The 576,716-nt window shown below is 43.5% G+C and overlaps 2 protein-coding genes, 3 long non-coding RNA genes and 1 pseudogene across 9 annotated transcripts; 4 read left to right on the forward strand and 2 right to left on the reverse strand.

Moving 5' to 3' along the window:
• Positions 1-44,399: 44,399 nt before the first annotated feature.
• LOC110553458 (non-histone chromosomal protein HMG-17-like) lies at positions 44,400-44,669 on the reverse strand (annotated as a pseudogene).
• A 49,849-nt stretch (positions 44,670-94,518) lies between these two features.
• Cep83 (centrosomal protein 83) lies at positions 94,519-199,342 on the forward strand. 3 transcript variants are annotated; one of them, XM_021645391.2, is made up of 16 exons: positions 94,519-94,861; positions 123,985-124,255; positions 124,890-125,040; positions 134,745-134,837; positions 137,377-137,508; positions 149,375-149,626; positions 151,888-152,019; positions 156,517-156,631; positions 157,844-157,988; positions 158,097-158,246; positions 173,614-173,689; positions 174,747-174,904; positions 176,516-176,645; positions 195,108-195,211; positions 197,662-197,851; positions 198,695-199,342. In XM_021645391.2, exons 2-16 carry the CDS (start codon positions 124,086-124,088, stop codon positions 198,797-198,799), a joined length of 2,103 nt encoding a protein of 700 aa, XP_021501066.1. In that variant the 5' UTR covers positions 94,519-94,861; positions 123,985-124,085; the 3' UTR covers positions 198,800-199,342. The 3 variants fall into 3 exon arrangements, with proteins under 3 accessions (XP_021501066.1, XP_021501067.1, XP_060233923.1); XM_021645392.2 differs by lacking the exon at positions 149,375-149,626; XM_060377940.1 differs by lacking the exon at positions 94,519-94,861 and having other exon boundaries at positions 124,000-124,125.
• A 550-nt stretch (positions 199,343-199,892) lies between these two features.
• On the reverse strand, positions 199,893-349,248 carry Plxnc1 (plexin C1). Of its 2 annotated transcripts, XM_060377939.1 has the most exons (32): positions 348,081-349,248; positions 327,188-327,328; positions 315,275-315,409; positions 311,227-311,327; positions 287,578-287,692; positions 276,855-276,999; positions 273,628-273,715; positions 271,153-271,255; positions 270,948-271,043; positions 259,838-259,977; positions 256,945-257,124; positions 254,474-254,561; positions 251,497-251,700; positions 251,214-251,399; positions 248,907-249,009; positions 245,856-245,957; positions 245,449-245,552; positions 241,673-241,711; positions 241,289-241,413; positions 240,034-240,232; positions 236,032-236,178; positions 222,307-222,484; positions 219,888-219,991; positions 210,617-210,671; positions 208,559-208,590; positions 208,363-208,470; positions 207,117-207,280; positions 205,388-205,535; positions 203,615-203,755; positions 203,456-203,530; positions 202,848-202,932; positions 199,893-202,322 (listed from the first exon to the last, which is right to left on the reverse strand). In XM_060377939.1, exons 1-32 carry the CDS (start codon positions 349,140-349,142, stop codon positions 202,312-202,314), a joined length of 4,704 nt encoding a protein of 1,567 aa, XP_060233922.1. In that variant the 5' UTR covers positions 349,143-349,248; the 3' UTR covers positions 199,893-202,311. The 2 variants fall into 2 exon arrangements, with proteins under 2 accessions (XP_060233922.1, XP_021501068.1); XM_021645393.2 differs by lacking the exon at positions 202,848-202,932.
• A 341-nt stretch (positions 349,249-349,589) lies between these two features.
• On the forward strand, positions 349,590-361,589 carry LOC132652426 (uncharacterized). The gene is made up of 3 exons (XR_009589987.1): positions 349,590-356,525; positions 358,250-358,668; positions 361,451-361,589. It is a non-coding gene; the product is annotated as an uncharacterized LOC132652426 (long non-coding RNA).
• A 29,114-nt stretch (positions 361,590-390,703) lies between these two features.
• On the forward strand, positions 390,704-396,950 carry LOC132652427 (uncharacterized). Its single transcript, XR_009589988.1, has 3 exons — positions 390,704-390,810; positions 391,794-392,844; positions 395,924-396,950. It is a non-coding gene; the product is annotated as an uncharacterized LOC132652427 (long non-coding RNA).
• Positions 396,951-570,800: 173,850 nt separating this feature from the next.
• Positions 570,801-572,348, forward strand: LOC132652428 (uncharacterized). Of its 2 annotated transcripts, none has more exons than XR_009589990.1 (3): positions 570,801-571,183; positions 571,339-571,504; positions 571,914-572,348. It is a non-coding gene; the product is annotated as an uncharacterized LOC132652428 (long non-coding RNA). The 2 variants fall into 2 exon arrangements; XR_009589989.1 differs by having other exon boundaries at positions 572,176-572,348.
• Positions 572,349-576,716: the final 4,368 nt, after the last annotated feature.

Raw genomic sequence — 576,716 nt, forward strand, 5'->3', positions numbered from 1 at the left:
GCCTGGTGCACTCAGAGATTTAACAAAAAACAAAACAAACAAACAAACAAACAAAAAGAGTCTCTGATTCCCTGGAACTGGAGTTACAGATGGTTGTAAGCTATCATGTGGGTGCTGGGAATCACACCCAGGCTCTCTTGTAAGGCTAACAAGTGCTCTAAACCACTGACCTCTCCAGCCCCGGGAGTGGCACCTTTGCTATAACCAACACAGTTGCATCGTTATCCAGAGTCCTCATTCCTATTAGAGGCATTCTTGGTTTTATTCTGTGGATCTAGACATACACATAAGGACATGTCATCATTGTAGCATTATGCAGAATAGTTTCGTTCCCCCTGAAAAACAGTGTCCTATCTATTCATCTACCCCCTGTAGTCAACTTTAAAACTAGTTTTCATGTTTTCCGTAGAAAGTTGGTGTGTAGCCAGTTTCTTCAACCCAATGGAAGGGGGTGCTTATTCAGTCAGTACTTGGAATACTAGGAAGTAAATCTTAGCGTTGTGGCGAGAGGAAGTGATGGTTGGGGAAGCCGAATCCACAGAACGTGAATGAGGAGGTCAGGGATGATGTGGGTGATACCAGCTGAGGTGTGCACACGGCCAGGAAGGCCAAGAGTGAGCAGATCCCTCTACCTTGATCAGTCTTCTCTCAGGGCTTCTTGTTGCGGCGGCTTTGGTATTCACAAAGCAGTAGTACGGCTCTGACATGTCTGAACTCGGCTGGGCCGTGATGCCGGGTTTCATTACTCCTGTCCTGTGCATGACTGGAGATTAGACAAATGAGCTTCTTCCAGGGTCGTGACATGCTAAGGAAGGATTTAGGATGCTGCCTTTGCCTTTCCATCATCCTGCCCTTTTAGCTGTCTATTCCAGGCAATTTTCTCCATTGGTCACCCATCCTGAATCCTGTACAAACAAAATCTCTAAAATTCCCAGGTGATTCTAAACCTCTGAAAGATCAGTCCATTCTTGATCCTGGACAACACTGTCTCTAGAAATCATAGAGGCACAACCATTATTTTGGCACTGATGTCATTTGATGTCTAAAGATATTAATATAGGATATAGGAGAGAATGCAATAAAGATAGATGGCTGTGAAGGTGTATAGCCCAACATAGTCTATATTTCCTAGAAAAAAAAATAAGTGAGAAAAAAGTTTGATTTCATTGATTTCTAGCTAATAATGAGCATGTTAAAGAATAAAGCACTGTTTTCTGGTTTTCACATGCCCAGGTTTCATTTCCGTGGCTGCAATGAATGACTTCCAACAAAAAGCGATGTTGGGAAGAAAAGGGTTTGTTTTAGCCTTCAATTCCAGGTCACAGTCTATCATTGTGAGGATGTCAAGGCAGGAACTTCAACTTGTCACATCCCTTCCACAGTCAAGAGCCGAGGGCAACGAGTGTGTCCCCATCTTTCTCTGCTTGTGCTCAGCTCAGTTTCTTCATTCTTACATTTCCAAACCCCCTGCCTCGGGAAAGTGATACCACAGTGAGCTGAGTCTTTGTCAGTTAACTTTAGACGGCCCTCTACAGATACACCCACAGGCCACCCCAACAGGTCCTCTCTGAGACTCTCTTCCCAGCGATTATAGGCTGAGTCAAGTTGACCGTTAAAGCTGACCATCTCACGCACATGCACTCCAGATGTAAAAGAAACATTGTCTTTGAACATCTAAGAGCATCCGTAGTCACAATTTGACAAAGTAACAGAGTCTAACAGGATGTTTGTAATAGCTTCTCTGTGTTCATGCTCATAGATGGAGAATATCTGTGACACCTCTCCCCATACAGTTACTTTGTATGTGACTGTAACGTATGTAGATGATCATGGGGTGCCCTGGGACCGTGGCAATACCAAATAGATATGTTATAGATCAGAGGTTCTTAATCTTTCCACTAGCAATTCTTTTGTTGTTGTTGTTGGAAATACTGTTATGTGACCACCAAGTATCTACGTAAATAAACTACAAGAATCCAACATTTACTGATAATAAATTATAACTTTTATTTTTTTATTCTCTCTGTGTACATGTGTGTGGATGTGCCTATTCTATGCACCTGTGTGCGAAGGGTGCATGTTCATGCAGATTGGCATTGGGCATCTTCCAAAATTGCTCTTCACACTATTCTTTTGAAACAGAGTCTCTCCCTGAATCCGGAGCTCACTGATTGGCTAGGTTGGCTGGCCAGTGAGCTCCAGGGATCCATCTATCCCTGTTGCTGCCATCCCCACCCCCACCCTACTGCTGGGGCTACAGATGACCATAACCACACACTACTTTTACATGGGTACTGGGAATCCAAACTCCCGTCCTCATGCTCAGGCAGCAAGCCCTTACCCACTGAGCCATCTCCCCAACCAAAAAAAAAAAAAAAAAAATTAAAACAATTTTTATATACATTAATTTTACCATTTACTAAAGACTGAAGCAAATTTGCATACTAATGAGATCAATGTGCTTATTTTTACATAAAGATTAAATCTTGGCTGAGTGAGTACTTGATATGGCAGAATGTAGAGCATGTTCGGCGTTTTTTGTGTTTTTTTTTTCAGAGTTGATCGATATTTTGATTCTATAATCGCCAATGCTGGTACAACATGGTAGAATTATGTTTAAGCCCACTTCAGAAAATGTTGGAAATTCTGTCCTAATCTCAAGCCAAAATTCATTTAATGATGTTTGATGAGACTATACTCAGCAACTCAAAACACAATTTTTAAAACCAAACATTCTATCACAACACAACCGAGAGACAGACGACTCTGATCCGTGTTGAGGAATGGCGGTTGAGAAAAAGTGTTTGTTTTCCATCATGGGACCATTATGCTTCTACAACAGAAGCAAACTGTGTGTGCGTACACACACTGCACAACACACGAAAACAGTCTTGAATCTGAACAGAGGTGATTCAGGCAGCGGAAGGCACAGTGCAAAATGGAAGCACTGAGTGTTCAGAACCAAGGCTGCAGTGAACCCTTGAGATGCAACACGGGAGAACACAGCCAGAGACACCTTGGATTCATTACAGGTTTTGTTGTTGATGGTGGATGAACATTCAGAAACAGAAAAATTCAGTTACCAAGTTTTGTGAACTCCCAAATTCAGTCACATGACCCCATCAGTGTCTGTGGTGGTTTGACTAAAAATGACCCCCATGGGTTCATAGATTTGAATGTTTGGTCACCAGGGAGTAGCACTATTAGGAGGTAGTGTGTCACTAGGGGTGGGCTTTGAGGTTTCAAATGCTCAAGTCAGGCTCGTGTCTGTCTGTCTCTGTCTCTGTGTCTCTCTGTCTCTCCCTGTTATCTGTAGATTAAGATGTAGAAGACTCTGCTTCTTCTCCAGCGCCATGTCTGCCTGCATGCTGCCGTGATTCCCACCATGATAATAATGGACTAACCCTCTGAAGCCAGCCCCAATTAAATGCTTTCCTTTGTAAGAGTTGCCTTGGTCACGGTGTCTCTTCACAGACATTAAGTAACTGACAGCATCAAGCTGTGGGTGATGGGAGGGATGTTTATTCAGCCCCAAGCAGCCTCTATGGAGTCCCAGTACACGGCACTGTAAAATGGAAACTGAGAGTCGCTCCTGGTACCTACAACCATGGAAAGAATCACTCTAAACCCTAGGCCTGAAGCAGCCAACACTGTCCATGTCAATTACACGCTTACAACTTCACACAGCTGACATGCCAGATCCTTGCGGAGCCATGGGCTGACAGATTTCTGGATAAAGGAGACAAAAGCCATCAATTAAGGAAACTTTGGTTCCCTCCCTGGCTTCCTATGATTCTTGGGGTGTATAATCGGTGGTTGGCTTGGCTGAGCAGTTCTTGGCTGTTTTTGCTTAGCTCTGAGATGGTGGGGTCCCTGGCGGCTTCCGCTCTGAGTTTCATGACATCTGCTACCATCTGTGGTGGCTACCTCTGAAATTTCTCTCCCTGCTAAGCAGCCAGAATGTATCCCTGCCAGGCCTTTAGCTTGACTCAAGCCGTTAACAGGAACAAGCTTCAGCCATGTTAACAGCTGTTTTGGTGGCAGTTACTCTACTCTAGCAGAAGCACTGGGAATCGGACATTTCTCCCACCCCTGCTCCGCTTAAAAATAAGCAACAGAGAGCGTAGAAAGCGAGCAGCAGTGGGCCTTGGTCACGTGACCAGTCAGGGGCTCCTTCAGCTAAAGGAACCATCAGAGGCCTGGACCCTTCTCAAATCTTTAACTGTCCACATCACAGCAGTGATAGAACCCAGCTTTCCACCAGAGCTGTTCCCTCTCCACGGCGTCTTGACTTCTCTTCCTGCTTCAGACTTCCCTTGTGCTTTGAAGTCAGAGCCCAAAGCTAGAAACAGACTCTCTCTCTCTCTCTCTCTCTCTCTCTCACCCTCTCGCACACACACATACTCTCATACTCCTTCTCTCTCTCATACACACCCTCTCACACACACACACTCTCATACTCCTTCCTTCTCTTTCTCTTTTTCTTTCTCTCTCTCTCTCTCTCTCTCTCTCTCTCACACACACACACACACACACACACACACACACACACACATTCAAGCCAGCAGTAGTCTCTACAATGGAAAGTGTCAGTAAGATGACTTTCTTCTCTATGCACTCTTTTCCCTTGCTAGCAAGGAACAGTCACCCGGAAAAAGGATCCCTAGGAGGAAACAAAAGAAACCCACCAGGTCCCTTAGCAAGCAGCTATCCTCCGAGAAGAAGCTGGAAGGCCAGATGTGTTGGCCCTCCGGGTATGCCTGAGCATGACCAGCTGTGTGTCCTTGGTCCTACTAAAGGCAGGAATCCAGCTGTAGAGGCTCTTCTTGGCGTCCAGGTTGCAGAACTGGCCCAGTGCTTGACCTCGGGGGGGGGGGGGGGGGCAGTGCCCAGCCTAGCTGAGGTGGTTTATCAGCTTCCTCAGAGGACCCTCCCTTCTGGAGACAGATGGAGCTTTCTGGCCAGGCAGCTGGTTAGATGGGGATGTAAGCAGCTGCAAACGCTCTTTCCAAGGGCTTCTGTTAGCATTCAGTCAGCATGGATTGCTTTCTCAGGAACGGCCACCTGATAAATGAAATCCTCAACTACGGTGTGGCCTGCACATGGGAAAGTGAGAAAGTGGGAGATGCTTTTTCTGTCTACTGAGTAGGTGTCCTGGTTGGTCTTTGTCAACTTGACACAGATCTAGACCTATCTGGGAAATTCGAAAAAAGCCTCTATAATAGTGGCCTGTGGGCAAGTCTGTGGGGCATTTTCTCGATGAATGGTTGGTGTAGGAGGACCACCTCTGGGCAGGTGGTCCCGGATTATGTAAGAAAATAGACTGAGCAAGCCATGGGGAGCGTGCCAGAAAGCAGAGTTCCTCCATGGCCTCTGTTTCAGCTCCTGCCTCAAGTTCCCACCCAGATTGCCTTCAGTGACTATGGCATGGAAGTGTACGCCAAAGAAACCCTTCCCCAAGTTATTTTTATTGTGGTATTTTAATCACAGCCATAGAAACCCTAATGAAGACAGCAGGCCAGCTGGGCAGGGGCAGCAAGCAGCTGGCCTCACTCAGGGTTATAACCAGACAGGGTAACAGGGGCCAGGAGGGCCAGGGTCAGGGCACAGAGGCAGTTCTTGGGCTGCAGGGGAGCCAGCAGAAGGATCCCCGTGTGTGTTGGGAGAGGGAGGGTAATAGGGCCCAGCATCCTGCTGAGAGGTTACTCACTGCTGACTCAGAGGCAGGTGCTCATTTGCTATCCCCTCCAGCCCAAAGGAGGGAGAACACCAGGAGCATCCTTTCCCCGGTTCCAAGCAGGACCGCTCCAGACCATACAGAGCCCCTACTGATGGGCTGTTTCTGACACAGAAATAATTTCCGTGGGGTAGGACTCTCTTCAGCCTTGCCCACATGTCTGGGTGTGAAATTGTACTTAAAAACAAAAACAAAAACAAAAGGGTACTCCCCCCTCCCCCCGGGAAGATCATTTCTCCTGAAAGAATGCCACCACTCCTGTCTTGGACTCTTCTAGGCCAGGCTGGCCTTGAACTCACAGAGATCTGCTTGCCTCTGCCTCCCTGTGTGCTGGGATTACAGGTGTGTGTCAGCAAGCCTGGCTACTAGCAAGTCTCTTAGCAAAATAATTTCCATTCCCAACCTCTAGACTTCTTAATCTGCTGAAAACTATAGGCAGTGCCCTAATCCTCCCCTGCTGTATCTTCAGAGGGTCCCCTCTCTGCTGGGCAGTCTGCACTGAAGCTGCTGTGAGGCAAATTTCAGCCGAAGCACTCCACTCCCACTGGGAGTCTACATCGGTACCAGGATCAGAACCAAGGTCCACATGGACAGACTTTACCGACTGAACAATCTCCCCAGCCTGCAAGTGATGGTTTTATGTCTGTTCCCGGAATAGTTAGCCAGCCCCCAGTGGCCAGAGCCGAGGCTTACTCACCTGCAGCTTTTCCCAGAACCTGGACGGTACTGAACATGAAGGTAGCACTCCATCCCTGTAGTCAGCCATTTACTGGGTGAGTAAATTTCCCTTGTAGCGTCTTTCCTTCTTCCCTAGATTGTGACCCCTTGAGGCAGGGGTTCTCAACCCTCCTAGTGCTGTGACCCCCAACCATAAGATTATTTTCATAGCTACTTCATAACTGTGATTTTGCTACTGATACTAATCGTGATGCAAATATCTGACATGCAGGTTATCTGACAAGCCACCCCTGTGAAAGGGTCCCTTGATTCCTGAAGGGGTTGTGACCCACAGGCTGGGAACCACTGACTTGGTGGGACCTGAACTGTTTCTTCCACTGCCACATCTGTATGGTTGGTGTTTAGGAACATCGAGTATGAATTGTGTTTTCTAAACCTCCAACCAGAAACCTCTCCTGGGGCAGAGGGAGGAAGGTCCTGGCTACAGTGATGCCATCCAAGAGGACCCTGCACCTCAACTCCACTTACCCCAACACTACCTAACCCTGCCCTTCCCATCCTCCCCTCACCCCAAAAGAGAAGGAAATATGGGGCATAAAGCAGGCCTAGAAAAACAGAATCAGAATCTCACCTCCACTAAAATGGACACAGCACGGAGCCCAGCCCTGTGTTCTCTGTCCTTCCTCCGAGCTTAGTTTTTAACTGACACCTGATAATTGCACGTATTTCTGGTGTGTGGTGTGATGTTTCAAGGTATGTATATGTTGTGTGATGATCAAGTTGGGAATGGTATCTATCTGTTGTCTCAAGCACTTATTATTTCTTTGTGTTCTGAACATTCAGAGTCCTCAGCTATTTTGAAATACATTGTTGTTTAAAAAAAAAGTCACTGTTGCGTTTTTTTCTACTCTTATCAAGATGCCGACCACATTTCTGTAGTCAAAACATAGAGACAGTGAGTTGGAGGCCAACTTTCCATAAGTAGAAAAATCCTGCTTGGAGTGGGGGTGGAGGCTCAAATTATGAGAACAGTTGTTTGATAATGAGTTGCCAGTCAGCTGTCCAATCTGTTATTTATAGGCGATTGATTATACACCGACATAATTCATTACCTTTGTGAGTTCATTACTTCATTGTATAGTTCCTAAAAGTAAAGACCATCTTCTATGGGCCAGGACAAGAGCATTTGATGTGCAAGCAGGAGGACCTGAGTTCAAACTCCCAGCACTCATGTAAAAAGCCAAGCATGGTGCCTCTGTAATCCCAATACCGAGGGGGTAGAGACAAAGAATTGCTGAGGCCTGCTCACTGCTCACAGCCTTGCTCTAGGTTTAGTGAGATGACGAAGGATAGAGCAGGATAATGGACATCCTTCTCTGACCTTTGTACACTCACACACACACACACACACTCACACACACATCCCAAACCGATGTCTTACCGACCCCGGATCCCTTTCACACTATTGGCTGTCCCAACAGTGTCCTCTGCAGGAAAGTGGAGCTGTTCAGAACTGCAGCTATACTTGGTTCTCTCTGGTCAGTTCCCCGCTTGATGGTCAGAACCTTGGCATTTTCAAAGACAGCCAATTCTTTCATATCAGGTTCTTCCATCTGATGCTTCCTCGTGACTAACTGCAAGTTGTCTATCTTTGGCCAGAATCACGGAAGTGACTCTGTGTTCTCATGGCCTCCACTCTGGTGAGCCAGTTTCTGTCTGTCCCATTGCTGACGAGCCTACTTGGCTCATTTGGGAAAGACCCTGAGTATTCAGACATTCCACCTACGTGATCCTAAGTGTCTGGGGAAAGGGCCTCTGGACCCGCATTTCCTCCCCAGGCTTTCTGTTTATTCATGTGTTTGTTTAGATCAACGTGAAGCCAGGGGCTCACCCAGCATGCTGTAGTGGCCTTTGGCACACCGCCATTATACCTTCCACACCACCTTGCTTTTGACAGCAGGCGCCGCAGTCCACGCCCTCTTCCAGGCCTAAGCTGCCCATCCTTGCAAGGAGCTCAGGTTCTCTTTAGGGAGATATAATAGTTAAGAGACAATATCTGGTGCTAATTTTTCTCTTTGCTCTCAGCACTCCCGGACCCTCCCAGTAGACAAAGATAGGGGCACATGCAGTGTCTGTATGGCCGCACGCATGCGTGCCTAATGTGTAACATGCACACGAATGCATCTGTTTAACGGGCCATATATGTCCCCCTAAAATGAGTACATAGAACCCTTCCATCAGTGCAGTAGTATCAGAAGACAGGGCCTTGAAGGGGGTGACTAATGGTAGGTTTGGTCGTTGGGGTGGAGTCCCCATGAACAGCCATGTAGGAAGAGAAGCAGGGGTGAAGAGTTGGCTCAGGGATTAAGAGGACCCGAGTTCAATTCCAAGCACCCGTGGTGTGTGAGTCATAACTGCCTGTGATTCTAACTCCAGGAGAGTTACCACTTTCTTCTGGACCTCACAGACACCTGTCCTCACAAGTGCGTGTGCACACACACACAGACACACAAACTCACACACTCAAACACACATTCACAAACACATGCAAACTCACATACACTCACATACACACTTAAACACACAAACAAAAACTCACATACACATTCACACACAGTAACAAACACACACACGTACACACACATTTAACATTTGTTTGAACCTTAAAAACAATAAAAACAGACATCATAGCCTGCTTTTTGTCTGTCATGGGAGAACACACAAGAAGCTAGAAATGGCACAAACCAACTTGGCTAACGCCCTGGTCTTGGGCACCCTTGCCTGCACACTGTAGGAAATACGTCTCTTCGGCAGTTTTTCTCATAGCAGCTGGAAGTGACTAAGACAACATCTGTATTTGCCTATGTGTGATTTCACACAGGCGCACACTTCAGCCCACACTTAGCTCTGCATCGGATTCTATGGTGGCAACCGAGGGTGCACACTTCTGATAACCAACCACCATGTCTACATCTATCCCAGCTTTCTTCCTTGCTGAAATCTGTCTCCAGCAACACCACCTCTGACTTCCGGTGTGAATGCACAATGACTTTTGACACTTCCTGGCTTTCATGGGAGAGCTGCGCTGTGTTAAACCCACCACTGAGTAGAAAATATCGTAAGCTGAAATGCGTCTAAAGCCCCTCCCCTAGCAAACACAAGCCTTCTCATGGCCTTAGCCCAGGAAAAGCTCCAGACTCAGAATATGAGGCATCAGGTCTACTGAAGGCATGTTGCTTTCAGGCCAACTTCGAGTTGACGAAATTTCAAGTGGAACTCCAGAAATCAGAGACCTTGCTCACTCATTTGTTTAACCCTCTGTGTGTAAGTAACAGGTCCCCTCTGCTGTCCATGGCTCCCTGAAGTGTAGGTAGGGTTTGGTTACTCACGGGCCATGCCAGACTGCCGCTGCATGGGGCCACCCTCCTCGCCCTGCTGGGGCCTCTGAAGCCATAACTGAGTTGTCTCTGGCCCCTGCACGCCTGGACCTTCCATTTAAGGAAGCACTTTTCCCTGCTCCTAGACCAGTCCCTTCCCCCTGTGTCATTGGCCTCCTTGAGCCCTGCTCTTCACGTTAGGCTACAACCCTCTTTCCGCAGGGACCTGCCTAGTTCCGACCCACTAACGAATAAGGATATTGGAACTATATTACTCGAGAAGAGGTAGGAAAGAAATGGGAACAGGAATAACAAATTCACTATGCCTATTTTCCCTGATAACAACACAAAATGACTAGGAGACCCTGGGGAATACAGGTGGGCAAAAAACTAGCTCAAACTCTCCCCTGATTCTTCCACCTAGAGGAAACCATTACTGTCACTTTCCCTACAAAAACTGTCAAGCATAAGCAGACAAACAGGTGGAGGCAGGGGAAAGTTACTGTTTTTTTCTGCTGGAAAAGTAAAATGTGGTCAAGGTGGAAAGCTCGGAGGTCACATCCCCTCCCACCCCTTTGCAGCAGCTTTATCTGCATCCGCTGTGCCCTCCTGGCTGGTTCCCACATGTGTGGGGTATGTGTGGTCCACTCTGCCACACAACTGGATGTTTTTACCTGTCTTGTGCATTTCCTATGAGCACTGCTCTGTTTAATAACAGATGGAGCTTTCCACATAGTTCTATACTCAGGTTCTTCCGCAGATTCATTTTAAGTGACTTCATAATTTCCTATATATACATGTTTAATCTATACAACCTATTGCTGGCTGGCTGCCATCTTTACTATTATAAATGATCACTGTTGGCATTACCATGCCAAAGGGCCACAGAAGCCAGTCAGTGTGGTAAAGCAGGTCAGCCATTTTCCATGGCTGGTAATGGACTCTTCAGCCGAGAGTGACTGGCTGAAACAGTAGGGATTTATTTTGTGAGTCCCTACTCTCGGTCCTGAAACCCCTCATCCTTCCCAGGATCAAGAAAGAATCTGGAGACTCAAAAAAGAATTGGGAGACTGGAAAGAAAGAAAGAAAGAAAGAAAGAAAGAAAGAAAGAAAGAAAGAAAGAAAGAAAGAAAGAAAGAAAGAAAAGAAAAACAGGCCTCTTGATTTTGCTTTTCTTTGGATTTCTGCAAAGTTGGTGGTCATCCCCTGCTGTCACCCAGGCAAGACATAGCCCGTGCTTTGGCTGGGTCCCTGGATTAACAGGTAGGAAGATCTGAGCCACTTGTCCAGTCATGGAGCTAGCAGAAAGAAGATGCTCTGGTGCCAGGCTCCGGAATGCCTAGTGTTCCCCTCGGGGCAGATGTGGACCACACAGGAGAAAAGGGGAGGGGATCCCAGCAGAGGAAGCTAGAGGTCACAGCATCGCTCCAGGCTGAGAGCAGACCTCCAGAATATGTGGGTTACTCAACTAACTAGAGAGAAAGGACGAATCTCCTAAGGTGGTTGTTGAACAGGAGCTCGCAGAAGCGAGAAACCAGCTCTTCCATCAGTGGAGACCAGAAAGCCAAAGCCAGCAACAGCAGTTCCCATACAAGAAAGACTCTCCCATCACTGGGACTTTGCCACCCACTCTCCCTGACCAAGCAGGAAAATCAAGAAAGCAGGAGCATGCTGCCAAGCAAACAATCTCTGAGCAGGACCTAAACCTGTGGGTGAATGGGGGACTGGATGAAGAACCAGTACATGTTTTTGTTTTGTTTTGTTTTGTTTGGGAGTTTTTGTTTGTTTGTTTATTATACATCTTGTGCTGTTTTATTTTAGTGAGACAGTCTCGCTATGTGGTTCTGGTTGGCCTGGCCCTGGACCAGGCTGGCCTTGAACTCACAGAGCTATGTCTACCTCAGCCTCTAGAGTGGTACAAGCACCACCATGCCCTGAAGCTTGGCCATTTTCAACTCCAGAATTGCTTCTGTGCTTGCCTAGTTCCCAAGATGGTGTCGTGGATCTGGCACCATCCAGGTGGATCTGGCATCACCCAGGTGTCGGGAGATCTGTGTCCTGGGGAGTTCCCAGGCATGAGAGAAGCAGCAGCAGTGTGACTGTTGACAGCTCTTGTGAGTGGTTGCCAATCCTGCTGCTCCTCTTAGACTCAACATGGAGTGAGCATGGGGGCTCATGTCTCTCTGCTGGTTGAGCCTGCAGGCCTGGTTCATTAGTTCAGTGGAGGCGAGCGACAAGCTCATTTGCATCTGTCCTTTTCTCTGCAGGCCTCAGTGCAGCAGTGTGTCCCAACCTGGTCACACTGTGGTGGGTTTTCTCCAACCCGACCACGAGGCGGCTGCCCCAGGGTCTAGGCTGTACATCCTAGCTCAACCAAGCACAGAGTTGTAGGCACTGCTCATTCTGTACCTACTACAGAGAGAAAAGGAAATCTCCCCACAAGACCAGCCTGAGACCTTGGGCCAGAGCTGGGTCACATAACCCCTCTCAACACATCTGAATGTTTCCACTTCCTTATTTCCTAACACTCTCTAAGATACCATAAACTAGAATCGTGTCTCCACCTATGAGCTGATCCCAGTGAGGTCATCGGTTACCAAACTGCCCAAGTGGGTGCGGGAGTTTCACAGCCTCTGTGTTCCTTGATTTCTAAATCAGTGGACGCTGCTATGGGCCCCTTCCTGCACCTGGAGGCCTTGTTTGTCCTTTCACAGGAGCTTCCTTCTGGGTCTCCTACCATTCCCTCGTCTCCATTATAGTGTGTGGCCAGGGTGGTAGGGGATGGTGTGGTGTGGTGTGGTGTGTGTGTGTGTGTGTGTGTAAGAAGAGACCATAGATGAACATTAGATGTCACTATTTTTATTTTATTTTATTTCATTTTATTTATTTAGTTAGTTAGGTTGATTAATTAGTTATTGGCTTTTGTAGACAGTTTCTTTGTGTAGCCCTGGCTGTCCTAGAACTCACTTTGACCAGGCTAGCCTCAAACTCAGAGATCCACCTGCCTCTGCCTCCCAAGTGCTGGCTTGTTTTTATTTTTGAGACAAGTGCCCTCGCTGATGCTGGAGCTCAGCAATTGGGCTAGACCAGCGGCCCCCTGGGCTCCAGGGATCTGCCCTTGTGCTGTGGACACAGCAGTGTGTTGCCATGTCCAGCTTCTCTGTGGGTATGGGGGATTTGAACTCAGATCCTCATGCTTGCATAAAATGTACTTTTCTAACTGAGCTGTCCTTCCAACTCCCTGAATTTCCTTTCTACACACTCTCCTTGCAGCAGCCTGGGTGACAGATATTTGCACATAAGTACATCATTAGCACTGGACTCTTTTCTCCAGGCTCTGTATAGCCCTGGCTATCCTGGAACTCTCTGTGTACACTAGCTTGGCTGGTCTGGCCTCAAACTCACAGAGATCCACTTGCCTCTGCCTCGTGATTGCTAGAATTAAAGGCTTGTGCCACCAGCTGAAGTTACCCCACTGTCCACGTTTTAAATTTCTGTGTAACATCTCTTCATGCGTAGCCTTAGGGTGAAAATATCAAGGTCATTCCTTTCCCCTTACACTGAATCTGTTCTGTGCACCTCCGCCTATCGGGAATGACAGATGGAATGGAAGCTAGAACCCTCATTTTTGACTCCATCAAGGCCTGTCAAAGTTCTACCTCCTGATTGCATCTCAGAATTGCCATCTTGCTATCTTAGCCATACTAGGTTTACCCTGTTTCCACTCTCTCTTGTATGGTTCCTAACTACCACCTTTCCCTGTTTTTTCCTCTTTGTGTGAGAGTGTGATGCCTGCAACCATGGTAGCTACTGTGCAACCAAAAGGCAACAAGTGTGACAGCTGAAAATGTCCGTATTCTGGGGATGGCAATGGGAAGATGGACAAAAGCTACTTCCCTGTAAACCCCTTAGAGCGGCTGAATCAATGCTGGCAATCACCTGCCTGTGGCATGAGGTCAGAAATGTCTGTCTTACATAAACTAATTGTATTACAAAACTTTCCTTACTGAGTAGATGATGGAGAAAACAGTATGAACAAATCTATGACATGGTGATATGTCAATCACAAAGCAGCTATTTTAGTGAGAAACATGTTTTAAGGGGAAACCCAAATTATTAATTATTTAAGTTTTTTTGTTGTTGCTGCTTATGACATGTCAACAGATATTATGCCCATCTGTTTGTACAAAAAGGTCCATCCTCACTTGTTTTCTGTTTCACTTATGACTGCTACTGTTATTATTAGTATCATCATCATTATGACTGTTTTTATCATTATCATTATTTGCTGGGTTGTAAATATCGATTTTATTTCTTCAGATGAAGTGATGAGATGAGAGCCTTACCAAAGCTGTGCACATACACGGCCTGGGCTGAGCCCAGAGCATTTTCTTCTCTGTTCTAACTGTATCTAGCCCTAGGCCTGGAAGCTTTTAGCCTCTGTACAATCTAATCTTCTAAGCTGACTGATTCAATCTGTCTTTTCTCTGCTTCTGCCTGAACTGCTCTGCCTGGCCTCATATTAACTTTGGCAATATGTTCTAACCTTCTGGTTCCTTCTCATTCTCTGGCTTATTCTCTCTTCACCTGTGTCTAGCTTGTTCTCTCTTCAACCTCCTCTGTAAAACCTTTGTGGTAAAATTGCCATACACACAGAGAGAGAAACACACAAACACTTGTAGCTAGTCTGTTCTCTCTTTCTCTCTTCACTGCTCTTAAGTCTCTGTTCTCGTGAGAGTTCGATGTATCCTATCTCTGATTCATTCTGTCAAATCTCTGACTGATTTCTCTGATTTCTGATTCTTTACTTTGTCTGCCTCTCAATTAGACATCACTTTCAAACATGGCTGTTAACTTCTATAACCTAATTCTGTAACCTAGTCCTACCTTCATTGTTTGGGATTAAAGGTGTATACTAAGGGCAGCTCTGTATTCCAGGCAGATCATACTGTAATCCAGCATATGTCTGCAATCCAGCAGGATCACATAGGCCTAGAAGGTCTTTGGATGTGATCCCTTGCCAGAGCAGCCATGTTGCTGGATTGAAATTCCTCAACAATGGGGTATGTTAAGCAAGTTTCCACCACTAAACAACATCCCCAACTGCTTTGAATTTGTGATATAAATCAGTACTTCAAGTAATTTTTCATGGGACATGTCTTAGAATGGGCATCTCAAACTCCCCCAAGTCAAAAATGCCCATCTGCCACATGTCCCTACAGCCTCACAGCCCCGCCTTGAGTAAAGATGTGGGAAGAAGGGCCCCGTGGGGCAGATGAGCAAAGCAGAGGTTTAGTCTTCCCGAGTGTGCACTGTTTCGATCCTGAGAGTATGTGCTGTGTAATGTGAGCAGGACTCACAGAATAGGTGGTTTGATGGCAGGTTGCAAGGAAAATATGAAGTCCACAGGGCTTGGGGACTAGGGACCTTCCTTCTCTCCTGGAGGAAGTTATATAACTGGTGTCTCCATGGCCTCCACTCCATCCATCCTTCCTTCAGAGAACTGCTCAGAGGCCTGCTTGAGACCTGTGATAGGCTTAATGTGCACCCACTGAGGTTCAAAGTCTAGGGTGTAGGCATGAGAAAGGGGCTGAAAAGATCACACGGGCTTGTCTGGAAGCTGCATGGACTTCCAGTGGCTGCTGTTGGCCGCTTACAGGAACCGCCTATGGCGCCACACAGAGGGAGTGGAAAGACAAGGTTGAGACAAGGGAGGAACTAGAAGCCCCGAGGGCTGATGTGAGACATACAGGGCCGTGCATCCTTTGAAAGTACCCATTCTATGTTTAGAAGTGTAGGCCGACTTGAGTACAACTGGTCACTGTCCTGAAGGATCCTGGTGTCTTTACCAATGATCGAGGTTGGGAATGAAGAATTGGGCCTCCATCAGCAAGTACGAACCCCTGGGGCCAGCCACCCAGAAACTCCCAGATAATAACCACAAGATAACCCAAGGACATTCTTCCCGCCATGTTTACCAAAGCTGCCCCAAGGGACACCTGCTGATAGTGTGGTCCACGCCTGCAGAGAATTTACCCATCGTGGCTGGTTAGTGACTTCCGAACCTGGGGTTTCAGGGCTCAGTGTTAAATAACTGTGTGTGCCAGGTGAGCAAGTGGAGAAATCTCCTTAGCTGTTGGCTACTGGAGAGGTTGGACGTTTTGTTCGTGTCGTTCCTTCTGCTGAGGCTCACACGGTAGGAGACGTTAGAGAGGTGGACACTGTTTCCTCCAGACACTGTTGCCACAAGTGTTCCGTGATGCCTATGCTGTTGAAGGTCACCCTACCACCTCCAAGCTTGGGCCATCTCAGGGGAACTGGCAGGTTCCTTGGGACGAAGCTCCTCATTGCTGAGGCTCTAGCAGCCTCTAGGGGTTACCATGGGTTACTGAGTACTTGGTACCTTGTCTGGGATCTTTTAAGCTGAAGTTCTAGATATTTCCTCCAGGCGGCTCCAGAGAGCACAGAGGGTGTGATGGTGGGACCTCGGCCCGGCCTCCATTGGCTGGTTGTAGCCTGGAACTGGTTAGGGAAAGGGTGGGGACACAGGCTGAGCCTGTGACAGTCAACTCAACTGGGCGCAGCTCGGATTTGCCCCGATTCTCAGTGTGTGTGCTCACACAATGACACACAGCCACCTGCTCTGATGGTCACATTGCCACCTCTCTTCCCGAATCCTCCTGGGCTGCTGCAGCGCCTCTTCTCCTCCTAAGTGCCTCAGTGTCCAGACACAGGCATGGGGAATTTGGAGTGGCTTCTGCTTTCTTGGGAGCCTGTCAGTAGGGCCTACCAGTTTCCAGGACTTTTTCTTTCTTTCTTTTTTTCTCTCTTCCTTCCATTCATGAGTATGTATATGTGTGTATGCACATACATGCATGTATGTATATGTGTGCATGTATATGGAGTTCAGAAGTCAATATTGGGTATCCCCTTCTATACTCTCTATCTTATTCCTTTAAGACAATCTCTCAGTAGACCTTGAGTTTGCCAAATCAGTTAGGGCATCTGGCCAGACAGCCCTGGACAGTCCTGTCTCCACTCACCAGGCATGTGCTGCTGTACTGTTGGTCTGTTGTTTGTTTATCTAACACAGGTGCTGGGGATCAAACACAAGTGGCCATGCTCACATGCCGGGCCCTTTGCCGAGAGCCAACTCTCAGCTCCAGGGTTGCAGTTTTTAATGACTTATCTCAAGATCGAATGCAGTCCTGTCACTGTCTGCATAAGAGCACTCAGCAACTCTCGTCACCCTGGATAAGTGTGAAACGCCATAGCGTGGCCCCCTCTCCCCTCCCCTGAGCCTGACTGCATGTTCTTGCCAGGGTGGTTCTCTCAGAGCTTCCAAAGTTCTACTAAGACTGCAAGGCAGCCTCCTCTAAGGGCCCAGGCCTGAAGACTGCACGGCACTTTCTAACAGCTAGATGTGTGTGTGTGTGTGTGTGTGTGTGTGTGTGTGTGTGTGTGTGTATGCGTGTGTGTGTGCATGTGTGTGTGTGTGTGTCTGCGCACATGCGCACGCACGCACACGCATGTACACAAATGGGTGTGGCTGTATGTGCATGTGAGTGACTGAGTATGGGTTAGTGAGCGGTGTGTGTGTGTGTGTGTGTGTGTGTGTGTGTGTGAGAGAGAGAGAGAGAGAGAGAGAAGTGAATATGTGTGTGTCTACATGTGTGTGTGAGCTAATAATTGGAAGAGTGTCTGTGACCTGCTACCCTCTTCAGAGCTCAGAGTGACTTCTCTATAGAATGTTGAAGAACTTTAAGACATTTTTACATAAAATTTTACCTTCTAATTGGCTACATAAGACACAAACACATGAAGTGACTAGAAGGTAGTTAAACCAGAGGCTGAGAGCTGGAGCCTGTGGTGGCCTTAGCCCTTAAATGCATCTTGGCCAGCACAAGTGCTGTTTTTCAAATTTAAAATTGTGTTATAACATAAAGTTTACTATATGGGCCGGTTGTGGTGGTGGCATGTGCCTGCCATCCCAGCACTCAGGGAGGCAGAGGCAGGTGGATCTTTGTGAGTTCCAGGCCAGCCTGGTCTACAGAGTGTTCCAGGACAGCCAAGGCCGCACAGAGAAGCCCTGTCTTGAAAAAAGAATGCTCTTTGGCCATCTTTAGGTGTAGAGTCCAATGGCTGTGAGTGACTCCTCGCTGCTGTTAACCATCACCACATCCTACAGAACCAAACCCCACCTCCATTCAACAGACACTGCCTTTGCCCTCCTGCCCCTGACTGCCATCGCTCCATTACCTCTGTGATTGTGACTACTCACACACAGAATGCATCCTTTTGTGACTGTCACTTCACTGAGCTTCCCTCTGAGCTGATCCGTGTTGCAGCCTGCATCCGAATTTTAATCCTTCTCTTTAGGGCTTTCTAATATTACTACTTTGCCTGTTTGCACCATACCTTGTTCCCTGCCGGTGCAGCGGCAGCTAGGGAGGTGCCTCCACATTTTCATGTCTTGTGACTACTGCTGTTGTAGATCTTCAAGACTCTGCTTTCATAAGTTGGGGGTATGCACACAGAACTGAAGTCGCTAAGTCACACTCCATTCTTTTTAGCTTTTGGTGGAACTGGCACACAGTTTTCCACATTGGCTGCCTCGTGCTGTATTCCCACCAGCCATGCAAGATTCCAATTTCTCTACATCCTTGCCAACACTTTTTAGCTTCTACTTTTTTTTTTCCTTTTGACAGTAGCCATCATAATAAGTACAAAGTGGCCAGCATTTTTTTAAAATTATGTAGTTGCTAATGTTTACAGATCAGGTTAAGGTTTTCTTGTTTCTAATCCAGATTCCCGATTCATCTGAGAGATCGTAAGACTGCGGTGGGCCTCTGCCAGTACTTGCCCCTGGTGACAAGTGTCTGGAGCCATGCAGCAGCTGCACCCCTGGCACAGGGTGGGGTCTGCAGCTCACCTCACTGTCACTCTGCATGGGCTCCTGCATAGGGCTGTGCTGTGAGCTGGGCCTGTAGGGCCTTTTGGGAAAAGAGGTAGAATTTTATCTCTGCTTGAAATCTGATGGGTCAAAGCAGGGCTGCGCCTTACCAACAGAAGTCTACCAACTGGTTCTAATTTTAGAGTCGAGAAGACAAGAAATTGTGGGGTCTTCCTCTGCAGCTGAAGAAAGCCACTGAGATCAAGCTTATGGTAGGGTACCCTTGCATGGGGGCTCAAAGAGGCCATTTCATGAAGCCTGGATGGTGCTGGAGACCCCAAGATGTTGGAGATGCCAGAGCCATGGTATAACCTGCCAAGGCAAGCTGCTCACTGGGTGTAGAACTGAGAGAGAGAGAGAGAGAGAGAGAGAGAGAGAGAGAGAGAGAGGTGTTGCAGTCAGTGGAGCTGAAAAATGTTGGAGATCTGAAGAGCCCTCTGACATCAGACATGTTTAGAGTTTGCCCTGCTATTTTCTGTCTTTATTAGGTCCGGTATTCCCTCACTATTCCTCCATTTGGGAATGGTTATATTCTGCATATTCTGTGCCATTGTATCTTCTAAGCATGTGATCTGCTTTTTTAATTTTGATTTTACAGGGGGTTACAGTTAAGAGGTTGCCATGAGTCTCAGAAGAGACTTTGAACTTTGGACTTTTAAACAGTGTTCAGACTGTGGTAGACTATAGGGGCTTTTGAAGTTACACTGAGCACATTTTTGCATTATAATACGGCTTCAAGCCTGTGGGGGACAGGGAGTAGCATGTGAGGGTTTGCATGAGTGGACCCCATAGGCTCATATATTTGAATGCTTAGAACAGCCTCTAAGACAGACATGGACACTGGAAGGCAGCGTTCTGTCCACCACATCTCCTGCCCTTCATACCTACTCCTACCTTGAAGTGGAAACTGTCCATCAGAACACTTCATAGGAGTGGTCACATGGCCCACACCAGCCCCTTGCAGTGCCCACAGAGCAGGCTCTGAGTCTGGAGTGGCAGACGGCTGGCTATCCTTCCAGAGGCTGGAAGCTCTGTCTGCAGAACAGCGAACCAAGGAATAGCAAGGAGGTAAAGAGGCCTTGAGTGCTGTTTACCGCTGTCCCCACACTGTGAGAATCATCTTGTCCTCCCTTGTTCTTGTGAGTTTCTACCCCCTGCAAACTGAAGCCACCTGGACATAAAGAGACATAGACAACACAGCTTTTGAGCGAAGGCCCGACCCTGGGCCTGAGGACACAGAACACAGGAGTGAGTCATCCTGAATTTGGAGAAGCACTCCCTTTAATCTCAGCACTCAGAGCACAGAGCCAAAAACCTGGCCTACATAGTATGTTTTGAGACAGCCAGAGCTGCAGTGAGACCTATGGGTTCAGGGAGGGGGAGAAAGAAGGGGAGGGGGGGAAGAAAGAGAGAGAGAGAGAGAGAAAGAAAGAAGGAAGAAAGGAAGGAAGGACTGGCATCTTTGCTGCACACCTTTAATCCCAGCACTTGGGGGACAGAGGTAGGCGGATCCCTGTGAGTTCAAGGCCAGCCTGGTCTACATAGTGATCTCTAGGACAGCCAGGGATACACAGAGAAATCCTGTCTCAGAGAGAGAGAAAGAGAGAGAGAATCCCATCATAGACATGCCCAAGGCTTGTCTCTTACGTGATTCTAGACTCAAGTTGACATTCAATGTTAACCACTACACCGTGGGAGCTAAGACAAGCAGGGCTGACACAGCAGCACGTGAACAGCATTGTAGATTCAAGCGTCCTGAAGCATTTGCCATGTTGTAGGGAGACATCACTAGTAACAGATCATGAAGCCCAGGTCAGCTTTTCTTCCTTCCTTCCTTCCTTCCTTCCTTCCTTCCTTCCTTCCTTTCTTTCTTTCTTTCTTTCTTTCTTTCCTTCTTTCTTTCTTTCTTTCTTTCTTTCTTTCTCTTTCTTTTTTTTGAAAAAGAGATTTTTTAAATTTTTTATATTAATTACAGTTTATTCACTTTGTATCCCTGCTGTAGCCCCCTCTCTCATTCCCTCCCAATTCTACCTTCCCTCCCTAATCTCCTCCCAAACCCCTCTCCAAGTCCACTGATAGGGGAGGTCTTCCTCCCCTTCCATCTGACCCTAGCTTATCAGGTCTCATCAGAACCGGCTGCATTGTCTTCCTCTCTGGCCTGGTAAGGCTGTTACCCCCTCAGGGGGAGATGATCAAAGAGCCAGCCATTGAGTTCATGTCAGAGACAGCCCCTGTTCCCATTCCAGGTCAGCTTTTCTAAGCTACCCACCTTATCAAAAATATTCTCTTTGGAATCCCCATATAGATAACAGTCTTTGAACCTCATTGTCACATGGGGAAACAAGCCAAGACAAAGCCCAAGGGCACAGGCCTGGAATTCCAGCTACTCAGGAGGCTGAAGCAAGAGGATTGCAAATCTATGGCCTGCCTGGGCTACATAGTGAGTTCAAGTCCAGGCTAGGCAATGAAATGAGACCTTGCCTCAAAATGAAAAGGAAAAAGAAGACTGGGGTGCCATATATATATTACACACAGACACACACACATATTACACATATATACACATATATACATATATATGTATACATGTATACATACTTGTATAATGTCAGTGGTAGTGGTAGTGGGCTTACCTACATGTTTAAAGACCCGGTTCATCCTCTAGTATTCAAAAAAATAAAAATAAAAGTAAATCATATTTTACCCCTAAACAAAAAGAAAGCAGGCATTACAGACATGAGTCATTTTTCTACATTTTGTGTTCTGGCATTTGCAAGCTCTTAAGTATCCATAATTTGCTGTGATGTCTTTTCTCATTCTGTTAATTTTTGTACTTTCCTTTGTATTTCTAATTTTACATGTATTTCTACCAAAGAATGCCCCATTATCCAGGACTCATTACCTGGATCCATTCCCAATGAATAAGTCACTCTGAAAAAGGGAAAAAGGCCAGCTTACCCAGAAAAACTAGCCTGGGAACCGAGAGCCACCAGGCAGAGAGGCGGAGCTGGAGACAGGTGCGGACCCTGATGAAGATGGGTGGGCAGCCAGGTGTGGGGAGGCAGACCCTCAGGGACAGGGGTGCACAATGGCTCCTGCCAAGAGAAGGAGGTTCCTTTTCTCCGGAACAGATGTTTTCCGGCAGCTTCCGCCTTCTGCACCTGTGATGAGCGGAGAGACGATTAAAGCCTAAAGCAGGTGGCATGTTCCAGAATCCTGAAAAGGAGTCAAAAAACTGCCAGTCTGCGGACCCGAGATTTATAAGCGCCCACGTAAGTGACTGAGGCCCATCAGGGCTTGGCGCTTCCCATTGTTCTCAGGGGGCCTCAGGGAAGAAGGCAGCCCCGATTCATCAGGAGTTCAGAGCTGTACTGACACCCCATCTGGGTAACACCAGTACCAAAGCTAATGAAGGACGCTTTCCAAAATCCTGCTACCCTACGAGGAAGCATTTAAAAAAAGATTTAAGAGAGACAGTTCCACACACTTCTACACACAGATGAATATATTAGAGTAAAACACTTTAACATGGAAAACATAGGATGAAGCGTTTTTTGTTGGATATATATATATATATATATATATATATATATATATAGACAATGACACATGGGAGAAATACATGTTACTCCTACCACATCGAAAAAGTAATTTTCTTAATATATCAAAGCTCTGATAAATCTTTAAAAAAAAAAAAAAAAAGACCAACAATCTAATAGAAAAACAGGCATTTCATGAGAAGGAAATACATATGCCTCTTGGAGAGAAAGTGATGAAACCTTATTCACAATAAGAAAATGAAAAATAAAATTCACAGTGCGATTTCAGCTATCAGATTTGCAGAGATAAAAGAAGTTTGGCAAAGGCAGGAAGACTCAAGCTCTTGAGTAAATTGTTGGCATATAGATGCAATTTCTGTGGTGAGCAATTTGGCAGTATGGATAGGAGCTTGCAAGAATATACCCCTACCTTGGCACTTGGCAACTTGATTTCTGTGAATTTGTTATGTGGTCACAAATGAATGATATAACATATACACATATGTGTGTGTGTGTGAGACAGTGATGTGGGGGTTGGGGATGGAACTCAATGCAATGGTAGAACCCTTGCCTACCTTGCCTTGCAACCCTTGGGTTTGACCTCCAAGAAAAAAAAAAAAAAAAAATATATATATATATATATATATCATTTACAACACATTTTATTGATTTTGTGATTGTTTTGAGGCAGGGTCTCATGTGGCCCAGCTAACTTGCTATGGACCTGTGCAGGTTAGTTTTAAAGGTCGATTTGCCACAACCTACAGTCACCTGGGGAGAGCCTCAGTTGAAGGATTACCTATATCACTGGCCCCGGGGCGTGTCTTGATGGTTCATTCACCCAGCCTACGGTGGATGGTTCATTCCTGAGCCAGGGTCCTGAACTGTGTGAAAATGAAGAGAGCTAGCTCTCAGAGCATAAGCAGCAGCAGGCAGCGCGAGTACATCTGCTTCCTCTGCTCTTGACTACGGCTGGGATGTGACTAGCAGCTTGAGTTCCTGACTTGACTTCCTCTCCATGATGGATTGTAACCTGAAACCGTTAAGCTAAAGAAAACCCGTTCTTTCCCTCTGTTGCTTTTGATCAGGGCTGGCTAGTTTTATGTCCGTGTGATACAAGCTAGAAGCATCAGAGAGGAGGGAACCTCACCTGAGAAAATGGTCAGGCTACAGGCAAGCCTGAGGACATTTTCTTTATCAGGGATTAATGCGAGAGGGCCAGCCCCATGGTATATGGTGCCATTCCTGGGCAGGTGGGTCCTGGGTTCTATAAGAAAGCAGGCTGAGCAAGCCATGTGGAGAAAGCCAGTAAGCAGCACCCCTCTGAGACCTCTGCATCAGCTCCTGCCTCCAGGTTTCTGCCCTGTTTGAGTTCCTACCCTGACTTCCTTTGGTGATGAACAGCAATGTGGAAGCGTAAGCCAAATGAACCCTTTCCTCCCCAGCTAGCTTTTTGGTCATGGTGTTTCATTGCAGCAATAGAAACCCTAATTAAGACAGTCAGGATGTTTGATCATAACAATAGTAATGACGCTAGGAAAGTAGCTGAGACTGACTTTGAACTTCTGCTCCTCCTGTCGCTGCCTCCTGAGTACTGGAATTGAAGGCATGCACCATCACACCCAGTATATGTCTTGCTGGGGCTTGAACTTTAGGACTTTCTGCATTATAGGTAAACACTACCAACTGAACTATATTCCCAGTTCTGCAATGCTTTAGAAAAAAAAAATAACAGAAACGAGAGACACGTCATCCTTCTATCCAGAGGGAATAAATAAAATCTATCCATACGTGAGATAGTAATCTGTTGTATAAAATATGAGGAAGCTGTATTTAAACAGACATGCCATGATTTTCAAGGTACTGAAAGTGAAAGATTCAAGAATGTAGAGAAATGTAAAGCACTTCACTAGTGCTTTAGTGAAAAGGATGGGGGTGGCATTCCAGTGGCACAGTCAGTTAGCACACAGTACTCACAGGAAGACAGGTGGGAGATGGAGTTGTAGCTCAGTTGGTTCAGCATTTGCCTACTATGCACAAAGACATGGGTTCAAGCCCCAGTACACACAACGGCATGGCAGTGCATACCTTATAACCCCAGAATTTGGGAAGTGGTGGCAGGAAGGCCAGAAGTTCAAAGTAATTCACAGTTTCATAGCAAGTTCCTGGCCAGCTTGGCCTTTATGAGGCCCTATTGGGAGAGAATGGGGCGGGGAGCATTGCGTATATGGATTTAAAGAAACACGTGTGAGAGTGAACCAGAATGGCATGGTAGCGGTGAGAGGGAGGTTTCGGTACTCAGTGGTTGAGCAAAAGCAGCAAGCAAAATGGGTATATTTGCTTCTTTCCCCTCTTGACCACGGCTGGGATGTGACTAACTGCTTGAATCACTGTCTAGACTTCCTTTCAATGGACTGTAAGCCCTGAGGTTCACCAGGAGCCACAGAAAACATGGTCAACCCAATGGGTGCCTTTGGCGGGCAGATAGGGTTTTGAGGATGCAGATGATAAAAACAGGCAAGTGCTGGCCCGCGTGAAACCTGCACTCTAGTCAACAAAAAAGGCAACCACTATATAAAGCACACGTGCGGACATGTGATGGCCAGACAGACAGATGGAAGGGGAGGGGGATTGAAAAAGGAAGGAAGGAGGGTGGGCAGGTATTTAAAGACAATGAAAACCAGGAGACAGAGAGTAAATGAGAGCATGATCTTATTTCAGATAGAGGGAGGTCATCCATGCAGACTCAGGTCATGCAGAGCTCTGGGGTGGGAAATCCGGGGGACAAGATGTGCTGTGGGCACCTTTGAGGAACAGTGAAGAAGCCAGCATGGACAGAGGAAAAGAGGTGGGGTTGTGACAGGTGCTGAGCTATGTCCCTGTGTCAGCCACTCTCCAGCAACAGGCACAGGGTGAGTGGCCCAAACAGAACAGAACCAGCTTTGGAACTATGTAAGGTAAGGGGGGGATTGGCACATTTGGCGTTCGGGTGATGCTTAGCTTTCAGCCAGGGTTTGTAACCACTTCTCTGTGAAATAACCTTCCAATCCCAAAGTGACACGTGTCAGCGTTTGTCCCTGCCGCTGCTCCCTGCTCCGTTCTCCTAGAAAGCTTGCTGTCTTAGCAGAATGCAAACACCTTACTGAAACGGGCTCTTGCCGAGCTGTTGCTCCAGGAGCAGTCTTCTGAGATTGTCTTCTGAAAGGTGGCGTGGCCCTGTGGGACCAGAGTCAGTTCTCTCTGTACAACACGTGCTATGCAAACTCTTCGGTCACACTAGGTCCTGGCTCTTTAAGACAACAGAGCCCCAGGGGAAGAGGTTGAATCTTTTGTAATTGGCCAGTTGGCTGCATCCAGCAGCAGTGTTTACTAAGCACATCAGAAGCCAGCCCAGGGACGCGCGTGTTTGCTCAGTCTCCGCACAGCAAATAGCAAGAGCCTCCCTTGAATGCAAGGGTCAGAAAGGATTTTCCTCAAATCTGAGGGAGCCTCCAGGGTGACGGCTCATTCAAAGCTGTGGTGGGCAGGGTTTCCCGGAAGATGGGTGCCAGGCTTCCTTCCGTCGGGACGACCACCAACAGGCTTTTCTTGTTTCGTGTTCCTGCAACAGAACCAAGCCTGGAAGACCAAAGGGGGACCCAGGCCTGTCTGGGATCTGTTTGGAATGAGGGACCAAAGGGCAGCTGTAGGGAACGGCAGGGGGCGGGGCAAGGAGGAAGGCCCACTAGCTGTGCTGCAAAGGAGACCCACAGCTTTTATGCACATGATTAGTGATGAGCTGGTTGCCTGGCAACGGCAACCCCTTCCCCCTTCTATCCATACCCCTCCGGCTGCATGTAATGTTTGTGACATTTTTCTTTTCACAGCAGAGACAGGGAGTCTGCCCCCTTCATTAGTAGAAGATGGAACCACCCCAGCACGACACCCCCCCCCCCCCGCGCCTCCTTCAACAGCTTGTTAGAAATCCTCTCCCTAAAGCATTTAATTATTAATTGCACATCGGGCTGATTGCTGTATCTAGATAGCCCTGCGGATAGTTCACAGGAGTAAAATGCTTGGAGCAAGACCTGGCACATGGGAAGGGATATATGAAAATTAGCTGAGAAATAAATAAATTTGCTTACGGGTGATCCTGAGGGGTGAGGCCTCTCCGCCCATCTAGGTTTGCTCTTTTCCGGACATCGCTACCCATTCTCTCAGGCACACCGAAAGCTAGAGGAGGAAGAGTCCTTCCCATCCAGCTGCCTTTGTTGACAGCTGGAGAAACTGAGTCCCAGCAGACAACTCACAACACCAGAGCCAAACGGAATCCAGATCCCCTGCTTTTCCATCTGTCTCCACTATACTTGCAGTTCTCAAATTTTAGTGTGCCCGAGAATCCACCTGGAGTCCACCAAAAATGCAGATTTAAGATGCCCCAAACCGCCTTTTACTCTCTGTTTGCTTCCTGGGACTATCATGACTTATCACAGACTTTGCAGATTTGTCACAAATAGGTTTAGAGAGAGCTAAAAGTCTTAATGTGAATTTCTAAGGCCGAAAACAAGGAACTCGGAGCCTGAGTTCTTCTGAAGGCTTGAGAGGAGAATTGTGATCTTTGCCTTTTCCAGCTTTGGCGCTGCTTGAATTCTTTGGCTTGTGGGAAAATCACATGTTGATGGGTCTGGACAGGACACCTGTGGGTTCACTAGTTTTGTCTCAGCTGCTCCTCAAACAGATCCCTATCCAGGTGTCTGGAGTAGCACAGAGGACCTGTGCCTCGGGCCGTCTTCCAACCCATTAAGAATGAAGGAGGGGCTCCTCGAGCAGTTGGGAAGCTCTGCCCTGGTAGGCAGGAAGGGCCCTTTCTCTTCCTGGAAGTAGGGAGTCCTGGGTCTCTCAGCCAGAGCAGTGGGCCCACTCCTGTCTTGTGAACAGGAAACCAGGACTGATTGGACCTCACTTTCCTGTGCACCCAGGAAACTCAGGAAACTAGACTCTTTCCTCAGGGAGATCTAAACCTTAGAAATCTGCCAAAAAAAAAAAAAAAAAAAAAAAAAAACAAAAACCAAACTTCCCATCCTCCTGCCCCCGCCTTGCAAGAGCTAGGATTTCAGGCACACACCGCCATACCCGACACTTTCAAACATGCATGAAGATCGATGTGCTAAGTTAACTTGGAAAACATGAGGTAGAAACACTGGAGACGTCCCATGTATGGTCTCTCCGAGCAGCGAAGGGAGTTGGGCCATGGAAAGGATGAGGATGAGGGTGACAGGCCTGCTCGGGCTCAAGTCCCTAGAGGAAAACTGTAAAAACAAAGGAGCCTTCCCTGAGCTGCTGCGCGTGTGAGCACTAGGGGGCAGAGCGCGTCCAAGAATGGGAAGGCCATTGCTGCTTGCCTTCGGTGGTAAGGGTGATTTTTAAAAGGCCCGGCTTAGTGTGTGAAGGGTCATTGCCTTTAATACAACCTTAGTCAATAGGTTTCTAATTGGGCTATTAATCTGGAAGTAAGAGTGACACTGGAGCCCCGGAGGGTGGGGAGAGAGGGACACAGCGTGACTAATGGGTAACCGGAGGGGCTATTTTCATGGGTCAGCTCTCTCAGAGCTTTGTTCTCCTTCAGTGTGAATTGACTCAACTACCTCTTCCCTCCCCAGCCTCCCCCCTTACCCCCCCCCCCAGAATTTAGGATTTTGTCATAAAGCAGTCAGTCTAGAAATAGAGAGATATGAAATAATAACACAGGCGTTTTCTAGTCTTTTAGACTCTGGCTGGAATGCAGCAAGAAGTAAGCAGAAGGTTTGTTTTTGTTTATTTGCAAATGAATTCGATGGTGCCCGAGCTACGTGTGCCCTCGGAGCTGCTGCTGCTGCTGCTGCTGCTGCTTTACAGATCCTGACTGAGGCATGAGCACAGCAGTCACAGTCAGTACACACGCACGGCACGAGGCTTCCTTGCTTGGGAATTAACCCCAATAATGCGTAACTCAACCATCTGCAAGTGACATTTGGACCAATTTGAATTTAGCACTGGCCTGTAGCTATGCTCTTGGTGAGAGCATCATTAATGAGAACATAGACACACCAGGCACTGGGCCTTTCTTATCAATCTCATTTAAGCAATTAAAAAAAATCTTTAAGCTAGATACTCTCACCATTACCTATAACACTCTTACTATTTATCGTATGTGCTTCTGTGTGTGTTGGCATTGTGCACACAGGTGTGACTGTATGTCACAGCATACATAGCATGTAGAGGACAGAGGGCAACTTTCAAGAGTTAGTTCTGGTTTTCCTCCTAGTTGAGGCAGGGCCTTGCTTGTTATGCTGCTATAATATATACCACAAGCTACCCAGCCAGCTCCTGGGTATGCAAATTCTCTAGTCTTCGCCTCCCGTCTTACAGTAGGGTGTTGGTATTACAGATTTCTGCTATCACATCCGGCTCTACATGGTTCTGAGATTGAACTCAGGTCCTTGAGCTCCTGTGGCTAGCACCCTTCACCACAGAGCCCGTCCCATTGACCTGAGTACCTGTGCTTTACAGCTGAGGAAACTCTGTGAGGAGCTGAGAAAGTTGTCCAAGATTGCTTGGCTAAGGAGTGCTCAGGTGGGCCTCAGACTGAGCTCTGATGCCAAAGCTTGGCTCCTGTCTTCCCAGAAGCCTGAGCGACCTGTCTCAGTGGGGAAACTTGGGCCCACAATCTCATCTTTCACCTTGCAGTCTGACTTGGTGGCTATTTTAGAAAACTCTTCATCTTTCTTGGATCTGAAGATCTCCTCTCCCCACCCCCCCTCCCAGGACAGGGTTTCTCTGTGCAGCCTTGGCTGTCCTGGGCTCACTTTGTAGACCAGGCTGGCCTCCCTGAGTGCTGGAATTAAAGTCATGTACTACCATGCCCAACTTGGATCTGAAGATCTTAAGATGAGACATACGCTTCATAGCTCAACAGGCCACAGAATCAAAGCCATACCTGAAGCATCTCAGGCCCATGCAAATTCATGAAGTCAAAGTCACCATCTTGAGATCTGCCGGGACCTAGCCCTTTAGAAGGAAGTTTTTATAAACCAGAAATTAATAGATGCTGAGAGGCATTAAGTCAGATTGTGCCCTTTTGCCCTGAAGGCACAGGGTATGTATTCTGGCTTAGAGAGCTGCATTTGGAGCCTACAGACCTGTCAGAGGAAAGCCTTACATTGGGCACAGAGAGGCATGCATTGGTGACATGCTGGTACCAGATGAGGGGCATCTGTAAAAGGAAACCACGTTTCCCAACAAATCGGGGGAGTGGAGAAGGAGATAGAGGAGGTGGGAAAGTTTCTTTGCTCTCATGCTCCACCCCTTCCAAAGCCTGGAGTCTATATAGTCTATGGGAGAGGTGAAGGGGAAGGCTTCAAATCCAGTATACAACTGAAATTTATACTTGAAGAGAAGCAAATCTCATCGAGAGAAGTCATCCTGATAAGTAAAACAGTCAGACTGAGATATGGGTGGGAAGGGGTGGCTCCAGGGCATAATGGATGGATTAATCTGGAAGAAAAAGCACACATGCGTTTCATGTTTATCTCCCCAGAGCTCTGATGAGCTTCGCTAACCGTACTGCTCAAAAGGAGATCAATAAATATTATATATTCTGCTGCAGGTGAGAGAGTGGAGCCTGCCCTCACACACCACAGCCAGCTTGTTGAGCCCTGTGGGAATGTGTTGGATACTGGAGGGGGGAGGAAAGAGTGTCTCATCCTACCACAAGTGTGGCTGTAGCTTTCTGCCACCCCTGCAAATATTTGGGGGGATATTTGTCTTCCCTCCACTCAGAGCCTCCTGCCCTTGAGGGGTTAGGATTAACACTTTGCTCGTCCCACTGTGTCCCCCTTTTAGACTTGACTCAGCTCTTTCTGGTTTCAGATTATGCAGGAAGATTATGAACTGTGGACAAAACGAGAACATTCAACCCAGCCCTGGGTTCCTATACCCCTTGATGCAGTGAGAATGTTTGTTTTTTGTTTTGTTTTGTTTTTAAATACAGAAATGGTATAATAATGTTTTTGTTTTAATCCCAGGTATGGGGATATGGGACTGTTTTTCAGTAGCTGACTATGATTTGCCTCGTACTCTAGCAGAGGTGTGGTTTTTTCAGCTGCAGATCGTTTCAGTGATTATATAAAATAAAGAAATCAAAAATTATAAATTTCAATATATAAATGTTTTAAATGCATACCAAAGAGCAATGTAAAAATGTCATGGGCTGGGGAGATGGACAGAGCAGCACAGATGTGAGGACTCTAATTCCAGCGCTTCTTCTCTGGTGGGGAAAGTCAGTAGAATCGCCACAAACCGATGGTCCAGGTATCCTGGCAGAGGCAGTGGCAAACAAAAGACCCTTTCTCAAACAACATGAAGGTAAGGACAAACACCCAAGATAGCCTTCTGTCCTCCACATATGTGTTCTGGTGTGATGGCATGCAAACTCAGAAAACACAGAAAAGTATAAAATAAAGTAAAACCGGAAGGTATCATAGTAACATGAGCCATTAAGAGGCACCACTGATGGACATCATATGTCCCAACCGTTCCCAAGCTTTTCTGTTAGAGAACACAGATACGTGAAGATCAGCCACATCTGGTTCAGGCTGTCACGTGCATATACACTGACACACACATTTGTAAATAGCTTCAGTTTAAAGGGCTTCGTGCTATCGTCTGAATGTGGAACACCCTGCCAAGTCCCTTCTGAAAAGCTCCATCACAGCTTGGTTCTATTGGGAAGTGGCAGACATGTCAAGAAGTGGGGACTCCTGGGAAGTCTTCCAGTTATTGGGAGTGAGCTATTGAAGTGGATAGTGGGCATCTAGCCATAGGGCAGCCAAGATTTCTCAGCTGCGTGCTTCCACCACGATACCGTGTATCACCACAGGGCCAAACCTGTGAGATGTCCAAAATGGAGGCAAAGTTTCTCTTCATAAACTGATTTTCTCAGGTCACATAGATGGAGAGTGAAAGGACAACTTAAAACATACATGTACAAGACATTTAAAAGATTAAAATATGAAATTAGGTCTTATAAATCAACAAAAAAAATCTGGCACAAGAGAGCTGGATGTGAGCCTATGCTAAAGAAGGATTTTATTACATGCTAATAAATTAACAATAGCAATAGAAAACATTAAGCCCTCTGATCCCAGCAGGCTAGAAGCTAAGGGCACAGGGTCACCCATCAGAGATTAGCCTGAGTTGTAAAGCAGAACCCTATCTCAGGGCAGAGAGGAAAAACACCAAAATATATTGTGCAGGGTGGGGAGAGACTTTAAATAAAAAATTTTTAAGCCAGGTGGTGGCGGCACACTCCTTTAATCCCAGTACTTGGGAGGCAGAGGCAGGCAGGTCTCTGAGTTCAAAGCCAGCCTGGTCTACAGAACGAGTTCCAGGACAGCCAGGGCTACACAGAGAAACTCTGACTCAAAAATCAAAAAAACAAACAAAAAGTTTTAAAATAAAGAACTATATTAAACTTCACAAAAATATAAGTGTGACCTAACCATTAAGCTACAATTATAATGCATGTACTTATCATAGTAAATATGATGATAGCTATTCTTACATATTTACTGAACCGAGTGTGGCTGTTCTTACGCATGCATCTGTGTTCTCTACTAGCGTGACAGGGAACGGCTGGGGAAGTATGATGTCCATCACGTGTACAACTTTAAACTGTTCAGTGAAGAGCACGGTAGCACGTGGGTACCGCCTTGTCTGTTAACGCAGGTAACAAGCCACTCCCAGAGGGTAGTTTGCCACCACAGAAAATGCATTCTCCGAGGTGTGCCTGGGGCTGTCGCTCACTTAGAGCGCTTGTCTGGCATTCGCGTGGCACTGTGTCCATCCCGGCAGTGCTGCATAAACTGGCATGAGGTGCGTGCCTGTAACCCAGCACTCCCGCAGCGGGGCCAGAAGACAGAGGGAGAGAAGGCGAGTTAGACAGCCGTGGTCTGGACTACTTACTGCGCCGTTGTCTGCAGCTGCACGCTGCTCTTTGCATGGTTTCGTAGATCCGGGTTCATGTCCTTGACTACTGATGATGTGTGTGCCCTTGGCGCTGTTTTATATCCACAGGATGCTTGAAAATGAAGTGTGCGGTGAACAGAGGCTTAAGCAGACTCTGCCTTTAAGCTCGTTCTGCTGCTGGAGAGGCTGTGCTCACGCCGATGAGCCCTCGAGCACAAGGGAGCCTGGAAGATGGCATTGGAGGTCTGAAGCTTCCTGTTCCTGTTCCTGTTCCTGTGGTTTCTGGTGGGCCCTCTTTTAGGACAGGGCCCTCTGCTGGGGCATCACTGGAATAGAATTAAAATCGAGTAAAATAGGTAGTATAGAAAAAAAATCTGGCAAATGAATGAGGGGGACATATTCAGAAAACCTCACAGAACAAAATTTACACTCCACTCTTAAGCATTATTACATTTATTTTGGTAGGGGCCCATGCCACGGTGCACATGTGGGGGTGGAGGACAGCTTATAAGAGGTTAGCAAAGGACGTCAGGCTTGGCGGCAAGTGCCTTTATTCACTGAGCCCTCTCCCCAGCCCCATCAGGCTTTTGATCATGATACTTTATGTAAAAAAAAAAAAAAAAAACCACCCAGAATAGCATCTAGCAACACAGGAAACACAATAGGAAGGTAACTTTGTGACATCCCGAAAGTTATCCTGAATAAAGATTCCTTCAAAAAGCCCACGAAAATGAAACTAGTGTAAAAATGAGCAACCAAAGGGCATTGGGTTAAGCTTGGCTTTTGCCAAGCATTTGTTAGTCTCTGGGTTCAGTCTCAAGCTCTGGGTTGGGTATTGATGAAAACTGAGATCAGGTCTCATAAGAAGTTATTAGACAGGGGCTGGAGAATGGCGCAGAGGTTAAGAACACTGGCTGTTCTTCCAAAGGTCCTGAGTTCAGTTCTCAGCAACCGCATAGTGGCTCATAACCCTCTGTAATGAGATCTGGCGCCCTCTTTTGGCGGGTAGGCATACATGCAGGCAGAATACTGTATATACAAATACATACATACTAAATCTTTATAAAAAGAAGTTATTAGACAAATAAGAATAGGAAGTAAAACAGCATTGTTGTAGCTAGTGAAAGCAAGCCAGGAAGACTAACTTCGATTTAAAAGTACAAAAACACAACCAAAAAATCCAAAGGGAACAAAATTATAATGAACTATTTGAACAAACCAAAATACTTTAAGAAAACTACACAAACCATAAAAGAACCACATAAAGGGAAATAAGAAAAACCTGTAAGTAATACAACTCAAGATTATAAACATAAGTGCCCAAATTAATTTTAATGGATCCAGCAAATAAATACAATGGTAAGGGGTTGGGGATTTAGCTCAGTGGTAGAGCACTTGCCTAGCAAGCGCAAGGCCCTGGGTTTGGTCCTCAGCTCTGGGAAAAAAAAAAAAAAAGACAAAATAACAAATACTATGGTAATCCATTGTGAGAAACAGAAAGCAAAAATAAGAGGAAAAACTTCAAAAGAAATTAAGACAGAGATAATACTTGAGAGTGAATGATTATATGCAAAGAAAATGCAACATGTAGATAAGAGATGTGCCCAAATTAAAACACAAAGCAAGAGAGTCAAAGGCATACTAAATGCAATAGCTTAAGGATTTTCTGAAGTAAAATAAATTTGAAAGAAGAAACTATTGAACCTAGGCTACCAACACCAATACAAAATATAGCAAATTTCCTGGGCAAGAGAAAACTTTAAAGGAAAAATAGATTTGCATTATTTTTTTTTATTGTAACAGTTCGTGCAAGATAGAAAAATAGAAAAATGTAGTGACAACTTTGGAATTTTATTCCTTTAAAAAACAAAGATTATAAGAATCTGTTTTGTTTCACTCCCGGGGTCGGATATGGGCTGCTTCAGACTGTCCACGGCAGCTGGCTATGATTTGCCTTGTGCTCTAGCAGGGGCTCTGATTTTTGCCAGCTGCAGATCGTTTCTGCGAGTGTGTGACATTTGGAATTCTGGGGACTTTTCAGAGGTTGTCTAAATGCCTGGGCCCCAGAGCCCGTGTCTGTAGTTGCTTGCTGTTGATTGTTGTTGGTTGCTGTTGGTTGAGGTTTGCTAAGTAGTCGTGCACAACGAAGAAAAAATTAGAGATCCTGACAGCAAAGATCAAACTTGCCCAAAGAACTCATGCCCTAATCAGCAGGAAGTTAGTCTAGCAATAACATCTCCCCCTTTCTTTATTCGGGAATCTCTTTTCTTTTCTTGCTATCCTTTTTTTTTTTTTTTCTCTTCAATCTAGTATTAGGGAGTTGGAAGGGTGGAAGGGTGGCCATAGAGACAATTCAGTGGTTAAAAGCACTGGCTACTCTTCCAGAGAACCAGGGTTCAATTCCCAGCACCCACACAGCGGCTCACAACTGTCTGAAACTCTTGTTTCAGGGGATCGGACACCCTCACATGAAAATATATGCAATCAAAACACCAATGCACATGAAATAAAAAATAAATTAGTTTAAAAAAAGAAAGGGTGGAAGAAAAAGTGTAGAAGAAAGAAGAAACCACAAAGTGGCAAAATCAAGCCATACAAAAACCTATTTAGGATACTCAAACCATGACATTCAAATTTATGTAAAAATTTAGGGTTTTTTATTCTTCCAAAATTCCTGAGGAAATGTATCAGAGAAAAACGCTTCAGATGCCAGAATCACTAAGACTGGTGGAAAGCATTAAGTGTATAATCATTTGTAGACAAAAATGAAAAAACTTGAAGGAGAGACGAAAAGATGTAATGGTTCTGTGATTTGGCAGTGTGGGCATGTCACTGGGCTAGAGGTCTCCTTGGCTCTGGCCTTCTTGGAAGGATTAAGCCAGGACACACAGACGGGTTAAGCCTTCTTAAGGGCTTACTAAGCAAGGAGAAAGAATGCACCAGTAGGCTCCAGAGAGCTGTGGGCTGACCCAAGGGTGGGTGGCGGCAGAAGAGGCATTTTGACTTAGGGGTCAACCGGAAGAGCTCCCAGAGGTCAAAGACAAGAGCTGTAACATCAATAAGAGTAATGACTGCCGTGGATTTTAACACTTCAAATATAGTTATGGTAATCAATTCCCAATAAATACAAGACTAAATGGTCTCCTTTGGAGAATTAGAGGGAATTGATTCATTGTTTTGTAAAGCTGATAAATGAAAGGAATCAAGCGCGCCGAATTCCCTGTGTAAATATCAGTGGTAGCTGTGGGTAGATGGGAGGAAGTGTCTCTTCATAACACAAATTCAATAAAGAAGATGATTGAGTTATGCTATTACCATTTGTAATTCAAATGAATTAATGGATCTGTTTATTGCACATTAATGCTGCTAATGTCAAAAAGCAGTGAAAGACATTGCCTGTAGACCTAAGCCTGCTCAACCTTCTAGATCAATTTACAGGAAATACAGAAGACAAATGAATGTGTTGAGTGTGACAGTATAAATGCATAACTGTTAAAATCCAGAATGTGGGAAGTTATTATTTTTGTTTGTTTGATTTTTTTTTTTTTTTTGAGACAGAGTTTTTCTTGTAGCCTTGGCTGTTCTGGACTCACTTTATAGACCAGGCTAGCCTTGAACTCACAGAGATCCGCTGCCACTGCCTCTCAGAGCTCTGCAATTACAGGTCTGTGCCATTGAGCCTGGCTGAATGTGGGAAATTCTGTAGATCAAAAGGCTCAAATTTCTTTCTTTTTCTCTTCCTTTCTCCCTGCCCCCTTTCCTCTCTTCCTTTGAAATTCCAGTCTCACTGTGTTACCGAGGATGGTCTCAGAATCCAGTACTCAAGCAATGCTGCTTTAGCTCCTAGTGGCTAGGACTGAAGATGTGTATTACCATACACAGCTAAAAAGCCCCAAGTTCTTAAAGAGATACATTACAAGCAAACAGGGGCACAGAGAGGAAAACGGTAGATTCAGATACTTAAAAATGTTAGCAAAAAAGGGCTACAATGCCTGTGGATTTGAATGAATATATCATAACAAAAGTGAAGAATTATTACAATCTTCTGAGGATGCAGAATTGGTATAAGTGTGTACATATAGTGCAAATGGTGTTAAAATTTGGAGGAAGGAGAGAGAATTAAAATATGTGGTAATATTTCTGGGTGTCTACCAAAGTCCTGTTTCTCAGTCAGTAGAGGAGATTCAAGGATGTTTAGCTTCAAACAGTTCATTAGAATATTCACTTATTTCCTATTGCTTGATTGCATTTTACTTTGCAATGAAAGTAAACATAAACAAAAATGACACCAGGAATTGAACATATCTGAGCCCACCCATGGGCAAGCCTAGTCAAACTTAGTTAATCCAAGAAACCTTGGATGGTTTGCTAAACAGAACCATTTGGCTTTTGTTACCTAATACGGCTCGATACTCTTCAGCTGCCTCAAAGTTCTTGCTGCCTCTTGAGTCTTGAAGAAGCCAAATGCCATTTTCCTAGGCTCATGCTGGCCGTGTGACTCAGCCATATACATAAGTGGCCCCCAGGGCATTCTGCTACGGGACTCCTGGAAAGACTTTCCAAACAGCGTGTAAAGAGCTGCTTGCTCTCGCTGGCTCTGCACACCCTGTGTTCTTGGATTTTGCTTCTGTGGCAGTCTACTGCTTTGAGCCACTTTCCACATTAGACAACAAGGAGGGAGAGGCAAAACTCTGAGGACATTGCAGTGGGGGGAAAGAGAAGAAGCTGGTGGCTTAGTTCATTGTGCCTTCTGCCCACAGGCCAGGCTACCCGGGCATGAATCTCCCCAGTGTTCGTTTGTTTTCCTGCGACTTGCTCTTGGCTTCCTAGCCCTTCTCCACTGGCTTTAAGGATGCTCCTGACTTTAGCCTCATGCCTGAACCATTTCCATTAATTTATCATGAGAAAACAATCCAAATTACAGACAAAGATTGTGTCATTACCTGTAAAAATAGAAGATAATCTAGGAATTCAATATAGATGAATTATCAAATAAAATATAAATACGACGATAAATTATACATCCAGTTGACATTCATGTTTTGAGAGACTGTTTAATGTTATATAAAATATTCATGTATGATTAAAAAAACATATATAACTATATGGGCAACGTCAGAGAAAATGGCAGAACACAGACCTCCAAAATTCTCTCCTGTTAGAAATAGTGGGAAAACTGGCAAATTTTTCCGTATCAACCAGAGGATATTAATTCAACAAGAAAGGCGAGACTTCAGCCATTCAAAGCTGGGAGGACTGTGGCATTTTTTATTTGCCCTGTTTTCATTCTTTTTTCAATAGAAATTTGTGCTCTGGCAGTCACCAAATGGGTCACCACAGCTTTGGGACACTTCAAAGCCCCATGCTGAGGAAATAGCATTATGTCATCAGTCAAGGTCACTTAAAAGAGCCCACGCACAAGCCCGTCCATCTGCATGTGGCTTGGCCCAGAGGTCACCCAGTGTGAACAGCTTTTTCCCACAGAATGTGAAAAGCAGTGAGGACTGTGACGTCACTGCTGTCTCCACAGTGGGTAATAATCAGGACAAACACTTGGGCCAGCTAACTAAAAAGCTTAGAGTGAAAAAGCTTAGAGAATGAGATGTCGTGGGAGCCTTTCAAAGCTCTGACGTATTTGTGGGGCTCTAGAAGGCAGTGTCCATGCATAAGGCCGTGCACATGCCCAAAGGTGCATAAACAAAGCAAAAGATGAGGAGGGAATAAGTTCCCACCTCCTTGAACCTTGGGACTTTGAAAGTAGCAAGTGGAGGCTCTGACAGAATTGAAAAGAGCCTGTGAAAACCCAGCATGCGCAAAGAGCCGCTCAAAGAAAGACCAGGGTGTGGTAGCCAGTGACTAATCCCAGGGCTCAGGAGGCAGAAATAGGCAGATCTCCGAGAGTTCAAGGTCAGTCTTGTTTACATAGCAAGTTCTAGGTCACCCTGTCTCAAAGACCAAAAACCAAACAGAACTGAAGAAGGAGCAGGAGGGTCCCTGAGCCCAGGCATTTAAACAAAGTATCTATTAGCTAATTGTACAAACAAACAAATTGTCTAAACAAATTGTGGAGTTAGCTAACCATTAAGCTAAGCAGAGATTCCAGCAGCTACATATGGCAAAATACACAGATTTTCCAGAGTTAGTTTAGAATAGTGACTATACAAACTGACAAACGACAGCAATCTCACACAAACAAAAGTCAGGGAGGAAGGGAAACACTGTTCCTAGTGATGACACCATCTCAAATGTCTGAGGTTTTTCTGCTCTATATTTTGTTTTCATTGTGCATAGTACTGGGTTCCTGGGGACGTTTTCATACCTGAATAAAATGTATTTTGAGCATATTCACATACCCACACACCCCAACACCGTTTCTTCCTCTTTGTATTCTTCCCCACTCCACTTGCTCCCTTCGGTTATTCGAGACAGTTTGCTTCCATTTTCATGTCATGTGCACATTTGGGATTCTATGCAGTGATATACAACCTAGGAACCTCAAAGTAGGAGCAAATACACTCTTCTTGTGTATCTGTGGCTGGCTTAATTTGCTTTCTATATTATCTCCAGACCTATCCACTTTTCTGCAAATGATTTAAATTTGTTCTTCTTTATGGTGGACAAAAAGGATTCCCTTGTGTAGAATCCATGTCACATTTTCTTTGTTCTTCCGCTGATGGGCAGTGCTGCAACATTGATGGACAACTATCTCCATGGTATGTGGACTCATTTCAGGAATGCCATAGCTAGGTCATATGGCAGTTCTCTTTTCAGCTGTTGAGGAACCGCTCTGTACCATGAAAATGCAGGTAATTACGTTATTTTATTTTTTTAGTATTATTTTAATTATATGAATATGGGCATGTCTTGTGGTGGGTTGTAAATGTGGGTACAGTGCCCACAGAAGCCAGAAAATGGCATTGGATGCCCTTGGACTTAGAGTCACAGACCAGTGTAAGCAGCCCATATAGGTGCCAGGAACTGAGCTGGAGTCCTTTGGCTTTTAGCCACTGCACCATCTCTCAAGCCCTCCAGTTTATCTTTCTTTCTTTCTTTCTTTCTTTCTTTCTTTCTTTCTTTCTTTCTTTCTTTCTCTCTCTCTTTCTTTCTTTCTTTTTTCCTTCCTTCCTTCCTTCCTTCCTTCCTTCCTTCCTTCCTTCCTTCCTTCCAGACAGGGTTTCTCTATGTAGCCTTGGCTATCCTGGACTCAATTTGTAGACCATGCTGGCCTGGAACTCACAAAGATCTGTCTCCCTCTGCCTCTCTGAGTGCTGGGAGTACAGCTGTGCTCTACCCCACCAGTTTACATTTCTACCAGAGATTATAGGGGTCTCTTTGTCTTCATCTTCACCTGTGGCTGTTGTTTTCTTAACACCTTCCCCTCTGAGTGGGGCACGATGGAATCTCAAGGTGGTTTGAGTTTGCATTCCTCCGATGTCTGGTGGTGATCAACAACTTTTCATATATTTACGGTCCCTTCATATTTTATCCCCTGAGAATTGTCTGCTTGTTTTCTTAGAAAAATTTAAAAAGAATTTTGTTGATTCCATGTTATTTAGTTTTTTCAGTTCTTGCAGACACTTTTTAATTTCATGAAATCCCATTTGTCAGTTGTTGCCATTATTTCCTGAGAACTGGTGCCGTGTTCAGAATGCCCAAGCATTCCCCACTTTTTCCTCAAACAGCTTCAGAGTTTGGGTCTTACATTAATGCCCTTGATCTACATATAGTTAATTTTCAGACAGAGAGAGAAAAAAAAAAAGGATCCAGTTCCATCCTACATGGAAATACATAAGTTCATAAGCACCATTTTGCCACCTTCATCAAAATTCAATTAGCTTCAGCTGCATGGTCTTCTATTATAGCACACTGATCTATGTTTACTCCTTGCTGTCACCATGTTGTTTTTGTTAATATGATTCTACAGTATAACTTGAAATCAGGTATGATGCTAGCTCCATTGCTCTTTTTGTTCAGCATTGCTTTGGCTATCCACGGTCTTTTTTACTTCCATACCAATTTTAAGTTTTGTGTGTGTGTGTGTATGTGTGTGTGTATTTATAATATGCATTTTTTCATTTATTTTTTATTTTTATTTTTTTAATTTTTATTAATTACACTTTATTCACTTTGTATCCCCCTATGAACACCTCCCTCCTCCCCTCTCAGTCCCACCCTCCCTCCTCCTTCTCTATGCATGCTCCTCCCCATGTGTAGAGGGAAGGTCTTCCTCTGCTTCCTTCTGATCCTAGTCTATCAGGTCTCATCAGGACTGTCTGCATTGCCTTCCTATGAGGCCTGGTAAGGCTGCTCTCCCATCAGGGGGAGGTGATCAAAGAGCAGGTCAATCAGTTCATGTCAGAGACAGTCCCTGTCCCCATTACTATGGAGGCCACTTGGATACTGAACTGTCATGCGCTATGTCAGTGCAGGGATCCTAGGTTATCTCTATGAATAGTCCTTGGTTGGAGTATCAGTCTCAGAAAAGACCCCTGTGCCCAGATTTTTTGGTTCTGTAAAACACACAAGGTATATACTCACTCATAAGTGGATATTAGACATATAATATAGAATAAACATACTAAAATCTGTACATCTAAACAAATTAATCAAGAAGGAGGACTCTGGCTAAAATGCTCAATCCCCATTCAGAAAGGCTAAGAGGATGGACATCAGAAGAAGGAGAAAATGGAGAACAGGACAGGAGCCTGCCACAGAGAGCCTCTGAAAGGCTCTACCCTGCAGGGTATCAAAGCAGATGCTGAGACTTATGGCCAACCTTTGGGCAGAATGCAGGGAATCTTATGAAAGAAGTGGGAAATAGTAAGACCTGGATAGGACAGGAGCTCCACAAGGAGAGCAACAGAACCAATTTTAAGATTTTAAGTTCTATTTCTTTGCTCATGTCATTAGAATTTCGATAATACTTATATTGAATTTGTAGATTGTTTTGGGTGGTATGGCCATTTCACAATATTAATTCTTCTAATCCATGAGCATGGGAAGTCTTTCCATTTTGTAGTATCTTCTTTGATTTCTTCAATATTTTGAAGTTTTAATTATACAGGTGTTTTACATTCTTGGTTAGGTTTTTTTCCAAGGCATCTTGGGAGGGGTCAATCATGGATGGAATTGTTTCCCTAGCTTTTTTCTAAGTACGTTTTTCATTGATATATAAGATTTTTGTTTGTTAATTTTGTATCTGCCATTTTGTTGAAAATATTTATCAGTTCTATGCGTTTCCTAGTAGAGTCTTTGGAATCTCTTCTGCCTGGAATCATATCTGCAGGTAAGGCTTCTTTGACTTCTTTCATTTCTATTTGTGTTCCTTTTATTCCCTTTTCTTGTCTTACTGCTCCAGGTAGGACTCCAAGCACAATATCAACTAAGAGCAGAAAACGTAGACGCCCTTGTCTAATTTAATTCCTGATTTTAATGGAAATACTTTGGGATTTTCTCCATTTCTTACAATGTTGTTTATACATTTGTCAAATACAGTCTTTATTGTGTCCGTTGAGTAATGTTTCCCCTTATTCCTAGTCTTTTCAGGGTTTTTATTAGGAAGAGATGTTAGATTTTGCCAGAAGCCTTTCTGGCATCCACTGAGGCGATGCTGTGATTTCTGTCTTTACATTCATTTGTATGGTCCATCACATATACTCGTTTGCATCTTTCATCTCAGGAATGAATTCAACTTGACCATAGTTAATGAACTTTTTGGTGAACTTTTTTCCTAAAACCAGTTTGCAAGTATTTTCTTGAGGAATTTTTCATCTATGGACATCAAGAAGATTTACCCATGATTTTTTTTTTTCCTGAGTCCTGATATGGTACCGGCACGTTACTAGCTTTGTGAAAAGAGTTTGGTAGGAGGCCTTCTTATTCTATTTTGTGTAACAGTTGAGACACATTGCAGTTAACTCCCTGATGATCTGGTAGAATTCAGCAGCAAACCCAGGTGGGCCTAGACTTTTTTAATAGTTGGGAAGGTTTTTTCCCCCATTTTGTTTGTTTTCCCGTTGTGTGTTTGTTGTTGTTTGATGGCATGGCTTGTTGCAGTCTGTTTATGCTGTTTATCACATTCTTAGTTTAAATTTAGTAAGTCATATGTGTATAGAAATTCATCCATCTCTTTTATGTTTTTCCATGCAGTGGCATATAAGTGTTTGTGTGAGGCCACATAACAATTTTCTGAATTTCATTGGTATGTATTGCAAGTTTCTCCTTTAATCTCCAATTTTATTAATTTGGGTCTTTTCTCCTTTTCCTTTAATTTGGCTAAGGATTTGTCATATTACCTTGATTTTTCATGTCTTCTATTTCTGCATTAGGACTTGGCACACCTGGGGCTATTTTGTTGGTTAGATTTCCTGATCAGCTATATTTTTTTCAGTTGAAGTATTTGAAATATTTGACTGAGCTGGGTTGTAGTAGGATCGAACTATGTCGTTCTAACCCTCAGCCCATATGCACAGGGTGCTAGGAATGAGCTTCTAACTCTAAGAGTGAAGTATTAGCAGAGGAGGTAAACACAACCACTGGACAGGTCCGCTATAAACCACCAGTCAGTTACAACACCATTGTTTTAGCCGCAATAACTCTTGGGGCGTAAAGATAGCATGGTGCACACAAGGATGTTAGTCCCTCTGTTAAGGGATTATATGGAAGTGAGATAGGATTGGGGTTGAGAGAAAAAAAAATCAGGGTGAGAAAAGTAGCCGGAAGGAAAGGGGAGGGGTGGGAGTACTTTTAGGGCCCACAAAAGGTAAAACTATGAAAGATTATAATTAAGAAGTGAAAAGAGAAGGGGAAGGGGAAAAGGGAGAAAGTGGGGTAGAAATGGGAGGGAAACGGTGTAGTTTGCATACAGGAAGAACAGTAGAGGGTGCATGATGGACTGTGTGGAACAGCACACAGAACAATCATGCAGCCTCACTGAGGAACATGGGAACAAAACAAGAGAGAGCTATGCGGGCACTATAGAGATGGCACATGCTGCCCTTGCAGAGGGCCCAACTTCAGCCCCTACCCCAGCAACTCTAGCTCCAGACCAGCAGTTCTCAGCCTTCCTAATGCTCTGACGCTATAATACAGTTCCTCATGCTGTGGTAACCCACAAACATAAAATTCTTTTTATTGCTACTCCATAAATGTAACTTTGCTACTGTTATGAGTTGAAATGCAATATTTGTGTTTTCCAGTGGTTCTAGGCCACCCTGTGAAGGGTGGTTTGAGAACCTCAGGGGTTGCAACCCACTGTTTGACAGCCACTTGTCTAACAGCTCCGACCAATGTGTGCCTCCACTCAGGTACACACATACATATTCTTTTCCAAGCCTAATGTATCCAGCTTCATTAAAGATACTTTCCATAAACAATCATGGCATTTCAGGCAGGACATGGGCAGACAATCGTTAACAGTATACCAGAACGTCCAAACTCCCTTCTTGTAGAGACTACCAAAATCAGAAAGCCACTATAAAGCCCAAGGAAATCTCCATTCAATGCTTCCAAAAGGGGGAGGTAGCTTAGAGTAAGGGTTGACATTGCACAAGGATGTTGTTTAACAACTTTTCACAAGCCGACCCTGACTTTCAGGAAATGAAATGAAAATGGCAGAATTATTAATCTAAAGATCCACAATCTTTTATAAAAGGAACCCCCTTCTGAGGACACTCAGTGATGTCACTGTAAAGTCCAGATTGCCCAATAGACCAGAAAACCAATTCTGGGGGTCAGGTTCGAATAGATCTCTGGTTTTAAGGGAGTTAAGTTGATAGGATGGTACAGAGGGAGGACAATACAAAAATGAATTTAGAGTTTTTTCATACCGCAAGGCATTTTGTGCCATGGTGACCACATATGTCAACACCCTAACGTTCCCTCTGGGAGCCAACAGGAACTTTCAAAATTATCAGGGAAGAACGTTTTCTCATCAGTCCAGCCTGGGAGACATTTTGTTAGTGACACGTGTTCTTTCCCCCAAACAATGAAGTGTTCTCTGTGCTAACACTGTAGCTTAAATTTTTTTTTTAAAAAAAAGCAAAATTCTGCATTTTTATAAAACTTGATAAAAATAGTATTTCGAACTGTGCACTCACCAGAAGTTCACCATTATCAAAAATGCACACACGTCACTTGGCACCTCCAGCACCTTCAGCTTTCTGTGCCTGGTCTGTTCTGTCTCCATTTTCCGCAGGATTATTCGCATCCTTACCGGCATCAGCTTTCCCCTTCTTCCCCTTGGGGACCTTCTCTCCCTTCTTTGCAGGGGCCTCTTTAAGCTTGGGCTCTGGCTATGGATGAATAGCTTTAGCAGATAACCTTGAAGATCTTCTCTATGGCTTTATCTTCACCTTGGCTTTATCTCCTTTAGAATTCCCTTTGGCCTTTCTTTTAGGCATGGCAATGGTGTACAGCGAGGAGAGGGCAGCAGGGCAGAGGGGCAGCGGGGGATGGGGGAGATACAGCAGGCCACGGATTTGATCTGTGTGTGGGAGGGGGGTTGCGCTCACTGCTTCTTCTGCATAATTTTTTAAAATAATAAAATAAAACAAGAGATATTTAAGGATAAATTAAAAATAAAAACCAAAGTGGCAAAGTGAAATAGAGGTACATTAAAGATTTTAAATCATTATTGCTTCGGTCAGTATTTCTTCCTTGGTATGATGTCTCTTGTAGTAAACTGCATTGATAGGGAAACTGCCACTTGCAATTCAAGCTGAAACTTATAAAAGTAGATCTGAAGTGTGGATTGCCCTGGCGGAGTTAAACAGATTACCTTCCAGATCGGGTTTCTGGCCCGAGCACACTGAGCTGAGTGCTGGAGTTTTCAGGCCCCACGATGATGTTTGCAGGGCAGTGACTGTACTCTCCAAGCCACGGCACCCCACACATGCCCCCTCCAGCTCAGCGGTACTAGTGTGCGTTAGAAGGAAGGTGGGAGTCCTTGCTGGGGGCTCCTGCTGACCTCAGTGGTACCCGTGATAGGGAGATTACCTCCACAGTGGCATCACACTTCAACCCACACTTTATAGTCCAGACTGATCCCCAGGCTCTGTCCAGGGAGTGTGTTTTTGTCCCTTGGTCCTACTTACCTGTGATGATGCTGGCTGTTTGCTCTGCTAGTGTCAGGGAGGTGAGGCTGTTTTCTGGCAGTTCCCCTGGACCTCAGCCGGAGCCCAGAGCCCGGCTCAAGTGAGTGTCTGCTTCAGAATCTTCAACTCCTGGATTTCTACAGTATGTCCAGTCTTTTGTTGTATGCCTAACGCAAATACATGTTTATTTATTTTTTAAAAGAGAGAGATGCAAAATAATAACAAATAATGATTTCATTTCAAGAAAAATGAGAGCCTACACTGAAGTTGGTCATAATGTTACGCATAACAGCCAAGAAGTAGAAGGAACCCAATTTTACATCAACCAGTGACTGGCTATCCTTATAATACAATACTACCCAAGCCTAAAAAGCAGTGGATTATGGGTACCTGCAACAATTCAAAACACTACACTCAGGTGGAAGAAACAAGACTCAAAGGTCATTTATATAAATGCCCAGAACAGGCAACTTTATGGAGACAGGATGAGCTATAAGGCTCAAAGGAGACCCCACTGAGTGGTTGTTGGTGGGTATGAGATCTCTTTCGGTTGATGACAGCATTCTGGAATTAGTGACGATGACTGTGTAACTTTGGAAGAAAGACCACTGCAGTTTTAAAAAGATTAATTTTATGATATAGGAACGATGTAAAAGCTGTGTGTGGTATAGTCCCAAATGTCTTCAAAATACGGTGACTGGTATAAATCTCACACAGCGTCTCAAAATCTCCAGCTTGCCTCTTCCTTCCTGCTGATTGGTGTGGCGCTGAGTCAGCTCTCCAGCCCACACTCTGTTGACCTGTCTCGTCTCACTGTCCCAGCTCTGGTTTCATGTGTGACCACTGAGAGGGTGTGTCACCCTGGGCGGTGAAGGCTGCTTCCCTGTGAGTCATAGGAAATGGGAAGGGATTGGGCAATGCTTTCCCCTTAGTTCCTCCCCCTCTGTTTTCTTTCTTTCTTTCTTTCTTTCTTTCTTTCTTTCTTTCTTTCTTTCTTTCTTTCTTTCTCTTTCTTTCGACTGTTCTTAAAGGCAATTATAATAGTGCAGCTGAGAAATGATGGACTCAGCTCTGGTGATAATGGTGGCTTCAGAGTGAAGATGTATTCCAGTGCAGAGCTGATTGAATCTATTGATGGATCGCTTGTCAGGTGTGAGAAGCGCAGCCAAGGATGAGCCAAGGAGCTTGGTCTGACAACTGATAAGGAAAGAGAACTTTATAGCAATGGTCCAGAATGCCAGTGAAGGAGGAGGTGGTGGGGTGTGGGAAGAGATCAAAGCTCAATTCTGAATGTCACATTAGATGAGATTATGGTCACCCGTGTGGACATGTATGTAGAACAGACAGCATAGAGTTTAAGGGGCAAAAGAGAAATTAGGACTTGAGATATAAAATTGGGTATTATCAACACATGAAATGTATGATAAGATCTGGATCTGGGTAAAACTCCCACCAGGACCTGAGTGTGAAGATGAACAAGTAGAGGCCTGCTGCGACTGTAGCTCAGTGTGTAGAGCACCGACCTGACTTACGGAAGGCCAGGGGTTCACTCCCCAGCAACACGTCAAGTGGATTGGTAGAGACACTCAGGTCTGTAATAGAATCCAGCCAGTCCATTGGTGGGAGCTGGAGGACCAGGACTTCAATCACATGCTTGGCCTCAGCCAGCTAGGGGCCCATGTGGACTACGTTAGACTATGTCAGGACACCAAAGAAAGGTTAGATAAGAAGAATCCTGGGATGAAGGTGTGAGACCCACTGGTGTTCAAAAGCCCGGAAGAAGAGGAAGAAGCCTGAGAGAGTAGGGGGGAAGAAGGAGAGGGGGAGGGAGAGAGAGAAACTGAAGAAGTCAAGTCATTGAAAGCAGAGATGGCTCAGAGGTTAAGAGCACTGGCTGCTCTTCCAGAGGTCCTAAGTTCAATTCCCAGCAACCACACTGTGGCTCACAACCAGAGATCTGGTGCCCTCTTCTGGCCTGCAGACATACAAGCAGGCAGAACACTGTATACATAATAAACAAACAAAGCAGAATTGTGAAAGTCAGGTAGTCCCAGAGACAGAGACCTGAGGAAAAGATGCCTTTCCTGTAAGTTTGACATACATGCAGACAGAACACTGTATACATAATAAATACATGAATGAATGAATGAATGAATGAATGCAGAATCGTGAAAACCAGGTAGTCCCAGAGACCTGGAGGAAAAGATGCCTTTCCTGTAAGCCTTTTTTCATTCTCCTAGAACTTGAGAGAGAGAGTTAAAGAGGGTGAGAGTGTCTTACATACATTGAATGCTGTTTCCAAGGGTTACCCGCATGTCTTCCTGCCCTTGAGTCCCTCGAGACATTGTTGCTGAAGTCGTTGACTATAGGGGCCCTTCAGGAATCTGAACTCCCTGTTCTTTGGGATCACAGACTTTACAGTGCCTCAGTGCCTCTACAGCCCCCATCCAGCTGATGGGGTTTCTCTCTCTCTGTTCTGTTGAGTATGATGTCGTGCAAAAGCTTTGCATCTTTTATGCTCCTACTGTGTCTTCTTGACCAGACTATTTGCATCCATTAAGTCCTTTTTTTCCCTCTCTTCCCTGCTGACAAGATCCCTTCTCATCATTTAAATTGCAGCTTTACATTCATCTCCATTTCCTGACACACACTGCCAAATTGGGAAATGTCTATTAGTCACTGTAAAAATTTGAGTGTCGGCTCTACAGAGCACCATCATCAGTGCTGCACAGTACACCAATAATTATGACACAGGCTTTGTCTTCAAATTCTATTCAAGGTAATTTTGAAGAGAAAAAGAAACGAAGCACATAAAATGACAGGTAATAAAACTAGACAATAAATCATATTTTTAAAAAATCACCATCAAGTCATATTGATGCCAGATGGGAGTAAAGGAAGACAGCATTTGAACTGGGCCATGAAAAGATGAGCAGGATTTAAATTGTGGGAAGGAACGAGGTGGACAATCAAGAATAAAAAAATAAGTGATGCCTGGATGACAAGGCTGCTCGTGGCAAGGTAAACACACTGTAGATGATGAAGCGTAAGTGAATGGAATCAAATGGTGGGTGCTTATTAGTCTCTGAATAATGTAGAGGTGGTGTTGGGAGAAGCGCTTGGAAGCCTGGGTCAGGGTAATAAAGAAGCCAGTCATAAGCTGGCTTATGACTGTGCAACACTGGCACAGAACAAGAGTCCAAGTGCCCTACAGGGCATAGCTCACCACCCCGGGGCTGGTCAGGGCCTGTTGCTGAACGATCTTCCCGACATGGGAAGTGCTGACTTGATTCACCTGCTAGTTTGGAAAGCCAAGAGACTTTTGGAGGCCATGTGCTGAGAATGTCTCTGCTCATTCGGTGCTCTACTCTCTGTCAGCATTGTTCCATTGTTCAGTTTGCATCTCTACCTCTCCGTACACTCCTCATTTTCTTCTCTCTGGCTCACTCAAAAACTGAGACAGACACAGCTAGGTGCAGTGGAGCATGCCTGTGATCCCAGCACTACAGGAGGCAGAGGCAGGCATATCTCTATGAGTTCAAGGCCACCATAGTCTACAAAGTGAGTCTAGGACAGCCAAGGCTACACTGTCTTGAAAAACCAAAAAAAAAAAAAAAAAAAAAGTGGGGGTGGTGGTGGAGAGATGGCTCAGAGGTCAAGAACACTGGTTGCTCTTCCAAAGGTCCTGAATTCAGTTCCCAGCAACCACATGGTGGCTCACAACCGTCTATAATGAGATCTAGCACTGTCTTCTGGCATGCAGGTATACAGGCAGACAGAAAATTGCATACATAATAAATAAATAATCTTTAAAAAAAAGTCACTCCCTCCTCCCATCTGCCATGGACTTTCTTCTTCCTTCTGAAGTCACACTGTCTTCCAATGACGTGTGTGCAAAAGGGACCATTATGTAGGCACAATAGGAGCTTAGGCTCCTGGCATTTAGTAGGAGTAGACTTAATTACTAGATGAAAATAGAATATAATAGCAACAGGATTAATGAAGACACAATGATGTCACGACCTTGAGTGTGGTGTTCAAAAGGAGGGAAGTAAGCTTAGGGAAAAAGAATAAACTTGAGTTTAGATGTGCTGTTTTGGCAATGGTGGGGACTGTCCAGGGGATACAGTTGAAATGCTATGCTAGAAGGCCGTTAGACTGTGTGTTTTGGATTTGAGTTTTTTTTGTTTTGTTTTGTTTGCTCTGAGATAAGATCTCTCTGTGCTAGAACCCATGCTATTCCTGCCTCAGTTCACTGGTGTTACAGGCATATAACATGTCATGCCTGCTACACTGTGCAGTTCATGAGACTAGAGACCATGCCTGTCTTATACTGCCCTCTAGTACACAGCACACAGTAGGTGCTCAATAAGTGTTTGCAGAACTATTGAAGCTCAAGGTGGTAAAGGTTATTAAATATTTTATTGAAAACCAAAAGTGTTTTTCCCCCCTGAAATCTACTCAACACAGCTTCTGCAATTATGGCATTGTCTACCTAGAGAAAGAGAGAGCATCAAATTCCACCACTGAGGAGGGCTAGTCCCCAAGACGGCTCCTGCCTCAGATAACAGCTGCCTCTGTCCCGCTTGTGGTCTGATTATCTCACCATGACCCTTCCCTGAGTTTAACTGATTTTCTGGAGCAGCTTACTGAAATCAAGAAAACACTTGTTTACGTTTACCGATACCTGTTTAATAAAAATGTTAAAGGTTATATAGATGAGCAGCAGCTAGATGGAGGAGATGCATTGGAGTGGTTATGGGGGAGAAACGGAATTCCCATGACCTCTTTAGGAACACACACACAAACAGAAAGGGAGAGAGAGAGAGAGAGAGAGAGAGAGAGAGAGAGAGAGAGAGAGACTATCCAGAAGCTTCTTGCTCCTACTTTTAAGTTTTTATGGAGGTTTCATCACATAGGCATGGTGGATACCATCACTGGCCATTAATAAACTCAACTTTCACTTCTTCTGCTTTTCCCATGAGGACAGGGTTTTCAATTCAAAGTCAAAGCCATCTAATCTCATCTTGACGTTTCCTATGACCAGCCCCACACAGAATCGCCTAGAGCCTTCAGCTATGAGAAATTCTACTAGCCTAGAGTAGACGCTTTCAGCAATCATGATTACAAAGATTTTAACAAGTATGAGCCAGGAATGGGAACAAAAGCCAAATACATATTTCACAACATCACACAAGTAAATCCCCACAAGTGACAGATTTCTAAGGATGGACCCAGGGACAGGTTTGCCAGGGAAAGATACCTTATTTGGGGATGAAGACAATATTCCCAGGGCATCGAAGGAGGCACATTGTTCAGCAAGCAGGAAGGGAGGCCTTTCTTTATAAAGAAACTTTCTCTAGAACTCCCTTGCAATGGTATCTTAATTAGGGTTTATTGCTGTGAAGAGGCACACTGAGGAAAACATTGACTCAGGCTGGCTTACAGTTTTGGAAGTTTGGTACGTTATCCTCATGGTGGGAAGCATGGCAGCATTCAGGCAGACATGGTGCTGGAGGATTTGAGAGTTCTACATCTTGATCTGCAGGCAGCTGGAAGAGACTGTACCATACTGGCCACACTTGAGCTTGTAAGGCCTCAAACCCCTGGGGACTCAGCAGTTAAGAGCACTATTTGCTCTTCCAGAGGTCCTGAGTCTGATTCCTAGCAAACCACATGGTGGCTCCCAACCATCTATACTGGGATCTGATGCTGTCTTCTGGCATGCAGGTATACATGCAGTCAGGGCACTCATGAAAAATAAAGAAATATATCTTGAAAACAAACAAACAAACAAACAAACAAAAAAACCCCAAAAGACCTCAAACCTACTCCCAATGGCACACATCCTCTAACAAAGCCACAGCTCCTATTAGGAGGTGCCAAGCGTTCATATACAAGAGTCTGTGGGGTGGGGGAGGCTTTCCTATTCAAACCACTGGATTTACCTAGGAGATACACCTGTGGGTGTGCCTGGGTGGGCACTTTCAGAAATTTAAATGAGGAGGAAAAAAGCTCCCTGAATGTGGGTGGCACCATCTCTTGTGCTTGGCTCCCAGACTAAACAAAACCTGAGAACAAAAGTGCAGACAGAAAAGCAACGTTCCCCTCTCTTGGCTTCCTCACTGTGAATAGTGTAGCCAGCAGTCTCAAGCTCCTGACCCCACTCCTGCCATCCCTGATGGTCTGTACCTTCAAACTGTTCCTTAAGATTCTTAGGCCACAGCTGTTAAGAAACATAAGTAGCAAGCCTATCAGGCTTCCTAAATCCCTTTCCTTGCCATTAGGTAATGCGCCATGCTGGACTGCAAAAGAGGCTGAGAGAGCAGGCATTTGCAGATTGTACACCAGAAGTGTAATTTTGACCACAGTGGAGAAAAAGGAAGGGCTTTTATCTGCCACACAGAGCAGTGAAACATTAAAAGAGCAAGGGGCAGTCTAGAGTCTTCAAAACACAGACTTATTTTGCAGACGTTACTTCAGGTTCAAATTACTTCCGAATTACTTCTTCTAGTACATTAAGCATTCAGGAGAAATGACCTGAGAAAAATAGATCTCCTTTTCCAGAACCTGCCAATTCCACCCCTTCATGCAGCAGCACTGGGCCCTGGTTAGAAGCCTTGTTAAAAGGTTTAATAAGGCAATGCTGTTCTATCTGGAATCAGGGAGGATGTAGAATTTAATTTCTGTCTGAGCATGGCAAACTATAAGAAAGTTGACTTTCAAATTTGTCAGATAGGTCAGGCCTATTTGTCGCCTTTAAAAGGCCTGAAATCATGGGCCTGACCCGAAGCTAAAGAAAGCCAAAAGGAGCCTGCTTCTCAGCCCTAAAATTTCATCAAGTCCAAGTGTTAGAATTAAAAAAAAAAATTTCATTTTCTTATTTCTTATCCTAGCCTGCACTTGGATCTAGACTGGAGTTCCTTGGGGTAGGGGGACGAAGGACACAGCATAATTATACAAGATAGGAAAATGCAAGAAGCCCATGATTTTTTAATGCCTTATTTATGAACCAAATAAATATGTAATTATAGCTAGAAATGGGAAAAGGGCAGGCAGTAGGAGGCAGCTGGGAAAAATGCTGGCTTGGTGTATTAGTTGCTTTCCTTGTTGCTCTGGCCAACTGCCTGACAGGAAACAAGGGCTTGGAAAGAGAGCTAAGGCCCAGAAGACCTACACTTGGTTCCCAGGACCCACGCCAGGGAACTCCCAACTGCCTGTGACTACGGCTCTAGAGACCATGATGACCCAGCTCTTTTGGCTTCTTCGAGCACCTGTCCACATGTGGTACACACACAGAGACATGTATATCCACATGTAAATAAAAAAAAATATATAAAAGAGAGGCAGCTTAAAGGGGGAAAGCCTTCTGTTGGGCCCACAGTTTATGAGTAGAGTCTGCTAAGGCAGGAAAGTGTGGTGGCGGGAGCAGCTGCTATGGTGATGAAAGCCTCATCACATTTGAATACATCAGGAGGCAGAGAAGATGCAGAGCCTGTGTTTGCTGGCTCGTTCAACCCAGGACCCGGGCCCATGAAGTGGTGCCATCTACAGTCAGGGTAAGTCTTCCCTCCTCAGGTAAACTGCTCGGGTAAATAAACCCAAAGATGTGATTCATTAATGCCGTTGTTGGGTTAATTCTTAATCCAAACGATTTGACAATCAAAATTAACAATCATTAGTCCATAACCCCTTGTCAACTTATACCCAACACATTATCTTAAACCAGAATGCTCCCTCCCTGGCCCACATAGGCTCACGACCATCTCAAAATGCAAATGTATCTATTCCAACTTCAAAAATCTCTATTTTCCAGTACTGCTCAAAATCCAAACTCTCTTTTTGAACTCAAGGCAAGCTTACTCATGAGCAATCATTAAAAAGTAAGCAAGCAAGCAAACAATCAGAAGCCAAGTTGTGTGAAACTTCCAGCATGTCATAGAGGAAAAGCACAAGTCAAAGCAAGATTGAAACCCCTGCAGCTCATGTTCAGCACCTGGTGCTTACAACCGCATCATCTGTGTTGCAGTGAGCCAGCTTGAGTAGCCCTTTCCTTGCAGCTCAGGTGCCAGCAGTACCCTTGGCTTCTCTCTTGGGGTTACCTGAGTCAGTGACTGTAGCTTTCCTTGGTGAGAATCCCATGTTCTACAATAGCCTTGGTGTCTACTGCAAACTAGGCTTACCTTCCTCACTTCACACTGTGGCCTGTCAGGGCTTATTTGCAGGGAATTTGACCTTGCCACACATTCCCAGGTTTTAGTGGGACCTGGACAAAAACTTTTATGACTGCATAACCTTTGCATCTGCATGCCTGTAAAACCAGCACCTTGTAGCTGGCACCGCCAAATTCTGTTGCAAGCTTGAGATGCAACCTGAGCCTCTTTAGATCACAGGATGATTGATCCCAAGGCTGCCATGGCCGTCACGTGCCTTCATGGCTGAACGTAGGGAACTATCTCCAGCAAGGTACTCACCGAACGCTGTATCTATTCAGGTACTCTCCTTCCACATGATTTTTCACTGTTATACCCTGGAGCTCAGGTGTACTGTCCTAAACGCATTCTTCCTACGCACACCACAGAATTTAAGGTTTGCGCTAAGTTACAGCCATGCGGCCTGCCATGTCCACAGCTTTAACTGCTGCTTTCTGGGGTCATACTCCTTTTCTGACCGAGCATACACTTTTTACATATTGTGCTCTCACCGTTTCACTGTAAATCTGGAGTCAATGAACAATTATCACGTCACTGCCTGAGTTTTGAGCTGTGTTTAAAAAAAAAAAAATTTTCCTCTATCAAACAAATTAGTCCATTTCAATTAAGCCTCATTCAATTTTTCAGGATCAAACAAATGTTCTTTGTGAGAATACAACACAAATGGTCTTCAGCTTCATTCCCAAGACCCCTCTGGAATTTCATGAGATATATATATATAATTTTTTTGTTGTTTGTTTTCTGAGACAAGCTTTCTCTGTGTAGCCTTGGCTGTTCTGGACTGGCTTTGTAGACCAGGTTGGCCTGGAACTGAGAGATCTGCCTGCCTCTGCCTCTCTGAGTGGTGGGATTACAGGTGTGAGTCACCGTGCTGACCCATTCAGCTCTGCTTATAGCACTATAGAGCACCAATGGCCCCCAGTTCTAACTTTGTCTACATTTTGTCCTCAAACCAAAGACCTAAAAACTGCATGGTCAAGTTTATCACAGGACACCAATTCTCTGCATTACTTTTTTCACCACTGTTGTGACAAAATAGATGACAAAAGAAACTTGTGTGAGGAAGTGTTTATTCTAGCTCACAGTTGGAGAGGTTGGCATCCATCATGATGGGGAAGATTTGGTCAGAGGTGGGAACCCATGGCTGGGACACACCACTCCTGAGAAGATGGATCTCTTCTGGCTCTCTCCTTTCTGTTCAGTCCAGGACCCCGGCCATGACACATTGTTGCCCACACTCAGGCAGGATCTTCCCTCCTTGTCTAAGCCTCTCTGAAAATATCATCACAAACACACCCAAAGCTGTAACCCATTAATATCCCTGGTGATTGGTTTGTTTGTTTTGTGGAATTTTGTTGTTGTTGTGTTTATTTTTGAGACTAGAGCTCCCTACTTATTCTTAGATCACTGGGAACTGATATGCAGACTAGGTAAACCTGAAAATCTAACAAAGATCCTTTTTCCTTTGCTTCCCAAGGACTGGGCTTAAAGGTGTGTACCACCAGGCCGGAGAGATGATTCATAGGCTAAGAGCAATGGCTGTTCTTTCAAAGGTCCTGAGTTCAATTCCCAGCAACCACATGGTGGCTCACAAACATCTATAATGAGATCTGGTGCCCTCTTCTGGCCTGCAGGCACACACACAGGCACAAAGCTGAATAAATAAAATCCTTAAAAAAAGAAAAAAATGTGCACCACCACATTTAGCCTCCTACATGTCTCTCAATTAATCAAGTTGATAATTGAAATCAGTGTCAACACCTGAAAAAAAATCTGTTTTTTCAAAGACCAGTTGGCTGATCAGGAGTCCAACACTGTGGAAAGACTGGAATATTCCAGAGGCTAATTACCTTAGCTTGGGCTAATTTTAGCCCCAGAATACATTCCTTGGCCACCTCTGTGACTAATAGATAAGTACATCTTAAAATCTATTAATTTAGAAGACTATTAGCTTCTACCAACTCCAAAGCTAAGAGTGTCATCAGGTAACATCTTAGGCCTATAGAAAAGCTTCCCCCATCTTGCTATAACAACATCTCTGACATACCAACCAATGTATTTTATTTTAGTATTAATTGCTTTTGTTTTTAACCAATGTATTTTAAACTCACTTTTATTATGACTTTCTTTGTTCTGTAGAACTGTAAGACTTCATGAATCCATTTTCACATTGGAACATGGAATTTGGGAGAAATATAAACCTGTGTTCACAGGCCATGTCATTCAAAATGGTTCCAGAATAAACATTTTCTTATTTTCTTCAAGACAAGAGCTGTGGTTTTTGCATTGGCATTAGTTATCAAATATAAGTAATAGGCACAATATATGAAAAATGCTTCAAATTACTAGTTATTAGGAAAATACAAATTTAAGTCACCATGAAACTTAGCCTGTCATCTGTTCAAATGACAATTAAAAAAAAAAAAGATGAGTGAGGGTAAAAAGTAGAGGAAAGAGAAGCTTACATATGTTTGGTAGGTATGTAAATAAATATAGCCAGTATGAAAAAAACAGTAGTAGATGTTTGTGACATAAATTTTAAAAAATCTGGAATTCTTACTTCTGGGTATGTAGCTAGAGGAAACGAAATCCCTATGTTGAAGAGATGTCAACACACCCAAGTTCACTACAGCGAGATTGTCAGTAGTTAAAACAAGAAATCAAGTGTCTACGAATGGAGGAAAGAAGAAAACCTGATAGAAACTCAATGCAAGCTGGGTGGCCCACACCTTTAATCCCAGCAGATGGCTCTCTGAGTTCAAGGTCTGCCTGCTCTACACAACAAGTTCCAGACCAGCCAGGGCTGCATAGTGAGTCTCTGTCTCAGAGAGAGAAGGGAGGGTACAGGAAGGGGGGGGGGGAAGAAAAGAAAAGAGAAATCCAGTCCAGAGGAAACACAATGGGTTACTATTTGGCCCTAAGAAATCCCGTCATTTACAATTACATAGTTGAACCTGGAGAACATACCTTTACTAAAAGGTGCCAGAATGACAAATACCACATGATTTCATTTCCCTGCTCTGTGAATCTGAAACTGTCAGATTCGCAGTAGAGAGTAGAATGGTGGTTGCAAAGGCCTGATGTGGAAGGACTGGGGAGCTGCTGGTAAAACATAGAAAGAGAAAGCCAAGTTAAAAACTACTAGTGGCACATGTCTTTAATCCCAGCACTCAAGGAGGCAGAGGCAGGTGAATCACTGTGAGTTCAAGGCCAGCCTGGTCTACAAAGTGAGTCCAGGACAGCTGAGTCTACACAGAGAAACCCTGTCTGGAACAAACAAACAAACAAACAAACCACTGGTCTGTGGAGAAACCATCCTAGACTGGCTGGAGCCGCTCCCTGGTACCGTGAACATGGGGTTCAGCCCTCTGTCTCTTATGTCATTATTCGGTTGTGAGAAGAAAGAATTCAGAGAACCCTACTGCAAATATTTTCACTATTTCAGTGGGTGCCATCTCACCATAATATAGCCCACAGTCTCTGTTTCACAGAGTGCTACCTGCTTAACTACATGGCCACCGCTAAAGCAGGCCATGCTGACTAGCCTCATTTTGAACACAAACCTATACCCAGCTTCCTTTCGGGCAGTAATCATTGTTGAATTGTGCAGTGTAAACCTCTCGCCTAAATCTATAGCTCCAAACCTTTAAAAAAATTATATACAAATCTTTAAGAAAAATAAGTAGGGGCTGAAGAGATGGCTCAGCATTTAAGAGCACTGTCAGCTCTTCCAGAGGTCCTGAGTTCAATTCCCAGCAAACACATGGTGGCTCACAACTATCTCTTCTGGAATCTGATGCTTTCTTCTGGCATGTAGGTGTTCATTTAGATAGAGCACACATATACATTAAATAAATCCATCTCAAAAAAAAAAAAGGGAAGAGAAAGAAAGGAAGAAAGAGAAAGAAAGAAAGGTAACATGACTTCTATCTCTGAAATGGTTTTCTGGTCTGGTAGGATGGGGGTTTATGGTCTGGGATTGTTGGAGTGTTTTTGTTACCATCTAGGGGATGTGAAACCATCTAGGGTTCATTTTCTCTGCCAGTTAAAGAATTAAAAGGCAGGAAAAATCTTGTATGAGACAAGTGGCTCCTGAGAAATCTTGAACACAGCAAACAGGAGCAGACAGAACCAGTAGTTGAAGAAAGCCTTTTTATTAGGCTATGGAAACACACACGTACAGCAGGTAACACAGAGAGAAAAAATAGACCCTCTGTGAAGAGTGGGTTTGGTGATGTGGCCACACAGAAACCCAGCTTCTCCTCAGGGCTGAAGAGTCTTTTTCTCCTAATTTAGGGTTGTTCAGTTTGAAGAAAAACAGGGTGGCTGATTGGCCCCCAACTGTTGTGTAAACATGTTCTGATCAGACCTTGAACTTGTTGAACTAGTCTGAGCAGTAAGAGCCTGCTGAGAGGAGAGAGAGCCTACAAGGTCTTGTCTCAAGCTGCCAGTGAAGAGCATGAAGAAGGCAGCCATCTTGGAAGCCACCATCTTCATTACCTAGTCATGCCCCTCCCCCCATGTATTTGACTCCCAGGGAGTCTAACTTTCTAGTCCTTCATTTTGAACTCAGAAAGTACATTACCACTAGAATGTGCTAAATCCTGGGAGTTGAGTATAGATTCTTTGAGGGAACCATGGGGCTGCCTGATATGGTGGCTTTCGGAAGAACCGAATTTCAGGTTGTTTCTCAGAAGCCCTCGTATCTAAGCAGAGGCTGAGGAGCCAGTGGGGCCCAGTCTGGGAAGGACAGGATCTGACAGTAGAGGAAGCACTGTGGTCTCTTTGATATGCGTAGTTCACATCAGAGGGCAAAGGGAATTGGCAGGGTCAAATCTTGAGAAGTCTTAGGAGATTTTTTTATGAGAACTGGCTCAGGATGACGGACACCAAAACAGCCCATCCTGGGCCATCCACAAGTTGGAGATCCAGGAAAGCTGGTCCCATTCAGGGTCTAAATAACCTGAAGAAGAGGCTGAGTGTGGGTGCGGGTGGGTGGTTAGCTAGGTGAAGTCTCAGACTCTGCAGGCCTGAGAACCAACTCCTTTAGACAGAACCAGCTGTGTCTAAAGGCAGAGAATATGGATGGCCCTACTCCAGAAGTGAAGGGATTTGCCCTTTGTTGTTGACAGGTACTCACCATACTGCATAGGCCATCTGCTTTCTTCAGCTCACCTGTCAAATGCTGCTACCCTCTTCCAGAAAGACTGTTACAGACACACCCAGAGATGTTTCGCCAGCCATCTGGCCACTCCTTAGCCCAGTTAGCTTGACACATAAAACTGACAGCTTGTGGAACCACGCTAGAGCTTTTAATCAAGGAGAGTGACAAAAACTGATTGGCATTTTGGAAAGATGATTTTAGTGTGGAGAGGTTAGAGGCAGGGCCCGTCTGCTGGAGACGACATAGAAGGGATGGCTTCATGCATAAACCTCCGGGCTTTGAAGCCGAATCCACTCGCTCCTCCAAATACAAGAAATAATACTTTCCAATTAGAACTAGTGGGTAGCTGAGAGGAAAAATGCTCACAGGACTATCATCACAATGCCTAATAGAAAGTTAAACTTTTAACTGGTATTAGGTGTTAAAATATCATCCTGGAAACTTCATGGAATCTGCAAGAGTAACCCTAGCAAAGACTCCTAGTAATAGGGGACACAGAGCCTGAACTGACCATCTTCTGTAACTGGGCAAGGCTTCAAGTACAGGGACTGGGACAACAACCCAGCCAGAAAATCCTGTTCCAACATTTTGTCCTGCCTGCAGAGTTACAGCCTAGCAGAATCATCATCAAAGAGACCGGAGAGACTCTGTCCTGCAACTGATGTGAGCAGATGCAGAGTCCCACAGTCGAACATCAGGCGGAGCTCGAGGAGTCCTGGGGAGGAGACGAGGAAGAATCCGAGGAACCAGAGGGCTCAGGGACACCATGAGACTCGGTTCACAGAAGCAGTTGACTGGGATTCATGGGGACTCACAGAGATCAAGGAGCCTGTAGGTCCTTGGTAGGAGCCTTGGTCCCCCTCATATATGTTAAGGCCAGTTGGGTTGGTGCTCTTGTGGGAATCCTAACAGTGGGAGTGTGGGTGTCTCTGACTCTTGACTGCTTGTGGGACCCTTTTCCTCTTACTGGGTTGCCTCATCCAGCCTTGATTCGATGTTATAGGCCTGGTCTTATTGTAGCTTGTGATGCTCTTTTCTTGGGGGAGATAGAGAGGCAGAGGATGGATCTGGGGGAGGGGCATGGATCTGAGGAAGAGTAGAGGTAGGGGTGAGAGATTGGGTGTCAGAGGAGAGAGGGGAAACTTCCAATTGTGATGTAATATATAAGAGAATAACAATAAAAAAAAAGAGAGATATCATCCTGAGTTTGACCACTTCTTCTCATCTTTGCTTCTGTGTTTTGTTTGCTTTGAGACAGGGTCTCGCTGTGTGGCCCTGACTAGCCTAGAATTCACTATATAAACCAGGATGGCTTTGAACTCACAGGGGTTTGCCTACCTTTGCCATTGGAATGCTGGGATTAAAAGCAGTAGGATACCACACCTGGCCCCTTTCTCTCTCTCTGTGTTTGTGTGTGTGTGTGTGTGTGTGTGTGTGTTTTACAATGTTTATTTATTGTTTATACAGTATTCAATGCAGAAGAGGGCACCAGATCTCATTATAGATGGTTGTAAGCCACCATGTAGTTGCTGGGAATTGAACTCAGGACCTTTGGAAGAACAGCCAGCATTCTTAACCTCTGAGCCATCTCTCCAGTCCCTGCTTCTGTGTTTTTAACACCACTCCACATTCTTTCATGAGTCGTTTCCTAATGGGCTTGCCTCCCAATGTACACAGTAGCCAGGACTTTGACAAACCATTATTTTGTCTTAGACAAAAAATGAGTCATTCCTGTATATTGAAGTGACCAAGGTAATACCATCTTGCCCTAAGCTTACCCTGACCCTTAGTTTGTGTCTGCTTGGACATTTCCAGCCAGATCTCCAATGAATAAGTGCATCTGCCTTGGCACCTCATTTTGGACTTTCATAACCCTGACCATGGCCTACATGTATAATCAGAACAAATGTCACACGGTTCCCTTGACCTACACCCAACAATGATGTCACTGTGATTTTTCCTTTTATAAATGCTAAGCCCCCTAAGTTTTGGTGGCTGAGAGTTGCTTGTGGAAAGAGCCTGCTTTTGGCGGATAGCTTAGGTAAAGGACTCTTATTTGGCATTATATGTGTGGTGGTCTGTAAGTTTCTAACATGGGCCGTAACATCTAATGAAGAACCACACGAAGGCTGTCAACCAATTAGCAAAATAGGAAAAGATGAATAGGTACAGAAAGAAATACTCATGGCCCTGAAATTTACACATAATTGCTCAATATCATTTATAATAAAGGACATGCAGATTAGAGCTTTTTTTTTTTTTTCTGTAGAATATCATATTGGCAAATTCCCGGGTTTAATCATTGCAAATAACACATCGTTGGCAGGGTGTTAACTGTTAAGATGTAGCTAGAAGGCAAAACAGGAAATGCCTATCAAACCAAAGAATAAACCCTTTTCTTCATGGTACTGTGGATTGAGCCTCCATAGGCTATGCAAGCTCCCTCCTAGCTCCTGAGCCATTTAATGTATATGAACTTAACGGAAAACTATAGCACTCACACAAAATATCTCTTAAAAAACATGGCCAGAGTTTGAATGTCATAGGTTCCCAGATGCCTCTCTATCCTTAGATTCCCCCTTGATTGCTGAGCTCAAGCCATTCTGATGATGTTTCTATTCCTAACACGCCAAACATTGAACATTAATCCTCCTCAAAGAGACTGCCCATGCTCTTCTCTCAGGACTTCCTCTGTATAGGGTCCATCCCCTTTAAATGGTTCTTCGCTATACACCTCACCACTTGACCTTTGACCAAGTCTATTATAGGAAATGACCACATTTGAATATCTATGTGTAAGTGAATTTCTATGCTAGATTAGTCTAATTAACAGTATCAATGTGTCCACATAGGGAACAGTCTCACAGAAATCACGGTAGGGACGTGCAGAAAACATTAAAATCAAATGTATTGGTGTGCGCTGGAAAACATTTCTTTCAGAAAGAGAAGCTGACTGAAGCCGGCAAGTAGATATCCTAATTCACTCACTTCCAGCACTTCTCCCTTATCAGTGACATAAGCAGAAGTGGAGAACGACAGTGGGACCCAGACACTCTCGTCTGTACCCTCTCCTGGATGAAATGCCATCAATGACTGTCCCATCTACTAACGAGAAAAACAGAGACTCAGAGGTAGGTTCCCTGTGAAATCTGCTCACACACACACACACACACACACACACACACACACACACACATCAAGTAGTAGCTCTGGAAACTACAAATGATTCCAGATGGGAAGACATACTTATTGTGACCTGAGACTCGCATAACTGGTGGTAGATGCGAATACAGAAAGTCCTATAAAGTGACTGGAACAGAGGACACCACGCCAATTTGGAATGTCAAATCACATTCTTTAGACTAATTGCCATCCATAAATAAGGCATCTCTTTGGTGATTAATAAAGAGCTTCATACACATACCACCCACCTCATTCCATATAGGATGGCTCCTCCACGGTCAGCCCCAGGGCAAAAGAGCAGGATGTACTTACATGTGTGAATTCTTCTCTGTGCTTCCCCAATAGCATTTTGGCTGAAGGCGTATTTTGTGCTCTCCAACCCCGTTAGAGTCTAACTGCAAGCTAGCTATTTTTCTCTCAAAAATTATGTGTCTAAAAACCCAGTGCTCCAGTTTGTGTAAACATGTATTCTGCAAAATATGCTGTGGTGGTTTGAATAACTATGGCCTGATAGACTCATGTGTTTGAATGCTTGGCCCATAGGGAACAACACTATTAGGAGGTATGGCCCTTGTTGGAGGAAGTGTGTCACGGTGGGGGTGGGCTTCTAGGTCTTCTATGCCCAAGCTAAGCCTAGTGGGCAGTCGCTTCAGCTGCCTGCAGATCAAGATACAGAGCTCTCAGCTCCTTCTCCAGCACTGTTTATGCCCCATTTAAATGCAAATTCTTTTGGAATTTTTTTTATAGATAGTAGCTAGAAGTATTTCCAGACAAAGGATGTGTGTTTTCTAAAAGCCACATAAACTAACAGGTTGCCAGGCTTCTGATGTATCAGGGGAGTGGCGGCCTTTCATACCTCCACGGGTATCTTACGCTATTTTCAGTGATCAACCTCTGTGGGCCTGAGCAATGTCACTGGTTCACATCTATCAGGTCTAATCAATACCATCTGATAGGTAATGCCTTCTGTTTTACCACTCTAGGAATGGAATGACCCTCCAGGTCAGATAATATCCACTCCATAATACATTTGAATAAACGGGGCACAACCACTTGATATGAACTGTGTTAAAAACGTAATTTTTTCCAAATTTTCATTTTAATCTTATGAATCACACTGAATTCCCATATCTTTTCACTCTAACTCTAGTCCCTGCTAGAGATAGCGACCAGAATATCCAGGAAGATCAAACATGGAAACAATGGCTGTTCCTTTAGGAATTACCCTTTTTGATTATTTATTATTCCTCTGCCCAGAGGTCTAAATTCTGAATAGAAGTTGTGCCTAATTAAAAGGTTAATTGCTAAATAATCTTCCCTTAGAGTTTAAAAAAATCAGAATATTTGGACACTTTCATGTAACTTCAGAGCATGCTATGTTTTTTTACACACTAGATATATGTTACTGTGAGGCTTAACCTGCAGACAACTTAATGTGTTTGTCTGGAGTTATAGAAACTAGTCCCAGGGGATTGAGGTTGGTTTCACGTTCTGGCTCTGTTTGGGATTGGAAGGACATATGCCCCAATGTCAAAGATCTTGCCTGGCATGTCATCCTTCTATCTATTGACCCGCATCCCACTCCTTCACATAATAAAAGCCTTTCACATCACTGCGTTCCCAAGATGGTCTTTTGGGGGAATGATAGATTCCCAATATCTTCTCACGATACTGGATGTTAAATAAATCCAATTCTCTTCCTACACACTCTGGTCTCCCAAGTACTGGTGAGCAGAAGTCCAACAATAATTCTTACCACCAGGCTCAAGGAAGAAAACAAACCCCAAACAATCATCATTGCGGTCACTGAAGTTTCCTATGTGCCCTCATTGTCTTTTTCTCTCATTAGCAACTATCTTCAATCTATCATTGCATTAGTTTTAGGTTTATCATATATATCATTATTATTATATATATCTGTGCGTGTATGTGTTTGTTCCTCCCAAATAATGTAGGTATTGAAGTTATTCTGTATATATTATTTTGCAAATAGATTTTCCTCATAGTACAGTGCTCCTGAAATATCCATGTCATTGTGTTCGGCTATACCTTTCATTGTGCTGTTTATTATTTATCGGATTACTGGTGGACAATCGGGATTGTTTCTTGTTTTTATCTTTAAAATGGTGTGAGCATGAACACATGAGAGTTGTTCTTGAATGCACGCTATGCTGGTTAGTTTGTTCATCAACTGGACACAAGCTGGAGTCACCTGGGAAGGCGACATATCAGTTGAGGCATTGCCTTTGGCAGAATGCCCTATGAGCAAGTCTGTGGGCTTTTTCTTGGAAACAATTGCTGGGGGAGGTCCCGGCCCACTGTGGGCATGGCCACCGCTGGTCAGGTGGTCCTGGGATGCATGAGCAAATAAGCTGAGCGTGGTGGTTTGAGTAGGTTCATTTGTTCCAGTGCTTGGCCATAGGGAGTGGCACCGTCAGGAGGTGTGGCCTTGTTAAAGGAAGTGTGTCACAGTGGAGGTGGGCTTTGAAGTTTTAGATACTCAAGCTATGCCCAGTGTAAAACACAGAGAGTCCCCTTGTGCTGTCTACAGATCAAGATGTGGATCTCTTGGCTCCTCCAGCACCAAGTCTGCCTGGACGCTGCCGTGCTTCCCACCACAATGATAACGGACTAAACTTCTGAAGTGTAAGCCAGCACCAGTTAAACGTTTTCCTTCATAAGAGTTGCCATGGTCATGGTCTTCACAGCAATAAAATTCTAAGACACTAATTAAACCACAAACAACAAGCTAATAAGCAGCATTTCTCCATAGCTTCTGCTTGAGTTCCTGCCTTGCCTTCCCTCAGTGGTTGACTGTGATTAGGACATGTACACCAAATAAATCCTTTTCTATCCTAAGGTGCTTTTTGATCAATGTTTAATCACAAAAAAGAAACTAGGTCACATGCCCATGAGCGGAAACATGCATATCATGAGTCCCACCAGGTAATGCCAAAGCTTTTTTCAGAGTGGCTATGCTGGCTTACATTCTCATTAACAGTTTTTAAGTGTTCCAATAGCTTTACATTCTCACTGACATTTGATATTTTCTGTATCTTGTGTACTATCAAGCTGTCCAAGTAAAATTTTATGTTTGTGAATGGTTTTGCCAAATTGCTTCTCAGAAAAGTTTTACTAATTTATATTCCCACTAGCAGCATGAACATTTTTTTTACACCTCAGCCAATATTGAAAGCTAAAAAATGATTTAACACAATGATTACAAAAATTGTACATATAAAAGCAAATATTTTATGTAATATAAAGTTGAGTGTGCCAATGTATTATCTGCTATTATCTTTCGGAAATTTTTTTCTTAAGATAAGGTCTTACTATGTAGCCTGATCTGGCCTGGAATTTGCTATGTAGACCAAGCTGGCCTTAAACTCAGTAATCTAACTGCCTCAGCCTCCTGATGCTAGCATTAAAAATATGTGCCACACAGCCTGCGTCTTTGGAAAATTTTATTTTGTTTCTTCTTGCATGTCTTACATCACTTGTCCAATTTAAGAATATGGACTTATAAATTTACAAGTATGCTTTTTGTTAGAAATTCTACATTTACAGCTTGGCCAGGAAGCCTGATTTGTAGACAACCCTTTACTCTTTTAGATATCTGTGACAATATTTTTCTTTCTTTTTCTGCTTCATTTCTTCACCTATAAAACTTTAATTTTCAAATATTTCCAATTTTAGTTTTTATGTTAATAAAACAAATGAAAACTTTATCTAATTTTAGATTGTGTTATTTACTAGCGAAATTATATAGTTATAATTTGTTGGTACTATATATCTTCTGATATAAATAATCTCTTTGTATAAACTTGTAGTGTTTGTAGAGCTCTAAGGCCAGGAGTCTGAGAGCAGAGTATCAAGTAATGAAAACCTGCAGAGTAAAGAGGGATGGCTCTGTAGAGAAAAAAAAATTAACTCTGGAGATTTTATTATTTCAATTTCTCAGAGGCTCTTTCACTCTAATAATTGAAAGGAAACTGCAGATGTAATATTAGATTTTTGACAGAGTATCAAATTAAATTTTGTTTTTCCTCTATGAAACTTAGAAACCATGCAGTACAGAATTAGAAAGATGTTTAAAAATAGCATTTACATAATTGGGCTTGATATGAGTGCATCCACAAATAGCCACACTGGGCCTGTCCATTGTCTCCAGCGATCTTCAAATAATGTATTTTTTTTTTAAAAGCTTTTAGAATGAGGTAAAATGAAACTGCTTGAAGATAAATCATCTTTGCAAGGTCACAGAAAGTCAATATAAAAGTCAAGAGTAAAATTAGTTTTTAGTCTATCATTATGGTCCAAACCCTTCAAACCCCCTGCAAGTTTTTTACTTATTAGGAATTTAAGTGTTTCAAAGATGAAAGCCTTCAGCCAGCAAATTGTTAGTTAAACACAAAACAAAAACATTAGCATTGCAAGTTTCTAGGGTGTTGAAAGCTAAGTGTTTGAATGCTAAAATCCTTGACATTTAAAAAGCTCAGGAGCCAAGCCTAGTGAAAGCCAACTCACATGCAAATTATAACAATTTATTTCTCTTGGGCCTTGGCATACTTCTTTTGGGTGCCAGAAGTAGAGTGAGATATTTGAGATTCAAACCTTTTAGAAATTTGTATATTTTAGGACTATATTCACCATAGAAAGATATCTGCATCATCTTGCCTTTTCCTTCACCTATGGACCGACTGGACCTCACAGCCAACCTGGGGTTAGCATGGGTTACAATCCATCAGGTTGGCTTTGCACCCAGTTGGTCAGGTTTGGGTTGTCCTGTGTCTTCCTCCAACTTCTCCAATTCCTCATAAGTTGTTTGGGTACAATTTAATTGTCAATAATTAAAGTGTAAGAATAAGAGGCAATGAATGCGGTGGCATGGTTAACCAAAACCCAAAGTTATCATTATGGGACCATGTTCTTTGCTTGAAAACAGCTTCTTAATCGTAAGCACCTTGACATTTGGTGGGGAAAGATGTGATAAGGACTATTTTGAGTTCGTTCAAGGAATTTAGTTGTTAAGGGTATAGAGGGAATAAAATATGAACTATAGTGTTCTCTTTCTTTTCACTTCTCCATCCCAAAGCTAAGCATGTTTGTAGGGGGAAAAGTGTTTGTTGTTCAGTTTCATTCTTTGTCAATATATTTTCTTTAAAGCCCAGTTTACACTCAGGTGGCTTTTTTGTTGTTTTTGATTGAAGCATCAGTCTGCAGTTAAGGTAACAAAACTGGAAATCATCTTGAAGAGGCAAATAGGGGCAAATAAATCTTTTCCCCCATCACCCATTGGTTGATTTATGACTGTGTCACCCTTAACAAAAGACAGAGTAACAAAGGAAGGCACATAGATTCATGCCCTCTGAGCCTCACCTGGCCTGGGAGCCTTCATACGTAACAACCCAAAGGGAGAGAAACCTCTGTGTTTCTGTGCTTACATGGAGGGTAAGGTGGGTGATTGCGTAGAAAAGCTGTTGGACAAAAGAACATGGTCTGATGTAATTACATATATGAGCGATAGTTAGCAAGATCTGTTTAGATTCTCTACATCCCCGAGTCTTCAGATGTAAGGGCATGCCTTTTCTCTGGGGATAAGGTGGCCTCCTCTGAGATAAAGGTTCTATGGCCTGTTTTCAGGAAGAAGATTAAGAGAATATGGAGTTGCTATCACCATTCTACAGTTCTCCTCAAATGCCAGGTGCTCTGTGCCCTGACCCCCCAAGCAGAAGGGTAGTAAAAAGCAGTTTGGGAATAAAACAACTCCTGGATGTCATCTTGGCTCTAACTGATTCACTTTGCCAAACTCTTCCCTCATTCCCTTCTTCACTGAGTAGGAGCGCCTTCATATTCAACACCTCCTATACACCATTAAGCTTCAAAATGTAGGAATGAAAGAGGTCGGTTTCCTTAGCCCCACAGAACGTCACACTAGTTGGGGGGAGGGGAATAGAATGAAGGCTGATACAAAGAAGTGCTACTAAGAAAATACAAGTATGCTCTAAGAGCCTTGGTAGGAGGCAACTCTGGAGAGAGCACAGTGCAGAAGCTTTTCTTATATTCTTCTATTCATCTCTTATTCTTACATCCTGTTTGCATTACTGAGGTAACTCTTGAATTGCATTTTTAATAAAGTTTACAAGTGATAATATTTGCAAAAATACAATTTGGGTATACATTTTAAGAAATATTTGCAAAACTAACATACATGTAGTCACTATCAAAGTTCAAGGACTGGACCGGAAAGATGGATCGGTCAGCGTGGTACCCAGTGTACAGGGTCCCTAGCACCTACATACAAAGCTGGGTGTAGTGGTACATACCCATGACCTCAAATCTGGGGATAGATAGACAAGAGGACTCTGGGGCTTGCTGACTAACAACCTGCCTAGCAGAATCAGTGAGTTCCAGGTTCAGTGAGAGGACCTGTCTCAAGAGATGGGCTGTGGGTGGAGTGGGGAGGGTCACTTTCTTTAAGAGTATAGCCCCTGGCAGGTTGACTAAACTCCCATGAATGGCCTCTTACCCATGAGAATATGAGCACTATATTGGATTCAACAGGTTTTTTTTTTTTTTAAAGACTTGAAACTGGGAAGGGGTGGAGATGAATCTGTAATAAATTAGGAAGTAGAGTGAGGGGTGAGTTAGTCAAACTACAATTATTTGACACTGAAAATTAATAGATATGTAATATATAAAATAAGAAGCTGATGAAGTGATTAAGGCCTCCATACACATATGCCCACTTGTACACATGCACCTATATACTTTATGCACACACACAAGCACGCACGCACAAGTGCACACACACACTACATAGAAATTGAAAAGTCAAGAAGCAATCCTCCCAGAACTTACATGTTATCCAAGTAGGTGTCTGAAACTTTGAAGAGTGAAAAAAGAGCCAGCTAGGAAGATGATCTAAGAGAAGCTTGAGACAGTTCCTATTTCAAAAGTCAAAATTAAAAAAAAAAATCTTGATATGCTTGCGGGAAAGAGAAAGATGACTAAAGCTGGAAGATGAAGCATGGGGGGGGGGGGTAGAAAGAAAGAAGAAAGGAAAGAATAAACAATGTAGCAGGAAGAAGAAATCAGAATTGCAAATTGTATTCTAAGACTGATGGGAAGCACTGTCACTCAGACAATGCGACTACTACCTCAGAGGGATCAGAATAGAGGCCACTGTGCAATGACTGCCTGTATAGCTCCCATCTAGGAAAAGTTCAGTTAAGGTCGAAGCTTCCATATCCTGAGAACCAATGATATGTGTGTGTGTGTGTGTATATATATATATATATATATATATATATATATATATATAATGGCAGTGGCCTTCACTACAAGTAAGGATGGTGGAATGGAAAGTGGATGGATAACAAATTTTGTGGATGAATCTGATGTAACTTATTCATACATTAGCAAGGAGAGGGAATTACGATTCTTAGAGATTTGAACTTAAAGCTTCCGGGTTAGAGGTAGTGCCCTTTGCTGAGACTGGGGACATGGAAGGACAAAATCATGGTAGGTTTATTACCTTTCAAATGCCTGCTAGATGCATGCCAAGCAAGCAGTTACGTACATGAATCTGGAGTACCTGGATTTACCCGGACATGGGACGTGCATTCGCAGATTATTACAACACAGAAGGCATTGAAAGCCACAAGAAGGAAAGAAGGAAAGAAAAGAAAGAAGGAAGATCCAATGCAGTTATTGATCAGGTAAAACAAGTGTGCTAGCAAAATATTTGGTTAATAAAGGATGAAATCCACAAAGGTGGAAAACGCTTTAAGAAATGGTCAATTGTGAAGACTTGAGCGTGACTTTGTGTGAAATGCTTCATCATTCACACTCAACTTCTTCACATTAAAATGTGTGCAAAATAGTGCTACACTTACACTGTGTTGGAAGTATTTAAAAAAACATAAGGTATATGATATCCTATGTGACTGGCATAGAATAAGTGACAAATGGTTGTTATTATTAGTCTATTGCTGTTAAGTTCTGAAATCTATAAGAGTGTATAAATAATCAGGGAAAATGTATATATATTTATGGGCAAAGTTCTGAATAACAGATCTAATTTTATCACATCTTGCAAATCATTCTTTAATGTTCCTTTTAGTCTTTGTTTCTTTTTAGTTCTCTGGAGTCAAGGCTTAAGATACAAGAATTCCTTCTTCTTTGGATACTCAAAAGTTGCTATGACAACTGACTGGAAATGAAAGCTCTCTATTTTATTTTTTTGAGGATGACATGCTATAGAGACAAACACAATTGATATAAATATTGCCTTTAGAGGAGGACATGCAGGGGCCATGCTCCTTCCTATCTTGGAAGTAATCTTTTATATATATACCGATGCCCTTATACTAACGTCCAGATATGTGAGTGTGTGTGTTTAGACAAAGTTTTACTCTTTATTTCCGATTGGCACTTTGGACTCTACAGCATCACTTTCCAAAGTGCTACAGTTACAGGTGTTTGACATCATACCTGACTGGATACATTTAATAATTATTAAGGACTCTGATTATATGGTCTGTATCTTAAAATTTTATTAGAAACCAAACCCTAGCAATTAAAAGTTAATATTAATTCATGGCCTGGCATGGTGGCACAAGCCTTTAATCCCAGCACTTGGGAGGCAGAGGCAGGTGGATCTCTGTAAGTTAAAGGCCAGCCTGGTCTACAAAGAGAGTTCCAGGACAGCCAGGGCTACAAAGAAATCCTGTCTTGAAAAACCTATCTGTCTGTCTGTCTGTCTATCTACTCACTGTAAATAACAGTGCTTTTACTACATGTTAAAATAACTTATAAAAACTATCTGTCAAAAAATATGAGTGACATTCACTTTTTCTTTTCAATTCTGTCTTTCAGGCACTCAATGTTTCAATATTTCATTCAGAAATTATCTAGTTATTCAACACACAGCTTCATCTTTGCATGTCTCTTTTTACAGGCATAATGTTTAACAAATTATTTCCCTAAAAGTTGCTTTGATAACATGTATGTTTTGAGCAGGCAGCCTGAAGAGAATTCCAACATGCTAAATCCATAGGTGTTCACACTGTTGCGCTTGATACTTATGAAGTAATGTGCACCGCCTGCTGTTTGAACATTTGTTCTTAGGTTGAACTCATAAATCTATAACTAAAGTTGAGAGAATCAATATCATAAATACATAAGTATTTAGAAGCCCTCCCCCATTTTTTAAACACCAAGGGGCATTTTATTGGAGTTTAAGAGAAAAGCAACAGGGCAAGCAAAAAGTGTAAATCTTGGCAGTTTCTAGGAGGAGAGAGATGGAGAAGAGGAAGAGAAGCATGTGTTTTTGAGTTAGGGTTCAAGAAAGCATGTTTAGCAATGGAAGTGAGCAAATAGCTGCAGGGTGGGTGATCCTAAGAGAAAGGCTACACAGTACGTCAGGTTAAGCACACTTAGAATTTTAGCCAGTACCCAAAGTAGGGATAGAAAGTCAAACAGGAAGCATTACAGCATTGAGTTACAACTTGGAAAAATAGGCAGACTGGCAGTGAAGGTCTATAAGGGAACTATATTCTAATGTCTGCTTTAATAGGAAACAATTGAATCCTTACATCTGATTGTGTGCTCAGTTATTTTGATAGGTTGTTCTAGTGAAACTACACAAAGTGAATCTGGCCCCTGGCGTGTATGTAATTGGAAAAGAATGACTGTTTTAATATCTGTGGTGGCTGATCTTTGACACAAGCAACCACCCAGCTAGGGAAGTTCAGCTATGACCCCTTGAAAAAGGATCATCCCATCTGGTCTTGTTGACTATGCACACCTGGTCGTAGAGAGATGAGGACTGTAGCAAGATTTTCACTGGAGCATCCAGTGGGTTCTCTACAACCTGTTGCATGCAGTTCTGCTTTAAATACATGGGGTCTTGGGCTAGAGCTAATAGGCAGGGGTGGGTGGGGCACCTGAAGTAGGAGAGTCTGTTTATATGTGGCTACAGGGAAGCCCTTATCCCTACAGGGTAAAAAACTTTCTAGGTATGGCCTGTTGGGGAGAGATGAACACATGCACCCTTTAAGTAATCCTAATCTATACTTTGTAAGGAAGCCCAATAAAGTTATTGTCTCCCCAGGGTCAGCAGAACCGTGGCTTTGTTTGTCCCGGGGACCTTATAAGGCAAAGATGTTGCTTATGTTGCCAGGTAGGAAGTGTTTTAAGCAACAAGGTCTTCAGGTAAGTGGGTAGTCTTTTTTTGTACAATGCTTGCTAGTGGAAGTTTTTAGAGAACTTTGTCTCAGTGTGGAATCTAAAACTGTACCATACTGTTATATTAACTCCAGTTTATGTAGCTTGCCCTTTGAATAGCTGTCATTCCTGCATGACTTTGTAACTTACATATTGTTTTCAGATCCCTCAAAAGCTGACATATTTTATTACATCAGAAAGTAAATTCTAGTTTTAGATGGAAAACTAGAATTTTCAGGAATTCTAGTTTTCCATCTAAAAGCTCAATTTTTTAAAAATTTTTTTTTGTATTTTTTAAATTTGTTTATTTAACTTTTATTAATTACATTTTATTCATTTTGTATCCCCCCATAAGCCCCTCCCTCCTCCCCTCCCGGTCCCACCCTCCCCCCTTCTGCATGCATACTCCTCCCCAAGTCCACTGATAGGGGAGGTCCTCCTCTCCTTCTTTCTGATCTTAGTCTATCAGTTCTCATCAGAAGTGGCTGCATTGTCAGGGTTCTAGGTTATCTCCATGAATAGTCCTTGGTTGGAGTATGAGTCTCTGGGAAGTTCCCTGTGTTCAAATTTTCTTGTTCTGTTGCTCTCCTTGTGGAGTTCCTGTCCTCTCCAGCTCTTACTATTTCCCACTTCTTACATAAAATTCCACTCACTCTGCCCGACAGTTGCCCATCAGGCTCAGCATCTGCTTTGACAATCTGCACGGCAGAGGCTTTCAGAGGCCCTCTGTGGCAGGTTCTGAGGTTGTTTCCTGTTTTCTTCTTCTTCTGATGTCCATCCTCTTTGCCTTTCAGGGTGGGGATTGAACATTTTAGTTAGGGTCCTCTCTTTTGCTTAGTTTGTTTAGATGTACAGATTTTAGTGGGTTAATTCTATGTTGTATGTTTATATGAGTGAGTATATACCGTGTGTGTCTTTTTGCTTCTGGAACAACTCACTCAGGATGATCCTTTCCAGGTCCCACCACTAACCTGCAAATTTCATGATTTCCTTATTTTTCATTGCTGAGTAATACTCCATTGTATAGATGTACCACAATTTCTGCATCCATTCTTCATTTGAGGGGCATTTGGGCTGTTTCCAGCTTCTGGCTATTACAAATAAAGCTGCTACAAACATGGTTGAGCAAATGTCCTTTTTGTGTACTTGAGCCTCTTTTGGATATATACCTAGGAGTGGTATGGCTGGATCTTGAGGTAGAACTATTCCTAGTTGTCTGAGGAAGCGCCAGATTGATTTTCAGAGTGGTTGTACAAGTTTACATTCCCACCAGCAGTGGAGAAGGGTTCCCCTTTCTCCACAACCTTTCCAGCATGTGTTGTCACTTGAGTTTTTGATCTTGGCCATTCTGATGGGTGTAAGGTGAAATCTCAGGGTTGTTTTGATTTGCATTTCCCTACTGGCTAATGAGGTTGAGCATTTCTTTAAGTGCTTCTCTGCCATTTGATATTCCTCTACAGAGAATTCTGTTTAGCTCTGTTCCCCATTTTTAAAGTGGATTACTTGGTTTGCTGCTTTTCAGCTTCTTTAGTTCTTTATATATACTGGATATGAGTCCTCTGTCAGATAAAGGGTTGGTGATGATTCTTTCCCAATCTGTAGGCAGTCGCTTTGTTTTGATGATGGTGTCCTTTGCTTTACAGAAGCTTTTCAGTTTCATGAGGTCCCGTTTATTGATTGTTGCTCTTAGAGCCTGTGCTGTTGGTGTTCTGTTCAGGAAGTTTTTTCCTGTACCAATGAGTTCTAGAGTATTCCCTACTTTTTTTTCTAGCCGATTTAATGTGTCTGGTTTTATGTTGAGGTCTTTGATCCACTTGGACTTCAGTTTTGTGCAGGGTGATAAGTATGGATCTATTTTCATTTTTTTATATGTAGACATCCAGTTGGACCAGCACCATTTGTTGAAGATGCTATCTTTTTTCCATTGTATGGTTTTGGCATCTTTGTCAAAAATCAGGTGTCTGTAAGTGTGTGTCTGGGTCCTCTGTTCGGTTCCATTGATCCACCATTCTGCTTCTATGCCAGTACCACGCAGTTTTTATAACTGTTGCTCTATAGTACAGCTTGAGATCAGGGATGGAGATACCTCCAGAAGATCTTTTATTGTAGAGGATTGTTTTAGCAATTCTGGGTTTCTTGTTATTCCATACAAAGTTGAGAATTTTTCTTTCCAGGTCTGTAAAGAATTGTGTCGGTAATTTGATGGGAATTGCATTAAATCTGTAGATTGCTTTTGGTAAGATGGCCATTTTTACTATGTTAATCCTGCTAAGCCATGAGCATGGGAGATCTTTCCATCTTCTCATATCTTCTTCTAATTCTTTCTCAGAGACTTGAAATTTTTTTCATACAAGTCTTTGACTTGCTTGGTTAGGGTTACACCAAGGTACTTTATGTCATTTGTGGCTATTGTGAAGGGTGTTGTTTCTCTAATTTTTTTCTCAGCCCTTTTGTCCTTTGTATACAGGAATGCTACTGATTTTTTTGAGTTTATTTTTTATCTGGCCACTTTGCTGAAGGTGTTTATCAGCTGTAGGAGTTCCCTGGTAGAGTTTTTGGGGTCACTCATGTATACTATCATATCATCTGCAAATAGTGATAATTTGACTTCTTCCTTTCCAATCTGTATCCCCTTGATCTCCTTCAACTGTCTTATTGCTCTAGCAAGGACTTCCAGCACTATGTTGAAGAGATATGGAGAGAGTGGGCAGCCTTGTCTTGTCCCTGATTTCAGTGGGATTGCTTTAAGTTTCTCTCCGTTCAGTTTGATGTTGGCTATAGGCTTGCTGTATATCGCCTGTACTATGTTTAGATATGTGCCTTATATCCCTGATCTCTCCAATACTTTAAACATCAATGGATGTTGGATTTTGTCAAATGCTTTTTCAGCATCTAGGGAGATTATCATGTGTTTTTTTTTCTTTCAGTTTCTTAATATGGTGGATCACATTGATGGATTTCCGTATATTGAACCACCCCTGCATACCTGGGATGAAGCCTACTTGGTCATAGTGGATAATATCTTTGATGTGTTCTTGTATTCGGTTTGCAAGTATTTTGTTAAGTATTTTTGCATCAATGTTCATAAGGGAGATTGGCCTGAAATTCTCTTTCTTTGTTGAATCTTTGTGAGGTTTAGGTACTAAGGTGACTGTGGCTTCATAGAATGAGTTTGGTAATGTTCCTTCTGTTTCTATTTTGTGGAATAGTTTGAAGAGAATTGGAGTTAGCTCTTCTTTGAAGGTCTGGTAGAATTCTGCGCTGAAGCCATCTGGTCGTGGGCTTTTTTTGGATGGGAGACTTTTGATGACCGCTTCTATTTCTTTGGGGGATATAGGACTATTTGATTGATTTACCTGGTCCTGATTCAGCTTTGGTAAGTCAAATCGATCAAGAAAATTGTCCATTTCATTTAGATTTTCAAATTTTGTGGCATATGGACTTTTGAAGTAAGTCCTAATGATTGTTTGGATTTCTTTAGTGTCTGTAGTTATATCCCCCTTTTCATTTCTGATTTTGTTGATTTGGGTGGTGTCTCTCTGCCTTTTAGTTAGCTTGGCTAAGGGTTTGTCGATCTTGTTGATTTTCTCAAAGAACCAGCTCTTGGTTTCATTGATTCTTTGAATTGTTTTATTTGTTTCTAATTGATTGATTTCAGCCCTGAGTTTGATTATTTCCAGCCGTCTACTCCTTTTTGGTCTGTCTGCTTCTTCTTTTTCTAGGGTTTTTAAGTGGGCCATTGAGTTGCTTGAATGAGCTGTCTCGAATTTCTTCTTGAAGGCACTTAGTGCTATGAACTTTCCTCTTAGCACTGCTTTCATTGTGTCCCACAAGTTTGGGTATGTTGTGTCTTCATTTTCATTGAGTTCTAGGAAGACTTTAATTTCTTTCTTTATTTCTTCCCTGACCCAGCTGTCATTTAGTAACAAGTTGTTCAGTTTCCATGTGTGTGTAGGCTTTTTGCTATTTCTGTTGTTGTTGAGGTCCAGCTTTATTCCATGGTGATCAGACAAGATACAAGAGATTATTTCAATCTTCTTGTATCTGTTGAGGCTTGCTTTATGACCAACTATAGGGTCTATTTTGGAGAAGGTTCCATGAGGTGCTGAGAAGAAGGTAAATTCTTTTGTGTTTGGGTGTAAAGTTCTGTAAATGTCTGTGAGGTCCATATGATTCATGACCTCTGTCAGATTTATTGTTTCTTTGTTTAATTTTTGTTTTGTTGACCTGTCCTTTGTTGAGAGTGGGGTGTTGAAGTCTCCCACTATTAATGTGTGGAGATCTATATGTGGTTTAAATTTTATCAATGTTTCTTTTACAAATGTGGGTGCTCTTGTATTTGGGGCATAGATGATCAGGATTGTGATGTCTTCCTGATGGAATTTTCCCTTGATGAGTATGAAGTGTCTTTCCCCATCTCTTTTTATTAATTTTGGTCGAAAGTCTATTTTATCAGATATTAGAATGGCTACTCCTGCTTGTTTCTTGGGTCCATTTGCTTGGAAAGTCGTCTTCCAACCTTTTACCCTCAGGTAATGTCTATCTTTGTGTCTTAGGTGTATTTCTTGTATGCAATAGATTGCTGGGTTTTGTTGACGTATCCATTCTGTGAATCTGTGTCTTTTTACTGGAGAGTTGAGTCCATTGATGTTGAGAGAGATTAATGACCAGTGGCTGTTAGATCCTTTGATTTTGATGTTGGCTGTGGTCATAAGGTTGTGTGCTTGGTTGCTTTTTGTTTTACTGTAGTAAGGTTAATTATTTCCTGTTTTCTTGACAGAAGCTAATTTTCTTGGGTTGTATTTTCCCTTCCAGTGTCTTCTGTAATGCTGGATTTGTGTGTAGGTATTGTTGAAATTTGTTTTTGTCATTGAATATCTTGTTTTTTCTGCCTATGAGGACTGAGAGTTTTGCAGGGTATAGTAGCCTGGGCTGACATCTGTGTTCTTTTAGGGTCTGCATGATATCCGTCCAGGCCCTTCTAGCTTTCATAATTTCTGTTGAAAAGTCAGGTGTGATTCTAATGGGTTTGCCATTATATGTTACTTGGCCTTTTTCCCTTGCAGCTTTTAGTATTTTTTCTTTGTTCTGTATACTTACTGTTTTGATTATTACGTGGCGGGAGGATTTTCTTTTCTGGTCAAATTTGCTGGGTTTCTGTAGGTCTCATGTATTCTTATTGGCCTCTCCTTTAACTTGGGGAAATTTTCTTCAATGATTTTGTTGAAAATATTTTCTGGGCCTTGGAGAAGGGAGTCTTCTTTTTCCTCTATACCTATTATTCTTAGGTTTTGTCTTTTCATATTGTCTTGGATTTCTTGGATGGTCTGTGTCAGGAATTTTTCAGATTTAACATTTTCTTTGACAGATAAATCGATTTCTTCCATTGTATCTTCTACACCTGAGATTCTTTCTTCCATCTCTTGTAGTCTGTTGGTTATGCTTACCTCGGTAGTTCCTGTTTTCTTCCCTAAATTCTTCCTCTCCATTATTTCCTCCATTTGTGTTTTCTTCAATTTTTCCAGTTCTATCTTCAGGTCTTGAGTTGTTTTGTTTACTTCCTTCATCTGTCTGATTATATTTTCCTGTTTTTCTTTTAGTTCCTTCAACTCTGTTTCTTTTACTTCTTTCAGTGATTTAATTATTTCTTCTCTGAAGGCTGCAAACTGTTTGGCTGCATCTTCCCGTATTTCTTCACGGATGGCCATAATCTGCTTGTCTTTAACTTCCTCCATTTCTTTACGGATAGCCATGATCTGTTTGGTTTTATCTTCCTCTAGTTCTTTACGTATTTTATTTGTTTCCTCTATTCTCTTCATCAGCATACATGTAAGGTCATCTTCTTGATTTTCTATTATGCTTCATTGTCCAGGGCTGTTCGCCCCTGGATGGCTGGGTTCTGGAGATGCCATATTGCTCTGTCTTTTGTTGGTTGAGCTTTTACGCTGACCTCTACCCCTTGGGCTGTTTTAGGTGTTGGCTGTTAGTTTCTGTGCTTCCTGGAGTCCTGAGGTAGGGAGAATCCCCTTGGCCGGAAGATGATTTTTCCTGAAGGAGTCCTCCTCTGCTTTTTTTATGGCTAGTGTTTCTCAGGAATTGCCACTGCTTACCTCAGGTGTATAGCCCTGAGTAGTAGCTGTGGTCTTTGTTAGGCAGGGGGAGCTCTCCTCTTACCCATAGAAGTTCTCAAGACAGATGCCCTACTGCTGGGTTTCTCGTTATAAATTTAGTGAACTGCTGCCGTTGTTACAGTTTTCCAGGTACAGTCCTCTTGAAGAACCTGCTGATTCCCTAGCTGTGGGGTTTTCTCCCAACAGGGAAACTCAGGCACACAGTTTCCTGTGTGCCACAGGAAACTGGGGCACACAGTTCTGTCCGGGAAAGTGAGAGGAGCGGCCAGCAAGTCTCTGGGCCAGAGGCTGAGTGCTCTGCTCTGGGCCTGGAGAATGTGCACCTAGGTTGAGTTGGCGCCTAGGGGCGCCGCTCTGGTCTAGAGGCTGGTAACTGAGGGCTCCACTCTGGTCTGAAGGCTAGGTGCCTCACTCTGGACCGGAAGCTGTGTGTCCCTGTCTGGGATGGCGGCTTCAGTCACTGCTCTGGTCCGGATGCTGTGGGTGCAGCCCTCTTGAAGGACTAGGGATTCCCACAGGTTTGTCAGTCTAGCTAGGGATAACTGGTTGATCCTTGGCACAGTATCTGAGGGCTGCTGTAATGGCTCTCTGGCTTTTGTAGGTCTGAGGATGCAGCTGTGTGCCCCAGTGCCCTAGGGGTACTCAATAATGGCGGCTGAGCACAGCTCTCCTGCCTGCAGTAGAAAGCTAGAGCCTAGAGTCTGCGTGAATCCAGAAAGTCTTTTGGTGCTAGGTGTCCTGAGCGTTAGACCTGATGATCCCTCCACCGTGGGGTTTCCTCCTGCCAGGGACACCCAGTCTTTGCTTTGGGGACCGCCGTTCTGTCTGGGGTGGTGGCGAGTAGAACCCACAAGCACAGACGCCTGCCCGTGGCTTCGCCTTTCTGGGCTTTGGGAGTCTGGGCATCTGCCTAAACTCGGTAATTTTCCAGAGACCTTTTCAGGGTGGTGGTATCAGCTGAGTGCTCTGAGATCAGACCAGCCATTTCCCAACCTGTGGGTTTGCACCCAACAGTGAAACTCAGTCTCTGTTCCCCTGGGGCCCACAGTTCTATCTGAGGCAATGAATCAGGCGCGCAGGCAGGGCTCTGTGCCAGAGCCTGAGTTCCCTGGCTCTGGCTCCGGGCTGGCTCCTGGGGCACCCGTGGAACACGAGTCTTTTCCAGAAGATGTCTGGGTGACCTAAGGTAGGTCCCAATCGTTTCCTGCTCCGTGGGGTTATCTCTTGACTGGAAAATCCAGTCTGTGATGTTGTGGGCCCACAGTTCAGTCTGGGACAGTGACCAGATCAAGCTGGCATGTGGCTCTGGGCTGGCGACCGAGCACCTGGCAGAACTGGGATCTCTTCCTCGGTTTAGCCGAGTGAGTTAAAGCTGATTGAATCCCCCACCATGGGGTATCCTCTCACCTGGGAAACACAGTCACTTGTGTTTTATGGCTGCGAGTTCTGATTGCTGGTCACTGTGCTGATCCTGCTCAGAATGAGTCCTCCCAGAGCCACCATCTTGCCCCGCCCAATCTCTAAATCTAAAAGCTCAAATTTTATCATTGGGAATAAATATCAGTTGTTTTTTTTGACATGGTTATTTATTCTTCAGGAAGTAGTTACCAAATATCCAAGACCAAATAACTACTTTGTCAGCATTCTTTGAAGTAAAACTAGTGTTCTAGTGATTAGTTCAACAACTCAATTACACAAATGCTTTTCCTTGAGCAACTACCCTTGTTGTGTACAGTATAAGTGGGGTTTGCCTTTAAAGAGCATCAGCACCAGCCAGGAATGTCTTAACTGCTGTGTCCCACTCCAGAATCGAAAAGTGCAGGGTGAAGTCAGTGATGCCTTTTCAGTCTCTAGGTCAGTGGTTCTCAACCTGTGGGTTGTGACACCTTTGGTGGTCAAATAACCTTTTCACAGGGGTGGTCAAAGCCGATCAGAAAACACAGATATTTACATTGTTATACATAACAGTACCAAACTTACAATTGTGAAAAAGTGACAAAAACTATTTTATTGTTAGGGTCACCCCAACATGAGGAACTGTATTAGAGGGTCATAGCATTAGGAGGTTGAGACTGGAAAGCAGTACTTCTGACTTCCATCAGTGTTTTTTTTTTTTTTTTTGTTTTGTTTTGTTTGTTTTTTGTTTTCTCCAGTGCAGGATCACCTTTCATTCTAGAACTCTTCAATTTACTCAGAGTCTCTGAGAAACCCTGTGGTGAACTGAATGAGGCCAGGTATATGGCAAGGAGTCCCTGAATGCAGGCCCTGAGAAGCCATAGCTTGGAGCTGTGAAAGTGAAGTTGCATTGTGTTGGAGACCCCAAGGTGTTAGGGATGCCAACATCAGCAACACCTTGAAAGACTAGAAATGTATTCTTTCATATTTAAATCAGAAGAAAGGACAAGCAGTTCACAATCTTGTAAAGACTATTTCTAACTTTTTTCTAAGGAATATATTAACTCTGTCACCTCTATTACAGTATAGTCTGAAGAGGTCTGGACATCACATTAATATGTTGTACCAATACTGTAATGATTGAGAAGGATGACAAGAGGTGATTTATATGGCAGAAGCCTTGGTAAGACACATGTATTCAGAAGGTATAAGATAAACTAAGAAAAAAGCAAACAATGACACACGACAAGCTTGTAGATACCCAGTAGGCAGTGGTAGGTGAAGACATTCTCTCCAGAATAAAACACCATATATTTTGTCTCATACTTGACAGTGGGATCTGGAGGCAACAAGGACACATGGGACTACTGCTGCTTATTTAGAGCAAAGCCTGGAACTGTAAAGGGCATTGTAACAGCCAGCATGGACTTTCCTATACATGGGAGATCACAATAAAGACCTCTTAGATAACAGAGCAAGGCGATACCATCTCTAACAGATGATTTTGCTCCTGTCAAGCAACCATTCTAGGTATGATACCAGACTCTGGTAAAGACAAAAAATTTGACCATGGGGTACCAAGATACTATGTGTTTGAAACATTCATTATGAGCTAAGTACTAAAGTAGATGGGCCCAGCATCAGTTCATGGTAGTATGGAGATGATGAATACTGTACCAGCAGGCATGAATCAACTGCATGAACTTATTACCATGTACTGAGTTTGAACAGCACACCTTCTTCACACTGCCCTGGCTAACTAAGAGGGGATGTGGTCAAGCTTAAATAAGTTGGCTTGGCATATAAAAGGAAGCTATATTTAGGTGACCTAAAAGACAGTGAGGGGGAAAATCTTCCTAATGAGCAAAGCTTTTACCCCATGACTGTTCATTCACCTTCTGTGGGTTGAGAATAAATCCGTTGTGAAGATTCTTGTACAACAGCAATGGCCTATTCAGCAGGACAAGATCTGAAAAGAGAAGACTGGAAGATCAGAGACAACGAAGTAGGGGAAAGAGGTATATAAATGGAGAAACGAGAGAGGGCACAAGGGGTGGAGATTTTTTTTATTTTATTGTAATGGGTTCACATGTTGTTGAGTGCAAGCCACAACAATCACAGTTGATATATAAAAAGAGTAGAGAAAGATTACTTGCAATAGACAAGAGAGCACAGGAATTCTTTGCAAAGCTTTTCCAACAAAGGAATAATGGAAATTTTATTCAGAACTTATACATAGTCACATAAGGGTTGGTCCAGTACCGAGAATGCTCCAAACTTAAAAGATATAGTTAGACACATTCTGGAGCATGCTGAGCCCAAGTTAATCAACATATATCAACATATATCAAGGAATGATCTGCTGTTCATGCCATGAAGTTTTAGCTGCAAATAAGGAAAGGATATCTTGAAGGTGCATTAACATAGGATTCTGTCCCTAAAGGGGCCTGTCTGGCTTAGTGGCTAATGACATGTTCATTCTGACTAGAACATCTGCATGGAAGAGAAACAGAAAAATCAAATAGACAAAGGATTCTATCAGTTGGTGTTAAGCAAGCTTTTGTCATGCCTACTCCAGAATGGCCACTCTGATGACACATGAGTAGTCATGTTTACAGAGGAGGCTACACATGAGCCACAACATAAATTTCCAGTTGCAAAAGCCAATCCATACCCACAACTGTTTCTGAAGAACCTGTTAGCAACAGAGACAGACCTACATTGTGTGTCTAATATCAGACACACAGTAGCAACTCAATAACATGGCCTCTTCCCATTTTGGAGTGGCTAGTGGTCTCTCCTGACAGGTATCCATATTTATTGTGGGCGTGGATTTGCTGTACTGCCTTGCAGGTAGTTAGCCTATATTATCATCACCAAGGGCCTTAAAGAATGCCTGATCCACAGGCATGGGGTCCAATTCAACAGAGCATCCAAACAAACAAGCGACCTAGTTCATAGTAAAAACATAATACATGAATTCATGACCAGGGATTCAACAGGGCCATCCAGCCTGATAGAACACCAGGTAACCTACTGAAGGTGGTTAGAGATGTCTCCTCCCACATTTCCTCCAATCTCAACTGTGGCAGCAGGCTCAGTTCTTGTATTCCTCAAGTAAAGAGATTCACTTTAGGGCACAGGTAGAACAAACAAGCTGTCAAGGCTTACTCAGCAGGCGAGAAAGCAATGGCAAAGTGGTAAGGGTAAGTTTAGCCAAGTGACAGTGGCAAAGGGATAACTTTTGCATCTGGGCTTTGCCTACCAGTTCTTCTTCCTTTGTCTATCCCTGGGGCAGTCTGGAAAAATCTCCTTCCAGAGAGGAGAAAGGTGGAAGCTTTCTAGAAGCCATTACCCACAATTCAGGCTGTTACAATTGGATGCATGATTATCTATGAAGGTACAACTACCTGTAAAGTTTCGACATTTAGTAAGGGAAAGGGCAGTGATGCCTTGCACATGCTCCTACAGGGGTGGAGGGGGGGCTCATGGAGCCGGCTGAAACATCTAAACATGTTTTGGTTTTCCCAGAGGTCTGCCTCTGCCTCTGCTCCTATCTGGTCAGCTTGGCTATGTCATACCCAGCTGCAAGTCTTATTTACCTTCCTCGCTGCTCTTTCATCTTGCTGTTTAACGGTAAAATTCATCTTAACCCCAACATTTTGTTTTCAGCATAATAATGGTATAGCTGAAGTGCCAGTTCAGAGGCAGGATTTCATGAGGTTTAAGAGCCATCCTGCAGGAAACAGTACATACACTGACTCAGGGGCCTCTAACAGTATTGTCCCTTCTAAGAAGAGCAAACACAGGTTCCAAGAATGAAGAAGAAGCAGCAGAAGTGACGCCCACTGAACATCAGTCCTACTGACTTGTTAGGGGACATTTCCTGTTCCCATAATGCTGTACTTTGAAGGTCTAAAAGTCCTGGCTTCCAAATGGGATGCTTTTCTGCCAGGAGACACAGAGTCCCATCAGACTATGTTATGTCGACTATTTGTGCATTTTGAACTCTGAATCCAAGTATGAGCAGGCAAGAATTTCCTATCTTGGCAGTGGTAACTAAGCTAGATCAATAGGAAATCGAAGTGGTACTAGGCAGAGAAAAACATATAGGTGATTAATTTGGGAACATTTTGACTTCAGATTGTATCTGTGGAAGGATGTGTGCAGCAATTCCAGAGTGAGATGTAAAAAATTACCAATATAAGCTTTTCTTTTTTAAAATCAGAAATGAGGATTTGGGTTATATAAGGTAAGTCTTTAGGCTTATGGAAGAAACAATGTAAGGAAAATAGAATTTGACATTAACATTGGAGGGAAATGATTAGTACTTGCATTCCTGAAACCAATTGAGTGACAGGAGCTGCAGTTTGCCTTAATAAAGTACTTTCTCATGAGGATTAGCCCATGGGGATCATGGAGGAGCAGCTTCCCAAACATGGTAGTTTAAGAGAGTTCCTGATAGAATGACAAATAGGAAAAAACATGAAGACAAGAAATACAGATACAAAAGCTTGTGAAGTAACAAATACCAGGAAATGATACTGATAAAGAAGATAAAGTAGAAGACGAAGATGAAAGACCCAAGTAAGAATGCTGGATAAGTTGTTTCTAAAGGGTGGTAGAGAGGTGACTCAGCTAGCAAAGTGCTTATCTGATATGGCAGATAACCACAGTGCTATGAGGGCAGAGACAACAGATCCCCCAAACTAACTGGCCAGCAAGCATATCTGAACTGATAATTACAGGGTTAGTGAGAGTTCTTGTTTCAAAACATAAGGTGGAAAAGCGATGAAGGAAAACACCCAAAGTCAATCTCTGTCCTCTACACCCATGCGCACATATGTGCAGACATACACACATGAGCAAGTACACATGCAGCACACATAAGTATCTCCAGTAGAAACTAATAATGGCCTTGTTCATGTCCAAAGATCAAGACACAAAATAAACATAATACCAAAAATGCCATCAAAGCTGGCATCGTGAGAAGCAGCTACTGAGCAATATACAATAGGAAAGTAGTTCTTAACAGTAATGTGAATTTTTCCTAACAAAAGTGTGTGAAAAACTTTCTTCAAAACAGAGAGACAAAAAACAGGACAAAAACAAAGCATAAAAACAAGACTCAGCGAAGAGTTTAAGACTATCCATGAAAATATGGCTAGCTGTGATGGTGAGCATGAATCACACTGACAATGACGTTTGACCCCCAAAGCCTGGACAGGAAACCTTAGTAGATTTACAGAAAGGTTACTGATACTGGAGGCTGAGATACTTCTGTAAATTCTAACCATAAGCAAGACTTAAAACATGTGGCAAAGTTTCCCCCAAAGTTTCCAAATGCCTCCTGAGGTCAAAAGAAGAAAAATCCTGTAATTCATTCAGAAATGCAAACATTGCTGTAAGCTGGAATGTTTCCTCAACTTGTTTTCCAGGCTGGAACTCAACTCCTGAGTTTTAATCTCCCAACATTTTTTATTCTGTATGCAACATCCTGGCTTAAAAAAAAAAAAAAGATAAAAAGGGAAAAAAAAACATCAAAATAGTCACCTTGGCATATTATCAATTATTTGTAATATTAATATATATTAGAAAGAGAGGAGAGAGAGAGAGAACAAGAGAACAAATTGAGGATTGGAGTTAGCCAACAGTCTCCCAAGTGTTATATCTTGGGGATTCATCATAGCCTTTAAGCTACAAGGTATAATCTTCCTGCATTGCTCCCCACAAATGGCTGGGCACAGCAGTGTCTGTCCAGACTGAGACCTCTTAAGTAATTTCCAGCAGGTCTTAACCTCCTTATTGACATGCCCAGGCATTCTCAGAGCTGTATTGTAGGGTCTACACCAGTCTGAAGGCTCTCCTGGTCTACTCTTTTTCCCTTGTATCTTAAAACCCATTTCCTTTAATCAATACAGTACATACCTAATTCTATCTTGCTTGCTTCTCCCAGAACTAAAACTAAGTAAAGTTCTCTACTGTAGGATATCTAGTATCCCTGGAGTCTCCTAAAGTGCTATATATAGCATCAGTCCCCAATCTTGAAGCAAAATCTAATTTAGAAAACACTTTAAAAAAAATAACAACTCAGAGTTTTGATTAAAATCACAACATTTTAGAATTGGAAGAGATAATATAGATTAAAAAGGAGAAAATCAGCTGGGTGGTGGTGGTAATGGCACACTCCTTTAATCCCAGCACTCAGAGAGGCAGAGACAGGATGATAGCTGTGAGTTTGAGACTAGTCTGGTCTACAGAGTGAGTTCCAGGACAGCCAGGCCGAAAACAGAGAAATCCTGTCTTGAGAAACAGAGAAGTTTGATCATTTCCTTTCTTTATTCTCTCAGTTCTTTTTTTATTCATTCACCAGCCTAATTCTTGATCCTCAGTGGAAATGGATAGCTTTATATAATAAGTTGAAAGTATTAAAGGGGCTGTATAAACTCAGATCTCAGAGGAAAAAATTAGAAAGCAATCATCTCCATGGTAAACAACAACAACAACAAAAAAATCAGCATAGAGCAAATGGAAACATTTATGTAAAAAATTCTACCCTTTGAACTCTCTTTGAACATAATGTTTTGTGGTCACAGTACTTTCCAAGTTTTATTCTCAGGAAGATGTTCTTTGAAATTGGAGGTGCTGTGAAATAACCAATAGCAGAGAGCATAATCTACCAAAGAATGGAGAACTTCGGTTTGTAGTTGTTTGATGGGTATGTAAAAGTGTCCCTCTCTTTTGAGATAATGTCTCTCCGTGTAGCCCTGGCTGTCCTGTGGACCAGGCTGGTCTCAAATTCAGAGATGCAGGTGCATCTCTTTTGGTCCTAAAGAACCACAGTGCAAAAACAGGTATTCATAATAGCATTGTTTTAGGACTTAGTGGTCGCAGAGGTAGTACCTAAAATGCCCCCTGAGCATCAATTATGAAAACCGAGAAATCTGGGCTAGAAGAAAAAAAGAAAGAGATAAGATGAATGAGAACCTGAGGGAAAAGCATAATTATGAAAGAGAACAAGGGAAAGAGGAGCAAATAGATGAAGGGAAAATATGTGTAAAGTTTAAGGCAAATACTGTTTCATTTTCCTTTGAACTATGTTAAGCAGAACTTTTTTCCCTTTGCCATTCTGAAAAAGAAGCTATTCCTTGTGTATTATTTCTGTCCTTGGCAACAAAGTATTAAATGTGAAAAATAATACTATGATTCTTACTCTTTGTTAAAAGAATTTCTATATCTCAAAGCATTCTGTTTTGCTCAAATACTCCAAATGTCCATAGTTCTTATTTAAAATTTAAAACTGTAAAAAAAAAAAATTCCTTATTAGGTTTCTCAAGTCCCATTATTCCCTGAATTAGTAATGTGAACTTTGATTGATAATAGCAAAGTCTTTAATTTTATAGTATTTCCCCCATCGATCTACCATAGTAGGCTAGCTCATTTATTATTGTTTGGGTACTCATTTTTTCCCCTGAAGTTTGAATGTATTCCTCAAGGTTATATAGTGTTGTCCACCTGGGATTGGGTCTCAGATGCTCTGTGGATAAGAAAACTTACAGATGTTCAAGTCCCCTTAATAAAATGTTATTTGTATATAACATATACATATTATCCTTTAAAATTATAGCTATATTAGTATGTATAGTTGGGATCTTGAATGCCCTCCTGAAGGTTCATTTGGTAAACAGTGGCTTCCCAGCATGGTGCCATTAGGAAACAGTAAAGCCTTTATAAGGTGGGGCCTGCTGGGAGGTCTTTATTTTGGGGGGATTGTGTCCTTGAAGGGAATAGTGGAACCTCAGCCCACCACTTCTTTTCTTCCATGTCTCACCCATGAACTTGATCAATTCTGCTCAACTACGCAGGTTGTCAACTTTCCCAATGCTGTGACCCTTTAATACAGTTCCTCGTGTTATGGTGACCCCAGCCATACAATTATTTCATTGCTACTTCATAAGTGTAATTTTGTTACCGTTATGAATCTTAATGTAAACATCTGTGTTTTCCAATTGTCTTAGGTTACGCCTGGCTAGTAGCTCGAAAGCAACAGGCCAACTGATTATGCACAACAATACCCCCAAACTGTAAGCCACAATAAACTCTTTTCTAAATTGCTCATTTCAAGTTTTTCTTATAACACATTTATACCTACTACAACATAACACTATGTAATTTAAGGAATGACAAAAAAATTTGGACTATTTAGTACAGTTCATGTTTGTCTTTTAGATACAGGATTTCTCTGTATAGCTCTGGATATCCTGGGACTCACTCTGAAGACTAGGCTGGCCTCAAACTTCCTGTTTTTGCCTCCCAGTGGTGGAATTAAAGGGTCACTACACCTGGCCATAATTATTTTTCAACATGAAAACATCAGTGGTTGCTATGACCGTGCTTATCACAGTCATCCTGTGTAGTGTTGAAATGAAAAGGCATACAAAGGGAGTTTAAGTTAGAGCATATGTTTCATTATAGCATTTTCATGAATTTATGTGTGCGCCATTATAGTTTTTTGTCCCTCTTCTTTACTTTCAATTCTCCTACTCCCTTTTCAAAATTAAAGCGTGTGCGTGAGCACTTGCATGCATGGCACACATGTGAAGTTCAGAGGACAAGTTAGTGGACTTTGCTCTTTTTCCACCTTTAGGTGGTTTTGTTGATCAGACTCAGGCTCATGTGGCAAGCACTTTCACTGGGGAAGCTGCCTCCAGCCTTCTTACTGATCTACTTTCTCCTCTCAGATAATTTCCTTTCTGTTCCCATCAGGCACAGTCTTTTCAGGTGGATATTCTGCATCTCACTGAAGCCATGGATTTCGACCTCTGGCCCTGAGGGCTGATTTGTGCTTCACTTTCCCCTGAAAATGGGAACACTAATCAGTTTCCTAATTACTGGTCAGATTTCTTGGGTGTCTTATTATCAGAAAGGGAGTGGTCTTCCTAGAAGTCATTAGGATTTCAGTGAATGGAAACATATAATTTCTATTAACACTTTTAAATATATAAACTATTGTGGTGTAGTTAATATAGAAAATGCACCTATCTGACTCAGTTTGTGAGTTTTGACAACTGTATTATCTTATATAACTATCACTTGAGACAAAATATAGAACCTTTTAATCATAAAGACCCTTTAGACTCTTTTCTTACCATGTTGCTGTGTCTTAAAAATCACCTCGAAATTCATAAAACTTTTTTTGGATTTTGTACAAACAAAACCAAATATGTACTCTGCTGTGCCCAGCTCCTTTTGTTTATAAAAGTATTTGTGAGATTTATTCATGTTATTGGGTGAAGTGACAAACATGTTCCTTTTATTGCTGACTTGTAGTCTAGTGTGCGACTGTAAAATATTCCTGTTTTATCTGTGTTCCTGTGATAGTTTAGTGGCTACTTTTTGTTATTATGAATAAGGCTAGTCTTAAATATGTAGTTTACTTGTGAACTTGAATTTCATTTCAGTCAAGTAACCGAGATTAATGGAGCATGTATAGGTTAGATTGATGTTTAACTTTGAAGAAACTTTTACACAGTTTTCTAACATATGTTACACTAACACCAGCAATGTGTGAGTCCCAGCTGCTTTATAGAATCACTGACATTTGGGCTCTACAAGACTGACTTTAGCTTCTCAATGTGTGGAATGGAATGGATTCCACTGTAGTTTAAATTTGCATTTCTTGTGACTAAAGATTATTGAATTTTCTTCTTTATCAAGATACTTTTAAAATTTATCCCTCAATCATTTAAAGTTTTAGGTTATTTGTTCATTTTTTCACTTTTTGAGACAGGGTGTCATATAGTCCAGGTGTTGTTCAAAATTTTTTTAACTTTTTCTTTGTGAATTTCAGATCATGCACCCTGATCCCACGCATCTCCCTGTTCCTTTGTATCTGTCCCCCACCCCTGCAAACCCCAAAAGAAAAAAACAAGAAACATCTCATCATGAAAGGTGTATTGTGTGTCCCACAGTCTACCCTTTTGTCTGCACATCTGTATTTGCAAATGTTCATTCCAATGACTCATTGGTCTGGTTCCAGGTCTCTGGCTCCTACACCATCAGTACTGGATCCTCCCAGGGACTGCTCTTCAATAGCCTGTTGTTGCTCCATGTCATGGAGATCCTGAAGCTGTGGATTGGCAGGACCGGTCCCTTCACATGCTCCAGCAGTTCATAAGTGAGGTAGAAGTTGGGGTGGGCCAACTCAAAGCCCTGGATCTAGGCCTGGGTAGTAGCTGAGTTGGTCAGGCCCTCAGCTTTCCTGCACCTATCACCAGGGCAAGCTCTCTAGCAAGCTCTCTAGCACTGCCCCAGCTAGCTCACCCAGTGCTGAAGCAGGCAAGGGGGCAGGGCCAGCTCTCCTGCTCTCATGCCCTCAAGGCCAGCTCACCCACCCTCATAGCATCAGGGCCAGCTGTACTATGCTGCCTTGGAAGGTGCAGGGCCTGCTCTCTCCAGTGATGTACCCAGTGAGGGCAGGACTAGCTTTCTTACATTCACAGCATTGAGGACAGCTCTCGGAACCCACAACACCATAGCCAGCTCTCCCTTGCTCTTTGGTGTTAACAAAGGCCTTGGACTTGATATCAAGACAGACCCCAGCTGTGATAGGACCACCAAACCAGACATGTCCCCCAGCAGCAGCATGAGGCCAGATGTCACACTCTTGTTCATCTTAAAACACTTAAAACTACATTGAGGTAGTTTCCCAACTTCTTTTTATATGTGGATATCTAGTTTACCATTTCTTTTTCTTACTTTATCTCAACACTTACCCTGAAAACCAACTAACTGGATCATAAACATATATTTCTGAATCTTCAATTATGTTTTACTTATTTACACAATCTATATTTATGACAGTATTGCCATTTGTCCTGTGTGTGTGGTATATGCTTACCTGTGCCAACATGTGTGGAAAACAGAAGGTCTATGTTAGGCATCTTCCTCTATCCATTTCCATCTTTTTTGAGAGGGTCTCTTACTAAATTTGGAGCTTGCTGTTTTGTCTAGCCCTCAGGATCTGCTTTTAACCCATGAGCACTTAGATTACAGATGTGTGCTGCTGTGCCTAGCTTTTACATGGGTGGAGAGATCTAAATTCAAGTCTTCATGTCTATGCAACCAAAGCACTTTATCTACAGAACAATCTTCCCAGTACCGTCTTATCATAGCTTTGTGACAAGTTCTGAAAACAGGAACTGAGTTTTTCTAATCTACAGACACTTTCTTTTTGCTTAATTGTATTAATTAGGGTCTCCTAGGTCCTTAACAGAAGTGTGGAAACAACAAAAAAATATTATTTTGAGATAAGATCTTGTTATGGTCTTGAACTTAAAGCCTCAAGAAATCATCCCACGTTGCTTTCCTAAGTAGCTGAGGCTGCAAGTGTGTGCCACCTCATCTGTTATAGAAACTTTTGTCTTAATGCTATTCCTAATCTCAGTCGAATCAGATTTTCTATTTAACCATTAAGGTTTCAAAAATTAAGCAGTCTGCTTGAGGAAGTTCCCTTCTGTTCTTTGCTTGCTGAGACTTTTAAACATTTTTTAAGTTTTGTACATTTTTTTTTCTGCATCTATTGGGACTATGGCTTTGCTTTATTCTTGTTTCATCCAATCCTTGCCCCATATTAAATTTTATCCTCTTTGGTCATGCTAATTTTCTATGTTGTAAACTTTAATTTGTTAATATTTTAAGAATTTAAAAGTCTGTATTTATGAAGAATATTGGTCTGTGATTTTCTTATAAAATGATTTTGACAAATTCTGGTACTAAGATTATGCTGAACTTGTGAAACTGGAGAGGGTTTCTTACTGTTTTGTTTTCTGAAACAGGATAGGATTGGAACTTTTTACCTAAGGGTTGGTGAAATTCATTAGTAAGCTATGTGGGCCTGGAGTTTCCTCTCCAGGTTTTTAATTACAAATTCAGTTTGTTCTATACTGAGTTATTTAAATGTTTTTTTCCCTTTTGTCTCAGCTCCTGCCTTGCCTCCCACCCTTCCTCCCTTGGGTCTCGCACATGCTGGCAAGAACGGAGTTCTCCCCTAAACTCATGAAGCTTTAGGAATTTTTAAAAAAGAAGTTGTCTATTTCATTTATTACCAGCATAAGTAACCCAAGTATCAAAGCTACATAATTCTATTAGCATTGGCACTTACAGTGTGTAAATTTACAAATACAAAAACAAATAGCAGAGAAGAAAAAGGAAATGTGAAATACATAGCAGAAAGATGTGCAGAAGGAGCAAAAATAAGCTGAGGTAGATGGAATTACAAGATACTGTGAAAAATACAATGAGGGACATAGGGCATAGAGAAGGAAGGTGTTCAGGAAGAAAAGTCAGAATCAAGATATACAAGTGGAGAGTTGGCTTTCAGATCTGTAAGTAAGCTAGCAAAATTTATGAAAAAAAAAAAAAAAAAAAAAAAAAAAGCCCTAGACTCAGCTCTCAAGATCACATAGTTGTGTGGGCCTGCAGTTTTCCTTTGTGAGGCACATCTTTAATTAAGCAATAAAATTATGACATAACTTTCATAAAACTAACTAAAAAATTAAAAATCTTAAAGGTTAAAATGTCCAAAAGATAAAAATCAGTCACATTTTTAGATTTTTGTATTCATATTTATATATATATATATCACATACATACATTCATATTTTGTTCATTGTGATCTGTATTTCGTTTTTTTTCCTTAGGAAAATATAACCCAGATTCTATGGACATATGTAATGGAATGCTTTATTGGGTCAAGAGTATTCTATTACATGCACATACCCCATTTTTTGTGTGTCCTAGTGATATTATATACTAGAAGTATGTAATATAAAAATGATAGCCAGCTGGGTGTAGTGATGAATGCCTGTAATTCCAGCTCTCAGGGAGGTGGAGGCAGATAGATCTATAAGGCGAGTCCAGGACAGCCAGGGCTACACAGAGAAACCCTGCCTTGAAAAAAAAATAGCCAATATCCCTAGGAATCTCATTTTTTTTTCTTCAAATGGGATAGAGGATAATGCTTATATTAATAAGTCAGATTATATTATCACCTTCACACCACAGGAGCTCACAAAGGGGATTGTATTTTCACAGGTCTGTCAATACTGGTAGGCAAAATAGACCTGTTTGGAAGTTGGACACCTTTTCATTTGTTAACTGTGCATATTTCTTGGAGAATGTCACAAATATCTTTGGAAAGTGTTCTCTTTTGAGTCAAAGTCTTACTTATGTATTACACTCTTTGTTATTTATTATTTCTTACTTGGAAAAGACCTTTCTAACCTCAAGGTTATCAATATAGTCACCTTGATTTTCTATTTAAAAACATTGCTATTTTTAAATTATGTGTGTCTACATGTGAGTAGGTGCACATCAGTGTAAGAGTTCTCAGAGGCCAAAGGTGTCATACGCCTCTGGAGCTGTAGTTACAAGCTGATTTGAGCAGCAGGACCTGGATTCCAGGAACTGAATTTGGGTTCTTTGGAAAAGCAGCAGGTGCTCTAAACCAACAGATTTTCCTCTATTTTTAATAGTTTAATTTTTTTCTTTAAGTGATCATCTAGTATTTCCTCTTGTGTGAAAAGCAAAGCTTTTCTTCATTTGCTAGTCGTTTCTCCAGTCATCTCACTTGTTAGTGATTTTTAACGGATACTTTCACTGGTTATTACTGATTTGATTTCAGGATCTTGGAAAACTGTAATACACAACTGAACATAAAGAACTAGGGGCTAACATAATATATGAAATGATGGAGAGGATGGCTCAGGGGTTAAGAGCACTAGCTGCTCTTCCAAAGGTGCTGGGGTTCAATTCCCAGCAATCACATGGTGGCTCACAACCATCTATAATGAGATCTGGTGCCCTCTTCTGGCCTGCAGGTGTACATACAGGCAGAATACTGTATCCATAATAAGTAAATAAATCTTAAAAGGGTGTCTGTCCCATTAAAAAAAGTGGTGGCACTTGATACAGTAACATTCGGCAAATTGTTACTGTGAATGTCACACACAGCGGATTTCTGTCTTCTCTATTCTGATCGTGAATGTGTCCTTCACGTACCCCATTTATACAAACCTCCAGTTAAAGTACACTTCTGACGCTCCTCACCCCCATTGCAAGAAAGATGTGACAGCTCAGTTGCCATTCTCCTCAGAGGCTGGATACAACATAACCTACGCTTCTCGGCGCACCGTCAAGAGCGAAGCCCACAGGACGGCCCAGTCCTCCAGGCATGACTACAGACAGGACGCGTGGTTCTCCCGCCGCCTACCTGGAACCGCTGAAAGCCTAGTTCATTCAACCTTCTTGCTACAGATTCGGTCAAAGCTGGCTCCAAGTGCCAATTTAGTTTACAGCCTGGAGACCAGGAGCTCAGCCTGTCACGCCTGGGTGGGGGGCCTACAGGATGCGACTGGGGCAGGCGGTCCTGGGCGGACTTCGCTGGTCGCAAGCTAGGGCGACCGCGCACTCGCAGGCTGACTGGGTGCCAGAGCTCGCCCAGCAGGCACGACGGTGTGCCAAGAGAGTGTGACAAGAGCGGGAGGAGGGCAGGAGCGTCCCTCAGCGCCCCGGGGGCCTCGACACGAGTGTCCGGGGAGCGATCTGCCGTTCCCGGCGCTCGCGGGGCTCGGGGGCGGCGCACAGGGACGTCCCGGAGTGACGTGCCAACTCTTCCCACGGTAGCAGCGGCCGCCGAGCAACCGACGCCTACTTCCCTCTCCAACGGCTCCGGCCGGGGCGGCGCGCGGCGCTGATGACGTCCCGGGGGCGGGACTTCCCGCCCCGCGCAGCCGCCGCGCGTCCGGACGAGGTCGGCTGGGCCGCGCTCGGGGGTGGCGGCCGGCGGGCTGAGGAGGCGGCGTGTGTGCCGAGGAGGCCGGGCCGCGGAGGAGGAGCCCGGCTCGTCGCCGCCGCCCTCTCGGCCCTCCCGAGTTTCCCGGGCTACCTCGGCTTTCCCCGGGCTTGGGCGCCCTCGCGTACGCCCGGCTCGGCTGCAGCCCGCCGTGCGAGCGGCCGCCGGGGGCCCGGCCAGGCGGGGCGGACCGGGCCGACTCCCCAGCGCTGGCAGCGTGCGGACCCCGCGGCCCCGATGCCTGGACGAGCAGAGCGGAGTGGTTGGCGGTGGTCGGAGCTGTGCCGGGGTCCCCCGGAGACGAGCCGCAGGGACCGAGTGTGAGTTTGGTAAGTAACCTCTTTTTTTTTTTCTTTCAGGCGTGCTGGGTGTCTGGTTCGAATCCTGCAGCACTCCTCCACCCCGCCCGCCCTTGAACCCGGGTTTTGCTTCCTGGTAAAGTAGTGGGAGCGCGTGATAGGAAGGCAGGCCCTGAGACGAGTTCTTTCCTCTCCGCTCTTTTTATAAAGCACGCGAAACTCCTTAGGCGCCTTTTTGGTGCACTGCGGCATGGTAACCAGCTGGGCAGTTCGGCTCAGGGTAAAGCACCTCCAGTTTAATTTGTGGTGGGAAAGCTACGCTGTCATTTTCCTTGTCCGTAAAGACTGTGGGAGCAGTGGTGTGTGCAGATGTACCTGCGGTGAGGTCTGAAATGTGTTAGGTGTATTTTGGGCTTGATACTTGGCGCAAAGTTTTGGTCTAGTGTCTGACTATCGTAAAAGGACACTTGACTTTTAAAAATGCTTTGGTCACCTTCAAATTATCAAGGCAAATCCTTCCCAAAGATGTCTAGGATAAGGATAAAATTTGTTCCGAATTTTTTATATAGGACGAGTTCATAGTATGTTCAGACTGTTAGCATAAACTACTAAACTTCTGTCTAAAGAACTGAGCAGGTTGTTAAAGCCGTGCTTCTGTTACCAAGCAACATCATCGTAAACAAGTCTAATATTCAACGAGAACATAATTAAATGTGGTCTGTTAATATGAGTTCATAGTTCTCCGAATATGTGCTTTTAGCCTATAGGTGGTTACATTTCTTACCTTTTGTATTCAGATTGATTTCAAACTAAAATTTTTGTTTGTTTGTTTCTGTTTTGTTTTTCGAGACAGGGTTTCCCTGTGTAACAGCGTTGGCTGTCCTGAAACTACCTTTGTTAGACCAGGCTGGCCTCGAACTTACGAAGATCTACCTGAGTCTGCCTCCCGAGTGCCGGGATTAAAGTGCACCACCACCGCCCGGCTCAAACCAATTTTATTTAGAATTATGAGAATGCCTTGATTTTTTTTTTTTTTTTTTCGTGTCATACATGACTCTTTGGAGAGTTGCAAATGGATTTGAGTTGTTCTTTGGTTGCTATTCCGGAGTGCGCTGGGTTTTTCTCTTTGAGTATTTCTTTTCTAATGAGTATGCAGGCTGTATTTAGTGATAATCTGAAATAACAAGATGGTAGCAATTAAGAGTTACATACATTTGAGAGACTGCAAAACAATACAAGTTTTTAGGCCATGGTTTAGCAGTAGCCTTACTTTCCACTTGTTGAACCTGTAATGATATAACTTGAATGGTAAATGAAGCTTTTAATTTCATTTACTTTACTAAGTGGTCTGCTTGGTGGGGAAAGCAGTTAAGACAGGGTCTAGTTTTGTACCCCAGGTTTACTTGGAATTGGCAATTCCTGTGCCTCAGCCTCCTGAAATCTGGGACTAAATGAAAATGAGGATATAACTACTCCGAGGTATGGTTGAGAAGAAGGGTTTACTGTAGATAAGGAGAGAACAGCCAGAGGCATCAAGAGAAGTCCAGACTGAACTTGTCTAACAGAATAGACATGGCCATGAGGAGAGAGGGGGAGAGCAAGAAAGGAAAGAGGAGATAGGTCCAGGAATAGAGTCTAAAGCAGAAGCAAGAGCCAAGAGAGCGAGTAGCCAAATTGAGGCTATATAGGAGAGAGAAGCTGGGGAAGGGGAGACAAGCTCAGGAGCTGGAGAGGTTTAGGGTAGGGGCTGGTGTGCCAGCCAGGGTGACTCTGTAGAAGTGCTGGTGAGTTGGGACTGAGGGAGCCTTGAGGCTAGCTTAGATCTTGATATGCTTATAGCATCTCTGGCGTAGTTAATGGAACAGCCTTATGTCCCTTATAGAGATAAGAATGACTCCTTTTAGCTATCTTAAGTCCCCGAGGGCTGTTTTTGTCCAAATGCCAGACTTTGGGAAAAGGAATTTCCTGGGGCCTAACAGGGACCACCAGCCTGAATGATTGGCTTAAAAGATCTTTTTGTTGCTGTTTGTTTCTACTTATTTGTTGTTCTAAATTGAAGCTTGGCCTTGTATTTTAGCTCTGGCAGATGTCTTCCCTGTTGACTTTGAACACCCGGCAATCCTTGTGGCTCAGCCTTCCCAGGGCTAGGACTGCTTGTATGAGCCACATGCCTGTAAACTTAGAGATTTGAAACTGTGACAAATGCTGTCTTTCCATTCAAACTATTAGCAATGGGAATTGGAACATCAGGCTTATACATCCGTACTAGGAACCTGTAGATTTCATTTTAGTGCTTGCTTCCTGTGTCCTTCAAATGCTGAAGAAATGAGCCATGACTAGTGCTGGAGTTATTGGCAGTTGTGAGCCCGCCTATGTAGGTGCTGAGACCCGGTGTCCCTGAGAGCAGCAAGCCCTCATTAACTGCTGTGCCACCTCTTCAATCCCTCCCTCCCCAAACTGAGTTCTTGACTTAAAATGACATCTTCAAAATTGTCTCACTTTGGCTTTCCAAGTTCTTATTCATTATGGAAAAAGTGCCTTTGTCCAAACTGATTTCTCCTCCATTATCCTTTAAACCTGCTTTCTCTTTCCTATCAATCTTAATTTCTTTCTGCCCTGCCCCAGTTTCTGTCCTTTTTTTTTTTTTTTTTAAATCTAAATTATACCTTTAAGGTTCAGTTTCATCTTGACACTTGAAATTCTACAGTATGTATTTGAGAATCTTACTTTTTTGGTACTTAAACTTTATGATTTTTTTTTTTTTTTTTGATCTTGTCTTCTTGACTGGATTAACCTGTTTCATGAGCATATCCTTTGTTTTTTTCTGAACAGAAATTGTTGAAGGGATGTTTCTTGGATGACAAATGTTCACTTGAATCTCTGACCCTTCCTACAATATAGTAGAAGTTAGACATAGTTGAAAAATATGAAAAGGCAGCAAGAAACCGCAAGATAGGAGATTAAAGAATGGGGGAATCAGCTGGGTGGTGGTGGGGCAGGCCTTGAATTCCAGAGCTCATGAGGCAGAGGCTGGTGGATCTCAGTTCCAGGCCAGCCTGATCTACAGAGTGAGTTCCAAGACAGCCAGAGTTACACAGAGAAACCAAACTAAAATAAAGCAGAAAAAAAAAAATCCAAAGGAAAGGTTTTGTTCCTAGAAAGTATGAATATTTTCGAATTTCCCATGACGTTAGCATCACTAAGAACTCCCTCAGGAATTCTGGCTCTGCTCCCAGTGGGCTTGGTGTTGGTCAACTCCCTGGTTCTTTCCTAGAAGAACCTTAGTTTTAGAATGTGAGTGTCTTTAGTCTTCGATTCATTTCTTCCTCTTGCATCCTCTTGGTTTTTCTCCATTTCATTTCACTTCTTTCCATCCTACTTTTTGCTCAGTCAGAATTTATGAAACTCAATAATTTGCTTCTCATAAATTAGCAATCCTCTGAAGTTCATTACTTGTCTGTCTTCTGTTAGGACTGTCCTTTCTGGATTACGGAAAGATCACTGACTGTCATGTCAAGTCTACTGCTATTTCTTTGTGTTTGAGCAATATTCTATGAGGAGAGAAGCCAAGGAAGCTAGAAAATAACTCCGTTACTGCTTTCTGTATATTGTGACTCTAAAGTACTTTAAGAATTAAAGTTTAGAGAAAGGATGACCTAAAATCAGATCTTATCTTTTTGGAAAGTACTTGTCATTCTCAAACAAGAGAAATCTCATGTCTGCTGCTTGTAGCAAAGAGTGGCTTTAGGTAAAGGTATAAAGAGGTGAAGTTCAGTATTGGGTTATTTTTATAAATCTTGGCTTTAATTTTAGCTGAGCTTGCCAGCCTAGCTTCTAAGTGGTTGCCCAGTAACACGGCTGCAGTAAAACATAGCAACCACTGAAAACTATGGGGATTTTCAGGGTGCAGCCCTAGCTCTAGTGTTCACGTTTATCCTTCTCATCTACATCACATTTTACTTTAAAGCAGATAGAATGTTAGAGAGCATATAGAGTATGACCTTGAGTATAGTTTTCAGGGTGGAGACGTAACTGCTTGTACATTGTTTTTCGCAGAGATGTATTATAAATGCTTTGAATAATAGTGTATGTAAAGGATATCTGAAAGGACTGGATCAACCAAAAATCTGTAGGAAGCCATTAATTAATTATTAATATCCACCTTTACAGCTTGGATATATTCCTAGCTAAAATTAGAGTTACGTTGAAATGTAGTTTTTTGGTGACTTCCAGAGTTGCATGGAAACCTTAGATCAGTAAACATAATTTTATAGACTCGTTTTGTGAGAAAAGAATCAGAGATCCAGAAGAGCAGTCTGAGTGGGCATGTCAGTGATTTTATTGATTTTATTTATTTTCCTTTTTTTTTTTGTCAACTTGACACAAGCTAGAGTCATCTGGAAGGCGGGGACTTCAACTGAGGAATTGCCTACATCAGATTGGCTTGTAGGCAAGCCCCATAGGGCATTTCTTTTCTTTTTTCTTTTTTTAAATTTAATTTTATTTATATATCTATTTATTACAATTTATTCACTTTATATCCCCGTTGCGGCACCCTCCCTGGTCTCCTCCCTGTCCCTCCCACCCTCCCTCTTCTCCTCCTATGTCCTTTCCCTAGTCCTCTGATAGGGGAGGACCTCCTCCTGTTGTATCTGGCCCCAGTTTATCAGGTCTCATCAAGGCTGGCTGCATCATCTTCCTCTGCAGCCTGGCAAGGCTGCACCCCCAGGGGGAGGTGATCAAAGAGCCTGCCACTGAGTTCATGTCAGCCCCTGTATTCCTTAATAGGGAACCTGTATCCCTTACTGGGAAAGCCAATGGGTTTCCTTTGAACAGGGGGTCTAGGTCCCCTCCATACATAGTCCTTAGTTGGAGTATTTTCTTGATTAATGATTGATGAGGGAGGCCCCAGCCTATTTTGGGTGGGGCCATCCCTGGGCAGGTGGTCCTGGATTATGGAGGAAAGCTACCTGAGCAAGCCAGTAGAAGCAAGCCAGTAAGCAGAATTCCAGTATGGTCTCTGTTTTGGTTTCCTCCCTTGAGTTTCTGCCCTGGCTTCCCTCAGTGATGGACTGCTGTTACCTGGAAATATAAACTGAAGTAAACCGCTAGTATGGTGGCTCTCCCCTTTAATGTCAGCAGAAGAGGCAGAGGCAGGTGAATCTCTGAGTTCGTGGCCAGCCTGGTCTACATACTGGGTTGCAGGCCAGCCAAAGCTATACCGTGAGGCTGTCTCGAAAACCAGCAAAACAGAGAAGCAAACTCTTTCCTAAGGTATTTTGGTCATTGGTTGATTGTAGCAATAGAAACCAAGCTAAGGTACTAAGTCCCTTAATCTTTCTTTGTGTATTTCTCATTTGAAAAAATAAGTCTTTGAAGACTTTCAGAAATTGTATAGTTCCAATGTGAACAACTTAGTTTTACTGTTATCTGGTTTAGTTATTTGAATTTCTTCTATATGTCCTGCCGTATACTAGACACTGGGGAAATGTGCTGTCTTAAATGCTTTATTGTCTACTGAGGAAAGGGATAAAGTAATTTGTGATTTAACACAGTAAATGCTATAAGAATAAATGTGATTATATTTTGGGACATGTAGAAGGACACTCAGACTAGATCTAGAAATTGAATACAGTTTGAGGGTGAATACAGACATATTCAACTTGGGCTGGAGGGAATTAAGTCAGGGAATACTATGGAGGAAAAGTTTCTGGGAGAGAAGGGAAAAAAACAGAGCCACTAGCAATAGTGGTAGCAAAGATCTTGGATATAACTAACAGGGAAAATGTTTGGGATTGGAAACGACTAGACACCTGTATGCAATGTGGAGATGGAGAAAGTAGTGAGAACTAGAGTCAGATCTTGGAAGACAAAGCGTGTGCATATCATATGAGCTTACTGATGGAAATTGTTGTTTAAGAAACATTGACACTGTAACACTATCTGCAAACCTGTCTCTGGAAAGTTTTCTTCTGTAAAGATATGAGCTTGTTAATGAAGACACCTTTGGTTAGCAGTAAAACAGAAAAGGAGTAAAATAGAGGGAAGCCTTTGGAACCCCCCCTCTCTCCCTCTCTCTCTCTCTCTCTCTCTCTCTCTCTCTCTCTCTCTCTGTGTGTGTGTGTGTGTGTGTGTGTGTGTGTCTATCAATTTGTTTCAAGTCAGGGTTTCTCTGTATAGCCTTGGCTTTCCTGGACTTGCTTTGTAGGCTAGACTGGTCTCAAACTCAGAGCAATCCACCTGCCTCTGCCTCCCATAGTGCTCCATACCCAGCTTGAAGCCTTAATTCTGAAGTTAAGTATTTGCCATTAATGTTTTTATGTGGAAAGTGATACGTTGCTAAACAATTGTATGCTATAAAAGAAGGCAAATTGTAATGCCTGACGACTCAGTCATAGTGGACATAATGCTGCATTGTTTTTTATTCATTTTAATGTTAGGAACTCTTGTGAGATAAGTACTCTTACTTTTCTCTCCTTCCATACTTCTAATCTGTAGCTTTTAAGATTGATCCAGGGTTGAAGAGATGATTTATCTGTTAAGAGTACATGTTGCTCTTATAGAGGACCTGGGTTTGATTCTCAGTTACAGCCATTCGTAACTTCAGTTCCAGGGGATCTGATGCCCTTTTCTGACCTTCAGGAGCACCAAGCATGCACGTGGCATATATACATGCATACGTACATTCAGGTACAATACTGTCACATATATAAGATATATAAATCTAATAAAAACATTGATCAGAATGCCTGTGTTTTCTACATGGATGATAGTCCACATTTTCATAATGAACATGTTAAAGTGTCCCTTTTTAAACATTTGTACATATATATAATTATCATAAAAGTTGTTTATGTCTGGATATTAAAAAAATTAGAGCTGATTTGCAAAGTGTCTTATATTTCATATTTTTTCTAGTGTTTTGAAGTGAAAGTTTTTTTAAATTTTTTTAGGTGAAAGGTTTTAAAGGAAGTCCAGTTCCTGTGTCTGTTCATGTGCACTATTCTTTGTTAATAGATATCTATGGATTTTTTGGGGCTTCTAATCCTCGGTTACTAAGATTTTCTGTGTGGGTTTTCTTTTATCTTTTTCATTTATTTCTAGGATCTATATTGAAATAATTGTATATATGTATAAGATTAGGGTTCAAGTTTTTTTTTAATGTGGCTGTCATATTTTCCTAGTATTGTTTGTTAAGAGACTATTTTTTTCTTTAAGTTGTTTTGACGTTTGTAAAGATATCAGTTGAATAAGCAGCAATGTAAATATTTATTTTTAAACTTTGAATTCTGTTTAAACTTTCTGTTAATAGTTGTGTGTCTCTCCTTACTCTAATACCATACTGTCTAGAGTAGTTCATGTCTTTTCCATTACCACAGAAAATTTAGGGTCCTCTTCTCAGTTCTGTTAAAACAACAAAACAAACCTGAGATTTGAAAGGCTGGGGGGGGGGGTTGTAGAATCGCTAATTTAACAAAATTAAAACTTAATTTATCAACATAAAATGTGTATATGTTTAATTAGATCTTTGATTTTTCTTAGCTTTTTTTCTCAAATTTTAGCGTAAGGGTCTTGCACTTTTGTTATAGTTTAACTTTTTCCCCCTTTTCCTTTTTTTTTTTTTTTTTGGTTTGGTTTTGAGATAGTGTCTCTATGTTGCCCTGGCTGTCCTGGAACACTCAGACCAGTGGTTCTCAACCTGTGGGTAGCAAACCCTTTTGTGGGCGGGGAGGAGGGAAAGGGGTGTGGACTGACCTTTTCATAGGGCTCACTTAAGACCATCAGAAGACACAGACATTTACAGTTCATGACAATAGCCAAATTACAGTTATGAAGTGGCAATGAAAATAGAATTATGGTCAGGGATCACTACAACCTGAGGAACCTTATTAAAGGATCATGGCATTAGAAAGGCCGAGAACTGCTGCCATAAACTATGCTGGCCTTGAACTCAAAGAGATCCACTTGTTTTTGCCTGTCTCCTGAATATTTGGTATTAAAGGCATGCACCACCACATCCAACTCATTATATTTTTTTTCTAAAGAAATGTGTAATTTTTGATGATTTTGTGAAAGGACTGTTCTTAATTTGATATTCATACTGTTCATGGCTTGTATATAAAAATATAGTCAACTCTTGCATTCGTAGAGGACCATATCTGAAGAATTATGCCTTTCTTTGCAGTTTGTTATTCATTAATTCATACTTGCCTTGAGTTATGGTATAGATTGTGCAATAAGATGTTGCATAGAAATATTGAAAGTGCGTTGTTCCTGTTCTTAAGGGAAAAGCAAGCACATTTTCACTGTAAAGTGTGATAGTAACTAGAATTTAGCCTCATACTTTTCCATAGATACTTTATCAGATTGAAGAAGTTTCTTTCTGTTCCTAGTGTTAGTTTTATAATTTGTGTGTGTGCATGCATGTGTGAGTGTGCACACTAATGTCACAGTGCAGATGTGGGCGTTTAGAGGACACCTTTTGTGGCACGGGTTCTTCTTTCCTTCCACCTTTAATTGCTTCCTGGGATTGAAGGAAGTTATCACAGGTTTGTGTGGCAGACAGTTTTACCTTCTGAGTCTTCAGTGAAGGTGTTTTTTTTTTTAATTTATTTATTTATTATCTATACAATGTTCTGCCTCCATGTATGCCTATATGCCATAAGAGGGCACCAGATCTCATTATAGATGGTTGTGAGCCACCATGTGGTTGCTGGGAATTGAACTCAGGACCTCTGGAAGAGCAGACAGTGCTCTTAACCTCTGAGCCACCTCTCCAGCCCCAGTGAAGGTTTTTAATGTGTCTTTTTCCCACATACCCCATATCATTTTTTCTACCTTCTTCATCCAGTGAAATGATCATCTAGTTTTTAGTTTTTATTCTGTTGGTATTGTTTATTAACTGACATGTAGATTAAACCATTATTCCTGGATAAATCCAGTTTGGTCAAGTTATGTAATCTTTCTATTGTTAAATATGGTTTGTATTAATTTTGTTAAGTAATTTTTATATTTCTTTTTCTGATTTCAGATTCATCAGCTTTTATTGAGATAACACTTTTCTTACTGCTTGTTTTGGGCTTACATGTATTTATTTATTTTTTTGTTTGTTTGTTTTTGATGGTATGAGGAAGTGCATTCATGTAGCTTCATGCACGTCTGTGTAAGAGCTCTGCCATTGAGCAGCTCTAGCCCCTTGAGTTATCGTGTAAGAGGTGTGCAGGTATGTAATGTCCTCACTCTTCCCGCTAATGTGACTGTGTGGGTGTGGAGGTGTCTGGAGGTGTAGAGGTGTATAGTGCAGTTCTTTTTCAGTGAGATCTTTGCTCCTGTCTGTTTCAATCTAAATACTGTTAGCTTCATTATGTACCTTTTGAGGCGTATTATTGTATCATTTATTCAAAATACGATTATAAGGACTGAGGATGTAGCTAAATTAGAGTGCTTAGCTAACATGAAAAAAACCTTGGGTTCACTCTTCAGCTTTGTGGGGTGGTACATGCTTGTGATCCTAACACTGAAAATGCAGGGGCAAAAAAAAAAAAATTCTAGGTTATTCTAGGCTACATAGCAAGTTAAAAGCCTACATGGGCTACCTGAGACCCATTCTCCAACAACAACAATCTCTAAAATACATTAAACATTTTTACCTTGTGGCTGGGTGCGGTGGTGCATGCTTCTGATCTCAGCACCTGGGAACCAAGGCCAAGCCTGCTCACCACAGTTTGTTCCAGGCCAGCTTGGGCCGCACAAAGAAATCTCATTTTGAAAGGGAAAACAAAACAAAACAAAACCCAAACCAAACCAAACAAACAAAAAAAAACCCCTTTTACCTTGTGAGATTTTCCTTCCTTTGATTCCTGTGTTAGAAGTATGTTGAGTAGTAATAATTGAGGTTTTAAAAATAATTTAATTAATCCTGTTTTTTTCTTTAAAAAATTATTTTATGTGCATTGGCGTTGTACCTGCATGTATGTCTGGGGGTGCTGGACATAGAAGGCATTGTGAGCCACCATGTGAGTGCTGGGACTTGAACCCAGTCCTCTGGAAGAGCCACTAGTGCTCTTAATTTCTGAGCCATCTCTCCAGCTCCCCTACCCCACATACTTGCTGTTGTGAGCCACTTACTTTGTGGTGCTCAGATGGCATACTTTTTATGATTGTGTGTGTGTGTTATGCATGTGTGGTCATCAATCTCTGATGACCAGTGTCTTCCTTAATAGCTCTCCACCGTATTTTTTTACATAGGGTCTTTTACTGAACTTGGAGTTCACTAATTTGCCTAGACTGGCTGTCCAGCAAGTGCCAGGAACCCTCTTTCTTCCACTTCAGATTACAGGTGTTGATCATTGTATCTGGCTCTTTGTGTGGGTGCTGGGCATCTGAACTCAGTTCCTTGTGCTTATGTGATAAGCATTTTCTGTTCTTTATCTTAAACTAGTTTTGTGGCTCAGTGTATGGTAGGTACATCCTGGAGAATGTTCTGTGTATTCACTAACGATGTATATTGAGTATGGTAACACATACCTGTAATCCCAGCACTTCAGAAATTTAGGCAAGAGGTCATGACTAGAAGACCATTCTGGGCTGTATAATGAGTTCCTGGCTAGCCTTCTTAGCTAGTGAGAATCTGTCTTAAAATTTACTTATATATTTTGCAGTGGAATATATTTACTTATTATTTTGCAGTCTTCAGGTGGCATATTCTGTCAGTTATAATCATGGCAATTTTAATAAGGTCAGTTAACTCCTGTATTCTTTTTTAAAATATTTATATGGTATTCTTCATGCATGTATGCCTACATGCCAGAAGAGGGAACCAGATCACATTATAGATGGTTATGTACCACCATGTGGTTGCTGGGAATTGAACTCAGGACCTTTGGAAGAACAACCAGTGCTCTTAACGTCTGAGCCACTCCTGCAGCCCACCTGTATCATTGCAGTCTTCTCTTTTTAATTGTCTCCTGCTTTGTCTTTTTCCCCTTGTAGTTCCCCTTGTTCTGTTGGATATATAAACACTTGTCATATGTGGTAGACTGATCCTTTTGTCATTACTAAATGTTAGGATAGAATATAATTAGTATTAGTAGTATTTCTTGTTTTACATTGTTTGTCCTCTATAGCTGTTCTAGCTTTCTTATGATTACTATTTGTATGCCTTAAATTTTTTTTTTTGGTCCCATTTCCTTTAACATATCTATGTTTTTGAATCAAAGAAATACTTCATAAGCAACAAATAGTTGTAGAAAAACAAAACCAGGTTAACATTCTCTGTCCTTGGAATGTTATTCATTAATGTTTAGTATAGTTCTTGATATTGTGGATTTATGCCCTTTTCCCAAGTTTTCTTTTTGTTTTGTTTTTTGTTTTATTTTCCTTTCAGTAGCTTTGAAATATTGTTTAGTGTACCTTTCAAATTCTATTGATTTCTTTTGCTGTATTTTTATGTCTTTTAGAAATTATAATATGCATTTTAATTTATAGCAGTCTTTTTCAGAGTAATACTAAATTCTGTTAAATTACAGAACTTCCTCCAATATAGCTCTTTCTTTTTTCTTTTGATACTATTATCATACATGTATGTTAGAGTTATGTATAACGTATGCCCAGTCATACAGTATTATAGCCATTCCTTTTTGTAATTTAATGTCATTAAATGAAGTAACACTCTCTATTACTGAGGCTAGCCTTATTTATTTTTATCCTTTGCTTCTTGTGCCCATATGGCTTTGTATTCAAACAAGAATTAGCATGATGTGTTGAAATTGTTGGATGGACCTGTGTGTACACAAGGGCACACTTAAATCCAGGTTATTTTCAAGTCTGTCTTGGCTTTACTTTTTACTGGTATTCTTGACTCTCTGTATATACAGCTCTTCAGGATATGTATAGCCTGTGCCTGCTTGGGCCTTTTGTCTACATGTTTGCAGTTTTGTTCTATTTGGGCTAGTGGATGATTTATCAAGTCCCTATGGTTTTCTTTACTTTCTAGACCTTTGTAAAAATCCCTAGTTGGTTCCTTGCTTGCCCTAAAGAGGCCCTAATCTGAGGCTATGAAACTACTGTCCATCTCTGCTTGTCATAGAGTTCTCTACTTTGACAATGCGTCAGAAAACAAATTGCCTTCAAATGCTGTGGCAGTTGTTTTCAGTGTTACACTCAGAATTCCTTCACCGATTTGCCTGTGTGAGGTGATGGGAACAGTCAAAGGTAGGAATACTGTGGACTCATGTTATTCTTACCTATACCGGTTGTTTTCATGATTGAACAGTTGGAGTGTTTTAATTCTTTGGTTGGGTTCCAGAGTATTGAAATGGCTGGGTTTTGGCTATTTTTGCAAAAAGGATTTGTAACTTTATTCTATTATGTTGGAACTAGGAAAAGTGTATGGCTTATGACTGAAATTCTTTTCTAGAGGATAAAACTTATTTTGTATTTTGTATTATTCATAATTCTTTGAACAATGTTATATACTTATTAGTCACTGTAAAATATACTCGAATTAATTTTTTTTCTCAAGTATCAGTTGGTTTGTGTTTCTTAAATATGTTTCTTTTGTAATTTTTAAAAAATTGAAATGTAGTTGCATCATCTTCCCTCTTCTTTCTCCTTCTCCCCTTCCAATCCTGTCTGTGTAACTTTCCCCTTCTTGTTCCCTCTTGAAATCATGATCTCTTTTTCTTTGTTCTTGTTACACATGTTTCTTGGATTTTTTTATAAATGCAGTGATATTATCCTATTTTTCTCTGAATATGTTTTCACTGCATAATTATTTTGACATTTAGGCATTCCTTATTATTCTTGAGTGGTATTTCATTACATAAATAATAGTACAGTTTGTTTATTCTCCTCGTGATGGGTCTGTGTTTAAGTCTCAAAGCTGTTTTGAATAGTTGTGTGAAGTTATTATTGGGACGCATGCTTTCAGTTCTTGGGTGTGAATGCCTATATATGTATTGGCAGGGTTACATGGTAAGCATAGGGTATGTGAGCATGCGTGTGCGGTTTTGTCCTGTTTGGGCTAGTGGATGATTTACCAAGTCCCTGTGGTTTTCTTTACTTTCTAGACCTTTGTAAAAATCCCTAGTTGGTTCCTTGCTTGCCCTAAAGAGGCCCTAATCTGAGGCTATGAAACTACTGTCCATCTCTGCTTGTCATAGAGTTCTCTACTTTGACAATGTGTGTTCACGTGTGCATGTGTGTGGGTATGTGGCTGTACCAGTGGTCGTCCTCTGGTGTTATTCCTTAAGGAGCTCCCTCCCTTGGTTTTAAAGACACTTGTTCTCATTGGTCTAGTATTCATAGAGGATTATATTTTGGTGTTATAGGTCAAAAAAATCTTTATGTTCATTTTTTTGTGTGAATGATTTTAAGTTATATATCGAGCAAAAGCAAAAGAATAAGTAGTGATTATTAGAGAGAACCAGTAGATAACAAGATGTCAAATTGGGCACTCACAGCATCCCACAGAGATTGACTGTAGTAGCCTAATTGGGAGAGCAAACTAAAAGTAAATCAGGGACTTAGAATCGCACTGCAGAAATTGACGGGGAAGTGCTGTTGAGGCAGTCCTTTGGAGGTCATGGTTGAGAACATGGCAGAGCAGAGCTTCCCCTTTGGCAAGGCTTCCAAACACAAATAGCAAGTATCAGACATATAAAACGTCATCATATTGGGTGCTTATAAACACTCAGCAGAAATCGACTGGGGGAACTGAGAAGTCAGCTAGGGTTTCTAATTGGTGGAGGGTCCTCTTTGCCCTCTCAACGGCTGAGTTTCCCATGGCTGAACTTTGAGCTTTCTGTTGCCACTGCAATACCACAAAACAAACAAACAAACAAACAAATAAATAAATTTGTTAAGTGTGAAACAGTTGTTTGGCAGCGGGGCAGGCAGCATTGTGGTGCTAGAAATGGAAGAGAATGATTCAAGTCAATAAGTGAGGGCTGGCAAGATGGGGCAGCAGGTAAAGGTGTTAGACAGGCAAGCCTTTCATGACCCGAGTTTGAGCCTGGAGCCCACATGAAAAGTTGGATATGGTATGCATCTGTAATCCCAACACTTCTATGGGGAATGGAAGGTGGAAATGAAAATTGCCCAGAAACTTACAGAGTAGATATCCTTCAGTACACACTGCAAGAGCAGAAGGTCTCTCCTGAGAGAGACCTTGCCACAAAGTAGAAGGCGGGAATTGACTCCTGACTGTAGCACATATACACCCATACTTAAGGAAATAGTAAATATTTTAAAACTCAACAAATGAAGATGAATCAGCAGTATTGATACTTTGCTGCAAATAGGAGTTGAAGATAAGTTATGTACTAGGAAATGAGGGAAAGATAACACTAGCTGACTTTTAAAAGGAAACCGCTAGAAAATTTGAAGCTAGTGAGTATTGATTTAGGGAGCAAATTTCTTCCTTATCCATTTTATGTCCATGGCTGAGACCTCCCCTCCACAAGAAGGGACCATAGCAAATCAAGAGCACACAAATTTACTCCTCCCACCGCACTTTATGAGCCTAGGGATTGAACATAGAGCTTCGTACATGGTAAGCAAGAACTGTACCACTAGGCTATACACCCAAGTCCCACTATACCTTTTATGTGACACGGAACCTTTAGAAATGAAGACCAAAGTGAAACAGGGAAATCCATGTATTTCTATAGTCATGTAGAAGTGTGCTTGAAGGACAACAGGGATAGCCTAATGGTAAACTAAGAGGGATTTAGCGAGATTAGTTAGCTCGTGTTCTTAGGCCTCTGTCCTTACTCTTTTGTCCAGGCAGAGGCAGGGTCCCTGTGCAATGACGGTCTTATGCAGGTAGGTCAGGTAAATATTTGATCCAATTTAGTTAATTTTCTCCTGCTGTGATAAAACAATGACCAAAAGCTACTTAGGGAGAAATTTCTTTGGCTTATAGTTCCAGAGGGATAAGAGTCCACAGCAGGGAGACATGGGAGCAATTCATGGGCATGGTGGCAGCAGCAGGAAGCTAACTTCAAATGGGAAGCAGCGAGAACAAACTGGAATTAGGACAAGACTATAAAGTCTTCAGTAAGACCTGCCTACAGTGACACACTTTCTCCAGTAGGACTGTACTACCCAAACCTTCCCGAACAGCACCACCAACTGGTAACCAACAGTTGGAATATCCAAGCTCATGAGGACATCTCAAACCACAATCCTCGAGAGTGTGGAGGGAAAATGGTGTGGGAGGAGGTTAACACACCTCTTGCTTCTGTTGTTTCCTATTGTCAAAGTACAATATTTTGGGGAAGTGAATTGTTGAGTCCCATCATCGAGCTTCCATTGTAGATGGACCATATCAATTGAGCTGGAGGTATGTACTGAAAGAGAGATTTGGGAATTTGGATGTGTAGTTGTGACTCAGAGAGAAGCAGTAAAAGAGCTGTGAGAGGGGCAGTTGAACTTTTCTTACAGGGATGGTACCATGGACCAGACAGTTGTCATGGTGAGTGAAGGAAAGAGAAAACATGTAAGAGAATGAGATGGGTCAGAAAGATGGGAACAGATTGTGACATGTAGCTGCCAAGAGAGAAGAATGTATTTAAAAGCTTGATAAAGTGTGTGCATACAAATATTAAGTAAGTTTTTGCTGCTAGTATTTAGCATATCTATTTTTACTTTTAGTTTTTGAGACAAGGTCTCATTATATGGACTTGAACTCAGACCTGCCTGTTTTTGCCTTTGGGATTAAAGGTGTTATGCCACTGTGCCCGGCACCTTAGTATATTTTAAAACAGTATATTTGATGAAAGGTCATTGTAAATTACCCTCATAATTTTTGGTTCAATCAAGACTAGAATGTTTTCATATTTTAAATGTGTAATGTTTTTAATTGGCAAGAAAAGAGTAATGATATTTTATTTTTATAGTTTATAAGTCATGTGTTACTATTTTCATGTAAAGAAATCACTAATGTTAGAAATTTTGCCCTGAAATATAAAGGTAATTTTTTCCATCATAAAAAAAATTTAGTTCTGCTAATACTATTGTCAAGTGCAGTGTTTTGTATTTATAGCATTACAAAGTACTTATCATATTTACCTTTTATTAAGACTTCTTTAGAGTTTTTTCTTTCAAGTTTCCAAATGGATTATTGTATATGCCTAAACCACCTCAGTGCTGTGGTCTTGGAATTGCTGATTTTCTAAACTATCCTTGTATTTCTGTTGTAAAGTTTGTATAATTTGAAAAGTTTTACCACAAGGTGTCATTGTATCCTATAAAAAGAGTTTCCTCGTAAACACATGTAACCTCAGTTGTACAATTTTTATATTTCTTTGTTTTTAAAATTTTTGTTTCATATCTATATCAATTTTTAGATGTTAAGATTTATACATGATTTTTGGAATAAAAGGGAAAATAAAGTAGCTCTTGTTCTTGGGTTGTTATATTTTTGCACAAACATATGCTTTCCACCCACAAATTTCTGAAGAGTGTGTTGCTATAGAGATGGTTTGTTTGAAGGAAAGAATAAGGAGGAGCAGCAGCAGGTGGACATTTAAGGAACAAAATCCAGATTTTCAAGTCTTTGTTCCTGACAGAGCTGGCTTTAGAGTTTACCCCTCTTATGGAATCCTTTTGAAGGTGGATTCTGAGGGTTTTACTGCAGTGTATTCAAAGTTAGCCCAAGTGCTTTTGCCAAGTTGCTGTGCTTGATTGCTTTCATCCCTTTAATATTGGCGTATGTATGTGGTATGCAGGTGTATATGTTTGTGCACATCTATGTGGAGGCTAGAGAGTGACATCAGGCGTCTTTGGCCTTAATTTTGAATCAGGGTCTCACTGAACTTGGAGCTCATTGACTGCCCAGGCTGGCCGGCCAGCAAACCCCAGGAATCCCCCTGCCTCTGCCTCCCCAGGTGGGAGATTGCTGGCAGTGCTAGTTTATGTGAGGGCTGGTCATCTGAACTCAGGAGGTTCTCATGGATGTGTGGCAAAGCACTTTACTGACTATGCCATCTTTTGACATTAAAATGAATTTTATTATTTTTGAAGAAAAGGGTGTTCATTGCTGTTAGCTCCTTTCCCTTTGTCTCCATATTCAAGATTATTTTCTCAACTGCTTGCTTCTATTATCATAGTTCAGGCCCTCATTATTTTTCCATACATTTATATTCTTTTTCTCCTTTATTCCTTCTGATTCCTCAATATGGAAAGGTTTCCACATGTAGAAATACCGGCACAACTGTCTACATCTTCAGTTACAGGAGATACAGGGCCCCTTCTGACTTCCCCTGATACTGTACTTACTTACATTCTGGTCCATACACAGATAATAAAATAAAAGTTTAAAAAACCTGAAAAAAAATAATCCTAATTATTATTTTCTGAAGTGCAAATCTGACCTCACCCTGGATTCCTCATCTGTCGACAGCTTAAAATCTTCATTGACTCTCTAATTATTAACAATGAACTATGGTTGTCTGTGCTTCCCGTCCAGGTGTCGACCATAATGATGTTCTTCTCCTTCATTTTGTGTTTTGTACCATATATATATGTATGTATACATATGTCTATACACACACACACATGTTGCACATCTGCCTTGGTTTTAGTTTAGAAGTATTTTTGGTTGGTGTCTCTGGCCACATCTCTGATAAGTATGGTTCTTTCCTCTCTGCCCTTATACTACTTACAAATATGTTTGTTTATTATTTTAAGGCTTTCTGAATTGATATTTTGAAAAGGTAACATATGCAAAAGGTAAAAAGTTTTAACAGTCCAAAGAAAATTTGATGGTGTATTTTCTGCAGTTGCTGTTTATGTTTTGTGATGGTTTGAATAAGAATGGCCCCCAAAGCCCAATATGTTAAAATAATTAGTCCCCAGTTGGTAGAACTGTTTGGGAACAGTTAGGAGGTGTGGCCTTGTTGGGAGAGGAAGGTCACTGGGGCTGGGGCTCTGAGGTTTTAAAAGCCTTCACCATTCTCATTTAGCTTTCTTTGCCTTCTACTTACCAATAAGGGTGTAAGCTCATAGCTACTGTTCCAGCTTTGTGCCTTCCTGCCTAATGCTGTACTCCCTGCCGTGATTGTCATGGACTCACCCTCTCAAACTGTAAGCCCCAATGAACTTACATAAGTTGCCTTTGTAATGGGGGAATCTTACCATGGCAATAAAAAAAGTAACCAAGTCATATATATTTGTTAGCTTCCTATCTTGATGAAAATAAAATACTTAAGTTTCACAGAGAAAAGCTTTATTTTGGGTTATAATTTGGAATTCTAGGTTACAGTTGTGCAGTACAGTCTACTTGGGCCTTTGTCCTGCGGCAGGGATGGGTAGTGGGTGATGTATTGAACGTTAGGTCTGAGAAGCCAAAGAGAGAAGGGCCTGGAATCTTACAGTCCTCCTTAGGGGCATGCCCCTGGTGACCTAAGGACTCCCATAAGGATGTGAAGGAACAGTAGGCAGTCTTGAGTTTTAGCCATGTGGCCTGGGGCTGAACATTACTCATAGTGCTACCCCGGAAGGTCCTTTAACATCGACGCCTTTTGGGCATGTTTAACATCTAATGTTTGTTTCACTGGCCACTATTAACTTTTTGAGGGTAAAGGTGCTCTTCTAATTTTATATGTACCCAACATATATATGCCATAAAATGTATCTGCCATAAAATAGGTGCTTAAAAGGGCATCTGTAGTTTGTGACCATGGGCCAGCTCTTCCTTGCTGAGGAGCTGGCTTGAGTTGGTAGTCTGCATGTGTTGGTATATCTCTCATACTTTTATTGTAAGTAGACTTGTCGGTACATGTGGCGTGGTCATTAAATAAGTACTGGTTGATTAATGCGTCTTTTAAAAAGGGTTTTTTTTTTTTAAATTAACCTTTCTATTGAAGTTGTCTTTTACATTATTTCTGGCCATAATTTTTAAAAATAGTTTCTGACAATTAGGTCAATTACAGTGAAAATATAATTTTTTTCTTTGTAAAGTTTTCAAACTATGTTATACAGCTCCTGAATAAAATTACATCAGGATTTACTTAAAGAATGTATTTCAGGATACATTGAATCATTGCATGCCATTTTGTGTATTAGCTGTGTGGTGGGGCTATGAGCAGAACAGACTGTGTAGTATTTCACTAACTGTGCTGCTCATGCTTTCCCACCTTACATGCCACAGAGCCTATCCTGAAAAACCTCAAATTGAATTTGAAGTATGATTTTGTTAAGAGTCATCTTTGCATTTTTAAATCACAGCATTAGAGAGATTTTTTAATTTATTACAAATAAGCATTTGAAGTTGACTGGCTACAGTATTTTACTCTCCAGAATTTTATCAGAGTTAAGTTGTGCAGCGGTAGAAAGTATGATTGTAAGAGAAGATTAACATTGTAATTCAGTGTTTGGTGGTTGATTACTAACCACTGGAATACATCATATCGTCTTTCTTTCCTCTTTCCCTGACTTCCCCTGTTTTTCTCTAAATCACGGTTATAGAGGCTGGCATGCTGCCAGGGCTCTGAAGGGTCTGCTCCCAGCTGCACTTCAGGTTCTGGCAGAGTGTCAGAATGTGACATTTATTTGCTGTACAGAACATGAGATGGCTGTCCAAAAGGCCGAGGAATGACTAGGGCAGTGTTGCTTTTGGCTTTTGAAGAAATGCCTAATTTCTGCTCATAAATGAAGTAAATGCCTGATGAAGGTTATCACTAGACTTTTTAATACTTTGAAAAACAACACTCACTTTGGGGGCATGAAATATTTAAAGCATTGTTTTGAAATGTTCAAAGGCATAGAGCATGTGCTTTTTAATGAAATGTATTTGGAAGCTTTCCATAAGCATCGGCAGCTGTGCTTTTTGAATGTCTTGAATTGCCACACTTTTGGGCAGACATTGTACTATTCACTGCTTTAAAAAATTGAATGCATAAGAGAAGATGTAATATGTAGGTCTGTAGATATGGGATCAGTCAGAAGTGGTCACAAGAACATGTATGTGTAATTATGTGATTGTTATGTAGTTGCAACAAAGAAGGGGCAAGGAAGTGTTTGGTGTTAGAGCTGCCTTTCAGAGACATCCTGTAAATATTCACCACTAAGAGGCTCACTAAGATGCTTCACCTTTTCTTATTACTTTAAAATAATCTTTAAAAAATACTGTTTATGTGTATGAATGCTGCCTGCAAGTATAGATGTGAACTATGTGTGTGGAACCTGCAGAGGCCAGAAGAGGGCATTGAGTTTCCTGGAACTGGAGTTGGAGAAGATTGTTAGTCATCATGTGGGTGCTGGAAGCTGAATCTGGGTCTTCTGAAAGAACAACTATGATCTTAACTGCTGGGCTATCTCCCCAGCTTCTGAATTATGTACTTTAAAAATCTGCCTTATGGATATATTTAGTTGGTAAACTTCATTATAGGCACATGTGAGTAAACGCATGTCTCTCTCTGTGTGTGTAAACTTCATTATAGGGGCATGTGAGCATACTCATGTCTCTGTGTGTGTGTGTGTGTTGAGTGTCTCATTTATAGTTAGATATCTGAGTCACTGAACAGTATATTTACTGATTGAAATTAAAGATATCTTACTGTCGTATCAGTTTAAAATTATAGTACAGATTTTGAGTTTGATAGAAAGCATTAGCAGTAAATAGAAATTTGGTGTTTTAGTGATCAGTGTTGGAACAGTCTGTGGAGTCTTGTAACCTCTGTTCCTCCATAACATGGGTTGTTCTTGGAGTGTGCTTCTGTGCCCCTCCCAGGTGTGATAAATAGGAGTGGATTTACTTTAAATTATCCGTCATCTTACCTGTTATTATTTAGAATGATGTTTCCAAACATGAGTTGTCCTTGTAACAGTATACAGCCTAAACTCTAAACTCATGTGACCTTGCCCTTGTATACTGCTTGAACTCAAGGGAACTTTGCTCATAATGACTTTGTCTAACCCTCAGAATATAAATTGTCTGATGTCTTTCTGGGTTTGGCTTCCCCCACTCAGGATGATATTCTCTAGTTCTACCCATTTGCCTGCAAATTTCATGATTTCCTTGTTTTTAATAGCTGTGTAGTATTCCATTGTGTAAATGTACCACATCTTCCTTCCTTCCTTCCTTCCTTCCTTCCTTCCTTCCTTCCTTCCTTCCTTTCTTTCTTTCTTTCTTTCTTTCTTTCCTTCTTTCTTTCTTTTCTCTTTTTCCAAGTTCAGGCTATTATGAATAAAGCTGCTGTGAACATAGTTGAGTAGGTGTCCTTGTGGTATGGTGGAACATCTTTTGGGTATATGCCCAGGACATGGTATGCACTCACTTGTAAGTGGATATTAGCCATATAATGTAGGGTAACCATGCTGTAATCCCCAGACCCAGAGAAGCTAAGTAACAAGGAGGGCCCAAGGGAGGATGCTTGAATCTCACTCAGAAGGGGAAATAGAATAAGCATTGAAAGTAGATGAAGGTGGGTGGGAGAGGGTATGGGGAGCAGAATGACGGTGGGGATCAGATGTTGGGAGAGCAGGGGTGGGTACCAGGCTGGGAGAGAGAAAGGAAACCGAGAGGGAGCATCTCTGGGACAAGATGGAGACCTGCGACAGGGTAGGCTCCTGGGAGAATATGGGGAGAGTGACTCTAGCGGAGACTTCTAGCAGCAGGGGACATGGAGACTGAAGTGGGTACCTCCTAGCCAGGCAGGATTTCCAGTGGAGGGAGGAGGACCCCCAAACTACCCACAAAAACTTCAATCTAAAATTTGCCCTGCCTTCAAGATATATAAGGATAAAGATGTAGCAGAGGTTGAGCTAATGGCCAACCAATGACTGGCCCAACCTGAGACCCACCCCATGGGAGAGAGCCAACCCCTGACACTATTAATGATACCTTGCTATGCTTGTAGGCAGGAGTCTAGCATAACTGTCCTGAGAGGCACTAACCAGCAGTAGATCGAAACAGATGCTGAGACCCACAGCTAGGGAGCTAAGTGGAGCTAAGGGAGTCTTGTAGAAGAGTGAGGGAAGGATAGAAGGACCTACAGGAGACAAGAACTCTACAAGAAGACCAACAGAGTCAACTAACCTAGCTATGCCCATGGCTTACAGAGACAGATGCACCAACCAAAAAGCATGCATGGACTGGACCTAGACCCCTGACACTACAATTGATGGGCAGCTCGTTCTTCATGTGGGTTCCCTAGCAAGTGGAGCGAGGGTTGTCTCTGACATGGACTCTGTTGCCTGTTTTTGGATCACTTTCTCTTAGCTGGGCTGCCTTGTCTGGCCTTAGTGGAAGAGGATGCACTTAGTCCTGACGTGACTTGATGTATTAGGATGGGTTTTTTGAGGTGAAGGGGAGGGGGAATGGAGGAAAAGGGTAGAACTGTAAGGAGAGGAGGAAGGAGGCTGTGATGGGGATGTAAAATCAATCAGTAAATAAATTTAATAAAAAAAATAGTGTGCCCTGAATAAAGATGGCTATTACATGAGATGTTAGTTGGCTTTATTTTTAGGCTCCACTCTCCAGGTTCATGCAGCCAACTAGAATGGTAACATATTCTACCCATTATGCAAATTACTCTATTAAAAATACTATAAATCTTATTCTTTCTTGGTTTTAGAGACCAGACCTATTAAATGAGATTGTTGCCAGGGCCCTAGGGGAGAATCTTTTCTTTGCCTCTTCCAACTTTTATGGCTCCAGACATTTCTTGTTTTATAACTAATCTTTGCTTCATCTTCTGCAACCTGAAACTCCTTCTTTCCTTCTCTTATCAAGGTACATGATTAGCCAGGTGGTGGTGGTACACGCCTTTAATCCCAGCGCTAGGGAGGCAGAAGCAGGCAGATCTCCGAGTTTGAGGCCAGCCTGGTCTACAGATTGAGTTCCAGGACACACGAGACACCCTGCCTTGAAAAAAATGAATAAATGAATGAACATGATTATATTTAAGATTATATATTATATTTATATAATTTAGGTTTAGTTTATTTATTTTTTTGAGTATTACATATTCACAGTATTCAGAAGTCAGAAGATGACTTGGGGAACTAGCCTTCAACTCATAGTCTATAAGCCACAGTTTCTGAATATAGATGAGAAAAATGAGTTGAGACTAAATTGAAATTGAATGGATAGCTATTTCATTGGTTTACTTGGGTGTTTTTGAGATCTTAATATATGCTTGTGGTTGTTGTATATGTTGAGACTGTCTATATAGATGTTTCTTGCCATGGAGGAAGTCAAACTACATGTGTTATATTTACTAATAAGCTAGTATACAGAAAATCAACTAAGAATGTTTGGTAGAGTTAGTATTTCATTGAAGAAATAATGCATTATTGCGCTTTCATGTCTGTTTTGGTTTTGAGACGGTTTTAGTGTGTTGCTTAGGCTGGTTTTCGAAACTGGACTCAGTGGCGAAGATGATGTTTCTGCCTCAGCCTCCTGTGTGCTGGGATTACCAATTTACTTTACTGCTGTTAGTGTTTTTAGAATTAAGAGTCCACTAGACTAGATGCAGGGTGATGGAGAAGGCTTTCTAGGAAATGAAGTTAGCATTTGCAAATGAATGGGAAGTGTGTGCTTATGTAAGTCGTTAGTGTACTGAGAAATTTTAAATTTGGGCTTTTACCCCTTAAAATATACTCAGGTAGCACCCAATTTACCATGTACTTTTTACTTTGATTTTTCTTAAAACAAAGACTCTTTCATAGATTTAAAAGATTTATGATAGGCTATTAAATATGTAAAAAAGTACTTAAGGGAACTGCAGATTAAAACTACAATGAGATAACACTTTATTCTCCCTAAAATGGCTAAAATTAGATTTACAGCCCCAACTGTTGGCAAAAATGTAAGGAAGCAGAACTTGCTCTCATATGTTGTTGGTTGAATGGAAAATGGCACAGCTACCTTAGAAAAAGGTTTGTTAGTTTTTTAAATATAAAATTAGACATATGCACATAATAACCATCCCTATACTTCCTCTTCCAAACAGAAAACAATCCACAGAATGTGCTTGATTTGTTCTTTACTAGGAATTGTGGTTACATTTTCTCCCTATGATTATAAATTTGTCTGCTTTTCCTTATAGCTCTTACAAGCTCTATTATGTATTTAGTGGCCATAGTAAGTGTATATAAATTTAAAATGATCACTTCTGCCTGGTGTATTTAACCTTTAGAATGTCTTCCATTATTTCTGGTACTATGATTTGTTTTGTTTTGTTTTTGGAGGGAGGGGAACTTTAAAATTGGCTTTTCCTGATGATACAGATTTAATATCTGTCTTGATTAATGCTTGCAATATCTTTTTTCTTTTCCTTTCAACTTTTCTTTGCCCTTATGTTTAAACAAAAAAGTTCTTGCGAAGGAACATATGGCTGAGTTATGATTTTTCTTTTAAATTTGTCCTTTGAAACATTTATTCTGCATATGTTAGTGCAATTACTGATGTTTGTTTAAATCCTCTGTTTTACAAAGTCTCTTTTCCTACTTCTCTTAGGACATTCATTCTTACTGGGGTAGAGTTGCGGGTGTGGATGTGTGGGGTCCACAACTGAAAGAGGTACTCTCAGGCATCTAATGGATGGAGACTAGAATGTTGCTAGATGTATGTAGGAGATAGCCCTCTAACAGTCAAGAATTGTATTATTTTATATGGCAGTAATGCTGAAGGTGAAAAACCCTGTTTTAGATTAAGTTCTTTAAATTTTTCCATGTAGCATTTTTAATGGCCACACTAGAGAAGAATTTGGGGTTCTTTTATTATAAAGAATTAAGCGATAGGAAATATGTCAGGCTCCTAGACTCTGCATGTTTTCTGTCACATATTCCTTGCCTGTACCTCTCTTTTACTAAGCTGTCTTTTAAAACTAATTATTTAGAGGCAGGTTCTTACTATGTAGCCCTTGGTATCCTACTCGTTATGTTCATCAGGCTGACTTCAAATTCAAAGAGATCTGCCTGCCTCTGCCTCCTGAGTACTGGGGTATAAAGGCATGTGCCACCATACCCAACTCACTAAACTATTTTTTAGAGGTGTTTTTGGTGAATAGTAAAATTAACTAAAAGCACAGAGGTTTTTCATACACTCCATCTTCCTACATGTACAGCTTCCCCAATTGGCACGACAACTAAATAAGCACATTGTTATTAATTAACCAAAGTCCCAAGTTTACATTAAGGTTCACTCTTGTAATGTTCTGTAGATTTTGACAAATATTTATAAACATGTATCTGCCATCATAGCATCACAGAAAAGTTTCACCATTTCTGCATGTTTCCTTCCCCCAATCCTTCTTAACCCTTGACAACCATTGATCTTTTTACTACCTCTGTGACCCAACCCCCTAAATGTTAAATAGTTGGAACTTTACAGATAGTCTTTTCTTTTCTTTTTTTCTTTTTCTTTTTTTTTTTTTGTTAATTTTACAGATAGTCTTTTCAGACTGGCTTCTTTCACTTAGCAATATGCATTTGTGCTTTCTCCATTTTTTTTTTCTCATAGCTTGACAGCTTATTCTTTATTAGTCTTGAATTTGTATATCTAAACTACATTTTATCCATTCACTCATGGAAGAACATCCTTATTTACTTCCTAATTTAGATAATTAAAAATAAAGACTTATATGCAGGTTTTTAAAAACAATATGGACATACGTTTTTAATCATTTGACTAAATGCCAGGGAATGATTAGTAGAACTTGTAATATGAGTGTGTTTAATTTTGTCAGAACTGTAAGACTATCTTCCAGAGTAGCTCTATCAGGTTTCATCCCCACCAGTAGCAAAGCTTTACTTCGTTTACCTGTGTATTATTTAGAAGGGTGCTTAATTTCCAAACATTTTCAGATTTTCCAGCCCTCTTTCTCTTGCTATTATTTGTATGGTTCCTTCCTGGTCTAAGAACCAGCACAGTATGATTACTATTCTTTTTAGTTTGTTGTGATATTGTGCTAGAATGTGGTTCCTGTTTCCCTATTTTTTGTGAATGTGGGGCAGGGTTTGTCTGTGCAGCCCTGGCTGTCTTAGAACTCACTTGACAGACTAAGGTGGTCTTGAATGCACAGCGATGCTCCCGCTTTTGCCTCCTGAATGCTGAGGTTAAAGGAGTGAGCCACTATGCTGAGCTACAGTGTTGTTCTTAATGAATGTTCCATGTAAGCTTGAGAAGAATGTATATTCTGTGGTTGAATGAAGTGTTGTATAATGTCTATTATATTCAGCATGTGAACATATATACCTATAAACAAGTGTACATTTCTTTTTAAAAGAAACTTTTTATTGATTCTTCATGAATTTTACAGCATGCACCCCAGTCTCACTCATCTCCCTGCCCTTTTGTGTCTGCCCTCTACCCTTGCAACCTTCCCCCAAATAAAACAAAATAAGATAGGATATTAAAAGAAAAGACCTTGTGGAAGCTGTAGTGTGTCACAGTGTGTCACACAGTGTACCCTTTCATCCACATGTTTGTACTTGCAAATGCTGCAATGAGTCATTGGTTTGGTATGAGGCCCCTAGCTTGTGCAACTCTATCGATACTGGAGCTCCAGGAGTGGAGACTCCTCTTGGATATCCTGTTGCGCTGTGTCCTGGAGATCCTGAGGCTTTGGATCTGAAGGATGCCCTTTTTTGTGCTTCAGCAGATCAAAGATGGGGTGGGCAAAATCATAGCCTCGGATCTGGGCCTGGGAAGTAGCTGAGTTGGTCAGCACCCCAGTTCTCCTGTTCCTGCACCACCAGGATGAGCTCTCCAGCACTCCCTGGCCAGCTCATCCCCTTCGGAGCCAGCTTTTTTGTGCTTACCTAACCTTAATCCTCAGGGCTGCCTCATCTGTGCCAGGGTCATTCCTACTGTGCTGCCCAGGTGTGGGGCAGGGCCAGTTGTCCTGATGTGGTGGCCAACACTCAGCACAGTGGCTCAGACATTTGTTTGGCCGTTGGTGGCACCAACACACACCGCAGCTGCATCATAACCGTGGACCCAGACATGACCCTTGATGGCAGCCCAGACCAGGACCTCACCATTGCCTCCTCGTATCTGCCTGTTCCTCACTACTCTCAAGTCTCCAGTTCCACCTTCCTCCACGGTGTACGAACCTCTTGGCCTCTCTTTCTTTTCTAACTTCCTACCACATATTCTCTTTTCCACTTCTCCACACATTCGTTCATCATAGTAGTACCCATGGTAGGCACTTGGGTGTCTTTCTTCCAGCCTTCCTAGACCAGTGTCACAAATGCACATTTCTGTGTAAGTGTATCTATACATAAATGTAGTTCTAATGTAAATATTACAATGATGTAAGTATTTCATTATTATAAGCTACATATGTTATATACCTTTATATGGATGGGAAGGGGGGAAGAGTTTTCTAAGTTGTATGATTAAGTTCAGACTTATGGTGAACTGTAAGCCTGAGCTAGAAATGTTGCCAGTGACATTCTCATATGGGAGAGGATGGCTAGAGAGTACTTAAATTTTAGTGTTTTTCTTTTGCCCTCCTTCTCATATGGGAGAGGATGGCTAGAGAGTACTTAAATTTTAGTGTTTTTCTTTTGCGAAGCCATAGGCTCTGTTAGTACTACAGCAGATTGGGCTTTTAAGTTAAACAAATTTTCCTTTGTTAAGAAGGTTAGAATGCCACCCACTGTCTATTGTAGAGTGCTGCTCTGTCCCTTCTCTTTGTCATGGGAAGATTTTTTTCTCCAGTTTGAGAACCCGATTGGTTCCAGAAAAGTGAACCACTTAAAACTGGGTCCTCTAGAAGCTTTCAACAATTGGCTAATTACACTTGAGCTTCTTCTATCGTTGCCTGGAAACAATTGTACATGTCCATTTCTTCTTTAGTACAGTTATTCTTGAATTTCCCTTTCAGCCTTTTCAGTTTTGTGGATATGGTTTACCTATGACCTCATTTCCTATTTGGGTCCAAGGAGAGTTTTTGATTTTTCACATTGTTCAGCTTTCTGCTTGTTAGTGTGAGCCTCTTAAATACAGCTGGAAATCAGGACTCTGCCCTAAGTTCTTTTCCCCCCTCTGGCTGGCAGTGTGATAGCCATGTGCAATCTCTAGAGGTTCTGTAGATGTAAGCCAGAGTGAGCTTCTTGCAGTCTTTCTTAGAAAGGCTGGAAAGTTGAAATCTCTGAATGTATTTATATATGGTCAGTTGAGCCATGTTTAAAATGAGGATGAGTAGAGCAAGTAAGAATCAGGGAGCAAAGTGTCCTTAAAGGACCCCCCACCACACACTTATTTAAAGTATAATTTAAATGCCAATTTCAGTTTAGAGGTGTGTGTGTGTTTATGAGAGGATTTTTACATATGTACGTGTAGATATGACACTAGTTTATCAGAGTTTATATGTTTCAAGCAAGATGGAGTAATTTAGAGAATTGTTTTCATAAGCCAAAGATCCATATAGAAAGTAGTTCATGATAACCTAAAAGGGAAGGAAAAAATACTTGAATATATTAATGGTCTAGAGAAAGATTAATGATGTCAAAGGGATAGAATAATTTGATTTAATTTTATTTTCTTATATAAAAATATGTTCGCATCATTTTCAACTTGTACATGCACTAAGCATTTAGTTATAATGCTGGATCAATATTTTGTGGGATGGGTGAAGTGGTCTTCTCTTCAGTTCTTGCCAGAGTCTGTAACACATAGGAGATGCTCATTGTTTGTGTGCTGATTGATTTCCTATTTGAATCTGCAGCCCAAGTGCAGTTTGCCATATGTCAGAGATCTTTTGCAGCACAAATCGTGGACATGATTATTATTACTGAAGTTCATCTTTGTGAAGATTGACAATTTTCTCCAGACACTTACCCCGTTTTATATAAAATTTTTCTTAATAATTAGAGTGTATATTTTATACCAGAACCATCCTTGAAAGTTTTCTACATTGCTTTGGGAAGCAGCTTAACTTGTAAATCAAAGATGACTGAACTGGAGAAGTTCATGCTGATTAAATAGGGCTAATAGTTGAAGATGTGAGCTCTGTGGCTACAGAGTTTTGAAAAATATGAACCTACGATTCAACTTCATGTTTGCATTTTTATGAATAGGTAGAAATCTAAAAACTGAACTTCTAAATATTGGAAGTAATTGATTACAATTATGTAAAAACCAAAGAATGCTGAGTATTACTGAGTATTACTTATGTATATTTTCTGTGCAGGTATGATTTGGTCTCCTGGGATTATGCCTTAGCAAGAAAGAAGTTGGAAATACTCCTGGAAGAAAACTAGAACGATACACAAGTTACAGCTCATTCTTTTCATGGTTATCAGCCACCTTACAAATATGGACACATTTCCTGGTATATTTCCACCTAGTGGAGACAGTAGGCTTAATCCTGAACCTGAGTTTCAAAATATGTTAATTGATGAAAGGGTACGATGTGAACATCATAAACATAATTATCAGGCTCTGAAAATTGAACACAAAAGGTAACTTAAACTTAGGGATAAAGTATTGGGGGTGGAGGTAACTGCTTAAAATTTGTGACTGGAGTTTTATTAGCTGAATGTTTGCTGTGGAACATATACCATGTTTTTGTTATTTTACAGTGTACTTATTTAACCCTGAATATGGTAAAAATATTTTAAATTACTTTGTTCAAATCTATGGTATTAAGTGGGTTGTTAATGTGATCTTTCTTTGAAAGTAGCAAGACATACAACATTAAATATATCCAGGTGGATAAATATGGTTTTGTTTTCTCGTTTAAAATAAATTTGCTTTCAGAAATTACAGTGTTAATTAAATAAAAGTTTGTAAAGAAAAAAAATAATAGCTGGGCACGATGGCACATGCCTGTAATCCCAGCACTCAGGGAGGCAGAGGCAGGGGGATTTCTGAGTACCTGGGTAATCTCGTCTACAAGTGACTCCAGGACAACCAACGCTACATGGAGAAACCCTGTCTCGAAAAACCAAAACAAGAAAGAAAGACAAATAGTTACAAGTTTAATGGAATGTCTTACAGTCAGTCTTTTTTTTTTTGGTAGTACTTGTTGGCTTTATATAAAGCAGTGAATTTGAAAGTAAACATATATTTACAATTGATTTTTTTTTAAATCAGATTGCAGGAAGAATACGTAAAATTACAAAATGAACTTAAGCGTGTGTTACATGAAAAGCAAACTAACCAGGAAAAATTCCAACTGCTCCTTGAAGAGTTAAGGGGGGAACTAGTAGAGAAAATTAAAGACTTGGAAAAAATGAAACTACAGGTGAGAAAGTATATTTGAATTTATGTAAAATTAGTCATGTGGTTAGTGGAAATAAGTAGTTTTGGTAAGATTAATGGAAATAAGTTTTGGTAAATGTGTTTCTCTTTATGTTTAATGGCTACTTTGCTGTATCTGTGGTTGATATGAATCCCCAACCTCATATTTAATTGTGTAAGTAATGTGGGGGTCACGAAAGAATTGGCAACTTCCAAATATTGATTCAAAATGAAACATTAATGAATCTGAGTCGTTTCTTGCAACGGTCATCTATATTACAATGCATGCTTCAATGCAGCCTTGGTTCTGAACATGCAATTTGAGTATTTTCGGCCATACAATACCAATGATCGTTGTCTGAAATACCTCAGCTCATATTTGAGAGTGGTGTTTGTAACAGCTAGCAGTGTTGTTTGTTGTAAACCTAATGAGGTAATATATATTTTGACTAAGTACTTGGCACATGGTAGATAATCATAAATGATGGCATTTTCATTCTGATTGAATGGAGGCTCCCTGGGGCAGGAACTTGTTTTTACTATGTCTCCAATGCTTTTAGGATAATGCCTAGAAAATACATATTTGTTGAATGAATGCCATGAATGAATGGGATAAATAATGAATCAAATTAATTGTTCTATTAGTGTTTAATTAAACTGGAATTGTCTCATATATGCCTAGAGTATCAGTCACTTCAAAGTTGTCTAGTTTTCTTTCATATCTGTTGCGGGTTCAGTTGTATCCTTCAAAAAGATAGGTTGAAGTCCTAATCCTTTAGTATATGATCATATTTGAAAATAAGGTTTATTGCAGGCATTATTGTTGATGAGGTCATACTGGAATATTACCATTTAATATCATCCGTAGTCAAATGTTATTGACATTTTATGAGACAAGATGCAAGAGACACATGGGGGGATAGAAAATGCTGTGTGATGATAGAGGCACCTGTACATTGACACACCAGCAGAACCCAGGACAAAGCAAGGAAGGATTGTTGTAGGTTTCAGAGAGATCATCTCTTTGCCAATACCTTGGTTTTAGACTTCAAGCCTCCAAAACTCTTGAGACAATAAAATTTCTGTTATTTTTAGCCACGCAGGTTTTAATTTTGTTTTTCCTGCCAGCCCTAGAACACTAAGATTCATCTAAAACAGACTTTCTTTGTAGAGCAGATTGTATATAGGGCTTCCCTCTTCTGCTTCTGTACTTTCAGTACTAGAGAACCCTAATGAATGTTTGCTTTGAGATGGGGCCTCCTTATGCAGGCAGGGCTGGTCTGGAGTTATGTTTCCCTCTGCTTCAGGCTCTCTCTCTCTCTCTTTCTCTTTCTCTGTTTTTAAGATTGGTCTGCAGGCAAGCCTGTAGGGCATTTTTTTAATCAGTGATTAATGGTGCTCCTGGGTTCTATGAGAAAGTAGGCTGGGCAAGTGAATAAACAGCATCTCTCCCCGGCCTCTGCTGATACCAGTTCCTGCCTCCAGGTTCCAGCCCTGTCCTGACTTCCCTTGATAAACAATGATGTGGAAGTGTAAGCCAAATAATCACTTTCCTCCTCAACTTGCTTTTGGTCATGGTCTTTGATCACAGCAGTAGAAACCGTAACTAGGACAGACCCCCTGGAACTATAGTTGCAGAAGCTTGTAAGCTGCCATGTGGGGCTGGGAACCAAACCCAGGTCCTCTGGAAGAGCAGCCAGAGCTCTTAACCACTGAGCTATCTTTCTAGCCCCTAGTTAACTTTTTAAAAAGTAATACATTATTATTTACAGATTAGTATATATCAAACATTTTCTTTTTCATATTGAAGTGAAGTCTTCCTGTGATTTTGTTTATATTCTTTGGATGTTATAACTTGCTAAAAATCCTTGGGTATTAAAACTTGCCAGTGTTTGCTGACAAATGTAATTCTTCTAGGGAAGTTTGTTTTTTTACAAACATTCCTTGTTTGTTTGTTTGTTTTTAAATATTTATCTGACAAAAAAGAGAGATTTGGTGCTGGCCACTGTGCGTACTGCTCTTGTTGAGGACCCAAGTTTGATGCTTAGCACCCATGTTCATCTCACAGGTGCCTCTAACTCCTTTTAATTAGTAGAAAGAAGGTGAAAAAAACTTCAGTAAGTTCAACAGCATCTACAAGGAATATTTTAGTGGAAGATTATAAAAGATGATTTTTAAAATATACATTTTTTTAATCTCACAGTAAAATAAATGCCTCTGTAGCATTTTCTGCCCTATTGGCTTTCATAGGCAAAAGATAAAAAAAAAAACAAGAAACATTTATTTAAAGAATGTTCTGCATCAACAGTCAATAGGAATAAGAGTGCCTAGCTCATAGGGTAAATTGTAAAGACGGAATGAAGTGCTGCAAAGAAAGTCTTAGTGCTTTGATGTATAACACATAAGTGATCTGTACCTGTTAGCTATTATTGCAGGTTAAGGATCCCTTACGTGAAGTGCGTGGAACCAGAAGTATCCAGATAATTGAATTCTTCAGCTTTCGAAATGTTTCAGACTTCAGTGATTGAGTGTCTCTAATATCAAAATCTGAAGTTGCAAATCTGGAACTTTTTGAGCACTCATATAATGCAAAAAACTCCAGCATTGGAACATTTTGAATTTCAGATTTTTTTATGGGCTTTAGTCAAAAGTGTATCTTACTAATCAGATAAAAGCTTTTAAAAAATCTCCAGGGGTGAGAAATAGCAAAGTTCTGATGACTCAGAGAAGCAAACTTACATATGAAAATAGCGATGTCACAGATGGATGGACAATTTCCAGGAGCTAAGGACCACAGTCCTGTTAGCATCAGAGCTGAGCAGTTAATAAGCTAGAAAAGAAGTGGTCCTAGGCGAAATTAACACTTTAACTCCATTCACTTGACATTAAATAGCATAAGCGTAGCTATGCTCAGTACCCTAATGCAGTGGTTCTCAACCTGGGGGTCCCTACCTTTTGGGTGTTGAATTACCCTTTCACAGGGGTTTCCTAAGATCATCAGAAAACACAGATATTTATATAACAATTCATAGCATTAGCAAAATTACAGTTATGATGTAACAATGAAAAAAAGTTTATGGTTGGTGGTTGCCACAACATGAACTGTATTAAAGGGCTGCAGCATTAAGAAGGTTGAGAACTACTGCTCTAGCCCAAAAATAGTGTAAGATAATACAGGTATGTAATTTTAAGTCTGTGAGTTTATGCCATTATGTTACTCCAGTTTAGTACTTGAAAATTGGCTACAAGATAGCAAATGCCTCAAATATAGAAGTGGAAAGTCAATAAAGATAAGAATTATGAGAATCACCATCACCTTTAAAGCTGTTTAGCAATGCCTAAATGGTTTTCTTTATACTGTTGTAATCTGGATTCTAAGGTCCACAAGGTAAGAACATGTTCTTAGGAACTAAAGGCAAAGAGACTACTTGTTAAACATGTTACATAGTGCATGAAGCTTAGTAAAGTGTATTTTGTAATTGTATAAAAAGCAGAATTTGTTAAGTAACAATTTTGGATTTACGGCTGAAAAGATTTACAAGTTCTAGTGTAACAATATATACATGAAAATGTCATAATGAAACCAATTGTTTTAGTGGGGTAGATAATAACATGAATAAGAAAAGTGACAATGACTTATAATGTTGATTAATCAACTTAAAGATTTAAGGGCCTAGAGAGGTTGCTTAGTCAGTACTATTTCTGCTGTGTAAACATGAAGTCCTGAGCTCTGATCTCTATCCCCTTCATAAAAAGCTGCTGGGCATGGTGATACCTATCTGTAAAGCCAGGTGATGGTGCTGGGGTTTTGTGGGAAACAGGGACAGGTAGAGGCTTGAAGCTCCCTAGCCAAGTTAGTTACAGGTTCTGTGAGAAACCTTGTCTTTAAAAAACAACAACAACAAAAAACAACAAAATACAAGAGGTTAAGAAAGACACATGATATATGATCTTTTTTAAAATGATTTATTTATTAATTATGTATACATTATCCTCCCTGCATGTACACCTGCACACCAGAAGTGAGCACCAGATCTTATTATAGACGGTTGTGAGCCACCATGTGGTTGCTGGGAGTTGAACTCAGGACGTCTGGAAGAGCAGCCGGTGTTCTTAACCTCTGAGCCATCTCTTCAGCCCGATCGATATATGATCTCCACTCATGTGCATCCATGTGCACTTGCACACACACATGCATGTAATATACAAAAATGTCAGTACCCTAGTCCAATATACAAAGATTTAAAATCAAACCATAGATTGTGCTACTTGTTTTTTGTTGCCTATTGTAAAATGTAAAATATAAGAGATTAGTAAAGGAAGACTTCTTGAACAAAAAGAAATAGACTGGATATTTTTCAGAGAAGTTCTCTGCCTTTCCAAAGGTAAAATTGCTAAATATCAAATATTTATCGACCAGTTGCAGCTGTGTCTTAAGATCTCAGATTGAGCAAAAGAACAAAAATAATCAGAGAAAGGATCTTGTAGAGAGTATATACTTTTTTGTCTTTTTACTCAAACCAGGGGCCTCTAAGAAGTTTGAAGTAGTATCTAGCCGTCTCAGGCAAAGCATAACAGTGCGAATAGGATTATATAGAAGGTCTCGAGTATGGACTGTTTAGGGATGAACTCTCCAGAAATTCCCACAAACCCACAAAGCTTTTCAGATGTTTACTTGGGAGAAGCTCTGCTGGCTTGGACTGAAATGGACTAAGCAGGCACAAAGTAATGGAGGTTTTATAGATCCACAAACTCTGCTGGCAAAAAAGAAGGCTGTTAAGCCTAATGGGTTGCAGACATGTGCTCCCTTTCATGCAAAAGAAAGGAATGCCTCAGACAAAAGCCAAGCTCCCAGAAAGCTGAGCCTTGGACCACAGAGGCCTATTTAGGCATTGAAACTGAATCAGTGGGTCTACTGATTCTTGGCTACTGCATTTCAGTGGGTCTACTGATTCTTGGCTACTGCATTTCAGTGGGTCTACTGATTCTTGGCTACTGCATTTCAGAACTATTTATGCATAACTACTACCCTCTTTTTTTTCCCTTTCAGTCCTTCTGTTCACCTTACTCCATCTATACTTCTGTCTAATGTATCCTTATGAACTTTTTTCTCCATGTTTCCCAGGGACTTAAAAAAAAAAAAAAGACATTTACTGTGGTGTGGTCCTGCTGTGAGAATTTTTATTAGCTTCTGTGAGTTTGAAAAAGTTAGTTTTGGGGCTGGAGAGATGGCTTAGCGTTCAAGGGCACCGGTTCTTCTTCCAGAGGTCCTGAGTTCAATTCCCAGCAACCACATGGTGGCTCATAACTATCTTTAATGAGATCTGGTGCCCGCTTCTGGCTTGCAGGCATACATGCAGGCAGAATACTGTATACATAATAAATAAATAAATAAATTAAAAAAAGTTTTGTAAAAATATTTTCACTGAATATTGATTCTTGGTTGATAGTTTCCCCCCTTTAATTTCTTAAGGATGTTGTTTTATTGGTTTCTCATTTATGTTTCACATAGCATGGTCTTTTTTGCCTTTTTTGCTCTTAGCTACTTTTGAACAATTTTCTTGAAGATCTAAGTTATACTTAAGTGTTAAGTTAGTTTTCTCCTGTCTTACTGAGATTCTATTAACTTAATTTTATTCTCTCTTTTTATTTTCCTGTATTTTGTTTCACAGAACTTCTATGGCTTGCACTTCACTCATGTTAATTGATGTTTTCTTCTGCATTGTTTATTCTAAATCCCAGGCAGTATTTTTTCAAACTCAGAATTGTAAATCTCATTTCTATAATTATGGTCCTTTAAATTTTTCTTATCTTTTAGCCCATTCAGTCTCCTCTCTAGTTTTTTGAACATGTGGGATTCAGTTATGGTTACTTATAACAACATAACAACTGTTTTAAGGTCTTTCTCTGTGACCTTGGAGTTGTTCTGCCCAGTTCATGAACCCCAAAAGACCAAGAATAAACAGACTCCACTGTAAGTACATGAGGTTCTTTTTATTGTAAATTACAAGCTGCAGCTTGGGCCCACACCCCCCACTGCTGAAGCAGTGGGAGGCAAGAGCGCCATGCTCAGGTTAGTTAGGTGATATATAGATTCTGGTCCCTCCCAGCATGCCCAAGGCAGGGGCAATTCCTGCCTGGCAAGCATCTATTGGTCAAAATGCTACATTTTGAATTGATTGGCTATAAGAAGGTCCCCAGACCATAATGACCTGGTGTCCCTCCCTAGGGGGATGGGCCGGTTTCCTAGCAACTTTATCTCTAGTGGGTGGGGAAAGAATGCTGTAAGGTGGCCCTTCCCCTCAGGGCATTCCTGGACTTCTCCACCCACCTAGTTCAGGCCTTAATTAATAGCTGATTTTTACTTTGTTGAGGTTTGGATGTTTTTGTGCTCCTCTCAATATTCCTGATCTTTGTTCTGGGACACCGTCTAGTCACTTGGAAACAGGTTTATGGTTCTAGGCTCTGCTTTTGGGTGTTAGGTTAGAGAAGCCATTAGTATGCTACTTATTCCCACTGCTGAGGCAAGACCTACATGATGATCCAGTTTGTGAAAGTTTTTCATTGTGGCTTTGGGGAACAGGAATTACTCACTGGCTGTGTGAAGCCCAGTGCTCTCTTCCTTCTCTTCTCAGGTAGTTTTTTTTTGTGGCGTGAGTAGTCTCCTTACAGGCAGGTGCGAATCAGTGCTGTACTGAGTAGTCTAAATTTCTTGCACACCTCTGCTCTTTGTGCACATTACCCCCTGCCTCTGTTTGCACCTCTAATCACTCTGTTCTCCTTGAATTCTCAGCTGTGTTCCTTCAAGATAGGGAGTTTTATGAGCCTCTGCTTGTGTCCACTTTGCACTCCATGCCCTGGGGCCTCTCAGTGTTCATCTTTGTTTTCTATCATTTGAAAATTTGCCTTTTGTCTGGTATTTTGAAAACCATTTGAAATTCTTTTTCTCCATAATTTGATATACCTAGCTTTTATATCATTTTGGCTAGAGGCTTAAACCTTTCATCTTACCCTTCCCCTTCAAATTATTATCTTTTTAACATCCCAGCTAGTTTCTCCCTTCCTCCTCTTCTCCCAGTACCTACCCCCACTTCCTCTATGTTCCATCCCCATCCGCTCTTCTCTGTTTCTATAAATAGAAAAGGGCAGCCCTCCCTTGGATATAAACCAAACACTGAATATCATGTAGCAGTAAGACAAGGTACCTCCCTTCATATTAAGGCTGGGTGAGGCAACCCAGAAAGGCTCCTAAAACCCTTTCATTTTTAATTAACTCTTAATTATGGAAATCTCCTACATGTACAGGAACATGAAGTGGTATAGTGCATCCTCATGTATTTAGCACAGTTATCATCCTTGGGCCATTTGTGTTAGGTTCTCCCTTTTCTTTCAGTCTTTTGTCACTCTCTGCACATTAATTCAAGTAAGACCAGATTGTTTTAGTTTTAACTAATTTAGTATGTATCTTTGTTACATCCTTTAAAAGTGTAACTCATATTTTTACCACACTGAAATTTATATTCTGCAATACCTTTATTCATCTTAGTTTAGATTTCCTTACTCTTTCTAGGTTTGCCTGCTTCTCTCTTTTTAAAAATTAAGTTGTTTAAAACAAGACCCTATTACTTTATTCTAGTTACCATCCTCCTTAGTATAGCTCTGCTGTCGCCTGGACTTGATACCGTAAATGATGCCATGCCTGATTTCTCTAGCTTCTTCACATCCCCTCTCATAGCTACAGCTTTTCTCCCACTGAAGCTTTTGTTTTGTTTTTCTTAAACTCTGACTGTTGTAATATTCCTTTTTCTTTGTACCTCCCTCCCGCCACAGTCTTTTCTCTTCTCCTCTCGTTTTCAGTCTCCCTATATATCTGATGTTCGCACTCAGCACACTCTCATCTCCATCTCCTGAGAGCAATTCATAGACCTGAGCTCACACACTTGGCTTGCTGGTGCTGAAGCTTCAACGTTGCCATTTGTGCACATTCATTTGTCTACCTGAAATATCTTTATTCCGGTTTTAGTTTTTAATAGCTCTTGTTTGCTACTTTCTTGTTGTGTACGATTTATTTGTCATGCCAGAATTTGAATTTATTATGGGAAGATGCATGCTTCGTTTGAGTCTTTACAACCTTTAGAAAGTCATTTAAGTTCTTTGTATGCATCCATGTAGCTTCTTTGTAGGGTTTAGCTCAATTACTGCATGTAAGACACTCAGAATAGAATGGTACGTAAATTATCATACATTACATAATGTTTTATATTTAGAAGACTTTCATTCAGTAGACTGTGGTATTTTCAACAACTGTGGAATGTTGCATAAACGAATGAAACTGAACATTATTCATGTTTTCAAAGAAACTTATATAAATGGGAGCTATATTATTTTTCAAGCCAGCAATTGTTCATTTGTTCTTTTCATTGACTCATGAAACAGGAAATCACTAGTTCCTGTACGGTAGGCTGTGATGGAAGGTGTTGGAAAAATAGTGATAAAGCTTAACGACAAGGAATCTGCCCATATGTTGCTCACATAAATATTAATTATCACTAAAGAGAGTTCTATAAGAAAGTATGACAGAATAGAGCCAAAATAGTTTTGTTGTTCAGAACAACAATTAGTCTTCTTTTCTTAAAAAATAATTAAAATTTTCTTTTTTAAATATTAAAGGCATGCATTGAGGCATGTCTTTAATCCCAGCACTCAGGGAGGCACAGGCAGGCAGATCTCTGAGTTCAAGGCCAGCCTAGTCTACAAAGCTAGTCTAGAACAGCCAAAGCCACACAGAGAAATCCTGCCTCAAAAAATCAAAAAAAAATTATAGTATAATTGTATTAATCCCCATTTTTATTAAAAGAAAGTCTGAAGAATTTTCTCTTGCATAACAAATAATTATACCTTTATTTTATTTTTAGAAAATAGGCTACCAGTCTTTGTATCTAGCACAATAGACTTAGCTGGCAAGTTAATGCATAACAATGATAAAATTATCAGTGATTTTTTTGTTTGTTTGATTGATTGTTTTTTAGACAAGGGTTTGTCCTGGAACTCACTTTGTAGACTAGGCTGGCCTAAACTGATATCCGTCTGTCTCTGCCTCCTATGTGCTGAGATTAAAGGTATGTGTTGCCACCACCCAAATTAAGCTTATCAGTCATTGTCATTAGTCATATGAATTGGAATTTTTGGTTTCTCTGATATCAAGATTGAGATTTCTTAAAGTGTTGTTTCAGGGATTGATTGGGTTTATTATTTTATTTATTTGTGTGTATGTGTGTGTTTGTGTGTGCATATTTTTACATATTTGTGGGAGCATGTGTGAAGAGACGTTCATGTATGTTCGTGCATGTGGAGGCCTGAGGTTGACTCATCCTCAGTTGCTTTTGTACCTTATTCATTGAGATGAGATCTAGGTCAAATCCAGAGGTGGCTGACACAGGCTAGTCTTGCTAGTCAGCTTGCTCTGGGGAGAGGGAGGGGGCTGTCCCTGTCTCCATCTTCTGAGTCCGGAATTATAGGCAGTTTACCACACCCGTGGCTTTAATTGCTGGGCTATTTCCCCAGCCCTGATAAGTCATATTTAATGATTATAAAAGTCAACCAGTGTTCAAATGCCTCTAATAAATATTTGTCATAGAAGAGACTTTTTGAATAGGGAAAATTTTTTATTTTTGTTTTTATAGTTGTTTGTATTTCTGGATATATTAGGTATTAACACCACAAAAATTGGAATTGGTAAAAGCCCAAATACAACAAGAATTAGAAGCTCCAATGCGAGAACGTTTTCGGACTCTTGATGAAGTAAGTAATTAAGGAGAATAACTCCATTCATTGTCATATCTCCATGAAAAGCATCCTTCATTTACCCAAATCCTCTTCATGGCAGTCCCTGCAGTGGTCTCTGGGATGTCATAGTGTTGGCTTCCATTATCTCTTTGTTCTCTTTTCTTTCATCTAGGTTGGTCTCCTGATGTTTGTTTGATGTTGAAGAAATGGTGTGATTCAAGAGTCTTTGCCTCAGTGCTATATCTGCTTTGGATATATATATGTATATATATCTCACTATATCACTTTTGGCTGACTCCTTAATCTCTTGTAAATATGCCAAAATGTTGCTTTTTCACTAAGCCTACTTTGACCACTTCCTGTCCCATTTCCCCAGTTATCATTACAGCCTGCTTTCCTCCCACTACTTAAACTTGTGGATTTTACTTCCCCCTCTATTTAACTTCTTCTGTATTACCTGTTATCTTCTAATGTGCTAATTTGCTTAATTACTGTGACTTTTGTTTAGTACTTTTAGAATGGAAGTTGCATGAAAGGAAGAACTTGTTTTTTGTTGACAAGTTCCTAAGAACAGTTTCTAATATACAGTAGGTGAAATGATATTTGTCAAGTGGAAGGGTGTATTTCATGCATACTGGATTTGCTACTTCCCCTGTTGCTTTTGTAAACTATCCCAACAAAAGAAAGCAACTTAGAGAAGGAAGTGACTTTGGCTTACAGTTGAAGGCCCCATCCATCATAGAGGGAAGCCATGGTGGTAGGGTTCCGAGGTAGCTGACCTCCCTGAATCTACGACCAGGAAGCAGAACACAATGAATACTTGTGCTAAGCTCCCTTTCTCCTTTTTATTCAGCCCAGGCCCCAGCATGTTGAACACCTCACTTACAGTCGGCCTTCCCACTGCAGTCGGCCAGTCCTCAACTGCCTAGTCCCCACAGGTGCTCACAGAAGCTAGCCAGATTTAGATAATCCTTCAGAGGTATGCTTGGAGGTGTTCTCCTAGATGACTGTCAAGTGGGCCATCAATAAGAACCATCACACAACCTCAAAAAGAAAAATACTTTGTATTTTTACTGTGTGTTGAGACCAGATTTCTTATATTATTAAATCTTTAATAAAGATGACAGGAAAAGAGTGCAGAGAAGTGAATTAGGTACTGTCCTAGACATTTTATATGCTAACTTTTAAAAACATATATCAGATCTTATATATATGAATCATTATTGTTCTCATCAAAACGGACCCCTTTGGGAGATTGGAGTAGTCTAAAAATACTGCCATTGTGCAGGAATGCTTAGAAAAATCCTCTTTTGTAATGGTTTATTAATTGATAACCCTGATTTTTTTACATTATGCTTGTAGCAGCAATGTATCCTAATGGCAGGGTATCTGTCGTGCTTTGAGTATAGATTGAATTTTTGTAAGATTACTCATACCAAAGGTATGTTAAAGTTAAATAAGAACAGGTTTTAAAATCATGGTGTGTATTTCATGTAACATCAGTATCCCCATTTTCTTATTTATAAATTGGTTTAGAAATATTTCAGCTACAAAATTATTAAATTGTATTATTTCAGGAGCCTTACTTTTATTATTGCTTTGTTTCTTGGTACTTATTGAAACAGAATCTTCCATACCTGAGTGCTCTGTTGCCTAAGTTTCTTGTTAAGGATTGAGAGTGCCAATAGCTTTTATAGATTGTTAGGTGGCAAGATTAGAGCACCCTAGGTGTTTCTGTAGGTTAGGAGAGATGGAATGCTATATATTCTTCAGACTAGTATATTTGATTAAAGCTTAGGTTAGTATACCGAGTGTCCAAATAACCTTTTTCTACTTTGAGTGTATCTTGCTTGACTTTCAGATAGGGATAGCTTATACTTTGCTATACTTGTTACAGTCTAGCTGTAATTTGAAAGACATGCTACATTCTTAGCTAATACATTCAGGGGTGGTGTCTTGTGTTATACATCTGTTCTTACAGTGAGAACCAGACAAAACATTACTTGCGTGGTAATTTTATTGGTACATTCCAAGGAGGGTAGTTGTAATCTTTTCCATTTTTCATGGGTAAAAGTATATGTATGTGGTATGCATGATGTTTGTGTGCCCTTGCATGTGGTTGGGTGGGCACATGTGGGTGGGTGGGCACATGTTTAAGTGCATGCGTGGAGACCAGAGTTGATGTCAGGCGCCCATTACTCTTCACCTTTTTCATGAGGCAGGTCCTCTATTTGAACCCAGAGTTCACTGATTCAGCTTGTCTAGCTAATGTGCTCACAGGCCCCTCTCCCTGCCTTCCAGTAACTGCAGTTACTAGCAGGCTGCCAGGTCCATCAGGCATTTACATTGCTGCTAGGATTCAGAACCTTTGAGCAGGAGGCATTATAACTGCTGAGCCAGCACTCTTGCTCTCATTTGTGTTTCTGTTAAGCTTATTTTTTCCTTTCAGAATGGCTGTTAATATAACAAAAACTTATACTGTCCAGGGATTTTTGGAGAGGGTACAAATTTCACTTACAAATTTTTCATGCATTACAATCTCTTCGTAATTTAGGAAGTGGAAAAGTATAGAGCTGAATATAATAAGCTTCGCTATGAGCATACATTTCTCAAGTCAGAATTTGAACACCAGAAAGAAGAGTTTACTCGTATTTCAGAAGAAGAAAAAATGAAATATGAATCAGAGGTAAGTAATTAGTTATACTGGTTTATTTGCGATTGTTTTAAGTCCCAAATTAAAGTTGATTTTGTAATTATGTTTTATTAATTAGTGAAGTAGTTGTTTTCCTTTGTTCTTTGCAGCAATTTCTTGTGAGTGATTTTCTTTGGTTTTCTTTGATTTTCTTTTTATTTCATTTGTTCTATTTTGTCCTAGCCAATTGAAATAGATCCATCACACAGTGTCATGCTGCCCATAGCCACACAGAGAAGTTTCTTTATAAATATTCCTTAGGTGATTCCTTATTTAGTACTGTCCTCTCTATTTAGGACCAAGCTAGGTAGCTCGAGTTTAAGCCTTTGTACCTTGTTGCTGCTGCTATAAGCCATCGCCCTCTTCTTCACTGTTATTTTTTATTTTTTTGACACCACAGCTGCAGCTTTCTCAGGTCCCTGCAGCACATGTTCCTCTTTTCACCTCTGCTTTCGGCAGTCGTATTACTCATTTTATAATTTGTCTTGTACTTTTACTAAAACTATTTTTTTGTCTTCATTATCTTACTTTTTGAAGTTTTTTTTTAATGATAGGAGACAAGTAAAATTCTAACATTCATAAAACTAGGCTGATGTTTATAGTAGTGAGCTTCATACTATATATAAATAACTGCATGTTATTTATATCATTGTGTTTATTTGGAATTAAAATAATCTTACTGTCCTTTACCAGTTACCAATTATTTGTAGTGTTTTAGCCATGGCAAAAGCTAAGACCACAGTATTTGGCTTAGACTGATTTATTCTTATCAGTGAACAGTTTCTTGGTTGTTCCATTAAAAAAACAAAACAAAACAAAACAAAACAAACAAACAAAAAAAAACCCCCAAAACTCTAACATCTTGATAATTTGAGCCTTTTAGCATAATAGTCTTTGAACATTATGGATATTTAAGATGGGTTTCACATTTAGCTTTATTTTTTTTTCACAGTTTTAAATGCTTTATTTAGGTATAATTTTAACAGTAAGATAAGAAAAGACATTCATTTGAAATTTAGGAAGCTGAGTCACAAGCAAATTGTCAAAAAATTCACAGTCATCAGTTAGCTTAACAATTGTATGTGGATATCCCAACATTCATATCTCAGCTCACATTTTAGAAATTTGTGTTTGAAGTTATCAAAGATTTGAGCTTATCACTGTGATTAGTCATCATCCCATGGCTTCAGTTTTGTTAAGAGTGCAGTTCATAGCCTACCGCAGAAAGCATCTGAAAGACTACCTAGCAGTGCTCCAAAGTAGATACTAAGACTCACAACCAAACCTTCGGCAGAGTGCAGGGAATCATATGAAAGAAGGGGAGTTTGATGTGGAAAGGATAGGAGCTCCACAAGGACCAAATGTATCTGGGCACAGGGTCTTTTCTGAGATGGACACTCAACCAAAGTCCATGAGAGGACAAAACCTAGAATCTCTGCTTGGATGTGACCCGTGATAGCGCAGTAATCAATTGGTTTCCCATAGTAAGGGGAACAAGGACTATTTCTAACAGGAACTCTTTGACCTCCCCACCTCCCAAGGGAGGAGCAATACTGTTAGGCCACAGAGGAGGACTTTGCAGCCAGTCCTGAAAATACCTGACAAAAGGGAGTCATATGAAAGGGGAGGAGGTCCTCCCCTATTAGTGGACTTGGAAAGGGGCAGGGAGGAGATGAGGGTGGGAGGGTGGGATTGGGGAGGGAATGAGGGGTACAGCTGGGATACAGAATTAACAAAATGTAACTAATGAGAAAAATAAAATTATGGAGAAGAAAAAAAAAAAAACAAAAAACCTCTAAGTCAGGTTCCTGGAGTCTCGGGATCCGGGATGAGCCTCCAAAACGCCCCAAGTTCATGACTACTAGAAGACCAGGAACAGACTCTGTTGTAAATACATGAGGTGTTTATTTATTTATTTATTTATTTATTTATTTATTAGTTGGATACACGCTTGAACATGGGACGCAAACTCCCTGTGGAAACAGGAGAGGAATGTGGCCCCGAGGTCTAGGGGAACAAAGTTTTATAGGGCAAAACCACAAGCAGGGACTTACATGCTTTGGTATTACATGATTGGGTAAAGGAAACTGACTTTTGAAATGATTGGTTCACTTTAGGCACCAAAACTACAAACAGTTCTGGCCTGGTCATGTGGGGTGGTTTCCTAGCAACTGTATAACTAGCAGGCAGGGGAAAGATTGCATTAAGTTAGTTTCTTTTTCCAGGTGGCTGGGGCTTTACATTTTTTGGTCACTCAGTCTCAGAAAAGACCCCTCTGCCCATCCCCCTGAAGGGGGAGCAGCCTTACCAGGCCATGAGGAAGACAATGCAGCCAGTCCTGATGAGACCTGATAGACTAGGGTCAGATGGAAGGAAAGGAGGACCTCTCCTATCAGTGGACTGGGGGAGGGGCACAGAAGAAGAAGAAGAAGAAGAAGAAGAAGAAGAAGAAGACGACGACGACAGAGGGAGGGTGGGATTGGGAGGAGAAGAGGGAGGGGGGTACATCTCAGATGCAAAGTGAATAAACTGTAATTAATAAAAAATAAATAAATTAAAAATGTAAAAAAAAAAAGAGTGCAGTTCATTATATTATTTAATTATTATATTTAATTGTAAAGGGCTTCATACAGATCTGTGAGTGTGACAAGCTTAATGGTCTGTTATGAAGAATGATACAGGTTTTCACCTTGCAGTGTAAATCATCCCTGTTAATCCCTGTGTTGAGTAAAATGAGATAGCTCATGTAGAAAGTTTTCGTTGCCTGGATAGATGATCAGAATGGTTGGGACATTCTTCTAAAAGTCAAAGCATAATGTGGGCTCTAGCTCTCTCCAATTTTATGAAGGCTGAGAAAGGAATTTGTGTTAGTTGTCTTCCTATTGTAACAAATTCACTAGCATAACTAATTTATGAAGAGAAAAGTTATTTTGTCTAAACGTTTTGGAGGTTTCAGTTTGTGATTGATAAATTCCCTTTGCTTTAGGCTTAATAGCCACACATTATTGTGGAGGCAACCCTGGCAGAACATCTGGTTCACTTCAAAGCTGGTAGGAAAAAGAAAAAGGAAGAGGAAGGTCTGAGGCCGCCTTTGAGGCCACGCTGCCATTAGAGGAAGACCACCTAGCTAGTGGCACCTGAGATAGTGCCTCCATCTTAAAACTTTTACTAACTCCCAATAACTCTAAAGTAAGGAATAAGCCTTTTACATATTTGTCTTGGGGAAAAGTTTGCAGATCTAAACTATAGTTGTTAAGCTATAGAAAAACGCTAGCAGAATTTGGTTTATAAGATTTAAAGTAAGATTCTCCGAGTTGGAAGTCAACCTGGCCAGCCAGGGCTACGAAGTGAGAACCTTGTAGACAGATTTAAGGAAAGAGGCCGTCTGTGTAACATAGAAGCTGAAGGTTAAGCAGTAAGGTGTCTAGAAGCCCTAGCCAGCTAAAATGATGGTGGCTACAGCAAATAACAGACTTCTACAGAAGTGAAGCTTCTTTCTGTTGGATGAAAATGCTGTTTAGCATCTTGAAGAGAAATCAGTGCCTGGCATCAAAGAACAAACCTACTTTCTAGTTTAGGGCAAATAAGCTGGTGAAAGTAAGGGGAAACCAATATTCATTTGCCATTCTCAAAATTCTAAGGCCCTTAAGGATTAGATTGGAATTTGTTCTGTCTGTGCCCTGTAAGGGAATACTGGAACCTAGATGGCAATATACCAGTATACATGATTTACTGAGTACATTAAGCTTGTTGTTGACCTACTGCTTAGATAAAAGGATTCCTTTCTATATCTTAACTATCATCCCTGTTAATCAAATATCCATTAGTAGTCTTGGAAGGAGGAATGGTTTGGGCTTTCAAGTTGTATTATTTAAGAAATATACTTCACAAAGCTATAATTTTTTAAAAGATCTATATCTGTCTATTTTATGTGCATAGGTGTTTTTTGCCTGTATGTCTATCTATCTGGAGGTGTCAGATCTTTTGGAATTGGAATTACAGAGTTACAGACAGTTGTAAACTGTCATGTAGGTACTGGGAATTGAACCCCTGTTCTTTGAAAAACAGCCAGTGCTCCTAACCGCTGAGCCATCTCCAACCTCAAAGCTATAATTTCTATAGATAATAATTCCTTTGATGAAACTGGGTAGAAAAATCAGAAACCTTATGGAAGTAATTCTCCATTTGAGTGCCAGTAAGAACATTTTTTATTCATAGGAGGAGATTAAAATAACAACATTAATAGGAATTTGGGAATTGAATAGTCCTTGTGGATGACTGAGTGTTTCAGGACTGCAGGGATGGAGTCACTGCAGAGGTGACACAACTCATGCAAGTACTCAAAGCAGAACTTGAAGGTGTGACTCAGTTTTTGTAATTTCACAATAAAACTTGAGTAGCAAAAGAATTGCTTCTTATGTATAACTAAAGAAGGTTCCTGCTGCTCTGTGGTGGGGATTGAACCTCTTGCAAGAAACGTTAACACTGCCTCTGAGTTACAGCTTCAGCCTAAGAAGGTAGTTCTTGAAGTGGAGTGGGTCTCATGGCAATAAAAGATTTACAATATTGTATCAACTTAGTTGGTGAAGCAGTGGTAGGGTATGAGAGATTGATCCCAACTTTTAATGTTCTTCTGTAGGTAAGCTATCATATAACTTAACATGTTATAGAAACATCCTTCATGAAAGGAGTCAATTGATGTGGATAATTTCATTATTGCCTCATTTTAAGACATTACCACAACCCCCAACCATTAGCAATCAGCATCTTAATCAGGCACTAGCCATAAACATTGATTAGTGTCTTATGAAAATGTTGTAAGTGGTTAATATTTACTATTGGTTTATCTTCTAGTAAAGCTTGCTGCTAATCTTAAACAGCTGTAAAACCAAATCACCACACAGAGACTGGGCTTTTAGTTAACCTAGAACACAATGCTGGGCAATATTTACTCCCTCCTAAACCTCCAAGCCCTCAGTTTCCTAACATTTAGATTTCCCACATTATACTTGCTTTTTGTGAAATCTTAGGTCTGGTTCATGCTCCACGTCCTCCAAGATCTCTCCTTTAGCTCTGCTTTTCTCGCTCTCCTCTTGCCCCTTCTCCTCCCACTCATCTCCTGCCTTCTGGTTCCTCCCCTCTTTCCTGTCTTCTGGCTCCTCCCTGCTCAACATGTGTCTAGTTGCTTTATTTTGTCCTGTTTACACAAGAGTTGAGACAGGATGCTTAGAACGAGTATCACAATGCAATATCTGGATTGAAACCAGAGAGTTGGGAGTGGGGTGGGGGAGAAATCAGTATTTGAATGAACAAGTGTAAGGTGTATTCATTAAAAAAAACATTATATCAACATGAAAAATTATGATTCACATAAGGATAATTGTTGACAGTTTTTAGCAATGTATTATGTTTCAGTAACATAACACACACACTAGTTTTTTTTTAATTTTATTTACATTGGTGTTCTGCCTTCATGTATATCTGTGTAAGGGTATCAGATCCCCTTGTACTGAAATTTCAGATAGTTGTAAATTGCCATGTGGGTGTTGAAATTTGAACCGAGGTCCTGGAACTCACTCTGTAGACTAGGCTGGCCTCACATTCAGATTTGCCTGTCAAGTGCTATGGTATTAAAGATGTGTACCACCACCACCTGGCTGAAAAAAATTTTTCAATGTAGTGAGAAACTAAAAATAACTGTGAGACCTACTGTACAGGAATTATTTGCTTTACTTCACTGTACTGAAATTGAACTTAATAGATATTTCTAATGTTTGACTGTAATTTAATTTTCTTGCATTATCTAAAGACTCATACAATATTATGCTTTTAAGCTATTCAGATAAAAGCAACTGACTATTCCTTAGTGTGTTCCTTCTTGGCAAAAATTCTTTAGGAAGTTTTAAAAATTATTTCTGTATTTTATGTATCTGAATGTTTTCCGTGCATGTATGTATGTGTACCACTTGAATGCCCTTTGTGTTTGCAGAGGTCAGTAGATGGTGCTAGATCCCCTGGAACTGTAGTTACACATAGTTGAGGGCCACCTCTGGGTGAGGAGAACTCAACTCCTGTCTGCTGGAGGAACAACAAATGCTTTAAACTACTATGCCATCTTTCCATCCCCCTTTGGAAGTTTTTGAAGATTTTTATGAGGACTTCAGGAATTCACATATTCTCATTTGTAGAACTAAAAGGAATTCATGAACTAAACATAGATGTCTTTAGTTTTATGAAAAAATGTTATGCTTTCTCAATATATATTTGGCTGTAAGTCTGAAAACTTCATAAGGATGAAGTGCTAAAGCTGCATATATAGTCATTACTCTGATTTGGGGAATTGGAGTTTAGAATTGGGAGAGGCCATGACATTGCACTTGTAGGACAGAGTGTGAGAGAACACTAGTTTCTTGTATGGTAGCTCCTGAGTTTTTAGTTGATTGCTAGTTAGTGCCTATGTATGAGGAAGCTACATAAAGCCAGAGAAGGAATGAAAATGGAACTGGTCCAAATTTATCTTTACATCAGCCAGCCAGGATGGAAAATCCTGTAATGCATGAGACATTAAGTCAACTGTAGACTAAATGCTCTTCTGGTTCTAATGGGTATGCAAGTGAGACTTGAAAAGATCAAATATTTGAAAACATACTAACTGTATCCCAGGACAAAGATTCAAAAAAAAATTATAAAGGAAGTCAAAGGACTTAGCCCTAAAAGAATAAACTCAGGGTCTGGCATCCAGTGGAAAACAACTGGCAGCTAAGAATTGATTTTATATTTAATGAAGATCTGTGCCAGTCCTATAGTATTTACCAGAAAGTATAATAGTGCTTTCTCAATCATCCTATAGGACCAACATCGTCCTAATGCAACGACAGTTCCTCTGAGTAGTAAGGTACTCCCACACTCTGGCCTGGTGTTGTAGATGGCGATGCAGGGTGCCAGGCAGTGGTGAGATGCTCTGCCATTACCTGCTTGCCTTTCATCAGAGGCGGATAGTGTAGTGCAAGCATTACCATGTTGCAGTGATAGGGAGGTGCCTGCACTTTCCTTGCAACCGTAATTTCTTAAGAAGCAAACTAAAATAACATTTTTAGACTGTTTTCAAGATTCAATTAAAAATCATTTGTCTCATATCAAAACCAAGAAAGTTCTAAAACTAAATAGCAATCGATGCCAATACTGAAATGACAAATACTATACTTGATCGTTATCTGACAATAAAGGATTTAATTTAAAAAACACTAAGCTGGGCATGATGATACATGCTTATAATCACTCAGGAGGCTGAGTCAGGGTGATTAAGAGTTTGAGGGGAGAGGCTGGGCTCAGTGGGTAAGAGAGTGTACTGCTCTTATCAAAAACCTGAGTCTGGTCCCCAGGAACCATATGGGTGGATCACTACTGCCTGTGACTCCAGCTCCATGGGACTCGACACCTTCTTTTGGCCTTTGTGGACCAGGACCTGTATTCCAATGCACATATCCACACACAGACACATACCTATACACATAATTAATTATTTATTTAGCCGGGTGCAATAGTGCTCACCTGTAGTCCCAGGACTCGTAGAGGCAGAGATCTCTGTGAGTTCAAGGCTGGCCTGGTCTACAAAGCGTGTCCAGGACAGCCAGAGCTACACAAAGAAATCCCCTCTCGAAGACTACCTAGTTCAAAGCCATCCTGGCCTATGTAGTGTTATCTTGTTTCAAACAAATGAAACAAAAGAATTAGAAGGACATTGTTTACAGAGAGGTAAGAGTGACAACATTCTTAAAAGGCACAGGATATATAGAAGTAGCTTTAAAATACTGACAATCATAACCCAAGTGCTTGATTGTAGAGCCTGTTTGCTTACCTGTCTCTCTGTGCCACACCGTAAAAGCAATAAAAACAAAGATGGATAGAGCAGTTAGGTACACTGCCTTTTCTTATGTGTGCCTCCAGAATTGGAGTAATACTATTGTCCTTTGAAAAAGAAGCCAGCTACTCTAGGTAATCCCTGACGTGCTTCTGTCCATTTCTTCTACTTAACCTTTTAGAAAAGCAAAATTGGTTAATACCAAACATTGTCTTACCTGTCAGGCAAGTTTTTATTCTAGAAGAGAATAAAGTAAATGTGAATGTAACTGCAGTACAGGCAGATTTGAATAGATGTCAAAGAAGAGAAATTAGAGAAAGACCTTTGGAAATTGAGAGGAAGAAGTAAGATCAAAACAAATGAAGGACATCAAGGAAAATGACATGTGAATCTGATTAAAAGAGGAAGAAAAAGGAAGAGCTGAGGATGTGTCCAAAATCTGTGCTCAGATGAATGAGCCAGGGGTGTTGCTATGGCAGTGATTGAATATAATAATCTCCTCAGCTGTACAGGTTTTGTGTTTGCATCTCTGCTGAGCTGTACATATCTTTACTACCCAAATAGTGCTGGATGCAAAGTACTTAGTATCTACTATGCAAATGATTAATGAGTTTAGTAATTAGAAAACAGTGGTCACCAGTTTGGGTAGGAAAGGCTTTTGATAGTGAATTCTGGTTGAGGAATTATAGATACAGAATCTAATCTTGACTGTCACTTGTTGTCATTGCTTCAGCTACCATTGCTAGTGGCATACAGGGGCCTCTCAAGTATTAGCTGTGTGGCCTTGTATTTAAAATGGGCACTGCAAAAGCACTGCTGACTTTGCATCCTGCTTGAGGGCACCGTTGTCTCTAAACCTCTGTTGTTCCTCGTCCTCATCTAGGTGAGCTGCCTGACCACTAACAATAGCATATTAAAACTTTGCAGTTGAGGGTGTAGCTTAGTGATAAAGTGCTACTTTACCAAGTTCATGTTCCTGCGTTCAGGCCCCACTACTGTCCAAACAAAATGTGTGTTTGAGTTATCTTATACAAATGTTAAACAGAATCTTAAAAACAACCCAGTGTTGGGCTAGAGAGATGATTCAGTGGTTAAGGTCACTGGGTTCAATTCCTAGGACCCACATAGCAGCTCACAACCGTGACTCCTTTCCTAGGGGATCCAACACCCTCACACAGATATACATGCAGGCAGAACACCAATATATATAAAATACAAATCAATAAATTACTAAAAATTACCTAGCCCAAGCCCTTCATTTAAACTGAAGCTGGGATAAAAGTAATGACTTACCAGGGTGTCCCAAGAAACCCTAAAGCAATATAGGCTAGCACCATTGCCCTTGATTGCCTTCTAGATCTTGAAAGGAAGGCCCCATTGCTGAAGACACCACATGTTTTTGTCACAGGCCTTGAGGAATCAGGCGGGAACTGACCTGGAAGGCTCTTCCCTAAGGACTAACTCTCATGGTATTTTAAGGTACTCTGCAAGCTGACAAGGGATAAAAGTAATCAACAGTCCTACTCAGCTGTAAAGCCTGTGAACCACAATAACCTCTGTCCTGGCAGGATACCACAACAGTGCAATAGTTCCACTTACATCCTGGGGAAACCAGCAGTTGTCTAATTGGACTTGATGGCCTCTTAATATGGGTGAACACATGCCTGGTTCTGTAAGCCCAGCCAAGACCCCATGGAAAGATTATAGACCCTAGAGGGGACCCAATACTGATATCTTTCTAAATTAAGGTAGCTTTCAACTATTCTAAATACTTATTTTTAGGCCCATAGCGAAGTATCTCTCTTATCCTTCATCAAAGAAGCTCCTTCTGTAGGAGATGGAGGATGCTTCAGAGATCAAAACTGGTCAAAATGTAGAGTATGTAACTAGGGTGCACAGCCCTGGTTGGAACATCTACAGCACAGTCTGCACCTAAAGCTCACAGAGCATCATAGAATAGGGGCCGGAAAAGTTGTAAGAGGCAGAACCAGGACAATTGCTGTGAGAAATTCTAGACATATCAGGGGTGCTGCATCCATGAACTCCCAACAATAGATTCCCTGCATAACAGTATACCACTCAACATGCCAGAGTAGATGTGGGAAACTTTCTCAAGGCTCCACCTTTAAATGAACTGTAAGCAGTCAGTGGCTGCTGAAGGAGAGAGAATCTGTTTTCTCCAGATATAGTAGACCTCTGGTAAGTTCCCAATTCTAAGTGGTCAGTCCTGCAAACATGTTCATATGGGCAGCAGTATCTGGACTCAGTAGGGTATGTGTGTATGTGTCTTTATACCTACAATTTTCATAGAAACAATAATTAGAAAAGGAGGTCATGAGTTTGAGAGAGTATAAGGGAGAACACAGGAGTTGGAGAGGAGATAAGGAGGAATGAAAATGATGTAACTAACAATGTGTTTATGTATGAAATTCTTAAAAAGTTAAAAATAATGTGACTTAATTCAAAGTCATATAGTTAGTTGAAGAAAGAAAAAAGTGAAGAATAAATGTAGCCCAAGAACAAACCTGAGGGAGAATTGTTCTACATAGAAGATGGGGGACGGAACAGGAGAGAGAGCAATTAGTTGTGCTCTTTTCTGTGTATTTGGGGGAAAAAGGGCACAGTGCTGGTGGGGTCTTGTGCAGACTAAGGGAGTCGTACATCACTGAGCCCTTACTTGGACTTTGAATGTTTACCTTTATGGATGAGTTTTATTTTCTGGAAAAAATATGTTTACATGCTGAGTATCTCCATCTTTATGTCCTGGTAATATCTTTTATATCCATCATGTACAAAGTCAAACTTAAAATCCCTAAATTGTAGTGCTGAATAAGATCAGAGAGAGAGCCTCCCTTGGCAATTTGAAGATGAGGAAACAGGCTGTGGGAAGCCTCATAGTTTTTGCTTCATTGAGAGCTCTACCAGCTTTCTTTATGTTCCAGAGATTTTCTTTAGAATCCTTTTGACTTAGACTGAGCCTTTAGTGTTCATTTTGGCTAGATACAGCCATTTGTCTTGTATTTGTAGTGATTCAATTGAATAATAAGGGTAACCCCAATATAGAGGAGGAAATAGAGAATTGCTGACAAAGCTAGGTAGAACACTGATGTATTTTGGTCAAGGCCCTGGGTTCAATACCTGAAACCACACAGAAGAAAATAAAAATTAAAATGAAAAAGGAAATAAGAGTTAACAGTAGATGTGATGATAAGTTATAAAAATCTAGGAGGGTCACCAAAGGGGTTGAAGTTCTATTCTCAGTGCTTGGTCCCTTAATCTTCAGCAGCAAGGGGCCTCCGAAATGCTTCAGGTGCTAAGAAACCACTTGGAACCCACTCAGTTTGTAGGCATGTGGCACCTGGCAAGGAAAGTTGTTATGAAAAAGACTACTACCTATATCTTGCCTCTTTGAGTTCCTCAGCGACTGTAATATACCCTGAAATAGTAAACATGAGAAATAAGACCTGGGCTATAATTACAGTTAGGACTTTAATAAGCGTGGCTATCACTTGCAAAGTTTATTGACTGCATTTGTATTTATTTATTCAGATTTTGTGTGAATTAGTTGCTTTCAAACAGATGATTTATTAGCCTATACATAGCCAAAGAATTAACTGTCATGCAAGGAGAAATTTAGGAGTGGTCATTGAATTGGCCTTGCATGAATTCCTATCATGAGCTTGTGAAGTTTATTATTTTAAATAATTATTTTATAGTAGTATTTACAATTTTGAATTTTAGTCAGCAACTGATTAAGCCCTGTGCCATACACTGGGGGGAGAGAGGGAAAATAGGACACCCTCCTTGCCCTTAAAATTGAGTCATGCTGAGTACAGAGTGAAGAACGTGACATTTTAGAGTTTTTTCCTTTTTACTTCATTTCCACACCTGAGCTTTCATGTTGTGCAATTTTCAATTTTAATTTACTGACTTGTAAAGCATGTTCATGACTGAAAATTCAATAATTTAGAGCTTGTATGCTTCCTCTCAAATTGTTAGGTTGCACGACTGGAGAAGGATAAAGATGAACTACATAACCAGCTGCTTAGTGTTGATCCCACAAGAGACAGCAAACGAGTGGAGCAACTTGTTCGAGAAAAAACCCATTTGCTTCAAAAACTGAAAGGTTTAGAGACTGAAGTAGCAGAATTAAGGGCTGAGAAAGAGAATTCTGGTGCTCAGGTAGAAAATGTCCAAAGAATACAGGTGAGGCAGTTGGCTGAGATGCAGGCTACACTCAGATCCTTGGAGGTAAGGTTTTAATTGCTTCCCGATTGAGTATGGCATGCATTTTAAAAGTGCACTTGACACGCCTTTGGTTTTTAGAACATGAATACATGCTTACTGATCTCATGCTGACATTTGTATGCTCCCAAGTGTGCATGTGAAGAACGCTTTTCATTTGTCAGCAGTGGCTGTGCCACTACATTTATGATGGGATATTCGTTCTTTGGGAGACTTCATCTAAGTGAAATGACTTAAGTTTTAAAATGTCACAGAGCATTTCCCTCAAAATTTCAAGACTACAGTCATCTGAAAACAGTAATTATTTTGCAATCATAAATTCCTTATACAAGAATTTCTAATCTTAAAATCATAAATCCTATTTGAGCAGACATAGTATATTACACATAGCTTACAACAGCTTCCAGCCAGGGTGATAAAGTTAGCTGGTTACTAATGCATACAAATCCTTATGGAATTATTTCCCTGAGTTCATTAGAGAAAGAACAGTGCTTCCAGAGCCATCCTGGGACTTCTGGAGGAATAACTTACAAAAACTTGGTTCTATCGTGTTCACATATGCTTATACCTCTAGTTCCTGAGGTCTAAGATGGAGCAGAGATACTAGTTTTTGTTTTCATTTATTTTGGTGAGAGTTGGTTTTTCCTCCTTTGGGATAGTTTGAGAATAATTGAGCTTGACGAAAACTATAGGTATATTGTTTGTAGTTCATATCCAATTTCAAACTATGAAATGAGTTGGGCGCAGTGGCATAAGCCTTTAATCCCAGCGCTTAGGGAGGCAGAGGCAGATGGATCAGTGTGAGTCTGAGGCCTGGTCTACAAAGTGAGTCCAGGACAACCAAGGTTACACAGAGAAACCCTGTCTCAAAAAGACAAAAAAACAATACAAAAAAACCCAAGGTGTCAAAATATGAAATAATGATGGGCTGTCAGCTTGTACGTGGAATATGTTAGTAACTTTGGAAGAGTAGAAGTCACTCTTTTGGGTTGGGGGAGGGTGAAGTTTTTGTCAGTACTAGTTGATTTCCAGAATTAAAATTTTCAGCATTATTGGACCTTAGACATAAGCCAATTTACACTGAGATAGTTTAAGTTATCATTTTGCAGTCCTTAATATATTTGCACAGTTATAGAGTAAGAGGGTTATTTGCAGTTGAATATAGTGTATGGTTCCAATGTGAATTTTGACCAAGGACATCTAGAGTGATTATTTTCAGGATCAGTTGAATGATGACAAAAGACAGATGGCTCATTTGTGACATTTTTCAGAAGAGACTTTCATTTTTATCATTTGTCAAATAAAATGAAATAAATACATGACAGCAAATATTTTCTCCAGAATTTCTTGATTATGTACACAAAAAATATTTGAAGAAAGTAGTAGTTCTCTGAGTTGTATGCTGAGTACAGTCCTTCCTTATTTAGGACAGTAAACATTTATAGAATTTACAAACCTGAGGTTTATCCTGTAAGTGCAAAAAGCATTCTCATGTTATTTATCTTGAGTAGAAATGTTTAATGATTTTATTTTTTCCAAGTATACTTATGTTATTTATCTTCAGTAGAAATGTTTAAATGCTTTTAGTTTTTCCTCTTTTGTAAGAGTACTTTGAGTATCACTTTGAGGAAATTTCTGCCGCTTTAGAGACTTTAGTAAGAATTTTAATTGTGGGATAGGGTCAGAGGCTTCTTTGGTGTACTTCAGAAGGCCTCCAGGACAGTTGAGAATTTTTAGATTTTGTCTTTATCTCTTCTTTTGGAAAAAAATTTCTCCATTGATTGTAGATTTTCAATTATTTTATGAATAAATGAGATACAATATTTATTATTACTTGTGTGTGAGTGCCTGAGTGTCACCAAACGTGTGGCAGTCAGAGGATAGCTAATGGGGGTTGGTCCTTGCCTTCCACCACTTAGGTACTGGGGATCTGACTCAGGTGACCTCATCAGGCCTGTCATCAAGCTCCTTTACTCACTTTCTGGGACTTGTTAGCCTCCTCTTTGCTGCCTTCTAAAATGCTTTTTCATAACTGTTGTGAGCTAGAATGTCTAAAAATGTTATTGAGATATCCGATGAGTACTGTGAATACTTTTCTCCTGAAAGAAGTGGATTTGAATTCTGCAGGTCAGTTTGAGAAAACTTGCTTTGGAACATGTTAGTGTTGCTTAAGTTCTGAATAATTACATTCTGTGTTTGATTATACATACATTTTATTTAAATATGTGAGAGATTATGGATAAATTTTAAAATCTTTTGTCTTGAAGGCTGAAAAGCAGTCAGCCAAGCTACAGGCTGAACGCTTAGAAAAAGAGCTACAATCAAGTGATGAACAAAACACTTGTTTACTCAGCAAATTGCATAAAGCTGACCGAGAAATAAGTGCGCTGACCAGTGAAGTGAGTTGCTGTACTTTGCTTCATCTAGAGAGCTTGAAATTGCTGTGATACAGAAGTTTGGTGTTTGAATATGTCTCTTACTGACTTTTTTTTTATTATTCTATCATTTTATGTTTTAACTGTGATAGGTTTCTAACTGGTTTTTGTTTTCTCTACCCATGTGGAGCTCTGTAGGACCTGGCTTCTTTAGTTCTTCTTTGCCCATTAGCATCCATTTCCCTTCCTACTCACTTCACTCCTCTCTCACTAACTTTCTTTGAAAAAGTTTGCTCTCATAGGTGTCTGTGCCTGCCATGAACATCCCTCACATATTTACATGTCTTGCTTCTTCCCTTTCTGTAGTTATAACCTATATGAGGCCAGCCTTCCTTGTCTTCAAAATAGTAAAATAGTATTTTCCCTCTTCTGCCTTATTCTTTGTTCTGTTTTTTTTTTTTTTTTTTTCATGATTCAGGTCAGCAGAAATAGATGAAATATCTACAGTGGTAAAAATTTAGCAAAATTTCAACATCCCCCCTCCAATCAAAACATATAAAACACCATAAATTCAGGATATAGGAAATTCTTAAGCTTTTCTTCAAGTCCTTTATAAATTGTTTTCAGTTTTGCTTAATAGTATTTAAGTATCCATTATTTACAGGACATTGTTTAGATCCGAGTAGGCTGACTGGGTCCCTGAAATAACTGGGACTGTAAATGTAACAATAGGACATGGGACGCGCATGGCTTTGCTGGTGGCTTCTACCTCTTTCAATGTGTGTGGAGGTTGGGGCTTTTTTTTTTTTTTTTGCCCTAGTCCTCTGGCTCACCTGTGTACTGACCTTCTCTTCTGTGTTCTGTACATACTCCCTTCACTAGTGTTCTTCCTTTTTGCAAGTTAGAGAATGAGTGGAGTCTCTTATTCCATTGAAGGAAAGCAGCAGTTTGGTATTATTTCTATGTGCTTGTTTATTAGCACTTTGCTAAGAATCGCATGTTTTTTTAAGGCATACTTGAGGTAGTTTGCATATAAATGCAGTATTCAATACATCTTCAACTCGAGACAAAGCAAGTTTCTCAGAAATTTTATATGTAAAAGGATTGCAGGAAGGATGCTTTTTAAAATATTTCTAATGTGTGTCACAGTTTTCTTTGCAACTTGAAATTTTCATCAACATTTTGCAGTCCTAGCAAATGGCTGTTTGCAATGCAAAGGAACACCTGGGGGTGTGTTTAACTAAGTTATTTAAATTTGTAAATGTTAGGCCTTAGAACAAGGCTATGCCAGTATCAGTGGCTCAGATTAAAGGTATTATCATAGATGGCCTGAAGAGGATGTCTTTAGTGATAGTTCACATCCAGTGAGGAACATTCAGTTGCTTCATGGGGTTTTTCAGTCTTTAGAAATCTAAGTTAGTTATAGAAAATCATCCCTTAGAATTGTGATTATTTAGCTAAGTAAAGGAAGTTGTACCATCTCCTAATTTAGAAAAAGCCAGAATTTAAGTATTATCTCTATGAACTTTATAGCCAGTGCTTCTGGTATAACACCTTTTTTTAAAAAACTATATTGGTTCTGTATAGTGTTTTCTCAGGTCTTTGCTTTGTTTTTCAACATTTAAGGTTTACTTGTTTTAGATGTATAGATGTTTGTCTGCATATATTTATATGTATCATATTTGTGCCTTGTGCCTATGGATGTCAGAAAGAGAATTTGGATTCCCTAGATGTGGAGTTACCGGAAGTTGTGAACCGTCATGTGGGTGCTCATAACTGAAGTAGCCACAGACACCAGCCCTCTCTCAGTTTATGTTCGTAGATTGTGTATGTTAACAGATTTTGAGCATTTATTAAATGCCTGATACTACTATTTAAAATTCTGTTTTAGTACAGATATCTGAGTATTTGCTTCTATGGTGTCAAGTGTAGAACAAACCACAATATAAAGGACAGACTGGCAAACACTGTCTCAATAGACAGTGCTTTAGCTTGGGAGAGAGGCTAATGAGGCCATAGAGCTCTTGAAAGTTAGCTTTCTAGGTTTTTTAGGTATTTGGAAGCATTAGCACAGGGATATAAGAAATTACAGGATTTGACCTTGTCATTTTTGTGCATGTTAGAGTATGGAGGACAAAGGTCATGATGATCAGGTGTCATCCTCACTTGTTGTCCACCTTATCTTCTGAGACAAGCTTCCTAGCTGCTGCTGCTGATTTGCCTAGTCTCCTGACACTGGTCAGCCCCAGACATCTGTCTATCTCTGCCTCCCCAGCTCTGGAATTACTGCCATGCCACACAATTTTTATTTCTGAGGTCCTGGGGACCTGCACTCTGGTCTTCATGCTTGTAAGGCAAACAGTTTACTCATTAAACTAGTTCTTCATTACTCATTTTCATGTTTTTAATATTGCTCTTAGAGTTTTTATAGTTTAGATGTAAAACACATCTTAGAAATTTAATAATTACCGGTTCTGTAAGTAAATTCATTATTTTAAGTATGGCACCAAACTTAAGATCTATATATTTATAAACAACAGCATAAGTAAACCCATACCTGGCCCTGGCATGTGTGTGTGTGTGTGTGTGTGTGTGTGTGTGTGTGTGTGTTTGTCTGTGTTCATCTTTGTGGTGTATGTGCAGATGTGTGTGGAGAGCCTAGGGTTCAATATTAAGGTATCTTTTCTAAGTTCCTGTTTATTACATTTTATGATTAGTTTTTTAAAGAATTTTTTTGAAAATAATTTTTCTGCATATGGGTGTTTTGCCTCTATGTATGTCTGTGCACAGCATGTGTGCCTGATGCCTACAGAGGTCAGAAGAGGCCATCAGATTTCCTAGGACTAGAGTTATAGACAGTTGAGCATGTGAGTTCGGGGCCCTCGGCCAGGGTCTTCTGGTTGTGCAGCCGGTGCTCATACCCTCCAGGCTACCTCTCCAGCATCACTGCGTCCCTTATTTATCAGGTCCTGGAGCTCACTGATTCAGCTAGACTGGCCGGCCACTAGCCAGCTCCAAGGATCGCCTGTTCCTGTCTTCCAGCTCTAAAGTACCAGTGCATCCTGCCATGTTCAGCTATTTATGTGGGTGCTTAGATCTGAATTATTTGCTAGGAATATTTAAACTATAAAAAAATGATACATAATAGATTAGTTATATGGAAAGTATTGAAAATTGTTTACATTCATCTGGGGCTTTAGAAGAAGTAGATTTTGTAATAAAGGACTTACATGCTTTGTATTTATCCCCTTCTACATGTACACACACATATAAACACATTTTATTTACTTTCCAAGTTCAGTTGGTCCTTTTTTGGCTTCTTTTATTAATTCTTTTGCTGTGAGCTGACTTCCTTTCTTCTTTCTTTTTCTTTTCCAAGAAAGGGTTTCTCTGAATGTCCTGAAACTCACTCTCCAGACCAGGCTTACCTCGAACTCACAAGTCCTTCTTCCTCTGCCTCACAAGTGCTGGGATTAAAGGCATGCACCACCACCACCCGGCAGCTTTTATTTCTTAGACAAACCCGTTTTTAAATTATAGTTACCTTTATAAACAAAATTAATTATTCTACCTTAAATAGCTGAGCAGCTATTTTGAGCAGTATGCCAGATAGTTTTATATTAACTTGACACAAGCTGAAGTCATCTAAGAGTTGGTGGGTGGTGTCAGTTCCTGGGCTGGTGGTCCTGGGTTCTACGAAAAGCAGGCCTAGGTCATGAGCAGCAAAGTAGTAAGCAGCACTCTCCTCTGGCCTCTGTATCAGCGTCTGCCTCCAGGTTCTGCCTTGTTTGAGAGTCTGTCCTGACTTCCTTGATGATGGGCTAGGATGTGAAAGTGTAAGCCAAATAAACCCTTTCCTCTTGGTCATGGTGTTTCATCATAGCAATAGTAACTCTGTGACAATAATAACTTTTATTGCCTGCCATCTTCCCACAGATTTTTAAGCCTTCCTATGCTCTATTTTAATCTGCTTGTTGTTTAAAGAGCAGATTAGATGATGTTATTCCTAGTAGCTTTTTATATGCTGACCCTGCTACTTAGAATGCCTTTCCCGTTTTGCCACCTTTTTGTTTTCTGAAATTAGATCCAGTCAAGTAGCCTTGGATGATCTGAACTTCCAGATGTCTACCTCTGCCTCCTGAGTACTGATTAAAATTAGAGGCATGTGCCACTTTGCCCAACTGGTTTTTCTTTTTTTAAAGTAAAGTTTTAATATTTTTCCCCCTGAAATGTTCTGAATTATCAGTAGATGTTAGATGTGCACAGTTAGGATTTTTAAGGCAAGGTCAGTCCCTGGTAACTCTACCCAAGTATTTGTCGATAAATGCCTTAATTCCATTAGGAAAAGATAACTTTTGTTTGGATTCAAGTGATGAGCTGTTCTGGGTCCTGGGGTACTTTCTTGGGAGGTACTTACACTCTGTACTACCAGATTATTCTCATTTCTGCCTATACTTTTAAGTATGTACTGAATGATAAGAAAATGACCCAATAATAATTTCAGTTTCTAATGACCAACAGGTGAAAGAGCTTAAACATTCAAACAAACTAGAAATAACTGACATCAAACTGGAGGCAGCAAGAGCTAAGAGTGAGCTAGAAAGAGAAAGGAATAAGATCCAAAGTGAACTGGATGGTAATATATAATTTCCCATGTTTTTCTCTGTTATTTTCAGGTCTAAATTAAAATTATTAAAATAGAACAACCTAATAGAATTTTAATCTTAGAGTATATAGGGACCGTTTTATTATTTTGAATGATTTGTTCATTCTTTAATCTTTCTTTAATGAATTCTTATGTTTATACAATAATTCTTGATTACTGTGAAAATTAAAAACATTGCAAATGTGAGCTTGTCCATCATGTGTTTATAATTTTAAGTGCTTGTAGATCATCTGGTTATTAACTAAAGAATGTAAAGAGGTAGATGCCAGTCATAATTTTCGTTTGCTTGTTTTTGCTGTAAATCCTAGGTTAGTTATTGAATCATTATTCAGTGTGGGCTTATTTTATAGCTCCATTTTAGTCTTAAAATGCCTCAGCAAGATTTCACAGAGGTTACGTTTCTTTCTTAAATACTTTAAAAATCTACCCTTTGGCTGAGATTGAGTTGACCTCTGTTTCCGGATGAGTTAATTTTTTTTAACGATTGTTTTGACTATTTCTATATGTAATCAGAGTTAAGAGCTTTTTTTAAAATTTTAGTGTTTGGGATCTATTGTTATATTGCACTTTTAAAGGTTAAATATAATTTTGCTGCAGTTACTCATCTCTAAAATATTTATTCCATGATCTGAGAATTCTTTCAATAACCTTGAAAATGTTATTATTTATATTTTTGTTAGAAATGTAGCATATTTGCTAGAATGCTAGGTTCTTTTTTGAAGGATTCAGTTTTTTTTTTTTTAAATTTATTGTTACCATCTAGTTTATGAGACTATCCCGGAGCTTCAGCTCCAGACCCCTATAAGAAGTAAAGTCATCAAACTGAATAAAGTGTAATTAATAAAGAATTAAAAAAAAAAAGAAATAAAGTCAGTGAGCCTCTGGGTGTTCATCTAAGCAGATCTTTATCTCCCAAGAGTCAAAAGAACAACTGTCTATAACCTTTTGAGTGATCGCTGTATATTTGCTTAAAAATGATAATAAAAATAATCTCCGAGTTTTAGTTTGTTTCATTGTATTATGGGAACGTTCTAATGAGCTGATGTTCTGTAAGGATCTTCAAGAATATCTGTTCAACACACTCTCACATTCTTTTTTTTACTGGGTTTCACATGCTTGTTAGTTTTAAACTTTCATGTTACTATTGATACAGCTTTATTGTTCTCCAAAAAAATATACTAGGATTGCAGTCAGACAATGAAATTCTCAAGTCAACTCTTGACCATCATAAAGTGCTCTTGGTGGAAAAAGATCGTGAATTAATACGTAAAGTACAAGCTGCCAAGGAAGAAGGTTACCAGAAGCTCATCGCATTACAAGATGAAAAGTAAGTACTTAGTACCTTAGTTTGTATTGTATTTCTTTGTGAAAACATTGTATTTTCATATCATCTTTATTGTAGTTCTTCTAACATAATTATCATCTGTTGTTTTAGGCTCGAACTTGAGAACAGATTATCAGACTTAGAGAAAATGAAAGTGGAACAGGATGTCTGGAGGCAGTCTGAAAAGGATCAGTGTGAAGAGAAACTGCGGGCTTCACAGATGGCAGAAGAGGCAGCCCGGAGGGAGCTTCAGAGTATTAGGTTAATTTTTCATTTTAAGATAGTTTTGGGGACTTAATTTTGTAAAAGTAGCACAGAAAATTCCTCTCTACCTTTCATCTGATCTTCATGTAGTTTTTTAATTGTATTACAATTAAGACAAAGAAGTTAGCATTTCAGTAAATCAGACAATAAATCAAACCTAATCACTTTATTTAGATTTTACCATTTTACTTGCTTCTTATCTTTAGTCCACTAAAATTATTTTTCACTCTTTAATAAAAAACCATAGGCTTCATCATATTTTGAGACTGTGTAAATAGTCTCATTAAACATTCTTCTACTAATTTTAGCATCCATTCACCATTCTTGACTTGTTCGTTGTTACTTTTTCCAACTGTGATTTTCTTATGTATTTTCATCATTTCTTCTACATTATTTGGAATTCTGAGAGCTTTCCCTTTTATAAATATCATTTTAGTCACAGTAGACTCATAGATTATTTTCTTCTATGAGCTGCAATATGTTATAGTATGAATTCTGATTTTAATAATAGAGGCTCCCCCTGCTTCCTGAGGAATTCTCTATTTTTTCTTTTTAATTAATTAATTACTTTTAAATTTTATTTGTTTTGCATCCTAGCCTCCTTTTCTCCTCCTTCCTTGCCTCCCAGCCATCCCCTTATCCCTCCCACCCTCCAATTCACTCCTCCTCTGCTTCTCTTCAGAAATATCCATAGGGGCCAGCCTCTATGGATATCAACCAGCCATGGCATATCAAGTTTCAGTAAGACTTAAGACTAGGCCCTTCCTCTCCTATTAAGGCCAGACAAGGCAACCCACTAGGGAAAAAGGTCAGAGGTGGGCAACAGAGTCAGAGACAGCTCCTTAGGAGTTCCAGAAGAAGATCAGGCTGTACAGCTGTAACATACATGCATAGAGCCAAGGTCAGTCCCATGTAGGCTTCCTGGTTGGCAGTTCAGTCTCTGTGAGCCCTTATGGACTCCAGTTGGTTGATTCTGTGGGTTTTCTTTTGATGTCCTTGACCCTAAATCTTTCCTCCCCATCTTCGGTAGGATTCTCCAAGCTCCCCCTAATGTTGGCTGTGGGTTTCTGCATCTGGATTTCCCTAGTTTCTAGCATCATCAGAATCATAGGATCAAGACTGTGGTCTCATCTTTCCTAATACTGTGACACCTTAATGTAATGCAGTTCCTCATTTTGTGGTGACCCCAACCATAAAATAAATTTTGTTGCTACTTCATAATTATAATCTTGCTAGTGTTATGAATCATAATATAAATACTGTGTTTTTTGTTGGTCTTAGGCAACTCCTGTGCAAGGGTCATTTGACCCTAATGGGATCGTGACCCACAGGTTGAGAAGTGCTGATCCTGAGTTTGCTTTGGCCTTCCTTGCACCAGTTTGATAATTAGCCATTTCTCTAAGGAGCTTTGGCTTTTATTGGAGAGGGTATATAGGAATGGTATAGGAAACAAATCTCAGTCTGTTAGTAGTCAAATGCATTACATTTAGTTCCTTTCAGGGAGCTGCCTATTATTCCCATGCTGAAAATAGAATATTGAAATTTCTGCTGTTTTGGAACAGTGTCCCTTTAATTCTGTGAGATTTTGCACATGTGAGTGGCTACAATTTGACATTGAGGTATCTTCTTCTGTTGCTGTCCACCTTATTTTTTAAGACTAAGTTCTCGGTGAACTTGGAGTTGGACAGCCAGGTCGTCACTGAGCTCTAGGCTCTGCTGTCTTCCTCCCAGCACTGGAGCTGCAGGAGTGTGCTGCTGTGTGTGCTGCTTTAGGAGGTGCTGGAGGTCTAGACCAGGGCTTTATGCTTGTGCAGCAAGCATTGGGCGACAGCCATCTCCTTAGCCCAGCTTTCTAGGCTTTGATGGTCTGTTCATATCCAAATGTTCTTGTTACATATTCTTAGTGTATTGAACTTCTCATTTTATAATGTCACTCATGTCTCTTGTAACTTTATAAAGTTTAGCCTGTTTTGTTCAGTGTTGGTTTATTTGCCATGGTTCTTGCCTGCTTATTGTCTGCATGGGGTATATTTCCCCATGCTTTCCATTTTCAATACTTTGGATTTATAGTGAGTGCTTTGTAGACAGCAGTTAGGTGAATCTTATTGTTTATCTGTTCTATCAGTGGCTGCCTTTTGATTGGTACTTTTAATATGTGTACATTTATAAAATACTAATCAAAGAAAGACCAGTTATTTTGCAATTTTCTCTCTTTAAATTTTATTTACCCCCATGTTCCCTTCAGTGTTGTCCTCTTTGTATTTAGTTGTTTTTTAAAAATCATCTTAATTGCAAAGACATACACAAACTTTTTGTTCTTTTTAATTTCTATCCCACCCATTTCTGTTGTTCACATTACATAATTACTTAAGCCCCAAACATGATTTTTTTTCCCTAGGGAATCAGTTTCTTAAATTAACTAGAACAAACTATGGAGCTACAAGCTAATACTACAAAACTAGATTTTTAAAATTAATTTTAAAATGTTAGTCTCTTTAAGCTGTTAGTAAGTAGTATAGTTACAAATTATTATTACAGTAATAGGTAGCTTTTTAAATTGCACCTGTATCTGCCGTTATTGCTGTCTTTCTTCCTTTTTGTGTGGATCTGAGTTACTGTCTTGTATGCTTTCCTTTTACCTATTTAATGATCACCCTTGATCCCCCCCCCCAATAGGTATGGCTACAAACTTCGTCACTTTTATTTGGAATTTTCTTTCCCTTTTTTTAACATTAAAAATTAACTTTATTATAAAATAAACCTTTGGAAGAATTGTTCTTGCTGGATACAGAATTTTTAGTTCAATTTTAAAAAGTGTATTAAATATATCCATCCACTGTTTTCTGGCCTCTTTAATTTTTAAGCTGTTTTGGTTTTTTTTTAAAGATTTTATTTTATTTTATGTTTTTATCTGTATATATGTTTGTGGGTGTGTGCCTGGTGCCTATGAAAGTCAAAAGAAGGCTTTCTGTCCCATAAAACCAGAGTTATAGATGGTTATGAGTTGCCATGTAGGTACTAGGAATTGAAGCTGTGTTCTCTAATGCTTTAACTGCTGAGCTATCTCTCCCGCCCTGTATCTATTTTTTTTTTTTAAGACAAAATCTTTCTGTGTGTTTCTTGATCTCATGATCCTCTTGCCTCAGTCTCCTGAGTACCAGGATTATAGGGACCTCACAAACTTGTAGCTGTACATCTGCTTTTAAATGTTCTGGCCTTTACTATCTATCTCCCAAAAGTTGAACAAATGTAAAATAAAGACTTAATTAAAAGTCTGGGCACTGAGAGTTCCCTGGAAATGATTCCATTTAAAAAAGGAACATTAACTACCTGTTTCTTTGCACCTTTTGGATCAGAGGCAACAGTCAATAATTAAGGTACAGATTTCCTATATTTGGGCCAGGGATTATATTCACCACTGTGGTGAATGTACTTCCTGGGATAGAACAGAACCTGCAGTGAGACTTTGGCTACTACTGTTGGAAGAGGTGACACACAATTAACTATTATTTACAACTGGAATCTTCCTCTGCAAGTTGCAAGTCTTCAAAGCTCTAGATTTTCAAATTATTAGACTGATCTGTCAGTGCAGTTGGTGTCCAAGAAAGGAAACATATTGGTATTTCCCACCCTATAGCTTCCTTGAATCAACTGCATTAATTTAGCTTAGAGAGAAGCAAGTCTCTAGCATTGTTTTTTCTGAGAACAGAAATGCTTCCCCACTTACTGGAGTATTTTTTTTGCCTTTTTTGTAAAGCATGTGGCACGCGCATCTTTAGTGACTAAGCTACCTTGATGGCCCCTGAGTTGTTGTTTTTTTTTCTTCTCTCTAAAGTGTTAATATTTTTCTAAGTATTTAATCCTTGTTGTGAGTGTATTTTCCCTTTTGTTCTTGGCTTCTAGCTGTTAATGTTTATACAGACAATAAGGTTTTATAGGTTAATTTTATATTCTCTCTACATACTAAATTGAGTTAATTTTACTCTCAGTTACTTCACTTAGAAGTCAAGATAAGTTTATTTCTTTACCAATTCTTAGACTCCAAAGTGATTTATCTAATTGTGCTGGCAGTTATCTAGTGCAACATTGAGTAGGAATGTGGATGGTATATGTCTTCACTTCAGTCCCAGTCTTAGTTGAGTTGTCTATGCTGTATCTTCACTGATTAAGTCTTAGTTGAGTTTTCTATATTGTCTTCACTGATTAAGAGATTAGCATTAAGGCCTGTAGAGACAGCATGGCAGCTAAGAGCATGTGTTGCTCTTGCAAAGGACCCAGGTTCCGTTACAGATGGCTCATAACCACTCAATCCCATTTCAAGGGATCCACTGACCTCTCCTGACTTTCTCAGGCACCAAGCATTCACAGGATGCATGTACATACATGCAGGCAAAAAGCTCTACACATAAAATCGATTAAAATTTAAAGTTGTGAAAAAAACTTGATTGCTAAGATTTTTATTGGAATTGTATTTACTTTGTAGGTTAATTTGAGAATTATTTCCTAATAATATTAATTCTTCCAACCCTTGAATATCTTTCATCACTCCCTTTTGTCTGCTACTGTCACTCTACTTTTATACTTCACCAACATATTCTGCTCTTAAAAAATTTTATGCCTAAGACTTTAGTACTATTAAAAGTAGTGCTGTTTTAAAATGTTCTAATTATTCACAGTAGAAATAGCTGACTTAACTGACCTTGAATCTTATGCCTTAAGAGAGATTTTTTTTATTCTTGAATAGAAAATAATTTCATTTTTCATCTTGCTTATTTTTTATTTTATTAATTTTGGGTTTCATGGTATTGTGATCAGAGCATATTTTTACTTTCTGCAACACATTACTATTTCATTTGTGATCTGACATGTCAAGGCCAGCACTCGGATAAGGCAAGTGAAACCCGTGAGGATATGAACGTTAAGAGATAATCACTTGTGTGTTTGTGTTTGCCTGCATATATGTGAATAAATACACCATGTATGTACCTCAGAGCCCAGGAGAGGGTGTTATACATCCTGGAACTGGGAATCGAATGTGGGTCCTCTGCATGACCCACAAATGCCCTTAACACTTAGCTATCTCTTCAGCCCCAGCATTTACCTTTATAGGCAGATTCTGCCATTTGCATTAGCCTCAAAGTGACTGCCTCTAAATTTACACAAAATGCTCAACTCTTTGCCTCATGCCTGTAGTGTATGGTCAGTTTTTGGGGTCTGATAACCATTTGTAAAGTTAAGTGAGTACAGTTGCTCTTCAATGTGGGTTATACTGTAATCAACCCCTTCCATATTATTTTATCACACCACCATACTGTACTATAAAATCAGTCATTTACCTTAGTCATTAAATGGCTGGTCAGTGTTGCCAGTGGCTGTCTTTGTAGGACCATGTCATAGTGTATATTGTTAGCTTGGGGAAAAAAATAAAAATTCAGAATTTGAGGTACAGTTTCTACTGAATACCTGCAACCTTCACATCAATTTTAGAGTTTTGAACCATTGCAAGTTAGCTAACATTTGACACATAAATATATTTGTGTGCTTTATACACGTGTGCTCACACACATACACACATAGCCATAAAGATTTGTTTTGCGAAATTGAGATCTTCTATGTTGTTCTTATTTCTTCATTTGATCTCTCTTATGAAATAATTAATAATAGAGTCTCATTATTAGCATGTTCTGTCTTTGACTCCCTGTATTGTAGTTCTGCTTCATAAGGTGGTTGTTGTGCTATTTGGAATTGTAGGACCTAGGGTCTCACAGCTCAGGAGTTCAAGATAGCGCCCTTCCCAGAAACTCCCCCAGACCAGGACTCATTGCAAAAGCAAGAGGTTTATTAACCATTGCACAATGGGGTCACCCCTGCCGGTCAGCAAAGAGTGGCACCCGGAGACAAAGGCCTTTAGGTTTTTAAAAGAAAAATTGCGGGAGATTTGAAGTTGCAGTCTTGGCAATTTAGGGTTGGATGAGGAAGCTATAAAGTAAGATAATTGGTTAGCCAGTCCTGCCAAGTGTGGATGCGGCTGCAATTGAAGGTGGGGGTGGTTAGCTCATCCTTGAAGATTAGGGTCTGCAGACTTTTGGCTGGAGGTCAAAAGCTACTCAGAAAAAGTCTAGGTTCGTTGCTAAGAAACGCTATCTCAAAGACAAGGATCTTGTCCTTCTTTTGCTGAGTGAAGGTCATTGCTTGCTTGCCTTTTTTATATCTGTCCTCACAGATAGGGTCACATTCCTCCATTCTCTGGAAAGGTACTAAGAGGCTTTAGCTTAACCTGAACCTAAAACTCAAAGCTATAGGCTTTAGAAGACATATAGGTTACAAAGTTAGCCTAACCCTTTCAGAATGTGCTTACAAGTAATGTTTTGATGATCAGTTTTGTTGTTTTTTTTTTTGTTTTTTTTTTTTGCATTACAAATGCTCATTCTTATTGTTTACTTGACTATTTTATTATCTGATGTCATTACTATGCATTTTTCATACTGCTTCCATTTGCCTGGCACATTTTTGTCTTCTTTCTAAAATTTTTTTTCCATTACTTTCTTTTTGTAAAATGTTTTTTCTACAAGATGTAGCCTTAGTTTTTGTTTCTGTTGTGGCTTTTTTGTATTTTTGAGACAGGCTTTCTCTGTGTAGCCCTGGCTGCCTTAGAACTTTCTCTGGAGATCAGGCTGGCCTCAAACTCACAGAGATCCACCAGCCTCTGACTCCCGAGTGCTGGGATTAATGGGTTGAGCCCCCACTGCTTGAGTCTAGCCTTATTTAATGAACAAAATATAAGTTGTGCTTCCCCACCCCCTCACTTTAATGGGTGAGTTCTGAGCATCGACAGTTGCAGACAGGACATGAAAGATGGGTTGTTAGGAGTTGGTATTCCCCTTCACTCACAGTTGTTTTGAGGTTTGGATATTTTCTGTTACCACCAAGGGTGTGGTTTTGTGTGGCTTTGTGCTTTTCTGAATTATTCTTCCAGAAAACATGCATAATACAAGGCTGGAGCATCTGCTTTTCAGTACCTGCCAATCTCTGTATTTGCCTTCTCAATTAATGAATAATCTTAGTGACTTAGCAAATTAGAAATAGTAAAGGTAAATGACTTAAAGTTGTATTAAGTTGTAGATGATGTTTTGAGGTAAGCTGTTTAGTTCACATTACGTACAGAACTGCTCTGACGTATGGGGGGGCATTAGGATTTTTGTATATCGTTAGTGGCTGATTGTAATCATAAATCATAATCTGTGATAGATTTTGAGAGCTAGTCCTGCTCATCTTTTGCATTTAGGTAGATATATTTTTTAACTATTCAGGACAGTGTTTCTGAGACTCTAATTTCTACCTTCTTCAGGGAGGCACCTGCATATATTATTTTGTTCTATCATGGTCTAACAGTTTGGCCATTTAGAATGTTTTCTGTTTGAATTCACACCTACTTTTCCTGCTTTGAGCTTCTGTAACTATAGTGATAAAATATCAGAATTCTGTCATTACTTAAAGATAATAATGAACTTGACCTGTTGTTTTATTTTAGAACATTTAATAAAATACAAACAAGTTTTAATTTTAAGTTGTCAATAATATAAATCATTTTTTATTTCATTAGCCACTTTTGAGAATTTTTTTATTCTTTTTGAGTTTCTCCACATCATTTATCATGTGTGATTGGCTTCAGACTTATTTTTACATAAGGACACCATAGCCATATAATACCTGACAGAAGGAGCACTTCTCAAGATTGTATAATTTTTCTTCCTTTGGAATGTTGTTTTATTGATGCCACATCTTATTTATTGATTTATAAATTTAATCACATCAACCAAGTCTATGTTTATTTTTCACTAAAATAACTATAATTGTATCTATAGAAACTGGTAGGTCAGAGACCATCTGGGGGAAAAGATGGGTCCTGACAGGAAAAAGTATAAATAATATAAAAAATTATTATTTTAAGAAAGTAGTATATGATAAGTAGCTGATCTGTTAGACATTAGTGTGCTTTAGAGATAGTTTGTTACTATATACTAGTTTTGTTTTCATTAAAGTGGTTTAGTCCCCATTTATCTGTCATAGTGTAAAAACTATCATTTCAGAAGTTATTTTGTTACAGTTGGGGTGATGGCTCAGAGGAAAAAGTGCTTGTTGCATAGCATTCATGTAAAAACTTAGTCATGGCTGGAGAGCAAAGACAGGTAGTTTTAGGGATTGGCTGGCCAGTCAGTCTAGCCAAGAGACCAAGTTTGTGGTTCAGTGAGAGACCCTGCCTCAGAAAATAAGATGGAGAAGTGATTGAAGACCTCCTCCTGTCAGTGTCTGCCCTCTGCATGTACCTGTGTGGGCAAGTGCGCACACACATTGCATATCACAGAAGGCTGCCAGACTATGTATTTATTTAGTTTGTGAAGTTTATTAAGTTACCTGTAAATTGAACCATGTAAAAATTACAGAAGTTTAAGTGTGCAGTCAGCTTTCCATGATAGCAACAGTCTAACCCAAACCATTACAAGAAATTAAAGAGACTTTGTTAGCTGATATAACTTGTAGAAAGGACAGGGTTTGCACTGTTTGTTTGTTTGCCTGTTTGTTTTTCTTGGACACCTGGATTTACAACTAAACTATGAGCAAATAGATGTTATTTCCTTCTTCCTTCTTTCTTTTTCCTCCTTCCTCCTTTTCTCTTGTTTTTTTTTTTTTTTTTTTTTTTTTTTTTTTTTTTGGCTTATTTTCTGCTGCTCTTTCTGTAAGGCAAGCACTGTATGTTGAAATGAAAGAAGGTCAGTTATTTGCCAGCTAAGGTTAGGAAAAATCTGGAAAGTGGTTTGAGCCTGGTTCATATATTCCTCTCGAGGCCTCTCAGTGTGTCAAGTGGAGTGAGGCGCTGTGGCGAGGCCAGAATATGTGCCTGGTCTCTGTAGTGATACAGAGGAGGGTGAGAGTTTAATATCAGATGAATAGACGAAACTAAGGCAATAGCTGTTCAAGGGAAGAGTCTTAAACATTTAAGATACTTGCCTATAGTGATATCTTTTAAAGTAACTTATCTTTTACATAATTTAGTCTTCTCCATTCTGATATCATTGCTTTAGATTTACTTGTTTATTTGGCTGCTCATAGATGGATATTGACATTTTCAAAAATCATTTACTATATCCCAGTTCCCATTTATATCTTGAGAAGAATGATTTGTTGTATGTCATCTTATCAGGAAGTATAATTGGACATTTAAACTGGTTCCTTCATGATTTGGACTGCTGAGTTAAGTGCTCCAGGTGAAGGGTCTGGAGTAGCAGTTGAAGGGCGCAGAGTCCTGTTACTTATTTTGCCTGATGTGTGTCAATTATTGTATCATGATTCTCTAGTAAGCTTTGGTTCAGTGGTCTCTTATCTTTTCAGGAAATTCTTTTTTAGTAAGCAGTGGCTAGTCAGTCTCTAGCACTTGAGACAGGACGCTTGCTTTCAGAAAGCTGATGTTGAGGGCACTGTCCTGAAGAGACCTGTTGTAGGAATTTTTGATAATAGAGAAATCACAGGCTTTTTTCTCTTGCTTGTCATCCCTTGGTAAAGGACATTAACATCATAAGAAGGCAAGATCCTTTGCCACTGAATATGTGACTGTTTAAATCTGAGCTTAAATTAACACGTAACTATTTAAATCTGAAATAAATTAAAATTTCAGTTCCTCAGTCATACTGTCTCTTGTTGCTCAGTAGCAACATGAAGCCAGTACCTTTTCAAACTGAAACTTTCAGGTGATAACTTCCATCACCAGAGAGCATCTTATCAGAACTGTTGGGCTGATAAAGTGGGGCCTCTGTCTTTATGTTTAACGTTTCTGTAACAGGTGGAGCTAGGTTCAGCATTTGTAGTCACTCAGTAAAAACCTGTTGAAAGTTCAGACAGCATATGAACATAGGAAGCCTAGACTATGGTCATTACAGTTGAAAGGGATTTCAAACAACTTTTCTGCGGCTGACTTGTCTGTTATAACTTGAACCTCTATCCTATTTCCTCTTTCTACTTACATGACTGTATTTAAAGTATAATTATAGTTTATCATTCTCCAACTTATCCTTCATTTCTTAATTTCTTACCACCCACTTATTAAAGTTCTTTCTCTCCCTCCTCACCTCTTCCAGGTTTCCCTCAGCCCACCCTCTTATCACTGTTTCCTCTCCCCTTCCCCACCTTCCAGCCTTCTACCCCCACACCCTACTCTGGGAGTCAAACGTTAGGTCTTCCACTACTGAGCTTCACAGCCAGCAGAGCTCTTCCTTTCACAGCAGTCTGGTGCAGCCTTCTTCTTCTATTACCAGAAAATATTTTGTGATTCAGCATTTTCTTTTAAAGCATCTCACTGAATTCTGAGCGGGCATATAACCTCCAACTCCTTGAAGTGGAAAGTATTCCTTTTTTTTTCCTCTCTCCTTTAGCAAGGGACCAGCCAGGGAAATTGGCAGTGGTGTCTATTCTTGTTTTCAGATCATTATTTGACCAACTTTGGTTAAAATGGTTTTTCCCTTGATGTGTCTTGCATCTAATTTATCTCTATTCTTTTTCCTTTTCCACTTACATTCTACTAGATAATTTTTCAACCGTCACGGAGTCTTTGAAATCCTGCTCCAGCTGTCCCTGTTTCCTGTCCCTGCCATCAACTGGCTGTGTTAAGCTATTCATGTTTACGGTTATTGATCCTCACTCATGCTTTCTTTTACATATTTTATCATCCCATACATCTGTCCATATCCTGAGCTTTGTCATCTCTTAGGACCATTCACTTCAAAGATGTAATTATCTGTTCTTTAGTTGTTTTATTGTCAGTGAAGGTACTGAAACTGTTAGCCTTCTGCTTCTCTGCCCATTTGCCTTTTGTCCTGGTTAGTTGTTTTTTTTTTCTTTCTCTCTCCCAAATTGACACAAACTAAAATCATTTGAGAAGAAAGAACCTCAATTGAGAAACGGCCCTCACTAGAATGTGTGGAATGTGTGTGGTAGTCTGTGGGGCCATTTTCTTGGTTAATGAGTGATGTTGGTGGGCTCAACTCGTAGAGTGGTGGCACCCTGAGCCGGTGGTCTTACTGCTATTAAAGAAACTGCCTGAGTCCTGAGGAGACCTGAGAAGCTAGGGTCAGATGGAAGGGGAGGAGGTCCTCCTCTATTAGTGGACTTGGAAAGGGGCAGGGAGGAGATGAGGGAGGGAGGGGTTGGGAGGGAATGAGGGAGGGGATTACGGCTGGGACACCAAGTAAATAACCTGTGATTAATATTAAAAAAGATAGATAGATAGATAGATAAAACAGCTGAGCAAGCCATGAAGAGTAAACTAGTAAGCAATGATTCTCATGGCTTCTACATTAGTTCCTTGAGTTCTTGCCCTGACTTTCCTGGAAAATGGACTATACACTGTAAGCCAAAATAAACTCTTTGTTCCCCAAGTTGGTTTTGTAATGGTGCTTCTCACAGCAATAGAATATAGTCTGTAGTTTCCAAAATGAAGGTGCTCCTAATTATGTTTTTGTTCAGCTCTTATTTATGCTTCAACTACAGTATATATTTAGTTTCTTTTTTGTTTCAGACACTTATTTTTGCCTTCATAGCCCAGTTCAAATTATGTCTCACTTAAGTAGCCTTTATTAATCCTCTAATAAAAATCAACTTCACTTATTTTGTACTTTGCATTTTTCTAAGATTTCTTTTGATTTGTGATACACCTTAAATATCGAACGCTTATAATAATCAAGAGACATGTACATTTTACTCCATAATTTGTCCTTTGAAATAGTGTCTACTTTTCTTGAATTATTTTATTATTGCAAAATGATTGGTGGTGTTATAAATTAACTTAATGTTAAAGTCTGTTATTGTCTAGAATCTTAAATTACATATCTTAAAGCACAGACTAATTTTCTCTTGGGTGAAAAGTTTTAAATCAGCTTTAGATTCTAAACTGGTGCTGTTTTAGTGACGTGAATGGGAGAGGCCTGTGCCTCACAGCATTCTCTGTACTGGATAGTAATAGTGGCCTTTGTTTCATTTCTTAGGGAGATAGTCTCTAGCATGTCTTCTTTGCCTTTGGCTTCTTTACGTAGCGCATTGTTGTTTTTATTCATATCTGTAATTTATTTACTAATCATTCCACAGCCTTGACTTTCTTACTGATTGACGGGGTCTATCCAAATTCTTGACTTCGGGGAGATATATTTAGAATATAAGTTTTCTGATTCTGACCCTAACCTACCACAATATTATGAACTCTCATTATTTCACCATCATGTTTTTGTAGAAAGGATTCTTCATTAGCTCAGTAATCAAGAAGGACTAACATCCAATAAATGTTTAATGGAAGAGGGGTTGGGGGATATAGAGTATTAGAGTGCTTGCCTAGGATGCATGAAGCCCTGGGCTGGATTTCCCATCAGTGCCAGTGCCTAAAACCAGGTGTAGTGTTGCGCTTGCCTGTGATCCCGGAACTTGGAGTGCTGGAGACAGGAGGATCAGAAGTTTATGGCCACCTTCTGTCAGCTGTGTGGCTGCATAATAAGTTGGAGATCACGATGGGCTACCTGAAAAAAAAACCTCAAGGCAAGAAAGAAACATTTAAAGGAGCAAATGAACACAATGTCGAGAGAGCAGGGGACAGTGAGATGGCTGATGATCTAAATGTAATCCCTGGTATCTACTTGGTAGAGAATTAACTTTCATAGTTGTCCACACTTGCTGTGACATGTACACACACAGAAATGTAAAAAACAATTGAAAAAATAAAAGTACAGCTGGAATTAATGAAATAAGATTTTGCCTGCTTGAAACAAGAACCATGGCTGAGTCTTGTTTCTGGTATTTGTGTGTAAACACCTGAGAAGCAGTAAGGTAACTGCAGGGGCCTTTCCACATCGTGTGGTCATTGCCATCCAGTATCATATTCAGGATTTACGTAGACTAGTTAGTTGGTAATCAAACATTTACTGAAGTTGTAGCTATATTTAAAGCACAGTTCTATGTTCTTGGAGAGTGTTGTTGCCCCAGTGGGCACATTGTAACTGGGCAGGTAAGGCAGCCTAATCGTGCCAAGATAGAAGTATGTTATTATAGTTGATTAGTAATTGAGATAAAGATTTGAAGAACTTAATTAATTAAATTTTAATTCATTTTTCTTCCATTTATACCTGTACCTTGTATGTACCCTGTGTCTGGTACCTGCTGAAATGAGAAGAGGGCATTGGATCTCCTGGGACTAAAGTTACAGACGGTTGTATACCAACATGTGGATGCCAGGAGCCAAACTTAGGGATCTGCAAGAGCAGCAAGTGCTTTTAACCACTGAACTATCTTTTCAATCCCTTTAAAAAGTATTTTGCTTAAAAAATTATTCTATGGAATTTTTAAAAAGAGAAACTTGAGGGCCCCATCCTGCCAAACTTCATTGTTTTCATGTAGATTTATTGGTATCACCAAAGCTGTGTCTCCTCAACTGTCCATTCAGCTCAGGGATAAAAGATTATGAGGTATTTTATGGGATACAGGTAGTGTTCTGTGCTAGCTAATATTCTTTTAGATCTGTAACCTTGTAAATTGAAAGCAAGAATCAATTTAAAGAATATGTAACTTGTACAGGTTGGGAGTGGCTTCCAGATGAGTTTCTGATGGGTTCACCACACATTCTGAACTTCTCCACTGAAGGCCAGGTTTTAAAGGCTGTTCTCCGTGTTTATTTAAATCTTGGCGGGAGGAGGGGGTATTTTTTCATTAATTTATTTACTTTACACCCCCATTAGAGCTTCCCTGCTCCTCTCCTCCCAGTACTTCTCACGTCTCCACCCCTTGTACCCCCGTTCCTTTCTCTTCAGAAAAGGAGAGACCTCGCATGTACATCAGTGTGCCTTGGCACATCAAGTGGTACTAGGACTGGGTGCATTTTCTCTCATTGCGGCTAGACAGAGCAGCCCAGTTAGGGGAAAGGAATCCAAAGGCAGGCAACAGAGCCAGAGACAGCCTCTGCTCCTGCTGTTAGAGGTCCGACATGAAGGCTGAGCTGCACACCTGTTACATATGTGTAGGGTCCTAGGGCTGTCCCACGCATTCTCTTAGACCAGTTCAGCCTCTGGGAGGCCCCATGAATCCAGTTGATTCTCTGGGTTTTTTTTTTTAATGGTATCCTTGGCCTCTCTGGCTCTTAAAATCTTTCTTCCCCTTCTTCCACAAGATTCCCGGAGTTCTACCTAATGGATGGCTGTGGGTCTTTGCATCTGTTTTCATCAGCTGCTGGGTGAAGCCACTCAAATGACAGTTCTGCTAGCTTCCTGTCTGCACATATAGCAGAATATTATTAATAGTGTCAGGCTTGGGCTCTGTCATGGCATGGGACTTTAGTTGAGCCAGTCATTGAGTGTCCATTCTCTCACTTCCTGCTCCCTCCTTATCCCTGCACCTCTTAAAGGCAGGAAAAATGTCAGTCAGTTGTGGGTTTTGTGACTGGATTGCTATCTACATCCCTCCATTGGAAGTCTTGCCTGGTTACAAGCCGTGACTGTTTCATGTTCTGTGTCCCCTCTAGCTGGGGTGAGCCTCATAGATTCCTGAGAGTGTCCATTGTCCTAGATTCTCATTTGTCCCAGAGATAGCCCACCACTGATTCCAGTTCTCTCAGTTCTCTTTTCCCTTTCTTCTCCCCACACGTGATCCCTCTTGCCTCCCACCCCATCTCTATCCCACCCAGTTTTTTCCTTCCTTTTACCCATATATCTTTATTTCCATTTCTCAATGAGAGTCAACCATTCTCCCTTGGGCCCTATTTGTTACTTAGCTTCTTTGGGTCTATTATCCTGTACTTTATGGCTAATATCCATGTGTAAGTGAGTACATACTATGAATGTCTTTTAGGGTCTGGTTTACTTCACTCAGGATGATCTTTTCTAGTTCCATCTATTTGCTTGCAAATTTCAAGATGTCATTGTTTTTAATAGCTGAATAGTATTCCATTGTGTAAATGTACTTTTTTTTTTTAAATCTATTCTTCAGTTGATGGACATCTGGGTCGCTTATGGTTTCTGGCTATTGCAAATCAAGCTGCTGTGAACAGAGTTGAACAAGTGTCCTGTGGTGTGGCGGAGCATGTTCGTTAGGATCTCTGCTGTGGGTGTCTCCACGTAGTGTTCTCCTATACCCACAATAGAATTGTTGCCCCCACTCCAGACTCGGTTCTTGTTGCTAAAGAAGTAATTTGGGTGGACATTATGTACCTGCCAGGAGTCTAAATATTTAGAGTTGTTGTGCAGTACCTGTTGTCAAACAACCATTCACTAGAGTGATTGTCCAGTTCAGTGAAATAAATGAATTATGAATTCTTAATCTTTTTTGTTGTGGTTTATAGGTTAAAACTTCAACAACAAATTGTGAATACTGAAAAAGCAGAAAAAGAAAAACTTGAAAATTCTGAACTGAAACAGGTGTGATTATAATACACATTTTAATTTTATTTTGTTGAATGTTTCTTTTAAGCCTGTTTTGTGTAGTTATTAGTTGGTCTTAATCAGTACTTTGTAATCTGATCATCATAATTTACTGATAAGCCTGTTATATAAGGATAATATGTTTCCATTTTTCTGCCATAATTTAGTACATTTGTTTTACTTTTGCTGTTTATCTTAATATATTCCTATGTTGTGGCCTCTGACAGGTTTTTTGTTATATTTAAAATAACAATATTTTGACATTCTGAATTTTTAAATTAATTAGAAATATTCAGGTTTTTTAGTTATACATATAAATTTATATTCTGTGACCTGTTATGGGTTTTTGTTTTCTTGTTATATTTTTATTAAATTTAAGAGTTGTACCTCTGGGAAGAAATTTATATTTTAGTTAAAGGAAATACTTATATAATGTTGGGTAAAATACAGAAGAGTATTCTGTTTTCTTTTTGCTTGAAATAGTTTTCTTCTCTTGGATTATGAGTCGTGAGGATTCCATTTAGAATTTTTTCACATCAGCCTCTACTGCCTTGCATATGCAGTTTTGGGACCTTTATTGGAGAGAACAATGCTTGTATGTTAGCTGGCATTGCTTTGCATGTGCAGTTATGGAGCCTTAACCAGCAAGGCACAATTTTATTTTTGAGAGACATGGCTATAATACTTAAGACATAGCTCTGTAGTCTAAGTGTTCTGCCATCCTATGGATCTAGAGCTAAATTTCTTCATGGTTGCTTAATTAAGAAGGTGTAATATAGAGTTGATATATTTCACTCCAGTTTTTAAAAAAAATAACTTCTCCATAAAATATTTATTCTGAAATAGAAAATGAGACATACCATGTTTCCTTATTCTAGGAACATGTGGTATTGCAAGTCTTTGTTATAGTGAGAAATGACCCTTGCCCTTGCTGTTAGCTCACTCACAGGGCACCCTGCAGGCCCCCCCAACTGGGAGAGACATTCTGCTTCTCACATGCCTTGATGGATGTCTTAGTGTCTTTCTATTTCTCTCTTTTTTTTTTTCCTTTAAGCAAATCAGTCATTTACAGATCCAAGTGACCTCACTGACACAGTCAGAGAATGACTTGCTGAATTCAAACCAAATGCTGAAGGACATGGTGGAGAGATTAAAGCAAGAATGTCGAAATTTAAGAAGCCAAGCTGAAAAAGTGCAACTAGAAGTTGAAAAGTAGAGTTTGCTCTTTTTGTGTACAACCTTTTTTCTTTCTGCTGTATAAAGCATATTTTATTGCTGATTAAAACATTGAGTGTATTTGTGGGTAGTATACTTTATCCTATAAAATGAGCTTATACTCATAAATTGCTTTTAGAAATTTTAGGAATGAATGAAGTACCTTTAAACTTCTGTATGAGTACAGTGTTCTGAAAACTCTTAAAGAAGGAGCTCTGTTCCTTGAGCAAACCAGGACATGCTTTCCCAGTTCTGTTCTGAATGCCAGAGAACGGAATGATTTGGTTGTGAGGTTGCTGTGTGTGCACACAAAACACACACACAGAATTCTTAGGACTAGCCCTTTAGACTTGCTTTTGAGGAGTTACTTACTTATTTGTATTCTTTGTGCTCTGAGGCTTACTAGTAGGAGAGAGTAAACTGGCGAGTGTGGATACGCTCAGTATCTGTGTTCCCTCGGAAATGCTTTATGTGATAAAATGGCTTGTGCGCGTAGTTCAGTAGAATTGTCTAGCTAGCACACAAGGCCCTGAACTTGATTCCTAGCACCACAAAAATAAATAAATGAAGAGTACTATTTTATATTTGCTTTGTGTTTACAGCAAGTTATTTTTATTTATCTATAGGACAGCTTTCTCTTCAAATTTGTCCTTAAATCAGTCTTGGCACATGAAACCTTTTCTCTCCAGTTTTTCTGTTTTTTATATTTTAAGGCCTGTCTGTGTTTTATAGATGGAGTTTTATGTATAGGGAAAGTCAGTAAGAAAGATATATCTCTCTTAATGTGTCTTGACATTCCAGAGGATCTGACTTACTTTTCTTCTGTTTTAAAAAGGAGAAATTTATATCTTGTGATTCTCAAGTGTTTGATTAAAATGGACCTAAAAATTTTAATGACTTACAGGGTAGCTAACAGATTTAGATAATTCACTGTTGGTTTCAGCTGATAGTCATTGCCTTACTCCAGATACCGTAAATGGGCTAGGGGTGTAGCCTAGCAGTAGAGTGCTTGCTCAGCGTATGCGTGGCTCTGAGATAAGTTTCCAGTACCCAGACTCAGACTAAATAAAATACTGGATTTCTGGGTCAGTAATATATTCAAGATCTGCCGGAGTAAATAATCAAGCAATCTAACATGGCAATGCTTGTTATTTTGATTTTTAATTATCATAGTATTGATACTAAAATTTGTATAATTGATAAGTATGTAGAACAGCTTTTAAATTATATTATTACTAGGATACAACAAAAAAAATTCTGCATTATTATCAGGCTTAGTAATTTTTTTTTTTTTTAAGATAATGTCTCTCTGTAGCCATGGCTGTCCAGGAATTTGGTATGTAGCTCAGCCTGTCCTGTCCTTGGGTGCACAGAGATCAGATTGCCCAGGCCTCTGGAGTGCTGGGGTTAAAGATGCTTGCTACCATACCCAGAACCACACTTGATTTTAACTGCCTTTATTATGCACAATTTTCATAGCTTGATGTTGATATTATTATTCAGGTTTCAAGTGCTTAACCTGACAATAAATAGACATTTTTTTTTAATACAACTTAATAAATGCTCTAACTTTTAAATATTTTGGTTTGTGTACATATTCTCTGATAGGTCATTGGAGGAAAAACAGATACAGTGGTTGGAAGAAAAGCATAAGCTTCATGAGCGTATCACGGACAGAGAAGAAAAGTATAATCAAGCTAAAGAGAAACTGCAACGAGCTGCAACTGCTCAGAAAAAGGCAAGTGGTTCTTTACTAAAATGGTTTAAGTGTAAAATACTATTTTCTGAGGACAAAGTGTATAATTGGCATATAATTGATAACTACATTTTGCAATTTTTTTTAATCTTGCAGAGACAATTGGAAAAATCCAACTAATAGGTGCATTTCTAAAAGTTAATACATATTTTCTTACAGGTGATATTTTTTCTGAGCCAGTCCATACAGATGTGCATGACTCAGTGTTCACTGAAGTCATAGTATGATTAAATTCAGTTATTCTTAGCATCTGTAATACTGCTTCTGTAGTTAAGTCTTTTCTTGGGTCAGGGATATGGCTCATTGCTAAGAATTACTCAAGAATATCCACCAAGTTTTAGGCTAACTAGGGCTACATAGTGAGACCCTGTCTTAACAACAACAGAATGTTTGTTTCTAGCTCACAAAATAGAGGAACAAATGTCTTGGACTTACCCTTGGCCTCTGAAACCACTCTGACAATTCCTACTTTGATGCTTTCTCAAATCTGCCCTTTGTTAGGCATGTGGTTTTTTTGAATCTGAAAGGTTCCCATTCCTGAAAACAGCCAGCACTTCATGAAATAATATAGCCAGATGACTCATGTAGTCAGTTGTTACAACTTTTTTTCTACTCCAGCAAGGACTGTAGTAGATTCCAACATCAGCTGGGACTTACTGTGGCAGTGATTCAGCAGTTCTTTTCATCACACTTGAAGTGTGGGTAGAGACAGGGTTGTGTGTGTATGTTTGATTTGTCTCCATTTGGTAAGTTCTCTTCATAGTGACATTGGTTGTGAAGAACGACATTGTGAATCAAAGAAATACACGCAAGGTTTGCCGGTACCTTAATATTTGCATATTATTAGATAGGTTAAGTGTTCATTAATTGCAGACGAGAAATAACTTAAGACATTCTTATAATACTAGTAGTATTATAAGATTAGAAAAACATTTCTTGTATAAGAAATTAAGCACTTTATACTTGTATCAAAGCACTTTTTTCTTTTGTCACTTGCATTTTTTTCTGTCCATATGTAAATTCTAAAAAGCCATAGTGTTGATGAAATTTCAGTGTTTTTTTTTTTGGATGATTTATGATGGATCTTAGAAATCCTACTGTACTTCATGTACTGTGTTTGAAGTTTAGAAACATCTGAATTCAAAAATCACTAGAAAGTCCTATGACCTTTTTGTCTTTTGCAGATAAACTGTTATGTTGTAGTATTAGGAGTAAGTATTGTAGAGATCACATCCTAATTATTAAGGATAATTTGGGTTGACTTCTTTTGGAGCAAAAGTGACATCCAGTGGTGACAGAGATTATCAGCTGATCATTGTAGGTGTGCCAGAAAGAGGGCAGGGGGTGGTATGCTAAAAACCTGTGAAGTAATACTTTACCACTATTGTAATAATGCAACGTTTTTCTGCTTAAATACTTAACCAAGTGATGGGTGAGAACATAGTATCATTTCACTTCTTGGCTCTTATTTGTGTATGGGGAGGTGGAGGAGGTAGGCGTACTCCCCTGCGCTTGGAGGACTGCACCTCCATCATTCCCTGCCTATTCCTCTGAGGCAGGGTGCCTGTTAACCTCCAGCTCAGGTGTCTTTTTAAGTTAGGCCGGAAGCCAACACACTCTAATGATCCTCCTTCTGGACTTCCCTTGGTGCATAGCATACCTGGCTTGTTAGGTGAGTGTTGGGATCTAGACTCCAAGTCTCATACTCTTCAACACTGTGCCACTCTCTTCAGCTCATTTCATCTTTGTTGTTGCTGTTGTGGTTTGAGACACAGTATCATTAGATGGCTCTGGCTAGTGTGGAACTTGCTATATAGAACAGCCTGGCCTTGGGCTCATAGATATTTAGCTGCCTCTGCCTCGCAAGTGCTGGGACTAAAGTCATGGAACTCTACGCCCAGCTTTCATTTCAAGTGTTAGTGTGTGATCTGTGAATTATAATTTAACTAACAGAAAATTGCTCACTTTAATGCAGGGAATTACAGTGACCTGGATCAGTTGAAGCTGAAAAGAGACATTTTATGGCATAGGGCTAGTACTACTACATATAAAAGTATATGTACTTTTAGAATTGTAAATGACCTTAGCTTTCAGATAGTTTTTGCAAATTAAGGAACTGAAGTTGTAGATAACCTAGATGATTTGACTAGTTAGAATCCAGACTTTTGAATCATGGTGGTGTTTTCCTATAATCCCAGCACTTGGGTGCTGAGGCAAGAAGAGTGTGAGTTTAACCCCAGCATACCTTGGGAGCCTGTGTTTTAGAAAACCAAGGTAGGGAGATCCTGGCCTAGTTTCCTGTCTTTCTACTTTTACTCCAGTGTTCTTCCCATTGTACTGTTACTCTTCACTTTCCCACTTTCTTTGATTCTAGGTATTCTTAAAGTTTTTTCCTTAGAGCCATGGTTCATATGAGTCTTATTCCTTGTGTGCCCTTGACAGCTAGGTAGATTTTGGTGAGTTTGAGGACAGCCTGATCTACATAGTAACTTCAACACCAACAAAGGTCACAGGAAGACTCTGTCTCTAAAAAACAGAACAAAACCAAACCACTTCTCTCTCACTGTTTCACTGTTTTTCTATTCTTTATAGAGGGTCAACATACTTTAATTTTATTTAAATGTCTAAAATAGCATAACTTTCTTAGGCAGTATTACTTAAGCCATTGTATTTTAGAATATAAATTATAATCCTATGTAATTTTCTTATATAGGAAATATTGTTTTTGTGTGTGTGTGGAGAGGTTTTTTGTTTTTGTTTTTTTATAATTTTTTATTTTTTTGTTATTAGTTACATTTTATTAACTCTGTATCCCAGCTATATCCTGCTCCCTTATTCCTTCCCAAACCCTCCCTCCCTCATCTCCTCCCTGCCCCTTTCCAAGTCCACTGATTGGGGAGAACCTCCTCCCATTTCATCTGACCCTGTTTTATCAGGTGTCTTCAGGACTGGCTGCAAAATCCTTCTCTGTGGTCTAGCAGGACTACTCCTTCCTTGGGGGGTGGGGAGACCAAAGAGCCTGCCATTGAGTTCCTGTCAGAAATAGTCCCTGTTCCCCTTGCTTTGGGAAACCAATTAGTTACTGAGCTACCACGGGCTTCATCTGAGCAGAGGTTCTAGGTTATATCCATACATGGTCCTTGGTGGAGTGTCAGCCTCAGAAAAGACCCCTGTGCCCAGATATAGTTGGTCCTTGTGGAGCTCCTATCCTTTCCACATCATGCTAACTCCCCTTCTTTCATATGATTCTCTGCACTCTGCCGAAGGTTTGGTTATGAGTTTAGTATCTGCTTTGATACACTGCTAGGTAGAGTCTTTCAGGGGCCCTCTGCGGTAGGCTCCTGTCCTGTTACTTGTTTTCTCCTATGTCCAATGCACCTCCCATTTGTCTTTCTAAGTGAGGATTGATCATCTTACCCAGGGTCCTCTTACACTCAAGACTAGTAACTTTGTTTTCCCTGCAGGCTAGATAAACATGCCATCTGGGTATGTTTATTCAGAATGCTAAACTTCTAAGCACAAGACTTAATGTCATTTTTAGTAAATGTATTTAGGTAGAGCTTTTGGTGGAAATGAAATTTTGATATGTTCATAATTTTTAAGTTTATTTTTGAAAAGCATGATTGAGGATCTTGAATTGGAATTGTTGTTCTTTGGTTGAAGATTTCTCTCTTTATTTCTGCCCCCTATCTTCACTGCCTAAATGTGACTATGAGAAACGGTCTCTTGCTATAAGCACAATGCGATGTCTATCCTTTTGAGGCAGTTGAACCAATAGTTAGCAATTTTTATTTTAACATAAGTCTCTCTGAAGTAATTTTTATGTTGTTGTTTTTGATATAAAGGCTCACTATGTAGCGGTGGCTTGCCTGGAACTCAGAGATTCTTCTGCCTCCCATGTGCTGGGATTAAAGTTGTATACCCACAGGCCCAGCCCGAAGTAGTTCTTGGTCAAATAATGTAAATGTTTCCCCCAAAAGTGGTGAACCATAGTCTTGAAGTTGTAAAATGTTTTATGAAGCATGTTATGTGGCCTAGCATTATGCTGAAAGAAGAGAAGCTATCATCACTCCTTATCCTGATGACTACTTGAGGAAATTAGATAACATTTAAAAAACGCCTGATAATACTGTCAACCACTCCCAGGTCACTTACATAAACATCAATTTGAGAACCACTCTAACAAGAGCTTCCACCTTCAAAAAAATAAAAAACCTAGCAGACAACCACCAGGCTCCAGTGTATAGTTTAAAGCCATGGTCACATGGACAGCCCTATTTCAACCTAGTGAGTCACAAAACAAAAGGTGTGAATGTGGGAAGGCCCTTATAGGGAGAAAGAGGGCTTGGCAGGGGTGGGAGAGAGATAAGAGAAGGTGGACGAAAGAATATTCAGAACCGATTATATACATGTATGAAATGGTTGAAGAGCAAATTTAGTAAAACATACAAAAAACAAAAACCCAAGAAACTGTTTTTATCAACTTTGAGGTATGAAACCTAGATGGATGTTTAGAGTATAGGAATGATGGTAAAGAGTAATTAACTCCCAAAGGTATTCTCAAGGGGAAACATGACGAAATCTGTATAGTCAAGTACAGTGCATTCTAGAGGGTTAGAGGCCACACCCATCATGGAGAGAAGCACAGCAACAGGCAGGCTAAGAACTTACATCCTGATTCGCAAGCACAAGGCAGGGATAGGTAGCTGAGAAGAGGCTCTTCAAACCTCAAAGCTCACCCCAAGTGACAAACCTTCTTCAACAAGGCCACATCTCATAATCATTCAACAGTTCCACTGGCTAGGGTCTAGGCATTCAAATAGATGAGCTTATGGGGCCTGTTCTCATTCAAACCAGGAGGTTCCTCAGGAGCCTCATGGAGGATTATTTGAGCTCAGGAGTTTAGAGCAAGCTTTGGGCATAGTAAGACTCTGTCTCAAAAACAAACAAAAACCCAGAATATGGTGGTAAGTGACTAAGTGAAAGAGGTCATTTAGCTGTAAGAGGATGCAAGTGATGTTAGTAGAATGAGGAGCATATAGTGAATGTGTTCATTTGACTGAACACAGATATGAAGTGATGGCAGCACATTCATGTAGACATACCCTAGACTCAAGTAAAGATACTGTACTGGTAACTAGAAATAGTAAAACGAAACAGAAGATTAGTAAGTCAAATAAAGTTATAAAAGGAAATGAGATTTGAATATGATTGAGGACTACAAAAAACTAAGAACTGGTTGGCGTTCTGAGGATGATGGAAGATGCTAATGGGTGGGAACAATAGTGCATGTGTTATGGGAGCCAACAGAGAACACTATCTAAGATGAGTGATGTGTGGTGTAGCTGAATGTTTGCCTGTTTCCCCAGTGCTGTTGTGTGCAGAGACCCGGGGCTTGCTGGCTGCCAGCTTAGCTGCAAACAAACCCCTGTGACCTCTAAGGTCAGTGAGAAACACTGTCTGAAGGGAGTAAGGCAGAGGGTTGAGAGAATACCTGACATCCTCCTGTGGCCTCTGTACGCATACACCACACACATACACACGCACATGCACACAAACACACAGCTTTTAAAAGGGGGCAGATGGGCCTTGAATGTGCTTATTGAAACAATGCTAATTGGATTTGGTAGTAAAGGTGTACCAGTTGGTTCTTGCTTTTGAGATTTTAGCAACACTACTTAGTAAACACTACTTGTGTTACACACACTCCGGTTTTTGTTGTAGTTGTTGTTTTGGTTTTTTTTAAAAATAGGATCTTTTGTAGTCCAGGATGGCCTTGGATTTTGGATTTTGCATGTATTCCAGGCTATCTTGACCCTCTGCTTTAGCTTTCTGGGCACAACTTCATACAGCTCTACATGCCCTATAAGTATTGTCTTATTCCTTTGTATTGTAAGGCATTCATTTGTCGTATATTGTGATTATAGTGGAATGCTAGTGCAAACATTTCTACTCTAATACACTGTAACTTCTTTTTAACTTGATCACAGCTGCAAAGACTTGTTCCAAATCCTAGCACTCTGGGGTACTTTCCAGTATCAACAACCAGTGTCAGTTCTCTGCACACCAACTGGTCTTGCTTGAGTAATTCAGCTCTGAAACTACCTTGAGAGTTAAATCTTTCAAGAATGCCTCTTTTCTGACTCTAGTGTAAGCTACCCAACTGGCTGTATAATAGGAGTTCCCATGATTTTGTTTTGATGCTAAAAATGTGGCTAGGATTCAGGAGAGCACTTTACTGACGTGTGCCAGTTTGGTTTTTGTTCTATTTATTTATTTAATCTATCCATCCTTGTTTTTTGTTTTGAAAAAAAAAAAAAAAACAAAAAACAGTGTAGCTCTGGCTGCCCTGAATTCATTTTGTAGACCAAGTTAGCCTCAAACTCACAGAGATCCACCTGTCTCTGCCTCCCTGAGTACTGGGATTACAGGTGTGCACCACTGTACCGGGCTGTGCCAGTTAATTTTAAAAGACACCATTTAGGAACAACCAAGTGGAACAGATATGCAGATAATTGTATAGGATGTAGAGGTTCGTGCTGTCTCTACATGAGTCATTTTATTCATCAACACAGAAGCTCTCCAGATTTCTAATTTGATATTAAAGAGATTTGGCAGAGCTCGGTTTACATTCCCTCCACCTCGCCACTTTGTAGTTTGGAAGAGTGGACCTTCAAGTAACACCTTGTGCTCATGAGCTCTCTCTAGTGACTTCTTCCATCCTGAGGGTTGTCTTGGACCTCCACTTTAATCACTTCATCACTGTAAATAAAAAAGATTGAGAAGGACTTCCTACTGGTTACGAAGGACACCCTAGCACTTAACTTCCTAGGGTCCGGAGAACTCTGCCAGTATGGGGAACAAAGGCCAAATGGTATTTCTTAGGATGTTATATTTACATCCTCAGGGTCTAGGTGGACCCGAGTTTTGGTGAGACATTATCCCATAGTGTTGTCACTAAGACAGTTCAAAAACTATGTTGAGTACATCCTAAGTCCTTGGTATAGTTCACTGGAGTACTGAGGTGACCAGATTCTGTACTAAGGAACATAAATTATAGTGGGTAGGAGGGATAAACAGATACATAGAGGAGATGCAAGCTAAGAATAAAAGTAACAAAATTAGGAAGAGACTATTTTGTCTTTTAAGTGATCAGGCAAGGTTTACTTCGCAACATTTGAACAGGACTTAAAGGAAAGAAGATACCATGTTGATTTACATAGAAAATCTTGTTTCAGACAGAATAGCAAGCACAAAAATATACAAATGGTTTGTTATGTTGTACTTTATGTTACAAATGGGATACTGGTGTCTAGGACAGAGAGAATAGTACCAGGGCAGATGATACAGGATCTTTGGCTTTTATTTTGAATGAAATAGGACTGCAATGGAGACTTCTGAATTGAGACTTGATAGGATCTGAACTATATGTTAGAAGACTCTCTGAGACTGTTGTATAGAAAAGCAAAAGAACACTCAATGGAGAGGGTTTTGGAGTAGTCCAAGTTAGTGATCATGATGTCTAAGGTAGAGATCTATGACAGTGTCTCAGTCGTTACAGTTTGTATATTTGTTAAAGGTAAACTTTGAAATGGTTTTACAGTGTGAATGAGAGATAAGGCCAAGAAGATAAAGTGCTTTGTTTGTGTGTGTTTGTTTTTCTGAGACATGGTTTCTCTGTGTAGTCTGGTTGGCCTTGAACTCACAGAGGTCCACCTGCCTCTGTCTCTACAGTGCTGGAGTTACAGTCAGGCACCACCACTACTCAGCTGAAGATAAAAGATTTGGGACTGAATCTCTGGGAAAACAGAGTTAGTAATTACTAACATGGGAAAGATTATTGGATGGATGGGTTTGAGAGTAAAATCATCATGTATTTTTTAACATGCTAACTTTTAAAAAATATGTTTTTTAAAAGTATTTACTTACTTTATGTATATAGATGTTTTCCCTTCATGCATGTCCATGCACCATATGCATGCAGTGCCCACAGAGGCCAGAAGTGAGCATCAGGTCCCCTGAGACTGTATTTAACTAGGATGTTAAATACCACGTGGGTGTTGGGACTTGAACCTGAATCCTCCAGAACAACAGCAGTGTTCTTAATGGTGGAGCCATCTCACCACCCCATGAACATGCTAACTTTTTGAAGTGCTACTGTTACTTGTATAGTATCCTACAAGAGTTCATGTGTTACAGGCTTGTTCCAAGCAGCAGTAGCCAATTTGTTGTGGCTCTCAGGAGGCAACAGAAGGTCACTCAAACATGCACTTGAAAGGCATATGGGACTAGTCTGTCTGCTTCACTTGGTTTCCTGGCCTGTCTTATAAGTGATTTGTTCCATTAAACTCTCCTGCCATGATGTACCATAGCAGTGGCAATACCTGACCTTAGACTTGAATTTCCAAAGCCGTGAACCAAAACAGACTTTTTTTCTTTGTAAGTTATTTACTTCAAACATCTTGTTATAGTAATATAACACTTATACATACAAATAAACGTCCAGCTTCCATATGGAGATGGTAAATTAGTTGGCTTCATGAATCTAATTGACTAGAAGAGAGTAGACTGGATTTCATGAATTAAAAGCTGGGACTCATCGGCAGTTAAATGCTATTTAAAGTACTAAAATTCAGTTAGAAGAGAGTAGATCTGAGAACTGAACTTTAAGGAATTCTGAAGTTTAGGAGTCGAAGAGGAGGAAACAGGTATGGCCACTATGGTAGAGGAACCAAAATGGGGACATGATGCCAAATGAAGCAATGCCTCACAGAGGGTATTTTAAATCAGGTGACATTGATAGGTATGATGATTAAAAAAACAAACAAAAACCAATGAAAGATTCCACTTTGTCTTAATTGTTGGTTACCTTCAAAAGGGTTTGTTTCCATGAAGTAGTAAACACACAAGAATGATGAAAGTAGACACAGAGGACTGGTTATAGAAACATTTCTTTGTCAGAGGAGTTTGGTTGTGAAAAGGAACAGAGAAATGGTATTAGTAGTCCAGGAGTGGTGTGGATTTTTTTTTTTAAGAAGGAAGAAATTGTAGGATATTTTAAAAGCATAGAAAAAAATGATAAAGCAGCTGTAGGCACATGAGCATGTGACTCAATTTAGAGGGGAAGGGACAGTTCCTTAATCTCTCTTTTTTCTTTTTTATTTTTATTTTTTATTAATTACAGTTTATTCACTTTGTATCCCCCCCTGTAGCTCCCTCCCTCCTCCCATCCCAATCCTACCCTTCCTTCCCCTTCTCCACCCATGTCCCTCCCCAAGTTCACTGATTGGGGAGGCCCTCCTCCCCTTCCTTCTGATCCTAGTCTATCTATCAGGTCTCATCAGGAGTGACTGCGTTGTCTTCTTCTGTGGCCTGGTAAGGCTGCTCCCCCCTCAGGAGGAGGTGATCAAAGAGCAGACCAATCAGTTCATGTCAGAGACAGTCCCTGTTCTCATTACTATGGAATCCACCTGGACACTGAACTGCCATCTGTGCAGGGGTTCTATGTTATCTCCATGAATGGTCCTTTGTTGGAGTATAAGTCTCAGAAAAGACCTCTGTGCCCATATTTTTTTGTTCTGTTGCGCTCTTTGTGGAGCTCCTGTCCCCTCCAGGTCTTACTATCCCCCCCTTCTTTCATAAGATTCCCTGAATTCCACCCAAAGTTTGGCTGTAAGTCTCAGCATCTGCTCTGATACCCTGCAGGGTAGAGCCTTTCAGAGGGTTCCTTAATCTCGTTAGCATGCTATAACAAAGCACCACAAAAAGACTAGCTCATGCACAATAGAAATGTGTTCTTCATTGGTAAAGAGGTTAGCAAGTCCACTACCTATGCATGAGCAGATTGTTGAGTGAGGGCTCACTTTCTGGTGCACATGGTATTTTCTAGCTGTGTTCTCATATAGTGGGATCAGAGCAGGTCCTCTTTAGTTGTGTGTTAAATAGTGCTTAGAATAGTTGTTAATGGTGGTTGAAGACACCACTGGACACAAGCCCTATCTTGAAGTCTGTAGTATCCGTTATGCTGATAACTTTCTTCAGCCAGTGCTTTCTACTCACCAGTCCTGCTGGAAAACCTTCAAGTGAATCTGCCCCCTATAAATTACAGAATAAAGAACCATATTTTTTTCCTTCCTTCCTTGCTTTCTTGCTTTCTTTCTCTAGAATAGTTCTTCTCGTGATTTGATAGCTCTCTTAATCTTTGAATTACCTATAGTAAGTATAGAACACAATTATATATGTTTTGTGCTTGTATAAATATGCATATTTGATGTGCCCAATTAAAGTTCCTTTCTGAGGGCTGCAGACGTGACTCCTCATGCTCATTGGTCTTAGAAGACCTAAGCTTGTTTTGTAGGCGCCACATCATCTGGTGGCTCACAACACTTGTTACTGCAGTTCCAGGGCCTCAGCAAGCAATGCATGCGTGTGCACATGCCCACAGAAACACATACATGGAGTTAAAATAATAACACTGAATGTCAAACAATACTGAAAAGGTAAACATTTTTATATTTTAGTGCAATTGAAATGACCATTAAAGGGAAATGCAACTAGGTTTTAAGACTGTGGTTATACAGCAATTAGATGTCCTAAGGGAGCTGAAAGGAGTAGCACCTTTGTTGATGTCGGCTTGGAAACACATGAATCAGATATACCCCATAGGCTGTGATTATTTGAATGCTGATTGTCCTCCAACGCAGATTTATACAATAAAATTCTAAGCCGGGCTTGATGTTGCACCCCTCAAATCCCAGCATTCAGAAAACTGAAACGGGATGACTGCTGTTAGTTTGAGACCAGATTGGAGCACATAGTGAGACCCTGTCTTAAATATAAAATGGAATTCTGATTCACTAGGTAGTTGTATTGCAAAATATATTTTGGGGAATAGTTGTATCACAATGACAGTGTCCCAGTGATTGGGCTTGATACCTTCTTTAATAAGCCACAAAAAGCTCTTTGTCCTTTTTACTTTGTTAGGATCCAGTGAGAAGGCACTGTCTGTGTGGAAGCAGGTCCTCATCAGACTTTACCAGCACTGTGATCTTGGACTAAGCACACTCCAGAATGAGGAGAAATATATATATTAATTAGTTTATTTACTTTGTATTCCTGCTATAGCCTTCTCCCTCATTCCCTCCAAATCCCACTCTCCCTCCCTCATCTCCTTCCTGCCCCTCTCTAAGTCCACTGATAGGGGAGGTCCTCCTCCCCTTCCATCTTACCCTAGTTTATCAGGTCTCGTCAGGACTGGCTGCAGTGTCCTCTGTGGCCTAGCAAGGATGCTCCTCCCTTGGGGCGGGGGAGGCTGTCAAACAGCCAGCCACTTATTATTCATAAATTACCCAAGATTTTAAAGTATTTTGTTAAAACAGTTTGAGCAAGACTAAGACAGCTTGATAACATCTGGAAGAACTGTAAAACTATAAACAAAGATGGCAGAGAGCTACCAGCAGTGAAACCAGTGTCATGAAGTGTAGTTCCTAGAGGATGAGCATGGTACTTGTGGTTGCTTTTCCCTTGGGGGAAACTGCTGGTTCCAGAGGGACAGCTTGGAGGCTAAGAAGTTAAACAAAGCTTTGACAGCTTCACAAACTTGGGGAGCACTAACGAGTTTAGACTGCCACAAAACAGGAGTTCAGGTAAATCCTCTAGCGCTTTGGATTGGGCTTCTTGGACAAAGAAAAAATGGAAAACCGTTGACTCTGTAAATACTGAATCAGAGCTTCAAAACTTTGAATTAAACTTAGACATATGACTGATGTTCCTAGATGCCTGCCAAAAACAAACATGACTCTGTTTTAAGGAAAGTAACATTACCATGGTCTGGAAATTATTTCTTCAAGTTTTTACATGTAATGCACAAGTCTACATAATTAAGAAATAGAGATAACACAAATTTATTACACAACCAAATTTGATCTAGAGCATAGGAACTCTGTCATTTACTGCTGGTGGGAAGGCAGACTGTGCCACCACCCAGCGAATTGGCCTGCTTATGCAATGGTACATAAACTCATTACCCTAATAATGACCCATGTGTCACATTCTAAGGTAGTTACTCAAATCACTGTAGAACACAGACTTTAGAGCAGCTTTATGCCAGTACTTGGAAACAATCAAGGTATCCTTTAGTAGTTAAGTGGATAAACTGGGATACTTACCAGTTTATTATTAGCAGTAAAAAGGAGTGAGTTGCCAACCCACAGAAAGACAGAAAGAACCATAATGGCCAGCTGAAAGATACAATTCCACGTGTAATTTTGGATAAGGCAGAACTAGGGACGGAGCAAAAGGTCAGTGCTTGCTAAGCTTTGAAGATGGATGAAGAGTGGATGGGAGACTGTACTGCACTGTGGTGTGGACTATAAGAGTAGAACACTGACAGACATTTGCGGCAAAACCATAGAAACCTAAGGCAGCAAGAGCGAGCCCTAGTTCAGCTGTGAACTGTAGGTACAGAAATGCATTCGTGTTGATTTATCAGTTCTGACAAAAACCCCAACAGGGTAAGATGTTAGGAATGCAAGGTGAGTGGATAAGGAGCGGATGGAAAGAATTCACTTTTTCTTCAGTTGTCTTGTAAATTTAAATTTCTGTAAGACATAGTTAACAGAAAAACAAAAATAGGGCTAGTGAGATGGCCCCGTGGGTAAAGGTGCCAGCTGCCATGCCTAACAACCTGAGTTTAGGCCCTGGGAGAACCAACTTGTAGTTGTCCTCTTGACTGCCACATGTATGTTGTGGCTCTTCCATACCTTCCCACACAAAAGTAATGAAATATTTTTAAAAATGCAAAAGGAGGATGCAAAAGAGAAAATAACAGCATTAAAAAAAACAAGAAGAATAACAAATTTAACAAACCCCAGAAGAGAGCCAAGCAATCTTGATAGAGATTTTTAAAAGATTGGTAAAATTGATAATTCTCACAGACCTCAAAGGATCAATTAGACAAACGGAAATGTTTAGCATTGATGGAAAGGTGGTTACTACTACATATTGTAGAGCTAGTAAGATAAAATGAATATTATAAAAATAACTGTGCTGATTATATTATATATTTAAATGAAAGGAATGCATTCCTTGAAGAACATCTTAATGAAGCAGTTATAGGAATAATTAGGAAATCTGAAGAGTCTTACATCTATTAAGGATAAAGAAATGGGATCTTTAATTAAAACCTTCCACAAAGAAAATTCCTCCTTGGATTCACTGGTAAATTCTTCTAAATAATTGAGGAAGAAGTAATATTAGTCTTAATTTTCTTAGGTAATAGAAAAATAGAGTATCCTCATGTATTTTGTGAGATTCAGCTCTGCTTCAGTCATAGGAAAGAGAAATTAACATCATTTAAACATGTGCAAAACTGGAAATATTAGCAGACTGTATAATTATATGTTAAATAATGTGTTTTGAGCATGTAAGTAAGGTTCATTGTAAGACTAAAAGTGGGCCAGCATGCAAAAGTGACCAGTATAGTTTAGTAGTCTATAACAGAGAAGGCAAACTACAATGTTCATTTTACTGGACATAGAGAACTGCTGAAGAAACCAGAAATCCATTACCTTCCATAATATTGCCAAAGTGTTAGTAGGAGAGGACTTTCAAGCTGGTCACTGGTAACTACAAAATCCTCTAGCTAACACACTTATTGATTAAATGTTAACTGTTTCCTTTGTTCATCCATGTTCAGGAATAAGCCAAGTTATTCCACTATCAACATTTTATTGGAGGTTCTAGCTAGTTTAATGAAGCAAGAAAAAAAAATGAGCCAGGTGGTGGTAGCACATACCTTTAATCCCAGCGCCAAGGAGGCAGAAAAAGTTGGATTTCTGTGAGTTCCAGGACAGCCAGGGCTACACAGACAAACTCCTCAAAAAACAAACAAACAAACAAAACACAAAATAAGAAAAAGGGAAAAGAAGTAAGATTGTCAGTCATAAATTATATTATTATGCATGAAATACAAACAAATCTAGCAGTAAGTACTAAAAATGGGTTTGGGGTATTCATCTATCTATCTATCTATCTATCTATCTATCTATTTAATTATTTTTGAGGCTGTCTTCCTTATGTATCCCTGGCTGCCCTCACATTCACAGTGGTCCACTTGCCTCGACCTCCTGAGTCCTAGAATTAAAGATGTGCCACCACACCCAATCTAAAATATGTGAATATTAACAGTTTGTGGCTAAAAAGTCAAGCAACAAACCAGTTATCTTTGTACACAATTGGAAAATGAAATATTTAAGTATCATTTACAATAGCATGAATCTAATAATACATAAAACATCTATATTTAAACCCACAAACTGCTCAGAAAAATTCAAAGAATGATTAAAGAATACTATATCATGTTTGTGCTTTGGAAAATTCATTTCTAAACCATTTCTTCCCAAGTAGATCTAGAAATTAAGTATAATCACAATCTTGGGCATTTCTTTGTAAAAATAAACTGTAAAGTTTATATAGTGTTGAAAGAAGTAAAATAACCAAGGCAATCAAGAAGAAAAATGAAGCATGCAAGAGCTTGCTACAAAGGCCACCACTGCTGCATTTCAGTCCAGAGAATCTTTTTTTTAAATTCTTTATTAATTATTTATTCACTTTGTGTCCCCCCTGTGGTTCCCTCCCACCTCCCGTCCCAACCCCTCCTTTCCTCTCCCCTCTGCATGCATTCCCCTCCCCAAGTCAACTGATGGGGGAGGCCCTCCTCCCCTTCCTTCTGATCCTAGTCTATCAGGTCTCATCAGGAGTGGCTGCATTGTCTTCTTCTGTGGCCTGGTAAGGCTGCTCCCCCCTCAGGGGGAGGTGATCAAAGAGCAGGCCAATCAGTTCATGTCTGAGACGAGACAGTCCCTGTTCTCATTACTATGGAACCCACTTGGACACTGAACTGCAATGGGCTACATCTGTGCAGGGGTCCTAGGTTATCTCCATGCATGGTCCTTGGTTGGAGTATCAGTCTCAGGAAAGACCCCTGTGCTCAGAGTTTTTGGTTCTGTTGCTCCCCTTGTGGAGTTGCTGTCCTCTCCAGATCTTACTGTTTCCCACTTCTTTCCTAAGATTCCCTGCACTCTGCCCAAAGGTTGGCCATAAGTCTCAGCATCTGCTTTGATAGTCTGCAGGGCAGAGCCTTTCAGAGGTCCTCTGTGTCAGGCTCCTGACTTGTTTCCTGTTTTCTCTTTCTTCTGATGTCCATCCTCTTTGCTTTCTGGATAGGGATTGAGCATTTTAGCAAGAGTCCTCCCTCTTGATTAGTTTCTTTAGGTGTACAGATTTTAGTAGGTTTATCCTATATTATGTGTCTATATGAGTGAGTATATACCGTGTGTATCTTTCTGCTTCTGGGATAGCTCACTCAAGATGATCTTTTCCAGTTCCCACCATTTACCTGCAAATTTCATGATTTCCTTGTTTTTCATTGCTGAGTAATATTCCATTGTGTAGATGTACCACAATTTCTGTATCCATTCCTCCGTTGTGGGACTTCTGTGTTGTTTCCAGGTTCTGGCTATTACAAATAAAGCTGCTACAAACATGGTTGAGCTAATGTCCTTATTGTGTACTTGAGCCTCTTTTGGGTATATGCCTAGGAATGGTATAGCTGTACAGAGCTAAACAGAGAATTCTCAATAGAGGAATATTGAACGGCAGAGAAACACTTAAAGAAATGTTCAACGTACTTAGTCATCAGGGAAATGCAAATCAAAACGACCCTAAGATTTCACCTTACACCCATCAGAATGGCTAAGATCAAAAACTCAAGTGACAACACATGTTGGAGAGGTTGTTGAGAAAGGGGAACCCTCCTCCATTGCTGGTGGGAATGTAAACTTGTACAACCACTCTGAAAATCAATCTGGCGCTTCCTCAGACACCTAGGAATAGCGCCTCCTCAAGATCCAGAGAATCTTTTGAGGGCACCATTTCAGTCGATTGTCCCTCACTCAACACTGTAACATGGGTAAAAGGATTCACATACCTACAAGTGATGAAAGGTGAAAGTAAACATAGCTAGTTTTTTTTTTTTAAAGCATGAAAGAAAACCATAGACTGTTGGGATAAATAAAAGTTTGTTACTAGGGCACAGAAAGTAGTAAGTATGAAAGGTATCATTGACAAATTGAAAGTAAACTTTTTTTCAAAAGGTGCTTTTTTTGTAAGAAAGAAAATTAATTTATGATAGGGGCTGAGTAGATGAGTCAGTTGTTTAAGAGTACTGGGTGTCTTTCCAGAAAGGTTCTGGGTTCAGTTCCCAGCACCCACATGACAGTTCACAATTGTCTGTATCCCCAGTCCTAGGGACTCCAACACCTTCTCAGGGCTTCTGTTCGCACCAAGCATGCACATGGTGCACAGATAGACATGCAGGCAAAGCACTCGTACATATAAAAGTAAGTAAAAATGTTCAAAATGAAAAGAAGGTTCTATGACAGGTTGAGATGTGAATCTGTAATATGTTCATTTACAAAAGGGTTCGTAACCTGAATATTTAAAGAGCGCCTTGAAATTCATCTGAATCAGATTACTCAAAAACAAACTTTTTTTTTTAATTGAGCAAAACTAGAGCAAATACACACATGTGTACAAATAGCATACCAAAAAAATACAGATGGCTGACAGGATAAGAAAAGATATTAAACATTTTTAGATAACTATCAGGAAAATTGGAAACTTTTACAATAAGACTTTAATGTATTGTACCAGAATGGCTAAAACTTAAGTGACTGACAATAATGAGTATTGGCAAGAATGTAGACCAGCTAGAATTCTCATGTTAAGCCGGTGGCTGTATAATTGGTAGAATAATTTTAGAAAAGTGGCAGGATATATTAAGGCTAAAATATGAATATTCCATGCCCTGGGTATTTATCGAGATTGAGTATGTACATCTACCAAAAGTGTGTTCAAGAAAGTTTATTAATACTTCCAAACTGGAACCAATTGAAATTTTTATCAATAGGAAAATGGTTAAACTATGGCACATTTGTACACTGGGTGACAGTATAACAATGGAAAATTTACTATTATAATATTCAATTACATTGCTTCTACACATATATAAATGCTTAGAGAAACATCTGATGCAGAGGATATGTGCTAATCGTTTCTTTTATATAAATGAGGTGGCTTGATGAATAGACATCCATGTTCCCCAGGCCACAAATAAGTAAGTTTATAGTTGTTAAGGTAGAAGAATGTAACTTGCCTGGTATATATGCCAGAGGAGTATGAGGAGGCCTTTGGCAATACTGTTCGGTATTGAAGGCTAAGGGAATGCGCACAACAGTGTTACTTCTGAAACACTTAACCTCGAGCTAGAAGTACCCCAAATGACCCTCGGGCCACCAAGACCTAGTGGACTGGGTGAATATGATAAATGTAGTAGTTAGAAACTGAGAATAGTATGTGGTATGAGTAAATAACATGACCTCACAAGCATGTTGAGTAGAAGAAAACACCATTTGGAAAGTATACACTCTATTTTTAATTCGTGAAATCCAAATGTTGGATAACTTTGGAAATAAATTAGTTGGTTACCTTATTTCCAAAGGTTCAGATGTTGGAGGGAGGGTCATGATGAGAAGGAAAAGTATGGACACTATCCTGGCAGAGTTCCTGACCTGAGAAGTGGATAAACCGGCCTTTGCTTTGTGTACTTTCATTCAGCTTTACATTTGCATTCTGTGCTTTTTTTATATAAGCTTGTTATGCTTCAATAAACAGTTAGAAACATATTTAAAAGATTTGCAGCTGCTAAATTAGTTCCAACATGATAGGTATCTTTCTATTTTTAAAACCTGTCTATAAAAACTGAAAAAAAAATGCCTTAGCTCATATAGCATTATACTCTGACTTTTCCATTAATTTAACAAAATCCTACTATTCACTTTTAGAAATGTTCTCTTTATATATTATAAAGTTAAATTTATTCTTTACTTAAATTTAGAAAGACATACTTTTAAACTAAGATATATTTGTGCTTTATCTTAGCATTCTAATCCTCTCCTTTTTTGCCTTTTTGTAGTGATTTATCAGTTGCAAACAGGCTTTTAATTATAAGTTGTGTTCTGAGTTTAACTCTGTATCTTCAGACCATGCTTTTCCTTTGTGGATGGCAGGCATATTCAGTAAAGTCTGCCTCCTTCCTTTTCTTGAGCTGCTTGCAATGATTGGGTTATTGGTTCCAGTTTCTGGTAGGTATTCATAACATTTCTGTTTGTCACATTGAGGATATAAGGTAGATTTGTGTTTCTTGCCTTTGCAGTTTCAGTACAAACCATATATTAATCTCTTCCCTGGTATTCACTGAAAATACTAAATTTTAAAAAGGGTCTAGTATCAACCATAGTTTTGCTCAAATAGGAAATTATGTATCAACATACTTGTTCATACTAATTTTCATTCATTCTTTTTCTTTTTTTTTTTTTTTTTTAGAGAAAAGCTCTTCATGAAAACAAATTGAAGAGACTGCAGGAGAAAATGGAAGTCTTGGAGGCAAAGAAAGAAGAACTAGAAACAGAAAACCAGATGTTAAATAGGTAATATGTTAATATATAACATACACCCCTATTGTTATATAGCACATCATTTCCGTGTATCTGTGTCTGTGCACCACATGAACAAAGGTTTCAGGCCCCCTGAAGTTGGAGTTGCAGGCTTTTGTGGGCCGTGATGTGGGGGTGCTGGGAACTAAACCCTGATCCTCTGGAAGAACAGCCAGTATGCTTCACTGCTGAGCAGTCTCTTCAGCCCCAAAACTTTGTTTGATTCACTGTGTCTTATGTTTATTTTAAATTGTGTATTTATGGCCAGCACTTTGGCTTCAGAGACAAATAGATACCTGTGAGTTTGAGGTCAGCCTGGTCTATACAACAAGTTGCAGGGATGCCTCCCCCCACGGATCCCCCCACCCCCCGCAATTATTCCTTTCAAATTTCTTTTTTACCTTTTATTTTTCATTCTGACTTAATATTCCTTCAAGCCAGAAGTTTCTATCACATATAAGGATTTGTGGTATTAGGTGATAGTAATAAAAATGGACACTCACTGGCTTCAATACACTAACTGGTTTTGTGAATAGGAATGATGTGAGCTCTTGTTAAGGCACCAAAGTTATGGCAGTGGCATGGTTCTGAACATTATGGTTACAAACTTTGAATCTGGTGTTAGCTTATAATCACTGGCATTAGTGTCCTTTGAGCTCAGAAGGTTTATACTGTTAGGTTAGTGGTAGTGACATAAATGACCCATTTGATTTAAGATGATAAAATCTTTTTGAACTGTTAATTAATGTTAGTCTTAGATCCTTAATGAAGAATTGGACTTTTCAGAAATGAAGATTGCCTGTTGTGCAGCACTGTTCTCTGTTGTGTTCTGGTATTCTTGGACAAAGTTCTCTAATGGACACTGAGTGTCCTATAGTTCAGTTCTGATACTGACACAGGATGAGGCTCAATCCTACAAGACCGCTTACACTTCAGACAGCAGTCATAAAGCCAAGGCTATGGCCTCTGATCTGTAGGCTGTACATTGTTCCAGTGGTCCTGTGCTTCAGATCTATTAATTTGTTAGAGTTGCTTACAAAACTGAGGAAATACCTTAGACTTACCAGTTATTTTAAAGAATACTGTGAAGGACACAGATGAACAGCCATTTGCATAGCTGTAAAGGAAATGTGTGGGTGAGGCAGTGTTCATGCCCTGTACTCCATCTTCTAGGCCTTTGTGTTTGGCAAAGTTAAGAATTCCCTAAATTCTATTTTTTCCTGTGTATATGGGTATGTATGTATGTGAGAGACAGAGAGGGAGAGATCAGTGTAAGATGTCTTCCTCAGTCACTCTCCACCTTCGTTTTTGAGACATGGACTCTGGCACTCACTGATTCTGATTCTACTGGACTGTTTGTCGTGAGTCCTGTGGGCCCTGACTGACGTTCTCATGTTTGCAGAGCCTCCTCCCAGCCCTTCCTTTTGGGTGTTTTGGCAACCTTATCCCATAAGTTGATTATAGTATTTGTCACTGATGATCAACTTAGCCTTCAGTTCCTCACCCTTTTCAGAGGAGAACAGGGATTGGACTGAAAGTTGTAACCTTGTAATCCTAGGTTGTTCTTCCTGATGACCTGTGAGATCCCTGGTCAGGAGTTTCCTTATTACTTGTACAAGTGATGTTCTTCAACCCCAAGTGTCCAGGAGTCTTAGGAGTAGAATGCCAGGGAACCAGAGGCCAAATACTATATTTATTGTGTCAAATTTATTCAAAGTTGTATTATATTGCGTTGTATTGTTTCACGATTAGATGAATTCAAATATAAAGAATTATGATTTTTATGTTTGCCTATATTTCATGTAAGAAGTGAGTTTCATAAGGCTTAATTCAACTTTAAGTTTTTATTTTTATAGTTTAGAGTCTCCTTTGATTTTCAGGATTCATAGAGAGTAGAAATGAAAATAAGAGTACCAAAATTTTTCCCAAGATACTTTTAATCTTTGGTTAATTGACAAATAAATCTATAAAAGTTGATAGCTTGCAGTGCTAATAATTACTTATTGTTAATATATAGGGTTGAGCGTGTGGCACATGCTTTCAGTCCCAGCACTCTGGAGGTGGAGACAAGGAGATCTTTGTGAGAGCAATGTCAGCCTGGTCTATCTAGGGCATTTTGGGCCAATCAAGACTACATAGTGAGAGTCTTTCTTAACCTTCCCCCCCCCCACATACATACAAAAAAGACCCATATATAATAGCTGGTTATGGTTTCACACTAATCCCCACCTGAGGTAAAGGCACCCTGGCTGCAAAGTGAATCCACACCATCCAGCTCCAGGGGGTGGGGTGGGTGGGGTGATACAAAGGTCATTTTTCTGTTTATCTTTCTAGAAATAGAGATTTTTAGATAGGTGGATGTTACAATTTAATAACCTTTCTCCCACTTAAAATTTCTGTCTCGTCTTCATTATTAAAGAACAAGAATGCTTTTTCTTTTTAAGACAAAATGTTCCATTTGAAGAATATACAAGGCTTCAAAAACGACTGAAGGACATACAAAGAAGACATAATGAATTTCGAAGTCTAATTTTGGTTCCTAACATGCCTCCAACAGCCTCAATCAACCCTGCTAACTTTCAGTCATCAGCCATAGTCCCTGGAGTAGAACCCTCCTTTCCCCCTCATATGCAGGTATGAGCATTTTAGGACAAAGACAGACATTTCTGTACATTGTTATGTTTTACCAGTTTAGAGGTTTTAAAGTTCATTTGATAAGGGCAGTTTTAACAACTTTTTTTTTTTTTACTGTAGAAATTTTTTTAGTAGATTTAAATGTACTCTGTTCTTTAGTGATGGTTCTGGGGGTAAGTTCTTATATTTGTTCATAGACAACATGATTAGGGAGCCTTTGAGTAGCCTAGTTTTACAGCTTAATTATGTACAACTCTCAAAAACTTAGTAGTACAACACACTGCATCTTTTATATATTTTGTTTAATACTAGTAAAAAAATGCCTTGAGAGAAGGCACCATTTTTATTCCCTGTTCATAGATGAAGAAACTGAGAGCAATGTGGTAGTGTGCCTAAGGTCCTACCTGAATAAATGACCGTTAAGCTCTTTGTAAACCTAAATTGTCCTATTCCAGAGCCTAGGCTCTGCTGTATCTGCCCCTGAGATGTGACTGTTTTATAGGCATAAGAGACTCCAGTCACTGAATAGACTCTTAGACCAGGTGTGGCTTTTAGTACATTTCCGTGACATGCCAGTGTTGTTTGAAAGCTATCATCTATGTGTACCTGTGCCCTGCCAGGAGCATTGTCTAATTTGCTCCCTGAGAAATTTTACTTCTAGGGAGAAATAGACTGAGTTTTGCTTAAGAGTAGAGAGCCTCAGGCAGGAGAGAAGGGGGACTAGTTTTTAGACCGCTAAATATGAACGTCATTTCTCTGCCATATTATTGGTGGCTTCTGTAAGAGTAGCAGATGGCAGGGACTTTCCTAGTTTTTCTAGGTTTCTGTTGTGTCATTTTCAAGGAGGAACAGCATCAAAGAGAACTCTCTCTACTTCGAAAAAGACTTGAAGAACTAGAAACTACACAAAGAAAACAACTGGAGGAACTTGGATCTCCTGGGGAGTGATGCTAGAAGAAAGGCCAAGCCAAAAACTCAATAAAAGCGTGAGGTTTAACACGTGGCATTGAGATGCTTTATTACTGTTTGCCAAAAATCCATGAGCTGCCTCAAGAAAAGGCCCTGGCTACGTGCTGCACTGCATGGGCTCCAGGGCTTTAGGCTTATGTTAGCAGACATGAAATCTTTGGAGTTTCAGAGACACTTAGAATACGCATTGGCAATCTTTTGACCATGCAAAAAATAAAAGGAACTAGTTAATTAAGGAATCAAGTTTGCAAATCATTAATTTTTATTTTGTTGATATTTTCTGGCATATATCCTTATTTCCTTTGTCCTCATCTTTGAGATGTCTGGCATTAACAAGATCAGTAAACATTTCCTTTATTATATACAGAAATTGTAAACCAAAAGTTTTAGAAAAGATGATGATTTAAAAATATAAAAAACACTTAAAAGTTTCTAAATATGTGTTCATTGTAGAAATCTTAACCTTTTCTAAAACCTGTGCATTTAATTTATTAAATAACTTAATAAATATTTTTATATCTAGGCTGTTTGTGTTTACTTTCACTGATCATATGATATATACTAAACAATTGATGATTTTGCTTCTTTTGACTTTGAGTTGAAAGTTGTAGAAAATTAGGTCCAATGACAGTCTCTGCAAAGAGCTGTTGGTATCATTTGAAGCAGTGGGGCCTTGAAGTGTTGCTGGTATTTAGTTTAGTTTCTCAATGTTTAGGATCTAATCAAATAATTATGTTTTATTTACTTCATTTTTCATGTGCACCATTGGAAGCTTCCTTATGTGGAATGTTTTAGAGGAATTCCATGAGGATAATTTCATGTCAACAAAGCAAAGCTCAAGCTTATGTGGATTTCTCATTATATAGAAATCTGCAGTCAGAAGCAAGTTGATCCTTGAAGACAGGGATGTAACTGAGCAGCCCTTGACATCAGTTAGCAGAGAACTCAGCTTATGTAGTGGAGCTGCTCATTTATGTAGAGTATACAATGACATCTTGTTCTGAAAGTAATTTCCACAGAGCCACTTAGTCTAAGAAATGTATTAAAACTAGAAAAGACAAACAGTCCACAGTTGTTACATCAAAATGTTTATTTTTGGATATAGACATTTAAAACATTCATCTCCAAGAACAGCTTCAGTCAGGTATACAGTAAGAAATAGGCTTTAAATCCTAATACAGAAAGAGTAACACAAGTAATTTTTAAATGCTGCTTTAGACACTAGTGTTAGGAAAAAAAAAGTGTATAAATTAATTGTTTTGCACCAAAAATATGCAAAGAAACTTGAAAATAGATACTGTTTGTCATTTGCTTCTTTAGTTGTTGTTTAATATAGACCCAGTGACTGATTGTCTTCAGCACACATCTGATTTGGACATTCTCTGCATTTGGCTAATGTGATCCAAAGTGTGATCTAGATAGTGCTTTCCACTGGAGGATTGACAAACACACTACATACATTAGTGAATCTTCATACCACCTCAGTGAGGTAGGTTAGAAAGAGTATACAGAAATTGAGGCACAAAGAGGTAAGTGACTTGCCCAAAGTTCCCAACCCCTGGAAGAGGCGGTAAGGCTCCACGCAGGACTCCTGTCAGAGAGCTGGACAGGGACACCCTCAGGTAGCGTTTACTAATACGTTGCTAAAGCTGTGGCTCAACCTTTGAGTTTCGTGCTCCCCAGAGAAGGGAAAGTCTGTTGGGCAAGCCTTCTACCCTTGGCTCTCAACTCTCCTCCAGCTTTTCTCTATGGACACCTTCCCCTCTTTGAAGACAGTAGCAGCTTTAAATGGGGGACCAGACCTCTTACCTTTCTACTTAGAAATAAACTATTTGGTAGGAGTTTTGAGATGTGTCCATTGGACAGACAATAGTCACAAGGATTAGGATTGGGACTGTGCCTGTCCAGGCGGCATCTGAACTGCTCAGATGTTACCTCTCTTACACCTTATTGGATATCAAGGAGCAAAAAGATTGCATTTACCAAGACAAATTCACATTTCATCCTACATGGTCCATACAGTGCTGGTAAATGGTTTTAAGGAATATGTGCTCAATGTTTTATTTGCTGATTGAAGGAAAATTCCTTCCTAAATTGGGGTAAAAGGTGCCTGCCACAAGGTAAGTGAGAGAGCTGTCAGATTACACTTTTTACTTCTGTTTAATAGAAGGAAACACAGTGGTATTAAAATTGGTCATGAGCAGCAAAAATTCGGGAATAAAAAAATCAGCAATAAAAAATACTACATTATAACTGGATAGGAAATTCCTTGAAAAAAAAAAAAAGAGGCACGAATAAAATGAGTATTTTTAAATCTTTCTCCTGTAAGGAATACTTTCAAAAAGTACATAGTAAGACTAAGATACCAAGTTGTACTAATATTTTCCAGGCCTTGGGCCTCAAATATATATTTATATATAATACTCCAATGTGAACAACAATTTGATGAAATGTAAAATGTATCTTTTATTTTAATCACACACAAGTATTTATAACCACAGGGTTCACCAGAAATCTAAAGCAAGGAGACACTAGCATAGAAATGTCAGATTACAGGAGTGACTTACACACCCACGCACAGTTCTGATCAAACAGAAGTAAAATCATGAACTCCTTTTTTAGTAATACCCAACATGTCCACTACCAGATACATGAAAATAAGGGAACACACTAGGACAGAGTCTGGAAAAAACGCTGTTGCATTTCAGTGAAACCCACCCACTCTCCTTGCTTTAGAGCTGCTTGGATAAAATGGAGGTGAGCTGATGAGCGCAGCTGGCAACCACTGAAAAACACGAGCCCTTTCAACAATGTTGCAACACTGTTAGTTTTTGGTTTTAAACACACACACTCACGACGCTAAGTGTACACACTACCAAATTCTGCCTTCAGCCTTTCCAGGAACTACTGGGGAAAGTGAACGACAGCTGCAGATCCTCAGGGTTGCCCTAACACCCTCCACCTTGTTTCCAAATGACTCATTTCACATTTTGAGCATTGTTAGTATCCCCTCTCCTGCAGAAGTACAGTGTAGTCACACGTGCTACATAGCTGTAGTTTCCCAACAAAACCACTTAGATATCATTGTGCTTAAGTGGAGACTGTAGTTACAATACTGACACTTGCTTACTGGCCCTGTATTCTCTGTAAACAAGGAGGCTGTTTGCAACAACCACTTCAGCTCTATTTACAGAAAGGTTCCCGGTATACCCACAGGCACAGTGGTTGATAGACTTTCTAAAAGCTGTGCGTGTGCCTTGGTCTCTTAAAAGACAGTGCTCAAAGTGGAACCCATGTGCAAACTTAAGAAATTTTACGACAAAGAGTAGCTCAAGCAGCCATTTTGCTCCCAAGCTGTCTGAAGAACTTTGTCAAATAAAGCCAGGCCCCAGGGTGCTTACATCCACTTGCATTTCTTCTTTTCATCAAATAAGACTTTTACATGCAAGAGTTGTTTCTGAGCTTCTTCCAGCCCTCGTTCTCTTTCTAGTTTATTTAGAATCTGTTGACAATTAGAACAGTTATTTTACATGTTAGAAATTCAGCATTACAATTCACAATTCTGGTGGGCTTGCTCTTTCTTTTTTTTCATTCCTGATGCTGTGAGTGGTATGAAACAGATGCTAGCATTTTCTTCGATCATTTCCGTACTCACTTTGCAAGTTGTTTTGCTAAGTCATTATCACAGGATCAACAACACTTGGGCTTGAAATAGAAGCCCGCAAGAAATACCAACTATTTGCTTACAAATATGGGACCAGACTTCCAAGGCCCTGCTTTATGCATTACGTCACAGCCATTCCAAGCACAGCAAGCATCCCTGGGCAGCCAGCATGCAGGCAGGTATTCCTCAAATGCAGCAGGCAAGGGCATCCTGATCAGAGATGAATTCTTCCATCTCTTCCCTTCCCCTCCCCTCCCAGGCAGTGTACTCCCTCCTCTCCCCTCCCCCAGTGCTTCCCTTCTCACCCCTGGCCCCTGGAGAGGATGCTTATCATGTTTAAGGAACTCATTGCCTCTACCCTACCTTGGCTCTTCACTTGATCTTCAAGTAGCAAATGGAATTGGTGAGCTATTCTCACCATTGACATGGATAGCCTTTCCCAGCATGACTGAGTGGGGGGGAATCAGGGAAGGGGGAATTAACATATATTTGGAAACAAGGAATCCAGAGTAAGGAGAACTAATCATAAAGGAGAATGGTAGTTGCTACTAATGGTTATAAAAAGCCTGAATGAGAACACTGTTTATTGACAGTTGCTTAAATTAGAAGTATGTTATGATTTCATATAACCATGGAAAACAATTTAGGAGATTTAACAGGCTTAGTTTTCATTTTTAGCAGACCACAATCAAACATAAACTGGCCTTATTTTATAGGGCCATAATTTACTAATCAAAGTTTTCTTGAGTCATTGTGGCTTTAGGCCCCATGAACTCATGTAAATTCAGGCTGGTCCAAAGGTGGGCAGCATGACATACTACAAGAGGAGGGGCAGCCATGTGCAGAGTCTGGCTCGGGGCCTCCCTTTCTGCCTATTCAGGATGAAAGACTGTACCCAAGTCCTTGTGGTGGGCTTGAGGGTCAAACAGATGGGAAATTAAAAAAAAAAAAGAAAGAAAAGAAACCCTTACCTCATCAAAATACTTCACGATGTATTTGTAGATTTCTGTCAAGGCCACTTCTTCATTAAATTCATTTTCATGTTTCTAAAAGAAAGGCTTGTTTGAGAGGCTCTGAAATGACTGCTTTTAAGTAACAAATTACAAGCTTATTTCTGCTTTCTATCATACCTTAGATTCCTGAGTTAAGAATTCTTCCATTTCTAAAGATGACAATGGAGGCAAATCCCTGATTGCTTTGTAATAAGATTTTACTTCCTCTTTGTAGGTTGGTATATCCTTGGCATAGAGAAGTTTATTAGTTGGTGCTTCCTGAAAAACAGCAACAGCCACAAGAAGCATAAAAAGTCATGGGGGGGTTGTATAAGGGGGCAGTGTAACTGAACTTCCACCAGCATTACTCCCTGCCAGCGAGGCTTCATGCAGTAGGCCTCAGAGATGTGGACTGAGTGACTGACTGCCATCACATAGTTCTGGTGAGTCACTGTTATTTCCAGGCAGATTAAATGCTAATATATTCAGTCTTTCTCTCATAAAAGAACTAAAATTATTATTTTTGCATGACTTTGAGTTACGGTAACAATGGCACTTATTTCAATCACAGTTCATTACTAATGGTTGTTAAAAAGCCTGAATTAAAACATTGCTCTCATCCTCACCCACCAGTGAATTTTGGCATTTATAAAAGACTTGATTGTAGATCTGATTGAGGCCTTTATAAAACTGTAAAACTGGTAAGTTACTGGCAGTAGCAGATTTTCTAGACTGTCCCTTTATTAGATTATAAAGATCTAGTTTCTCAAGGAAGCGTATGTCACCAGTATGGGTAACTCGGATGTCTGATTTTGCAAAGATTCTTTGGCAATTTGAATGGTGTTACGTAAGTATAATAGTGATAATATGTAAGCACCTAAATGGGGATTTTAAGAAAATTTCACAAAATTTCTAAAAATCTCAGTGAATATAGGCAAAGTAATTAGACAAATGTCCCAGGATGTTTTACAAGCATCTAGTGGCTGATATAGCGGCTTGGAGAGTCATGCTGGAGGCTGCAAACACTGAGATATTCCTGAGAAGTGCCTGTTGGGTTTTAAGTGAACCTTGTAAGTTGCATGATGGTTCATTCAATTAGCATTTATTTATCCAAGATTCACTGGGAGGCGTCAAACGTACAGCGATGAACGTGACTGGTACCTGCCTTTGAAAAGCTTACATTCTTGGGAAAAGAAATTCACATTGCATGACTGATGTGAAGAATCACTGACAGATTGCAGGGAAGGACTAAAAGGTTGGACAGATGGAATCCTGTTACTTTGTGTTAACAAGACCTGTGGCCTCTCTGGACCTCAGATTTCTCATGTCTAAAATGGGAATCAGAGTACCTGAATCAGAGGGATTAACTGAACTATGCTAAGAAACTAGTAAGTGATTTTTTAAAAAGCTACGTTTACTATGAACAAACACATTTTTAAGTGTCTTCAGCATGGTGTAGGAGGTACGGTGGGGAAATTCTGACATAGTTAAACACATTAGCCTCTCCTGCAATTCTTCACTTACATCAAGAAACTATGGAATGAAACACTGGCAAATGAATGAGTAGGATTTTACTAACAGGACTGAGGCCAATCGGGAAGGCCGATAACACAGCAAAGATGCCAGAAGAAAATGTACTAAGACAGTGAAAAGAGTGAGTTTTGGGGGTTGGGTGGCAGCAGGGCCATGTGGTGTGGGTTAGGTGGCAGTTGCTGTCAGTAAGGAGGGAGTGAAAAGACAAGAGTAATAAGGGACGGGGAAGTTTTAGAGAAAGAAGTGAAGGCAGGTTTTTGTAGAAAGATGGTAACAGTTGAAATTACAATGAGGGTTGGAGCATCTGAGGTATTTATCAAACATCAGTGTCTGGAAGTGATTTTCAGGTATGTATCAGAAAGCAAAGCTGGGCCTTACCTTCCCCAGTTGCTGTTCTGTGAGAGAAAAGGCATCCATGAAAGCTTGGGCAATCACTGATAAACAGCTGTCTATGTGTGGAGTCTTCTTAATGTCAAAGACAAACTGAGGGTTCTTCAGGATGTTTACCCAGAAGCGAAGAGGAAGGCTGTTTGAAGGGAAAACAATCTTTTCTCAGGCAGGACTTAACATAGCCAGTGGTCTGCTCACCAGTTGGTAAATGAGTGTGTATGACCTTGTTATTGAAGTACATAAGCCTGCTTAGCCAAACTAACAAAAGCAGCAGGTAGCAGCATCACTCAGAACCAGAAAGGGTTAATCCACCAGTGCGTGAAGGGCCGGTGAGAGAAGTCAGGAAGTGGCCTTGGACAAGAGTGTCCTCCAAATCTGGGTTCTATAAGGTGATGTCACGAATGAGAGCTTTTCGCTCAACTCTGTTGTGCCTGGCCTCTCCCAGCCCTTCAGTGTTGCACTCAGTCCAAGCTCCTGGCATCTCACCTGGATTGTTTGCGCTCCCAGATCTGACCCTTCTAATAGAATCAGATCTTGCCACTCCTCTCTTTAACTATGTGTCCCCCAATCAGGGTCTCCTCTTCTGCCACTTTTCAGCTCATTCATTTCATCTCCACTGGGCGCTTTGCTGTCTTTCACTCATTATCCCATTTCAGGATTTTGCTGTGTGGGCTGTCTTAATGGTCTCCTGTCCCATGTAGTCTCATGGTTATATCCTTTCCTCATCTAATGGGGTACGAACTCGCCTTTGTCAACCCTGACATGATACTCTTATCCTCTTCTACTTTCTCTATGGTACACATCACCTTCTGGTGTACTTCAGTGGATGCATTCCATTCCCTGTCTCTACCTACTAGAGTGCAAACTTTGTAAGGACAAAGTTGGTGTGTTTCACTCATTCTTCTAAAATGGTGCCCAGCAATATGGCACCATGTAGACAGTTAAAGAAATAGTGGAATATGATCTTGAGAATTATTCAAAGTCCTCCCCATATCTCTGTTCCAATTTTTGTCTAGCCTACTATTTCTACCGCCTAGTTGCTGGGATTCTCAATGGCTTGGTCTTGTTGTGGCTGGTGGTATACCCATGCTGGGTGTAGGAGTAGCAGGGCCCAGGGGTATGAGGCTGAAATGGAGGGCAGGAGTGAACCAGAGCAGAGGATATTAAACCAGGTCAAGGGGAAAAATTGACTAAGAGCTATGGAACTTCACTTCTACTACTTGCTAGCACTTGGTAGGGTTTGTGCCCACAAGAGACATTCGATTGCATCATGACTGGGTCTTCCTCAGCTGAGGTGCATAGCATCTCAAATAGAGGCAATAAGCTATAGTCCTCTTCTCAGGAGATACTAAATGTGGATCTCCTGCTTCTTAAGGTAAATGCTAAAATAACATTAAAACTCTTGGGTAATTCTAATGGCATTTACTACTACAAATGATAAAAGCATGACCTATGTAGAATCTGAGTAGACACAACTTGAAAATTGTAAAGCAGTTATTGTAGGCACAATAACAGGTTAAACCATAAAACACTAATTTCTCATTCTTTGCTAGTCTAGTATTCTAGACAAGTTCTTTTTGTGAAATAAAGATAACAGAATTTTGTTATTTTATCATCTGGAATAGAATTCAAACCCTGAGATTCTGATACAGTAACTACGTATTTAATATTCTGCCCTAGGTTCTTGAAAACAGTCAATAATCACCTACATTCCCACCTGTTTGTTTTCCAAATATGTACAACATCAGGATCTGTGATCTTTTTGTTTTCAGCTTGGGCATCCAAAAAGTCAAAGAAGTATTTTATAGCAAATGGGGCCCTGCTGTTAGGCAAACTCCAAATGCTTCTGAAGAGTTTCTCTAGCACAGAGTGAATGGCCACCTGGAAGACAGAATGGGAGACTGAAATACATGGTGGTAATTTGGAAGAAAGAATGGAAAAGCCAGCTCCAAGTTCAGGGAAAGCGATAAGCCAACCAGAGAAAAGTATCAAGTAACGCCAGCGGGGGATGGGACAAGGGTCCTGACAGTCTTCACATTCAGATATGGTACATAAACTTGCTGATAGCAACAATGTTTAGCCAGCAGGGAGATATGTGGATGCGTGTGTGTGTGTGTGTGTGTGTGTGTGTGAAAAGCCACTGATGTTCTGCCTCTGTTATGTGCAGCCTGGAAAAACTTAAGTGACAATGCTTTACTTCTAGATCTTTTTCTCATTGCATGTATTTCGTTCTTAGGATTTAAATACGGACTTCCCAAGGCAGTAAAAAAAGAAGACAGGGTTCTCTAGGCAAACTGCGAAATCAAGAAATTCAGGCAACTCCCTTGCCTACCACACAGATCTACTCGGGTCTAAGTAGATTTGCTGAAGAAGCCTGCCCAGCAAAGTAACAAGGCCAGGAGGGCAGTGACAATTACTAGTGGAGCAAAAATACAGAGACTTCCGTTAATCCACTAACAATTAGATGCAGTAACATTTGCTCCTGGCTTGGTATTCCACTGACGTCTGATACTTTTATAAGAGAACAGAATTCTTAATTTCAAAATGAAAAAAAAAAAAGCAGTAAGATTTACTAGATTAATTGTACAGATTTCCTCCTCACTTTATTTGCAATTCAAGGGAATTTTATTGCTTTTCTATAATAGCAAGTAAACAAAAAGGAGTAATTATGTTATCAACCTAAGAAGTAATAGTGGAATGGTGGATAAAGAAGCAGGAACAACACTAAACAGCCTGATTGAAGATGCTACAGTAGAAATTTGTAAAGTGCTGTTCTCTTTCCAGTTTATATATATATAAACAAAAAGGGGTTGTAGGATGTGTCTACAATCTTAACTTTCATTTTGCTTTGCTAGAAGGCACAAGGGATTTGTAACATTTTCACACTTGAGCGGAAATTAAGTTGAACACATCATATACCCCCAAGGTAGCCATGAAAGAATTCCTAGAACAGTTAAGTGTACCTTGGTCGACAGCAGCTTTGTTAGATACATTTCTTTTACTTTGAACTTGTGTTTCCCTCTATGTCTCTTTCCTTGCACAACTTGGAATGCTTCTGAATCTGGTAAAATCTAAAAAGACCATAGAGGCATTAGCTGAGGAAACTATGCTACAGAAGACTTGCGGTTCAGTGGACAGCACAAGACAGTTCAAACTCACCAAATGACAGTGGTCATCCGAGTATTCCACATCTGAACACCAGAGAAGGGAGGGAGAGAGAAAAAAAAAAGCCCATTAAAAAAACAACCACGGACTAATTGGCCTTAACAAAAGCCCCATTTGTGCTTGAAAGCCAACAGCTCCTCTATTATTATACACGAGTTCTTCACTGCTACACTTTTTTCCCTCTGCTGCACCTGAACAGTGTGAGAAGGGCCTAGGGACTGCAGGTTCCCTGTCCCTGGAAGTGTTAGAGCAGAGGCTAAGTAGCTGCTTAACTGGGGACAGTGAGGAGAGTCTCCAACCTGTCACTCAACAGATAGTCCTGGAGCGCCCCGGTGTGCCAAGCCTGCAGCCAGAATTAAGCCAGCCTTGTTCCTGCCGCTCCTAATTGCCCAATTACTTAATTTCAACGAGGGAGAACTATGTAAAAAGGTGTCACTCTGAGTCTAGGAGATTCCTTTGAAGAAGGGCTATTACAGATGACCCTAAATAAATGATTGGCCAGGTAAATGCGGAGGGAGGGGACGCTCCAGGGTAGGAGGACCCAGAAGGAATTTGGACCCTTTTAAGAAAGGACAATGCAAGCAAACTGAAAATGGCACTAATAAGGGGGTGCTTGGGAGGAAGAGAAGAAAATGGAGGGTAAAACAGATGAAGGCCCTGAAAATTGAGTGGGATTAGACCATCTAGAAATGCTACTCAAATTTAAAAATTAAAGCTGTTAAGGGGAAGGGAAAATAGTCCATTAAAACCAACCATAGGCTAGCTAGTAAGAGAAGTCTGTGGTATTAAAACTAACCATAGGCTAGTTAGTAGGATGGTCTGATGGTCCATCCTAAAGCACAGGTGATGGGTTGGCCTCAAAGGAGAAGTCAGAATTACATGAAGGACAAGGCAAAAACTCTGCCTAGCCCTGCAGTAGGAGCTGTGTGTGATTAGAGCTTCGGGAGAGGAGGAGCCCTCTGGAGAACAGTGTTAAATGCTTGAGAAATTAGTGGGCTTCATCAAGATCCCCGCTGAAGTTCATCAATTCATCCAATGAGTGCCTTTCTCCTGTGGCTGCCTCTCTCAATAAGAGTTGGGTCATCTAGGGCTGGGACTACCACAGAGAGGCAAGGGGTGAGTTTCAGTAGGATAGAAATCAAATTAGTGGTTCTCAGCCACTGGACAGGGAGAGGACAAGCATTTACTCTATGAAGAGATCAAGCCTAAGCTCCAGCTGCTCAGTCCTCAAGCAGACTGCTCATCTAAAGGCCTAATCTGAGTCTTAAAAGCCATAGCTCTCTACTTGCCCACAACGATAGCACCTTTCTTGCACCACACTGACAGCCACTCTGCAGGATAGCCCAGTGTCATGATGGTAGGTGGGAAACATCAAAGGGATGTGGTTCCAGAGACTAGATGCTGAGTCTAACTAAGGTCGCCTGTTGAACTCAGGCATCATAATGCCCTGACCAAAGTGTATTTGCAAGGAGACTGCTGGAGACAGGCCCCTGCCTAGGGCTAAGGACAAAGCAAGAATAGGACCAGTGGATTCTCTCAAGGCATTATCAGTGTTTTCCTGTCCACAGCTGCAGGAAGACAGAAGACCAGCTTGCTAACTTTCCTGTCAAACTCCTCCCTGTCTGCTGTCTGGGAAGTCTACAATGTTATCTTAGAAATTCTGTATGGATTGTCTTGCTTGCTCAGTCTAGGGCAGTGCAGTTATCTGCTAGCTTCCTGCTCTGTTTGCAGGGCAGTCTCTTCTGTAGGTGCTCATCCTACTGAGGACTTGGAAAAGAGCTACAAGAGCTGCCCTGGGTTCAGAGCTGTGAGAGATGGCAACTTCCTTTGTTCTGGGTCTTCTATATCAACATGGTGACAGTTTCCTTCCCTTCTTGCAGAACCCATGTTCTTAGGACTAGAAACAGATCGAAATGACTTTTCATGGCTTCCAGAGAATTACACAGCAACAACTCAATCATATTTCCCTGTCAGTATGTCTAGGAGAAGCAAAAAAGCAATACTTCATAAAGCTTGGTGGGAACAAAAGGTTAACAATATTATATTGGTTACCTGAAGTAAAATTTGCTATCTTCTTAAAGACTTTTATAGTGGATCCATTTGATATCTGAAAGCAAAGATTAAAAAAATAAAAGTGAGTTTTCAAAATATAATGGATTTCTCAACTTCAACCCAGGAATTATAGATAGATCTTATGTTTTCTCACTTATTAAATATTTATCAAGGACTGCTACTTTGTGTGCAGCCTGAGGCTAACTGGGTGACCAGCAGGGCACTGTCTGCCCTCAAGGGAGAGCTAGAGGGAATGAAAGCTGCCTCTAGGAGAGAGGAGGACTAAGGCATCTTAGTCCAGGCCCCCGCCTAACAGGTCAAAAAAGGGCTGGGTGGCTCCCCACCACCAAGTCAGCTTTCTACTTGTTACCAGTTCAGTGCTTGTGTACTGTCCAAATATATATGCTGGATCATCTTAATATGATGGTATGAAGAGGTGGGGCCCTTGGGAAGCAATTAAACCCTAGAGAAGCCCTCAGAAGCAGGATCAGTGCCTTTCCGAGAAGACAGCCTGACCCAGCCCACCTCACCTTCCTCTCTCCCTTCTCCACTAGCATATAAAGATACAATGAGAGGACAGCCCTCTGAATCAGGAAGAGGCTGTGACTACCAGCTTTGGCTCTAGTAGTACATGACCTTGGCTTCTAGGCACCAGAGCTGGGAGAAATAAGTAGTAATTGTTTGAGCCCCCAAGTAGATGCATTCTGTCACAGCATCTGGATTGGCTGAGACAGTAGGAAATGCAGCATGCTGAGACAGGTTGCCTCAAACTGGTATCTACAGCTGTACCCAATGATGGGACAAGAGTGTGTCTAGGTCTATAATCAAGAGCACAGATCCTCATGCATCACAATAAGTTATAAAACGTTAAAAACTGACAACTAGTGCTACATGCCATGGAGTAAATCTCACAGTCTTTCCAACACGAAAGTACTCATTGTATGGTCTGAGTTCTCACAGTTAAAACTCTGACATCAGATATAGAAGAAGGTGGGACTAGTGATTAGGGGAGCCAGAAGGGGCTTCTGCACCTTGATCTACTGCCAGACACAGGATGTGCTCACCAGGTAATACCTCTTCTAGCACACACGATTTTTCTCTTTTCTGTATGGAATAATTTCTAGAACAGTTAGTTACAGAAATTGCATATACTTTTAAACAAAACCCTCCAAGTATACCATTCTGGAGAGTGCTTAGCATGCACTGCTGTCGTAGGGCTCCTGTTGCTATGATAGAACACCACGACCAATAGCAACTTGGGAAGGAAAGGGCTTCTTTATACTTCCATATGACAGCCTATCGTCTAGGGAACCTGAGGCAGGAAGTGAAGCGCAAACCATGGGGAGTGCTGCTTACTGGCTGGCTCCTGTGGATTGCTCAGCCTGCTTTCTCAAGTCATCCAGGACCAGCAGCCTAGGATGGCCCCACCCACAGTGAGCTGGGCCCTCCCACATAAATCATCAATCAAGAAATGCTCTACAAGCCAGTTGTGGTGGCACATGTCTGTAATCCCAGCACTAGAGGTAGAGGCAGCCTGGTCTATATAGCAAGTCCTAAGACATACAGAGCTACATAATGAGACCCTGTGTCGGGGGCGGGGGAAAGCAGGGAGAAAAAGAAAAAAGAAAATGCCCTACAGGCTTGCCATTCTGATGGGGAGCATATTTTCAGTTGAGGTTCACTTTTCCAAAATGACTGTAGTGTCAAGGGGACATAAAACTGGCCAGGACAACTATTACATGTGTAGCCATGGGCATTTCTATAAACAGGCTTTTGTGTCAATGGGCTGTAACTCCACCTGCACTGTTTTGTGAAACATTGTAAGGCCCTGAGAATTGCTGCCCGTCTGTCCGACTGTCTTTTCACAGGCAGCAGCCTCCTGTCCTCACTGAGGCAGTCCCCTCTCTGACTTGCCTCACTGACTAGTTTTACCTGTTCTTGAGATTCAGGCAAATGGATTTATACAGTATGTAGAAGTATGTTTTAATTTTTTTACTGTTTGCTTTTTAGGGTCAGTATAAGGTCCGTGGTGTTAATTTGTTGATATAAACTGTACCGTCAGTAGTACATCCCTTTTCATGACTGTGTAATAGTCCATTGTATGAATGTACTACAAAAACCGCCATATGGTAAAGGAAATGTTAACACATGCAACATTGCAGATTAACTTTAAAACACGGTAGCTGAAGCAGGCTAGTCACAAGATCACATGTATGATTTCATTTATAGAAAATGCTCAAAACAGGCCAATTTATATGAACGGCTAGTGGTCTTTTTAAAATGGGAATTATAGAGAAGACTGAACAGGTGATGAAATATTCTAAAATCAGATTGTGATGGTGCACAACTCTGTAATTATATACTGAAAATCAGTGAGTCCAACATTTTAAACAGGTAAGTTTTGTTGGTTTGGGTGGTGTTTTTTGTTGTTTTTGCTTTTTACCCTGGTGTTGGGGACTGAACCCAGGGCTTTGTGTTTGTTGGTTAAGTTTTCTATCACCAAGCTACATTTCTCACTCAAGCGTGTGAGCTTTGAGGAACATAAACTGTAACTAAGTATAGTTATGTCAAAAATCACTTCAGGTTTTAAATATACAGGCTGATGATAAACGCTTTCACTGTGCAGTCATGCTAGTGTGTGGCCTCCTCTAGAGATGAAGTCCAGCCTTACTTTGTGGCTTTTGCAGCCAAGGATCCCTAGGCCAAATTACCCTCCAGGGTCTTTCTTGCATAACCAAGTGGGTCATTGGAAATGACCAGAGCAGAAGTCACTTTCAGGCAGAGGAAAACACAGATGCTAAGGTGAAAAGGGCAGGCAGGGGTTCTTAAGAATAAATGGTTCCGAAGGAGGGGGCTTGTTGTCCAAGACAAAGGATGGTAGAGAGGAGGCAAGTCAGGGACAAACCCCACCTCCCTTCAGCTGTGGCGTGAAGAGCAACTGTCACTATCCTTTCAGCAAAGTGACTTTCCCTTTCCCTTTAAAGCTCTAATACAAATTTGGAGCTGGCCTTCCCTGGTTTGGGGAAAAAAATAAAATAAAAAGAATCTTAGAACTGCCCTCTGGCTTGCTGCATATTGCTTATCAAAATGTACAGGCCTCCCTGCTAAGCACCACAGGTTTAAACACAGTTTCCTTCAGGTGACAGCCACGGAGGAAAAGCCAGCTCTCCAGAGGCCTCAGACACAGCTGTCCAGCCAGCTGTGTCCAGCCAACCGCTAAGTTTAGGCTAGAGGCCTCCCACTACTAATGTTTAGGACATCTTGTGGGAAGAGGGAGAGTCTGGGTAGAACTAGCCTGACCATCAGGCCTCAAAGCAACTCCAGGAAGTGTTCTTAATTCTTACTGAGCTCTTGGGCTGCTGTTATTACCAAGCATCCTCTTTTTTTCCCCTTGAACCATTCACTGTTTTCTGACTGATTTTTCAGTTCTCCTCCATATTTGATGCAATTAAAATAAATGCCCTGTGCAGGCATCCCCTTAGCAGTACTCAGACTCCACACTTATAAGAATGTGTGAACATAGTTACAAAATTCCTCCCCACCAAGAGCTTGGTGTATGATTCTAAGCCAATAAATATCCTTTTATAAAAGGAAGCTGGTGATTCATTCTGGGTAATTGTCAAAGAATGAATCCCAAATGGATCCTGTTGAGTGTTGAGCCAATACTCTGCTACTGTCAGACACTTTGTTTTGCCAAAAGCGAGCACCCTTCCTCTATAATCACAAACACCACGGATGGGCCTTCTGATGAGGAACGCTGCCAAAAGTTCAAATGTCTTTTCAAGAGCTGGCAACGCTTGGCTGCTGGCACTGTGCTCAAGCATTAAGATAGTGTAGACACGGCTTGTACCAAGGAGATTTTACTCTGAAATTATCTTCCAAGAGCTGGTGTAAGAGCATTTTATTAGTGGATGAGTTGGATGTGTGTGAGCATATTTCTAACTTTCACAGCTGCTCTAGGGCTGGAACATTTCGACCCCATGTGACGCTTTAACACTATTATAAGGACAGAAAAATAATTTGCAGATGTTTGGGGGGAAGCAGAAGGTTTCCGCTTTCTATTCTCAAGTCAGCTGCTGCCAAGTTTAGGACAGAAATGCCTTTTTGAAAAGCACCATGGGTTTCAAAGGGTTAAGTACCCGTTGGCTGTTTGTTCCATCCCAGGAGCTCTAACCACTTCCCAGAGTGCCACATCCATCCTCTTGTCCTCCTGTGAGGCAAGGAACATTGTCTGGGCCCCGACTTTAGGGATGAAAACCAAATTAAATCAAGGGAAGATTAATGTTGCTAGATATATCTCTACAGGAGGAACAGGTCTCCAGCCCAGAGCAGAATAAGTGCATGTGGCAATTTCAAATGAAATCCTCCCCAGTGACGCCAGCCTAGAATGTGACAGAAGTAAGTATAGACTTTCTCATCATCAGAATTAGAGGTTGTGGCCACACAGGGATGAAATGGACCCATGATAACAATTTAAAGCCATGCCTGGGATGTAGCTCAGCTTTTAGAGTGCTTGCCTAGCATTCATGAAACCCTGAGTTTGATGCCAGCACTGCATGAGCTGGGTGTGATAGCGCGTACCTATAATCCCGGCAGTCAGCAAGGAGAAACAGGAGGATCAACAGTTCAGCTGGCACATATGGAGTTAGAAGCCAGCTTGGGCTACCTAAGACCTTGTCTAAGCAAAAACTAATCAACTCACTTCTAAAATAAACCTGCATAAATGTGAGATATCTTGGTGGCAAGATGCTATCTTTATGTCATAGATTAGAGATTATACCATAAAGAGAGAGTTTTCTAGAGAAAATATAAATATACTTAATCATATAAAATGTTATTTGGGGCTTTCTTAGTGGTTAAGAACACTTGCTGCTCTTCCAGGGGACCCACGTTTGGTTTCCAATATCCACTAGTTGATTCACAATCACTTACTTCTCCAGGGGATCTAAAATCTCTCTGGCCTCTGAAGGCACACATGTGCACTTACATAAACATAAGTAATAAAAACAAATATTCATAAAATGTTCCTTGTATAAGTAAAAATGATCAGCTATTGGCAAATTCATATGGCTCAGTTTTTTGAAATTCATGGAATTATACCTACAACGAGTTTTGTGGAAAATGATGAATGTGCTCTGAATTTGATCCTTTTTCCTTATTTAAAGAAAATAATCTAAAAGCACAGTAAGTAATACAAATTACTCCAGGGAAGCCTTCCTTGGACTGTCATTCCTCAGCACCTCCGTGAAAGGCTGTTCACCGAAACTGTGTCTTGTCCCATGGCCATAAGATTCATCACAGGCTTTCAAGAGATGTTAACCTTCCCTGTCGGCATCTGATGATGCCAGCCACCAGACTATTTCCTAGATCAGGCCCAGCTCTCTAACCAGGAAGCCTGAGGTTAGGAGCATGGGCTAAAACCCCAACTCAGAAACAGCTTTATTCTGCTGGCCTTTAGCAGAGCAGAATTTGGGAGAGAAATTCTTTTACCAGCTGATGACCTTGGGGCATCCAGAGGAGCTAAATGAGTATGGCCAAGTTTCTTACTCTCTCCCAGCCTTGCATGTAAATGACAGTCTCAGTTGATGGTGTAGTAAAGGACCAAAGGAGCTGCTGTTGGCAAAGTCCCTAGGACAGTATGTGGCACAGAAGCAGCCTCTCTGTTGGTTAAATAAACTAACACCTAAAGGCGTCTTTTGAGGTAGTCCAATCTATTAGGAGCAGAGATGAAAGCTGACCAGAAGGACCACTGATCTTGCCTCACAGCTCATCTGAAGCATTTCTGAGGGCTACAAATGCCCTCCAGTTGGCTGATTTGGTGTCAGCAGTGACCACTTCTGCACTAGCACACAGTGTTCTTCCACCACTTAGTGGCTTTTCACCTTTTCTCCCGCCTCAAAGCTCACAGCTCGGAACAAGACGTGTGATCTGGAGAGAAAACTTTCTGCCCCACTAAACACCTGTCTTGCAGCCCCCATGACACCCCATGGCAGGGTGTGATAATGTGGCCTAGCAAAAGGTCATGGGTGAGCCAAAAAGGAGAGAGGAAGGAAGCCTAGACTGCAAGCATGCTGCCACAGTCTTCCCTGATGGGACCCTCTTCATAACAAATAGCCTCAGCCAGATAGGGGAGTGTCTGTGAGGATTTAATTACAGAAAGAAGCTGCTGGTTGCATGTGCTTCTACAGACATTGTCTCAAGTAACCCTTTTCCTGAGCAAGATGGACACTATAGCAGAAAGGTGCTGTCCTCTGTGTGCCTCTGATGGGATATAGGAGAAATAACACGTCTGGCCCCAAAGCATCAGGCTATGGCGAGCATTAATGGAGCCAGCACTATGGACAAGGCTGGGTGCTGACTGCTGCTGCTGCCATAGGATGTAGCTGTCAAAAAGCAATCGGATTGGAAACCAGGCCGTAGGCTGACGGAGGATCACCATTAGCTTGGAGCTCTGGGGACAGCATCCACCCCTATATTCCGTACTCTCTCACCCCTCTAGTACCTCCAGAGCCCAGCAGAAACATGTTTCTCCCTATCTCCCCCGTCACAAAACAAAGTGGGAGAAGCTGGGCCTCACTCTCCAGCAGCAGAGACTCTGTTTAGACAGGAGGAGGGACTGGCCGTCACTGACGATTAACTTCAAAGCCTAACTAATTTAGACTAATTGGGGGGAGGTTAAGTCTGAATCACTTAGAACTCTGAATTAGATCCTATTTTTAAATGAAATATAGGTTTTTTTTTTCTTTCAAGCACATACAGTGACTCAAACTAGAGTGCTTTAGTAAATGAATAAGAGTGATAATTAGCAACTTGTCTTTTTGGAGGAAAAAAGCAAGTACTTGAAAATGGTTTTCTTTTACGAAAGGGCAAAAGCAAACGTCAGCCCAGCCCTCTTGAATTATCCCAAATTTCAAATCTGTAGAGGTGCTATTAAAATCAAGTGCAGACTCAGGTAGTTAAAGGCCGTGTAGATGCTTTGCTTCAGCTTAGTCCCTATGAAGGCAGGCTTTTGGACTGGTCCAGATTTAGGGAGCATGGCCGGCTGACCTCCCTGGATTCCTTCAAGCTCTGCATTTACTTGCCTTGCAGCTTATCTTTTTAAACATAAGCGGAATCCATTAAGCTCTCATGTCCTCGTCTTGTCATTTATTACCACCAGGCAGCAACACTGGGGTATGAGGCCAATAAATCATCAGGACGGGAAGTGACTACAGGCTGGATTAATTTCATTATCATCCTTAAGCAGATAGGTGTCTAGTACGCTGATGTCTCCAGGAAGAGTGATGTTCCATCTCTCCTGACAGGCCGTCCGTGCCTTGCAGACAGCTGTGTGCTTGTTTTCTCTGCTGGAAAATGACCTGTCCTGCCTATCCCTATTATAAGTGGGCACCCTCATCCTCCTCAGGGTCTGAAGAAGGTTGAAGCAGAGATAAGGCAGGGGGTGCTCACTGGAGCAAGGCCAATACTTTAGCTAAGAGCGCCACCAACGTCTGGACCCCTTTGGATGGTCAGACCAACCTGCCACGCAGACTCAGGAAGAGGATATGGTCTCAAGCCTTGAATGCACAGTGATGCACTAACAGGAACCCTCTGTGACTTTCTACCCACTAACCTCCTCCTGCCCACTTACATCCCTTGGGAACTGACCATTGCTGCCCAGGAACCCATACTGAAAAAACTGTGGGAATTTTCAAAACAAACAAACGAACAAACAAAAAAACCCTAAGCTAAAAATTCTGGGTTTGGCCAGGTGATTCTGGGTCAAGAAACTTGAACTGTACATGGGAGGGGGTCATGAGTCTCTGTCAAATCTTCAGAAGTAGCCAAGGACCCCACTGGCAAAACAAAATGCAAGGATAGGAGGCTTCTTACACCTGACCTCAGACACCTGCTCAAGAACTGTCTGATGCTTTTGAACCATGAAGTAGCTGCTCTCCCTGTGGCTTCTCTTCTCTGAAAAATAGCACCTGCCCCTCCTAAGAGCCAGCTGTCATCCTCACCCCCATTTCTGTCTAGAAGTACTGCAGTGCCCATCTCTGGGCCCTCTGTGACCATTCACAGTACCTCCTATCTCTAGGGACACTGTGCTGCTCTGGAATAATATTCTTCACCAGAAATTCTCCGACAGAGTCCAGTGGATCTCCCTGTTTCCTGCCCATCACAATCACTTCTGAAACACAAATTTAGGGTAAGAAGATGAAGACCTGAGCGATGGGCAGTTCCTCTTCCAGTATTTAGTCACAGTAAACCCATCTATAAAGTAGGCTAGCAATGGTTCCTACCTCCTAGGACTGCTGTAGGATGGGACTAGCCAAATTTTAGGGATCTGCTGAGTTAGCATGTGGCACAGTTCCTCCTCGGACTTTGGTCAGTCTGAAAGCCATGCTGTCCAACATGCCTGCTCTCTTTTCTGTGCTGGAGGTGCTGACAGCCATACCCCAGCCCGTTCTTCAGTCTCACCAAAGCTATAGCTTCCACAGGAAACCTGTGTTGATTCCCCCAGCTACAGCACTATTGCGCTATAATGTGTTACCTTTCCCTCCCTCCCTGGGGGCTGCAGGCTCATCGAGTGCAATGGCCCGGACTTCCTCTTCCCCGCAGCCTAGTTCTTAGCACATAACAGACACTCAACAAAGATCTGGACCAGCGCTGCTAATGGAATCCCGGTATCTGTTTTCAGGAACTCCTTGTCTCCTTGTCTTGTCATACACAGGCTTCTCTGGCACCCAGTTCTCTGAGAAGTCATGAGTAACCTTCACTGATTTCAGCGTTTACCCAGCATGTGGGTCAAGGGGCTGAAGGGGCCATCACTGCACAGTGCAAACAAGACATTTAGAACTTCTTGAGAACAAGGCCTCTGTACAAAAGGTCAAAAGGTCAGTGCAGTAGAGATAGGGGAGGCTGAGGATTGTACTCTGCTCAGTACTGATACACCTGATATGCCAGAGGTTATGCAGGTATGATAATTCATGCACAGTTTTCTAAGAATACACTGCACAAGGCCAGACAGTCTTGTCAGCAAAGTCTCTGACCTAAATGGCAAGATGGAGGAGAATCAATGTGGCAGCCTTGTGATGAGCATGAGAGACAGTAATGCCTGAGATCATCTGAAAGAGAAGAGAACTTCGGTCTTAGAAACAAGGATCCTGTAAACCATTCTGAAATAGGGAGTCTTGGTTGTTTTCAAAGGGCTTTCATAGTGCTAGAGTTATCTAGTCCAGAGAGGATTATGGGTAAAGGAGGAGTGGATCAGGCTGAGTCTTGGTCTTACCTCATAGTGGCCAATGGTGTTTAGCTTGGTTATTCCATCCTCAAGAATTACAGAGGAACTGTCAATATCCAGAAGTTCTTTCTGTCGTGTTCCCACTTGAAGCTCTGAAAAACGGGGAGAGGGCATTTGGTTCCCTTCTAAAAATCACAGTTAAAAAAAAAGTTTAAATGCTGCCTAATGACTTTTAAAAATATTATTGTCAATATGTTTAATAATAATAATAATAATAATAATTTTAAGCTTAAATGGAGTAGCAAAGCTTTGTTGGAAGGTGTGGAGATAGCGAGCCAGACAAAAAGCTTTGGGCTTGCATTTAGGGTCTAATACTTTAGACCACTGTTCCTGAAATATTATGCTGAGTCAAATCTGGAAGTGAAGATCCTGAGGACAGAATCACCCATCATCTGAAGCATTAAAACCTTCAAAAAATACCTCTAGTATCACAGAGCACAGTGTGAGCTCTCTTCTCCGCAGTCCCTGGGAGTCACTATGTGAGAACACACCAGCCCAGCCAGAGGACTGTGGTCATCCTAGTCAGAAGACAGCCAAAGATAAGTGTTCTCTCTTCTGGAATTTGGGCAGTATTTTATTAATCACTATGTTACTGTCACCTCAATAATGATGTTTAAATATTTGGAGGTCACAAAAAAAAATCCGAACTTCTGATTTCTTTTTTTAAAAACCTAGCAATGGGGCCTGGGGAGATGACTAAAGTCAGTAAAGGCATCTGCCTCCAAACATGATGATCTGAGTTCTCTTCCCAGGACCCACATGGTAGAAGGCAGGAACCAACTCGACATGATGTCTTCCATCTCCACAAGCATGGGTTTCTGCATACGCACACACAATGAATCAAAATGTAATTAAAACTTTTAAAAAACCAGCAATGGCCAGATGTGGTAGATGTCATGCCTATAAGCTCAACAGTCAGGAAGCTGAAGCAGAAGGACTATCACAGGTTCAAGGTTAGCCTGGATTCAATAGTGAGTTCTAGGTCAGCTAGGACTACAACAGTGAGACCCTGTCTCCTCTCCTCATCACCTCCAAAATCTGGTGAGAGTGACTGTAACTAACCCCAAGGCACCTTCTGCAGAACCCACATGGCTCTGCTGTCTTAGAGGACAAGTCTTTTCCAGTTAGGTCAGGCTCTGCTATTATTTCCCATTCCAAGGTGGAATGACATTCTCTGCATATACTCTTTCTGTCCATTTGGGCACAATGCCACCAGCTTGTTCTACCCTTGCTTCCCAACATTGGGGTTGGAGGAGGATCACCTGGTTGGCACAAACCCAGGAAGGGCTTTGCAGACTCTGCTATGGAGAAGTCTATCTTTTGGTAACAAAGATAAAGCTGCTGGGCTGTTTTCCTATTTTGTTTTTGTTTGTTTGTTTGTTTGTTTGTTTGTTTTAGTTTGGTTGTGCCCATGTCCTTTGTGGCCAGAGCCACACGCTTGCAAGATAATGTTCAAGGCAAGGAAGCCGTAGATGTCCCTTCTGCTTATATCTAAGCAAAGGATCTAAGCCCTCCTTAGACTGCCAGGTACTCCCGGCCTTGCGGGGAAACGCTGCAGAGGCCCACCTAAGCAGCTGCTCTCTCTGAAGCAGACACTGACGCTGCCACACATTCGCGGGCCCCGAATTCCCCAGGCCTGCCTCCAGGCTTTTCCCGATGGTTTGAGCAGGGGGTTTGATTGGGGGGGGATTTTAACTGCCCGCTTAGCGGAGGCCCACAACTGTACACGAAGGGGAGATGAACCTTGTTACACTGTCTGTCACTGCCACGATTCTACTCTCCTTTCCTGTCCCATTATCTGTCCTAAAATCCCACAGCAGTCTCTTGGGAGGCCTACGCTGAGCTCAACTTTAAAATGTTGATGAACACTTGAGAGGAAGGGAGCCCTGTTAGCTTGCTCACACATATGCTCTCCTTTGCAGTATACCAATAGAGCCCGCAAATGATTTCATAGCAGATGCTGCTGCGTGTTGGGGGAGGACGGAGGATGCACTTAATGCAGGATGTGATTAGCGGAGAGGAAGATGACCTTTCCAGCAGGCTGGAGTTAACACTCCGTGGCTGAGCCACCCACTAACGACATGCTCCGTATCACAACAAACAAATCAAATGCCAGTGTGAAGTGCAACACATACAGAGGGCACAGGGCTTACACCTTTCTGTCCTTCTTGATGCAGGGTGATTCCATGGGGTCCCAGGGTGAGCATTCACATTGATTTACAAATACTGTATTTTTTTTTTAATGGCATCTTGGAAGGATGATGTTTCCTAAGAAGAAGCTCAAAAGAGAGCCATGCAGTCCCTGAGTCTCCAGACATGGCCCCTGGGAACAACTCAGGCCATATAATTGTCACCAAACAGAAGGAAAGTAGGAGGGTGATTTTCAGGGGATAGGAACGAACCTTACCAAGACCAATCTCATTGAGCTGAAGTCCGTACGGAGAACCATTTTTGCTTAGGAATGCTTGGAAGATCTTTTCTTTGGCTTGGCCTATGGTATCACAGTCAAGAACATTGACTGAAATATTCCGACAGACATCTGCACTCTCATTTTCTGGGATTTTTTCAAAGACGACATTTAATGCCTGCAAGGATACAAACAGGTTCCCAAGTCTGTTAGGTGACTATAGTCAGAGAGACATTGCTAAGAGACACACGCCATGGTGAGTGCTCCTAATACCTCTGACAGCACATTAGCAAACAGTGTGTTGCATTATACTACTTTAATCTTTTCTCCATGATCCATTCTTTTCAGGGATAATGGAAAGGAAAACAGAACATTAAAACACTCATTATGGAACAAGCACTGAATAAATATATTGGAGAGGAAAATATATACACACATAAAAATTCTGCAAAAAAAAAATGGTGATTTCTAATTTCATCCTTAAAATAAAATGACTTGGAAAGATTCCACAGCAAATGAGCATAGAGTGGTGATTATCTTTTTTATCAACAGAACCACAGAGTCCCAGAAGTGAAGGTCCAGGTGACAGGAAAGGTTATGAGGTCCCTGTATTGATCACACCAAAGAGGTCACTTTTTAATGTGCAGCCTTAATTATGGCAACATTCATCTCCCCCTCCACTTTCAACATCTGCAGTCAGTGTTTCTCAGTCCTCATTAAAATACCAAGATCCCCACCCTGCACTATCATTCTTGCATTAATTACATTCCCATGCCATTGCTTAAGCTGTGTCACTTAACATTCTCCCAGTTCGGCAAAACCTCAAAATCTAATGGGGGAAGGAAGCTTTGTGGGTGTATGAAAACATAGAGCCAGGGAATATTTTGAAAAATAACCTAATATCAATTTCAGGTTTACTTTGTCTAAGAACAAATGTACAGATCTGAAAAAATGCAAAGCATTACATGCTACAGATCCTTCTGGGGACTAATTCAGAGTTGAGCAAAGAGGATTTGGTAAGCAGCGTAACATGGTTCAGATTCCTGGGCACCTTTATCAGTTAGTTGGGGGACTTGGGTATGGGGTAAAATGCATGATTTGTTAGTGTTTGGGGGGCCTGGCTTACTGAGGGAATGTGAAAGGATCAAATCGTGGGTCTGGAAAGAAATGGAAACAACTCTAACTGTATAAAGTTTATTTTGTGTATGGATTTTAGGTCCAGCTAATTTTGGTGTGTGCTGTATTTATTTACAAGTTTTCAAAATAAAGTCTGTAAGAGAAATTTTTTAAAGGAAGTGAGAGCACAGATAATATGGAGAGTGGTGATCCTTATTGCTGCCTGAAGTGCATACGGAGATGGGGCAGGGCTAGTCAGCTCTACAGACAGCCTGTCTACCATGCATGCGACTGACGCAAAAAAACAAAATACTGCCTTCTAATACTGTCACGGAGGTCAAGGAGACAGTGTATGCAAGGGGTGTTGCAGGGCTAAAGGATAATGCTGGTGAGGACTTATCAGACTGCTACGATCACCCCTGTAGCACTGGATTAGTATACTTTCACCCAGAAGCAGAGACTCAGTCTGTACTGACCGGTGAGACTGACTGCATGCATAGTGTCAGAAGGAAGACCCTGCCCACAGAAGGAACCAGGGCTCCTGGCTTTAATTCTAGCCCACCACCAGCCGCTGATTTGCCTCTCCGAGTCTCCATTTCTCACTTGCAACATGTGAATGATGGTAATTGACTTCTGATGTTAACTGAAGATGCATGAAATTGGTATTACCCTTAGAATCATCACTGGTTGACCAGTGCTTGGGGCATATGGTTCACAGACTCCCAGAAGGCCATGAGGCATCTGAAACTCAGGGCAGGTTCTTGGAGCCATGTATTCTTTGGCAACTGTGTCCCCACAGCAAGATTCTTAGACCCTGTGTGTCTCATTATGGGGGCACAGCAGTTCCAAGGCCACTGTTGAGGCCTCTGCCCTTATCACTGACTCAAAGGTCCCCAAACCAAGCACTTTCACCTTGGAATCTAGGATTTCAGTGCAGGCAGCATTAATGAGAAGACTTTGCTCTGGAATCCTGAATAGAGTTCTAGGCCTCATGAACACATGATGCTCTATAAATGTGCTGAGTACTTTCTGGCTAGCCAGGATTCTACTTATGGCTGGTCATTTTGGTTTATTGTCACAGAAGCTTCAGGGCACAGCAATGTCAGTGAAACTGAATAGGGCTTTCTCAAGCCAGAGAATGGGGCACCATCAGTGAGAAAGCGGTGTTCACCATTACTACCCAGTCTTTAAGAACTTCAGTGATCACAGGCCACTAAAACCTATGGCATTTTACTATAACAGCCAAGACAATATTCCTCCCTCGCAACCCCATTTATAGTGCAATAGTCATTTCAGTCCAGCCCTAGCTAAAGGATTTAAACTGGCAAATTAATAGAATCTGAACCTTAGGGTTGACCAGTAGTCCCACTGTGCTCCACATAAGTCCTTGTCCTAGAATGGAGTCACTCTTGTCTACTCTCTAAGAAAATTTGTGTTCTGGGCAATCCAGCCATGAGCAAGGACTTCAAAACGCCTCTCCAATCATGAATGAAAAACAACAAAACACCAGTCTGGGAAGAATGCAGGGGGGCCAGGGAAGTGGGACAGCTAAGGGGCGGACTGTCTAGAAGAATTCGACGCGGTGAACTCATGACCAAACCCTCTCTCTTGCCTCCCTTCTTTACAGATATTAGGACCTCTTGGTGTAGAACCGCCAAATGCATTTCAAGACATAACATTTTGTAACTGGGGAGGAGTGTTGACTATCAAACTCAGTGCGAGCAGTACACTAAGCACATACTCTGTAAATGAGCTCCACCCTCAGCACTCAGACTTTGACTCTTTTAACCCAACAGGCAAAGGTGGTTATATCGCTGCTAGAATTCCCAACTTCAGAGTAGGGAAACAGAGACACAGAGGGGTTAATTGCTCTGCGGACACAGCTTCTAAGTGTGGAGACTGTGTACTGTGCATAACTGCTAAGCTGGTGTCAGGGTTCACTGAGCTAGGGTGTCCCTCCTAAATTTCCATTTATCCTCCTGGCCTCCAGGAACCTTTTCTTACTCAGCTCTAAGCAGAGTCCTGAACTAGAGTCTCAGCACGCACTGGGGAAGCTGGGAAGGGCACTCGGGAGTAAGTTCTGTTCCTGTGTCCAGGCCGTTGTGTTTCTTTACTCGTGGCAATTTGTGTTGTCATCGTGTCAAAGGCGTCCCAAATAAAAATGAATGGAAAACACCTTTTAATCAGAACCCCAGCCATACTGTCTCACGAAATACTTTTATTGGCAGTTACAAAATAACACTCTGTTACTACCTAAAGGGCACTATTGTCTTAGCAATAACACCTCTTTATAGGCAATAAATGTTCTTAAAAACATAACCAAAAGGAAAAAAAATACCTTAACTGCATGTAAACGAATGTAAATCTGCCACTGCCTCCACAGCTAGATGGGTGGAAAAGAGGTAAAAAGGCATTTTACAGAGTCCACAGGGAATTCTGAGAGTAAATCCAGACACAAATTGATTTGTGTTCATTTTTCATGCTGGTAACGCTTAGTGCTCAGAGAGCAGTTTCCTAGGGTGTGAGTGGAGGGGGCCCCCCAAGTCTGGCCCTAGTCTTAACACTCTTCTATGCCAGGAGTAGTTAAGTGTCCTAGTCACCTCAGAGTGTAGGCATGACACGATCTACCTTTGGCTGCTGCCCCATGGCGACATCTCCCGAGTAGATGAATCACCTGTGTAGAACCTCCCCTGCCGAGACCCACAGAGCCAAGCTCCTCTTTCCAATCCTTGACACTGGAGACTGCTTAAGACCTGTTCTCAGATCACCCAAGACAGGTATGGGAAACAGACCTGTCACCTCAGTACACAGACAAAGCTAAGAACATTCAGTCGATTCTATAGGATCTATAGCTCCTTTTCTGATCACCACAAAAGGACAGTTCTTTGAAGCACAGTCTTTGCCTTTACTAGAAACGAACCCTCCTATTCGCCCCGCAGTTCCCTACATCCTTGGCATAAAATACTGGCAAAGCTGAGGTAGCCTGTGTGGTTAGTGCCTGTCTAACCAACAGCCATGCAGCCTCTTTTGCTGATGATCAGCAAAGAGCCTAACCAGGATAGAGGAATGCCCTTGGTGGCAGCTCCCTCTCCTCATCCACCAGGGAGCAGTCATGTGACTAAGCACTGGACAAGGACACAGAAAGACTATCCAAACCAAAAAAAAAAAAAAAAAGGTGGTGGTGGGGCGGAGCTATGGCAGCCATGCTGTGACTACAAGGTCAAGGCCAAGAGGAGCACAGAGATGGCGACCCTGGGCTCTGTTAAAGATGGCTGAGAATGTGGCTGTTCCTTAGGAGTGGAGACCACTCGCCTCCAGTCTGCTGTGAGACACACCTCTGCTTTTGGTGTTTCAGGTCCCATTGGCCCCATTTCCGCTAACTTGAAACTGACTGTACCCAAACTAGTGCTGGTCACTTTGCCAGTTTTATGGCAGCTCACTCCACTCATAGACCCATTCATTTTGCATCAGTTAGTGCAGGGCATTGGAGATGATACCGTTCGTCCCAGTGTAAATCCTGATGGGAAACACTGGTGAACTAGGATAACTGAGACAAATTCAAGTTGTAAGACCCGCCATGGTGAGCGTGATGGTTAATCTTGACTGTCAACATGACTGGGTCTAAAATGAACTAAGAGAAACTTCTGGGCATGCGCATGAGGGATTTTTTTATCTGTTTATCTGAAGTGGAGGACTCACCCACATGTGGTGAGCACCTGCAGGTGACAGCCTAGATACAGGAGGTCTGAGGAAAAGCTTCGTTTGTTTGTCTCCCTGTCTTCACCGTTTGCTGGTAAGTTCATCAGCTGGGCGGCCGACACCACCACATCCCTTTGCTTCCAGTGCATAGCGAAGGCCAGTGGCTTTCCGGAACTCCCCCAGGCCTTTAGCATCAGGTGGCGGATGCTGAGGCGTCCAGCCTCACGGATTGAGCAGCTTACTTGATAAGCCTCTCTAGTGTGACAACAGCTGCTGTTGGATTACCCAGCCTGTATCACGTAAGCCATTAACTAACCTGCTTTTGTACTCATCGGTTCTGTTCATCGGGAGTGGTTGTTCTCAACCTTCCTAATGCTGTCACCCTTTAATACAGTTCCTCACGTTGTGGTGACCCCACCATAAGATTATTTTTGTTGCTACTTCGTAACCGTAATTTGCTACTGGTATGAACCATGATGTAAATCTCTGATATGTAGGATATCTAATATGCCACCCCAAAGGGGCACAGCCCTCAGGTTGAGAACCCCTGCTCAAGAGAGCCCTGACGAATAATACAGCAAAGTGGAAACGAATGGGGGTATTTGGAGAGTTGTAGTTTTGAGGGGGAGGCCGGCATTCACAGGAAGATGTGACATTTGAGAGGTCTGGTAAGAGGCCGTGAGGAAGGCCTCTGGACATGAAGACCCTCAGATACCGACTACGGAAGACTTAGCAGACTGGCAAGCAAGCTTCGATCTTAAAAGTCGGGTGAGCAGGCCAGGGAGTGGAGAGAAAGAATTCCGCTTCCTTAACACGAGAGACTTGAGAAACACTTATGATCCATCTTGCCTTCCCCCAAAGCACCACCTGCTGCTGAGGGAGAAGCCCTGCACTATTTTCAGGGCAAAGAGTGACGAGAACAGAGCTTGGCGGTTTCTAATAATAATAACAATAGCCAGCACTTATCGAACGAGCACCACATCCCAGCAATAAATCTGCTAATTTCATCCAATCCTCACAACTCTGCGAGGTGGGGACTATTATTAGCCTTGCTAAACAGATGGAGATGAGGATCCAGCGAGGTCTGGAAACTTGTCCCAGATTGCAGATCTGGTAGGGTCACACTTGACTATGTCCAGACTTCTGGACGGAAACCCCAGGAGGCTGGGCTTGGCGCTCTCTCAGTCACTCTATCCTGCTCAGGTTCTCCATCGGTAACAAATGGGTGGGCACATGCCAGGGGCTAGAGGAGGCTTGACCTTTTGACTCTGGCTTGGCATCAGACTACCCTCAATGCATCATCCTGATGCCTGTGTGGCTCGGGCACCACTGTGCATGGCCTGCAGCCCTTCTGCTCATTGTCCTGCCTCTGCTGCTGGGTGTGGCCACGTGACCCAATTCTGGCCAATGACTTTAAACCCATGTCTTATGTGGCAACCCAAGGGAAACCTCCTTGAAGGACAGCTGGTGACCATCTGTCCTTTCTTGTGTAGCCCTGCTGAGGCCCTGCTGTGGCTCTGTGCAAAGAGGCTGTGAAAGCAGACACCTCATTCTAAGACGATACCTGAGGCCATGCTGGAGCGGGGCTGCCCATTCCAGTACCTCCCCCTGGGGAGACATCAGTCTCTCTGCTGCTTGGTCTCAGGCATCTGGACCTCTGCTCTACACAGCTGCACTGCCTCCTGATAGCTGTATATACAGAAGGAAGCCATCATGCTATGCAGGCAAGGCCATCTGGAGCCTCACAGTACACAGGAAAGGACCAGATAAAAAGGGCTGATCTTTTTGCAGCATGCCCTAGGCCAGCCTCTTTTAGGAAGTTTCTCGACTTTACCATTGTCAACTCCTGTCTGAACCTGCCTATCAGGGTGTTATCTGCCATTTGGCTATCCATGCTCAGGTTCAGAAGTCACGTGTAACCTTCTCAGTGCTCACACAACACATGGGTATTTCAGATGTGTTTTTCATAATGACAGAGCCAGCTACCTGGCTTCCCTGCTTCACCCATGGTCAGTAAATAACCAACTAGAAGGACCGAAGAAGAGACATTCCCTTTAGTGTATCTTAAAGGTGACAAGAAAAACCATCACAAAGAATGGCCACTTCCTCTGTGCCAAGCAAGAAGGCTAGGTGTGTTACACATATAATTTTCTGACTTTAACAGATGTACATCACCAACTGTTCATAGATGAGCAAGTAGGTGAACGGGTGGTGCCTTGCCTGAAGGCAAGAGGCTGAGACCAGCTTCACACCCAGGACTGCCAGGGCCTAAACCCCATGTCTTTGACCCCAGCCCCACAGCACATGGGCAGATAACTGCATTCCTACTTGGCTAGTAGCTCTCCCCAGCTTGAGGTATTGAGGAAACAGGAAATAAATAAATAAAAGAGGCTTCTTGGGGACAAGGATAAAGTGGACGTGGGGAGAGGCCTTTCCCAGGGGAGGACTATAATGCCACCCGGTTACCTCTTCTGACACGTCTTGGCTAATAAGGGCTGGATACCGCTGCACCCTTGCTGGGACACCTTATAATTCCCACACGGTAATTGTAAAGGAATTTATTACAGACCTGGCAACTTCGTCATAAAAGGTCTTTGAGCAATAATTGTTCTCGTTCAATAAAAGCTATAAAATGTATTTCTACTTTCATTTCAGGGCCAAATGAAAGTCAAGAGGAAAGTCTCCTTCGTATACCAAACTCAGGAAAGCTGCAGTTTTCTCTGCTCTAGCCAGCAGTCCAAGAGGCTTTGGCAGTTTTAGCCTCACCCCTGGGAAAGCTTTCCCTGCCTTCCACTGTCTCCTTAGCCGTGTGCTTGCCCTCCCCGCCTTCTGCCATGCTCCAGTCCCCTCTCCTTGTCCTTTCAAGGATGGGTAGCTCACAGGCTAGGGATTCTGCTCCCCTAACAGAATGACAGTGGGCAGAGAAGAGTGGAAGAAAGCTTTTTCTCTGAACAAAACAAGTTGATGGAGACAATGCTCCCAGTTTTTTTCCATGGCCAGTTTCTCTATACTTAGGACACCTGCGAACCCTAGAATGAGTAAACAGAGCTAGCAAAGATTTGCGGACCATGAGAATGCTTTGCTAAGTACTTTTAGGCTAGAGGGAAGAGTCCAGGTTGTTTTTTTTTTTTTTTTTTTCCTTTGTCAAGAGTCAGCTTAAGAGCTGGCAAACTATGTATAGAAGATCAGATAGAAAATATTTAAGGCTTTGAGATTCAACTGGTGCAACTAGTTAACACTATCATTGCAAGAGCAAGCCAACTATACATAATGTGGAAATGAGCATACAGAGCTCTGTTCCAATAATGCTTTATTCATAAAAATAGTCAAGGGGCATCATTCCCCCCGCCCTGGGTTGTTGACTGTTGACTAATGATTCTTGATATATTATCAGTGATGAATATCTATCTATCTATCTATCTATCTATCTATCTATCTATCTATATTCTAATGGAAACGACAATGCCAAAAGGGCAAATTATTTTCATTTCCGTCATGGCTTGTAATGCTACCCTCCCATGCAAATACTAACAAGGCCTGGCTCTGCTTAACTTCCAAGATCAGCTGAGATAGAATGTGTTTAGAGTGGTATGGCCATAATCAAATCTACTGTTTGGTATAAGGTGTAAATAATGAAAGAATAATTCATTTGAACCACAGAGAAGAAAATTAAATACTTTTGTACTGAGATAACTAAATTATTTTTTTAATTTCAAGATTATAGGTATAAAGAGAAGGGCCATGAAGAGGAAAGACATTGAAAGCTCTCATTTAAAGTTAATTTTTCATTTTCCACAGCTTGCCATCGACGAGGGAATGACTTACCTAACATGATTATAAAGAATGGTCTCACTCTTTGATCAGGAAGCTAACTATAAAGCTAGTAATGGTTTCAGTATTATCTCAAGTCATAATGGAATGATTTGTACTATGGTAGAAAGAAAAAGAAAAAAAAAGAGCTTAAAAATTGTTAATTAACTTCACTGTTTCTGCACAAATGCTAGGAGTATTAAAAACAAGACTGCTGAAGTGCAAACATCAGGACTTAATGAACAATGGGACGTAATTGAAGTAACGGGGAATGACTTCATCGGGACGGTGGGTTGTTTAATTATGGGGATAATGGATCTTCGGCAAGGACAAGCTAAATGGAACCGAAGTGGTTTGAGAGAGGTAAGGAGAGCACACAGAAGCGCCTGCTGGGGATAGCCAGTGCTGTGTTAGACATGAAATGCTGTGTTAAACATGGCTGTCCCTAAATAGTTAACCGCTGGGGAGAAGGCCGACTTGGTACCGCCGGCATAAACCTTCCACAAATCACAACAGCAGCATTAATGTTTCTGCAGGCATGTCCCTGGGCTTTGTCAAGAATTTCTAATAATCTTAAAGACTTTCGTACAGATATGAGAATGAGTGTAATAATGTGTTTGTCGGAACACTGTTTCCCAGGGTGCCAAGATGCTATCTCTCCGATGCAGCAGATTGGCAAGCTCATTTCCTGGGTTTAAGAGTTCAAAAAACCATTTCTCGCTTAACTTTGATTACAAGTCAAACTTCTCCTGCTAATTCAGCACGCCTGTTACGAGTTATTGGTTTTTCTCATCTCCTCTTGAAACAGAGGCAAATGTCCCTTCTCCCTTGCGGTACACTTTCCTGGAACTGAAATCCTCCGAGTTGCAGGCTCTCTGCTCTGCGACCATGCTCCTGACAGACAGGAGGGTAGGTGAGGGCCAGGCACTCACCAGCAACACCATTTAGCAACGCCTCCAATTTTGTTGTGGGGGAAAACCAGAGGATCAATAGATTTTAGTCCACTTCTGGCCATCAATTCGGAACTCCTGAATGGTGTGTGTGGTGTGCCCGTGTATGTCACACGTGTATGAGGAGGACAGAGGTTTTCGATCTTCTCTTTCTTCTGTTTTTCTTTCAGTTGGGATCTCACGTAACCTAGACTGGCTGGCAACTTGTTATGTACCTGTTGATGACTCTGAACTTAAATTACACTTATTTATTAATGTGTGCATGTGAAGGGCAGAGAACGCCTTGCAGGGACAAGCCCTCTCCTTCCACGTGTAGGTGCCGAGGATTGAACTCAGGTTGCTAAGCTTGCTAGCAAGCACCTTTACCTGCTGAACCATTTTGCCATCATGAAGTACTTCTGAATCAGTTCTTATTTTTCTGAGACAGTGTCCTTCGCTGAACTCGGCACTGTAGGAAATCCTCCATCCCGAGCCCTGGGGTTAGAGGTGTGCCGTTGGGACTAATTTTAATGTGGGTACTAGAGATTTGAACTCAGGCCATCATGTTGTACAACAAGGTTTTTACCTTTGGGGCCATCTCCCCACCCTGAACTGCTACTACACATTAAAGGAAGTCTAGGGTGTTGTGTGGAGACAAGCCGTCCTCTGAAGCTTTTAGAGAGTGAACTCACATTCAGGCCATTTGTCTTGCTAGATGCCAGCCTGGGGCACCAAGTACTGGAGCCAGGATTGGCGGTGTAGGGCTTTGTTTAGATTGAGGCGAGTCAGAGGCACTACCCTCTCGAGACGTGATGAACAGAACCCAGAGAGATTTGTGAGTATAATTATTTCAAATACAAGAAACTGGCAGTGTTTCTTTATGCTCTAGAAAACACCCTCCACCTCAGAGAGAAAACATCCTAACCTAGGAGGTGTGAAACCTAACTCATAGTTTGTTGTGTGAGGCGCTGCTTCTGAGCATGTATCCAAGTGGGCTTCTTCTCAAACAGGGCCCTGCCATGGCGCCAGATTCTGCTATTTCAAGTTGTTCCTGTAGCTGTTCTAGAGCTTTCTGATCTTCCTTGATAGAACTTACACACACACACACACACACACACACACACACACTCACACTCACACACTCACTCACTCACTCCAGTTTGTTCACCACACCTTAGTTTTCAATCACCTCAGGCAAATTTAGCAAGGCAAGGCTTTGAAAATCACCTGGAGTGCAGCCTGGGGAGGGGGGAAAGTGGAGAAAGAGGGATGAAGGGAGGAAAAAAAGGAGGGGCACTTAGAAACAGGATGGTTCAGGCTGAGAGAACTTGTATGGAAGGAAATGAAAAGGCTTAAATTTTTTATATTGACCTTCTGGTAACATTTTTGTCACACAAGCGTAGACTGGATCATGTGCCTTCTCTCTAGCTTCTAGTATAATCAGCCACCGTGAATAGGAGGCTGGAGCAGGTCCAACAAAAGGCATTAAAAAAAAATTCATTCTTAAAGGCAAAGGCCCCGGGAGTCAGGGCCCACCAGTCTCCACTTCCTCCACCGCAGATGAATCAGAGGACAGCGCACGGATTTAATTTTCCATTGCGCTTCCCCCCAGAGGCAATAAAAGGGGAAAAAATTCAAGAGTCGACATGAATTTCTTCAACATCAAGTAACGTTTTGATGATGAGTTGAGTGCTAACAAATCAGAAACACATGGTCTTAATTGACTGTGAAATAAATAATGTTTCCAAATGAAAGGGAGAGGAAGCGCTGAGATGTAATGTGCTGGAAGAGACTACAACCTCAAAAGTTTTTTCAGGCAGCTGACTTCTCCCCCACCCTGAGCCCCCTCCCCGCCCCGCCCCGCTGCAGGTCCACCTTCCTCTCTTCCCCTCCCAGTCTGGAGCAATGTGTTTCGTGACATCTTGTTAGATTCCCCCCAAACCTACATTCACCTGCGAACAGTTCTCTCTGGGGACCCGGTGAGGGTTTTCTGTTGTTTTAACAAAGCCCTGGCTTCGCCTGAAGCTGGGTGGCTTCTATAGGGAAGAGGCTGATTGAGTCCATGGCTCTGTAAAGCCAAGGTTGCCATGTGGGCCTCTCCCTGCACTGCTGAGGGCCCAGGTGCTGCTGCGTGCATTGGGCTTGGTGGTCGAGCAGCAAGAAAGACCACAGGGTGAGAAAGGAGACAAGGGAGTCCACCGGGGATCCCCCGTGACTTGGGTCATCTCATGGGCAGCTCATCTTTGCGTGTGCCTGTGCACACACAGATGCAAGTGCGTGTGTGTAGTTACATGCGTGCGCCTGTGTGTTGTATACTCTTTTAATCATTGTAACACCTCCACGAGATGGGCAGACAATAGGATTGTTATCTTTATCTTATGCAGGGGAGACTTGAAGAGGCACCGCCAGTGGAGACTTGCTCGCTGTCTCACTGCTAGCCGGTGACAGAGGCAGGATTCAAGCCTGCCCGGCTCCAGAGCCCAGGCTCTCAATCCCCATGCCAGCAGTTCTCAAGCAGCATCCAAGGAGCACAGGAAACATTCAAGAGCCAAGGCTGAAGGGCTCGGTGGGCATGCACTGCTCTTGCAGGGGACCCACGTTCAGCTCCCCGCACTCTTGTTGAGTTATTCACAACCACCTGTAATTCCTTCTCTTGAGGAACCTGGTACCTCTGGCCTCTGATACCTACACTCATGTGCACATACCTACATGCACACATACAAATAATTAAAATATAAGTAAATCTTTGGCCTGGAGAAATGGCTCAGTGCTTAAGAGCACTGGCTTCTCTTGCAGCACCCATATGCCAAATATAAGATACATGCAGGCAGACACTCATAGAGAGCAGATAAAAAGAAATAAATCTTTAAAATGTAAATTTTTAAAAAAATATAAAGTTTTTAAAAAATGTAAATCCTCAGCCACACGCCAGACTCCTATCTAGGGTCACCTAACAATGGCTGCCTAACTCCTCTGGGCAACAGTGATGTCATGCTAAAGCTTGAGAATCACTGCACTGCACTCTCAGATGCTGACAGTGATCCACAGAAGCCGGAATGCCTGGAAGTGATCGCTCTCAGAACAGCTTCCTGCCTCTTGCATGGTCACTAGCACACAGCCACCTTCGATGAGAAGGTTACCTATGGCATGGGGGAAACTGGAAACAGCCAACCTACTGGCTCCTCCCCACCCACAGACATGACATAACCGTAATATGGTCCATTGCAGAGTGGTGCCTCCTTCAATTAGGGAGTGAATTCTAGAATGATACCACAGGCCTCGCCACCCAGAGCAAAGCCACAGGAGCCTTAGCTCTTCAGTGAGCAATTCTAGAATCCCGCTGGAATCTGTTTCTTCCCTAATGAGATGGTAAAGAAGCCTAGAGTCTCCATAGAGCTAAAAATCAAACCAAAGCAACAGAGACCTTCCCCACATTTACAATGAAAGCTTAGAGAACTCCAGAGTCATACGGGAGATTATGTTCCATGCAGGCTTTTGCCACAAGATTCCTGAGAGGCGCTATAGCACTGTCTCTTTATTTGGGGAGAGTTAAGGGTGGGTGCAGCAGGAACGGGTTAAAGGGAAGTTCTCCAGTGTTTGCAACTCTCAGGCAGCCTCGCCCGTTATCCTCCCGGAGTGATCTACCGCATTCCTCTAAAAATATCTATGAGATCACAGTACATTAAGTGCGTGACACCAAACATTTGTAACTAATCCATGGAAATAAAGTAAGGCGTCATGTTGCATGGGGGAACACAGCGAAATTTGTCTTGTGTTATCGTTCTAAAATAAGACGGCCTCAATTTGGTTGAAATATATCTTCACACATTGTCTTCCCCAAGCAGAGCCATTTGAGAAATCCTGATTGCAATTATAAGTGCTGAACAGGGAGCACTTTGCATTTCCTTTGACGATGCTAAAAGCTATAAGCAATCCTGATATTAAAATCTTTGGAAATTGATGAGTACCCCAGGCTTCATCAAAATGCTTCCTTCCCCAATCCAAGTCATTAAAATCTATTATATGAACAAGTGTTAATATTTTACCAGCTACTGCTCTTAATTAAGTAGGCGCATGCACCCCCACAGTCAGAAGGATGTCGGTTGGGCTTTAGTGACCACCTCCTCCCCCGGCCCTCTGAGTCTGGATGAAGTGCTTCAGGCACACTCACCACAGTGTTGAATTCGGGAACCTGCCACAGCAGCCAGTCTTCGTTAAGGGTGTACAGCGCTTTGCAAGTAATCACGTCTACAGGACCCTTATTTATTTTCTGGTTCAGCGTCGTCACCAGCAAATAGAACGGCTCTCCAACAGTCTCCTTGGAAAAGGTACAAAAGCAGCAGTGAACTTCTGTGAAGCCCACAGCAGTACCAGGAGTGACAGGCAACCCCCAAGACACCATGTGTCATGCCACCCAGGAAACTACTCCACGCACACTATGCGCACAGCCTCCCAACGCTATGGGAGGCATCCAGTAGGGCCCTGTAATTTCATGTTTAAGTTCCTGTCCGGCAGAGTACTGCTCATCTGTAGGCTAGTACTTGGGAACAGTTGATGGAGGGAGAGCTGGAACCCTGTTTATATTCCTATTTAACTGCAAACCAGAAATAAGCGACATTAAATAAGGTGCTTTGAAGTTCATCTTGGCAACGGGGACTACTACAAGGATGTTTTAAACATCTGCTGAGGAGGGCGGCCTGTCGGTTTTTCCTGGAGGAGTGGCCTTCCCTTCAGCTGTTTGTAGCCCGTGTCCTACCCATGTGCCAGCCTCGTCCCTTCACAGTCAGACACCTCTTGCACAGTTCCCTGGTCAGATGGCAGTATTCCCATCCGCGAGCCTCTAAGGGCAGCCTCAGGGCCCCTGTCGCCAGCCCTCTCTTGCGCAAATATTCCGCTGAATTTGGGGCTGCTGGCCTAGAATTGAAGCCTCTATGTTCAACGTGACCCTCGGTGGTTCAGGTAGAGGCTGTGCTCTGCTTCCACGAATCTTCCTGAGGCATGCAGCCCTGGGTCAGGCTTGGTTCCTCCTAAATACTGAGGTTTCCAGGATCCATGGACATTACTATCTAGGTGGCAGAGGAGGGGCTGTGACCAAGGCAGAGTGTCTTAGTAAGGATGAAAGAGTAGCTCAGTGGCTCCAGTTGGAGCCCCATGTTACCAAGTTCATTTGCACAGCTTTCTAACTCAGCCAGGATTCCTCTGGCTCTCTCGGTCTGATTTCCTGTGAACAGGAGGATTCCCTACAGATCTTTGGGGCCTCCCATCCCCACCCCTGTCTCTGTACTTCCTGCAAGCACAGTTTCCTCCCCAGGCCTGGGCTTTCCTCTTGTTCCTCCTGTCACCCTCTACCTTTCCTGGTCCACCCCTCCCTGCCTTTCTTTGCTTCTCTTCTCTCAGATGATAAATCCCTGAGTGTCTTTTTTATGCAAGACAGAGAGGGGAATGTTCAAAAGTTTCCAAAGGGGGGCAAGGGGACCAGTTCTCACAAGAAACTTCCTCTATTTCATGGTTCATAATCTCACCACGATCTGCTTTCCCTCCACCCCCTCAGGTAATGTCCTGACCACAAACCTAAGAGCCTCACTTCTTTCTTCTTTGCACATATCAGAGACATGCCAAGGGCCCTTGTGTGGAGACTAGATCGGTGACATTGGTTGGCACAGAGGCCAGCCAGGACCCCCTGGGCTAGGCAGAGGGACAGCCACTGACTCAAGGGCTCTCTAGACAGGATTTTCTAGAATTCTTGAAATTGAGGTGGTGACATCTGGCTTCATACTGCCCCTCAAGCCAAGGTTCTAACCCCAGCTAGCCACCTCCAACAGCTTTTGAGGCTCTCCTTAAAACTTAGGCTCCTGCTGTCCCCTCCCCCACACAGACACCTACCCAACCTGGCTCTCTGATGGAAAACCTTCTCAGAGACCCCCTGATGTGTGATCAGCTTGGGGAACCACAGGGACATGATATTTCTTTGTCATCAGCTAACACAGGGTTTAGGTTGGGGACACGTGCTCACTCTTTGGGGGACAGACCAGAGCTATCAGCTCACAAAGCTTATTTAGAGGCTGGCACCATCCGTGCCACCCTTGGACCTACAGGATCTCATCTACTCTGTCTGCCTTGATCCCTCCATATGCAAAATGGCCATAGAGGCACTTATTTCTCTGGACCATTAAGAGGGTTCAGTGGGATAAGATATCCTGACATATAGCAAAAAGTAGTCCTTAATAGATGTCAGTTGTCATTACCGTCCCACCAGGCCTTGGAGTCTGGAAGGGGATATTACCCAAAGGTTGCTGCCTGCTCAGCGTCTATGGGCAGGGCAAGAAGAGGCTCCCAAGCCCCCTCATCACTAGAGGGAATTCTTCCTCTGAAACTGAAAGTCCCGCCCAGGCCTGGCTGGATGCCACTTCCTCCTGGGCGCCGTGCCGCCTCCCCCCTCACCACACACTCTTGAATCAGCACAGAGAAGAAATCTTGACCCAGAATGCTTTGCTCAAGGGGGCTGCTTGGGCTCGGAGCCCAGACTTTTCTGAACACTTCACCCCTTTCCTACCCAAGAGCAGCTCCTGAGAGCTCCGTGTAAGCCAGAGCTGGAAGTAGATTTCAAATCAGTAGCCTCACTGGAGGGTGGAAACTAAACCAAACCAAACCAGCAACAAACAGACAGGACAGACAATGCCCACAGTGAAGACCATAACCCCAGGGACTCGGGCAGCTGGGGAATGACCACAGTTAGCAAGCAAGCTTACTGTTTTCAATAAAACCTCAGGGCCAGTGCTTGCTTTCTGCTTCCTCAGAAGGTTGTACACATTAGCCACAGGGATTCCCTGAAGGAGTTTTTAGAGAAGAGACTGATGGACACCATGCCAGCGCCTTTGACTTAGCAGGGTCAGCTGAGGACTAAGGCGTGGGAACCCGATGAGAGGGTCAGCCACCTGTGTTCAGCAGCAGCTGAGGCCCACCCAACCACAGCAAGACGCAAAAGCAGCTCACCCCAGAAACAACCACTTGACATCTCCCTGGAGCAGATGATGTATACCAAGTAAACAGAAAAGAAGGCAGATTTCATTAATCTTAATAAATGGCCATTGCCTTAGTAGTGGGAAAAGTCAGTAAAAAAATTTTTTTTAAATGTTGTGCATCTACTCATAAGATTGCATTAAACATTAAAGTAGGCACAGTCCAATATAGAGTGCTGCTTGTAGATCTCAACTTTAGCAGCCCTGTTAAAACCTGTGGCATAACAGTGTATCTTATTCAGAGTTTAATTAGATTTCGAAACTAGCAGCAAACACACAATTACGCCGTTTTGCTGGCATCTGGATGGCTGGTAAAATTAAAGATGGATAAGAACCTTCCATACGAGGACCTCCGAGAGCTGAACAAAGACCTAGCTCAACAGAAACGCTCTTATTTTCATTTTAATATTTTATAATAATAGCCAACATTTATGGGGTTCTTATTCAGTGCTGAGCAACAGCATATACTTTCTCATCTATGCTTTAAAACAGCCCAACAATATTCATCTTTTGTCAGCTCCACAGGTAACATTGCCAAGCAAGGATGGAACTGTCTGAACCCCAGACCCAGCCCTGGGCTCCAAGGCCCACCGTGTTAATCACGGAAACCATACAAAGCTTGCATTCTGAAAGATCTTAAGATTCAATTTAATTCAACCATATTCCATAGTCACTTTAGGAATGTGAATTCTGAGGACAGAAGAAGGCTCATTGGGGATTTTCTTTAATGCTGAACACCTGGGAAGAAGGGACCATCATTAGCTGTCTGCATATCGTTGAATAACGAGTATTTCAAACATGCTTTAGAGGACGCAAGAATAGTTTGTGATCATCAGCGTCTGAAATACTCCCTAATCTCAGGACATTTTCCTAAATGAGCTAGCAGGACCATGAGTGTTAATGTCAGAGGTAAGATGATGAGACTCGTAAATGACTTACATGTATGGGGACTGCTAACAGCAAAAACAAACAAGCAAACACAACCCCACAATTTTTATTTTCCATTCAACTTGGAAGGCCCAGGATCAAGTTCAGTTAAATGCTGACAGCATGAGCATCGCGGACAAAGACATCCTCCACAAAGACACCAGTGTGGGCTAAAAATAGCTGCCTATTGTCTTACCTCGGACACCGCAGGGCCCCGTGACACTTACCCTAAGGAAACCAGAGAGGCAGACAGACATCCAGTTGGTAAGGAGCTTCTCTACCACAGACTCCGTGCGCCTCAGCATGAGCTTGGGCTGCATATTGCTGCACTGCTCCATCAGGTCCCTGGTGAGCACCTCCAGGATGCTGGTCAAGTAGACCAGTTTGGTTTGCAGAGCGATGGTTAGGAAGGAGGCAAACAGACACCTGTTTAAAAATAGAGCCTCGGTGAGCCGTTAGCCCTGGACTCAGCTGGATGTGGCTGGTTTCCATGGAATCTTGCTGGCAACAGGGGAGAGAGGGGTTGTCTTCTGAGAAGCCATTTTGTGTGGATTACATTCCAGGCAAATAGACTGCTTGCCTCGTGTGTGAAGCCCTAGCTTTGACCCCTAGGAGGACATGTATTGGATGTGGTAACAAATGGCTGTCATCTCAGCATTAGGGAGGCAGAGGCAAAAGGATGAGTAATTCAAGGACATCTTCTGCTACACTGTGAGGTTTAGGCTAGTCTGCTGGGTACATGAAACAGTAAGCTAACAGACAAACCACACATCAATTGCAACTTGAGGACATTTCCTATGTTTTTAGCAACAAGAAGTGAGTCTTTTTCCCAAAAAGTTTTGGGTGTTTTTAAAATTAAAAATAACACTTCTGCTTTCTTCTTGGTTAAGAATTTTCTCTTTTCTTTTTTGGCATTTGGGTTTTTTTGTTTTTTGTTTTTTTCTGGTTTTACAGCGTGATGTGTGTATGTGTACCTTCAAGATGGAACTGAGTTTGGGTTGGTGTGATCTGAGTTGCACAAGGCATGAGTGTGTAAACACCCCATCAACACCACCGAGAAACTGCATGCTGAGTTTCAGGTAGTGGTCTGGGAACAGGAGCTTGAGGGTTAGAGCTGTGGCTCAGTGGGAAGAATTTGTTTGGCATTCACAAAGCCCAGGCTCCATAACCAGCTGTTCATAAAACAAAGCAATGGTAAAATAAGTAGCTTGGGGTTTTTGTTTGTTTCTGAGACAGGTCTTACCAGGTAGCCCTGGCTGGCCAATAATTTCTTACATAGACCAGGCCCATCTCAAAAACTCACAGATATCTACTTGCATCTGCCTCTGGCATTCTGGGATTAAAGGCATGTGCCATCATACCTGGGAGGTGCTTAGGTCTTCAAGTCTCAGCTTAAGTGCTTATCAAAATACAAAAGAATTAAATAAATGAGAAAAACATAAAGAATAAATAAAAACAAAATACAAAAGAGTTAACATGTACCTGTCCTTTACCGAGAAGTTCTTCTGCTTTTCAAGGGTATGGATGACAGTAACTAGGAAGCTTTTGTTACATATGAGGGCATCCAAGGCTGTGAGGCTCTCATTCTTGTCATTGGCATCTCTGTTCTGGAGGGGGAAAAATAAAAAACATAATTATATGACAGTATAGTAATAAGACAATATAACTTAGTATCATATATAAGCTGAAAGGCAGGAAGTAGAGCCATAATGGGTTTTCCAAGACAGTGCATTATTTAATATTGAATTCATGATCCAAAATACCCACAATAAAAATTCAAAGTAATAATAATGGTGATGACAATGACGATGATAACACTGAAAGTCAGACAGTCACCGAGCTAAAAATGAAAACGTAGAGACTTACGTGCATATCTTCAGTGAAGATGTGTGTGAAGCCGCCTGACTGAGAGGAAAAGGAGACTTTTATTATTCCTAACATCCAAAGGAAATGAATAGTGTTTTTTTGTTATAATAGCCAAGTTCATTTTAATAAAGCAGAGGTGCTATTTGCTAATCTGAAGAGCCCTTAGGCTTGTGCTCGCTGCACCACCTCCAAGACATGATAAATAATTATTACGCTCTCAAGAAACACCAGTGGCCTCTGGAAGCCTCAAAGAAGACTCGTGGGCAGCGCCTATGAGCCTCGTTTTCTGGTGGATTATGCAGAGTGTTAAAAAGAGCCGACTCAAAAGTTAAAGAACTAGTAGTGGGAGATGATGGAAATGTCAGGTCTCTTGTCAAGCAAGTGACCTCTAAGGACAAGGCTCACTCAGCTCTGACACTCTTCGCTAAGTCATAGCAGAGTAGCATCGACGGTCCTGATATATTACATCCTTAAGAAACGATAAGAGTATGAGATGTGCAAGCATGGAATCTGGAGTCAAACTACCCAGGGTCCAGCTCTGACTTAGCACATACTGGTCATGTGACTGTGGACAGGTCATTTAGCCTCCGTGTCCGACTTCTGTGGCATGGAGCGAGCAATGGTTCCTACCTCCCGCGCTTCTTGTGAGAATGAAATGAATGAGTGCTGAGCACACAGTGCTCTGTGTCCAGTGGGAGTGAACTTTTTATCCCTAATTAAAAAAAAAGTCTTGATATACCATACTGTGTGGGTCCTCAGCATACGCTTTCCCATCGTGAGCTTGCTTTTTCAATGTCTCATAAATCTTACTGAAGTTAAGAATCACATTTTCTTTTCTTCTATTTATTTTGGGTGTTTTGAGATAGGGTCTCGCCTCACAGCCCAGGCTGGCACCAAATTCGCAGCAGCTCTCTACGCTCTGTCTCCCAAAGTCTGAGATTACAAACACATACTATGCCCAAGTAAAGAATGTAATATAAAACCATGTTGGGTAATACTTTGAGTTAACTAAGTAAAAGCAAAAATTCAAGCGTTCTGGTTTTCCTCTTTTTAGAGTTGAAACTCCAGTAAAGCTTGTGTCTCAGTAGAGTTGAACTTTCCTGCAGAGGACCTTGTTTCATAGTTTCAAATTTGTTAGCCAAAAGAGAAAACCTGAAATTATTTTGCTCTCCTTTTCTTAAGGACGAACCTGATACAAATACAGCAGTTAAAACAGCTGTTTGTAATTACATTTTCCTCTAGGGAGGGCGGGCCCAGGTCATAGGGGTGTGTGCGTGTGTCATGTGTGTCGGAGGACAACTCTTTGAACTGAGTTCTCTCCTTCCACATGGGTCCTGGGAATTGAATTCTTGTCATCAGACCTGGCGGCAAGTGCTTTTACCCTCTGAGGCCTCTTGTGGCCCAACAATACTTTCTTGACCTTCCATTAGGAAGTGGTACCCTGGCTCCCTGGCTCACGGCTCTTTCTCCTCATTCAAATTTCCTTCTTCCAAGAAATTAGACACTCTGCTTACCCTATGTCTTCTATTTTCAGAAAAGCTGAAACCAGTCTAGCTACAAGAGCACCAGAAGAAATTCAGGGTCCTTCTTTGTGACATTGGGAACTTGAAGCCAGCCTGTGTTATCTGAGGCCCTGCCTCAAAGAATAATAAGCCTGCCTAATGCAGCCATTTTCAACCTATGGGGGTCGAGGCCCCTTTGTGAGGGGGCTCAAAGGACCCTTTCACAGGGGTCATATGCCAGACACCCTGCATATCAGGTGTTTACATTATAATCCAAAACAGAAGCAAAGTTACAGTTATAAAGTAGCAATTTTTTTTTTTAATGGCTGGTCACCACAACATGAGGAACTTCATTAAAGGGTCATCATGTTAGGAAGGTTGAGAACCGCTGCCTTAATGAAGAGGAAGCCTTTTAAAACACAAAACCAGTAGGCAGGTCAGCAAAGCGGAGCAGCCATGCCCAGGCGGCCTCTTCCTTTGCTGTCTTGGAGGAACTGTTTATCAAACTCCAGGCCCAAGGATTTGGCTTTGGGTCAATCAATGAAGCGCCCAATTAACACTCAGTCACATCTGCTGTGTGTGGTGAGCAGCCTGGTCTTGGGGTGCCGCCTCCCCCTCCCCGCCCCCGCCACCTACTATTATAAGCTCAGTTTTGACTTAGGCTTCCTTCAGAGTTCTGAAAAAAGCCCCTGTTGGTTTCTACTTAATGACTCCTCTGACTTCTGGCCCTTATGATTTTCCATTTGCCTTTGGGTACCATACTGAACCCTAAGTTAAGTCAGTTCGGTTCCTTGTGACTATTTTTCTCTTGTCCTAAAATAAGGCTGCATTATTCTGGGGTTTTCTTTCAGTTTGAGCCACTCAACTTGCAACAGTGTTCCTTGACACTCATCATTCTGCCTTGTCCTTGATTAGTGACTTGAGAAGATAGGAGAATTTCTTTTTCAGGCCACAGATTATGCTATTCAGCACTCAAGGGCAATCATTAACTGTAAAAGCCACACAGTACTCATCTTGATGCTGGAAATCTCTGTTATTTTATTGCTTTTAAATTCTTAATGGGGAAATCTCAGAGAGCTGGAACTAGGACTGGTGATGCAAGCTTCTCAGAGGCCCTGAGCATCACCCTGACTCAGGGACTTGAATTTTCCCAGGTACAGCAAACACATGAGGCAGCAGACAGCAAATCTTGGTGCCTGGTATTCTTGGAGGATAAGTTAAAAAAATGGTCTTATTTGTAGCCTTTTTGATTTATAACACTAAGGCTTGGCACCCCAAATGGGACAGGTACCTTGTGACAACGTCCTACCCTTCTGACAATACCTTATATATCATAGTGTCTGCTACCAGAATCATAGAGAAACTGGAAACTGCTTCCCACATGTGCCATGTTCCTAGGCTTCTGGCCAAACAGAGCCAAGGTGCTGCAGGCAAGGTGGTCCAAACCCCTCCCTTGGCTTGAAGAGATTTCTAACTTTGCTGACAGGCCTGGATCTAAATATGGTCATTGAGATTAATGTGTTCCGGAGTCGGGGTGGGGAAGGTGTATGTCTGGGGCCCCCAGAGCAATATGGCAGAGCTGAGCTATCAGGACCTGGGGGTGATGGCACAGAATAAATGAGCGGCCTGACAAAGGCATCAGCGGGTAGATGAAGAGGACTGTGCAAGTGAGGAAATGGAGGTACCAGAACAGAGGTGAGACCCACCCAAACCCGAAGGGCTCTCTGTACACTACTCCTTAAGGCCCTAATACTACTCATAACTCATTTCATATTCCTGTATCTATTAAACAAGGAAGCTACAAACTGATCCACTAAAGAAAAACTGCTGAAGAGGAGACCATAAAACCTTTACATGGCTAAAAATGCCTGCCATCAACTCAAGTTCCCTGCCTGCCCATTTTCCTTCCTTTCGGCTGGTCCTGCTTTTTGTTTCCAATTGAGAAATAATAGTGAATAATCTAGGAACGGCAGTGCAAGTCAGGCAGATAAACACAACAAATTGGTGAGCCCACAATTTATTGATTTTTAAATGAATTAGCTCACTTCCTACAGATTAAGTTCAAAGCTGGTAGTAAAAAATAAAGCAAAAATCATCACTCTAAACTTCCACTCATTATCCGGCAAAGAGTAATTGCCAGTAGCCTGTTGCTGCTTTCTACCTTAATCAATGCAATTAAGAATTATCCTCTTCCCTGCTCAGCTTGAACTTAAGGCAAGATCTTGCATTATTATTCAAGGCTCAACCTGAGGATGATGATCGACGTTCTTTTACCTCAGGGAAGAAAGTTCTCAGAGCGAAATGTTTGTAGTCAAGGAAGGGTACAGTTCCAAAGCTATCAACCACATCCAACTTATCCATCTGGAGCTCGGCAAAGCCTGAAACACAGAATCCCAAGAGCGATATTTTAACTCCACAAACCATGGATAAGATCTTCTGCTGTTTTGTCTCACACAGAGGATGACCTTGGTTTTCATTAAAGAAGAAACAATAGATAATTACTTGGTTGGCTGCAAGAGAAGAGCTGAAAGAAAACACAAAGCCAGGCCCAGACCCTGCTGTTCCGTGTGTCTTCTGTTACACAAACAGTTCTCTTTCTGTGGCAGTCTCCACATAAGGACGAAAATTAAAATAAAAGTGGAGTGGGCTTGTTTCCCTACAAACGAAATCTCAGAGCCTACCGTCACGTATCTCTTTCCGGAGTTCGCTCTCCAGCAGCTCCAGCTGTTGGCTCTGTTTTCGACTCAGCTCCTTCGATTTGTGCCTGGTCACCACCACAGCCACTAAGGAGACAGAGGTGCCGTGTCAGATTGGCATGGTAACATGGTAACAGAAACGAGGGGGAAAGATGGAGAGAGAATGAAGTGTAGAAAATAGAAGGTAAAAACTGTATTTTAGGCTGTGTGTGTGGAGGGGGTCTGGCCCGGCGTCAGAGCACTCACTGCCCTGCCATGTCCCAGGGCCTGGGTTACACCCCCAATGCTACAAAAATGAAATGAAAAACAAAGCTGGATTTTATTAAAGGGACATTTCCATTAAAAGGTCATTCTAAAGAGGAAGGTGTTAAATATAACAGGGGGGGAAAAACACCCAAAACAAAATACCACTGATCTTAAAGTGAAAACGAAATCAAATAACCTTCGCTTGTAACCAGAGATCCCAGCAGGCTGGAAAGTAATGAAACAAGCCAAGTTTCCTACAGCCACTGGCCACGTATACCATTCCATTCTTTCCCAACATCTCTAAACATCTCTGGAGAAATAAAGCAGCGCTGCAAATTCAGAAGGAAACCGCAGGTCCACCTTGCAACGGGAGCCTAACTTGCATAGCTTTAAAAGGGAGATGCAGCAGGCAATTCATCAAGAGTCCCCACGGTTGATGGCCTCTGTGTCCATACCATCTCGCTCCGAACCATGCCATTTGTGCAGTGGATGAATGAATCCTGGAGCTTATATCCCTGGTCTGTTGTTTCATTTACTACCTGCCTGACCCTGAGAAGTCCCTCAGCATCTCAGTGCCTGCCCACCGTATCCATAAGAGCTGGGATCACGAGCAGTAAATCAAGAGATCACATCAACCCGAAGAACTAACAATTGCCAACTCTCACATTATTCCAGAAGGATCTTGTCTTTTAACAGATATTGCACAGAAGGGGTTAGGCAAAGTGTTTGCCATGCAAACAAATACAAGGATCTGAGAATCCATGGAAAGCCAAACACACCCACAGCAAGATAAGAGGCAGAGACAGGAGACTACCCAGGAGCCCTAAGACCAGCTATGCTGGTGTATGCAGGGCCCAGACAAGAAACCCTGTCTCAAACATGATGGAGGTGAGGACCGAAACTCCAGAGATATCCTCTTCCAGCTACACGTGTGTGATGGTATTTGGGTATGCATACACACACATACACACACCCACCCACACACACCCACCCACCCACCCACCCACACACACACACAGAGAAGTTTTCTTTTTAAAGCAATTACACAAAGGAATGGCTACCAGCAAGTACAGTTTGTTCAACGCTACCACATCAAATTCTTTCCTAGTCTTCTTCACTACCCCAGCGGTGCTTACTATAATTGGGACTGTGCATTTCCAGAAGAGCTGATTCTCACACTTACCCAGCCAGAGAACCCCTTTTTCTCCAGGAGTACCATTTGGGATTGTGGCTCCCCAGGAAACTACTTTGAGCAACCCTGACTCAGCACGTTAGGGGGTTCGGCATCCACACAGCAGGGTGGGTTTCCTGGCTCTGTTGGTGGCAGACCTAGGCTAGGTGTATCTAGCCTTTCCACTAATGGCAGGACTGAAAGACGAGGGTATATGCTTAGCACAGCTGCTGGTGACATACGCCCCCTAGAATGAGTTGGAGTGGGATGGTTTTGAGAGGGTCTGCAAATTTAAACAAATTACCTTAAAGGACGAAATGACCTCTACTAAGTCAAGAAGAGACTAGAAAATTCTAGAGTTACAAGGTGGACCTAACTGTCTGGTAAGGCCAAGAGATCTGAGTAAGTTTAGCAGCAGTTGATGCTCAAATCAGAGCTCAGCACTTATACAAGCAATCTTCTTCCTCGAAGCCCACACCAGCCAGGACTTTATTAAAATGTCAAGCCAAATTTTAGATTGCAAATACATGGCAGAGGTAGACAACTTGGGGAAAGAATAAAAAAATACCTGAAATAATAACTGACAAGGCAAAACAGGGTTTCTAAACAACACATTCTTCTCACCAAGCTTGTAACACACACGTACGCCTTCCTCACCAGACTGTTAACTGCCCAAGGAGAGCACTAGGCCTTCAGTCATCTCTGAAGCCAGAGACTGGCCAAGTCATCAACATCTTATCCAACACTCAGTAAAAACGAGGAAAACAGATTTGGAAACAAGTGACTAAGCCAGGAGCTGAGAAGGTTCAAGGAAGCACTGACCCTTGCCTCCAGGCCCTACAGTGTCAGAGAGACACCACGCTGTATCTAATCAACAACCAGGAAGTGCTGTTTTTAAAGACAGAGAAGACAAGATAGAAAGGTCACACCTACATGGCTGCAGGTACCAGATACGGAGGTGGGTGGAGATCCTAGGAAGCAGAAGAGACTGTGGTGGAAACTGAGGGACAGGCCCTGTCTCAGGGAAGAGCAGTTGCAAAGCTCTAACAACTGATGTTAGGTAAAACTGGGGTCCAATAGTTTCGGCTTTTCACACTTCCAACACAAATTTAAAATGTGAGTTACCTAATGTGCAAGCGTCAGCTTCTGCAGTTAGAAGAAAACCATGCCACTGGACAATGAAGCATATTCATAGGACAGATTCATCATCAGTGTGATGCCTCCATGCCCACAGCAAGCACGGCATGTTGGGATGGATAGCACAGTCACACTGGCAAAGCCTGATTCTCCCGGGAAAAACAGGACAGGGGTGGGGTGTGAGGTGGCACTTGGCAAGCTGCGGAGGCGGGGTGAGATGGCCAAGTCCTGGGCACCCCTCAAAGGACTTGTGTTCAAAACAATGCCAAGGACTTGGGGCGCCAGCTCGGTAGTTCTCAAACACCCATGTGCCATTTCATAATTCGCTTTTTGTTAATGGAACACCCTAAAAACTCGGTAGGAAGGCCTCAACATGTACCTCTTATTCCTTTCCCAAAGTTCTCACTTGGGCTTTCAAGCTCAAGATCTGCCTGGCTGCTGAGAAGCCTCATTTCTCAGACAAAGGGAAACATGGCACTTACCGACAATGACGATCGCCAGCAAGACAGGGAGTGCGATCAGGAAGTACCACGTGGAAGGAACAGACTCCTGCTCCACATAGAGTTCCAGGTTTCCCAGCTTGACCTGATGGGACAGATTGGCTCCATTAGACCCGGTGGAGACCCATGAGCCTCCTAGGCATGCGCGCTGTCCCAACACTGACCGCTTCCCCCAAATATGGAAGAGGTAGGGTGGGTGTGATCTGTAGGTGTGCTGGGCTGGATCTGTAGGGTTTTAATGCAGGCCCTGTTTGTCCTGAGCCTTACCAGTGCAGAGGTGGGCTAACCCAGAGGCAGAAGCCCCCTGGCCTTTCTCTACAGGGCCAATTCCATTTCTCTTCCTCACTGGTACATCCGGTCAGGAAGCTTTCGAGTGCCACTTTCTCTGGTGAAAATTGGTTTGGCAAGGCTGACCATCAGATGATCCCTGATGGGCTTCATCCATTTCCTGCTTTTTTTTTTGGGGGGGGGAGTGAGGGGTCAGGGGGCTAAGAAAAACTTGGAAATTAAACTTGAAAAGGGGAAAACTTTACACCTGTCTTCTTTCTTGGCTGTTGCACACACAAGTGCTGAGGCATATGCGGCTCACCAGAACCCTGGCTGCCCCAAGGAAGCAACAAGCAAAATGACTGGGGTGATGGTAGATCGTGGTGGTCCAACTTTTCTCTCCCTGTAGGACGTCAAGTTAGTCTGCTTCCAGCCTCATTCTGTCATCTCTGAAACGGATGCTGGCCTACAGGGTGGGTAGGACCAAAGGCCTCTATTCTATAAGATGCTGGCTCACTCCATCTCTGAATTCATTATCTCTCTAGCAGATGTCCAGCATAAAAAGCCAAGCCCGTGGCAATGCTTAATAGGTCCTGATAATCTTTGGGCCTCCCCATGAATTCTCTAAGCTCCTGAGAATGGCCCCTCAGTCAGCCATGCTGACCCATTGGGTGTGGATTGGACCTAGCCAGCAGGTTTCTGCCTCAGGATACTGGGAGCTTGTGCTTCCAACTGTCCAGTCTATCCGTGGCTGTGGCTCCTTCTCCTCCTCCTCCTCCTCCTCCTCCTTCTCCTCCTCCTCCTCCTCCTCCTCCTCCTCCTCCTCCTCCTCCTCCTCCCTGAGGCCCTCACACTAATGTCACCTTTACAGGCATACTTTTCTACCATCAGGTGCCAGGACATCGCTGGGTAGGCTAGTTTCCCCTCCCCCTACTTGATGCATGTCTTCGCTGGGAAGCTCCAGGTCTGCTTTCTGATCTGGCTGGGGTCAAGTTCCAGTGCAGGCACTTGGGAGCCGTGCTGCCAACTGAAGGATGCAAAGATGTGCCACACTCAACTGGCACAGAAAGCGGGGTGCTTGTGGGTTCGGTTTCTGCTCGTTTTGTAATGGCTACTACCTCTTTGATAAAAATGAGAAACAGTGGAAGGGTCAGGGAAGTAAAACGCCTTACCTAAGACCACACCCGGGTTAAGCAACACAGCTTAACACAGAGGCAACCTCATTTTTGCCTCCCAGCACAGAATGTTCTTTCTGGTCTTTCAGCCAATTATTATTATTATTATTATTATTATTACACTATAAAGCAAAAGGTTGTTCTTTTCGCTTTTCCTAATGTTGGAGAATAACCTTTTGCACCACCAGCAAACACTCTACCACTGAGCTACATACAGCCCCGGTCTCACAGCGCTTTTTGGTTCTGTTTTGTTTTGTTTTGTTGTAGTCTGAGCAGAGCCTCTTACCATGGACAGAGGAAACAATACCCTCTATGTTTCCCTTCTCAGAGGGTCCTCAGTCACATCTAGGGAAAGATGGCCTGCAAGCAGGAAAAGGTGACCGTGGTGGGGGAAGCCACCACGCAAACAAACCATAGATTACTAGGCAGCTGACGGGCTAGCGCTACCCTGCCTGTGCCTAGGAGGCTTGCGCTTTTGGTTTCTGCTAAGACGTATCACCTCTGCGTTTAGAGAAAGAGTGACAGCCCAGTCACCAGCGGGGCTGGAGATACTGCTTGCAGATGCTGTGGTGTAAATGTACAGCTAGAACAAAAGCTATCAAGGCTCATTAAGATTGCAGACAATGGTGTGTTCAATGCTCTGACATTCAAACAAGCGCATGGATGGATCCGCCTGCTATTCTGGTTGGAATTATGCTTGGGCTTGCAGTATCAGCTTTGTTCATCATCTTCTATTTAAAGAGAAACATCTAAAGATCTGTGAAAGATTCCATTCCAAACTGGGGGTTCGTAAGGAAATTTCCAAGACTCAGATAAAGAAAGCAGTTGGGACTTCCAGGTGACTTACACGAACTTTCTTAGAGGAGGTGGCGATGCTGTTCGCGTTCTTGATGCTCTTAATCTTGCAAAGGATGGTTGTGAGATCTTGGTTTCTAGTAATATTCTCAAAACTGCAATTAAACTGTTTATTTTCCCCATGGAAGAGAGTGATATCAATGTCATCCTTGGAGATGTTGAAGTTGTCGTTTTCTTTCTGCAGTGAACATGATTAAGATGAAGAACTCAGGGCACATGTGGAAACTCGCAGCTTCCCAGCCCATAGCCCATAGAGAAAAATCAAACAAACGTACTTGAATTTTTACTTCCAATTCTGTGTCAATCTCAGATTCCACTCGGTACCCTGTAAATCTGGGATCCTCAAGGTACTGCAGGGTTCCACAATCCAAGTAGGTATCTTGGACTCTTAGCTTCACGGCAACATTTGTGCGCACTTTGGAGCTCTTTAAATTGGGAGCTAAAAACCTGCAGAAAGTCGCCATGCAGTGTTCCGAGACCTGGAGAAAGCACAGAGCCTGTTGGGCGCCCAAGAACCCCAGCTCTAAAAGCTAAGTGATCCCGGGGATGAAACTTCTGGGAGCGTGTTTCCCCTCGGTAAAACCAGGCTAGCAACACTATGGATCTCATAGGATTAAATTAACCCTAAATGAAATGAGATAAAAACTCATTCAATTAAACGTGGGCTACAGTGAATAAGATTACATCTGCCGAAGTGCTGAGGGTCTCACAGGCACACGGTAAACTCTCCACATCTGCTAGCACACTCAACACCAATATCATTGGTATTACCAGCATTCAGGAGAGGTGTCAGGTGATGTCGTGGGGATAGGGGGAAGCTTTGCATAGAGAAGCAGGCAAGGGGAAGACTTTGGCTTAAGTGCTAAGGCTCCTTCCAAGCCTGAGTGGCTGAGTCTGGGGAACTTTAGGAAGGGAATTGAGAGCCAAGGCTAGCTGCTAACTTGCTTGTACCTGGTTGAGTCACTGTATGTCAAAAGAGCCTCTGCAGAGAGTTAGCAAGAGTCCCTAAGCTGGAGGAAGCTCTGTCAGACGCTTGCTGTTAGCAGAAGTCCCTAACCACAAGGAGGAGGAAGCAGCTTTTTAGGCATATCAGAAAATAGCAGAAAAACAAAAGCCAAAGGACAGCAGGTCCCCTAAGAAATAAGGAGCAGGGAAACTAGAACAGAGGCAGAAAGCCTGATCCAGTTTACAAGCAGGTTTAATTACAAAGAAAACCCAGAAATACACTGCCATTTTCAAGGCTGCAGAGACAGGCAGGGAGACCTTGCAGGAACCAAAGGGAAGGATGGCAGGTGCTTAAAGGAGGGTGTGTTTGGGGTGTGGCTCAGTGGCAGAAAGCTTCCCTGGTATGCTGGAGGCCCTGGTCCTTAGCACTGTAAGAAAAAGAGGGAGTGAGGGAGAGCAGGGAGAAGGGACTAAAGCTCCTGCAAAGAAAACTACCAGGTGAGAGAGCCATTCCCTCTCCTTGTTTCCCCTAATCTTGGAGTTAACAGTGAGTGGACAGAGGGCATCCACACATGGCCACATTAGTGCAAGCACACAATCCCTTAATCTGAACACTTTTCTAAATTCCAGCTCTCTTTGCCTTAGCCACGGCCCCCACTTCCTCAATACCATCATGCAGGCTTTTTTTTTTTTCTTTTTTACCAGCATCCTAAAAGAACCAGGGTCACCCTAGTTCCATAAGACCCCTGAGACCCCACCTGTTTGTGCTGGGGACCAACCCTTATTTTGAAGACAGCTTCTCAGTGGCCTTCTCTGGTCATCCTATTTTCTTTGACCCCTGGAAGCAAAGCTGCTGGCCGATCCTAGGCATGCTTTCTTCATCCTCGGTGCCCTCTCTCCTACACTGGGGTCCCTGCACCCCTTACAGCAATAATGTCGAAATGATTAGGCTCACCATCACCAGCCCACCAGACACACCCTGACACAGCATCCCAGCAGAGAGCTCCCCAGGGCCCTGGTGCTGTCTCAGCCATGCCTCCATATCTATAAGAGCACCCGCATTGACACGCTGCCTCTCCAGACTACCCTATGTACCACTGAAAAAACGATACCCATCCTCATGTCACTTTTTTTGCTGAAGATACTCAAGAGCTCCCCCACTGCTCGCAGAGCCAGGGGCAATGGGGAACTATTGCAGAATGAAGAGCAATTTTTTCTTACGGTTCTCTTTTGTATAGCCATGTGTGGTTTTCCACCGTCCCCATCACCAGTCCCAACCCAGCCTACAGGTTCCAACAAAGCAAATGTGCGTGGTGTTTTAGTAAAGAAGAGGTGATTAACCTATCTTCTGTTCCTGCAGTTACCTCCCTGCCTCAGGTGAAGCGCCACTACACAGCTGAATGTGGTTCCATCATGGGAAATGGCCAGAATCAGACACAGGGTGAGGCCGGGAACTGGCCAGGAAAAGTGTCAGAAAGCAGATGCGTGTAGGACAAGGCTGTAAGAAAGATGGATTGATATGCCTCCTGCGTCCAGGCCCGAACACACACTGGTTGCAAATGGGTCACAGTATTTGGTCACCCTCAACCTTGGCAGTGGCCACTGGCCTTGGCAGGAAGTGCTGAGGTGGAGGAAGTCTGCTCCTCTCACATTAAAGAAAAGGAAGAAGGAAAGGAAGGAACATTTAAGAAGCACCTACGAGAGACAGTATACCCAGAGGTCCCAAGGTTTAGCTGTGGTCCCTTACCCACTCTGCACGGGCACCCATGGCCTCAGTCTATAGCTCCTGGAGGACTGTTAAGGCTCTTCTCAGAGAACCGGGCCTTGATGAGGACCAGACACACCCCGATAGTCTGTCTCTACTAAGGAGACATGGTGTTAGTAGGGTGTGTTGAAAGTGCCCACATGGGACCCAAGAGACAATGACAAGAGAATTTATGTTACTTCAGCCAAGTCACCTGACCTCCCTCTGTGCTCTTGGACCACTACTCCACAGGCTCTGTACATTACACCTCAGCCATCCGCAAAGCCTTTCACACATGTGCAAAGAGCATTATCTCATTAAAGTGACTTGCTGCGAGTCACACAGAACATGGGAGGCCTTATCATATGAAACTAAATTCTCGTCCCTCTGTGTGGCAACCCCAAATAACTCTAAGAATGAAATCTTTCTATCACATCATAGACAGCATACATCATAGATAAGAAAGAGTTTATAACGCCAAAGCCGCAGAAACGAAACATCCCACCCCCATAGTTTACTGTAAGGAAAACAAAAACACGAGTGAAAATGACTCTTAGACTCACATTTATGTTTCCTCTTATCTCATGTGAAATTATTAGGTTGTCAATGACGTCAAAATTCCTGCCCATGATGGTTATATTTTGCCCACCACTGCAAGAAATAAAAGGACAAGGTTGAGCCATAGACAATTTATACTTATGAACAAAACTATAAACTGATTCACAATTAATGTTATGCTCGGTAATATTTGGGAGACAGTTAACTAATTTCAATTTAAAATGCGATATAATTTTAGAAGCCTTTAAATGGTACTGGCTACAGACTCATGGTTTTTAAAACACATATATACAGAAATGCAGGTCAGATCCTATTTTAATTCTGGGAAAGTGCCCAAATACTTTAATAGAATTTGAGCTTTTTTGTGCTATTTCGTCACATATAACCAGATCATCTGCTGTACCTTGAAAGCATTTCATGCAACCAAATCTCATTTGATAACTGCTTAATCTACGTGAAGATGATCTGCTCTAACAGTCTTCACAATCAAACTTCCAACCTACCAATTATATTTTATTTAGTGAAATGGGGACCACGTTAGACAAAGCTAAAATGGCAAACGACTTTAGAAGTTTGCATTCTTGTTTGAGATAGGATGTTTCAGTGTAAAGGGAAGGCACACAAATCTCGCCAAAACCAAACTGAGTGATTTCACCTAGTCTCAACGAGTCAGTAGATACCATCAAAGTGGTCACTGGATGTGAAGTAAACAGTTATCCATAGCTCTGGCTATGCTCACAAGTCACCAGACACTTGTTCTGGGGCAGAAACTGTCAGGTCCAGCATGGACAGAGTTCCTGATGGTAAGACCAGGACATAGGCAAGAGCAAGCTAATACAGAGAGAAGACAATGGGCCCTGAGCTCTGCAGACACAAGGTGGCAAGGGCCCGTATGACCACCTGCCAACCTGCTTCATCGCTAGAAAACCAGCCCAAGCTGCTCTGCTGATTCCACACAGCAGCACTTCTTCTTCCTCCAAGTTCAAGGACAAGAAACAGCTGGGACACAGGGGCTCAATGCAGTCAGGATAACAAAGAACAGCGATGACATGAGGAGGAAGCAGAATGTTAGGGAGGAAACCACCGCATCCTGGGCCCAGCTATCAGGGAGCTAGGTATATCGTTTGAACTGTGTTGCCATGCCTCGCTTCATCCCCTGTCAAAGGGACAGCCCGCCATTGGCTTCTCAGGGTGTTTGTAAGGTTTAACCAGGTCAGTAGATACAGCATGAATATGTGGTGAGTGCCACATCTGGCCTACTTTTCATACAGAGGGCATACTTAGTCTCAGGGCAGAGGGCTGCATGCAAGAGCCTGGCTTTTGACATCTCAATCTCCCCTACACCACTCCAGTGGCCTACAAAGCTTGCACGGGGAAGTCCTGACCCCCAGTTACTCAGAAGGAGGCTGTAGGCCAAGAGATTGGTGGGGGTGGGGGGATGGGGTGGTGCTATTACACGCTGCTATTACTAGGTAGTCTTTTACCACAAAAACGACATCTCCTGACCTTACGTCATTAAAGAGGTAACGAAAGTTCAGTGAGTTCACCAGGGTGGACCCTGACTGATGGCATTCTAAGGTGAGTCAAGGTGCAGCCTTAGATGGAGGGACAGGGGAAAAGACAGCTACCTGCAAACACAGCAGAGACGCTGTCCGGGAAAGGGACTCAACTTCCTCACACCTCAGCGATAACGCAGCTCCACAACCTGGTGGAAATCTTTCTGTGCTGCTAGGCTGCCCACTGGGAACTCTTTACTGTGGCAGCTTAGCAAACCGAGAGTAAATAACAGCCTTTACCCGTGCTCATCTTAAATAAGAATATAAGGGATTTGTTTTCTCTTTCCCTCCTCCCCTGTCCCTCCCACCCCCGGCCTAATACACTGTCTATGGTATTATCTTGAAAGCACTTGGAAAATTAACTTCATGCTGTGTAAGATGACAATATTCTCTTTGGGGTTATACTCCAAAATCTAGACATGAATTCAAATTTGACTAGGGAGAGACTCGCCCCCATCCGCCTTAAATATATTGGCTTTATCTGAAAGAGTTGACTTGGAATTTCTAACTCTCAAGGAGAATCTTTGAAATGTAGAGGCTGCACACGGGCGCCAATATTTCTCCCAAAGCATTCAAAACAGCTGACTCCAAAAGTCAGAAAGTGAAAGCCACGAGAGGAGCCACGAGCGGGAACGGCACTGGCACAGAAGGGTACAGCAGCCTAGGCTAAGCACAGCCACTGTGGTTGACCAAAACGTCTGAGCTGGTAGCCGCCGATAGCCACGGTGAAATACAAGCAGGCCACGTTCTCTGTGCCCGTGTAACAAGACAACCAGCTTGTTGTGTGGTGAGCGTTCTTCTAGGAATAACTCCTAGGAGGAGCACCGAGGGGGAACTTAGCTGCAGCTACCCCCCTGCCGGATGGATCTGTGTGATGCTCAGATCTTACGACCTTGAGCCTCTGAGGATCCAGACGGTACCTGATCCAGGTGGTGGCGGGAACTATCGTGGAACAGTGTGGCAGAGCAATGTAGGACAGAGCCCCCGCGGAAGAGCAGTTGCCACCGTCGAACTGAATGCAGACATCTTTCATTTCTTTCCGGCTCGATGGAAGTGAGAATTTCATATGCGTGTCATTTAGCACGTGGCTAACCCGGATCCTAGAAAGGGATCAGGAAAGGAACTCTTACACGACACAGACACTCAGCACAGTTGATCGCATAAGGTGACAGCCTATGAATTTCACTTGAGGTCAGTCAAGAACAGTGGCGGGGCCGGGGGCTGACTAATCAAAGGCTGCCTGTCTGGTATGGCTTGCTCGGGCTGGGTTCCTCTTTCTTTTGTGGTCTCTCTCTTTGATTGGCATTCTTCTTGGAAGTGGGGAATGAAGGAGAGGTAGTCACCTTTGCCCTCAGAAGTCCTAATGAACCAGCGCAAGGAGCGACATTGCACTGAATTAAAGGGTTAAAGTTAACACTGTGGAGCACTGTGAGACACCCTGAAGGATCCAGGAGGTGACATGGCATCGGGATTTGATTTTCAGCCACTCCAGCCCCTATGCCCTCTGCCCCACTGCTCTCATGGGGGAAGGGGGAAGCAGAAAGAAAAGACAAAACAAAATTGGGAGAATGTCCACAAATTTTAAGTTTGTAAAGAGGCTCATTTACATGCATCTTTCTTACAGATGTGCCATTTTCATAATTAAAGTTTGTTGTTGTTTTTTTAAAGAAGTAGTTTCCGCCAAGCCCCGGAAGGTAGGAATCCCAAACAGACCCGGCAATTCTGCCCTTCAAGGAGCAGAGGACCTGCTTCAGGAACCCCAAAGTCTTAGAATCGAAGGCCGTGGGGCTGGTGCCCCGCAGACACTTCCAGACCAGGGACTGGCCAGGTCTGTCCTGTGCACTCCTGACGGCCCTCAGCAATCAAATCAAAGCTGTGTGTGACGCTCCCTCCGTGTCCGTCAGTGATGCCCGTGTCTGTGAGTCTCTAAAGCACTCATTCCGATCAAGTCGTGCTTGCCACCTCTGCTTAACAGTGCTGCGGGAGAATCTGTTTTGACTACCGAAAGGATATTGTGTGTGTGATTACTATCCCTAGCAGTGTTACTTACGCCGTAGGAGGAAGCGGATTTGAAAGCCACTTGGTTTGTCCATAGCCTGCCCCAGATGTATATTTAAGCCAGTTTATTTGGGGAGCAGAGCTCTAGGAAGTTCATTCTCAAATCACTAAAACACAAACTTCCTTAGACATTTTGGAAGGCAAGAGGTGGGAATGTAGATCATTCTGCTACTCCACCTGTCTTTTTTTCTCTTAAAAATGATCATCCACTAAAAAAGTCCATATTAAAAGAGCTTGGGAATTTCACCCCGGGCTCAGGGTGGGTGGTTACACTGACTCCTTGTGAACTTGGTTCACCGTGCAGATGTGGCTAGTGGAATGCTACACGCAGAAAGGTCTCTTAGTCATTTAATTTAATAACGGTGGCATCTCAAGATGCACTCAGAATGGAAATGTGAGCACAAACTGCCAGAAACAGGTAATGCTCAAAACAAACAAACAAAAAAAAAAAAAAAAAAAACAAAAACAAAAAAAACCCGACTTATTTTGCAGCGAGGCTAATTGCCTTTCATTGAGTGCACAGGTGTCTAATGTCACGGATTTCGCCACGGAAAATGAAAGATTTTTGCAATAAGGTATTTAGCCAGGATAAATGGCACACATAAGCTACCTAGGTTGCACGGCTACAGGCTTTAATGTGTGCCGATTCCCTCTGCTGCAGGGGAAAGGCAGTGATGGGTACCTTTCCCCATCAAGATCTCAGGCATCCCAGATTTACCGCAGTGAGGGGAGGTGGCGGGTGGGGGTGGGGCAGCTGTGTGCAGCCAGTGAATTAATACAGAGTTCACTAGATAAGCATGGCAGATTAGAGCACTGTACAAATCTGTTTTGGTAGTTAAAACTCAAAACACCACGCTTGAGCAGATTGTCTTAAGCGAGCACATTTCCATGATGAAAATAAGCTCAGTATTACGGTTCATGTAGACTGCAACTGTTTTTTTTTTTTTTTTTTTTACTTCAAATTAGCCCAAACTTAGAAAAGTTAACAAGCAGAAAACTAAAGTTATCTGTCACGGTGTTATTACATAATGCTAGTGTTTTCTCCCCTGGGAAGGTGTAATGATTCACCTAAGGATACTAATGAAAACCAATAATTTTTCATTGCTAGGATAAAAAGAAATCACAGCTATCATTATCTTTAAGGGCACATTCATCTGGTATCTGTTTGGGGTATTTTTTTTTTTGGTTTTTTTTTTTTTTACTGCTAATATATGTCCTAATAATTTAATTACTTGAAATAAAAACCAACGCAGTCAAGAGAAAAAAGCTACAATGAACAACATTTCTACTTCCATCTTTTTTCTATTTCAGTAGCATACTGCAAAGTAGTTCCATAACACCCCTTCAATTTCCAAGGTTCACATCCATATTTCTAAGTTCGTTCCATTTGCATAATATGTATATTATACATTATATATTATATTACACACTATATATGATCTATTATATATAATATATTATACATTATATATGTTATACATTCTTGACTTTGCTTTGAAAACCAATCAAGGCTCCCAATGTCAACATCCTAAAATTGTTGTAGACTGACAATTGGGGGAGGTAGGAAAAGTATCAGAGGGCAGGGTCTCCCACCTGAACTTCAAATGAATCACTAAAACTATTTTGCTTATTGTAATTTCGATATATAAAATACTTAAATATCATTTGACTACAGAAAGCTCCAGCGCCTACTCACATTGCTTCAGCACAGGCTTTTAACATCACCAAAGATCAATTATTAGCGTTTTTACTCACACATCCTTATCACATGTACTGGTTCCTTTCAGGATCATGGTGATATTCGACGCTTGGGTGAAGTTTGCTCCGGTAACTATCACATTGCTTTTCCCCAAGGTCGATATTTTCTGTGGCTCAATGCCCTTAATGTAGAAGACCTATTGGAAATAAAAGATCAGAACAGCAGATCAAAGCTACAAAATGGCACCATTACACACACACACACACACACACACACACACACACATGTTCATGTGCTGCGGTTCGAAGAACTCACTAGGAAATTACATTTCGCAAACACAAGCAGACAGTGTTTAATGAAATCAATGAATTCAAGGAAGAGGGCTGAAGATTCATGTCTCTCAACATGTGACAGCATGAGGCCAAACCAATTAGACTTTGTCTCACAAGACAGTTGAAAATGCAGTTGAAGAGCCCGGATATTCTGTCTGAGGAGTGAGCTGTCACTCGAGTTGAGGAAGGCTCGTTGCCTCTCCCCCTCCTTAGGCTCGTGATGTTCAAGCAAAGTGAAGAGAAGGGAAAGGTACCTCCCCCCAGTGGAGGCCAGCCAGCACGGACCCATCATTCAATTGATACAATGCAATACAGATAACTTTAATTCCCTAGAAAGACGTTCATTTTGTGTTTGTTTCAATTAGACGTTTCAATGCTGGGAAGGGGTTGTCTTAAGAAATTCACCAACTTTGAGCAGCTCAGTATCAAAAAGTTAAATGCCTAAACCATCGCGACCAACCATGCGATCTCTGGCACTGGCAGTCACCACACTCTGTGACCACTCACTTGTTTTCTCTGACCTACAATCAGGACTGAGCCCCGTGGAGTCACCTGATGCCTAACTTCCCTATCATCCAGGCCCGTGGTTTCTTCACTTCTCCGTTTGCAAGATCTAAGGAATTTCTCCTACAAACTCCAAAGAAGGTAGGAGCCATTTTCCCTTTTCTTTTCTAAAGATTTATTTTAGTTTCCATGTGAGATCAGCTGCTTCAGAGGCCAGAAGGGGGTGTGAGGTTGCCTGGAGCTGGAGGTATGGGTTGTTGAGGGGTACCTGGCATTGGTGCAGAGGACTGACCTCTGATGCTCTGCAAGAGCAAGAAGTAATCTTAACACTTAACTATGTCTCCAGGCCCCCATTTTCCTATTTCAAGACAAAACAACCCAGTAGCCTCATACATCTCCCCTTCAAATGCTACCATCTTCCACTGAGGTCATTTGCTGTTCTTATATAGAGCCTCTGCATCCCGAGATTCCAGCCGATATAAAGTATAGCAGAGCTCAGCCTGCACAGACTTCACGGCCACACTCTTAGCATTTGAAAGTGACCCGGAAGTCCAGAGAAGCATTATCACGTCACACTGAGCCAAAGCACAAATATTGAGAACAGCCATTTGTAGGATGGATGGAGTCCATCAGGAGGACACTAAGTCACCGGTCTAGTTTCTGTGATGCCTGGTACCCACCTGACCCCTGCTGTTCCAGGTGCTGGAATGGTCTGCCGCCAGGAGGTCTATTGTCCCTTAGGACAGGCCCGCTGGCTTACTGCACTGACCATCACTCTGAAACGTGAATCCGCTCATTCTGCCCTCTTGGCAAACACAGGTGCGATACAGCAGAACAGTCATCACTCATTATCGCTATGGATTGATTTTGCAGATTATGGGAAATCCATCATTAATGTCACCGCAGCGATGATGTAATGTGGCAGGGAATTGATTCCCACGCAGACTTTATTTTAATCACTTTAAAAAGGACTCTAGCCCTGTATTTATTGAATCACTAAGAGCCTGAAAGGGTCACTTTAATTATTCTGTTATACTTGACTGCATTTTATGGGGGGCGGGGAATTATCGGCTGGAGTGGTACTTGGGATGGGGGGGATTAGCAACAGCTTCAAGATAAATCCCTTGCAAATGTCAAGTGTGTGTTGTATAAGAAGGCTTACTGTTTAGCTTTGTGGGTGACAGCCAAGTGAACAAGTACTTACTGAGGACCTATAGGGTAAGTGCTAGATGAGGGTAGCTATGGAGTATGCACGGGCTAGAACGAGAGCCTGGGGGTCAATTCCTGTCTGCTGTTGTTGGATGTCCTGTGGGAAAAAATGTCAAAAAGAGAATAGAATTTCAAACTTATTTTCACATGTTATTGTCCGGAAGTATATGTATCATCTCCAGCTGCTTCTAGCAGAACTGACTGGTTACAACGTGCAGCCTGTGCCGCCTAAAACACACACTGCCTGGTGCTTTGTAGAGCGGTGGTTCCCAACCTGTGGGTCATGACCCCAGTGGAGGTCAAAGTCAAACAGCTCTTCCACAGGGGTCGCCTGAGACCATCACAAAACACGGATGTTTATATTACAACTCTTAACAGTATTATAATTACAAAGACAGTTTTATGTTTTGGGGGTCGCTTTAACAGGAGAAACATATTAAAAGGGTCCCAGGAAGGTTGAGAACCATTGTTGTGAGAAAATTTGTAACTGCTGTTTTATAAGAGAGCACCGTCTTCTTAGAGAAACAAGATAGGTGTATTTAATATTTTTAACCTTTGTGTGTGTGTTTGCATGTTTTTGTGTTTGTTTGAGTATGTGTGACATGTGTGTTTGTTTGCTGCTGCATACACTTCTCGGGGCTCTCCTGCCTCTGCTCCCCATCTCACCTTAGGAGTGCTGGAATTACAGACTCATGCTATTGCCTCTGGCTTTTCCTGCATTTAGCTTTTCATAGGTTTCGGAGGTCTGATGCTTATACTCCATGTGCTACCCACTGAGCTACACTCCCACATCCTAACTTTCTTCTATTATAAACTGCACATTACATGTCCACCCAAGTCAACTTTTTCTCTGTGTTTCTTGCACTTGTACTGTAGTTGTCTGTGGAAGCAAAAATTAAAAACATGCTATACACATGCTACTTCTATGTTCCCAGTACAAGATAAAGACAGCCTTGTAACTACTAAAGAAAAAAGATTAAAATTTTAAAAAAAGCTAGTAACACTTTGCTCTTTTAATGGCTCTAGAAAGACCATCAGAGGATGACATCCTTTAAACTTCCCATTTCCCCTTGGGTAGATACAGCTTTGCAATCTCAAAAGGATTTTGTTTGAAAATCTTATTGTTGAGAGGAGTTTCCGTTGGCCATGTAGGACCGAGTCCAGGCCTGGCCTATCTCGTGGAAGCAGATGTTTGCAGTTAGCTTCCAGAGAGCCTGAGATTAGCTCTTCCATTTGCCAGGGGAGTTTTTCTTAACCTTAGTTCTAAGAGGACGACCCCACCCCACATAGCAGAAAAAATACATAAGAAAATGGTAGGATTTTTGTTTTGCTATTTAAGATAGGGCAGCTATGTAGCTGTACCTCATGGCTTCAACATTCATAGAGATACTTTTTTTTTTAATGTTTGTTGGTAACTTTTTAAAAGTATAGTGAATACAGAAGGACAGGGAGTAATCTTTACCACAGCGTTTTTCACCCTCAATACTTTAGATCTGATTTGTGCTTTAATTTAAAGTTAACTTACAACCAGGCATGGTGTAGCTAACCCTCACCCAGAAGGATTAGTTGAAAACCATAATTGGACTAGCTACAGCCGGGGCTTCTCAGAGCTCCTCAGAGGGGTCTTCCTTCTTCCAATACCCAAGGTTTCTGTCCAGCAAATCATGACACCGCCGACTGGAAGTGTCCCAGCCCAACACCCTCTACCATTTTGTGGACAGAGGTTATTTTTAAGTGATGGTAAGTTTTAATTATTTGAAATTGAATTATTTGTCAAGAAAAATGAGCTTCGGTTCCTCATTATTTTGTATTAAGAAAGCACACAGGAAACTGCTTAATTAAGTGGTTTGTAGAATACCCGCTTGTTTTTATTTGTTTCAAAAACCAAGCCATAGTTAGATGTTGGAAGGCGTATAACCACCCGCAAGAGTTCTCCTTGAAAATGTCTGAGAAGATCCACTCCAACAATAGAAGCGCCTGGTGCTGGCTGGCCCTACGTCAACTTGACACAAGCTAGAGTTGCCTGAAAGGGGAACCTCAATTAAGAAGGTGCCTCCTTAAGATCCGCTGTAAGCGCATTTTCTTAATTAGTGACTGATGGGGAAGGGCCTAGCCCAATGGGAGTGGTGCCATTCCCAAGCTGGTTGTCCTAGGTTCTATAAGAACACAAGCTGAGCACGCCATGAGGAACAGCACCCGTACATGGCCTCTGCATCAGCCCCTGTCTCCAGGTTCTGGCCCTGCTTGACTTCCTGTTGGGACTTCCCTCAATGGTGGACAGTGCTGTGGAAGTGTAAGCCTAATAAGCCCTTTCCTCCTCAACTTGCTTTTGGTCCTGGTGTGCATTGCAGCAGTAGAAACCCTAACTGAGACTCACTGGTGAGGTCTGGCACCAACACAACTCAAACTACAATGACATTGGTGGAGAAAAGACTACGGGAAAGAGGTCCATTAGGCTCAGTTTATTACGAACAAACTCTATTAATCTGTACTCTATTAATCTGTTAAGGGGGGAAAATCGGAATGTAATGAAAGCTCTCTGTAGGTCTGGACCGGAATCAACACTTGGTAAAACATCTCTCTGATTTTCACTCATGAAATTAGTTCAAACAGGACTGGATGAAAAATCAGCAGGAAATCTGAAGTCAAAGGACATAGAGAGATGAAAGGTAATAGAACTAATTAAAGGAAAGTGTCCTGTAGGGCCCGGTGGGGGTGAGTATTTGGTTTAGAATTATTTAACATCTCCATTAATGACTGAGAGGATGATAGATTTAATATATTAATAATATGTATAAAGAGAGCAGTGTGGTGACGAGCAGTGGAGATGGGAAAGAATGAAAGGGAATGAGCTATGGAAAGAAAAGAGCAGAATACAATTCCATCAAAGAATAACGGGAGAGCTCAATGAACATGGCGATATGTTTGATGCTCGGTCCCCCAAGGAAATGCCCCTTCATAGGAGGCCCAGTACAGGCTCCAGGGAACCTGGGTGTAACTTCTAGCAGGTTCTGGGAACTGCCAGAGGTCAGCGATGCCTCAGGAAGAAGATGGAAGACTTCCAGGGAGCAGTGACAGAGCCTGCTTTCTGAGCTGGAGGCCTGGGAAGCAGCTCTCAGTGCGGCGGACTCTCAGGGCGTTGCTGCCCAGGCTATTCCCAATTTTGCTCTTGGCCACTGATGCTGAATGTAGCCACCACAGACAGGCCTGAGTGACCAGAGACCTGAGAACTCAGCTCTTAACCTGCTTCTAAGACAGCCTCTGCTGAGACCTGGTCTGAGCACAGGTTCTTGCTTATCCACTCTCATTGAGGGCCGCCCTGGTCCACCTGGGACCTTCTCTGCTCTCTTTGTCTTGGAGAAGATGCCTGGCCCTTCCTGGGGCTCATTCTTTCTCTCAGATCTCGCCCTGAGCCTCTCGTCTCCTCTTCCATCTTCCATGAGAAAAAGCGCCCTGCTGATCCTGAGAGAAGCCTGCATTATCTTTAAGAGTTTCCTCCCTTCTAGAGAGGTTTTTAGCATCAATATTATGTGGTTTAACACTTATCCCACTTAGGTCATATAAGATAGGGTAAATGGTTAAGACTGCAAATTCTTGAATCAGATATCGAGGTTCAAATTTCTTATCTACATTTTGGTCTTGAGGCAAAATTTCTATGCCTGTAAAATGTGGCACTGTGAACTTAAATAACAGACACTGAATTCAGGATGTAACAAGGGCCTGATAAAGATTAGCTGCCACTATTCAACTTAGTCTACTCTAGCATTCTTTCTAGCTTCTTTTCCTGTTATGTATATTCAACTCTTTATGAAAAAAAAAAACCACCTCACTTCCTCACTCCAGAACATTCTAAGTTTGACAGTTCCTTGTGGGTCTTTATTGTGCTTGCCTAACGCATAATAGTTGCTCAACAAACATTCTCTGAATGGAATTAATGCAGGACAGTGCTAGGCCCATAGAAGCTACACACACACACACACACACACACACACACACACACACACGCGCACACACGAGTCTATGTTAAATTTAATTTTCCTTCTCAAGGTAAGGTTCTTGAAAGGGTTCATTTGGTACTGTCTGTGAGAAATTACAGCACACATTCACATGGAGGAAGAGACTAGAAGGAACACAGAAGAAAAGGAAAGAATAATGTGTACATAAATTCCTTACGAGCCTAGACTAAGGTGGTTGACTTCTGTCCTATAGTGATAAGCATATTGTGAGGAACACTGAGTATGACCACAGAGGTCAGGTCCTGTGGCGCACACTTTTAACCCCAGCACTCAGGAGGCAGAGGGCTCCATGTGAGTCTGAGGCCAGCTTGGGCTACAGAGTGAGGTCCTAGTCTACACGGTGACAGCCAGAGCTACATAGTGAAACCCTGTCTGGAATAAAAACAAACAAACAAAAACAAAACAAAACAACCCCCCCCCCAAAAAAAAACATGACCAAAAATCATCTACATCATACCACATATCATCACAGTCTTCCGTGAGGGCAGGAGAGGCACCTGTCCTCAGCACGTGAGGGCACCAGATGTAAAGATGCTTAAGAATGAAAGGAAAGGACCCAGCTGGGTGACAGGACCAGCAGTCTCATGGCTTCAGGAAAGAGAGATTAAGATTGGCCTTAGAGCAGATAACTGTCCCCATTCTAAGCCAGATGAGATCTGGGACTTCTTTCCCTATTGGGCTCATGCTTTTCTTTGGTCCAGTCCCCTGACAAATTAGGGCTCAGGCTTCTGGACCAGGGTATCCTCAATCAAGTAAGTCTGAGGATCGTGAGAATTCGAGGGCAGCGGCCCCGGGGTTGAACCAGGAATCCTCTCCCATGAGCGCTGCGTTCTCAGACGAGCAAGGCCATACAAAGAAACAGATGTAGCCAGTAGCTTTTCATTGCCACTGAAGAAGCAAGACAAAATCCCTAAAGGGCTCGGGTACACAACTCAACATATGCAGGCTCCCGCCTGCTCGCTCACTCTTGTATGTTGTCATTTGTCCCTTGTCTCTTCTGTCATGACAAACTGAATTGCTAAGGGTTTCCTGAATTTTCTAGCCGTGACCACACTCCCACTCATAGTGGCTCCTTAGCTTAGACCATCTGATCTTCTGTCTTATTGTCTAGAGGTCTCTTGCCCTGCTAAGGTGAACTTTCCATCAATCAATCCACCCAGCAAAGACCTAACCAGCCACATTGATTGTGTTTAACCAGCAGGCATTGGAGTGGAATAAACAGGAAAAACTATGTACTAAGACACTGGGCATAGCCATGCTTTGAGTTTTTGTACTTTCAGGTTCTGCCCTATGTAGGTACATTTTAAAAATCTTGTATTGCTCTAGGTGTTCTAATGGGCAAGAGTCTTACGACTGATGTCCAGAGAGGGACTTAACTCATTTGTACATTGCATGTGGTACCCATGAAGCATGACAACAGATGCTCCAGAAGTTTCTGTAAGAAGCCTTGACTCCAGCTCAGCACCTCAGAGCCTAATGTGGTACCTGCTCCTTTGCCAGAGCCCAGCACACAGGAAGCATCTGGTGCCTAGGGGATGTGGGCAGGTGCATTCAAGAAAGGCTCTCAGTGGCTTCTCTGCCTCAACCGTTAGGTCTGCGATGCAAGGCTGATGTGAGAGCCACCAGAACGAACCAGAGAGTTTCACATTCACATGATAAATGAGAGGTAGCAGCATTTCACAGACAGAGCACAGGAAATCCCTCTGCCAAGCAGCAATACCATTCCCCAACAACCAAACCTGAGATTCTGTTCTGAGTCATATATACTTAAAGTAAATGTTTCGGTCTCAATGAAAACTTCTTTCTCCAAACACAGAGGGCATTCCATGGAGAAGCGTTGAAGGCGAGCCTGGGCCTTGGCTTCTTTAGAGACTCACCCGTCTCTCTTGGTGATGCTGCTTTTTTAAACCGCAGCATTGGAGTGTAGGAGGTACAGGAAGGCACAACACAGGAAGCCAGGGTGCTAGGACTGCATCACCCTTCTCTTTGAGACATTTACAAGGCTACTGCCCAGAGTACTATACAAGAACTCTGCTAAATTTCCAGATAATTGCATCACAGGGTACCCCATTAATATGTACAATCTGTTTTTATGTATCCATAAAAATAAGCTTAATTAAAAAAATCCCTAATCTCCCAAAGGGTACATCTAGATGATTCTATTTACATAAAATTCTTGAAGTGACAAAATTGTAGAAATGGAGTACACATTAGTGGTTGTGAGGCTCCAGAGCTGGTGGGTGGGAGGAGGCAGTAGCTGGGGCTATAAAAGCCCAGAGAGTCCTGTGGTGATGAGCATTCTATACCTTGACTTCTGACAGCATTAGCAGACTCGAGCTCTTCCGCTCTATTATGTAAGGTGGTACTATTTGAATAATGTTTTATGTATTGTTTTCTTATAAACAATCTTAAAAAAAACAAGAAAGAAGACTCATACTTCCTGATTTCAGAGCATGCTAAAAAAATTGTAAGAATATGCCATATGGCACTAATATGAAGACAGACACACAGAACAACAAAACAGGAAAGAATCCTTGGAAATAATGCCCCACATATAGCCTAAGTGATTTTCAGTGAGGAAGTAACAGCCACTGAACCAGAGAAAGAGTGTTCAAGAAATGGTGCTGGAAGAACTGAGCATCATCTACCTGCACAAGAACAGCTGGACCTTACTTTACTGCATAAAGAAAAATGGACTCAAGGACTGGCCAAGGTATGCACCAATGAGTTAAAACTCTAAGAAGAAAAAGATGAGGTTTGGAAGGCATCATAACAGAAGTTTTGGCAGTTGTTTCTGCTGCTTGATCCCCAAAGCATGAGAAACAAAAGAAAAAATAGACAAATTTAACTTCATTGAAGTTAAAAATTCTACGTATCAAAAAAAACACAACTAAGCCACAACTTAATGTAAATTGTTTGCCTGGTGTGTATTAGGCTTTGGGTTTGAGATCTAGCACACACACATACACATTCACACTCAACAGAGTTGAAAGGTAACCTACAGAGTCAAAGAGAAATATTTTCAAATGCTATATTTGATACAGGGCTAAAACCTAGAATATATTGCTTATGTCCAATGGAAGAAAACAAGTCAACCAATCAAAACAATGGGAAGGGGCTTCAATGGAAGGCATCAGCTGGTGAGCAAGCACATGAACACGTGTAACAAATCACAGAAAGAAGAAGAGCCAAGGCAGGGAAGACTGGACCTCACATCTGTGAGTTTGGTAATGACCAAACAAAACGAAAAAGACAAGTGTTAATGACGATGTGAGAGGCAGAAATCCCTGAATGCTGATGGAGACACCTCAACTAATGAAACTACTGTGGAAAACAGGATGGTGGCTCTTAAAAGTAATAATAATAATAACAGTGTGATCCAGGAATCTTTAACTTTTGGGTGGTGATCAAAAGAATGAAACGCAGTGGCTCTAAGAGGCAGTCATACACCTGTGGGTTTTGTTTAACAGTAACCAGTGGAAGCCTATGGACGGAGGAAGGTATGAAGAAAATGTGCTATATACAAATGCTAGAATATTATTCAGCCTTAAAAAAGAAAGACATTCCAATCCTGCTACAACATAGAGGAGCCTTGAGGGCACAATGACAGGTGAGGTAAGCTAGTCAAAAAAGGCAGACACTCACACGAGGTTTTTGCTAGGCTGTGTCTGTGACAGTAGAATGGTGGTTTCAAGAGCTTGGGGGCTGGGGAGAGGAGGAGGGGGCGGAGTTACGGAATGAGTGCTGAGTTTCAGTTTGGCAAGACATAAAGCATTCTGGTGACAGGCTGCTCAAGCAGTGCGAAGGAATGCACAACACTACGGAACTGTGCACTAAAAATAGGGAAGACGGTATACTTCGTGTCCCGAGTAGTTTACCAAAATTGAAAACAACAAGCACCAAGCTTAATTAAGAAGACAAAGCTTCTCTCCTCTCCATCCAAGCTCCTGTCACCGCGTCTTAGTTTTACAAACCACGGAGAACAGAGAAGCAGCCTATTGCTTAATTAAGCCTCAGAGACTCAAAGGCCAGAGATATTGGCACACCAAGGTTCTCTAATGCCTTAATTAACTGCATAATCCATTTGGGTTCACAGGCCCTCAGCCTGTTACTTAATTCACCTAAAGTTACTATCAACTTTTCAGTAATGATTAAAAACGTGCTACTTATTTATATTGACACTTGACCTTAAATAGCTGCAAATGGATAAGTCAGAGCCACAGATTAGTCATGAAATGGAAAGCTGGACCCTTTGAGTGTCTTCCAGTACTGCTCTTAATTTGTCTGCTTCCCACAGACTCGAAGAGAAGGAGAGAAGGAACTTGTTTACTTTGTGTGTGTGTGTTTGTCATCACATGGAAACACTCCATGGACTTCTGTCAGCCGAAGGAAGCCAGCCCTGCACTGAACAGAGCCACGTGTGTCCCGCTCAGAGATACTCAAACTCGCAGACTTTCTGCTCATACACGTACGTAGAACATGGAGATTAGCTTTGACTATGAAAAAAGTAAGAGGGCTTTCAAGGGAAATTTCACCGGGAGAAACAACAAACAAACAAACAAACAAACAAATAAGCAGCACTTTTGAGAAGAGGGCGGGGAGATGAGCATTCTGCAACCATTCTATTTTGGTATTGCTAAAGATTGGTTTGATCAACTCCACAAAGCAAAGTGAATAAAAAAAAATAAGTAAGGCCAGTGTATGTATTTTCCATAGACCACTGTTCACACACACAGTACCAAATCATTAGTGAGATCACAGGACCTGGTTTGAACTGAGGTCGCCTTAGCTCACTTTCCCCAGTGAGCCACAAAGTCACCTTTACAATTCCACTTCCACAGGAACAACATCATTTTTCATAATTACAAAGTTTTAATTTCTTTTATGTGAATGTGAAGCCTTTGATGTATTGAGCCAATTACATGAAACTTGGTTAAAAATGAACCAAAAAAAAAAAAAAAAAAGAAGTGGAGGGGGCAGGGGAGTTGGGGTTGTAAGTAAGATGGAGAATTTTTTTTTAAAAAGAAACCCCAAAGTACTGGCAGTTGTTTTCATCAAGAGGGGATTTCGGTTTTTCCATCATCAACACAAAAGTCAGGTCTGACCTGCAAATTCCGGTCGGTTCTGTTGCTCTTAGTCTCCTTGACTGGTCCTGCTCCTGACTCGTGGGGCGCTTTCTCCACAGCAGCGTGACAGAGCTCCTGCAATGAGGACATCCCTTCAACACCAGAATGAGACCCACAGGGTGGGGTGTGGCACACAGGCACTCGCTTCTGATACACCCCGGGCTACCTCTGATGTCGCCTTTACCTGATTCCTCTCATAGTCCGAAGGGTCGCAGGATGCGAAGGGATGGATGCACTTTCTGTCACGTTTACACCAGGCGCAGCCAGTCCCGACACACACTGGGCATCTGGCAACAGGGAAAACAAACTCAGTTCCTGTATTCTCTAGGGAGTTACTCTTATCCTAGAATTTTCCCTCTGTGGTGCTACATGTTGAGAACGTAAACGAATAGGAATACTACTATTACTAATAAAATCTTTGAATAGCCTTGGATGGATAAAGGGAGAGAGGATGGTCCTTTGAGGGTGGGTTAGAGGATAAGGCTTTGTGCTCTTCTCTGGGAAGCCCTGTAAGTTGACGGCCTGTCATCATAACTTACAGAGCTGTTGCCATGGAGACCTGAAGCTGGGGTCACCTGCTGGTCTGTTGATAACAGGAACCCACTGAATCTGATTCTGAACCTGGTTGCTATTTGTCCACCCTTCAGGTAAGCCTCCCTACAGATGGATCTTTCCCTCCCTGCTGCCACTCAGCTGATCAGCAAGCCTTCACTCGCTGGAGCCAACTATATGATGTCGGACACAAAGCACTACCTGGCAGGCAAAGAGGATGGGGCACCACTGTTCACTTTACAATCAAATGAAGGAAGACTCATGTCTACCAATCGAATGAGCCATTGTGCGTGGGTAGCTGTGGAGGGATTGAGAAGTGCACACAGAGAATGATCAGAATTAAGGGTGAGATGGTGTTCACAGGAGAAAGATTGGGGCTGCTCTGGAAAGCTGTCCACGGGTGAAGAGAAGGCCATACAGAGGGAGGGCGCGTAGGTCAGTGCTCATACACACTCTAGAGATCCTAGCCTACAGAGAGCAGTTTCCTGAGGGCAGAGCACAGATTGCTTTCCAGGAAGGGAGCCTCTCCTCTAAGGAGCTCTCCGAGAGGCATTCTCCCCGGCTGGTGGAGCTGGCTCTGAGGTCTGGCTTATATACCTAGTCATAGGGTAAGTCTTTCCTTCCTTCTACCTGGGCTCTAAAGTGGGGGATCTACAGAGACACCTTTAAACTTTCCTTGCCCCCCCAAGTTCTATTTCATTCTCTCACCTTTTTTTCCTGTTTGATGGATTGGAGGCTTTCTTCTCTCTCTCTCTCTCTCTCTCTCTCTCTCTGTGTGTGTGTGTGTGTGTGTGTGTGTCTGTCTCTCTAATTTTTTCTTCTTTTTTTTTTTAATTTTACAGCCTGATTGCAGCCCCCTCCCTTCTCCCCTCACAGTTTTAGCCTTACCCCCGACTCCCCCTACCCTTCTCACAGAAGGGGAGCCATGGGTACTAAGCCGCCCTGATGTATCAAGTCTCAGCAGGTCCAAGCTCAGCCTCTCCCACTGAGGCCAGACAAGGCAGCCCAGCTAAGGGAAAGGGACGCAAAGGTCAGAGGCCACCCCCACCTCACTGTTAGGGGATCGACATCTCGACCACACTGCACATCTGCGACAGGGGGTCTAGGTCCAGCCCATGCAAGCTCTTTGGTTGGAGGTCTCTGTGAGCTCCCATAGGCCCAGGTCAGTTTACTATGTAGACATTCTTGTGATATTGTTAACCCCTCTGGCTCCCGCAATGCTTCCTCCCATTCTTCCATAAGGTGGTTGAAGGCTTTCAATAGTAAGATTTCTCTTTTTCTTCCCTAAATTTGTTCTGTTTCCTAGCCATCACTGACTCCCTATTCGTGAGACATTTCAGTGCACCTCTTTGGTAAAGATGACCTAGCAGTATGAATTCACTTTTCCTACAGTGATTCCCAGGCCAGGCTGAACGCTGCTCTCAGATGCTATAGGCCAGTCATACCCCAGAATGAACAACAGACCTCTGATAATACAGGCCCCTCATGTCCTCTGTCCTAGCTTTAGAGGGTGGGCCTCTGAAAAGTCTATTTCCTCTGTCTTCTCTCTGCTTTGGGAGCCAGGAGGGAGCTGTGGTACAAATCCAAAGGGATCATCATAGCTGGACGGGGCCAATCGTGGCAAACGGAAGACATGGGGCTAGGCTAACTGAGAAGTAGAGCACTTGCTTAGCATGCACAGGACCCCGGGTTGGCACCACAGAGAAAATGAATTATGCCATTTTGGTGAGGGAGACTTCAGCCTGTCCTCATGTTCAGGTCTCATTGCTCTGGCCAAACTCCCAAAGCCATTTTCCTCATGGGAGGGCCTCAGGCTTCTCCTTTATCCTTACTTCAGGGGTCCTCCAGCTCTGGGGAAAATACCTTTCCCTGATGATAGGGACACCTAGGCGCATGCTCTCTCCTCAGCTGCTCCAGTTTTCTCGTTAGGGCTTGAATGAGCGAGCACAGCTTATTACTTCAGCAGCTCTCCTAGCTCCCGTTAGGCCATGCTCCAAAAGGCACTTTGGAAAGTCCTAGTCCGCAAAAGGGTTCTTTAGGAAATCGAGGAGCAAAACAAATAAATTTGAAAGCAATGAGAACATTCAAATTCCAAAGCCGAGCTTACTCTTTCAACGATGCACAGTTGGTAAAGTTGAATCTTTCTGATAAGTTCCAAGACGGAAAGAAGAAGGTCGCATTGATGACTAAGACATCTGGAGGAAAGGAAGGGGGAAAAATCATTCACGGTGGGTTCCTGCCATAGTCGAGCATAGCTGGAAACGCAAACTAAAGAAAGAAATATTCTTGCCTTTTCTACACAGAGGGCATGGGTGAGCCAGCTGTTCACCAACATTTCAATCAGTATGTGGCTCCTTCCCTGGGGGCCATTCATGTCGGGCAGCCGCTGCGCACAGCACAAGCCTCCAAACATACCGAGCCCGACTCTAGCTCCAAGGCTCCCACAGATAATCACCAGGAAAAGCCATTTTACAGCCCATTTACATCCCATGCTCTCGCTGGGATCACTACCTCAGCTTGTAATTGGCCAAGGCATGAGAATAAAACAAGTCACCGAGCAAGAAGTGCCTAGAATATGAATGCCAGTGTGCTGGAAAAGAAGTCCTACACCTTCAGAAGAAATCCATACTCTGCAAATATTTACCTAACAAACCCTAAACGCAGCTGGGTGAGCTGGGGTGAGCCTCAACGGTCTCCTTGGAGCCAGGTACTACCAAATGAAGATTTTTCTGGTTTGCTTTTCTGTTGGTTGGAAAACTCCAAAAGAATAAAAAACGAGGGCTAAAGACCTATGCTAAGTCAGCTTTAGAGAAATGCTGCTTTAAGTATCTCCTTAAACCTCCTTGCTGGGTCTGAGGCAGTAATACTCAAGCCCAGCTGTCGATCAGAATCACAAGGACTTTGGGGAAATATCCATACGAGGACTATAGTCCAAGTCATGCTGACTCAGCAGACCTAGGCTGGTCTCAGAACCTGCATATTGTAACGCCCCCCTGACACAGTGAGCACGCAGACCATCCTTCGGGCACCGCGATCCACAGCAACACCCCTCCAAGTCCTATTACATCCGAGCAAGGGCAAGCGCTAATACAGAGGAATTAATATCGTCTTGCTTATGGGAATTCATGGGGAATAATACATTGGGTTTGTTAAATAAAGTCTTGACATCACAAGGAGCTGACCTGACTTTGAGGACATCCCTAAGCTCCTTCCTGGAAACTTTATTAGTGTGCTGTTCACAGAGTCTAAGGATTCTGGCCCGGAGATGCTTCTCTCCAGCACAAGGACTCGCTCCGATGGCTAGAATTCCACATCACATTCTGCTCACGTGGAGTGGGCTTATGTGAAATGATAATCTTTTGTTCTAAAGACAAGGAGGTCTGGAGGGCTGACACGACCTCTCGGCAGGAGCACCTGAATAGACACTTGATGCATGTTAGAGAAATGAACACTTGGCCACTTAGCACTGAGGGAGTCCCCGGGAAGATACATTTCCATAGAACTGACAAGTGCCCAGGGACTGCCTGCACAAGTCAGACGCACTGGGCACCAACCGAGCACAGCACTTCGGAAATTTCACAGGGAAATGAATATTCACGATCTCTCCTCTTACAGTTCCCTAGAGGAGGTAAAGTGGCCAAGGTGAAGAAGACACAGAAGTCAAGGGGACACCATGTAAGTGGTTTGAACTCCACGTAGCACTGGGCCGCAAGACTGGGGGGCCTGTGGAGAACCACGGGTGTGGCAGAATGCCTGGGAAGGTCAGAGCAGACTAGCAAAAGGCTGTACGGGAGAGGTGACCTTTCTCCAATGTTTCATAGTATATGGGAGATGCGACTAGACAGTAGAGGTAAGGCCAGCCAAAGTAGACCATGAAGCTAGATGGCTCATACGTGTGTGTGTGTGTGTGTGTGTGTGTGTGTGTGTGTACATATACAGGAGGCTGAAGCAGGAGGATTTGCCATGTACTGAGACAATGCATCAACACACACACACAGAGCAGGAACTAAGTTTTGTCAGTGGCTTCTATGCCAATGACAGGGATAGGTAATCCATAATTGTGTCTTTCTGCTAATGGATCTGACCATGCAGCTTGCAGCGGAGACCTCCCAGGACGGAGCCTGCATTTCACAGGGCCCTCTGTGGTCCCCTAGCTCCCCTAGTGTCCAGTTTCCCCCTGCCCCTACCCCACTTGCCTTATTCATATAGCCTTTTTTAGTTCTTCAGTCGAAGGCTTTTTCTTTTCTCCTGTCTACCACACATGCTGGTTTCTGCCTGGGATACTTTCTCCCTTCTCTCCAGCTTAACTCTGCTCATCCTTTATCCTTCTAAGATTGATATCACTCACTCCTGAAAGAGATCCTTGCCCAACCCAGGTGTGGTAGATTGAATGAAAATGGCCCCAGAGGCTCATAGGGATAGACATTATTGGGAGGTGTGGCTTTGTTGGAGAAAGTGTGTCCCTGGGGTGGGCTATGAGATTTCATAAGCTTAAGCCTGGCCTAGTGTGGCTCACTGTTTCTTCCTGCTTCCTGTGGATCCAGAGGTAGAACTCTCAGCAACTTCTCCAGCACCTGCATGCCATGCTGCAATGCTTCCTGCCATGACAATGGACTAAACCTCTGAAACAGTAAGCCAGCCCCAAGTGAGTGTTTTCCTGAAAAAAGTTGTCAAGGTCATGGTGTCTCTTCACAGTAATCAAACCCTAACTGAGATGCCTGATCCCGACGCCTTTAGGGCTACAGGTTCCCAGTGTCTATATGCTACATTGTATCTTTACATTTGTAAACTGCAGTGAACACCAACATGCATGCACTGCAGTGTAACCTTAGCAGGTTATAAGGGTTCTGAAGGAAGGGTCAGCTTGAGCTGTTTGCAGATTCCTAGATCCTAGCACAATACTTTGTACCCAGATGTTCACCTGGTACCTCCTGAATAAATGAAAAAAAAGAAAGAAAGAGAGAGAGAGAGAGAGAGAGAGAGAGAGAGAGAGAGAGAGAGAAAGAAAGAAAGAAAGAAAGAAAGAAAGAAAAACGAATTTGTAATGTTTTTTTTGTCTCATCTAAGACACTCCCTACTTTTCTGAACTCTGAATTATCTCATCCATCTGGAGAGAAGCAGTCTAGTGGTTCCTGGCTTTCCTAAGCTCACTCCATCCTCCCCTATCTCTCCCCAGCCATATCTGAGAGTGAGGCACAGGAGACGGAGGTGGGAACCAGAGGCGGCGGCAGAGAGAAAAGGCTGGGAGGGAAGGCACCCTTCTAGTCCCCAGTAACTGAACTCAGGAGCGGCCCTTGCTTCCTGACTCTACAATGCCCAGAGGAGTCCACGTACTGTAGCTGGGTCGGCTGGGGATGTTGCAGGCACAGGTCCGGTTCAGCTGGCTTCTCCCCTGGCAGAGCAGCTTGCCCGTGTCTGCGTTCTTCACCACACACTCTGACTGTCTTGCAGAGAAGCTTCCCACAATGGTCACTGTGGTCTGTGCAGGGGAGAAGACACATATCATGCGGTTGATTGATTTTGTACCATGGCTAATCCCTCCTAAAGCCTTATGGGAAGTCACCCTTAGACCTGTGTCATAGTTTGAATGAAAATGGCCCCATAGGCTCATAGGGACTGACACTACTGGGATTTGTAGCCTTGTTGGGAATAGGTGTGTATTGTGGGGGGTGGGCTGTGAGGTCTCATAAGCTTAAGCCTGGCCTAGTGTGACTCACTGTCTCTTGCTGCTGCCTGAAGGTGAAGATGTAGAACTCTCAGCTCCTTCTCCAGCACCATGTCTGCCTGCACGTCGCCATGCTTCCCGCCATGATGATAATGGCCTAAACGGTGTCTCTTCACAGTGATAGAAACTCTAACTACCACAACCTGCCATGGGAAGAATTGTTTCTCTAGAGAACTGCTGTAAAGAAAGAGATCTTTTACTGGCTATTTGACATGCTCTTCTGTGGATTGCATATTTTGAGTCTTTAACCACATTTCTGCTCTGTGTATCTGTCTTATCAATTTTTGAGTCTTATCAAATTTTGTGCTGTGTAGATATTAACCCTTATCTGTCATATTTCTGACACATACTTTCTCATAATCTACTGTCTGTCTTCACTTTTGTTTCTATAATCTCTTACCCTTATACAGCATTTCTTTTTCTTCTTTTCTTTTTTTTTTTTCTTTGTTTTTTGTTGTTGTTGTTTTGTTTTTCAAGACAGGGTTTCTCTGTGTAGCTACGGCTGTCTTGGACTAGCTCTGTAGACCAGGATGTCCTTGAGCTCACTACGATTCACCTGCCTCTGCCTCTCTGCTGGAATTACAGGTATGTGTCACCGTACCTGGCTAGCATTTCTTTATGCAATCAAATAGATGGGTTCTTGTTTTGACTATAAAATGCTTCCTAAACTCTAGCTTATAGACAAGAATTAAATTGTTCTATTGTCCTTATTGTTTCTTTTAACTCACCTGGAATTCACTTGTGTATATATAAAATAGAATAAAAGTACAATTTTATTTTTATCCAGATGTCTAATTAGCTATCTCACAACCATTTACTAAACATCAAGACCTCTCCTTTTCCCACTGAACCAAGCTTCTACTTCATAAACCTTTTTGGATTTATCTTATCTGTATGAATGTATTGCCTGCACATATGTACATGCATCTGTATATGCCTGGTGTCCATGGAGGTCAGAAGGCAGCATCCCCTGGAACTGGAGTTACAGATGGTTATGAGCTGCCAAGCAAACCAGGGTACCCTGTAAGGGCAAAAAGTACTCTTAACTGCCTAGTCATCTCCCTAGCCCTCAAGATATCCGTCTTAGTTAGATATATGTCAAGATATCTGTCTTGCTATGAAGAAACGAAAACACCATGACCTTGGCAACTCTTAGAAAGGAAAACATTTAAATAGGATTCGATTACAGGTTCAGAGGTTTAGTCCATTATCATCATGGCAGGAAGCACGGTGGCAGGTAGGCAGACATGGTGCTGGAGAAGCCAAGAGTTCTACATCTTGATCTGCAGGCAGCAGATCAAGATGTATGTACATCTATACATATGTACATACATATATGTATATATATATATATAGCCTCAAAGCCCGCCTCCACAGTGACATACTTCCTCCAACAAGGCCACACCTCCTAGTAATACCTACTTCCCATGGCCAAGCATTCATACACATGAATCTGCAGGGGCCATTCCTATTCAAACCATCACGATATCATTTTTATAATATATGATAACATATTTGGAATCTATTTCCTAAATTCTAGTGTTTCAAAAATCTATTGAACTACAACTATCCCAATGTCACTAACTTTTTACTACTTTAAATTTATAAGTAGTCTTATAAATTTAAGACTACTCCTTAAATGTCTCCTTACTTATCTTTATTTTCATAGAAATTCCTAGACATCTTTTTGAAATTCCTCATCTTTTTGAGATTCACAAATATCTTATGCAGAAGGTGACTATGTATCTAAGTGAAACAGCAAATATGTTCATTCATTTGAGCCAAACATGTGTCTCTACGTTGGTAAGCACTCCCATCCAAACACAGGATTTTATTTTCATTCACGTGACTGTAGTCCGTGGTGTATTTAAGAGGGCATTCCTTAATCTTCTGGATGCAAGGCACCCTTGCCACCTCTTTATTACTTCCTATGAATGCTATCAGATAATAGCTCAACCTACTTTTAAAATTAGCTATGGTTTAGTGTGTGGTTGAATACATTGAGATTTACAGGAAGAGGTTTTCTGAGGGTCTGTGTATGTGCCGAAGTGTAGTGTGGATGAGGAAGGAACAATAAGGAAGTCTTGAAATCCCAAAGTCCTAAAGCAAATTTCTCCAAATGAAATACCTAAAGATAAAAGGCAACCAGTTCTCCCATTGAGCAAGGAAATTATGGAATTAAATGCCAGCAGATGCACTGACATCAGGCATAGGAGGGAACCTGGTAGAAAGATGGGCTGAGAGGGTAAGGCTGGAGTGGAGGACGAGGTAACCCTTTCGCCTGGGATGGAGAACAACTACCTGAGAAGTCTCTGCTCTCATCTTCCTCATCTCTCCTCAGCCTTTTAATACTGCCCCCTGTATCTCTGCAATCTCTTCTGGCCCCCTTAAAAGCTTGCAGAGTCAACACCCTCATCTTTCCATTTAAAACAAAAAAGTATTTCCAGTCCATGGACATCATGCTGGGGAAGGCAAGTTCTTTCAGCCCAAGTTCAACTGGCCCGAAGTTGAAGCATCTATAGGAGACATTTTCTACCTTTCTCTGATATTGTGGATTGGACCCAAGGCCTTGTACATGCTAGGCAAGCACTGCACAACTGAGCTCCATAAACAAGCCAACTGGTCTGTGACCCTCCTGCTTCAACCTCTGAGGAGCTGGGGTAACAGGCATGTGCCACCACAAGCTCTAGAAGACACAAGCATAGGAATGAGCTCCAAACCCTTCTCGCTAGCCCATCTTCACAGGAGGCTGAACTCTCAGTCATGCTGGCTTCTTTATCCCACGATTCTCCCTACATCACACATGATGGTGCACAACTACCTATTTCTTATATGCCTATGTCTCTTACTCTAAATTCTTTGATCAGTTTAACAAGAGTATCAAAAAGGGTTTTCTAAATCCTGTTCTCATCAGCTCTTTAATCATTCATTTCCTTCCAGTTCTCATACATCATTTTTGCCTAACTGAAAACATTCTGCTTATTTATTCTATAAATAAACGACAAGCTCCTAAACTGGGCAAATGCTGCGCAAGGCAGCAACCAGCTAGCAAGCTAAACAATGACAGTCCTTGTCCTTTGAGAGTTCGTAGAGTGACAGAGAGACTGACTTCCCACTAGACTCAAACTGGAGGGTCATGGCATCAAGAGCTGAGAGAAGCCAGGGCTACAATGGCACAGTGGAACAGAAAGAACTGGACAGACTTGAGGACCAGTTGGCAAGTAGGCTGAGCAAACACTGGAAGCAAGGATGTGAATATGAGGATTCTGGAGAGGAAACTGATGGATGAAGGCAACAGACATACTACATGCTGAGACAGGACTTGCTGAAGGAGTAGAAAGCAGTGAGTAGAAGGTCAAGATTTCAATTTTGAGTATTTCCCAAGTTCAAGATACTTGCATGGCATCAAAAGGATAGAACAAGATTGGCCTGAAGGTCAGATGATAAGTGTGGTCTAGGCACAAAGGAGATATAAACACACAGACAATATACAAAGCCATGGAAGAGGATAAGATTATATGGACAAGGTAGAGCGAAAAGAATGAGTCCAAACTTGGCCTTAGATATCTATTTAGAATCAACAAGACGCGATGTGATAGAAAGAAGTTTGGAACATGAGAAGTGAAGAGAGTACGTGGTGGTTTAAATGAAAACAGCCACCACAGGCTCATATATTTGAATCCTTGGTCTCCAGTTGGGAAGGATTTTGGGAAGGATTAGAAGGTATAGCCTTGTTGGAGGAGGTGTGACACTGGGGGTGGGCTTTGAGAATTCAAAAGACTCATACCATCCCCCGTGTCTTTCTCTGTCTGCTTGTACATCAAATGGTGAACTCTAAGCTGTTCCTACCATCGTGCCTTTACTCCATCATCATGGACTCTAAACCTCTGAAACTGTGAGCCCAATTAAATGCTTTATTGGAAGAGAAGTTTCAAGAACACTCCCAGTCAGGGCTGGAGAGATGACTCAGTGGTTAGAGTGCTTAGTCCACAACCATAAGGACCAGAGTTTGGCCCCCAACATACATACAAATCTGGACATACCTGCAAATGCCTTGTAAACCCAGCTTCAAGCCAAGTGGACCCACAAAGATCATTACAGCCCCAGGTTTAGGGAAAGACCCCAGTCTCAAAGGACTAAATGGAGAATGGTAGAAGAGGAAACCTATTGCCCTATTTTGATCTCTAGGTAACCATAGCAACACATATTCATTCATATACACATATAAGTAAATAAATAAAATTTAAAAGAATATTGCCAATCATCCTAGTATGATAAGGGCTTTAGGATGGCTAAATGGAGGACAGCAGTAACCCTAGCAACAACAGGGTCAGGGGAGAAGCTAGTTGGGGTTAACTTGGAAATAGGAGACAGTACATTGTTTCAGGTACAGTAGGAGGAGCTGAGAGCCAGGAAGCCAAAGGTGTGTGTGTGACCTTGCATTCCAGGTGGGTGTGGTTAAAAGCTGAAGCTTTGGCTTCCATCTCTATAAATGAGAAATATTCCATTAGCTCAGATGATTCAACACTTGGCCCCCAGTTGGTGGCACTGTTTGGAGGAGGTTTAGGTGGTACAACTTTACTGAAGGAAGTCCATTACTCGTATGTGTTTGTGTGTGTGTGTGTGTGTGTGTGACTTTGAAATTAAAAGCTTGGCACCATTTTTCTTCTCTCTCTGTGTCATGCTTTCAGTTCAAGATGAGCTTCCAACTTCCCACCCCTGCCTACTGTGTGTTGCCATGGCACCACTCCATCACCATGGACTCGTTCTGATCCCTCTGGAACCATAAGCCCAAACTAACTCTTCCTTTTGGGTTGGTCATGGTGTTTCATATCACAGCCACAGAAAAGTAACTAAGAGAGCTTCATAAACCCGATATGAGAATCCTTCCTAGATTCACGGCTCGCTCTTGAAACAGCTGAACAAAGAGGGAAGATGCTCCAATGGGTCAGATGGGATGCAGGGATGGTTGAAATGTCCGTTACACTGCAATAAACTCAGGGCCAAAGAACTCACTGCTGAGGAACATTCCATCATGTTGACACACAAGCACCTTTATTTTCGTTAACTTTCCTCCTTATTGCCAAACAGGTTTCCAATGCCATAAATGCCCCCGCAATAGAAACGTATGCGTAGGGTTTTCTTCTTTCAAGTAGCTCCCTTGGATTCTATGCCTGGAATTAGTGATTTAAACAAACTGAATATATTCATTACTTTTGAAACGTACTGCCAAATTGCTTTCCTTCTTTCCAAAAAGGTTGTGCTAATTGGCTCCAGCAACACTGGGTGTTAGCATAACTTATTATCGCTTTAATTTGTATTTATTTCATAACTAGCAAGGTTGAACGTCTTTCCATATTTCTAGCTACTTTCCTGAATCTGCGCTCTGAGAACATATGCCTTCGACCAGTTGTTTTGCTTTTTTGGTGTCTTAATCTTTCTCCTTTTCTTTTTTTCCTCGCTTTATTGTCTTGAGAGATTGTGGCTATAGCAAATCCTTGGCAGGAAAATATGCTTTAGTTGACTCTTTTTTCCCCTCTTGTACAGATATATTTTTTTGCCAGTGTTGGACATTAAAGCAGGGATTTGCACATGCTAGCCAATGCCTCTCCTGCTGAGCCTCCTCCAGCCTAAGGTTGTTTTTAAAGTAAACTGATTGTATGAATGTTTTTCTTCTGTCACTACAGACTTCAGAGCCAAGAAAATTACCCTACTTCCAAATTATGTGATGTTTGATTCCGATTTCTGTGATTTTTACATTTTTATGTAAATTACTTAATTATCCTAGATTTTCCTTATAGTTTTAAGATTTTGTTTTCTTATTTTCGTGGACGTGTGTGAGAGACAGCATGAATGTATGACATGTGGGGAGGGGCTACCTATGGAAGCCAGAAGACAGTGTCAGATCCCCTGGAACTGGAGTTACAGGTGATTTGTGCCACTCAGTGTAGGTGTTGAGTTTTGGTCCTCTGGAAGAGCAGCAAGGGCTCTAACTGCTGAGCCATCTCACCAACCCTAAATTATACGTTTACATTCAACATGAGTTATGAAGTAAATGTTTCCATAGTTTTTAAGTCATTGTTTTTAATAAAATTTTTCTACTTCTTTTTATTTTATAACATACGATCCTTAAAATTTTTATATTTGTTTCTGAGTTGTAGTCTGTATCACTATTTTAAAATCAGAACAGATTGAGAATTACTGTTGCCATCCATCCAACATTGCATACACACTGTACAAACATACAATACATTTGTGTAATGGCGTACTTGTTTACAATTAAATGGCAGTAGTCATGCCTAAATACACTTTTTAAAAAATACAGATTTTAGGTATTCTAAATCAGCTCATATTATTCCAGATAAAAAAAAAACAGTATTAATTAAAAAAAAATCCCTACTCATTTCAAAAGCTAGAAAAATAAGTTGCAGAAGTAACTTTCCCTAAGAAACATGGAATGTTTATGGATATACATAGATGTTTTTCCTGCTTTCCAAACAGATATCTTCTACATGTTTACTTACACTTAGGTTTTTAATTGACCAGGTTCTACTACGACAAATTATATACAGGTTTAAGAGACCACTGTTCTGCCACCTAGTTACCATCAGAAAAAAAATGGCTGAGGCAAGCTGTTGCAGATCTACCAAAGAAACATCCTATTTTTGCTGGCTGTCTCCAACAAGTGTCTCTTAGGGAAAGTGATTTTTAAATACCGGGAATGCACGTTGCTTCTGAAGTTTGTCCCTGAATACTTGTGTTGCTTTGTATAAGTAATTGTTTTTTCAATGAGTGGAGTTAAAAAGTTTGTTTAGCTGGCACACAGTGTGACTGTTGGTATCTGAGTATTAATTGAACATCTGTAATTAGATTTATTCATTTGCATAATTTTGATATTTTTAAATTCAGGGGATCCTGGGGACCAGACCGGCATCACACTCACGCTTACCAACTTACATACTGCAACCCTTGAGCGTTTCTAAAAATGAATATATTTAGAATACATGCAACAATTTAGGATTAGCAAACAGTTCTGTTTTTCTGTATTTCATCCCAAATTATTTATATTACTTGTTTCTTGTACCATTGGAAAAGAGAAACTGTTGACAGAATTGGTGCTGGTAGAATTTCAGTTCTGCTTTGTGCAAGAGTCTCTCTACCACCTTTCCTTCAGGCACGAGGCTGCATTGTGAAAAAAATGCTCTGTATTCCTAGATCTGTCATATTTTTATTGTTAGGCCATTTTCGCTTAACGCTGACTCTCTTTATCTTTGTTTTGCATTGTTCTTATTTATTGCATGTATGATGCAACAGTGAGACCATGTCTACATGATGACACAAGTTGGGTTTTACTTGCCTTCCTTCTCCATTACCCTAGTCATTCAACTGGGAAAGACACACTCACAACCATACATGAATGCCTCCACACTAATCTCTGTGCTTGTGATAGCTGATCTTGGTTGTCAACTTGACTGCATCTGTAATCAACTAAAACCCAAGTGGCTGGGTACCCTGGTAAAGGTCTTCTTGCTTGGATTTGAGGTCAGAAGACCCTCCTTAAATCTGAGCCACATCTCCTCACGGCAGTCCCCGTGAAAGGACATAGAAGGAGTCTCATTTACTGATCCTTGTTCTTTTGGTTGAGCGACATCCATTTTGAAACTACTCAGACCACATCCCATAAACCATCCTAATAGCACATATATACCAATTATATATGTATATATTATATACATAGTCATTGCACACACACATACACAAATATCTCTCTCCCTTCCTCCTTACCTCTCTCCCTCTAAATTATGTTTTTTAGGGAACCTGACTAACACTATGCTCAAATAATCATGCAGAGACACATGTACAAACAGGACATTTCCACTCAGTAGCAGGCCATGCTCTGTTTCTTGCTGCCTTTGCTCAACAAAAATCTCGGAAAAAATCCCTCCTAGACTAACAGGGGCTTCTCTAATTTATTCTCTTAATCATGATTCCTCGGCGAAGATGAAGCTATCCTATTCTCTAGCTATTTTCTATAAAGAAACAATGCTTCTTACGAACCAAGGTCCTATAATATATGTTTTCTTTCTCTGTACCTGCAAAGGTACTAGAATGTTACCAGTCCTTTGATGGACAGCTAGCAAACACTCTTTGACCTTAGCTAATGGATTGCATTGGGGACAACTACAAACTGCCATCTCTTTAGGTTGGGTATTACTGAAACAATGACCTGAGGCTTTCAGGTAAGTCACAGATGGCCATGGAATAAGAAATAGTTTGAAATGACATGATCAAGAAGAGTCAGGTCTGGAAATATGGCTGAGTAGTAAAGAAGGGAGGGAGAATAAAGGAGGGAGAGATGGAGAAGGGAAGAGAAAGAAAGAGAGGTTAAGTCTTATCAATACTATTAAGAAAATCAATCCAAAACCAGGAGTACCTCAGTGGTAGAGGGCTTGCCTTTGGCATGTGTAAGGTCTGGGCTCAGTCCCTGAGACAGCTTGGTTGGGAGGAGGAGGAGTCCAGAGATAGTTTCAAAGAATCGCTGAAGTGAAATTACCAAATTATTGGGCTGGTGACATGGCTCAACAGGTAAAGGCGCTTGTGATCAAGCTGGTAACCTGAATTGGATCCCCAGGACCCACATAGTGGAAGAAGAGAGCCCACTCCACTAGTCCTCTGACCGTACACATGCTGTGGCATGCACAGGTGCACATAAAATAATAAAATGTAAATTTAAGACATTAACTAAATTCTTCAGTTTGTGGACAACGATGCAATGACTGTGTGGGGAGACTGATAGGGCCAGTGTTAAGCCACAGTGGGGACGAAAGAACTAGTGGCTGTTTGTGTGCAAGCTTTTTTGGCGTTGTTTTGTTTGAGACAGGGCCATATTATGGAGTCCTAGCTGGCCTGAACCTTATTATGGAAACTGGGCTGGTCTCTAACTCACAGAGATTCCCCTGCTTCTTCCTCTTCAGTATTGGGATTATACGTGTGCCCTACTACTCCTGACTGGGTCTAAGCATGGTCTGAAATGTTCCAGATGACATGTACATGGTGATTTGGTTATATCACCCCTATGTAGGTAAGCTAATTATATAAACAGCACTTAAAAGCTACTTTCTCCTTACTATGCTAAGGGATATTATCACCAGTAAGGGTTGTTTTGATGACGAAGGGAAAACACCTTGCATGATCTTAACCATTTATCAGAGTCCTGGGAATATTAAACTACCTTAATGCTTTCTGCCTAATACTTAGCATCAAACCCAGCTGTTTTTTTTTTTTTTCCAGACCAATAAGAGAAGAAATTGACTACAGCTGTGTCTGGACGGCTGAACTTAACTTACTCTGACCCCCCAACCCCCGGAATGGAGCTGGCAGCAGTTTTTCTGGAGTTTTGGAAACCACACTCACTCCAGAAAAGAGCAGAAAGTGACAATAGCAAGTAACTTTCAATCCATGAGTTCTGATCGGTTGTGACTTGAAAGCTTGGTTCTTTTATTATTTATCACTCATTAAATGCTCTGGCTTCCCTTTATTAAATGTTAAATCATCTTAAGTGGCGTGGTTCTTGCTATTTGAAATGGCAAAGTGAGAAGAGAAAGTGGCTCATTTCCTTGTTAATGTGGCATTCAAATAAAACACGGTGAGTGCAACAGACAGGTCAACCGGCTGCTGACGGGGACTCTGCCCAATTATTCATCACACAAGAGCCATGATTAGGGAGAAAATGCCTTCTTATGGCACCACACCAAAAACTATTCCTCTCAGGGCAGGTGTATCAGTGAGTGCTCTGCTGCCATTTGCCCACAGCACCCTTCCTCTCACGCTACATCGAGAGCCTTCCAAGGGACTGGCTCATGTTGGTATGTCCTCCTGCACAGGGAGTTGTTCAAAGACTGAACACCATGGTATAAAAACTGGCTGGTCAATAAAATAAAATTTCACAGAGATCCCCAACTCAGGGATCTGCTTAACCCGAAGTCTGAACGTATTTTTAAAATCAAGGTGTATTTCTGCTACATCAAAAAAAAAAAAAATCAAAAAACAAACAAACAAAAAAAATCTCTTTGTTTTCAACTACTAAAGGTCAGCTTTACCTCGAAAGGTAGCAAGCTCCATAAGGTGGGCTGTGCCGTGACCAGTTTATGACTGCATCCTTGGCACTTCGCAGATGGACGGCATCTGGCAGGCCCTCACCAGTCACCAACAGAATGAGTGAAGTCCTGTCACTAAGCCGATTTCATTGTTGAAAGAGTTTCTTTCTATCCAGAAGGAAGCTGTATCGTAGAAAACAATATCATGAAGATAAATAAAATGGTTTCCTCTTACCCTCTCTCTGAGGCTTCGAATTATCTGAATTTTAGGGCATTTTTTCGGTCCAGATGAAACATCCAGCCAGTTTTCAAGGCTCCCTGCCTGTGTGCAGTCTTCTCGAAAAGTGCACCTAAAAAAACAAAATCAGAACAAAACCCAGCAGTGGATAAGCCAGCAGCCCTACGCACGTTCATTAATTACAATTTTCTCATGATCAGCAGTACAAAACACTTTCTAAAGTGGCATATTGATTTTGAATGAGAATAGGGATTAGACATTAAAATCATGAAAAGCAAGAAATAGCAGAAATGTGTGTGTGTGTGCGTGTGTGTGTTTCCTCAGGTCTAAGGAACAGAGGACAAATGTTGACAACACGTTGAACTTAGACTCCTGAACTATCTCTCAACACAACATTGTCAAATACTTCCACCCAAACCATATTTTCTCATGGTTTCAAAAGTAAAGAGTCCCCATGGAGAAAGTCCTCATAAGAGCAGCCCCAAAAAGGTTCACATTTTTGTATACATTTTAGGTTTGCAATGCATTAACCAGGATACCAACCTATTGAGTGATTCATTTTGTGTTTTTTAAAAAAAAATAACAATAAAGCTACTGCTTTGTGCTTTGTGACATGCTGATTAAATGAAAACATTTCAAGGGCAGAGTCTGCCCAAGAATATGATAAGACATTCCGCAACCATCTGCTCCAGAACATTTATTTAGACAGATACCAAATTATATCAAAAGATACGAGCAAAACATTTTGCAAGGCCACTTTCCCAGGTCAGCTAGCTCCGAGGATGCCCCAAATAAATCTTATGATGTGGCCAGGGCCACGTACTGATAAATAGATGCTCTCAAGCTGGGGTCGCTGGCTTCCTTGATGTGTCGGTGGTCACTCTAGGTCACATTAACTTACCAGATGGGCCACCAACCTAATGAGGAAAATGAACACCACGTACCAACATTATCTTCAGATGGCGCCGTACCATGCAGAAATTCCAGGGAATAACATGGAGTAGCCTGAGGTACTATACTGCACCACCTCCAGGCAGAGACTAAAATGAAGGTGAGCTTGAGTGAACAATCTTGAGTTTTAAAGAACACCAAAAGCTCCTCATTCACAAGCCTCCGACACATCTGACCGGTGACAGCAGTCACTGAGGGGGCGGCGCAGTTGTGAATGGACTTCAAAAGATTCTATTTCTTTTTTCTTCCTCTTCTTTGTCTTTTCAGTTGTTAACAATTTAGGCCTGGGGCTTCTCTTTGAGTTCTGCGCTCATTTGAATATGACAAATACAGAACAGGAAGTTGGTGAGTTTCACTAACCACCATCCCCACGTACTCTTAGCCTGTCACCTGCCACAGATCTGGGCTCCCCAGGAGCGCACATGTGTCCCGACTCCCCCTACATCTGTGTCAGTTCTTCTCCAACTTTATAACCAAAGGGGTTTTCATTAGCGATTCTCCAAGGCCATAAATCTATCTGACCCATGATGGCTCAGTCGCCCGTCACGGACGTTAAGTTCAAATTAAACCCCTCTCAATGTCAGAGGGAGTTTGCCAGCTCTGCAGCTCTGGAGCAGAGAGTGGCAAGGCTGGTTCCTTATTTGTATCTGAAAAAGATCATGACTGTCAAAAACTCCCTGCCTCTCCTGGGCCCTCCGGTTTGTATCAGGGCACTGCCTCTGCCTATAAGAAATAAGGGGAGAAAAATTAAGCCAATTCCACAGAGACCGGAGTACAAATATTTTTGCAGCCTCTTAATGCTGACTGGGAGTCAAGGCCTAAGGCTGCCAAAAAAACAAGTGTAAAATATTTCATACAAATAGTGCTACAATTTGCCAATTTGTAGGCAGAAGAAAACCTATCATGCCACAGACTTATGACTCCCTTTTCTGAACTATAGCATTTCTTGTTGGAACCACACACTTTGGTATTTAATCATATGCTGCCTTGAATTACAACTTAACTGTTTCTTATGTCCGTGCCATTTCTCCCTGAGAAAGCACTAAGCCCCTGGAAGGGAGCGAGGGCGTCTCGATGTTTCTTTAGCAAATCCCTCAGCGTCTGCCAGCACAAGATGCAAATACTCAGGTTTCGATAAATATTTTTGAATGGATGGATGAAATATGAAATCTCTATAGGTCTGTTCTCCTGGTGAATTTTCTTTCTAGAGTGGTGATTCATGTTTGACTCCTCTTTCCAGCAAAGAGACTAATTTTTGCATAAACTAACAGTTTGTAGCTGAAGATCAAATTAAGAGTTAAGGTTAGTTTATTTATTTATTTATTTTGAAAAAGGAAACAAGACAACATATATAATGGTCTGCTCAGTTTCTACTCCCCAAGAAACAAAACCTAACGGTGTTATACATCTAAACATACATTCTTTGTTTGTATAGGAAAGCCATTTCTGAATTTTTAAAACTTGATCCTTGTCATTCACTCTTCTTTCTGGCAGCTGAAAAATAACATAATACTTTAAATTTTATTTTTAATTTATGTCTATTGGTGTTTAGCCTGCATGTATGTCTGCGTGAGGGTGTCAGCTCTCGGGGTTACAGAAAGTTGTGGGCTACCACGTGGGTGCTGGGAATTGAACCCATGTCCCCTGGAAGAGCAATCAGTGCTCTTTAACTGCTGAGCCATCTCCCCAGCCAATAAAATAAAAATAAAAAGCAAACCACAACACCAAGAGTGCGTAACCAGATGGTCAACCAACAACAGCTTCTTATTACTTCTCAAATATTGCAGATTGTAGAATCTTCTCTCCAGCACACTGCCCACACAGTCACATCTCTCAAGGAGGGAAAACACAGCTTAGAGTTCACACATCTTCGTAAACAAAACCAGGGGCTTTGAGATGATTTCTTTTGAAAATTACTCTTATTCTTGTGGCTCAATCGAGGAAATAGCCAAATGAATAAATCCTCAAGCCATCCCCGGCATGACAGGAAAATATCATTGTTTAGGCATTTGCTGAGGCTCAGCCCCTAGTGGGCCACGCCTACCACCCTTGATGGGCAGGTTCTCCCTCTCTTCCTGCCCCCCACCACCACAGGGCCTCAAGTAGACCAAGGCGGCCTCAAAAGTCACAATGTAGTAGGCTAAAGATGACCTGAAACCTCTGATCCTTCTGTCTCCATCTCCCAAGTGCTAGAATTACAAGCAAGCCTTGTACTAAGCTACATTCCTAGGTTAGTTAACTGGCCTCGCTTCCATTTTTTTGCCAGGCCATTTTGGATAGGAGGGAAATTGGAGCCATCTTAGCCTGAGTGTGTATCTTGGAGAAAACGTCCGAGGTGTGTATTTGGGCTCTTTGCTTATTCTAGTTCACTTGTCCCCTCTTCTAAGGCTCTTCCTTAGTACATTTTATGCAGCGTTCACAGACCACCCCCCAGACCTGTTCATTTACAAAGAATAGAGTTATACATTTTTTTTAAGATGGTGGGATAGCCCAGACTGGGAGCTTGACTCTGGCAAGGTGCCTCTGGCTATGTCATTCCATGGAAGAAAGTAGGATGGTAATAGAATGCCAGAAGAGACATTGAATCCATGTCTCCATCCTTTTCCTTTCACAATGGCTGTAAGCATCACAAGGGTGGAACTCTCTTCACCTAGATGTGCCTCACTAATCTCAACCTCACCCCTCAACACGGCTGCACAAGGGTTTAAGTTTCCAACATGCTTTTGAGAAGGACATATTCAGGCCACAGCATGCCACATCTAGCCCTAAAACTTCATGTCCTTCTCACATGAAAACCAGGTTAGAAATTCCTTTCTATTTCAACAGCCCTAAATGGCTTAGCTGGCCCAATACGAACTCAAAATCTAGACTCATGCCTAAAGTGACCCTAGGTATGTGATACATCCTGAGAAAAATTCATCTTCAGCTGTGAGATGTTGAAATTAAATATGGCATGTGCTCCCAAAATACAACGGTGAGACAGCCAGACAGACATTCTCATTCCATAACAAGAACTAAGCACCAAGAGATGCATAACTGGTTCCATGTAAGTCTACAGCCCAACAAGGTAGAGAACATTAAATCTTCAGGCTCCAGAATAATCTCCTTTAAGTCCATGAGCTACATCCTGGCACAGGGTCCCCAAGCACTCAGGCTGCTCTGCCTCTAGGGTTAGGATGGGCTCAGTCCCCTTAGCAGCTCATAAGTTAGGTCTTGAACCTGCAGCTGAAGAGGTTTGGTAGTGGTATAATTTTGGGGTCTCTGAAACTACCCCAATCCCATGACTTTCTGGACACTGCTATAATAGAGACCCTAGACACACTCCCTTTGTCCCTGTAGCAAGTTTCTCATGGGTTCCAGGGCTGTCTGTGATGGCCTTTTGAATGCAGACGGAGGCCATCACAGCCTCCTAGTTCATGAACTCTCCATAGCTATAAACCTGGTACCGAGTAGATGCTACCGTGGTCTGCTACCCTCTGTACCCTCCAGAATGTCAGTCCACACTGTAGCTAGGCATGCCTGAGTTACAGCTTGGATGGCCAAGGAGAACACAAGAAGCAGAATTCCAAAACCTGTCAAGTGAACACTGGGGGCCTTAGGGAACCTCTCTGGAAGCTTTTCCCTGAAGGATCCAACATGCATTAAAGGAAGTTTTCGAGGTTATGCTCCTGTTATTCTTGAGGACTAGAACCTGGTTGCCTTCTACCTATGGTTAATTTCTAGTAAATGGTCCTTGGTCACATCCCTAATTTTATACTTTAAAAGTGCCTCTTCATCCTTTGTATGACCAGCTAAGAGTTTCCCAAAACTTTCTCTCCACTCCTCTTTTAAATTAAGACTCTATATTTAAATTATTTTATTCTTTCACATCTTACTATATTCAATAAAAAGTAATCACATAGATCCTTTTATATTTAGTTTAGAAATCCCTCCACTAGAGACCTTAGATGTGTCTGTCACAAAGACGTAGGACATGGTCACAGTCCCACTAACCCCTTTGCAGCTGTTAACTAAGACAGTGGGTGGCGGTGTGAATGAGAAACGTCCCTCATAGGCTCATGTATTTGAACACTTGGTCACCAGTTGGTGGCACTGTTTGGAGATGTCATTTAGGAAGTAGAGCCTTGTTGCAGGAAATGTGTCACGGGGAGATGGTTTGAGGGTTTGCAGCCTCACCTGGAAGGCTATGCAGGTGTGCAGATCACACATGACCGCACACCTCCCTTCTCCTGCCTCCACGTCATGCATTCCCAGCCATGGTGGACTCTATCCCTCTGGAACCAGAAGCTAAAATATCCTTTCTTTAGTTGCTTTTGATCATGCACAGTGACAGAAAAGAAACTGATACGGAAGGCCTCTATTACCATTTCTAAATCCTTGCTCCTCACCTCCACCTGAGACCCCACCAGAAGGCCTTCACCGTCCGTATGTCTACAGATATTCTGATCGTGGCCATGTATGCAATCTCTAAGAAGTCTCGCGCTTCTCAGACAATTAGGAATAGTGCTTCCTCAAGATCCAGCTCTACCATGCCTAGGCATATACCCAAAAGATGTTCAAATACACAAGGACATTTTCTCAACCTGTTTGTAGCAACTTTATTCGTAATAGCCAGAACCTGGAAACAACCCAGATGTCCATCAACAGGAATGGATACAGAAATTGTGGTACTTTTACACAATGGAATACTACTCAGCAATTAAAAACAAGGAAATCATGAATTTTGCAGGCAAATGGTGGGATCTAGAAAAAGTCATTCTGAGTGAGGTATCCCAGGAGGAGAAAGACACACATGGTATATCCTCACTTATATAGACCTATAAGATAGGATAAACATACTGAAATATGTACACCTAAAGAAATAAACAAGAAAGAGGTCCAGGGGTAAGATGATCAATCCTCATCTAGAAAGACAAAGGGAATGGACATTGGAACTAGAAGAAAACAAGTAACAGGACAGTAGCCTACCACAGAAAGCACCTGAAAGACTCTACCTAGCAGTGTATCAAAGCAGATGCTGAGACCCATACCCAAACCTTCGGCAGAGTATATCCTAGAGGGGACAGGGAACCCCACAAGGTCCAAATATATATGAGCACAGGGGTTTTCTATGAGACTGTTTATCCTACCAAGGACCATGCATAGATATAACCTACAACTCCTGCTCAGACATAGCCCATGGTAGCTCAGTATCCAAGTGGGTTCCCTAGTAAGGGGGACAGGAATTGTTTCTGACATGAACTCATGAGCTTCCCCTCCACCCTGAGGGAGGAGCAGCCTTGCCAGTCCACAGATAAGGACATTGCAACCATCCTGAAGATACCTGATAAACTAGGACCAGACGGAAGGAGAGGAGGACACCCCCTCTCAGTGGACTTGGAAGGGGGCAGGGAGGAGATGAGGGAGGGAGGGGAGGATTGGGAGGGAAAGAGGGAGAGGGCTACAGCTGGGATACAAGTGAATGTATAAAATTATTTAAAAAAATATTTTTAAAAAAGTCTCAGGCTTTCTTCCCATTGCTGATCGCTATGCTTTCCTCAGGACCACCCTCGATGGGCTGGAGGAATGGCTGAATGGCTAAGAGCAGTTGCTGGCCTTTCAGAGGACTTGGATTCAGCTCAAGTACCCACACTAAGTGGCTCACATTTGCCCACAACTCCAGCTGTTAGCTATACAAACCCTTCTTCTGGACTCTGTGGGTACCAAATACGCACACGGTGCACATACATGCAGGCACTAACATATTTGTAAAATAAAAATATTTTTAAAAAAAGGAATCACCCTTCACACTGCAATAGGACCTTTCCCATCCCAGTGCCCCAGAGCCTTCCAACATCTGCCCATGACCAGTTCCCAGCCAGTCCCACACTGTCAGGTATTGATTATATCATCAGCCCTGCTTCTCGGTACCAATTATGGGGCTAAGTCCATTTTGTATAATTATAAGAGGATACTGGAGACTGAGTAATTTGTGAACAGTTGATTTTTTTTTCTTATAGTTCTAGAAGTTCAAGGCTGAAGGTCTCGGATGTTTCGATGCATCTCCCTATGTGTAGAAGGGTAATAAAAAGGCAAGAGCGATAGACAGAACTCACAGCCTCAAGCCTGTTCGTAATCTATCTATTCCAGATGACAGAGCCCTTATTCTAAGTATCTCCCAACAGGCCCCACACTCAACCAGCCCCACACCAAGAGAGCCCACCCCCAACAAGGCCCTAACCCCCAACTCCATGTACAACACATGCTTTGCAGGAGATGTTAAGTTTAAACCACAACAGGATCAATTTGAAAGCTAGAAGAATAGTTCTCTGTGATGGTCAGCTTTAATGACAACTTGTCAAAAATTAGAATCATCTTAGTGAAAAGCCTCACCAGAGGCCTTGTCCTGCTTGCCTTGATGGATCTGGGAAGAACCGCCCTAGATGTGGGAGGCACCTCCTAGTAGCAGCCCAAATTCAAAAGGATATTTTGCTTGCTTGGTCTCCCCCCTTGCTGCTTAATTAATTCACCTGCCTCTGCTGCCACTGATTCCTTCATTGACTTTAGCACCAGTGTTTCCAAGCTGCTTTTGTTGACTGGGGACTAGGGGCTCTCCATGAACCTCCCAAGTTTTTGGCACCTAACAGAGATTGTTGAAATGCCCATCCTTGTAGACTAGTTAACCACTGGGTTCTCAGCCTCCCCATTGTGTGAAAGCTGTTGTGGGATTACTCTAACTGCTGAGACACACAGCCTCAAGGACCAAGCAGGTACCAGGTTCTCAGGTATAAGACATTGGTTATACTATTTCAATGAAGCTGATTTCATACACACACACACACACACACACACACACACACACACACACACTGTTCCTCTAGAAAACCCTGACTAATGCACTGTTTTATTTTATTTTGTTCCTATTTCTAGTTAGATCTCATGCCTACATGATAAAAAGTCAATAAGAGATACAAATCTATTTGGAAATTTGAACATAAAGCTGTCCAAATGCAAAAAAAAAAAATATTTCCTGAAGAAAAAAAAAGTTAATATTAAAAGTTAAATAAAAAAGTTAAATTAAGAGTTTAAAAAAAAAACAAAAAACTTTCCTTAGGTGAAAAACTCATGTGGCAACAATTAGTAGATGCAACTATTTAAGACGCCTGTTCTCAGTTTACTATAAATGTGTTACAGAACTCAATTTGTTCAAAATAATAATAGACTTTAATACCGACACTTGAATATATAAGAAAATGGACCACCTCCCCCATTTGTAAACATGTTCCAGCTCCACAGCCCCCGAGTGGCAAACAGGGAGCTTCCAGACACTTCTGAGCTTGCTGTGTGAAATTCAGAAAGCACTCTGCTATAGTGAGTGTGCTTCCCAAGTAAACAGAAATCAGTGTAGTCCATAATATCCCTGAAAAACCACCCCACCTGAACATGGACGCGACAGTCCTGAAGCTGGGCACTATTCTGAGCACTCAAGGTTGGTTCTCACAACCTCTTTCCAGGGCTGCAGTTCTCAACCTTCCTGACGCTGTGACCCTTCAGTACAGCTCTTCAGGTCGTGCTGACCCCCAACCATAAGATTTTTATCTTTGTTGCTACTCCATCATTGTAATTTTGCTATTCTTATGATTTGAAATGTTAATATCTGTGTTTTCTGATGATTTTAGGTCACCCTGGTAAAACTGCCATTTGACACTTGAGGGGGCCGCTAGCCACAGGTTGAGAAGCACTGTTCTCGGATGAAATAGGTTCACACAGCATGGAGGCACGTAGCCTCACGTGGCTGTCATATGGCAGAAGCCTAACATCAGAAGCACACACACACACACACACCAGCTGCACAGCCTTCTAAGACCCTAAGCTAAGCACCATCTTACAAAGCACACAGGATAAGGCCTCTCAGAGTGCTGCCCAGCTTCCTGGGGTCTCCATAGAACTTTGTGGCTAGGCTGAGACAAGACAGGGAAGTGGGTTTCAGATACCAAAAAACATAGGGGGTGAGGCATCTTTCAGATGAGAAGCGCAGCGAGGTTCTGGGAGACAATCACCTCACTGGGGGATTCTAAGAGGCCTTGGAGTTTCATCATCAGAGCAAGCATCTAGCTCTGCTAAAGGTTAAAGCCCCTGGTGGACCCAGCCTTGCAAACCTATTGTGCTCCAAAAACTGCTTGCAAACCATATGTTTATAATATAAAATGTATTTCCTCCATATAAATGATATTATAAGCCAGTGCTTAGGTTTTCCAGGTTAGGCCACAAAACCTATTTACCCATAATGTAGCCTTGATATTATATATCTGCAATAAACGAGTAACAGAAAACAAGGAGATTGCGGCCATTTGCATTATATAGCAGTTTTTCCTCTTCTTTACTTATTTGTGTTCCTGCTCAGTTGGTAGTCTGGGACTCGTGCCCAACTGGATCGACTTTTAAATTTATTATTATTGTATTGTATTTGTATAGCATTTCTATTTTTTTAAATAGGCATGACTTAAATTATTAATTGTTTTCATGCCAACATAAAGGACAGGAAGAGTCACTTCTGAGAACCTGAAAGCTGAAGTTTTCCAGGTAAGTGAAATGCCCATCCATATGCTGGGCTGGGGTAGGGGAGGGGAAAACCTTGAGAATCTGACTCTATTAGGCTAGAATCCCTCAGTAAAAAATTTACCACTTACTCAACCTTGAAATAGAAACTCTGAGCTGAGAAATGTAACTCCCACTTCCTGCCACTAGAATTTCATCAGCATCCTCTAATCTAATTGTTCACCAAGAGCAGACAGTCCCTGAAGGAATCCGATAACTAAATATCAGGTAATTGGCTTGAATGTGGGGTGAGTGTGACCTGTTCCAAAGATCCTATACTGATAAGATATCAGAAAACTTTTAACAAGCCAACAATCCAGCTTCTCTCCTCGCACATGGACAACTGCATCCTCAAGGGGGGATGGTTTGTTCCAAGAGCATCCCAAGGTCCTTTGCTAAGTGATTTGCAACACAGGTCTTCGTCTTTGGGAAAGGTACAGAGCACAAAGGAGGGACCAGGTGGTCTCGAGAGTCAGGTGACATTCATTACAGTTGCCAGTCCATGAGATGAAGGAGTCAGACTCCATTAAATGAAAGGGAATAGGAAGTCGCTGTGACAAACTAAACTCTGAATTAAAGGCGCTCAGAGTCAGGAGCGGAGAATGCCAAAATACAAGACCAAAATAACTTGCTAAGAAAGCTGAAAAACTGGATCTTCATCACTAGATCTGCAAGTCAGTCTTCCGTGAGAAAACTATGCTAATAACACAGGAATCTAGATTTTTTTTTTTTAAGGCAAAAATGTCTAGCATGCCAGGCAATGTCTTTTCATATGATTTGATTAATTTATTCCTCTCTCATACATACAAAAACCCTATAAAGTAGCTACCATGATTGTGCCCACTTAACAGGGGAAATGGGTTTTACAAGACTCTGCATTGCTATCCCAAAGCTCAGTTAGTACATGGAGAAACTGAACCAAGGAGGATGGCATTACAAAACCGTTTCATCTAGTACTCCATGCTGACCCTCACAACAGACAGCACAACAGCTAACCAAGAAGCCCTTCTCCTAAGACCATTTTGTGCCCCTGTGAGAGAATGTCATGAACGGGAAATTTTTTTATCGCCTCAAAGGCTAGGAAATCCAAGGCCAGTGCATCCATCAAGAGCCATCTTGCAACATCATCTTATGGCAGAAAGCAGCAATGCCACAGGAGGTGTATGTGCACAAAATACTAGGAAATCAGGATTGCAACCCGTCTCTTTCATAACTAACATTAGCCCACAAGTGTAGAGCTCTCAGAACCCAAATACCTCCCATTAGGTCCCACTTCCCAATACTGTTGTGTCATGGATGGTTTTCAACATAGGCTTTTGCGGGGAGACACGTTCAAACCACAACACCCTTTCACTGCTATGGACCTTGCACTATTTCTAAGACCAGTGGGAGAAAACTCATTAACCTTCATGAAACAGGCACCACTGTAACCACCTCCATGTTCAACAGAAGCACACTGAGGCACAAGGAGGTTAGTTGGCATGGTATCTGGCAACAGCCCCCATGGTCTTTCTACTATATCAAATTGTTCAAAGTTTTTAGTCTTCCATAGTGGGAACATTGTAAGTACCAAAGGGATACTATGTTGGCTTTCCCAGAACATGTCCATATAGGGAAATTCAGTCTCTGTTGGATTTCCAGAGTGAGATGTTAATGTTCAACCCAAGAAGTTTGGGAAATATAAGTTACATAAAACTAAACAAATCTCCTGCTATAAGACTTCTGAAGGTTTTGGATAGGCATGGCACTGTGCTTCGAAAATTGCCTACATAAGGATGAATGATGCGCTGACTCTGAGCTCTTGCTAAGCATTATCTTGAAGGACTTAGAAGAACAGTTACACACATCAGGAAGCAATCCCCACCTGTTTTCACTGGGAAATGATGGTGGTTTGAGTGAGACTGTCTCCCATAGGCTCATATGTTTAAATGCTTGTTAGTAGACCTGTTTGGGAAGGATTAGGTGGTGTGGCCATGTTGAAGGTATGTCTCTGGGGGTAGGCTTTGAGGTTTCAAAAACCCACACCAGGCCCTGTCTGTTTCTGCCTGCTGCCTATGGATCAGGATGTAAGGTTCTCAGGGCCTGCTCCAGCACCATGCATGTCTGTATCCTGCCATAATGACCATAGACTAACCACCTAAAACTGTAAGCTCCCAAGTAAATGTTTTGAGAGTTGCCTTGGTCAGGGTGTCCTTTTACGGCAATAGAACAGTAGCTAAGACAGCAATAATTTACATGACAGAGTCAGAAAACTTTGTTCCTTAATTAGCTAAACAAATACAAAATGCTAACGATTAGATAGGAATCTGAGCAGAAAGGTTGACCAGATGCCAGTTTGTATGGCTTCTCTACATTGGTTCAATATCCACTGTGTTTTTGTGTATACAAAGCCTTGTACAGCCCAAGGCTTCTTGCAGGACTCTCGCAGTTCTTGCATCTCCTGGGAGAAATGGCTTTAGGGTGTCTCCTTGTGTCTTAAACAGCAGCTGTTAAGAGTACTGGTTGACTGTCTACTTCCCACGCTAATTTTTTAGCTTCTCCAGGGCACAGCCTCGTTCATCTTTGTTTTCTCCAGAATCTAGTAAAGGATCTGGCCCATTTCTGGTGTTCAACAAAGGTTAGCTGAGCTGGAGTAGGAATTAAAATTTAAAGGGACTAAATTCTTGTCCCTGTCTCCATGATACCAGCCTAAGTCGTTTTATTGATTTTTGTTCATTAGGTCGGCCTGTTAACTGGCATAGTGGAAAATCAGTCTTTGTCTTGAAACTTGGAGCTGTTTAGCACACATAAAACACACTTGCAGAGGGAAACACTCACACAAAAGGGATTTGTGGCCTTCACTCCATGCAGTTCTTCAGTGAGTGACGGGTATACTAAAAGTTTTCGCTTTTCAATTCCAGGGAAGACCTTATACAAGAATGTCAGGAAGGTATTAGAAAAACTAGGTAGTGTGGAAATAAAAGTGAAAAAATGTTGCCTCTTAGCTCAGGAAGGTCTGGGTTCTACCTCTATCTTACACATTCCCTGTGTCACTAGGGGAACTTTTTAGGCTTTTAGGGCCCATTTCCCTAGAACTGACTAGGTGGCAATGATACTGTAGCCTTTCCTCTTGAGGACAGTATCAATTCCCACCTCACCTATCAGAAACAGTGCACACTCTACATAGCAGAATACAAACAGTCTAGCATTACAAGAAGATATAAGAGCAAAAACTAAGACTGGCAGGCAGGCAGGCCCTGGGATGCAGATCTGAATGCTGTGGTTAGCTGTGGAGGAGCTGCTGGGAACAGGACAAACATGAGGTCATAGAGACAAGCGAAAACATTTGAGGAATTTTGAAAAAGCCAATCAATACATGCTTAGGAAAGTGCCCTACCTCACATAGGGTCATTTGAAAAAACAACCTCCATTCCATTAAAACATATATTTACTAGAAGGGGCGCTCTTAATGGGACTTGTTGGAAGTCAACATCACTTAAAGAGATGGTGTGGATAAGTACTGGCATTGGGATGCTGAGGTCTGAGGTCCTCAGCTGCACATTTCTATTAAAAAAAAAAACTGGCTTCTGAACAAGGTAAGCACAGCCACTGCCAACTGCCTGAGGGGCCATCTGTGGAGCCATGTCCCTCAACGAGCTTAGGGCTTCTTATCTTCTGCTCCTGTGGTAAGCAGGTGTCCTAGTTAGGGTTTCTAACTAGGAAACACCACGGCCCAAAAGCAAATTGGGGAAGAAAGGATTTATTTGGCTTATACTTTTAAGTCATAGTCCATCCCTGGAGGAAGTCAGGACAGGAACTCAAGCAGGCAGGACTGGAACCTGGAGGCAGGAGCTGATGCAGAGGCCATGGAAGGATGCTGCTTACTGGCTTGCTTGCCATGGCTTGCTCAGCCTGCTTCCTTATAGGACCTAGGACCGACAGCCCAGGGATGGTACTGTCTGTCCACCATGGGCTGGGCCCTCCTCCATTGATCACTAATTGAGAAAATGCCTTACAGCTGGATCTCATGGAGGCATTTCCTCAACTGAGGCTCCTTCCTCTCTGATGACTCCAGCTTGACACACAAAACCAGCCAGTACAGTAGGCTTACCCCACAGCTCCTCCAGCAGCTAACAAATGGGATAAAGAACCCAGGGGACTCAGCTTGGCCCCAGACCCCATTCTAGTGTGGGGAGGTCCCTGCGCCCCTTTCAGCATTGATGATAACCCAGATGCACAGGTTCAGGCTGTGCCAGGGTCATTCAGGAATGCCCCAAGGCCGGAACAGCACATTCCTCTCTGCTCCCCACTGCTTCCACCCCACAGACAGTTGTCCTACTTGCTTCAATACAATTAGTCGGCACAATGGGGTCCTCACACAAGGAGGAGGGGCTAACCCCCCAAATCCCATTATTATCATTATCACTGTCATTAGAGTTTCACTGGACCATAGAGAAGTGTCACCGCACAGGCTTCAAGCCTGAGATATACACAAGGACACATCTTCAGCTGGGAAGAAAGAGGGAAGGAAGATAGATGTACAGTGATCTTCTGTCTCCAAGTGTCTTTTTGGCCCTTCCACTAAATATTACAGTGATGCTGAAGGCTGGTCATGCTTCTTCAGTCAACAAGGCCTTCCAGGACCCCAAATTTGAAACTGCTTACCTTCCCCAACTCCTAATCAGCGTCCCTCTTTCCCTTTCTCAGTTTCACTGCTTGCCTTCTCCTGTGCTATTTCCTTGCTGGTTTTGAGGCCACTGTCATGCCCACCCATAACCTCAGAGTGCCACCTTCCTTAGAAACAAGCTTTGAGGGAGTAATTAGTTAAGGAGCTTAAGATGTCATTATCCTGGGATTCGAGTCCTCAGTAACTGGTGACTTGCTAGAGAAAGAAGAGAGAGGTTTGGATGCATACAAGGAAGGAGACCAAGTGAGACTTGAGGCAGAAATAGCTATTCTACGATGATCCAAGGAGCATCAGGAACCACCAGAAGCTGGGACTCATGAGGGCAGGTCGTTCACTAGCGCCTCCACAGGGTCCCTGGCCCTGTTGACATCTTGATTTCAGACTTAGGCCTTCCAGAAGTGCAAGAGATACATTTGTGTTGTTTTGAGGCCACTAACTGTGGTAACTTCTCTTATGGCAACTCCAGGAAACTCAAATCCCTTATTCAAAGGACTTGCATGAATGTAGGGATCTCTGCAACTTACTGGGGGTGCTGACAATCCTAGAGTTGAGGACAGCATCTGACACATAGCGGGTGTTCAATATTTGTTGGATGAACGAGTAGAGTGGTTTCTGAAGCTGGAGGGGGCCTGAAATCTGTTCTCCTTCTCAGTCCACAGGTTATTATGAGATGTCCATGTGGGCACTTGCTCCAGCTTTACCCTCTCTGAGGGACCCTTTCTCCTTCCTGTCTCTCTGCCTCTTTCTTACCATGGTAGACAATGGAATGGCTTAGGGGTTGGAGACAAACCCAGATTTGTATAATCTGAGGCTGGTGAAGAATAGCAGCTAAAGATGCCCATATCCTAATCCCTGGGAGCCATGATTATGTCCCCTTCATGGTGAACACTTTGCAAATGTGGAATAGTTAAGGGTCTCAAGGTAGGGCTTTGCCATTATATCTGCAGGCCAATGTGAGCACGAAGATCAGAGATAAGAGTTTAGAACCTGAGGAGTCTGGAAAGGCTACACTGTTGGCTTTGGAAACTCAGGAAGGACAGGCTGAGGAATGTGAGGAATGTGAGCTGCCTGGAGAAGCTGGAAAGAGGAAAGAAATGAGGTGTTTCTCTAAGCTCTATCCGCACCTCTATTACAGTCCAGTGAACCCCCACTTCAGAGTGCTCACCTCCAGAGTAAACATTTCATGCTCTTTGAAGACACCAAGTATTCCTTACACCAGCAGTTGAAGATCAAGGACAGTCCACACCTGTCTTCTCCTCTATAATGTGGGGTGGTAGTCTTTCTGACCCCTGACTGCTTTGGGTGCCAGGAAGGACAAGCAGGCAAAGGGCGGGGTCTCATGGAGGTCTGTGTTCAAGGCAGGTTATCTGTGACAGCACCCTCTGCTGGAGTTTGCTGGCAGGATGCCACAAGGGCAGGATGCAAGGGCAGCATCTGCAATGGACATTGTCCACTGGGGTTTCAGAAGGTGGTCACGTGTACTGTGCACTATGGACTGTCACTGCCAAGTTTTAGAACAATGGCACCCTGGTGGCCAGGGTTCCCATGGGGCTAACAATTGGCCCGGGGTTTTTGAAGAAATGCCCCTTAGGTAGAGGAGAGGCCTCAAGACAGGAAAGCAAGCTGGGCACTAGGAAGGGTTCCCAGTCAGCTCTTCACAATTCTTCACCTCTCTCCCACATCTAGGTCCTCTCTGTTTCTGCGAGCAATCAGTGCTCAAACAGGGGCTGGGCCATGGGCTGCTTGCTACTAGACTGAGCTGAGAAATGATCTGTTTCAGAGTCCCACATGCAGTACAGCCCAACACTGGCTGAGGATTTCAAAACAGCTTCTAGGGGTCGCCTGAAGGTCTTCCAGCTGTCACCATGGGGGGAAAACACGCAGAAGAATATAGGGGGAGGTTAAATTTATACAAACAATCAAGAGGGCATCCAGATACCCTGTAATTAGCATGTTGGGGGCTCTGCCTCTAACCCTGTGCATGGGGATTGTTAAGGAACACGGGCATGAGTTGCTGTTCCTGCATAGCCCGTTTTCTGAGGACCCAGTCTAGGTTTCATTGTACAACTGGTCCCCAAGAAGCAGCCACCAAGCCAATGACCCAGGAGGAGATACAAGATGAACTCACACTACAAATTACATGAGGAGACGGGAGGTAAGTACATCTGACACCCGACTCGACACAACTCATCTGCCCTGCCATCATGATAATCTTTGCAAGACGCAAATCTTTTAAAGACACGGTCCTTTGCTTAAAATCCTTTAATGTGCCCCCAGCACATACTAATTAAATCTAAACTCAGAGCCTTCACTTCCTGATTCCACCCAGCACCTTATCCCTTCCTTCCTTCCTTCCTAGCCAGTGTCTTAGAGACAAAATCCAACCTGCCACTCCTAAACAGATCCCTGGCTGAGCTGCTGCTTCAGTGGGAAACGCCTCCAACGCTCTCTACCTGTGAAAATCTACACCATGTTTTCAGGCCCGATCTGAGACTACCTTCCCTGAGGGTGACCCTGGCCCCAGCACCTGACATAACCCCAACACTTGCTAGGAGCCAGGTCCTGCCCGAGATTTCAATGGCTATTTCCTGATTTAATACTCTTAGCAGTCCCCAACGTGGGTACTGCCAATCAGCCCTGCTTTGGCATAGATGGAGAAGAAATGTGCAGGTCACCCAGACAAAAGCCCTGATCCTGTCCCATGCAACCATTGAGGAGCTTCATTTCTTTCTCCTCTGCTGTGCCATTTGATGTGCCAGTATGGCAGTCAATGCTGTTTGTTGCTCGCCCCAACTACCCCTCCCCTCCTCCACCCTGCTCAGTAAAGAACACCTCTGTCTGTCTGGTCCCCTAAGTCAGCTATCTGCACGTGACCCTCTGTAACCTCTACAGACAAGCCCCCTGTATTGCTGGTGAAAGTTAGAATTCGCCCCCTTCTATAATCTCTCAGAAGTCCTCCCCTACCTGACCTAGTACCTACTCAGTACCTGAGCCACAGGAAGAATCTAGCTTTTTGGGGCTGTCAGTTCTTTCTTTTGTGCGATGTTGGGTCAGGGGAGAAAGAATACATCTCCCAGAAAAAATGGTGGCCACCCTTGATCTCTTATTTTTCATCTTATGGCCACTATTTTTAGTGTGCCATGCTCAAGGGGGAATTCAATTAATCACCAAATCTTGACAGCGCTCGCTTCCAAATAGCTGTTGAACTCTTAGCTGTACCTGCTTCTCCCCGCTACCACGCTAACCCAGCCCCAGGTTCCTCAGCCACCTGCTGAGGGGTCTGCCACATCCCCGTTCCCAGGGATGACTCATCTTGCTCCAAAAATCATGCTCAGCTGTTCAGTCTCCTGTTGGGAGCTGGGCAATAACTGGAGAATCTTCTCATAAAACTCAAGTTCTTTAACACAACTTCTAAGTCCCTCCCTCCTCTGCCCCATTGACCATGTTTCCCCTCATTTCCCACCCCGACCACCTGTTACGCCATGTGCTCATTCACACTTTCCTTCAGGCCAGGAACTCACTGAACTTTTGCTGACCTGTTCCCTCAGCCAGCCTCCCGTCCTGATATCTGACTATGCTTCTGATTTGGCTGAGTTACCCTCTTCCTCCTGAAGCTTTCCCCAACCTTTTAGTTTTGAGGTAGATGCTCAATCCATGTCTCCATGAAATCCTATATGTCTTCCACGCCTGTCTCTATTAATGACCTTGTTTCCTTCATTTCCTTTATTTTCCAGAGATCAGATTCACGTTCCCAGGTTCTTAAGCCCTCCTGTACCAAAATGACTCATCTATATTGCCTTTGCCATGCCATTTTATAGCACATCCAATTTCACAGAAGAAAATAGTATATTTCCTTACCCTACTGATGTGGAGCTTGCTTTAGCAACGGAATATCAGTAAACAGGATGTGAGCAGAGGCTTCAAGTGCATCACATGACTTAGCTCAGTGTCTTCTACATCTGCTGACTTAAACAGAGTAGGCACACAACGAGAGCCCTATGACCTGAACCTGAGTTCCAACTATAGCATGGCACAAACCTCTCACTCCTCCCCACAGCTGACAAGTGGATCCATACGTGAGAAAAACAAATGCAAATAAAGACCTGTGCTCTATGTCACTAAGAATCGGGATTCCTGAAACAGAAACTCAAAATATACTGATCTCTACCCATCATTAGACTATAAACACTATCCCCACAAGAACTGTGCCTGTAGATGGAACAGCAGGCTTAGGACAAGTGGGTACTTCACAGATGTTGATGACTGACTGAATGAATACTGGCATCTCTGCCCCTCCCCAGCTTGCATGTTAATCCCTTAATGCCACGAATGGCATCTGTATTTTCTCAACAGCACCTAGCTATCTCACTTCCCACACTGGGCCCTTGGTAGGGTTTCAACAAATATTTGTTGAAATTAGAGAAACTGAATTTTGTGGGCTGGCTTGGGAGTCCACCCTCGATTTGTGACATTGTTTCTATGGGGAAATGTACTCTGTGAGTTGAACCAACTTGCAAATGAACTTTTGGAACCTCATCAGCTCATGGTTGAGGATTGCCAGTTTTGTGGAAATCCATAACTGAACACATGTGCTATGCTCTGCAATGTGGGAGAAGCAGAGGAACTGCTTCCAGCCCCAAGATATTCAGCCTGCAAAAAAAAAAAAAAAAAAAAAAATCCCTTTCCACCCACCCACACAAATGCAGTGCAGGTTGAATTTGAGGTTCCCACAATAAAATACTAGACTTTCTAGACCTCATTGTTTACTTAATTGTTCTTCTTTTTTTTTTTTTTTTTTTATCTGCTTATACCGGGTGCCTATTCTTAACACCAAATAAAAAAGAAATTAAGATCGTTTTCTTGGTCCCCCTCCCTACCCAAATCTACTTTCTAGACACGTATACAAGAAAGTTCAACCTTCTCAAGACAGAAAAGAAATTATTTTTCTAAATAAACCTGTGACATTTAGAATAAACACAGTGGGATGCTCCACCATCATCCGAAAACATCCCCCTTTAGAATTCCTAATTTTGAATGGTACCAAGAGCTTAACATGAGTCACAGATCTGAAGCTTGGTTTCATTTTATCTTAGGCCAGAACCAAGCCAGCCGGGACCCAAGTGATGCGATGCGGCTGTGGAGGACCACCAGCCCTGACCCCGTTATGTCTGTTATACATAAAGCCGCTAGCACTGCCTGCCAGTCACTCAACCTACCTTACCCAAGATGGTTTTGGAACACACTGTATACATCAGCATACAGGGAGAGGTAGAGCAATAAAGTTACAATGATGGGACAAGAAGAAAACAAAACAGTAACGTAATATAGTAGTAGGTAGGGTGTGGCTACCTAACATTGGGTAGTCAAGTGGAGAGAGAAATGTCTCCAGACAGCAAGGAAACGGCTAATGCAGGGGAAAATATGCTAACATGGAAAACTTCCAAATTCATGTAAAGACCCCAGGCAGGAATGCTATTGGAATGTTCTTGAACTGGAAAGACCATCAGTGAGGCCAAAGTGACCAAGGAGGAAGTGGCATGAGAGGTCAGAGCTGTAGATCAGAGAATGCCTTCTCTGCAGTAGGGGGTCAGGCTGTGTTCCACGAAGAAGAACTGATGGGGCACATTAATCTAGGAGGGTACCATCTGCTGGAGAGTTTTAAAGGATGGTTCCTATTGGGAAGGGCTCAGCAAGGGTGAGGGGACAAGAGGAGAAGCAGGGGAGCAGGACAGAGACCTTACAGCGACCTGTTGAGAACGGCTTGAGGGCCTCACCGGACTCTCTAACAGTCCCCTTCACCTGGCTTCCTGTTCTCCCCTGGGAACACAGCTTCCCCTTGTCCCTCTATAGCAACGGTTCTCAACCTGTGGGTCACAACCTCTTTGAGGTCAAACAGTCCTTTCACAGGGGTTGCTCAAGACCATACAGAAAAGACAGATATTTACACTACGATGCATAGCAATAGAAAATTATATAGCAAAACTACAGTGATGAAGTATCAACAACAACAACAACAAATTCATGGTTGGGGTTACCACAACACCAAGAGTTGTATGAAAGAGTCGCACAGCCTTGGGAAGATTGAGAACCACCAACCTAAGGGCTGGCTGCTGCTTTTCACTTACCATAGGTAGCCCACTGGGCCTGATGGCCTCTGTGTCATTGTTCTTGAACACCTCCCAGAGCTGAGGTTTATGTTGTCAATGGATACCATCCTTGACTCCTTATGCAACCACTTATGGAACCAACACTCATCCACCTTACTGTTTACCTCTATTGACTATTTCACCCCTCCCTCTTCAATACTGGGCCCATCCTTCTTCTTGATGGCTGAGACCGACACAGATTCATCTAATATTCTGGTGACCATTGTAGGCCCCTGACTGTCTTTGCCCAGTAATCATGTCCTCCATCCCCTCTTCCATGACATAACGATCCTGCAGACATTATCCTTTCCAGCAACTCCCTACCTCTATAGCCTCAGCTTTGAGCCCACATAGCCCATCCAGTACTTCCTTCCCATACAGTTCTTCAAAGGAAAGATGCAGTGTATGAATCTTGCCACTGTCTTGTGTCTCTTACCCAGAGTGTATCCCTACTTCCTTCCTTCATACCCAAGAGAACCTAACTATACACATCAATGTCTACAGTGGTCATCCCATAGGCCCCACCCTTCCGGTACTTGTCCCTAATCTGGCTCTACCTGAACTCTACCTGAACTCTACTCTGCCCAACAAAGGAGCTAGACTAGACTTGAGCACAGCAAAACTGTGCTCTCTGTTCCAAGGGCAAGATCATCAGCATCAGGAGGGCCCTGGTATTGCCAGACACCTCACTCGATTTTCTTTCTCTGTTCTTTGCCCGAGATCCTGTGTGCTTCCTGTTCTCCTTCTCAAAACTCCAGGTCTCCCTCTCCCCAGGCTCCTCCAGACACCTTGTTCCTACTGGTCTAAGGTCACAGAGGATGTTAAGAGCAATATGACTAGACCCTGGGATCTGTTCTAATTCTACCAGCACTGAGGTCCAGACTCTGCAACTTCCCTCCCCTCCTGGTCTGAGGCTACCCTCCCCACTGATGTATTAGGACCGCAACATTTTCTCTCTCTCTTGCTCTGAATTTCCCAACAACACAGAGAAGCATTGGTGAGTCCAGTGTGTGCACACCCACACTTGCTCTTTCTTAAGGGAGGGTGTGTCCTCTTATTGAACTTAGAGCTCACCAATTTGGCTAGACTCTCTGAACAATGGACTTCCAGAGGTGTTCCTTGCTCTGCTTCCCCAGCAATAGGATTACAGGCACATGCTAGCACAGCTGACTTTTGATATGGGTGCTGGAGAGCCAAACTGACTAAACCGAAACCTCTCCAGCCCCAGACACTTTCATTAAGACGGTGTGGTAGGTTGCTTTACCTGCCATGCTTGACTATGTGAGTTTGGTCCCTGAGACCCCTATGGGAGAAGAAGAGAACAACTCCCACGAGCTGTCCTCTGATCTCCACACACGGGCTATAGAATACGCAGCAGCCCGCTCCAATTGAAATGTAATGGAAAAAATGTTTTAGAACTCTAAACTCTCTGGATTCTACTTTCTGCCCCAGAATCTGCTCAGTGTCTCCTCTGCCATTCGTAATAACACCCCAAGCAGTCTCCCCTGCTCACTGATCACCATCGTTTGCGGCTCTAGCTCCCCTCCAAACACAGGCCTCTGTCACAATCACTGATGGCTATCTAGTCCAGTGATCAATTCCCCATTTGGCCTCCTTGGCAGGAGCTGGCAGAGCGCACTGCTCTCTCCTCCTTTTCCTTCCTTGGCAACACATTCCTCCCTTAAATGCTTTCTCTTCCCTCTCTGATTCTTCATATTTTATTTAACCCCTTCTGTTGCTCTCTGACTCTAAACATCCCAGTGCTTGAATGCTCCAGTTCGTGAGGGCTCCAGTTCGTGAGTGCTCCAGTTCATGAGGGCTCCAGTTCATGAGTCCTCCAGTACTTGAGTGATCAGCTCTTGAACATCTTCCCTTTTCCGTCATCACTCTCCCCCTACCCCTGCTCTGGTCATAAGCTTCTGTAAATACCAACTCCAAAATTCTATTAGCAGCTTGGGCACCTCAAATCCACTCCTGGCCCAAGCTTGTTGAACAAGCAGTCACTACCTACATGCAGCTCTTCAATCACCACCACCCATGAATAAACTGCCCAGAGCTCTCCAAAGACACACAGAGAAGCTACAGAAATGGAATGGATTGAGGGGGGAAAATGCAGCAACCATATAATACTGGCTGTGATCAGTTAATTTCTTAAAGTCTACTCTTGGGCATGTAACACGAAGAAAAGGCTCCTGCCCAATTACAATTATTCATGAGAGTTTTCTCAGCCCGGCTTCTTTTGTCTGCCAGGGACTCTGAGGGAAAGAGCCCCTCGAGGAGGGGAGGAGGGCAAGGAGGAGGGCAGTCGCTCATATTGCAGCAGCTCTGACTGTGACTTCCTCCGCCAACTCTTAATTCATTCCCTCTCCATATTTTTAGTTTGTTTCCCTTACATCATAATCGCCCCTCTCCATTCATGCCTGCTGCTCGCCCATTCACTTCTCTATTGCCCTTCCTTCCCACAACTGCCCCTCTGCCCCATCTCTACCTGTTCTACTGTCTTTTTTTAAAAATCTGTGTTCACCTTTAAAAACTGAAAGCACCAATCTGACAGCCACTGTTATGTGGCTTGTGTTTTTTTTTCCCCCTCTCATTCCTGCCTGAGCTGCAGTGAAGGCTCTTTCCTCCTTGCTTCTATAGCAAGAGCTGGAGTACTGGGTTGCCATGGCAACAGCAAATCCAACCAGGCTGGTCCCAGCAATGCTAGGAACTGCCATGGAGAGGAAGCTGCTACAAGTCGCCCCTGAGCCTAGATGGGTCGCGTACATCGTAATTCAAGACCAAGCTGGGCAGATTCTGCCTTGAGACGGAGATTGTACATCAGGCCCACGGCTATATGGCGTGCAAGAAGACAACGCCATCAATAATAAGGCTTCCACAGAGCAAGCAGAATGCGTGGCATGTTGAGGATTCATTTGAAAATTTTCAAACATCCCTATTCTTTTTTTCTTCTCCAACAGAACCTTTTGACTCTCTCTCTCTCTCTTTCTGAATTCATCTTGATGAACTTGGTAGGAAGTAAACAGCAAATCCACCTGCACTGGCCTCTCCCATTTCATGTCACATTCTTGCCCCTCTTGCCCCCAGACTGGGTGGCCCTGTGTGGCCTGGGTCAAAGGACTTGATGGCACTGGCATGGCAGGAACCATCTTCAAGAATGAATTATAGTTACACCTTGTATTTCAGCCCTGGAGAGCTCTGCTTCCTCACTGTGTGAGAAGGGATCATTAAAGTAGGGCAACAAGTGTTGAGCCGCATGACACTTTCTGGAGAATGTGAGTTGGTGAGAGAGAATTCAGGAAATACCTGTGTAGCGGGAGGCACCAGCCACAGTGGGGGTCTGCCGCGGCTAAGCACTGCGAACACGATTTACGTCTACTGCAGTTTGCAACACGAATTCTCCTCACCTGAAAACAAAGAGGACATCGGTTCAGACGGAATCACAGAAACGCCGGAGGTGGGCTGCGGGGCCACAGAGAGCACCGAGAGTGTGTTTATCAACTTGAGCCCTGAACGGTTCTCCACGGTGGCATCCAACGGCAGGACTCAAGTTCTAGGTTATGGTGCAGTGCAGGGAGCTCCTGAAAGTACAGAAGGTCAGCCCCATTCAACTCAGTGTCTCCTGAACCCCCAGATTCAACGAAGAGCAAATAGAAAACGTTTGGGAAAAAAACATTGTGTTTATACTTGTACAGGGCATTTTCATTCTCTCATTTCCTAAGCAGTACATTGGAATGATTTATATAATAGTAACATTATTGTATTGTATTATAGGCAGGCATTATAATTAGCATAAAGATGTGTACAGGAGGATGTATACAGGATATATGCAAGTTTTTGAGGCCTTTATAGAACCAATCCCTAGAAAATACCAAGAGACGATACTCCCAGACTCCCAGACTCCCCTGTAACGGAGACTCTTGCTGAGTTTTGGTTGGGTTGAGGAGCCTATATTATTAAGGGACTTCTCAGGTGAGTCCTCCCATAGTCAGGTTTCTGATCTGTGGCTAATTATTTTCATCGGTATCATGGAGCCAAGTCACCTCATTTTCATACAGGGACAGCCAGTATAATCAGTGGCACTATGGATGAGCATCTGGGCGTTCTGCTCCAGAACAATCAGCACGAGTCTAGCAAGGGATGCAGAAACGAAGTGGTATTAGGGGACCTCCATCACTTCCAGTCCTGGCTAGATGGCTCACATCCATTCCAGTGGGAGTGCAGATAACAGAAACAGGATAGGGCTAAGGGTGTCTACCATGCTCAAGGTGCTGGGTTTGATTCCCAGCACTGCCAAGAAAAAGAAAGAAAGAAAGAAAGAAAGAAAGAAAGAAAGAAAGAAAGAAAGAAAGAAAGAAAGAAAGAAAGAAAGAAAGAAAGAAAGAAAGAAAGAAAAAAGAGATAGGGAGTTAAAACCATCCCCTGTCCCTAGAGGGCCTTTCCCGTTCATCAGTCAATAGTGCTGGGCAGATCCTGGCAGCGAGCAGAGGCAGTGGTAAGCATGGATTGCCTGGCACATTTTCTGAAGGCAAAATTGCACAGCAGGTAGTAAGAAGACTTGTGGAACTCATTATCCTGGGAAGCTGTGCATGCTGGGAGGTATGAGTAGAGAAATGGAGAATTCTAGAACGAGTTTGTGGTGAAAACAGGGCATGTCCTGAGGACGATCCTCCAATGCAGCGTTGATGTCATTCAGGATCACTGCGCCCTCTCATTCCACAGTTCTCTGTGCTGCTGACACATGCAGCCGGAAGACCGCACGTCTAAGCCAGAATTAACCAGAATGTGGATATTTATTTCCTTGCAGCTCACAAAACATCTTTCTAATTCTGAGGGATTTTATTAAGTGTCACATAACCTCTCTAACCTTGTTTCCTTGCCTGTGAAAACGGCACTGGTACAACCAACTTCATGGGGTTATCGCAAGCATAGTCCGAAGCATGCTAAATAAGTTGTGTCATAAGTACTAGCTATTGCTATTATGGGAGAAGATGGTGCCATGGTCCAGCAAAGGTGAACAGTAAGTTTCCTCAGCACAGGCTTGTGTGAGCCTTTGAATATGTCTAGCACCATGATACTGTAAAGACATTAATAACAATGGATCATAGAACCAAAAACACTTGCTGAGAACCTTCAGAGGAATACGAGTCTCTAGAACATTCTTCAAGAATGACCATTTAATGTACTTAAACAAACGTAACTCCATGTAAAAGATAAGATACTATGATTATTACATCAGACTACTAACATGCTGTGGAACTATTCCTCAGTACACATACTGTATCTATATGGGCACACACTGATACCTCTTTACAGATTTTCCATGAGTTTCTAAATTAATAATATCTTCCTAATGTCTAGGAGGGACATTCCTTGCATTTGGACTCTTGGCTGGTCATGTTGGCACAATCATACTCAACTAATAGGTTTTTGTTTTAGGTTTTTTGGAGACAAGGTCTGTCTGGCTCTCTAGCCCATCTACCTAGCCCAAGCTTTAATTTGTGATCCTCCTGCCTCTGCCTCCTAAGTACTCGGATTATAAGAGTGCTCCGCTATGGTTGGCTAAGCAGCAGAACCTCTTGCAACAATGCTACACTGAAGGCTATAGAGACAAGAAGTTTGACGCCCTCTTGGAAACTGTCCCTATGGTCTTCAGGCTGCAAGTGAATAGGGACTAGAAGTCTTTCTTTTCCGGGAAGTGAAGATCTCTGAACTACTTTTGGTGCACTCATGGCAGTCTTCAATCAACAGCACTGGGTTTCAGAGTTCTGAAAGTATTTTTGTGGGTAGTGATGAGAATTTATGAGTTATTTGCAACATTTCAAAAAACAAAATAGAAAAACATGCACAGATTAAGCCAGACTTCCAGTGTCTTTGCTTTGGGGAGTTGGAATTTTATCAGCTCTGCATGGTAGCACAGTCAGTACTCTGGCTGGCAGTTTTGAGATGTCCTTGATAAATAAAGCCTGGGAATGGGAATGGTTACTTAATAAACACAGTTAGTTGAACAGACAAAAGTCTTTAATATGGGATTCCAGGGAAAAGACATGATAAGGAGTTTTTGGATGTTAAAGCAAGCCTGCAGCAGAAGGCTGTGCAAGGTGAAAAGGCTGTGGGGTTCAGATGTGACCATGCTAATGTGTTATTGCATATATCTGACTCTTCCAGCTGCAGAGAACACTGTCAACTTGCTACGAATGTTTGATCCTGTCGTCCTCTCCCGTGACTCAAAAAGCAAGTATGAGTAGGACCATCCAATTGCTCTCCTCCTGAGGATGGCTGAAGGAGAAAGGGTGAGAAACGGGGCTGGGGGCACCTGTGACATCCATTCATAACTATCTGAGTCTCCGTTACCTTCTTCATACTTAGTGTTCAAAGGTCACGGGTCAAAACTACCAGGCCAGGATATTCTATCATTCACAAGTTTGGAATCTGATGTCATTTTGTATGGGTCCTCTTAAAGATCCATACACACATAGACACATTATACATCATTATACATGTATACATATATACATTATAGATACACCATATATCTACATACACGTATGTATATATACATATACATTATATACATATACCCACACACAAACACACACATGTATATGTATGTATATATATATATATATATCCTAGAACTACTTACTTTTTCCAGTCTTAGACTTTTCATATGCGTTGAGTAGTAATTTCCTTAAAATATTTCATTAGTATTCTTTATTGCATACACGTATATGTGCGAACACAACTCAGTGCATATACAAAGAAACCATACAAAGAACAATGGTTCCCATACTGTAATAACTCAATTAAAATTCATTCCGTTTTCTTAAAGACAAAGGAAATGTTGAAAAGGTATTGTTTTCATTTCAGTAAGCAGAAACAAGAAAAGCTAAAACATCCAGCTAAATTAAGAGAGAGAGAGTGTAGAGTGAGTGACAGAGATTTCCTGGTTCATGAATGTGTATGAGACTGTGGCCTGATATTAACCCCGAGTTCCAAAGCCAGTCCCATTGGGCATTCTCATAAATGCATCTCCCCGTTCAGAGCCCACACAATAAATGTATAAATTCAGTTACTTTGCTGATTATGCACCCATTTGCAAGCACACATCCCCCCCCCTGAAAAATCTGGCACTGGAAATATAGCCAATAATAAAATTGTCTAGATGGGTAATATTTCTTGCTTAGTTATTGACGACAGTCAGCATGGGTTTTAATTCCATGCCATTGAGCTGCTGTGGCTCTCCTCGAAGCCCCCAGCGCTGTTTAAAGTAAAAGCTTTGCCACTAGATAACGACATCAATGAAATAATTGCTATTCGTAAGTCAGAAGCAATAACCAGCATCTTCACCTACCTCTTTCCCAGCTGTTAGGTAGATGTAGGAGTCCTTCACAGGATGAGGAACAAGCTTGTAGAACACGGGTGTTTCTTCTTTAATCTCATAGATGACCTCTGGACAATTTGAAGTCAAATTCTCACCAAGAACAACCTTTTCATTTTTTGTTGTTTTTTTTTTTGAAAAAAAAAAAAAAAAGAAAAGAAAGAAATATAATTTCTAGTAAGTATTCTGAATATCAGGATAGTAAGACCTGTAGCTTAACCCCAAGGCCACATTCTTTCTCTACTCACACAACTATCTGTAAGCACATGCCCAACTGGGAAAAACACACCATCGGAAATACAGCCAATAAAAATATTGTATAAATAGGTAACATTTCTTGCTTCATATATATCTATATGAACAGGTATACATACATAGTATGTGTATGTATGATGTGTGTGTATGTATGACTGGGTGGGAGAATATATTTCTTAATCATCCTCTCATAACTCTATCTTTGACAAGGCCAAGAATACCAACTAGAGGACAAGAGAAAAAGTCACCAAAACACTGACAGACAGCCACCCTTCAATTCTGGGGCAGTATTCTTACCTGTGAACGCTTGTTTGCGCAATTTCTGACCAGATCTGGCTCTATCAGAAGCCACAAGCAACAGCTTCCTTAGTACCATGCCAAGACTGACCTTGAAACTAAAGGCAATATCTGTTCAACATATATTTGCATGGGGTAGTCTGTGGCTCCTCCGGGTTCTACATAGTCATGCATTTTAAAGCCACCCCGACAAGTTCACAGGGATAGACAAGTGTGTACGTGTTTACATATAAAATAGAAGCAGGTGCAAATCAGCATTCTGTGGTTTGGCAATTAGACACCTGAGTGTCATTCAGCTTCAGTCAACAAACATTTACCGATCACCTATAGACTGTTTGGTGTTCAGAAAAATAGCACTGAACACAATGGGCTATGGGGCAGAAGTGGGGGAAAATCAGATCAGGGAAAGAAATCCTACCCTCACGAAGTGTACACTGCATGGCGGTTTGGGGAGTAGACGGTGGCCTCATCCAGAAACTGGGACTAGTAAGTACACAATACGGTTGAACGTGACCAGTGAGAGACCTTTAAGTGGGAACGGAGAATGCGGGCTTGTGGTGGGCCTTTCAAAGAGAATGGCAGTCATTTACGTTCAGGATGAACCTTTTTGGTTTTAATTTATTCATTTTATGTGCATGAGTATTTTCTGCATGGATGACTTGGGCACCAGATGTGTGCCTTGTGCTTACAGGGTCTAGAATTGGGCATTGGATCCCTTGAGGCTAGAGTTTCAGATAGCTGCGAACCACTGTGTGGGTGCTGAGAATTGAACCCAGGTCCTCTGGAAGAGCAGCCAGTGCTCTTAACTGCTGAACCATAGCTCACGTTTTGTTTGGGTTTTTCTGTTTGTTTGTTTGTTTGTTTGTTTGTTTAATTTAAAGAAGCCCAGTCAATGCAGAGTCCCTAAAGAAGGAGGCCGATGTGGTATGACAGAGCAGAAGATGAGCAGTGGAGTCACGTGGTAAAGAGGTGGGCACAGGTCCTTCAGCCTGTATGGTCCTGCCTTTCACTCTGGAGGAAAAGAAACCGCCATCGAACACTTGAACAGATGTAAAGCAAAGACGTAGGGCCCATGTGTGCAGGTCAGATGAGCTACCACTGTCATCACAGAGACTTGGCATGGGGACCTTTAATTGGCAGCCATGCCACTTTGAACTAACACATTACTCAACCTCCGGAACCACCCTTTCCTTGTCTATAAACTGAAGCTAATAATATCTTTTGTAGGTTCTTCTAAGAACTGAAGAAGAATCGTGAGATACTTAACATGCAATCAATAACCAATGTATAATAACCTATGGCTAGATTCCAAGTTCCCTTTCGGTAGGGACCACATTCTAATCATGTTCAGATCTATTCCTCCAACCAGTTCAGTCCTTTAAAAAGCGATGGCATCAACATTTTTGTCAGTTGGAGACATCCAGATATATTCTCTAAATTCATGTTTTTATATGTATTAAATTATTTTTATATGTCTTGGGCAGGGTGAGGGCATGGGTATGTGAGTATAAAGGTCAATGTGAGTGGTAGGAAAGATCTGTGGCTCATGTGAAAATGACTCTAGAGATACGCTTTGAAACATGGTAGCTACCAACCACATAGGGCTATCTGAGTTCAATTAAAAGCTCAATTTCTCCCTCATCCTAGTCATATTTCAAGTACTCACTAGTCAGCCACAGCTAGTGCTGCCATATTGGCGAGCGCAGGTGTGGAATACTTCCATCAGTATGCAAAGTTCTACTGAACAAGGCCACCCTATAGAGAAGAGTTAGGTGGCTAGAACCAAGGGGGCAGGCAGGCACTGAGCCCGAAAATGATAGGCTTGCCAGGAATTGCCTAACTCATAACTAACTTGTAAGTTTCACTATGACTTGGCTCAGCATCAAACAGCTGCTATGGTTCTGGAAAGGAATGGTCCAAAAGGAAAGAGAAGAAGCTAGCTAAACAACAAGATTGACAGAAAGACTCTCAGGTAAGCATCAAGAAAGGGTGCTGCTTCCATCCCAATTCAGGAAGTCATCCCGTTAAACTCCCTCGGGAAAGCGCCTTGTGCCACCTTTCGAACCCTAACCTTCAACCTGGACCAAAGCAAACCTTCAGTGCTAACTTCCAGGAAGCTTAGGAAGCAGAAGTCACAGAGCAAGCTAAATGACACAGGAAGCAAATCGGCAGATCCACAATGAGAGACACTGCGGGACCCAGACCTGGCTTTTGAGTAAGCCAGTGGGACAGAATAAAGCAAGCAGGAGGGGTGCTTTAGGCAAAAGGCAACCAAGTGTGCTCCAGACACCAATTTGAACCAAATAATTTTAAGTGTATTTTTAATCAATTGTGAAATTTCAGCTATATTCAGTAGATAATCCTAAGGAATTACAGATGATTTTGTTAACTGTGATAATGACATTATAGTCACAGTTGGGAACATGATAATAATTTCTCAGAGAGGCATAATGAAATATATTGGGGTAAATGTCATAGCGTCTGGAATTTGCTTTACAATAAGAAGAGGCATAAAATCATTTAGAAAGCACCATTTCTCATCCGTGTGGGGTGAGTCGGGACTGCATAGCACCTCTGACAGAGTCTCAAGCCATCTACCCTTGCTGCGCAGCTGGGAAGGAAGAAGGGGGCCGACACCCATCTGCTTACTTGACACGTTGAAGACCAGGCACCAGCATCCTCCCACAATCCCAATTAAGGCAGGGAAGCCGTTCTTTCCTAAAAACACTTGATTGCTCCCAGGTATGCCTTGCCAGGGCTTACCAACAATGTCCTAAACAAGATTCTTGGCACAGCCTGCTCACCAAAGATGCTGGGTGTGAAGGGGCAAGTGCCAGGGGTACTGGAACTAAGACCCATCTGGAAGACAATCTAGTTAGTCATGAAAATTATAAAGCATGTATTCTCAGACCCTGAAGCCCTCTGGTATGTGTGTGTCGACATATGTTCATCATAGCATCCTATTTTAAGTGTAAAACTACATAAATATCAGTAATAGGGAATTATGTAAACAAGAAGGTTCTGAAAACAATAGTGTAAGAACAAAAAGGGTTACATAAACAATAGTGTCAAAAGTGAAGTACTCTTCAGCCATCAATATAACTAGAAAGCTGAGTAGTATTCCATTGTGTAAATGTACCACAATTTCTATATCCATTCCTCCATTAAGGGACATCTGGATTGTTTCCAGCTTCTGGCTAGTACAAATAGAGCTGCTACTAACATGATTGAGCAAATGTCCTTGTTGTATACTTGAGCATGTTTTGGATATATGCCTTGAAGTGGTATAGCTAGATCTTGAGGAAGCGCTATTCCTAATTTCTGAGAAAGCGCCAGACTCATTTCCCAAGTGGTTGTACAAGTTTATACTCCCACCAGCAATGGAGGAGGGTTCCCCTTTCTCCACAGCCTCTCCAGCATGTGTTGTCACTTGAGTTTTTGATCTTAGCCATTCTGATGGGTATGAGGTGAAATCTCAGGGTCGTTTTGATTTACATTTCCCTGATGACTAAGAACACTGAACATTTCTTTAAGTGTTTCTCTGCCATCATTCCTCTACCGAGAGGAATTCAGTATTCCTCTACCGAGAATTCTCTGTTTAACTCTGTACCCCATTTTTCAATTGGATTACTTGGCTCTCTGATCACCTTCCCCTGAGGGGTGCAGCCTCGCCAGGCCACAGAGGAAGACAATGCAACAGTCCTGATAAGACCCACTAGGAAGGGGAGGAGGCCCTCCCTTATCAGCGGACTAAGGGGAGGGGTATAGGGGGAGAAAAGGGAGGGAGAATGGGATTGGGAGGAGATGAGGGAGGAGCCACAGCTGGGCTACAAATTGAATAAATTGTAATAAATGATAATTAAAAATTGTAATAAATAATAATAAACTTTTATAAATTAAAAATTAATTAGAAAACAGTTTTATTGTTCATATAGTATTTTAACATATTATAGTTTATGTACATAAAAACAACTGTTTTTATATGCATACATATATTTAATATGTTATATGTTCAATAAAAATGTGAGGAGAAAAGAGCCCTCTTTTGCTTGTATGTATGTATATATGTTTATACACATGTGTATACATACATGTATGCTTCTACATACGTTTATGCCTATATGTGTATATGTACATGTATGCATCTATACATGTACACACATGTCTATATAACATGTACACACATACACACACTAGAAAGCTGTCAGTGAAACTTCTTTCTTTGATTGCAGCAGGAGCCTAGAATGAGAAGTTAGGAATGGGTGGATTTCGCTATGAACCACTATACGGTTCTTTAAGGTCTGAAACCATGTCCATGTATTATCTTTAAAAATAAAGACATAGGATCAGGCATGGTGGCACAGACAATCAAGTCCAATACCAAAGAGGCAGAGGTAGGGAGATCTCTTGGAGGTTTGAGGCTAGCCTAGTCTACATACAGAGTTCTGGGCCAACCAGAGGTACACAGTGAGGTCCTGTTCCAAAAATGAATGAATAAGTAAGTAAGTAAATAAATAAATAAATCGACTGAAAATTTAAAAATTTTGAAGGAGAATGGGTCAAACTGCCTTTCTTTTGGCTGGATTACGCAAACGATGACCTCCTCTACACCTCTATGCCCTGGACAGAACAACAATGGCAAGTTTTAATTTTTATTCCAAAATCCCAAATGTACTCCACTGAGAGTTTGGGACATCTGCTTGTGTGGTCCCCAGTCCCATCTGTCTCGTGATCCACATGGGTTTCCGCTCACATCTCCCAGCCCACCCGGCTGAGGCTCACGGGGGATCTCTCGGACTTTCAATGGCAGACGGTGTGAGGATAGTCGAGCAGAGAGAGAAAGCCACGGAGACTACTGCAAGGGAAAGCATTGCTCCCTGGCCCAGTTTAGCTGAGTGGCTTTGGGGAAAAAAATAGGATCAGAGGAGCAGTGCAGGAAGGAGCCATGAGTCACGGCAACCCAAAACGGGTGCAATTTTGCATAAGAGAAACCTCATCCAATTCACACACCATGCCGCTCGGGCATGATGCGTGTGGATTTTTATTTCTTGCTTCCAGCCTGTGACCTAATCTGGAGTCACTCTGTGCCTCCTCCTTGTATAGTCTTAGATACTTCTCATCATCCAGAGTCACCTCCTCCGAGGAGCTCTCCCGATTGCCTGCCTCTCCACTCTGCCCACTGTCTTTCTTTCTCCATTCCTCTTGCTTTCTTCTCAGCACTTACTCTCTGAAATGACCTTATCGTTAGATAATTAAATTACTTGTCTTCTGCCTTTGCTGCCCACACCGCACGCACTCGGCAGGAGGGTAAGGCTTGTTTCTTTGGCTCATCTTTCTTGTTGCTCTTCTGAGACAGGTGTGTCACTATGGAACCCTGGTTGGTCTAGAACTCACTCTGTAGACCAGGCTGACCTCCAACTCACAGAGATCCTCCTGCCTCTGCCTCCCAAGTGCTAGGATTAGCACACCTATCTATTTTGATTCACCTTTGTCTCCAAGTAGCTAGAACACTGCCTGGTGCAGAAGGAAGGAAGGCTTCAGAAAAGTATTAATTAAGCAGAATGCTACTCTATTAGCATTCAAGATTTCCCAAAGCTCTTCACATTCCTCCAGCCAAGGCCTGCGTAGAAAACAAATTTTCCCTGGTGGAGAACTTCAGTTCATATCAACGTAGTGTCTCTGTTGACATCTTCCTGAAGCCTCACGGTAGGCTATTAACCAGTCCCGAGATTTTTGTTGCATACAAAAAACTCCCAGCCACGCTGCTAAAATTAATCGAGTGGAGATTTCCACACCATACAGTCACGGGACAGCTCCATGCTCCATGATGAGAAAGACAGAGAAGCAAAATAAGCCAAGCAAAACCACTATTTCTTTGATCCTTTATGATTGCCATGAGCTAGAAAAGCCATGCTCAACAAAGCTAAAATGTTTCAGGCCAGATTTCTTCTCCTGTTTCTCCTTCTCTGAAGCTGCTCAGTAGAAAGGTAAATGAGCCAACTGTCTTGTTTGTTCTCTCAATGAAGAGGTTTCCTAACAAACGGTGGGAAGGAGACAATCTTCTCCCCTACACACATGAAACAATTATCTAATACTTGCAGCGGGCCTTGGTAGTTGGGAATAATAAAGATTAGACAGTTTCCAGTCTGCTCATTTCATGTATGTAGCTGGAGTGGTACATGGACTCTGAGTTCTAGACTTGTCTATTACTTGGGAGTGACTGTTCCCCAGACTCACAAACTGGAACAGGAGAAATGGAGTGAACTTGAAATAAGTTTCCTATGACATTCTACACAGCCAACCACAGAGCCCATTTCCAAGCCTGACGCCTCCTGCAGTTTCTACTATTGGGTCCATTACTTTTCTCAGCCCTCCCCACCAGCTTGGGGTTTGCCCTAGGTTCTTTTTTTCCCCCTATTTTTATATCCTTTGGGAGTACAATAAAATAATTCATTTTAAAACTCTTTCTTAGATTCACTTGAAAATCCTAACAGCCAGAGGTCAAGAGAGATTCTTCAAGAATTTCTGGTTGAATTCTGGAAGCACATTCTGGAACTGACTTGATTTTACTTCACGGTTTGGGAAAATGAAAAGCCATTTGTGAGAGGAGCATATTGGCAGTATAAGTTGTTGGTGCTGATGAAGCCTGTGAGAAATACCCTTTTGCTGGTTGTGGGCACAGAGCATGACATAAACTTCCTGTACCCTGCACCAAGGAAGTTGGGAAACCCTAGTTCTCCTATCAGGAGACCATTCAAAGTGAGCACAGAATGTTTACTGCTCTTCAAAAGGAGCTCACTTGGGAAAGCCAGGCTCTATTGGGGGTGCAGAGGTCCCCTTGAGCCACTTGCAGCCCCAAGAAGAAGGGCTCAGCCCTCAGAAGCAAGAAACTGTCCCCAAATAGGAACAAACTAGAAACCGCAGAAACCATGGCCCCTTTCTCAGGAAACCTCAAACACTGGTGTCTTACGACCAACCCAGATGCCCCAATACCTGGCAGAAAAGTCCACGGCTTGTCCCAGGCACTCTGTCAAGCTCTACAGATTACATTTAAACTGTAGATGCAGTTTTTCTAGAGGATAAGAGCTTGGGCTCTGGGGACAGATTGTTTCGGTTCAAATCACCTTGAACCAGCTACCTAATTCCCTAAAGCCCTGGGATTTCTCATTGATAAACTGGGGATGGTCATAATATTGACTCATAAGGATTAAACGAATTAACCCATGTTGAGGTTGATTCCGATGGCAGGTGCATAGTAAGAGCTCAGGAATGCTGGCTATTTTCATGCTTGTAAGAAGGGTTAATGGGCATGCATAAAGTTACAAACTCCAAATGTCGTGCATATTCCCTTATTACTTATTTTACCACCTGGAAAAGCTCAAAAATCTTCCACTCTGCCCTTGAGGTAAGGAGAATGTAACAGAGTCAGGCTCACGGGGCTCCAAGCTGCACGACAGACTCTACTGCAGAGGACTCCGAAGGCACACCCCATGTGACACACACAGTGTGGATTTCCAAACAGAGTTCAGAGTCAGCACACTCTGAGCTGGTCTCGGTGGAGGTCAGCTTTGAAAGCTTATCGCATACACAAGGGTGCAAAATGGGGAAATGATGGGGGTTTTGAGGGGGCATGACTTGGTACTTGACCACCAAACAGATGCTAAGAAACTGGTAGGGCAGGATCTCTGAGTTCCACATTTCTTCAGTTTCCCTACAGTTTTACAAAGGCAGAAGGAGGGTAATAATGGTGCCAGCAAACCATAAAGTCTCTAGGGTTTTCATGGTTCGTCATTGCAATCCTACCTTTGGAGGCAGTGCTGTCTTCCTTGGTGTGGTGGTGGTGTTGGTGGTGGTGTGTGTAAAAAGCCTTTTTAAAAAAGTGATCCAGTGATCCAGTATCTCGGCTCACGTTCAAAATTTTGTTCCCGTATAACAGAACATGATAGAGCTATTTAAAAAACACTGTTTATAAAGGGTTTGCAGTAGCATTTTAATATAAGCCTCTTCCCTCATTAGCCGAATAAAAGAAGGATGCAAAACTGGAGAGAGTCTGACCTCAACTATGTAAAAAAAGAATTCAAAATGCTGACAGCAGTTGCCTCTACATGATGCAATTAGGAATCATTTTTTTCCTTGCCTTCCTCTTATACCTCCCCTCCCCCCAACCCTGCAACTCTCTACGTGAGCTTACAGTTCTTTCAGAAGCAGGAAAAAGAAAAAAAACATTATTTAAATAGTGTGAGGTTTAAAATGGTACCAAATTATATTAAAACTCCATGAGGTTTGCAGAGATTTAAGGAGTCAGGTTTTTACAGTGGTGGAGAAAACAGCAACTAGCTGCGGGTTGCCTGCCTCATAGCCAGCCAGGCACATACTACGGTGCCTGGCACATGTCAAAATACCTTTGCCTCTTGATCACTGTGAAACTGATGAGTCAGGCTGTGGGTGATCCAAGCCCTCTCTTCTCCCCCTCCCACTATCTGCATCAGGCTGGGGTTTGTGTTTTACTGCTCATCGGTACCTCCACGATAAGGCTTAGAAGCCAAGCTTGTGTCTCTCAGTGTGTGTATCTTCTCCAACAATTCTGGAGACAAGTCTGGCAAGGGGGAGGTGAGGCGCTTTTGAATAAAGAAATCTGGGGATTATCTGTGCACGATCCTGTTGTTTTGGGGAGTTGTTTTTTTTTGGGGGGGTCTCCATGTCATTTCAAGGGCTACAGCCAAGAATCTTCACATGGATACAAGAAGGAATGTTAAGGGAATTACCTGCTGTCCTAGAGAATGGGGCTGGGAGGGGGACAGCTGGCCTTTGCCCCTCACAACCTCTTGCTGTGGGAGGGAACTGCCTCCGGGAGACCAAGTAGTGGGTATAGGTTAATCTTTAATAAATAAACACAGGGTCAGGTCAGGGTTCCCTCAATGACAGGGTTGACTTCCTCTTTATAAGGACCTTGGCAGTACTGGGGACTGACTCCCCCCAACACGCCTCCCATGTGCTGAGGGTCCCCAGGGGAGGTGCCTGGAAGCTAGGACACAGGCTGCAAGGTCCCTAAAGCTGGAGGGTCATATGAATCCAGCCTCTGACGTTCCAGGTTCAAATCCCTGCATCGCCCTTTTGTGAACTTGGCTAATCACTCAACAACACTAGGCCTCCATTCTTCCATCTGTAAAATGGGGCTGGTGAGAGCTCGGAATTAGCATACAGAAAACACTCTAGAAATGTTAAGTCACAAAACTAAAACAAAATTCTTATCTACCCTTGTTATTTGAACCCTAAAAATGAGACTAATGATGGGGTCTTGAAGTGGTACCCCACACAGGCACCAGGACAGTGACACTTAATCTCAATTGCCTCATCACTAACAGAGTGAAGCTGCAGCTTGGTCCCACCCCCCGGCTTCCAGCAAGACTGAAACTCGGACAGCTGCACACACGAATGGCTGAGCTGAACCCACAGGACAGGGAGGCCAAGCCATCCCATGGGGAACTATTTATAGGCTAGTGTTCCTTCACCTCCAATTCTCCATGTGACAGTCTGGTAGGCTCAGCTCGGAGAAACAGTGTTCTTGTCAAAACACTTGTCAAAAACATCCCGAATCTGAAGAGATAATTGGTAAGGAGACCCAGGCAGGGGGAACAGAAACTTCCTCCGCAGGGTTAATGGGCCTGCTTGGCCTGACCAGGTCAGTATGTCCACGGGCATCCCTAGGTGGCCAGTGTGCAATGATTGGTGAGCATCTATCTACCTTTCCTTTCTCCAGGAAATGAAACTAGTGCAACAGGAAAGATGATCAATGTATATTTAAGAAGACTGTGTATACAAACAAATTCCCTCCCATATGTTACTGGGTTTCCTCCAAAGGAAACAGATTCAATCAAATGCCTACCCAGCACTCGGCACCATGTCAGGCTGGGGGAATTCACGGCCCCATTTCCAGGAAGCTTAGAATCAAGTTGGCGGGACAGACGTGAACCACAGAGGCTAGGTATCAAGGCAAATCTCAAAAATAAGTCAAAGGATGATGCTGGTGGGGAGTAGCTCAGGGGGCAGGAGGAACAAGATGCTTCCAGGGGCTTGGATAGTCTCAAAGAGAACGTGGGGTCTGAGCCAAACCCACAGGCCCCAATAAAGCACAGAATAAAAGGAGGGGGGGCATCATTTCAGGCTGGGGGTAGGTATGATCAAAGTGTGTGCCTAGGGCAACTTAGTGGTATGTATGTGAGCTTAGCTGTGGGGAGGCCGTGGGTGCAAGGACAGAGTTACAGGCCATCAGATGAGGAAAAGGCTTTTCTGGCTTGCCTAATATAATCTCATTTTACAGCCGGAGAAATTTTACAGGCTAAGGGAGGCTAAATGATCCACCTAAAGGCACAGCTAGCTAAAGAGGGACAGCTTCTGGGAAAACAGACCTGCCAGTATTCAATTAAGAATCTGAGATGAGAGTCAACTGCGTGGCTGCCTGGAGGTCGGGCCGTGTCATCAGTTTAGGGTGACTGACGCTGCAGTCCCCAGCCATCGCTGTTACCAGAGGCCGCAGGAGACATGCAACTCAGGCTGGCTAATGACACCGACAAGAGGACCGCTGGATAATTTCAGATGAGTCCCTTGGGGGTTCGGATTTGACTTTCTCCTCTCTCCTTCTGCCCTTCCTCCCAGATGAATTAAAAAAAAAATAAGAATCTCAACTTGACCAGGGTTCCTCCATATGGTGGGGGAAAATAGTCCTTTGAGATGAAAGGTCAGGGGATTCTCGATGAATTTCAGATCTCTAACCTCTCCCTGGCACATACAGGTACAAAGGGCAGAAAACAAATGCCCTCTGTGGGTAGTGAGTGGGCTGGAGGGCACACCTGGTTTGTTTTCTTCTTCTTCTTCTTCTTCTTCTTCTTCTTTTTCTCAAGCCTGTAATCGCTCATCTCTTTGAAGTTGTGAGAAATAAGGTGCTTTGCACATTTCCAGTGTAAAGGAGAGAGAACTAAAAGGTTAAGTGTCTCAGAAAGGTGAGTCAGGGATGGGGTAAGGCTTGGACCCTGCATGCATCTCACCCAGCAGCTGTGAGTAAGGAAAGGGGCATGGTACGGCTCATTCCCAGGGAGCAGGCAGCAAGCGCCTCCTTACAAGCTGAGGGTGGTGACAGGAGAGGAGGTAGGACATACAGAGTTCTAAGATTTCCTCCAAGCCTTTCCGGGGCAGGGGTCTCTCTGGCATTAACAAAGTAATGTTAGGTACGGCCTTGTGTAGAAATCAGGAGCATGCGGGAAAATTAAAAATGGACAGGCACTAAGCCAATCTTATTAAAACTAGACATCTGATGATGCGCAGAGAAAAACCAACCTTAAGTAACTGGCCATCTCCAGTCCCCAAGAACAAGACAGTCCTGTTCATCACCACGGTTCCATAAACAGATGTCAGGTCGGAGTGGATCAGTGTAGACGATGCAATTGGCTGGACCCGTTCAGGCTGATCCCCTTCTTTCTACACAGAAATGAACAAATAAGGGGAGAAAAAGGACAGAGATCACTTTTTAACATCAGTACTTCTCCTTATACTGATAAAAATGCCTCTCATGAATGCCTAGGAAGTCTGCATTTGTGAACCCCTGATACATTCAACAGGACCCTTGGGGACAGCTTTACCACCGGCTTCTGCCAGCCTTGCTTAACTGTGTATTCACATGTTCTGACTGCTAGCACTGAGCTAGCCACCCACTTCGCATGCCTGACACAGCCCCGCTTGATCTATGAAGCACACAGAGCTCTATGTTTGCTGCCAGGAGGGAGGCCATTTCTGAATTGGGGCGGGGGCAACGCTCTGTTTGCAGGACTCTGTGGTAGTTTATCTTAGTTAGGCACTGGCTTCTCGTAGCTGTAAATGTGAACGTTTCCCAAGATCCACCTCAGGCTATCGTATTGGGTAGCAGGATCCTAACCATAGGGCAGCAAGGAGAAGAGATTCTGAATAGGCAAGAAAGAGCACTGCGAAGCCCAGAGATGTAATACATGGGGCAGAAAGCAGACAGAACTGTGGACAGGGGCAAAACATAGTGACCCAGCTAATGGGGAACCGAGAAGTACCAGACCCCGAGCCGGCGCTGTTTAAAGCGGAAGTGAAAAGCACAAACCCTCAACCTAAATGCATCTAAATTATCTGAGGCTTTGAGCACATTGGAATCACATGATTGTTCCTGCTCATTAAATAAAGCTCCTCTTTAGACCCAGGGCCCAGAGAGTGTCAACCAAAACGTCTTTTCCTTTTTGTTTAAAAGGAATGAAGGGCCCCACGGTGCTTCCTGCCTCCAACGACAGGAAGCTGAGTTTGCTACACAAATCTCTGGAAGATAGGGAGCTAAGAGGGAGTGGTTGCCGGCTGCAGCTACTGAACCCAGTGTGATAGCATGCTTTATCTGCCAGAGCCTGATTCCCAACTGTTCTCTGGTTTTCAAAGACACATTTAAATTCCAGCCAATGAGAGAGCCAGCAAACTTCAGTGAACAGCCTAGTGACTCCTGAAACGGAACTGTTGGGGGAGCGGGGAGGTGGGTATGAAGAGTCCAAGACTTATTAACTTCATTATACAATTGCCAACAGTGTTTATGTCTTTCAATTTATGTCTTATTAAATATTCATTATTTTTAGAGCCACCAAGTTTCATTAACATCTAGACTAAATAGATTCATGGTCTAAATTGATTTCTGAAGGCTTTAAAGTGCCATCGATATTTCTTTGTTGATGCTCTGTGAGGAAAAGATAAGCTAGGATGACTTCCTCCAGCACCCCAGCACTTTTCAAGGAAGGAATGCCATAACCTAAGAGAGTGGCTCATTTGCATGAAACATTCTCTAGTGAACTCCCTTGAAGAAGACTTTTGGAATGCCCATTAGAGATTTATTTTGCTTGTGAAAAGACATTACATCTCATGCCTCTGGGGAGGATGAAGAGCTATCCTGTTAAAATTAAAGCAAAGGGAAAGAGATCTCTGTGGGTCTGAGGACTGGAACAATAGACCACTGTTTAGATAAGGAAGCCTCGTGATTATGAACAGAAGTTGGATGACCTTTAAATGAAAAAAAAAAAAACAAAAAAAAAAACAAAAACAAAACTACCCCACATACACATTACACATCCTGACTTAAAATAAAACCAGGATTGTCCAAATGACGGAAGATCATTTATTGTGCTTATTATTTTTATTAAATATTTGAGCGTCACAGAAGAGGCTAAGTAGTCAGAGACTTGGGCATCATTTCTGAGCTTCTAGAATGTTCTCACACTACTATTCTTTGTGATAGCACACTACACTTCTCATCATTTCACAACACAAAGAGAGGAAAGGCTGTGGGTTTGTATTATTCACAAGTTCCAAATGGGACTGGAGTCTTAGGTCTGGTATGCAGTAGGTACCAACTAGCTGTTCCTACCCGAGTTAGCCATGAACAATGATGTCCCAGGAGGCCTTTGCTGAAGGCTTGGTGAGATACCCTGTTTGCCAAAGACTGGCCCCGGATTACACAGGCCGGCCAAAAGCTGAACAGGAACAAGGGGAAAACGGTTTCCAAATGACATCTTTTGTGTTCTAGCATTCTCCTTTGACTTCTGACTTCTTCCCAAAAGATGTAGCTTTTCAAACTAAGCTCTAGCGTAATAGCACAGCTATGAGGTGCAGTCAATCAGTGTGGTCACGCTTGAGAGACTGGTGGGCTGGAACAAAGCACGGGGAACTAGTCTGCCTCTGAACTCAGTTCTCACCCACTGGACGACCCTGGTGGCTCCTTTACTCTGCATGGGAGCTGGCTTTCTCGACGGTCTAATGGGGCCTATATGCCTAACTGGTAGACTAGTTCCGAAGGTTACGTTAGAAGTCAGCAGTTCTCAACCTGTGGGTCGAGATCCCCTTGGAGCTGAACAACCCTTTCATGGGGTCACCTAAGACCATCAGAAAACTCAAATATTTATTTATATTACAATTCATAACAGTAGCAAAATTCCAGTTACAAAGTATCAATGAAAATAAATTTTATGGTTGGGGGTCACCAAGCATGAGGAACTGCACTAAAGGGTCACAGTGTTAGGAAGGTTGAAAACCACTGTTTTTAAGTGGTCACATGAGTAATACGACCTAACACACCGATATTCCTCACAAAGGACAGTGAACACAACACCTGTGCTGAGCCTGGGCCCTGTTACTCTCTAGCTAAGTAATTTCAAACCAATTGTTTCAGCCTCTGTATCAGTGGTTTTCAAGCTGTGGGCCACGCCCCTACTGGGGTGGCATATCAGATTCTTACATTATGATTCATAACAGTAGCAAACTTAAAGTTATAGGGCAGCAGTGAGATCGTTTTACGGTTGGGGTCACCACAGCATGAGGATCTGTATGAACAGATCACAGCGTTAGCAAGGTGGAGCCCCACTGCTCTGTAGGAAGGGTTGAGCATAACATTTCTTCTCAACAGCTGTTATAAGGACTAAATGAGTGAGCAAACCTCAGTAGAGTTTGGGGAAGTGCCTGACCCACAGTAATGGTTCCTGGGGATAGATTTCCTCACTGATAAAACTCTTAGGGTGAGTCCTTGCCTCTCTCTCACTCCTTCCCGGAGAATATAGTTGTATGATGTGTATCCTCTACATCCTGCATTTAAAAAAAGGAGCACATTTTGCTTCTACCAAATTCAAGATGGAGATTGAAAACCAGCATGTCCGTTAGAGTTCTTGGGGACAGTTTTCACTAAGTTGACAGTAGCTGTCCTGAGTTAAGCATGGGATTTCCTGAAAATCACTGTTTAAGCAGTAAGAATTATAACTTGTTGGATGTGGCAGGGGACCAGCCAGGAGGCTCTTAGACAGAGTCAGAATTTGTAGCTAATTACGAGCCTGGAAGAAAATAGGAGTGCAGAGGCTTAGACCACCAGAAAGCTCTAGGGACCGGTGTGGCTGAATGGAAATGGATTCTTTTGTGCTGGAAACACACAGAAATGGACAGGTCCCTGTGAAAGGAGAAAGGAACCCTCAGAATTCCTTTCTTATGCTCATTTCAGCAAATGAAAACAAAAGAGAGAGGGGCCCCAGAGAAACCTTCTCACAAAAGCAAAGTTAACACTTCGGGAGCCAAGCAGAAAAAGGGGGACATTGTGCAGGCAGCCCCCTGTGTCCAAAAATTATTCTTAATCTTTCCCCCTCTGGCCTATTTTCTATTTTGCCCTTCTCTCCCCTTAGGGCATAATCGCTAATGTTGCTCTCAGCCCATTCTGTCTATTTTATTATGTGTAATTTCTCTCTGAGTCCCTGGCTCTGCTTGTTCGTCTATGTGTAACAAGGTTAATGCCTTGTAATGATGCTTTTGCCACTTCTACCTTTCATGACAAAATCCAATCTCGATTTAGCTCTAAACCTTGTCTCCCTTTGGGCTTTCTTGGTTCCCTTAAAGTTGTCATTTTACTTCTCCTTCTTGCCATGTCTAGCCATAACCACACGCCTACAGTTTAGCCCTCACTGGGGTGGGGGTAGGGGGGACTTCTCTCAGTGAGAGGAAAAGCGCCCTCGTCTCAAATGATGCTTAGGCTGAAAGAGAGAATTTGGAGCCAACACAGCAACAGGGGACCAGGCCACTAGCGATGGAGATGGGACATGTGACAATGGACATGCGTCCATGTGTGTGCACGCATTCAGGCCTGGAGTACACTGGGAGTAGTGAGCGTATCCAATGGATTGCTTTCCTTAATGGCTACTTCAGAATATTTTTGTTGGCAGTCAATGTTACTGTCGGGGACCTTCTGGCACCTTGCTGCCCCCTGAATTTTGGCACCTGGTTTGAGCGGCCTACTGCCTGGATATAATAGTGTGCATTCCTGGCTGACCTGGGCCTTTCGATAAGATCATCTTCCTGAAATACCTTAAATCCTCCTCTCCCTCAGGGCTTCCTAAGTAACACTTCTGAGGAACTTTCCAAACAACCATTATTAGCACATCTTGGTGGGCCATCCTGTGAGTTCTAGTCACTTAGTAACCCTGCCAAAGGCAATTACATTCCTTTCGCCCTGCCTATATAAAGGGTATACTAAAAATAATAAACAGAGACTTCAATCAGAGATACTGTGTTGGTCTTTATTTCTGGTGCCCTTGCCCCCTTTTCCATTCCCACTCCCCCATTCAGGATCTCCGGGGACAGACCTGCGGGACGGGTCACGTTACCGTGTGCTCTGCACACTGTGTGCCACGTAAGTCAAGCGGGTCAGTGGTCCTGGTTTCTAGGGAGGGAAAGGGATGGGGCAGCCTTAGCTTTGCCTCACCATGTGACCAAAGACGCCACGTGAGGTAGCAGATGAAGTTCTTGTGGTAAGACACACAGAAAATGTCCACAAAGCCTCCAGTGTTGGGGACTTGAGCCTTTTATTCAAACCCCGTGTTAAGAAGACTCCTAAATATTGGTTTTTCCTTATAAGACAAAAGTGAATGCCAGCTGGTGCTTATTAATTTCTCGGGCTGGTAAAATGCCCTCTTGGGCAGCTCATTTTGCATTCCACTCCCATGGGTTACCCTTGTTTTCAAACAGTGCCTCCATCATTTGCTATTTGTGACTCACCAGGGACCCACTTGCACTTAGGAAACCTCTGCATTCCGTGTTCTGGTCCCTGCTCTACACCTTACAGTCTGCTCCATTTGGACGAGTGGCTTCATTCCTTCAGGCCACCACATTGTACAGTGGACACATCCCTACCCCAAGCCCTGCCTTGTCCTAGCACTGCCATGAGATGAAAATGGCATCCTGTGACGATGTGACGATGGTTAGAAAATCATCTTCATCAAGCTAAAGAAGTGGAAGAAAAAAGAAACCTTTCACTCAGGCTGGAGTGGAACTTTGGTAGCCACTCAGGCTGTCATTCCTCCCCCCCCCCCCCATTCTTCTGGAATATACAGCACCGATTGGGTTCTGGCTAAGTCAATGGCAATGGTGGGGCTGTCCAAAGGGACAACTTACATAGGGATTCAGGTTCACCAGGGAAGCCCACGGTGTGCATGAGGCTGGTGAAGCCGGAAGGGCGCTGAGGGCAGAGCTGTGTGACTGTCTGTGGGTACAGCTCACCTGCAGAAGACACTGCATTCCTGCTCGGCACCCCCCACCCTAATCCCACTTGCTGCTAAAGGCCTTTATCCTTCCTCCTTCCTGCTCCATGTTCCCTTTTCATCCCGATCTCAATCTCTTTCCTTCCCTCTGGCTATCTTCAGCCAGGTGGTTTTGAAAAGACAACTGAAATCATTCACCGAAAGCTATGAATGGCAGGTAGCATGGAGACGACACCCTCCCAGCCTCTTAAACTGAGGGAGACAGTCCACCAACGTCTGTCCACGAGGAAGCTAATGGTGTTTCGGGTGGGAGAGTTTTCATTATAAGGCATGTCCTACTGGATACAGTACTGTTTAGTATCTTGGTCCCCTGTCCCCAAGATGCCAGAAGTGCTCACCCTACCTCCCCCTACCCCAACCCACCTACAATACGGACTGGTGCCAAGCATCTTCCCAGATCTCTCCAAATACACCAATTTCATTGGGTCATAAAAATCACCACAATCCAGGCATGGCTTCAGAGTCGCTGAAAAATGTTGTCCAGACTTTCTTTCTTGCCACCCTCTTCCTTGATACTTGATACTCGAACTCATCACAGTCAACAGTACCACCAGTCAATCCCAGATCTTCTGCTCCCATCATTGTCGCCATCCAAGCCAGGTTTCCCAACATCCTCAGGTCTATCCTCTTCATCTCTGTGCCATCTGTTCAGGCTAAGTTCCCAGCATCTCCCTCACTGGTCTCTCCATTAGAACCTCAACCTGTCTTCCATCAAGCAGTCAACGTTGTCTTTAAGACAAGGTGGACTGACCCTTGCTTAGCATTCTTTAATGTTGTGCATTACACATGGGATTACACCCATATGATTCTCAGACCCCACCTGAGCCAGTCCCTTGACCACTGCAGACTCATCCCTGAGCACAAGACCTTCAAGCTGCTTTTTTTCCTACAGCAGCTTTCTTTCAGAACTATCTCACCATCTTTCTACCTCAGGATCTCTCCACATGCTATTTCTTTGCTTCAGTCCCTTGTCGACTGTTTGAATAGTTCAGGTTTTAAGTTAATTTTTCACCTACACAGGAACTTGTCTCACCTCATCCCACCCTGGTTATTACTCTGAATCACAGCATTCATTTCCTTCAGAACACCTTGAACTGGTTTTTAAGTTGTATGTATTGTCTATCTCCCAGCAGACTCTGAGCTCTACCACGGTTTATCTTACTCTACAGTTTGAAAGCAGCCTCCACCTCAGCATCCTGCTCATCGTAGTTTGTCGATAAGTGTTTATTGAATGAATAAATAAACACATAGATCAATGTTTGAACAGATTCGATCAATATCTCATCAGGCAACTATGGAACATTGCTAAGTAGGCTTAATCATTACAGAGTTCTTCAACTGAGCCAAGTTCTGTCCCTTGTAAACAGTGGGTCTTTGTTCAGTGTTGGGGACCAATAGTAAGTTCCTATTCCTCACATTCTGCTGCCAGATATATTGGCCTTTCTCTAAATCTCATGTCCACAGCTCATCAATAACACGTAAGAGACAGCTTCTGGATTCATCACCTTCTAAATTTATAGAGCCTACTGGCGGAGTGTGTTGCTCTTTAAGAAGTATCTCCAAAGCTAGTTGTGGTGGTACACACCTACATTCCCAGTACACAGGAGGCTAAGGCAGAAGGATCATGGATTTGAGGCAAGTCTGGGTTAAACTTCAAGTTTTAGCTAGCTTAGGCTGAGACACGGTGCTTCAAAACAACAACACACAAACAGCAACAAGAACAAAATAAAATAAAATAATGTATCTCTAAGAATGGAAGGAAATATTTGACATATGGTCTGAACAAAATAAAGAACAAGGTTGTCCCTTTCCATAATTAGAATAACTTAATTCAGGACTAGGGAGATGGCTCAGGGGGTAAAACCACTTTCTACTAGGCCTGATGACATGAGTTCAAACCCCAGCACCCATACATGGAAGAAGAGAACTGATTTCTAAAGGTAATCCTCTGACTATCCTCCATGGAATGCTTTGATGTATAAAGCATTGATGTATAAACACAATCAATAAATAAAATGTGATATAAAAATAAGGAATTGGGTATCAAAGAGGTTGCAAGAGGGTATTTAAATTTTTTGTGAGCATAGCTAATTATTTCAACTCTGAAAGTCACTAATGAAGCATGGAGGAGTAGAAAGAACAAGAGATTTCAAGTAGAAACTATGAGGTTTACATTCAAGCTCTATTACTTATGAGTTGTGGGACTTTAGACAGTCATTTCCTCTCTCTGAGTTTTCTTCATCTATCCTTCTACCCATCACCCATACACCCACCCACCCATCCATCTGCTTACCTACCTATTTATTCATCCATCCACCCATCTATCCATCCATCCATCCATCCACCCACCCATCCATCCATCCACTCACACTTTCATTCATCCAACCATCCACTGCTTCCAATCATCCATCTATCCACTCATACTTCCATTCATCCATCTACTTGCTGTTGGCTAAATGTCTGGCCTATAAAACACATATAGGAGTAAGCTCAGAGGCAACACGAGTCAATCAAATGAGCTTTTAAACAAAATGAGACACTTGACATTTCACGTTACTGTTTCTCAGACTTGAATGGAAGTTCCATTCATATCCTGAGTCTGGGCACAGAATTTGGGGAATCCATGAAACAGGATGGGAGGCAGGCACATCTTTATTTTAGCAAGCTCTAACTGAAACAGCACTTCCTTTAATTTTGGATTCAGTCCATAGTAGTATTAAATGAAACCATGCCTTTGTCACCAAAAGAAATCAGATATTTTCATATCATCTCATAGCGGCTGCAGATATCGCAAAATATCATTTAGACTCATCTCTACTTTGAGATTATGGTAGTTACTGCTGCTAGATCTTGCTGCTGAATGTGTTAAGATATATTACTACACAAAGATATGTTTGTATAGCAATATAATTGGTTTATTTGGCAGCCCAAATTATTTGATGCGTTAAAAATAGGCTCTGGAGCTATGGGTTTCACCAGAGGCCTGCAGTATAAGACTGCCGAATGGTTAAGAAAAGAAATATCACAGAGCATGGGAAACCTCACACAAGGTGAGACCCGTGGTTACCAGCAGCTTCAGGCTTCCCCCATCCTGTTGCCTCAAAGAAGCACGGGTCAGTACTTTGAATCCAATTCTTAAATGGGGTCACGGTGGAAGAGAGACGCCTTCAGGGGAGGCCAATGAGCAGTGATGAAGAACAGCTGCTGAGTTAGATAACAGGCCTCTTCAACCAGGTTGGGGGTAGAGAGGCCCTGACAAGGAATTCTGTCTTACTGAGCAGGAGGTCCCCAGAAACACCTTTCCCTTTAGACTGTCTGACTTTTACTATTCCTACAAACCCAGCCCCAGCCCCAGCCCATCCTGCAAGCCTTTCTCTCAGTCCCCTATCATCACTGTCTTTTCCACGAGATGAAGAGAGCCTACTTTGCTGTTATATCATCATTTACTGAGAGCTCACTCACTCTGTGTTAGTTAGCATCACAGGAAACAGATGAACTAGTCAGGCCACTCCTCTTGCTGTGGTTTGAATGTGTCCTCCAAAAGTCCGTGCAGCAGAAGCGAAACTCTCACATCCACATGTGACTACATGTACTTGAAGGTGGGGTCCTTTGGAGGGTCATTAAGATTAGGTGGCGTTAGGGCTGGAGAGATGGCAGAACTAGGTTCAATTCCTAGCACTCACATGGCAGCTCACAACAGTCTGTAATTACAGTTCTAGGGGATCTGATGCCCTCTCCTGGCCTCCACAGACACTGCACACACACATACATACACACACACACACACACACACACACACGCACGCACGCACGCACGCACGCACGCACGCACGCACGCACACAGTAACACAGATATGTGCACAGACAAAGCACCCATACCCATCAATGAAAATACATCTTTTCTACAAAAGGGTGGCCTTAGTGACTTTCTACAAAGAAGCTGGCATCTGAGCTGCACTCCCTTTTCTCACTGCCTCGTGCCCTCTGTGTTAAGATGTGGCCAGAAGGCCCTTGCTAAATGCTAGGACCATGTGGATAGACTTCTCAGCCTCTAGTATTGAGCTAAATAAACTTCCAGTCTTTATGACTGGGTCTAGGTATTTTGCTATAGCAAAAGAAAGCAGATTAAAATACCACTCGGGGTGCACAGGGTCCAAACAGGGCTGTGTGGGCCAAACAGAGCCTGACCCATTCAGAGTTTGGGGAAGCAGGATCCACTTCCTAAAACTTATTACAACGTCTCTTTCACCATTCTTTCTGGATGTCCAAAGGCACGCAAAAACCCTCAGTAATTAGAGTCATCTTCTAATGGCTGCCCACACTTCCCAATGCCATTCCTTAATAAGCTGTCTCGTTCCCTCCTTTCTCTTTACACTCGTGGCCAGAACTCAGTTCAGGTCCTCATTATCCCTCTACTGGCTTATGAGAGTAAATAAGAATCCATTGGCAGCCTCTGTTTCCACCCTGGACTGGAAGCAGCACCACTTCTGTCCCCGCAATACTGCAAGAGCCTCTTGCTGGCTTCCTTCTTCCTCAGGGCCCTCCGTTCCCCACAGGCCAGCCATTACTTAGGAATTCAAATCCAATCATTTCGCTCCTCTTCAAAAGCTCTCCCAGGCTTTGTGACTAAAATCTAATCTCTTCCCACAGCCTAGGGGGTCCTGTCGGATGGACGGGCTGCAACTTCCTTCTACAGCCTACTCACAAGCCCCTCACTTCCTCCCACTCTCCACCACACTCACTGTTTGCTCTCTTCACACTGACCAAGTCATCCTCCCATGAGCCCTTGCACTGGCTCTCGTGTCCGTTAGCAAAACCCAGACCCAGCTATGGCTGGGAGAGCTCTCAAGCAATCTCGTTTGTCTTGGGGAGAACTTTCCCTAACACCACCCCCCCCCACACATACAACAGCTGTTTCACCCCCCTGCATAACAACCTGTCACGGTTCCCTCAGCTACAAATCAGAAGTGACCATACTCCTCACTTTGTCAAGTTATGGTAAGGATTAAAGGGGATAGCATTGGGTAAGGGTGTGGGACAGTGCTGTATGGTGGCTGCTTAAGTTTTAGCTATCATAGCTATCATTTTAATGTAAAAATACCTATTTGCTACATGTTTATTATCGTCCCTATTTACTGCCGACAGGCATACTTTCACACACGGCTGCCTCCCGAACATAAATTCAGGAAATAACCGATCTGAACCAATGGTTGTCCTTGTAATCAGATGCCTTACTTTATCTTGGGTCATCTTTCTAGGACACAGTGGGGTTGGGTCTGCTTCTACTCCTCTTGCTGCTCCCTGAATCCTCAGTCCTGGTCTTCCCACCAAGCTCAGCAGAAATTCCTGAGATGACGCAGGGATTCATGGTGTGTATGTGTGTGTGTGTGTGTGTGTGTGTGTATGTGTGTGTGTGTGTGTGGAGTGGCGCAAGCTGTGGGATTTGGGGACTTTGCAGCCTTGCCTCACCTAGCACCTCTGAACTTGGCAAGGCTCTCTCCTGGAACAGCAGGTCAAAGAGGACCCGCTGTTCTTTTGAGCATATGGGGCTTCTGGGCAAGTGCTTATTTTAAAAGGCAAGGTTTGGAGAGTCTGAAAGTGACCATCCGGTTAAATCTACCCACCTTTGCCTGTCTCATTAAGCTCTTCGCCATCTGGCCCTGCACACTCATTTCTGGACACTCCCCAGGCGGGGTAAGTGGCTTGTGGCTCAGAGACTCCATCGACAGCCACTTGCGCACAGGCTGGATGCCCTCCAGAACTCCCTTCTCTGCCGCCTTCACTAAGCTTCAGGACACCATTCAAGCGTCCCGTCCCTGCTCTGGCTCCTCCTGTGTGAGGATGACACCCGTCCTTCGGGGTCCCAAGTCTCTGTCACAGCTCTCGTAGAGTGACTAGCAAGCTACTTGGAGGAGGGTTGCTTTCCTCCCTCTCCTTCCAGGACAGCGGCATTTGGGAAGCTGACACTGCTGGGCCACATCTGGCCTGTACACTACTAAATGGCCCGTGAGCTAGGAATAGTTCTTACATTTTTAAACGATATGAAAATTTCCTGGGGTCGGGGGCTGGATAATTCATGACAAGTGAAAATTAGAAGGAAATCAGGTTTTGGTGTCTATAAAATCCATAGGGTCTTAGTTCTATGGGTTTGTTTATTTACCACCCCTGGCTTCATTCACAGAACAACATAAAGTCAGTAGCTAAGATTAAGAGATTAATTATAATTAAGAGATTAAGAGTAGTTTGCATAGACTGAAATATTGACAATCTGCGCTCCACAAAAAAGTTTGATGAACTCTGTGGAACCGCATGGCTGTTGGGCCAACAATGGTGCCAAGTTCCCCAACAACTAACTTCTCTAAGGAAGATACTACAAGCAATAACTGAGCAGAGGAACTAACACAAACCCCAGCTACTGTAGAAATACTCAGACCTGAACATGACCCTGTCAAACCCCTCCCCTCAGAGCTCAGATCCTGCAGAAGAGGAGGCAGAAAGAGTGCAAGAGCTAGAGGACAGCAGGGGAACCAGGCCTTCAAATCAACAAGATTGACGCAAGCATGAACTCAGAGAAGGCGGCAGCACCCATGGGTGCCTGCACAGGTCTGCACCAGATGGGGTCTTCGAGCTGAAAGGAGAAGTGGACATGTGCCTCCATCCTTAGCCTGGAAGTTGTCTACAACTGACAACCACTTGTGAATGAAAATTTAGTTTCCTCCAAGGGAGCCTCACTGGGGAAACAAACCATTCCTAAGCGTAGGCTGCGTGCCCAACAGGAGATGGTCAACAGAAAATGAACTCAACAGCATCATTGAAGGTTCCTTGTCTCATTATATTATGCCAGGACTTTTTTTTTTTTTAATCTTATTTTTAAAATATTTACCTTACAGGCACTTTACTTGTATGTACGGCTTTCCCATTAGTGTTTTTTATGGGATTCCTGTGTGTGCGAATGGGGTGGAGGGGTGTCTCTGTATCTATGTCTCCTGTGCTTCTTTTAGGGGCCTTTTTTTCCTCTGTTTGCATTAGTCCTATTCCAGTGTATTCATTCTTGTTTTATCTTGTTATATGTTACTTTATTTTATTATTATCTCTTAGACATCTGTTTTCAAATGAGAGACAGAAATGAGGTAGACCTGAGTTGGAGGGGAGGGGAGGAAGAACTCGGAGGAGTAGAGAGAGGGAGAAGAATCTGAAACCCTCATATATTATGCAAGAGGAGAAGTTATTTTCCAATAAAAGGTGGGGAATCAACTACAGTAACTGGGATATCTACAAATTAGTATTTCACCAAGAGGTAATATTACAACTAAGAAAAATTGTGAGTGAGTATATCAAATCACACATCTACCTACCTATGGCTGCTGTTCCCCTGGCTCTGGTAAATAAGCTAGACCCATGATTCCAACCAACTGTCCTCATGGTGGCTTTGAGGCTTCTCGGTTTTAATCCACCTACACATGTTCAAGGAAAGAACAGTCATCAGGAAACCTTGAGGGAAGTGAGATGACATCATGGGTTACAGTCAAGGGTTGGTCAGTTTGGCTCGTCCGTCATTCTCTGAGGGAACCCAACCTCGGGATCTGCTGGGTGCCACCATGTGTTTGAGTTCCTTCTGCCTGGATCAAATGTTAGCACCCATTCTGAGAGAAGCAAATACCACATTAAACAAGTGTTCATGATCTGTCACAAAAAGGTGAGTTGGGCCTAGCTCCATCCTTTTCCTGGTGATCTGTATTAAATGCTCTAGAGAACCATTGACAGCTAGTAGCCAAATCAAAAGCTATTAAGACGTAGTCTAGGTCAGGCAGAGGCAGAGAAGGGCACATGTTTGAGTAAACAGACATGGCTCCTTGGGAACAGAATGGTGTCAGATAGTCAAGCTATTTGGTTAACTATGGAAACTTAGAATGAGCAGAGAAAGCTCCCTCAGGTTGCCTTCAGCTCACAACCACCTGTCAACCCTAAACCACAGGGAGTCATCCTATCTCTCTTACTGATCACAATAGTGGTGATAGTTAGCATGTACACAGCGTTACCTACACCTGTACCATCTCAGGAACTCAGACAAGAACCCTGTGACACAAACAGGATCCCGAAGTACAAGACACAGAAAGGCTGAGACCGTTTGCACATCTGCTATGTGGCCGCTTCGGTCCTCTGACCTGACTCTAGGGACTAGCGCGAAACCCTCATATAGCACTCTCTCTGCTGCTCTAATTCCAAGATTATCATGTGACTCCTGATGTTCCTGTCCATGAAATCCCTGGTTCCCTTATTTAAATTTATGCACGTACAGCTTTGCACCCAACTGTGCCTAACTAGGATAGCTCTCAGGATTGACACTGCACAGAAGAGAGCATATCTGATGTGTGGAATTAACTCTAGAACAGAAGATTCTAGAAATTCTCCTACATCCTAGGATTAAAATGCAAATAAACTGTTGCCACGCAATATGAAAAATCTAGTTATGAGTTACAGAGCTACAGGTTTTTTGAGATTCTGAATACAGCCCTAAGAATGGCAAGGCTTTAAAAATGTGTCTAGGTAATAATGCCTTTGAGCAAATGGGAAAGAATAGGAGTAACAGGATTAGGTGGTTACTTTTCATGGCATTTTATGGCAAAATGCAAGAGTGAAAAACAGAACAACTCCCTCTCCCAGGAACCACAGCTGGAACACAATGAAATTCACTTTCTTTTCCTGAAGCATGAATTCAAATCACGTCAAGTCCTGTTGAAAACACAGGATGCAGGCTGGAGAGATGGCGTAATGGTTAGGAGCATACCTGCTCTTCTAAAGGACCCAGGCTAGATTCCCGTTACCCACACAGCAGCTAACAAGTATCTGCTAACTTCAGTCAGGGACTGACGTCTTTTACAGCCTGCAAGGCTACTATATGCATATGGTGCACAGATACACAGCCAGTCAAAACACCTGTACAAATAAAATAAAATAAGTGGAAAAAAAGACCAATTACAACAACAAAAACACCACACCAACCAGAATTGCCTGCTGTTTTGTGTGACAAGACTTTTCCTGGAGAAATGCGGCATGCTTGTCTACTTGCCTCAGATAGCCAGTCCAAGACAGATCAAAGTACAGATGCCACCAAGCTCTAATTTGCTTAACCAGGAACTTCATTGGGGTTTCTTACAGGATCAGAAATGACTCAAAGACAGAGGCATCACCAAAGTCCCCCCAGCAAGGGTGACAGCTCACGACGTTGGGAACCTGAAGCATACTGCACAGTCTGTAGGTTAGCTAACAGATTGAGAGTGTCCTTTCTCGGCCCCTCATTTGCTCTAAACCTCATCCAGACAGCTGGTTTCTGCCTCTTTCAGGCAGCTGGTCTGGTCTGTCTTCCTTGCAGCTCAGTTTGTCTGAACGTCTTGCAGTTTAGCTTCCAATCTGATAGGGAGGGACCTAGTGAATCCGCTCAGCCTCAGGGACTTCCTAAAGCTATTTTGAATTGTTTACCTTCCTGATTTAAGGAGCTTCCCAGCAGGATGGAATGTATTCAGTCTTGTAGGAAACCTATAAAAAACTAGCCCAACCCCTCTCCCACCTCCAGAACCTCTGATTTAGTAAGTCTGGTGTTGGGTCCAAAAATGTACCTTTCTAGCAAATTCCCAGGTGATGTTGCCACTAATGGTTCACACACCACACTTTAACAATCACTGACCTACAGCATACATACAGTCCTTCCTTCTAGAGTGTCAGTGTTGTCTGACCAACCGAAGAAATATCAATTGTGCAGGTTACGCTGGTCAAAGACACCTCCCAGCCCTGAACGTAAGCAGCCTGGCTGTTGCTGTGAACAAGAGAATCTGAGAGGAGCCAGAAGAGTAAATAGAATGCACTTGAAGAGAAGGAATCCTTGACACACCAACTGTTAAGAAAAGGACAAAGGTTAAAGGACTGTATGGTGACCGGAACCAGGAAGGTACTGCTGCTAAATTCAGAATACATTTATTTTATTTCCAACACGATCCTCCAAGATCCTTTACTTGTTTATTCAATAGACACTTCTTAATCTCTAACTACACAACAGACACTGCAGTAGGTGCTGGGGCTTTAACAGAGAACTGGTGAAGGTTATTTACAGGCCCAAATGCCAGGAACAATATTAACAAGAAATTAATGGCTGAGAAACCACACCTGGCATCAGACAACGCTTCAGGTGGTGACAGATGTAAACTCAGGAGCTCTATCCACAACCAAGGATTCTCCGCTGGTCTTCTCATAGCAACCTGCTTCATGTAGGATAGGATGAACACCAGAACCCAGCGTCTATGGGGACTGACTGGCCACAGCAGTGGTTAACAACCCAAGTCCTAGACCCAGAGCACATAAGTTTTCAATCCTTTCCTATTTGCAATCGAGGGACCTAACCAAAGCTCTCCAGGCTTCAATTTTCTCATCTATAATCATCATAATAACTGAAGTCCTTGCTTCATACGGTGACTGGGAATCAACAGAAAATAAGGCATGTAAATTGCTTTTGCACAAACCCTGCCATGATAACTACTCAGTAGATAGTAGCTATGATTGCTTTTTCCTGCTTTCTAAGTGGGTTCTGTCATTACACTTGTCCTTTTTGAATCCACCCTTGCATGTCAGATGTGTGTACGAAGGTAAAATTCACCATCTAGTGTACGGATGACAAAAAGGCTAGACAGAATCACAACAGAAACTGGAAGGGCAATAAACATGACAGGAAGGCTGTATTTTGAAGTCAGCAGGTCACACTGCCAAGTAGAGTTGGGATATCGCTTCTCCACACAGTAGCAACACGTGTCTTGGCTGTTGCTGGTGGAGACTATGCAATCCTTTTGTGGTTGCATATCTGCACAACAGCTGCATTAAATCGGGCTTTACAATTATGTGAGTATGGAAAGGGGGAGGGGGCATATCTACCTGAAACGGGTAGAAAGAACAAGAAGAATCAGTCCTATGAGCCAAACTATGAGAAAATACAGTACCCTCCATGAGGGCTAGCAGTACGTTTAATTCACAGGCAACCCCAGGACCCAACTATGGCAGCCAAGCAAATCTACAATCATCCACCCTCACAGGCCCAAACATAAACACTTTTTACACATTTGTGTGCCAAAAAGTAGTGGGCATTCAGACAGAGAGAGAGGAAGTTAAATTAACTTCATAAATTAATGCACATAATTAAAAACATTCACTGCTATATTAATCCAAACACAGGTAAGCTGTAGAACATAATGAAGAAAGCAAACCATGTGATATTTTAAAGCACAACACAAGACTAGAGGCAAATATTGTCTTCAAAAGGGACCCTCTACTCTCAAAGCCACATCCTATGGCTGTGGTTCTCCATCTCCCTAACACCTCGGCCCTTTAATCCCGAATGGTGTGCTGACCCCCCCACCATAAAATTATTTTTGTTGCTACTTTATAACTGTAATTTGGCTACTATTATAAATAGTAATGTAAATATCTCATATGCAGGATATCTGATACATGGCCCCTACAAAAGGATCCTTCAATACCCCCAGAGGTCATGAACACAGGCTGAGAATCACTCTTCCAAGGGAAATTATTTGCTGCCTTTTTAATTAGGTAACTTTCAAGAGAAAGTTCCAGAAGTACCAGGATGGCAAAAAGAAGACAGAAGTAGACACTGGATGGACAGGGTTTAAGGTGCCAGGCTTTCGGCATTTTGTTCCTGATGACAGCTTCTTCATCAGGAAAACGGAATGCTTTTCACAGAACCAACCTCCCAGCCTTACTGACAGACTCACAGAAGCATCATTTGGTGATGGGTATTAGTTAGGGTTTCTATTGCTGTGACGAAATAGAGCAAAGGGTTTATTTTACTTACACTTTGACCTCACAGTTCATCATTAAAGAAAGTCAGGGAAGGAAACTGGTCGAAGGAGCTGATGCAGAGGCCATGGCAGAGTGCTGCTTACTGGATTGCTCAGCCTGCTTTCTTCTAGGACCCAAGACTAGCAGGCAGGGGTGTCCCCACCCACAAAGGGCTGGGTCCTCCCCCTTCAAGCATTAATTAAGAAAATGCCCTATGGGCTTGGATGCCTACAATCAAGTGGCACCCTTTTTTCAGTTGAGGTTCTCTCCTCTCAGATGACTTTAACTTGTGTCCAGTTGACATAAAACTATCTAAGACAGGGATATTACCCAAATACACATCGGAGGCCTCACAGAGTCGGTCTGTAGAGACTGGCCGTCATAGTGCACTTGGGGTCTGCATTTAATGGGTTAACTCTGTGAAAGTACATTGAAATTTGGTGGCAAAGAAAAAAAAAGCCTTGTGTGTAAAACACTGAGTACACACACTCATTGCATAAGCATTCTGGAATTAATCCTCAGCAGAAGAAAAAAGAAAAGAAAACAGAGGGGAGAATGAACAGTTGGGAGATAAGAGACCCAAAAGATGGGAAGCCACTGCCTGGCCTGTGTTAATGGAAGATGGTCAATACAGGTAACCATCTGGGAAGAGAGAGGAAAGGAGAAGGCAAGCAAATCTAGACACTTGAGCCTTGCAACCTGTGAACCACTGACGAAAAAAAGAAAAGAAAGAAGACTGGGGCTGGGGAGCCTGTGTTTGTTAGGAAGGGATGGCTGTTGCAATCTGCTGGGGCTCCCTCTATAGAGTGTTTCAGGCCCAACTCCTGTTTTAAGCACCTATAATTCAGCATGCCTTTCAGAACACATTCAAGACCTGAAAATGAAATGCAACCGAATGACAGCATTCTCATGAGTGACAGCCGAAGCCACACTGATCCCATGACCCCATTAAATGGGGTTGCAACCTGCTATTTGTCCCTCCACTGGCACAATCGGTGGCACCCAGCATAGCTCATTGCTCACACAAGCAGGCATCAAATAAAGTATTTGTTGAATTAAGTATCTTATCTGCCTATTTAATTGGTTAGAAAATTGTTGCTTTTTCATCAAAACTACCACCTCTTTTTTTCATTCAAATGCTCTTAAGATGCAATCCCATTAAGGCTTTTTTAATGCATACCAGCAGCAAAGACTTTACTTAAATGAAAAAAAAAAAAAAAAAAAGCAAAACTCCCAGCCCCCACCTGTGCAGCCATGGCATGCTATTGTTTGAACCTGAGTATATCATTTAACTTGGATGACAGGCTCAGAGGGTAGAGGCCTCATCTTTCAGAACACACAGCTTTGAGCGCCCTGGGAGTTCTCAATAAATAACAGCAGCAAGAAATGCTGTACAAGGACTTGATTTCATTATTTATTTTTTTCCCCATTCCAGATTTTTGGCAGCATGTGTTTATCCCCTGCTTGATTTCCAAGAGGGCAAGCTCTCTCCCAGGAGCTCCCAGAAAGAAGGATAAACAGCTCTGGACTAATCCTGCCCCTCCCCATCCTGGTGCAAGTAGGAACACCTGATTGAGCCAAAACTGGATTTTTGAGTGCATTCAGGATGCACGCTGAGTTTGGAAGGAAACCGAGTCCTCCAGTACCCAATAGGTTGATGCAGTCAAGAGAAACGTTTTGGCTCTGCACATCGACACAGCTGTCAGATGGCAGAGCTTGGACTTCCGTGGTAGTTACCTGCTGTGGGCCTCAGAGCTGTTGTCATTAACCCCACAGACAAACTGCCTTGAAGCAAAGTAAAATTTGGTGGGGGGAGGTGATTTCAAATCTTTCAGCAGAGAAATAAGGAGGCAATGACTTGCCAAACTTTAGCCATTAGATTGTGGAGATATATGAAGGAAGATATGAAATATTAAGTTTTATGTTTACGGCAAGGCTAAGCCATTTAGCGGGCAATGTCTGCTCTCCATGTGTTGGTTAAATTATTTCAGTAGTGAAATAAAGATGGCATGTGCTTGACCTAGCGGAGAAGAAGCAAGTGACCGGAAACCTTCTTCCTGAATAATAAGACTAATACTTGGAAGGATGTGCTCTGCAGAGAAAGGGCTGGAGGGGAGTGTCTTTCTACCGGCGTATTAATATACCTTAGAGCCAATGTTTCGGGCACCTCGGTGCACAATGAATGTAAGCGCAACAGTTCTTCCCTGGAAGGCTCTCCCCCTTCCTCCTCTGATGCATTTTTATAGCAAAACAATAGCAACACCTGTAGCCTTCAGCTTCTGCTCTTTGAATTCTGTCCAGTGACTGAGGCGGCTCTCAGCTGGTTTCCCTCTCAGGAGCCATATGCAGAGTTACTTGCCAGCAGCCTCGGGAGGGCAAGGGGCTCTGGAGAAGTACACAAAGCCTCCATAATCCCCATCAGCGAGACCCTCTTCAACTGTCGCTTTATTTCCCAGTCAAAGAACTGTCAATCTCGAGATTTCAAGCTGCGGCTGCCCTGTGAGCCCTGGGGGGAAACCTGTGTCTTTCGCCTGGTTCAGGCACAGCCCAAAGGGTGGTGCCAGGGAGCCCCGCAATCTAGTCTGGAAATCTGCAGCCCGGAAACTGCCTGGGGCACCCCAACACTTCCCACCTCCCCAGGCTCTCCCCTTCAGAGCGAAGCTTTGTACACCCCAAGCCGCCTCTGGCTCCCCGGGGTTCTCACCGCCAGGTTGAGACCACAGCCACCCTCGGCCAGCCACAGCCCCGCCCCCTCGCCCCGGGTCACGCTGGGCGGTCGGCAAGTGGCTTTAGCACCAGAGCATTTATTTACCAGCGCGGAGCAGGCCACAACTCTACAGACCACAGCCGGGCATGGGGGGTGGGGGGGGTGACGAGGGGTGGCACAAAGGCCGGGGTGTGGCAGCGAGTCCTTTAGGTGCGATGGCTTTTCTGTGAGGGCACCAGTCAACTGTTGGCCCAAAGGGTCAAGCCCACACGCCTACTGAGATTCGGTCTGGAGGCGCGGTTAGGGGCAGAGGGTGGCTTGGGAAAGCTCAGTCCCAAACAGGCGGCCGCATTTGGACGGAAAGGAATGGAGAAGCAGTCACTAGAGTTTTGAACCTCCCTCCAACCCTCAACCCCTCCCCCCACCAGCCGCCCTTTTTACACGCTCCCTTCGGGGACCCCAAGACTGTGCTTTAGAGTAGCCTGCGGGTAGACGCGAACCCGAGATTCGGCAAATGTCACCCGAAGTCTCCTCCCCGGGGCCCCGGGGGCAGGACTCACGCAGTTGTGCTCAGTCGCCTGAAAGTCCCAGCTGCAGCTCCTGGCGCGCGCCTGGATCTCACTCATCCTGAAGAGGCAGAGAGCCGTGGTGGCGGGCGAGCGCCTCTCCTGGCCCTCCCCGGTGGCCGCGCTGAACACGCCGGCCCAGACGCCCGCGGCCTCCACCAGGCTGGAGGAAAGCAGCAGGCGGCGGCCGTCGGGGTGGCCGCGGCCGCAGTCCAGGGCCGCCTGGCCCTGGAACAGCACCTCGGTGCTCTGCGCGATGCGCGCCATGCTGGGCCAGCCGGTGGCGGCGCCGCTCGTGTAGTTGTAGGGGTAGTAGGGGAAGTAGACGCTGCCGTTCCAGAGAAAGGCGTCCACGAAGTGCAGGCTGCCCGCGCCGCCACGCAGCTTCAGGCGGCCCAGCTCCTGCGTGGCCAGGCTGCGCCCCTCCGTGTTCTTGAGCGCGATGGCCGTGTCGCGGTCGGACGCCGCGGGGTTGCAGCGGTTCGCCGTCTCCGGCTCCGGCAGCACGTAGGTGGCGGCCACGGCCAGGTACCAGCGGTTGGTCCCGCCCGCGCGGTACACCACGCCGGCCGTCGAGCCCTGCGGGTGGCACGACACCACCTCGGTGCCGTTGCGCAGGGAGCTGCGGTTCAGGTTGCCCAGGGGCCTCACCTCGCAGGCCCCGCGGTCGAAGGTCCAGCCGGTGAGCAGCAGCCCCTCGAGGCCGGTCGCCCCCTCGCGGTAGGGCAGCAGCAGCTTGCTGAAGCTGCTCCCGGGCCGGGGCCGCGCGGGGGGCGCCAGCGAGACGGGCTCCGTGCAGTTGCCCGCCTGGTCCCGGTACAGGCGCGAGAGGCTGTTCTTGAGGCTGTAGTCCAGCTGGTCCAGGCAGCTGCCGCTCGCCACAAACACGCCGTCCGCACGGCTCGCCGCGATGGCTCCGATGGCTTGCTGGGATCGCCACACCGCCTCGTCCGCGCCCCGGGCGGGCGCCGCCAGCGCCAGCAGATAGGCGAGCAGGGGGAGCGGGGCGGCGGGGCGCGGGGGGCGCGGCGGCGCCTTCCTCCGGGAGACCTCCATGGGGCTCGGGGGGCCGCCCCCGGGCAGGGCGCGCGGCGGCTGGGGCGGCTCAGGCGCGCGGCGACGGAGACGCGGGCGGCGGCGGCGGCGGCGGCGGCTCCTGCGCGCGCTCGGGCTCCCGCGGCCGCCCCATCCCCGCGGCTCGGCCGGGAAGGAGTGCGGGGAGGACGGCGCGCGGCGGGCTCGCTCCGGCAGCCTGGACCGCGGCGGCAAGCCCTGCGCGCTCCGGAGCCGCTTCCTCCTCGCCCGCCTTCGCCGCCGGAGAGTTCCTCTGTGCGGCGCGGGCGCTCGCGGGGAGGCGCGGAGGGGAAGGGAGGGGACGGGCGGAGGGGAGCGAGGCGGGCGGGGAGGGCTGGAGAGGTTGGGTGCGCTTGTGCGTTTCACTTTCCCATTGTGAAAGTGGGATGCAACTGGCCCCTTCCCCATCCTCTTCCTCCTCCGCCCTCCGCCTCCCGCCCGCCCTCCCTCCACGCCCATCTCCCCTCCCCTCTTGATTCGGTGAGCCCGGGAGGAGGGAGGTCTCGTAATTTGGGTTACTGTGTAGGTGGCCTCTTTCATCTATTCATAACAAAGCTGAGCCGCCTGCCGCGGCCGCCGCGGCTGCCACCATCGCCCCTGGCTCGCCCCGGGTTCCCTCTGCGCGCTAACCGCGCTTCGAGCTGCCTCCCGCGCCCGCCAGCCCGCGGGGCTGCTCCAACGCCCGGGTTTTGTTTACGAGAGCAGCCGCGGGCAAACGCGAGGCGCGCAGAGCCGGGACCCGGGTTCGAAGGGGTTGCAGCCGAGGCCCAGGGCTCCAAGCCCCTGGGAGGCTGCGAGGGCGGCTGACAGGTGCGAAGCGCTGGGAGGGAGGCTCTGGAGATGCTCCGGGCTGCTGGAACCAAGCGGGAGGCAGCTGGGGGGACCAAGGAGTCCCTGTGGCAGGAGGTGGGTCTCCCCGGGTCAGAGCGAGGTGGGAGAAAGGCGCCACGAGCTCGTTGTGGACAATCCCTCGGGCCACAGCTCTCATATTTGAAAAGGCTCCCTAGTCTCCCTTGGCAACGGAGTCCCAGGCTCTCAGACCCAGCACTTAGAAAGTTCTGCTCACTATCTAACCCTAATGACAATAGCCAACATTTATTGAGCACTTGCTACGTTCTGGGAGTAGTTCTAAATGCACCATGTCAATTTTGATTCACTAAATGCTCAAGACAACGGTATTAATTAGTGACTGTTACCAATCCCCACTCGGCTTTTGAGAATGGTATCGGAGAAGCTATGGAACCCGCCAGGGTACAACTGTTGGCAAATAGCCCAGCGGAGATTCGAATCCACACCTCACCCCAGGGTCACTTACGTGGGTCTTGCTAGTCCAGTGCCACCTGTGACCACTAAAACACTCCCCAGAGAATGGAGGCCAAACTACAGTGTGCTCAGCCAGCGCTCCCTTCTGAGTCCTGGTGCTCTCGTGTTCCCAGAGGTTCTCCTCCGCCACCGTTTCCAACTTTTTCCCTTTAGAGGCCCTCCTACCCTCACCCCCCTCCCTCCGAGGTCTCAGCACCTCACCAGGGAGCAACTGTCAGCTAGGTTGTTCCCCTAAGCCACTGAGGATTTCCGCAACAGAAAATCACAATGCTCTGGAGGCAGGCAGATCACGTTTTTCTCAGAAGTGGGCTTCCCAGAGGCCTCCAACTCTGTGGTGAATGGAGAGGGGCCTAAAGACTGTTCTGAGTCCTTGGGAAAAGATCTGCATTCCTCCCTAGATCTTTCCCGCATCCCGGACCACAACTGGTTACTATGTGTTATTCCTTTCTTATCTCCAAATGAGCCTAGTTCTGGATGGAATCTGTTTGTTTGTTTTTTTCTGGGGGGTGGGGGGCAGAGACTGGATAAGCTTCCCCAAAGGCCAAAGCTTGCCGAGCCAGGCATCTGCTGCAGGTTTTACACTTCCACAGAACTGCTTTGGGCTCTCCCCCAGTGCTGAAAGAGGAGGGTGGGAAAGGCAGAAGGGAGGAGAATGGGAACGAGCAAGAAGCTAGAAAGTCTAATCTAGATGTGCAGCTGAATTTATTGGGGGCGGGTGTAGCTCAGTGGTGGACAGTTTGAGCCAGGCCTTGACTTCCATTTCTCCTGATGTGTGTACACACACACACACACCTCATTCCTTCAGCAGTGGCTTTTAAAAGCTGGGGTCAGGGGTCATCTTTCCATGTGCAAGCTCATCTTTGGGGACTGGCTATCACTGTTTCTGTCTGCCGATGGGCAGTGCCAGTGCTCTCAGATATTGGAGGTCATCCCTTCCGTACTGACAGAGAGTAGAGAAAAGAAAGGGGATATGTGCGTATGTGGGGGCCTAGGTTAATACTGGTATGGATCTCTTAAGCGAAGCAAATCAGATGGCTTGTTCAAAAAATAAATAAATAAATCAGGCTCTCTTCCCCCATTCTTCACCACCTGGAATATTTTAAGAATTGTTGCATTGCTGAAATCAGAAAACAACCACCACAACAAAATAACCCTCTCGCAACATGTGCTGACTGCTTTCCAACATTGTAGGGCACTTATGCATCAGTCTCCCTACAGCTGCACTGTGAATGATGCAACAGGATGGTTCTAGTAGCTTCACAAATAGGCTGTGGCTGTGCGTTGGGCTGAAAAGCAGCATTCAATTCCATTTTGGAGATAGTTTTACTTCACTGGTAACCAAGCCATTTCCCTAAATCCTGCGGAGTTGCTACAATCAGTTGCAGACCATCTTGGAAGCTATTTGGATTAAACATACTCCATGGCACGGCATTTTGATCACTGCTCAATTCTTCGCTGCTGCATTTTGAAAAGGAAACGACAGCCTACAAAAATTACCAGCAAGGAGTAGGAAAGGCTCTGGTGGTTCCCGTGTCTCCTTATTTTGCTGAAGCCATAAGCCCTGCTCCTGTAGGGCAGGCTTTCTTTTCCCTCCTGCTTAATTGTATGCAGACTCCTATAGCGTAAGAAACCAGAACCCATGCTAACTTTTTGGCATAAAAAAATGCAGGCGATTAGGAAACCTGGAAGCACACTCTTTGCTGATCTTACCCCATTTTTAGCAAATGCCTTGCCCCTTCCCAATTTTCTCCAGTACTAAAGCTCCACCTTCAGGACACACTTTCACATTTGAGAAGTGTGGAAAATATGAGCAAACCTAAATAAATATTTAGGCATGGGGTCTATATCTGCTTGATGGCTTCCTCTCAGACACACCCATCTGGCCTGAGGGTAGGCAGCCCATGACGAAGCTTCCCTCACCAACTGGCCTGAGCCCATCTTGTTGGGTGTCCCTTATGGCACATTTTGGAACTTCTTGTAACACAAATGGCTGAAACCCAAACAAAAGAAGGTGGTACAGACAGACCTGCTACCACGGAAACGGGCCTCTCAGACGGGTTCTGAGCAGTTGTATGCACAGTCTTTGCTAGCTGGGAAAGTCTTCATAATGAGAAAATATCCACTCCCTCGGGCACTGGCGACAATCTGGGTTAACAGAGCCATCTACAATCAGACTCATTTCTGCTGGACAGAGCTCTATAGAGTCTGCGGTTTCCTGCCGAGACTTGAAACATTAAGAACCGCTCAGTAGGCAATTGGTCATAGTCACAAGATGGTTATCATTCACACTTCACTTTTCTCTTTGCCTTTTATTTTTTATTACAATTTTCTAAAATCTGGCTGTGGTTCAGAGGGCTGGTTGGGTTGACGAGAGCCAGAAGCAACTGAGAATGTTAGTTCTGGTGGCCCACAGGTTCTTTACACAGCCTTTCCGTGAACTACAACACCCAGCTCAGAATCTGAACAATGCCATGCAAAAATGCATCTGTTTCGGCCTTCTTGAATTTCACATGGGCCACTTTTTTCTCCACAATTCTGTTCATATCGAAGCGGTCTTCACGCTGAAGACCTTATCAAAGTTCCTGGCCTCGTTTGGTGACTGACAAAAAAAAAAAAAAAAAGAGCCAGCTTCCTTCCTGGGCTGCTGATTAGCAAGAGTTGAAAGCACATTACAGGAGATATTGTTTTATAGTTTGGGTTGACACAGGGAGGTAAGCTGAACAGAGTTTAACCCGTATGAAAAGTCAGTCAAATACAGCACAGTTAAGATGTGGCTAAGGGAGCTGGCTGTGACATCTGTCACCTCATCAATTGCCAGAGTTGACTAGGCTGATCTGACTGGCCAGGTGGGTGTTCCCTTCTCCCAGCCCTCTATTTTCATCCCTCTCATTGCCACACGTGCTCCAGAGACAAAGACCATCGCTCCAGGGTCACTGTGCTCAGATGCTGTAGCCTTCAAACAAATTCTCAAGATGTGGCCGAGGGAGTCCGGGGCCTGGCCCTGTCTGTTACTCAACATGGCCTTGGATGGAGGAGAGTACTCTTCTGTGCTCGGTGATAGCACCCAGCTGTTGGTTCCTGTAAGAAGGCTGGGCGGTGTGGGGCAGTGTGGGCTCACCTCCAACGTTCCAGCTGTCATCTTTCTCACGTCACGACTTAGCAGTTACAAATCACGTTCCTGAAGAGGAGCAGTTATAGATGAAAGAACACAATGGGACATTCAAAGCCGCTATCCTTTGATTAGAGTCCCAAAGCTGACTTTCTTTAAGCTGTAGAAGGGCCTTCCCTACACTAAGGGCCTACGGAAAGAGTGAAAAATGTCGAATCTTACTCGGAGGCAGTAGGGTCCCTGATCCCACCCTGGCGCGCGGTTAGAGTTGCTCTGCTGGTTAAAGTTTTGTCAACTTGACACAAACTGGAATCCCTGGGAGGGTGGAATTGCAATCGAGAAATTGCCTCCATCAGATTGATCTGACGGCAAATCTGTTCAGCATTTTCTTGATTAAATGATTATGTAGGAAGGCCCAGCCCACTGTGGGTGGGACCACGCATGGGCAAAGGGTTCTGAGTTGTATAAGCAAGCCCTGGCGAGCAACCCAGTAGGCGATGTTCCACTATGGTCTCTGCTGACCTAACTTCTCCTCACGCTGGACCGTAAGCTGTGTGATGAAATCAACTCTTTCCTCCCCAAGCTGCTTTTGGTCATGGTAGTGATCACAGCAGTACAAAGCAAACTAGGACACGCACATACTCGGTAGCATGAAGTTTCTTCAAACATTCCCTACACCTGCCCATGATGAGGACTCTCTAAGGCCACTGTGATTGATGGAAGAACACAGTTAAGTCATCAGCAGCCACGGAGTTTTCTAGATCTGCAGGAAGTAGGCAAACTCCTCAGCTAACTACGTCTTCAGGTTTGGGACACTTCTGTGACTTGGGCGGTCTCTTAAAAATTATGCTCTTCTTGGATTCTTGGATTTGTTTTTGAAATGTGTGGCTATCCTTGCTTGCATTTTTCTCATTGTTGCTTTGAAATGAAGCACCAAAAGGTTATCAAGAGTAGATACAAAATACCGATCCATCTTAAAAAAAAAAAAAAAAAATCCTTCCCGTCGTCTCTACTCCGCCATTATGTCTCAAAGACTTGCGTTATCCTGGGGCCCGGAGTCCCTTGATAACTGGTGGCTTGGCACAAACTCATTCAAAGAGAAGAGCTGCCATAACGCAGGCCTCCATATTAATAATAACTCAAGCTCTTAAAATGAATAGCAGAAGATAAGATTAACAGGCAGATAACGCCACAGTCACTCATACTTCCGCTTCCTTGAGATTCTGGTGGGGAGATGTTCGCAGCTGACAATGAAGTGGCTGGACTTCTCGGGGAGCAGTCTGGCGCTCGCTCTCTGCAGCAGAGCTTCCCTCCTACAAAATACCCGCTACTGAGCCTGGGAGGAAGCAATTGGAATGAGTTCTGAGCCTGGGCAGAGGCTGGGCCTGTGGTCTTGGGGAAGTGCGTGGGGGATGCACTTGTCCTCGTGCATGCTGGGAAAAGATTGAGGACCAGCATTTCTGACACTAACGGCCTCAGGCACAGAATCGCAAACGTAAAAACTGAACAGTTTTCTTGCCCTTCTGCCCCTTTCGTCATTTTCCCCTTCTTAATGTGTGTGTGTGTGTGTGTGTGTGTGTGTGTGTGTGTGGTAGGGGTGGATGTGCCTATGCATATGAAGGTCAGAGGTCAATGTTGGTGCCTTCCTCCATCTACTCTCCACTTTGCCTTTTGAGACACAGAACCTGCAGCCCACTGATCCAGCTACACAGGCTTATCAGCGGGGCCCCATAAATAGAAATGTGTTTCTATTTCCGTCCCCGTCGCCATACACCATCACAGTCAGTATTTACACAAGGGTGCTGGGATCCAAACTTGGGTCCCCATTTGTACAACAAGTGCTTTCCTGGTTGAGACATCTTCCAGTCCTTTTCAGAGAGAGAGAGAGAGAGAGAGAGAGAGAGAGAGAGAGAGATTTGTGTTGCATTTTATAAGTGTTTGCCTGTGTGTATATAGGTGTACCGTGTGTATGCCTAGTGCCGGAAGAAGCCAGGAGAGGGCACTGGGTCCCTTGGAACTGGAGTAACATATAGTTGTGAGCCACTCTGTAGGCTCTGGGAACCTTGGTCTTCTGCAAGACCAGCCATCTTTTCAATGGCCTCACGCCCCACTTTTTAAGACAGCATCTTGCTGTATAACCTAGGCTAGCCTTGAACTAGAAAGCCTTCTCTGCCTTAACCGCTCTAATATTAAGATTACAGGCACGTGCCACCATGCCTGGCTCCTTTGAAGAGATGGGAAAAAGCTATTCCTAATTACTGTCTACAACTCGGTGAGTTTGCAGGTCAGGGTACCTCCTGGAACCCCATCTATTCCTCCCTTCTCCCATCCTTCCTGCTTATCCCTTCTTGCCCATTCCCAGGCTTCCATTCTCCCTGTTATTCCCACCTTTCCCCTCCTGTTCTGTACCAGAAGTCTGCATCTATGGGCGTAGTGTTCACCTTTTGGCTTCTGGCTGGATTCAGCCACTGGGGGGCCCTGTGGGAGACCCTGGAATGGAGAACTGGGGTGGAGCTCAGGGAGTTAGTCCCCAGTATCCTCTCTGATACTCTGTGTCCTAGCTGTGACCATGTCCTCTCAGAGGCTACTGGTTCCACGGATGTCCTCTTGAAAGCTACAGGCTCTCAGACCATAGGCGCCCTGGTTTCCTCAGTACCCCTCACCCTGCTCCCTACGCCTGCGGCATGCAGTGCCTCCTGTGGATACTGGCCTTAGCATGTCCCCCTTTACCCTGCCCATGCCCCAGCCACCATCGCCTTCTTGACACTTCTGTTCCTGTCACTTGCTCCCTGCCAAAATATAACCATCAACTCAACCCATTTCAAAGGAGGACCCAGAAGAGGTATGGGATGGCACTCCAGAGACATTTGGCTTGGCTATGGTGGCCTGCATGAGAGCGTAGGCAAAGTGCACCATCATCTCCATTTCCAAAGGTTGGTGCATCCAGATCTGGCAAGGGGGAAAAGGTACATTTCATTCCCTTTGCACAGACTTTCCTAAACTAAATTCAGCCCATTGACAGAAACAAATGGAAACCCTGCTGGGCAAGATTATTATTTTTTTCTCCAGTTAAAACATAAAACTAAAAGTACCTTAAAAGTAAATCAGGACTACTGGGGGCCAAGGGCTCAGGAGGTGGTGGGGGCACAGGGCAGTTATGATCTCTGAAATACTGCTGAATGTTTGAAGTATATTTTCAAACAAGACACAAAAATGAACAGACAGCTTTGTCTTCTTTAGACATTTTTCTCCCCCAAGTCTGAGCTCCAGCAGCCGCCTCAATATAGTCTAGAAATTTCATGTCTATTCATGGTTACCAAACAGAATTAGGAGGATATGGCCATACTTGTTCACCCCCATACCTCGTCTGAGCCCACCTCACCTGATATTTAAAGAGATAAGTTGGATATTTTCACTTCCTCATAGCTCCTTGGGTAGTAGGAACGTGAGCTACTTTAAGTTCTAAAGATGTCGTGTTTTAGAAGGTATCTCCCACCCCGTGACTTCTGTATTTTTTCTACTCAGAGCTGGCCAATCTGAAACATCCATTTCCTCATTTATTGGACATCTCAATGGTGATTAAATATTTACGGTGTCAAAGGTCTCTTTTCCCCCATCATGTAAGCTGCAAATTTTAGAGCAAAATGGAGCTTTAATTGTGAAGAAAGGCATAGACACTTAAATTTAGAGTCAAATAAAATAGCCAGAGAGGCATTTCTTAGGCTCTTTGGTTTGGTGGTAATGGCAGGGGATGACAAAGATGGTGGGGAAAAGGACAGCAGGGTCATCCTAGCATTCTAGTTTGTGCTCCTGCAAACTAGATTTCCTGCTGACTGAAAGACTGGAAGTTTCAGAGTGTGCTGCTGGGGCCAGTGAACAGAACATGGATGAAGGGAGCCCTTATGGTTCTCCTGAAGACCATCAGGGGCCCTGTGACTCATCCTCAACTGTGTGTAGGTTGGGGTCTGTACCCCAGCACTCACGAACCCTATGTGTCCATATGCTCCTACCTCTTGGTGCTACCCTAGCCACCTCAGCTCCTAGCTTATCCAATATACCAATCAATTGCTTGTTCTATAGAGTAGGTCATTATAATGTGAAAGCTTGCCTAAGGAGGCCAAAAAAAAAAAAAAAGTGCCATTTTCTTTATACCAGGATACAATGGCTCTAGTCAGGCCTCAGTTCCAGACCCTATGCCACCAGGTAGCAGTTAGGCAATAGGTAACCTTGGGTTCTCTGAGCCTGAGCATCCTCATGATCGACTGGAAAACATGTCATGACTCACGGGGGTTTCATGAATACTGAATGAAATAATACGGGGAATGGGGAGTGCATTTAACACAGTGCCTGGCTCACAGAATTACTCAGTGAATGGTGACACTGTTGTTATTGCTGCTATTGGATGCTGAGCACCCCATGATGAGTTAGGTAGTAGTTTGCTGTGATTTCCAGTGGGGTCCTGTAGACTGGCTAGTGTAAATAACCAACATTTCTGTCTTCCAAGCTCTTGGGCTGGAAGTCTACAGTCACATTGTAGGCGGGACTGGTCTCTTTGTAGGCATCTAAGTCTTCTCGCTGTACATTGTGTGGATTAGTTCTCTTTTGGAGGACTGTTGTGTGAGAGTTTCTTCTGTGATTGAAACATTCTGTCCTTCAGGAAATCTCCTTAACCAGGAGGCTAAACAACTCCAAGCATCTTCAGGAAGTCCCTGAAACTGACTAGATTCACTAAGTCCCTCCACACCAGAGAAAGCAGTAACAGCTGAGAGTCCCCCTCAGACAAGTAGAGATGAGTTGTGAAGAAGACTCTCAAACAAGCCAGGCTATAAAGAACATCCTGAGACCAGACCAGCTGCCTGGGAAAGGCATGCATCATCTAAGCTACCTGGAAGAGGTTTACAACACCTGAGGCACCTGGAAAGGACGTTCTCCAACCTGTTGAGTTGCCTGCAGGCTGTGCAGTGTGCTCCGGGTTCCCAGCTTTGGGAGCTGTCATCTACGCAGGGCTGGGATTTGGTGAGGCAGCTGTTTTTGAGTCATTTCTGCTCCTGTAAGTCCCTCCTCACCTATACGCCTGTAAGTAACTCCAACAAAACTTACGCTTGACCAAGTTGGACTTTGGTGGTGTCTGTACTTTGGCCTGTTGTGGGCAGCCTCTCTGGGGTGAGCAGATGTGTGTATAACATCACCCCAAAAAAGTTTTGTCATGGAACAGGGACAAAGTCTCATGACAACAGACAGACTTTAGCCTCTAGTATTAGGATTATTAAGCTCATTTGATAAAGAGTAGAAAAGGGTTTGAAAACATTGCTGGTTGAATGTGAATGACTATGACAGATCCTAACTGAAGCCAAAGACACAAAACCTAGTTGATAAAAACACATTTACTTGGTCCCCAAAAATCCTAGAGGTGCTGGCACTCAAGCCTTTGGAAGGCATATACTTAGCATCAGGCATGGAAGACAGGCCCCCATAAAACATGCATTAAAAAAATAGTCTTGACCTCGAAGCCACCCCCTTCCTGGGTGCCTTGCCATGAAACAGACTGTGTAGATTAAACAAACCAGCCCATGGAAGAAGGGGGTGGGGAGTTCCCAGGGCTTCAGTGTGCAAAGCCCCAGAGCCTCATTACACCTGACCTATGAAGGGATCCCCCCAGGAAGCTCCTCCAGCTTCGGTCGTACACAGCACTTAAGCTTAGGCAGGTCGATTGGCTTTTATCCTTGTTATTGTTGACAATACCAACTATGTATTGAGGGACTTTCATACTCAGGTTAAGGGCTCTGGGGTCAGAGTGAGGTACGTGACTGGGGTACTGTGTTTTCAGCAGGGTTGGCTGTTCCCTGCAAGCTGGGCCTTTTCCTGTCTCTAGGTCTTGACATTTTGGGTAATTTACCTAAAATACCCCCCTTCACCCCTTACTTTGCAAACTCCTATTTGTCTGCCACTGTGTATGTGTGTGCATGTGTGTGTGTTTAAATTATATCAAAAGCTCCCTAGTAGACTCTCGGCTCCTTTAAAAAAATGACAGTAAATCTGGGAATGTGTTTCCGCAGGAGAGTATCTGCTTAGCATGTTTAAGACTGGAGAATGAGTGGATGGGTAGATGGGTAAATACAGATGGATGAATGGATGAGAGATGGATGGAAGGATGGATTAACGGGTGGAGGGAGGGAGGGAGGGATGGATGGATGGATGGATGGATGGAAAGATAGATAGTTGGAAGGAAGGATAGATAAATAGGCCAAATGTTCTTTCATTGCCACTGTTAATTATTCTGACGTCGGGAAAGCCCCTTCGTGTCTCTCTACAGTTCCTTTCATGAGGAGACCCTGCAGGTGTCAATGCAGGCAGTGATCCACAAAGAGGTGGGAACAAAAACTCAGTTCAGATGGACTTCATCAGCCTGGATCAGACATGGGGTGTCTGATACCAGGTGGTTCATTGTCAGCATATTTAAAACACAGTACAATTTGGGAAAAAGTTTCCAGGCAACAATCATTACCATTCCAGGTTTCTAGGCAACAATCATTTCAGTTCCAGGTGCACAATAAAGTTTAAGGTGTGACTCTTTAGAAACGCCTTCACAAGGTGCACATGACCACAGATGCGGGTTCTATAGATAAATGGGTGGTCTCTGACTGAGCTAGCATAGCGGTTGCAGGCTCCCCTAAGAGGTGACATCTCCCCCAAGGATGGCTTCTATTATCTAGGAGCTAGGGACAGAGATAAATGCTGGGGGCTTTGAATGTCTTTAGCAAGAAACTCCCTGGGATCTATTGAGCCAGTCATGTGATGGGGCAGAGGGCATAGCTAGGAGCAATGCTGTGCTGTCCTATGCGGTTTAGGGGGCATTTTACACAGGGTCAGTGTTGGGTAGATGTTGTCGGAATGTTTCTGCCAAGGCAGGGAACTGCAGGGGTGGGTGTCAGTCTTAGAGGAATCCGAAACTCCAAACACATTGACTTGGCATACGCACAGTACACACTTACCAATTCACGGGTTGACATTCTCAACAGAGACTATAAAAGGAAAAAAAACGCAAGACCCTGCCGCAAAACTACAGTATTGACAAGCTGGGAAGGCAGTCACCAAAGGCAAGACTGAGCGTGGCATTTTGGTTATTTGTTAATTTACATCACCTCTCAAACTTTGTTTGAAAGTGGCTTTGTGTTGAAGAGGGAAGAGTCTTATACTGTAATTATGTTAGACAAGCTTATAATAATTATAATAATTATCAACTGAGTGCCAATAATACTTTAAGAACTCCGCTGAGCATAAAGATCATACTAGTGTCTAACAGATATTTAAAATTAATCTCCTTAAAATTGAAAGGGCACAGATTCAGTATTTTCTATTCTTTAATAAGCAAAGATTCTGGCAAATAATTACCCCTCCTCCCCCTGCTAGAAGCCTGTTTACAAGAGAAATTTTCACTAAGATGGGCCGGAGACCACTGAAAACTTAAGTAATGTATTTTCTTAACATACTTTGAATGATATATCCTATCTGTTTGAAAAACATGACATCTAGAATAGATCTTTAAGCCATTACAGGCCGGAGGACTTACAAATCTATAGACAAGTTTTCCTGGGCATGGGGTGTAGACATCAGGCAGAGAAAAAGCCATGCTTTGGCATACACTAGGGTTCCCCCTGGTGGACAGTAAAGGTACATGTTAAGAAAAACAATTGTTAGTTACCTGAGGGGGAGTTGGTAGGTACCCGTGGCTTACAAGGTTTCATTCCCCCTTAGCATCTGTTCCTGAAAGCTGGAAGTATGTCGTCGATTAATAAGGTTTGATTAGCATTCCTCTTCCTATCTGGCATCCGCAGTAATTAAGGTGTCTCCCCTGCAGGCTTTCAAATGCAGCATGAAATTACGGTGAGCCCCAGAACACAGCAGCAGGACGACCGCTCTTTCTACCACCACTCAGTTTCGGCAAGACGCTCCTCAAATGTCATTCTCATCTGGAACTATTTTGGTGCAAACTGATATGATGCCTTCATCCAAAACCTGAAAAGATTGGCTCTTTTTAGAGAATCTATTAATATCTGTGTTCATGGTGGCCAAGTACTGAGGAAAAAAAATGCTTTGTATATTGTCCAAATCAGATTCAGATTTCTGGGTGTTAGTCTTTGTCTTTTTTTTTTTTTTTACAAGTAGCCCCTGCTTGTCATGTGTGGTATCTGGGATTTTGCTACGCTCACACACTTGTTGATTACAGGCGTGTTAAGGCAGGGTGCTAGATGGTGGGGGGTGGGGCTGGAGGAAACAGATTCCAGTGACAAACAGATCTTGGCTTCTGGAAAGCTGATGATATACTTTGACATATCAACATTGTGTCTCCCTTCCTCCTCCTGTCTTCTTAAATGTTGATGTGCTGAGAACCATGGTAACTACTGTTCTGTGCCTGGAAAGCTTTAGCAGTCTTGTTCTTCTGGGAACACAACTTGTACCCATCCTCCAAACCAGATGTGACTCCAAGCCAGATGTGACTCAAACCTGGACAATCCAAGGGCTAGAGATCTGGTATAGGTTACATGATCCAAGCAGAGCCAGGAGGTGTTTCCCGGAGTCTGTCATCTGCATGGTGGGAGGGCAGTCTTTTCCTGAGCGGACGTGGTGGCCTCAGCACTCATCCCAAACTGCAGCAGAATTCCCAAGGTCAAGGCAAGCCTACCCTACACAGGGAGACAACTCAAAGACAGAAATTCTTTTGCAAAGGGGGAGGAACTTCAGTTGTGGTTTCCTAAAACTGTCAGCGGCATTGTTTCATTGCCTTCCAGTCCCTCCAACCACCCCCCCCCCCCCGTGGAAAGCAGAGTCAAAGAAGTCAGGGCCAGCAGGATGACTCAGTGGTCAGAGTGCTTGCTGAACAAGCCGGAGTTCAAACCCAGATAAAGGTGGAAGGAGAGAACTGGCTCCTGAGGGTTGCCCTTTGACCTCTGCATGCACATGCAGACACCACACACACACACACACACACACACACAACACTACACACTTTCACTTACACACCCATCAGTCACGCACACTAATAAAACAGTTTTAAAAATTAACTAGAAAGGAGACAGATGGATATGCCTCCTCCATGTTCGCGCATGTACACACACACAGAGCCTCACTGAAGCCAACCAGGGCTGAGTCACTCGTCCTGGTCCTTCAAAAAACTATTTTTTTTAATTTTTTTTTTTTTTTTTTTTTGGTGGCACTCTTCTTGTTGCTTCTCTGTCCTGCCTATTCAATAGCACCAGTGCCCACGGGCGTCTACTCTCACCACCTGCTGATGCTCCTGAGCTCTCCACACCTGAGTTACCCTGACTAGTATCTAAATGCCTCCTGGATATCTCCCTTGCTCATTCCACACGTACTTGGAATCAATATTCTTGCTGCCCCCCCCATAAGTTCCCAGTCTCCCCGGATTATACCCTGGCTCCCACGGAAGGCAGAAACCCTGTCAGACACTTCCCTAAGTCCTGATGACTAATCACCAGTGTGGTCCTAACATGTCTCACATCCCGGGGCTCCTCTGTTGCTTGCTTATTTTGAGACACGGTCTTGTGGTGTAGCCCAGGCTAGTCTTGAACTCATATCAATATTTTCCCCAGCCTCTCCAGTACTGCTAGAATTGCATTCCAATGCCATCATGCCTGGCTCCCGTCTATTTCAGCACTCCTGTGTCTTTAACTAGCCCCTCCTCTGTTTTTAAGGATACTGTTTAAGGTGGGACTGGTTGGTTCTGGCCCCTGGGTTCATTACCCAGGGCATTTCTATTGCTTTTCATCCTCTTTTAAAAAGAAAACTTCGCCAGGTCTCTTCCTGTTGAACTTCCTGCTGAAGATCCTTCAACCATTCTTTATTATTTCCTAGTCTTTTTATGCCATGGCCCTGTCAGGACTCAACCCTGCTTGGCCACACGCTCCTACACCCAGACAAAACCGCTATCGCCTGATGGTGAGACGCCTAAAGGCTCCGCCTGGCAGGCTTTCCTCAGCCAGGGTGAGAGAGGGCCACACACCATCAACTCATCCCACGCAGCCGGCTTGCTGCGGAGCTGACTTACAGGCCATGGGGACACTTGGCAGGATACACAGACCCTGCCTGCCTGTCTTGGCACCACTGTGTTCTCTGTCCCTTCCTAAGCTCCTGTCCTGGGGCTTGGATTCCAGCTGGTTGTGAGGAAGTTGTGTGCATGGGCCAACCCCGAGGGATCTATGAGCCTAGAGCAGTGCTTTTCAACCTTCCGGTAGCTGCCACCCTTTAATACGGCTTCTCCTGAAATCATCTTTATTACTACCTCACAACTGTAATTTTGCTACTGTTAGGAACCATTATGTAAATATCTGTGTTTCCTGATGGTCTTAGGTGACTCAGGTGTAAGAGTCATTTGGCTTGATGGGGTCATGACCCACAGGTGAGAACCACTGGCCTAGGGCGCTACGCTTTTTTTGTCTAAGGGAGGAACTCCATGCTGGGTGTCTGTGGGAGATCACAAGAAAAAGAACTTTTAAAAAATGGAGATAGACAGGAGTAGCACACCTTAACCAGACGTAGGACCCTCGGGACATCTGCCTGAGTCAGCGGGAAGGACTCTCCCCTGTCTTTACATTAAAGGAGAAATACAGAAGAAGAGGGAAGCTTCTCTACATTATTCTCGTGGGGGCTTCCCAAAATGACTGGAGAGGGCGAAGGGAAGAAAGGGCTGGATCCTGATCAGCAGGAGCTTGGATAATCAACCAGTAAGACTCAGGGGTGCCCGTTGTGACTTCATTGGTGCTCACTGAGGAGAACTGTGAAACTGATTGTGGAAGTAGTTTGAGTGGACTTTTAGCCATAAGGGAGAAGAAGCCTAAACTTATAGCATAGGCAAGCAGGAGTTAATTTTTTCCTCCCAACACAAGGAGTCCGGTTGCCAGTTTTGGTTGCTCTTCAGTGCTACTATCCAAGAGCCTCCGGGCTCTTATTATCTTTCTGCTGTCATAAGATAGCTGCTCCAGCTGCAAGCATCATGTGAATCTTCAAGACAAGAAAGGAAAGGCCAACTTTCTGCTAGCAAGATGTTGTCATCTTATGTCTGGGGAAGTCTCTATGCAGACTTCCCCTTATATCTCACTAACCAGAGCCTGGTCATGCGCCTGCCTGACGTCACAGACTGGGGGAGAGAAATGGAATAATCACCCACTGGTCATGAGCCTGGGGGCAGGGAGGAAAGCCTGCTTTCCTCAGCTTCGGCCCAGATACAAAGCTGGGGTTCTTGAAACAGGGAAGGGGGATAGAAAAACGCGTGCTGAAACATTAAGAGCTCCATGTACTGCTCCAGTGGACAGATTCAAGGCTCTCTGGTCTGGAAGATGGCCGCTCTCCTCTTTCCACTGATGGAGTCCCACTCATCGTTTGGTTTCTGCCCCTAGCATTTTGTTTTGTTTCACACAGAGACAGGGTTTCTCTGTGTAGCCTTGGCTGTCCTGTACTCACTCTGTAGACCAGGCTGGCCTTGAACTTACAGAGATCTGCCTGCCTCTACCTCCCCCAAGTGCTTGGATTACAGGTGGGGGCCACCACGCCTGGCTGCATTTTTTTTTTTATTACACCCATTGTGAAGAGTTGACTAGCCCTGTGGCACATTTGCCTCACACCCGAGCATTAGCTTTCATTGCAGTGTTTATTTGTCTGCTGTCCCCACGGCCCCAGACTCCTTAAAGGAAGTGATTCTATCATTTCCACCTACTGCCTAGCATGATGCCTACCTCACACAAAGCAAGTGTTCAGTGCTTGTACAATAGATGTGGCAGAAACAAATGCAAGATGGAGAACAAAACAACAACAGGCATGTTTGCCCAGACATCTTCAAGCATGAAAGCCCACTAAAAATGCACAGTAGCTGGAGATTCAGCTCAGCCCTACCTACTCTAAGGAGGATCTGTTGTCAGCCAAGCGATAGGGGCAATACAAGAGAAGGCTCATGGAGGTATGTTTGCACACGAAGATAACGAACAATGCAAAATAGCTTCTGATGATTGTCTCCTCAGAGCTACGGGAGTGCAGTGTTGGGGAGGAGGACATGGGAGCGAGCCTGGGATGGTAATTAAAAGCCACAGGTATTCTAAGTCTTAATTAATCAACACGGACACCTCCTCCGCCCATCGCCAACTTCTTAGCCCTATAGGAAAAGGATCAGATTAGAGTGTCATCTCCTACAGCTGCCCTGCCTCTTCGTCAGCGCACCTGTGACACACTGGGAAAGGAACCACATGGTAAACAGCCACAGAGGTGCTGCAGAGAAAAGGGAGCCTTGATAATTCCTCTCTGAGACAGTCAACTCTTGAATAACTCAAAGCTGATCCTGTTTTAACCAGGTATTAGAAGATCAAATGATTCTTCATTTCATGACTGGACTGCATTTGAGATTCTTGTTAAGGTGTTACTGGTAAAGAAGTAACTAAAGCCACATGAAAGGCACAGTGAAGTGTGTTGGGATTCAGAATTGGGACAAGCCTTTTCAACCGGGTGGATCTGACCTCCAGGCTCTCCCAGCATCCTTCAGGGTGTGGCTGGCATACCTTGCCCTCTACCTTGAACTCCCCAGCCCATGGGCGGAGTTTTTCCTTCTCCAGAGGCCCTTCATTATATAATCCAAACATTTCAGTTCTCCTCTTTCTTCCTCATCTTCTCCCTCTCCTCTCTGTCTTTCCTTTCTTCTCTCTCTCTGCATACAAAAAGACCAGTGTGCTATTCCAACAAACCCGCATTTATAGACTTGAACTCGTCTTGCATATTGCCATTTCAAGAAAGCTTAGCAAAGTGCACTAAATGGACCGTTTTGTGGGCCTTTTGCTACGTGGAAGGTCTGATTTTGCAGTGGGACCATCCCAAGGGTCTCTTAAAGCAAGGGGACGGCATCGAGAGTCTCCTAGGAGTCCCTTAGGGAGCGCGGGACCCTCTGAGAGTCTGGTAGAACCCCCAGAGGTCCATGCCCCATCAGTCTAAGTGAAACAACGGACTCTAGATTCGGTGAGAAACGCTGTGTCAACAAGAAAGTTAGAGGGCAATAGAGAAAGACAACCTCCGGTGTTCACGTGTACATAGGAAAGCTCACTGCACACCCACGTGCATACACGTGTTGTGAAAAGGTCCCAATAACATTTCCTATTAATAGATATAATTATTAAGGCATCAGTTATTATTTAACATGCTCTTATATCAATAAAAGACATTGACACCTGTTAGATTTTTTAATTTTAATTTTTTATATTAATTACAGTTTATTCACTTTGTATACCACCTGTTAGATATTTAATATGCCTTAGCACTGGAACTGGGCAGAAACCAACCACCTAAGCTACCTTGTTATCTCCCAGCCCCACATCTCAGGTAGGGGGAGGGGGCTGAGCAATTAACATCTGAAAACATGGTGGCTCCTTATCAACCACCACATGCATGCACTCACATGTGTGCTCACGAGAACACATACACACATCATGACATAGCGACATTTGTGCTTTTTGTAGCAACTGTCAATAACAGGATCTAGCAGCACAGTTGATCCTCGGTGCTGATCCTAGGTGGCGCTTAGTACCCCTAAAATCTGCACCAGCTCACATGATCTGAGAGGATTCATTCTGGTGACGAAGCCACAGGCGCTGCTGTTCCTATGTCTAGGCTGTTGCCTACACTTGTAATTGCAGGAAATGCTAAATTTCAGTTAGTGGTTAAGTGTATTAGTTAAGGTTCTCTAGAGGAACAGAACCAATGAGACAGACAGACAGACACACACACACACCAAACTTATTCAGTCAAGTTTAAAACACAACAGAACCACAGCTGAGAGATTAGATCTAGCACTTGGCCCTGGAGACTGGGCTTGTCAGCTGTTGGAGTAGCCCCCCAAATGAATGTCACTTACTGGGGGTTGGGGCACGGGCCCATCACCCAGGTCTCATCAGTCCACAGTTCTGGGTGCCTCAGCAGGACCAAACTAGCACCAAAAGATTGGCAGCTCCTGGAAAACTGCTGGTCCTTAGTCCACAGTGAAAGCTTGGAAATGATGATTCTGCAACCAGCAAAGCGTTCAGCAACAGTAGCCGAGGCAGGGCAAGGGAACTCAGAGGAAGCAGGAAGGCCAAGGAGCAAAAGCACAGCGATCCTCCTTCTGCAATGCTCTGTATGTGGGATGCCACCAGAAGGTATGGCCCACAATCCCATCCCACAGGTCTTTCCTTCTATCAGGGCCATCGGGGTATTTCTTCGAGCGAGGCTGCTACTCAGGTGATTCTAATTTGTGGCCAGGTGACATGGAACCCAGCTGCTGTAGTTACAGAAAATAAAGATGTCGGGTTTTTTTGTTTGTTTGTTTGTTTGTTTTTAAACTATCGGAGTTCACAGAGCCAGGCTGGCTACTGCTGTTCTAAAGTCCTGCCACCACTTGGCGTCCATATGGAGTACCAAGACCATTCTGTGACTCCTGCCATGGATGGCTCAGGGTGCCGTATCCTGCCTACCGAGATAATTGTATGACAATTTATATTCTGCTCTTTAAAAAGCAGGTTCTCCAGGGCGCAGTAGCACAAGGCTCTAACTCCGGTACCTGAGGAGACAGAGGCAGGAGAATAAAGAGTTCATGGTCATCCTTGGGGGCTACCCCAGGCTACGTGAGACTCCAGCTCAATAAGCCAAACCCCCAAACCAAAACCTGTGTTGAGCTAGGCGTGGTGGCACACATCTGTAATCCCCGGCCCTGCAGGAGCGGAGTCAGGGAGATGACTTCCAAGCCAGCAGGAGCTCAGTAGAGAGACTCTGTCTTGAAGGAAAAAGTAATTGTGCAGAACTTGGCCTGAAATCCCAGCTACTTGGGAGGCTCTCCAGAAGAATCTGGAGAGCTTAAAACCAACTTGGTAAGACCTTGTCTCCAAATAAAAAAAAGAAAGAAAAGGGCTAGGGACTCAGCGTAATGACAGGGCACTTGTCCACCGGGCTTGAGGCCGAGGAGACAGATTCAACCACAGGAAGAGAAAAGAAAAGGTGTGCTCCAGGAGCTGCCTGGAGAGGGCCCACTCAGCAGCTCGCCTTGGACTATGCTGCTCAAACACCGAATTTTTGTGTTTCCCATGAGCTTGTTTCCTACTCGCCAGCTCTTTCACAATCTCTTGTGGTGTTCTTGCCTCCTCAGACGTGACTTCAGAGAAAAGAAATGATTTAGGAAGAAGAAAATCAAACTTTGACTGGAGAGGCTGCCTGCTTATTGCACAAAATCACTCTCTGGCGATGAGGAAAATGATGTTCCATTAAAATTCAAATAAGGAACTCCTATGACTTTTTATCTTTTTGGAAAAAAAAAAAAAACAAATACAGAGCTGTAATCATAACTGAGGAGGCCAGTTGCTTAGAGGAGTGGTGGGCGGGTCACCTTCCCTGTTTATTTTAGGACCAATCTGAATGAAAAAGAGGAGAAGGAGGAGGAAGAGGAGGAGGAGGAGGAGGAGGAGGAGGAGAGAAAGGCAGATCACTGCTTTATTGTAATTAGAATTCAGTTCTCTCTGGACTGAGAAATAAGTCTATCAGGCATGAATTCCCCCTCAGCAGTTACTATTCTGATTATTAGGGATTTCTTCAAAGATTAGCTTCCCTATTTGTATTTTTTTAAAAATTAAAAGCCTAGGGGCAGGAGAGCTGGCTTGAGCAGAGGACCCAAATTCAGTTCCCAGGGAACAACTGCCCGAACCCCCAGCTTCAGGGCTCCAGTGCCCTCTTCTGGTCGCTGCCGGTACTGCACTCACATGCCCACAGCTACACAGACACAGGCACAAGTACACGTAATTTAAATAAAAAAAGATTAAAAACCCATTTGACAGTAGAAAAACCTACAACAGCAAAACAATAGCTAGTTAAGAAGAAATAAAGTTGCACGTGGAAAAAAACCCAGAAAACTCAGATTTATAAGGGCAACAAATTCTGTCGTTGGCTAGCTACTGACTTTATTTAGAAAACAAATGAGACCAGCAAGGGAGGAGAGAGGAGAGGATGAGAAGGAAGGATCAGGGCATATACATATGAAACCACTATAAGAAAACCCAGGACTTTGTATGCTAACTTTTAAAACAGTGAACTAACTCTGAGACCCTCCCTTCAGGGTCCTGACAGTTCTATTTTCCCCAGTAAGCGCTGGTTTGCTTGACTGTTGATCACATTTTTTTTTCCCCATTTGACTTCGAATTTGTGAAGCTTGAGTCTTGCTGTGGTCTCTAGAGTCAGGCAGAGAACTTAGTAGGTCCTCAACGAACCTACTGAGTGGGATTCAAAGAGGTTTTGCCGGCTGGGGAAGACCCAGCAGATGACTTTGTCTCCACAGGCTAATCAGCAGTTAAATGCTGCTCCACCACTGCCGTCCCAGAAGAGAATCGGTTCTTGCAGGAAGGATGTCAGAAATGAGCAAAACCAAGCCCAGCCGAAAGCCGAGCCGAAAGCGCAGGAGTCTCAGCGAGTCAGTGCCGGGTTCTGCGCGTCAGATCTACCTCGACGGCATGGTGGCTTGTGTGGTCTCTTCATCTGTATCACGGAGACTTGAACATTGCCCTTTCCTGGGGAAGCTGAGAGGATTCAAGGACACACTCAGGCAAGCCCCAGGCACCCGTGAAGTGTGAGCTGTTACCTGTGTCAGGCGCGATGCTCAGGGCTTGTCATACTTTGCTGGTAGAAATGACAGACGAGTAGAGATGAAGAGAAACCGTGGGAGCTGGGGGAAAGGAGACGGGTTGGCGCTTCTGCCCTGATGCTCAGTTCAGTATTCTCTTCCCTCTGCTGCTGCGTTCAGCATCCTGCATGCTCCCTACCCTGCCTCACCCCGCCTTCCCCCACTCAGGATCTCACCCCCACCCGCCTTCCCCCACTCAGGATCTAAAGCGGCTTTTTCCGGTCAGTCACCTCCCCGTAAGGCGTTCTTTCCCGACAAGAGTGTGGAATTCCTACACTTGCTGAGCGCTAACGGAGCAAACCAGTGTATCGGACTCCTGTCGCAGAGCGTGGTGGTCTGACTGTGTGCTTTCACGGCTCCTTCAGGAATCGTGGGGTTTGGATAACTTCCAGGGGATCTTGGTGCAGCGCAACCATCCTCGCCCATTCCCGTGCTTCCTCTTTCTCACCAGGCTTACAAAGAGGGAGGTGTAGATGCGGGGGGTGGGGGGAGTACCCTGAGAGCTGCAAGGGTGTCAATGGGGGTGGGGGGCACAAAGAGGAGGAAGGAGAGAATTTCGGAACCTTTTTACTAAAAATGCTTCTTTTTTTGGTGTTTTGGAGAAGATAAGGAGAACACGCTTAAATCTCAACGTTTTGGGGTGATCAGCAGTACTCCAAGATCTCCAAGTAGGGTTTAAACAGCTAGGGTGATGGTACGGGGGTGGGGGGGCTACATTCGTTCAATTCAAGGTCACATGTGGCAGGAAGAAAAAAAATTAAAGACTGGATTTCCTGGGATGAGTGAGGACAGGCTGGCAGAGTGGAGGGCAGAAGATAGGGAAAGAAATCCAGTTCACACAGGTTAGGAGTAGGCCGGTGACCAGAGTCAGGCCCGGTTTGCAAGCTGAGGTGCAGGCTGTGACATCGTCTGCCAATGCCACTGGGGGAAGGAAGGCAGGGCTGCTGCTGGGGTGGCGTGGTCTGCATCGAGATTTCTACTGCTGTGGTAAAACACCATGATGATCAAAGGCTACCTGGGGAGGGAAGGGTTTCTGTCGGCTAGTAACTCCGAGGTCACACTCCATCACTGAGGGAAATCAAGGCAGGGACTTGGAGACAGGATCTAAAGCAGCAGGCCATGGAAGAGTGCTGCTCACTGGCTTGCTCAGCCTGTTTTCTTCTGTAACCCAGGAGTGCCGGTCCAGGAGGGGCATCACCCACAGTGAGCTTGGCCCTCCCACATCAATCATTAAGCAAGAAAACTCCCCACAGGCTAGTCGACAGGCCAAACTTAGGGAGGCATTTTCTTAAGAGTCCCTCCTCTCAGATGATTCTAGCGTGTCATCAAGTTGACAAAGCAAAGCAAAGCAAAAGAAACAAAAACAGCCATGACAGGTGGGATACTTTGCCGAACTCTTTCACACAAACTTCTACACTATGCTTAAAATTCTCAAAACCTGGGCAAGGCCTCACATCCTACTCCCTCTTGGAATGGTAGATAACCTACCTGCCTTCCAAAACTTGAAGCCCATGAAGCCCTTTTCCTAGCCAAAGACTTTCCCGTAGAGGAAGGAAGAGATCAGTGGACCGGAACTCAGCTATGGCCAGCCCAAAGTGCTCTCCCAGATCAACCCACCCTGGTCTCAAGATACCATGCTTACATCTTTTGGGAAATTACGATCACGGCCCGATTCAGACTATGACACGTTACAGCCATCTGGAGAAAGCTGTCATAATAGCTACACAAGCTGACTGGATTCACATAAATGATGGCTCTTCGGATATGATGTCCTGGTGTAGCACTCAGTGACACAACTGCGCTGGGTGGCTCTGTCAGAAATCCAACGCTGTCATGCACCTCAGTGGCATCCAGTCCTGGAACCAGCCCGGAAGACAAAGAAGTGATCTTTGGAGTTCCCTCCAGACAGTGTCTTTGTCACGAGGCGTCCAGCCACCTCTGGGGAAGAGGTGCCAAGTTTGCCTAGCTGCTTCGCTCAGTGGCACTCTGGTATTTCTGCCTCTCTGCCCGCAGGCGTCTGCTTCTGGGACAGTGTTCTCGGTGCTGGCTGGAATGCTTGCTGCAGCTGCAGAGTCTTTAGCCTCACCGGCTCTGCCGAAGCTCTCTAGGACTGGGATCAGATTCCTAAACCTACTTCAGACACACGGAGTGATAAGAGATACAGTTTGAAAGTGCTGTATCTTGGTCTTAGGGAGAGGGGCTGAGTTTTTAAGAAGTTCAAAATAGTTTAATCAGGGTTGCAAGGGGCTTAGCTGACTTGCTCCTATGTCTTTACGCAAATATGTATATATATTTATACAGATATATAGTTAATGTATTTGTAAAATATAAAATAAAATCACAATCCTTAATGCATTTTTTGCTATAGACAATTTGTGATGTACAGAATGAACAAAATATAATTAACAGAAATAAACAGATCTGTTTGCCAGATATAAAACTCTTCTGTTGTAAAGAAAACAAAACAGCATTTTGGAGTATTTATATATGTTTGTTATTTGTACATAGTGAAGGTTCTATAGTATCTAAATCCTGGGTGCTCAACTGGGGTGAATGGGTGTCTGTACATACACATGCATGAGTGTATGTGTGCATGTGTGTGATATTAAGACCAAGGTAGTATTTTTCTTGCATTTTGTCTTCCATGTTAAAAAGGATGACTGCTTCCCCCAGCATTAACTCTGAGGCTGGAATGAATAGCTCCTGTACTTCTGCCTCTTGATTTGTGCCCGAGGTTCCCCAAACCCATGGCCTAAAGACCTCAAAGCAGATAACGCTGAAACAGAAATGAACATAGTCCTGGGTAGAATATCACCAGTTCTTTGGAAATGAATGTAGCTGCGTGCAGACAAGCTTCCATTTGTCCAGAATTACCTAGCTACTGGAAGCTGCCCACACCTCTGCACTTGAAGTATTTTGAGCTCCACCCACTCTCTCCCCGTTTTAGCGTGGAGGGATTGCAGTGGGCAGACCACGTGCACTCCTGTGGAAATGCCATCCAAGGCCCCTTCGAAGGTGGGGCCTGAGCAAGGGCCACCAGTTCCTCCTCTGCGACTAGATAGGTTACTTTTCAAAACCCTTTCGCGCAGCTCTCGTGGGTAAACTCCGGAAAGTAGGGCAGTCTCTCCAGCTGGTACTGGAAGGCCAGTGCGTGGGAAAAGTCAGGAACCAGAAAGTGGGTGGGGCTCCAGCCCTGTCAACCCCCACTCTCAGCTCTCAGCATTGAAGTCATCTGGGGAAGCTTTGAAAACTGCGGGTGTCCAGGCCCAGCCCAGCCCCCCGGAGGGTGCAGTCTGGGATGCAAGCAGAGTCTTGTTGTTTGCTTGGTTTTGTAATTGGTTTTTTTTTTTTTTTAATTAATTTTTTAGGTTAGTACATCACATAATGGGCTTCACTGTGACATTTTCATATCCATGTGTCATTATACTTTGTTTTCATTCTTCCCCCTCCCCCTTCTACCCTTTCCCTAGGCCCCGTGCTGCCTTTCTAGCGCATCCCTGCCCTTCCCACAGAGAATCCTCTGCTTTCTTATTCACACCCATTGTCTTTCTTCCTCCTTCTTCAAGATCTCTCCCCTCAAGCTGTTGCGGGGTGCACACCTTTAATTCCAACATTCGGGGAGAAAGAGGCAGGTGGATCTCCTTGAGTTCCAGGCCAGCCTGGTCTACAAAAGGAGTCCAGGACAGACAGCCAAGGCTACACAGAGAGACCCTATCTCGCAAAACAAAACAAAAACACTTCCAAAAATCTCTTTCCTCCCTTTCATGACCTCCTTTCTAGTTTCATCACACCACACACAGACACACAGATACACGCATATTCACACACATATAAGAGAAAACACATAATGCTTGTTTTTCTGAGACTGGATTGTTTTGCTTACCATAATGCTCTTCAGCTCCATTCATGTTCCTGCCATTGTCAATGATTTCATTTTTCTTTACAGCTGTATAAAGTTCCATTGTGAATATGTACCACAATTTCTTTATATACTCCTCTTGAGAATATTCCCAAAGGACTTTAAGTCAACATAGCATGGAGACACTTACACATCCCTGTTTGCCGTACTGTTCACAAAAACCAGGAGATGGAGCCAGCCTAGATATCCATCAACGGATGACCAGACAATGCGGTGTTCTATGCAACCATAAGTGGTACCGTGACTTCAGTTTTCAGAAACAGTGTCGTCTTACGGTCCAGGCTACCCTTCAACTCTTGATCCTCCTGCATTTGCCTCCACGTGCTGGGATTACAGGTGAGTGTCATCATTCCTGGTCCTGGCATGTGTGAATATGTACACGCGCCACTGACAGAGTAACAGACAAGATTGAGACCCATTAGCCTCAACATGTGCTTAATACAACTCAGCAAAATAAAATGCAAGTTTCCCTAGTTGAAATGCAAATGAAGAAGGTTGGCTTCTTCGGAGAACTATCATCCCAGACTGCTGTGTGTGGATCAGAAGCTATCCTCCAGCCATGGTTCTTCCTAATTTTTTGGCTCTTTAATACAATTCCTTGTGTTGTGGGGACCCCCCCCCAACCATAAAACTATTATTCTTGCTGCTTCATAAGTGTAATCTTGCTACTGTTATAACTCATAAGGTAAATATCTGATGTGACCCCCTTGAGGGGTCATGACCCACAGGTTGAGAACCACCTCTCTAGGGGCTGGCGTGACAAGTCAGTAGTGAGCACAGCACGAGTTGCTCTTGCAGACCACCCAAGTTCAGTACCCATTGGAGCTGGGCAAAGGATAACGCTCCTAGCAGAGGGAGATTTGTAGCCAGGCATGGTGGCATGTGGCTGCAATACCAGTACTTTAGAGATGGAAGCAGGAGGAGTATCGTGGGGTCCAGGGGTTTCGGGCCAGAGACCAGAGAGACCCTGTCATTAAGGAAAAGAACAAGGAGATAATTTATAAGTAAGACCCGTAGATAGAAGCTATGATAGGGTTAGAAAACGAGTCAGGACAGGCCATCAGAACTTAGGGAACGTGTCACCTCCAGCCCTTTAACTTGTTCTGGCCTCTGCAGCCCCGCAGGGTAAAATGATACTTGCTCTACCTAAAATGTACTGCTGCTGCCCCAGTTAAGCCAATGGTCAGCCCACGGGGGATGGTGGTGGTTCCTCTCTTCTGTTGTTCTCAGTTCCTAACCAAGACTGAGGGTTTTCCCAAATCTGTCCCCAAATCAGAGTCCTGTGTGTCATTTGGTTGGCAGAGGGAAATGGCTGGGCAAAACCATTTTCTTTCCCTGTATTAGGTACTCTTTTGCTATTGTAAAAGGGCATGTGACAGAGCAACTTAAGGGAGGAAATGTTTATTTGGGACACACATAGACATATATATATATATACACACACAAACACACACACACACACATATACAAATGTCAGAGTTGAGTCCAGCATTTGCCTTCAGAATATGAAGATCTAAGTTTGACTCCGCATAAACTACAAAAAGTAATCCTAGTAAGAGCAAGAGGGTAAGTAGAGGCAGGTAGATCTTTGTACACTCAAAGGTTATCTACCCTGGTATACGTGGTCAGGTTCCAGGCCAACCAGAGACATCATCTCAAGTTACAGATGGAAGACACGTGAGAAATGATATCTGAGGCTATCTTCTGAAATCCGTGAGTGTGCCATATGTGCCTTACACAAATGCACACTCCCCCAAACATGAACGCATGAACACACGCACGTACATATGCACACACATACACACAGGAGCTGGATCCCATAAAGTTCTATCTTGGGAATCCAACTGGCTTGGAGCAGCCCCATCCCATACTGTGTGTTTTTGGAGGGTAATAGTAGCCAGTTCCCCTCAGTTGACAGCCTGAGGTAGTGAAAATGCTCCCCACAGGCAGGTCCTACTGGAACTGAGGGTGTAGTCAAGCCACATTCTACTTCACTCGTACTTGTAGGCAGCAATTAATGAGCCACACGCACATACAATGCGGCTGTAAGCCTGGTGGAGTGCCGTATCTCTGGCCTTTTCTGTGCTTTGATACACAGGATAAAGGTTTACTCAGGGGACAACTCTGTGCGGCCAGACTCTGGGCCCTGAGGGGCACCACACAAGAAAAAATTTTCCCAAGCCAATGGCCAGAAATGCACAAGGAATGAGGTACCATTTCAAAGGCCCAGGGGAGGCTTAGCATAATTCTCATTCCTTGTTTGTTCCAGAAGTGTGTGTTGGGGAAGGAGCCAACCCCCACTTCTTGACTTACCTTTAATGAGAGTCATTTTCTAACACGTAGCATGCTAATTGACAAGGCATTAATTTTAGCAATAACAACAAATGTTTATATAAATAAAAGGCAGCATTGGCTGTGGACCGGCATGGCCCTCGTAGAAGGAAGTGTAGCCCCCTCGGGCGTTAACCCTCCATGAGGACTGGAACTGCTCTCCCCCAGATGTGTACTTCTGATACTGACCACTTAGCAGGTGCACGGTGCTGCCCTGGTTTTGCTAACAGGACCCACAGAGAGCTGTGGGAGTATAAGGGGTCCTGACTTAAGCCGGAACCCTGCCCCTCGGGGGGTTACGCTTTCCAAACCTCGACTGTCCCTGGCTGCGTGGAGGCTGGTGTTTGCATGCTGGATCTGAAAGGCCTTGCTCATTTGTTCTCATTCGCTCCCCACAAGGCTCTCATTTGTTTCAGACGTTGTCATACACCCGTCGCTTCATTTAACGTCAATAATTGTCACACGGTGTTTGCTTAACATGACCTCAAATTCCAAATCAACCGGGGAAAGAAATCTTTCTAGCTTGGCGGAGCTAAGGATGAAATGGGGGGGGAAGCATTGAGTGACATTGCCCCATCCCCATGCCTACTCTGCTGGCAGGAAACTTCCTGAGGAGAATGGGCATTTTCTTATGTGTTGTTCTTATTTCCCGGGCTTTCGCGGTGACTGGCACTCACTGGCCAGCATTTAGTGGCTGTTAGGTAAAAGGAGTATGGCTGAGTTAATGAGGACTAGGGGGACAGTTTTTCATCTCGGTATTATTTCAGAGAAGGGAAGACTATTGCTCATACAGTAAGTCACATTTTTTTACAACTTTTCCCTTGTGCCAGGCTCTGTGGTGAGAGGCTTCTGTTCAGATGCTCACTCAATTTTATATGACAGTCTCATGCAGCAGACCCCCGAGTCTCTGTGTTCCATAGACGAGGCAATTCAAATGCAGGGAAGGTAAAGACTTGCCCGGGATTACACAGGCAATGAGAAAACCAGGGTTTGAATTCAGACACTTTGCCCCCAAAATACCTGTCTGTGGCCTATGCATGGTGAGGTACTAACCTGGGAAGAGGGGCCTCTTCGTACCCCACCCACACCCTATACAAAGTGACGTACTAGGTGGTTCCCAATAAGCCTCGGCCTGTCAAATGGCTACAAGATGTCATCCAAACTTGGGTTGTTTATCAGACGTTGGAAGTTACAGCAACCAGCATGGGGAGGCTCTGGAGGAGGAGAGGAAGCCTCGAGAGAATTCGTATTGTTTGACACAGGCACAGCCAGGTCTAGGACCCCTTTGCCTCAGACCCATGGGGGTGGGGAAGCCTTCCCTGGGCGAGGTTCAGAAGGATGACCGATCCATCCCCTGGTCCTAGTGCAAATGTGGACAGCGTGTGAAACCATGAGTGTTGATGAACGATTGACCAGGATGTGAAAACCTAGCGGCTTCAGCGGCTTCCTGCTGCTCACAGCCGGAGACCGCCACCTTCAGACACCTCTCCTCCCACAACTAGCTACATCCTTTCTTTGTGCTGTACGTAGCCAATGGTCTGGGGTTCTGGGTTGTTGTCATAGTATTGCTTCTACTCCAGCCATGGGAGCACAGCCCCTCCAGCTTTTCCATCCATGTGTCTCTGTCCTTTCTTCATTCCCTCAGTTCTGTCCATGATGCCACAGGAAACAGTTTTACTCTTATCCTGGACTCTTTATGTGTTTTTGAGTGTGTGTGTTGCAGGATGATGAAGAACCTTCCTTCTGCTCTATGTTGCTGGGGCAGACCTAGTCTAAGAAGGGCAGAGACCGGGGCCCGGGGCCACCTGATTATCAGCCATTCAAGGACACAGAACTTCCTACTGTTGTGGAGAACAAGTACTCTGTATTTTCCTGATAGAACAAAACACCTCTCCCTGCTACAGACCAAATATAGAGTCGATGAAAACTCAGCTCTGAGCCTCCAGGAGGCTGCAGGACTCAGAAGTACAGAGATTGATTGAGGATCCAGAATTCAATGCAAACATCCATCCATGTCTGAGTTCCTGCAATGAGCCAGCTAATTTTCTCTGGCCCTTCCCCAGGAACCGAGTTGGACTTGTTGCAGAATTGCTTCTTATGTTTTCCAAACATCATATATGTATGTGCCACTTCGGGGATATTTTTATCACATTTACATAGCATGCATATCATGACTTACTTAATGCGCTTCTCTTTACTGGCTCGACACTAACTCCCTTTTTACAGCTTGGGCCGCTGTGGCCAATAACAAAAAAAATCATAGATTGACGTTCTAGACAGTTTCCCTTAAGCATGTGAAAGTAGACAACTTAACATTAACTTACAAGAGTTAATGCTGCTCCTGCTGTCTGTCCCTTAAGCTGGTAAAAACACTTCACTGGCAGGAAGTGCTACAGTTCTGAAAGAGACTCTCCTGTCAAGGCTAAGTTGAAACCTTGGAGGGGCAGAAAGAGCTGCTGATGAGGCCAAGCCTGGAGAGGAGAAGCCAGGCTAGAGACAACCTCGGTTCTGCCCGGATCTATGGGGCTCTCACAGTTTCACTGTTAAAGACAGATTAGGGCTGGCGAGGTCCTTCTAGCACCGCAGCTAAAAGCATGGGCTGCTCCTGTCGAGAACCTGAGTACAGCTTCCCAGCACCCAAATGGTGGCTCGCAACCATCTGTAACTCTAGTTTCAGGGGCTCTGATGCTCTCTTCCAACTTCTGCAGGCATTGCACACACACACACACACACACACACACACACACACTCACACTGCACATATATACATGCACACAACACACACACATATCCAAAATAAATAAATCTAAGAGACCTTTTTAAAAGCAGACAAGCTGAGTGTCTCTCAGAGAGCTCCCTGCCCCCAGCACTGGTTTAGAAAAATCTCTGCTAGTCTCTTATATTCCATTTGCCGGTTATCTCCTTACTATGAAAAACAATTTGCATAGAAACAATCACTCTTAGCTCACAGGAGTCCTTGGGCTCCTGCTGTTTTCTCACTGGCTTTGTCTGCGGTGTAAGCACAGGCCCCTACATAGGGTAACAGTCAGGCTCCAGCAAGTCAGAGCCAGGCTTCAGGCATGGAATCCTATCCCAAATAGTTGAAGGCTCGTTCCTAGGGGAAAAGTCTCTCAGGAACGTACCTGCAGGAGGGCTGAATGCAGACAGCAGGCAGGGAGGTGGGGATGGAATCTGTAAAGTGAACGGCACAGCTCCATGGTGACAGAAGCTGGGATTTAGAGGACCTGATGGGGGTTCTTGTTCTTGCCTTGGTCGGAAATGACAAATGGATATTCATGTCTTTCTGCCTTTGGCATCCGTAGTGGGGACTGCTGGGTGGGCATTGGCCCTTCTGGTGTCAGCAGGAGAGGCACTTTTGACATTTGGAGTTATTTTTCAGGAGTTATGATAACTGGTCTTAAAGTGCTTTGTGTCTCTGTGTGTGTGTGTGTGTGTGTGTGTGTTGGGGGTGGGGTGGGGCATGTGAATGTTAGTGCAGACACCTGCAGAGGCCAGAGGCTCTGAGCTGGCATGGTAATGGGAACTGAACTCAGGTCCTTTGCAAGAGAAGTATGTGTTCTTAACTGCTGAATCGAGCCTCCCCCATTTTGTTTTTAAAGCAACTTCTTTCAAAAGAAAACAAGAGAGAGACCAGAAATAGCGTTTCTAGAGCTGGGCATGGTGGCGCACACCAGCAATCACAGCTCTCAGGACACGAATCCAAGGTTGTCTTTGGCTTGGTAACAAGTTCAAGGCCTGAACTATGTTAAAAAAAAAAAAAAAAGAAGAAGCAACAACCTCAAACCAACTAGAAATTACACACGTCTTTAGGACAGAGGCCATATCCATATTCTGCCTATCACTGAATTGCAAATGATACTGAACCTGTATCAAGTGCTTCGATATTAGTTCTAATAAATTCAATTATTTCAATCACCAATTAATTAAATTGGTTAATACTTCTGGGGAAAAATGGAGAAGTCTGAAAAGGAATGCAGAGGTCCCCAGCAGTGGCACCACCAGACAGAGCCTGCTGATAACTTTGCTTCTCTGTTTCTCTGCATATATATTTTTTCCCACATGAAACGCAGAGTGTGTCTTATAATGAATTTTGTATCTTGCTTTTAAAGATTAATGTTATATTCTGAGAAATTTCCAAGATCATTAGTATGAGAGCCATCCCTTTGACTGACTGGATGACACTTCCTCGTGTGTGTGTGTGTGTGTGTGTGTGTGTGTCTCATGGCTTATTTAACCATGCCTCGAGGGGCGTTCAGGATGCTTTCAGGTTCTCTCCTGGGACTCAGTAAGTGCTCATTACATTCGTGGTGGTCTTCCCGGGTGACAGGCTCTGTGCCTGACCCCACATCTGTGTGAATGACCACGTGAAGGAACAGGTGAGGAGCCCATGAAGATGCGTTCTCAACCTGTGGGTCCTGACCTTTTGTGGCTCCCATATCAGACATCTTGGTATCAGATATTTACAACATTCATAAAAGTAGCAGAATTATAGTTATGAAGCAGCAATGAAAATTATATTATGGTTGGGGATCACCCCAACATGAGGAACTGTTTTAAAGGGTCGCAGCATTAGGAAGGTTGAGAACCGCTGAGGGAGGGAGGAAGGGAGGTGGAGAAAAGCTAAGATGGAACACTTTTCACTCCCTAAGGGGCAGCACAGAATCAAGGAGGAAAAGAGGATGAGTTGTCAAGCTGGACTTTGAAGCCGAATTTACAACACTCAGGCTCTGGGCTATTTTCGGGTTCCTTTAACAGTCTGCCCTTGACAGTTCTGAGAGACTTGGCTCATGCTGGTCCCAGTGCGGGGATGCACTGCCTCCCTCAGCTCAGCGCTCACATCCCTGTGCCGAGTACTGATTTCCTTGATTACGACCTCCCTCCCTTGATAACGCTTCTAACAAGTCAGATTTCCTTCCTTCCTTCCTTCCTTCCTTCCTTCCTTCCTTCCTTCCTTCCTTCCTTCCTTCTTTCCTTCTTTCCTTCCTTCCTTCTCTCTTTTCTTTCTTTGCTCCTTCCTTCCTTCCTTCCTTCCTTCCTTCTTTCTTTCTTTCTTTGCTCCTTCCTTCCTTCCTTCCTTCCTTCCTTCCTTCCTTCCTTCTTTCTTTCTTTCTTTTTTTCCTTCTTTCTTTCTTTCTTCCTTCCTTCCTTTTTTCAAGACAGAGTTTCTCTGTGTAGCCCTAGCTATCCTGAAACTTACTCTTTAGGCCATGCTGGCCTCCAACTCACAGAGATTCCCCTGCCTCTACCTCCTGAGTGCTGGGATTAAAGGCATGCGCCATCACTGCCCCGCAGGTCAGATTTCTTTCTATGATCTTTGGTCATGGCATACATAGCTCTACCATGAGGAACAGCACAGAAAATAAAAATATATGGGATGGATGAGTGAGAATGCAGGGCTGAAAGATCTTCGTTTCCTTTACAAGGACATAATAAATGTGAACGTAGACCGGAAAAGAAGCACGTTAGAGGCGTGGTTTCTCCCTCTAGCTAGGGCGTTTCTCTGGCTAGGCCTTTAGGCCCAGAGCTGGGCTGACTGGCCCACACAGGCATCATCGGGCATCAAGTCGACAGACTGGGCACCACCAGGAGCTTCAGGGATACTCCTCAGGTGTGGGACCACAGAAGGAGGGAAGACAGGGAAGTCTCTTCTTTTTTTTTAATTACTGAGCGAACAGTGGAGCTAGGCTGTAAGTTTGCCCAAGGTTTCTTAGCACATGACAGCCCAGAGAGTGTGGAGACCTGTGAGAGTTACAGACGAAATGGCTGTGGAACCTTCACAGGCTTGTCTAGTGGCGATACCGTCAGCCACGGAAGAATCCACAGCTAATATCTGCTTCTTCTACATTATTCATGAAAACAGGAAGACAGCCGATAACATCAGAACGATGCCACTGTCCAGAGACTCCAACTACGGCAGCTCGAGGGCATTTTAACTCGAGGGGGGGGTATTTTCTGCCGATTTGAAGTCAGGAAGACTCAGAAAGGGAACGCAGATTAGATGTGGTGGGAGTTTTCTTTGGAAGGAGGTGTGGCTTTCCTCCTGGACCCCGTCCCCTCGCTGGCGCTGGGACCCCCCACCCTCTCATTTCTTAGAGTCTAATGGATGGATTACTACTACTCTCCTTAAAGAGCTCCAGGCTTCCAAATCAGTCTGTATTTTCAGACCTGTCAATCAAAAGAGAGAGACCAGAAATAGGACTTTGGATTTTAATATAAATTATTAGCTTCTAATCTCTTCGAGCCTGAGGGACAAGTGCTTTGTGAATAGCGAGAGTTTTCTGCTGCTGCTGCTAAAACGTTTCCCCCCAATTTTTTATTCATTCTACCCTGAAACCCCTTCCAATGGTGCTGTCAAAAAGCAAAGACGTTCATATGTTGGAGGGAGGAGAGAAAACAGGAGGGAAGGCCACTCTAGCTACCCCAAGGCCCCGTGATAAATCTGCTATTTTATTTTTCTATCATTATTGTTGTTGATTCACTCTTGCCATGTAGCCCATGCTAGCCTTGAGCTCTCCATCTTCTTGCCTTGGGCCTCTGGATTCGCAGGCACGCATCACCATGCCCCGCTTTTGCAAGTTTTCATCTGTTACTGTCTGGCCTTTCCCTAGACTGTTCCAGCTGTTCAAACATGGGATGACCATGCCAAACCACCCCCATTCACTGACTGCACAGCGATGGAAGGCTATCATCTGTCAAGATAAGTTATAAACTGTTTGCTTACTGAAGCGGGAGGCGGGCTTTGGTGCCCGCCTCCACACAGGGCACACAGTCTTTGCTGGCAGATGGACACACGGTTGAGTCATTGTCTAAAATGGTGTTTTGCCCATGTGTAGAGAGAGGAGATGATGGATGGAGGCTCCACAGACAGCTGGGTTTTATTTAGTGAATTTTACACTTTACCTAATGTGCACTATATACACACAAGTATCTCAGCTGCTGAAACTATGGACTCAGCCTTGGAAACTTGGGGAGTTAATTTAAAGAAAATAATATGGGTCATGGAATGCAGGAGAGAAAAAGGGACACATTAGAATTAACGGTAGGCATGTGTGTCTGAAAAGACCATGGTGAAACCTGCTGCTCTGTATGCTGACTTAAAAAGTTCAAAACACAGGGGGCTGGAGAGATGGCTCAGTGGTTAAGAGCACCGTTGCTCTTCCAGAGGTCCCTGGTTCAACTCCCAGCACCCACACAGCAGCTTACCACTATCTATGATTCCAGTCCCGGGGGATCTGATGCCCTCTTCTGGACTCTGCAAGCACTAAGGATGTACATGTGCACAGACATACACACAGACGAAACACCCAGATACATAAAACAAATTCAAAATATCAAATAAAAAACCAAGCAAAGCAAAACAAAACAAAACAAAGAGTAATTTGGAAACCAGAAAAACATCCTTGAGGATTAAAACTTTTAAAATTAAAAAAAAAAAAAGGAAAAGAAAAAGAAGTTCATTGCACAAGTAGTGCCAGGAGAGGGCAAAATCATAAAGCTGGTAACAAAAATAACTTTAATATCATTTATAAGATACTTTGACAGGTCAGGTTTGTTTGTTTGTTTCTATAGGTGCTCTCTGTACATTGCATAATCTTTCCAGCCGCCTCGGCAACTGTTGCCACCCCTATTTTGCCAATAAAATAAAAACAAAACAAAACAAACAAACAAACAAAACAAAAAAAATGCCTAAGCCCAGCAGCTAGACTAGTTTGCTGAGGTCTCAACAGGTACTGGATTTGAATTCAGACAGTTGGCTTTTGTGTGTGTGCTCAAACAAACTGCAAAGGAAAAGTAACTAAGACATGGCAGTTAAGTGGAAGTCAACATAAGACAGGAACAGGACCTGTGCCACTAAAGGCCCGTGTTGGCCTGGAATTTATCTTACCATCCTGAATTAGATTTCTCTCGTGCTTTGATAGCCACAGTGGTGGTGGGAGGCTAGCTGTTGAGATTTGCATGATATGAGGCAGGCTGGAGGGTGTCTCTCTTCTCTGTGACTCTGGAAATGGGGACATTATGGGATGTTTGCCTCCTGGCCACATCCACTTAGCCAGTTGGTGAAGTATATGGTTGGTGAGACCGACTTGGTGGGGCTAGAGACACAGACATCTACTCCTTCAGAGCGCAAAACTCCTGTCTCCTGGAGGGAGTCCATGGCCGGCCTCGACTGAGGCCTCCCTCCTCTCCTAACCTTAGCCTAGGCCCTGCTTATCACACCGCCAGCTGCTCTCTTTTCTGTTCCTCACAGGAGCAGAGGAAGCCTCTGCCCTTGGTGAGCCTGCTTGAGTTTGTCTTCACAGAGCTAGTCTTCCGTGTCTATGCCGAGGTCTGGCTGAGGCAGTGTTGGTAGCTGGAGGCTAGTGCAGGGTGGATACCCAAAGCCTAGGAGAGCTGGCATACTCTCTCACTGTCTTGTCCAACAGCCCAACTCCACCGATTACTCTGTTTCGGTCCCATCTAGTTCCTGGTCTGGTTGAGCTCCGACTAGAAGGGAAGGGTGTGACTGAGACTCAACAGATAACGGTCATCTTTACCACAGCCTGGAGGTGGAGGGCAGGGCCATCCCCATCATGGTTTGGGACAGGAATAACCTCTAAAGTAGTGGTTCTCATCCTTTCTAATGCTGCGACCATTTAATACAGCTCCTCATGCTGTGGTGACTCCAACCATAAAAACATGTTTGTTGCTACTTCATAACTCATTTTGCTACTCTTGTGAATCGTAATGTAAGTATTTCTGAAGATAGAGGTTTGTCAAAGGGGTCATGACTCACAGGTTGAGAACCACTGCTCTAAGGGACTATTCAACTAGCTAGAGGTCAGAGCTGGTGGGCAGCAATGCCAGGGGTCCACCAGTTTCCCTTACACTTAAAGGCAGTTGCTGGGCCTAGTGTGACACACCTGTTTCCTCTTGGAAGGCAGAGGCAGGAGGATCACTGTGAGTTCAAGGTCAATGAAGTGTACAGGGTGAGTTTTGGGCTACTTAGGGCTATATTGGTGCACACAGTGAGTTTCAGGCTACCCGCGATCTCACTAGATACTGTCTTCAACTTCCCAACAAATAAACAAACACACAAACAATATTTTAGGTAACTAAACTGGTACTTAAAGTCTGTAATGTACTGGTATACCATTCCTGGGGGAAACTGAAAAATTGAAAGAAATATTCTCAGCACAGTCTTTGATGTGCAGCTAAAGTTTTACAGATGAAATAATCATGCAAGTGATTAAATTGTAATTATGACAGAGGGTGGCTGCCTATTTGGTTAGACTTAAACATTTGATAGAACTCCATGTTAACCCTGGCCAGCTTTTTCCCCCGGCCCTTGATTCTTCCCTGAATTTCAATGAATTTTTCATCAGCTTATTAATTAGTACAAATCTTGAATTGCACTCTGCAATTAAGGTCTTATGTGTTCCTCCAGATCTCACATTCGAGTTAAATGTTAATGTTTTTAAAGAGAAAAATTAGGAATTTGACAACTGCCTTCCTTCCTGGCAATAGAATATACATGCTGCCTGTCAAAAGAGATTGAGTGCCTGGATTTCTCAGATAGGAGGTGATAGATTACCCCTCATGCAATTGCACACTCATTTGCCCAATATCATAATCAATTGCTGACAGCAGTTCCTCTGGAAAGCCATTTGTGAAGCATGCTTGGTAGTCGAGTCACTCAACTTCACCTCACACTCTCTGACTCGCCAGGAGGCTGGGTAACTTTTCTTGGCCCCATGTCCTGGTTTGCTCCATTTCTAGCAATTCCAGAATCACCCAAAGAAACAAAGTCATGTTCTGCGCGTCCACTTCTCTCACAGCAGCTCTGAGGCCTAATCCAGGCTGTCAGCTTGACTATGTCTGGACCCAACCAAAACCAGAGCGCTCCAGAGAGATTTCCTTGAGATTAGAAGGAGGAAGGCCGGCCTACATGTGGGCAGTGCCTTCTGGTGGCAGCCCAGATCAAAGGGTGTGGAAGAGGGAAAAGACCTTTGGCCTGCCTGCCCTCAGGCCGATTGGCAAGTTCACCTATCCTGTTGCAGTAGCCTTCCCTCCCTGGTGTTAGAACGGACTTCTTGGCGGTCCAGCTTAGAGCAGCAGCTCTTCAGGAATCCTCCAGTTCTTTAGAGGACCACTGGACAGGAGCTGCTGACAGCAAGCCTCACAGACAGAGCAAGTACATGGTGCTTGCCCTCTCCAGTATTAGACAGACTTGGTGGACTACCAGTCAATCAAATCAACCTACGTTTAACACACACACACACACACACACACACACACACACACACACACACACACACAATCAGTTCAGTTTCTTTAGAAAACCCTGCCTAATACAGTGGTAACGCTGGTTCCACCATAAGCTCCTAGGAGCTGGTTCTCTGCAGAGCCCCAGTGTTCTGGCACATCTCATGGGCATTATGGATTACCTCTTCAAAGATAGTTATTAGCAAACATCCTTCAAAGAGAGAACAGGGGCCACTGCCTGACACTGCCTGATATATATATATAACAAGGGGTTTCCCATGCTCAGAATTCCCTCTTATAAAAGCCCATGTCAGCACACCATTCCATGGGACTTCAGCTCAGGAAAAAACACAGGCGCTGGCACAGTGGATGGTGAGTGATGCCATATTCTGCACTTGACTCTGTGTCCTCCACCAGTGCCTGCGAAAGAGGGCCGCTTGGCTGGTGAGTGCCTGTGTAGAATACATCAGCTCTTTCATTTTTTGCCAATGCCCAGCACTGTTACCATCTCTCTGTCTGTCTGTCTCTTGGTCTCTGTTTGTTCTTTGCAGTGTGGCTCTAGCATGTGAGCTCTGAATGCTTTCCTCCTTTGAGCAGAGGGACCCCAAGCTTGCCTTAGCTACTGAGTTTCGCTTTAGAAATGAAGTTCTGTGTGTGTGTGTGTGTGTGTGTGTGTGTGTGTGTGTGTGTGTAGGTAATGGTGTGCATTCTAAAGTTCCAGAAAGTACTCATGACTTCACCTCACGTACATTTACAGAAGGAGAAAGCTCCCTGGTGGCTGCCTGGGTATGTTCTTGGGCGAGCTGTGATCTGGGCATGAGGACTGGTCTAGGCTGGGTGAAAGGAGGAGACATTCTTATCCTCCCTGGCAGCTTCCCCTGGAGAATCCACTTAGAATCCCCCAACCCCAGTCCTGTTCCACTCTGCAGGCAGCTGCATTTTGGGTGGCAATCACCAATGATGGTAAATAGTGATGTGTCGCTCTGGTATGTATCATGTACCATTTTGTCCCTGATTCTTGGCGGGTGCACGTGGAATACGCTATGACCTTGCTGACCACCAGCCGAAGAGATTCACAATAGGCAAGTAGAAAGACATGTATATACAATGTGGGTGAGTTCTGCAGAGAAAAGCAAGTGAGGGCACAAAATAAGAAAGAATGCTCTATCAGAAAGGCAAGATGGACTCTCTGAAGATGTGACAGTGGGGCCATGCCTTAGTGTGTAACCTGATTGCTGAGTGCTAGCAAGAGGCGCTGCTGTGTCACAGGAAGTAGCTCTGTGAACAAGGACATGCGTTCTGCTAAGCACAGTTGGTGAGCCAAGCCCAGTGGGGTCACGGTGGAAAGCATGAGGAGCAGAATAAAGGGGACAGGCGTCGTGGGACTGGGGTAAGGATGGGAACAGGCATGATGACAAAGGGGAAGAGTATCAAAGGGGTGGGGACATGTCTACCAATCATGAGGACAGTGGTGGCTGGAGCAGTGTGGACCCAGAGAGCGAGGACTAAGGACAGACAGTGGCAGAGAGCGCTGTGGGTCACAGTCAAGGACTGAGGGAGGTTCCCAGGGGGTCCTGGATTCCATCTGCCACTGTCTAACTTATACAAATACTCTTCAGGACCAAGGCCATGAATTAGCACCTCTTGGGCACTTCCAGTAGGTGTGGCTGTTACTTCCATGGATGAGCTCCCAAGGGAGAGAACGCTCAAGTAGCTTTTCCCAGAGCACACAGTTGGTCCTTACAGAATTTGTGTTCTCTAATCAAAGCTAGGCCTTCTGCAGTGTAATTTGGCTGGCCAGTCCACATGTCCCCAGAGAAAAGAGTTTCTGCTCATTCTTCTTTTTCACCTCGTGAACCCAGCATAACTGAAAATAACTTCGAGTTGAGCCTGAGGACCAGGTGACCATCCTTTCCTTGAGAGCCGTACTCTTCTTGCCCTGTGCAGTTCAAGGTCAGCAGGCGCACAGCTGCTGTGCACAGCATACTGATAGTGTGTCTAGGTTCACGAGAATGGGATTGATGGGGGGTGGAGGTGTTCCCACTTCTAACTCCTACCCTATTTCCCCCTTTCTCTTCAGAATCCAAAGAACACAGCCCAATTCTTGCTTCTTGTTCATCCCCAGGCCACAGTTTGTGAGTGCTGCTAATCTTGCCATTGATGGAGTAAGTTCCAGGGGTGTGTTCCTACTCTGTCCATTTGGGTGGACAGGAACACTGCTGGCCAGTGTCTCCTTGGGCTATGCCCTACTTAGCACCTTTCCTGAGGTCTTTCTGATGGCTCATTCTCAGTTCCAGAGAGGCTCCACATCCTAGCCCTGGACATTTCTGACCTTGAAACCATCCCATGACTTCACATACTCACAGACATCGTAATTTCAGTCCCAGTATGGCTCCCGAGTTTCAGTGTTTCTGTCTACGTGGCTTTCCAGCTACGTGCGCCTAAGATTCCAGGACTCTTACAACCCAATAGCATGACCCATTCTCCTGATCCCCGCACATCATCTGGTGAGCTGCTCATCCCTAAAGATGCCGCTACCTCAAAGCCTGCCATGTGCTTGTCGTGTCCCCACTGCCCTGCTGTACCCAACAGCTGTTTGCTGGCATGTAACTACTGCAATGGTCCGGGTGCAACCTTCTCTCTTTCTGGAAGCTCTTTGAGAGTTTAGGTTCTTTGGCCTTACTCCTAGAGTCTGATTTGGCAAGAACAAAGGTGGGGTTAGGTACTTCTGGGGTATACAGTCCACAGACCCCTCCACTGCAAAAACAAGCAAGCAAGCAAACAAAAACTACAACCAAACCCCCAAAAACTCTCGACAAAAGCCTCTCGGTCCTGTGCCGCGTCTGCTGGGTTAATAGCTAGAGCTCTCACTGCCTAACATCTTCTGAACGCTTAATAGTAAGCCCTCTCTATGTGTATATACCATGATCAAAACTCCAGGCTTTACCTACGAATGATTCCACTTTACTCTGTGAAAGCAGGGGTGCAGGGAGCTATCACATGAGGACACCATGCCTCCCATCCACAGCCTGGTGCTCAACACTAGGTTTTACATTCTCGTCTGCTTGCACGGTCCGGCTGGCCCAGATGGCTTTGTTCTTCAATTGCACCCTGCCTCTGAGCCATTGCTGTCCTGCTTTCCCTTTTCAAATGGCCACCTGCCTTCATTTTCTACAGCTTCTGAATGCACTGCAAAGTTATCAGCTTAAATCACCTCCAACATCATTTGGTAGATCAGCACAGAAAGCCTGAATTCTCTCTCCACGGTCTAAACTCAGGCACCAGCTGGGACTTGGTTTTGCATGGGGAAAGGTCCAGCTTTTTTGCCAGTTCACTGGCTACTGCCAGGGTCCACTTTCTCACACCTGCAGGGCTCAAGCCCCGTGTCCTCTTTGGCTCTCAGCTCTCCTGGCTGCCCAGATTCCTAATGAACAACCTATCAGAGAAAACCCCACAGGAGTCCTTTTTTATTCTCGCATCTCTTTTGCCAGGAAAATTCCAGTCCCTTTAGAGAGCACAGCCGATTGGGTGAGGCCTGCCTTGGACAACCTTTAGATTTTCAGATTGGCAGTCTTGGGGATCTTAACCACACCCAAAAGTTCTCTTTCCAGCAGCACTCAAGTTAATTGTTTGAACAACCGAAAGGAAGAATGAGTACACTGCGGGCTGAGACTGTTGTCAGACAGCTTATAATTCTATCTCACCACCGGATCTTCAGGACCCAGCTCAAGGGGTGATTGCTTTCCTCCATCCTCTAGGGAGTTAGCTCCTCCACGAATGACACCCCCCATTTTCCAGCAGAGTATGGTATTTATTAAAACAACAACACCCCCAGAAGAAACGAGTCCACTTCCTGCGCCTACCTAGGCTGCATGTTCCTGGTCATCTTCCTGTCCCCTCCCCCCCCCCAACACTTGGGAGAGCACTAGCTCAACACACTGGCTGCTACAATGATGCGCCTCTCCGGACAAGAGCTTCTCTTTCGGAATCGCGTACAACAAAGAAAGGGGTTGTGGTAGGTGACAGCGCATGCTTCCGGCGGCGGCCAAGTGCTAGGAACCTTCAGAGCTCCCAGGGATCCCCAGGTCTCAGGGAGCAAAGCACAGACTCCGGTTTTCCCAAAACCCCTCTGCGGAGAAGCCTCGGCGACGGTGAGGCGGGCGGACCACTAGGTGTCACTCAAGATTCAATAAAGAGACTCGGGTCCTTAGAAAGCTATTCCCACCTTTCCTGGGGGAGGAAGCTGGTTAGACCGTCCCCACGCAATGTTTTCTGTCGGTTCGCGATTCCTCACCGTCCGCCGCTCTTCTCCCTGCTCTGACACAGGCTGGGCCTAAAATAGGACAGCAGCGAGGCACCACCAGGGTTGGAGCCCCCTGACCGTCGAATTCAGCCTCTTAGTTTTTCAGATGGGCAACCGACGTGTGTGTGTGTGTGTGTGTGTGTGTGTGTGTGTGTGTGTGTGTGTGTGTGTGTGTGTAGCGCGCGTGTCCAGCAGTAATTCGGAGCTCCTCCCTACTCACAAGCGACCGACGTCTTCCCTCGGACAAGTTCCTGAGCTCTAGAGCCCGGAATGGGGAAGGTAGTAGGGTCTCTTTCTTAGAAACTGAGGCCTTGGGAATGAGAGCACACCCACTCCCTGAGACCAGCGTCGGCAGCTAACCACCGGACTTTAAGTTGGGGGCTGAAGGGAAGGAGCGAAGAGAGAGCTTATGAGGAACCTTGGCCTGGGTTCTGGCCTTTTCTGCCTGTCTTAGAAGCCAAGTCCGGGCGTGGGGTTCACCAACTGCCAGACTGTGTTTTCCTTCACCCTCGGCAGAGGGCGCCCTTTCCCCGCGCCAGCTCCCCGCTGGGCAAAGCCCCGAGGCCCCGCCAAATGCTCGCCCCTCCCGGATGGGAAGTCAGGGGCCTCATGTTTCGCTGAGATAATTTCTGACTCACTCAAGTCTGACCTTGGTCACAGTCTTGAAATTATTCTGCTCCCTTTGCCCCCTGTAGATCTACAGCGCATTCTTAAGTGAATCCTGAAATTCATTTGCGTTTGTCTGGAGCTGCTGGAAACCGAGAGCTTAGCCACTGAGAAGCCAGTTACAGAAACTTTTTCAGAATGGAGAGTCCTGCCCTCTTACACAAGGTGAAAAAAGCAAAGCGAAACAAAATCTGATCTATCAATGCAGTGAATTCTTTTAAAATCTGGGAAACACTCCCCTCTCCCATTCTATTTGATCTTTCTTCTTTGCATGAAAAGAGTCTTTTGTTCGTTTATTTTTACAACCCGCGTTTTGTCGAGCACGTTGCGTGTGCCAGGTACTTGGCTGGGGAAAGCAGGTTGGCTTGCTGATTTGGATGGTGCAACCCTAGGGAAGGAGCTTGTTGGAGAGGTCCTTGTAGGGATGAGAGCGGGCCGTGCCTGAGATGGCTGCCACAGAGGAGGGGTGGGGGGACGGGAGGATGACAATACGCCCTTACCAGGACCTTGGGCAGGACTCCTCTACCTCCGCTCCCTCTTACAGCTTCCCGGAGGTTGCCAGCCATTGCTCTCCAGGCTGCTCTTCTCCAGGTCAGGCAGCCAGAGGCAGAGTGTGGCTGGACTTGTTTACCCCTTTGCACTAGGCACCTGGGATGAGCGTTGGCCATTTTGCATGATGAATCCCCATCACTTATTTCTTGTGAGCTCTAAGGCGGTCTGAAAACAAGAAGCCGGTCCGGGTGTTGGGCCCTGCTTCGTACCGTTTGTCAGAGCCAAGGGCAGCTAGGACATTGGAGACCAAAGCAGGAAGGCTGACTGCGGAGGGTGTTACAGGCTGAAGGTTCTGAGCCTGGGACTTCAAGAAGAGCTGAAGATAAGAATTCACGTGTGCTGTCTGACTTTTCCTGGGGAGAGGTGAAGAAATGTCTACTCACCTCAGACTGGTTGCCCAGGACTGACCAAAGGAACAATTCTACTGAGTCTACCATGGTGAACCATGAGTTTACTGGGGCTACTTGCACCTCTCCCTCCCCGGGACACAAAGGCTTGCTCACTGCTGAAAACCTCGCCCCCAAACTGGTAAGCACACATCCCCTAGAGCTTTCTGCACAATTCTCTACAGGACCCAGCTCAGCTGGGCACCAGTCTTCCATCTGCAGCAAGTGTCACTGCTTCTACGGGGTCGGGAAGGGCCTCCTCCTGTGACTTTCCAGAGCTTCTTGAGACTCACAAGTTTTTGTTTACTTCCTCAACAGGCCTCCCCTTGTGGGTGTATGAGCATGCGCACACGAGAGAGAGAGAGAGAGAGAGAGAGAGAGAGAGAGAGAGAGAGAGAGTGTGTGTGTGTGTGTGTGTGTTTCAATTCCAAGGAAATATCTATTCAGCAATTAGGATCGGGTCCTGGATAGTTAGGGAAAAAAAGGATAACACCAGTGTAGCATAGCATTAGCTTCAGTAATAGAAGTCTGCCTCCACTGTGGTGTCTGGAGTCCCATGCATGCAGAACCTGCTGATAGGTTCTCTGTGGCCCTGCCTGTGTTAGTCTCAGAATCAGGAAGGCAGAAGGGAGAGACAGCTCCACCTACAGCTGCAGGCAGAGAGCTCTTTGACCAAGCAGACCCAGCCATTACTCTGCACTCCTCGTCTCGTGTCTCCCTGTAATGGGCAGAATCTTTCCCATTGCCTGCCTGGTTTTTCCAGCTGGCTCTGGCCACCTGCCCTGCTCATTCCATGATGGCTACAGCCTTTTCCAGCTTCTTTACCCACCCCTGTTAAGTGGACACCTTTTCTCACTCCTGTGCTCTTCCTGCGGCTCCCTCCATGATCTGCCCATCTCTGCCTACGCCCCCCCCCCATCACCACTGGAGCACCTCTCCCTCCCCCAGGACTGTGGGGCAGTGAGGGGATCTCCCACGCTTTCCTGTAGCTGCCTCACAGTGTATCCTGTTGACGCCTGTTGGGGTTAACTTAAGGGCAGAGTCTATGTTTATTATTAGCCCAATGATTATTACGGTGGTATTATCTAACCCGCTATCACATTCAATAAAGATACGGACACCTGACAGATTTTAGAGTAGCCTTCTATCACCTGGGGCAAGGCAGATATTACCTCCTATGCTATCTGTATCTGCTCAAGCTCCCATTCCACACCATTTGCTCTAATAATTTCTATGTGGGCTACTTCCCATGCATAATTCCATAAATACTTGCTTATTCGTTCATCTGGGTTGTTTTCCTCCATCCCTGTCGGACATTTGTTCCTCTCCATGCTAACCCATGGTGGCCTCTTCCTTCCTCCTCTCATACCCCTCTGTTTCCCATGATCCTCCTGTCCTCAAAACCCTTGAACCTTAGCCACACCTATCCCATTCACCCTGTCTGGGTGTGCTGGATTTTTATTGGTCAAACAGGGAGAATTTCTTAGGTAAGGTTTCCACAAGGACAGCTGCATGTGAGAACGTGCTCCTCTGGGCAGCAGCCAGATCTTGGGGGCCAGTAGTTAGCGTCAGAACTCATAGCACCAGACCAACCCCCAACAACGTCTTTCCGAGGATTTGGCACAACCTGAAGTGACCTCAGTTGTTTAGTTTCCAGCTGTGTGTAAACCCCTTGAGCACTGGGACTTCTTCTGTCTTGTTCTCCTCAGTAGCACTGGGCACTCAAAAGATGCGTGGAGCGTGGAGAGGATGCTCTGTAAACACGCCGTGAGTAAACTAAGTAAGAAAAGCAGCCCAGACGGGAGTGCTGACCCAGCAGTCAAGAGCCCTGGCACTCCTGCAGAGGGTGCAGAGTTGGCTCTCAGCACTCACATGGCCACTCAAGACTGTAACTTCAGCTCCAGGGAATCTAATGCCCTCTTCTGGCCTCCTTGGGCACTGTGCTCACATGGTACACATAAACATACATAATAAACAAATAAATACAGCCCTGAAAATTAATTAAAAAAAAAAAGAAATAAGCTACTCACCCTAATTTACTAAGGATGCCATCCACTGTCTACTGGCTGGCTTGTGGCTCCCTTACGGACTTAGCTGAGTTTAAGATGGCATAGTGAGGTTAGTGGCCTGCCATGGATCATTCATGTCCAAGGCATTTATGGCAACTCTGGAAGCTCTCCCTTAACTCATATGTACCAGAAACTACAGTAGAAAAGGAATGTTCTCCTTGATTCAGCTCATGGTCTCTCCAACTGAGTTGGCTTCATTAGAGACTTAAACCTATGGGGTATGAACATAAAAGATGAACAGAAGGCTGCTGAAAGCCTTTTGCACTTTTTTCCCATAGGGTTCAAATCCTCATTGACTACTCAGGTGATGAACAGTACACTAACTCCAGAAGGACAGAGGAGAGCCATCACCCCATTTCCGTGTGGAATTCACAACACTCAATTTCATTGAGAGAGTGAAACAGCAGGTGCCAAGGAGGAATGGAGAGAAATGTCCTGGAGACAGGTGGAGGGGGCGGTTACCTCATGCAGGCGGGATCATCTTTGTCCTTTTGTGACAGACCAGTTCCACTTAACAGAATGTCTTTAAGGTTTACTAGGATTGTAACAAGTATCAAATATCTTTCTTTCTTTCTTTCTTTCTTTCTTTCTTTCTTTCTTTCTTTCTTTCTTTCAGGGAATTATCTCCTGTTCCCTTTCACTGGAATAAACTGACAAAGACTAAAGATGAAGAAACACATTCACAATAATTAATGCACAGGAGGGAGAAGTCAGGGACGCGATGGGCTGATCATTGGAGGGTGGTAGTATGCGGATCCCTAGTATGTTCAGAAGTATGTATAACCCTTTGCTCACAGAGGGGGAGAAAAAGGAAATGAGGGTGGTTGTGAAGGTGAGGTATGAGATGGAGATTTGTGTATAAAGATCCCAAAGGACAGATGTCATCTTGGAAGGGGTCTCTTCCAAGGTGTGGTCATAGTCCTTAGTCTTTGTGGTGGTCTGCATAAGAATGGTCCCCATAGGCTCATATTTTTAAATGCTTCTTCACCAGGGACTGGCACTATTTGAAAGGTTTAAAAGAATTATGAGGTGTGGCCTGCTGGAGAAAGTGTGTCACCACGGGGGTGGGCTGTGAGGTTTTAAAAGCCCATGCCAAGTCCAGAGTCTCTGTGTGTGTCTCTGACTCTCTGTCTCTCTCTGCCTATGGATTAGGATGTAGAACACTCAGCTACTTCTTCAGCACCATGTCTGCCTGCCTGCCACCATGCTACCTGCCATGATGATAATGGACCAAACCTCTGAAACTGTGAGCCAGCCCACAGTGAAATGCTTTCTTTTATAAGAGCTGCCATGGTCATGGAGTCTCTTCACAGCAATGGAACAGTGACTAAGACAGTCTTCTCTACTGAGATGGAAAATGGGGACTCGAAGTCTGGCCTTCATGCTGATGAGACCATTCCACAGAATTTCTCCCGACATTTGGCTGGCCAGAACTACAATTTTGTTCTTTATGTGAAATGCTTGGTGTGCCAAAACAATGCCCTATGGGGTTGGGGGAGGATAGCATCATTCTCTAAGCCCCTGCAGTAAGTGTATGCCATGAATTGTTTAATCTACTCACCCGTGCATCCATTGTTGGGCCTTTGGGTGCTTTAACCTTATTGTGAATAATGCTGCTGTGAGTACAGAGGTCCCTTCATGCTTTTTTGTTTTGTTTTGTTTTAAATTTCAGTTCTTTGTGTGTACTCCCAGAACTGGAACCACCAGATCAAATGGTAATTTATGTTGCATTTTGAAGAAATCTCAATGCTGTTTTCCACAGTGGTTATATTACTTTGTAGCCCTACCTACAGTACACAAGCATTTCCCTTTCCCTAGAGCCTTGCCAACACTTGATTTTCCTGCTCTCTCATCGATGGTAGATTGTCATTTATAAGAAGTAATATCTCACTGTAGTTTTTGTTTGTGTCAAGCTACCTAGGCTTGCTGGCCTGAAACTCATTTATGTAGCTTCTGTTGGCATCAAACTTGCAATCCTCCTGCCTTTGTCTCCTGGGTGCTGAAATCACAGGCATGCATCAACACCCACAGCATCTCACTGCAGTTTTGATTTGGATTTCTGTGATGATTTGGTGAACTGAGCATCTCTGATGAGTTTATAATCAGTCACTTATACATTGTACATGCACTTTGGAGAAATTTCCATCTCAGCAAAAATGGTAAATTGAAGGTTGCATACATTTTATTCCCCACTGCCATGCCCCCAAACAAAACCACAACCGAAAACCTTGAAGCTCTTTTTAAAGATGTCTTTTGCTTGCCTACTGTTACTTCACCCATTTTTTTACTTCAGAAATTGTAGTTTTTTTTTTTTTTTTTTTTTTTTTGTGCCATAGGCTATAAAATTGATTATTTCAAAGAAATCTCAGGGAACGGTTCGTATGAGTGTGTGTGTGTGTGTGGGGGAGCTTTCACCATGCCTGTATAGAGAACAAACGAACAAAACTGGGAAGATAGTGGCTGAGCTAGACATAGTCACCCGGCAGATTATTAGTCTATTTTTTTTCCATGGAAGAGAAAATTTAAAGAAAATTTGTGTATATCTTATTTGGGAAAAAATAATGTAAGGTAGGAATGCATTCAACACTGTAAGTTCAAACATAAAGCTTGAGGCGAAGGTGGGTGTGCCGGATCTGTCACCTACACATCACCACGTGGCTAGCAGTCACCCGTTTATGGCAGAGATAGTTGTTGGGCAGAGGTACCTATTGGGAGACAAAAATAAAAGTAAGTACAACACCTCCACTTGTATAAGCAGGTGACATGACTGGCGCAGCTCAGAAGAAGTGGAAACAAGTCAATGGGCTACTTCAGGCTTCTGCCCGCGATGCCCGCACCATGATGGACAAATTACAAGCCCAAATGGAACCTTTCTTCCTTGACTTCTTCCTATCAGAATATTTTATCACAGCGACAGGAAAAGTGAGCAAGGAATTTTCCCTTTTATCTATAGGGGATATCCACTGGATCCTTGAAACCACAGAGAGGTCTAAACGTGGTGTACATAGTATTCATTCCCTCCCTCACATACATACATACATACACACACACACATCTCTGTTAAAGCGATCTCTTTTTCACTTAAAGGAAGCACTTTATGGCTTCTCTTTGACACATCCCGATTTCCAGCATCATTCTTTTTGAACTGTAAGGCTATTTATAAAGAAAAATGAAGGTTATTTGAACACAAGCTCTGATTCTGTGTCACTTGAGCTGGTAATGGAGTTAACTACTAAGCGATAGATTGTGAGCCGCATATAGGCTGCGGATACACAGGACATAAAGGACACTCAGCCCAGGCAGGACAGAGTGAGATTTCATGGCTCCACTCAAAGTGGAACATAATTTAAAATGTCTGGCTTATTTATTTCTGGAATTTTCTGCTTAAGGTTTTTAGATTTGTTTTAGCCACAGATAACTGACATCACAAAAAATGAAGCCAAGTGCAGTGGCTACTATATTACATAGCCTTTTGACTGGTTAACTCCTTGCTTTCCAACATACTCAAACATCTGTCTCAGAACTATTTAATACATGCCTTTTTGTGCTAATATCCTGATTCAAATTATAATCTTGTCAGAGTCAGTGTTTTTTTTTTTTTTTTTTGTCTCCATTTCTATCTCTTATTCCCTTTATGCTGAACTGTGCTGGGTGATACTGGGTGTTTAGTATATACTCATTAAAAACCTTAGCATTCCGTTCTGAAGTAAAATGTGGGTAGAAGAAGGATGCTGATGGAGACTGGTCCATGGTGGAAGAAAGATGAAGTGAGAACTGTGCTTTATTTACTGTACACTAAGCACTGGGCGAGGCTCTAACTTCTCACAAGCAAACTTGAGAAATATGTAGTTCTCTTCTATTTTAGAGATGACAAAGCGAGGCTCAGAGTAGTTAAGGAGCCTAAGGAATATAAACAGATTCTATTTAACTCCAAAACCTTGATTTTTTTTTCAGTTACTACACCTGACCTGTTCCAGCTTACTGCAGACTATATGATTCCTAAAATCTGATGGAAAAAAAAAGAAATTGTTCTAAAAATTGATGAGCATGAGCTTTTAAAAATCTTTATAACTATGTTGGAAATGGGTGCAATCGCTTATGAACATAGAATAGAAAATAGTTGGGACTATTAGTATTTCAGTGTTGATAAAGATAAAGACATCTTGTCTGAATTCCAAAGTTAACTCAAGTCAATGGCAACTTATTGAGTAGTTAATAGGTATAAACACAATCCTAGGTGTTGTAAGCCAGTGGCTCTCAGCCTTCCTAGAGCTGTGGCCCCTGAATACAGTTCCTCATGTTGTGACCCCCAGCCATACAATTATTTTCGTTATTACTACTTCACAACTATAATCTTTCTACTATTATGAATCATAATGTAAACATCTGAGTTTCTGATGGTCTTAGGCAACCCTTGTGTAAAGGTCATTTGACTCCAAAGGGGTTGTGACCCACAGGTTGGGAACCGCTGGTGTAGGGGCTACAACACGAGTGGAGAGATGTTCCTTAAATAGAAGGGCAAGACAAGCATACAAATGGACAGAGAGACCCCGACATAGCGTGTAAACAGAGATATCCAGAGAAAGGGTGTTTGTCCAGAAAGATCAGGGCAGATGTCCAGAGGATGGTGGTTTGTTGGGTTGCCTTGACCAGTAGCAGAATTCTGGCAGGACAAGGTCCTGGGAGACTGAAGATGGCAGCCATCAGAGGGGTGATGATATCAAGAACAAAGAAAAAGAGGTGAGGTGGGCTCAATTCAGGTGGGACTCAGTGGTGTCTTGAGCTTAGGTGGATCAAGAACACGTATCAGAGATTCTTGAAAGGACATTTTTCTCTCATCAAAGCTTAAAACCCTGTTATGCAGAGGTTATACATATGTAAGGAAGATATTTTTCCACAGAATTTGGAGAGATGGCACACTTTTGAGATCACCATCTCTCTTATGCAGCCCTAGGATATTTGTCTATAGCTCTGGTTGGTGCCCATGGGTTCTGGTTCTCCTTGACTCCCTGGCAGCAGTCTGGGAGGGAAATGGTGTTTTCGTAATAAGGTAGAACCTGTGTGTTAAACATCAGGACTTATCTGGCTCCTTCTGGAATGCCCACCCTTCCTGGGCAGCCAGACAGTTTAAGACCTATAAGTTTAAAAAAAAAAAATCCCCTACAGTGGATGGAGGAGTTCATTAACCATCCTGTGAGTCAATCAGCCGCCGAATCCTTGGCCCCTCAGGCATCCAAACCAGCTTAAGAAGCTGGACAAGAAACTGCCTCTGAAGATCCCCATGGTCCTCAGGGAAGTTGCTTGACAGCAGGGCTTTTTCCTTGGCTTGCTATGGCACTCCCTACAACCAGAAGTACATCATTCACTATACAGACCACAGCGTACAGGATTCTAGAACCGAGAAGTGGAAAAAAAAAAAAAAAAAGAGAGGAGAGGAAAAAAAAACAAAAAACAAAACAAAACAAAACAAAAAAAACAAAAAAACATGATTCCCAATTCTAGCCCAAAGTAATGGAGACAATGTTTAGTTTGTGTAGTGCTAGCACCTCTGAAAACACCTCTCCACTTAGGAATGCATATGGAGCCCTGTAATCATGCTGTAATTTGGACCTTGCCTAATCAAATGCATTCTGCATCTGGAAACCACAGAGCAACGAAGGAAGCAGAGTGAGTCCTCTGTTCCTTCCAACAACAGAAGTACAGAACACCCAGGAAAAGTGGCACACCCCAAGAATGCAGCAGGTCTGGGAAAGTGACGGTGCCTGAGAAAACCGTTACCTCTGGGAACGAAGCACATCCAGGAAATGTAGTACACCTGGGAAAGCATGGCCTCCCGGAAAGTCGGTACATCTGGGAAATGAGGTACAACCAGGAAACACAGAAAGCAGTGCATCCCGGGAAAGCATTTTCAATCCACCAGTGCTCAACCCTTCCGTCTGCACTGCAGGCTGCAGAGCCCTGTCACAAGGCGAGGAGGGACAGGTGTGTGTACTTGCAGAGAGCACGGGGCACAGGCTTTGGGGACCAGCAGACCCGGACTCAGATTCTCTCCTCTATCCATTAATTCTGCAACTCAGCCCTCAGTGACAACCTCCTCCCCTCCTTCCTCACCCACCTTCCCCTCACCCCCTTCTACCTCCTTTTTCTCCTCCTCTTCCTCTTCTTTTTTTTTACGTTAGTTATTTATTATGTGTGCATGTATGTGTGCACGTGGGCACACACATGCCATGGCACATGTGTGATGGTCAGAGGACAGCTTGTGGAGTTAATTCTCTGCTACCACATCAGTTCCTGGTTGTCAAGGTTGGTGGTGGTCACCCCAGTCTGCTAAGCCACCTTGCGGGGCCGGTGACAACCCTCTGGGACCACAGTTTGCTTACTCGTAAAACGAGGATAGGGAAGCCTGTGCCTTGACGAGTTGATGATTAGAGGTGCACGAACAGCACGCTCAAACCCTTCATCTGCTGTCAAACTCAATCATTTTTGAATGGGTGATTTCCAGAAAACTGTTCCTTCCATTTTCTTTGCAGACACCCATAGAGGACCTGTTTCAGCACTGTCACCTGCTGGGCCCGGCAGCAGTGACTCCAGAAATTCTAGCTATTGAATTTGGGGTGGCGCTAGGGAGATGGTTTATAGCTTCATTTGCATATTGGCTTTACAGCCTCTGCGTTTATTTTTTAGGTTCCTTGCCATGGGAGAGGATGGGCAATAAGATATTTAAGGCTCTTACCACAAACCTTGGGTACCATTTGCAGCTACATGAGCCAGCGTTCTGACGGTTCTAGCGTCCCCCAAAGCTTGGTGCTTCCCCCTAATAGAAAGGTTTTCTCATTTACCTGTGTATCCCGTATCACCCATGGTGGGATCTAAGTCTACTCCCTCCGGCAGTCCTTCAGAATTCCCTCTTTTCGGCTGTGGGCTGGGGAACCCGTGGCAGAGGAGATGCAGGCACCGTGAGCTTCTCAGCTGAGAGAGAATCACTTCTGCTCATTTCCCATTGGTGAGAGTAAGGGCTGTGAGGAGCGTGTCCAGACAAATAAGCGCTGTTTGTGTTTGGAGAAAGTACAGCTTAGCAAGTTTATTAAACTGATCAGATCAAGGGCAGAGCAAACAGGGCTAACTGTAAACTTGCGGTCTTTTTTTTTTTTTTTCCTGAGAGATGGTCTAACAGGGTAGCCCGGGTTAACCTGGAGCTCATTATGTAGGCTTGGCCGGTCTTGTGCTCATAGCCATCCAGCAGTGTGGGATTCCAGATGTTAGTCGCCACACCTGGCTCCAGCCCCTCCTCCCAGTGATCAGCTGTCATGGGAGGAAGAAGAGTGAGGTGTGAGGAGAAAGTCTGAGCACTCCCTCTGTGGGTATAGACTCCCAGGATGCACTTCTACCATGTTTCCTTCTGATCCCCTGGAGGCAAAAAAGAAGAGCCACAGAGGCTTCGCATCCACTGTAAAGACATCTCACCCGCACATCTGTTCGCTTGCACCCACTGTGAAGACGTCTCCCCACACGTCTGCTCACATCCATTTGACTCCAGACAGATGGGTGTCGGGGTTCTCCTTAAGAGTCCTTAGGTAACTTTTCCTCTTGAATCCTGCAGCCTCTTGGTCCAGTGTACGCATGGTAGACATTGGAGGTGCACTCCCATCTCCCTACTTTGGGTGCAATGCTTTTCACACCGCAGCTCTGAGTGCTGCTTCTGGAGCTCAGCTGTGCCCTCTCCGGGTAATCATTCTCAGCCTGGGGGAGCGTCTTGCCCCAGGGACTCTTGGTAGACTGTGCTCTTCCCCCTCTCAGAGGTGGTCTGCATCAGAGACCTGCTGATGACTAGAGCATAAAGGCCCCCCTTGGTCCATTTTCTAGGACCGATGGGAGCAGCCATGCTCACACTTCCTCTGCTCACTTGCATCACTCTACCTCTCTTAACCCTGACCTAAGATTCTATTCCTAGGAAGCCAGCTCTATGACAGAATCCCGGGAGGAAATTCTTTTAATCACTTTCCTCCAGTCTTGGAGGACATGGGAAACAGCTGGCCTTTCTTGGCAAGCACGGAGTCACTCAAGGACTCCTTCTCCACCTTTTTTTTTTCTAGCTGAACAACTACAATTCCATTAAACTATGGTTTATGGTTTAATTTTTAATACCCACATTCCTGTTTAGGATACCTGGATGAAGTCACTTAGCAAGAATGGGACACTGAAGGGATTATCTTACTGCTATCCATAAGAAGTGGGGGGGTGACTAAAAAAAAAAAAAGAAGAGGAAGGGTCAACCATTTTAAATAATTTCCTTTTTTTAAATGTTAAGTAGTCATCACAGTTCTGTGGGGGAGGAATCTTATTTTTTATTTTCTATGAGGAATCAGAGGAAATGTTTAAGCGGCTTCCTAAATCTACAGGGCAAGCTTAGCGTAAAAGAAGCATAGCAAAGAATAAAAAGACAGATTCTGGGCTGGCTCCCGGCATTCATTTCTATTCTGCTGTCTAACCCTGAACAGATCTCTTATGATATATCAGCGAGGAACTGTATTTGGCTGACATTTAGAAATACCCCAGATGATGTTTTGAATGCTCAAGACTATTTCTTCACTAAAAGAGGAGGCCAGGGAAGGAAACTGCATGGAATTGGTAGATTGGTGGGTATCTTCTTTGCCGTCAGCGACTTCTCTCTACTGGGCTATGACCCTTGTTTTCTTGGTTCAACATGATGGGTGGAGCCCTATCCATCCTAAGTTAGCTGCAGAGAATGAGAAGGAGGAAGAAGAAAGGCCTGCTCCTTCCTCATAAGGAGGCTTTCCCATTGTTTCATAAAGCATCTCTCTTCATATCCTATGTTGACAAACAAATGGCAACATCTCGGGGCCAGCAAAGAGGAAGCAAGTGTTCCTCCCAAATGCTTATGCTTTTCTCAATTTGGAATTATTTTGAGGACACATTTATTGAGCATAACTGCGTTCCAGTCCCTCTTCAAGGCATTAAGATGACTAAAAGCAGGGATGGGTGTAGGTTAGAATGATTGTAAGGGGTGGAGAAGGAAAGAAGGCTCAGCCATTAAGAGAACCTGCTGCTCATTCAAAAAGTGTGTGGTCAGCTCCAAGCACCCACGCTGGGCGGCTCACAGCTGCCTGTAACTAACTCCAGCTCCAGGGAACCTGACCCTTCTGTTCTCCATGGGTATCTGTTCTCACATGCATACACAAAAATAAAAATACAGTAAGATTGAATAAAAAGAATCACACGGGGCCTGGGTTGTAGTCTCAATGGAGTCTCATGTCCCTTCTAGTAAATGTGCACCTTCCAGCAGCCTGTCATCAGCCCTAACTCAGAGAGAGCGGTGAGGTGCCGCAGTCTGAGGCAAAAGAAAAGAATGGGAGTCACGGATCTAGGAGCGCAAATCATCTACAGCTGGCGTGTTGTGAAAACAAGGGTGTCCTAGTTATCTGCTTACTTGTTTATGAAGAGGGAAAATATGCTCCTCTTCTTCATAATTAAAACAAGGGCGAAATCCCTGAAAGGACGATGAGAAGGGAAGGCTCAGGTTGCAAGGAGGTGGGGAGTCTTGCTTCTTGGCCTTGTAAGGTGAAGAGAGTGGCTAGAGGGCCCATCGCTATGACTGCCCAGGAGGAGAGCCACGGCCTTTCATTAGCACGGAACTCAGTGGCATCTACCCAGAAGGCACATGGTGCATAATAATGGTTTTGTACCGAGTAAGAATATTTATTTATAATATCAATCTTGGAAAAGTCTAGAATCAAAATTCTAAATACCACATTCCCAGGATTTAAGACACCATTAAAAATAGCCATGCCATTATTTTATGTATGGCAATGATAGGGAAATCTCTGCCCAGTAAATTATGATGACTTCTTATGGGCTGTAAGCAGCATTTTAACTTAAAAGATGCTAAAATGCAAAAAAAAAAAAAAAAAAAAAAAAAAAAAAAACAAACACCTATGATATATGGTTGGCCTTCTGTGAATACATTTCTTCAGGGAAGTAACATGATGCTTTTTAAAGCAGAAAGTGCTGCTATGACACAGGAAGCCAGGGAGCGAACTTAGCTTTGGCTTCCTGACCCTTCCCGGTGCTCGGTTCTCTCTCCTCTCTCCTGAGGAGTTATGGCAGACTCTTTAATACTGACAAGTCCATATCCTTGTGGATTTGGTTTTTGGAAGCTAAAAGATCCAACTATTGTTCTAAGGGAAATGGCTCTTTCTTCTGAATCACCTTAGAGAGTGGAAAGAAAAATAACTCGGGAGTTTGATCTCCAAATTACCAAATTACAAAATTACCCAAATTACCAAACTGTAGGAAGTGGTTGAAGAGGAAAAAACAAGAAACAAAAACACCCCCCAAAAAACAAACAAACAAACAAACAAACAAAAAAACCAGCATATCTTTTGAGACTGGATCTCATATAGTCTGCCCTGGCCTCAGCCTTGCCTTGAAACCAAAGCTTGTCTTGACCCACTGATCTTCATGCTTTCTTCACTTCCCAAGTTCTGGGACTGTAGGAGTGGGCCGCTATGCCTGATGGGTACGGTTGACATTTTAAGGCTCAAAATATTGTAGAGGTAGAAAAGGCAACCTGAACTTATAACTGGAAAATCACAAGTAAAACAAACAGAAAAATACCTGAAGGGATTGCAGAAGCAACCGTGTGGGTTACGGTTCCAATGAGGGTATAGAACCCCCCATTCATTGTCATGAGGATGGCTTTTTTTAGGATGCTTATGTGCCAGGAAGGGTCACTTTGCTGGAGATACATGCATTGGCTGACTCGAAATGTTGGCCTTTTTGGGTGGAGCAATGGGCCCAGTCACCGAAAGCACTGGTTTCTCTTCTAGAGAACACAGGTTCGATCCCAGCATCAACACAGTGGCTCACAAATGTCTGTAACTCTAGCCCCAGGCGATCTAACATTTTTCTGGTGTCTGTGAGCACAGCATTGCATATGGTGCACAGGCATACATGCAGACAAAACATCTATAGAATAAAATAAAATTTAAGGCTAAAATATTTTTAATTTTAACACCTTTCTGAGCATGTGTGTTCTGGGAATGAGGGTAAAAGCTGAGCTGGGGACAGAGTTCAGTTTTAGTGAGGAGAGAAGTTTGGAAATATGGACTCTAAATAGTCACAAAGACCTGAACTTTCAAGCCTTCCTCTGTGTTGTTTGTCCTGCTCAGGAACATTTTAACTCTTCTAAGTCTTTCCATACTGAAATAAGTAACCCAAACACTCTACCCCAACTCCCATCTTACCTCTCTACTCTGCAAAGTTCTCCCACAAAACCAAACATGCTGTTCTCCTGAAGGAGTCCATTGGACTTCCCATGGGTACATCTTCTACCTGGCATTCTTGTTCATTGCTCATCGGACTCCTTTATCTTTATCTTAGTTACTTTTCTTATTTCTGTTGGTAAAACCCCTGATGAAATCATCTGACAGATTTATTTCAGCCCACAGATTTAGGGTTCAGCCAATCTATCGTGGAGGAGGAGCCACAGGGGCAGGAGCCCGAGGCAGCTGCATCCTGAGTCAAGACGCCCAGGGATGCCTGTGTGGGCTCAGCCCATGGTCTCCTTTTTGTTCTGTCTGGGATCCCATCCCAGGAAATGGAGCCACCCACAGTGGGCAGATTAAGATAATCCCTCATGGCATGCCCAGAGACCCGTTTCCCAGGTAAGTCTGGATCTCATCGAGGTGATTACTGCAATTGATATCACTCCCCTCTTACAGACTTGAGTCTGACTGAAACATCCCTTTCATATGTTGACAACTCAGCAAGCTCAGTAGTGGATTTAGGGAGGTGAATAGCTTACAAGCCTTCTGATGTCATTCATGGACGAGTTTATAGTTTGAGGTACTGTTGGGCAGCAATGGAAACTGAAGTAGGGGTACCTAGTTGAAAGTGTACCTTCCTGAGAGGATGCCTGTAGGGATATGTGTTATTTCTGCCTCACCTCTGTCTCCCTGTGCTTGCTTTCTAGCCCTCAGGCGAGCCATCTCCCTCTGCTGTGCCTTCCCCTTGTGATGTCTAACTAAGACACCTTTGCCGATGTATGTCTGCTCATCCCTGTCAGGCACCCAGTAGAATCAAACTGGGGCTCAGCCAGACACCCTTCCTTTCTTTTCACTTCTTACACCCCTCCACCTCCTGCGCTGCTTGTCCTGACCCACAGCTGCCACGTGGGTAGCCTGGGGCTTCCGGAGGAATGTTACTTGTGGTCCAAGGAGTAGGCTCCATTTATTGAGCACTTCCTGTATTCTAGCCACAATAGTTACTTCACAGTTACTGCATTTAGTCCTCACCAATGTCCCAGTGAAGTAGATACAAGTGTCTCACTTCAGGGAAACTTGGGAAACCAAGCTGTGGATGAATGAGCTGTGCAGCATCTATGAGCGCTCTTACTGCTGATTTAAGAAATCACCACGCGGTCAATGGCTTAACTAAAACCCATTTCTTCCTGGAGATCTAGAAGCCAGGTGCCCAGAGGTGGCCGCAGTGGGCTAAAGTCAAGGTGATAGCAAACAGAGGAGAGAGCAGCAGTCCGTGTTTCCCTTAGAAGGTTTGCTAGCAGAGTGGTGAGAGGCAAACCTGGGCCTGGGCTGCTCTAACAAAAGCGAGGTGAAGCGACCAGCGGGAAGCAGAGAATGGCATGTCTTCAATGTAGCACCACTGGGAAAAATAGAGATCCAGTGACACCCAAGTTTGGACGAGAGGTATAGGGTTAACTAATAGTTGAAGTGTGATCCTGCCCATCACTGACCCACTTTCCCGTCATTGTTTCAACCCCATTCTCTCTTACAAGGTGTTCAGACACGATGTCAGAAGAGATGTGAAATCTCTTCCAGGGAGCTAAGTGCTCCTCTGGCTGGCACTATGCTTCAGCCTGTTCCTTTTCCCAGTGTGAGGCTCCTAGGGAAATCTAATATCTTGGGGACCATTGTTTCAATATTGTGGTAATCAAGGAGCTCAGTGAAGACCGTCTCCCCTTTAGGGCATCCTCTCTCATACCAGGCTGGCTAAAGGCATGTCCCCAAAGACCCAACTTTCTTCTGGAAGCCTTTACGTTTTAAATGTTCCACCATCTCCTAGTGGTTGCGTTGTCTGGAGAACAAGTCTTTGATATGCCAGCCTTTGGGAGGCACTTACCCAAACAGCACTAGGTCTAATAGTGGTCAGCTTTGAGACCAGACACCTATACTAAAGAGATCTGTCTGTCAAAGCCTTTGAGCATGAAACAGTGTGAGTCTAGTATGGAAAGATTAACTATAAACTGTAACCGTAAGGAAGGAAAATCTGGGTTAGTTAGCATCCTTACTGACGTCATTTCCAAACTGTTCAACCTTGGTGAAGCCGATTGACCTCTCTGCTTTTAAGTTCTTTTTAGACAATCAACCTCCCAAGGGTTGTACAATGACTAATGAGATCATGAATGAAAAGCCCTTAGCTAAGCCAGCCGTGGTGGAATAAGCCTTTGGTCCCAGCACTAGGAAGGCAGAGACAGCCGAATGGATCTCTGTGTGTTCGAGGCCAGCCTCATCTACAGAGCGAGTTCCAGGAGAGCCAAGACTGTTAAACAGAGAAACCATGTCTCGAAAAACCAACCAACAAACAAAACAACAAACAAAAGAAAAAATAAAGAAAAGCCCTTAGCTGCGTGCTGATAGATCTCCGACAGAGGGCGCTGTAGCCTTTTTGCAACCCACCCCGCCCACCCCTGGAGAGGCTCAGCCACGCTAAGAATAGAATTCCCTTGGCTCCTGTTTTCTAGCTCAGAGAATATCCTATTTGCTTGCTTCTTGGTTACGTCCGCCTTTTAGTTCCTTTAAGGTATCTTTTCTATGTTTAATTCTTTTTTCAACTTAACATTGCTACTACTCCTGGTGTCGTTTGACCAGGCCGAGTCCAGGAGGCAGATGCGCGGGCTTCTGATTTTCTGCCTTGCTTTTGGGAAGCTAGGCTGTTACTAGGGTTTCTTGGTTGACGCCAAGCAATATAGCTGTAAGTTGAAGAAAAAAAAAAGTGAAGAAACCCTTGGAAGGAAACTGTATAGTGTGTGGTTGGGAAGTGAGAAGTTTCTTCTGGGCTGAGGCTGACAAAAAGAAATCTGAAACATGGATGTGACAGGAAAAAATGACCCTGATGGAGGGACTTCCCAGAGAGAGTGGCAGAAGGTCCTGGCCTCAGACACTCCCTGAGGATGTGGGTGGTGCTCAGCGCCGTTCTCGTCCTCCTTCCATTCTTCTAACTCTGATGGCGTTAGGAGAGGGAGCTGATTCATCATTTGGATTGGAGCGGAGGGGCTGTTGACCCAGGCAGCTCTGCCTCAGACCGCCGGGCCAGAGTAAAAGCGTTAATGGAAAACGTTCCAGCTGAATGAGGGAGCAGGGCTCCGCCAAGGTCACTTTCCATCGGGGCCTGCCAAAGCTGATGTCACTGGGAACTTGCATCCGATTTCTCCCTTCCGGTTTGTACTTTTTTAAAGGTACAGAATGATGTCTTCTTTCGCCAAAGCTCGTCTCTCATCAGCCATTCAAGACAAAGCTTATTTTTCACCAACTATGTTCTATTACCCGATTTCGTTCTTAAAGATCATTTGTAAGTCCGAGCTCAGGCTGATGAGTCAGCAGGCCCCCGCTTGTGGGTCATCAACGCTGGGTTAGGTGATAAGGCAGAATAACCAAGGAAGCCCAGGTGTGGTGCCGAACCTGCCAACAAATGCAACAAGGAGGGTCACGTGCATAGATTAATGCGGGGGAGATGATTCTTAGGAGCTCTCATAGAAGTGGGAGGTGAGCAAGGCCTTTGGATGGCCTGAGAAGACCGCCTGGATGGAGGAGGTGAGCTGTGAGGGAGAGGGTCAGCATCGCTAGGGTTAGCAAGAGCATTCCAGAAGGGAGAGAACACGGCAAGGACCTGGGATGAAAAAGGAGTAAACAGAACAAGTAAGAACGCAAATGGGCTGTCTGTGGGGTGTTCTTCACCCCACCCCAGGTATAGCCATAACCTTGATACAAACATGCATTCCAAGCTTTTCTCAGAGTTTGTCTCCTGGGTAAAGGGGTGATGCTTTCTCAAGATCACTTCAGGCACCGCACCTACCGCACCTCTGTTCTTACTCAGTTCTAGGGGCCAATGGAACTCTGACTCTAAGGGTGATGCCAGGGACCAACGGGACACCCGCCGTAAGGGTGACACTCAGAGCCAATGGGACACCCGCTGTAGGCGTGATGCTAGGAGCCAACAGAACACCCACTAAAAGAGTTACCCTAGGGGCCAGTGGGACACCCGCTGTGAGGGTGATGCTAAGAGCCAGTGGAACATCCACTGCTGCTCGTTTGAACTCACAACATTAGGCTCTAAGTGTGAGTATGTATGTCCTTGCAGTGAGGTCTATAAGTGGCTGGTTGGTGCTGGTGTCCTTAGACTTCCTCTGACCTTTCCCCCAACCACAGCCCCAACTCGTCCCAATGGTCTCTGGAGCCTCCATGTGTCCACAAGGCTGATTGTCTCCTGAGCGGATGGGGAAATGCGCAGCTGAAGCTTTAGGACTGGGTGGCCATCTGGCAGGTCTATTATCTGAATTCAGTAGATGGCAGGCGGAGGGTTTAGAAGCTCCCAGCTCCCATCTGGTGTGTGGAAATATCTGAATCCTGCGTCAAGAACTCCAGAGCCTGGCTGCCGCTAGGACGGACTGTCCTCTGGACCTGTGCCGGACACCGATGAGATCAGTGCCGCAGGTGTGGGAGCTCATTTGGCTCCAGAGATGGAATGGCTGAAGATGGGAAGGGGGGGAGGGCCGAAACGCAGCCGTCAAAGCAGCGAGTCCTCTGTTTTGTGGCATTTATCAAAGTATCAAGGGATGGTAGTGGTGAGTGTTCTGGTGGGATAGGAGTCGCAGGGTAAGAACCTTAAGAATTCATCTCTGTATTAGAGATGCCTCTTCAGAAAGGGGAACATGTGGAAATTCACATCACCTATTCAAAAGTTGATATGTGGTCTATCCCAGCTGGTTTCATGGGTTGAATGTGCCACTCAAGCACTGGGAGGAGCCAAACATTGCAAGTCCGGTCCTTCGTGTATACTAAAGGTTAGCACCTCTCTGAAGATGAAGGATGTCTATTTTCTGTTTTATCAAATTTAACTCTAGGATGTGTGGCTCCAAACTTTGTTACACTTTAGGGCTGTCTTGGTTGTGGAGGTGGGCGAGGTAGGGATGATATTAGGTCCAGAGTTCGGTATTTTCTTAAGAAACTACAGGGCGACCCCCTAGGGGGAGGTACACAAACCGCACAATGGGATATAACAGAAGATGGCTGGGATTACGGTATCTACTTTTTGATATTACAGTTAATATTGTATTACAACATTATATTAATATTGTAATCTGCAACTTACTGCACCATATTACATTAATATAATTTCTCTAATATGATCTTTCTGGAACCTTTGTGTTATACCGGGGCAGGTGTTCTTGTTTTGTTATAAAGATTCTATAGTTCACAGAGGTTGTGATTTGTGAGTCCATGGAGTAGACACCCACAGACTCAGACCCCCAGCACAGGACTGTCTGATGGGCTCTGCCCAACTGTCCTTCCTCTGCCTCTCCTAGACCTCCTTCCATCTTATTTTCTCCCTGTTAGTTCTGCTCCAGCCCACTGATATCCTGGACACACTTCTCCTTCAGAGCTGAGGTCACCCTTCCGCCCCTCCCCAATCCTCCTTCCCCAGGCTTTTGCTTAACTATCTCCTTTCCAAGAACGCATCCTGTAAGCTTCAGTCTGACTGAATTTAGGGAGACACATCTCTGGGGATGTGTGTGTGGGCATTTCTAGAGAGGTTTAACTGAGAAAGGAGGACCTTCCCATCTCTGATGAATGTGAGAGGCACTGTCCTTGGGATTCTAATTTAAGAAGGAGAAAAAGTCAGCTGAGTGCTGGCATTTATCTCTCTGCTTCCTGTGTGTGGTCGCAATGTGACCATCCTGAGAGATTCTCTGGCCTCTGTCCCTTCATCAGTGTGACGGACTGTATCCTCAAACGGTGAACCAAGGATCAGAAGACCCATCTTTCCTTCAGTTTTTTTTTTTTTTTCTTGTCAGATATTTGGGTACAACAAGGAGACAGAAACTAATATACCTCCTTGGTTTACCACATTTTAAAACTGAAACCTCTCCCTATCTTATTTGTCTGTCTCATATATGTCTGATATGTATCTATATGCTTGTTTTATCTAATTTGTATGTATACCTATTTGCACCTATCCTACATGTTTGTTTTTTTTTTTTTAATTGTAGCAAAATGCAGGTCACATTTATCACTTTCACAGTTTTGCGGCACACAGCTCACAGTGAAATGAAATAGATTCACAACAATGGGGGATGGTTATTACCCTTCTCCAAATCTCATTTCATTTTCAGAATGGGAACTCCACACCTATAAAACAATAACCTTTCCCTCTCCCTGACCTTCTGGATGATTTCTTTCTATGATCTCTTTCTCTCTGAGAACTTGCCTATCCATGTTAAGCAGAATCATCCAATATTTGCCTTCTGGGGACTGGCTTATTTTGCTTGGCACACTGTCCTTCAGATTCTCCCATATTGGTCAGACTAACTTTTTTATTTCTTTTGGCTGAATAGTACTGCATCATATGCATACCCCTGAAGGACGGTGTTGCTTCCACCCTCTGGCAGTTGTGAGCAATGCTGCTGTAAGCGTGGGCCTACACATATGTCAGGACCTTGACTGATCTTCAGTCAGAAATGGAAGACTTGGACATGTGGCAATTCTCTTTTCGGCTTTTGAGGAACTGCCATTTTGTTCAGCACTGCAGCGCTAACATTTCATGTTCTGACTGACGGTGAACACAGGTTCCTGTTTCCCACTGTCCCCATCAGCACTTGTTAATCTATTTCATCACCATCAGTTATTCTAACGGTTGTGCTGTAATAGCTCATTGTAGTTTTATTTTGCTTCCCTCCCCTCCCCCGATGATTAGTAGGACTGAATGTATTTTTCTGTGCTCGTGGGTGTTTGCACATCTTCTTTGAAGAAATGTCTAAGCCCTTTGCCTATTTTCAGTTTGTGTGTGTTGGGGATATGTGGGCATGTGTGGTGTTAGACATGGAATCTAGGATCATGTGATGCCAGATGAGTCCTCTGAGACCCAGACCCAGCCTTTGCCTGTTTTTAAAGTCCGGCTGTGCAGTGATTTTTGCTACTGCTTTACGCTGTAGGAGTTATTTATGTATTCTGTATCTGGAAAACTTTTACAATTAATTATTTGGTTAATTAACTGAAATTTGGAGATATTCTCACCACATAGCTTTGGCTGGCTTCAAACGCAAGATTTCCCTGCCTCAGATTTCTGGGTTTGGGGACTATCGGTGGGAGCCAGCGCATCAAGATCACATCTGGTACATTTCTAACAGGGTGTTTTGTGTTGGGGATGTGGCTCAGTTGGTAGAGTGCTTGCTTAGCATGCATGGGACCCGGCTTTGATCCCCAACATCCATAAACCAGGGGCACACGCTACAGCACACACTTGTAATCCTAGCACTTGCAAAGTGGAGATCATCCTTAGCTACATGAAACTCTGTCTTAAAGCAAGTTATTAAAAACATATCAGTGTTATTTGTAGTTGGCTCTTATATAATACTATCAAGTGATTAAAATTAGAAATGCCTGTTCATTTTCTTCACTGTTGCAAGCCCAGCACCTACCGAGCACTGTGCTAGGCACAACTGGATGTTATTATATTTGTTGAATGAATGACGATGTGTGCGATGATATAATAGGAATGCAGCCAAACAAACCCTTTCCTCCCCAACTTGCTTTTTGGCCATAGTGTTTCACTGCAGCAATAGAAAGCCTAACTAAGGCAGTGGGTACCAGCACAATGGGATGTTGCTGTGACAGACCTGACCATGTTGTTTTGGGGAGGACTCTGGAAGGACTTTGGAACTTTGGGCTAGCAGAGCCATTGAGTGTTGAGAACTGGGTGGGATGCTCTTGAGGAGCTTGAAGATAAGAATGCTGAGAGCAGTGCAGAAGATGGAGGCCTGGCTTGTGAAGTTTTAGAGGCTAATATAAAGACTCTACCAGGGCCATTTGCTATTCCGAAGTAAGACTCCATAGTTCCAGTCATCTGGAGCTGAGGAGTCAGCCGTAATTAACAGGAGACCAGCACCTTTGCATTACTGGGACAATTGATGCTGATTAGCTGGAGCTAATAAATTAACAGCGATTACGAAGAAAACAGCATCAATGAGGTGAAGTCTTCTGGAAGTGTTTCCTGAGAGCACAGAGAAGCCTGTTTTACAAGTGGCCAAGGTTATGCCTCACGCTGGGAGCTGGACTTGGTAATGTTGTAAAAGCCATTCAGTTCGTACTGGTTTTGAAGGCATGAAGGGGTCATAGAGAGCAACTGAGGCTTGGTGCTAGGAGAGGCCAGGAAAGGCCATTGGTGAAGGTGCAGCCCCAGTGGTGGTTGAAGGCCCAGGATTGAAGGGGTCATGCAGAGAAGTTTAGGCTTGACACCATGAAGAGATCCTATGAGAGGCTGTTGGTGAAAGCGCAGCCCAACTGCAGCAATTTTGGAGCTGCCAGTAGCATGGGATGACCACCAAGAACAGCAGCAGTCCAGTGGAGCCAGCCAGAGCCCAGAAGACAAGCCGTGTGTGCTACAGGTGGCAGGGCTGGAGAAGTGATTCAAGCTCCTTGGAGGGGCCCAGAAGATTGTAAGTGAATCCCAGATAATTGGACATCAAGTTATTTATACTGTTAGAGTTTGGTTTTGCTTTCTTCAGATCGTGGCTGTGCCCTAGTTCTTCCCTCTTGAAAAATATATTTAATTTAATTTTGAGTTTTATAGGAGCTCACAGCTGAAAGACTTCAAATTCTTAAAAGCCTTGGGATTTAGAAGCAGATTGGCTATTTTAAAGGGACTGAAATTTTAATGTGTTTGAACTTATAAAGACTGATTTTAAAGACAGATTATAAAGACTGAGAGCTTGGAAACGGATGAGAAAGGAAAGGTGTGGCTTAATGAAAATGTGTTTGTGTGTCAGGCTGACACGGGACCGGTTGTGGTGGCTAATCTTATGTCAACTTGATACAAGGTAGAGTTACCTGGAAGAAGGAAAGCTCCGTTGAGAAAATGCCTCCATAAGACCCAGCTGTAAGGCATTTTCTTAATTAGTGATTGATGGGGGAGTGCCCAGACCATTGTGGGTAGGGCCACTCTTGGGCTGGTGGTCCAAGAAAGCAGGCTGAGTAAGCCAAGGGAAGCAAGCCAGTAAGCAGCACCTCTCCCTGGCCTCTGCTTCAGCTCCTGCCTCCAGGATCCTGTCCTGCTTGAGTTCCTGTCCTGACCTCCCTCAATGATGAACGGTGATATAGAAGTGTAAGCCAAAAAAGCCCTTTCCTCCCCAACTTGCTTTTTGGTCATGATGTTTCCTTGAAGAAATAGAAACCCTAACCAAGACAATAGGTGATTAAAAAAAAAGTGAAAAATGTCTTTCTTTATTCCTATTGTGTGAGTCAAGTAGGCCATTGCCAGAAAAGTACAGGTAAAGAGCAAAAGACGCTTGGTGGCACTTAGTGCAAGGGAGGACACCTACACATGCTTTCCTGCCGCAATCCCACACCTGGAAGAATCAGAAATGGAGGCTGATGGCAGCAGGCTTTAAGATTAAAAAGACCACGGGGCAGCACTGTTTGTAATTGTCCCAGGGTAGAAAAAATTCAAATGTCTGTTAACAGTAGAGGGGAAAGTAACCTGGGCGTGTGCAAATGGTGGCATTCTGTGCAGAAATGAAAGTCAACCAAGCCAGTGTCAGGCTCCCACAGGTAAGGTACCTTATAAGATTTGATGTATATATGGTTTCTTGTTGAACATCAACAAGATATATATATATATATATATATATATATATATATATATATGTATGTGTGTGTATGTGTGTATACATATGTGTGTGTGCATACATATGTATACACACATATGTACATAGAAATTGTACATTTCTACTCAAGAAAGTTAGAAACAGGCAACAGTTAATGATCTTACTTGACTATGCATAATTAGGTAATGAGAGTATGTTTAAAAAGAGTGAGGCAGCGACTGCTGTGACTTCCTGGACAGTCATGTCACTGGAGTCGGGGAGAAGGGGCATAGACGGGTTTTTTCAGTGTGGTCCCAGCTTTATGCACACCCCCATATCTTTCTTAGGTTTCACAAGCACAAAAAGGGAAAAGTAAGTCCACTTCACCCTCACTTCAAGCCAGGAGATTGGTAAGACATGCTGCCCTGTCAGCGAGCAGACACTGCCCCTGGTGAATTCTGGAAAGGTCCTAGAGACAGATATGGCTACCTTGACTTGAGGTTAGAAAAGTACATACATTTCTCACACAGAAAAGGAGGGAGCTAGTGCCAGAGCCTAGGAGTGGGAAAGAGGCCTTGGAACAGCCAAAACAATGGGTCAGCAACCATTTGTGCTTTCCTGTCTTCCTCTTGGTGCCTTGCCTTGAGGCCTCATTCTTCACACACTCTGACTTCTCTACAGACCAGTGATATCATCATTGTGGACTTTCCCCTCAGGCTCTGCCCAGAGATGAGCTAATTTCCTAAATAAGCTTGTGCTTCGGAATACTGAGTCTGGCCAGGTGCCCCAACTCCCATCTCCTCTAGGGACCAAGAGCATTATGGAGATGTGGTATCATGTGGCAAAGGAGAAATTCTCATGGAAGACATGCCCTTTTCCAGTTGCCAGGAGAGACTTTCAGTTACTCCCGCTGGGGTCACCCTGTTTCTCTAGGCCTCCCTGGGATGGGTCCAATTTCCACGTCGATCCTACCTTTAACACTGAGGTGACTTTTGAAGAGTGTGGAAAAGGCAAAGGTTACAGCGGAGACTCTCTGGTGATCCAGGCAGGATGCACCAGTTCCAGCCAGGAAGGATGCGCCCTGCAAGGAAGCAATTTGGCCAATATTCCCACAGAACTAGGCCTGGATTCTCACTTACAGGTGATGAGCCTGAGTTTAGGCACATTCATTCACTTTGCTCATTCCTGCTCATACGGCTCGGGGTAGCAAAACAGGACTCACACCTTAATGGTCTAAGGTAAGACTCAGGCCAGCGAATAACCGCTACAGGCCTGATTGCACCAACTTTGTGTAATCCCTTGGGCCAATAATGCTTATAATTTTAAAGGGTTGTAAAAATATTAAAAAATTAAAATAATAGAAATGAGTGCAGAGTAAAGAACCTACAAAGACTGTAATATCTGGCATTTTGCTAAATACAGTTTGCCCACTGTTTGACTTGCCTTTAGGGAAAGAAATTCACCTCAATACACATTTCATCATGACTGAGCTGAAGCCCTAAGTCTCCAGTTTTAATGGCCCAGGCAGATTCAGAGGTCATTCTGATTCTTCTGGCAGCACTCAGTGTTGGTAACAAGTTTTAAAAATTATTCTACTTTATTTATGTGTGCTCGTGTCCATGGAGGCCAGAAGCAGATGTCAGATCCCATGGGAGTAGAATTACAGGTACCTGAGGCTACCCAATGTGGGTGCTGGGATCCGAGTCCTGCTAGAGCTGTAATGATGGAGCCACCTTTCAGCTGTGATAATGGTTTTTTGTTTGTTTGTTTGTTTGTTTTTTCAGAGAACCTCAGGGGCATGAAGAAAAAACCATAGTCTCTAGCTTTGTTTCCTTTGTTCTGTTCCTTCCTGGGTTCCGTTTTTTAGAGCTTTCTGGAAGCTCTAAAAAAAGAGTGGTTTGTGAAATTAGTCTATGACCTGAGTGCATTAATTTTTTTTGTCAACTACGTAAATTATCACGCATTTACAGCACACAGTTCTTCTCCAGGATCATATTTCTAGAAATGTCAATCGTTCAGACCACAGAACTTTACCCTGAGTTCAAAGAAAATGGTCCATAGAGATGCAGTTGTACTGTACTCAAAGGAGGGTGCACACTTGGGCCTTGATCCCAACTTCGGACTGCTCTGTGGGGGAGTAAATTACCAGCAATGACAAGTGACAGCAGGGGAACCAACAGCAGTGCAAGAAACAGGCAGACAGTGCAATTTGAGGCCACAGTTTGGAAGCCACCACTCCCACGTGTTCTAGGAACATTCAGGGAACAGACTCACGTAAGAAACATGATTTTAATAGGAAAGTGAGTCAATTCATGTTTTGTTTCCCCCGTGATAAAAGGTAAATAAATATAAACATATATATGTATATGTGTGTGTGCATATACACACACACATATATATATATATATATATATATATATATATAAAATCTCAATGGAGTGCCAACTTAAACAATGGGACCACGATCAATAAATGATACTGTAGAGAGAGGATATCTTGTATATTGTATAAATGCAACACCTGTCAACTAAAAAAAAAACAACTATGGGCTATAGAAAAGGGTAGAATAGAAGGTGAGATATCAGGTAGGCAGAAAGGATTCTGGGATAGATCCAGGTGTTGGAGATTTGTCCAGTAAGATGTGAGGAGCACAGACTCATGGTACATGAACAGAGGTAAACAGCCACATGGTGTAGATTAGTATCAATGAGTTATTGTAAGTTATGAACTAGTCAAAGAAGACCTATATGGCATAGGTATTTGAAAATATGTTTTGTGTCTCGTGAGTCATTATTCTAGGAGCTTGGAACTAGGAGAAAAAACACACACCCTACTACATGACACTTTTCATCTAAGCTGGAGACAAACCTTGTTTAGCTTGACTATGTACTCACACAGTGTCACACACATGTAGGCACGTGCACACATGCTTGCAAAGATTCACATGATCCAGGAACATGCTACAACTTGTGACCACTAAGTTACCGAATGCCTAGATGCATCAGGCATTGCATTAACAGCTTCACCTGCATTTTACTTATTTGATTTTTACAGCACACTCACAAAATAGGAAATAAAACCACCCACATTTTATGCATAAGAAATTGTCCTTTATCACACTGTCTATAGGAGGTGAAGCCTGGATTCAAGTCCAGATATCCACCTCCTTTTAATCACTGTTCTGGAGCCTATAATGGCAAGGGGCTCAGAGGAAAAGAAATGAGGTCTACAAAATGCAAGGGGCCCGAGGAGATGAGTACCCACCAGACATTCCGTGTTCTTCTCAGGTGGAGAGCTTGGCATTTGGACCACACACCTCAACCCCAGCCTGTATTAAATCATGTTTCCATGGTGCTAACAGGCTTTTCTGACATTGGCTGTGAAAAGCACCCTGACTACATCAGAGCTCACGGAGAAGACACTGCCTGGCATGGTGGACCACCGTGCTCTCTAGATGGCCCACGTGGAAATCTTGGCATGTAAGTGCCAAGCCTTCTACGCTGGTGTAAGCCAGCCTCTGAGGTATTAGATTCATCACTGTGGGGTTACACATAATTTTAAATACAATTTCATGCTACAGTAGGCAGTTGCAATGACTCCCACAGTTAGCACATGTGCTTTGCCTTGCTTCATTCAGTTTTGCCTGTTTTTATTCTTACTCTGCTGAAATCCTATTTTAGGCACGCTACTTAAGCCCCACATTCTATTGAACTAGAGTAGAAACAAGTATTACAAATATTTGGTGATTAACATAAATCCCATTTATCGATGACCGACTTTTATATTAGTAAGACACAACAAAATAGAGCCAGCATTAAAATTACACCAAGCTTCGTATAATCTTGTGCAGTTACTCAAGCGGTCATTGGAGGCTTTACACATTTCCAGCACATCATTGTTAATACCAGCTCTCAGGAACCTGTGGATGTGCAAAGGTGGCTGCTAAAGGTTTCCAGTTGCTAGAGATAATGCAGTTGGTAATAAACTGGTGGGTATTTGCATATTGATCCCCTCAATAAAGATTAATGAGTGCTTCCTCTACAACAGAGGAAGTTCTTATTGTAAGGTGATTTAAAGGTTGAATTGTGTTTTCAAAACTCGGTTTCTGAAGTTCTAAGCACCTGTGCCTCAGAAGGATTATTATTTTCCTCATTGCTATGACTAAGTACCCCCAAACAACACATTACAGAGGAGCACTAGTTCTCAAAGTGTGGGTCAAGACCCCTTTGGGATATCAGATATCCTGCATATCAGATATTAACATTAAGACTCATAACAGTAGTGAAATTACAGTTATGAAGTAGCCAAGAGAATAATTTTATGGTTGAGGGTCAGTACAGCACGAGGATCAGGGCATTAAAGGGTTGCAGCATTAGGAAGGTTGAGAACCACTGACTTAGAATTTGAGAGGACACGGTCTATCATGGTGGGCAGGCATTATTACAACAGAAACATAAGGCTGTATTCTTCCTGAGGAAGCAAAGGCAATGCCGATGTTCATCTCAGCTTCTTTTTGTTCCACCCAGGACCACAGGCCCTAGAATGATGCTGCCGACATGTGAGTACTTGGGGCACATTAAAAAAAAAATGTGATGAGATTTTTTGAGAATGAATGGAGTGTGGGAACACCCTCACCCATAGATGGGGACAGCAAAGTAGGACTAGAAAGGGATCCTGTGGCTTGGCTAGGAAATGTCCCCCAAAGCTCGTATGCTGAAGCATTGGTCCCTAGATAGTGGCTCTGTTGAGAAGTGATTGGATCATGCAGACCCTAACTTCATCAGACGGTTAATCCGTAGATGGGCCCACAAGTAGCTGAATAAACTGTCGGGAGCTGGAGAAACTGTGGGAGGTGGGTTCTGACTGGAGGAAGTAGACAGTTAGGGACGTGCCTTTGAAGGGTCCTTTGTCTCTCAACCCTTCTTCTTCTGCCTGTCTTTGCTTCCCAAGAAGTGGGTAGTCTCCTTTCTCACTTGGTTGGGTTTTGACAGTGGTCTGACTCAATTTAGGCCAATTGCAATGGTGCTGGCTAGCCAGGGACTGAAACCATGAGCCCAAACAGATCCTTCTGCCTTTCAGTTGTACTAATTTTACATTCGTTTATTTATTTATTTATTTAGTGTGTGTGTGTGTGTGTGTGTGTGTGTGCCTATGCACCCACGCAGTTGGTTCTCTCCTTCCAACATGTAAATCTATGAGAATTTGGGATTAAACTCATGTTTAATCTCGGGATTGGTGGCCTTTATTCACTGAGCCTTATTGTTGACTTTTTCTAAAGTATTTTTCACAGTGAAGGAAAAAACAAAAAGACTCATGGAAGGGCTGAGGATTCTAACTGGAGACCAGCCAAAGCCAGTCTGAAGTGGTTTCTTGTGGCCCTGCTTTGGGGAAGGCTCCGGGAAGGAAAATGGCGTCTTAGACTTACTGGCTCAGCCTGCTGGATGCTATCATTAGGCGTATTACAGACAGACACCCCAGCTCCCGGAAAAAGCTCAGGACAGAAGGGTTACAGAGCTTCCTGAGATCACAGCCTTCTCGCCTCCAGCATCTCAGGGCATGAGGAAACAAGATGGCATCCAAAAGGCAGAGGCACACAGATGGGCTGAATCCTGTTGGAGAGACCTTCAACGCTGTGCTGGAAGTGACAGAGAGAGGCCTTGGCATCTGACATCTCATTAGTTTTAATTGCACATTTATCTATTTGCTTTTTTGTATGTCTGTCTTTCGCCATGTTTTTCAGTGCCTACTATAGAGCGCTGCAGGAAGTATTCTTTTAATATCTGCTGGATGAGGCTTGTAGGGTGTTGAAAGCATTCCTGGCAAAGGGCCTTTAGGGCTCACGGCCTGAGGCAGACGTGACTATGGAAGTAGTTGGGAGGAAAGTATGCAACATGACATTGGAGAATCCACCCTGAGTCGAACAACCAATGGCAGGCTCAGATATGGTGTGGAGGAACCTGATTGGTCGCCCAAAGCCATATAACCTGCTGTCTCTTTGGGGGGGGACAGTCTGCAGCCTCTTGCCCTCAGTTCTCAGTTTGTTCTCACTCCTGGTGTCTGTGACTCTGTGCCTCTGGCCTCCTTGGCCTGAACCCCCTGCCCTCACCCACAGCCTGGACCTTTGTGAGGAGGACCAACAGGGTGTCAGGGCAGATACTGGCTCTTCAGCAGAGGGAAAAATGGCCTGTGGGCAGGGGAGTTCACCAGGCTGCCCAGAGGCAGCCAGCCAGTTAAGAGAGAGCAAGGACCGCCTAGCATCTCATCTCCAGGAAGTCACGGAAAACTGTAACTGCAGGCAGCAGAGGGCTTTAAGCTCTGTCTAAGGAGGAGATTGCTATGAGTCGTGGCAAGGTCAGAGAAGCAATAAGTCTGGGAGCCAGGGATTCTGCAAGCCTGTGTTTGGTCACATGCCTCTCTCCTATGTAGACTCCTGTATCCAACTGCCCGCCATCTGACCACCACCTGCGTGTCTAGAGGATTGTCATCCCTCACTAGGCAAAAGAAACACCATTTCCCCAGGAACTTATACTGATGTCAGTATCTACGTGCCCCCTCAGTCTGACCTCAGCCACCGCGATGGTTCTCTTTTCTTTGTTCCTTGGTTATGACCATCCTTGCCTCTACCACATCCCTCTTTCTCTCCTTATAAACCAGATAAGGGCTGTTAAAGTACTATATCACATTATGTCGAGTCCCTGTTCAAAACCTTGTAGAAATCTCTTCTCAATCTGAGGAAAATCCAAAGTTATATATGACATGAGTTTGTGTCCGCTGGTCCTTTCTCTCTCTATCCTGCCCTGTACCTCTGGACCTGGTTTTCTTTGCTGCAACCTCACTGGTCCCTTTGTCCTTGAACACAGCATGTGTGTTCCTACCTCTGGGACACTCTAGGCTGCCCTGCAGATCACCCCTTTCCTCACTGTTCTTCGCTCTGCTCCCTTGCTGTTTCCAGGTCTGTTAATTCTTCTTTGTTCCCTAGCCTGCTCTTCTCCGCTCAGTCTGCCATCTTGTTTTCTAGAGTACTTGCTACCACCCCCTCCTTTAAAAGTTACTTGCAGGTCTGTTTATTTACTGATTGCCTGTATTCTGTGTGTTAGGTTGCCAGAACAGCTGTAATGAAGAATATAGATTCTGCGGCTTCAGAAAACTGTTCTACAAACATGAAATAAAGATCAAGATGTTTATAGAAACTGGGCATGGTGCTACAGGACTATGCCCTCCGTATTTGGGAGGCAGAGACAGGGAGATCACAAAACCCGTGTAAGTTGGATTACTTAGTGAGATCCTGTATCAAAAACAAACAAATAACAAAACCCAAAAGACATTGGTTGGTTGATTCCCTTAAGGACTGTGAGGAGGGGCTCTCTGAAACCTCTCTCTTGGGTATGTATACATGCTTGTCTTCCTGTGTTTTCAGGCTGTCTTTCAGCTATGGGCCTATCTGTCCAAACTTCTGTTTATAAGGCCCATGCTGAATTAGAGAGCACACCCCAATGAGCCCACTTTTATTTACCTATATAATTATTCTGTCTCCAAATAAGCTAACATGTTGTGATGGTTTAATATAGATTATCTCCTTGGCAGGATCTAGGATCACTTAGGAAACAGTCCTGTGGGAAAATACCCGAGGGACTGTCTAGATCTCTCTGTGCCTGTCATTGGGAACCACTCTTATATCATATTCTAGGCAGGGCTAGCATGACTCAGGGAAGGACTAGGGAAGGCTGTTTGTGGCAGACACTGCAGACATTACCCATGATGCAGCCGCCTCTTCACCCCTTCTCCTAGCCAACAGGGTTTATTCCTATCACAGGGACAGGAGAGTCAGGTTCTCGCTGTCCTGACAACACTGGTGATTTATTCTTGAAGAGAACTCTGCTATAGGGCATCTGGGCAAGATCTAATTTGGGTAAACCAGTACATACTAGGAAAATCCACATCTCCTTCTTTCTAGCACCTTGTTATATTTTTGTCAAGGCAGGATATATGAAACTTTGGCAGCCATCCCGAGAGAAGCCCTGGCAGTTGAACCGCTGACTCAAATCTCCTGACCACTGTTACACGAGAGAGAGAGAAAAAAAATCAAAACAAAAAACCTCCTATAGTTTCCATCCAATTTCTTTTTTTTTATTCTTATGTCTGCATTTATTTTACAGTCAGATAGATCAACAACCAAAATCATTGAAAAGGCTGATGAATAAGACTCAAACATAGCTAATCTCATAAGAATAACACATTATTAATATCGTCAATAATCAAAACATTAACCTCCCAGATGAAAAGCTGTCATATAGATTAATGGAATAAAATATAAGACACAGAACCAAATCCACAGTGGCTTTTGACATTGTTAATGGTTTCGTTTGAGACACAATTGAATTCTGTGGCCAAAGCTGCCTTGCAATTCACAATATAGACCAGGCTGGACTCAAAATAACAGTCTATGTGCCTCAGCCTCCACAATGTTGTTTCCATCCAATTTCACTTGTTACATGCAATGGGAAGCCTCTTAGTGATACATTTATGCTCTTTCCCTCTCCCTTTTTCTCTGGAAAGAAGAAGAGACTTCTGTGCAGCTGTTTAGTGATACCTGGGGACCCTAAGTAAGAGGCAAGATCTTCCATTCCTGGGGTGAGTTTTAGGTTTGCCTGAGATCCTTCCAGAACAGTTCTGGTGTGTTCCCACTGCCCTGCTGTATTTTTAAGAGTGTTTAATAATGTTCTGATCAGTCATTGGGGCATTTTTGCTTTTCTTTCTCAGAGAGAAAAGGCTCAGGTGTGAGTGTTGCTGGAGGGGAGAGTGCGTATGCAGCTTGCAAACTCATGCTGAGAGGGTAAGTAGCTCCTTAACTAGCTAGCCCCAAGGTCTGGTATTTGGAAGGGTAGGAGTGGAGGATGCCTGGGGAGGGAAAGAGAAGCCCAAGCCGGAGACGAGACCCAGGGATGAAAAGCTGGGTGTTCTACATGCACACAGCAGCATTTCCAGTTCTCCAGATGCCATTCTGTCCTCTGCTGTCTCTCTGTTCACTGCCCTTAGCCCATCTCCTGTCTGCCCTTACCCCACCTCCCCTGAACTGACAGGAATCCACCACTTAGCCAAGGGGTCTAAGGCTCCTTCCTGCGGCCTTTGTTGGAAGATAGACAACGCCTTGCCTTCTGAACTTTCTCAGCTCTCCAAATTGGCCACGGCCTGAGGTAAAGTCTCAGTGTTCATCCCACCCGCCCTTTTTCCTCATTCTCTTACACCTGTTCAGAGTCCCCCCAGCTTGAAGGTGTTTTGAGTGCACTCTGACCCTCACAATTCTGCTTCACCTGTCTTCTACAAGTCACAGATATGGCCAGTTAGCCCGGCTCTGAAATACACACCTTTAGGTGCACAGATGAGCCCTGATGTGAATTATCCATGGTTGCTATCTATGAGGAACGCAGGCTGCTCTGTGACCCTGCTAGAAGAACAAACAACATGCCTGGAGCCGCAAGGGCTATCCTTGGGCAGTGAACGCAGGAACAGAATGACTTCTGCCCTTCTAGAGTACAGCTGAGACCTCATGCAGACAGCCAGAGGGCAAGGTGCTAGCCTGCTCCTGAGATTAGAGACAGGTTGAACCTCTGACAGGAGAAAGTCTGATATTTGCCTGGAGATAGTACCAGAGATACACTTCTAAGCTGCTGTTTCTCTCTCTCTCTCCCCCCCCCCCGTCTTTCTCTGTGTGTGTGTTTGTGTGAAATGTGGGCAGATGCACAGGCACGTATGTGTGCATGTTTGTGGAAGCCCAAAGTTGATTTAGGGTGTCTTCCTCCATTGCTCTTCGCTTTATTGTGATCTCATTCAAATGCAATGCTCAGTGACTGGCTAGTGTGACTCCCTAGCTAGCTTGCCCAGGATCTCCTGTCTCGGCCTCCCCAGGAGTGGATTACAGGTGGCTAGCTGTGGGTTTAACTTCTTTACGAGGTCTGGGGATCCATCTTTGGTCTCACTCACGATGGTGTGACAAGCATTTTATCCGCGGGGCTATCTTCCAGCTCTCCGTGCTTCTCTATTCTCCGCTGTCGGACCAGAACACCAGGCAGCTATTTGGGTTCATGTGTTAGGGACACCCGACTTGGCTGGGGAGGCAGAGAGAGCCACACTTGGATGGCTGCTCTGATTCCCAAGCACGGAGAATGTGCTTCTGGGGGAGCTCGCTGAGGAAGGGCTCCTGAGCAGGAGAGGAAAAGCCGTGACCTCATTCAGCAGTTCTATGGAGGCCCGGGGTACAGCAGACAGTGAAGATGGAAACAGCAGGGGCCAACTGAGTGGATGAACTCTTAAACAGGGTACACGAACCCAGCAGCGAGAAGCAAAATCAAGCAGGCCAAAAGCACATCTGTTCTCATACTTCCTTATTTCCGGGCCGCTGGTGCAAGGCACCACCCAACCCCCACCCCCGCCACACACATACATTTAGAGTGAGGGTCCCTGCTATAAATAACCTAATCAAGAAAATCCTCCGTGGGTGTGCCCAGGGGCCCTGACTCCTGGCAGAGTCTAGATTGTGTCTACCTGACAATCAATATTGGTCGCCGCAGTGTTCACTCGGGGCTTTGGTCTGTTGCTAGAAGTTTCTAAACGAAGGCGAGGCGTGGCTGGGTTTTGTTCCTGGGTTTGCTGGCTCATCACCCAGGTGTAGCCTAATGAGGTTGTGTCTAAAATTCCTCCACAGTTCTGTTCCGGAGCACAGTGTAAGGCGTTCTGTACTTTTCTTCTGGAATGTCTGCTGAGGGGGGAAGCTAGGATTTAGAAGGGGATTTGAAAGGCTTCCTTTCCTATTCTGGCCAAAGTAAAAATAGACATTGCAGATGCTGAGTGAACAAGCAAAGCTGATGTGTTTCTAAGTGGACTTGAGTTGGTGGGTGAACCAGAACGGCGAGAGGAGACTCCCGGGACCAGCTGTTAGACGAAATTGCTTTGGTCAGAGAAGTCGAGGCTTCCTTTAGGTTTCCCGGGCCAGATGTCTCTTTTTCAGAACTGCCTGCTAAAGCGATTTTGCGTTTGGGGCCTACGGGAACCTTGATTGCGCAGCAGCTTGTAGGACTTTTCCACCATCCTAGCACTTTTGCTCCTCTGCTCCTCTCCTCATTGTCACCGGAGTGGTTGCAGCTGAGAGAATGCACACTCCTGCCCGCTTCACAGATGGAGGAATCTGCCAGCTTCGACTTTCAACTGGGGAAACAGCAGGGTGTAGATTCCTCAGCTAGCTGCCTGGCTGGTGACCCGGCAGACTTTTTCTGAGGGTAATTTTCCAGGACCAAAAATGGTGGCTACCAACTTATCAGTGGTGGTCGACACTGATAGTGGCCAACTGAGGGGGCAAAATTCAATTGCTGGTGGTGGGCCAGTGCTGCTAGCTTCCTGGTGGGAACTTACAACTACCAAGTAAGCGGGGACTAGGGCTGTTGGCTCCCAGCAGGTCTTCCACTGATTGTGGTGAGTGTCTATGAAAAAAGCAAAAGAAAGGGAGAAAAAGATCACTCACACACACACACACACACACCCCACTTACTCTTGATGATGAAGTAAGACAGATTCTAGCAGGGAGGTTTCAACAAGCTTCTTCCTTTATCCTTTTAAATTTAGCTTCTCTTACTGGTATCTTATATTTTATACATACACACACTTACGTACATATACATATGCATGCATACACATTCATGTATGGGATGGATGGAGCAAGCTCCAGAGAGCAAGCTCCAACCCAGCCTTACATACATACGTATACATATTATACATACACATACCTTGGTGGATAGAAGGAGCTACAAAGAGTGAGGTCCAAACCACCCTACATACATACACCTTGGTGGATGGAACAAACTCCAAAGAGCCAATTCCAAACCACGCTTTTACTCTTTGCCCCACAGCTTATATATCCCAGCAAAATCTTTCAAGTAGTACAAAAATCACAATGTGGTTACATTCTATTTTTCTTAATGTGAATGATGACAGCAAGTGTTCATAAGAAAACATGTTCCGCGATACCCTCACACGATCAAATGTTTTACGTCTTATGGGTAAAAAACAAATTATTTCCAAGAACCCATATACATTTGTAACTAAGCAGCCTGCTTCTATATTAACAAGGTGAGCAAGCAAGGTAATTTCTCAGACAACTTTTCTTTACTGGCAGGCTGTAGTTTGCAGTTACAAAGAAAGAATCAATTATCTTAAAAAGTAATCTTATAAAAATCTTAAAAGAATCTCAAATCTAAACAATCATCTACCTATACTTAAAATATTTAAGATGCATATATACTCATTAATAATTTTTATTAAATCATATCAAGAAGTTGAGGGCAAAAAACAAGTGTAAGGAAACAATTGTTTTCTCAGTCACTGGCCGATCCTTCAGTGAGTCACGTCAGCTAGAACTAATTTGGGTATTGTTCTCGTTCACCAACCTCAACAACCTGGCTTTACTATTAAAGAGTGTACCTGCCTGAATTTCAAACTGTTCTCTAAGATTTTCTACATCAGAGCCACTAGCAAAAGCATCTCTACCTAACCTTGTTAAAAAAATCTCCTAATTCGTCCTCAGTGGTGGCCATTGCTAACAATCTATGTCTGTAGGTTCTTTTCAAGGGTGTTGGTTAAATCATTAAACTGCTCCAGTGGCGATGCCTGAATGAGATCAAGCCTTGTTATTTGCAGGTGTTGGATATCCTGCGCAGTCAGGGGCTGGAAGCCCTCTTAGAGTTTTCACACAGTTTATATATTAGGAGGATGATGAGGCCCGCAAGGGTAACAAGCAGAGCAAGCTTCATAGCAGCATGAAGTCCTCAGGACATGTAGTTCTTGGGGCCATGCCACGCAAAGACATACCCATCATGGCTCTGCTAACTGGTGGACACATTCCATGAGTTCTAGAACTGCTTTGCTGTTGCTCCTACGTGGCTCCCAACAGAAATCCAGAACAGCTCATTGGTGTGTCCAGATATTGCTGTTAATGAGTCAGAGTAGAAAAAGAGGCAGTTTGTGTTTTCAGTAGTGGCACTCAAGGACTATGCAACAACTAAATGTTTCTCTCTCTCTCTCTTTTGGTTTTATGAGACAGGGTTTCTCTGTGTAGCCCTGGCTGTCCTGGAACTTGCTTTTTAGACCTCAAACTCAGAGAGCCACTTGCCTCTGTCTCCCGAGTTCTGGGATTAAAGGTATGTACCACCGCACATGGCTTTTCATTTACATTTTTAAAATTTTATTCTGCATATGTATTTTTTAATTTATTTTAATTTATATATTCACTTTACATTGCGATCGTAGTCCCCTCCCTCTTCTCCTTCTGGTCCCTCCATCCCAGTCTCTTCCCCCTATTTCCCCTCCCCTTGCTCTCAGAAAACAGGAGCGCCCCACACCAACCCACCCCAGCACATCACGTTGTAATTGTAAGTTCCATCAGCAGTTGTCAGTCTTATATTACTGTACACTGAAACAGCCTGGAAACTAAGAATTTGTTACTTTTCATGATTCTGGAAGCCAGCCATTTGGGCATAGCTCAGCTGGGTGGTTCTTATGTTCCCGGTGAGGTCATCAGGTATCACCCCAGTGCAGTATGTTGGTGGTTGGGGTTCAGTGTGATGGGTACTTTTATATGTCAACTTGACTGGACCACGGAGCCTAGCTATTTGGCCACAAGTCACTATGAGGGGTTTTCATATGGAAGTAACATTTAAACTGGTAAACACTGAACAGAGTCAGTTGCCTTCCATTATGGAAGGTGGTAAGCTTTGCCCAATCAGCTAAAAAACTGAATAAAATAAAAGATCAGTTTCCCTTGAACAAGAAAGAATTCTTAGTAGATGGTCTTTGGAACTGAATCAAACATTGGCTCTTACTTACTCTCCAGTCAGTTAGCCACCATCAGATTTTAGGCTTTCCAGCCTCCATAACCACGTGAGAAAATCCTTCTGTATAACTGCCTGCAGATCTACCTATCTCTATCTGTCTATCTATTTATCTTTCTATCTGTCTTCTATCTGTCTATCTGTCTGTCATTTATCTATCTATCTGCCTATCTGCCTATCTACTGATCTGCCTATGAAAAAATCTACCAACCAATCTTTTACCGCATGCTATTAGTCAAAATAAGTCACAAACAGGCCAAAGTCAAAGTGAGGATCCATAGAACCCACTTCTTAGAGAGAGAATTGAGAAAGTCTCACTGTAAAAGACAAGAGGTGGCTGAGGAGATAGCTCATTTGGTCATCCCCACAGCCTCTGAGAGGCAGAGACAGGTGGATTCCTGAGGAGCCAGCCACTTGGCAAGTTCCAGACCAGTGAGAGAGCCTGTTAAAGAAAAAAGGTGCATAGTGCCTGAGGAACACCCGTCATACACACAGACACACAGACACACACCACACACACACACACACACCGCACACACACACACACACAAAGACAGAAATGAAAGGCATTCTTGTAGTCAATTTTAGAAGCAATCTGCTATAATTCATTCCTAGAAGCATCTGGGAATATTAAGTGTAAGAAGGAAGACAGGAATAGAGATTAACAACTCTTCCTTGAAAACATGTCTGTAGGTGTGTTAATGCATAGATGGGCGGGAGCATGCCCAGTGTATACACTTAGGATTTCAAAGACCCACTGTGACTTCAGAGACACACAGGTGGTCCAAATCCCTCCACACGTCATCTTTACATACTGCTCATCCCTCTGGGAGGAAAGCCTTGGGCTTCGGGTTCAGACTGCAGAGCTCCAGCCCCAGCTTCACCACCGGGTGGGAGCTGTAGAACTTTTGATGATGTGTCACTCTCTGTACTTCAGAGCCCTCCAAGATGCCCCCATGAAGACTTACCATCTCCAGGGATTGCTGTGCTACTTAAGAATGAAAGTGAGATGGTAGAAGGGAGAGGCCTAGCACCCGCTTAGAAGCTTAGAGGTTTCAGCGGTACACTTGGCACCAATAATAATTACCAGTGTGATTAGACTTGTGCCATGCTCATGGGTTACCTGTGATGTGTTTTCTTCCTTTTTGCCCATGTATGGCTGGCTGTCTCCTGTTCTTTCTCAAGGCCGCTTCCATCTGTGACCGCAGTCCCAGGTCAAATGACTACCATGTCCCAGGTCAAATGACTACCATGCCACATCATTTGCAGTTGTGTGTTACGGGGCTTGGACACTGAAGGGACATAATCAATATGTGGAGACTTGTGTCACCATGTCTCCTGGTAGCTCCATTCCCTGACTAACGGCTCTCACACTTATCTTGTACTTCGAGGCAGACACTGTGCAGTGGTGGCCGGGACCTTAACAGGCCAGATCCCAAAGCCAGTGTCTCAGGTGGCCCTGTCATCTGCCTATGATGCAGTGTGCACTGGGGATGCCCCGGGCACAGTGTGATCAGGCTGGCTGTGCTCCCACGCTGCAATACTCCAGTCTCCTTGTTCTCTTCTCTTCTATTTTGAGCCTCCAAAGGAGCCTGGCTCTCTGAATTAGACACTGATGTCAAGATGAATGAGTCTGTTTTTGAATGGTGGCTTTGGCTTGAATTGTGTCTGGATTTCGTTGGCTTCTATATCTCATGGTGCCAGACAAAGGTCCTCTCAGTCATTTGTTGCTGGCTCCTGCGGTTGCTTCTTCATTAGAAAAAGAAAGAGCAAGGAGTTTTTGGCAAGCCATTTTTAGATTTATGGCAAGTTGTTCCTTGATTGCCAAGATTCCTCTATTCAGCTTAATGATTAAAAGGCAGTTGCTGACTCTCTGGAATTCAGGGTGATGGCTCAGGGATACCAGGCCTGGTTGTTCAGGGTACCACAAGAGCTATCCAGCCAAGACATCCAGCCCACATCAGCTCACTAAGCCATCTGCCCTTCTCAGGGAGATGCATCACTTTGAGCATAGCTCATACAGAATTGGAGGGTGTGCAGGGTTACGTTTGGCGAGTTACACTGAAGGGTTTTTCTTCACCAGCCTTAATCCCAAACTGATCTTAATCTTAAACCTCAAATGAGAAGTAGCTTGGTTCAGAGCTTTTTTTTCTCCTTCCTACCTCACCATCAGTAAATTTCCACAAGGCCCGGGGAGCATGCGTTGAGCCATGCCTGCAGCCCCGTGAGTCTGTTTCCATTTTTACCAACAATATTTCTTGATGGGTATGGAGGCTCAGGATTTGTGTCCTTTTTTTTTTTTTTTTTAACCCAACCTCAGGGCTGGAGAGATGGCTCAATGGCTATTGCTGCTCTTGCAGAGGACCTAGGTTTGGTTCCCAGCACCCACATGGCGGCTCACAGTCTCCTGTAACTCCAGTTCCAGGGGATCTGAGGCCCTCTTCTGGCATCCATGGGCACCAGAAACGCACATAGATAAGCATATAGGCAAAACGCTCAGACACATAAAATAAAAATAATTGAATCTTTTTTTGTTGTTTTTGTTTTCTTGGGACAGGGTAGGGTTTTTACTTTTTTCATTACAGGAGTCAGTCCAGCCTGGCACTGGGCAACCTCAGTTCAGGGTGGACTATACTTCTTGGTATTGGGTAGTTCTAGATTATTATTAACCTCTTCTTTGCTTCAGTTCCTTTATCTGCAAAATGGTAAAAAGTAATCATCCCTACCTCAGAGAAGCTGGGATGGCTCAAGGAATTAATGTTTGTGACTTGTGAATACCTAATAATAATTCCCTAGTTGCTGGCTCCTCCTCAACAGCCCTCTAATGTCAAGAGCAGTAAGTCTGGTTTTGAATGGTAGCTTTGGCTTGACTTCCGTACCTAGGTTTAGCTGATTTCTATGTTTCATGATGCCAAAGGGCCTGTCAGTCATGTTGCTGGCTCCCGTCGTTGTTCTTCCATCCAGGTTAGAAAGAGCTAGGAGGTTTTGGCAACACATTCTTTGATTTATGATGAGTGACATAAATAGCACTGGCACTGGGAGATTTCTAAGAGGAGATAGTTTGTACCAGGACTCCTGGGAGCTGACCATCTAACAGGGACCACGAGGCAGGAACCTCCATCACTGTTTCATCGACATTAGACCAAAGAATTCCAAACTCCAAGAAGGCGTAAGAAAGCCCCTCACTGGCCATCAAAGGCTTGCAAATCAAAACACGAATAAGATAACCCTGCACAGCTGCTCGGAGGGTTTTAATAAAAGGCAGGCAGTAACTGGTGGATGAGAAAACAGAACCCTCTACACTGCTGCTGAGAATGTAAAATGGTGAAGCCACTGTGGAAACGTCTAGCGATTCTTCAGAAACTTAGAATTGCTGTAGGAGCCAGCAATTATACTCCCGGGCATATAGCCAAGCATATGTGCACACAAAATTTGTACATGAATATTCATAGCAGCATTATTCGTGATAGCCGACAGCAGGCACATCCCAAATGTATAGCAGCTAATGACTGGGAAAACAAAAGTTGGCATGTACATACAATGGGATATTATTTGGACAGAAAAGGAAATGAGAAACGGGTCCACGAGACTACGATGTAGATGACTCTCGAAAAGTCATCTAAATGACAGAAGACAGGCAGGGCCACAGGTTGTGCCATTCTGCTTACGCAATGACCCAGGTACTTAGAAGGCTGAAACAGAAGGATCACAAGTTCAAGGCTCTTCTGGGCTACAGGATGAGGCCAAGGCTAGGCTGGGCACTTCAGAGAGTTTCTGTTTCCGAATAAAATGTGAAAGGAGGACTGAAGATACAGCTCAATGGTAGAGTGCTTGCCTAGCATTCACAGGGCTCCAGACTCAAGCCCTAGACTCACCTGTACATTTAGAGCTTTCACCCCCAGAGTTTGATTCAAGTCTGGTTGGGAATGCACAAAACAGCTTCGTTGTTTTGAATCTTCTGTAAGTTGGCAATTGAGACAATAGAGACCAACATAAATGCTGAGTGGCTACCAGGAGGAGGCTACACTTGCAGTAGCTTCCACAGGGTAAGTTAACAAGGGGAGGAGGACACTGTAGGGGTAGAGGGGGAAAGAGAACACATGAGTGGTAGCTATTAGCCAAGGACCCCACAAGAGACTGCCTGGGGTGGAAGTAGACCATTTGTCTTTCTCATGAACAGTTCATTTTCTTTCTGTCATCACTCCAACCTGCTTCTACCAAGATATTTTTAGGTGGTTCACACACTTAATCATCCAGGACAGGGAGATTTCAGGGAGAGGGCTGAGTGAGGACAAGGAATAGCCAGCAGGGGAGTGACAGCAGTTTCTCTCCAGCCAGTCTTCTCTTTGGAACTGCTGCTGTGTCAGTTAGAAGTGGGGCAAAAGCAGCTATTAACAGCACATAGAAGGGCTGAGTTTAATGTTCACAGGAGTTCTGTGGAGTGAGTCCTGGCTGTGTGTCCAGGCAAAGCCCTACATAGGGCTCATTAGCTGACGCCAGGACTAATCATCTTTCCCCAAGAGAAGGGTGAAATGTCCAATGCTCCAACAGTTTCCCTGGTGAGAGGAGAAAATGAGGCGAACACTGCAGTACTAACATCAGGTGGAAACACCTAGAATGTAGGGGAGTCACAGGGCTAGGAGGACAGGGTGCGGGAGAGTGGGCTCAGGGAAATGTCTAGAGCGGTGGTCCTCAACCTCGAGGTGGTAACCCCTCTGGGAGTCACGTGTCAGATGCCCTGCATATCAGATATTTACATTATGATTCATAATGGTAGCAAAACTAGACAGGAAGCAGCAAGGAAATAATTTTATGGCTGGGGACACCACATGTGGAAATGGGTCTGAGCATTAGGAAAATTGAAGACCACTGTTCAAGACAGAGAAGAAGAAATATAATATTTGAGTCTAATTTAGGAGGTTAATGTGTCATTTTTGTCAAAATAATGATTACAGGAGTGAGGTACGCTTTAAGAAGTTAAAAATTACTATTTCTCCCATGACATTGGTGAGCCGAGCTTCTTTGTAGCTAGGGTGACTGACTTGTACAGTTGCCTGGGACTTCCTTCATACCTTCCGTGTCCCACAGATCCTCTTGGCCTGGTGAGCTGGCATGATCAGTCACCCTAATTACAATAAAGAAGCAGTACTTAGGGTGTGTCTAACGACCGAGCAAGACATTGGAAAACACAGGGGTCACTTCTTGGATTGTGAGTTTCTAAATCTCAGTACAAAACACAAGGCAGGATGTATGCAAGATTAGGAGATCATGTAAGAGCAAGCCTTCTTCCTCAGGTCAGAAAAGATTCTGAGGGCAGGAGGAGCAGAGGCCATCCAAAGAAGCAACAATAGACCAGCGCCATCCAATACAACTCCCTGGGCAATGGAAAGGCTCTACGATGCAAGCCTTCTTGAGAATGCTAGCCTCTTTCCACACGGCTAAGGTGTCCTGGAAATCTGGCCAGTACAAATCCGTGAACACACCTTCACTGCTTTTGCCTTTGGATAGCCACATTTGGCCAGTGTCTGTGGAACTGGAAAGCAGTTTTTGAGGCTGTGAGAATTCTCTTTCTTTTCCTCTCTTGGGGGAAAGGGTGTGGTAGATGTTAAAGGAAGGAATGCCCAGGTAGCATTGGGGATCCAAAAGAGAGAACATACCTGAGCTGCATTATTAGGGTGTTATTAGGGTAGGAAGAATCCTGAGTCGCTAGGCCAATGAGGTGTGAGGGCAAAAGGCATATCTGAAATGAGTCAAGGGCCAAGGCTGCCTCAGTGAAGATTCCAAGGTTCCAGAATGGTCTGAGCAATCTGTGGGGCGTTTCCTGTGTACTTTGGAATCATCTGGATATGGCATGTGGAATTTACAGGCCTCTAGATGGTTAGTGGTGGGAACAAGATATGATCCATACAAACCAGCAACCAAATAATAGCCAAGGCTATCTCAATGGGCAGGGAATAACAAGGAAGGCCAGAAGATGTCTCTGTCCTTGAACTTGGAGCTGGATTTGCCTCATAGACCTTGGCTGAGAATAGACTCAGTTTCTGTCACCAGGAAGAATGGGCTTAACAATGTTAAGTTCCAATATGGAAAAAAAATGAAGTTAAATTTATTACATAGATGAGTTTATAGACTCTGCCTCATATTTATTGTCCATTCTGTGGTAGTCTAGTAGTTCCTTTTACATGATATTGTGCAAAGTACTTGACCAACATTGTCTGATAGAAGTTTATGACAGGGGGCCTAGAGACATGGCTCAGAGGTTAAGAGCACTGGCTGTTCTTCCAAAGGTCCTGATTTCAATTCCCAGCAATGATATGGTGGCTCACAACCATCTGTAATGAGATCTGGTGCCCTCTTCTGGTGTGCAGGTATACATGCAGGCAGAACACTATACACAATAAATCTTTTTAAAAAAAGAAGTTTATGACAATCTGCTGAAAATTCTGGCATTCCATTTTTTAGTGGAGGCAACTGCTAGTTAGAATATTCTGTTTTGTCAATTTCAGATCTTATTTTCTTCTGGAAACAATACCCGCCTTTTGTTTTGGAAAGACTTTTCCTCACTCCAAAGATCTCCTTTTAGTGGGTTGCTGGTTACAACAATTCACCTCCCAGGCCACGGGGTCTGCAGACAAGGAAGAAATTATGATTGGCATTTGAACCCTGTCTCTTTTCCCTTTCTGAGCACACAAATGAGATTGTATTTTCCAGATGTTTGTGCAGTTGATTCTGGGACGTGGGTTGTGAAAATATGTGGGGGAGGGGAGGAGAAGAGTGAAGAGAGAGAGGAGGCCAGAGGGTGCTCCTGACACAGTACCAGCTCAATGCTAGGGAATCATTTAAGCGGAAGAAACCACAAGCATAGATTTAAACAGAAACAGAACATCCGGATTCTTGCCATTACTAAACCACCGTGGACCTGTTAAGTCTGATCTAGGAAGAAGCCCACGGTCCCAAAGATTTGACACTTCCCACGAAGCATCACTGTCTCTGTCTAGTTCAGACACACAAAGAAGCCTGGCAGGCAAAGCAATGTCCCAGGGATATATCCTGGACAAAATCAAGGAATTCCCCGCAAGCCAGCAATTCGGAACTGGTGTGGACAGGGGCTGCTTCTTCCATGGCTCCCCTGTTTGGATGGGAGGTTTAGTTCGGGGTAGCCACTTCTCTTCAGCAGTGTGTACAGGTCAGGATGGCTGATAATTGATAATCTGTCCCTCCAGTTCACAGGTCTCCAGAGCAGAGGAAGCCAGTCCAGGTCCAGCAGTGAGGACTGGCCATGCCATGAGGTCCTTGACTCTGAGCTATTTAAAGTAACCAGACGGCTGTCTGGAGAGATGGCTCAGTGGTTAAGAGCACTGACTGCTCTTCCAGAGGACCTGGGTTCAATTCCCAGCACCCACATGGCAGCCTGCAACTGTCTGTAACTCCAATAACTGACACTCTCACAGACATGCGTGCGCACAAAACACCAATATACATAAAGTAAAAATAAATATATTATAAAAAATAATAAAATAAATTACACATATAAAAAAATAAAGTAGCCAGAGGTTCTTTGGGTTTTCTCAGTTGGCATGATGGCGTAAGGACAAAGAGAGAAGTGGGCACTTGTTGATCACATATGGAGACTATGCCAGGCACAAGGCTACGAGGTAAACAAATCCTGCTTCTTTTTGCTCCCAACCGCCTAGCAAGCCTGTGTTTTCCAGCTTTCTTTGTATTTTGGTGACACAGTGCGACCAAAGACTGATGCAGACAGCGGTGCCCCAGAAGTTGAGCAGACACGTAGGCAAACGGAAGGTTCGCAGTGCTGGGTAACGTGAGGGGCAGTGCTGTTCCTGGTTGCTGAGGCTGGCTCCTGGTGAGAATGAAGGGGGTTTCTAGCCAGGGCTGGCACTGGACACACTGTGTGCTACACAAAGAGGCCTGACCCACAAGGCGAGGGAAGGCTGAGCTCTTATCAATGCTGTTCCCACCTCTCTGCACCCTGGCACCAGAACAAGAGGCCTCTGGGAGTCTGGACAACACCCTTCTCCCTAAGGCACGTGCCTGCTTGGGAAAGGACCTCGTCCTGCCCTCTCTCTGGCACTGGCCAGAAACCACCATTTGAGACTTGTAGCCATGCCCCGTGGCAAAGCTTTCCCAGGTGCGGAAACATGAGGCACGCTGGCCCCTTGAAATGTGTCTGGTTTGAAACAAGAAAGCTTTGCTTTCAAAGAAGTCTGGAGTGAGTTTATCTCCTGTCTTCCTGGCTGCTTCTTACCATGTATGGTAGGCTGATGGGAAATCTGAGTTCTGACAGCTCTTTGAATGTTCTGACAGCTCAAAACTCCCAAGAACTGATGAAAGCCTGTACACTTTTTTGTTCCCATCTTTTTTTTTTCTTTTTGCCTCCTTGATTTGATATTTCTAGTAAGCCTCCTCATTAAAGCAATATTAAGCTATCTCATAAATATGCATATAGCCTTCTTAATTATCTGCTGATGGATATGGACTCTGATACATTTACATAATGAGCCTTTAAAACATGCAGATGCTTTTCACAATTAGACCCAGGTGGGGGCTGGGAAAGGCAGAAAACGGGAGGAAAAACAGACTTACTTTTTGACAATACCGAGGGCACTGTTTTAGAGAAAGCCAGAGCTGGAGGGAAAAATGTGTCCTGTTGAAGCACTTAGCTCCAACCCTCAGCTTTCAGGTGATATTAGGGATGCTGCCAAGGCAGAAGAGACCAAGTGAAATACAATTCCATCATGTTCCAAAAGCTGACAGCCAGTGTGCTAAAACGGAACAAAGGTGGGAGGCACTCAATGCTTGGGTGCCCTAACAGATGTGGTAAACATCACCACCTTCACCTACTTGATACTCAGTGCCATGTCACTTTGCGTTTGGGGAAGTTAAGTGTAGCCATGACATGTGCTCCAGCCAAAGGAAGGTGGGGGGAGGGGGTCACGTTAGAGCAGTCTAACACCCTTTCTCTGTTGTTGTCAGGCTGAAGACATCGACCTATGTCCTCAAGTGAGAATTCTCTGGAGTGGACGTTTGCTAAAATGTGACATGTATCTCCAGCTAAAAATAAGCCTTAACACACCAAGGTTTGGGGAACTGTTTGTTACAGCAACAAAAACAAGCTCATTCTGACCGATAAGACTGGGGCTGGAAGGACTGAGGAGATGGCTCTTTTGGTAAAAGTGATTGCCATGGAAACATGAGGACCTGGGCTCAGATCTCCAGCCGTCACACAAAGATCTGCGCAGGGTGGCTCATACTGCTAATTCCAGTCTAGAGGGGGTTAGAGATAAAGGATGATCTTTGGCCAGCTTAGACAAGCCTAATTAGTAAGCTCTAGGTTTGGTGGAAGTCACTGTCTGGAAAAATATGGTGGAAATCAACCAAGGACCTCTAGCAACCACACTCATGTTCATATGCACCTGTACACACATGAACTCACATGTGTCATACACACTACAAACACACACACACACACACACATACACAGAGAAAAAGACAAAGAGACAGAGACACAGAGAGAGACAGAGACAGAGAGATTGATTAGAAGTTGGGGCTTGAAGCTGGGCATGGTGGTGCACACCTTTAATCCCAGCACTCAGGAGGCAGAGGCAGGTGGATCTCTGTGAGTTCCAGGCCAGCCTGGTCTACAAAGTGAGTCCAGGAAAGCCAGGGATACATGGAGAAACCCTGCCTCAAAAACAAAACAAAACAGACAAACAAAAGAAGTTGGGGGCTTGCTATGTTATTCTAAGCATGCCCTGCTGGGACACTTGAGTCTCAGGAGTTACTTAGGAATGACTTTAAAGCAGACCTAGGAAGGTAAGACAAACTCTCTTTCCATATTCTCCAAGGAACAATTCATTTGGGATCCCTAAATTTTTAATCTAAAAATAAGATCATCCTAGTTTTCTTGGGCTTCCAGTTCTTTTGTCCCCAGTAGAGCAGAGGCTCCTGAAAGCCGCTGGGATTTGATCTTCAGAGGAAGTCGATGCAGTAAATGCATGTGACCCATCCGAAGGGCCATTATGATACTGAGTGGTGACCTGAGATGCTCATTCTGCTTGAAAAAAAATTATCTCCCTCAGATGAAAATTGCTCTATAAATCTTTGCCTGATGCTAATATCCTGACAGAGGAGAAAATTGGAAAGTAGTGATACCCAAAGAGTTCTAAGTTAGAAGCTGATTTTCATTCTCAAGTAACAGAGGGGACAGATGTGGACTGGGGAATCAGCAGGTCCCAACATCTCCATCCTTGTTCCCTGGAGGGCATAAAGCAAGAAGACACTGTCTGGACCCAATGGTCTCTTCCGGCTGGCCTCTGCTGGCAACTGTGCTTACGTGTACCTGTCCTCACACAGATACAAACATGTACCCAGAATTTAAAATAAAAAGAAATCACCCAAAGGGTGATTTATTCATCAGCTCGCCATTCACAAAAAACATCTACTATCCAAAGCAATAGACCTTTTGGAGATGCATAACATCTCAATTGATTTCTCTCCAAGTAGATGAGTGGTATGCATGGTTGTATGCATGCCTGTATGTGCATGTCTGTGTGTGTGTGTGTGTGTGTGTGTGGGGGGGGGGGGGGGGGGGGATGTAGGACAGGAAGGGTTTATAAGAAAACTTTGGTGAGAGTGTAAATCCTATTTTCCAAACTTCTTGTTTGTTTAGTAGGGCATAGCAAATCTCTACTCGTTAATGACTTCTCCACACCCCTAGGCAATCTGATGGAGAGGAGACATGGCTGGTCTTTTAGTCCCATCTATCTCTCACCAATATGCCCTCTGTCCTAACCATCCTTCAGTTGAGAGTTCACTCAGGAGACCACGTCTGTACAGGTCCACAAGGCCAGCCTCACCCTGCACTTGCTCCTACCCATAGAAGTTGGCTGCAGGGGCTTTTGATCTCCCAATCCTAACTGGGGTTTCCACTGTTCCTTTTCCCAGAGCTGGAATGGGAGCCCCAAAACAGGCTTACACCTACCCCAAGTAACAGTGGGAATGAGAAATAAGTCTGAGTCTTTACACCAGTAACATTTTCAATTGGGTACTACCTTTCCTGTGCCTGTTGTCCTCGACCAATATGGTCTCCTTACTGGGGCTATGCTTATTCTATTAATTTACGTCAATTCTCTTACCTTCAGTGGTAGACCCACCAGCTGTTTTCATTTCCTACTGCTGTCACTTGGGTGCCATAGAAACGAAACAGACTACATTCTGTGTTTCTGTTTCCTTAAGGCCCAATTTGGGTTGTGGGAAGGGAGATATCTCAAACACAGGCTGTCATTTCCCAGTCTTTGAGAGATCCTGTTCCAGCAGGCCAGGCGATTTCTCAGAGCCTCAAAGGTTGGGAAAGGACAAAATGTCACTAGCAAGCAGAAAACATGCTCACGTGGTTTCTGCTCGCATATCTGGCAAGATCTTTAATTGTTTCTAAAGAAATCTCCAGGCTGATGTTAGCCATATGGAAATGCTCAAACACGGGACAGCAGAAGAATACAGTTGGATCATGTTTCTTTAGTTGTCGGTAAAATGGCATGTAATTTGCAAACCAAAAATGATGCTTAAAAGAAACAATTACGGAAGAGTTCTTTATTTGAAATTCCTCCATGTGCCATTCCTGCCCCGCCCCCCACCACCAAAAAAGACATTCCCAATGGATGGCATCCTTTAAAGCATTCTACCTTCAGAACATGATTTAAAAGACCAGGACCACTGACTGCACTTGTGATTTCCCCGCCCGCCAGCCAAATCCTCTCCTAATCCTACCTTATTTTACTAGCTCCATAAACTGCAACCACCCCGCTGCACACACACCTATATATTAGGTAGTGTATTTTCCTATTAGCACTTCAGGGGCTGCTGTTTAGTCACTATTTGAATAGATGTGACATGTACCTACCCAAGCAGCAGAACTATCTATATAAAATTTCCCAAAGGTAGCCTCTCTCCCTCCTTCCCTCCCTCCTTCCCTCCCTCCCTCTCATCCCTTCCTTCCTTCCTTCCTTCCTTCCTTCCTTCCTTCCTTCCTTCCTTCCTTCCTTCCTTTCTTCTTCATGTCTGGCAATGGAGGCATTCCTGGCCAGCGACCACTGGGGCTCACAGCCTTGGGTAACCTCCACTGATGACTGCAGAAGTAGTTGGGCGGAAGGTGCATGGCCTGATTTGGGGGAGCCTGTCTGGAGACCAACAAGGAACTGCTGGGAGATGGCGTGGTAGTCATCCAAAGCTATATGACATGCTCTCTCTTCCAGGAATAAAGACCTCGGATTGCATTCACCCGACTCCTGGTGTCTGTGTAGACTCCGGTGCCTCTCACCCCCCGGCATGGCCCTCTTGTCCTCACCCACTGACTGGACTCTTGGGAGGAGGACCGGCATGGCAAGTCCTTCATTTCTGAGCTATGCTTCCAGTCGCTGAAGGTAGTCTTCTAACTTGGACTGGATTTCATAATTTAAGGATGAGAACCAAACCCACAATGAGAGGAAATGGATATAACTAATAATGACTAAATGAGAGATGCTGTGTACGATGGCTAGTGAGACATTGCTGTAGACGCAACACGATTCTGTCTCTAGCTGCAATCCGTTCCTAAACTGCAATGGGAAAGGTTTTTCTCCATGAAGATACAGTCTGAAGTTTCAGCTTTGCTCTGATTCTAGGCGGCTTTTTGTTTGTTTGTTTTAATGGTCCTGGATCTACTTCACTGGGCTTTGTTAGGCATTTCTGCACCGAAATGTGACCACGTATGACATCATGGGGGTTTAGGTAGGCATGGATTTATGGGAAGACTGAGAACTAACTACAGTGGGCGGTCTGTCTGTCTCTATCGTCTTCCTGTCGTGGCTCAACTCTGATGGTTTAACGGAACGGAACCCTGGAGGCTTTCATGTCAAGTGCTGCAACAGATCTTGGTTTGCCTCTTTTCATTCCAGCTGCGCAAACCAGCGGGGCTCCTGGAATTATGGCAACAGACTCTGCTCAAATAAAAATCTACTCTGGAGCTTCCCCACTTCAGTGTACTTAAGAGTCACCGGGGATGCTTGTTAAAAATACAGCTTTCCAGACTCCACCCCTGACAACTCTATCAAAAGAGAGAGAGAAGCCTCAAAGTCTGCCCTTCCAAATAAGCTTTGTATATTGTTCTCAGACTACTGGCTAGACAGCCCTTCCTTGAAAGACTCTGTTGACTAGAGGTCTACCGGTTAGATGATTCAATGGGGTCGCCCTACTTCTGGTCTGAGGGATATTGGAAAGTATCTCCTCCACGTTTCAGATGTGTTCCCTTAGAGCTGTGGTTCTCAACTTTCCTAACACTGCCACTGTTCAATACAGTCCCTCATGTTGTGGTGGCCCCAACCATAAAAGTATCCCTCTGCTATTTCATAACTGTAATTTTGATGCTGTTGTGAGTCATAATGTAACTATCTGATAAGCAGGATATGTGACCCCCCAAGGGTTTTGACCTGCAGGTTAAGAACCATTGCCTTGGGTTTCTTTGCTCCAACTCTTACGTGTGCTTTCCTACATTTCTGCTTGCCTTTGCTACTTTGTGGGTTCTTCTTTTTCCCACCCCTGGTTTCACCCCATCACTAAGTAGGAGAGAAAGAAGGATAGAGGCTGAGAGAGAGAGATATTTCTGAATCTAATGTCTTTCTTCTTGTTTCTTCTTCGAGCACTACTATTAACAAACCACAGCAACCACCCACCCTCGCCTCTTGGGGCCCTAGCATTTACACACCCTCTGAAAAGTCCCCAGCATTTCAAAGGCCACACAATCACAGAAACTACCTGCAACTCACAAAACCACGCCTCTGCTAAAGCATGAGGCAAATAGCCGTCAGCTGCGGCCAAGCAACCCCATTTCCCCACACCTAGGATTAAAACAAAAACATAGTATTATACTATTTCTGTATTTAAAAAAAATTCAGAATTCTCATTACAGTTGCCCTCAGGGGCCAGAAGAGGGTGTTGGATCCCCTGGACCTAGAATTACAGGCTGTTGAGAGTGACCCCGTGTAGGTGCTGGGAACTGAATTCAGGACCTCTGTAAGAGCAGAATGTGCTCTTAACCTCTGAGCTTTCTCTCTAGCGTCTAAAGATTTTTTTTATGTCTTCCTAAATATATTTCCAAATAAATGCCACAAAAGATTATAGACCTTTCAAAGTAACAATAAAATGCCTGTACTTCCTAATAGCATTATGATTCTCCATTACCCTGTTATACAGTAATAATTTGAAAGCCAACAGAACACACTTAGAAACATTAAATAAAATATAACAAACATATTCTCAGGCTAGGGAGATGGCCTGGCATAGCGGTTCTCAGCCTTTCTAATGCTGTGACTCTTTAATACAGCTCCTCATGTTGTGGTGACCCGAACCATAAAATTAATTTCATTGCTACTTCGTAACTGTAATTTTGCTACTGTTATGAACTGTGATGTAAATATCTGTGTTTTCTGGTCGTCTTGGGTGACTCCTGTGAAGTAGTTATTTGACAACCCCCAAAGGGGTCAGTGACCCACAAATTTGAGAACCACTGGCTTATTCATGAGGACATGAAGTTCAAATCCCCAGAACTCATGTAAAAAGCCATCTAGGTGCACCTGTAGCCCCAGTATTGTGTGAGGGTGTAGACAAGAGGCTCAGTGGGGCTTGTGTGTCACAAGCCTGGCTCCAGATTTAGTAAGAGACTCTGTCTCAAGGGAATAAGGTAGAGTGTTGATGAGTTCTGAAGGAGTCCTCTGGTTTTTCTCTTTTTGTATGTTCATGGGCACGAGTGCATGTGCAAACATGCACACATACACACATGTTAGTGTACACACAGTTCATTTTGGGGCGTACCTCAAATGAAGAAATCCAAATCTTGAAGTATCTTTCCAGTTTTATAATCAAGAAACGTGGCTCTCTGGAGGAAAACAAAAGCAAGCTAGGACTTAAATATTTCTAAAGGGTCCTTAAAGTCATACACTTGATTGTTGTGTCCTAGATCCCAACCCGGGCAGCTACCCCCTGCACAACCACAGGCTGTGCCTGCCAGAAGACCAGGTAGGCTTCCCACACTCTCTTTTATCCCAGACCCAATTCTCAGGGTTTCTGATAGTGTTGCAACAGAACACCAAGGGTAGCTTCCCCTTGTTAGTATTTAGGCAGCCTGCTTCTGGGTTGCCTAGCAACCTATTATGTCATCATGTGTTGCCTGTCAGGTAGTCACACCTGACAGGCCTGGTTAAGCTGTCCCTTAAAAGGATCAACCTGCCACTTTGTCGCTCTCTTGCCCTCTTAGTCGACTGCTTTCCTGCTCTCTCTCCTTTCTCTGTCAGGCCACCTCCCTCAATTCCCCCTATCATGTCTCGCTCTCTCCTTCTCTCTCTCTTCAACCTCTTTCATATAAAATCTGTTGTGAGCATCATCATTCCATTGTTCCTAATATTGGTGCATTGGTCGGGAAGGGCTCTCCTGGTAGCACCTGGTCTGGTCATGCCAGGACCCCTTTAATTGGACATGATGCCTACAACAGAGTTTTTTTTTTTTTTTCTGTTCTACCTATTCCTAACCACCACTCAACCATATATGCCTTAAAACCTACACTTCCTCTTAACTGCCCTGCCCTTACCATGCACACTTATCCCTCTGCTCATGGTTGTCAGGACACGGCGGACACTCACACCGTGCCAAAATTGGCTTAGGGAAACTAAACTGCTCACACCAGACACTGAAACTGCTTCTAAACTGTTGCTGTTAGGTAAGCAATTTCTGGGGACCCTGTGCACACACAGATGGCTTTAGATTGTGCCGATGCCTCAGGCCCACGGGTGAGGTTTTAAATCTCCTGCAGAATGCCTGCTGGGTGAGGCTGGCTTGCAGAGCAGGGTTTTTAATTGTACAGACTTCCAATCAGCCATGCCATGCATACGCAGAGTGTTTCAAACTGGGCCAGGGCAGCCATCCCACCAGCAAGCACCTGGTCTTGCTATGCCACTATGGGCACACACTGCTCATGGCTAGCCACCATGTTGATTTTGGGAGAAGGAGGGTAAAGCCACGGCTTCACTGTCATCTCCATTAAGGGCAAGCGCATGGTTTCACTGCCATCTTAACTTAGGGCAATCAAGGAAAGTCACATGAATAGCAGCCATTTTGTTTACAAAAAAAAATGCTGTGGTTTCCATCACTGCCAGCTGCTTTTACTACTTTGTTTTTGTTCCAGTGTTTTTGGAGCCACAAAACTGCAGTCTCTTGTAGAACCTAAAAGCTACTGCGTCCCTTCCTACCTCCATCCTAAAGCTGGCTATCTGCCCCTATCTTTTTCCGCAGATGAGATTCCTTCTACGAGAACTTGGCCTTACTGCTGATAAAGTCCTGGTACCAGGCACCGAGGTTCTCAGGCTTAGCCAGGCTAAGCCCATGACCTGCCTTGCTATTTGGCGCATGGTCCATTTCCATTTCCTTTTTTTCATTCGCAGGAATGGCTTCCTCATATCTCTCCTCTTAAGGAAACCTCTGGCTTCTACACCTGTATTTGCCCTACTCAAATGTCTAATATCCAGTATCACTAAGAGCGATCCATGAAGTAAAACACAATTCCCCATTTCTCTTTTCTCAACGTATTGTCTGTTTCTCTCTGCCTTCTATCTCACTAAATATACTCTCTGGTTTCTTTTTATACTCTCAAAAAAAATCTTAAAATTAAGCTCTAAACCTTAAGGTGACTACATGATATGAACAATTTCAATCATAATTAATTCTCTGTTTATTTTATCTCCTTTTAGACTAGGACAGCAACAAGTCTCATTTTAAATTGGTATGGATTTTTATAAAACTTCAAAGTTACATTTTACAATATATATGATTCAACCCTGGTTCAAAATAATCTTTACATAATGTAAAAATGTCAAAGTTATAAGGGTCTATTCAAATTAAGCTAATTTAAAATATGTGTCTAACTGCCTATGTCTTTATCAATTCCTAAATCAATAAATGCTGTTTCTCCTGCCATGACCTGCCTATGATCCAGATTTACTACTAGTCTTTCTGGCTAATAGGTTTGCTATGATAAATTCAAATGTAATTTTATATTGCTTTATATTGTTCTACTATACTATTGGTTTGAAAACTCATAACTCAGGGCTTACTGTGTACAAGTTTTTGCCAGTACTCTAAATTAAGATCTATTAATTTTAGAGGCATTTATTTATGTTAAAACGTGGTCATTGTGCTATATCTTCACTATCAAAAGGTTAAAATATGCTTGGTCTTGATTTCCAAATATGATAACATTATTAATATATAGTATATAACCTTAGACTTTTATAAGCTATGGACTATGTTTATGACTTTTAAGGCTCCAACTTAACAGGGACAAAACCTAAAGTCCTAATATTTGATGGTTAACAAATGCAAGTTAACAGTCGGTCATCTCATACATGATCAAGTCCTCTAACATATCCAAAAATATATTTATAATCCTACAGATGCAAACATGGTCTCACTGCTTACTTAATTAAGTAGCTGAGGATGGTCGCTGAGTCACCCTACAGTCACCATACAGGAGGCCCACTTTAAGGGCCTCTAAGCTTGCACACTTCTGTAACCAAACATGGCCTCAGTTTCCTTAGATGACAAATCCAAAGCAAAGCCCTTTTAATTACTGCCAATGATTGAAGGTTCCCTCAGGTAAATGGAGGTTCCCATGTTCAAGTCTCACCTCTGTTTGCTCTCCCAAGTTTTAAATGTACACCTAAAGAAATTATCTCCTTAACTTACTTTGTCTTCTGCCTATATATGTTTCAGTGTCCTTCCAGACTTAAGTGTTTCCTACGACCATGACAGTGCCAAAGCAGCTTCCACAGGTGTCCCAGTCCAACCTCACAGACGTCTGTCAAGAAGCTAGAGCTGCATTTTTCCTCCCAGCCATGGATGTTCTCAAAGACCCTGTTCTCAAAACAGCCTGTTCTTCCTGGACTTGGCCAGCATTTCAGCATTTTGACCTGCCTACAGCGCCCCCAGTGTCAGCAGGAAGTAGCCAGAAAAGAATCTAAGCCTGTTATTCACTTATTATTAACAAAAGGTTGGAATGGTGTGCTTCAGGTCCAGGACAAGTAGCTCCAGGTTCTCCCAGCTTTCCTCAGTCCCTACCTGCTGCCTTGCTGACTGAAACTCTCTACTGGCAACCCTCTACCCTGAACTTTCCAGGGCAGGGGCTTCCCCTCCTTCTCTTGACCATGTAATCTGGACATTTTGTTGCTATTTTTTTCTTTCTCTCTCTCTTACCCTTTGCATGGCAACCAAGAGCTACTTCCAGTGTACCTAAATTTAAATACTTTAACTTACCTTACATGAGAAGCAGCCCAAGCTCCTCATTTTTTAACTATAGAAAAAGGGAAGAATGTTAGTATTTAGGCAGCCTGCTTCTGGGTTGCCTAGCAACCTATGATGTCATCATGTGTCACCCTCCAGGTAGCCACACCTGGCATGCCTGGTTAAGTTGATCCTTGAAAGGACCAACCCACCACTTTGTCGCTCTCTTGCCCTCTTGCCTTCTTGCTCTCTCCCCTTTCTGTCGGGCACCCCCTACTCTTTCCCCTATCAAGTCTTGCTCTCTCCTTCTCTCTCTCTCTCTCTTCATCTCCACCTAATAAGCCTCTTTCCCATAAAATCTGTTGTACACATTATCATTTCATTGGTCCTAGCACCCCTCCCTGCTGTACACACCACCTGTGGATCCCTCAGACCATCATCTCCCCTGACCTCCAACATCAGCAAGCATTCCCTCATGAACACACCAACTGAGCAGGCCAATAAAACAGACAACACTAAGCATACACACTTTGAAAATCCAGAGAGGAAGCAGAAACTAAGGAACAAAACTCTTTCCCAACCAAGACACACCCAGAAACCAACATCTATCCCTGTGATCATCCCAAACCCAGATGCCTGGACACCAGTGTATGGACAATGTCAGTAACAACCAGGGCAATGTGTCACCACCAGCTGTCATACCACAGCAGGTTCTGAATATTTTAGATCAGCTGAAGCACAAGAAAAGGACCTTAAAGCCAACCAGATGAAGATAATAGAGGTCCTCAAAGAGGAAATGAATAAATCCTATAATGAAATCCAGGAAACCACAAACAAACAATTGGAAAGAATTAATAAACTCCTCAAAGAAAGCCAGGAAAACACAAATTAACAATTAGAGTAAAAGAGAACCAAGAGAAAACAAACAAAACTGTTCAAGACCTGAAAATGGAGATAGAGGCAAAAAAGAAAACACAAACTGAGGGAATCCTGGAAACAAAAAAAATTTAGGAATGTAAACAGAAACTACAAAGGCAGGCTTCACCACCAGAATACAAGAGCTGGGAGAGAAAATCTCAGGCACTGAAGATGTGATAGAATAAAGGGATACATTGGTCAAAGGAAATGTTAAATCTAAAATATTTTCTGACACAAAACATACAGGAAATTTGGGACACTATAAAAAGACCAAACCTTTGAAAAATAGGAATAGAGGAAGGGGAAGAAGCCCCAGAAAATATTTTCAACAAAATCATAGGAGAAAGTTTTTCTAATCTAAAGGAGATGCCTATAAAGGTACAAGAAGCATACAGAACAGCAAATGAACTGGACCAGAAAAGAAAATTTCCTCACCACATAGTAATCAAAACACTAAACCTACAGCACAACGAAGGAATATTAAAAACCACAAAGGACCAAGTAACATATAAAGGCAGGTCTGTTAGAATTACACCTGAGTTCTCAATGGAGACTTTAAATGTCAGAAGGGCTTGGACAGATGTGCTGCAGACTCTAAGGGACCACAGATGCCAGCCCAGATGATATATCCAGAAAAATTTTCAATCACCATAATGGAGAAAATAAGATATTCCAGAATAAAGTCAAATTTAAACAATATCTATCTACAAATCCAACCCTACAAAAGATGATAAAAACAAAACTAAAAAGGTTAACTACACATATGAAAACGCAGGAAATAATAATCTCACAGCAGCAAAACCAAAAGAAGGGAAGTATATGTGTGTGCATGTGCAAGTGGACACACACACACACACACACACACACACACACACACACCATCAGCACTACCACCATGCCACAGCAACAAAATAACAGGAATAAACAATCATTGTCCATCGATATCCCTCAACTGAAGAATGGATAAAGAAAATGTGGTGTATTTACACAATGGAGTATTCGTCTAAAAAGAATGACATCATGACATTTGCAGGCAAATGGCTCCAACTAGAAAGTTGAGTGAGGTAACCCAAATCCAGAAAGACAAATACAGTATCTAGTCACCTATAGATGGATATTAGCTGTTAAGTGATAATCTAGCTGCAATCTACAGACCCAGAGAGGTTAGGTAAAGAGGAGGGCTCTTGGGGATCTCGATGGATCTCCCTGGGAAGGAGAAACGGAATAGATTCTGTGGATGGACTCAGGGTAGATGGGGAAGAGAGCGAGAGGAATCAGGTGGGGGAGAATGGAGGACGGATGTGCAGGGAGAGACAGCTGGGATTGGTGGGCATTTGGGGGCAGTGTGGAAACCTAGTTCAGCGAGGGCCTGGAGCCTTCACGCCTACATTTCAGTCTTTTTGGTGTGAGTGGTACTCTGCAGGCTGTGGAAAGAGAAACCTGGACACCAGCCCAGCCACAAAGCCCTCCACCTACATTCCGGCCTGCCTACAAGATGTGCCGGGGCAATGGTGGCGCAGAACATGAAGGAGTGGCCAGCCAAGGCCTGGCTTAACTTGAGGCCCACACCCCACGAGAGGGAGCCATGCCCTACACTGCCTGGATGGCCAGGAACTTGTGATTGGATAGCCCAGAGACATAGGGTAGAACCAAACAGGACTGGCAAAAGATTAATAAAAAATTTAAATAGTAAAGTTACACACTCAGTGTAAACATGGATTAGAAAAACACGTGCTTCATTACAGAAATGTATGTCACAGCCAAGGTTCTGAGTTAATAAAACATTCCCTCAAAAATAACGACCATACACCTGTTGGCATGTCAGCCTGAACCAATATTTACACAGCTCTGGAAATTCCAAAGCAAGGAGTGAATATAAAGTGAGGCCAAGGCCCTCGCGAGAGAAGGAAAAAAATCCTCCCTGGAGGAATAAACTTTGAATGAAAGCCTCTGAGCAACCAGATATGTGAATTTGGGCTCAAGACCCAGATTGCAAACAGGTATAGGCAAGTTACTAGAACTAACAAGTGGTCCCCCCTTTCTCCAAGAAAGTCAGATAATGGAGTTACCAGGTACAGTGTAGACAGTAATACGTTGAAAACAAAGTAACATGACATCATAAAAGAAGGCTAGAAAGATTTAGAGGAGATTTAGAGAAGGCCCAACAGAAGAGCAAACAAATGAAATTCTCAGTGGAAGGGCTAACGGCAGATTCAACAGCAAGAGTGAGAATTAGTAATTTAGACAGAGAGGACTACGTTACTTAGAACATGACTCAGAGGAGACAGGGAAAGTGTGTAGGAGAACCAGTTCTTGATGGATGGCTTCATGCCTGCATCTTTCTCACTTTAGTTGACATTAAGAGGGACTAGAGGACCAGAGGACCTGACCTTAGGATTCCATGGCTTATCAGAAGGAGACAGAGAAGAAAACCAGTACTCATAACCTACTATGACAAGGACTGTAATAGTCTTGGTTTAAGGACCAATTAAGCAAATTCGAATGTTTGTGTTTTCTCAGCAGGATCCTCATATCCAGAGCAGTAACAGTCACATTGTGATGCTCAAATCATAATAAACAACTAGCATTTAGGCTACAGATCTAGCAATTCTCATTCCTCTATCTCTATCCTCCCCTATAAAAGTATGTGTGTGTGTGTGTGTGTGTGTGTGTGTGGTGATGTGTATAGTCTGTGTAGAGGTGCACAAGTAAACATGAGCACATCTGTATGGAGGTCAGAGGTCAACATCATGTTGACCATCGTGTTCAAACAAGAACACGCCTTGTTTGATCTGAGACAGAGTCTCTCACTGGGGCCTGTGGCTTGCAGAATGGGCTGTGCTGTCTAGCCAGGGAGCCCCAGGGATGCTCCTGATCTGGTTTCCCTGTGATGGGATTCCACGGTTGGCTTTTACATGGGTGCTGGAGGTCAAAATCAGGTTCCTGTGCTTGCGGTTCTGGCACCTCAGAAAGCTTTTTGATGAAGATATACTCTCAAGGGGGAACTACTGCTTTACCGTGATGATTAAAAGCCTGCTACAATGAGGGCAGTTTCTGGTACTCTGGCTAGAGTTCTGGTGAATGTGGGGCCGGGGCCACTGACTAGCAGGAAGTACAGCTCTGCTTTTCTTAAACCTGAATCTCAACTCTGGTTGCGCTAGCTCTGCTTTTCTTAAACCTGAATCTCAACTCTGGTTGCGCTTTGGGAGGTGAGGTGCGCGGTTGGCAAGGATATAGAAGGCAGGAGAGTGGGCCGGACGGGCCTGCTTATGACATGGGATGGTGACAGGGACTGAGCAGGTGCTTGTCAGGTGTCAGGTGCCGGGCTGAGCCCCTCCCATGAACAATATCTTATCTACGCCTATTTTATGATTCAAATCCGCGTGTCCCCTCTTTTACAATGAGAAGATGGAAGTTATGATAGACTAAACATGCTGATCAAGGTCATGTGACATGCAAGTGGCAGAGCAAGCTGTAACGTGGAGGCTTCTGACTACTGTGTTCCCCACACGTCTGAGTGTGACCCTCTCGCACACTACCAAGCCCTTATGCACAACGGTAAACAAACGAGGCTCTGTCAGGAAGCAAGGCCAGTGAGATCCTTCCTTCTCCATGGAGAGGTGAGGAGAGAGGCAGGCAGAGGAAAGGTGTCCTTGTGATGTGACAGTAACATCCCGTCACTTGGGCTCTTGACTTCTCCAGATGACCATCACTGTGTGCTTAAATCCCAGCACTGTGTGCCTCCTGCTCTCAAGCCTCCTTCCAGTGGTTTCCCACGTGTTTTCTTAGCTTTGTTGTCTGTGTGGGTGGAGACCAGAAAAGGGTGTCGGATTCCCCAGAGCTGGCATTACAGGCAGTTGTGAAGCACCTGACCTGGGTGCTGGGGACTGAACTCTGGTCCTTCGAAAGTGCAGAAAGAGCTCTTAGCCAGTGGGCCATCTCTCCAGTTCCAGCTTGATCTTCCATCCACTATTCCTGTCATGGTCTCCTGTAAATGAAACAGATTTACAGTCCATGTACAGGGGAATATTAGCCCTCTTAAATCGTTATATATTTTAGATAAACAAAAATAAAATGTTACATAATCACCACACTTGTCATGCATAGCTGATTTAATAATTCATGTTGGCTTTTGGTCTGAGGAGATATAATATTAGGAGTGCAGTAGCTGTTTGTTGAATAAATGAATGCATTTGCCACTTACTTCCGTATTTTGGATGATAAAAATCTTTTGTCTTTTGAGGCTCCATGATAATTTTCCTCACGAATTCTTTGGCTGGACAGCAAGGCTATGACATAGCTGTCCTCACGAAAGCCCACAACCTGTTTAGGCCATCTGAAACAGGAAACCATTTTCCCGGAAACTGTAGCTCTCCTCTTTAACTCTTAGCTATTTGGTTTTTCTTTGACCTATACCCTGTAACATCCATAAAAGCAGATTTGTGCATGTGCGCACGCACACACACACACACACACACACACACACACACGCACATGCACATGAGCACACATCCCTCAGTGATTCTAATTGTTTTGTAACATATAGTAAAGTATGTGTTATGTAAATTTTGCTGCCAGCAATTTTGAATGCACAAGCAAAGAGAGTGAAACTTGCTCACATTGTGGAGCAGCCAGCACTAGGTCTCCAGCCAGGGTTCGATCCAGCCTCTATATTTCACAATCACTTTGGCCACAGCAACTCAGAAGACCACATGTTAGGACCGGCCCTAGTAGAGGCTTAGGATTGAGTGCATATTTGCAATTTTTCATAGCTGCTAGAGATCTGTGACCTTGGGAAAATAGAATTTTGCAATAAATCATAGAATTCATCAGAAAAAAAAAGCAATAATATGAACAACTAGAAGTTAGCTTAAGAAGTTTTTGGAGGCAAGACTCCATATTCTTAGAAAAAATTATTTGGGGGGGGCAATGTCGTCATTCATGACACATATATAATGCATTCCGATTGCTCTCACTGCCCCACCCCCATCCCCTTCCCACTCCCAGCTGCTTCTCTTCTTTCCTATAACCTCTTTCCCACATTCGTGACTTTTTATTTTGTTTATGATCTGCTGAGTTTGGCCGGGCCACCTACGTGACCACAGGTGTGTAATTATCCACTGTGCCTAGCACACTCATCGGTGCGTACACAACTGAAGGTGACTGGTTCCCTTTCACTCCCAGAACCTCTCGGTGGTCAGTGTCTCAGCGGGAAGGGCGAGAGGCCTGCGAGCCCTTTCTCCAGCCATGACTAGCTATTGACGGGGCGAAAGACTCCATATTCTTCTGTGACTGTATTAACCCTGCAAGCGATGATTTAAAAGTGGGTTGTGCCCACTTTAAAAACAAGAAAAAAAATGAGTTAGAAGAGAGTGCAGAGAACTATGAAGGAGTTGAAAGATAGAACTGCTACATTTTATGGACTTCGTGTAAGAGAAGCTCTGTAAGGCCAGACAAGGAGTTGAGGACACTTGTCAAGGGCGAGAGCTGCAGTAAATAGCCAATGACAAGAAAGTTGGGGTTGACCTGAAGCATTTCTTGCTTCAGGCCCTGTTCCAAGAGGCTAGTTATCGGTGCCCTGCGTGGCGTCTCATGAGACCACGCTGACAGACCCCATAGAGGGAGATGCCATCTGTCGGTTCTGAAGGGCAGCTTACCTAGCTTTTGGAGGGCAGGTGCCTGTCAGAGGTCTGTTCTGTTTAAATGATGCCCCTGCCCCCAGCAAAAGATGTATTCTAGAAACTCATGGAGTTGGGAATTTGCCCACGTGGAGGGAGTGAACAGTCACCTCCGGGGGTCGTCATATCCTTCACACCGATGGTTCTTCCAGACGGCCTGACATTTGAAAGCATCTTCACATCCCCGACAGTGGGCATGGTCTCTGGAGGTTTCAGTCTGGAAGCGTCAGAGGCTCTGTGGTACAGTTAGGGTATAGCATGTTAGAGAGTAGAGGAAGACACTGCTAACAAATATAGTGGCCACCACCTTACCTGTGGCTTGGCTCCCCACAGTTTCTATCACCCTGATCTAACTTTAGTCTGTGTGTGTGTGTGTGTGTGTGTGTGTGTGTGTTGTATTCACGTGTGTGCACACTGCCTGTGAAGGTCAGAAGTCAATGTTTGGTGTCTTCCTTTTCTCTCTTCACTTTATTTGTTTGTTTATTTTTGAGACAGGGTTTTTCATTGAACCTGGAGCTCACCAACTGGCTAGATGCAAAGGCCACTGAATCCTGCGATCCTCCTGTTTCTGCTTTCCACTTCCATATCATAGGCACATATGGTCATGCGTGGCTTTCTTTCCATGTGTTATGGGCCTTGACTGGGTCCTATTGTTTGTGCTGTGAATACTTTATTCACGGAGCCATCTCTCAATCCCCAATCCATAAATTATAAAGCATATTGTTTGGGGCAGCACAAGGAAATTTCATACCATTAAGTCCTATTCTATTTGGAACATGAATCACCCTTTGCTGTATGTGTCCATGCTTTATAGACTACCTGCAAGTTAGCCATTTCTTAGTCCTATCCGTGTCACAGTATCACCATAATTGTGTGCCCAAACCCCTTTCTCTGTTTAATAAGGCCCCAAGATACAAAGTGAAGGGGTGAAGAACCAGCCTGCTTCCATCTTGGGCTTGAAAGCCATTTCATAGTAGAGACAAACTAGGTTCATTCTTGTTTATGATGGAATCTGTTTCTTAAGGATTGGGCTGTGCCCCACCTGTAACCTTAACTACAAATGGTTCTGTACTGCCTGTTCTAAGAACGATAATCATGGCTTTGTTTCAAAAAGCTGTTTCTATGCATTTTGCAGCCCTATCTTTGTTTCGAAAGGTTATATGACCACCTATGACTACCCTCTTATGCCCAACTTGCAACTATGGCTTTCTTTCAAGGAGGTCATTAAAGCTAACTTGCTATGATGTGTTGTTCATGTCACCCTGCTTATTTTTCTCACCAAATCCCCCATTTGGAAACCCCCTACCCCTGAGCTATAGAAACCTTGTCTTCCTCACATCCAATGCTGACCTCTCAAACCTCACCTTAGGGGGAGGCAGCCTATGTACATGAATTTAAAAGCTCGCTTTAACTAATTTGGCCACGATGATTTGGGTCAGCGGTCTTTCTCCTCCCATCTTTTGGATTAACAGAGGCACCAGAAGGTGAGACATGGGAGGACAGATTTTCCTGGTGCTATGTGGCAACAGCACAGGACCTGTAGAAAAGCACGGTGTGGAGAGTGACCCACGATAGCCGTGCCTTTGGTTTCCAATGAGGGAATATATTAAGTATATTCCAAGCAAAAGGAAAAAGGACAGAAAGCAAGTGACAGATAGAAACAGAGAGAGATGGAAAAACATCATCAAATAAGGAGGCTGCAGCAGCCAGCGCAGAGGACTGGAGTAGTCTGAGAGCAAAACCAAGACGATATCAAATCAGGGCTTATAAACATCTAAAGAGAAATCAACTACATAGCGTTGGAACGGTCAGCTGGAGTTTCTGATTGTGTTCTCTCTTGATGGATGAGCACCTGGCTTTTCCCCCACCACTGCCATGCTTAAGCATGGGATAAACAACAGAGATGTCTATTGGAAATGCTGTGACCTAGCTGTTCTCAAGAATGCAATGTTTTTAATACTCTTAGCTGCCTATTTTCTTTTCTTTTTTCCCCCCTCACTCCCTGTTACAAAGGCAGGGGGCCAGCCTGACCCCAGGACTGGGTTGGGAGAGGAGGAAGGGGTTGGAGGAAACAGGGGAAGGCCTCCTTGCTTCCATAGTCTACTTTCAACAAACTTAAACAGACATGGCACTTTACCAATATAATCCCCATTACTGATATATAGTGCCCATTACTATCTGCAGCTTTTCTCATCCAACTGGGGATCCAACTGAGATTTATTGAAACATAAATCTCAGAGATAAGGAGGAACTACCAACAGTAATAAGCTAGAATTGTCCTGGGTTCACCATGATATCTAGGCTCATGCCTATTTAGTGACATATATGTTGGATGTTGCTGAGGAGATGGAATGGGAGAGTTTCACGTGTGTGACTATCATTGGCATCACTCATGTTGTCCCTCAGAACACCTGACTGCTGGCAGCTTAGTCCAGTAGGTTAGATCCAGTGCGTAGCTTCTACAGGGGTTTGAGACAAGAGTTCTCCAAAAACCCTGTAATTATGTGGAATCTGGCCATGCAGCCTTGCTAGAGTGGTCACTGTCCCAGCGGCATTATAAATTACTCTGTATCATGGACTTTTAGGAGACTCTTCCCATAAAGTCCAAGACCCATAAATCTCCCAGTGCTGAGGATAAACAGGATCTGCCAAACCCAGCTCAGGGTTTTCAAATGCACAAAACCACGGATTCATCCCTAAAAGCAGCATGTGAGGAGGTAATTTAGTTTCATTCTGCCCACCCTTACGCAGGGCTTGGGGTGGTATTGTGGAACTCGATGCTCTAAAGTTAGACAGTGTGGGTTCAAATCCTGGCTGTGCCATTTGGTGCCTCTGCATCCTTGACAAGCTGTGAACTTCTCCAGGCCTCAGTTTTCCTTTTGTAAACTGAGTTAACACCTACTCCGGATAATGCAGCAAAGGCACTTAGAGCAGAGGTGGGCTGATGTGGACCTGATTAATGGCTCTGCTCGGGTTGGAAGCACCAAGATGGCCATAGAACTACAAAGGGGAAGGCGTGGCTCTCAAGATTCCTATTAGATCTTGGTGTTCCATATACCTCCCCAAATCCCATAATAATTCTCAAAAATCAAAGGTGTATTTTTCATTAGCAACTACGCCTCTGCACCTTTTTCACTCAGTGGAGGGAAAGAAACCCACCCCTCTCCTTTACTCTCCTGGTCCCCTGTGAAGGACTCTGAAAACTAGAATGACAAAAGACAGGGAAGAAAGAGAGAGAGAGAGAGAGAGAGAGAGAGAAAGCTTGGGGACGGAAGTATGCCACACACAAAGAGAAACTGATCAGCATCTGAGAGGAGAGAGCACACCTTGGGCCTGTAAACAATTCCAACAAAGAAAAACACATTTTCAGAAATGGCAAAACAAAGAAAAGGCAGTATACACCCACCTTTATGGGTGGGAAAAAATGTGGGAAGGTCTCTAGGTGGAGGTAAATAATGGCAGAGGAGGGTCCTTCGGTGATGTCAGCTATGTGTTTTCCTCTGGGGCCATCTCCAGGCCGGCCAGAGTCTAGCAAGAGGGGAGGCTAGAGAGTTATTTTCCTACTTCTCATTTGCCTTCAGTTCAAAATAATCCTTTTTTCAACTTGGCTTTTTTGTTTGTTTGTTTGTTTGTTTGTTTGTTTTTGGATTGGGGGGCAGTGAAACTGTTAGCTCCTTTAATCACCTCCCTCTTATCAATGGGATTTATTCCTGGGATGTAGAGTGTTTACCCAGTATGCACGAAGCCCTGGGTTTACGCTCCAGTATTGCAAAATCCAGGCATGGTAGTGCAAGCCTGTAATTCAGGAATCAGGAAGTAGAGAGGGAAGATTCAGAGTTCAAGGTCATCCTCAGCTACATAGCAATTTGAGGCCAAATTGGGCTACATGAGGCCCTGTCTCAAAGCACAAAAGGGGGTTATTTTTATAGTACTTTTAGGTTTAAATAAAATATGAATCAGCTGGCTGTACGGAGTTCATAGACATCTCTGTGACCTACAGTTTCCCGTGTTGTTAACACCTTGTGGTATCCATGTTACTGTGAACAAGTCAATGATACTCAGACTTTCCTAGAATTTATGCAGCGGTCCTTTCCTAACCTGGGATCACATCTAGGAGACTTTGTTACGTTTACTTATCTTGTCTACTGTGTATCCTCTTGGTGGTGACAGAAGCTAAGGCTTCCCCGTCTCTGATGACCTCGACAGTTGAAGAATACCAGTCAGGGACATCTTGGGATGTTCCAGCACTTGGGTGGAACATCTGATGTATTTCTTGACAGATTTGGGGACAGAAGATCACAGAGGTATAGTGCCACCTTTATCACATCCATTGAAGGTCCGAGCCACCAGCATGGTTTATGATGGCTGGGGTTGAGCTGATCGGCTGGCTGAGGCACTGGCCATTGGATGGCAGTCACTCCTTTGCCCCTCCCTCCATGCTGTGCTCTTCGGAAGGAGGTCACTACGAACAGCCCACAAATTGGACCAGGGAGTCCTTTCCTCCACCTGCTCAAGGGCAGAAGAGATGTTGCCTTTTCCTGTATCTCCATATTGTCAGTAAAGAGTAGAGCTCGTTTGATTGATGAGCAGGGACTAGCAAAACATGATGGCACCTCAGCCGAAAGCCAAGCCTACAGCTGCAACAAAAGCACGCCCCTGTGGAGGCAGGCTGGGTTTTGCCCACTATGGCCATGACAGCCAAATGATATCACAATAATATCTCTAGAGGGAGCTAGAGGTGTGGGTTGTGTCAGGGTGGGCAACATCGCACCACTGGCGGCCTGGCAACGCACACAGCGGTCTTGGTTAGCGTTTAAATCACTTCATAAACGAAGGCCAGAGGTGAGAGTGCCAACGTAATTATCACGTTCGCTGTTGGAGGGGATTGTTTCAAAGAGCTATTAGCTAAGTTGAGGGGGATTAGGAAAAGAGAAGTAAGAACACGGTTCAGACTTTTTTTTTTTTAAGAACTCATTTAACTGCTTCCTAATTAATTAGTCTGCTTTCTGCGAGCAAACTGCTGTCTAATTGCTAGGGGGAAATTACTCTGAAAGAGGCGACCCGAAGTGTCTACAGCAAAATGTGATTTTTCTCACTCCCATCCCGAAAGACCTAAGCTGCCTCACATAGGCAGACAACTTCATTGACAAAGTGAGCTCCCGTCATCTGACCACTAACAGCGGATTCTGTTTTAGACTTGTTTCTTTGTGGGAAGTGTTGATGAGGGAAGGGAAAAGCTGTCAGGTTGACAGGTCCTCCAACCTAACCGTCCCCCAGATGAGTCTCCCTTACTACCTAAACACCCTTCTTGTGTGAGCACCACACTCAGCACCCTGGGTAGGTAGCCTAGCGTGGGTTGAGATAAAAATCTCCCAAGTGATAAATGCCAAGTTGTATTTAACAAGCAAACAAGCTGGCATCTGGAAAGAAGTCTGCAGGCAGATCCTTAACTTCCAGGAAATCTGCTGAGGATTTAACGTTTCCATGGCAACAGTTATTGCAGAAGCTAAGTATGAAGAGCATTGCTGGGTTTGCTTCTGTCCATCATATTTCATCTCAGTTCCATAGAGTAGAGAGGGTCTCGAGATTAAGCCTATGTACAGAAACACTCCTTCTTATGATGTAGTCTGATAAACACACTATAATTTGAAATTATCTGAACTCGGAAATGCAGTTAAAATATCCATCATAGCTCAGAAATGTGGTGGATGGCAGCATGTGGGCTGCCCAGTTTGCTGACTGAACAGACGATGAAGCTGAGACCAGTTTCTGCTGACGGTGCCCCACGACAGAGTTCTCTCACTCATATTACCAGCTCAGGGGGGAAAATAAAAATACAAAAGTTGAAGTATGGTTTCTACTGCCACTTTGCACCATTACAGAGTCCAAAATCTCAGGTTGAACAATTTAAGTCAGGGACCATTTATACTACTATATCTAGATTATATTATAAACTCTATTTATTCATTACAATTGTATATTTTACATTTTTCTCGTCTTTGAATTCATGTCCCAGCAGAAACCCAAATCTTTTAGAAGCTTTTTCAGACTGTCTCCTGTTCCAAACTGAAAAAAATTTAACATGAGCTGTTTTATTTCTTCAAGGCTAACATGTTTCCACTGCAGCAAAACTCATGGCCTGAACTTGGAAAAAAAAAAAAAAAATGAGGGCATCATTGAAAGCAATAAGGAGGCTGGGAAAAATATGGACTTTTTGGTCTAATGTTTGTCAGGTTGTCATGAGTGTTCTTGGTTATCCAGCCTCTGAGGATAAATGCAGACCGTTTTAGCCCATTTCAGTAGCTAAGGTTGGGTTGCTTCAAATGGAAAAGAATATATATATGTATATATATATATTTCATTTCTTTTCTCATCTACATATTTCTCAAATCTTGTGTTGTATCCTTGACTGCTAAGCTGCCCATGGCTTTACTTCTATAGAAAATGAATTTGTATCAGGTGGAACTGAAAATTATTGTCAGGGGAGAATGAATTCCAGTGGGGTTAGAATTAGTACCATTTAATGCTTTCTACTCCCCTCACTTACGACGTGAAATCACCATGTTTCCTTTATAGTGTCACAGACATCACACAGTCACTAACAAGAGGTTTAAATTCCTTTTGCACCAGTGAAGACTTGGACTCTTGCCCCGTGGCCTCTCATTTATTAAAAGGAGGATGAAAGAAACATAAAGCGCAGAGTCTCATATGCATATTTTCTTCCCTTAGAAACCGCTGTTGAAATGAACCGTCTCCTGCCGTAGTTATTTCATTTCTTTTCTTTGATATATTACAGGAGGTTTAACTGTCTTTCCCAAGTGACAAGCTATTCATTAGGCAGAGCGAAGTGGCCAAAGGTCAAGAAGATTGAGTCTAAACCGTCTTCACAGATAAATGATGAAACTCGTCAAGGATTCCCAGCTGGGGGTTGGGAAGTTCAGAGACAGTGTGGGTTGCTTTCTATGTGTGTGGTTGCTTTCTATGTAATGTACTTGAAAGACAGTCTGGGCAGCCTTAGTGTCTTCCCTAAAGTTTCCATTTAAAAAAGGGAAACCAGTCCAGAACATCGTAATTCTGTGCAATGCATGAGAACATACGCAACGTGATTTCCAAAACCCACAACTGGCCTTAGAAAATGATCCTTGGTCATGCCTGTGTGTAATGCCATCAGAGCATACGAGAAACTATGTGTAAAACTGGGAACTTGGTACCCAACCCAAGATCCACCTATTACCAAGAGCAGGACTTCATGTAATTTGGGTCTCATCTATGAACAGAGGACAATAATGATGTCATGATTGTTCTGCGACCATCTCTTGGTCTCCCTCCCCACTCCCCAAATCCACCCTACCTCCTGTTTCCATTCACGACAGAAGCTAGAAACCTCACTATCTGCGCTTGCAGATAGGAACAGTCAGGTGACTGCTTCTGGGTAATGAGATGTAAATGGAGACTTGTTTGGCCCTTCAGGGAGAATGGTTTGTATCCTTGTAGAAGGACAGGGCTCTTTTCCTTTTCTCTTGTCTGGAGCTTCTTCAGTCACCTTGCTTTCAAGATGAAATATGTGTACACATAAAAGCCAATCTGCTAAGTATAGCAAAATGGAAAAACAGAGTCTGGGAGCCTTTCCACTTTAAAATTTATTATAACATAAGAGAACGCACTGTGTGTTTGGTGCAAGCCACCATAATAAGATAGTTATGCTCACAGATAAAAGTATCCCATGTGTTTTACAATAATAAAAATAAAACAAAGATAGACCCTAGCACAAGATTTGCGATAATGCCCAAGAGTAAACATTAGTGCTTTTCCCCACTCAGGAATTTTTGAGGATAAGGGCACATTGATAGGAGAGTTCATCAGATGGGTCATTGTCATTTGTGCTGGTTCCACCTTTTCTTTCTGGAGGGAAGGAGAGGGTGTGTAGACTATACTGGACTGTTTTTTGTTTGTTCAGTTTGGTTTGGTTTTTGGAAAAGGAGAGAATCCAATACACTTTTATACAGCGAAGTGAGGCAGCGATGGCAAAGATGGCAAGAGGAAGGTAAGCTTCATTGTGAAGATAAAATAATCAGGGTTTGGTGTTTGAACAGAATGGGTGTGAAGGGCAAGGTAGAGAAGAAAGATGAGGCCTACCATTCTAGACTGTGGGACAGAGCCAAGGAAAGTGCGTTTCTTGTTGATCTAGAGAAATGTTAACAAGGCTAAGCCTGTGGAGCTAGCTGTGTATTGAGGAAACGTGGAAATGTGAGCTTGCAACTTCTGGGAAATCAGGAAGCCATTAGCCTAAATCACGGGAGGAGATGAGATGAACCACAGTAAGAAAGGGTTCATGAGTGTGTCTGAGCGTGGGAAGACAGCTCAGGTGCTGCAGTCTGAAAAGCAATGAGAGCGAGTCTGTTTGTGAAACGAAAAAGACTGCCTAACATAAATTTGTTTTACATGTCTCTGCTATTTGTGATTAAAAACTGCAATCTATCAGTTGTTTACTTGAGACACTACAAGAAAATAAACTAAGAATAAAAGTATACATACGCTGAAAGCGATGGATCACAAAATGAAACAACAGTGAAAAGAATGTCAATTTAAAAGCTATCTTCCTTCCTTCTTTCTTAAATCATTATATCAGCATATGACCCAGGCTGACCTCCAATCTGTGATCCCCCTGCCGCAGCCTTTGCAGATCTGTGTGTGTGTGGAGGGGGTATGCCTGTGAATGTGCTTTTGTGTATACCATACATAGAGACGCCAAAGGACAGTCTCAGGTGTACTGTCTTGAACACTGCCCCCTCCCTTTCTTTGGGACGGGGTATCGAGCTAGCTTAGAATTCATCCTGTAGAGCTCTGAGTGGCCAGTGAGCCCCAGGAACCCATGTGTCTCCACCTTGTCAGCACTTCCATTATAGGCATAAGATGCCGTGTCTGGCTCTTTTCTAGAACCATGTCTGGTTCTGTGAATCATACTGAGATCCCCGTGCTTGCAGGGCTAAAGGTTACTTCTCGATCAGTGATACAGATATATACATCGTACACGCGTTTATAGAAAAAAAAATTATAAGGTCAGAATTAAGTAAGAGACATAAATGAACACACTCAAAAATATAAAAGATTATAATAAAGGTAGGCTTTCCACACATTTGAAACTATCGCTAAACAAAGGATTTTCACATGAATTTAAGTTGGAAAGGTGACCTAAATAGTAACAAGCTTAGGGTCTAGGGAGGCGGCTCAGCTCTGCAGACTGAGGTCCTGAGTTAGGATCCAGCACCCATGCAGAGAGCCAGCTGGGTAGAGTGAATCTGTAACCCCGGTGCTTGTGAAGCAGGTACGGATGGCCCCTGGAGCTCATTAGGCAGCTAGCCTCGTTGAATTGGTGGGCTCCATACTCACTGAGAGACTGTCTCAAAAACTAAGGTCGAGTTATCAAGGAAGACGCATGATGCTCATCTCTAGCCTCCAAATACTGTGCACACATACTCACATGCAAGTAAGCACACATCACATGAACACACGCACCTCTCCCAGCCCCCTCTCACACTCGCAGAAAACTTGATTAGATTATTTCCCACAGAAACGCTGGGAAAGGATAGGTTATAGATAATTAAACAAAAAAGGCATTAGACTTCTGTGAGGTGCCATAGCCTTGTAATCCCAGTTCTTGGGAACTTGAGGCAGGAGGGTCATAAATTTGAGATAAGCCTGAGCTTTATAATGAGATTCTGTCTCTCAAGAAGAAAAAAAAGCAAAAAAATAAAAAGAAAAAAGAAAAAAGGATTAGAATTGAATGATGTAGAATTAAGTTTGAATAGGAAATATTTCAACAAACTAAGTCTAATAAATTATTTTAATTTGTGAAACTAAAAACTTAAAACAGCCAAGCTCACATTATGAAATGTGTATCACCTAAAAGCCAAACCTGAAACTATGTCACAGTAGAACACTATCAGCTAATTACACTGATGAGGGAAAAGACAATAATTCTATGTTTTATGAAGTAGAATTCACTGGATTATCAGGAGAATAGTTCACAGCTCTCAATACAGTTATTCTGGGAACTCAAGGAGAGTTGATTATGAGGAAATTATTTGTATTCCATCAACAAACTAAAGGCGGAAAACAAAGGCGCCGCTTCCATAGATGGTGAAGTGTTAAGTAGGATTGACCCAACACCTACTTAAACACACTCCAAGGACCATAGGCGTAGGAGAAATGTTCCCAGCTCCCAATACAGGCTATAAAGGTCACACTTGAGAAAGCAGCGGCAAAGATAATCATAAAGGGGGAGCTGTGGCAGAGCGTACTGTGTTGTTTATTACTCATTGCCTTGCCCAAGGGAGGGCTGTAATTCTCTACAACCTTGACATCACAACACCACGGGGTCTTCATCTGGCCAGTTATTTTATTTTGGCCAATAAACACAAGGGGGATAGGTATGGACTCTTTTCGAGCTGAATGAACTGGCTGTGACAACTTCCTCTGTTATAAAAATGGCAACTGTCTCCAGGCTTGGCCTGGATCCTAGAATGAGAAAACAAAAAACAGAGGAATGGGTATCCTACAGCTAAAAATCAAGATGAGTTACTTTATTAACAATGAAATTTGGAACAGGGATGTAGCTTAGTTTGCAACCTTAGCATGCATGAGGCCCTGGGTTCAATATTTAATATCACATATGTAGTAACTCATGCCTGGAATTGAAGCACTCAGGAAGTGCAGGAAGGAGGATCAGAAATTCAGTATCAGCTTTGGCTAGCGTCTAGCCTGAACTACATGAGGCCCTGTCCCTAAAAATAAAGTTCCTGCTAAGATAAAGAACAAGATAGGAACCTACAGTATTGCCATTATCATTTAATATTGTCTGTATATCCTAGTCAATTATTGTACATACAATGCATTTGTTGTATAATATGTAAAGTACAAATATGGAAGAAAAAGGTTAAACTTTTTTCTGGTAATATAATTTTATGCTTGGCACAACCAAGAAACTCTACTAAAAAGCAAAAAGGTAAAAAGATAAGCTGTGTAGACACAAAATAACGAGATACAATCATTAGCTTTTTCTACATGAACAAAATTTACCTATACATGGAAATAAAAGAAACATCCAAAAGACACTAATGGTAAAAAATCAGAAATATGTGAAAATTAGAACCTATTATGGAGCAAAAATATGACCTGAACAAAATGGAATCCATTCTATGTTCTTGAAAAGGAATATTCATTATCACATAAACTCTGATATCTAATAACCAGATGAAATATATAATTAAGTTATAATCTTTACGTTATGCAAAATGAAAAATTATAAAATTGTTTAATCATCAATCTTGCAATCTCTACTGAAATTTCTTAAATCATGTATACACTAAGACAGACTCAAGACACACAAGCATAACAACATCTCCAAACCACTTAATAGGACCAATTATTCAAAATGTTATCTAGTCTTGTAGAAGAGTGATAAAAACATTAGATAGTATGACCCACCAAGGAAGCATTTACAAAAGTTGCATTTTGTAAGTCAATGTGAGGTAGCCAAGAGTGGTTGGATGGCTTTTCTATGTCAGTGGGCCTCTGAGTACGTCTGTGGAAGGCTGTTTGACCGCCTCAAACGATGCGAGGCGGGGAGGAGGGAGTGTCTTGTCCACTGTGAACAACACCATTCCCTGAGCAGCACAAGAAAGTTAGCCATGCCCGAGCCTGGGAGTGAGCCAGAAAGCACCATTTCTCTGTGGATTCAGCCTCCAACTTCCTGTTTGAGCTCATACTCTGACTTCCTTCTATGATGGGCTATGACCTAGAAGCGTAAACAGATAAACCTTTCCTCCCCTAAGGAGAAATAACTTCTGTTCTCCTGAAGATAGGATATAAATTTAGTGTCAGCTTCAAAAAGAAATATTTTTTTTTTTTTTTTGGTTAATCCTGATGGATTGACACCTGAAAGTAAAAATAAACAATTGTTTTTTAAAAAAACATAGAACACTGTTTACAGCTAGGAGTTGAAGAAACAGTATCTGTAGAGGAAGGTTGAGGTAGTGAGTTGTGACCCCTACTGAGCTTGTCCACAGACTAGAAATAATGGCTCTATAAATCCAAATATTTGTTAGTATAGCGTCTCTATCACAATTTTGAACGGAGAAGTTTTTAAAAATAATCACATCGATCAAAACCCACTGCTTCAGCAGCTAGAATGTCCTTCAGGCCACAGTTGTACTTATGGTTTATACTTGAAATTCCGAAATATGTCTGGTTGGGAAGTTAATTAAACCTCCAAAGTGCTCAAGCACTGAAAAGAAGGCAACACTGTGATTGTCACAGAGGTGCAGTCCACTGGAGTCACCAAATGCTGGCCAGCTGTGGAGTTCTGAAACCTGGGAGAATAAGGAACCACACGCCTGCTAGATGAGAGCAATTTAAAGACACACTGTAGAAGGACCACGCTATGCCCAATGGCAGTGATGCCCAAATCTCCATGACTGCATGAACACCCAAGTTAGAGGCCTGTGCTCCTGGATATGCTCCGCAAGCACCTGCCAGCCAGTGCTCTCCATGTGAGACTCAACTACCCTGGCTTGGCCTATCTGTAGTCCTTCACCCTACCACCAGCCATTTTGAATTCTGATGGAGCTGAAAGCAAGCAGAGCAAAGGTCACGGCAAGATCCAACCACTTGCTCTTTTGTGGCACTAACTGAGAGGTTTGTGTTTTTTTATTATTTATTTATATTCATTCATTTATGGAGGAGGTGGCGTGAGTGTGGATGTGTGCACATGTGTCCATGCTATAGTATATGTGTAGAAGTCAAAGGACAATCTGTGGATCCTGGGATTGAACACAGGTCCTGAAGTTTTATGGCAAGGGCCTTTATCCACTGAGCCATCTCCCTGGCCCAGAAGAAATGTTTTTTTAATTAACACCAGGATTTATATGTGCTATGTATATTACATGTATATATTCATAAAATTCGCAGGTATCTTGTAGCTCAAGAGATACCAAATATAAAGTCGCTAGGCAAATGCATTGGGGAAAATACTTTAAATTCAAGTGATGAATTCAAGTTCATATCTACAGTTTAAGAACAGCTCTTTTACAATTTAAAAAGATAAGAACAGTCAAAACCAATAGCAAAATGGGTTGGAGATATGAAAAGGCAATTGTCAGGGGAGCAAGTAAGATAAAATGTTCAAGTTCCCCTAACGGGCAGAGAAATGGAAATTAAAATGACCACAATGATACCCATCGCAGTGGCAAGCATAAAAGTGTAATAGCACATATTTCTACCAAGGATGTGAGTCTGGGCAAGGGCACCATCATCTCTCACTGGTAGAGAAACATAAAAGCGATTTATGACCTCTGTTAAAAATTTACATGCTCTGCCACCCCCACTGCCCAGAAGAAAAGAAAAAAGAAAGAGAAAAGAAATTATATGCACATGCAATTCTACCCAGAATTCCACTCCTGGGACCATAAACTGAAAAAATTAAAGTTCTAGTGTACAAGCACGTATGTACAAGGATGATAGTTGTAACCTTAGTTTTCATAACTGAAAGTTGATAGGAAACCAAATCCATTCATTAAAGAATACCTGAAAGAATTATGACAATCTTTAGGATAGAGTATTATGTAGGAATTAAATATTAATGGCCTGTACTAGTTGGCCTGGAGGGATTTCTGCTATACACTCTGAAAATACAGAGAGTTATATATCACTGACTCCTTTAAAAAGATGTCCGTAAGGGTTTTTCTTCCTTGCAACCCCTCCCATTCTCCTGAGTTCTTTCTCACCTTCTCTTCATAACTCCTCATCCACTCTGCTGAAAACAAAATGGTTATGTCCTTAAACTTCGGATGTGTGTACGCACACATATACTATTTGCATATGCTATATCGTATACTTATCTGTACACAATACAGAGCTACTGAGAAGATGTTCACTTAGTTACTCTTTCATGGGACTAACTTTCCCCCTTAATATATTACTTTTTTTTTTTTTTGCAACTGATACCAGGAGCATCTTATATACCATAACACAACACCAGACACTGACTACCTTATAAAATACAGAAGTTTATTTCTTGCTGTTCTGAAGACCATGAAGTCCAAGGTTAAGGCGATATAGAGACGCCTTAGATGAGGATATACGTATTCATTTGTTCATGGACGGTCAGCTATCTGCTGCTCCTCTCGAGTCATCTTTTATCTGTGTCTTCTTGGGGAACAGGGGAGAGATCTCTTTCATAAGCCACTAATCCCAATTAGGAAGCTCTACCTTCCTGACTAAAAGCTTCACCTTTAGAAAAATAAGGCTCAGATCACAGCAAGAAACAAGCAACATAGCCCTCTTTACTGTGGGGAAGATGGCATTGGAGAAAAGATTAAAGCTTTGAGCCTAAGCATTACTCAAAACATCACAAGAACCTGTTAAAATGTGAAAGTCTAAAATTAGACTCTGCTTAATACATTACGATCCATCATGAAAATACTAGCAAGTAGAAATTTAAAATGAAAAAGTATCCTATAGACATGTGCCATATTCATTTATTATTAAGAGAAAATAAAACTAAAATAAGACTTTGGTTAATACACTATGGTCCACCATGAAAATACTAGCAAGTAGAAATTTAAAATGGTAAGATATGTTTATCAGCGTGTGCCATATTCATTTATTGCCAAAAGAAAACAAAACTAAAGAATCTATAGTATACCATTTGGAAGAAAAATGTTTTGAGTGATGACTGCTTATATGTGCATATGAAAATTATATTTATGTAAACAACTTACACAGAAACATTTTGAAAATGATACACCAACATATATTAACATTTTAGATTTTCTTCGTTTCTTTCTTTTTTTCCCCCTTTTTAGTTTGTTTTTAAATTTTCCTTTGAGACAGGGTCTCACTAAGCTGTCTTGGCTGTCCTGGAACTCCCTGTGTTAACCAGGCCGGCTTCGAACTCATGGAGATCACCTGCCTCTGCCTCTGCAGTGAGAGGATTAAAGGGGTGTACCGTTACACGCAGTTGCGATGCTTGTTTTTTTGGTAGCAGATTTACAGGCGGTTTTATTTTCTTGCAGCGTCAGCTTCATTAGCTCTAATCACAGCTGTGTGCCGTCAAGATTCCTCGATGGTTCCCCGCCACCATTTCCTATGAACCTTAATGAGCGGATATAATCGCTCCTGGAGGGACTGCTCACGAACTAGAGGAGGAAGGCCTGCTGCCGCTTTCACACTCAGCGTGGTTTTCAAACCCGTATGGTCTGACAGATCACATCCGACCACAGCCGACTCAGCCTCTTCATAAGGCGGGAAAGCTGTCCCTCCAGGCGCTCGCTGCCCTCAACGTGAGTGCTGCAGGCCCTGACGGGCCTCACAAACGTCTAGACTGCTTTTGAAGAGTGGCTGCAAAAAAAGCCAGGCCTCCTCTCGGCTCATCCCTGGGTGACAAAACCTTGGGCTGAGGCTTGCTGGACCCCGGGCCCAGCTCTCTTTCTACCCCCTGCTGAGTTCTGCCTAGGTAATATTTAAGAAGTACAGCGTTCATTTCTGAATTCACTCCGCAGTTAGGCTCGCGTAAGTGCACGAAAAATGTAACGCTCCTGCCAAAACCCACGTTCTCTACAGACACTGAGAGCAAGGGATATGTCCTAGCAGCCGTTTTTTTAAAAACATGTATTAATAGGAAGAACAGTCATTGTATTATAAATAATAATGTTATAATATATTAATGTAAGTATGTAATAACGAACAGTATCAATGTAATATACACTATTAATATAATAGCAATTATAATAGTAATATAACAGTAATTAATATAATAATAATACATAATAAAATAAGATGCTGAAAAAGTCAATTATGTAATAGTAGTGAAAGTTTTGCATTCTTCTATATGTTTTTTTTTCTTCTATGTGTTGTTTGTTTTGGTCTTAAATGTAGGATGTGGAAATGTTTTTTTAGTTTATCCTCGGTGAAAAAAAAACTCCTGAGAGGGCACGTGATCTTGGTCAGCTGAAAACAGACATGAGAGAGGGTCTGTGGTGTTTTGGCTGTCTCATGCAAGGGGCGTGGCTTCTGACAGCTGGAAGAACAGTGTGGTGTGGACTCTGAGAGGGGATGAGTACAAGCCCACAGACAGTGAGACGATGCTTTTGCCTTGCCACGCTTTGTCAGGTTCACGTTGCGTCACTGGTCCTCCTTCTACTCTACTTCACTGTCAGAAAGAATCGCTCCGGAGAACGTCTCTGGGCACTCGGACTGTCTCACGGCGGAGGCCTGCTGTTCTGCCGAATCGTGCCACAGCTGTTGATCCGTTTGCTGTTTGCTATTTGACTGGTCTGAAGGTTTCCTGACACAGTGTAATTGCCCCAAGGAACTATGTTTAAAAAGGTCCACAACCCCTTTTCCTAATTGGAGTCAGAATCTCATGTAGTTCAGACTGGTTTTATACTGGCTAGATAGCTGAGGATAACCTTGAACTCTCTCGGCCCTCTTGCTACAACCTCATTTCTAGGTTATAGGAATGAACCACCATGCCAACTGTGTCTTGATCTATTTTGCTATTAAAAAAAAAAAAGACATTATGTATACAGCCCAGGGTAACTTCAGATTTCTCATCCTCCTAGACACACACCACAAGCTCATGTTTTCTTTCATTTCTTTTTTTTTTCTCCCCCTTTCCTTTGGTATGTGTATACTTTTCTTTTGCAGCGCTGGGGATTGAACCCGGGACTTCACAAGCTCACTCTGGGCGAATACTCTGCTCTCGAGTTACAATCTTGGACTCCACTTTGAGAATTCTGTGTGTGAAGTCTTTGTCACGACGAGCGATGCCCAGGTTTAGCACTTTGCTTAATCTTGAGGGAATTTTAATGAGTTATTCTGAACCTGCTAATGACTTGGGTTTTTGTTTTGCTTTGTTTTGTCTCACAGTATAGTTCAGGCGAGCATCAAATGCTTTGTCCTCGTCTTCAGCCTCTCGAGTATGAGACTACAGACACCAGCCATTGCCACCTCATTTGTCATCTTCAAAGCAAGCTGACTGGGTGAGCTTCAGTGTTTCTCTCTTCTCCTGGGAGCTTCCACAGAATATTTACCAATGAGTTCCAGTCACTTTCTCTTTTTTTTTTTTACATTGACACTGAATATAGAGAACACACAGGCTCATGTGCCTTGAACAGTGCAGCCATTAGCTGATGGCTGGTACCATGCCAAGAATATTTCTTAGAGTTGCTTCATACAACTTGTCCTGGCCCCATTTGATGGAGTCTTTCAGATTTAATCAGGTATTTGGTCCCATGTTCTGCTGTTGGCTGTGTGCATGTGAACATTTTAAAACAATGCTAATTTTATTCAAATTTATAGGATTTTGTGCATTACGCCGTTTATAAAAATCAAATCAGAATATTTACTATTTTTACCTCTTCAAACACTTCTAGTTACTTTGGCCTATAATGTGTTGGCTATACATTGGATTTGATCCTTCCCATCCAGCTGTGTGCTGGTACATGCTGCCTTGGCCCTCTCCATCTTCCCTGTTCCGTCTCCCTCTCCAAAAACAAGCATTGCACTCTCTTTTTCTATGCAGTCTTTTTTTTTTTTTTTTAAGCCTCCACCAATGAATTAGAACACTCAGAGGTTGTCTTCTTTGCCTGGCTTATTTCTCTTAATGTCTTTTGATGCTATGCATAGCGCTGCAAATGGTAATATTTAATTTGTTAAACGAATGTACAATAGTGTATGCTTATGTTTTCCTCGTTGGTTCATATGTTGATAGATGCCTTAGAAAATTTCATGTCTTGGCTAATGTGGATAGAGCTACAATGAACTTGGGAGCCCAAGCATCACTTAGACATGCCCACCATAGTTATAGCATCTAGTATATATGTTATATACATAGTCATAACATAAGTACGTACACACAGTTATAACATAAGTATATAACATGGTTATAACATAAGTATATAACATAGTTACAAACCCAAAAGAAATGAAATCCGTTCCTGTGAGTCTGGGACTGCTGAGTCACCCAGTAGGCTATTTTTAGTTTTTGGAAGAACCTCCACACTGTTTGCCATAGTGACTGCACTAATTTACATTCCCACCAGCAGCACGCACCAGCTGCCCCTCTCTCTCTATCCCTACCAGCATTTGTTATTTTTTTGTTCTTGACTTTTTGATAATAGCAGTTCTAATTAGGGTGAAATTAGTATAGCACAGTGGCCCTGATTTGCATTTCCCTGGCGCCTAGTGATAATGAGTATTTTTCTTTCATATCCTTCTTGCCCATTTCTCTGTCTTCCTGTGAAATAGGAATCAGATGGAGCTCACTTGCGCGGTGTTTAAATCAGTTAATTATATATTCTGAATATTGATCCTTGGCTGGGTGGACAGTTTGCTGGTATTTTCTCCTGTTCCACTCATCATTGTTGCTTCACTCTGCCATGCTTTTGTTTATTGGGCAGAAGCATCTTCTCTGGATGCAGTTCCATTTGCTTATCCTCACTGTAATCCCCTGTGCTTTGGGAGGGTCTTTGTGCGGTACTGGTGGCTTACAGCATCTCCCCTGTTTTTTTCTAACAGCTTCATAGTCTTCATCTACCAGTCTTCATCCACCTTGAGTTGTATTCTGTATGTAGAGAGGAGTAGTAATAGAATTTCATTCTTTTGTATATCTAGTTACCCCATTGTCACCCAAGAGACCGCCCTTCCCTCCATGTGCCTTCTTGGTACCTTTGTTGACAATCCCTTGACTGTATGTATGTGGATTCATTTCTGGGTATCCCACGCTGTTCCATCCATCTTGACAGTTTTATACCAGTCTGCCCCGTTGTACCACAGCCTACCAAATATGGAGATGCTTGCTGTGGAAGAACCTGTCCTCGGGCCCGAGAGACACAGTGGAAGCCATGCGCCTGGGGCTGTGTTTTGCAAAGGGGCATGTCTTCAGGCTGTACACGGCGAGCTAACAGCACGGGGATTCCGAGAGCAGCTGCTCTGATCAAAGGGTTGCCTACTGATCCTAGGGCTCGACGGAATCTAGCCATGGTTCCTTCCCATTGAGATGGTACTGTGCTATACAAATTGGGCTCTAGGGATTTGGACTTGCCATGTGCTCCTTCTGTGGAGCAAAGCAGTTAGGCAGACAGACTGTGTTTAAAGTCTACAGGGACAGGAGCAGTCTCTGGTGGCGATAACAGGGTCCCGGACTTTTTTGCTCCCTGGGTGTATATATGTAGGAGCAGGAGGCCAGGGTCTCTGCCGAAGTGCGCTGTGTTCCTCTCTAGGCCACTGTCTCTGTGGCTTAGGGTTTCTGTCACTCTGTTGCTGAGTTCTAGGCTCACCCTCAAGTAGTCAGTCTTCTTGAAACACAGGCATTCCTTTGTCACCCTGGCTCTTTATGCGGACTTGAGAATGGGGGTTGGTATGTTGGATCCTCTCCTCCACCTATTGGTCTGAGCGTGAAATCAAACTGCTCGGCAAGGTCCTAGGATGGACTGCATTGCTATGAGTACCATGGTGTGTGACTGGCCCGTTTACTTGACTATTCTTTGTCATTTATTATTTTATCAATAACACGACCAGGCATTCTGTGTGGCGCTTCCAGATGGCTCTTATCCTGGGGGAGGTCAGGCTTAGGGCCTGACATCTGGACGGATGTGGGAGGGCAGGATAGAAATCGTGATTAGGGCAAAGTGGCTGAGCCAAGGAAAGTCAAGGATGCCTGTGTAGGGAAGCAGCCTCAGGGCCAGAAGACACAGAGCAGCAGAAACACTTCTCTTGATTCTGCATGTATGAGAACCTACAGCAAATAGAAAAGGGTCTTTGCTCGTCATGTTGGTAAATCTTCATTGTCAACCGGACTGGATTTAGAATGGCTCAGGAGACACACCTCTGCCCATGTCAGTGAGGGTGATTCTAACAAGTTCTAATAGCATGTGATGAGGTCATGAACTGGATTCCAGGGCTGAAAAAAATGGAGAAAAAGGAGAAAACAAGCTGGGTACCTACCAGCTTTCATATCTCTTTACTTCCTGACTGTGGATTCCAGCCTGCCCCACACTCCCTCCACGGTAATGGACTGCATGCCCTAAACTAGAAGCTGAAAGAAACCAACCAACTTTCCTACCTTCCTTTCTTCCCTCCCTCCTCCCCTCCATCCTTCCTTTCCTCCTTCCTTCCTTCCTTCCTTCCTTCCTTCCTTCCTTCCTCCCTCCCTCCCTCCCTCCCTCCCTCTCTCCCTCCCTCCTTCCTTCCTTCCTTTTTGCCAAGCAAAAGCATAGCAGTGAGACAACTAAAGCACTTGCTCATATAAAACGTGTCACTTAAAGTATGTAGTCTGCATTTATTTTCAGTCAGGAGCTACTCTCATCTTTGTTTTAATGCATTCGTTTTCAAACCTTTGCTGCAAAACCTATAGAAAGAAATTCACTTTACTTCACAGTCCATGACACATGTCTCTACTTCCCCAACTGGAAGCCAAATTCCATGAAACAATATTTGTATGTATTAGGTAGGCCCTGGATGCTGTCTTACATCCTCCCTCCTGTCTGAGCATCTTTCCTTTACATAAACTCTGGGTGACATATTGCATCCTCCCTGTCTGAGCTTCTCCTTTACATAAGCTCTGGGTACCATCTTACGTCCTCCCTGTCTGAGCATCATTCCTTTGCATAGGCTCTGGATGCTGTCTTACCATCTTCTCTTGAGCTCACCTGTTTCTCTTCTCTCCCTTTGCATTTTACAGATGTCAGTTGTGACCTGCCAAATTCATTCCACAGTTTCTGAAGGAATCAGGACCTGGAGATTGAAAACTGTGTTTCAATTCCGGTCCCCCAGCTCTGCTACTGTTTTCTGGGGCACAATATTTATCCACTTCTCTGGCCAACCTTAGAATAACCCCTTCTTATTCCAACCTCCTCCACCAAAACTTGTTGCCCAAGGGAACCCCAGATTTCACTGCTCCAGGGGCCTCCATCCTCTTGGCCCCGCACCTTACCTCTGTTAGCCACTTCCTCTCAGAATATTCTCTTATTTCATTCTACTTGATCTCTTGGTTTTGAAGAAATAGAAAAAAAAAAAAATTTCCCCAAATCTAGCTAAGGCACCTAACTCTCCTGGCACCGAGATAATTTTAGGGCCAAGGAGGCGTGTTGTTTAACACATTCTTTTGTTATATTTTTTTCCTAGTCGCTTTTCTTCAAAACATGTGAGTTAATCATAGCTAAATTTTAATGGAGAATTTCCAGATGTCAGACCTGATTTTAAGGGCTTTATGTCTACAGACTTGTTTAGTTCTGATCATAATCCTGTGGATAAATCAACTGTTGTTATAGTACCGTTTAACAGATTGAAAAGACTGAGGCATAGGAAGGTTAAGGCTTGCCTGAAGGCACATGGTTGGCACATAGACGAACCAGATTGTCAACTCCCCTGCCCCGCACCTTTTTAATTGGTATACAGTAATTATGCAAAACTACTGGTTTCTCTATTAGATCCAGTAAGTTTGAATCCTTTCAAGAAAGTCCACTCCAGAAATTGTGTGGATTCCAATTCTAGCTCTCCCATGTTCTCATTGGATGAATTATTCAATCCCACCCCAGCTTCAGTTTCCAGATCTCTGCCTCAGTTTCCCCACTGAATCTAACTGACACTGAGAAAGATGTGAAAGCAAAACGTCTGCCATAGTTTATACACTTCCTTTTCAATTCTATGACACTCCTTGGATGGCAAATGCTAAAAGGTAAGAAAACAAAACAAAAGAGAAATGGACGTCCCAGGATCACTGAAACATAGCAGTGTTATCAATCTACCCCAGAGTGTTACCACAAAGCACAAGTGAACCAGGGGATGCTGTGCCTGGCACTGGTGGTGCCCAATAAATATGAGATCTGCTTGTCGCCCAGCAGATCTAGTCCTCAGGTTGTTGTGATAGGAGATCCATGGCATTTGGATGGCCCTGAGCTCTGCCTGATCAGTGGCTCTGGCTGCCTCTCACCTGCTCAGGGTAACACTGTCCAGCCACTTGCTCGGTGCACTTCCGCTACGCTTCCCGCGTCCCAGCCAGGAGCTCTGGAGCACATTTACTTCCAGATCTGGTTGCTCAATGCCTTTTGGGTTACAAAAGAGTCTTGAAGGTCGTAGAAGCATACTGCGTGTTTCACATCCCCAGGGGAGTGTCTAGACTTTCTGACTCAAGGCGAATTACTAAATGCACAGATGCCCACTCTCTTAACACGACTTTACTTCCACTTTTCCTAGACAAGGAGATGAGGCCATAAATAGCCCAAACCCTGTAATCATTCACTGAGCTAAGAGGAGTTAAGTGGGGAGCATTTCTCCAGAGCTCCTTTTCCAAGCACTTACTAATGGTGTATGCCCCTGCCCCCTTTGGCTCACAGAACAGATGCTTTAAAAAAAAAGGCAGTTGACTGTGAAGCAGGAAAAGAAAAGAAAAACACATTGCTAAAATGTGAATTTCACTTCCGCCCCTCCCCCAAATGCTCTAGGCTGCTGCAATGGATTCTGTCTTACATGAAGATTTCACACTTAAACTCGCACCCTTGCATGCCCCTGAGTTTGTACTGTTGCCCTCCTCCCCACTGTCACTTTTCACCTCAGTGTGGCGTGCACGTAGTTTTCTCTCACTCCCATTTTGAAGATTTTGCTCCACAGCTCAGCACTGGGGGAATTTCCCACACATTCGTCTCATGAACCCCAGAGGTAGAGTCTTCGAGGGCAGCCCAAAAGGGATGGATGTGGTAATAGCCAGACAACAGTGTCACAGTTTCCTTCTGGTGTCGTTGCATCCTGTCTGGGAATGAGATGGGTCCTTTGGGAATACAGGCACAGCATGTGGTAAGCCCTGACTTCCACGAAGAGGGACAAAACCTTTGTCACAGACAGAGCAGTAGGTCTTAGGTGACGGCATGGCGCCTGGGACTCTGACATCAGAGCAAAGGTTAAAGCTGACACCATTAACTCAGCCTCTGCGGATAATTGTGCTGTCTCCTACCCAGTTGGGAAGAGTGCAGTCTCAGAGAAGAGCTCCCTGTGTGGTAAGGCTTCCCTTCCTTGTCACCTTCTTTGTCTTCAAAGAGTGCAGGAGCGGGATCACAGGCAAAATGCACATAATGTGAAGTTTACCACCGATTTTACCGTGAGCAGTTTAGCGGTAGCTCATGCACTTATAGTGTGCAACTGTTGTTACGATTCATCTGCGTACCTTCTTTTGATCAGAATTTCACACATGATTACAGCGTTTACATCATTTCTCCCTTCACTTCCTCCCACATTCCCATCCCTCCCAAATTCATGACCGTTTAATATGTACTTTTTATTGTTTCATACACACATACATACAACCTGCTGAGTGGTCAGCTCTGAACACGTACATGTCTTCCTATTTTTTTATGATCTTGTAAAACTGAAGTTTTATGTCCAATAAACACTCCACGTACCCTCACTCCCAGATTATGACACCCATAGGTCTGTCTTCTGTCACTATGATTTTTGACTATTCTAAGTAATTCCACTATACCGTGTTTACATTTTTGTAACTGACTTCACATAGTATAATGTCTTCATATGCTGCAACATATGTCAGTGTGTCCTTTCTCAAGGCTGAGCAATATTCTTTGGTGTGGATATGTCACATTTTGCATAGCCATTCATCTGTCAATATACCCATATTAAACATTCTTTCTTTTATTTGTTTTTTCCCCTAGTTTCAAAGTTCTGAAGGCTCAGTAGATCCCCCAGATAGCCCCATTTCACACATGTGTTCCAATGCTTGAGCAATATTTTGAAATGCACATTTAACATGTCATCTAATGCTTTCTTAGGTCTAATTTTTCTCCCATGTGATGTCCATGGACAATTAGTGTTCTATTGTGATAAAGTGGTCAGAATAAGTTAGCGAAGACTGCAGTAACAAGCATTCCCCACCCTGGGTGGCATGAAACAGTAAATTTTAACTTTTTGCTCACTCTATGGATAATTACGCATTTGTCCTTAAAACATTTTGTCTGGCAGCCCCATGATGGTTGTTCCTGTCATACTGTCGTAGCCAAAGCCAGTCACATGGCTTTAGTTGTCATAGAGTGGAGGGAACATGCCATCCCAGTTCTATCCAGATGAAGAATTGGAAATGTTGGATGGATAATAATTACCACCTTTGGATATAATATAAAAACTGAAATTCAGTTTTACGTTCATGCATTCTTCTATAAGTTGAATATCTTTGGGTAAAAATGCTAGTTTATGTTAAGTTGAGATAAACTTTGAACAAATTTTCAAGCTTCTCACCTGATCTTAGCCAAAAGGCCAAGAGGTGATAAAATTCCAAACTCAGAGAGTGGACTTGAATCTTCATGTCTAGTCTCGATTCAAATTCTGATAGATCAAAGTAAATTAGATACCAATAATGAAAAAAATGGTGTTTTATTTATTGCTTAAAATCTTTTTTATATGGTGTTTTTCTGTTGGTGAGGAACCTTCTGGAAGACTCCCAAATCTTACCAGGTCTGTCTGAAACCTTAAACGGCGTAAATTACTCATGCTTTGTTGCCCCCTAAAGATGAATCTGAGTGAGGTTCTACATACCGCACAAGCACACGTAGCCCCAAGCGCCGTTTCTCAGTCATTTCCCAGAGCCACCACACACACTAGCTTCCTCACATCCACCAGCTATAGACAAGTCCGTTTGCCCCAATCACACCTTTTTTCACCAGGCACCGTTATACTTAGGCAACAGCGAGTAAGTTGAAAGCCATATTAGTTCAGGGTGTTGGCTAATGTCCAAAGCAAGTCAAGACACCCGAGAGGTAGCAACACAAAACTCCTTAGGAAAACCTACCCAAGGGAAAGCGCTACCCAAAGCAGGTGGATCTGGCCCTCTAAATATTAACCAAACACTTAGGTGGTGACCAAATTTTGCCTGCCATCTCAGGTCACAACCGAAGACAAGGGGGAAATGGCAATACTTTGCATGGCCTATGGAACATGCAGACAGCACTCAGATAGCTGCTGTATCCAGGAAACCATCCATCCAACCACTTCTGTATATGATAGACTTCAATCACTTTTGCTATCTCTTTTACTATTTAAAGCCATTTTACTCAGATTGTGTTTCATGGGTGCTTTTGTATGTGAGAGGGTAGGAGATGATCAAAAGGATTCATTCTGAGATCCATTTGAGAAAATATTAGATGGAATGAAAGGAATAGGATTCTTTGTTTCTAAATAGCGTCTCAGAGCCTTTTTATGCTAATGTGATGGTAAATTGTCAAAAGCTGTTGGTTTTTATCAAATGGCCTTAGTACATCTTTTTCAAATAAAGATTCAAAGCATCATTTATATATGAGTACCTGATTTGCCTCTTTCTGAAATGTAACCTCCATGAAAACTTCAAAGTTGATAAATTATCTCCACTTTTTGATAGTCACCTGGTGGTCTACAGCAGGACTTGGGCAGACCCACCAGCAGAATAAATAACGGCGTGAGACTTTCTATTAGAGTATAAAGCTTAGGCCCTCTGCTGGGGCTGTCTCCCAGCTAGCTCATCCAACTTAACAAGACTATCTAGCCTATGATCCGCCACGTGCCTAGCTCTATGCTGTTCTACTCTGCTGCAGTCCATGTCTGTTCTCTGGGTCTACTCTCTGAATCTCCAGCTCCTGCTTTGGCTCCCTCTCTGCCCGGAAGTTCCGCCCCCTACTTCCTGCACAGGTCTTCATTACAACCAATCAGTAGTAAGACAACCTCTGGTTCATTTCTAGATTGCCTTAGGCAGTTGAGGAAAGATGAATATTTGCAAAATAGAAAACCCAGTGATGGGCCACAGAAATAACAGTACCAGAATCCTGCCCTTTTTTAGTTTTCTACCAGTGCAGAATAAAAAATCAAAAATACAAAGCCATACCTTCATATTATGTGAAGAAAGATTACTCTAACAATGGTCCAGCCAACTATAGCCGAAAGAACCCATGTGTAGAATGAGCCCATGACAGCGCTTTCTTGAAATAAATTTAAAATGATGTAAAGAAGGGAAGACATGAAAAAAAGATTCTAAAGGGTAGGGGGAACCCAAGAGTTAGGTGAGTAGTTGGGCACAATAATTAGAGGAAGAACAGTCTTAGAGGGACATCAAGATTGATATAGAAGGAGAAGAATGAGGAAAAAAAAATCAAGAAATGGTCCTGTAGATTATGAATGGGATCTCCTTTAAGGTTCCTTGCTGACTGTGGTGAAGTATGCTAGTAGGGTATGGTGAACAGATACAGGCCGGACGATCATGAGTTTGAGGATAGTCTGTTTTTGTTGTTGTTGTTTTTAAATCACAAAAAGGTGCTGTTTTTGAATGCTATAGCTGAGAGCTGGAAAGATAGCTCAGCGGTTAAAAGTAGGCACTGCTCTTGCAAATGACACAAGTTCTTTTGCTGTCACGTAACTACTTCAAAGGCCAGTATTGGCAGGGCCAGTGCCCTCTCTGGCCTCTAAAGCTGATAGTGAGAATTTTGGTTTCTTTAAAACTATGAATATGTCTTTGTTGTTAATCCCAGGTGTGGGATATGGGGCTGCTTCAGATTGTCCACAGCAGCTAACTCTGGTTTGTCTCGTGCTCTAGCAGGGGCATGATTCTGCCTGCTGAAGGTAACTTACGTTTGGAGTTCTGGGAACTCTTGAGAGGGTATAAAACACCAGAGCCCTGAGAGGCTGGGGCAACTGCTGCTCCCCCTGCTTCTGCGGATCATTGCTGCTGCTGGTTCCTGCCACTGCTTTTGCTGTTTGCTGAATTGCTGATTGTCATTTACTGCTGCTGATCACTGGTTAGAGATAGCTTGACAATGAGGATTGGACTTGTCTCAAGGAACTTGATGCCCCGAATCATCAGGAAGTAGTCTAAAAAGATCTATGTCTCCTTTCCCCTCTAACCTTCTTTCTTGCCTACCTAGTGTTAGGGGGTTGGAAGGGATTGAGATGGAAAAGGGTGGTAGATATAAGAACCCAAAAAAAGTAGCCAAAATGTACAGTTACAAGTGGTGCCCAGCTGAGGGGCTTGACAGAATGGGAAATCTGATTTTCTAATGCCATGGAGGAGGAAACAGGGAAGAAGAGATGAATATTCTGTTTCAGGATATCATCAAAGCGCAAAGCTTACTGCAGCCATTGATGCAGGGTATCTCCCCTCACCCCCCGCCCATGTTTTGCTCCCAGAGGGGATTTTCTGGTGTTTTTTTTTTTTTTTTCCCCTATATTTTGTCTCAAAAAAAGGTTAGAAGAATGTCTGGGCAGTTTAAAAATTTACAGGTGGAAATGAAGGAATCTAAAAAACAACACCAAAAAAAAAAAAAAAAGAAAAAAGGATGAAAAGGAAAGCCATTGCTCTCTCATTTTTGAAAGGTTTGCAGAGTTGGCTGCGCACATGGTATAGGTGCAGGTGGAAGCTCCTGGGAGGTGAATAGCACCAGAAAAAAGACAACAAGAGGGCTCGGACCCAGTGAGTAAATAAGAGGACAGGAGCTTCCTGCATGAGGAAAGAGAGAGCAGACTGGGCCAGAAGCCATGTTGTGGGCCACCTTGTGCCGCAGACTTTCAGTTTTAAGTCCCTGTGGGGAGCCTGGCGTGCAGCTGGGAGGATGAGGAGGCCATGCAGGATGACAGGGTTTAAGAACACACACTATCAATAACTTTTTAAATCTTTAAATTTCTTTGCAGAAAGAGAGAGAGAGAGAGAGAGAGAGAGAGAAAGAAAGAAAGAAAGAAAGAAAGAAAGAAAGAAAGAAAGAAAGAAAGAAAGAGTAAAGGTTGTGATCACACATGACTAGTGGATGTGCTTTTGTGCATGCATTCATTTTGTTGAGACTGGCCAGCTGAGGCCTGGGATTTTTTTTTTTTTAAGCTACAAAACATAACTTCAACATTCCATAAAATATACTCAAGAGAAGTTCTTATTGAACTACATTTTCAACTTAAATAACTATGAATAAGAATAAGAAATTAAATAAAACATTTTTTTTCTTTTTTCTTAAAGGCTTTTTATCATTTATGGAGCAAAGTGCAAAAACAACAGCATTTTTAAAGCTTTAGGGGTTGGCACAAAATTTCAGATGAACTTCTAAGTACAAGACAAGGCTTCATTTTAGATATTTATTTTATGAAAGGAAAATCATCAGAGCAGTATTTGCTCACACACACTTTTAATTGTTGCTTTGATGGAAACATGAATGTGTCAGAACAAATAAAACTTTAATAACCCCACTTTGAATTGACATTAAGTGTAAGCCATCTGTTTCATTAATTATGGGTGTTACTTGTGTTAATGACATAAACCTAGTCAAACTGTTAGGGATAAATTAATTATACATAGGAAACAGAACGTGGTCTATTACTTAGCTAAAGCTCCATAGATTTGGTTATCTTTGTTATTCCCAGAGTCCACGTACCTCCTCACTGTATCTCTGTACTTAGAATGTTTTTCAGTCCATCTGTCGCTGTTATTAAGGAAATACCGTAGGGGGCTAGCAAGATGGCTCCACAGTTAAGAGCACTCACTGCTCCTACAGAGGATCTGGGCTCAGTTCCCGGCATCCATTTCAGGTAGCTCATAAGCACATGTAACTGCAGTTCTAAAGGCTCTAACACCCTCTTCTGGGCTCCACAGGTACCTGCACACGTGGTACACATACCGGCAAGCAGGCACACACATAGGCATAAACAAAAATACTATATAGCAGAATATTGTGTCTCAGAGTTCTGGAGGTTAGGAAGCCTAAGATCAAGGTGGCTAGAAGCACCGGCAGATTGAGTGTGAGGACTTGCCTCCCTTTCTGCTATAACCATCCATGTAGTCAGAGCAGAAGTGACATGTACCATCTTACTTCGTAAGGTAATTCTATTTATCTCAAGGCTCTGCTCATGCTAAAATGACTCCCCTCCAATTACTTTTGATATTTTACTTTATTTTCATACTTCTCAAATTATTACCTTTGTTCCTAAATATTGGTAGTCAAATACATATGTATCATTGTATAACAAAAAAGCAACCTAAACTAAAAACTTTGTATCCTGTGAGACTTGACAAGGTGAATTATATTTTTGGTAATCAGGGACTATAGAGAATACATCACCAATTTATTATACACTGAGGATATTTGAGAAAGGAGTTAAGATAAACAACAAATTAATCATAAGAGGAACTTCAAGGCAGGAGAAGATGAAGAAGACAAGATACGGCGTTAAGTAATGAGCCTTATAAAAGACATGAGAGTTTTCTGAACCAACATTTATATACCCAGTCCACTGGACTCATGATAATTGCTATTCCTTTCGAACATTTATCAGAGGGACTTTGACAGATATGAGCCTGCATTTAATAAAGTTCTTGGGACAGAGGTAGCAAACATACTCTTGGCCACTGCAGCCATTTTTGAAAGGTTGTTTGAAAGCATATTGGGAAGCTAAAAGAATAGACTCGGAGATCAAACTCAGAGACGGCTGGAGAGCACAGCCTGACCCCACAGTGACCTTAGTGATCTTGGTATTGTAAAGATGCCCAGCTTTGTTTTCTGGAACATCCTGGTAGGTGGAATAAGTTCACTGGTTTTCAATCTCTTTGCCCTTTTGGTCAGTACTACACGTGAACCTGGTGTGGTTGTGTACTTCTGTAATCCCAACGTTTGGAGGCTACGACAGAATGAACCTGAGTTTGAGGCCAGCCTGGGCTGCATAGTGAGTTTAGGCCGGCCTTGATTTCATAGAGAGTCCCTGTTTCAGAAAACCAAAAATCAAAATGAAACAAACAAACCTGACTGAGAACCCAGAGAAAGAGCGCATGCTGTGGTTCTCAGCCTGCTCTTTGTCTGGGAAAAAGCAGGGACCTGGTGAGAAAACAGACTGTCACCAAGAGGACAAGTCTCAGCTCGAAGAAACCAGAAACCAGGCACTATCAATAAGGGAATGTGGTACCAGTCCTGAATTTCTAAAACCCAACAGATGCCCGCTACCAGCCTGAACAATTAACAATCAGCAGTTGGCCATCCTAGCACTCGAGATTCTGCAAGCCAGAAGGACCGTTTATTCTCAAATACAAAGAGCTATAAATACCCCTCTGTGTCTAAGCCCTGCAAACAGAGATGCCGGAAGGCAGCACGGATAGCACAAATCCCTCTAGCCTGGCTAGAATACCCACGGCACCTGACATGGAAACCGCGAGGGTGGAACTGCATCTCAAAAAGGTCCTTTTTGCCCCTCACCCTCCACCCCCGGTTTCTGAGGCAGGTTTTCACCTATTAGAGCATGCGGCAATAGAGATCAATTTCAGCGGCTCCTGATCAAAACATTCAGATTTGTTTTTCACGCACAAGGTCAATTGGAGTTGGTGGCTTGCCTTCCTCCTTAGATGATTCACGGCATGCATGCAAAAATTCTCAGCTGTTACTGGGGTTGCATGAGTCAGCTTGTTTGCACTCACTTGGGTGAATGCAATCTGCCCTTGTTCCTATCTGGATTTTTTTTCTTTTTTTTTTTTCTTTTTTCTTTTTTTTTTTTTTTTTTTTGTGTGTGTGTGTGTGTGTTTTGTTTGCACCACTTTCTGCTTCCTGACCCCCTCCCCCCTTGTCCATTGCTTTTACAATCCTTCTAGCTCCATAAACAGTGCCTAGTCAGAAGGTCCATGTTCCTTCTGTGGCCAGCACCAAACCCAAGGGGAGCCATTGAGCTTGTCACCTGCTTTCTTGGCAGGAGCCAGATGCTAATTTTTTTTTTTTTTTTTTAATGCAGCTGTGGCAAGAAGGCTTGTCCCTCAGACTTGGTGGGGGCAGAGGGGAAACCAAGGTTCCCTGTGGATCCAATCTGCAGCAGGCCCCGGTTGGTGCCTTTCGTTTCCATCTGCCACATTTGTAAGCCATGCTATATCACTAGTATGTGCAGCAAAGGCGATCTTTCCACACTGGCTTAAGTGTGACATTAAAGATGCCTCAGGAGACCCCAGTAGTTTAAGGGAAAGTTGCCAAGCTGGTATTTTAATATAAAACTGAATGTAGAAGACTGAGGAAGCCATAGAAATTTCTTGCTAATATGACATTTCAACATAGGATTAGGCAGTCTTTCTTTGATTTATGCTTTTGCTTCTCTATGCATTAATGCCGATTACACACATAGTTCTGTTTTAATGGCTGATCCTGTACAGAAGCAGTTCTGACAGCTCCCAGGAGCATTCCTCCAACCTCAGCTCTGAGCAGTCTGCCCTGTTCTAACTTGCACTCTGCATACCAATTTCTTCCCGTGCTTCTCTATCCTGGGCTCTACTTGCTTATTCGTGACCTTGCCTTGCCCCCTGGACCTGGATTCTCCTCTGGGCTTTGCTTTCTTCTGCTAGCAGCTCGACCCCAGCCTCTGGCAGCTCCTCTTTGACCTGAGAACACCTGCAAACAGTGTCTGCCTTCATTCTGTGAGCAGAATCCAGTCTTTAAGCAACAATACAGCAAAACAAAAGCACAAGTGGAACTCACAGTCCATTTCAGGAAACAGTGCCCACCAAAATGGACCGACAGTGGTGCACTATTGCATCATAAGAATACTGAGAGAGAGAGAGAGAGAGAGAGAGAGAGAGAGAGAGAGAGAAAGAGAGAGGACCGTCAAAGCCCAACTTGTGCCGGTAATTTTGCAGGCTAAAGAAGACAAGGAATTTCTCCCAAGCTAGTTCCAGGAAGCTGGTGGTGAGGGCTCTGGAGGAGGACTCTAACGACTCCTCTGGTGAGCAGAGAAGAAAAGAATGTCTTGAACAATTAGGAAGATTGGCTTTGAGCGACTTAAGACGAGTTCATCGTCCCTGATGAAATGATGGTATGCTATCTGGAGACTTTTTTTTTTTTTTTAAGAAGTAGAGTCTCAGAACATGAAATTATTATTTTAAAAGAACCAGTTAGGCTCTATATGGAATGGACTGGAGGCAGATAATATGCTTTCAAAGAGATAAGTAGAAGTCTCCCATGGGGCCTGTGGATATGGCTCAGTCGTTGGAGTACTTGCCTACATATTCAGAGCCCTGGGTTTGACTCCCAAACTCTCTCAGCTGGGTATGGTGGCACACACCTGTTCACAGTATTTGTGAAGTAGAGGCTGGAGAATAAGGTCATCCTCTCCTACACAGTGAACTGAAGGCAGCCTGGATAGATAATATGACATCTAAAGAAACTAATCAAGAGGATGGACATCAGAAGAAGAAGAAAACAGCAAACAAGTTAGGAACCTGTCACAGGGGGCCTCTGAAAGGCTCTGTTCTTCAGACTATCAAAGCAGATGCTGAGACTTATGGCCAACTGTTGGGCAGAGTGCCTGGAATCTTATGAAAGAAATGGGTAATAGTAAGATCTGGAGAGGACAGGAACTCCACAAGGAGAGCAACAGAATCAGAAAATTTGAACACAGGGTCTTTCCAGAGACTCATACTCCAACCAAGTCCCATGCATGGAGATAATCTAGAACCCCTGCACAGATGTAGCCCATGGCAGTTCAGTGTCCAAGTGGGTTCCATAGTAATGGGAACAGGGACTGCCTCTGACATGAACTGATTGGCCTACTCTTTGATCACCTCCCCCTGAGGGGGGAGCAGCCTTACAGAAGATGACAATGCAGCCATTCCTGATGAGATCTGATAGACTAAGATCAGTAGGAAGGAGAGGGGGACCTCCCCTATCAGTGGACTTGGGGAAGGGCATGCCTGAAGAAGGGGGAAGGAAGGTGAAATTAGGAGGGGAGGAGGGAGGGACTTATGGGGGGATACAAAGTGAATAAAGTGTAATTTTAAAAAGCCAACAATAACAAAAAAAATAATATGGGGTGGGGGAGACTCTTACGTTCTTCTTAAATAACAAAACACAGTCCTAAAGATGCAGGGTGTGACACTTAACACTGGAGGAGCATGGACAGCCAGCAGGGCTGAGCTGAGACCAGCCAGACCTAGGCTGAAGGTCACAACAGTAGAAGTGGAGATCCCTTCTCTCTCCTGAGGAGGATCAACACAATGTAATTGATTACATCCCTAGCCCAACCCTGAATGGGCAGCAGAAAACTGTTCCAAGGTTCTCGCCAGTGACCCACCCTGTACCATCCCTCCTCCACCAAGCAGTCAGCAGAAGGAAGACCATCCATGCTAACATCTGGCTTGAGGCGGGCCAACCAAGTACCCATACAACTATTCCGACGGAAGTGAGTGCGGATATGGGAAGGGATGGGTTAAAAAGCATCTTAAGGAGTAAAAATAGATGTGATTTGAAAAGAAAAGCAATGGGATGTTGTAAGTATGAAAGAAATAGTAGAAATGACTCTGTGGTTTCAGACCTGGGAGAATGGAAGTGTCCTAGCGAGTGGGGAACGGCTTGGAATGTGACAGCAGCTGCTACATTCACTCCACTCTCTGTCTGTTCTTCTCCAGTACAAGTGGACCTGCGGGGTGATGTCTGCGTGTACCCCTGCTCGGTGCAAAACTCACACTTCCAAACCTCTGTTCGCAGTTCAGGGTCTGCCGGTAAGTGCTTGCTTATAAGGCGAGCCACAGCTGCTGAAGAGCCCTGCCTTTCAGACTCCCTGAATAGAAAACTCTCACGAACCGTGGGGGCAGCTGAGTGGGAGAGGACTGTCGTAAGCTTCCTGCACAACTGGATCTTACGTACCATTCATGGTGCCTTAAAATAGACGTGGGCAGATGGCCACTCACCCAGAGAAAGCAACAACGGTAAACTGGAAATAAGAAGCCCAAAGAATGAACTATGTTCAGTTCATTCTAAATGACTGAGGCATGAGGCGAGGGTTGTGGCATGGCACCTGTCCTCAAACATTTTAAGAATTATCGCTTTAGAATGTTTTATGTGGTTCTCTTGGTGGGGTAGATTTTCTCAGGGCTGGCATGACTCTGTGGCAGATGGGACTGGAGAAAAGCCTTGCTGAGCCAGTTCCTATGACTACACAAAGCCTTCCTAGTGTAGGCCATTTGAGAATGGTGTTCTTGACTTTGGCTTCGGGTCATTCACACATCAATGTGAATATGTTGCTCAGGCTCTTTACAGAAGAAAACGAACATTAGAAAGGCTGAGGCTTTTTGTTCAGCAACCTCCTCACTTTTGGTCCCTGGTCTCTGCATGCATCATTCTCACTCTTCCTCACCCAATCACCTCAGTGTCTCTTTAAGAAGTGGAATTGTGTAAGGCGGGCGAGGCGGTGCACACCTGTGATCCCAGCATTTGGGAGACAGAGGCAGGTGGATCCCTGTGAGTTTGAGGCCAGCTTGGTCTACAAAGTGAGTCCAGGACAGCGAAGGCTATGCAAAGAAACCCTTTCTCAAAAAACCAAAGACCAAACCCCCTCCCCCCAAAAATAAGTGAAATTTTTTCTAAACTATTAAGAGATAGTTTCGTACAGGTAAAGGAACTATTAAGAGATAGTTTAGTACAGGTAAAGGAACTTTGCAGCCCAAGGAAAGAGAATCTCTCTCTCTCTCTCTCTCTCTCTCTCTCTCTCTGTGTGTGTGTGTATGTGATGTTTCTTGTCAACTAACTCGGTGACTTTGGTCAAAATGTATTCCTGGGCTCCAGTTTCTTCAAACAAGGGGATTTAAAATTCCTTCTGGTTCTAAAGCTGCTGTGATAAAACATTTATTTAAAGTAGCTCACATTTTTAAAGGGAAAATATTCAAGAGTTTCTTCTTTCAAGACCCTGCAGTCACTCGACGTGCAGGCCGCTCTCAGCTCCCCAATTCTCTTTCCTTCCCATCATCTGGCTAAACTTTTCCCTCCTGCTTCACTTGTCTAAATGTCATCCATCCTCGCAGGTTCAATGGAAAGCTCTCCTTTGGAAGCATTCACTGCTTACACACTGACTTAAACGGACAAGTGCTCATGGCAGGAAGTGAGTCCCTGCTATTCTCTCAAAACTGTTTTTCTGCTTAGCAAGGATTGGCTAATTGCTGGCACGAGAGGATCAATCCGTAATGGCAGATTTGAGCAGCATCACAGTTGGTAACGGTGTTAGGAGATCAGCTGACAGCAACACTTTCCTTTCTGGTCACATATAAAAGATTGGCCTTGACAGTCCTCTATCTGGGCAAGTATATTAGGGCAGAATAGCATGAGAGACTCGGCTGTGTTAACAGATCTCATCATATCAGCATTCAGCCTGCGAATCCTCATTGTGCATCCACCCTGTTCCAGGCGCTGCTAAGCACTGCTAAGTCACCTTGTTTGACACGCATCATAAATCCTATTGGTTTACTACTATTCAGTTCCTGATGAAGGCGGGGAAAACAGAAACTTAGGGGGAGTTAAATAATTTGCCCAGGGTCACTAGAAAAGACCAATGAAGTCAAGAGCCAAACCCAGGTTTGCCTGGTGCTAGAAGCTGAGTGCTGAGCCCTGCCTCCTGCTGTGCCTCCTTTCTCCTTCCAGCCTAGATACCAGAAGGAGAGGCTGACTACAAGTTAGGCCATTGGAATATACAGAAACTACAAAAACACAAGGTGTCATGGCGCACACAGCAGGCGGGGGAAGGCTCCTGAGATGCTGTGTGCATGTGGTGTGTCTTACGACAAGCTGAGGAATGCGGATGAAGCTGTGTTCTCCAGACTGAGGGCACAAAAGAACCCACAGAGAAAATGACAGCAGGAAGGGCATGATGGGCTCTTACAAATGCAGATGGGGAGTCCTCAGAGAAGAGAGGCTGGGGAGTTTCACTGGGGTCATAGAACTGGGTACTGGATGATGGATGCAGTAGTTGGAGCCATTGAAGGGTTTTAAGCAGAAAAGAATGATGTAATCAGACGTGTGCATTAGAGAGATAACTCAGTTTGTAATGTAGAGATTAAATAAAATAGGTGGGTGTGGGGTGCACACGCCTCTAAACCAGCACTTGCAAGGCAGAATTGAGAGAGTGGTAAACTCAAGGCCAGCCAGGACTTTATAGAAAGCCCCTACCAAAAAAAGAAAGAAAGGAGGGAACGTGGATAGCAGGCTCGTTCTAACAGAACCCACGGTCTGTTCAGAATTCTTTTCTCATAACCGTGGCCATTAAGGAGAATCTTCTGAGATATTTTAGAGAGGTTTTCTCACTCCTAAGTGACGCACTACAGCAGAGATGGCTGTCCTATCTCTGAAATGTAGAAACCGAGGATGACACCAGGAAGGGATCTGGCCACTTGGGGGAGTTTGAGACTAAGAGATACAGAGGGAAGTGAAGCCTGCAGCCGACGATGTTCTGCCCTGAAGCAGACCCCCGGAAGGAAGCTGCTCCTTAATTTGCCGACTTGGTATTTTGTTTTGGGATAGCTGCTCCTGGATAACCTTCCAGGGGTGGGGGTGGGGGTGGCGGGGAGGTTTGCTGCCAACACACGAAAGCTGGCTGTTGTCCTTTGACTGGGGACATCTCCACTTGGCTTCCCAGATACCTACCACTGCCAGTCTTGTCCTCCCTGTGTGGGACCCATAAGGTGCACACATGAGCGGCCAACATGCCCATGAACCCCTGCAGTTTCCAACTGAGTTGAACACAAGATGAGGGGGAAGCAGTTGAGCGAATTTGAGTGCTGGATCCCAAAGGATTAAGGCTGATGTTCCTGTACCTGGGGTCCTGTCTATGGCTGTATTCCTTGTGGAAACTTGCCAGCTCCTTTAAAGCTGGCACCAGCCCACCCCTCCAGGTCTCTAGATTCCAGAAAGTGTTCCCTGCCTTTGTTCCTTCCTGTCTAACATGAGGAAACACTGGTTCCCCACTTGCTCGCTCACCACAAGCAACCGTAGGTTCTATCTCTGGTTCTCTGGTATCCCACTTTGAGTCTACTTCTTTTTCCTGTTTGGATCCCAACAGGGTGAATTCATTGTGCCCATCTGAGACATTTGAACAACAGATGCCAAGACAAAATTTAATAAGTACACATGGTAAAACCACAACCCCAAGAGGCCAAGGGGAAAGAAACACTGGAGGGAAGCATTCTAGACTACTGTACAATCCAGAAGAGGTTTGGCAAGGCTGATGGGAATTCTCATGCCAAAGCCAGACATCTGAGGATTCCTCTGTCTCCTAGGATAGGCTGCCTCATTCTTACTGAGCCCTGTCCTGGTTGGGACAGAGTATGCTGAGAATCTAAGGATGGGCTCTGGAGCACATACCTCCCTCCTGTGGGTGGCAGCGTGAGGGGCACAATTCTCATGGTCACCACATTCATTCCATCAACGCTCGAGGCATCATCTCCAGCCTTGCAACCAAGACTCTGTTTTCACCTTGCCTTAACTATTTTCCCCAAAAAGGGATATATTCAAATTCAAAATGTGGCAAAGCATGGTGCTACACACTTTCAATTCCAGTATTTGGGAGTCAGGCAGGTGGCTCTCTGTGAATTCAAGGCCAACCCGAACTGTGAAGTGAGATCCAGGCCAAGTAGGGATCCACAGTGAAACCGTATCTAAAAAGAAAGGAGGGATGGGAGGAAGGTAGGAAAAAGGCAGGCAGACAGACAGACACCAGCTAGCTCCTGTATTTAAGAATTGTACTCAATGGAAAAGTTCAGTGTTCCTTCTCAAATCAGATGGCTATGTCAGCATATCCTGCTACAAAAGTATTGGCTGGCTGGCTTGGCTAAAGACCTGGGCTTGGCATTATTTAGCACCATACAAATTTATAACCCCAGTATTCTGATGATCAGGCAAGGTCAAAACCTGACCTTGTCAGCACGCCAGCAGTTTTTCTCTCTCCAAGTCAGGCTCCTGTTAATCACATTCAGGAGGCTGATGGGGAAATCCGCTTACCCTTTGCTTGAGAAAAGCACTTTCAGAGGGACAAGAGTATTTGAAGGCTTGAGGGTCAATACCTTATTTCCCTGAAGAAGTTAAGTCATATCAGAAGACTTCTGAGTGTGATACCAGGTCAGGTAGACCTGGATTAACCAGAAGGTTACATCAACGCAGTGAGAGAGTTCCTGCGCTGTCCACGCCACATGGGGACGTCCTTTCAGACAGGATGTGAACTCTAGATGAGCCTGGCCAGTAGGCGAGATGTTACCCATCTCCTGAGTGAGGCTACTTTCCATTGAACAGGTTCCTAGCAGGTGCCACCGAAGTTTGACGTCCCCTCCCATATCTCCATGACCGACTATCAAATCCACCCTTCCCAGCCCAGCCAATTCCAAGACCTTTCAAAGTCAGCCTGTTTTCTATTAAGCCTTTCACAGAAAATCCTGCACTATTCTCAGCTCTCAGTCAGTATTCTTGACTCCCCGTTCCTCAGACTAGACGCCGGAAAAGTCACAGAACTAATTTGTTTTTTTTTTTTTTTTTTTTTTTTTTTTTTAACCAAGTGTGTAAGAGCAAAACTAAAGTCTAGAGAATGAGGAAATCCCATTTTCTTAGAGAAGAAAAATAGATTTATTTTATGTGTGCAAACGTTTTTGCCTGCATGTGTGTCTGTGCACCACGAATGTGCCTGGTAGTTTTGGAGGCCAGAAGACCACGCTGGATCCCCTGGAAGTGGAGTTATACTTGGTGGTAAACTATCATGTGGGCCCTGGGAACGGAACCTGCTTCCTCTGCAAGAGCAGTAAGTGTTCCTAATTGCTGAGCCAGCTCTCTAGCTCCCTAGTTTCTTTGAATGAATTGATTATAATTTTGTATGTGTGCATGGATAGACACATGCATTCCAAGACACAGGTGTGTCGGTCAGAGGACAACTTGCAGGAGCTGGCTCTCGCTTTCCACCATGTGGGTCCCAGGGACCAGACTCGGGTCTTTAGGCTTGCCGATAGGCACCTTTACCTGCTGCGCCATCTGGCCAGACCAGAAAATCCTATCTCCAGACTGGTTTTGTCCTGGTCTAACTCGGCAGTTTTGATTAAACAGTTTGTCCTGGGATGGTGATGTCAATTCCTTTTATTTGACCCCATTCACTTTCCAGGGCTCTCAAGAAGGGGGGAAGGGAGTAATGCAATGACATGCTCACAGCATATTTCTATGTATTCCCAGGCTAGACTTGAACTCTTGATCTTCTTGCTTCAGCCTTTTTACAAGCATGCAAGTAATAACCCAGCTTTGGCCTGATAATGAGGAGGTAAGGGTGAGAGGTGTTTGTTTGTCTGTCTTTATTTTTGACGTCAGGGCTTTACACGTGCTAGGCAAGCACTGGACCATCGAGTACCTTCTCATCCAACACAAGGGTATCCTCAGGGCTTGTGACTTCCTTTGGTCACCCAAACCCCTAGCTTTCTCAGCAGCTGACGACTTGGCTGAGAATGCTCTAGTCACAGTCAAGGTATGAGAATGTGTCAGCTAAGACTCCTGATTCCTGGGTACAGAATCTCAACTGCCAACAGTGGAGCCCAACCATGGGCTCTTGGGACTGAGGGAAAGAGAAGCTGGACCACAGGTTCAAGTTGGCTGAGGACTTGGTTCTGGCCAGCAGGCTTTCTTTCCATTTTTATAATTAAAGCATTTATAAACAGTTAAAACTATTTATAAAACTATTTTATCTATTATGCTATAGTGCCTGTGTGGGTATCAGAGGACAACTTCCCGGTGTCAGGTTTCTCCTTCTGCTATGTGGGTGTCAGGGACAACACTCAGCCTGTCAGTTATGACAGTAAGTGTCCCTCCCCCCCCCACCATCTCAACGCCCCCTCTTTACATCTTGTGTCTTCTGTTCTATATTTGTTTCTCTAACCAGGGTTTCTTTGAAGACATGAGCCACATGACCACATCTGGAGGCCAGCATACCCCACCAAAATGAAACCCCACTTGAAAGGTTCTGAGAACTGATTCTGCTTGATCTGGCAATCCTCAGAAGTTCGCCTTTGGACCAATCAATAATGTCTGGAAGGACTAATTACCATAGTTGGTCAAATTGAATGAGATCTAAAGGCTGGACAGGGAGGGGCAGCCAGGACCAATAATCCAGATATGGTCAAAGGGGACAGCTCTGTCATTTAGTGCCATTCAAGAATCTGAGGCATGGGTGGAAGCTGTAGCCAATCTAATTGTGGAAAGGAGAGCTGCTTAAAATGCCTTCAGGTTCAGTCTCTTTATTAAAGTCACAATCACATTTATCCAAGAAATGTAGCGCCTGGATGCTAAATCTGAACCTCTTACTTGCCCACAGTATACTCAGGAGGTAAAAGCTCATGGGGACTTGCCTACTGCTTGATCTGGCTAGGCTTAGAATACCCCAGTGAGAATAACCATACAAAAACCTGCCCACACCTTACCTTCATCTCTCTGAGGCCATTGACTTCCTAATGGTATATAGCTGTATTATCCTTCTGCCTCCCCTTCCTAAGAATCTCATGTCAAAGTTCAAGCCTGAAGCTCGGTGTCAACTCATTTCCATGACAACAAATTGCAGCTTTTTCTTTTTGGCTGGCCTTCCTCACATGATGTGAAAGGGGCAGCAAGCATCAGTGTGCTTCTTCACTGAGAGTAAGGATGCGTGTTAACAAGAAAAGTGTCTCATTAACTTTTATCAAGAGCCAGGGAGGACAACAAAAGAATGGACAGGACTAGGTTGACATTTTCTTCCCAGATACCCAATTACATGTAAGTCTTCCCCCAAAGCACAGAAGCAAGTATAACTTATTTTAAAACATAATTAATCAGAGGCAAAACTTCTTAGGAATTATAATTATTTTCTTATGGAGCATTTCTCATAACGACTTTGTCTTTTGGGTACAGACTGCCCCAGAGAATTTCCTAGAAAGCCTCACTCCAGAGTTATATGAAAAAATTCCCCCTCCCTTTTTGTTTCTGAGTTTTTATTCTCTAGTGTATGTTTGTATGATAGAGACATTGGTGGTCTGAAAACAACCTCAAGAAAAAGTTGTATCAATCCTACATACATATTCACTCATGTGAATCCGACACATCACTGGGAAATTTCTCAGTGACACATGGGGCGTTGGGTCTGTCACTTGATGTCCAGATATCAATTAAATCCTTGGTCACCAAAAGAAAAAAGTTATGTATAAAGCCAGTCTCATATATAAACAATACCCGGCAACTTACCTACCCACTTGGTAACCGTAGTAGGTTAAATACTGGCCTCCAAAGATATTTTTGTGTCTTATTTCCTAGAACCGATGGCTATGTTATTTCAAGGAAAGCGCTTTAAAGTTGTAGCTAAGTAACTTGAGATGAGGTCACCCTGGATTATCCAGATCTGTCCCAAAGATCCGAAAGGACAAATGTCCTTATAAGACAGAGGTTAGAACGAGGGGCCATCAGTCAAGGGATGTCATAGCCACTGGACGATGTGAGCAGCAAAGCTCAGACCCTCCTCTGGAGCCTCTGCCAGCATCTTAGTCCCAGATTTCTGACCTCCAGAAATTGTGAGTCGTTATTTATGCTGTTTTAAGCAGCCACGATTATGGTTGTCATGATTTCTCCAGGGAACAAATATAGCAACCCACCCAGATGAGGAAGCCAGGAGATCTAAAGATTAAGTATGGTTGGTATCTAAACACATATCCTACAGGAACTGGTTTTACACACAGATGATTCCTCTAGCTGTCACTGGTCCCCCATATGCTATTCATTCCAGCTCAAGGCTGCTCTGTCACCCTGTTGGCAGGAGTAATGCTCATGACTTTGCTGTGACCACACAGCGCCAGGGAAAATGAAACCACGGGGTTTCAGGGTTTTTCATGTGCTACCAGGTCAGCCTCGCCTGTTCAGACCCACATTCTTATAGGATCCTTTTAATGACCTCATAAGTAAGTGTAATCCATTTTCTATTAGAAACAAGAAGAAGAGGACTCATAAGTTAGTTTTGTTGCCCAAGGACAGCGCTGGTGAGAGACAGCCCTGGAACAGACACCTTGAATGCCAAGGGAGACATTGGCCCTGTGACCCAAGATGACATGTAAAAACATGCTCCGGAAATCTGTATGGAGTGTGTGGCAGCATGGAAAAAAGAGTATCGGATAATGTAAGGTATGAAATGGAGAGACTTCACAGAAATACCGGGTGCATCCCTCTGAGCCGAATGTCACGCTGAAAGCTAAGAAAGCGTGGTAAGAAAGGATAAAGCACAACCTTGGGACAGCGTGGACTATGAAACAAGAACAACAACCCTGGGCATCTTCCCTGCCCTCAGAAAACTCTCGGAGGGTTCTAGAGCCAGCCAGACAGACCTGCTTGCTAAGGCCCAGCACCCCCCAGGGAAGGGAGGAGGGGATCACAGTGCACCCTCCCCTGCTCATTGAGTGAGTTAAATGCTGAAAGGTGAGTGCAGAGCTTCATATGGGGTCTTTGGTGACCTAATAAAATTCAGGGTCTTGAAGAGAGATCATCTCGACTTCCCTGAGTTGGCCACACATGCCCAGCACACTAATACCTCATCCAGCCTGGTTATATTAATTCTTGTGAATGAATTCAGAAATCTGGGTGACATCTTTGCCCTAAGAACTGCTCACAGGTCTTCAGACACTTGAACATTTTCACAGAGGAAAATGTTATCATTGCCATCAACCTTCATGGGGACAGAAGCTGGACAGGAAAGAAAACAGTCAAAATGGGACCGTGTTTTCCTCACAATGATCAATCTACTCATAGAAGAATATCATATTTCCTAAGGAATTACTTCTTTTTTCAAGTTATGTTAATGATGCCTAAATATGCATCAATTCAACATTATTTGTCAGAAGGCTGTCGTTATCAGCTGTTCTGGTTAGGATTGCTATTGCTGTGATGGTCACCATGCTGCAGTTTCACCAATAGCCTTTCCGAAGCTCTCTTCACAATGCTTCTTTCCATGACCCCTTCAGTCCTGGGCCTTCAACTGTACGGAGGCTCTACCTCCACGAGTGGCCTCTCCTGGTCTTTCACAGTGCCAAGCCTTGACTGCCTATGACCCCTTCATGCCTTCAAGCCAGTACCACTTGGAGACTCTTTCACTACCAGGTTCCACTGTCAGCCCAGGGTTACAACCTTGGCCATCTCTGGGACGCAGCTCCTGAGAGCAGACTCTGAGAAAACGCTTCCCAGACGATTTCCCCCCGGATGATGCTGGTCTCTTCTATCACTGCTAATTTCTTAGCTCCAGCTAGCCAGCACCTGTTATCCCAAGAAAGCAAAGCTTTGTTTATTGGTTCTGGTCTCTTGTTAATCACAGCTAATTCTTCAGCTGCAACTAAAAAGAATCTCAACATAGGTGACAGCTATGCTAAGAGCCTGTAAGTGACTCTCAAACTTCCCTGTGAAAATTCACAAACCAGGCCTCCAGTGCCTGCGCCGCTCTCAACACTTACTTTGCAAACTCCCATGGAACAGCTCACCAAGCCTGGAACACCCAATAGCTTTTCCAGCCCAAAGTTCCAAAGTCCTTTTATAATCCTCCCAAAACATGATCATGTCTGTCAAAGCAAGACCTCACAATCCAGGTACCAGTTTGGGTCCTAGTCAGGGTTACTATTGCTGTGACGAAAGAACATGGTCTTTTTTGGTTGGGGAGGATAGTGTTTATTTAACTTACACTTCCAAATCACAGTGTGTCTCTGAAGGAAGTCAGGACAGGAACCTAAGTAGGGCAGGGGCCTGCGGTCAGGAGCTCCATGCAGAGCCTTGAGGGGGTGATGTTTGCTGGCTTGCTCATCATAGCTTGTTCAGCCTGCTTTCTTGTAGAACCCAGTACCACCAGCCCAGGGATGGCACCACTCACAGTGGGCTGGACCCTCCCTCATCAATCACTAAGAAAAATGCCTTATAGCTGGATCTCATGGGGTCGTTTTTTTTTTTTTTTTTTCAGTTAAGGTTCTCTCCTTTCAGATGACTTTAGCCTGTATCCAGTTGACAAAAACAAGCAAAATCCCCAAAACAAAACAAACAAAACCCTAGCTAGCACATCAGCCAAGTGTTGGATTCCATCCTATACACAACGGGCAACAGATCTCCCTAAAGAAGCTGTTTTTCTGGTGGAGAAAAATAACTTATTAACAAATAACAAAACAGAATTACAGCTCTCGAGGCGTCATCTGATGTGAATGGAGAGCCACAAGGAGAGCTGAGGAAGTCCTCAGATGTGTAGAAAGCTTGCTGGTGGGGAGAAAGGACACCTTCTGATGGAGACTTCGCACATGCAAAGGTGTCAGCTGTGGTGAGGAGGCGCTCCCTGCTGTCAGCCCAAGGAGTTCTCTTTGCCTTTTAGGGACCTCAACTCAAGCCAGATCCTTGACTTGGATGTAGAAAGGAATTTCAGGATGAGCCAGTATGAAGCAGAGTTTAGGAAAAGACTTTTAGTGCAGATTTTCTGTTTACTTTATGTGCACGGATGTTTGACTTGTATTCATATTTATACACCACATGTGTGCCTGGTACGAGAAGCCAACTGAGGGCATCAGATCCCCTGGGACTGGTTATGAGCCATCATGTGAGTGCTGGGAATTGAACCCAGATCTTCTGGTAGAGCAGACAGTGCTCTTAACCTCTGAGCTATTCTTCATCCCAACCCCCAGGGTAGATTTTAAACATGAGGGTTAAGAGCATGGCTGTGGGCTTCTCAAGGAGAGAGTTCTATTTTGTTGTCTTTAAAATAGACTTAGAAACAAATTTGGAGGGTTTTAATTTGGAGGCTATTATCTTTAAAGGGTTGCTAAGGAAACTTATATGAAATTTCAATATGGCTCCCAAGGGCACCTGACAGGATTACAGCTGATTAGGTTAAAGTCTGGATGCCAAGGATGCAGGGTATTAGGATGTCCTTACTGTAAACAAAGCTAACGTCCTGTTTGAGGTTCCCAGAAATTGTCTTGGAGAGGAGTGAGGTCATATATATCCAGCCCTTAAGCTTGGTCCAGGGCTATTTTAATAGAAAACATCTCTGTATGAAAGGAATATTATCTTTATATTGGCAGTCCTCACAGCAAATGATGCTAATTGTGCTGGACACGTGGAAACGTGTCCACTTCCAAGGATCTAGGACTAGAAAAGGACTGAACCTAAGAAGGTGTGTTCCTACCAACCTCCGAGGCAGGTCTCCAGTTCCACCCCAGTTCTTGTGGTGACAATGTCCTTTTGTTTGATTCGTCCCGCAAACAAGAGCCTTGGGCAGAGTTTCGAGGTGTATTTAATGACCCTCCTGTTCTCTGAACTGGACAGATTGTGCTTGGAGGCATTAAACGCCACACAGTCAGAAGGACACACACTTCAGTGAACCAGCATGCGGCCGGAAAGGCCAGTAACCGTTGAAGAATTTGAATGCTCTGTGATGTGGTAGATTAATCCCAAGTAGCTAAAGCACTGTCAGAGGGGGAGCCTCGTCCTGCCCAGCCTAATGTTCTGTCACTCACAGACTTAGCCATTCATTCACTATGTCAGTCACAACCTGCTAGCTCCTGACTAATCACAATTCTAGGCCCAGGAGCTCCCTGTAGCTTTGAAGGGCAGTGTTTCTATTCCCTGAATTCCATCTGTGAGGCTGGGGTTCCAGGCCGAGTCGTTTTCTGCCAGTGTTTGAAGGGACTCTGGACCAGCTCAAGCACGGTAAGCATGGCCCCAACAGGCCCTGCCCTTCTCCCATTCCCTCTGCTTTGCTTCAAACCATTAGATTACACTCCTAGAGCTAGCCATCAAGGTCTATTCCCTTATTGGCCACTTCTTCCTCCTGAGGCTGACTGCCAACGTCCAGCTATCAAAGTTTTGAAGTCCCCATTTGGCTCACTTAATTAACATGCTCAATTAAAATATAGGGCTCCCCCTTTACCTTTATAAACTGTCATTTTCCTATGGGCCTGTCAGTCTCCTCTCTCTCCAGAGGCAGTCCTTTGTTCCCCAGGGACAAATACTCCCCCTCCCTCTCCCTTGTTCCTTTCCTCTTCACCCTCTATCTCCTGTCCTTGTCCCTTATTCCCTGCCCTCTCTCTCTGGGGAAAATAACTCTCCTTTGCACTGAGAACTTGGTTTTGGGAGTTCTGGGCCAATACTTTACCTTTCAGTGTTTCCACCAGATCTTTGCTGTAACATCATCAAGAGCCTGAAGTCAGAACTACCCGGCTCATCTGCTCCAAAGTTCCCGACTCGAAAGATTATGTGAAGTCAAGTGTGCTCTATGTTTTTAATCTGTTGTAAACTGGCACCCCAAGAGAAAAAGGAAAGCTGAACTCTTGAAGATTCTACGAGGCCAAATAACTAACTTTGGGCTAACAAGGAGTTAAAATGTTGCAAGTCAGGGACAAGTTGACTCTTTTAAAGCCATTTGTTGCCCACCTCTGTGTCTAGCCAATATTAACCATCATGGTGTCGTTTCCAGCTGAAATTTTTATGGTGCAGTGCCCAGAGGCATTCCAAGCCATCATTTTTAATCCTTTAAACATGTGTTCCATGAGGTAAGCATGTCAAAACATGCCTGCAGTCTTTTCTTAAGTATAACCTTAAACTATGCATGCTTAGAAATATGTGACTACCTGGCTGATCACTCCAAGCTGCCTTCGTTCTAGCAAGGCAGAACTTAGAAATCCCCTCTGTGTTTCTCACCTGCGCTGGTAAGAAACCTTTCTGTGCTCTGTGATGTCTTGCCTGGAGCTTGACATCATACTCGTCACAATGGGACCCATTCAACCCAGGTCCAGGAGGATGGCTTTAAATGGCAGATCTAAGAACCCTAAAACAGAGGCAATATTAAGGCCTTCACCTTGAGCCCTAGTCTACTCCTAACATTTCCCAACTGGACTGAGAAGTTCTAACCCTTGCCAGTTGGAACTCAAAGTGCTAGGGAGCAGCTTCTTCTTTTCCTGTTTGGGGAGCAGAAATACCTGCTTTGGGTCGCCAGTGCCTGTGTGTGCTGGGGGAGGGAAGAAGGCAGCTTTAATTCTAGCTGAAGGATCTTTAATTAGAAGTGTCTTTACAGAGCTACCATGAAAAACCCCATGGTCAGCTGGTCTTCATGCACGTGGAAATTCTGTTAAGTTAAGGTGACATGTCAGAGGGTGTCACTTGCAGGAACCTGGAGGGGTTACACATATTTACATATTTATTACATATTCAATCTGTAATCTGTATGGTGTGATTTTTTGTGTGTGTGTTTTTGTTTGTTGAGTCTTTTTTTTTAATAGAATGTGATGGTTTAAAAAAATCCACTTTTAAACTATGTATATATATTTATATTTATATGTATTACTTTTGATGGTTTTCAAGAGGTGAAACCTGACTCCCCTTGCCTTGAATGTGGGCTGGATGTAGTGACTTGGTTCTAGTAAGCACAGAAGAAGGAGGAGGAGGAGAAGGAGGAAGAGAAAGAGGTGAGAGAGACAGAAAGAAAGAAGAAAGAAAAGGAAGGAAAGAAAGAAAAGAAAGAGAGAGAAAGAAAGAATGAACAAGGAACAGCAGTAATACTGGCAAACAGTGTGAATCTTCTCTTGTTTCTGCGGAGCAGAGCTTTCTGCAGTGGAAACTGACACTCTCTCTAAAGAGATGATCAGGCTGTGGTGTGGCTCTGTTGGTAGAGTACTTGCCTCGCATGCATGGACCCCTGGGTCCAGTCCCCAGCTCTGCATCAAACTGGGCATTGTAGTGGAGCCTGTGAAGCCAGCACTTAGGAAGTAGGAGCAGAAGTTCAAGGTTGTTCTTAGCTATAATATAGAAAATAATTTGCTCCTCACATCCCAATAGCATTGTAAGCACCCATTCAGGGAGCCATTGATTTCTTTTCTGTTGTTGTTGTTCTGTTGTCAAGACAGGGTTTCTCTGTGTAGCCTTGGCTGTCCTGAAACTCACTCTGTAGACCAGGCTGGCCTTGAACTCACATAATTCTGCCTGACTCTGCCTCCCGAGTGCTGGGATCAAAGCCATGTGCCACCACCTGTCCAGTTAGAGCCAGTGATTTCTGTTTAAAGCCACATGCTTATATTCCTGTATAGAAATACTCCTATTTCTCCCTAGAGACTATTATTTTCATATTCTAAGTCCTGTCTTCTTCTCTGTGGTGGGAAGGAGTAAATTTCCAGCTGAAGGATGAAGTCTGAATTAGCAACTTCAGAATCCCTGTCATGTAGAACAGACCCTCTCTTCCACCTGCACAAAATCAGCCTGTCTCACACCACATCCTTCCTAGGGGTTAATGGAACACAAGGAACAACTACTAAAAAAGTCTCTAACCAAATAATTGCTGTGTCTCTGGCTCATACTAGACAGGAAGACAGAAGGAAGAAAAGGAAGGAAGGAAGGAAGGAAGGAAAGGAAGGAAGGAAGGAAGGAAGGAAGGAAGGAAGGAAGGAAGGAAAGAAGAAAGGAAGGGAAAAAGACGGCTCTGGACAATGGCTAAAAAGACAATGAGACCTACTGCCATCAGCAAGTTAGAGAGCTCAGAAGGGGACCCACACCCTCAGTCAAGCCTTCATATGACTGTAGCAGGATGACATTTTGGCTGAAACCTTATAAGAAGCCTTGGCCCAGAATCACCCAGTAAGTTGCTTCTGGATCCCCGGCCTAACACAACTGTGAGATAATGAGTATTTCCCTAAGGCATCAAGTTTTGGAGTAGTTCTTATTTGGCCAAAGATAGCTGAAATAGAGAGCTGAAATAGTTAGCCAGAGTTGATTCTTATTTTTGTTTGCAACTACAAGAACCCTGACGAAGTGTAAGACAGTTGGTAAAGACCACAGAGAGAACCTAACACAGAGCATCAGTTACTATGGGCATGTTAAGATATCAGTCTGCATAACCTGTATCACTCCCAACAGTAGATCTACAACTGATGGGAAGAAAACAGAGTTTGGTTTAATGAATAACCCAGCAGTTATAACTTGAAACAGAGAACAGTTTGCCCAGCCAACTAATGATCTCTCAGCTTGGAAGGATTCTAGCAGAGGGGGAGGGCTGTGGAAATTAGAGAACAGATTTTTGTGTGGGGAGGGATATAGAACTAACCAATTTTCTGGTACCCACCCAGCCTTGAGATTCAGTTACTCTACGACTCAGCATGCCTTTAAGGATGCTTGCTCAGTGCTGTCATGTTCAACCTCTCCCGTTTCTTGAGGCAGCCAGCCCAAAGATGATGTCAGCTGAGAAGGTCACCAAGGGGAGGGGAAATTGATCAGGGGGATTTATGAGAAACAGATTACAGTCCCAAGCCTGAATCTCCTCTATCAAATGGGAGGTTCTAAAAGCTTCCAGCAAGACGCAGCTTTAAAAACGACCATCTCCAGGTTAAAGGAGAGTCAGTGAAACTGATCACATAATAGGTTAACAACAAGCTTAGCGAAATTGAAAAAAATTAAAAACCCACCTTAAAACAGGCCCCAGAGTTTTGGCAAATCAGTTCTTGCAGGTGAACGGGAAGAGCAGCCAGGGGTCTCAAAAATGGTATGGTCAGATAGTGAGTAAAGTCTGAGCCAGAACTTTGGCTGTGACTAGAGGTGAACTATATATGAATTCTGCAGAAGTTAAATAAACTATTACAGCAATTCCAGCTGAGCACAGGACAACCTGTATTTGGGGAGCACTTGACTCCCCCAAATGATCAAACTTGATTTCCACTGGACAATAGGAACATACTGGCTGCCAGGCCATCTCTATCAAAAATCAAAAGATTGTAGCAAAAAAGCAGTGTCAACAGCCAGAATGAGGAAGGACTTGTATCCCCATTCCAATGTTAAAGTAGCCGAGAGCCACAAAAATAGGAGTATCTGTTATGGAGATTTAATAAATGCCCTTTCACTGGGAACAGACTCAGAATAAAAAGCTGAGGTCTGACTGACCTAACATGGAATGCGTTTACCTTGTCTGAGCCCCATGGAGGATGCTCGACCCATGTTGTATAGGAGCCCAAATTCTGTTTCAGCAAAATGTTTTGTAGTCAGCCAGCGTGTTTCAGATTTATGTAGTTTGGGGGGATGGGCTGACAGTGAAAACCAAATGTCCTTGAAGCCAGGACATCTGGAGCCTCGGGATGTACCATGCAAAAGGCTGAAGAAACTCAGGCAGGTAAAATTACAAGGTGAGCCCTACTTAGGATGGATACGCACATCCCAGCTGTTGAATTTTCAACCTTCTTCAGATGATAATGGCTGCTCGCTATGAGGTGTAAGTTTTTAAGGTCCCAGATCGAGCGAGAAAACGATGAAAAGGTATTTAAATATAGAGAGCATTTAAATGTATGGGTTTATGTCTTTGAGTTTATGACATAAAATAGCCTATGGTGGTCTGTGTCTTAAATTCTTCATTTTACTCAAATTACACAATTTGCAAGATCTCCAGGAAAACTCTTATACAGACTCTGTCTTCTCAATTTCCTACCAGGAGGACCATGAATAACAGGGGAGAAGACCCTTGGTGATATTAATTAAAAAAAAAAAAGCAGAATTAAGTAATCAAACCTAAATGAGGTAACTATATCACTCCCCTCCCCATGAGGCTCAGGGACTGTTGCGGAAGGGTGAGCAGAAAGACTATAAGAGCCAGAGGTAGTTGGTGACTACAGTGAGGTAGTGTTCGGGGGACATGAGAGGGCCACTGCACCCACATGGGCTCACAGCAGCTCTGTCTACATGCACAAGACCCGTGCAAATCAAGCCAGACAAGATCTCAGAATAAGGGAAAGGGTCACCAAGGTCTGCCCTTAGCTGAGGAACTACTGGAACTGAGGGAAGCAGAAAGAGGCAATCTTCTTCAAAGAAGTGGTCCTTGAGCAACTACCCATGCTCCAGTAGAAGGCCCTACAGTTGTGGAATGTGGTGTGGTTTTGAATCATTTCCTTTAAATTTTTTTTTATTTTAGATTATGTGACATGGGCATGTACACTTGGGCATATGCACATGGACCAGGATGCCTGAGGAGGCCGGAGATGTCGGATCCTCTGGAGTTATAAGCAGTTGTGAGCTTCCCTGACTTGGGTGCTGGGAACCAAACTCAGAAGACAAACTAGAAGACAGTAATACATGCTCTTAACTAATGAGCCATTTCCCCAATCCCCTATTTTTCTTTATATATATAATATATTAATAATTATAATATAATAATATATATAATAAAAATTACAAATTTAAAAGAAAAACAAAACAAAAGTTATCCAAGATGTACAGTACCTTCAAGAAATTCAAATTTACAATGAGAAGCAGTTGCTTTATATGTCAGAAAAGAAATATGTCCATGAGGTCCCCCGGTTGGGGAGTTCCAGAGGTTTAGGGTGGAGTCCTACTCGTATCGTCTTTAGTATACGACGAAGGCAAGTAACTCTGAGCCTAGGCCTTCCATCCTGAGAGACAGGGAAACACCAGAGTACTTTAAAGGCTTCAATGAGGAGAAAATGAACTGAAATCCAAGAACTGACGTAGCACCTGGCAAACAGTGGAGGCTCTTCAAACAACAGCGGTTCCTCTGGTGGCTTTACCGGTGCTGTATGAAGGCACCGTTGCAAGCTCGGCTTGACCATGATGGGCCTGCTCCCCTAACCTAACCTGTCTCTCTATGAGAAGACAGACTCATCCTGCGGGCCACTGACTTCTGGGCAGGCAAGGTTAAGAAGTAGATCCCAGACATTTAAGAGGCAATATTTGTATTAATTCCTTTTCATGTTGCTGGGCCAGAATACCTGACAAAAGGCACTGAAGGAAGGAAGAGTTGATGCTAGCTCTCTGTTCAAACAGGAGTTTGAGACAGTTGATCACGTCAAACCTAAAGTCAGAGGGGGTGTGTGTGTGTGTGCAATCATGTATGAGTGTTCATGTCTGTGAGCACACAAGTGAGCAAGGATGTGTGGGCATTTATGTATGTGAATGCTGATGTATATGTGTGTACATGCATGTGCGCATGTGTGTTTGTAGGGGATGTGTGTGAATGCATGTTTGTGTGTGTGAGTGTATGTGAGCATGTGTGCGTAGAGGCCAGAGGCTTTGGACCCCTTGCAGCTGAGGTTACAGGTGGCTGTGAGCACGCCGATTCCCATGGTATTAGGATCTAAACTCAGGTCTTCTGCAAGGGCCTTGTCAATCACTGACCTGTGTGTCCAGCCCAGGAGAGACGCTTGAGTCCAGGCTCCTTAGCTATGGAGTGGTGCCATCCAAATTTAGGGTGGTTCTTCCTGCTTCATTGAACTCAGTCTAGAAGCTTCCTCACAGACATACCTAGCTGTTGTTCTTGTGGTTATTTCATATCTCCTCAAGTTGACAATCAGCATTAACCGTCCCAACATGTAAAGGACCTTTTCTCCTGCCTTCCATTCTTTTTTTTTTTTTTTTTTGGAAAATTTTATAATGCCTACATTATATATTTTCCTTTCCAGTAGGGAAGAAAAATAAATAAACAGCACTTGCTTTATAATTACATGTAGAATAGTAGTTTGCAATCTCTAGGAAATTCAATCATTATAGGCTCTAGATGGGAGCTCCACTTAAAGCCAATCCTGCTACGTAACAGTTCTGCAGAATGAAAAAGCCAACAGTTTTGACTTTGATTTCCTTATGTACATACAGTCAGTTAGCTCATTCATCATTCATCATTCATCCCAACTCAGTCAACAAAAAAAGGAAGGGGCTGAAGAGATAGCTCAGCAGTTAAAAGCCCTGGCTGTTCTTGTGGATGGCGTGGGTTGGGTCCTCAGCGCTCACACTGCACCTCGCAACCATCTGTGCCTCCAGTTCTATGAGCTCCAACACCATCTTCTGGTCTCTTCTGGTAACTCATGTATGTGAGGCACAGATATACGTAGGCAAAACACTGATATATATAAATTAAAATTAAGGCTTTTTAAGGAAAGAAAAAAAAAGCAGCAATTGAAGAAGAAAGATTACAAAAAAGAAATTCTGAGCTCGATGTAAATGCCATTCTCACATAAAATCCCAAGAAAATGGCTTTGTCTATTTGACACTGTAGCAGAGTGGTTACTGATGAAGTTATGAAGTAGGCAAATCAGCTGTAGGGCAATTTCTTCTACACTGGGCATGGCTACTACACACTTGTGTTTTGTCAGTGTTTTGGCTGGAATTTGAAGTGAAATTTCACTGGCTTAAACAAAAGATTGTGAGATCTGTGTTGGTTACTTTCAATTGTCAACCTCACTGAACTTAGAACCACGCAGAAGACACATGTCTGGGTGTGTTTATGGGAGTGTTGGGGGGCGGGGGATAATTGAAGCAGAAGACCCACCCTGAATATGGATGGATAAGGTCCTGGACTGAATAAAAACAGGAAAAGGTAAGCTGAGTACCAGCATTCACCTCTCTCAGCTTCCTGATAAGGAATGCAGTGTCCCAGATACCACAAGCTCCTGGAGCCATACCTGAAGCTGCTGTTGCTATGGGCATTCCGGGACATGGCGTAGGAGCCAGGCCCTACCTGCAGATCAAACTCGGGTTGTCAGACCTGGTAGCAAGCACCTTTACCAGCTGATGGCAAGCACCTTCACCAGCCAGTGGGCTTTGTTCTACAGAGTTTGGGAACTGAATTTCAAGTCCTCTGGGTGCTCTCCTCAAAGCAATCAGTCAGGTGAGGTTTCTTTTGTCTTTTATGGTGGTCATTTATCCTTAAGAGGCATGTAGCTCTTATCTCCATTAGACAAATTAAAGGACTCACTGAAACTTCCTTGTGAACTCTTGAAAATGACATTGGCGATGATAAAGAAAAGGGGTCCTTACCCCCTCACCCCCCATACAATTTAAAACGTGTCAAGGACTGAAGGAATCTCACTTAGAGCAATGAGGAAGATAACCATGAGAGTAACTCCCTTTACTCCTGAGTCCCCTCCCTGCCACGGCCGTCCTGCGGATGATCACAACAGCACACACTTTAAACATGATTAGCTAAATATCTTCTTCATAATTTATTAAAAAAAAGAATGGATTTTTTTTCATCTTTAAAGGAGAACAAATTCTGTTTGAAGGCCCTCAGTCTAATGCTCAGCCTTTGAAGACAAAGAAACCCACTCTAGCTCATTCTGCAATGAAAGGGTCATATTTAAAGAGGAATTAACCATGAAAGGGCCCCGAAGCAGGAAGAGAGGAAGGCCAGAGGCGAGCAGGGAGGGTGATACCCCACTCCTGGGTTGCCAGCTGCCAGTGGAGATATGACAGCCCCCACTGGGGACATCTACCACAGCTGGGCACCATGAGTGAAAGCAGTGAGAATCCAGCTGAGGCCTGGACGCGTGTGGACATAAACTCCTTAACTTTCAGTGGTTTTCCAGGCAAAGCCTCCAGGCCTTTTGATAATTGTGTGTATAGTTTAGGGCCAGCTTTTTAGTGACAGACATGATGAAACCAGGTTGTCTGGTCAGTTTTATAATCTCAAAAGTCCTGGGTGCAGAGCTTAGCTTCATACATCTTATAAAAATGGATGAACCTTGAGCTTGTTCTTCAACCAACAAGCAATGCATCTATCTTACCTCTGGCAAATTTCATCTCCGACCACCACGCCACCACCCTAGCAGATGGGGGAAGAAGATCTGAGCTTGTAGCTCCTTGCCAGTCAGCTGTACAATACAACCTTTCCTTTTTTTTTTTTTCAAAATCCAGACTCGTAGCACTGGTTTCTGTGCACAACAAGCCCTTCTCAATGACGTCAGCCCTGCTCCATCATGCTGAACATCTCCAACATTGATTGCTCTGCTGGGGCAGACCCCATGCAGGGCTAGCCTCAGACTATCACTGGCGGAGTGCGTTAGCTCTCCATTCCTGTAGAGAAAGTACCCCCACACACCCACACACCGTAAATAGTAAGTCAGGTGGCCAACTAGCTTGAAGCACTCGGAGAGGCTGAATGAGCATCAAGCTGGGTCATGTTAGAGAGCAAAGCTGCTATTCTCCTGGCACTAGAGATGGGAAAGAGAGAGACATAAAGGGATTGAGGTCACTACCCCCTTCAAGGGCATACCCGATGATCTAACTTTCTTTGCACAAGGCCACACCTCTTAAAGGTTCCCCTACCATCCCCCAGGAGTGGAGGAGGACCAACCCCTTAGCTCATGGTCTTTGGGGGAACATTTAAGATCCAAACTACACGAGAGAGGAGAAAAATAAAATTTTCCTACATTTTCTTGTTCCTAGAGGGAACAAAGCCTAGTAATAAGTTACGTTAACAAGAAAAAAACTTGAGTGAAGTCCACCTCATGTATAGGCAGGGGATAGGCAGGGAATAATGTTAAGATGCTGAGTAAATGTCAAAACAATAGCTTTCCCTTTAGACTTAAATGCCATGTTCCCTATAATGGACGCGAGGCCCATTTAGGGGAAAGCAGTAGAAAGGAACTCTGAACAGAGAGAAGTTTTGTGCACTTTTTTGAGACACAGTCTCTGTCTTAGTCAGGGGTATTATTGCTGTACTAAACATCACCAAAACCCAAACCAAACAAGTCGGGGTGGAAAGAGGAAAGGGTTTATTCGGCTTACACTTCCATGTGGTTGTTCCCTCATTAAGGAAGTCTGGACAGGAACTCAAACAGGGCAGGAACCTGGAGGCAGGAGCTGATGCAGAAGCCATAGAGGGGTGCTGCTTACTGGCTTGCTCCTGCTTTCTTGTAGAATCCAGGACCACCAGCCAGAAAATGCAGCCACCCAAATGGGCTGGGCTATCCCCACCAATCATTAATTTAAAAAATGTCCTGCAGGCTTGCCTACAGCCTGATCTTAGGGGGGCATTTTCTCAGTTGAGGTGATTTCCTCTCTGATAACTCTAGCTTGTGTCAAGTTGACATAAAACTATCCATTACAACTGACCCCTTGTCAACTTGACACACAAACACATCACATTTTAATTAGAACCTTTCCGTTTTCATTTGTCTCCAAGATGGCACGTTAATATTAGCATCACAATGTAAAATGTAAATAAATTTAAAAGGCCCACAGTCGGTCCTTACAAATTCTGACACATTAAAAATTCCAGTCTCTTTAAAATATCCCAATTCTTTTAAAAACAAATCAAAATTTTCTTTTAAAAGCTCAAAGTCTTTCCACTGTGGGTGGGCTCCTTAAAACTCAAAATTAAGTTAAATACTTTCTTTAAGAGGCAAGAACCAGCCAGGTGTGGGGGTGCACACCAGTAATCCCAGCAGAGGCAGTCAGATCTCTGTGAGTTCCAGGCCAGCCTGGTCTACAAATCGAGTTCAGGACAGCCAAGGCTACACAGAGAAACTCTGTCTCAAAAAAACAAACAAACCAAAAAATGAAAAAAATCACGGCATAGTCACAATCAGAACAAAGCAAAACCAAACCACGACAATATAAATAACTCAGTGTCCAATTATCTGGGATTCACTCACCAGCTCTGGGCTCCTCCGAAGGACTTGGGTCACTTGCACAGGCGCTATCCTCCACAGCACACACAGCTTGTCTTCTCGGCTCTGACTGGCTCCACGTCGCTGCTGCTGCTGCTCTTGCCGGTCATCCCATGGCACCGAAGCCTCCCAAACTGCTGGGGTCCCTTGCTGCAACTGGGCTGCACTTTCACCAATAGCCTCTCCTGGGTTCTCCTCGGGGGTTCTAACCCTGCCACACAGCGCCAAGCCTCAGCTTCTCTCCATGACTCCTTCAACACCTTCCAAACCAGTACCATCCAGCACACTCTTACACGGCCACGTTCAGCTGCCAGCATGAGGCACAACCCTACCCTCCTCTGGGACACAGCTTCTGTGTGCTCTAAGGTAGCACTTCCCAGGAGAATTCACCTAAACAAGCTGGTCTCTTCCTCCCCAGCTGACCAGCATCGAGTATCCCAGCAAAGCAAAGTTTCACTTTAATAGTTCTGGCTGATTCTTCAGCCCAAGCTAACCAGAACCACAAAATCTTAACTCAAAATAGCAAATGGCCCCAGAAGAGTCTTTAAACTCCTATCTGAAACTTCACAAGCCAGGCGTCCATCTTCTGCACTGCCCTCAACATCTTCAAAGCTCCTACAGAACAGCTCAGCAAAGCACTGACCAATCAGTGGCTTTTCTTAGACCAAGTTCCAAAGTTCTTCCACAGTCCTTCCGAAAACAACACGGTCAAGTCTGTCACAGCAATGTTCCATAATGCTGGTACCAGCTTGTCCCAGTTAGGGTTCCTGTTGCTGCAATGAAACACCAGGAGCAAAGCAACTTGGGAAGGGAAGGATTTATCTGGCCTACTCTTCCATATTGCTGTTCACCACTGGAGGGGGTCTGGGCAGCTGGAACTTAGAGGCAGGAGCTGATGCAGAGGCCATGGAGGGGAAATGCTTCCTGGTTTGCAACCACTGGCTTGCTCAGCCTGCTTTCTTATAGAAGCCAGGACCACCAGCCCAGGGATGGCACCACCCACAGTGAGCTGGGCCCTCTCCCATCGATCACTTCTTAAGGAGATGCCCTGCAGGCTTGCCTACAGCCTGAGCTTATGGAGGCGTTTTCTCGGTTGAGGCTCCCTCCTGTCTGATGACTCTGGTTTGTATTACTATCCAGTACAGTCTCACACTCCTCTACGTAGCCTAGGCTGGCCTGGAACTGCTGGGTTCGCACGCATGCACCGGTATGCCTAGTTTTAGTGCAGACTTAAGTTGTCGCCTATAATTAATATGAGATTATAGAGAGTCAGAATCACCATTCTGAGTACAGTGAGGAGACATCTTTGCAAGTACAGATTTGTGTTCCTGTCTGTGTGTGTCTGTGTGTGTGTGCTAGACGTCATTCCTCAGTCACTTTCCACCTTGATTTTTCAGACAGTGTCTCTTACTTGGACCTGAGGCTCACGGGTTAGGCTGAGCTGAGGTCTTGAGGTTTTCCGTCTGTCTCTATTTCATGCCTGCAGATGCGGTGGGAGCTGCGGGAACTCGTTCATCCATAACGTCTTCCAGTAAGCCACTTGCACTTGCCTTCAGCGTCTGTCTGTGAGTCATTCTTAACAGTCTGTTTTCTTTTTTTTAAACATAGGATACAGATTGGCTCCAACTTTATTCCCCAACTCTGATCCTTACAGAAACTTTGCTTAAATATGTACCAAAAATGCCCCCCCCCCCAAAAAAAAACAAAAACCAGAAAACAAACAAACAAAAACCCAGCATCTACACAGCAGCGGTACCAGTTAAACCCTACTGAATCCACACACTTAACGACTAGCCTCATATTCATTGCTGTCCCGTGAGATACATTTGCATGTACGGTACAGATTTCCAGTTGCAAGCTGGAGGGTGTAGCTCAGTGGCAGAGGGTGCCCTTAGCAGTCACTCAGGTTCAAACCCCAACACCAGGAAAAGGAAAAATGAACTTCTGGTAAGAGCTCAAGATGAGACGAAAACATTATACTATAGAGAGAAATCAGCACCCATCTTGCCCTTCACCAGGAGCTGGTGACTTCATCAACTATGGATGGGGGAAAAGGGAAAGCAAGAAAACACTGATCCAGCCTCCTTCAAAGATCTGTCTCGGGGCAGAAGCATCCTGATGACACTGTGTAGTAAGTAGTTTCAACAAAACACCAATGTGGGCACAGCTCACTAGGCGGCCTGCTCTAGGCAGCTCTCTCAACCTGGTGAGGAAATCAGCCTCTGTTACCAGCAAGAGGCCTTCACGGGCGGCCCCTCTTACATGCGCGGAGCCGCTGTCTCCATCTCCGACCTAGAATCTTTCCAGCGTCTTCTCATTCTTCTCAAGTCAGTTCTGACATGGCTTACACGCCCACGTGTCACCTGACTGCCGACTGCTGCTGGGTCCTGGCAGCTTGGCCCTGTTGCTCTGACCCCTGTCCTCTGCCCTCACTGCAGCAGCGCTCACTTCCTCTGGGAGCCACACGCACGGCCCCACGGCCACACCTCACTCACCTAACACCCGGACCCAAGGTGCTGCTTCACACAGGCCTCTCTGCACGCTGAGCCCGGGTCTGTGCCCCTCGCTCAGTGTGAGTCAGTATGGGTTAAGGTGCCTTCCGGGGCTGTGTGACTTCCACATGGGTCTCCAGGAAGGCAGGGACCCAGCCCTCCCGCTTCAGTATCTGAACTGTTTAGCGCACATCTGGCAGAAGGTAAATGCGCTGCTCTAATGCATGATTCTCATTAGAGAAGAAAGGGAAGATCACAGGCCTGTTACACCTACCCATTTCCTGGCAAAATGTGGACTGGGGGCTGAGGACCTTATTTCCCTACAAACAAGACACATTTTAATGATAAATACATGCACTCCAAAGGGCTATTTTCTGGTGTTTAAAGTCACACCCCATAAGACATGTGATAAAGATGTCCTTTGATCTGCTTGCTGCTTGCCTCTGAAGAGCTTTGATCTTAACCATTCTTTGACAAAGGATCTGAATCTGTTCGTCATTTTCTCTGCCCAGAACAGCAAACCAGCACATGCTTGGAAAGCACATTAGAGGAAATGAGAAGTGATTTACAGGAACACAACAGAGCCAATGCTTCAGTGCCCTCCATGGCAATCATCTTTAAGTACTTAAAAATCATTGCTTCCTACAACAAAAGAACCTTAAATGTCACCTTCTAAAAATTGGGAACTGTTAGACACAGGGAGAAAGTGATCTTGTAGCTCATTGCTACTCGTATTCTCTGTGAAGCATTCTGTTCACTCTCTGGCAGTTCCCCCAAAGTCTGCAAACTCTGGGGCCTTGTAAAGGCTTCTCAGCTCACTTGCTCTTCAGTAAGGATTCCTTTCTCCAAGTAAATAGACTTATTTAAGACTCAGATAAGCAGCCTTCATAAAGTAGTCCATTTTTAATTGTTACAACAAAATTCCTGAAGTTCCTTTTTTTTTTTTTTTTTTTTAAGATGGGAGGTTTATTTGACTCACAGAGTTAGAGGCTGAAAGTCCAAGTTCAAGTGGCATTCTTGGTTCAGCTTCTGCTGGGAGTTCCCTCGGCTGCTTCACATCATGACATTATGTTGGAAGATGGACAAGGGACAAGCAGATGAGAAAACTAGTCAGAAACCAAGAGAAACATCAGGCTCATCCTTTTCTGACATCTTACCCTTGAAGGAGCTAACTGAGTCACATGAGAACTACTTTAATCTCTTCTCGAAGCAACACCTCAATACCCTCAGCACAGAAACACTGACCACCACTCCTCTGACATGTGAACCCTTCCGGGACACACTCAAATCACGGTGCTGGCCCAGCTTTTTCCTCAATGTGGTTTGTTCTAATTTTGAAAACCGTAACACTTTCTGTCAAGCATAACCCTGGAAATAGTTATTCTCAATATTTAGCTTAATTTACTTGAAAAGCACTTTGGGTTATATTTGAGCTCTCGCATCATCCAAGCTCATGTATCAGATGGGACACTAAGGGTATAGACACAGACTGGAGACAAGTGCTCTCTATAAGGCATGGTTATGATAGGAGGAAAGGAATAATGACTGGGTAATGAGGGAAGCCTCCCGTTCTGGGTTATAGGAGAATACAGAAAGAGTACTCTTTAACCAGATATGGATCCATAACTGTGGGTGAGATGGTAATAGTGATATGATAGTGGTATAGTAATAGGGAGATACACTTATACTGTAGTCAGGAATGTAATAAGGGATGTCCTCAACTGTGCTATGCTATTAACTGAAAACAGGCTTCAAGCACAGAGAATGAGAACTGACCCTTCTGAAAGAGCTATAAACCTCCAGGCGAAGGTAGCTAAAGGTCTAGGATGGGAAGAGATGTAAGATGGAGAAATAGGCTGTACATAGTTAAGACTAGACTTCCAACTTCACAACACACATCCAAGGGCTTCTTCCATCGATTTCCTCTTTGAAACAAACCTACGTCACTACAGCTAAAAATGAACAGACAGCTTGTGCATGTCCAGATACGTACACACACACTCAAACAAGCACATGATCAGATCCCTTCTCGCCCTGAAAATGTGTCTCACTTGGATCATAAACTATCTCTGAAACGCTGTGGAGGATCTCCTCCAAAAGCAATCAGATTAGTGAAGAACAAAACTCTCCAAAGATTTGTGTTGAGAGTTGGACCTTTGGCACTGGTTAAGTATGGCTTCTAGTTGCTTGCCCTTATTGCTGTAACTCCATGGGACTTTTATATGGTTCATCATAAGCCTGCATTAACAGGAGGTCAGGATGCTTGGGAATTTGGGATTTTGTGGGACAGGAATGAAGGGCTAAAGGCATTTGCTGAGCTACGGTGCTGACCCCCTGGGGGAATAGCAACATTTTATGGCTCTCGATTGACTGCAGGTGGTCTTCCTGCAGATGTGCCTGTATAAATGAATTCAGTCCATCAGGTCAGCAGATGCCGCTGGGAATCCAGGTGTAGGGAGGAACCAGGGGCTTTGGGGATGTATGCTGTGATTCTGAGTGATGGTTTAATTCTCAGCAATTCCAGAGCCTATCTCCAAGAAAGAGAAACAATACCTTGCCCCAGAGAAGACTCCTGGGAAAATGTAGGCAGAACTCAGGCATTTGCCTAAGCAGTGTAGCATTAAAAAAAAAAAAAAAAAAAGAGCATCCAGTTCTTAGAAGATAAAACTGTTAGAAGATAAAATGTGGTTGTAATTCAAGTGCAATATGAACCTTTTTTTTTTAAGCAAAAGACCACCTCTAAAAGTGACCAGGATACCTAAGCGACCCCAAAAACTCAACCAGAGAACTCCTTCAGCTGATAAACACCTTCAGCAAAGGCTGGATACAAAATTAACTCAAAAAAAATCAGAAGCCCTCCTGTATACCAAAGACAAAAGGGCCGAGAAAGAAATCAGGGAAACAACACCCTTCACAATAGCCACTAATAACATAAAGTACCTTGGGGTGACTCTAACCAAGCAAGTGAAAGACCTGTTTGAAAAAAACTTCAAGTCTCTGAAGAAAGAAATCGAAGAAGATATCAGAAGATGGAAAGATCTCCTGTGCTCATGGATTGGTAGGATTAACATAGTGAAAATGGCCATCCTGCCAAAAGCAATCTACAGATTCAATGCAATTCCCATCAAAATACCAACACAATTCTTTACAGACCTTGAAAGAAAAATTCTCAACTTCATATGAAGAAACAAAAAACCCAGAATTTCCAAAACAATCCTGTGCAACAACAGATCCTCTGGAGGTATCTCCATTCCTGATCTCATGTTATACTACAGAGCAATAATAATAAAAATTGCTTGGTACTGGCATAAAAACAGAAAGGTGGATCAATGGAACTGAATAGAAGACCCAGAAATAAACCCACACACCTATGAATACTTGATTTTTGACAAAGAAGCCAAAACCATTCAATGGAAAAAAGACAGCATCTTCAACAAATGGTGCTGGTCCAACTGGATGTCTACATGCAGAAAAATGAAAATAGATCCATATTTATCACCCTGCACAAAACTAAAGTCCAAGTGAATCAAAGACCTCAATATAAAACCAGATACTCTAAAAGTGACCAGGGAGTGACAATGTGGCTCTGCCTCAGTGGGCAAAAAGCCGGCACATATGTGTTTTATCTCAGTGGTACAAGGAAAGTGTCTGCTACATACAATACTGGGTTAACATTTTTATTTGAAAGTTGTACAACTTATATTTTAGGATTAAAAAAAAACATCAATATTTATATGTCCAAAACACAAGCTGATTTTATCTAACCTCCCAGTTGAGGAACACTGTAGATGCCCATTTTCTGCGTGTTCTTCCAGTCCCGTTTATCATGGCTTTCCCTTTCCGCTTCCCCGCTCCAAACCTCACCCTTCCATCTGCTACAGTAAGTTGTAGACGCTGTGGCTTGATGCCTCCTACACTTTCACATTCTCTCTCCCTGACACGCCCTTCCTTACTGTTGTTCTGAAGGCCTAATGGACCATCCCATAATGCTTTCACTCTGCCCGGAAGCAGAGCCACCTCCTCCCTTATTCCACTTCTGACTGGGACTCATCTCCTGTCTTCGGCCATCTTGTGCCAGAGAGGCTTGTGCTGATTCTGAGATTATTGAAATAACAGGTTAACAAAGGGCTACTTTCTCAAGACCTGGCATGCTGTCTTCCTGCTGTTCCAGACCGCACCAGGGGAACAAGAACTAAGAGCAATAGTTTCTCAACCTTCCTGATGCTGCGAATCTTTCAAACAGTTCCTCATGTGGTGGTGAGCCCCCAACCATAAAATTATTTTTGTTGCTACTTCTTAGGCAACCCCTGTATCCCGTGAGAGAGTCAGTCAACTCCCCCAAGGGGTCACGACCCACGGGTTGAGAATCAGTGACTTAGACATTACCTTTGCTAAAAGCATCAACTCGTTCCTACCTGGCCCAAAAAAAAAAAGACCAGTAGATAACTAAAAACATAAAACCTTGGGATCTCTGGCTCCATTTTGCATATGCCACCTTTGCTTTTAATTGTTCTCTTCTGTAGTTACCTCAGATATCACTAGATCTTGCGACAAGGATCACATCAACCAGTGAGGAAGCAATGGTTCTCTTATTGCAAGAAGGCCCTGTCTAACCTACGCTGAGAGTAATGATAAATGGAACCAAATTTGATTAGGACTTGGGATATGTCATGGTTTTGCACCACACTTTGTCCCTTTCTGCTATTACTTGGGAGCTTAAGTCACTATTCCTGGGGACAGAGCTAAGGGTGTGATCTCCTTTGTCTTGCTGGCTTAGCTACACCAATTAAATTTCTTTGCTGCTTTTCACCATTTCTTTTTCTATGTGTTGAAATCCCCTCCCCCTACAGTCCGATCTCTATGGTAGGATTCCATCAACACCAGGGTCCAGTAGCTGAAGGGTTAATGCTGGGAACATGGGACTGTCCAAACCACCCTGGCCATGACCTTGCTCTCACCTGTTCTTAGCAGTTTCCAAGTGCGGATTAGAATACCCAAGTTCAAGTCTGTCTGCTTCATACTTGCAACTGTACTTACCATAAATTCCTTGGTTCCTCTGAGTCTTAGCTTTCTCATCTACAAGACAGACGTAAGCACTGCCTTGAAGGGTTTGCAGTAGGATCACAGAGATGACGGGCACTTAGATTTCATATTGTAATAACTAGCAGAATGCCAGTTTTGAAGATGATTGAGAATGTCAGGATTCTGAGCCAATTCTGGGTGGAGGAAGTGCTAGTCAGAGCCCCTTAGGTTGACCTTGTTGCTCACCAACCCTGCAAAATGAGGAGAACAGCCCTGGAATCATTTCTCAAAGCCAGTATATGTTTTATTTAAAGATTTGACTTATCTAAATCTCCCAGGGTGTATGAGAAAGCCCAGTTTTCTTTGCTTTTGTTTTTCCATGCACCTCTTGATTGGACCAGTGAGCTTGAAAGTTGAAGGCCTTCTGAGAATCCCATTTTCTTGGAAGCCTTTAAGAGCTCCGGCACTATTCCCTGGAAAATATGAGGTTCTTGGGGATTTTTAGAGGCTTAAACTTTTCCATCAAAGTTAAAATATCTAGAAACCCGTTCCTGGGAAGCGTCGTCAACACCTTCTTAATTGGCCCAGTTGGCACCGTCTCAAGGCTGTGGTTTCTAATTCGGATCCTGGCACAGTTCCAAGCCTCCTCCACTGCTCAAAATCTCCTTCTGGGATGGAAGATAAGCAGGGACCTCCAGCCTGTGCTTCAGAGTTGGAGAGAAATAAAAGAAACCTGGCCGTGGACTGTTGCATAAATCATGCTTATGTTGCTTTTAGGAAGTGTATTTCTCTCCAGGAAACCTTCACCCCCAAGGGGAATGCCTCTTCTTCCCCCTTGCCTCCCTCCACCCCCATAGTGAGTGTGAGAGCAGATATAAGACAACATGATTCTTCTTTGGTCTGAGCTCAGAAGGTCCAGTCTGGAGGTCAGGAAACTTCTGGGGTTTGCATCCAGATGGGTGAAAGTTTGGACAGCAGAACTGAGGAAGAAGGATCTCTCTCTCTCTCTCTCTCTCTCTCTCTCACACACACACACACACACACACACACACACACACACACACCCTCAGAAACAAATCTGCTCCCCTCTTTGGGGCTGCAACCAGAGCAAGTATTAGGAGGACCACCCCTTTGGAGATTTTTTTTTCTTCTCCCTCCTTTCATCCTTCTCATCTCCCTACTCCTTTCACATCCCCTTTCTTCTTACAGGGCAATCTAAATTCTGAGAAAAAGTCCCATGAAGATGGGTAAGATGCTAACAGTTAAGTTTTTCTTCAGATTCACAGAAACATATTGTTTGGGGTTTATGTCTCAACTGGCACAGAGCACAATAATTCAAAAGGAGAGTTCCAAGAGCTGGCCCCAGGGTTACAAGCCAACTGCAGTGTTTCAGAGAAGAGGGCATGGATCCTACCCATGCCTTCTTCTCTCCCTGCATCACCCTTTGTGCTCCTGAGCCCCATGCTGAGTGTTAAGGCAGTACCCCCCCATTTCCAAAGCTTGTGGGTCTTGAATAAACTTGAACCTTTTCTATCTAACTCTAATCTCCACTGAGATACACCCCACCTTAAGAGCAGGGGTATTTCAGAACTTTAACTCTGGGAAAGTTTCGATATGCCTTTTGAACCCCCCACCCCCACCCCATGCATGTACCCGCCCTCACTGTGTGCTAGAGAGATCTCTAGAAATAGAACCAGTAGGGACTACAGTCTTAAAAATACCAATTCTCTGAAACCATAGCCGAAACCCTTTCCCTTCATCTCATGGCCCTTCAACTGTTCCCATGAGCTCATTTCAATGTTGTCTGAGCAGTGGAATTGAACAGCTGGAGAGAAAGTCACTGTGTTAACTGACATCTCCTCTCTAAGGTTCAGCCCTTGAGACGGACAACAGTGACGACACATGTTCACAGCATGAACAATCGATTTGGAAGAAGTCACCAGAAAGAAGAAAACTTATTTAAAATGTTATTCTTTGGTGGGAGTATTACCAACCAGCTGAGGCTGGGGTGGGAGATTTACCTACCAGCTGAAGATTCTTCTGCTCTACTCAGAGAGAAAACATGAGGCAGTCCAGTGGGACTGCCGTGACCCCAGGTTACTGAGACACCAAGGGGTCAGCATTCTACCTCTGAGCCAGTGGCTCAACACCCAGCAGCTAGAATTGAGGCAGAACAACGAGGTGGTGAGTAATTCAGAGGGGAATTCAGGCCTGGATCAGCAAGTTTGTGGCTGCTGTGCATTGAACCCATGACTTTGTGCCTGCTAGGCAAGCACTTCACCAACTGAGCCACATCCCCCGCATTCAAGGAAAGTATTCTAACCGTGCTTAAGCTCTAGCTGAATATCCTTGAGGCATTCTGCACCTTATGATCTACCTTAAGTAGAGGGGTAGAATAAGTAAGGGCATTGTGAGCACCTGCACAGTTGTAGAATGCAGGGAAAGGAGAGAATACATTTCTGTCCAGGATCTAGGAAGGCAGTAAGACCATTAATAATGCCCCAGAGAGATGTGTTGGGGCTGGTCTGGAGCTGCTATCTATTCAAATGTTAATTGCTTGCTCCCCAAGATCCTTGAGAGCAAACTCATGTATTCAAAATGATGTGGCATAAACTTTGCCTCCAAAATTGCCCGGATTGGCAAACAAAGATGCCTACACCTGGGCTGGGCAGGAGAGAGGTAGGCCTAGGTTCGAGGGTTTTGGGGACTGAGTGAAGGAGTGAGTGAAGGACCATGAGAAGAGAGAGGAAGAAGGAGAAAATTGCAGGTCATCACGGGTTGGCATGAACTAGAAGCACGAGACTGGGAGGAGCTTGCCGTGACATGATGGATAGAAGCAGCCCAAATGGAAATCATGCAAGTATTTGTCAGGATTTAGCCTGGGGAATTGACAAGATAGCTTAAAGGGTTAATATCTGCCTGGTCTAATGTTTAAAGCTTATTAAAAGTCTAACTGATATATTTACTTATAAGTGGATATTAGACATACAATATAGGATAATCTATACACCTAAAGAAGATAAGCAAGAAGGAGGACCCTGGGTAAGATGATCAATCCTTACTCAGAAAGGCAAACAGGATGGACATCAGAAGAGGGAGAAAACAGGGAACAGGACAGGAGCCCACCACAGAGGGCCTCTGAAAGACTCTACCCAGCAGGGTATCAAAGCAGATGCTCAGACTCAGCCAAACTTTGGGCAGAGTGCAGGGAATCCTATGAAAGAAGGGGAAGATAGAAAGACCTGGAGGGGACAGGAGCACCACAAGAAGAGCAACAGAATCAAGAAATCTGGGCACAGGGGTCTTTTCTGAAACTGATACTCCCACCAAGGTCCACGCATGGGGATAACCTAGAACCCCTGCACAGATGTAGCCCATGGCAACTCAGTCTCTAAGTGGGTTCCCTAGTAATGGGAACAGGGACCGTCTCTGACATGAACTCAGTGGCTGGCTCTTTGATCACCTCCCTCTGCAGGGGAGCAGCCTTACCAGGCCACAGAGGAAGACAATGCAGCTAGTCCTGATGAGACCTGACAGGCTAGGGTCAGAGGGAAGGGGAGGAGGACCTCCCCTATTAGTGGACTTGGAGAGGGTCATGGGAGGAGATGAGGGAGGGAGTGTAAGATTGGGAGGGGACAAGAGAGGGGCTACAGCTGGGACACAAAGTGAATAAACTGTAATTAATAAAAAAATAAATAAAATTTTAAAAATCTAACAGGTTTCTGTGTCTTTTATTTATATATTAGAGAGTCAAGGAAAAACTGCCGGTTTAATAGTTATATGAATCAAGATTAAATATTAATAATTCCTGTACACAACAGACATGTGTAGAGGAAGGGCCTTAGGGAAGAGTGGAGTTACTTCCGTTTCTAGTGTAATAAAGGATCATGACCAAGGCGACTCATGGAAGGGAAGGTTTATAGCTTATATTCCAGAGAGCTAATAGTCTATCGTGTGGGGAGGTGAGCTGTAAGCAGTAACCATGGCAGCCGGGACAGAAGAGGAGGGCTCACATCTTGACTCGCAAGCACCAAGCAGAGAGAGCGAACTGTGAGTGGCACACGGCTTCTGAAACCTCAGAACCTACCCTGAGTGGCATACCTTCTCCAGCCGTAATGGAGAATGTAGTCAAAAGCCTCACCTCCCAAATCAAGCCATAGTTCCACCAACTGGGACTCTTGCCGCTGAGTGGGAAAGAAGATGGGTCATGAATATGACTGAAAAGCATCCTTAGGAAAAATATTATGTGCTTTTGGAAACCTAAATATCGTTCACATCTAAATTTCTAAAATATATATTGTATATAATATATACATTTTTACATTATATATATGGTAGCAACAATAATAGGAAATCTATAAACATCATAAAACAATGCAACAATAGTGACTTAGGATAAAGTCACAATATTCAATCATTAATTAATTTTGGGCTGGAGAGATGGCTCTGTGGGTGAAGACACTTATCATGCAAACCACGTGACCTGGGTTTGATCTCCAGAACCACGTGATCAAAGGAGAGAACCGACTCCTACAAGCTGGCCTCTGACCTCCGCCTGTGCACCTTGGCATGCTCCTACCAATAAATAAAACAATAAAACAATTTATGGAAAAATTTAACTACTTTTTTCTTTCAGTCATTCAGTTATAATCCAAGTTATTTCAGAGCTAACAATGTTGCTGTTTACACGTCTGTCAGGCCAATCAGAGAAAGCTCAGAACTTGATGAGTGGCTACTCATGAAAGGAATTTGACTAAGTGTCATTCATAACGTATTTCACAGGTTAAAGACAAAGTATCAGAACTAAAGCTCCAGCTCTGCGAGCCAGAGGGAAGCACAGAGTGGCTCAGGGCTTGACTGCTCTGAATGCTGACTGACCTTGGCTTTCCCGATAGCTAGCCGACGAAGCTTGAACAATTTACCACTCACAAGCTGATCGTTTTCAACTGGCAATAAGAGCGTCTATGTCAGGGCAGTGTGCCAATGAAATGAGAAAGAGAATGCAAAGATTCAACATGGCCGTGGACCCATACAGAAGCACCCTGCAAATGCTAACTACTGTGATTGTACACTTGCTCACAGAATGTTTTAATGGCGAAGTCTTTGAAAATTGGATTCTGCAACTGAGTTGTGGAACCTGGAATTTGCCCCTTGAGATTACCCTTGCCACCTGCTCCCCAGCAGTTCCCAAGATTTAACATATGACTGTGCCAACTCTCAGAAGGAAGACAGCTGAGGAAAATGAAGCATGGTGTCAAAGGCAGTAACCCAGTGTGAATGAGGAAGGGCATTGTCTTTCAAGTCATTGATGAACTGAAAATTTAAGTATATCATAATCTCAAAAAATAATACAATAATTTTTTTAAAAGACAAACAAAACTAGACAAGGCAGTGAACGTTCCAGACAGGTGGATTGGGGACACACAGATGGCTGCTGATGTCAAATAAGCTTGTGTTTGTGACCAATGCTGCTCCAATTGGAGCCTAAGACACAAAGACAAGGAACTCCCAACAAGACCAAGGTGAAAAGCAGGCCTAGGCTCAGATGTGCTTTGCTCCCTCTTCAATGACTTCCGGCAGTGTGCCACTGAGGACCTTTAGTGTCTTGTCTGTCTCCTTTCTCAAAGAAGAAGAATCATTTTACATGGGCTTTAGCATGTCCTGTGTTCTGAGGGTTAACTCAGCATTTCGGTGCTTCCCTAAGAAGGCAGGTATATCAGAACAGTCCTTCCAGCCTCCCAAAGGCCAGCACTTAGGTGAAAAGCACAAACCTCATTTTATTGTGACCTCTATATCTAAATTACAGGTTACAAACTTCTTGGTTTGGATTTTTTTTCCCTTGATTTGTGTGTATGTTTGTTTTTCTCTGTGTGTGTGTGTGTGTGTTTTGTTTGCTTTGTTTTTTTTGAGTCTCACTACATTACCCAGGCTGATCTGGCACTTGTTAGATATCCTAGTCTAGCCTCAAGCCATGATTCCCCAGCCTCAGCCTTATGAGCGATGGGATTACAGGCACATAACGCCATGTGCATCTCACCTTGCTTTTCTGATCAATATTGATTTTTTTTCTTTTATAAGTTAGCAAAATCTGGTTTCAGGAGATAATATATAGTAGGATCCATAGAAACTCCATGGTAGAGTTGTAAAACCTACTCACTAAAGCTAATTACATATGCTGGGGGGAGGGGATTTGGAGGAGAGAGTGAGTGAAAGCCACTTTACCAGCAAGTCAGTGTATAAAGAATAAATAGAATAAACCACAAAAGTCAGCATAGCATTTTTAAACAATCAGTATGGAGGTAACCAGCGTGAAACTTAAAATGTTATAATTTAGAGAAACAGTTTCTGGAAGAAAGGACCAGCTCAGGCGTAAGTAAATACGTGTGTATATACATGTATGTATATGTATATACATATACAGTTTACTACATCTGTTTACAAATTCACCTTCATGTCTTAATTTTTTCCGTGTTTATATATTAAGTGATATTTTTAATTATGGGAAAAGCATTTTTATTGGTAAATTTCCACAGTGGGGAAGAAAAGACAGTTGGGAGATAGGGATCCGAGGGTGTAACACATTGAGAGCACTTGCTTCATGTACAATGGTCCCAAGCATTGAAAGGAAGATCGTTTGTTCTCTATGATAGAGATTATTCACAATCTCAAAGCTTTGCCGAGTATCAGAAAACACCCTGAACAGAGGTGTAAGTACTGTGGAGTTCTAGAAGCTGGCCAACTGCCACATGACATGGCTTCTCTGGCTCTGAATGCAGGAAGGAGTTGGCGGTTCAAGGCCTCCTCCAGGCAGGCGCCCTGCCTCCTCTGGGCCCTGCTTCCTCTGGGGCACCCATAAGGAACCCTCCACCTATGGCCTCATCCAGCATCCTTTTTCCTTGGCTCGTCCCTGCTGTGCTTACAGAGGTTTGGCTGCTCTTCTTCCTTATTCCTTGCCCAAGCATCACTCACTTCCCTTTAAAATAAGTGATTCATTTTTATCTTTACTCTCAAGGCAGAAAGGAGCCACACCTCCAGCTTATGAGAATTCTCGGAACACGAGTCCAGGTTTTCACTGTAGTTTTATGGCATTTTCACTGATAAGATAAACAATGACCTTGACACTGAAGGTGTGCAGAAGGCGTTTTCCCCAGGACTGAATCAGAAACTTTGATGTGAGTTTATTTTTCTATGCCACATGACACTTAGGATGATTAAACCAGGCCTGAAGGCTGCCAGGGAGGGCAGACCCTGGGGAAAAGAAGAGCTAGAGTCCACAGCTCATTGGCTAACCATCCAATGTTAGCAAACAGTCTCTTCCCATCTGCATACTGAACCCGTGGATGGGAAGACCATCTCTTCTTATCTATGTTTCTCTGCCATGACTGACTTTATGTCTGAAAGATGGGCAGAGGAGTTCAGGGCAGATGAATACAAAGATCCAAGTCTTAAAGATGTGAGAGGAGAATGGAAACATTTAGAACTTCACGATGGGATATGCTGGGATCAGGGGAATAATTATGCACATTTTGAAGGAAGGCTGCCCAAACCCTCACTCTGCATGCCTTGAGTCATACTGTGAGATTTCCAGTAAGTGTGTGTCATAGGTGTTTGTGGAAGATAATTTTATGTCAATTTGACACAAGCTGAAGTCATTTGAAAGGAAGGATTCTCAATTAAGAAAATGCCTCCAGAAGATTTGGTTGTAGGCAAGCCTGTAGGGCATTTTCTTAATTAATGTTTGAGGGGGGAGGGCTCAGCCCATTGTAGATGGTGCCATCCCTGGTCTGGTGGTCCTGGGTTCTATAAGAAAGCAGGCTGAGCAAGCCACGAGGAGCAAGCCAGTAAGCAGCACTCCTCCATGGCCTCTATACTAAGTGGTTGCCCTGATTTAGTTCCTGTCCTGACTTCCTTCAGTAATAGACTATCGATGTGGAAATGTGAACCAAATAAATCCTTTCCTCTTCAACTTACCTTGGTCATGGTGTTTCATTGCAGCACTAGAAACCCTAAGACAGACAGTGTTCATGCCCAGGCCCTCAACTTCCCATTGAGATGTTGGCTTCCTCAGATCAATTCAATAAAATGCCATTGAAACATGCAAAATGCAGCCTCTGAGCCTGTAGGGGCCCATGCTCTGTAACACCAAGGTTATGCTCACAATCACAGCATAGTGCCTTAAACAGAATTATGAAGTGCTGAAGCCAATACATTGCTCTTAAAGTTATAACCGAATATATCCTTTGGGAGAAAATATAAGAACATAGGGGGAATCAAAGGACTCTCAGCATCCCATTAAGGAATGCAGGGTGCCTTGCTGGGCCTTCAGGCCCCCTTGCCTGATTAAGACCTGGCATGGTAGTGAGTACTGTCCAGAAATAGTTCCTAGTGGCTGAAGGGAGAAGAGAGTCAACAGGAGGTAGACTCCAGGTCTGAGAGAGAAGAGGAAAGAGCAATAAACGGAAATGCCATGTCTCTGTAGGCAATGGAATCTATTACTCAGAGATTAAAATGTCATAAGGAGTGTACGTCAGCTCCAGACCTTGCAAAACTGTTTTTTCCATCAATATCACTCCTGTCACCAGGAGAAGGGACTGACCTACTTGCTTTCTTTTTCTTTGGACCTTAAAAGCTGCCTCGTACATTTATTCATACTACTAACAATGGCCAAATGCAATGAACACTTACCTTGTATGAACCCTTTACAAGTCGCCAGTCTTACAATGACTTTGTGAATGGGCACATTTAGCTTCACCACTACATTGTAGATGAGGAAACTGAGGCACAGAGATACTAGGGACCATGTCCTAGATTTCTGGGAAGAAGAGAACTGGGATTTGAACTCAGCCCATTTGAGGGCTGGGGCTGTCGTTTGGAGAATGCTCTCCTTGCATGCATTATACCCTAAGTTCAGTCTCCAGTAAAGTCTTCCACCGTATAAGTCAATCAATCAATAAATGAAAAGAAATGAATTCAGCTCATCAATTGGAGAAGATGATCTTTACAGTTTCTCAAAACTTTCTCTTCATAACCCATTCTGTCCATGGGAATGTGGAAACAGCAAAGGGTCTCCTAGAAGTTATCTCATAGGTGTTTCCATTTTTGCTCTCCTATTGAAAACAATATATGTCAATATCTGAAGACTGGAATGTTAAAACAAAATGTTAAAACAGAATGTTAAAACAAACCACAGTGGGAGTTAGTTAAATAAATTACAATGATTCACAACTGGCTACTTATTAACCAACCTTTAGAATAATGTGTCACACAGGGTGTGGTACCACATCTTTTAATCCAACACTTGGGTGGCAGAGGCAGGTGGATCTCTGTGAGTTCAAATCTAGCTTGGTCTACATTGAAAGTTCTAGGCTAGCTAGGACTACACAATAAAATCTTGTCTCACCAAAAAAAAAAAAAAGGTAATGTTCAGAAGGTATTAAGTAGATAAGATTATAAACTGTACATATGGTATAGTCTCCATTTTAAAAAGTTTCTATACACGGGAGCATATGTATACACATAAGATATTTCCTATAAAGGATCATGGATCCTTCTACTCAATTGGCTACATTAAATATAAGCATTCACCTGATGTTTGTACTTCCTCCTCATCCCTCTTTTTCTTTGCCTCTACCTGTTCCCACTCAGCTGCTACTAAGATTTGAACTACTGGGAAGCTGTGGAACCTTTGGTCTAGCTAGCAGAGATGAGCCACCAAGGGTACCCTTGAAACATATACTATCATGTGCTCTGTTTCCTGGTTGACTAACAGGTAAAGAAATTGTACCAACTCACGTTGCCACAGACAGAGCTGCCTCAGCTTCTGTGTCCTCCGCCATGATGTACTGCATCTTCCAACTATCTTCCAGAGTAACCCCTCCCTCTAAGTTGCTGCCATCAGGGGTTTTATCACAGTAATGTAAAAGTAACTGATACAGAATCCTACAGGAAATCTTCAAAAAGGCTAAAGTTCAAGAAGAGTTCAAGGCTTGAAGCTAGAACCATCCGAATGAAGCTCACTGTGATGGTGCCTCCTTCCCTCTTTCATTCCTTCCTTCTCTCTCTCTCTCTCTTTTTCATTTTGAGACACAATAATACTTATTAAAAACGTATAGCTCAGTATACAAATTTTTTTCTTAAGTCATTGGATATGAAGTTGCTGCTGTCATGTCCAGTCACCCTGAACATTTCAGTATGTGAATCCTACAGACAAGCATGCCATCCTGCATAATCATAGTTCAGCCATCACCAGGAAACCAAACAAACAGTCTACACTTTGGACTCCATATGAGGTATACCAGTTGTCCCAACAATGTCCTTTACAGTTAAGATATATGGAATGAACAGTTTGTGGTTGGTTTTTCTGCCATTTTCTATCTTTAAGTTTGAAAGTTTCTAGGTCTTTCTTTGACTTTCATAACCCTGACTCTTTTGAAGGTCACTCATGTTGCAAAATGATCTTCCATTTGGGACTTTCTGTTATTCCCATAACTACAGTCAGGCCACTCATCTTCAGCAGATCATGGCACCGGGGTGATGCTGAGGTCCTCTTGCTGTATCCTGTCAGATGGACCATGAGCTCAGCTGGCCATGTTATTTTAATCTCTGGCAGAAAGATGTATCTGCCAGAGCTGTGGTTGCTCTTTGTAATTAGTAAGTATATGGGAGGAGGTACTTTAAACTACATAAATATCTTTTTTGCATGAACTTTCTACTTAATCATTTAGCTCCGTGGACTTGTGATTTCTCACTTTATATTCAGTGGGTTACAATGTGATTCTGCCGTTATTTCTTTGATTTTTTTTGAGACAGTCTCATGTATGCCAGGCTTGCCTTCATCTCACTACATGGCTGAAGATGACTTTGAACTTTTTCTGATCCTTCTACCTCTAGCTCCCAAGTGCACCACCACACTCAGTTTATGTGGTGCTGGGGCTAGAACTTGGGGCTTCTGTGTGTAATAGGCAAACATTCTATGCCTAAGCTAAATCCTTGACCAGAGCTATCATTATTTATTTTGATGTCCATGTTTTCTCTAGTGGGTGAAGCATACTTCCTCAATGGCTTCCTGAAAAGACGGTTTCTCCACAGCCCCTTCTGGTTGTGCTCTTTCCCAATTCTGATCTCCATGAGGACACATCAGAGATGTGGTATTGGACTCCCAACTGCCGTAACCAGGGCCCTTGAGAAGATCTGGGGCAAAGTGAGGAGTGCAAGACACACTCACCTTTAGAAGCCTTTCACACAAAAGGGCAGGTTGGAGTGGGCCTCATGTCAGGTCTTGGGTTTCCTTGGGGAACACACTCAAGGGCAGCAAATTTGAGGCAACCATGAAAAAAAAAAGATGTTTCTATTTTTTTCTGAAAAGTTCTTTGGCCACCACTGAGAACTTTCTTTTTGTGATAAAGCTCAAAGAAGATGGAGGACAAGAAAACAAAAAAGTCATTAGGAGAGAAAAAAAAATACTTAGAGAATTCAGCCTCATCCTTGGAACTCAAGTTCTCAGTCGACATTCCTGGCACGTGTGTTTTATGGTTCTATCAAGAAAAAGTAGACAGGGCTGGGACAGAGCATCTAGAGGTGCTAGCAAAGGTAAACAGGCTAAACAGGCCTCCTCCATCCCAAGTCCTACCTCCTCTCTCCCATTCCCTCCTCCTGTGAATCCTTTCCTCCCCTCCCTCTACTGCTAGTCAGCTCTCTTGTGGTCAGGAAACATCAGACTCAAACAATTTGAAAGGAAGAAAGTATTCTTTTGGTTCATAGCTTCAGAGGTTTCAGGTTGGGCTTGCCTCATCTGATCACTGTGGGCCCGTGAAGGAACAGGACATCATTACAGGACCATGTGTTGGAGGAGGAACTCAACCCAGGATGGCCAGGGAAGGAGAGGAAGGGAAAGGGGATGGGCCTCAATATCCCCTTAAAGGGGACACTCCCACCCCAGTGGCCTCCCTCCTTCCTTCCACCAGACCCCTCTTCCAAAACCTTCTGCCTCCCCCTCCTACTGGTAGCACAGGCTGACAACCCAGTTAATGGACCTTAAAGGACATTTACTGACCAAATGATGACATCCCAAAGCAATTAACCAAAGTTTAGTAAAGGCTGAACTTCATGGAGAATAGAAATTTCCTAAATTTTTTTTCCATTTGAAAATAACTTTAATTTTAATTTATTAACTCATTTTATAAAATATGCAGAGCACACAGCTTAACATTTTAAACCACTTTTGAGTAAAGTACATTCACATTGCGGAGTAAAAATCCCCACCATCTATCTCCAGAAACTTCTTCACAGCGCAAAGGAGGGGCTGGAGAGTGGCTCAGCGGTTAAGAGGACTTCCACACTAACATCTCCCAGCCAACAAGCGCCCTCAAACTCCCTGATTTTAGATTGTTTTGATTTTATGTCCTTGAGTGTTTTGCCTTGTGCATGTGATGCCCAAGGATGTCATAAGAGGACAATGGCTCCCCCGGAACTGGAGTTACAGATAGTCGTGAACCACCACGTGGGTGCTAGGAATCAAATCCAGGTCTTCTGCAAAAGTAGCAATGTGCTCCTAGCTGCCAAGCCACCTCTCTAACCCCTACTTCCCTGATTTTAGTGACCCAGTGCATGTCAAGCACTGAGCTAGCCACTCCATAGATGTTCACATTTAATTTTTAAATAGATACTATCATTATCTTGATTTCTCAGAAGAGAAAATGGAAGCCTATAAAATTTTAGGAAGCTTGCCAGATCACACAGATGCCAGTTGCTGGAGTCAGCGTTCCAATCCAGTGGGTCTGCACAGTGAGTCCGGGGCTGTCAAAAGACCTTTACAGGGGCTGAAGAGATGGCTTAGCGGTTAGGAACACTAACTGATCTTCCAGAGGACCTGGGTTCAATCCCCACCACCTACACAGAAATACATGTAGGCAAGTACCAATGCACATAAAATAGAAACAAGTCATTAAAATTTGAAAAAGAACATTACATTAAAATTGCAGTTTATGTCACATGGGAGCACTGTCAAGCGAACAGGACACTTGCTGCTTCTCTCTTATTTACAAATGTCTGCTTCATTATTTTCCATTTAAATAAATTTAAGAAAATGACTTATTGAGTGTTGGGGCTTCTCCTGTAATAGTATGAAAAACATACATATTCCCTGTAGAGAGATGTCCTGTTTGTCCCCAGCAGGGACTTGAAGAGCAAACATCACTGTGTCCCTGAGCCATCTGCTCCAGCAGTAGATTTTTTCCAAGCATCAGCCAAAAACAAAAACAAAAACAACCCAACCTCTTTTTGTCTTCTGTCTCTCTTATACAAAGAGGTTCCCACAACTGAGCTGAATCAACATTTCCCTGGAATCTGTGTCGTAAGCTCTAGTCTCCTGCAATTCTATGGCACGTGATATCCATGGAGGTTTCTGGGGAGGGTCACAAAGGGTTGGGCTGTTCTACTTGTTTTCCTCAGCAGTAGACAATTTCACTCTCAAGGCAGTCAAGAAACCCCAGCCTCACCACAAGCAGCCCTCTTTCAGGACAATTCCACAGTTGTTCCCCTAAGAAATGAGTAAAGTCCCCACTAACGACAGCAATAAAATAAATAAATAAATAACTCCAGCTATTCTGTGAATTGGCTTTCTGGGGCTTCTTGAAAAATTGGTCATAAATAATCTCTGGCTTCTTTGCCAAAACAAACACACACACACACACACAAAACAAACCAAACAAACAAACCAAAATAAAAGACCTCCGGCAGATTGTTGTTCTCATACAACAAATACAGTCACTTAGAATGTATAAGATTAGAGATAAAGGAAACCAGGTCTTCCCAAGGCTTCCTCAGGCCAAAATCTTCCTGCATAGTCATGGCTAGCTCTCTGAAACTCACGTACTGCAGTGTTTTCACCAGACTGGCTGTGAAGCCTAGTGGTTTTTCAGCAACCTCTGAGGAGGGTGGCCTCTCCAGTCTGCCTCAGGTGTCAATATTGTGCCGGCCATACCAGCTACCCCATGCCGAAGGCATCCAATATGGCCAACGCCCAAGATGGTGGTCAGGTGACCTGAGTAGGGTTCCAGTTCTCCATAAGACCTGAATGTGCCCTGGTTGGGATGATTTTCTTGCCTAACTTTCTGTCTGTGTGTGTTTTGCTGCTGACAACCTGGCCCCACGCCCACCACAGCATGTTGAAGGGTCCTGAGTATATCCCATTTTTCCAAACTGGAGAGCTCCTAGCACCACTGTCTACAGACGCCTGACTCCCAATCTCTCCCAAGTCTGCTTTCTTGAGTGCTGAGTGCTGAGTACGTGTGCTTTAGATCACACCATTCTAATTCTTTAATTCCTCCTAATCCTTTGCTAGTCTCCTGATCCATTCTTCAGGTTTTGTTAGGCCTCCATAATAAAAAGTCTGTAAAGCAGGGTGGGTAACACTCCTTTTACAGAACACTCCCTTTCCAAGCCTTATTTTGGATCTGAGACCAGACAGGCCCTGCGCAGAAGCCTTTTCTGACCCTACCATCAAGAGAACTACGGCCTGGCTCTAAGCAGCATGGCGCTCACTCCAGGATCCCTCCTTCGCACAGGACACCTCTTCTCAGGTAGTTACGGATCCGCGAGTGCATGTGTTACAGCTCGTGAGCCTGCTTCCCTTTGGCTTTCCAGCTCTGTTTGCTCTGATGGGTCAGACATGGTGACATCATTGTCATCTCGGTCCTCACACCTGGCCCCAGGTCTGCTCAATAAATATTGAGCAATGATGACAGGTAGTCAATGCTAGGCCTCTTCAGACCCGGCCGGGGCATGTGCCAGAGGATGAGTGAAGCCACGAGACAAGCACCTGCCACTTACCTGAAGAGTCAGTCCACAGTAAGGTGAGCCATTCTGGGCGTCTTTCTTATACAGACACTTCACAGTGTAGTCAAACGTAAGACTTATGTGACTCATTTATTTGTTTGTTTGTTTGTTTACTGTTTTTGATTTACGGAGACAGGATTTCTCTGTGTAGCCCTGGCTGTCCTGGACTTGCTTTATACATCAGGCTGGCCCCAAATTCACAGAGATCTGCCTGCGTCTGCCTCCCTGTGTGCTGGGTTACAGGTGTATTCCACTTTCCCTGGCTTTACATGTCGCTTTAAAAAAAAATTACTTCAAAAATACTAGTGTGATTACATAGTTAATTTTCTTTCTTTCTTTCTTTCTTTCTTTCTTTCTTTCTTTCTTTTCTTTTCTTTCTTTCTTTTCTCCCTCTCTTCCTTCCTTCCGGTCTCCCTCCCTCCCTCCCTCCCTTCCTCCCTCCCTCCCTTCCTCCCTTCCTTCCTTCCACAAGGCTTGACTGAGCACACTCCACACTCCAGGCACTGGCATGTATGTCCTAGGCCTGAAGAACACAATTGCAACATAGACAAACGTGATCCCTGCCTCTGTGGGGTTTATAGTTTAGTACAGATGTCAGCAAATCTATTACATAAAATCCTAGACAGTAAGTGCTGTAGGCCTCGTGAGCCAAATCCTCATAGTGCTATTCAGACCTACTGCTATAACACAGAGCAGCCACAGACAGACAGTATGCAACAAGCAAATGGTGACGTTTCCAATAAAAACTTTATGACTAAACAGACCAAGGAAAAAAATCAAAGACACAGTAAGGCAGCGGTTACAGGGGAACAGAGAATGAGAAGGCCAAGCCGTATGATGCCTCACTGTGGGATGAATGAGCCAAGTGACCTAACGAGCACTGTGTGAGGACTGTAATGAATGATATTGGATGCCCGGAAACTTGTTAAGAGAGCAGTCTTTAATGTATTCCTGTCACATACCCATACAATGAGAGCCTGGTTACATTAACTTGCTTGACTGTGGTAAGTGCTCTCCTGTGGATATGTGTGCTAAAACACTTTTACTCCATCACATGATTCCACCATTACATGCTGTCTTGCCACCGCTCCAAAGTAATGGGGCCAACCAGAAAGGGGGTAGAAACTCCAAATGTGGGGGGCTGAAATGAACTTTTCTCTCTTCAGACAGACATTGTGTTCTAGTAACAGAAAGCTACCTTCCACATGTAAATACATCATCCTGCAAGCATGACAATGGCCAATGACTGATGGCTGCCCCAGTGACTCTGAACCCACGTGTAAGCTGGGAACACGGGGATATGAAAGATTAGCAAGTGGGCCCGGGTCTGTGGTGATTATAGCAGCAGGGGTAACAGGTGCAGGCTCGGCAGCACACGGTTGCGGGAGAAGGGACGCCATCTTCTGAGGGGAGCACGGGGCACACGCTGGACACAGCTTGTCTGCTCAGCCTGAGACCTTCTCCATGACATCTAAACAAATAGTAACTCTCCAGTCAGCATGAGGGCAGCGACTGCTGATCCTTAGTAAGGTATTGTAAGGTAAGAGTGTTCAGAAGCACATTCCAATAAAGGACCAAGGATGGGGTGATTCACACCCGTAACCCCAGGACTCGCTGAGCTGAGGCAGGAGAAGCATGAGTTTACGAACAGTCTGAGCTACATAGTGAGACTATCTCAGGTATTTTCAACTGTTAGAACATCCTTGAACACCGATGGCACATTACTGAGCACATTTCTACAGGCTTAGAAATAGAATTCAAATGTGAGGATCATTCTCTTTGACGAAATGAAACTACCTTCTTGCAGAGTTTCAGATGACATGGCAGTTATTGACTAAAACAACCTCCAAATCAATCACCCTTGTGCCTGAAGATATGGCTACTGAGAACAGAAGAAGACATCCTAAATTATATAAAAACCCAAAGAACCCTCCCCCCCCCAAGTCGCACAAGTCTCGAAATCTATCAGGAAACACCATAATTCATACTGAAAGAAGTTGAATTTGAAGTTGAATTGTAAGAAGAGATAAAACTTTCAGAAAATAGTTCTACACGTGCCATCACCTCTAGATTTACTAAAATTCATGTTTCAAGTAATTTTTCAGAATTACTGGTCCCAACATCATCAGCCTATGGAAGCATGACACCTGTTCCAACAACAACTGTTTTGGATTTCATTATCAAAGTTAAATTGATTGATTTTTTTCCCTTTCCCAAAAGCAATTGGCATTGCTTTCAATGACACCAATTGAGAAGTAATTTGCTAAAAGTACAAACTTGACTATTTGAATGAAGAAGAAAATAAGCCTGAAACAATTTATCATGTCAACACAATGATGTATTTTCTATTGCAAAAAATTACAAGCTCTGATTACTTCTTTTCCTTTTAAAAATTTGCAGCGATTTAAAGTTATTACTCTTATTGACTCTTGATAGTAAAATATTTCACACTGACAATCTTTACAGTTTAGTAAATGCCCATTTCTCCTCTGATTTTTGAGCGAGGACTCGTGGTTTTGCGTTAGGCCTTGCAAATTGCATAGCTACTATTTGTAGGAATTTGGACAGGTTGTCCTAGGGGAGTAGGAAGGCCTAAAATGAGGAGGGACCTGGAGGCGGAGCTGAGTGGCATGACACTTGCTCAGCACATGTGAGGCCCTAGGTCTGAGCCCCAGCACGTAAAAGGAGAAATTCTCATTGAAAAGATGGAGTTTGTCTCCCAGAGCAACGGCTCAGAGTGGAGTCCCTGAGTTGGTGTGCCCTGAGATCTCTGTCAGGCTGTAACAGAATCCCCTCACTGGGTGGTTTCAACACCAAAGGCTCCTCACGGTTCTGAAGGCTGGAAAGTCCGAGGTCGGGCAGATTTTGTGCCTGAGGACTGCTCTCTCCCTCAGCATGGATGGTGTCTGCTTTCTGCATCCTCATGGTGGAGGTCTGCTCTTAGGGATGCGCGCCTGCCTTCCTCTCTTCCTTCCTTCCGTCCTTCTTCTTTAAGACTTTGTTTTCATCGTGTTATGCCCCATTTGGTGGGGGGATCTGACCCCTGGAGCTGGGGTCCTGGCTGCCTGGTGTGGGCGCTGGGAACGAGCTCTGGTCCTCAACAAGAACATAGGTCTCTCAGCCACTGAGCCACCTCTCCAGCCTCGCCGGGACCTCTACAGCACTATGGGCTTTTCTTTTGTTAGCTATCATGTGTCAAAGGACTTACCTCATACAACGACTATTTATTGAGGACAAATTCATGAGGACTCAGTCAAATACATTCTACCAGACTGGGCTAGGTCTCACTATGTGAATTTGGTGGGGACATAGGCACGTAGACTGTAGCCCCGGGATCTTGCTGGAATTTCAGGTTTTCAGCCCCCTGCAAGATATGTGGGGACAGGGACAGAAGTCTAATTAGTCTCCTGTGATTCCAAAGCCTCTTCAAATTTGAGAGGCCGAGAGCAGAGGGTGTGCAGTGCACTGGGCGATAAAATGGTGGGACTAGAATTGGAAGAGCAAACGTTCTCACACAGGCTGTGAAACCCTGCTGTCATGATAACAAATTACTCAGAAAGCGAGGAGGTTTATTATGGCTCACAGTTTTAGCCTGTTATCAGAGAGCCCCACTGCTGTTGGCCTTGGGTTGAGGGCTTTCTGGGTTTGCAATGGAGGTGTGTGGATGGCAGAGGAAACTATCCACCCCATGGCTAGGAAGCGAAGGAAGGAAAGGAAAAGCGGGCGTTGAAGAGGCAGCTCAGGTAGCAAATTGTTTGCCTTGCAAACACAAAGACTAGAATTTGATGTCAGAACCCACATTTTAAGAAAAGCTGGACATAATGGTAAAAAACTTGTAATCCCAGGCCTGGAGAGCAGAAACAAGGGGTAGCCTAGGCTTTGTTGGCCGGCTAGCTTAGCCTACTTGTCAAGTTTCAGGCCAGTGAAATATCCTGTCTAAACAAGACAAAACAAAATAGTGGCTGGCGTCTGAGAAATCATGCTTCAGGTGCACGCCTCTGTACACACTAACTGTGTGTGAGAGAGAGGAGTGTCAAGGGAGGACGGGAGAGAGAGTCCCCCAGACTCCTTTAAGGGCAAGTCCTAAGGACCTGGGAGGGGAGACATTTACCATCCAAATGGCAGGGGTTAACTGAAGGCAGCCTCCTTTAACGTCTCAGCACAGCCGCTGGCAGGCTCAGCCTGTGCAGGCTTCTTGTCAGAAGGCCCAGTTCTCATCTCCACCCTCAGAAACCTGCCAAGCCTCCCTCTCCGGGTTAGGCCACCCTGACCTCCATCTGGTAAAGAGAAGGGTGCTAGCAAGTCAAGAAGCATCTGCTGTTGAACGCCAGGACTTCTGCTCCTCGAGATGGTGACGCAGAAACAAGAGAAGCTGGCACAGTGTTCCTGAACCATCTTCAACAACAGGAAAACATTCCACACAATTGTGGCGACTGAGTCCACTTTATTGCTCAGATTTCAATCCTTTGAAGACCCGCAAGCTACAAATGACCACACCGTGTCAGGGAGGTTGGGGAGGGGTAGAATGGGCTTTGACCTGCCATTGGATTGGGTCTAAGATTTGTCTTGCCCTCTCAAAGTGCAATATTAGGTAAAAGGAGTTTAAAGGTCCCACTGGCTCTTATCAGGGAATTCTTAAACGAGGTCTCTGAAGAAAAGGCCCCAGTGAGTGAATTACAGGAAGGTAGCGGGCTTTAGGAAAAAATACAGATCAGGGTCAACAAGGGGACTGCCAGTCAAAGCTGCTTTCCTTATAGGTAAAACAGAACTGGTCATGCCATCTCAGACAGACTCTGCCTATCCATCACCATGAGTCTGCCTATGTTGGGGAAACTGTCTTCTTACAGAGTTCAACTTGCTCACCTGGCACCTGCCATTCAGGTTTGGTGTGATTTGTAGGGTTCTAGGATGGGAGATCAGTCTCTTGAATGACCTGATCTGTGGTAACACTGATGTAGATGGGGTGGTCCGCAGCCTGGAGACTCCTCTCTCTCTAGAAGCCACCATGAGTTTCATCAGACAAGAACATCAGAAGATGCAGGCACAGTGGCTAACCAAGCCAACAGCGTATCCCAGGGGAATGGTACTATGCAAACACCATCATTTTCCAGCTGGTTTGTATCCTCCAGAGAGGCTCTTGTTTCCATCTCTCTCCTCAGCACGCTGTTTCTCTTTCAATCTGCCTCGCTCTGTTTCTTCCTTGGTCTTTCTCTTTCTTTCCCTCTCCCTCAATACTCTTCTCCCTCTTCCCCCTTGCTTGTCTGGAATGTTTTTTTTTTTTGTTTGTTTGTTTGTTTTGGTTTTCTTTTGTTTTGTTTTATCTTGATGTTGTTTCCTGTTATAATTTAACAAGTAGGCCAATCTTTCTCCCCAAACAGCCAGATTTAACAAAACAAACAATGCCCAGTTCATTTGAATTTTGACTAAACAGCAAATATTTGGGACATGTGTCAAAAAGCAACTTTTTGTTTATCCAAAATTTAAATCAAACTGGTAATTCCACAGTATCTGGCAGAATGATCCCGAGTCAAGGTGGCTCTGTGTAGGCCTCAAATGTTTTCTTATGATTCTTCAAAATAATTGAATAATTCTTCAAAAATGCTCTATGATAAACTTTGTAATCCTCTCATAATTTAAAAAAATATTATTAAACAACAGTTCCCAAATATTCCAGAGGGTTTTGGGTTTCTTGTTTGTGCATGACACCTATGCCTGGGTCTGTAGGAGCTCTCTGAACCTAATATCACCACATGTGCCCCTCATGAAGCATTACAGAGATCAAGGGAGGCCGCAGAGTGGACAAAGGCCAACAGCCCTATCAGGCCTCCATGAAAGAAAAAGTTAATTTTGTATACAGTAAGGGGAAGACAAATAAATTATAAGCTTTTTCTTTCTTTTTTTTTTTTTTTTTTGCCTGGTATCTGATATATTCCCAGAATGACCGGAAGATGGGGGCTGTAAAGAAGGAATCCCCATTTCTGGGACTCCTTTGGGTGTCCTTGGGATTGAAATGCATGAGGTTTGTAGGCACACACTGTCGAGTGATGAGAGATCTCCGTGCTGACAAGACCTGGCCATCCACCCTCTCACTTTCCTGCCTGCTGGTATCTGAACAGCTTGTGGGTATGAAGAATGCTGGGCTGTCTGAAGGAAGCTGTACCAAGAGCCTCTGCAGGCCATCCTGCACCCCCTTCCACCCTGAGTGACTCCAGCAAGTACTTGCCAGAAGTCCCACAAGAGCAGAGCCCACCCCGAGGTCCTGAGGAAGCCTGCCTCCAGGCGCTGCCATTTCTTGGTGCCGTGGTCCAGGCCAGGCTTTCTGCTCTTCCGGCTGGAGGACAGCCATCCTTATTGAGTGTATTTCCAAGAAAGCAGTTGACAGGCTTGGCAGTGCTATTCCTGGAAATGTTCAATAGGCCATCCTCTGGCAAGGCCTGCTGCTGACGGCTGGGTCTGAAGGGTACCGCCTGCTCAGCGCCATCTAGGCCGGGCCTATTCCCAGGTGCCTCTGAGCACCAGCCATCCCCAAATACCACGGGCTGTCAGCTGGCTGGGGCTGCAGGCCTCCGCATAACTGCTTCCTCCCTGGCAGGACAGTTGCCAGCCGGCTTGCCGCTAAATGAAGACAGGCGCCCTGTGACTATAAATTATAAACCATCAGGTCCAGCTGATGTGCTTGCTGTGTGTCTCCACAGTAAACTCCATAGGGGGGGGACACTTGAGGGCATTTGATACAGCAGCTTTGACTCTTGTGGCAGCCAGCAGAGAGAGAGGCCAAGCCTGCTGCAGGGCAGAACAGCTCTTAGCAGCCCTCAAAGTTGAGAGTTTCCCTTGGTTTTCTAGCAAAGTGTGGACCTAGGCTTCTCAGGGTCAGCACTGCATGCATTTGGGGACGGTCCAGCTGTGTGTTTCAGGCCACATGTAAGCATCTCTGCCTCCCTTCTACTTACACACTGGCAGAAAACACACACACACACACATACACACACACACACACACACACAGAAAGGTACAGGATAAAGAGCTAGTCTCCAAGGAGAGGGCTGCGTGGGTTCTGGGGACCGTGCCTCAGGCCCTCTCCTACACAGCATAGGCTGTGCTCTTTCTGAAGATCCAAGGCCACATTTTCTCTTAGAAACAAGACGCAGACAGACAGACAGGTGCGCACGCACTCACACTCCAGATGTTGCTGGATATCCCTCTGGAAGGCAAATTTGCTCTTAGTTGAAAAAATCATTATCTGGAGGCAAGGAGGTGCACCCCTGAGGTGATGCCAGAGAGAGGGAAATGCCACTCAGGGTCTGGTCTCCTGCGGGAGTGGGATAACAGGCAAGTCATGGAATCTGTGGGTCTCAGTTTCCTCATCTTTAAAATGGGAACAAAGAGAGAGTGGAATCAAGGAGCTCCTGAGGCTGGGACCTGTGACACACTTTGAGGAGTGTTTAGTCTATAGATAAAAGAAAGCAGCTGAGGTTTCTGCAGAGCTTAAATCAAAGGGTGGCGCTCCCTTGAAAAGAAAAGGCCAGGCTGGCTATTTATAAAATTCCCTGGCTCCTAAGTGAAAACAAACATGCTTTAGACAGCCCTCTCCCCCTCTTCTGTTTGCTCTTTCTGTTTTTGTGACTTTAAACAAGAGTAACAATTCTGTGTCCTCCTAAGGCTAGTAAGCAAGATCCACCCACCCCCTCTTTCTTCAAAAAAACTTTGAGAGTGTTTATTGTTGCTGCTGCTGCCCCTCCCCAACATCCCAGGAATTGTATTTCTTTTACAAAGCAGTGAGAGAGCACAGCAGGCATCCAAGGGTGAGTAGGGTCTCCTTGATTTTCTTCACAAAATTCGCACATTTTTCTTTATACTTAGAATCAGGAACTGGCCAGGAAATGCCCTGTACCTATAGGAAGACACTGTTGCTTTAAAACAGTTTTGCTGTTATATAATTCACTGCTGGCCTCTCCCTCCAGCTTTCAAGGAACTGTAAAGAAATCTTGAAAGATCTCTCCTGTTCCTACTGGCAGAAAACACAAAGGAAAAACGGGGTAACCTGAACTCCCTGGAAGGTACAGGCTGAAGAAGACAGGGCTGCGCGGGTCCTGGGGACGGCTCCAAGCCTTCTTCACGGCACAGGCTGTGCTCTTTGGGAAGATCCAAGGCCACATTTGCTTTTGGAAACAGGACGCTGTGATTAATCAAAGAAAACAAAACCAGCCTCACTTCCCATAACAGGTCCATGGAGGGCTTTTCTAAGAAAAACCTTGATCAAAATGTTCCTTCTGCTTCCCTAAAGGCCAGTGAGGAGGGATCCATGGAAGTTGGGCCCTGAAGAGTCCTCCTTCCCAGAAAAGGACTTCGTTATGCGAACTTGCTCAAAGCAGCAGGGCTGAAGCTGGTCTGCAGCAGCCTCGTTGGCCCCTCTGGCAAAAAGCAAGCAAGAGTGTCTTATCCCTGTACCCACTTGGGTACTCACCTGTTCTCTCCAGCCCACTCTGATCAAACAGGCTTTCCGGAAGCTATGGGGGACTGAATCAAACAATGAGCACAAGGGTCAGAGGAGGCTGGCTGCCTGCAGCTAGGTTGCACAGGCGGACTGCCCTCTCAGGAGGTTCTTGCCCTAGGTAAAAACAGACTAAGGCCAATGGGATGAGGCAAGTAGACAGAAGAGGTATTGCCCAGGTGCCAAAACAACTTCAGAAATCAAATAAATAATATGTTAATGTAAATTGTTTAAGTAAAGATTCATTTTTGAGCCAGGCATGGTGGCATACTCGAGGAGGCAGAGGGAGGCAGATCTCTGCGAGTTCAGAGCCAGCCTGGTCTACAAAGAGAGTCCAAGACAGCCAAGGCTACACAGAAAAACCCTGTCAACAAAAATAAAAATAAAAATAAATTAGGTTTTTAAATCCACGGTGAACAAAATCTCTAACATTCAAAGTGTTGGTAGCCACTTTCCCCAGCGGTTGACCTGCTCTAGACTTTGACATTGGAAAGTCTCCACAGAGGAGCTTGGTGGAATGGGAACACCAAAAGAGCCTTAGATTTTGAGACAGAAAAGCATGCGGATGCAAACATGACTTCGACCTCTCTGACTGCTGCTCTGGGCTTGAGTCTGGTCATGTCACCTTCACCGGGCTTGTGAAGATCAAGTTGGAACATCTGATAAACTATAACCAATGGCATCCACAGAATGCAAAGTGCAATGATGCAGGGAGTGATGGGCCACATGAGATGGCCTTGGACAGTAAGGAAGGAAAAGGCAAGGTAAGGAAGGGTAGAGAGAGGAGAAAAGACTGTCAGCACAGGACACCGCAAGACCAAGTTCTCAGCAGAAAGGAGGTTTATTTGCCTCCAAAGGACAGAGGGCAGGGATAAGAAACAAACACTTGAGATAGAGGATGAAGGAGAAGGGGAAAGGAACAAGTTAGGACCCCCATCAGAGGAGGGGGAAGGGATATTTGCATCAGAGGGACACCGGACTGCCTCTGGATAGAGATGAGACAGACATGTCCCATAAGCAAATGGCAGTTCCAAATGGGAAAAGGGAACACCTGTTTTAGGATGAGTTAGCTAATTTCAATTGGGCATGTTAATTAGGGTACACAAAAAGGATTTTGATTACTGAAATCAAGGATTTTGATTACTGAACTTCAATAGTTTGATGTCTTGGTAGTCAACCTCAGGAGGAGAAAGTGGCCCAACAAGGGGACAGGCCTTGGTGGCTAACTTTAGGAATGTAATCTACCAGTTTGGCAAGTCAGAGAGAACGGGGAAGTAGAGTAAAAGGCAAACCCCATGGGTGACATGTTTGCCATGCTCAGAGCTGCGAGAGGTCTTCCAGGGGTACAAAAGAAAATGTGTGGAGGAGCATAGAAAAAGGCTGATTCTGACCCATGCTGGTGCCTTAGCCTTAGCTGACAGAGCCTGTATCCGTTTTCCAAATTCTATGAGCCTCAGTTTGTCTAGTCTTAAAGTAGGAGAGAGGGTCGTGGGATAACGGAATGTCCTGAGAAGGACTTCTACACAAAGCTAGTGTATGTGTGCGTCTGCGACATTTGCTGGCATGTGCTCACACACAGAGCCAAATGTGACCTGTCAGGGCAAGAGAAGGGGAGAAAGGAACAAGAGGGAAGAGGACTAAGAAAAGGAAGAGGGGAGTACATCAGGTCCTATCCTGGATTCAGGATTCTTAGACAGCAAGTCAGCTCTAGTTTCCCTGGAAACATCCTTGGAAAGAATTGAGCCCAGTGATATATTTGACACACAGAGCTCAGATTCATTTGTTTTTCTAGAGCATTCTAGAGCATTCTATTTTTTTCATCCATTGTCCTGAAGGCTGACATTTATATTTATACTACTTGAGAAGACTCCTATCATATTAATGAAAATTTACTATCTCAGGTGAAAAGAACAGAGAAATCATTTTTTTTCCCCTATTCACTGATTATGCCAAACCTCCAGGCCTTGCTGTTTGATTTAAGAGCAAGTGGGATTCTGGGACTGGGTGGAGCATGTAGAGATGGGCAGCAGGCAGGTGCCCTGCAGCCAGCTCTGCCTTACTCCGAAGGCCCAGAGCAGGGAGACTTCAGGGAAAACAGTTTCTCCTCTAAGGCGGAGCTCCTTTGAATGGGTTCCCTGTGCCTTTCGCGCGGCAGAACAAAGAGAGAAAGCTGTAAGCTCAGAGGGCTGCAAACTGACAGATGATCCCCTGGAAGGCAGCCTGTGTGCTTCCTTACCAAAGAAGGAGGAAGTGCCAAGAACTTAAAAGAATAAATATTCTAGAAATAATTCCTGACCGTCTTTGGAATGTGTCCTTCCTCCCCTGGTAGATGTGTTTCTTAGAGACTGCTTGCTTTGGCTACAAAAATTGGTCTGCATTCAGCAAGCACCCACCTGCTCTGGCGGGATTACTGCTGCCCCTCTGGCAGCAGCCAGGGTGGACTGGCCTCCCCAGACAGCCTGCTGCAGGATCAGCCTATTAGGCTACTACTCAAGAGCTGGGATCTAGGGTACAAATTTGACAGGACAACAAAAAATCAGTAGTCAGGGTAACTGATGCTATAATGCAGTGCTTAAAAAAAAAAGAAAAGAAAAGAAAAAGAAAGTACTGCAAAAACCCATGATGCACAAAGTACAAATTTTAAAATAAAGACAAGATGCTGATTGTGGTGTCTTTAATCCCAGCACTCAGGGAAGTAAAGGCAGGCGGGTCGCTGTGAATTTTTTTAATTTTTTATTAATTACACTTTATTCATTTTGTATCCCCCCATAAGCTGCTCCCTCCTCCCCTCCCGATCTCCCCTCCCTCCCCTTTCTGCATGCATGCCCCTCCCCAAGTCCACTGCTAGGGGAGGTTCTCCTCTCCTTTCTGATCTTAGTCTATCAGTTCTCATCAAAAGTGGCTGCATTGTCCTCTACTGTGGCCTGGTAAGGCTGCTCCCCCTCAGGGGGAGGTGATAAAAGAGCAGGCCAATCAGATTATGTCAGAGGCAGTCCCTCTTCCCATTACATAGTAATGTACTTGGACACTGAACTGCCATGGGCTACATCTGTGCAGGGGTTTTAGGTTATCTCCATGAATAGTCCTTGGTTGGAGTATGAGTCTCTGGGAAGTTCCCTGTGTTCAAATTTTCTTGTTCTGTTGCTCTCCTTGTGGAGACCCTGTCCTCTCCAGCTCTTACTATTTCCCACTTCTTACATAAAATTCCATTCACTCTGCCCGACAGTTGGCCATCAGGCTCAGCATCTGCTTTGATAATCTGCAGGGCAGAGGCTTTCAGAGGCTCTCTGTGGTAGGTTCCTAGTTTGTTTCCTGTTTTCTTCTTCTGGCTTTCAGAGGCCTTCTGTAGAAGGTTCCTAGGTTGTTTCCTGTTTTCTTCTTCTTCTGATGTCCATCCTATTTGCCTTTCAAGATGGGGATTGAGCGTTTTAGTTAGGGTCCTCTCTCTTGCTTAGTTTCTTTAGATGCACAGATTTTAGTGGGTTTGTCCTATGTTGTATGTCTATATGAGTGAGTATATACCGTGTGTGTCCTTTTTGCTTCTGGGACAACTCACTCAGGATGATCCTTTCCAGGTCCCACCATTTACCTGCAAATTTCATGATTTCCTTATTTTTCATTGCTGAGTAATATTCCATTGTGTAGATGTACCACAATTTCTGCATCCATTCTTCAGTTGAGGGGCATCTGGGTTGTTTCCAGCTTCTGGCTATTACAAATAAAGCTGCTACAAACATGGTTGAGCAAATGTCCTTTTTGTGTACTTGAGCCTCTTTTGGATATATGCCTAGGAGTGGTATGGCTAGCTCTTGGGGAAGCGCTATTCCTAGTTGTCTGAGAAAGCGCCAGATTGATTTCCAGAGTGGTTGTACAAGTTTACATTCCCACCAGCAGTGGAGAAGGGTTCCACTTTCTCCACAACCTCTCCAGCATGTGTTGTCACTTGAGTTTTTGATCTTGGCCATTCTCATGGGTGTAAGGTGAAATCTCAGGGTTGTTTTGATTTGCATTTCCCTAATGGCTAGTGAGGTTGAGCATTTCTTTAAGTGCTTCTCTGCCATTCGATATTCCTCTGCAGAGAATTCTCTGTTTAGCTCTGTTCCCCATTTTTTAAGTGGATTACTTGGATTGCTGCTTTTCATCTTCTTTAGTTCTTTATATATACTGGATATGAGTCCTCTGTCAGATAAAGGGTTGGTGAAGATTCTTTCCCAATCTGTAGGCAGTCATCTTGTTTTGATGACGGTGTCCTTTGCTTTACAGAAGCTTTTCAGTTTCATGAGGTCCCATTTATTGATTGTTGCTCTTAGAGCCTGTGCTGTTGGTGTTCTGTTCAGGAAGTTTTCTCCTGTACCAATGAGTTCTAGGGTATTCCCCACTTTTTTTTTTCTAGACGATTTAATGTGTCTGGTTTTATGTTGAGATCTTTGATCCACTTGGACCAGTTTTGTGCAGGGTGATAAGTATGGATCTATTTTCATTTTTCTACATGTAGACATCCAGTTGGATCAGCACCATTTGTTGAAGATGATAATTTGACTTCTTCCTTTCCAATTTGTATCCCCTTGATCTCCTTCAACTGTCTTATTGCTCTAGCAAGGACTTCAAGAACTATGTTGAAAAGATATGGAGAGAGTGGGCAGCCTTGTCTTGTCCCTGATTTCAGTGGGATTGCTTTAAGTTTCTCTCCGTTCAGTTTGATGCTGGCTATAGGCTTGCTGTATATCGCCTTTACTATGTTTAGATATGTGCCTTGTATCCCTGATCTCTCCAATACTTTAAACATGAATGGATGTTGGATTTTGTCAAATGCTTTTTCAGCATCTAGGGAGATTATCATGTGGTTTTTTTCTTTCAGTTTATTAATATGGTGGATCACATTGATGGATTTCCATATATTGAACCACCCCTGCATACCTGGGATGAAGCCTACTTGGTCATGGTGGATGATATCTTTGATGTGTTCTTGTATTCAGTTTGCGAGTATTTTGTTGAGTATTTTTGCATCAATGTTCATAAGGGAGATTGGCCTGAAGTTCTCTGTTTTTGTTGGGTCTTTGTGAGGTTTACCAAGGTGGCTTCATAGAATGAGTTTGGTAATGTTGCTTCTGTTTCTATTTTGTGGAATAGTTTGAAGAGAATTGGAGTTAGCTCTTTTTTTAATGTCTGGTAGAATTCTGCACCAAAACCATCAGGTCCTGGGCTTTTTTTGGATGGGAGACTTTCGATGACTGCTTCTATTTCCTTGGGGGATATAGGACTATTTAATTGATTTACCTGGTCCTGATCTAGCTTTGGTAAGTGGAATCGATCAAGAAAATTGTCCATTTCAATTAAATTTTCAAATTTTGTTGCATATAGACTTTTGAAGTAAGTCCTAATTATTGTTTGGATTTCCTCAGTGTCTGTAGTTACGTCCCCCTTTTCATTTCTGATTTTGTTGATTTGGATGGTGTCTCGCTGCCTTTTAGTTAGCTTGGCTAAGGGTTTGTCGATCTTGTTGATTTTCTCAAAGAACCAGCTCTTGGTTTCATTGATTCTTTGAATTGTTTTATTTGTTTCTAATTGATTGATTTCAGCCCTGAGTTTGATTATTTCCAGCTGTCTACTCCTTTTTGGTGTGTCTGCTTCTTCTTTTTCTAGGGTTTTTAAGTGAGCCATTAAGTTGCTTGAATGTGCTGTCTCGAATTTCTTCTTGAAGACACTTAGTACTATGAACTTTCCTCTTAGCACTGCCTTCATTTTGTCCCACAAGTTTGGGTATGTTGTAGCTTCATTTTCATTGAGTTCTAGGAAGACTAATTTATTTCTTTATTTCTTCCCTGACCCAGCTGTCTTTTAGTAGCAAGTTGTTTAGTTTCCATGTATGTGTAGGCTTTTTGCTATTTCTGTTGTTATTGAGGTCCAGCTTTATTCCATGGTGATCAGACAGGATACAAGGGATTATTTCAATCTTCTTGTATCTGTTGAGGCTTGCTTTGTGACCAACTATGTGGTCTATTTTGGAGAAGGTTCCATGAGGTGCTGAGAAGAAGGTAAATTCCTTTGTGTTTGGGTGTAAGGTTCTGTAAATGTCTGTTAGGTCCATTTGATTCATGACCTCTATTAGAGATATTGTTTCTTTGTTTAATTTCTGTTTAGTTGACCTGTCCTTTGTTGAGAGTGGGCTGTTGAAGTCTCCCACTATTAGTGTGTGGGGATCTATGTGTGGTTTAAGTTTTATCAATGTTTCTTTCACAAATGTGGGTGCCCTTGTATTTGGGGCATAGATGTTCAGGATTGTGATGTCTTCTTGGTGGAATTTTCCCTTGATATGTATGAAGTGTCGTTCCCCATCTCTTTTGATTAATTTTGGTTGAAAGTCTATTTTATCAGATATTAGAATGGCTACTCCTGCTTGTTTCTTGGGTCCATTTGCTTGGAAAGTCGTCTTCCAACCTTTTACCCTCAGGTAATGTCTATCTTTGTGACTTAGGTGTGTTTCTTGTATACAACAGATTGCTGGGTTTTGTTTATGCATCCATTCTGTTAGTCTGTGTCTTTTTATTGGAGAATTAAGTCCATTGATGTTGAGAGAGATTAATGACCTGTGGCTGTTAGATCCTTTGAATTTGATGTTGGCTGTGGTCATACGGTTGTGTGCTTGGTTGCTTTTTTTTTTTTTTTTTTTACTGTAGTGAGGTTATTTATTTCCTGTGTTTTCTTGAATGTAGCTAGTTTTCTTGGGTTCTATTTTCCCTTCCAGTGTCTTCTGTAATGCTGGATTTGTTTGTAGGTATTGTTGAAATTTGTTTTTGTCATTGAATATCTTGTTTTCTCCATCTATGAGGACTGAGAGTTTTGCAGGGTATAGTAGCCTGGGCTGACATCTGTGTTCTCTTAGGGTCTGCATGATATCCGTCCAGGCCCTTCTGGCTTTCATAGTCTCTATTGAAAAGTCAGGTGTGATTCTAATGGGTTTGCCATTATATGTTACTTGGCCTTTTTCTCTTGCAGCTTTTAGTATTTTTTCTTTGTTCTGTATACTTACGGTTTTGATTATTATATGGCGGGAGGATTTTCTTTTCTGGTCTAATTTATTGGGTGTTCTATAGGCCTCTTGTATTCTTATTGGCCTCTCCTTTAAGTTGGGGAAATTTTCTTCAATGATTTTGTTGAAAATATTTTCTGGGCCTTGGTGCAGGGAATCTTCTTTTTCCTCTATTCCTATTATTCTTAGGTTTTGTCTTTTTATGTTGTCTTGAATTTCTTGGATGGTCTGTGTCAGGAATTTTTTAGATTTAACATTTTCTTTGACAGATACATCTATTTCTTCCATTGTATCTTCCACACCTGAGATTCTTTCTTCCATTTCTTGTATCCTATTGGTTATGCTAGCCTCTGTAGTTCCTGCTTTCTTCCCTATGTTCTTTCTCTCCATAATTTCTTCCATCTGTGTGTTTTTTAATTTTTCCAATTCTATCTTCAGGTCTTGAGCTATTTTGTTGGTTTCCTTCACCTGTCTGACTGTATTTTCCTGTTTTTCCATCAATTCTTTCAGCTGTTTGTTTGAACAATCCACTGTTTCTTTTATTTCATTCAGTGATTTAAGCATTTCCTCTCTAAAGGCCACAAACTGTTTGGCTGCAGCTTCCTCTATTTCTTTTCATATTTTATTTGTTTCCTCTGTTATCTTCTTCATGAGCATAGATGTTAGGTCATCTCCTTGAATTTCATTTATGCTGGGGTGTCTAGGGCTATTTGCCCCTGGATAACTGGGTTCTGGAGATGCCATATTGCTCTGGCTTTTGTTGGTTGAACTTTTACGCTGTCCTCTACCCATTGGGCTATCTTAGGTGTTTGAAGTTAGTTTCTGGTTGTTCCTGGACTCCTGTAGTAGAGAGAATCCCTTTGGCAGGAAGATGGTTTTTCCTGAAGGAAGCTTTCTCAGTTTTTTGGGTATAGTCACTGGATGGCCAGTGTTTTTCAGGAGTTGCTTCAGCTCACCTCAAGCATAGAGACCTGGGTGGTAACTGTGGTCCTGATTAGTCAAGAGGGCTCTCCTCTCACTGGGAGAAGTCCTGGAGACAGCTGCCCTCCTTCTGGGTTTCTTGCTGTAAATTTAGTGATCAGCTGCTGTAACCTGTGTGTCCCATGGTTTGGTCAGTTTTGTTAGGGATAACTGGTTGCCCCTTGGAGCAGTATCTGGGGGTTGATCTCAGGGTTTCTGGTCTTTTGTAGGTCTGAGGTTGGGGCTCTGTGCCCCAGAACCCAAGAGGTAATCTGTGGCGGGTGAGTACTGCTCTCCTGGTAACAGCAGGCTATCTGAGGCACAGCAGTTCCCTGGGTTGGGCCAGTCTGTGGGACCTTTTCCGGGGATATTCTGGGTTGTCTAAGTCCATCCCCTTTGCTTTGTTCCTTGTTCCTTGTGAGGGTTTCTCCAGACAGTGACTCTAAGACTCTGTGTCTTGGGGCACACAGTTCTGTCTGTAAGGAGTAGTTGGTACAAAGCAGGCCTCTGGGCTGGCGGAGCGTGCGCCCGCCTGCTAGTCTGCGGGAGCTGGGTTCCCAATAACTCTGTGCTCCCTGCTTGGACCCAGATCTGTGATGGCTGGGTGTACTCGCCTGTTTGCGATCTGCGGTCTGCTAGACTTTCCCCAGGCAAAGCCTAGGTGATCCCAGCAGCACGGTTTCTTCCTTCCCTGTGGAAGGGAATCCCTCTCTGGACAGGGATTCCCAGTCTCTTTTGCAGTAGGGCGTGCAGCTTGTCTGTACCGGGGAGCTGGGTGCGCAGCTGCTCTCTGCGTGGCGGGAGCTCAGTTGTGATGGCGGCGGGCGCGGACCTTCCAGGAAAAGACTGGGTGACCCGTGATCAGACTCGCAACTTTGCTTCCTCATGGGGTTTTCTTGCAACTGGGACTCCCAGCCTCAGGCACCCTTGTGCCCACCGATCAGCCTGGGAAAGTGATCGGGACACGCAGGCTTGCGGCTCCAGCCCGGAGACCCAAAGCCCGCGTTACCCGGGATTTCTTCCGGGTTCTGGCTGGGCAGCCGAGAGTGGACCCGACTGATTCCCATGCTGTGGGAGCCTCCCCTCTCCTGGGAAACACGATCGCGGTAGTTTTAGGGCCCAGAGTTCAGTCTCCTGGTCGCTGCATGGAGAATGCTGTCCCGCTTCTCAGACACAGTGCTCTCCAGGCGCCCCCATCTTGGCTCCACCCCCCCATCTCTGTGAATTTGAGGTCAGCCTGGTACACAAACCAAGGCTACACAGAGAAACCCTGTCTGTAATAAATAAACAAATAAATAAGTACGTAAGTAAGTAAATAAATACAAAATCTATGTAGAAGATTCATTCAGTGCATCCGGGAAGGGAATGCACAAAGACTACAATCAGAAGTCTTTGTTTTGTTTTAACTTTTTTACATTCATTTATGGTGTGTATATGCAATGTGGGTGTGTGCCATGCCATATGTGCCAAGGACAGATGACAACTTCAGGTCGTTGGTTCTCTCCTTTGATATGCGTGTTCTGATGGAACTCAGGTCATCAACCTTGGCGGAGAGAAGCTGTATCAGCCAAGCCATCTTGCCCACCCTATCAGACCCAAGGCCTTTACGTGGGAAACTATGGCACCACCTTAGCAGGTCAGGGAAGAAACTGTCCCCACCACCGTATCCGCCCATATCTGGATGACGGGCTCTCCGCAACGATCAAACTCACAAGCCCCTGCAGAGGACGGCAAGGACTGAGCACACCCCGGAACCTCCTCTTCTGAAGCGCCTGGTTTCCTCTTCTAGAACATTCCAGTCTTGTTACTCTGTGGACTCACGTGAAGGTCCCACGCTGACTGTGGGAAGGTATCTTCTTTACATCATAGCACTAGCTGTGTGTGTGTGTGTGTGTGTGTGAGAGAGAGAGAGAGAGAGAGAGAGAGCACATTTTAATTACTTGCAAACATTGGGAGATTCTTATAAAAACAATCCACATTCTAACTGATCTTTAAGAACTCAAATATTCATCTTGCCTTCAAAAATGTGTTTAGCAACTGATTAAAAGATTATTTTTTCTCTCTTTATTTGTTGTATTTGGCAACTGAAAGAGTAGTTAATAACCATTCCCATTTACTGATAACACATTAAATCTTAGCAGAGTTCAAGGCTTTCAGTGTTTGTGCTTTTAACCCCTCATGATTCAGCACTCATGACTCTCATATTCAGAGGGAAAGTCTGCAGCTCAGAAAACATAAATAATGTGTCCATAATCTCTTGACTAATAACCTGGCTGGCTTCCATGCTGGGAGGTCTGGACTGAGTCCTTGACTATCAAAGTTCCAGGAGGCTCCAGTGGCCTGGGGTGGTGGGTTGAGAACGACCCCATCACCTACCCTCAGAGGCTGGCTCAGCTCCCAGCCTCTGTATCTGTCAGCCAGCTAGCTCTCTCTCTATCTGTCCTCTCTCTCTCTCTCTCTCTCTCTCTCTCTCCTCCCTCTCTCTCTCTCCTCCCTCTCTCTCTCTCTCCTCTCTTCTTTGTTAGTTTCTGTTCGGTTACTTTACTCATCTCTGTGGCGAAATACCTTACAAAGGTATTTGTTTAGACTTAAATTTGAGGAACAGTTCATCATGGTGGGAAAGATGTGGCAGCCAAAGCCCGAAGCAGATGATGACACTATCCACAGTCACAGAGTGGAGAGGTGAATGTTGGTACTAGCTCCTCCTTCTCCTGTTTCTTCAGTCCAGGAACCCAGGAACCCGTGGAATGGTGTTGCCTACATTCCATCTCAACGAAACCTCACTGGAAACGCCTCTGAGGCATGCTCAGAAGGTTGTCTCCTACATGATCCTAAATCCCAACCGACTGACAACCCAGATTAACCCTTGCAAGACCACCCTTTGTGAACCTCACACCAAAACACATCACTTTGGAATCAGAGTTACAGTCTCACCCCCTAAAGTCTCATGTTCACCTCATAATGTAAAATGTATTTAATCCATCTCCAAGAGTCCTCAAAGTCTTAGTAGCCCCTGACTTGATAGTGTGTGTGTGGTCTGTTCTGGGACGCAAGCAATCTCTTAACTTGAGACCCTTTAACCTCAGAATCAAGTTAGCTACTTCCAGCAAACAATACCACACACTAAACATTTACCTTCCAAAAGAGGAAAATGGGGGCCACAGCAATGAATGATTGGACCAAAGCAAGCCAGGGCAAACACCAAATGTTGTAGCTTCCTGTCAAGCCTAGTGCTGGTGACAGACTCATCTGAGCTCTAAAGGGCCTTGGTGACTACATTCCTCTTGTTACTCCACAGTGTGTGGAGGCGCGTGCTCGCTCTCTCTCTCTCTCTTTCTCTCTCTCTCTCTTGGATTGGGTCCTGCTCTTGGGTCTGTTTGCCCGGGAAAAGTTTCACTAGGCGCCTATGGTTTTCCTTGATGATATCCCATGGCTTGACGTCTCCAAAATCTGTGTTTCTCCAGTCCTCTTTAGGCTCCCTTTTCACAGCTTCAATGCAATAGCTTCTCCTGGCCTCTTTGCATGGAATCTGACCCTGCCTCATCTCAGAAACTTTCTGAAAACTTGCTGGAGGGCTCCACGACCCCTTAAAACTCTTGCGCCTTTTTGCTGCTCTTGTATGTACTGTGTAGGTGCTGCTGAGAGTTTTGACTGAGCTGTCAAGGTGTAGCCTGAACCCCTTCTAGCACATCTGCAGTGGCCTCTGGGCGCCGTGGCAGCTGATCATGTTGCCCCAGGGCACTGAAGCAGAGGGGAACACATGATCCATTGTTTTCGCCTTTGTACTCAAGTCGGGAACTCCAGCCCATTAACTGGTGCAGCTACACCCAGGTTGGAGCGTCTTATCTTGGTGAGACCTCTCTGGAAATAGCCTTGCACACATGCCCAGGGGGTTGACTCCTAGGTGGTACTAAATTCTCTCAAAGTGACAATGGAGATTAAGCATCACATTTCTTTTCTAACTATCGTGTATATATAGATGCTCCTGGCTTGGCATATCTTAGGTGACTCATTCCTGTGATACACCTAGCCTGTGGAGCTTCACAGCTTAGCAGCACGGTTTGCTGCAGATGAGTGGCTCTCGACCTTCCTAATGCTGTAACCCTTTAATACAGTTTCTTATGTTGTGGTGACTCCCCACCAAAAAATTATTTTTCTTGCTACTTCACAACTGTAAATTTGCTACAGTTCTGAAGAGCAATGTAAATATCTGTGTTTTCCGATGGCCCAGACGACCCTGGAGGAAGGGGCTCTCAACACTCCCAAGGGGGTCATGACCTACAGCTTGAGGACCCCTGCTGTAGAGTAACAAGGGCACCCCTTAGATTCCTAACAAAATAGGAATTGTGGACCACTGGCTCAGCACGGCATCCACAGAGGACCACAACTCTCATCACTAGCCCAGGCAAGGGTGCACACTAAACATTCATGTTTAAGTTTTTTAAACTGCATGTGCATCACTTCTCCATAACCATAATAAAGTAGGAACGTGGAAGGCCAAGCCACCGTTTAGTTGGGATGTTTCTTTTGGGTTGGAATCTCGTTCAAGATTACTCTTGGAAAGAGTTTCCTGGCTGAGAAGCAAAAAGAGTGAGAGGTCCCAAGTCCCAGTAACCTCTGCTCTCCACGGGGTGACTTCTTGCACCAGCAGGAGAATGCTCTTGCCCTCCTATCTAGCCACCTCCAAACAGACACCTCCCGGTCTTACGACATTACTCTGGTAGCACCCATGAGTGTGACTAGGCCATGGTTACGGCACACAAATAGCCAGTGCTTTGGACCCGTGGAGTCATGACATCTTGTTGATAGTACACTAATACAGTTTTATGGGAAAACTCCATCTAGTCGCCCCACACTTTTCCAGCATCATTTTCCAAACTGGATTTGTGACCGTGAAGCTTCATTGCCACCTTGTCTGGATTTAGAATTACCATGTAAACATATCTCTGTGTTTGTGTGCCTGAGAGTGTTTCCAGGAAGGTTTAACGGGGTAAGAACGAGTCGCGTTGAATGTGAGGGTCCCTGTCCCATAGGCTGGCTGAACACAAAGGAGAAAGCAAGCTGAGGGACAGAAACCATCACTCTCCTTTTCTTCACTGTGTGTGCAATGTGACTGCTGGCTGCATCTTGCTCGAGCTGGCATGCCTTCTCTGTGTCCCCTTGAACTGCAAGACAAAATAAACCCTTCCTTCTTTTGTTTTTTCAAGATGGGTTTTTTTTTTTCCTAAGTAGCCTTGGCTGTCCTGAACTTGCTTTGTAGACCAGGCTGGCCTTGAACTCACAGAGTTCAACCTGCCTCTGCCTCCCCGGGTGCTGGGATTACAAGCGTGCATCAACCCTTCTTTCTTTAAGTTGCTTTTGTTGACTTTTTTGACAGCAACAAGAGAAGCAATTGATCCACCGCTCCCTAACACTTCTCTAAACCTTAGTTCCTTCTGCAGTGCTCGGTAACTAAGGAACTGATCTCATCTACATCCCAGAAACCTGGGTATCACACTCATCCTGAACCATTTCTTTACATGATCCTGACACTGAATCCAACACAAAGTCTTGCTGATCTGCTGAATTCCCTTATGGAGCTCTGAAACCAGTGTATCCCTTCCCAGCTCCGGCGATGTGACTTGCTCTAGACCATGCCCGTCTAGGGTTTGAACCCTGATGAATGCTTCCTTCTTCTGCTCTGGACCTGTATCTCATGCTCTAGATCAGCAGGTTTTCTGGAATACACATGCCAAGAATCATGATCTGCCTAAAACATGATCACCTTACCCTCATTCGTAAATCTCTGATGAGCCTTATGTCTCTAACACGATGTATAAGGCAAGTCTCGGCCTGGGTATTCAGCCATCTCCACTAGCCACACTGAATCTCTTTCAGTTTCCCTGTGGAGGAAATGTATTCTCTTCTGCCCCTTTTCCTACATTTCTCCTTTCTGTAGAGAAAACACCCCACCTTTGGGGCCTCACTTTAGAAAACACTTGAGCCAGGAACGTTTTGCTGATCTTCCAGCACGGGGTTGGCCGCCCTTTGCTGAACTCTCACAGGCACCCTGGCTTACTTTTACTGCAGCTGTCACCCCAATATACAACCCAAAACTCTTCGATGACTTGCCTGCTTTTCCTGTCAGGCTAAAAGCCCCATGAGAGCTGGTATGTGACTCCACGCATAGCCTTCGCCACAACGGACTACGCGCCCAATAAAATCTATCTTCCCACCAAACTGCCCAAAGCAGCAGTGACATGAGTCACCTTCCAGCAGAAACATGAAGAATCGCTACCAGGAAAGCACATGTTTGCTCGGGAATGGCAGGTGCACACGTCAGGCAATGCGCTGGCTGTGCTACGAACTCATGTGAGCTGCTGGGCATTCACCAACTGCCTGGCTTCCTAGAAGTACACATATTTTAGAATTTGTTTAGAGAAGTTGTGAAACAAATCCGTTTCTATGTATTTGAGGACATTCTGTGTTTCCTTTAATTATTTTTTTCTTGCCAGACTGATACGATTTCATAACCCCATTTTAGGGCCAATGTATCTTGGTGTGTCTCTTGCCCTTTACTCATTAATAGCTCTGCCGGGCATGGACATCTCCTGAAGGCATTTCTGAAAGGGACTGTTGTTAAGAAGTACCTGTGAACCTCCTATCGCGAGGAGAAACATAAGAATTCTTTTTTTCATTTTATATCAGCAGCTTGACCTCACCTTTGTTCAAAGGCAAAAACTACAGGCCTTTGTGAGCTCAGCCTTTAGTTAAGACAGCGTAATTATTCTGGTTTCCTGTGTATTTGCTCTCATTTACAAAACATACGTGATTAGGTTTGATACCCCTTGGCATTGAAGTTCCAGAAAACGCAAAGGTTATGGATTTGAATTCCATGCATAATCTTGTGTAGCCCTAAGCAACCCGTTTGACCTTCCAGAGCTTTAGACTTCTTCTCTGCAAGGTCTGAATGACAGTAGCCTCACCACTCACTCTCTGTGATGTGACAAGCGCTGGCTAATGTTAACATCCTTCCTAAACTTTCTGCTTTCCATTACAGCCCTATGAAGGTCCACATGGAAGCTCTCTGTACTGAGATCATTTTCTATGATGCCAAATCTCCACTGTGCGCTGTGGTTGCCAGTCAGCCATGATGTCCACACTCAACAGGTAAAGCTTTGGAGATTCCTAGTATAGGACAAGATTGTTTGCTTTCTGATCTCAAAAGCAACACTCGTCCTTATAATCACAGAGAGGGACTCAAAATCCAACTGGAAACAAAGTCAAGTGAAGAGGAAGGAATTAAATATCCAAGAGCAGGGGGAGCCAAGATGGCGGCGCTGGGAGAGCACCGCGTTTGAGAAGCAGGACAGCACTCGCCGTGCAGAGACCAGGAGACTGAACTCTGGGCCCTGAAACTACATCAATCGTGTTTCCCAGGTGAGGGGAGGCTCCCACGGTGTGGGAATTGGTCGGGTCCACTCATGGCTACCCAGCCAGAACCCGGAAGAAATCCCGGGTAACTTGGGCTTTATGTCTCTGGGCTGGAGCCGCAAGCATCCGTGTCCCAATCACTTTCCCAGGCTGATCGGTGAGCACAAGGGTGCCTGAGGCTGGGAGTCCCAGCCGTGGGGGTAACCTACTGGGAAGCAAAGTGGCCAGACTGATCACGGGTCACCCAGTCTATCCCCGGAAGGTCACTAGGACGGCGGGTACCCACCGCCAACACAACTGAGCTCCTGACACGCAGAGATCTGCGTGCTCAGCTCAGCGGTACAGACAAGCTGTGCGCCCCAGTACAACAGGGATTGAGAACCCCTGTCCAGAGAGGACCCCACAGGGAAGGAAGAAACCGTGCTAGGGAAAGTCTAGCAGCCTGCAGATCGCAGACAGGTGAGTACGCCCAGCCATCACAGATCTGGGCCCAAACAGGGAGCACAGAGTGATCAGAAACTCAGCTTCCGCAGACTAGCAGGAGGGCGCACGCTCCACCAGCCCAGAGGCCTGCATTGTACCAAATACACCTTACAGGCAGAACTGGGCGCCCCAAGACACCAGAGCAGTACTCACCCGCCACAAATTACCTCTTGGGTTCTGGGCACAGAGCCCCAACCTCAGACCTACAAAAGACCAGAAACCCTGAGATCAACCCCCCCAGATACTGCTCCAAGGGGCAACCAGTTATTCCTAACAAAACCGACCAAACCACGGGACACACAGGTTACAGCATTTGATCACTAAATTTACAGCAAGAAACCCAGAAGGAGGGCAACTGTCTCCAGGACTTCTCCCAGTGAGAGGAGAGCCCTCTTGACTAATCAGGACCACAGTTACTACCCATGTCTCTATGCCTGAGGTGAGCTGTAGCAACTCCTGAAAAACACCAGACATCCAGTGACTATACCCAAAAAGCTGGAAAAGCTTCCTTCAGGAAAAACCATCTTCCTGCCAAAGGGATTCTCTCTACTACAAGAGTCCAGGAACAACCAGAAACTAACTTCAAACACCTAAGATAGCCCAATGGGTAGAGGACAGCGTAAAAGTTCAACCAACAAAAGCCAGAGCAATATGGCATCTCCAGAACCCAGTTATCCAGGGGCAAATAGCCCTAGACACCCCAGCATAAATGAAATTCAAGGAGATGACCTAACGTCTATGCTCATGAAGAAGATAACAGAGGAAACAAATAAAATACGAAAAGAATTAGAGGAAGATAAAAACAAACAGATCATGGCTATCCATAAAGAAATGGAGGAAATTAAAGACAAGGAGATTATGGCCATCCATGAAGAAATACAGGAAGCTGCAGCCAAACAGTCTGTGGCCTTTAGAGAGGAAATGCTTAAATCACTGAATGAAATAAAAGAAACAGTGGATTGTTCAAACAAACAGCTGAAGGAATTGACAGAAAAACATGAAAATACAGTCAGACAGGGGAAGGAAACCAACAAAATAGCTCAAGACCTGAAGATAGAATTGGAAAAATTAAAAAAAAAAAAAAACCACAAATGGAAGAAATTGTGGAGAGAAAGAACTTAGGGAAGAAAGCAGGAACTACAGAGGTTAGCATAACCAATAGGCTACAAGAAATGGAAGAAAGAATCTCAGGTGTGGAAGATACAATGGAAGAAATAGATGTATCTGTCAAAGAAAATGTTAAATCTAAAAAATTCCTGACACAGACCATCCAAGAAATTCAAGACAACATAAAAAGACAAAACCTAAGAATAATAGGAATAGAGGAAAAAGAAGATTCCCTGCACCAAGGCCCAGAAAATATTTTCAACAAAATCATTGAAGAAAATTTCCCCAACTTAAAGGAGAGGCCAATAAGAATACAAGAGGCCTATAGAACACCCAATAAATTAGACCAGAAAAGAAAATCCTCCCGCCACATAATAATCAAAACCATAAGGATACAGAACAAAGAAAAAATACTAAAAGCTGCAAGAGAAAAAGGCCAAGTAACATATAATGGCAAACCCATTAGAATCACACCTGACTTTTCAATAGAGACTATGAAAGCCAGAAGGGCCTGGACTGACATCATGCAGACCCTAAGAAAACACAGATGTCAGCCCAGGCTACTATACCCAGGAAAACTCTCAGTCCTCATAGACGGAGAAAACAAGATATTCAATGACAAAAACAAATTTCAACAATACCTACAAACAAATCCAGAATTACAGAAGACACTGGAAGGGAAAATAGAACCCAAGAAAACTAGCTACATTCAAGAAAACACAGAAAATAAATAACCCCACTACAGTAAAACAAAAAGCAACCAAGCACACAACCGTATGACCACAGCCAACATCAAATTCAAAGGATCTAACAGCCACAGGTCATTAATCTCTCTCAACATCAATGGACTTAATTCTCCAATAAAAAGACACAGACTAACAAAATGGATACGTAAACAAAACCCAGCAATCTGTTGTATACAAGAAACACACCTAAGTCACAAAGATAGACATTACCTGAGGGTAAAGGGATGGAAGAGGGCTTTTCAAGGAAATGGACGCAAGAAGCAAGCAGGAGTAGCCATTCTAATATCTGATAAAATAGTCTTTCAACCAAAATTAATCAAAAGAGATGGGGAACGACACTTCATACATATCAAGGGAAAATTCCATCAAGAAGACATCACAATCCTGAACATCTATGCCCCAAATACAAGGGCACCCACATTTGTGAAAGAAACATTGATAAAACTTAAACCACACATAGATCCCCACACACTAATAGTGGGAGACTTCAACACCCCACTCTCAACAAAGGACAGGTCAACTAAACAGAAATTAAACAAAGAAACAATATCTCTAACAGAGGTCATGAATCAAATGGACCTAACAGACATTTACAGAACCTTACACCCAAACACAAAAGAATTTACCTTCTTCTCAGCACCTCATGGAACCTTCTCCAAAATAGACCACATAGTTGGTCACAAAGCAAGCCTCAACAGATACAAGAAGATTGAAATAATCCCTTGTATCCTGTCTGATCACCATAGAATAAAGCTGGACCTCAGTAACAACAAAAATAGCAAAAAGCCTACACATACATGGAAACTGAACAACTTGCTACTAAAAGACAACTGGGTCAGGGAAGAAATAAAGAAAGAAATTAAAATCTTCCTAGAACTCAATGAAAATGAAGCTACAACATACCCAAACTTGTGGGACACAATGAAAGCAGTGCTAAGAAGAAAGTTCATAGCACTAAGTGCCTTCAAGAAGAAATTTGAGACAGCGCATTCAAGCAACTTAATGGCTCACTTAAAAACCCTAGAAAAAGAAGAAGCAGACACACCAAGAAGGAGCAGACAGCTGGAAATAATCAAACTCAGGGCTGAAATCAATCAATTAGAAACAAATAAAACAATTCAAAGAATCAATGAAACCAAGAGCTGGTTCTTTGAGAAAATCAACAAGATCGACAAACCCTTAGCCAAGCTAACTAAAAGGCAGCGAGACACCATCCAAATCAACAAAATCAGAAATGAAAAGGGGGACATAACTACAGACACTGAGGAAATCCAAACAATAATTAGGACTTACTTCAAAAGTCTATATGCAACAAAATTTGAAAATTTAATTGAAATGGACAATTTTCTTGATCGATTCCACTTACCAAAGCTAAATCAGGACCAGGTAAATCAATTAAATAGTCCTATATCTCCCAAGGAAATAGAAGCAGTCATCGAAAGTCCCCCATCCAAAAAAAGCCCAGGACCTGATGGTTTCAGCGCAGAATTCTACCAAACATTCAAAAAAGAGCTAACTCCAGTTCTCTTCAAACTATTCCACAAAATCGAAACAGAAGCAACATTACCAAACTCATTCTATGAAGCCACAGTCACCTTGGTACCTAAACCTCACAAAGACCCAACAAAAACAGAGAACTTCAGGCCAATCTCCCTTATGAACATTGATGCAAAAATACTCAACAAAATACTCGCAAACCGAATACAAGAACACATCAAAGATATCATCCACCATGACCAAGTAGGCTTCATCCCAGGTATGCAGGGGTGGTTCAATATATGGAAATCCATCAATGTGATCCACCATATTAATAAACTGAAAGAAAAAAACCACATGATAATCTCCCTAGATGCTGAAAAAGCATTTGACAAAATCCAACATCCATTCATATTTAAAGTATTGGAGAGATCAGGGATACAAGGCACATATCTAAACATAGTAAAGGCGATATACAGCAAACCTATAGCCAACATCAAACTGAATGGAGAGAAACTTAAAGCAATCCCACTGAAATCAGGGACAAGACAAGGCTGCCCACTCTCTCCATATCTCTTCAACATAGTACTGGAAGTCCTTGCTAGAGCAATAAGACAGTTGAAAGAGATCAAGGGGATACAAATTGGAAAGGAAGAAGTCAAATTATCAGTATTTGCAGATGATATGATAGTATATGTGAGTGACCCCAAAAACTCTACCAGGGAACTCCTACAGCTGATAAACACCTTCAGCAAAGTGGCTGGATACAAAATTAACTCAAAAAAACCAGTAGCCCTCCTATATACAAAAGACAAAAGGGCTGAGAAAGAAATTAGGGAAACAACACCCTTCACAATAGCCACAAATGACATAAGGTACCTCGGAGTAACCCTAACCAAGGAAGTAAAAGATTTGTATGAAAAAAATTTCAAGTCTCTGAAGAAAGAATTAGAAGAAGATATGAGAAGATGGAAAGATCTCCCATGTTCATGGCTTGGCAGGATTAACATAGTAAAAATGGCCATTTTACCAAAAGCAATCTACATATTCAATGCAATTCCCATCAAATTACCAACACAATTCTTTACAGACCTGGAAAGAAAAATTCTCAACTTCATATGGAATAACAAGAAACCCAGAATTGCTAAAACAATCCTCTACAATAAAAGATCTTCTGGAGGTATCTCCATCCCTGATCTTAAGTTGTACTATAGAGCAACAGTTTTAAAAACTGCATGGTACTGGCATAATAACAGAATAGTGGATCAATGGAACCGAACAGAGGACCCAGAAATAAACCCACACACTTATGGACACCTGATCTTTGACAAAGGCGCCAAAACCATACAATGGAAAAAAGATAGCATCTTCAACAAATGGTGCTGGTCCAACTGGATGTCTACATGTAGAAAAATGAAAATAGATCCATACTTATCACCCTGCACAAAACTGAAGTCCAAGTGGATCAAAGACCTCAACATAAAACCTGACACATTAAATCGGCTAGAAAAAAAAGTGGGGAATACCCTAGAACTCATTGGTACAGGAGAAAACTTCCTGAACAGAACACCAACAGCACAGGCTCTAAGAGCAACAATCAATAAATGGGACCTCATGAAACTGAAAAGCTTCTGCAAAGCAAAGGAGACCATCACCAAAACAAAGCGACTGCCTACAGATTGGGAAAGAATCTTCACCAACCCTTTATCTGACAGAGGACTCATATCCAGTATATATAAAGAACTAAAGAAGATGAAAAGCAGCAAACCAAGTAATCCACTTAAAAAATGGGGAACAGAGCTAAACAGAGAATTCTCTGTAGAGGAATACCGAATGGCAGAGAAGCACTTAAAGAAATGCTCAACCTCACTAGCCATTAGGGAAATGCAAATCAAAACAACCCTGAGATTTCACCTTACACCCATGAGAATGGCCAAGATCAAAAACTCAAGTGACAACACATGCTGGAGAGGTTGTGGAGAAAGTGGAACCCTTCTCCACTGCTGGTGGGAATGTAAACTTGTACAACCACTCTGGAAATCAATCTGGAGCTTTCTCAGACAACTAGGAATAGTGCTTCCCCATGATCCAGCCATACCACTCCTAGGCATATATCCAAAAGAGGCTCAAGTACACAAAAAGGACATTTGCTCAACCATGTTTTAGCAGCTTTATTTGTAATAGCCAGAAGCTGGAAACAACCCAGATGCCCCTCAACTGAAGAATGGATGCAGAAATTGTGGTACATCTACACAATGGAATATTACTCAGCAATGAAAAATAAGGAAATCATGAAATTTGCAGGTAAATGGTGGGACCTGGAAAGGATCATCCTGAGTGAGTTGTCCCAGAAGCAAAATGACACACATGGTATATACTCCCTCATATAGACATACAACATAGGACAAACCCACTATAACCTGTGCATCTAAAGAAACTAAGCAAGAGAGAGGACCCTAACTAAAATGTCCAATCCCCATCTTGAAAGGCAAAGAGGATGGACATCAGAAGAAGAAGAAAACAGGAAACAACCTAGGAACCTACCACAGAGGGCCTCTGAAACCCTCTGCCCTGCAGACTATCAAAGCAGATGCTGAGCCTGATGGGCAAGTGTTGGGCAGAGTGAATGGAATTTTATGTAAGAACTGGGAAATAGTAAGAGCTGGAGAGGACAGGGTCTCCACAAGGAGAGCAACAGAACAAGAAAATTTGAACACAGGGAACTTTCCAGAGACTCATACTCCAACCAAGGACTATTCATGGAGATAACCCAGAACCCCTGCACAGATGTAGCCCAGAGCAGTTCAGAGTCCAAGTGGGTTACATAGTAATGTGAAGAGGGACTGCCTCTGACATAATCTGATTGGCCTGCTCTTTGATCACCTCCCCCTGGCGGGGAGCAGCCTTACCAGGCCATAGTAGAGGACAATGCAGCCACTTTTGATGTGAACTGATGGACTAAGATCAGAAAGGAGAGGAGAACCTCCCCTATCAGTGGACTTGGGGAGTGGCATGCATGCAGAGGTAGGAGGGAGAGTGGGATTGGGAGGGGAGGAGGGAGGGGCTTATAGGGGGATGCAGAATGAATAAAGTGTAAATTGAGGAAAAATTAAAAAAAAGGGGGGGGGGGAAATAATTTAAGAACCTTAAATGACTTTCAAAAGTGGAGCAAAACATGGAGTTAGTCAATTTACATGGAGCATGTCTCGCCCCTGGGGGCAATGGTCTCCTGAACCTACTCAGACCTCAGACACCACCACTGCTAGTTCTAGAACTTATGCAAGATGTTCCAACGAGGGGGTTAAGGCTTCTCATAATATTTCCTATAAGCCCACACCTGTTTGTTTATATCCCCCATTTTTATTCATTATTAGCCAGATAGAGCCAAGTAATTGTGGTGATGATACTTGCTTTTTTGCCCAATGCTGGAATGCTAGTGAATTTAGGTATGCCCTGGTTACTCGCATGCCTCACTGGGTGCCTGTGCCCGTTGATGCCCCTCACGCTATGACTCTCTTCAGACAGAAAAGGGATCTTGGAACTACAGCCGCCATTGTTACTGCCATCTCATTGGCGGCGGTTGGAGCTACCACCGTGGCATTAGCCATGAGTCATACTGTGCAGACTGCTCAGACCCTGAATAATCTTTTAGCCAATGTAGCTCATGCCTTAGATGTAAAAAAATGAATTAATGCTCAACTAAAAGGAGGCTTGATGGTGTTCAATCAGAAGATTGACATCGTGCAGGAGCAAATTGATACCCTATGGCAAATCGCTCAACTTGGCTGTCAAATGGAAGTATGCTGGACTTTGAGTCACTAGCATACAACATGAGAATTTTTCCTGTGCTGCAAATCTGTCTAAACAATTGTCTAGCTATATTTTAGGTAATTGGACTGGAGAATTCGATACTACGATGGAGCAGCTGAGAGTGGCCATTGTCACAGTAAATTCTACCAGAGTGGACGCAGGACTAGCCACAGGATTATCACCATGGATTGCTGCAGCCATGAATCATCTGAAGGAATGGGCGGGCATGAGAGCGTTAGCAGGCCTTCTGGTGTTGGTCTCCTTGGTTTGCCTGTGGTGTATATGCAAGATTAGAGTCTCACAACAGCGTAATGCAGCCATGATCATTCAGGCCTTTACAGCCATTGAAGCAGGACAGTCTCCCCAAGCATGGTTGGCTACCATAAAAAGCTAAAATGTTATGCTCAGGATGCGAGGCTAAGCACTGCACTCAGGGTCAGCCGCTTTGGACCCAGAGAAGAGCATGTCTGATTGCATGCGGGTTGATGCCCCAGGTCCCACCTCTGAGAAAAAGGTATCAGATGGGTCTGATGCTCTTTGGGTGGATGACACCTAAATGAACATCGGTACAAAGTCCCAATTTATTTCTAATATCAGAGATCAGACCTCTACTCTTGCCTGATGTGTCTAAAACAAAAAGGGGGAACTGTAGAGAGCTGCAGAATGCTATGCCTTAAAGATGGAGCTGGTTTCCGCCTTCCACCTTCCCGATGGTGAGTGCTCTCTGTCACGAACGACTCCACATTTGGCTAAGGCTGAGGATCTGGCTTGCTTCCATGTATGTGGACCTATCTGCATTGCCCACGTGGCACGCTGGGGTTGGCTACCCAGAGGCTATTTAAGCTGTGGGCTGGCTTTCCCCAGGGTCCGATGATTGTTCAAGGTTCCTGAATAAACTGCATTGAAAATAAATAAATAAATAAATAAATAAATATCCAAGAGCAGAGAGCTGATACACTCCCGAGACCAAGGTAAGAGGCAAGGGGTCTGGCTGCCTTACTCTGGCAGTTACATGTCCAAAGACGGGTTCCCCATTTTGCCCAACACCTTTGATCCTACAGACATGTTTCACAGCTTTACCTCCATCTCGAAAATTGGCAACTGTTATTTCCCAGAAGCAGCAGCTGAGGGGTATGTGCCTAAATCACACCAGCCTATGCAAGACGGAGCTGGATTGAGCTTGAGGCTGTTCTCTGTGCTCAAGGCCCTTCCTACCACATCCTTCCCCTCTCACACAATATTCCAAGCAACCTCAAAGAAAGCCCTTGTCAATGTCACAGAGGACAAAGTAGCAAATTGAAATAAAAAAAAAAGTGGACCTATATCCTATTTGCAACCATTAACCCCAGGGCTGAGCTGAAAAGAACAGGCAGCAATCCAAGCATTCAAGCACCCCCTGGGCTTCTGTTTCTTGAATGTGGCTCCATAGCCACTTTACAACACAAATGGCCATGGCGTAGAAGAAACGTCTCAAAGATAAAGCTGGAGTTCATCACAAAGGCAGCAGCAGTGACACCTCTGGCCTGTTGTGCCCACCAGGGCTGGTAGCAAAGGTCAGCATTCTCCTTTGAGGTTCTTTAGAAACAGGCCTCACTCGACTTCAATAACTGCTCCATAACTCAGTTTTCTCGTAGGAAAAGCAAGGATGATAACACCTCCTTGACAGGAGAAAAGGGTTTTGAACTCATTCTCGCTCCTTCACCATTTCAAGGAGATTGAGTTGTCAGTCTGGTGCATCAGGGTTCGTGGCCAGAGTCAGAGCCTTGTAGTCAGTGGGCAAGGTTGCCACCCTGAGAATGGGGCTTTCTTTGCTGTCTGTGCAGTGGGTGGGCAAGCTCAGCCATTTCCTTCAGCATCCATGTTTGTCATGCAGGAGCCTAGAGAGGTAACTTGTCATACTCTATTTGTCCTCCTGTCACCTTTCCTCCATGCATCTCTTCTAGAGGGCACAATGATCTATGATCCAGATTTAGGGATCTAGGAGTAAGAAATTCTGCTTCTGTTCATTGTTTTGGTTTTGAGACAGTACCACTGTATAAAACCCAGGCTGAACTTGAACTTGCAGTCCTTCTGTTCAGCCTCTGAACTGCTGGGGTCACAGGTGTGTGCCCTCATGTCTGGCCTTCTGTTAGTCCACGATCAAGACTTGGATCAATGAATCTACTCATTAAAAGCAGTACTTTCTCTTTGGACTCACATCTCCTCCCTGTCACTCAAGAGCTGTGACTGCCAACCTCCCAAGTGAGTCCCAGTGAACCCCTACTCCTAGAAGACATGCTCTTTGCACCAAGGTGAAGGTGTGTGACCACCCGAGCTTGGCATAGGAAATGACACGACACCTTCAAGACAGGCTACGCAAGGTCCCAAAGTTCCTACCATGGATGATCTCGTAATTGGATCCCTGTGATGGAAAAAGCTAGTTCCTGTCGCCGGGTAAACCTAATACAGAGAGACACAAGTGGCCGCCTTTCTGGAACTTTCTCTTCCTTGTGCTTATGTCGATCCTTGTGTGATTTTCCTTTGCTGGGGATGAACTGTGTCTTGTCTTCAAATCCCCAGTGTCTAGCATCATACCTGGCACCTACTCACTTTTCTGTAAAAAAAAAAAAAAAAAAGCATAGTTTTATATGTAGCCTCTATTTGTACTTCCTATTTCCAGTGTTTAAAAAAATTGCTTTAATATCTTTTTCAGTAGACAGCTAAGTGTAGTAATTTGCATTAGATTTCACAGGCCTTTTCGATGGCTGAATAAGGAAGTGTGAGTAGAAATAAAAGACAAATGTGAGAATTCACTTGTTTTACAGAGGTGTTTCCATTTTTGTCTCCAAATTTGCTCTCATGGTTCAGCCCTCATAGTACCATAAAGTGATCCCTTCTGCTTTTTCATGTGCCCAGTTAAGTTACACTCAAGATTAATAAAATTATGCTCTATTAAACCGACTGTTTTGGCCCCAAAGACACAATCATTCCAACTCTCTTACTACTGCCATTTGGGTCTGTTTTCACTCATTTCTGAAGCCTCCTGAGACTATGAGAAGTTGACTCTGAAGACAGAGGAGACCTCTAAGAAGCAGGAGATTGGAAAAATAAAAATTAAAACCACAGAGGACAGCCTGACATTGTTTGCCTCCTAAGTCTGGATTCTCAGAAGTGAGCTAACGCTGGGCCATGGGCCCAGGAAATCTGCTCAGTTGATCTGCGCATTCCGGACAAAGCTCCGACACTGAACCGTGGATTCACTTACAGCCACTGAAAAGGGAGGTTTAGGAGGCTCATGAAACTCAAAAGCAGCTTCCAAGCCTGGGCAGAAACGTACATGAGCCCTCAGGGTTGGTGAGATGATTCGCAGGTAGGTGCACTTAAAGCTCTCCCAAAGAACCCACACCCGTGTGTGGGCTAACAACCAGGCCACTCTGGTCCCAGGGGACCCGATGCCCTCTTCTGGCCTCTGAGGGCACTGCATACATGTGATGCACAGACAGGCAGAGGAAACACCCATACACATAAAACAAAATTTAAATCAAAACGTTCTTTTAAAAGAGAGAGAGAAAAATAAATTTACAAGTCCCATGAGGCTCTTCCTGGGGTTTTATAGCACAAGTTGGTCATAAACTTACTACGGGGCCAGAAATGACCTTGTGTGCCTGATTTTCTTGCTTCCACCTCCCAATCGCTGAGATTGCAGATGAGTGCCAATACCCTGAAGCCCAAACCTTGCCTGTCTGTACCATTAGTTGCTTCTGATGAACAGTCTTTGGTCTTCCTTATCCTTTGTCTCCTGTATGTGTGATTTTAGATAACAGATGCTTTCTTCAATGTTGGTTCTTAGTCATTTGAGAAGAATATTTCAACATAGGCATTTTCTTCTATTTTTTTTTCCTGTTTTCTTAGATTTAAAAATTGTATTATTGCTGGGCAGTGGTGGTGCACACATTTAGTCCCAGTACTTGGAACACAGAGGCAGGGGGATCTCTGAGTTTGAGACTGGCCTGGTCTACATAGTGAGTTCCAGGACGGCCAGAGCTATGTAGTGAGACCCTGTCTCAAAAGAAAAGAATCATGTTATTATTCAAATTTAGAAAGTTATTAAGCCAAGTCTCTTTAAATACCTTTGGTCTCATGAATTCTTTCTTCTCTCCATGTTTATACATGTTTATGAATATTTTCCTCTACATAATCGAGGCTCTTCATTTCTCTTCAAATATTTTCTCTCTTCAGCTTGATGATTTTGTTGTTGTTGACTATTTTGCAAATATCCCAATCTTTTCTTCTGCTTTTTCTAAACTGGTGTTAGTCTCACCCAACATGTTTTCAATTATGAAGGCTTTTTTAAAATTTCAGATACTTTAATTTCTCAGATGTGACGTTGTGTGTCAATTCTAAAATTTCCATTTTTTACCTTAAGAGTTTCTCCCTTTTCCCCCTACACTCCCCGAATCTTCATACATTATATTAATCTGTTCCTTTTAAATACAGTAGTCATCTTAAATCCCACATATGCTGATTCTAACACCCACTTGCTTTGTGGAGACCGCTTTATTTTCTGGGGTTAGTTAGTTATTCTCTGTGCTCTGGTCACACTTTTCTACTTCTCTGCACATCTGCTAATTCTGATTGTATGTGGGACATTATAGAGACCAGAATTTATGGTATCTCCCTCCAGCAGATATTTAGTTTTAAGCTACTGGAAGCCAAGTTTCTTGTGGATAACGCTACTGTGGTGTAGGCTTTTTCCTAAGCCTTCTTAAGCCAGTCATGCTGGATTCTGCCCTCAGTCCTACGATACAGCTCATACTCCAGGAATGTGCTCTGTATAGCTGAGGCATGAGGCACGTGCCTTATAGATGGAATTCTAGAGATGTCTAGCAAGATTTTCTAAGTTGGTAGGATTTTAACTTCAAATTCTAGCTCCCCAGTGCCAAGCAGCTGCTGAGATCTCTGCTCATCATTTCAGCACTCCAGCTGCTGTTGTCTGCTGCGATCTTTGGAATTTTGCCCTGTCCATTCCCACTTAAGAATTCTGCCAAGATTTTGTATATACATCTGGACTCCTCATCTCCACTGGACTCCTTCTGCACCTCTTCCTTCAAGATCCTTAGTTAGCTAAGCCTGTTTCCTGCAGACGTATGAATGTCTGCAGGGGGTATATCAGTTAAGTACGATTATATCCCATCAGTCCGTGCCTGCTTTTGAATCTGGTTTTAGAACTCTGCATATACATGCTTTATCATTATTAATGGGCATTTTAGTCTGAACTACTGTGTAGCTACTGGAAGCCTTTGTGTATATTTAAACATAAGTGGTCATGATATATGTTCTATTTTATAATGATGGCTTTTAAGAAACAATACATTTCATATATCATTTCATGTTGATAGGTATTAATTAACCTGTGTCTTTCCCCTGATTGGTGAAATATTTAACAAGAAGGCTTCAAAACAAAAATAAATCTATAAGTAGAGATATGAGTTATGAACTGAGTTCTTTCAATGTTCTTTGAAAGGAACTAAACTAGTTTATTTCACAATAATGCACCCCTTAGAAAAACTATACTACAAGAAACCAGATATGTTTGGGTCTACAGCACCACGAATTCTCATTCCACGTATTTTTGTCCCAGTTTTTTTCTGTAAGCAATGACACAATGAGTGGGTTTGGTACGGTCACTTTTAGTTTCCTCAAAGAATTGTAGAAGTTAAATTGTGGAATCTAAGCACATCCACATTTAAAAATTTAACTTAATGTGTATAGTCATCTGCTGTTATGCAGAGAACTGATTTAACCCTTTCCTGTGGGTACCAAAACGTATGATCCTTATGGGAACAGATAGTATTTGCAAATAACCTACAAACATGCTCCCTGATACGTTAAGTCACCTTAAGATCACTGTTAAGAATCAATGCAATGTGAGAGTTATACATCAACAGCTATTATACTATTGTGTGAAGGGATAACCATAAGAGAATTGCATCTGTTCTAAACAATCACCCAAATACTTTCTAAGTCTTGGTTATTCAGGTTCTTTGATGGGAATCCATAGATAGTCTGTCCATGCTCACCAGTCCGTCTTTATTGAAGGCCATACCACGATACACTCCTCAGCAGGATATGAAATTGCCTGTTTCTGTACATTTTTAACATTGCATACCCTTACTCTCTTAAATCTTTTCCCTAAGCATCAAACATGTGAACAGAAAGGGGGGGCGTTGTCTCAACTTGTTGTTCTTCTCAATTGACTATGAACAACCCTAGACTACTGCTGAATGTGGTGGGTAGCCACAGTGGGCACACCTTAAAAACTCTGCGCACAGGCAAACTAACCACTTAAAGAGTGCCACCCAAAACCTGCTCACACTTGGCCTATTTCCTCCTGCTTCAAGGCTAAAGGCGCAAAGGTGAGAGTGGCTGGGGTATCTTAGCATCAGCCTTTCCCACTGTCCTGTTCTATGCTCCACAAAAACTGGCCGAGGTTCCCAGTCACTGTCCTATACCTACCTTGGATTCTAGGAACAGAACTCTGAGGACACATCACCAAGTGATGAGACTACCCCCAAGCAGAAGCAGCCACTCCCAGGGAAACAACTGACCCCTTTGAGCAATAAGGACTTCTTTCAACCATCTTGCAGAAGCAAACCTGAGGTAATGATTAACCGTATCACGCCTTAACCAATAGTGTTTGCTTATGCACATCTCTTTCCCACTGTCCCAGTTCCTCCTTTGAACCTAAAGTTCATGTCAGTACTCTGAAGATAAACTTGGGGTCACTGATGAAATCTCCTCTCTCTGCCTTTCAGCACTCTGCAGTTGGCATACTGGTATGGGTAGCTGAACCCAGTCTGTGAGGACTCACGAAGCCGGGGATTTTATGGAGTGCCGTGGAGAGCTCCAGGAACACCAACAGATAAATAAGCACCAACAGATAAATAAATAAACTGAGCCACCAAGATGGGAGTCGGACAGGTGAGAAATCTAGATTTCTGTGACCCCTTCACCGAGAAACTCTCCTTAATATGCTCTCATAGCTTGCTTCCTTATAAAGATTCTTTTAATTTTACATGTATGGGTGTTTCCCCTGCATGTAGGTGTGTGCACCACATGTATGCAGTATCCTAGAGACGAGAATAGGACATTGGATCCCCGGGAACTGGAGCTACAGATAGATTGAGCTGCCAATTGAACCCAGGTGCCCTGGAAGAGCAGCCAGTGCTCCTAACCACCCCCCCCCCCCCCCCCAGCCTTCGAGCTTACTTCGTGTTATTTACCATAGTTTCGATTTTAAAGTGGATTGCAGGCTCCGTGGGGGCAGGACCTGTTTTGCTTTTTGTTTGTTTTCCAGCTAAGGTAGCTGCCGCCTATGTCTACCCCTCAGGGTATGCGGGAGACACTAAGAAAATGTGTTTGCTAAATGACCAAGTGGACCAGCTGAGAGCGAGGAAGCCTGTGGTAGCACGGCTTAGAAGCAATTCCATGAGTTAAAAAGAAGAAACACTGGGTTTGATGTGAGACGAGAGGTGACAGGTTTAGGGTTTGGAAACTGCTACTAAAAAATATGACTGCAGAGGCTGGAATGAGCCGTCCCAAATATGCCTCTGTGGCCTAAAAAGTACTTGGAACTGGTTATTGAACCGTAGGTACAGGAGAGGCTGAAGACAGAACGGAAGAAAGCCGTTTATAGGAGGACTCTCCGTCTCAGAAGGAGATCTTCATTCGCAAAGATGTCTCCTCTCGGCACCAAGAAGAAAAGGAGGGCCCAAAGCAGCTAGAAAGAATGGACAACGGAGAAGGCGGGACACAGACCTGCAAACCTGCCAGGAACCGCGTTTACTGAGCACTTCCTGCGCCTCTTGCCAGGATTCAGCAGAGCCTTGCACCCTCCACTCTCTGTTCTAGGAACCGAGGGAATTTCAGCTCGAACTTAGGCAATGCTTCCGAGACGGCCTCCCTTTCTCCTATCACATGCACGCATGTTGTTCAACTTTGGTTCCCTGTTCTCGTGTTGACCTCTTCTGTTATACGTGGCCACCCTGGCCGAGAGCGATGGAAGGGTAGAGAGGTACACCGCACTGTTCTTCTTTCCTCCGCCATGGTGCTGACAGCCTGGACAGAGAGAAAAGAGGTTCTTCCTGTCTCACCTGTGCCGGGGAGTTCCACGCATGCGTGTTTGTGTCTGACGCACTCACCGTGAGCTGTAAACACTGGGACTCTTAACTGTGAGAACGCTGGTTCTAATGCCACCTGATAGAGCCAGGGACATGAGAAACAGGGTGACAGGAGAGAAGAAGAGCCTTTGCTGGCAGCAAACGAGCAAGCTGAAGACAGTAGATTCCTGTCCAGGACAGATTATCCTCACTAGCAACTGAAGTGAAGAATGTACACAGTAAATTCAATACAGCATTTTTTTAAAAGCTATAGATGGCTAGGTGCTAGGGCAGTCTTCACTCCTACAGTGGCCCAATTTTTTTAATGCACATTTTAGTGTTATCTGAAAATCACTGATATTCTGGATTCTGTAAATCAGGAGGAAGGTTGCTGATTAAAAGGCTTGATGACCTGATAGAGATTTTTGTTCCTCATTCCTGGTATAGATGACTGTGGCATTTGATATCATAAGCATTCAAGTATGCCCTTTCTTTAGAACTTACAACGTCAGGAAAAGGGAAGGGAAAGCAAAAGGCTGATTTGCATGAGACAGTTTGGCAGTTTGCAAAGGGCAGCTTGACCTGTCAGGTGGCTTAGGAAACATTAGTGCCGTGCCATTTCAGGAAGGGACATCCTCAGCAGGAAGTTGTTTATGGGCTGGAAAGAGAAGGCTCTGGCTTTTCCTTGGGAGCCCAAGCTTTATATTGACCAATGGCGACCTTAGATGATCTTTGCTGGAGTTAACAAATACAGATGACAGGCCATGTCCCGGTCCTGTCGGAGGGTTTAATAAGATTAGCTGTGTGGAAAGCAGGGTGCAGTGACAGTTGTCACTAAAGGGCAGAAGGATTATTCCTCTGAGGGTAGAGGAGGCTAATGACATTCCACTTTGGAAATAGCTTTGGCACGGGTTCCGTGGGCACAGATGAGAGGCTTGGGGTGGAGACAGAGCAAAGAAGGTTTCTAACACAAGGCCACAAGCTCACACTAGGTGTGGCTGGCAGAAGCCAGAGCACTCACTAGCTCACGCACTGAGGCAGCTTTGCTGCGTCTTCCCTGTAATAGCACAGTAAAGAAGAATTCAACCATTTATTTAAAAAAAAAAAAAATCAGAATTGCCAGCAGTGGCATCCACCTGTGGGGTAAGCAGGACCCTTTCTCAGGAAGATGCTGGCTTTTCTTACACCATCTCATGCAAGGGGCTACCTATTCAAGGTCACCAGCAGAAAGCTTTTCCTATATCTCTGAGACAAATCTCACAGTCAAAATCCCACGCTGCACCTGTCCGCACATTCACTCAGACAGGTTATCTTGGCTGTTTACTAAATCCTAACTCCCAAGGGATAACCAGTGCAGCCTTGCTTTATTCCACTCTGTCACGTGACCTGATGCTGGGGAAGGCTATGTCTGGTACAGATCATCTATTTAATGAAGTCACTTACTCATTTTCTGTACCAGTGATGAGAAGAAGTGACGATAAGAAAATGTGGCTGGTGGCCTGGGCTCATTTTTACGTATAGCTGATGTATTCTCTCTGAGGTGCCCTTCTGAAAGTGTGGCAGAGGTTACAAAGACCAACTCAGACTGCAGTTAACTCCTCCCGGGCATTGGTTTCTCCAGCTTGTAAGACAAGGTTAACAAAGCTCACCCCATGACTGCTAAGAATATCAGGTAATTAAACTGTAACTATAGTCCTAGACCAGAAGGATTACAAGTCATTTCCAGGACCTGTCCCAAAGAAAGCAGACAAAGGTAATGGCAAAAGGCCTGGGAGGTGGCTAGGGAGATGGATTAGTGGGTACAAAGCTTGTCGTACAAGTATGAAGACCAGGGTTCGAATCTCTAGCACTAATGAAAATGCCAGTTGGGTGTGGTAGCCTGCCTGTGACCCCAGCACTTGGGAGGAAGATGTGAGGGGCCCCCCAGAGCAAGCTGCCTGGCTAGACTAGGCAAATCACCAAGCTCCAGATTCAAGTGAGAGACCATGTCTCAACATATAAGATGGAGAATAGTCAAGGAAGATAACTGACATCAGCCTCTGGCTTCTTCTTCTCTCTGTCTGTCTGTCACACACACACACGCGCAAACATATGTACATACCCATCCCCCAACCCCCAAAGAAAGGAAAGGAAAAGAATGGAGGGATTTTATCAGTAAGGTCATGTCAGGAAGATGGAGACCAAGTACCTCAGCCCGTCTTTGGAGTACAGGTGGGAGTTGTTCTAAGGAGAGGAAAAACTGGGGTGAGGGTAAGAGGGAAGCATAACTAATCGGGCTTGGTCAAATTGGGGCACATTGAATCATTATCTCAATTCTAGTTCTGAAAAGTAGCTTTAGCGAAGTCCTTATCGAAGTTGAGAGACGATTGCTCATGTCTGGCTGTAGAGGCAGAACCAGCTCCCGTCCAGGAATTACTTATGATTAGGAGGACCTTCTCATCTGGGATGATCAGCCTATGAGGTTCCACTGTTTCTGAAATTCAAGGTGACTGCAGGACTGGAAATTTTGGGTCACCTTTTGGGGAGGGGAGGCTGGAACAAGATGTTATAAAAGTGACAGTAAAAGAACTTTAGTTTTTGAAAGGGGATGAGGTAGCCTCACCTACTTTAGTTTAAAGCTAATCAACCTTATGTCACCAGGTTTGCCCTTAGTAACTAACACGCCTAGGTGACGAATTCAGCGGGAATCTCACCCAAAGTCAAGGAGATGGGCACAGGATAAAAGCAAGGATAAAAAGCCTTATTCTGCATTTAGTTGCCCATCAGGTGAGGACGAGGAGCTTTTTATCAACCCCAGTTTCTAAGTACAAGTTCATGTTCGCTTACAATCCTTTCCGAAGACCGGGTGCCTACCAGGAGTTCCATAATGATTTCCCCTCACCCTGCTCCTCCAGCACTCACTGTAGAGAAATAGTTTGTTCCTGCAGAATGAGCCAGGTGAGACAGAGCAGGAATTCAGCTAATTGGTTAAGTTCTGCTGCTGTTCTAGATAACTACCAATCCACAGTTCCTGTGAGGGGGGAGGGGAACCATCGCCCTGTGTCATGGGAAAGTTTTTCCTATGTTGAGAACTGAACTGGAAGGACTGCCTCACATGCATTGCTTCATGGTTCCATTCTTTCATGGAGGCTTTCATAATCATGACTGTATGGCTGGCACTGAATTAGGTTAGATGGGATCTGGAGACACAATAAATGGCAACCCTCACTAAGCCTGTATACCTTCGGAGGAGAAAATGCCAAGTAAGCCTCATTTTTACACTTGATTTTGGAACCAGCAAAGATATAATTGACTTGGGTCCTAAGTACTGTCCTTGCTAGGGGATAGGCATTTTTATATAAAGGAGAGTATGTTTATAGGTCTTCAAACACATACCCTTTGCTTTTATAAGTATTTATGGTGCTTGCTTAGACCTTGGTGGTTCAGAAGAGAAGGCTTATATATGGCTAAGTGTCCTCATCAAAACCCAAAGGATATGTGATTGTAAGAGGTCCCCAGAAAAGTAGTAAATGAGTGGCAGCAGGAGTAGTGTTTTAGACACTGAATATTAGCAATACACCTTTAGTCAAGGTGTTCTTGACTAAAGCTGCAGCAGTGGCTATGGCTTGAAGGTGAAATGCTCTTCGTGAGTTCATGAAGTGGAACACTTGGTCCTTAACTGGGATGCTGTTTGGAGGAAGTCGTGGGAGCTTTGTGACACGGCCCTCCGGCAGACAGTAAGTCACTGGAGACAGGTTTTGAGGGTTAGAATCTGGGTCTACTTCTAGTGTGGTTTCCACTTCTTGACCTGCCGTGATAGGAAGAGCTGCTGCTCCCCGTTCCACCGCCTCAGACAGCCACCAGCATGTGTGTCCCTCCACGATGTGCTGTGGCCCCTGAAGCCATGAGCCAAAATAAGCTTTTCTTCCCTTCAGTTACTTTGTCGGGCTGCACTGGTTAGAAAAGGCAACCAACACAGTGGCCATCACTGCCGCGTCACTGACACTTTGGCCAGGTCACCTCTTCATCATGTGCAGTTATCTATAGCATGCCTG

The sequence above is a fragment of the Meriones unguiculatus genome, chromosome 2 (genome assembly GCF_030254825.1).
Source record: "Meriones unguiculatus strain TT.TT164.6M chromosome 2, Bangor_MerUng_6.1, whole genome shotgun sequence".
NCBI lineage: Eukaryota > Metazoa > Chordata > Mammalia > Rodentia > Muridae > Meriones > Meriones unguiculatus.

Bases quoted from the DNA above. Each gene is read 5' to 3' on its own strand.
- Cep83 (XM_021645391.2), top strand. From the start codon at position 124,086: ATGGTTATCAGCCACCTTACAAATATGGACACATTTCCTGGTATATTT. The intron at 124,256-124,889 runs GTAACTTAAACT...TTTTTAAATCAG, and splicing joins CTGAAAATTGAACACAAAAG to ATTGCAGGAAGAATACGTAA. The intron at 197,852-198,694 runs GTATGAGCATTT...GTCATTTTCAAG, and splicing joins CCTTTCCCCCTCATATGCAG to GAGGAACAGCATCAAAGAGA.
- Plxnc1 (XM_021645393.2), bottom strand. From the start codon at position 349,142: ATGGAGGTCTCCCGGAGGAAGGCGCCGCCGCGCCCCCCGCGCCCCGCC. The intron at 287,693-311,226 runs GTATTTCCTGAA...TTGTTTTTTTAG, and splicing joins TGGTGCCTCCCGCTACACAG to GTGCACTTTTCGAGAAGACT. The intron at 236,179-240,033 runs GTAAGTGTCACG...ACCTTTTCCAAG, and splicing joins GCCTCTCTGGTTTCCTTAGG to GAGACTGTTGGAGAGCCGTT.